The sequence below is a fragment of the Nannobrachium achirus genome, assembly GCF_963921795.1.
Source record: "Nannobrachium achirus genome assembly, chromosome: 22".
NCBI lineage: Eukaryota > Metazoa > Chordata > Actinopteri > Myctophiformes > Myctophidae > Nannobrachium > Nannobrachium achirus.
The window spans coordinates 32,856,792-33,359,291 of NC_137829.1; the positions used below are offsets into that span (position 1 = coordinate 32,856,792).

The following is a 502,500-nucleotide window of genomic DNA, read 5'->3' on the forward strand; positions in this document are numbered from 1 at the left end:
CTGAGAGGGATAACGTGTTCCTCCGCATCCGTTATGCCCTTCCCGTGGAACTCCTCACTGTCAGGTGAAAAGACGCAGCTGGCTATTTTATGGATACTGGAGACATGTGGTTGTCTACCAGGGGTCATCGCCATGTTGGCTTGTGGTGGACATTTATGTAAAACGTTGGACTCCTAATGTGCCATAGTGCCAATGTAAATCAGTGCCATATAAATTCTGAAGAAAACCTGAAGACTGACATTCAGTAATGCTGAATTGTGATCAATATAAGAACATGGTAATGTTATGTGAATTTGCCACACAGACAAGGACGAGTCTTGCCACGGACACATTTGTCCGTGTATGGACAAACTGTAATAGTTGACCCCTGTAGTCTACACCCTACCCAGAGCCAACAGTATAGGGGTGTGCAGTGACAGGGACAGAGTGGAGGAATTGGGAATTGGCACGACTGGGTTGAAAATGTATTAAGAAAAAAAGAAAAACATACTCACTCAAAGCGAATGCTGACAGAATAGCAGCATATGAAACTCAATTGCAGTTATTAATGAGACATTTGAAAACTAAAAACGAATTGTTTGAAACTGCAACCAAATGGTGTATTTGTCATACTAGCCCTTACCCGTTCAAAGATATGAGCTCCGAAATGATGTGCAGTGTGTGGGTTATGGGATGTGCACTGTGCACACAGTATATGAGGGATGGAAAAAGTAACTTTAACTGGTGCTTGCATGATAATATGTAGGAGCATCAATGTAAGAAATACCAGTTTGGTTTAATGGCTATAGAGATACTGTGTACCAATCTGCATGATTTTTGGACAACATCTGTAACAGGGCCAGACATTATATGTTTGATAATGCTTTGACACATGCTACGATCATCAATCATAACATGATAACTATTTCAGTACATGCAGCAGTGCTTAACTCTGAGAGTGTAAAATATTTGTAGGAGTTGACGCTAACAGAGCTGTTTCAGTGAGAGTTGGGTCATGCCATGGTTCTATGGGCTAAATCCTTCCAGGCTCTGCTTTGCAACAAGACATTCCAGCTGTATAAGGTAACCCAGAGAGGCTGTTTTCCTCCTTAACGGTATAACTGCAAACTGTTCCCCTTCAACTGCAACGTCTGACTCACACAGACACACAGTGATGTCACTAGCAAGCTTAAGGGCTCCAGCGTTCACCTCATTAACAAAAAGCAACCACATGTGCACGCACGTGCACACACACACACACACACACACACACACACACACACACACACACACACACACACACACACACACACACACAGGGATAGAGTATCTGTGGATTCATAATTCACTTTATGAAGTGCTACAGTACTACACCATGCAATACGCGCAAAGATACAGAACATATACACACACACACACACACACACACACACACACACACACACACACACACACACACACACACACACACACACACACACACACACACACACACACACACACACACACACACACACACACACACAAACACACACACACACACACACACACACACACTTGACAGTGGTGGGAAGTACTCACAATTTATACTTAAAGGGGTACTGTCACCTAAAGGGGTACTGTCACTTTAAAAAGTCATCTTAAAATATTTTGATGATGTCATTGTGGGAATGCGTAATTATAAGCAAATCAAATTAATTGACTGTACTTAGACTACTTACTGTACTGGTCAGCTGTTGTTGGGGGGGCGAGGGGCAGATTACACTGTGACATGAGTTTCAGACTATTTCAGACCGTTTTCAAGAGACCACATAACCTACTGTATCATACTATTATAATTTTGGGCCGTGTCAGCGGGCCTTTAAGTAAAAGTATCAATACTGCAATGTAGAAATACATCTGCTACACCAAAGTATGGTCGCCAGCGGATAATCTATTTTGGTGCGCGGCTGAATAAAACGCAGAGAGCGCAGTCTGTCCCAAAGCCAGCGCCGCGCCTGTCAGTCACTTCCAGAACCCTCCCCATTCCACCTTCGACTCACCCGATTGGACAGAGGGGAAAAACCGGAGCTCCAGCATAAATGCAAGGTCGGCGCGGCAAGCAGATATCCTCTACTGACATGAAAACGCCCCCTTCTCATTGAAATGCATTGGCGGAACGCGGTTTCTACTCTCATAGGTAGTTTGGTGTGTGTGCACCCTTACAAGTAAAAGTCTGGAATTCGAGTCTGGAATTCAAAATGTACTTGAGTAAAAGTACAAAAGTGTTGGCATCAAAATGTACTTAAAGTACCAAAAGTAAAAGTATGAAATGTTTGAAAATATCAGATACAAGCTCACAATGCGTCACAAAGCGATGCGTTGTGAGCTGCGATATGGGCTATTTTCCAATAGCCAAGGTATAAAATAGGGCTAAAGTAGTTTATGTTTCATAACATTATAATTTATATCTGCAAAGTAACTAGTAATTAAATGCCAAATGCCAACATTTCCTTGTGGGGGAATGGGACGTTCATTAGGAATGGGACGATATGAAAATGTCATATGACGATTATTGGGACAAAAGAAATCGCGATTTATGATATTATCGCGATAATCAAAATTCATTATCCTGGGGTGGAACATTTGCCGATCTGTCGGATGGAAACCTCATTATGTCCAAAACTGTTACTTTTCAGGATTCAAACTCAAAAATAGCAAAAGTCGCAGATCTTTGAAATGTTGAGTTCTGATATGAAAATATTCAACCAGTATTAATACCAGATATCAGATCCTGTCATTTCTCATCTCATGGTACCACTGCTTGTGAGTAGGGCTGGGCGATACGACTTCAAATCAATATCACGCTTATTTCAAACATCGCACTGCGAGCTTGTAGATCTGCTATTTTTCAATAGTTAAAGCACATAATATTGCGTAATAATGCGTTCCCAGTCTAAATGGGTTAAACCCCCTCCCCCTATGAAGAACATTCATGGGGGCCCCCCAGTGAATCCTTGTACCCACAGGGCCCAGAATTTGGTGCGACACCCCTGTATATAGCATTCGGAGATTGTGGAATAGTTGTCTGGCTACGCGAGACTCCTTCAGGGTCAACTGGCCAGCCCTTCTTGCAGTGTGACCTCATTAGGTTGAGTGGAGCATCATAATTCAAGGTCAACCTTCATGAGACACAGGTTCTCGCACTCAATCTGCCATATTGGATTCAGGTTACAGCAAGAGGTAGAACTTCCATTATCTATTCCATTATCAGCCCTAAGTTATTTTCACTGTACAACTGCAATCAATATTCATCAGCAAGAGTAAGGTAGGATCAGATGAGAAATCTGTAGTGAGATTTTAATCTGATCCAATATAACTTGCAATGAGATTAAAACCGCTTAAGCCCTATTTTATGATGCTGTGTGTTGTGATGCTTGTGACACATTGTCAGCTTGTCGAACGGCTATTTTCAAATGGTCAAAGTATGAAATAGGCCCTATTATTTATGCCCTGTTTAATTGGGCGTTAGTTCATGGCTAAAATGTGCATTTTGTAATAATAAATGTTCAAAGTAACTAGTAACTAATGCTTTGAAGGGAAGAAGTTAAACTTTGCCTATGAAATGTAGTGGAGTGGAAGAAAACTTGTACTTAAACAGTATTTAGTATATCATATCTGTCGGGTGGAAAACTGTCCGAAACTGTTACTTTTCAAGATTAAAATAAAATAAAAAGTTGCAAAAGTAGCAGAAGCAGATCAACAGGCTCAGAATGCCTCGTTTCACTCCACGTTTCAACCTTGTCGATCTGCTACTTTTGATGCGTCTGCATGACGCTATAGTATGAACAAGTAGGGCGGCGCAATTTACCAAGAAACAAAAAAAGGTTGAATATGGAGATAAGAGGTTTCTGCCCGACAACAACAATCTAACAAATAATTTAGCGAATGACTGTCTGTCCGTCCGTCCGTCCGTCCGCCGTCTGACCGTCTGTCTGCATGCTGACATCACTGATACTAAACAGTGTTGCCACCATGGTAACAGCCGCATGCTGAAACAATGCCCAAATGACATCACTAACATGACAGTGCCCACATGTGGAGATGACATCACAGACTGGCCTGGACACGGAACACCATATATGGGCATAAAAGAGGGCCAGACAGACAGACAGATACAACGGGTAGCCTATTGCACAACTAGACATCAATGGTGACTATTCTTCCCAACGAGCACCGGTCTGGGTTCTCCAACATTACTTCTGAGACTCCTACATCCCTCATATACTGTGCACACTCCCGGGGACTAGTATATTATAAATATCGTCGTTGTCGGGTGGAAACCTCGTACCTCCAAGTTTCAAAATTGTATGTTCTTTCGCAAAGCAAAGCCCTGCTTCATCGTACAAGGCCGTCGCACAGAAGTAGTGAAAACAGCAGATCTACAAGCACACAACGCCTCGCGTGCGAGGCATTGTGTGCTTATAGATCGGCTGTTTTCACTAGTTTAAATCATTTTTAAAATGATAAATGCAAAAAGAACGGTTTTGGACATACAAGGTTTTCACCCGACAACGACGATATACTTAGTTGCTTTTCACCGCTGAGCTTACAGTGAATGAAACATTCTGATCGAGCTGGGCTGACGGCAGCGTCAGTGGACAAGTGGACACAATGCACAGTGGACGCTAGGGGTGGGCGATACTGGCAAAAAGCATTATCACGATATGCTTCATGCAGTATCACGATACACGATATTATCACGATACTGTTTTATGCGAGTTTTTAGGTTTATTATGATTATTAGACCCACACAGATATTCTATAGATAATCTATTCATTTTTATGCTGCAGATAGAAAGATAGATAGCCTAATCTATGATTTTTTAATGATAACATTCAGATTTTTGATTAAACAATTATCATTTTTTACCTCAAAATATTTACTAGTTGGTGTGATGATGGTTCAGGTCATTCAAATGGGTCCCAGAAATGTTTTATGGGTTCCCTTAAAATGTTTTTTTGAGTGTTGTGAGCTTGTAGATCGGCTATTTTCAAAACAATTTGGCGGGACCTCTCTGGGGGTCTCGACCCACAGGTTGACAACAACCCATGCCTTACCATTGAAACTTCAGGGAAAACAAATTACCTTATGACCAACCAAAGTCAGGAGGTTTGTTATGATACAAGCTTTCTTTTTAGAGAATTACTCACTCATTATCATCCTAGCTTTTAGCTTTTCTACTAACAATAATGGCATGGTTTTATAACTAAGCCAATTATGTAATAGACGCAAAATAGACGCTACGATTTCACCGCGAGACGCGACGACACACGCATGCATCAATGGTGAAAACATAACAAACAAAGCACTTTACAAATCGCAGCAAAAAGCTACTTGTTTGTAGTTAATAAAAACAGAAGCATGGATTTACAAGGTGATCTAAATCATCTCATCAATACTGCCAGAGTGGAGACTCCAGCACAGCTTTGCAAGCAGTGAGATGGCTGATAGCGATAGCAGGACGGATAAGTACAGTAGTTTGCGTCCTGTTAGTTTAATGCATCCATTATGAAAAATATGCTCCAAAGAATGCAGGCCAAGCTGCATCCCTGCTTTACAAAGTCCCGTGAAAGTGAAACTAAATCGTGGGCCAGTGTGCCGTGCTGCTCGGTGCTCCTCAGCTCCTGCACACAACTCAGTCAGTGCTGTAGACACTCTGTAGCCTGTCTGCGTGCTGCCCGGGGGAGGGGCCGTGAAAGCAGGGGACAGATCCCCAAGCTATACGACACGTTGAGCCGCGACACGTTATAGCTTGTAGATCTGTTCTTTTTGGCGAATTACACCACCGTACTATAGAATTATAAATTAAGCAATCGAGCTGCGACTCATGGAACGTGCACTCGCTGTATATCCAGATTCCAGAGCCTTTTCTAAATGACTGTTTGTATCACGAGAGAAACGATATTCTGAAATGGCCTATCGTGGCAAAGCTGTATCGCCGAGACGATAATTATCGTCATATCGCACACCCCTAGTGGACGCGTCCGCCCCGGCCAATCAGAGGTCAGGAAGTATCGCTGTCCGGGGGCGGAGAGAGCTCAGTTAACGAGGCCTGTCCAGTCAGCTGGGATAATCAGCCAGTTAGCACGGTGTCGCCTCTCATATGGGACGCCATGTGCATGGCTGGACAGCGCAGCGCACAGACGCCCAGAGGTCACCGCCTCGTGTACCCATCTGTGCCTCTGTGTGTGTGTGTGTGTGTGTGTGTGTTTGTGTGTGTGTGTGTGTGTGTGAGAGATTGTGTTTGTGCTTGAGTGTGCACATGGGAATGGGGAATGGAGTGGGCCGTATTCTAGTAGTGTGTGTGTGAGTGTGTGGTGAGTGCGTGCGCTTGTGCTTGTGCGTGTGTGTGTGTGATTGGGTTTGTGTTTGTGCTTGAGCGTGCACATGGGAATGGGGAATGTAGTGGGGCGCATTCTAGTAGAGTTAGTGTGTGTGTGTGTTTGTGCAATCTGTGCACGAATGTGAGTGAGAACCACTTATGCCTCATTAAAAAAAAAAGCAGATTCAAGCTTACAGATGACAGAATAACAATGACCATGCAGAAAAGACCAGACATGTACAATACGTACTAGAGGTTGTGCGTGCAGAGGCGTAGGACACACCGTGTGCACTTTGAGTCCCACTTGTGCAAGAATCCCGGAGACCTTGGCGAAACAGCGTGACGCCGGCCCCTCCCCCCTCCCACCGGAGCATGTTCTCATTCACAGCCAGGCCATTCTTCATCTCGCCACGGCCCAACGTGAGCCGGCGGCGAGGACCATCTGACCCCTGACCTATCCCCGCTTCTCCCCTTCCCCTCCGCCTGACCCCTGTTCCCCCCACACTGAGCCCTCATCTAGTCAATATCCACCCCCCTTTCATGGTCTGGCTCCCAGGGGTGGAAGAAGTACTCGGATTCTTTTGAGATACCACAAAGTAGAAATACTCTGTTGCAAGTAAAAGTCCAGCATTCCAAATTGTATCTGAGTAAAATATAAATGTATTGGCATCGAAGCATACTTAAAAAAATAAAACAACCCGAAAAAAGTACAAAACTTAACACTTATGTTGCAATGATTTTTTCTCTTCAATGTCTCGCGTTGCCATGGTTACCATAGACTTCCATGTAATTGTGCAAGTGTGTAAAAAGTGCACGCCCATGCTTAGATGATGCACCACGTGTGTAGATGCTGTTCACAGCTTTCAAACAAAAAAATCCGCTTGGAAATCCGTTCAGGCATTCATGATTTATCAGCCATTATGTTTTCTACAGATGTAAACAAACATGGCTGCCATGTTTGAAAGAATGGGTTGGTATGGGGGTTAAACATGCAATTTCGCGATCGCGATCATGCCTAATACATTTCTGGAGGTCCAAAAAAAAAATTTGAAAAAAAAAAATTTGAAATTTTTTTTTTGTTTTTTTTTCAAAAACGGCCCAAACTCGGGAAACTCGGGGTTGGCACAGCACTAGTACCAATACAAACTCGGGAAACTCGGGGTTGGCACCATATGTGTTAATTGGTTAATGTATGTTTTAAATAAAATAATCTAAATCCCCAAAGAAAGTAGTAACCAAAGTTTTCTAATAATTGTAGTGGTGTAAAAACTACAATGTTTGCCTGAATAAAGAAGCAACTCAGAGCATTAAAAAAGTTTTCGATGCCAGATTACATCTTCGTCTGGTCAATGTTTGCCTCTCAGATGTAACGGAAAAGAAGTAGGAAGTATTGAAACATGGGCACACTCAAGTAACATAAAAGTACCTCAAAAAGCACATGAGTAAATGTACTTAGTTACTATATCCACTACTGATGGCCTCTCTCTCTCTCTCTCTCTCTTCCCCGACACTTACACATTCTCTCCCCTCATCCTCTGATCCTGGACCCCGCCCCCCCGCCGCGTCACATGACTACAAAGGCTTCTTAACAAGCCAGGTTTCTTGATACTGAAGGTCCCATGGGAACCAGGAGAGGGCATGTTTGATGGACGCATCAAAACGGATCAGGATCAGAAATTCTTCTCATGGCTCGCGGGGAACGCTCGCACGTACCAGGGGATCTGTGTCCAAGAAGCCGATGAAATGATCTTTCTCGCCGGGTCTCTAGTGTCACGGTATTAACCCGTTGAGACCTGGTGCACCTGAGGCCGATTAAGCAAACGGATTTCTGAAAAACTTACTGTTGTTGCTCTATTGGTGCTCAACACTTTTTCATGTCAAGGACCCACCAAAAATGATATTGTATTTGATTGCGGAAAGGCTGTTTCTCAAAAGTGGGGCACAGGGACCCCCAGGGCTCCTTGAGGGGATCCCAGAGGGTCCCCAGAAAAAAACGAGGACCAGTTTAATTTCAATGTAATTTCACTGGCCAGAAGTTAACCAATAGGAGAATGCATAAGAATGACTATTCAGATCATAGCTTTCACTCTCTCCACTCTGATCTCCGCATTGTAGGATTTTATACTAAATCTAAGAAGAATCCATATTTTCATATCTTATGGGAGCACAACATCTGGCACACACAGGCAACTTTCTATTGTCGTTTGCTTTTTTTCCCCGCCTTGTTTCGAGTCACTCTTTACTACTGTATACACACACATTAGGCCTACTTTAATTCAGTTTTTCTAAAAGTTCTACACTGTACGTATGGGTCCACTGCGCTGTATTTCCTATAAAGCAGCAATATGAAAGGAAATGCATAAATAAACAATCACAATATGACCTTCCTCCCATTGCTCTGTCCTTGTTAACATCAATATGATTTTTTACATAACACATCCCACCTTATAAACCTGACAGGACACAAAATGTCAAACTTGTAAATCTATCACACTACCAATGTAATAATAGGCACACCCCTCGCACACCAAAACAAGCATCGGATACACACGGTTTACAACTGCTGAAAGAAATGCATGTGAAGTAAATCACGTCCACGGCTGTGAGTCATAAGTAGGGATGGGACGATACGCAATATTATCGTTTATTGTGATAAAAAAACACTCACGATAATCGTATCGCAGAGATTTAATTTATCGTGATACCGTCCTCCTCCGTCATGCACTGGGATCAATTCACCTTTTATTTCCCGAGCTGCATATCTGGTACCACATAAACCCTCTATAAAAGGAACTTATAATATACATACTTGATACAGACTTTTTTTCACTCTATCAAATGTCTTTGCCAAAAAAAATGCCAATCTACAAGCTCGTGAGCTTGTAGATCTGCAATTTTTGGGCAAATGTTCTGCCCCAAGATAATGGATTTTGATTATCGCGATAATATCGTAAATCTCGGTTTATTTTGTCACAATAAAGCCCTTTGCACACAGGCGCGTTTAACCGCACGGATAAAACGGACAATATAATTTTTTGAAAAGAAAACAATGATTCTCTATGACCTCATGCACACCGGCTCCGAATTAGCCGTGCGACGAGTGGCTGCCGCCGTGCGTTTTTTTCTCGATCGAACCCAGTTCGATTCGTGCGTCTTGTCGCATGCGGTAAAAAACTCATCACTCCTTTTATGACTCCTTTTTGGATCCGCAGCGCCGATTCCGCACAGCCTTGCACACCAAATCCATTGCGTTTTATTCATGCCGCAAACGAAAAAAACGCAACTGTCCTGTGTGCAAAGGGCTTAATCGTGATGACATTTTCATATCGTCCCATCCCTAGCTGTGAGTCATAAGCGGCACAAGTTCGTCCCACAGCAGACAGCCAATGGCAGGGTAAAGTTCAGAGAGTGAAGGAAAACAGCAGCCTCGTCAACAAACACAACAGACAAAAGGAGGATTTGTCTTCACCAGTGGTGTAAAGTAACGAAGTACTTTTACTTAAGTACTGTACTTAAGTTCAATTTTGAGGTATCTGTACTTTACTTGAGTACTTCCAATTTCTAATACTTTTACTTCTACTCCACTACATCTCGGATCCAAATATTGTACTTATACTTAGCTACATTTTTTGAAAACCTTAGCTACTAGTTACTTTGCAGTTATACATTATAATATAAAAAAAACATATATTAACCACTTTAGCCTTATTTTATCCCTTGGCTATTTGAAAATAGCCGATCTACAAGCTCACAACGCGTCGCGATGCGACGCGTTGTGAGCTTGTAGATCTGCTATTTTCAAACATTTTGTACTTTTACTTTTGGCACTTTAAGTACATTTTGATGCCAATACTTTCATACTTTTACTCAAGTACATTTTGAATTCAGGACTTTTACTTGTAATGGAGTAGTTATATATTGCTGTATTGATACTTTTACTTAAGTTTAAAATGTGAGTACTTTTTACAACACTGGTCTTCACTATGGGGCCTCTCTCCTCTACAAACACCGACGCCCACACGGCCACTTACTGCTGATCCCCCAAGTTTTCTGTCTTTTTGCTTTTTCTCGACTCGCTCGCATCTGATCCTAATTAGCCGTTACCCAGCGCAGGCCTAAACAGCGCCGAGATCAACGCTGTCCCATTGTCTCCAGTCCCTCAGCCTAACCCCCGAGTGAGCCTGGCTTCGTTCTGAGTAATGTGTTTGCTCATGGCTCGACGTCACCGCAGAGCACTTCCAGAGACCCGGAGTGCACGAGACGAGACGTCGCATGGCCCTGCTGCTGCGCCCCTGGAGCACACACTCTCCTCCGCTGTTATCAGGGGGCGTCAATTGGGTATGGCAGGGGTACGCAGCTGCCATACCCTGGGTCCAGGGGGGAAGATAAAAGCTACGTTTAAATATAAATCCATGAATGTCTCTTTGTCTATCTGCGCTGGTTATTATGTTGTTAAATTACAGTAAAATAACTACAAATGCAAAGTTTTACATAATGGTCACTTTAACAAGGTATTATAATTATATTCTCCACACTTGTATTCACCCCAGCTTGACAAAATGGTATATTACCAGGTTCAGCTGCACAGGTGCAATGCATTATTGTTCATTGTGGCACGTTTACTAACATGCTTAGTTTAGCTGCACTTGAAAAACCATTCCAGGCTGCCATATCCAGCCCAAGAAAGTAGAAACCTGTGTAAAAAACTGACAAAAGTCGTTTTTTTTTTAAAGACATTGTGAAAATAGCCGATCTACATGCTCACAACGCGTTGTGAGCATGTCGATCTGCTATTTTCACAATGGAACCGTGTTATCCAAAATGTATGCCTATTTTCCATGAGGACTCCCATCTTTGCCATATCCTAGCTTTTGCTGAACTGACGCCACTGGCTGTTATTGTCGTTGTCGGATTGCATCGAGATCCACAGTGGGTTCTGTACCGGTCGACGGGGAGTTCCTATCCTACAGTATGGATGAAAAGCCATGGGGGTCCAGTGTCCGCAACAACAGCTAATGTTTAAGCAGATATCTGAGCAGCATGTCTCTGTTCAAACAGGATATCGTCGTTGTCGGATGGAAACCTTGTATCTCCAAGTTTCAAATGTGTACGTTCTTTTGCAAAGTAAAGCCGTCGCACAAAATCAAACAAGGCCGTCGCACAAAAGTAGTGAAAACAGCAGATCTACAAGCACACAACGCCTAGCGGTGCGAGGCGTTGTGTGCTTGTAGATCGGCTGTTTTCACTAGTTTATATTATTTTTTGGAGCGGTGAAAGCGCTCCCAATAGACAGGTATGTCCGTGGGTATGTGGGTGGGTGGGTGGCTGGCTGGCTGGGTGGGTGGCTGGGTGGCTGGCTGGCTGGCCATGTCCGTAGCCTGGCAATACCTTGAGTGGCCACACACAACACACTAGTTAAAGGAGGGGCGCTGTTTTGTGCAGGCCAGGCACACTCACCACTCACTCACAGGCACAGTTTACACTCACTCACTCACTCACATAGGGTACAGCTGCTCAAATTCACCGCTCCACTTCGAACCGAGGTTTGATTTTTAAATGATAAATGCAAAACCAACGGTTTTGGACATACAAGGTTTTCACCCGACAATGACGATATGGTGGTTTCAAGTGCACACAGACAGTACTGTACCTGACAATACTGATGGCCATGGGCTGGCACTTAGTCCAACTACGCATATACACACACATATGAGCATTTGGCTGCACCACGCACATTTCAAACATTGGAATGAATACATTTGCACCCTGTCCGTCCGTCCGTGTCTGTCCGTCTGTTACCAGCTAATCTCCGGCACTGTTGGCCCGGTCACTGCCAAACTGTGCACACACACACACTCCCTGGAGGCCAATTCAGAACCTCTGCCCCACATTCTTTCACATGGGCCTGTTATAGCGCCACCATGAGGCCAATTTTTGCTATACACGATTTTGTACAAAAATCACACAAATCGGTAGAAAGTATCTCTATTGTCATGTGATCAACATGGATCTGTCCGATTTTCCAAATTGCATCCTGATTGGCCAAGACTGGCTTCCTAAGTTTGCATTATTGGTCGGTTTGGAACAAAATGCCTCACAACATGAACCCAGCGTGCAATTTTTTAATTGAAATTGAAATTTTGCACGCACATTCCCACTAGGTCGAGGAACAGATGCCACCCCTTTCACATAGGCCTGTTATAGCGCCACCAAAATGCCTCAAATTATGAATGCAGTGTCCGATTTGCATGAAACGCAGAAGAAGACATGGCACCCTTTTCACATTGGCCTGTTATAGCGCCACCAGGAGGCCACAATAACATAACCTGACCGGACGGAGACCTGTGCTCGGAAGAGGACTGCTTCTAGTTTATCACATATTGACTTGATAGAAGAAAGGTCCATTCAGTATAGGCCAGGGGTCTTCAACAGGGGGTCCGGAACCCCTAGGGGGTCCTCAGAGTTACTACAGGGGGTCCTCCAAATCCTTGAGTGATAGAACTTTTTTTTCTCTCCTTTTTTGTATTATCCACCTGAAACCCTAGTGTCCATATTCTGAGAAATTTAGCCAAAAATAGCAGATCTATAAGCTTGTGAGCTTGTAGATCGGCTATTTTTGGCAAAGAAGAGCTTTGGTGTAGAGGGGAAAAAGAGCAGACTGAGTACAGAGTGAAAGGTCAAGTTTATTAAGTATTGACGGTGGTTAAATATCTGAAACACAAATTGACATGAATCCAAAATACACTGATGATTGTGCTGTCAAATGATTAAATGGAATCTATGAAAAGGTTGTGGGGGGTCCCTGCTTCATCTCTCGCTCAACTAAGAGGTCCTTGGCCTGAAAACGTTGAAGACCCCTGCTATAGTCATTACCAATAACGTTTCTCAAGGAACCTTCCCAGCAAGGTGGGATAGCTCCTGGACACCGTTAGAGGGAGGTTTGGACTCTAGTTGTGCTGAAGAAAGCACAATGACATGGTGACAAGCGCAAGCAACACAAAGGGGAAGTGACAAATCACTGTATGTGACACAGTAACAGCATAGTTGCCTCTGAGCTGTAGTGCAATATGGCATTAAGTACTGTAAAATGGAAATACTTAAAGCTGTACTGTGGAAGCTGCTCAACTAGTGGTCAGTAGCGGTATTGCTTTTTTCGGCCGGAGTCGCCGCGACCCCCGCGGCCGTCGCGAGCACCTCCGCCTCGCCGATACGATTCCGTAGAGCCGTCTCCCATCATTTTTAGACCAGGATTGAGGGAGTAGCAAGCAAGATTCCTTCACCAATGTAAACACAGTTGCTGAGGGAAGCTACTTCCTTTAGAGACAGCAAGACTTGCTGTGATTGGCCGGTGGTGTATGATCGGCGCTGTGATTGGCCGGTAGTGTATCATGTGGGAGATGACATCATTTTGCCGGGAAATTCTCCCCCCCTCACAACTCATAGAAAACATATAAAGAGAAGGCTTCAGAAGCTGAAAATAACAGAGTGGGGGTTCTAAAACTTTAGCGATTTAACAGTTAGGACAATTTTAAGATTTGTTTTATAAAAAAAGTTACATGGTATAACTTTAAGTCAAGTAAAAGTACCTCAAAACTGTACTAAATCAATGTACTCGAGTACATTTACTTTCCACCACTGGTAACAACAATTACAGTGGTCAAAACGAGCAGAGGGAAACAGAGAGAGAGTTCTTTTTATCCCCCCCCCCCCCCCAATCGACTTCCTCTCCTTTGTTCTCCCTCTCTGGTTCCCTCCAACCGACCGGCCTTACGGTGCACAGTCACCTGCTTTTCATTTGGGGGAAGAAATGTACCCCGGGCATTCCGATGTCTCCTCCCCCCCTACCGCGCTCCCCTCCCTCCTCTCGCTACATGCATTTCATCTCAGCGAGGTTTGGATCCTGGGGAGGAAATTACTCAGTCATCCAGAAGAAGGGGAAGAAAAAAAACCTCCGTTTTTCACAGACCATCAATTGCATTCAGGGGGGATCGAAGAGATGACACCTCATCACGGCAGACAGGTCCCTGTGACTTGGCACTCTGGCCCAAAGCTACAACCCCGGGACTTATTTATTAATGAACACAGCACAGCGTTGTTTTAACCAGTCTGTACGGGTACGAGTGTGTTAAATACAAAGCCCTGACCGTCATGTTCCCTGGTTTACATGGGTTCGGGCAGAGCGACTTATTTAGCCCCCTACAACTACGCCAACATTCTATAATTACCCGTATCCTCCGTGTTCTTTAACACATTCCCCGCCATTTGTAAATACCTTCGTACTCTCATATGCCTCTGTCTCCATAGACTTCCATGTAATTCATAGTGCACGGATCATGCACACCCATGCCTAGATCATGCACCACGTGTGTGTACATTGCTCACAGCTTTCAAACAAAAAAATCCGAATGGAAATCCGTTCAGGCATTCATGAACTAGCAGCCATTATGTTTTCCTAAAATGTAAACAAAGATGGCTGCCATGTTTGAAAGATGGGGTTGCTATGGGGGTTAAACATGCAATTTTGCGATTGCTATCATGCCTACTACATTTTTTGGGGTCAAATATATATATATTTTTTTTAAAACAGGAAATTCTCGGGACTATCGGGCCTGGCAGGTAGAGACATTAAAATATTCTCGGGACTATCTGGCCTAGCAGGGAATGGCCTTTTGATCCGATCATTTTCTGTTTTCCCATGTATTTTTCAAAGGCCACGCCCACATCTCAGTGTCCATAGATCGGGGTTGGTGTGCATGGGGAAAACCAGGAAATACAAGGAAACAGAAAACGATCGGATAAAAATGCTTCTTATTAAAGAACACGGAGGATACGGGTAATTATAGAATGCCGTACCGTATTTAGACAGGTGTGAAATCTGAATGTGGGTGTAGTTGTAGGAGGCTAAATAAGTTGCTCTGCCTGAACCCATGTAAACCCAGGAACATGACGGTCAGGGCTCGGTCTCTACGTCCATGCGTGAGCTACGATGGGCTAAAATGGCTTTGGGAAACCCGGCCATTGTCAAACAGCACACTGGACTGGATTGGACATGCATTGTACGCAGCAGATGCAGCGCCATATTATAGCAGTTTGAGCATCGTCGGGATTTTCTCTCCCCGTCAGGAAAGGGAGAAAACATACATAAAACTTTAGAATTGCAGCTGAAACTGGTGTTTAGGATAGTGATATGATTTTTTTTTTCTTTTTTTTTTGTGAGCCAAAGAAGATGAACAAACCTCACTGGCATCCGAGATAGAAACAAAATATATGACTGTGTTCGATTCCCGCTGTGGGCGCTGGGGGCCTGGGGCCGTGTTCCCTCCTCCGCGTCATCAGTGCCCAATGCTGACCATACCCTAGGTGGGGTTGGCGAAAGGGCCTTTCTGTGGGGAGTTTGCATGTTCTCCCCGTGTCTCCAAGGGTAGGTACCCTCACAAAAACATGCAGTAATCCTGGTCTCTATAATGCCTCCCCCTGGCCAGCCCGGGCGCCTGATGGAGAGGAAAGGAACTGGTTGGAATAACGTTTTCCTTTCCACGCCCTGTCAGGTGATAAGAAGTGGTCTGCTCACTCCTCGTGCACTGAAGGAAGTATGAGCTCAGTTCAGTGCCCTCCCCAGGTTGGCAGAGGGAGAGCAGAGCCCAAGATTACAGCTTAGGCGATTGGCACTGGGTAAAAAATGGGTGGGATGAAAATGATATAATTTTTTTTTACCAAAATTAGGCAAAACGTTATCCCATTCGTCACTGCATTTAGACTGAGACACCTTTCAGCGATATCCCCACGTGGCGTCATATACTGTACGACGAGATATGGTCCAGTAGAGGCTAGGCCTGTCACGATTTACTAAACCCACGATTCGATTCGAATCACGATTCAAGGTTGACGATTCACAATGTCACGATTTTTTCACGATTTTTTCAACAAATTTATTTTCCAGAGAAATTACCCCAAAAAATCCACAATTCTTACAATTCCAGTATTTTTTTTGCTTTTAACAATACTGTTTTCTCTTATGCTCTTTTCAATACAGTAGAACTATCAAATGACAAAAAACAACAATAACATTTCAGTTCACTTGTCTTCTCTTACAAGGAATCCTGTATGTTTTTGATGTTCTCTTATCCTCTATACAGTAGCAAATAGCAAATGACAGATCAATTCTTAAATGTCAAATCCTGTTCTTTTTTTAAACAACACTCTTACACTTTTTTCAATACTGTATCAAAGAATGCATTTTTTTTGTGGTACATATCAAGCCAACTGTACTGTAAGCCAGGCACAAACTAAGGCATAATAACAACTCTTACCCTCTTTTCAAAATCAATAATTCATCAAAGTCAAAACCTAGTGTCTCATTGTGGATAGACTGTTCAAAGTCCCTGACTTTCTAACACACCATTCCACCAGCTTATATATTGAATGTGTCAATTCTTGTTTACCATTCCACCGGCTTATATTGTCAATTCTTGTTTTCACTAGAAACGTTGTTTCCACATTGTAACCATTGGCAGAGACATGCATCTGTACGTAGCATTGTTGTTGTTAGCCCTTAGCACTGATCAGTGCTATGCTCTGTAGCAGCAAAGTAATGACACAGCACTCAACTAACTGCTCTCTTTGTCAATCAAAATCGCAGAGCTCTTCTCTGCAGCCCAATGGAGGCACGCTGGCAGCTGTGAGTGGATGAGCCTTCCTACTGTAGCTGCCGCTGCCTGTGTCTGCCTGACGTCAGAGACGTTGAAGACAGAATGGAGATTAAGTCGAGGGCGACCTCTGGTGGTCGAATCGCGATTCGTTTTTAAAAAAATCGATTTTCACCGTCCCCCAATAAAATCGATTTATATCGATTTTTTTGTAAATCGTGACAGGCCTAGTAGAGGGGTAAATAGGAGCGGACCAAGTACAGAGCCCTGGGGGAGACGAAGTATATCCTTCTTAATAAACAACCGAATGTCTGTCTGTCCGATGTCTGTCTGATATACACAATTTGGGCACTAAACAGTGCCCAAATTTGGAGATAACTGGCATCACTGATACCGCCACCTGTACTGCGCATGCGTCCCCGCCATGGTAACAGCTGCATGCTGAAACAGTGCCCAAATTTGGAGATGACTGACATCACTGATACGGGTACTCCAACATTACGTCTGAGACTCCTACATTCATTCCCTCATATGCTGTGCACAGCACCCCAAAACCCAAACTGCACATCATTCGGAGCACAAATGTCGAACGGGCAAGGACTAGTAGGGTTTAAATCAAGGGTCTTCAAAAGGGAGTCCGGGACCCCCAGGGGGTCCTCAGAGTTACTACAGGGGGTCCTCCAAACCTTTGAGTGATAAAAATGTTCTCTCCTTTTTTATATTAACCACTTGAACCCTATAGTGTCAATATTCTGAGAACTTTAGCCAAAAATAGCAGATCTACAAGCTCACAACGCCTTGCGCTGCGTTGCTCGGCAGAGAGGTTTGGTGTAGAGGGGAAAAAGAGCAGACCAAGTACAGAGTGAAAGGATCAGGTTTATTAAGTATTGACGGTTCAAGTGGTTAAATATCTGAAAACACACATTGACATGAATCCAAAATACACTGATGATTGTGCTGTCAAACACTATATGGAATCTATGATAAGGTTATGGGGGTCCCTGCTTCATCTCTCTCTCAACTAAGGGGTCCTTGGCCTGAAAACTTTGAAGACCTCTGGTTTAAAAGGTTAAGGGTTCTTTTTAGAACCATTATGGTTCTTCTAAGCCAGGCATCACTCTGAGGAACCAGTTTGGGCTCCAGTCGGCACCTTTGTCTTTGTGTGTGTGTCGGGGCCTGCATGCGCTCACAGAGACAGATGCAATGTATTTAGGGAGAACCAAATTCTATTTATGTTCTCCTGATGAAAATTCCATCATGCTCCTCGAGATTTGGCTTTGAAAGGCTGATGCGTCCAGGAAGAGGGTGTTATCGTGACTGATCTCTTCCCACCAGAAAGAAAACATACATGCACCAATCGAGACTCATTAAGCCTGCATTCCTCAAGGATAAAGACACGTTATTGAATTCAGACAAGAGGCGAGGGCGGGGCTAACGTCATTAGAACATGATTTAATTTGAGATATGTCTTATTTTGACTATTTGTCGACATATTAAGCTTTGCTCTACATATCATCAGTTTGTTTTATTTTCCTCAATGGTGTGTAGACATGTCCAGGTATGCTTTGGGATTGTGTTATTATTGCAATAAACAACTACTGTAAAAGCTTGTAGATCGGCTATTTTAGGCATGCCTTGAGATTTTGACTTGCCCATTGGTATGCCTTGGAAACAAAAAGTTTGAAAACCACTGATCTATAAAGTATTTACTAGATTGTAATTCTTGTCATGTTGAGTTTTATAGCCTGTTTGGATTTTATACATGGTTGCCAAGTATAAAATGAACACCCAGAAAAAAAAGGCTGAAAAGAAAACACATCCATATTGACAGATGCTGGCATGGATTCAGCAGGCTCTGGGTGTGTTTTGAATTCTTACAACAAAGTGTTTTGCATTCTTTGAACAAAATCCACATTAAGCGACTCATAAAAGTTCTGCTCCAGTTGTTTTCACTGAGAATCTCAAAATCCCCCGAGATAAGACTCCTGTTTTAAGAAAACAAAAGCGCTGAACCTTCTCGCGGGGGGATTGTGACACAGAGGGCCTATGAAAACAGATGACACGACACATGTATGTATGCAGCACCGCTGGCTGGAACGCCCATGTAAAGACTGGAGGGACTGCCTGTGGTTGCCAGTGGCGTCATTTGAGATTGATAACACGAGATTACTCAATGAAGACGCCTGAAAGTTCATCATGAGATATGAAACTCTTGTCACTCGGTTATTGCCCATGGGGGTTTCATACGAGGTAGGAGGATCATCAACCTTTAACATGCTCAAACAAAACAATGTTGCGATCAAAGATACTTGGCAAAACACTAATATAACATGAAATATTAAAGAGGTGGTGCCATAGTTTTGTACTTTTTTCTGTTTTGTATGTGTCTATGGAGTTAACATTACTCTAATAGACCCCCAGGTGCGGTTATAATATGTCTTCCCTGTGTATTTTTGGTTTCTTCCCGAAAGCTGAAAGCCTCTGGGCTCTATTTTGATTGTCTTAACACTTATGTTGCTATGATTTTTTCTCTTCAATGTCCCACGTTGCCATGGTTACCATAGACTTCCATGTAATTGCGCAATTGTGTAAAAAGTGCACGCCCATGCCTAGATGATGCAATGCACCACGTGTGTTCACACTGTTCACAGCTTTCAAACAAAAAATTCGCTTGGAAATCCGTTCAGGCATTCATGATTTATCAGCCATTATGTTTTCTTCAGATGTAAACAAACATGGCTGCCATGTTTGAAAGAATGGGTTGGTATGGGGGTTAAACATGCAATTTCGCGATCGCGATCATGCCTAATACATTTCTGGAGGTCAAAAAACATTTTTTGAAAAAAAAAAAAACTTGGGGTTGGCACAGCGGTAGTACCTTTTCAAACTCGGGAAACTCTGGGTTGGCACCAGATGAGTTTTAAGTACCAGCTCTTTTGCCATAACTTAAAGGCCTGTCCAAAGTGTCCATACTGTCTCCGAGCACCAAACCTTCGTCCGAAAGGTCCGGTTCAGCTACAAAATTACTTCACTCACATCTTCTGAAAAGCATTAGCCCGAATTAGAGCTCGGAAATGGTCAATTGTCTCATGTAATCCTGGGCGCTAAAGATGTGTCTCAGTCTGAACGCAGTAACCTGTTCTAACCACCAGACTGTCCAAAACGTCACAATGCATATCAAACTGGGGGTGTTTGACCTTGAAATAAAAAAGGTTGAGAATGGATGTACACATCTAGATCTGCTAGTATCAAAATATTTTATACCAATTTATACATTTGAAAACTTGTGAAATGGGACATTCTGCATAATGAGTAGTTTTTACATTTATGCCAATACTGTTACTTAAATAAAACCTTTGAGTTCTTCTTTCAGCGGCTACAGGGACCAGTTGACATGACCTGCAGAGAGGCCTTATACAGTATACCGGCAGAGTTAGAGAAAACCAGATGCATTTCTTCATTGTATCTGTGAACTGACCTGGCTTTTCTTTGTATCAGGACTCACACGCCACACACACACACACACACACACACACACACACACACACACACACACACACACACACACACACACACACACACACACACACACACACACACACACACACACACACACACACACACACACACACACACACACACACACACACAGCAGTATCCTCAAATGGTGTTTGTTCTTTCTCTGTAATGCACTACAATGAGGCTATTTTCTGAAAAGTGGTTTATGAATAAATTCAACTTGACTGAACCGGAGCTCTGCCCTGGCAGTCTAGGAATGTTTTGGCTCAGTGTAATTTACGTGTGTGTGTGTGTGTGTGTGTGTGTGTGTGTGTGTGTGTGTGTGTTTGTGTGTGTGTGTGTGTGTGTGTGTGTGTGTGTTGCACTTGTATCACTATACTTGTGAGTACAGTACAGTAGAATTTGAAGAAAAGGATCCTTGAGCACACCTACAGAGGAACAGGTGCGTCTATTATTGGCGGGACTCATCCATTTTCCATAGAAATTGAGAAATAGACATAGACAAGAAATGGTTGTTTTATGGTCAAAACGGATTGGTGGATTTTCAGTAGGCTTACAATTAGGAAAAGATTCAGGATGGGGTTAGGGTTAGAATTAATATTTAGAGTTTGGGGTTGGGGTTGGAGTTATGCACGATTTATACTTACAATAGCCTGTGCACAATGCCTGCCAGTGTTGTGCGCCGAAAAATTGCTGAACTACAAGCTCACAACGATTCATGCAGCTATTGATTGATTGATTGAAGACTTTATTAGAGGTTTGCATAGGAAAAGGTACATGACAGTACAGTTCACTGGTCAACTAAAAGGATAAACACCACAAGAAAGCTTTTGAGGTTGTTTTACTTTCTTTTAACTCATACAACATTAAATGACAGACATAATGCTATGCGTTGTGAGCTTGGAGATCCGCTATTTCCGGCTTTAGTTAAAGTGTCATTCATAAACCCGCATCCTGCAATTTTGTGTCCTCACAAGTAATACTAACGTGTGTGTGTGTGTGTGTGTGTGTGTGTGTGTGTGTGTGTGTGTGTGTGTGTGTGTGTGTGTGTGTGCGTGCGTGCGTGCGTGCGTGCGTGCGTGCGTGCGTGCGTGTGTTGTTGCACATCAGAGGTGAAGCCTACTGAAGCCATATAAGGGTGCATTGTTATGTTGTGAGCACCAAACATGGGGTTGATAAAACAAGCAGTGGTGTAAAGTACATATAGGCTACTCAAGTACAAGTTTGAGGTACTTTTACTTTACTGGAGTATTTTAAAATGTCAGTACTTTTACTTCTACTCCACTATATCTCAGAGGCAAATATTGTACTCTTACTCCACTACAATTATTGTAAAACTTTAGTTACCAGTTACTTTATAGATTTGTATTTTTATTTTTATTTATTTTTTTACAAAACATACATTAACCAGTTCAGCCCTATACACATTTCGGCCATTTGAAAACAGCCGATCTACAAGCTTGAAGATCTGCTATTTTCAAAAGATTCTTAGATATTTTATGAATTTGAAAACTTGAATTGAGACATTCTGCACATTGAGAACTTTCTACTTAAACGCTGTGATGTACATTATGATACAGTAGGTGACGTGGTTTTTCTACAAACGGTCTGAAAACGGGGTGGGACCGGGATTGATTGCGTAGAGGTGAATGCAAACTGTTTTTATGAGTGGACGGGAGAAGTCATGCTGCTCAGGTGCTAAAAAATCAGAAATCTCAATCTCAATCATATATCGGTATTATCGGCACAAAAGGGACACAGACAGACAGGTACAATGGGTACTGACAAAGACCCTGACATTATGTCTCAGACATATAGGTCGGATCGGTGGTGCAGCGTAGAACCTCCAGTTTTTTTAGTGGTGCTAGCCGCTCCTAAATCTGGCTTTGTCTGTACAGTATGTACGTATGTCCTGTGTCTGTATGTATGTACTACCTCATTCCACATTGGCCAAGCTTCACGAGACGCTTAATGAAATTAACTCATAAATAGCACCAATCAATTCACACTGGGTGTGATGTTTAAAAGGCATTCAAGATGTTCAAAATGTAAACAGAAAATATCTAAAATCACAACACATCGCATCACCAAAATAGCCGTTCTACGAGCTCACAACGCATCGCATCACTATGCATTGTAAATCGGCTATCTTTGCTACTTGTCATGTGACTAAGTATAGAGGGCTTTAGAGTTTACTCTTGGAGCTTGTACTGTCGGTCGCGTGGGCCTGAGAGACGCTTGTGTCCTTTATTTATGATACAATATATTCCAGTGAATCAGATAGCGTCTTGTTTTGCTGGTCTGTCAGGGTTCCAGCGACGAGGGGGCCCCGGGCCCCACAATGAGCTTCCTGTTAGCTTTAGAATCATAATTACTACCAGGCCCCCCCACACCTCCCCAAACGCCGGGCCAAGAAGACTCTGGCCAATCCCCGCGAATCTTTCACTTCCTGTACGGAGACCTTGTGACCCTCCCCTGTGTGGCCGGCGCTCAGAACGCACCCACTCCCCTCGTGAGCGATGTCACCTGCAGCCGTTTACTACTTTTGCCAGGCTTCAGAGTAGACCGCCATGGCGGTTATTCACTGCGATGGCCGAATGACACGGCCAAGCACCGTGTAGCCAGACGCATCTGATATCTTTGCCGACCCGATGAGTCTGGAGAAAACTAACCGGCTGTCGAACATCAAGCACGATAACTATAACAATATGGCTTCAAATCAAACTCAAGTGTTGGCAGCGTCCACTCGTTGTGAGCTTGCAGATCATCTGCTATTCTCACTAGTTTGGGTCCCGGGCAAACGTCTAATTCCCCTTTTGGGTCTTGAGCTGAAAGGTTTGGGACCCACTGCCATAGAAAAGAGATCTAGAAAGAACCACTCACACCAAGCATGATAACTATAACCATAATAACGTTAGCGTCCACACTGATGAGTGATGCGTTCTGCAAACACGGGCGCCACACATGCTGTGTGAGCCTGTTTCAGAGTCCGCATTGGGGGGAGGAGGGGGGGGGAGAGAGAGAGAGAGAGAGAAAGATGCTGAAAGATGCATGCAATAGGAAATATGGATAATATCTGACTTGATTATTAATTATAAGGATGCAAGATAGTTGTACCTGGGGTAATGACAGCTAGTTACAAGCTAGCATTAACTATTCACAATCTTCTCCTTATCTCCATTGATGACAACACTTTCACTGGGTGAGTGAGACCAATTGCATCCCAGATGTCCCTCTGATGAGAATGAATGTATATTATCGGATTCGGTATAGTTATCGTGCTCGATGTGAACGGTGCTATGGTTATGTTTTTTTCTGCTTAACCACTGTCCCGTAAGAGTAGAGAATACCTCTGTTAATAAACTTACCTTACGCCTACTGCTTTGAAAACCCTGATCCTGATACAGATGACAGACTGCCCTTAAGTCATTGGTTCTGCATCTCCAAACATCTCTAAATTGTTTCCATCCAAGTTTTGTTGAATTAAGATGTCACCAGATGTTATCGGTGGGCAGAGCGCTCCGATCGGCAACTAGACCTAGCCTAAATATTCTGTCAAATATCTCTCATTCTCTCATGATATAGTAGGCCTAGATTGTTTTCCTGCGTTAAGTGAAGAAAAAAATCCCTAGCCTGTCCTGTTGCACACACAAACACAGCACCAGAGCCACCTGGCTGAATTGTCACCAACAGTGGCTTCCAGCAGGTCCTCATTACAGGCTCGTTTGCGTAATGCACCTCAACCTGACACCGCTCATAAAGCAATTTGAAGCCTGTTAATTAATTAAGGCTGTTAATGATCTGAATGTGGAGTTATTTTAGATTAAAGGAGAATTCCGGACCAGCCGTTTTACCCATAGACTGTAAAAAATATGGACGGTGGGAAGCCATTGGTTTCTATGCTGCGAAAATGAGGCTTTTTTGGCCCTTGTACGGGTGACGCCATCATTGTAGAAATCAACGTTCATTGGAAGAAAACTAGAAATGGTACCATCTCGAATGCTATTGGCTGCCAAGTGCCAACGGTCACGGGCAAAGTGTTGAGCTTGCCGAAAATAAAGCACACGAAGAAGAATCATCACAAACCTATGATCACAAGCCCCTCCTACAGCATACCCTGCTATAACATCAAATATAACATAAACTGGACCATATTGTCACAAAACGCATATCATGGTGACTGAAACAAGGCTTTAAACTAGCGACAGGAACCATAAAGTATTTATGACTATGTTTATTAAATGCTACAGGCAGAGCAGAAGCTCGATGTGAATAAAGTTAGTGGAATACTGCCGTTAAAGGGACGCAGCGCAAGCCGCTCCCTGGCTCAAAGCTGACTCTCAAACAAACAAATAAACAACAGAAGGTCTGCTTACAGAAATAACCAAACAAAACAAGAATCGGGACCAAAACGAAAAGGGTGAGGAAACTCAACATCCCGCCTTTCCAAAGGGCGTTCAACACATAGTTACAAAATCAAACAAAAGAAACAACATCGGGTCAGTGGGGATTAGTGGTGGGTGTGCTAGCTACCATGGATGGAATAACATCAGATTAAAGCACTTCTCCGAAATTCTCCATCAAAGCCACAAGGGAGATGCTCTGGTTAGGTTTAGAGCACCGATTCTCAACGACGGGTCCGGGGGCCCACCAGGGGCCCAAATGAACCCTTACGTGTAACGAAAAAGGTTGAGAATCACTGGTTTAGAAGAGAATGATTGACGCTGGGGTCCCAGAACTCTATGACGACGGATGCAGTCTCGCACCCCCGGCAGTGGCTGTGAATGTTAAGACTAAACAACTTTAAGCACTGAGAGGACAGAGGAGGACTATCATTAAATTAATAAAGTGAATATTAAGAAGCGCCCACGCCTACGGAAAACCCTGCAGAGGTTGAAATCAACTCTTGGTGAGCGACATACATGGCAACCATGTGTGTCGTGCGGCCTATAGCCGTTGGTTACCAATGCTTTCTGGATCAGGGCCCACTTGAAAACCTCGAAAGCGTTCGCGGCCCACCCATGTGACCACTTAACACGCAGGGTTCATTATATTGATCAATTGATCAATATAATGAACTCATTTCTGAGTGTTGTCATTAGGGGTGTAACGATACATTTTAATAACGATTCGATACATATCACGATACATGGTTGATGATACGATACATGGACGATATTGGTTCATTGATGGTGATATGATACGATTCAATTCAATGATTTAAAATCGATATAGTAACTATTTAGCAAAGACATTAAATATGTGTGAAAAGTGTGGATAGTGCAGGTTTTTAAGGGAAACATGTACTGTAGGCCTATTATTATTGCGACCGTCAGGTCGCACTTACTATCAAAACCTCCACCGGCTGTCTGTCCGTCTGTCCGTCTGTCACACGTCACACTTTTGCCCTGCTCATATCTCGTTGCCCCGATCCATGCCAAATTTTGCACACACACTCCTTGCCTGCCAAACCACAACCTCCACCCATCAATTCTCACATGGCCCTCTTCTAGCGCCACCATGAGGCCGATTCTTGCAAAACACATTTTTGGACACTGCTCCTACAATTTTTGCCCTAAAATCACGCAAATCGGTACACAGTATGTCTACACTCATCTCTTCAACATGGATCTGTCCCATTTAGCGCCACCTTCAGGCCAATTTTCTAAAACACATTTTTGGACACTGCTCCTACACATTTTGGCCTAAAATCACGCTGCGACCTGACGGTCGCTTATCTCCCGATTAGGGAGTCTTACTGGTGGATATAAATAAGTAAACACAGTGATTATCTGGCAAGTACATGGACATTGTATTTGAACACATATTGACAAAGCTGCACCTTGACAAGAACCCAGAGATTACACATATGTATTGATAGACCAGTGTAGCCATATGGAAAGGAAAAGTAATTCATTTTTAAAATGTTCTTCTTAAAAATGCTAAATACTATGCGATTCAATTTTAGCTGTTTTCATTTCGATATACTCAGATTTTTTTAATTAAAAACGATATTTCGATGCAGTTACTATATCGTTACACCCCTAGTTGTCATTGATGTTCATCCTACTGACTCATCTTCCAGTGAGGAGCCCCCACCGGGAGGATGTATCGACTCCTCCTGCTCAACATGTCCCCGCTGAGAGGTGCCACCTCAGCCCGTAGGAGTATGTGTAGTGAAAATAACATCACCCTCCCCCGAACACGGGCCAATTCTATGTAGACGCTCCACAAAGCCGGATGCACCGTGGCGGATTTAAACCCCCAGACAGGTACTTTACCACTGCAGCACCGAGTGCCCGTTGTGAGCTTGTGGATCTGCTATTTTCGGTGTGCGAGACTGCCATGCACGCAACCCCGTATAGATCAGGCTTATCAGAGCGTCACTTTGTGCACAGGTTCACAACTGCCTGTTTACAGTAGCCTGTTGCCCGCATGCCTTCCTTATAAGACTCAGGACAGTTGCAGAGACTCAAAGCCCATTTGAAGGGACTTGAGTGAAAACCCGTGATGGGAACCATGTGCACAAGAAAATAATATGGTCAGAAATGTGTGGCACGAGAAATATAAAGTCAAACCGCTAAGTAAGTTAATATTCAGGGTGGGGTATGGAGGACAGATGTTTTTTTGAGTAAAATGTCTAAAAAATGACATGTGACAGATATCATATGAAACATGCTACAAGACAGTGTTGGTCTTGTCTTGTGTAGGGAAAAAAGCATTGGGAAAAGAGGGAGTTATGTTCAGCTGAAAAAGCGGTACAGTTTGCCGTTAGAACTACAACTGAGGGGGCACGGTGGCGCAGTCGGTCACCTAGTCAGCTAGAAGGTCCTGGGTTCGATTCACGCTGGGGACGATGAGGGGCGTGTTCTCTCCTCCGCGTCATCAGTGCCCATACCCTAGGTGGGGTTGGCAAAAGGACCTTTCTGTGTGGAGTTTGCATGTTCTCCCCGTTTCCCCTAGGGTAGGTAGGCCTACCCTAAAACATGCAGTAATCCTGGTCTCCATACTGCCTCCCCCTGGCCAGCCGGGGAGCCTGATGGAGGGGAAAGGAACTGGTTGGAATAAAGTGTTCTTCCACGTGCTACGTCCAACCGGGGAAACTGCCCCCGTCAGGTGAAAAGAAGCAGCTTGGACTCATACATAGAAGAAGGAAGCATTAAGTCAGTCCGTTGCTCTCCCCAGGTTGGCAGAGGGAGTGTAGGGCCCAGGATTAGATTTCACCGGGTGAAAGAAATGGGTTAAAACTGCTACAACAGGGCTGCTGCTGCTAAGTTATAACTTAAACACTACTAAACATTACTTTATTTTTGCAGGCTGACTTGACTACCGTACATCATTTATTAAGTCATTGAATTGAAATTTTCTTTTTTACTTAAAAAACTACTGCTACTGAGACCTTAGTGTGAACTTTGCATTCCAACTTAAGCGAGACGTTCAGAACAGCTGGTTCAGCTCTGCCTAGGTGCGTACTGTAACACAGCAGGGTGCAATATTTCACCAAAGCTCCTGGATGTGACCCAATGACAGCTCAAAGCTGCACGTTATTGCAAAGAGAGCATGCAGCTTTGGCGAGGAGCGGGCAGGAGATCTCGCAGCCGCAGGATGTGACTGTCTGAAGTGGAGGAAGAAGGAAAGGAAGAAGAGTATAGTCCGACCGATCGGCCTGGCCAATATATCTTTAGCCTATATACTCTTTTGACGACCTACAGTCGATAATGTAGCCGATGTGTCCCAAAAACAAAACAAAAAAATCAAAAATACCAGATCTAAAGGCTCACAATGTGTCAAAATGTGAGATAATATTATGTGTTTAACCATTACTTTATACTTTAGCTACGGTATTCAAAAATAGCAGATATATGAGCTTGTATATCTGCTATTCTTGAAAAATCTTGCAAATATTGTGCGGGACCGGCGATGTGCTCAGCAAGGGAACCCAGGGATAGGGCTGTCGCAATTATTACATAATCGTCTAATCGCAATTATTTGACATAATCGCAATTATTTGACATAATCGCAATTATTTGACATAATCGCAATTATTTTGTGATAATCGTCATAATCGTTTACATGTTGAAAAATGTTTATATATGTTCAAACATTTAAAAAAAGCCGATCTACAAGCCCGCGATGTGACGCGTTGTGAGCTTGTAGATCGGATATTTCCACTATCAATGTTCTTTTTAAAGTGTAAAGTTGTCAAATATGTCCTTCATTTCCTTTTGTATATTTGGGTTATGTGTCATATCTGCCATGTGCAACTTCAAAGCCTACAAGCCAAACAGAAATGTAATTGTCAACGACATATACACAATTAAATCGTTATCGCAATTATTTGAGTGACAATTAATCGTCACGTAAAATGCCATAATCAGCCCTACCAAGGGAACAGTTATTGGAGCCAGGTCCGCATTGCTCAGGTCGGTAGAACGTTCAATCTGCAAATCCCCCCACACCCCACGCTCTGCCGGGGCAGGAAGTCCATGGGAGGTTTAAGTCCAATGTGCCCAGTGAAGCGTACAGAAAACAGGGGTCTCTTGGAGAGTAAAAGGGGGGTTACACAATGCCTCACAACTCCCATAAATCAACCGAGCAAAGGGTTAAACTTCCCTTTCTGTTGTGAGAGAGGAGAGCCCAGTGTTCCTTTCTAAACACCATTTGGACAGGTCTTTTTTTTTTTTTTCATCACGTCACCGACCGACGGGGGAACACCCGCAGAGCGTTAGTCCCGAGTCAAAGCACATGTGCCCTGCAGCGGCGCTGAACAAAGTATATGCTCCTGGTCGAATACTACTCAACTGCAAGTGAAAGTTGCTCTGTCAGTTGCTTGAGTTGAAGTAAAGAATATATATATATATATATATATATATATATATATATATATATATATATATATATATATATATATATATATATTCAAAAGAGCAAGTAGTTCATTTTCTTAACATAAATGAATTGCTGCATTGAAATTCTGAACTTTTCAGAGCAGTTTAATTTGAGAGTCAATAGTACTGTACAAGATTTCCCTTTGAAATGTAATGGAGTGAAAGTCAAAGGTTTCCAAAACAAAAACAAATACTCAGGTATAGTACAGACACTAAAAATGTTTTACTTCAGTACAATACTCAAGAAACATCTACTTGTGTTACTGTCCAATACTGGTGCCCAGTCATACAGAACCTGGGCTGGGGAGGCAAAGAAGCAGGGGCGTCAATTGGGTATGGCAGGGGTATGCAGCTGCCATACCTTGGCTACAGGGGGAAATAATAAAAATGTACTTTTCATCGTGCCTGTTTCTAAGGTATGGCAACATGACTGGTGTCTTGCACGCGCGCGAAGTCATGTTGCCATACCTTACCTTTTTCTGAACTGACGCCACTGCAGAGAAGACGTCGTAGCGGGAAGCAGTTGCATGGCAAATCCATTATAGTTGGAAAACACCAGGGCAACATAAACCCAGATGTTACAATTACAGAAATGTTGCTGCATTTCAAAGGGGCCCCACATGTGGAACGTTTTCCAACTCAAATCAGGGGTAATCTCAGGAACTGGGGCAAGGGGGAGTTTCAAACTAGCAACAGACAAAGGAGAGAGAGTGATGAGGGTGTGGGGAGAGAGACCGTAGGGTAAGAATGGAGATGAATGGGTGACAAAATATTGATGATACCTTAAAGGAGCAGAATAGCACCTACATTCCTACTATTTTCACCTACCGGTAATAAACCCTGTCCACCGTTTATAAATCAACTCCTAAATGGGGATTACTCTGATTAACCCATCAGCTTACAGGAGTAGTTCACCCCCAAAATGACATTATTTCTATTGATTACTCATGCCATGGAGACTCGAGTTCAATATTATTATTATTATTATTTTTTTCTAACACAATAATTTGTGATGTAATTTGTGAAAATGTACCCCCATTGAATTTACTATAATTATTTTTTTTATCTTAACATTGGGACAAAAAACTAAAAATATTATAGATCTCAAGTCTCCATTGCGTAATCAATAGAAATAAAGTCATTTTGGGGGTGAACTACTCCTTTCAACCATATATTTAACTTCATTGTACATCAATCAAGTATCAACAATCGCATAAAGCACCGCATCGCGATGCGCCGTGAGCTTATAGAAAGAAAGATAAAAAAAGAACTTGAATAACAACAAATAAAAACGTTCATAAATTGTAATTGTGGTAAAAGTTTTAAATAATTGTGATATCGATTTGAAAGTCCTATTGCCCAACTCCCAGAGTTAGTGTCGAAGAGTCCTCAAGGACTCTTCAAGACTCTGAACCCCTAGTTGCTCCCAGTGAACAGGTTGGTGCCTTGCATGGTTTCCTCTGCCATCGGTGTATGAATGTGTGTGTGTGAATGGGTGAATGTGATGCACAATCTCTGTGAAGCGTCTTGTATAAAGGCGCTATATAAATGCACCATTTACCATTTAGCCCTGCTTAACATCAGTCTTTTTAGTTGCATTAGAATTAATATAAAAGTTATGTGTAGTGAGGTGACACATTATCAGCGGCAGAATAGTTTGACTCTGTGCATTTCAAACTGGAATGCAAATACTGCAGAAGAAAGACATGAAACTAAATGTTGCTTCAAAATAAGCCTTAAGCAGGTGGAACACATCATTTTCCTATGGCCTGGCATGTGCTCCTCTCTTGCACATCTCGTTTTTCTAGCAGTTTTCACACAAAACATTTAAATATTCTAAACTTTTCAGCGCAAGGCATGGAGTCGCACCGCTCCTTCCAATGTACATGCTGGTAGATGTGATAGGAACGGTGGGAACATTTTTGAAATTTTCATATAATATTCAAGACTCAAGTCTGCTTTAATACAGCTTTCCCTGTGATTCATTATTTAATTACCCGGTTATGCACGAAGGTCTGCTCCACTGGCACACCACTCTGTTTTGCCTGGTGCACTGTTCTTTATGTCTGTATGGATCTATGTAAATGTCTGTCTCCTAAAAAGTAGACCAATCCAGGCTCATGTGATGTCCATGATGTCAGGAAAAGGAAGAAATGTCTGGTTAAGGGAAAGTCACAAAAAGTGAAGGGGTGTAGTTGTAGGGCTGTCACAATTATTACATAATCGTCTAATCGTGATTATTTGACGTACCGGTAATCGCGATTATTTTTCATAATCGTCATAATCGTTTCCATGTTGAAAAATGTTCATATATATTTTAAGTAAGTAAAAAATAGTGGAAATAGCAGATCTACAAGCTCACAACGCGTCGCATCGCGGCGCGTTGTGAGCTTGTAGATCGGCTATTTCCACTATCGATGTTCTTTTTTTAAGTGTAAAGTTGTCAAATATGTCAGTAATTTCTTTGTATATTTAGGTTATGTGTCATATCTACCATGTGCAACTTCAAAGCCTAAAAGCCAAACAGAAATGTAATTGTCAACGACAAAAACACAATTAAATCGTTAATCGCAATTATTTGAGTGACAATTAATCGTCACGTAAAATGTCATAATCGTGACAGCCCTATGTAGTTGATTATTTCCATTTTGCCAAAAGCAGGGTAGATCATCACCACACTACACATGCACACACGACATGCAAACAAGAGGCCTGTCCAGTGTGACTGGGGCGGCAGTGGCTCAGGGATAGAATGGCTGTTTAGCAAACGAAAGGTTTCCAGTTCGATCCCGGGCTCCCCCAGAGTTGGTGTGGAAGAGTCCTTGAGCATGACTCTGAACCCCTAGTTGCTCCTGGTGAGCAGGTTGGTGCCTTGCATGGTTTCCTCCGCCATCGTTGTATGAATGTGCGTGTGAACGGGTGAATGTAATGCACAATCTCTGTAAAGCCTTGGATAAACGTGCTGTATAAATGCACCATTTACCGTTAGTGCCTATTGAGATTGGCAGATTTCACCCAGGTGTTTTCATCTCACTCATGCCACTTTGTCTGCTGACCTCACTCAGCAACTAAATAAGAATAAAATAAACAAAAATTCAAATGAAACAATTCACAGGAGGCAAGCAGTGATCACCCCATGATGTGCACTGCAATGTAGTTTCAAATGCACTTACATTGCAGGTGCTTTTTTGAGAGTAAAAAACTAAAACAGAAGAAGGCGACGTGTGATCTTGGCAGGTTGCCCCAGAAAATGTACCAATCTCAACAGGCACCAACGGTACCATTTACTTTGACCACTGCCTTAGGATTGTGTGCTTTGTTCCTAAGCATAGACAACTAACTACTCGCAGAGGACCTGAATGTTGCTGAGAAACATCATGTTCAGAGTCAGACTCAGGGCCTGCGTATGAACTTGGACTGATTGAGGGCAGTTTAATGGATATCGACCATTCCATTAAAGCGTGTTTGAACTCTGGAGGTCAATCAAACGATCTGAGTCCTCTGGACACAGCAGGCCAGTGCCCTGTCGATCACATGCGCTCTGCCTCCACTATACTGGATCTAGAGGCCACAGCAGACTGTTACTAACCCCGTCCCATCACATGCACTCCACCTCCACTACTGGATCTAGTGGCCTACAGCAGACTGTTAGTAACCCTGTCCCATCACATGCGCTCTGCCTCCATTACTGGATCTAGTGCATGGGTCTTCACCAGGGGGTCCGGGACCCCTAGGGGGTCCTTAGAGTTACTACAGGGGGGGGCACCATATCCTTGTGTGATATGATCATTATTTTAAATGAACAACTTGAACCCTCGCATCTCTTTTCCAAAGAGAACTTTAGCCGAAAATAGCAGATCTACAAGCTCTCAACGCCTCGCAGCAATATGTTTGGTGTAGAGGTAAAAAAGAGCAGACCAAGTACATAGTGAAAGGTCAAGTTTACAGAGTATCAACGATTTAAGCGATTAAATGTCTGAAAATACAGATTAACATGAATCCAACATCCAACTGATGACAGTGCTGTCAAACAAGTCTATGAATCTATCTATCTATCGATGAAAATCTGCATCACATTTATACAATATGTAGAGGGGGTCCCTGCTTCATCTCTCTCTCAGCTAAGGGGTCCCTGGCCTACAGCAGACTGTTACTGATCCTGCTAATATCCCATATTTGCCACAATACAAACACAATGCTCCCTCACTGTCAACAATGCCTGGCCAAGAATGTGAACTTCTCTTTCAACAGTGAGCTTTTTTAGAGGACGTTGGAGTAGCTACTTTCCACAGCCTTTCCTGAGAAACCTTATGAAACGGTCCCTAAAACCCTTTTTGGAATTTCATTAATTATTCAGAATGTTTGGGGGCGAGGGGGGGGGGCACTCTTACGAAGGTCCTCTTTCACAGCCTGTCGTGTCATCCCCAGCTTACTTTGCCCTCCCACTTTGCCCCGAAGCGCCTTTGCGTTCATTTCCTTCGTCCTTCGAGTGCTTACTGTCATTTCCTATCCTTCCCACAGCAGATTTTTCGGTTTGTAAGCTGGAAAATGTCCCTGTGAATCCCCGGATCATCTTTTGCTTTGACAGAGGAGACAGAACCCCCCCCCCCCCCCCCCCCCCCATTTAGGAGCCTTGGCTAAGAAATAGATCTTGTCTGCTTCGTGGAGAACGGTCTGTTTCCTGCATCTACTGTACCGTATGCTTTCTTTCACTCTCTCCCGTCTCTTTCTTCGCTTCCAGGGGCGTCACAAGGGGGGGGGGGGGGGGGAGTGGGACTGAGTTACTAGGGCCCAAGGTGGAGGGGAAAGGTGGAAATGATTCTATGCTTTAGCTATTGAAAAATAGCAGATCTACAAGCTAACAGCGCAGCACCGAGTGCCGCGCTGCAAGCTTGTAGATCTGCTATTTTTGAAAAGTCGTGAAAATTGGTGCAAATCTTTGAATATATATATATAAATTAGGGCTGTCAGTCGATTAAAAATTTTAATCCCATTAATCGCATGATTGTCCATAGTTAATCGCACGATTAATCGCAATTAATCGCATATTTTGTATTTGTTCTAAATCTACCTTAAACAGATATTAATACTCATATCAACATGGGAGTAGACAAATAGCCTACTTGCTTTATGCAAATACAGCATATTTATTATTATTTGGAATAATAACAAATACTGTCCATAATAGGCCTGACAAACATATAACAACTTGAGAAAATATCTGCATCCATTAGGACAGATTAATAGTGAAAGGACCACCGCTCATCGAGGTGCTGCATGCCTGAAGGTCTATGACCAAAAGCTTGCACTTTATTAACTGAAAATAAAGAACATGATTTTGCACACTTTTGAGTGTGCGGAGGCTCCCTTAAATCTTTCATTAGGAGAGATTTAAAATAAACTTGGCATTCAATCACTAAACCAGCATTCCTATTCTAAGGGGATATTCACCAAAAGTAGCAGATTTAAAAGCTCATTACAAGATGCTACAAGAGTTTGTAGATCGGCTATTTTTGGTGAAGAGAGTTGGTTTATATAAATATAACTCAAGTACAGTGCAACTCAGGGGTGTTTTACAAAGCAAGCATGAGGCATTAGAGGGTCTGAATTGGTTTAACTTAAGTAATATTGATACATTCTAAATATTATCAAAGTATTCTGAGGTACCCTGGACTGGTATTATTGGGCACCCTAGTTCCCTATGAGAAACCCAGCTGTTATGATGTAGAGTGTACTAGAGACACTGATGTCTCGTTGGAGATGTGTGGCACACAAGCCATAGTCAGCCAGACTTGCCGGATTTGGGCCATAACAGGGCCCAAACCTGTTTGCCACTGAGGCAGCCAACTGGTGACAATCTTAACTGCTAACCACTGTATGTGGGTTCTCTGGCCGTTGTTGCAAGCATTTGGTGGTCACTGTTAGCATGTTGGTGCGGGGGTCTGGGGAGGCAAAGCACTGTATAATAAAGGACGTTGTAGGCTACTATGTGCTCGTGTACAAGTTGGAGTGCTCCTGTTCTTGGGAGCGTGTGTGTATCTGGGGCTCGCGCTGTCTGCAGATGTGCCGTTTCAACGCTTCGGTATTTGATGCACGCGACGCCGTGAGCGGTGATATTGTGGTTGTCTGCTGCAAAAATCTCCGCAGTTTTGTCTGTCTCGTACATAGAGTTATGGGGTCTCATACTATGACTAGCCCTGCTGCTAGCCGCATCACACACTGACTGACTGTTGTCAGCGCATTCGCTTCCTCACTCTCTATACTACGGAGCGCACCGAGGCTCAAACATCAGCTGCGTTAATCGCACGTTAAAAAAAATCTCGGCATTAAAAGGATTTCTAGTTAACTAGATAATAGCGCGCTAAATTCGACAGGTTTAATATATATATATATATATATATATATATATATATATATATATATTTTTTTTTTTTTTTTTTTTTTTTTTTTAAGCGAACATTTGTAACTAAAACTTTGCTTCTGGGGGGGCCTGTAACTAAATATTTGGAGATGGGGGTCCGTGGCCTAAAACCATATCATTTTGGGGGTCCTTCACATGAAAAGGTTTGAGCACCACTGACATAGAAACATAGATTTTCACGATCTATAGATTTCAAAAATAGTAGATCTACAAGCTCGCAGTGCGGCACTCGGTGCCGCGCTGTGAGCTTGTAGATCTGCTATTTTTCAATAGTTAAACTACCCAGAGCCCAGAATTTGGTGTGACACCCCTGTTCGCTTCCTTCCCTCTCTCTCCCCAATTCTCTCGCCCTCACTGCTCCCGCTCCCCGCTCTCTCTCTCTTAACGGCTTCTGCAGATGTGTGCACATCACCGCTGTCACTGGAAATAGCCCCCCCCCCCCCCACACACACACACACACTGCCTACCCACAAACACTAACTCTGTTGCCAAACCTTTGAGTCCAGCCTGTACCACCAGCAGCCCTGAATATGGATACCATCAATGAGGAAAGAGGATTATGAAGCTAAATGATAGTTAGGAATCAAATGGAACCTTATGGGTATGTAACTCAGAGTTGAATTAAAATAAATTGGGGTCTCAGAGATAGAAATACCATTAAAGGGGCCCCACCATGAATTTCACATTTAATTTTGTTTTCTTGTTTTTTAGTCTTCCCAGTGTCTCTTCCAGCCCCCCCCCCCCCCCCTCCAAAAAAAAAAAACATTCATTAACTCAAGCCTTGCCTTTCATTTCAGTGATTTTCTCAATGGGCGTGTCTGAACGGTACTCTTTTGAAATCGGGCCCTTGTTTATGTCACAAAGGGGCTCATTTCCTATTGGGCCACCTAGAGAAGGGGGCGGTACTTTTTGGGAGGCTATATTCTATTGAGACTATATATATATATATATATATATATATATGAGGTGGAACCATGAGGTAAAGTGGTACTAAAATTGGCTTGAATGGATTGACATGATTCTCATCGTAGTACCATGCTAATCTTCTCTGTATCGTTAGACAGACAGCGCCCCGCTGCCAACAAAGGGCATTTTGCTATTGCATCTGAAATGGCTTGGAATTAGAGACAGACAGAACATAAAATCTAAATATCCGAGCGGTTCTTTAGGATAAAACCTGTATAAAACCGTATTATGGACCAATATTCAAATAAAATATATATTTTGAAAAGCATGGTGGGGCCCCTTTAAATGGGTGTCAAACTGGGGGTCCTTGAAATTAAAATGGTTGATCTAGAGCCGTAAAAATCTTCTCTTATGGGGGTCCCTGGCATATCTTTTCAAATGGGGGTCCACGGTCTAATACGTGTCAATGTGGGGGTCCTTGTTAAAACCACTGATCTTTAAACAAAGTCCCAGTAAACCAATTCACTCCTTTGGCATCCTTCAAACAATACGGTTCGGATGCCTTTCTTTTTGGGCCTCTTGGATTCTTATCGCAAACCGCTCAGTCAGAGGTGGAAGTTGCAAGGCAGTGAGGGCAGACAGTTCCCAGTCAACAACAGCAGACGTCAGACATCACTCCCACACACACTGACACTTTCGGCTTTCCAGCGCTCGGGCTGTCCCGTCCCCTGCAACGTGCAACCAGGCCAGAGCATTCAGAGTAAACAAAGGTCTGCCCAGATCTGCCATCACCCCTCCAAGTTCCGATTGAACTCCGCCCCCTTAAGTGAGCTGGCATTGTTAATACAGTGCTCCGATGCAGTCAATCAGTGACCCGCAGCTTAGCTGGGGGGCTTTGAGATCCTTTTACAACCCAACTCTCCAACCCACCCCCACCCTCCTCCTCCCTCCTGAAGCCCCCCAATCCGCCTCACCTCCCACCCTCCTCAGAAGAAAAGAATGGTAATTAAGTGATGAAGAGCTCGGTAAGATTATCCAGCCTCTCTGCCAACAAGAGCTCGGGCTCTGCCAGTGGTGTGCGGTCACGTCCCATGAGGACCGTCGCAGAATGAATCTCAATAGCCTATTCAACTTCTCCCTTTTCTTTCATCTGCGAGCGAGCGTTTTTTATCCCCTTTTTGTATCCATCTTAAGAAAGGGGGCTGTGGGGGGGAGGGGGGGGGGGGGAGCAGCATGCACGTTGTCCTTAAGTGACAAGGAGGGGGTTCATACAACGATGTACTGGCATGTCTAAGTGGCAGTACTCATGGACTGTTTTCGTGCGCACAGCGGCCACATCGCTTTTCATCGATGTTGCTGCACGCATGCACACGCACGTGCGCACATGTAGCTCGCCACTGACCACAACACCGCCTCGGAGGGCACGGCAGTGCACAAGCAGCCCCCCCTCCCCTCTGCTTCACAGTGAGCGGGAACGCAGGGGCGTCACAAGGGGGGGAAAAGTGGAACTGAGTTAGGGCCCAAGGTGGAGGGCCTTAATTATGTTATACTTTAGGAATTGAAAAATAGCAGATAAACAAGTTCACAGCTTGTTCTCTGCTATTTTTGAAAAGTCGTGAAAATGTGTGTAAATCTTTGAATAGATGTATTTTTAAGCGAACATTTGTAACTCAAATGTTGCTTCTGGGGAGGTCCCTGGAACTAAATATTTTCAGATGGGGGTCTGTGGCCAAATACATATCATTTTGGGGGTCCTTGACATGAAAACGTTTGAGCACCACTGACATAGAAACATAGGTTTTTCAAAAAACCTTATAAGGATTTGAAATATTCAAAGACTCGCACAAATTATCACAGTTTTTCAAAAATAGCAGATCTACAAGCTCACAGCGCGGCACTCGGTGCCACACTGCAAGCTTGTATATCTGCTATTTTTCATTCATGGGGGGGCCCGCTGCCCACAGTGAAATCTTGTACCCAGGGCCCAGAATTTGGTGCGACACCCATGCGGGAACGCACAGCAGATTAAATTATACAAGAGAAAGCAAAAAATAGCAGAGCATCCCGAACAAGCTGTAGCAGCTAAGGAGAGGAGGAGAGAAAGAGGCCGGGAGAGAAAGACATTTAATGGAGACGCCGGTCACTTATTCCAGGTTAATGTCAGAACAGCGCTCGGCGTTAAGAAAGCAGCATCGTAGCAGGGTGCAGATGATGTCACAGTCCCTACGTTCACTCACTCACTCACTCCCACCGCCCGACCCCCCCCCCCCCCCCCGACAGCAGAAGACCACCCAAACAATCTGGACCGGGACTTCCCAGCTGTGTTAAGTCTCAACCCCTCCTCCCCTCCATGTGTGTATGAACTGGACTTTCATTGCGGCCATCATTTAGCCACGCGGCGGCATGACATCAATGAGGAGAGTTGGCCCTGCTCACACGCGCCTTAAAGGAGTAGTTCACCCCCAAAATGACTTGTTCTTTTCTATTGATTAGTCACAGCATGGAGGCTTGAGTTCAATAATATTTATGTTGTATTCGTTGCATTCCTAAGACAAAAAAACTCTTATTGAGTCTGGATGGGGACCCAAATAAGGCCCTGGATGGGGACCCAAATGCATTTGGGTCAGAATCAATGGGGGTTAATTTAGTGTCAAGCGTCAAGTAAATTTACCCCCCATTGATTCGGACCAAAATGCATTTGGGTCCCCATCCAGAATCAATGGGGGTAAATTAATTTACTATAACAAATTTTTTGTCTTAGGAATGCGACAAATAGAAAAACATATTATTGAACTCAAGTCTCCCCTGTGCTTCTACAGTTTATAATCAATTTACAGTTTATAATCAACCCCATGATGCTTCCGCTGAGAGAAACAAAACAGAAACAAACTAGAACTACACTCTGTCGAGCTGCCAACATGCGCCTTGTGCACAAGTAGTGCGCCAGCAGAGCGCGCCGTGAGGTGCTCTCACCACTGGCATCATCACTGGCGATGCCAGCTGCATCACCACGGGCATCACTAGGAATGCTGGTCCCTCATTGGCTGTTAATGATGACGTTGACAGAAATGCTGGTACCTGATTGGGCTACAGGCTTAAACACCCACAGCTAACTACCTACAGTAGCTACATACATACATACGCAGCCGAACTACGGCAGTGGTCCGGGGACCATCAGTGGTCCTTGAGGGGGGTACCAGCCCAAGTGGTCCCCAGCTAAATGATGGAGAGTTGGTAACCAAATGGACCCTTTGAGATCTTTAACTCTTGAGAGCGTAACATGAAACCAAATGAACCCGTAAGGGCCATTAACAAGGATGTTAAACACCTGCATTCATTAATTTACAAGATGTCTACACAATTAGAGAATGTAGAAGAATTGTTTTGATGAACTTTGGCCCGTTATCTCTCCTATGGCACCAACATCAATACAGCATGGAATTGTGGACAACATCTTATCCAACGACACCAAAATATTCCAAGTCTTGGGTCTGAGAGGCTGATTGTCATCAAATGATGGGCCGTGGCTCAAATGTCCAAATAAATAATGCACCTTGACACGAAAAAGTTCGAAAAACCACAGAACTAAGGCACGGACAGTAAACAAGAAAGCAAGGGGGGGCGGGAGTAGGGCTGTCACGATTATGACATTTTACGTGACGATTAATTGTCACTCAAATAATTGCGATTAACGATTTATTTGTGTTTTTGTCGTTGACAGTTACATTTCTGTTTCACTTTTGGGCTTTGAAGTTGCACATGGCAATTATGACACATAACTTAAATATACAAAGAATTTACTGACATATTTGACAACTTCATACTTAAAAAAGGACATTGATAGTGGAAATAGCCGATCTACAAGCTCACAACGCGTCGCAACGCGACGCGTTGTGAGCTTGTAGATCTGCTATTTCCACTATTTTTTTACTTATATACTTATATATATGAATATTTTTCAACATAGAATCGATTATGACGATTATGCAAAATAATCGCGATTGCCTCAAATAATTGCAATTAGACCATTATGTAATACTCGTGACAGCCCATAGAGACAGACATCAGACATCCTCAGCTCACCCAGAACATGCAGGAGAGGCAGACCCAGGTCCGAGCCGGCCCCGCCAGGGCCGCTGGCAGGCTGAGGGACACGGACGGCATGGCCGGGACCTTGGGAGGAGGGCTCGACGGCCGTGAGGTGATGATGCTGGATAAAAACCACCAACGCTGCTACAGTCCACTGGACACGCCGGTCCTGACCGTCACTAGACCTCCACGCTGGAGAGGAAAAGCTGTCCAACAACTACACTGCCAAGGCATGGTTAGCCTCTGTGGGTCCAGGAGAACAGCACTGTCTTGTCTGCTGACACCGTTGGCTGTCTGGTCCTTCCCTCTGTGAGTGTGAATGACTTCTCCCTGTCTGTCTTTTCCACTTTCTGTGTCTCTTTCTCTCTCCCTCTCTCACTCGGTTTCTCTCTCTCTCTCTCTCTCTGACTCTCTCTCTCTCTCTCTCTCTCTCTGACTCTTTCTCCCTCTCTCTCTCTCTGACTTGCCTTCTCAAACTCTTGTCTCTCTCGTCTAGTTTTGGTCCAACCTGCCTCTCTTCTCCTCTCTCTCTCTCTCTCTCTCGGTCTGCAGAGAGAGGGAGGATCACAATGCTTTTTTTTGGGGGGGTTGAGGGTGTGTGTGTGTGTGTGGGGGGGGGGGGGGGGGGGGTCAGGCAGCCCCTCTCTGTGGGAGCAGAGGGGGAGGGGTCTAAAAAAAGGGGTGGAAGGGAAAGGGGGCTGGTGGTTACTACAACTTATTATCCATCTCTGCTGCCCCTCCCCTCTTCTCTGGCCCTCCCTCTCTCCATTCCTGTTCACTCTTCTAATTCTCACCATTCTTAATTTCATTCATTCCCTGATCCCCCCCCCCCCCCCAAACCCCTCCTCCTCCATGTCTATTGCTCCCCTCACCCCCCCATATCAAGTAGGGATGGGACGATATGCTATATTATCATTTATCGCGATAAAAAACAGTCACGATAATCGTATCGTGGCGATTTAATATATCATGACATCGTCCTCCGTCATGCACTGGTTATCAATTCACCTTTCATTTGCAGAGCTGCATATCCGGTACCACTTAAACCCTCTATAATTGGCACAACACGTCACGTTGTGAGGCGTGGTGAGCTTGTAGATCTGCAATTTTTTGGAAAATGTTACACCCCAAGATAATGGATTTTCATTATCGTGATAATATCGTATATGGCGATCTCTATCTCTGTCTGTCTGTCTGTCTGTCTGTCTCTCTCTCTCTCTCCCTCTCTCTCTCTGCCTCTCTCTTCGTTTAATATTTCATCTCTCTCTCTCTCTCCAAGTGTGTGGGTGTGTGTCAGTCGGGGCGAGGGGACAAAGATTTACTATTCCGTCCATAACGGCACGTTAACTCTGTAACGGCGCCGAGTCGGCTCATGCGACCGTTGCAACGCTCGACGCGGCGACTCGCTCGCTATACCGCTCGCTCGGTGTGTCTCACGTGGCTTGTGGTCGCCTGAGACGGCGCACCTCCCGTCGCCATCGCAGAAAACAAGCGCTCCTTTCCCTTGGCAGCCCCCCCGCACGCCCCCGCCGTCACGCTTGGGGTCATTGGGAACAACGTGGAAGTGTCTGCTCCAGGTGATTCAGCCGCCATCCTTCCTTCCCCCCCTCCCCCTGTTCATCCTCCTCATCAAACTGTACTGGCACCCCCCCCCCACCCCCCTCCCACACACACACACACAGACACACACACACACACACACACACACATGCAACACTTTCCTTCTGAACAAGATATATATATATTTCTAAAACGGCTAGTTCCATTCCTTGATTCTGATTGGCTGGTTGCCATGGTATACCTGAGACTGTAACCCATACCTTGAATCAGTTTATATCAAAGCCAGGTGCGTTATTTCTTTCCACTGTGCCGTGATGCTGAACTAAAGAAGTGAGCGTTTGATTTCCTCTCAAATCCTGCCGTGCGGGTGCTTCTAAGCACCGCCCGCATGCATAGGACAGTGACTGAATGGCTCCGGGCGGGGCTTGTAAAGGCAACAAGCGCCCTCTATTCTCCAGGCACCACTCGGCTGTTTAGCTTAGGTTGCTATGCTAGCGTTTTGATGTGATGTTCACCCACATAGCAGCTAAATCTGGATGAAAATAAACATGTCTATGGATTGAATATGGTTCTTAACTTCTTAACATGAGACTGATCTAACATAAGTGTTGTTTCCCTATTTTTTTTGGCAAAAAGAATGACGTGACTTTGTAAACACTGGCTTCCGTAAGTCCCTTTCCTGTATGTGGCTGGTAAACGCAAGGAAATGTCTCTTCCTGGTGGCGGAGAAGTGTACTTCTTTAAATGATGCAATGCTATGATTTTCATGTTGCAATATTGTGACCGTTTTAGAAAAGCAATAAGCCACGCGAGGCTTGTGGTTACCGGGGGAGTATACACCGGCTGAGAGGCGTTGGGAAACACGAGGCGCAACGCCTCTCAGCCGGTGTATACTCCCCCGGTAACCACTCGCCTCTTGTGGCTTATTGCTTTAATATATATATATTTTATATAAAAATTATACGTCCCTGCATATAAGTACCTGAAATGTTACTGCTGTCTCTCAGGGGCCATAGTGGCTACGGCTGTCACGATCATGACATTTTACATGACGATTAATTGTCACTCAGATAATTGCGATTATCGATTTAATTGTGTTTTTGTCGTTGACAATTATATTTCTGTTTGGCTTGTAGGCTTTGAAGTTGCACATGGTAGATATGACACACAACCTAAATATACAAAGACATTACTGACATATTTGACAACTTACTACTAAAAAAATAACATTGATAGTGGAAATAGCCGATCTACAGCTGAGAGCTGTAGATGCTATTTCCACTATTTCTGAAAATATATGAAAAATGTTCAACATTCACGATTATGACGATCATGACAAAATAATAGCGATTATGTCAAGTAGATCGGCTATTTCCACTATTTCTGAAAATATATGAACATTTTTCAACATTCACAATTATGACGATTGACAAAATAATTGCGATTAGACGATTAAGACAGCCCTACCCTTCACCACAACCAGAGATAGAGAGAGAGAGAGAGAGAGAGAGAGAGAGAGAGAGAGAGAGAGAGAGCACTGCAGGGCTGGGAAGCAAAAGATGCTTCATTAAGTTCTCACCACTCATCATTGAACATGTAAGCCCATGGCTCCACTCTTTATCCTGCGCGTGCGTGCGTGCGTGCGTGCGTGCGTGCGTGTGCAGAGACTGTGCACGCTGGTGTGTCTGTGGGTTATCGCACACAAAGCCATACGCATGCACACAAAAAGTTCAAACTCAAGACATACCACACACACACACACACACACACACACACACACACACACACACACACACACACACACACACACACACACACACACACACACACACACACACACACACACACACACACACACACACACACACTTCACTTTGACATAAAGTAGACATAATGACAGGCAACCACGTGCACATGTAAACTATTACCTATAAATCTCTACCATACTCACACCTTTCCCATCCTCTGGACGAGTACATCTGACACGCACATGTATTGTACACACAATGCACATGCTCATCTGACACGCACGTGTGCAAATACACTGTAATGCACACTGTCAACACTAGCATAGTAATACTTTCATGTTGACGGCGTGTGTGGCTAGGGATGGGACGATAAGCGATATTATCGTTTATCGTGATAAAAAACACTCACGATAATCGTATTGTGGAGATTTAAAATACTGTGATATCGTCCTCCGTCATGCACTGGGATCAATTCACCTTTTATTTGCAGAGCTGCATATCCTGTACAACTTAAACCCTCTATAATTGGTAAAAGGTACTTATAATATATGTACTTGATACAGTCTTTTTTTCACTCTTTCAAATTTCTAGACGCGTTGTGAGCTTGTAGATCTGCTATTTTTTGGCAAATGTTCCGCCCCAGGATATATTTTTTTGATTATCGCGATAATATCGTAAATCGTGATTTTTGTTGTCCCTATGTGTAGCATACCAATAGTTTTCTACCCATCTCTTTCACAAACTACATACTGTAAATGTGGACACGCACGACATAAAAATACACAAATGCATACACACCACACACCACTATACTCACACACAGAGCGGTGTGCTGTGGATTCTTTTTCTAGTGGAGCAGTCACACACACATGAACGTGCATGTTGCCGAGCTCACGCGTGTGAGCGATCGCTGATTGAAATAACCTCATTTAGGCCTATTTTATTTACCCACAATATAGCCAACTTATATCAAATTGTATTCTATATTTACTTACATAATGGGGAAACTTTAGTGTTGTCATAATTTTGCCTGGCTCCAGCCCATAGACCCGCCCACTCTCTGAGCGGACAAGTTCTCTTGGTCTGGTGTTGCATAATGAACCTAGAGTTTCTCTGGTCTGAGGCAAACCAGGCCAATGAGAGTTGGAGCCTCGGAGGAGGGGGTGGGTCTAACGAGACAGCAAATCAGCAGAAACAGAAAATCAACAGAAACAGTGGAGGGAGCTCAGCCAGAGCTCTTAATTGCTCCCTTTGAACTTCAAAGGGGGTTGTACGCACCTCGTTAGGGATCTCTCTAATCAATGACACATCAAAGACAACTACCTGTTTGATGCCTGTCATAGAGGGGAGGGGGGAATGTTTGTGTCCACACAAGTCAAACACGACCCCTCCCACCAGATCTCTTGTGATTGGGAATTTCAAATTTCAAATCCCCTCCCCTTTGAAATCTCAACACAATGGGACAATGTCAGACTCAAGCTCCAGGCAGCGCAGTCTGAAATCAGGCTAGTCATAATTATTCATTTACCTTGCAGCCACCTGTAATTTAAATAGTTCATTAATCTGTCAGGCACTCTTTAGACTGCTTCGGACAGAACTTCTCACATCTAATAGGCTACTTAGCAGTTCACATGATGGATGGACCATTTATATGCATCAGCCAGGTGGCGTCGCGGCATGCGTGTGTGCACCGCTCCACATATCTCCACCGTCAGCTCACCCCTCCACGCACACGCACGCACACGCACACACACACACACACACACACACACACACACACACACACACACACACACACACACACAATGTCCTTCGAGAATCTAAGAAAGGCATTAACGTTTGTTAGGAACTATGCTGGGTGAAAGTTACCTATTTATGTATTATTTATTTCGCGATCAGCCTGTCCATCAACCAGCTTATTGCAGAGAAAGCACACTCCATTTTTTAATGTCCAGCATAAGACCAATAGTCACAGTTACATGACCAATATCCATGTGCACACGACATGAGACACACTGCATCACCACATTGATGAAACAGCTCCCACTGAAATAACATACTGCAGGCAAGCAACCAAGTACTGCCATAGCAGCCTCTAGTGGCCACTGCATGCATTGCGCACCACATTTCCACTTGGGAGAAAGTGATTCAGAAGACAAGCCAGAGGAATCAGAGAACAGAGGGAGGAAGGGAAAGATGCCACCAGGGGTGGCACACCAAATTCTGGGCCCTGGGTGCAAGGATTCACCGCAGGCCCCCATGAATGTTCTTCATAGGGGGAGTGGGTTTAACCCATTTAGACTGGGAACGCATTATTACGCATTATTTTGTGCTTTAACTGTTGAAAATGTTTCTATGTCAGTGGTGGTCAAACATTTTCATGTCAAGGACCCCCAAAATGCTATGTATTTGGCCACGGACCCCCATCTCAAAATATTTCGTTCCAGGGACCCCCCAGAAGCAAATATATATATATATATATATATATATATATATATATATATAATATATATATATTCAAAGATTTGCACACATTTTCACAACTTTTCAAATATAGCAGATCTACAAGCTCACAGTGCGGCACTCGGTGCTGGGCTGTGAGCTTGCATATCTGCTATTGTTCAATAGCTAAAGTATAAAATAATTGAGGCCCCTCCACCTTGGGCCCTAGTAACTCAGTCCCACTTTCCCCCCCTTGTGACGCCCCTGGGTGCCACAGTTAATACTGGTCCACCGTGGGTCACGAGGGATGGCAGAGGACGGCCGGGAGAGGAAATTCGGTAATGGGAAGGAGGACATATTCCAAAGGCTAATCAAAATCCCTTAAGGCCTTCTTCAGAAGGTCTTTAAGCTTGACTGGTATTCTTATGGAAACCAGAGCCCCTCGCAGTCAGCATCAAGCCACCAGCACAACGGATTAAGTAGAGACAGTCCTTGAACCCGTACGGATAAATGACTGCATTTAGAAAATGACAGATGGATACAGAGGGCGCAGTGTACTCACGGTCCAGCCTATACAAAATAACACAAAATGAGTGAAAACCATTTGTACCCTGACGTAAAACAGCCCTTGTTGCGTGTGTGTGTGTGTGTGTGTGTGTGTGTGTGTGTGTGTGTGTGTGTGTGTGTGTGTGTGTGTGTGTGCGTGTGCGTGTGTGCGTGTGTGTGCGTGCGTGCATGTGTGACCACTTCCACGAGGGAAACCGAACGCCCAAAGGGGAATCTCCCCTGGCTAAGAAAGATATTTTGGTTTCTCTATTTAGATATTTGGATACCCGGACGAGCCCCCAATGCAACCGCCTGAATTCATACCCATGCAGGTCCACACATCTACCGCTCAGCCAAAGGTGAATCTCTCCTCTGCCCCCCCCCCCCTACTCTGTTGCATTTCTGCATACCTGTCAAGACACCCACACAAAAGTTAAAAGAAAAAAAACATTGTGTGAAAATAGGCGATCTACGTTATTAACGATAATACTAATAGCTAAAGAGACAGTCTTCTAGAATCTAGATCAGTGGTTCCCAAACGTTTTAGCTCAAGACCCAAAAGAGAAATTAGACGTTTGCCCGGGACGCAAACTAGTGAAAACAGCAGGTCTACAAGCTCACAGCGCATCGCTTTGCGCCGTGCTGTGAGCTTGTAGATCGGCTATTTTCACTACTCAAACATTTGTTTTCTAATTTATGTAATTTCTTAGATTTTTCATTTATTTCTTCATGAAATTACTGGAAAAAAAAAAACATTGAATTTGTTTTTCATTCAGAAAACATAAAATTAAGGGACGCATAAAAAATGCATCCGCGGCCCACAAATGGGTCCTGACCTTGGGTAACAGTGGTCTAGATTATTTTATTAACTGAAGAAAAGAAAAGGAGAGATAGTTACAGCCCTACAAACAGCTGAAAAGACATCCAGATCTTCAGTTAATACCGAGCGCATGCTGGAGGGGCGTGTCACCAGACCTCTCCTCTTGGCTGAGGTCCCAGATGGGGGGGGAACAGGGAGGAAGAACACACCCCACCGGCCCACCAACACACACACACACACACACACAGGGTTGCATTACTATATTTGTGAGGACATCAATATTTTAGAAACCGATTTTATGAATGCCATTTGTTAAATTCTGTGACATTGCTGATATGACCCGAAAGCCGGGAAAAAACTGGCTGATCTACAATCCCACAGCGCATCCCGGCGTTATGCGTTTGCGAGCTTCTAGAGCCGCTCTTTTCTGTGTTCAACAGCGGCGTGCAACTATAGTACATGTACAGTACACCCCACCTACATAATCTGGCATAACTCCATAACCCTAATATCAAAAAACTAAGCTCCAAATGTCTCATCCATCCTAACCCAAACCTGAATATCTTCCTGATTGTAAGCAGGGCGGTCACGATTATGACATTTTACATGGCGATTCACTGTCACTCAAATAATTGCGATTAACGATTTAATTGTGTTTTTGTCGTTGACAATTACATTTGTGTTTGGCTTTTAGGCTCTGAAGTTGCGCATGGTAGATATGACACATAACCTAAAAATACAAAGAAATTACTGACATATTTGACAACTTTAAACTTAAAAAAGAACATTGATAGTGATGCGACGCGTTGTGAGCTTGTAGATCGGCTATTTCCACTATGTTTTTACTTAAAAAAATATATGAACATTTATCAACATGGAAAAATAATCACGATTATGTCAGATAATTGCAATTAGACGATTATATAATAAATGTGACAGCCCTAATAGTGTGGGGATTTAAGGGGAGCTAATGCTAATTTCGTGCAATTTTGTCTTAAAGCGCAAAATGTTGCACAGATGTAGCCCAGGGCTTACTCTAATGATTTAGCTAGGGCGCCCGAGTCTGCGACCTTCGGGGTCGCCACAGCAGCCAAATCAAGTTGGGTTCCCATTGACTTTCTATACAGGAGGAAAATACCCAGAAAAAAAAATCTGGGTATTTAAGGAGGATCTGAGGGGTCTAACAAGGGGTTTGTCATGATGCTGAATTCAGCATCATGACACACCCCTAGTTAGACCCCTCAGATCCTACTTAAATACCCAGAAAGAAAATGTTTTTCTGGGTATTTTCCTCCTGTATAGAAAGTCGATGGGAGCCCAACTTGATTTGGCCGCTGTGGCGAACCAGAAGGTCGTCGGCTCGGGCGCCCTAGCTAAATCATTAGAGCAAGCCTTGGGCTACATCTGTGCAAAATTTTGCGCTTTAAGACAAAATTGCACGAAATTAGCATTAGCTCCCCTTAAATCCCCACACTATAATTGTAAGCCTAACGCCAGAACCATTTTTTGCCACAAATCACCCGTTTATCTTGAGGACCAGGACAATTGTCCTCATAATGTCCATTTCTCAAAGTCTACCAAACTTGTGTTATACTTGGCACAAGTATTAGTAACACAATACACTACAATACACAGACGCGCACGCACGCATGCATGCGCACGCACGCACGCACGCACGCACGCACGCACCCTCGCCCTGTCCTAACCCCCTTGATTCCCATCTGTTGAAAACAATACACAGCCGGTCACCGTTTCTCAGCAGCTCACATGTGTGTGCACGTTTCTGTGTGCCTTGTAGTACAACACAGAGAGGAGGTGTGCACGTGATTCTGACTGTGTGCGCGCGCTCGCGCTGTAAAACACAAGAGAGGAGGGGTCGGGTTAGCTCACTGCCAGATCAAACTGACCTGTGGAAACAACTGTGAAAACACCTTTTCAACCAAGCAAATAGAACGCGTTACAATGCTGCTCCCACACATCACCTCCTGCTACAAAGAAACAGCAACACTATCTAGAGCGGTGGTTCTCATTGACATTTCCTCCCTTAGGTTGTACACTGTCAAAGTTACAGACTTGTAAGTGTCAATTTAGACCCCCATAAAGGAACCTGAGCCCCTGAAATCCACTTTGGGGCCTTTTCGACCGTTCGGGTTCTTTCTCCCACCTAATGGGATGAACCAAAGGTGAGCTTTTCCACCGAGAACCGAGTTGGTTCTGAACCAATTAAGTTGGTTCTGAACCAAGCAAGCCAGTTTGCGGCCGGTTCGCAAAAATGAACCAAGGTTCCAAGAAAGTTGCCATCCCATAGGCGAAAGAAAGAACACAAACCGGTTATTTGCCGGTAGAAAAGGCCCCTTTGAGAACTACTGATCTAGAGAGACTGGCTATGCCTGTAGCAGGAAACAATCCCTCAAACAACACCAAACCGCTTTCAACCTGGCGTACTATGTTGGACATGCCGTGACAAGAATGCGTCACATCTCGCCATGACACTCCATTGTAAAGCAATGTTTTTGAGCTGTTAAACGATATTTCTTGGCAGAAGTATAGCCCATACCAGTTGCCGTCCATCTAAACCAGCTAACTCCCTCTGCTGGAGTTAGCTGGAGCTGGTTTGGCAGACAGTTTGACTATCCAATGAAGTTAGCTGGTTTTGTCATAAGCGCTTTTTAATACTTTTCATTTGTTCAATATTTTTTTTAACCAACACACAGATGTAATAGGTGTTCAATAGCAATAGCTCTGATTCATAAAAAGAATAATCAACAACATGAAAAATTGCGTTAGCTGGTTTATGCCAGACAGTGACGTCATGCTGATGGTCAATGTTAATTTCACATTGATTGGTCAACCCACTGAGGAGACAAATGGATTAAGGACAAGACTGTCGGTTTTGTTCATTAAGTGGGACGGGAGAGTGTGTAGACAGAGAGAGGAAACTGAGGACAGAAACAGGAGAGAAACGTGACGCGTCGCAGCAGTGGGATTGGAACTCAGGAGGACCATGGGGTTGGTACAGTACCACCAGGATCCCCATGAAGTGCATTTTGAGCTGACGAAGAACTCCTCTCACTCCATTAGCTGATTCTCCAGTGACCTCCATGTCCCTCCACGCAAACGACACTTGTTAAGGACCCAGAAGACCTTGCTGCCAGGGGTGTCGCACCAAATTCTGGGCCCTGGGTACAAGGATTCACTGACTGGGAACGCATTATTGTCTCCACCAGCCGAAGGCAAGGGGGAGAGTATGTTTTTGCCTCCGTCCGTCCGTCCGTCCGTCGGTGCGAGCGTCCGTGCGTCCATCCAGTTTATTACCAGCTAATCTCCGGCGCTGTTGGCCCGGTCACTGCCAAAATGAGCACACACACTCCCTGGATGCCAGTTCAGAACCTCTGCCCCACATTTTTCAAATGGCCCTGTTCTAGCGCCACCATGAGGCAGAGATGTAGACTACTTTTTTGTCCACAAATCCTACAAATCGGTAGACAGTATCTCTACAGTCATATGATCAACATGGATCTGTCTTTTTCACATTTGCCTTTTATAGCGCCACCAGGAGGACAACTTAGGTAAAACACATTCTTTGCTATACTCCATCAGATTTTCTCCAACAATCATGCAAATCAGTACACAATATCTCTATAGTCATGTGATCAAGTCTGATCCGTCTGATATTTCATATTCCAACCTAATTGGATACTATTGGCTTCCAAAGTTTGCAGGATTGCTCCGTTTTTGAACAAAATGCCTCAAATCATCAACGCAGCTTGCGATTACAGTGAAATTTGCCACACATATTCCCACTATGTCAAGGAACAAAAGCTATTGTACTGTTATAGCGCCACCAGTAGGTATAAATCGATCTCTTATGGGGGTCCCTGGCACAAAATCTTTTCAAATGGGGGTCCGCAGCCAAAACATGTACTGTAAATGTTTAAGAAACCACAGTACTATGTACACAACTACTGAAATCTCATTGAGTCAAGCCCCCCCCCCCCCCCCCCCCCCCACACACACACACACACTTTATCTCGATTGAGTTTTTAATCAAGTCGCATACCTGGCATAGTCGAGGCCAAGTGCGACTAATATGGATCACATTTCTGTCTGCTTTGAAAACCTGAAGAACCCTACTGTCAGCAGGTGTACTTTGTGTTCAGGGGACATGACCTGCTGTAATTCGCCAATTCACTGCGCAGATGATTCACCGCGGGCCTTTGACGTGCACGCCAGTCAAAAGGAAGCGGGGGGGGGGGGGGGGAGAGAACAATGGAGGCGCAATCTGTCAGAGTCACTAAACCTCTGTCTGACCTCCCGAGATCGTTTCTCGGCTTCTTTAGTCCAGCGGTTCCCAAAGTGGGGTCCTTGAGGGTTCCAGGGAGTTCCCAGCATAACAATCATTTTACCGCTTTATCCATTTAAAGCTGGTTGCACACTGCACTGTGTTTTTTCCTTGCGTTTTGGAAATCTGAAATCCTCGAAAGCATTTTTCAGACCAAGGAGAGAGAGAGAAGAGAGAGAGAGCAAGGGACCCCTGGTCCGAAAATAAATACGAAACAGGTGGTAGTGTGCAAACGTGATTGACGTAAATCTACTATTTTATTTATTATTTTATTAAATTCACTCCGATATTCGTCCCGAAAAACGCAGCAGTGTGCAACGACCTTAAAGTGATCCCTGGCTAATACGACAAATATGCCTTCATACATTATAATTGTCCTCTATAACTGCAAAGTAAAATTAAAAACACCTTAAATATTTTATTTCTTCTAGAAATAGCTAATCTTTAACTTAACAGGGTCGCAAGTTGATGATGTCATAAATGTCATGTGTGATCTATCCCTATGGAATTTATGGCATGCATGTGAAAATAAAAACAAACTTAATATTTCCTATGGTTAACACCTTCTAAGCCACGGGGAGCCCCTTAATGTTAAAACCGTACTATATCGCACATCCCCCCAGGGACTCTCAGCCACGTCGTACATTCCCGGACTTTGTCTTTAAAACCGGAATAAAATCTTTTGATCCGAAAATCGGCGATCGTCTAACCTTCCCTAGTCACCACTCGTGCACTGATAGCTCATGCAGACCGTGCATGAAGCAGAGGTGACGTCAGCGCCTCTCCTTCTCCAAGGCTACTCCCAGCCATCCGTTTGCTGTCTGCACACTCGAGCTCCTACAGCAGCCATGCTTGGGGCTATGCTAGCGAAACTTTTCAGTTCTGTTCTTCAGTCACACATGGACTATTTGCGGGGACATTTACGTGAAAGGATCGCGCACGCGAAACGCACGGGGACATCGACGATCGGCCAAAACCCCCATTCTATCCCAACGGAAATCGAGAAAATCATGGTGAGTTACTGGCCTGGGAAAAAAAAAAAAAGAAAAAACAGCGGCACTGTTCAAGATGGAGGGGTCATGTTTATAAACATAATATTATGTCTCAGATCACAATACAATAATAGAAATGTCACGGCTAATCTACCAACCACCATTCTATTTCGGACGTCAAGGTGTTAATATGAGCATCAAATCAATATTTCAAATGTGCACATGCATGCCGTAAATTCCATAGGGATAGATCACACATGACATTTATGACATCATCAACTTGCGACAGGCATTTCCCCTATTGAGTGAAAGATTCGTTATTTCTAGGAGAAATAAAATATTTAAGGTGTTTTTATTTTACATTGTAGTTATAGAGGACTATTATAATGTATTAAGGCATATTTGTCGTATTAGCCAGGGATCACTTTAAATGTCTCTTCAAAAATAGCAGATCTACGAGCTCACTTTGTACCGTGCTGCAAGCTTTAAAATACATATAAAATGTTCTTTTCTGGGGGTCCCTGGCACGAAACATTTCATATGGGGGTCCGTGGTCAAATACATATTAATTTGGGGGTCCTTGACATGAAAGAGTTTGAGAACCACTGCTGTAGTCAAATAAAGAACCAACGCATGCCGGGCGACTTCGTTATTACAGGAGTTTTAAGCTTCAACTAATGGCCTAAGTATTTTTTTTTTATAAAATATTTAAAAAGAAAACAGATCCAAAACAAAACGATATGATATTTCTTAATAATTTCATCCAAAACATTCATGACCTATTGTGGCCTAAGTCACAGTGGCATGAGGAGCCAAGTTTGTCTTAGGCAGGGACATGCTGGGCCCCTGATTCAGCCTGGCAAAAAGAGTTGGAGAGGCCCTCATTGCGCGCTATAGAGAGAGATCTCTCTCTATAGCGCTGCTGCTACTCAAAGATTTGCCATTTCAGATCAGGACAAGTGACAAGCCAGTGGGCCAATTACAGGAGTTATATATTTTGTCGTTGTCGGGTGGAAACCTTGTATGTCCAAAACCGTTTGATTTGTATTTATCATTTTAAAAATGATTTAAACTAGTGAAAATAGCCGATCTACAAGCACACAACGCCTCGCACCGCGAGGCGTTGTGTGCTTGTAGATCTGCTGTTTTCACTACTTTTGTGCGACGGCCTTGTATGAAGAAGCAGGGCTTTGCTTTGCGAAAAAATTTACACATTTGAAACTTGGAGATACGAGGTTTCTGCCCGACAGTGACGATTTACTTTGTTGGCCGCCCAGCCCCCAAAATGGAACGAAGGCCGACATTTTATTTCAATTGTTTTCCTAATGGCCGGCCGTTCGGGAGTTGTCCCGCTTTTCCCAATGGCCAGCATGTCCCTGGTCTTAGGCCATTGGTTTTACACATCTATTACATTTGTAGATCATGTGTTTCTCAACGTCAAGTCTAGGGACCACCAGATAGCTCTACTCTCTGCACCTGAGAAAAGGACTGGTAGAGGATTAAAAGGAAGGAGAGGAATTTCCCATTCATCCCCCCAGCCAGACCCCCCTCCACCCCACGTTGGTTTTGAACCTCAAGAGTCTTGTATATCGCGTCTGGAGCGATAAATCTGATTCAATTTCACAAAAGGACCTCTGGTATCAAACTCCTAAAGTGTACTGGATATTTACAGTAAGATATCAAAGACAAGTAACAAGCAAAGTAAATTAAAATGCTGTCCTGAAATGAGACACCAAATTAAGATTAAGTTAGATAACTCAGATGGGGTGTATGCGTGCGCTCGCGCGTGTGTACTTTTGAGAGCCAAAGTAGAATTACATTTTTTGTAATGATATGGTTAATTTTGGCTTAACTCATTGAGTGCCAGCCTATCACCACTAGAGGGCGCCCAGTGACCAGAGAATAATAGAGATATGCTGGTAATGCATGCCCAAGCCCTGGAGCCATGACTTTTTTTACAAAGGAAAGGACACTTTCCTTTGTGCATGTACAGGAAGAGGATGAAGTTAGCTTGAAGTTAGCTATTGGCTACCAAGCATTTTAGAAGCCTTATTTTCGTCAACTTAGCCATGATTAAACCTTGCACACCTCATGCATGGGAAAAAAACAGAGAAGAATGAGCTCTAAAAAATCCAATGCAATCCTGGATTGCATTGGAGTGGATTTGTGCAGTTTGTTCACAGCTTTCAAACAAAAAAATCCGATTGGAAATCCGTTCAGGCATTCTTGAGATAATCGCCATTATGTTTTACATGTAATGTAAACAAAAATGGCTGCCCTGTATGTTAGATGGGGTTGTATGGGGGTGGAACATGCAAAATCGCGATTGAAATCATGTTCACCAGATTTGATGGGGTCCCAAAAAAAAAAAAAAAAATTCAAAAAAAATTTTTTCAAAAAATTTTTTTTTTTTTTTTTTTTTTTTTTTTTTTTTTTTTTTTTTAAAAGCCGAACTTGTTCGGGATCGGCACACTACGATACGCTAATAAAGCCGAACTAGTTCGGGATTGGCACTCAATGAGTTAATTGATTGGGGAAAATTACATTTATAAAATAACCTCTAGTAATGTATGTGTCTTCACAAGTCTAGTAATACAAACCTTGCGCGAGAGTGTGTGTGTGTGCACACACGTGCGTGCTTGCTTGCTTGCATGTGTGAGTGTGTTTGTGTATTAAACCAGTGAGTGGTTCCCAAACTTTTCAGGGTAAACTAGTGAAAACAGCAGCGTTGCGAGCTTGTAGATCGGCTATATTCACTCATTTCTAAATTGTTGTTAATCTTTTATCTAACTATTAATTTACCAAATGTCTGTCTGTACTCTGACGTCATAGTACTGACGTCACAGTACCGACGTCACAGACTGGCCTGGACACGGAACACCATATATGGGCATTAAAGAGAGATGGACAGACAAAGATAAGAGATCTCCACATAATGGATGGGCATGAAAGGGACACAGACAGACAGACAGACAGACAGACAGACAGACAGATGGATACAACGAGTATTTCACAACTGGACGTCAATGCTGACTATTCTGCCCAACGGGAACCGGTCTTTATAGAATTTCTAAGATTTGTTTGTTTGTTCGTTTTAAAACGTGTAACATTTAAATATTTTAAATAAAATACAAATTAAACACTGAATACAATTTTTTTAAACAGGATTCTTTTTTTTTCTCGAGTCGTAACCCATTACAAATGTGTCTGCGACCCACAAATGGGTCCCGACGCACCGATTGGGAAGCGGTGTATCAATGACAGTGAGGACACTAGCTCAGTGACAGGGAGAGTGCTTTAGTGCCCTGCAATGAGAGGCGGCGCATGGTGCGGCCATCAAAGTGTCAGGGCGGGAAGACATACGATGCAGGGAGCACATGTTGCTAAGGACCTGCACTCAGTCTGTCGCCCCACAGCCAAACACACCCTCCGCTTTAATGAAGACCCAGCTCTGTGCATGTGGGACGCGCACAAACGTTGCCGAGTAATGTCCAGCGTGTGTATGTGTGTGTGTGGTTGTACTTCTATTACTAATATATGGTTCAGTGGTGGAAGAAGTACTCACATATTTTACTTATGTAAAAGTATCAATACTGCAATATTGAAATACTCTGTTACAAGCAAAAGTCCGCTGCGAGGCGTTGTGGGAGAGAGCAGACTAAGTACAGAGTAAAAGGTCGAGTTCATTAAGCATTGACGGTTCAAGTGGTTAAATATCTGAAAACACTCATTGACATGAATCCAAAATACACTGATGATTGTGCTGTCAAACAATGAAACTATATGGAATCTATGAAAAGGTTGTGGGGGTCCCTGCTTCATCTCTCTCTCTCAACTAAGGGGTCCTTGGCCTGAAAACGTTGAAGACCCCTGCTGTAGGGGTTGTGATCTAATTGTTGTTACTCGTGTGAAAACGTCTGTGTCCTCACGATTATAGTAACACAAACCTGGTGGTGGGTGTGCAAACTGTGCATGACTGCGTGCACGTACGTGCGCGCGTATACGTGCACGGGTGAGTGTATGTGTACTGGAAGACTGAGCACTGGCTGCATTTACAGGATTAATGTCTCTCTACAGCTGCACAGACCTACTACAGTATCTGGCAAAGTGCCTCAGTGAATGTCTGGCAATGTCATGGTGTGTGTGTGTGTGTGTGTGTGTGCGTGTGTGCGTGTGTGCGTGTGTGTGTGTGTGTGTGTGTGTGTGTGTGTGTGTGTGTGTGTGTGTGTGTGTGTGTGTGTGTGTGCGTGCGTGCGTGCGTGCGTGCGTGCGTGTGCGTGCCTGCGTGCGTCAGTGGTGTAAAATAACTAGGTGTGTTTACTTACAGTAAGTACCGTACTTAAGTACAATTTTGAAGTATTTGTACTTTGCTTGAGTATTTACAATTTCGAATAATTTTACTTCTACTACACTACATCTCAGATCCAAATATTGTACTTTTAATCCACTAGGCCTACATGTATTTGAAAACTTTAGTTACTAGTTACTTTGCAGGTATACTGTAAATTATAATATTATAAAACAAATGAACCACTTTAGCACTATTCTATACCTAGGCTATTTGAAAATAGCAGATCTACAAGCTCAAACCGTTGTGAGCTTGTAGATCTGCTATTTTCAAACATTTTGTACTTTTACTTATGGAACTTTAAGTACATTTTGGTGCCAACACTTTCATACTTTTACTCAAGTACAGTTTTAATTCCGGACTTTTACTTTTAACAGAGTATTTCTACATTGCAGTATCGATACTTTTAATTAAGTAAAACATTTGAGTACTTTTCCCACCACTGTGTGTGTGTGTGTGTGTGTGTGTGTGTGTGTGTGTGTGTGTGTGTGTGTGTGTGTGCGTGCACACGCGTGCGTGCGAGGGTGCGTACCTGCCTGCCTGCCAAAGAGAGTGTGTGTATGCCCTGAATCACCAAACAATGTTACGTGCATACGTGCGTGCATGCCCGTGTGTGTGTGTGTGTGTTTGTATGCGTGTGTGTGTGTGTGTGTGTGTGTGTGTGTGTGTGTGTGTGTGTGTGTGTGTGTGTGTGTGTGTGTGCGTGTGTGTGTGTGTATGTGTGTCCCGATGTCCTTATCTACCCGGTGCGTCTCATCCTCTGATCTACACGTCAACCCTCGTCCCTCCCCTTTGGAAAAGCGTCTCACACACAATCAGTTTGGCTCCCGTTGTCGTTTGCTCCCACAGCCCTGCTGGCAACTGTACATGGAACTGTTGGGGAAGTGTGGGGGCTGGGGGCGGGGTCAGTTGAGCCAGCCCAGAAGTCCACTCCGTTACAGTGGTCTACTTCAGGGATTCTCAAACTTTTTTTAGGCCGTGACCCCAAAAATAAACATATTTGAACTGGGGACCCCCACCCTGACAAGCACTTGGAATTGTACGTATTACATCTAATGACAATCGGTTCCACAGATAAATATTGTGAACATAGCAGAACTTCTTGCTTACTTAATATTTGACCGTTTTGCCAGTTTGGTATTAAAACGGTCTTGAAAGTCCCTATATTGTCACTTTATTGATATGCTGATACCATGTATAAACTTACTGTATCTAGGTTTGTTTACAGTTGAGTGAGATTTTTTATTTTTTATTTTTTTACATTAAATCATCTGGGGACCCCACGTTTGAGAACCACTGATCTACTTGATCAAAAGAATCACCACAGGATGTGACGTCGTAAGATGTAAACGTGTCTGCTCCCACGGAACCGAGAGGGTTTGTATTTTGGCAGACATGCTGCAAATGTGGACTAAAGTTTGCATGATGAATTCTTAGTTGCCAGTGTTGCGTCTGAAAACAGCAGTTCTACAATCTCACAACACAATGCATCGCGATGCGACTATTTTTGGCGAAGGCGACCGCAGCACGCAACCAAGATCAAGTCAGACATTACCGTGGCGTGATGATAGATCTGGCGCTCGAAAGCGGGCGTGAAAAAATAACCGATGCACGTTTGACCGTCTACGAGCGGCATTGTTCGAGATTCAAACTGCCCATAAATGTATCTTCACCTACACAAAAATGCCTCACAATAAGCACACACACACACACGCACGCACGCACGCACGCACGCACGATAAACAAAGTGCATTTATTTGTGTGTACAATGCTACCACACCCTGCGATTCTAAATAGCTGTCACTGGCCGCGTTTCATTCCACAGCGCAGCAGAACTTCCAGACAGTACACTGAGTACAACTTGCACCGATGCAACATGCAGGCGCACAAAACCAGCGCCACCTGGAGTCCAACAAAGCGTCAAAGAGAGAGAGAGAGAGAGAGAGAAGGCCGGGTCTTCACATTCAGTTCAGTTACTGTACACAAGCTTACCTTCTCTTTATTTCTCCTGGCTTTCCGGAACGGGAAGACGCAGTAGAAGACAAATTTGAGCCAGCTGAACACCGTGGCGAGGCACCAGCCCAGGCCACCCATTCTATCCTGCACGCCAACCTCACCTGCGGATGTTCCCTACCACTAGCACCCCTCTCTTTCTCCCTCCCTCCCTCTCTCTCTCTCTCCCCCGTCCAGAGGTTATACCAGGAGAATGCAAGGGAGAAATTAAGAGGCCGTCGTTGTTTCATCTAATCCCGGAGCGGGTGCATCTTCCTCGGCGCTCCTTCGACCTGCTAGGCGTCCCCTCGGTGCGGGGTTAAGGTCATCCTCCTGCCTCCCCTCCTTGCACCTGCCCCTCGCGTTTGCCTAACAACCCTGCAAAAGCATCCAGCGCATGCAGACCTCTTCCTCATTGTGTCTCTGCGTCTCCTGCTCCTCTGTCTCTGGATGCTGCGAGTCCCTCCATCATAGGGAGGAGGAGGAGAGGAGTGGGCGGGGCAGAGACGGAGACGGAGGCACTTATAGTGATGGGAAAAGAAGGAGGGGGTGTAATTTCATGTAAAAATTGGTGGATGGGGAGGGGGGGGGGGCTAATTCAGAGTCCTGGAAGTATTAGAACCAGGGGTCTTCAACAGGGGGTCCAGGACCACTAGGTGGTCCAAAGAGTTACTACAAGGGGGTCCTCCAAATCTTCCAATCCTTTTTATATCAACAACTTGAACCCTAGTGTCCATATTCGGAGAACTTTAGCCAAAAATAGCAGATCTACAATTGGCTATGTTCGGCAAAGAGGGGAACAAGAGCAGACTAAGTACAGAGTAAAAGGTCAAGTGTGTTAGGTAATGACGGCTCAAGTGGTTAAATGTCTGAAAACACAAATTGACATGAATCCAAAATACACTGATGATTGTGCTGTCAAACAATGAAACAATGGAATCTATGAAAAGGTGGTGGGGTTCCCTCCTTCATCTCTCTCTCAACTAAGGGGTCCTTGGCCTGAAAACCTTGAAGACCCCTGTATTAGAAACAAAGAACAGAAATGCTACGCTGGATCGAGTGACAGTTAACTGCGAGAATCTATACAGTAAATGTAGGCTATGGAACAGGACAGGGTACCAAATAAACTATCGACCGCATTCACAGACGGTGAACCAAGGGGACATGTTTGTGGGATATAATGAGAGTGATGTCTTGTGTACACATTGTAAACAAGAAGAAGACAATGCATTCAATGGTTTTTGTAGTGGTCAGGGGGTCCCAGTGGTGGAATACAACATTCTACTTAAAGTTATACCATGTAACTTTTTTTATAAAACAAATCTTAAAATGGTCCTAACTGTTAAATCGCTAAAGTTTTAGAACCCCCAAGCTTTTAGGCTTTGAAGTTGCACATGGTAGATATGACACATGACCTAAATATACAAAGAAATTACTGACAATTATTTGACAACTTTATACTTAAAAAAGAACATTGATAGTGGAAATAGTCGATCTACAAGCTCGCAACATTGTGAGCTTGTAGATCTGCTATTTCCACATTAAAAAAAAAAATATATGAACATGTTTTAACATGGAAACGATTATGACGGTTATGAAAAATAATCGCGATTATGTCAAATAATCGTGATTAGACGATTATGTAATAATTGTGACAGCCCTAGGTTACACGTTCAATTAACATGGACGTTCACAATGTCAAGCTTAGACCTCACAGTCATGCCATGTCAACATTTCTTGCGAAGAAAAAAGCATTCCAAATCTCACTGCAGCTCTGTGGATTAATCTCACATTTGCTGAATCTCCAGACAGATCAATGACGAGCATCGACCCTGCACCAGGATTGCCACATGTTTGGCTGCACAGTGAACACCCTTCTTTTCTTAACTGTAAATGAATGCCTTCTTTTTATAAGCTGTTGAATGAGATTGTTACCTAGTTTTATTGAATAGTCGATGTTATGTACAAGCTCATAAAGTGTTGCGATGTAGATCGTCTATTTTCTCCCTATTGTTTTATATATACTTTTGAAAAGAAATGTAAAATGTCTGCCTACAATGAAATTGTAAATAAGAATTAGGAGGTCTGGTTGAAAGTAGTTAAAGGACAACTTTAGTTTTTTACAACAAGGGTTCATATTTTAGATTGTAATTAAAGAATATAAAAGATGAGTGTTAAAATTATTTTATTGACTTCTTTCTATTGTTTTAGAGATTCTTATTTCACAGAATAAGCCCATTTCCAAGATACAACACAACCTTTCATGGTTGGATGTGACTTATGGGGGCTCGAAGTGTTACTGTAAATAGCAATAAAGAAACTGCTGGCTTATTGTGTCTAAAAAGACATATTTAGCCACTTGTACGCATGCCCCCATGCGTGCGCATGCCCCACATTTTAGCACGGTAAACGCGATAAAACAATAGAACGAAGCAAAAAAAAAAAATTAACACTCACTTTTTCTTTTCTCTAATTACAATCTAAAATATGAACCCTTGTTGTAAAAAAACAAAGTTGTCCTTTAAGTCGGAGTTCATAAAATACAAATTTAACCTTTCATGGGTTCCATTCCATTCCAAAACATTGGATCCATTGGAACACATGTTCTTTCTTTTTTTCCTCTTCTTTTTTCCCCATTTCCTGCAAAGTAACCGTTTTGGACGTACATGGTTTCTGCCCAAAAGCGACGTTTTACTTCCTTTGGAGGAAATGAGTGAAGGAAACCTCACTCTGGACAGGCTGTATTTTGTGGAAAGTAACAGAGCATAGATAGATAGGCCTAGCGTGGTGTTGGGGTGTATTCTCAACGCCTTCCTGTTTTTGTGGCTTCCAGCGGCTTCCATGACACATTCAGTCAACACGCTGGACCAGGGTCACACCATTACTGACGCAACCAGGGGTGTCACAAGGGGGGGGAAAGTGGGACTGAGTTACTAGGGCCCACGGTGGAGGGGCCTTAATTATTTTATGCTTTAGCTATTGAAAAATAGCAGATATACTGTATAGATATATAGATCTGCTATTTTCGAAAAGCAGTGAAAATGTGCAAATCTTTGAATATATGTATTTTCTTTTTTTTTTTAAGATTTGTTTTTGGGCTTTTTTATGCCTTTATTTGACAGGACAGTAGACTGACAGGAAATGGGGAGAGAGATGGGGAATGACATGTGGCAAAGGTCATCCGGTTCGGGAATCGAACCGGCGACGCCAGCAGGCATCATAGCCTAGTATGTGGTATGCGCCCTGACCACTAGGCCACCGGGCGCCCCAGAATATATGTATTTTTTAAGCAAACGTTTGTATCTCAAATTTTGCTTCTGGGGGGTCCCTGGAACTAAATACTTTGAGATGGGGGTTTGTGGCCAAATACATATAACTTTGGGGGTCCGTCAAATTAAAAAGTTTGAGCACGACTGACATAGAAACATGGGTTTCTCAAAAAACCTTAGAAGGATTTGAAATATTCAAAGACTTGCAGCGTGGCACTCTGTGCCGCGCTGTGAGCTTGTATATCTGCTATTTCTCAATAGTTAAAGCTCATGGGGGGCCCACAGTGAATCCTTGTACCCAGGGCCCAGAATTTGGTGTGACACCCCTGCGCTGGCCCAGGGTCACACCATTACTGACGCAACTGTAAAGATGGGGCGGGGCATCAGTGGCGTAAAGTAACTAAGCACATTTACTCAAGTACTGCGCTGAAGTACAGATTTGAGGATTTTTTTTTACTTTACTTGAGTATTTGCATTATGTCTTCTAGACACGCACTGCGAGGTGTTGTGACTTGTGAGCATGTAGATCGCCTCTTGCTTACCTAATATTTAACAGTTTGGCCAGTTTGGTATTAAAATGGCCTTGAAAGTCCTTACATTTTCACTTTATAAATGTGTGGATACCCTGTATACACCTACCGGTATACTGTACGTTGGTTTCTTTACCGTTGAGTGAGAAAAATAAATTACATTAAGCTAATCACCTGGGGACCCCACAAAATAATGTGGGGACCCCATTGTACATGGAGGGTCCAATGATCTCAATTCAATCTGATTGGCCCTCGTCAGTCTGGTCTGGACAGATGGGGACACAGAGGTTCCAGAGAACCTTGGAGGGGGAGGGGGAGGGGGGACACACAACATCCTGCGCACTTCCTGCATCTCTGTCAGTCCAAAACAATGGAGTTTGGTTTCAAGTTTCACTCGGCCCAAGACAGGCCCCCCGTTCTAGGAAACCAGACGAGAGGTTAGGGAGTTAAGGCTCCATTGTTCCTGGGGAGAATGGCAGGGGAAGTTGGACGGCTGTGCGGTTTTCGGAGAGCCCCCATGGGGAGAGGTTTTTGGAGTTAGATTAAATTGAACATAATATGGGGAAAGAGAGATTACATTGAATATAATATGGGGAAAGAGAGATTTATAATGTACTTTATGGTTAAACGCAAATTATTTGTGCAGCCCTGAATACAGTATGGTCTTTAAAATGGCCGATAAAGCAATGTCAATTTTCCCGTCAAGACTGACGGTTCCCCTCAAATTAAAGAGCCTTATTTTGTGGCCTCACACTTTTGAGCCACTTGCCCCGGAGTGGAGAATTGCTATGTTGCGATAAAATGTGCAGTGCGATATTTCTGGCCACTAAGTGCTCACCTAATACAGCCCTCGTATTCGCAGAAATTACGGCACATCTGACATTGCGGTGGAGCAATAAACTAAATCTCTGAGGGATATCGAGTCACAACGGAAAGACAGGAGAAGAAAAAATAAAACAGCGGTAGTGGTGCCTAGAGTAGTGGTTCTCAAAGTGGGGTCCCAGGGAGGACCCCCAAGGGGTCCTTGGGGGGTTCCAGAGCATCCCCAGCAAAATGTGTTACAAATGTGATACAGCATCACAATAATTTTAACGTAACCTATTACGTAACCTATTCTCCTCGACAGTACAGTACAAAAGACAAAGGGTAGATCTTTATGCCCATACATGGTGTTACATGCGAGCCCACACTGTTTCGAATGAACAGTATTTCGAATTAATTGGGAGTTTACTGGAGATTATTTGGACCTGTTTGGACCACACTTCCGGTTCAACAGCAGATACAAGCTCACGTCGCGTCGCAGATGCAACCATTGTGAGCTTGTAAATCACACTAGGCTGCGGCGCCGGAAGCTCGGTACAGCGTCTGTGCAATGCACTATGGGGCGTTGGAAAGTCGTGGATACGTTTTTTTTTGGCACAAAGACTTTAGAGATGGGGGGGGGGGGGGGGGGGGGGGGTAGCCAAATACATATCAATTTGAGGGTCCTTGAGGACCACTAGCCTATGGAGAACGTATTCAATTGCCGGTACCAGTTATCCACCGTTTCCTATAGTGGAGTCTTTTTCCCCCCCAGACCCATTAAGCGCAGACGCAGCCACAGTGCAGCTCACTGCTGCTGCAGACCACCGTGATTAACTCTTATACTGCTTTGAACGTTCCTGTTCGCCCCAATCCTCCAGGGACGTCTGTGCCAATACGCCCGTTCGTTCGTTTGATGTTTTTTATGGATTATGATAAAAGTCGTCCTTGCGCAACTTTTGAATGCATAATTGGTCGTCGGTGTCGTTTTGGAGGACAGCCGGAAACCTTTCATAAAAAAAAAAAGTAAACAGACTGTCCTGGCTCCGCCTGCCCAGAGCGACTAGCTGCCAGGGGCGTCAATTGGGTATGGCAGGGGTATGCAGCTGCCATACCTTGACAGGGGGAAATAATAAAAATGTACTTTTCATCGTGCCTGTTGCTAAGGTATGGCAACATGACTGGTGTCTTCACCAGACACCAGTCATGTTGCCATACCTTAGCTTGTTCTGAACTGACGCCACTGCTAGCTGCTAGCAGCATTGAGGGACTATATTGTTTTATGCATCGGGCTGTTAGTAGAGAAAGAGAGAGAGAAACGTTGGTAAAAGCGATCATTTTGTCGGAAATCAGTTGTTTTATAGTATTAGTAGTATAGTAATTGTAGTAGGTAGTAGTATTTAGCAGTACTAGAATATTGAGATGTATTAGGCCAAGTACTAGGACCTGCTCAGCCTCTGCTTGTTTGTATCATTCCGCCGAAGCAAAGCGACCATCCCCCACCACCCCGGGGCCGGGGAGGTGCCAAATGGCCGGGGTCAGCAGCAGACCCACGGAAGGAAAGTTTCGACAACAAACTTTAGGATTACAACCTGAACCTACCCGCGTTGGTGACCCAGCAGCGCCCACGAATGGTGGTGGTGGTCGTGATGATGATGATGATGATGATGAAGAAGAAGAAGAGAAAAAGATTCCTGTAGTGTAGCCGTTGGCTTTGAAGAGAAACATATTCCATTTCTTGGCGCCGTTGGTCGCGAAGAACCGGGTCAAAAAGTGGATCAATAGCCTCCTGATATCCCGATATGGACTCGGAGACCCCCGCCATACTTGACACTCCTGAGAGTGAGACCCCCGTGCTGGATGGATCCCTATAACACCACATCTTCGGCGTAGCAAGAGACCACCGCCCGCCGTGACCGCCGCCCATTCAACAACCAGACGTACAGAGGCAGAGACTCACTGGACGATGGCCATGATTCTACTGTCCAAACTAAAGTGGTAAGAATCCAGTGCATCTGCATGTATGTATACTGTATGTGATAGCATCGCTTCAGGCGTTCTTTCCACCGCATCCGTGATGAAGCCTGCTAGTTTACTAGGCTAGAAGCCTGCAGGCTCAAGCCTCAAGCCGAGGCGTGTCAATCAACCCATGGTCTGAGTGGTCTCTATTGCGAATAAACCAGTGGGATCCGGCTAGAGCCCGCCTACTGCATCCGGCTATTTACACGTACACATACATGCAAGAAATGTTTCCGTATCCGGACCGGATCAGCAATTTGATCCAAGCATAGAGTTAGGATCCAAGTGTATGCGTTTGTTTTTGTCGCTATACAGGACACGTGGAGTTCCTATCACGCGCGTGCACGTACTGCGTGTAGTGTACGGTGCATTGCACAGCTACTAGGATTTTTTATTTGATGGGAATTTAGGATTTATTGGCTTAGTTTGTGTGTGCGTGCGTACGATGCGTGTGTGTGTGAGAGAGGGAGAGGTTTCTTTTTACGTGTGGTGCACGTGGGGCACGTGCACGTACTATGCACGTACGGTGGACGCCCCGCAATGTCGTCGTCGTCATCATCATCATCATCATCATCAGTAGCTGATGTAACAACATCATGATGTAACATCAGTAACACCGCTGATGATGATGAATGATGTAGCCTTTCAATTCTATTCAAAGAAGCTTTATTGGCATGAGAAAACAGTTATAAATAAAAACAGTTGAAAATGGGGAAGATAGCCTATATACAGTTGGAGTACAGCTTTGTGTAAACAGAGCTATGTTGCATTGTGACATTATATATACAGGGTATAAAGGGCATTTCACTGTGACAGTAAATGCATGGTAACTATTTACTATATCTGCATTTTATGTATTACATACGAACTTATTGTAAGTCATTTGCTAAATGTCAAAATTGTAAATTGATTTGTTTACATGCTCACATAGACATCAAAGGGGGCTTGAGCCCCTGACTTTTATCCATCTGTAAAAAGTGCCCTCTCCAGACCATGAATGCTGTTTTTACATAATTACTATATATATTTTTATATATATTTGTGTGGTAAGCAGGGAAGTGCATAGAATGAGAGGCAGGGGTTGAAATTTCTAAAACGGCCTTCTGATGAAAATAGTAGGCTCCTCCACGCATTCTGCTGTGACGCGTTGTGAGCTTGGAGGTGTACTACTTTTCATGTATTTTATAGTAATTATGTATTTGTATAATTTACAGATCGACCATGGGCTCGTGTACGTGGTAGGGGTGCAGAGTTCAGCAGACCCGGCGGAGCCCTTCCGGAGGAGCCTGGCTGGAGTGAAACAGAATGGAGCCCCACACACACACACACACACGCGCGCGCACACATGCACGCGTGCACACACACACACACACACACTCTGTAGACATGTAGTGGTTGAGGCCTGTGTAAGGACAGGTAGGCCCCAACCTTTTTCCATTTGCAGTATTACAATTGAGTTCTAGTGTCTAAAATGTTGTTATATTTTATTTTTTTATTTTCATCAATCATTTGTACTGTACTTCAACCTAAAAAGTGTGAGATAAAGAAAACCCTGAAAGCTGAAGCAGGATTCAGGCTGAAAAGCTCATGTCACTGTCAATGTTCTGCACTGCGCTTACTGCTCTTACACACTAAAAGTGTGTAAAAAAAAAACACTTTCTTGTTTTTATTTTTTTGAATTTGTTTGTAAACAACCACTGATCATACGTGTGATGTTACTGAAGCCAGCAATAAAAGGCTAAAGAGAGATTTCTGCCTGAAAATGTCTCCTTCACAAATATGCATTTTTCTCAGCTTTATGTTCTCAAAGAGCTGTTTTTTAGGCCATATTCTGCAGCCTCTAGCTAATGAATAGAACATGATAAAAACACAAAATCTTTTTCTGTTGCAAAGTAGACATTCTATTCTTCGTTGCCATATAATTGTTGTCTTTATAGTCAAAGCCAATTTTCTCCAGTAGGCCTTCAAAGATGAGCGACAATTCTCAAATTTAGCTGGCAGTGGATGGAGCTTTTTGTTAAATTCTGTGGCAGTAAGAGAGTTAAGTGCTCCACTGAGTTTGTACCTTATCCCCATAATTCAGCTGTCAATAGCAGAGCACTGAGGTTTGGCTGAGCCGCGGTGACATCATGTGGTGAGTTTACCCGTCTTATGTGCATAGCTGCTTTAAAGCCCCACCGCGTCCATAACGCAGACGGACAGAGGGAATGGGTTCCCTTATTGAGGAGGGGCCTGTCAGCTGCCTTTACACCAGTGGTCCTCAACCTTTTCAGGCCGCGACCCCCAAAATAATCATATTTTTAACTGGGGGACCCCCCCCCACCCCCCCACCCCACCCTACGAGCACTAAGAGTTGAGGCGTTACATTTCATATTTGCGAGGTGTTGTGAGCATGTAGATCTGCTATTTTCACAAGTTCTGCCTCTAATATTTGATAATTTGGCCAATGTTTAATTTGTAATTTTAGAGGTATTAAAAAGTCCTTAAATTGTCACTTTAGAAATGTGCAGATACCCTCTATACACTTAAACTTTATGTTGGTTTGTTTACTGTTGAGTGAGAAAACAACGTTGCACATTAAGTTAATCATCTGGGGACCTGACCCACTGCTTTACACAATAATGAACGATTGGTTATTTGTTTTACATGAAAATAGCAGATCTACAAGATCGGCCATTTATGCTATTCTTGTACAACAAAACAAGCTATAAAACAGGGTTACTTGGTTAATCAGACTAATCAATTTATTCGATTATATATACATATTTTTTCCCTGTGTTGATTCATTGATCCATAAGAAATAAATAACAAATATTAAAAAGAATCCCACTTCTCATTTATCTGACTAACCTACATGAATGAGCGAGATTAAGTCAGTTGGTCATTGGTTCTAAATGTCAGTTTGGATATATTTTCGGTTAATTACCCAGCCAGACTTACACAGACGTCAAAATGAATCGTGGAGGGGGAACAAATTCAACATGAAGCAGACAATACCAGTGTTCCGCAGACTGTAGCCGCTCTTTTGTTTTAAGCGTGTCGAGTTTCACGTCCAATAAAGTGGCTGTGATTAATGTGGCAATCAAGCCCTGCCCCTCCCACGCCACTACTGGTCCCTGGGGGGCCATTTTTAGGATAGAGCGCTTGGCAAATGGAGGCACATGGCACGAGGCCACAGGGAATTAAACCAGAGCTTGTTTGTTTCGTTTAACTGACGGAATCGGCAGTGCTCTATCTTGAATCGGCAGATGGAGGCACTGCTGCTTCTTGGACCACTTTCAGTTTCAAGTTTGCCAGTCCATAGTATTTTGCAGGATTTGGCATAAGAATGGGGTTGTTCTCAACCAGTGGCCCGGGGACCACCAGTGGTCTTTGAGGGGGTTCCAGGTGGTCCCCAGCTAAATGATGGAGAGCTGCTAACCAACTTGAACTCTTGAAACCAAATGGACCCGTTTCATTTTACGCTCACGAGAGTTAACATTATTGTTACACATCTGCATTACGTTAATTTAATTTACAAGAAGTCTACACAATTAAAGAATGTAGAAGAATTGTTATTTTCATCGACGTTCGCCTGTCATCTCAGAACCACGTCAATACAGCATGGACAAAATCTAAATATTCTACGTCTTGGGGTCTGAGAGTCTAAATGTCATCAAATTGTGGTCAGGTGACTCAAATGCTGACTAAATAATGGATACGAAAAGGGTTGAATGAAAACCACTGCTTTAAAGTATTTTATTTTGTATTTATTTTTATCACGTCAATACTATCGGAGGCCGGATGCACTAAGAACTAAGAACTAAGAACCGGATGCACTCAGTTCGAATCCCTGTGTGACTGGCATGCCAAGTGCTATCACCATCTGTACCAATGATAGGCTGCTGTTCAGTTCTCTGCTGAGGAATGATAAAGAGCAGCACAAAATGAACACCATAGAGCCGTGAAATCCAAGTTGTTAGTCGCTCTGGATTAAGAGCTTCTGCTAAATTGTAAATTGTTATTCTACCCCGTACAGAAAAAAACAAAATGGGATCAAAAACACACATTTTTTTCCTACTTAACCACGGTTCCGTAATTTGTCATACGACAGGGGTATTCAACAGGGGGTCTGGGACCCCTAGGGGTCCTCAGAGAGTTACTACAGGGGGTCCTCTAAATTGTTGTGATAGAAACGTTTTATTTTTTTTTATTTTTGAGCGGTGGTCACGCCGCTCCTATACGTGGCCGTGTGTGTAGACGTACGTGTATGTATGTGGGTGGGTGCGTCCGTCCGTATGTAGCCTCAAGCCTGTGGTGTAGTACCTTTTCTGACCACACATGTTAAGGGAGGGGCGCTGTTTTCAGGCCAGGCCAGGCACACACACACACACACGGGGGAAGGGGGGAGGGGGGGGGGGGGGGGGGGGGGGGGGGGTTGGTGGGTAAGGTTGGTGGGTTGGTGGTTAAACCACCGCTCAGTTCACACGGGTGTGATTTTTTTTTATATTAACCACTTGAACCCTAACGTCCATATTCTGAGAACTTTAGCCAAAAATAGCAGATCTACAAGCTCACAACGCCTCGCGCTGCGAGGCGTTGTGAGCTTGTAGATCGTCTATTTTCGGCAAAGAGGTTTGGTGTAGAGGGGAAAAAGAGCAGACTACGTACAGAGTGAACGTCGGGTTTATTAAGTATTGACGGTTCAAGTGGTTAAATATCTGAAAACACACATTGACATGAATCCAGAATACACTGACGATTGTGCAGTCAAATGATTGAAACTATATGGAATTTACGAAAAGGTTTGGGGGTCCCTGCTTCATCTCTCTCCTCAGCTAAGGGGTCCTTGGCCTGAAAACGTTGAAGACCCCTGTCATACGACATGGAGAAAAAAAAAGCCGTTCTGCTATTTGCGCCCATAATGACATGTCCAACATAGGAACACCAGGTTGAGAGTGGTTCAGTAAAAAACCAAAGAGGGGCCCAGACATTTCCTCTGAAGGGCTCTGCACCGTGTCAGAAGAATGAAGCCTTTCTTGGTTGCTTTTTATTTCACTACGTTTTTGAAAGGGGGGAGGGGGTCTGAAACAAAAGGGGAGGAATACGAAAAAACGAGGACAAACCCATTCACTAAAAACGGTAGAAAAAAGAAAATCATTCTTCCAGACAACTTGACAACCGAGTCTATTCAGGTGTGGGGCTGGAGGGCTGGTATGTGTACTTAATTAACATGATGTACATATCATGCATCATTCATTCGCAATTATTTCCATTTGCAATTAAAAGAAGCGATGCCTCGTGAGGTTGTAGATATAGGCCTACACTTCGTGCTACTTTTGTGTGGCGAAGTAAGGCATTCATTTCAAAGCGACGATGTGTTGCTCATTAAGCTGATTTGGTTAATCAGCTGGCGGCTAGATGTTGACCTCTGAAGCCAAAGGTACTCCGTGTATCCTGTCTTCTTCCAACAAGGGGAGTTCCCATAGCCTCTCTGTGACGGACAGGGGCCTCTGTAGGGACTAATAAAGCAGCAGTCCATAAGAAGCTAAACAAATATTCTCTGAAGACTTTATCCTCCTGGACCGGGGCAGTAAATACCAAATCCAAAGGGCAGGTCCTGCGGCGAACCATTTAGTCCTTAATTAACATCTACAGAATGACCTGACGCACGCACTGCAAATGCATGTGCATGCCGTGCGCACATAAACTGTGCGCACGCACGCACACACGCACACGCACACACACACACACACACACACACACACACACACACACACACACACACACACACACACACATTTTTAGACTGGGAACGCATTATTACACATTATTTTGTGCTTTAACTATAGTAGAAAACTAGCAGATATACAAGCTCAAAGCAAGCTTGTAGATCTGCTATTTTTGAAAATTTGTGAAAATATTTCAAATCCTAGCTTCTAAGGTTTTTTTGAAAATGTCTCTGTCAGTGGTGCCCAAACATTTTCATGTGAAGGACCCCCAAAATGATATGTATTTGGTCACGAACCCCCATCTCAAAATATTTCGTTCCAAGGACCCCCCAGAGGCAACATTTGAGTTACAAATGTTCGCTTAAAAAATACGTACAGTATATTCAAAGATTTGCACACATTTTCACGACTTTTCAAAAATAGCAGATCTACAAGCTCGCAGCGCGGCACTCAGTGTCGCGCTGTGAGCTTGTAGGTCTGCTATTTTTCAATAGCTAAAGTATAAAATAATTAGAGCCCCTCCACCTTGGGCCCTAGTAAATCAGTCCCACTCCCCCCCCCCCCCCCCCCCCCCCTTGTGACGCCCCTGCACACACACACCGAGAGGCCAAAGTGCGCACATTGACCATTTTCACCTTCAGAGAAGCAATCATCTGTTGGCCTTAAAACACCAAAGGCCTCATGTGAGTAATCATCAGCTCCCTCATAAAAGCTGAGACGCGCCAGTGAGAGAGGCAGCGTGGACACCGAGGTGATGAAAAGCTACTCACTCAGCTCACTCATTGCTACTGGCTTTGTAGTCTCAGAACATTATTATTAATCCTAACGTCACGTCTCCTTCTGCACAAGCAATGTCCCAAGCTTGACACGAGTTTATCTTTAAACTCGTTTAGATTTCGTTGCTGTCGGGCAGAAACCTCTTATCTCTATTTAAACTTTTAGTGTTTTTTTTGGGGGGGGGATTAATGCCCAACTGGATCATACTAGAGTCACACCTTGTTTCCCCGATCCTGTACATATAGTGTTTTGATAACTGCGATATTATTGAATGTTTTTTTTTTTTGCTTGCTATTTATTATGTCCATGAATTGAATACCGAGGGCTTTCAACGTAAAAAAGACAGTAAAAGGTCTTATTTGGGATGTTCCTTTTAGGCAGGGTGTTTAACTATAATTATTATTATTATCATTATTATTAAAAGTAGCAGATCTGCAAGCTCAAAACGTGCAGCGTAGATTTGAGTAGATCTGCTACTTTTTGCCATTTTAAATTTAAAATCCTGAAGAGTAAGAGTTTTGGACAGTGAATGTTTCAGGCAGTTATCTTCTAACAGCCCATTGTTCACTAATGTGAAGATCAGTTCAGAAACGAAAATCAAAAGCCAAAGACGAGAACAAAAGGGTTGCGTTCAGTGTTTTCCACAGACAGGCAGGCTGGCCTGCGTCAAACAACAGACACCGAGCGCGGGGTCACCTCCGCTGATGAGTGGACAGGACACTGGACAGCCCCTTGTAAAGCGTCATAAAAGTTATTATGTCCCGTGCAACCCATAAAGCCATTAGCTGTCCGGGCGTCCTCCAAAAAGTGACAGGCAGGCAGAGAGGACAAAGACAGTGACAGGCATGGATGTGACAGACAGTAAATGTTGTGCAAGAGGAGACGTGAGTGTGTCTGTGGTCGTTCTAAGTTCATCAAACTAAATGCAAGGCAGCAGGGGCGTCACAAGGGGGGGGGGGGGGGAGTGGGACTGAGTTACTAGGGCCCAAGGCAGAGGGGCCTTAATTATTTAACCATTGAAAAATAGCAGATATACAAGCACCCAGTGTAGATCTGCTATTTTTGAAAAGTCGTGAAAATGTGTGCAACTTTTGAGATGGGGGTCCGTGGCCATATACATATCACTTTGGGGGTCCTTCACATGAAAAGGTTTGAGCACCACTGACATAGAAACATAGAAGGATTTGAAATATTCAAAGACTTGCACAAATTTTCACGATATTTCAAAAATAGCAGATCTACAAGCTTTTATTATTTTTCAATAGTTAAAGCACAAAATGTGAGTGAATTGTTGTACCCAGGGCCCAGAACTTGGAGTGACACCCCGTGCAAGGCAGTTGACGACACACGCAAACACTACCCGGGTTTTGAACCCGGCGGGGCTCATGCGTGGGAAACCAAACATCTACCGTTCATCCAAAGGGGAATCCCCCCTCCCCCCTTCTGGGGCTAAAAGGGGCCGCTCTGCTACAAAGACAATGTTCTCTCACATCACAAACACAAGCTAGAATCGTATTTCAAAAGACAACACCACTTAGTAGTCTACAGTCTACAGTCATTTGACTGTAACAGCACAAAACGGGTACGTGTCACGGCACCATGTAATGTATGACAATGAGTTGGCAGGGGGGTGTTTTAACACAGAGACACATTCTCCTCCATTCTCTGAATTCTAGATTGGAAAAACGTGCCTGGTTAATTACAGACCCTCTGTACGAAGAGAAGACCCTCTCCTCCTGTTAGAACAGCTTATCCTTTCCTCTTACTTAAATATGGGGATGGGGGATTTTATGATGTCATTAAATCAGTGTTTTTCAATCAGGCCTTTTGACTCAGAGGCTTTCAGCTTTCAGGGAGAAACCAAACATACACAGGGAAGACACATTTGCACATTATAACCACACCCAGTGGTCTATTAAAGTAATGTTAACTCCACAGACACATACAAAACAGAACAAGTACAAAACTATGGCACCACCTCTTTAAAGGGATAGTTGGAACAAATAGGGAAACACTGCTGGTCATCAAATGATTTACTTAAGAATGCGAAAAAAAACTGCTCAGGGATGAAATAAAATTTTGACCAGGCAACTTGTGGGGGCCAATCAAAGTTGGTGTCTCATTGACTTTACTACACAGTAAAATAATACAAAAAATAAATATGCATAAAGTAGCATGTGAGGGGTCAAACTAGGGTTTTTTAGTGATTCTGAATCCAATGCAAGCATGTGTTTTGCACGAAAAACATTCCTTGGGCTAAAAACGGCCCCCACAAAACTATGGTTTAGTGATGAGTCGTCACTTTTCACAGTTTTGTGGGGGGGGGGGGGGGGAGGAATGTTTTTCGTGCAAAACAAATGCTTTCATTGGATTCAGAATCACGAAATGCTCCTAGTTTGACCCCTCACATGCTACTTAAATGTATTTTTTTTATTATTTTACTGTATAGTAAACTCAATGAGACCTCAACTTTCATTGGCTTTTTCATTAGTTTTTTTTTTTTTTTTAAATAGACGTAGGAGGTCAATAACATGGGCCCCAATCAGACGAAGCCAACCAGTTTTCCCTAAATCTGTTCAAAGTGTGGTCCAGGGACCTTTCGGGTTCCTTGAAGGTGTTCCAAATGGACCCTTTCAGGTCTGTAACTCTTGAGTTACATCATTTCAAGGACCCCGTCCCCCATAACTCTGAGAGTGGACAAATGTACACTCTCATTTCTAGTCATTTGGAATTAAAACGTTTGAGAACCACTTCACGATTCCACCGTAAACGGACACTTCACAATGCATTTCGCCATTTTCTCACAGAGCACGATCACATCCCAGACAGAACTTCAGTACACGGCCACAATTGAAAATGAACAACAAGGATTTGTCACAGTGCGGCACTCACCATCCAGAAGGACATGGCAGAGCTGGCTTTAAGGACACCCAGGACAAGAACTCCTTACAAGATTCAGGACCGTCTGGAATATTAAACAGCCTCGTCTGGACTTAGGGACACTGTGTCATGGTCCCACTGAGCAGCCAGAGGCTAGCTGTACGGCCCTTATCCTGACACGTTTCCTGGGGAGTGTTGTTGGTCAGGGGAGAGGAAACCACCACGCGTGCACACACACGCACGCACGCATACACACACACACAGACACACACAGACACGCACGCACACGCACACACACACACACACACACACACACACACACACACACACACACACACACACACACACACACACACACACAGATTCAAGCACCGACACACATTTGTACATGAGCATAAAATGCACTTGCATGCACGCACGCACACAGACAGGAAAAGGTTTGTATCAGGGCATCACAACATGGAGACATGGGTTCTTTGCTTGTGATCCTTTTTTGTGCCAAGTGTTAAAGCTGAGAACATCTGACTTCCAGCTCATCCACTGGTAACACAGTCAGGGACGTGCTGGGCCCCTGATTCAGCCCGGGAAAAATAGTTGGAGAGGCCCTCATTGCGCGCTATAGAGAGAGATCTCTCTCTATAGCGCTGCTGCTACTACTCAAACATTTGCCATTTCAGATCATGACAAGTGAAGCCAGTGGGCCAATTACATGAGTTGTATTTCGTCGTTGTCGGGTCCAAAACCGTTTGTTTTGTATTTATCATTTTAAAAATCATTTAAACTAGTGAAAACAGCCGATCTACAAGCACACAACGCCTCGCACTGCGAGGCGTTGTGTGCTTGTAGATCTGCTGTTTTCACAACTTTTGTGCGACGGCCTTGTATGATGAAGCAGGGCTTTGCTTTGCGAAAAAATTACACATTTGAAACTTGGAGATACGAGGTTTCTGCCCGACAGTGACTATTTACTTTGTTGGCCACCCAGCCCCCAAAATGGAATGAAGGCCAACATTTTATTTTTAATTTTTTCCTAATGGCCGGCCTGGAATGAACCGGCCGTTCGGGAGTTGTCCCGCTTTTCCCAATGGCCAGCACGTCCCTGGGTAGATTCATTATGTGTGAACACAACATGCATATATAGTAGATATCCATTTGTACTGTAGATGGAAAATACTGAGTGTTAATTTAAAGGGATATTTCACTTTCAAAAAACCTTTTTGTCATTTTATCGGCTAATCAGGCCTTTGGGAACACCCAGGACAGTTTTTGAATTTCTTCATTCAGTATTTAGATATTTGAATTTCATTTCCCCCCTTCCAGGACCTTCCTATACAAACCCATTATAACTTCAAACTCCATTTTAACCATGATAGATTCAATTAAAACACCTGTCCTTTTTTCTGGTGAGACACCAGAAAAAAGGAAAGGTGTTTTAATTGAATCTATCTATAAGTTACAATGGGTTTGTATAGGAAGGTCCTTGAAGGGGGCAAATGGGGCAAAAGAATATCAATTATCTAAATACTGAATGAAGAAATAAAAAAACTGTCCCGGGTGTTCCCAAAAGCCTGATTAGACAATAAAATTACAAAAAGGTTTTTTGAAAGTGAAATATCCCTTTAACATGTAAGACAGATTTACCCTTGCAGTACATACCTGAGTCTGTGTATACTAGTGTAAGGGGTGGGTGACTGTCCGAGTACTGTAAACATAAGTAAAACCACTAGACACAAAGTACATAGAGTTCATTCTTCCTGAAGCCGTCCCAAATCCCCCTCACCTGCATCAAAGTCTAGCTTGTGTGTTCAGGTTTTAACATGGGGGGTTTTACTTTCTGGGAGATTGTTTATCACTCGTCAAAGTTCTAAGCCGTGGGCCTCCGTGAGTGCTGCTGAAGAGGGAGTGGCCAAACCCCCCTCTTTCTGTGCATACAATATAAACAGTCAAACACTGACCACCCCGTATATTGTGAATATGGAAAAGGCACAGACTGAAATTAAAAGAGCGTGTACTTCCCTCGTACCACATGAAAGCACCCCTGGCGTATGTTGACCACCAACTGTAAAGAAAAACTTTAAGATTCATAATATTGACTATTAGGCATAGGCTACACAGAGCTGGATATTTCATATATCCCGGTTTTTCAGATATCGACAAAATATCTAGGTCCACACGACAAAGATATCTAGGTCTAAAATAATCTGAGTCCCCAAACCTCCACTAGGGGGACAAGCACACACACAGTAAAGTCTTCAGAGATATCCGGGTTCCATGCCTACACGGATCCAGTGAATCAGATATTTTTCAATGTCTCCACTTATTTATCCAATTTAAAAAATATCCAGCTTCGCGGCCGAACTATCCAGCTTCGTGTGGCTGCAAGCCCCAACCGCACAAAAAAAATGTCTAGCAATTTGCTAGACATTTTTTTGCGCGGTTGGGGCTTGCAGCCACACGAAGTTAATGTCTAGCTTCAGAAATATCCACCTCTGTGTTGCCGGCACCTTAACAAAGGTACATTACTGCAGTGCATAATCACTGGCCTATGAAAGCATGCTGAAGACTAAAAGAGCTTTTACACATGTTTCTTTAGACGGACTGACTGACTTTTACCTGTCGCACAATTTTGAAGTGCTAAGAAGCACATAGGAAAGGGTTATTATTAAATTGTATAAGCTCAACAATGTACATTTTTTAATCAGTCAATATACTCTGTATAATACACACTGTAAACGAGGGGTCCCGGACCCCCTGTTGAAGACCCCTCTGGTCCTCAGACCTCTTTTTTTTTATATCATCCACTTGAACCCTAGCGTCCACAATATATTCAGAGAACTTCAGCCAAAAATAGCAGATCGTAGATCGGCTATTTTCGGCAAAGAGGTTTGGTGTAGAGGGGAAAAAGAGCAGACTAAGTATGGAGTGAAAGGTCAAGTTTATTACCGTAAGTATTGACGGTTCAAGTGGTTAAATATCTGAAATTGACACGAATCCAAAATATACTGAGGATAGTGCTGTCAAACAATGAAACTACTGCATATGGAATCTCTGAACAGGTTGTGGGGGTCCCTGCTTCAGCTCTCTCTCAACTAAGGGATCCTTGGCCTGAAAACGTTGAAGACCCCTGCATGCTGTAAACAAACCAGCATGGCCCTCCAAAGCCCCGGGGGACCCCTTCTCAAATAACAGCTCTCCAAGTCTCTCCTGCCCTGAGCCCTCACAAATTCCCTCGAACACCCCCACCCCCCCACCACCAGAACATGGCCCACACAAAAACACTCGGGGTGGGTTGCGTCATGTCTTGGAGGCTTTCCAAGAAACACAACAGTGGTAGAGCTGCCTTTTGGTTGTATTTTAGGTGTATAAAGGGGTGTCACATCAAATTCTGGACACTGGGTACAAGGATTCACTGCGGGCCCCCCATGAATGTTCTTCATAGGGGGAGGGGTTTGACCCATTTAGACTGGGAACGCATTATTACGCATTATTGTGTGCTTTAACTATTGAAAAATCACAAGGGGGGGAAAGTGGGACTGAGTTACTAGGGCGCAAGGTGGAGGGGCCTATTTAGCAATTGAAAAATAGCAGATATACAAGCTCAAAGCGCGGCACCGAGTGTCGCGCTGCAAGCTTGTAGATCTGCTATTTTTGAAAAGTCGTGAAAATGTGTGCAAATCTTTGAATATATGCATTTTTTAAGCGAACATTTGTAACTAAAATTTTGCTTCTGGGGGGTCCCTGGAACTACATATTTTGAGATGGGAAACATAGGTTTTTCAAAAAACCTTAGAAGGATTTGAAATATTCAAAGACACAAATGTACATGATTTTTCTAAAATATCAGATCTACAAGCTTGCAGCGCGGGGCCCTACAAGCTTGCACCTACAAGCTTGCACCTTGGGCCCTAGTAACTCAGTCCCAAATGCATTCAGGTCCCCATCCGGAATCAATGGGGGTACATTTAAAATAATAATTATTTTGTCTTAGGAGTGCGACAAATACAAACAAATATTATTGAACTCAAGTCTCCATGCCATGAGTAATCCATAGAAAAAAAGTCATTTTACTCCTTTAAGCACAACCATCAATTACAGTACCAAACAAGAGTCCATAACAGTCAATGCTAAAAGTATCTCACCGCAATGTCAAACACAAGCAAAAATACTCAATACTACTAACACAACCTAATAGTGCAGAGCCAAACAAACAAAAAAGTGTCCATTGGTCAGTGCAAGAAAAACTAAAAAGAAAAACAAGAAAGGGTGACACAGCAAGACGCACATGAGCACCCTCCCTGGGAAGGCCATCACTCAGTAGGCGACTCTTTAAGCCTCACGCCGGAGACTCTGCCTGTCATCAAATTATTGTCTCAGGAATGTGACAAAGACAAAAGAATCTCCATGAATTCAAGGCATTAATGGGGTGTGTAATTGATAGAAAAGAAGTAATTTTTTGAGGGCGAACAACTCCTTTAAAAGCATGTCGTTGGACTGAAACTGAAAGGTTTTCACAATATCAATGGGATTTTAAAATGTAGAAAAAAACGGATCCTTTTGGATATTGAACAGAAGTTGAAGTAAAAAAAAAAAAAAAAACTTTTATGCCTCGTTGTTAGACAGCTTATTGAGATATATTTACACTGATTGAAATTCATTTTATGTGCTCATTTGTGTTGGGCTGTCTGAAGCAGTGTTATTACATGAGTTCATCCTGTGTCCTTGACCAGAACATGGCTGCCAAGATGCAAACAACAAAGCAAAGGACCGCATTTGTACATGATGGCAACACAATGTCACTCTGGTGAGGAAACCTGGGACTCGTCTCAGACCATGTTGTTGTTGTCGGTGTGTGTGTGTGTGCGTGTGTGCAGGGGCGTCACAAGAGGGGGAAAGTGGGACTGAGTTACTAGGGCCCCAGGTGGAGGGGCCTTAATTATTTTATACTTTAACTATTGAAAAATAGCAGATATACAAGCTCACAGCGCGGCGAGCTTGTAGATCTGCTATCTTTTGAAAAGTCGTGAAAATGTCTGAAAATCTTTTTGCTTTGCTTCTGGGGGGTCCCTGGAACTAAATATTTTGAGATGGGGGTCCGTGGCCAAATACATATAATTTTGGGGGTACTTCACATGAAAGGTTTGAGCACCACTGGCACTGACACAGAAACATAGGTTTTATAAAAAATAACCTTAGAAGGATTTGAAATATTCAAAGACTTTTAAACATTTTCACGATTTTTCAAAAATATCAGATCTACAAGCTCGCAGCACGGCACTCGGTGCAGCGCTGTGAGCTTGCATATCTGCTATTTTTCAATAGTTAAAGCACAAAATAATGCGTTCCCAGTCTAAATGGGTTAAACACCCTCCCCCTATGAAGAACATTCATGGGGGGGGGGGGGCCGCAGTAAATCCTTGTACCAAGGGCCCAGAATTTGATGCGACACCCCTGGGTGGAGGGTTTGACCCCCGGTCTGTCAGCTTCAGACAAGACACATCCACTAACTGCAGTACCGCATTGCTTCACACCACCAACTGTAACCCATGGCGATCGCAGGCCTGCCCAATGGCTGAGCATTATGCAAATGTGAATCACGCTCTACTGGGCGCAAGACACTGCATGTCCATCGCGCTGCCTCACATTTCACATGAACTTTATTGGTGCCAGTGGGCCTTTTGTCTGCTTTAATTGAATTAACTTCTGAGAAATGGACCTTGTTGCAGAGAGAGAGAGAGAGAGAGAGAGAGAGAGAGAGAGAGAGAGAGAGAGAGAGAGAGAGAGAGAGAGAGAGAGAGAGAGAGAGAGAGAGAGTGAGAGAGAGAGAGAGAGAGATGGTACATTACCCTCCCATCACTTAGCCACGGGACATTTTAATTGTGTTGACATTGGAATCACTTTTAAACCTTGGTGTAGAAGAGAAGGGCTGTCGGCCGCTTCTCCCTCACAAAACTTTTATAACTCGGAAGTGCATTCCTTTAGTGAAATGTTTTGCATGGCAGCCTAACAAGCAACAGTCGCAATTTAAAACGCAATATAAGAAATACAGCTTAAAATGTAAACACAATAAGTTCCTTTTGATGCAGTGCAAAAGTCAAGTGTGCCTGCAGCCTACTCTTTTTGCATTCCAGGAAAAACATTAATTGGCTATCGTTGAGGATTAATTAGCATCTTTGCTTTCAAGTTCAGTTAGATTAGCAGAGAGATTTAGTTTACCGTTTCCATTAGGCACACATATTACATGTCACCGATATCAATGGCAATATCTCCATCTACTGGTTAAAAAGCACATGGGCATGAACCCTGTGAAACCATTTAAATCAGGGGTCATCAACAGGGGGTCCAGGACCCCTAGGGGTCCTCAGAGTTACTACAGGGGGGCTGCCAAATCCTTGTGTGATAGGATAATTATTTTAAATGAATAACTTGAACCCTCGCATCTCTTTTCCAAAGAGAACCTTAGCCAAAAATAGCAGATCTACAAGCTCTCAACGCCTCGCACTGCGAGGCGTTGAGAGCTTGTAGATTGGCTATTTTCGGCAAATAGGTTTGGTGTAGAGGTGAAAATAGAGCAGACTAAGTACATAGTGAAAGGTCAAGTTTACAAAAGATCAACGATTTAAGTGGTTAAATGTCTGAAAAAATATATTAACATGAATCCAACAGACTGATGACAGTGCTGTCAAACAAGTCTATGAATCTATCTATGAAATCGATGAAAATCTTCATCAAACATTTATACAATGTGTAGAGGGGGTCCCTGCTTCATCTCTCTCTCAGCTAAGGGGACCTTGACCTGAAAACATTGAAGACCCCTGATTTAAATTGTTATGTAGTCATAGCAACAAAAAGACAAGCACACAACAGCAAAAACTCATTTTTCATGTATTTCAGTAAACCATATCTCTGAGAAACCACATAGCTCAGCTGTCATTGTTTTGACTAGTGGTGCATGCGATTTCGAAACTTGAAAGAGTAGGAATCTCAATTCACTGTTTTTTTTCGCTATCTAACTTCCATTACAGTACTTTCATGTCAGCTGCTCGTCCACAGTCAGACAGCCTGCGACCTGCCCAGACATCGAGCAAACAAAAGTCACATACTTGTCCCAAGCAGATAAAAGTGACGTGGAAATCCAAATGTTTGGCCAGGCTCCGAGGGAGTGAGGGCAAGTGAACCCGTTTCCTTTGTCTGACGTTTGAGATCTTTAGTTGTACATGTTCCATTGATGGGATAAAACATGAAAACTGTTGGGTGTTTCAGCCGTATGTGCATTAAAGAGTAGGCCAATTTGTAAATAATTTATAGTTTGAGACCATTAACACACAGAGGTGAGTGGGGTTTGTGTTTGCCACAACTGAGGCAGCGTAGGTCTGTCAGTAAATACTGTCGAAGAGAGTAATTTGATTTTCACGGACTTTCAAGTACTACGAATGCCATTGAGTTACTACAAATACTGTAGCACCTTTGCTATCATGCCATATGCCAACCCCCACGTACAGAATTTCTTATCAGCTAAACGAGGAAATACTTGTGAAATACTGTTTACTTGTGAACCTTTGTTTTTCGTAGAGATAACTGCTGAGACAACTGTGACAACCAGTACTGATATTTGAGGCTGTTCTTCAAAAGCCGTTTGATGAGAGAAATCATTAGCAAGCTACTCTAGATTCAATCTGGGAATCCATCAGAGAAGAAAAATTAATGTATGAATCTGTTTTGTGAGATTAGTGTGTAGATTAAATGTATGACTAGTTTTGACAGAGCAGGTCATGATCAGAGTAATGTCTGATAGTAAAGGCATGCTATCAACTGTAATGATATATTAGTGGAGGGAGCTGTTATCAACAGAGTGATATAGCAGCCATTAAACGTAGCTGTTTAATTTCATCCGTTTAAATGCACTTTATCTTTATACTGCTAAAAGGACTGTTGTTATCAGTGACAAAGGCAGCTCGACAATCAGAAAAGATAAAATGTGCTAATTTTGGCATTAAAACCCAATGCATTTCTACACTGTAAATAAATACAGTATATTACAAATATGATATCCCTATCTTAAAACAATTAAGCTAATTCATTATTTGGATTTTTCTCTGCTGATAGTTACACAAGATTAGGTTGCTTTTAATTCCACTGAATAGTATGGTATTGAAGTATGCTTATCGACTGTTGCAACAATGAAGAAATGTAGTGGACAAAGCAATCTAAAACGTTTTTTTTTTTTTTCTTTTTTTCTTTTTTTCATTAGCTTAATTCATATGGCATAAGTCTTTTGTATTGTATATTACATAATTAATAGGATGTTTAATGTACCACTCTAATAATAAAAAAAATCTTTTGTAAATACAGCTTAAATATGTAAACATGATCATTAAAACCACAAAATAATGTTTCTTGGGTGCACATCCCTGCTTGCATCCCAAGATTTGAAAGCATATTACTTTACACACATTACATTACACACACACACACACACACACACACACACACACACACACACACACATACACATACACACACACACACACACACACACAGACACACACACACACACACACACACACACACACACACACACACACACACACACACACACACACACACACACACACACACACACACCCTTTAAAGTGACATATTTCCCATAGCTTCTATTTACATAAAAAGCTACAGCCCAACCATTTGTCAGAACACAGCTATGAAGGGAGTCCTCGAGGATAAAGTACAATGATGTTGAGGTATTTAGGCTATTTCCAGACTCACGCCATGAAGGCTTGCCAATGCAGATAGACACACAGAAGCCATACAAGTGGCAGATTAAGTTCCGAGAACCACTGTGTCTCTTGTGTACCAGAATAAAGTGTGATTGAAGGGGAACAAAGCTCAATTAAACAATTCTTATATGGCAGTAATACCCAACCGGTGCCCACTGAAGCCTCCCATTGGCTGCCCTGTTAAGTGGTCAGATGGGTGGGCCGAGAACACTGTCGACATTTTCAAGTGGGCCCTGATTCAGAAAAGGTTGGAAGCAGCTGTTGTATGTACGGTATATTCCTGTGGTCAATATAGTGATGCCAACTTTTTTTTACTTAAAAATGTTATCCCACCCATTTTTCACCCAGTGCTAAAGCTGTAGTCCTGGGCGCTGCGTTCCCTCTGCCAACCTGGTGAGAGCCCCAAACTGAGCTCATGCTTCCTTCAATGCATGAGGAGTGAGCAGGCCGCTTCTTATCACCTGACAGGGGGGAGCATTCCCCGGTAGGACGTAGCGCGTGGAAAGAACACGTTATTCCAACCAGTTCCTTTCCCCTCTATCAGGCGCCCCGGCTGGCCAGGGGGAGGCAGTATAGAGACCAGGATTACTGCATGAGAGAACACGCCCCCAGCGCCCACAGCATCCCCCCGCGGGAATCAAACCCAGGACCTTCTAGCTGTGAGGCGACAGCGGTATCGACTGTGCCACCATGCCCCCAGTGATGTCAACTTAACCACTTGAACCCATGCATCCCTATTCTGGGGAGAAGATTCGGAGACAATAGCCGATCTACAAGCGTGTTGCGATGTGCCGTGTTGTGAGCTAGTAATGGAGGGTGCCAACTAAACTTGTACAGAGCCCTGGGGGACTCCAGTCAACAAAGTATAGTTTAAGTCAGTGGTTCTCAACCTGTGGGTCGGGACCATAGAGTATATATAAAATAGAGAGCGGACGAGCCCCGCCTCCACTATCATTTCAATGCAAGTGCTCAGTGGCGTTTTGAAGCAACGGCTACATGCTAGCATGTAGCTAATCCAGGTGCATTCTGGGGGAAATTGGCCACTACCTAGTGGGGCCAAGCCCCCAGAATGCACCTGGAAAATGACGTCACGCTGCTCTCCGCTCAGAGGAAGGCTGTCTGGAGTGGAGGGGGCGGGGCCAAAATGCGCGTTTAGGCTGCAGTTCCAACTTTGGCCACCATCGGGGTTGCTTCAAATCTAGCCCTGGGTTCTGGGGGCTTGGTCGGGACACGCAGGGGGGGGGGGGCCAAATTATTTTGAGGGGTCCCCAGATGATTAACTTAACACGTTGCAAGCCGCGGCAGAACCCTCTGAACAGAGGTAGCGCCGAAGAAATAAGCCATTTATTTACAAACATGTTTTAAAAAAACAAAGCCCACATGATAACAACACGTACTGGAGTGCTCGACACAGCGTACATATTCATCCTGCAGAGGTCGGCGATCTTACTTTGGCGAGGCGGAGGGGAGATCAATTCCATTCGTTTACGTGCGGCGAAGCAGGGAAAGGAGCGATAGAGAAGCGGCGCCCGAACGTGATTGAAACCGCGATCCACGAACAGAGACAAAGACCAGCCATCTTGTTTGAGCTTCTTGCTGAGTTTCAACACTGGGGAGAGGATGAGGCTCCTCCTGGCCAGCCATCCATCCAGAATGTGAGTCAACGGCGTGGCCTGCTGGATATTAGGAGTATCACACCCAGCACCAGAAAATGACTGTCAGAGCATATTAACCCTTTCAGATCGCTCCAAAAAGACACAGAGAAGAATTTCCGATGTTTTTTTTTTTTTTATTATAATTTATATCAAAAGTCCGGGAATAGACGGCGTGGCTGATGGGACCCAGTAGGAAGTCCGAGGGAGTACGGCCAGGCTTAGAAGGTGTTAATGTACAACATTGTTTTCTCGCTCAACAGTAAACAAACCAACATATAGTATAAGGGTATAGACTAGAGGGTATCTGCACATTTCTGAAGTGTCAATTTAAGGACTTTTAAGACCTCTAAAATAAAATAAATTAACATTGGTCAAATTGTCAAATATTAAAGGCAGAAATTATGAAAATAGCCAATCTGCTATTTTCACAATAGAACCTTGTTATACAAAATGTAATGCCTCAACTCTTAACTCACACAGTGCTGCCGGCCACAAGGGGCGCTAGAGTGCCAGAAATTTCTCTATAGACCTAAGGGGCGCTAGAGTGCCAGAAATTTCTCTATAGACCTTCGCTCTAGCTTCCGTCGACACTGTCCCAAGTGCCTTGGGATTTCACTCCAGCCAATGCTATGGGTGACGAGAGGAGGAAGCTAGCTGACACGTAGCCAAAATGCTAACCCATTTAGAAGCCCGATCTAAAGCTATTTCAGTCGCAAAAAACTTTCTCTTTGGGTCTGGGAACACAATCCGGAGAAAATCCTGTCTAAAGATGTGATTTATTATTGGAGTGGGCGGCGCGATGCGGCCGTTAGCGCGACTATGGCCGAGTGTTGGCCTGGACCATGGATGGACGTTTAGACCGGGGCTTTGTTGAGGCCTCCGATTAAATAATTCATTTTATTAAATATCCCGAACTAGTTCGGGATAGGCACCCTGGAATACGTCACGCCGCCGACAGTATATATTGAGGTTTTTTTGGGGGGCTCTAAACTTTATTTTAAACCATTTTCAATGGAATAAATCGTCGGACCATCTAGCGTCTCTCGTTGGCTAGCGCTGGACGAGCAAGGACCACCCACGTTGCTCCAAGCAGCCCGGGGTAAGTAAAATAGCAATTAAAATATTGTATTGGATTGAAATAAAGCCGAACTTGTTCGGGATAGGCACTTATAGGGTTAAAGGAGTAATTCACCCCCAAAATGACTTTTTTTTCCTATTGATTACTCATGCCATGGAGACTTGAGCTCAATAATATTTTTTGTATTAGTCGAATGCCTAAGACAAAAATATGATTATAAATTTACCCCCATTGATTCTGGATTCTGGATGGGGGACCCAAATGCATTCGGGTCCCCATCCGGAATCAATGGAGGTACATTTAAAAATGTTGTCTTAGGAATGTAACAAAAACCCAAATTGCGTGAGTAATCAATAGAAAGTCATTTTGGGGGTGAACTACTCCTTTAAGGCTCATCAGGGTGTGTGTGAGTGTGTGGGAGGGGGGGGGGGGGTCCCCAGTTAAAGGTTGAGAACCACTGGTTTAAGTGGCAGTTATCAGGTATAATGTCTGCTGCTTCATACACAATGGATTGGTGAAGAACAAAGATAACATTGTATAGTTAAAAGCTGTCAAGACAAACACTTATCAAAGAAAGTTTCATTTGGCATGAACTTTCCCCCTGGAGGAGAATTCCATGGGGCCACAGACTCACAGACACACGCATTGTCACTCAGAAACTATGGGGGGCACTTACATCTCCTTAATCCACAATATTGATTGGACCATGTTAAGACTATAATGAATGGTCATATCACATTTCACTGTACAAAGTGCTTCACAGTCCAAGTCATACAGCAAGTATAGGAAGAATAAATACAACTATTATAGTATAGGAACTCAATTTGGGAATTCCTACTTTTCAGCTGTGTTCCCCTTTAAAAGCACAGCCCGGGGATGGAGGTGTGTGGGGGGGGGGGGGGGTTACATAAATATATGGAGCCTGTATGTACGCTATACGTGCCTGGCATGCCAATGATGCATGTGCAGGATTACAGGCGTGCGCAACACATGCGCAGCATCAGGTCTAGGAGTGTGACTTGATTAGGGATTCCATCGTCTGGTGCAACGGGACACACTCGTTCTCATCAACAGGGATTAGTGTGGGAACGTGACACATGTGCCGTATTTTATGAGGGCCTATCGAGTTTCGACTCCCGTCATACTAAAAATAACGACTCAAACCAGCTTTCTCCGTTGCACACTCAAATGTTTCCTTTTGTCTTTCGAGGATGTGAGGCACAGAGTTCCAATAGATCACACTGGCAAAGGGGAACACACTGTTTATTTACATTTGTGCAGAGAATGACTTCAACGCTTTAAAGTGATCCCTGACTAATATGACAAATATGCCTTAATACATTATAATTGTCCTCTATAACTACAATGTAAAATTAAAAACACCTCAATTATTTTATTTCTTCTAGAAATAGCTAATCTTTCACTCAATAGGGGAAATGCCCGTCGCAAGTTGATGATGTCATAAATGTCATGTGTGATCTATCCCTATGGAATTTATGGCATGCATGTGAAAATAAAAACAAACGTAATACTTCCTATGGTTAATATGAGCATCAAATCAATATTTCAAATGTGTTTGTGTTTTGTTTTTTTGCACATGCATGCCATAAAAATTACACATGACATTTATGACATCATCAACTTGCGACAGGCATTTCCCCTACTGAGTGAAAGATTTGCTATTTCTAGAAGAAATAAAATATTTAAGGTGTTTTTAATTTTACATTGTAGTTATAGAGGACAATTATAATGTATTAAGACATATTTGTTGTATTAGTCAGGGATCACTTTAAGGTGCTAACATTCAACTCCAACGTTCTGGGTTCGATTCCCACCTCAGGGCCTGTGCTGCTGATCATTAACCTCGTTCACCAGCCCACTTTCGGAAATCGCATTTTTCCGGAAGGGGTGGTTTACGAGGCAAGCTGATCATCCCATTATTTCCTGCCTCTTGCCACTGTTCAGTTTCAATTAAGCTAAAGAAGTAAACTTTATAATTTTTTTAAGAGATTTTATGCCTTTTTTGATAGCATAATATAGTCAGGAAAATAGAGAGAACAAGTGAGAGAGACGGGGAGTGACAAGCAGCAAATGTCGTCCGGATCGGGATTCAAACCCGCAACATGCTGCATTGCAGCCTAGGTGCCCAGACAGCAAGGCCAGCGGTCGGGCCCAAAAGTAGTAAACCTTGAATTGTTTTAATGGTGGTTCACTTCAAACCTGGTCTTTTTAACACTTACTGTATAAGTCTACTGTATATTGTGTCCATTCACTGTTCACTACAAAAGTCAATCTTGTTATAGAAGTAAACAAACGCTTTATAATGTAAGGGGCTTTGACCGTGGCAAAGAGGGCTCCACAAACTATTTTATTGGACTTAACACCTTTGTGACAAAATTCCATTACACCCTTTCCATATATCCCTCAGTCCACTGAGATGCCGCATTCCAGTGCAAATACCTATGAAATTTCTCTACAGTGGAATGTCTAAGTGTGCAAACCTATCCTTTTAAAAAACAGAGCGGGCGAGCTCGCTACAATGATTTGCCTCGGCTTGTTACAAGCACTGGTGCATAATGGAGAGAGAGAGAGGGAGAGGGAGAAAATCTGGGGTCTTTCTTCCTGTGTGTATTCAGAGTAAATGCAGCATGTCAAAGGGGGGGATTTATTACCTCCCCAAAGAAAAACATTCTCCCGATGATGAAAACATGATTGGTGGACCTGGGTAGCCCGGCCCTAACTTCTGCTCCCACTGTCACAGTAATTACCCCCAGAGCCCCGTGGCATCCGACCTTGGGTAGAAAAGTCCCCGGGAAAACAGACCGCCACCACAAATATCGACAAAAGGCACATTTGGATTCGCGCGGGATGCGACCTGGGAGAGCCGAGCTCTCTGTCCATCACTCGGATGTGTTTTGAATGGCTACAAAGGCCCCCAGAGTGAGACTTCGTGGGATTTGGACGTTGCCAAGAGCGAACGCCGCGTTTGCCTTGCCAAGTATTAGAAAGAAGACAAGAAAATCCCCCACACACAGTAGAGAAATATCAACAAAACTGCAGCATAAAGGCCACATTCATGGGGTTCACAAAGGCATCGGAGGTTGATGGTATAGGGCTAAATGGGGTGTATTATGCTGTGCCCATGCCACAAGGCCTGCAAGGTCCGAGTTAGGCCTCGGTTTTATCTTCCAAGAAAAGGGGCACACAACCATGACTTTAGGGTGAGAAATACAGTTGCCCGGGCAGGCCCTTAATCTATCATTTCCACCGCCATTCTATCCACTGTGCATTGCCAAGTGAATTAAACCCACTTTAAGAAGCTCAACGAACGCCTATTGTGTCCTATTATCTCCCAGTTCCAGAGTCCTTTGTGAGCAGCTTTACGCATCACCGAATCGGCCATGTTCTTGAAAGGCCATTTGCAAAAGAAATATCCGCTCATCGGATTCACAAATCCTTTGACCGTGAACCGTTAAAAGTAATGCCAGTTTCCTTCGAAATGGCTAAAGGACTCAGGCACAAGCCTATTCAACGTTTAGTTGTAGATTGAAACAGAAAAAATATCGCCTCACAATGTAGTACATCATTTTCAGGCCAAGGACCCCTTAGCTGAGAGAGAGATGAAGCAGGGACCCCCTCTACATATTGTATAAATATGTGATGCAGACTTTCATCGATTTCATAGATAGATTCATAGACTTGTTTAACAGCACTGTCATCAGTTGGATGTTGGATTCATGTTAATCTGTATTTTCAAACATTTAACTGCTTAGATTGCAGATATTTTGTAACTTGACCTTTCACTATGTACTTGGTCTGCTCTTTTTTACATCTACATCAAACCTATTTGCCGAAAATAACCGATCTACCAGCTCTCAACGCCTCACACTGCGAGGCGTTGAGAGCTTGTAGATCTGCTATTTTTGGCTAAAGTTCTCTTTGGAAAAGAGGTGCGAGGGTTCAAGTTGTTCATTTAAAAGAATGATCACACAAGGATTTGGCGACCCGCCTGTAGTAACTCTAAGGACCCCCTAGGGGTCCCGGACCCCCTGTTGAAGACCCCTGATGTAGAACATATTAAAACTCCTCTAGGTTGACATAACACTGGGAAAGTTGCAAGATAATATAAGACCTCTTTATGATGTAAGACAGACTGGGAACATTTCTCTCCACATTCACACCTACTGAATATGTACACACTTGCATTTTCCCACAAACGCTAGAGTTCATCAGGTGATTACCGTAGGCTCTTAAGCCACAAGGTTACCTAGCAAAATAAATGGAAACGGGTCTCTGAGGTCTTAACAGGACTCAGACTCAAAACAGTTGCTGGATCATTTTACAGAGTCAAAGTCATGCACGAATGGCAAGGAAAACAACACATTTCCTGTAGAAATAGGGATCAACTATTGACTTAATCGAGAACCTAATTCTCAAAGTCTTTTGTGTCTCCCCGTCAAGCGCTCAGGTGTTCCTCCATTGTTAGCTTAATCTTGCACATAACGCTGGGCTCTATTTTCTTTGTCCTAAATTCAAAAAGAGCCAATGGCTGCTTCACCCTTGATCGGGGTGTACTACTGTATATCCAGTGCCTGGCTCTAGTGCCGTGTTGCTTCAAGTCAAGTGCGTCACGCCGGAATCCATTCAAACATGAAAACATCTACGGAGGTTTAGCAAACTTTGCACGGTTCACAGGAATCTCTGTCGTTAATCCAGTGGCTTCAAGCAACAACAGGAAGAAAATGTGGGTGAGCATCGGCATTGTGATGAAGGAATTGTCTGGATCTTCCTTGAGAGGACAACACACAGCAGTTTCTTCTTTGGTTTTCTGTTTCCAGACAAGCATGATGCATGAGATTCACCTTACTTTTACAAGTGGTCATGACTGGCAGTAGGTTGGTTATTTGACATTTTCCTTTTCAGGTTATCTACAGCAGTGGTTCTTAACCTTTTCAAGCTGCCCGCGACCCCCCCAAAATAATCATATTTGAACCTCGGACCCCCAAAATAATCCTTTTTGAACTTGGGACCCCCAAAATAATCCTTTTTGAACTGGGGACCTCCCAAAATAATCAGAATTGACATTAAAGGAGCTATAGTCAACTTTTTTTTTTAAACGGATGCCAAAATAAAAATAATGTTTCAAAAATATTTTATGAAAAGATAAGCTTCATATATGTGTTTCTATTTAAAATGACCACACAAAGCGTAAAATAATGATAAAATAATCATTTTCACCATTGTCAGGCTTTGTTTACATTCTTGTCTATGTTAGACTAGGATATAATTATATAAACAAAGTGTCGGCCCTACAAAAAAAAGTTGACTATAGCTCCTTTAAGTTTGACTGCAAGCTCACAACACCTCGCAACTTGTAGATCAGCCATTTTCACAATTATTGCCTCTGTCTTGTATTATTTGACCATTTGGGGACCTCCAAAAAATCATGTGGAGACCCCTAGTCCGGGAGGCAGGCCCAGCCCTCATAATGTCCTCTGCTAACTTTTTTTCACTATTATTTCCTGTTAGCATATACCTTGGGCCATCACAAGTTCATACTGAACACCCCCAACTCGGGGCCGTTTGGTCGCAGGGGCCCAAAAACCAATTTTTTGGTACCTGTCTCTGGCGAAATTATGTAAATGTATAAAATAATTCACTAAAATTACATACATTGTCACACACATGAAATTTGGTATGGAGTATCCTGACACATAGGGGTAAGTGGCAAAATAGGATTATAGTGCTTACTACCAATGTATTTTAAGATATCACCCTCAACATCCCCAGAAACACAATAAAATTACTGTCCGCTTGACACATTATCGTCAAATATGATCATTTTCAAGCAGGTTATTGTGAATATAATGACCTCTCCTGTATATAGAAAACTTCCCACATTCATAAGCTTCAATTTGAGCCCAAGATGATCTTCTCATCTTGAGAATTACTGTTTATGTAGCCAAAATACTGCACTATACCTCAAATCGGAGAAAATATAATATTCAGTCAGTAGCTTTACAGAAGCCTAGAATCTAACAATGGGTTCACAAGTACTGCTGTTTGAAGTTATAAACATGAAAAATGAGTACTAGCAGGGAAGCAAATGTTTTTAAATGGTATTAAAAATATGTTTGATATGCACAAAATAGCTCTTTGCAATACAATAATAATACAGTATAGCAAAAGTTCCCCTGTGGGAGAGAGGTATGAAAAAAGAAATAGCCGCATGAGATCTGCATCTATTCTAGGCCACTGTAGTGCATCTATAGACCACTGTAGCCTACCTCATATATGGACCATTGTACTGTATCTATAGACCACATACATTGACCACTGTACCGTATCTACTGTATAGATCACTAGAGTATACTGCATCTCAACTCAGCACTCAAAAAGTATTTATAAAGCACATTTAACATGATCAGGTCGCGCAAAGTGCTGCACAGGTTAAAACAAATAGAATATAATAAAAAGATAACAGCATAAAATACAAAGAAGAATACAAGGAACAAAAAGAAAACATCAGCACCAGTAAAGGAAAGGCATACTATATTTGATTGATAAAGATGAAAAATACCAATTGACTGTACAGCTCTGACGTGTAGGGGCAAGATATTCCTCAGCCTTGGGGCCCCCAGTGGGGGGCAGTTGTGATAGTACAGTACAGCTAAAAAAACGAGCTAAAAGTTGAGGGAAATAATTTGACATATGCATGCATGCCTGACAGAACCCGGAAGTACCCTGTAGACTGACTGGGTAGTTGGGAGCGGGGCGTCCCTCCTGCAATGGGCCAGGAATAATGTCTATGTACTGTAGTACAGTGTAGGGATGTCCTGATACCACTTTTTTGCTGACCAAGTACAAGTATGAGTACTTAATTTAGTACTTGCCGATACCGAATACCGATACTGTAAGTTACGTTTCTGTACAAGTGCTTGTGTGTGGCGCTACAAAATAAAATGCTTTAAATAATTATGTTGTCATGCCTAGAGTGAGAGAAGGTTAAAACACTGTTCATTAGTTGAACTAACATACACAAAACTGTGTCTTAGGACAAAATGGTATATGGACTGGCACTGCTGTGAGCAATATCGGACGAGTACGAGTACAGCAAAATAGGCTGGTATCGGGGCGAGTACCGATACCTCGAGTGCCGATACCGCATCCATAGTACAGAGGTCTACATATGAGAACAGTGGTCTATAGATGCATACAGTGGTATACAGATGCACTACAGTGGACTACAGATGCACTTGATCTACAGATTCACTAAAGCATTCTACAGTTGCACTAAAGTGATCTACGGATGCACTACCTACTGTACCTACCACCATACTGCATACTTTATTTAACTACCTACAGTATCTACCACCAAACTGCATTCCTCATCTAACTACCTACCTGCCACCATACAGCATCCCTTCATCTAAATACCTACCAACCTACCTCCATACTGCATCCCTCATCTAACTACCTACCAACCACCATGCGGCATCCCTCATCTAACTACCTACCTACCTACTTACCACCATGCTTCATCCATCATCTAACTACTGTACCTACCTACCGCCATACTGCATCTCTCATCTACCTACCTACCTACCTACCTACCTACCTACCTACCTACCTACCTACCTACCACAAAACTGCATCCATCATCTAACATCCTACCTACCACCATACTGAATCTCTCATCTACCAACCTATCTACCACCATATTGTATCTCTCATCTAACTACCTACCACCATATACTGCATCCCTCATCTAACTACCTACCAACCACCAACATACTGCATCCCTCATCTACTATGGTTGATGGGGGGAAAGGGGTATGGTGATGAGTTCATAGTTCCACTCATCTACTTGTATAACTTAAAGGACAACTCCGCCCTAAATAAATCACTTCTATGCTAATTTTCCTACTTATATTGATCCCAAAAGACCATGGGGTCTATTAGGTAGAAATGGTGTTGTCCAGTTTCCACAGCAGAACCCGGCAGCTCTCATAGCATAGAGATCACTTTTACACTACTGTTCAAAAGTGATTTTCTTTTTCATGAGTGTGTTACTAGTTGTCATTACAAACACATCCATGCCTTGGTTGTCCCACACAAGCCACCACAATCTCATGAATAATGTTTTGGGGTGAGTATTCGGCACAAGTGCCAGTCAAAGTGACTGTAATGGCCAATCACAGGGCATCTTTTCCGGGACTTGGCAAAATACATAAAAGCATAACATCTGTTTAGCAGAGTGTGATTGATGGCTTGTCTGTGTTTGTAACGACAACTAGTACCGGATTCATGAAAAATAAAAAGACTTTTGACCAAAACAAGCTATCGCTTTTACACTATTTGTTGTGGTCAAAAGTGTTTATAGTAGTATAGGCTTATAGTGCTTACATGCTCCACTCTATGCTATGAGAGCTTACAGTACAGTAAGGTACAGTACGGTAGAGTACAGTACAGTACAGTACAGTACAGTAAGGTACAGTAAAGTACAGTACAGTACAGTACAGTACAGTACAGTAAGATACAGTACAGTACAGTAAGGTACAGTTACTCTACCTTACCGTAGAGTACAGTACAGTACAGTAAGGTACAGTACAGTAAGGTACAGTAAGGTACAGTACAGTAAGATAGAGTACAGTAAGGTACAGTACATTTAGGTACAGTATGGTACAGTACAGTAAGGTACAATACAGTAAGGTACAGTAAGGTACAGTACAGTACAGTTTGTCTAAATAACCTGTCCCCACACACACACACACACACACACACACACACACACACACAGGATATAGCTGCTCAGATTCACCGCTCCACGTCGAACCGATGTTTGATTTTTGTATTGCAAAGAGCTATTTTGTGCATATGAAACATATTTTTTATAACATTTAAAAACATTTGCTTCCCTGCTAGTACTCATTTTTCATGTTTATAACTTCAAACAGCAGTACTTGTGAACCCATTGTTGGATTCTAGGCTTCTGTAAAGCTACTGACTGAATATTATATTTTCTCCGATTTGAGGTATAGTGCAGTATTTTGGCTACAGAAACAGTAATTCTCAAGATGAGAAGATCATCTTGGGCTCAAATTGAAGCTTATGAATGTGGGAAGTTTTCTATATACAGTAGAGGTCATTATATTCACCATAACCTGCTTGAAAATGATCATATTTGATGATAATGTGTCAAGCGGACAGCAATTTTATTGTGTTTCTGGGGATGTTGAGGGTGATATCTTAAAATACATTGGTAGTAAGCACTATAATCCTATTTTGCCACTTACCCCTATGTGTCAGGATACTCCATACCAAATTTCATACGTGTGTGACAATGTATGTAATTTTAGTGAATTATTTTATACATTTACATAATTTCGCCAGAGACAGGTACCAAAAAATGGGTTTTTGGGCCCCTGCGACCAAACGGCCCCGAGTTGGGGGTGTTCAGTATGAACTTGTGATGGCCCAAGGTATATGCTAACAGGAAATAATAGTGAAAAAAAGTTAGCAGAGGACATTATGAGGGCTGGGCCTGCCTCCCGGACTATTCTGGGGGTCCTCCTGACCCACAGGTTGAGAACCACTGATCTACACTATTCTGTAACTGTGATTTGTATAAGTTTCTATTACTACCCTGAATGTTGGTAAATTTAAAATAAAAATCACACCTGTGTGAACCCCCCCCCCCCCCCCCCCCCCCCGTGCGTGTGTGCGTGTGTGTGTGTGTGTGTGTGTGTGTCTGGTCTGGCCTGAACAACAGCGCCCCTCCCTTAACATGTGTGGTCAAAAAAGGTACTGACAGGCTACAGACAGACAGACAGACAGACAGACAGACAGACACGGAGACAGACATACCCACACACACGGCCACGTATAGGAGCGTTGTGACCACCGCTCAAAAAAGTTAATTGCATCGTGGCTACGAGCTGTGCGACCTCCTTTCTTTTCAATGTTTGTATGGCACATCATTTCACTCACATTTTAACACCAGTACACCAAGCCTCCAGTAACACAGTGGAACAGTAACGCGGCCGTCACCTGGTGGTTAAATCTTGGATAGCAACACTTCTGCATTGAAAACACTGCGCATACTTCTACCGTTTGAAACCCTACTAGTGCACCTGCTCAGTGCTCAAAACTTCCACATTTGGGAACCAATATTTGGTGCACAAATGCAGAAGGAGAGCGTTCTTCTGGGTGCTTCGAACGCCACTGAGCATAGAACTGTCATAGAAAAGAATAGCTGGGGGGCGGTGCAGTCCGCCTCTAGTTTATACATAATTCCATGCTGCACTGTACACTTGATGGGATGGGATGTGATGGGACCAAACACTTGAAATACAAGTTGAAGTATATAGACTAGTAAGACGCCTAAGGACGACAAGCGACCTTGCCCTAAAGGGCGAGGTTGCACCATGTCTTGGCCGTCTGGCCAGTGATGTATATCAGACCAGATACCCATATATGGAGACCCCTGGTACCCATATATGGAGCTCCATGTACTGTATATGGAGATTTGCTGTGGGTCCAAACATGCTTACTCAGTTATTTGTTATGTGAAAATCCCGTGACATCTATCACACCTGACATCATACATACAATCCCTTTTCATGCCATATGGAGATCCCTGTCTGTAGAACCAGCCACACAGATATGGGCTGTCTTCCTCCATTTATGGGCATTCCCATATAAAGTCCTGTTAGATATGGGCTTTATATTGATGACATCAGGGATCTTCATATATGGGCATAAAAGGGATTCTGTTAGAGTGGTTCCCCTGACATCACAGTGATGTCAGAGAGTGATGTCAGAGTGGCAAACCCATAGACTGTAAAAAAGCGTGCACGTCCAAACAGGCGGACGGAGACATGATGTGCCGTTTCACATACTAAACTAGAGTCATACTGACTGTTCTGCTATTGACAGCTGTTTAACACTGTAGAACAGTGAAAGAGTGTGGGAACCAATATTTGGTGCCCAAATGCGGAAGGAGAGTGCTCTTCCGGGTGCTTAAAACGCCACTGAGCAACAGTCATGGAAAAGAATAGCTGGGGGCGGTGCAGTCTGCCTCTGGTTTATACATAACTCTCTATGCTGTACACCTGTGATGGGACCAAAAACCTGAAATGCAAGTTGAAGTATATAGACTACTGACTGTTCTGAATGAGGACAGCTATTTATTATTACATCTTTTGTGAGCGGTGCTAACCGCTCCTATACATGGCTTTGTGTTTTTGCACCATGTGTTTTTCCAAGGGTTTTCCCATTGGATGACCTGAGTTTGACGTAAGCTTTCCAAGGGGTTTCCCCTGCGAGTATAACTACACATAATCTATCTTTTACCCTCTTTTTCCTGCCCATTGTAGTCATTATGCCAATGAATTCATCCCCACACACATTTTTGTTTTTCACTGCTGTACCTATATCCCACTGACTCACATGCCAGTGAGGAGCCCCCACAGGGAGGACTTACTGTAGGGCAGGGGTCTTCAATGTTTTCAGGCCAAGGACCCCTTTTTTGAGAGAGAGATGAAGCAGGGACTCCCACAACCTTATCATAGATTCCATATAGTTTCATCGTTTGACAGCACAATCATCAGTGTATTTTGGATTCATGTAAATTTGTGTTTTCAGATATTTAACCACTTGAACCGTCAATACTTAGTAAACTTAACCTTCCACACGAGGCGTTGTGAGCTTGTAGATCTGCTATTTTTGGCTAAAGTTCACGGAATATGGATATACTGTATGGATATATAATTATATAATACTAGAAGCTGGGCCACCCTTCGGGCGGCCCAGCGTCTAGTCGGCGACCTGGCCAACTCGAGAACGATGTAAATAGGGAATGAATCCCCCGCCCTTTAATGCAAACCCCATTATACCTGTTGTCATAGAACCCGTTTTGACCATCTGTTTGCCTGTGTCCATTTATGCCCATATATGGAGATATCTGTATCTGTCTGTCTGTCGGCGTCCATTTTATGTCCATATATGGAGATCACTGCAGATATAGTTCTGGGTCCATTTTATGCCCATATGCCCATATATGGAGATATCTGTCTATTTGTGTCCATTTTATGCCCATATATGGAGATCTCTGTATCTGTCCGTCTGTGTCCCTTTATGCCCGTATATGGAGATATCTGTTATAGGGAATGAATCCCCCGCCCTTTAATGCAAACCCCATTATACCTGTTGTCATAGAACCCGTTTTGACCATCTGTTTGCCTGTGTCCATTTATGCCCATATATGGAGATATCTGTATCTGTCTGTCTGTCGGCGTCCATTTTATGTCCATATATGGAGATCACTGCAGATATAGTTCTGGGTCCATTTTATGCCCATATGCCCATATATGGAGATATCTGTCTATTTGTGTCCATTTTATGCCCATATATGGAGATCTCTGTATCTGTCCGTCTGTGTCCCTTTATGCCCGTATATGGAGATATCTGTTTATCTGCGTCCATTTTATGCCCATATATGAGATCTCTGTCGCTTTTTGTTTGTTTCTTCTTTAAGCAGAATACACAGCCTGCTTAAATCTGCATCATTCAAGTCATCCTCCCAGTCCCACGCTTTGTCGCTTGTCTTATGTTTGTTTTTGTCTCTTTTATTTTCTTTTTTGGAGCGGACCCCATGAATGCCCCATCCTTTAATGCAAACCCCAATATACCTGTTGTCATAGGACCCGTTTTGACCATCTGTTAGCCTTTGTCCCCACCCTTTAATGCAAACCCCAATATACCTGTTGTCATAGGACCCGTTTTGACCATCTGTTTGCCTTTGTCCCCTTATGCCCATATATGGAGATCTCTGCACACACAGTACCGGTTGCGGAAAACTCTGATGTCAGACATCAGCTCCGCATTCGGGGATTCATTTTATGCCTATATCTGGAGAAAGCGTGTGCCGGTGGGAAGAACGGTTCTCAAGATTCACATACATACATACACATTCACAGAGATTTTTTGTTGACTCATGTGGCGTACGTGATGTCACAGCCTTTTCAGACATCAGCTCCGCATTCGGGGATTCATTTTATGCCTATATCTGGAGAAAGCGGGTGCCGGTGGGAAGAACGGTTCTCAAGATTCACATACATACATACACATTCACAGAGATTTTTTGTTGACTCATGTGGCGTACGTGATGTCACAGCCTTTTATGAAGTGATGTCACAATGAGTCAGCGCTTGCGCCGATTTCCTCCGGAACAGCCTGATGTCAACAATCAGCTCCGCATAAGGAGATTCCGAACGTTTTGCGCCGGTTTCGGAAAACCGCGAGTCGGGTCGGGTCGAGGCCCTGCACTGCACTCCGCGCGGCGGCGGGGAACGCGCGTGCCGAATCTGAAGCCGGTGGGATGAACGGTTCTCGAGATACGTGGATTACAAACAAACAAACAGACAGACAGACAGAGATTTGTCGCATTTATAGATAGATAAAAAAACTATCTATCACTCAAAGATTTGGAGGACCCCCTGTAGTAACTCTGAGGACCCCCTAGGGGTCCCGGAACCCCTGTTGAAGACCCATGCTGTAGGGCCTTCGTTCCAGAGCCATCTATTGTAAAAAAAAAAAAGAAAGAAAAAAAAAGAGTAGAAATAATCAATTAAAGGCTTTTAAGCTTTATTCATGAGGTCTGTCTCTCATTCCTTTTCTAAAAGCACTAACTAAACCTATACTAGTATACTAAAAGAACGCTTTCATCACAAATGCAGCATGCTCTATTAGGATTCTCTGACTCCAACAACATGCATGCTCAAAAAAAAATGCGGAAACGTCTCCCCGAGCACTTGAATTCCCGCATGCGTGGGTACTAAGAGGTAAAATGACTGGGGTTAACTTCGCTGAGGCATCTCAGCCCGCTCCCGGGTCAAGCACACAGCGGGCACCGTTCCACAAGAGGGAGGAACACACAGAGAGGGTCTTGTTCCAGGAGCCCATGTGCAGGTCAGCGCTGGCAGGTAAGAGTGAAATGATAGGCCTCCCCGGAGACACAGCACAGAGGACACTCTGTTTCCCCCCAACAGCTAAAGCATCCACTGGAATGCAATATGGAGCGGCACAGGCAGGTAACTCGCAGTTCACCGCATACCTATACGCGAAGATCTTCAAATCCCCCCCGGACCGACAGACCCTCGGCCCCGCCCGGCACGCCGAGCCGTCCGTCTGACAATTTGCTGGGAATTCAGTAACAGGAGATAGCGATGTGGTAACCAAAATTAAATGAGGCTTAGATGGGGGCGAGGGGGGGGGGAGATATGTCCTTATTTTATTTTTAATTTGTGTGGTTGCCCAACAGGGCAACACATTATAGTTCTAGGGAAATTTTATAGACTTCTAGGGTAACTTTTCCAATCAATAGGGAATCAATGGGAGTGGGAATCAGTAGGGAAATTTTGGTCGAGCTTCACATGACAGTTAGCTTACTGTAGAATATAGTCAGCAATCGTCAGCAACCACACTCGCAATTTCAAATCGCATCTTTCTAGTAAAAGTATTTTCCATTTCAACATAACATAGCATATATATATATATATATATATATATATAATGAGGGCAAGATGCCAGCAGGTTATCAGTCTGCCTATTGCAAACCATACAATAAATAAACTCTAGGCAAACCACATAGTGTGCATTCTTCACACTCTAGCCAAGACAGACACACACCCAGTCACCCACCCATCCACCCACCTCCTCACCTGGATCAAAGTCTAGCTCATGTGTTTAGGCTTTGACATGGGGGGTTTTTACTTTCTGGACGATTGTTATCTCTCTTCAAAAGCAATAAGCTGTGGGCCTCCTTGTGATTGTTGTTCAGAAGGAGTGGCTATAACCTCTCTTCTCTATACGCTGTAGCGAGCACAAGCACAGCGCAAACACATGCAAGAAGCCATTATTGCAGGAAGTAATCTCCTGACACCTGGACATACCCCTGGCATAAACATATGCATGAAAAAAATCACACTCGTGTGAACTGAGCGGTTCACACGAGTGTGACACACACACACACACACACACACACACACACACACACACACACACACACACACACACACACACACACACACACACACACACACACACACACACACACACACACACACACACACACACACACACACACACACACACAAAGCAGTAACCGCAATACCGTGGTTGTGCAATGCATTCCATGGTGCCAAGTTCATGACCATGATTATTATTGTTTTTATATATACTGTATATATATATATATATATATCCACAAGTTTCCAACGCCCCATAGTTTATTGCGCAGACGCTGTACCGAGCTTCCGGCGCCGCAGCCGAGTGTGATTTACAAGCTCACAACAGGCTGCATCTGCAACGCGACGTGAGCTTGTATGTCTGCTGTTAAACCGGAAGTGTGGTGCAAACAGGTCCAAATAATCTCCAGTAAACTCCAGCGGAAACAGGTGGATATATATATATATATATATTCCTTTCTTTTTTTGTATATGTAATTAAAACAACTTTTTTAGGTAGATACCACAGAACCGTCGGATAACAGTGATTTATTACCACGATAACAAAAAATCCACACCACCCCAGGCCTCACTCACACACACACACACACACACACACACACACACACACACACACACACACACACACACACACACACACACACACACACACACACACACACACACACACACACACACACACACACACACACACACACACACACACACACACACACACACACACACACACACAGTTGGTATGCACCAAAGGTAAGAGCACACTGTGCAAGGTGAATGCCAGAACAAAAAAGATTCAAGTGAAAAATTAAGCCCTTAAAGGAGTAGTTCAACCCCAAAATGTCATTTTTTCTATTGATTACTCACACCATGGAGACTTGAGTTCAATAATATTGTTTCGTTTTTGTCGCATTCCTAAGACAAAAATGTGATTGTAATAAATTTAGCTCCATTGACCCAAAATGCATTTGGGTCCCCACCGGATGATGGCCAAGACAGATGGCCAAGACAGCCCACAGCCCATATGTGTGGGATCATGAAAGGGATCGTATGTATGATGTCAGATGTCATAGACGTCCTAGGACTTTCACATTACGGATAACTGAGTAAGCATGTTTGGGATCTCACAGCATATCTCCATATACATGCCTCCCGGCATGTGCACTTAATCCTCTCCAACTGATCCAAAATGCCGCGGCACGACTGGTCTTCAACCAGCCAAAATTCTCACATGTCTCCCCCCTTCTCCGCACCCTCCACTGGCTCCCGGTTGCGGCCCGCACTGAATACAAAACACTGATGCTGACCTTCAAAGCAGCCAAAGGTATGGCTCCTCCATACCTCCAAAACCTGATCAACCCCTACAACCCCACCCGTTCGCTCAGATCAGCCAACACAGGGATGCTGACAGAACCCTCGCTAAAAGCCCCAGGACAAAAATACACTCGTCCTAGACAATTTGCCCTCCTGGCCCCCAAGCTGTGGAATAAACTCCCTGTCGCACTTAGAACAAGACTCACTCCCTAGCTTCCGCCGTGGACTGAAGACTCACCTTTTCAGACTCCACCTAAACCCATAGCACTACTGAAACACTCAATGACCATGATACATGAAGCTAGTTAGCATTTTTTTTTTTTTCGGTTTTTAGAAACTTATTTTTTTATTACTGATTAGGTGCATGGTCTACCTAATATGTTATTGTTTTTTTCTAGATTGATATTCATATGCATGTTATATTGTTGTTGATGTTCTGACATATTATCTTGTTTATTATAGTGATGTATTATCTACTTATTGTAAGTCGCTTTGGATTAAAAGCATCTGCTAAATGCCTAAACTGTAACTGTATACATGTATCTCCAATATAGATACCAGCTGGTCTCCATATGAGTAACTGGTCCGATACATCACTGGCCAGACGGCCAAGACATGGCGCGACTTCGCCCTTTAGGGTGTTCTATTAAGTTTCCTAACTTTTTGTGTATAGTTTATATCAATATTACATTGATATTGTGATATGGGAACATATACGTATCAGAGCTTTTTTTTTTTTTTTTATATATATATATATATCATAACAGTGTGATCCAGGATAAGCGTAGTCTTTTCCTGGTTTAATAAGCAGCTTTACAGTAAATTGATGTGATTTTCTGTTCTGCTGCTCTATTATTTGCCTATTTACACCTACAGTAGTCATTAAAGGCATTAGGTCTACTGATGATTATTTATCAAAAACATCATTGTGTATTGTGTGAAAGTACCAATAGCCATTCCAATATCATCACTGGTATCAAGGTATACTCTCTAAAAATGTATAAATCAGGGCTCTTCAATGTCAATGGAGGACCCCCTGTTGAAGACCCCTGGTACATATTGAAGTGTAATGGTCAATTTGTACACTCTTACGAGTTAAATGAATACTGAGGACTTTATTGCGTACTGTCAGTCTCAGTAAAGGGCAACAAAGGCCCCCAGGGAGTGAATTACATGCTCTTCTTTAAAAAAAAAGGGGGCGAAAAAGCCACAAGTAAAGTAAATATGTATGTATATAATCTCATTGTTTATACTTGAGTCACACATGGCTACTTGACTTAAATCACTATTTTCAACACTTTAGTGCCAGTTCATTACTTAAACCACAGCTCCTGCTGGCAGACATGCTCTCTGATGACTACCCCTGTGCCCACAGGCCTATAAAACAAGCCCTGGTGCCAGCTGTGCCCCCACCAAACAACAGGACTCAGACAGCAACAACACCACCACCACATGTAAACGTGTTCAGAGGAGAGGAATGGACTGCAGTCCATGATCCACGCATTTCTTGACTTATCACAGTGTTCTGACAATAAACACACGCGCATTACAGTGTACATCCCATGAATAAAGGTGGTGGCGATAGCGAGACACACTTAAAAAAAAACAGTACTAAGGGCGAAAAGCGACCTCGCCCTAAAGGGCGAAGTCACAACCATGTCTTGGTTATCTGGCCAAAGGGATTTGGTTCCCCTGGCATCACAGGGATCTCCATATATGGCAATAAAAGGGATTTGGTTCCCCTGACATCACAGTGATTATATATTGGCATTCACAGATATGGGCTTAATATTGATGACATCAGGGATCTCCATATATGGGCATAAAAGGGATTTGGTTCCCCTGGCATCACAGTGATGACAGAGCGTGATGTCAGAGCACGATGTGATGTCAGAGTGATGTCTAAAAGTATGGCCCCTAAGGTCACACTGCATTTCACATGGTCCTATCATAGAAATAACAAAATCATATTCAAAAGAACCATAAGCCCTTTTATGCTAATTGATTAATGATTGCGAAATTGCAGACCCCACTTCCATTCTATTCTGTTACTATGGGTGATCGCTGATAAAGATCAATGTTTTTTGTTTCCTTCATGGAAAGCAAGCATGACTGAACATGGAATTTCCAGTGCAGCGGCTGCCTTTGGCATTGCCATAATGGCAGGTAGATCCACGCACGCACGCACGCACGTGCGCACACACACACACACACACACACACACACACACACACACACACACACACAGAGAGAGAGAGAGAGCGTTTGATCCCATGATGTGAGGGTTTGTATCATAACGTTTAGTTTGGAGGATAATTAGTCTATTACCCACAGCTGGAAGAACCACGTCTCAAAGCTGTGTTCTATAAATGAATGTTTTGTTGTCCGTGACTGTCCACCAGTGGTAGGAAGTAACTACGTACATTTACTCAAGTAGGCCTACACTTTTGAGTTTTGAGGTATACTTTTACTTTACTGGAGTATTTCCAATTTCCAATACTTTTAGCCTACTTCTACTCCACAACATCTCGGATCCAAATATTGTCTACTTTTTACTCCACTACATTTATTAAAAACAGTATTTCTACATTGATACTTTTACTCAAGTAAAACATTTGAGTACTTTTTCCAACCACTTGTGCTGCTGCTGCTGTGCAAGATGAGCACGTTTTTCAACGTAAGTTGTAGTTGAACTTGAAAACAGTCGCAGCGCTATCAGGTTCAAACAGGCGCATAATGCATGCGCTACTGTTGTTCAGCATGCATGCATGCATTCATTCATCATCCACTGCTTACCTTGCTCGGCATGTCTCCCTTCTTCTCCTCATGTTGTTTATAAACAGGAGGCATCTGCAGAAAGTCCTCCTCGCAACACAAGAAGCTCACAGTGCATCCCATCCCATCCGAGCACACCACGCACGCACATCTAAAAACCCATCCAAAACTCAACCGCACGCACTGTAGTGTCTGTCACTCTGCACGGGTTTCAACTCGTCCAAAACTTTAGCCTAAAAACTCTTAAAACCGCCCATCCAGAACGAACGAACTCAGACTGCGCACATGCTCTGAAACCCAGACTGCATCCAATAAATCATCATACAAAAACTCGGTTGACTCCTGTCCACTCCAGTCTCCAGCCAGAAGATCACCATGCAGGAACGCTAATGATCGTAACGTTTCCCTGTTGCCAAAAACTGACCCGTTTAAGCCATTGAGAGGAAAAAGATGAGTCTATTTAAAAAAATACAATTTCCGAGATTTGGCGATGAAATCTACTGGCGCTTATCTTCGGCCACCATGCATGCATGCATGCGTGCGTGCGCGTGGTGGTCCCTCCCGACTCTCAGCAGTGAACTGCCCCCAAAGTGCCTGCAGACAGTGTCCCACAGCAGGATGACTGGGGAGAGGAGGGTTTTTCTGGAGGATAAACAGGTAGTAGACCTAGGGGTCTTCAACAGGGGGTCCGGAACCCCCTATAGGGGTCCCCAGAGTTTCTACAGGGGGTCCTCCAAATCTTTGAGTGATGGAACTTTTTTTTTCTCATGTTATATTAACCTTGAACCCTATCGTCCATATTTGGAGAACCAAAATAGCAGATCTACAACGTCAGATCGGCTATTTTTGGCAAAGAGCTTTGGTATAGGGGGAAAGGGACTAAGGAGCAGACTAAGTACAGAGTGAAAGGTCAAGTTTATTGCGACCGTTAGGTCGCAGTTACTACCAAAACCTCCACCGGCTGTCTGTCAGTCTGTCCGTCAGTCTGTCAGGCTGTCAGTCTGTCCGTCACGTCACACTTTTCCCTAGCTCTGGTCCATCGCTTTCACCTCCCGCATTGCTCCCGGTGAAGCTCTGACAGACCCGTCGGGAAACGCATGGACTCGAGATTGTCGGCCCCACCGAGTGCTCAATACTAGTGAAAATAAACAAAACCGTTTCACTACTCACCAAACCAAAGGTCGTTTTGCGCTGTTGAAAGTCTATTCTCCGCGGTGGTGAACCTCTCAGCACCCCACCTACTCTGTAAAATACATTATTTTTGTCATGAAATAAAGTGCATCCAACTCGACCACCGCTTATTTCCGGGTTGTGAACCATTGTATCTGTGGTGGCCGCTAGGTGGCTCGAGGTGGGTGCGTTTTTTTTCTTGACAAAAATAATGTATTTTACAGAGTAGGTGGGGTGCTGAGGGGTTTACCACCGCGGAGAATAGACTTTCAACAACGCAAAACTACCTTTGGTTTGGTGAGTAGTGAAACGGTTTTGTTTATTTTCACTAGTATTGAGCGCTCGGCGGGGCCGACAATCTCGAGTCCATGCGTTTCCCGACGGGTCTGTCAGAGCTTCACCGGGAGCAATGCGGGAGGTGAAAGCGATGGACCAGAGCTAACTTTTCCCCAACTCATATCTCCGCCACCATTGCCCCAATCCATGCCAAACTTTGCACACACACTCCTTGCCTGCCAATCCCCAACCTCCACCAGGGACCCCTGGAGCTCCAGGGACCCCCAGGGACCCCCTTCCGCCGCCGCCAAAAAGTGCAAAAATTACCAAATGACCACCCAAACGGGGCTGTTCACAGGGAATTCCCGGGGACCACCGACTCCTGGTGCTCCAGCATGGATGCCCCTAGTGGAGGACCCCTGCCACTGCAGCGCACATAAAATGCCGTAACTCGGGCTAGGAGCGACCGGGAGCCACCATCAGGCCCATTTTTTCAAACACATTTTTGGACACTGCTCCTACAGATTTTGCCCTAAAATCACGCAAATCGGTACACAGTATGTCTACACTCATGTCATCAACATGGATCTGTCCCATATAGCGCCACCATCAGGCCGATTTTTTCAAAAACATTTTTGGACACTGCTCCGACAGATTTTGCCCTAAAATCACGCAAATCAGTACACAGTATGTCTACACTCATGTCATCAACATGGATCTGTCCCATATAGCGCCACCATCTGGCCAATTTTTTCAAACACATTTTTGGACACTGCTCCGACACATTTTGCGCTAAAATCACGCTGCGACCTGACGGTCGCTTATCTCCCGATTAGGGAGTCTTACTGGTTAAGTATATTGACAGTTCAAGTGGTTAATATCTGAAAACACAAATTGACATGAATCCAAAATACATGCACTGATGATCGTGCTGTCAAACAATAAAACTATATGGAATCTATGAACAGGTTGTGGGGGTCCCTGCTTCATCTCTCTCTCTCAACTAAGGGGTCCTTGGCCTGAAAACATTGTAGACCCCTGACCTATGTAATCAGTGGTGGAAAGTAAACTAAGTACATTTACTATTATTAAGTATTGTAAGCCTACTTAAAGGGGAAGACCACCCATTTTCAATATTGAACTATGGCATTAATATACCTTAGAGGAGTTGTGTGGAAATAAAACAAAAAGTTCCCCCCCTTCTGTGTTGCCTAGAACTGGAGGATTGATTTTGGAGTTTGTATTGTAAATCACACCAAGATGACATCACACCGGTATACTTTAAGTGGCTATGTCACCTAAAGGGGTACTGTCACCTTAATCATCTTAAAAAACAAGTTAATATTTTTTTTGATGTCATTGTGGGAATGCGCACTGCGCGATAATCAAATTAATTAATTGACTGTTACTTACATTGTACTTTATCTTCCCATCGCCCGCATGGCCGCTCTCACAGCCCTCAGAAAGCAACTTTTCTGCTCCCTCAGGGCTACTGGGTTAGCACTAAAGCTAAAGCTAAAGACACAAATGTATATATCTGTGCATATAAAAATTATATGCCTCCCCAAATCTGGTTATACTTCCCCATTGTTCATGTGAATATGCTTGTTTATGTTTAATTGTTGAAATGGCGGACACAATGTTTTCACCGAGAGGGGATGTTGCCTCTCGCCGGGGCAGCGGGGCTCTAAATGTCGGGGGCTTGCCACCCTTTCCCCCGCTGCCCGTAATCCCCGCTTGCATTCTAACACGATAATCGCGTTAGAATGCGTTCTCCAACACGTTAATAGTTTCAATACAAGGAACGATGTTGGCCTAAGTAAGTGATTTGAAGAAGGATATATATATTGATGAAATTGAAATGCTGTGTTTATCTGCATTTCTCCAGACTAGCAAAGGCTGTCTCAGTCTGTCCTCCTCGCGCACGTCTCCTCCTACGGATTCAATAAGCTCCCCGCCGTCCCAGCTGGTAATTTGTAGGCGGGCAGTGGAGGGGGCTACGCTGCAGGCGATGGGGTTAAGTACAATTTTGAGGTATGCCTATTTATACTTTGCTTGAGTAGCCTACTTCCAATTTGCAATATTTTTATTATATTTATTATTTGAAAACTTAGTTACTTAGTTTGTACATTTAGATTATTATTAAAAAATATAAATTAACCTCTTCAGCCCTATATACATTTGAAAATTTGAAAATAGAGGCAAATATTGTACTTTTTTATTTACTCCACTGCCATTATTTGACAGGTTTAGTTACCAGTTAGCCTACTTTACTTTACTGAATTTAGATTATGAATCCAAAACTGATAAATGAATGTAACCTCTGCAGCCTTATAGATTTTGGCCATTTGAAAATAGCCGATCTATAAGCTCACAATGTGTTGCGATGTGACGCATTGAGCTTGTAGATCGGCTATTTTCTAAAGATTGTTATCCATTTGAAAACTTGAAATGGGACATTCTGCATAATGAGTACCTTCTACTTTTCGTATAGGCCTATGTACATTTGAGTACATTTGATACCAAAAGCCTACTTTTGTACTTTTACTTAAGTAAACTTTGAACTTCGGACTTTTACACAATGATCTGATAACACAAACCCATAAGACAAATATGGGTAAATTCTCCTTCTACAAAACTGCCACCCAGGTGTGGAATTCCTTGACTACCTCCCTTAAAACATGTAGCTCACTGGCATCCTTCAAAACTGCCCTGAAAACTCACCTCTCAGGAGGCCAGAGAAGAAGGTAGTATCACTTCTCCCATAGACAGGCGAGAAGTGAGCACCCCCTTACCATAGCCCCACCCCCTTGTTTCCCCGATCCTGTACATATAGTGTTTTATAACTGTGATAATATTGAATGTTTTCTTTGCTTGCTATTTATTATGTCCATGAATTAAATACTGAGGGCTTTCAATGTAAAAAAGACCGTAAAAGGTCTTATTTGAGATGTTCCTTTTAGGCAGGGTGTTTAACTGTACTATATTTCAATTGTACTGACTATAGTGTTATCCAGTTTTGTCTAATAAAATAATCAATCAATCAATCAATCAATCAATCAATCAATCAATCAATCAATACTTTTAACAGACAATTTCTACATTACAGTATTGATTTGATACCTTCACTTAAAGTAAAATATTTGAGTACTTTTTCCACCAATAATATACCACAGAAGCTTTATCTGTGGCCTGGGATACAACTTTTTTCCTTCAACTACACAGCTAGAGAGCAAAATAAAGGCATATACGTATATTGCCATAAACAGGCAGTCTCAAGGGGTTTGTTGTCAATAAGTTAACTGGATGCCAGGTGTGTGGATGATGAGTTTGTCTGAATGAAGGACACACCCACCCACCCACACACCCACACACACACACACACACACACACACACACACACACACACACACACACACACGTATGAGTACAAGGGACCCCAATGCAAACAAGCTTAACAGCTCTCTTGTGGTCTTTATCCTTTTAGTTGACCTTGTATCAGTGAACTGTACGGTACCTTTTCCTATGCAAACTTCTAATAAAGTATGCAATCAATCAAAAAACACTTGCGCGGGCACACACACACACACACACACACACACACACACACACACACACACACACACACACACACACACCCTCTGTGTTTATGTAAGAGTGTATAGAAATGGGACCCAAATGGTCCCATTTGTACACTCAGCGTTAAATGGATAAATCAAATGTACTGTGCAGTCGCTTACTGTACAGCACGTTTTTACTGTACTGTAGGTCTGGTAGTAGCCTAGGAATGACCTTGGATTAATCGTTATCTGATCTTATCCTTAACTTATCTGTCTAGTCTCATCTCGTTGAGACTATCTCGTGTTTTATCTCACCTTGTATGTTACATTAACTAATCTAATCAGTTTTAATCACCGGCACAAGTATAGGCCTACAGTGCTTGGTAGCTGTAAAGAACAAAGTTCTCATTCACATCAACAGTGTTGCAACTTATTTCACGTGTCTGTGTAAAATAAACAACATCGCCCTCCTCCAGACTTTGCAATCCTCTGGTTTATTTTAGGCAGCTATGATATCTTAATGGATTCATTTAGGGTCTTGTTGCTGTCTGTATTTTTTTTTTTTTTACAACTCAGAAACACTTGAGCCTGATATGAGCTCCAGGGGCGTCACAAGGGGGGTAAACGTGGGACTGAGTTACTAGGGCCCAAGGTGGAGGGGCCTTAATTATTTTATACTTTAGCTATTTTTGAAAAGTCGTGAAAATGTGTGCACATCTTTGAATATATGTATTTTTTAAGCGAACATCAAATTTTGCTTCTGGGGGGGTCCCTGGAACTAAATAGTTTGAGATGGGGGTCCGTGGCCAAATACATATCATTGTGTTGGTCCTTCACGTGAAAAAGTTTGAGCACCACTGACATAGAAACTTAGGTTTTTCAAAGACTTGCACAAATGTTCACATATTTTAAAAAATAGCAGATCTACAAGCCTGCAGCGCGGCACTCGGTGACGCGCTGTGAGCTTGTATATCTGGTATTTTTCAATAGTTAAAGCTATACTGTGTAAGTTGCTCAACTAGTGGTCAGAGCTGTATAGCAAACCGCGGTCGCGTCTTTCGGCCGTTTTTCGCCGCGTCCGCCTGCAGCTCGCCGAGATCTATCTTTAGAGGGGTCCCTGGTTCCTGTGCGTTCAGGCATTCCGGAGAAACTGACTCCTTCACCCGAGTATGTTGTTGTTATGATGAGGCAAGCTACTTCCTGAGAAGTCAGCAAGATGCGCCTGTGATTGGCCGGTAGTGTACCATGTGTTTATGATCGGCGATATGATTGGTCAACGTATACACATGATGCAGATGACGTCATTTTGCCGCGAAATTCTCCCCCCTCACGGCTCATAGAAAACATATAGCCTAAAGAGAAGGCTTTAGAAGCTGAAATTAACGGAGTGGGGGTTCTAAAACTTTAGCGATTTAACAGTTACGACAATTTTAAGATTTGTTTTATAAAAAAAGTTACATGGTATAACTTTAAAGCACAAAATAATGCGTAATAATGTGTTCCCAATCTAAATGGGTTAAACCCCCTCCCCATATGAAGAACATTCATGGGGGGCTTGCAGTGAATCTTTGTACCCAGGGCCCAGGATTTGTTGTGACACCCCTGATGAGCTCCATACAAGGTGTTTGTTCTATTACCTCCTGTAGTTGCTTATCCCTGTAGGCTACCATCTTTTGAACAGTGGTGGAAATTACATTAGTACATTTACTAAGTACTTGAGTGCTTAAGTACAGTTTGGGGGTATTTGTAGCCTACTTGAGTATTTCCATTTTACTACTTCTACTTCATTACATCTCAGAGGCAAATATTGTACTTTTCTTTTTTACTGCACTGCTATTATTGACAAGTTACTAGATAGTACTTTACTGAATTTAGATTATGAATCCAAAACACACCCTAACTGATGAATGAATGTAAATCAAGCTACCCATGCAGCAACACAAAGTAATTAAATCGCCCCCACCTTTGGCTGTAACTTTCAATGAAGTAGGCTACTCCAATACTTCTATACTTAAGTTTACTTGTAACAGTATTTTTTACATTGTGGTATTGCTACTATTACTTGCTACTTTCCCCTAAAACATAGCAGCTTTGTGGCGAGTTTCTAGCTTTTAGATCTGCTTTTTTGGACACTTAGTAGTGTGATCAAGTAGGACATTAAAGAAATAACAAAAACATTGAAAAACATATACACTGTAGCAGAGGTCAGTTCAAGGGGAACTCTTGAGCAGAAATGGTGAAGCCAAGTGCTTTTCTCATTAATGGAACCACACTGCCCTCTTCTGGACAATACATGGTAATCATTTTTGAAATAAACATGCCACAGTTGGCCTATATAGACACACGGGCGCCTACAAAGGTTGTCCATTCTGCTCATGTGGGGAGCAGGGGAGATATCACTGACAAATATGGGAAAAGTAACTGACAAATATGGAAAAGGTTGACTATTGGGGCATCCTGGAGTCTCAACCAATTAGTTAGAACATGTGATGTTATCTCTATAGGGCTTTTTTTTTTTTCTTTTCCAGTTAATTAAATGATTTTCTTTCTTTTTTCACCCCACAGTTTTCATTATTTCCTTAGTTTCCATTGACCAGACTATATGCATAAAGATAAGAGTTGATCTTTGGGAGCAGGGGGGAAGCTTCATGGAGGGTGTGTTTAAGAAAAAAAAATGTGCTCACTTCACATGGTATCCAATACTGATATCCTGTGATGCAGTCATGTGTAGTTATTATAACCCCATGGGAAAACCCTTGGAAAGCTTGAGCTTGTGTTATACAGACAGGCTGTACTCATAACAATACATAGGCCACCATGAAGTGGCTTCTCTTGTTCTAATACTATTCAAATTGTTTGGACATGTTAAGGCACTCACATAACAATGACATTAGAAATGATTACACAGGTACTCACCTACAGTAACTATGACACCACAGGTTTGAATCCAGCTCATGACCTGTGTCTCATCTCTCCTCGCTGTCTCTCTTGACTGGACTGGCTATTTAAGCAGCAATTGCATTAAAATGATCAACAAAAGTAAAATACAAAACCCAGGATGCTACTATGCATGGAACATGGCACCTTTTGAGGGACAAGGATAACATACATATAAGCCTAATTTATCCACAACTTTCCAACATCCCATCGTGCATTGCGCAGAAGGCGAGCGGCATTTCCGGCGGCGCAGCCGAGTGTGATCTACAAGCTCACAACGGTTGCATCAGCGACGCGACGTGAGCTTGTATGTCTGCTGTTAACCGGAAGTGTCCCGCAGATAATGCTACAGTAAAGTCTTGCGGAAACAGGTGGATACTTTGTCGCACAACGGTGTCACACACCATAAATAGCCTAGATCTACAAGCTCTCCATCTTGTGACCTTGTAGATCTCAAGATGTTGTCAGGCAATGCAAGTCCTTAAAGGGAAAAACCACCCATGTTCTAAATTGAACCATGTCATAATAATATACCTTAGAGCTGTTGTGTGGACGTATGAAAATTGGAAATAAGTAGGCCTATTTGGTGCCCTAATATACAATCCCTGAATGAATGTTAACCCAAAGTGATAGAAATCCATCGGATTCTCATCTACTGCTGTTTTACTGCCAGGTATTTTGTGTGAATTGAAGTGCTCCAGATTCAGATGTGCAGCCAGAGTGCACAAGCCCCTGTTGCATTAGCATCAATAAACTTGCGTCCTTGGGAGTTCAGACTTGCAAGTTCTCTTGGGGAGTAAGGACTTCTGAGGACGGGAGAACAGACAAGAACGGGTATTGAGAATCGGCCATTCAATATCTTTTAATTTCCTCCCTAATAAGGAAGTGAACAGGGAATCGGTGAGATTTTGCCAAAGAAAGAAGCGGCCAGGTATGTAAATAAGCCCAAAAGAAGCAACTATACTATAGTTGCTTCTTCTTCTTACTATAGGCTCAGTTTTGCTACTTTAAATCAGCTATTTGAAAATGGCAGATCAGCAAGCTCATATGTTTCACATCACGACACGTTGTGAGTTTGTAGATCTGTTATTTTCAAAAGATATCGGGGGAAAAAGTTAAATATTTAGAATATTTTTGAAACATTTTAACAACACAAATCTTGTATGGGGTCCCTGGCACCACATATTCAGATGGGTTCTGCTTCTGGAAACTCAATGAGAGTGGGAGTGATTTCACCAACCCTGCAATTCCACATCAACCAATGGCTGATGAGCGATGACTACTACAGAGCAGCTCCCCAGCCAATCAGTGTCCTATAAAAAGAGGGCTGTTAGTCAGTAATCAAGGAGTGTCAGTTTGTGGGAACAGGAAGACGTTACACCTCAACCTCTGAAGTGAGAAACAACACTGTGGTTTTTGGTCGGACTTGACGGGCAAACTGACTAAATGGTGAGTAAGTCACCGCTGACTGCTGACTGTCTTAACAGGTGTCCAAAACTAATGATGAATAGGCTATACATGTATTCATGGGGTTCATTTGTAGACCTACCTGCTCATGTTGAACACCAACACAGGTGTTTCAGTTAGAACTAATGTTCTACAGCAATCAGAACACTTGTGTTGGTCCTCAACATGGCTGGTGTAGGACTACAAACGAAAGTCATGAATAGATCAAACATACCTGTGTGACTCAATAAAACAATGCAGCGCTCCTTTCTTCTGTTGCAGGGGGCTTTGTATGACCATATTTTCATACCCCAAACAAGAACCTTAAGATGAACTGTAGGCCTACGTACTGTACACACACACACACACGCAAACACACACACACACACACACACACACACACACACACACACACACACACACACACACACACACACACACACACACGTCAACAGACAAACAGAGCGCATAAACGGCATGGATTACACTGACACAAACACACTGGAACAATTCAGAAGCACCTACGGTAATTAGAAAATATAACTAATACACTTGTGTATGTTAATCTGACATTAGTAGATTGTTTACTTCTTGGACATGCATTTGTGGCAGGTTATTTAATATGGGATTTTGACAGCTTGCTTCTTCTGGTTTGGACCTGAAGGGCGGGGAGTGCAAATGCAAGTAGAGTGTCCTGAATTGCTGCCGTCGCTGCAGCAATTCAGGACAGCCTGTTTTGAGAACCTGTGGAAAGTTTTTAACCTCTGCCTTCCCAAAAACAGAGAAAGACAATGGTCAGAAATGGGACTTTGTGAAGATAGAAGGTGCTAGTGGGACCCCAAAAAAAGGTTTAAAATAGGAAAAGTGAAAATTCATGGTGTATCACCTTTAAATCTCAAATGCATTTTAACTTTATGAACTAAATACAAATACATTGGACATAAAACAGACGACTAGTGCTAAGCGATTAAGCTACTAATATAGACTGAAGTAATTAAAGTGAGTCATGGTTGCATGATTGGAATTGTAACAGCTGATATCAATACTATATCAGTATTCCAACATTAACCAGCAGGCCGAATTAAGAGAAGGTGGGGGCTGCATGCCACCAGTTGCCCATGTATTGTGTGTATATCTACTGCTGTGCACCATTTACTGCAGGTTCTTACCGAACCTTATGTGCAAAATGTCTAGATAATTTGTTTTATTGATCTCTCACCCCCCTGTGCCCCCTTAATTTTTTATGGAAATAATGGAACTTTCACAAAATGATTCCACCATTGTTTTACACCTGTAAACCTGTGATGTGACAATAGATTCTGAATTGATTATTAGACAGTGTAGATTTCCCCAAAAAGTGCAGATACTGTAAATGTGTTGGTTGAGGTTGGGCCTTCATCTTTGCAACATTAGTTCCATCGTTTTCCAAAGCCCATTCCCACAACGGCTCCGCTTCCCCAGTCATGTAGCCTGCCCTGTAGATACAATTCTTGCCACAATTCAGACTTCTCATTATCTTCCAGTGCCTTAACATTACCCCCCCCTCTCTCTATGCAGCGTGAGTGTCTGTTCATGTTGGCCAGGCTGGAGTCCAGATTGGAAACACTTGCTGGGAGCTGTACTGTCTGGAGCATGGCATCCAGCCTGACGGAACCATGCCCAGTGATAAGGCCGTTGTAGGTGGTGACTCCTTCAGCACCTTCTTCAGCGAGACTGGAGCAGGAAAGCATGTCCCCAGAGCTGTCTTTGTTGACCTGGAACCCACGGTCATTGGTCAGTTAAACCTATTTACTGATTTAAACGAATGCTTCACCCAAAAACATACTTTTTCTATCAATTACTCACCCCATGAAGCCTAAATTAAAGGAGTAGTTCACCCCCAAATGACTTTTTTTTTCTATCGATTACTCACCCCATGGAGAGTTGAGTTCAATAATATGTTTTTGTTTTTGACGCATTCCTAAGACAATAATTTGAGGAGAAGCTTTGTAGGCCCATTGTTTCCGGATGGAGACCCGAATGCATTTGGGTCTCCATCCAGAATCAATGGGGGTACATTTATTATAATCAAATTACAGGCTTAGGAACACGACAAAAACAAAGTAATATGTGCTTTAACTGATTAAAGGCAACTATTTTTCTTTTTGTTTTTCAGGCTGACCAGTGCACTGGCCTCCAGGGCTTTCTCATCTTCCACAGCTTCGGCGGTGGCACCGGCTCTGGTTTCACTTCCTTGCTGATGGAGAGGCTCTCTGTCGACTGTGGGAAGAAGTCCAAACTAGAGTTTAGGGTCTACCCGGTTCCCCAGGTGTCCACAGCTGTAGTGGAGCCCTACAACTCCATCCTGACCACCCACACCACCCTGGAACACTCGGACCATGGTCTTCCTCACTCCCCTGGGCTTCGCGGCCAGGGCGACAGTGGCCGCCTCCTCGGTCACCTCTGGAGTCTCCTCCACAGCCTCGGGCGCATACCGTTTCCCGCTCCTCGTCCCGCTTCCGACAACTGGCAACGCCGTCTTCTCGACGACCGTGGAGGTGGATGGAGCGTTGTTGAGCGGTTGGGGCTTCTCCGCTTCTTTGGCGAGCGCTCTCGTTTTGGCTCTGCTGCCTCGGCCTTGGGGTTTCTCTGTGGCGATGGCGAACCACGGAGACTGTGGCAACGAAACCTCCGTTGGTTCAGGAGGCGCCAGAATCATATCATAGACCATTAATTGCCATACAAATTTGGCATTTCACATAATATTAAATCACATATGTTTGCCTCTTATGCCTTGTAAACAAAATTGACACAGGAAAACTGATAAATAGAAATGGCTGACAATGATCAATACCAATAATAATAATAATAATAATAATAATCAATTAATTAGTGTGGTTGCCCAACAGGGCAACACATTATAGTCCTGGGGAAACTATCTATTACTAGGGTAACCTTTCCGATGCCATTGGAAATTGATGGAATCAATGGGAATGGGAGTCAATAGGGAATCAATGGGATAGGGAATCAATGGGAGTGGGAATCAATAGGGAATCAATTGGTCGAGCTTCACATGACAGTTAGCTTACTGCAGAATATAGTCACTTCAGCAACCACACTTGCAATTTCCAATTTAATCTTTTCTAGTTTACTATTGCCATGTGTTAAAATGTAATCTAAAATTGGCCAATTTTACACTTTCAAAAGTATAAAAAAAGTAAAAAATAAAATGGTGGCAATAGCCGATCTACAAGCTCGCAACATGTTGACACGTTGTGAGCTTGTAGATCGGCCATTTCTGAAAACGTATGAAAATCTTTCAGCAGCTGAATGAGATGAAGTGAAACAATTCTGCAGATTATGCAAAAACGTGATTGTCTCAAAATAATTGCCACTTGGTGATTTTGTAATAATCATGACGGGCTTAATTCTTCCGCTCTCCCCTTCTGAGCTTGGCTGGGACGACGGCGGCCTCCTGCTGTGCCTCCAGGACCACCGCCTTCCTCCGTCTTCCACTCGTCCTCAGACCTGGCAACTCCGTCTTCCCAACAGCCTCAGGCAACTGCCGTTTAGCCTTCCTCCTCCTTTTGATTACTGGCGTCTCCATGGCAGCGGAAGTAGCGGCAACCAGAGCATCGGATGATTTCTCCTCTCGGCCGCGCGCCCTTTACCCTGTCACCTCTGAAGCGATCGGCCCGTCTTTGACGACCACATATTTGGCGGGCAACCAGTAAGCACAGGAAAGGCCAAGTGGTGACTTATGAATCATGGAAGGTTCAGTGAAGATCCATGGCAGCGGAAGTAGCGGCAACCAGAGCATCGGATGATTTCTCCTCTCGGCCGCGCGCCCATTACCCTGCCACCTCTGAAGCGATCGGCCCGTCTTTGACGACCACATATTTGGCGGGCAACCAGTAAGCACAGGAAAGGCCAAGTGGTGACTTATTAATCACGGAAGTTTCAGTGAAGACCAGCTCCTTGTTACTGGACGTCTTCTGGGTTTGGTCCCGTGACTCCTCTGTATCCGGGGCGAGGAGGTTGGCCAGCCCCCTTGACTTGCCATCGGTAGAGCGCCGATCCTTAAGGCTCCGGCAGTACTTGTGCGCCTTCTGGCACTCCTTCTGGAAGTTTTGCCACGCATGATCGGTCAGGTTTTCTCCCACGTTGTGGGAGAGTTCAAAGGGGTCCAGCAGGTTGAGGGGCCCCAGTTTTGGGTGGCTGTGCTGGGGGACGGAGGGTCGCTCAACCTGCATTGCCTCCCGTCCCCTCTCCTTGGCCTGACTGAGGAAAGAGGCGATGGGGAGTGCACGGCCCTCCCTGAGGGAGATGACACAGCCGGGGAACATAAAGCGGGCATAGAAGTAGAAGAAGCCGGTCAGCACCTAAGCCTGGCATCCAGCGCTGAACACAGCCGTAGGAGGCAGGTGTTCCTCACTGCCAGTCTGGGAACGCACAGGAGGACAGGAGATAAGAAACTGCAATCCACTCATCTAAGTCAACCTTTTTACATTTTAAGGACACAGATTTTAAGTTTCATATGCATTAGGCTATATGCTATGTGTACATAAAGATCCATCCTAAAAAAAGAATATTGTGTAAAAGTAAGTTTTCTTGAAACTTTCAAATATTTCTTGAAACTTTTATATTCTAGATGCATTGCACATGCAGTGAATTATTAAAAAGGATTTATGGCATACAGCTCATGAATATCAAAATATTACAATATTACACAAGACCACTCAAAACAAGGATTTATAATAGAGAAATGTCAACCTTCTGAAGTCAGAGTTGCTCCAAGTCCAGTGTGAAGTTTCCGCAGTCAGTTATGAGTTGAGTGCTATGGCATCTGCACTGCTTTTTACACTGTATACTTTTTTTTCCAGATGGATCTGTATGTACATAGACATTAGTCTCTTATTTAAGGTTTGAGTTATCTTATTTTTATTTCTCCCCATGCACCCCCCGACCTTTCTGGAAAACAACAAAAAAAGAAGCATAGGCAAAAACAACTTTCACCCACTTTGGGATGTGGCTTGTGGAGTAGGTTATAGAGGAGAAGACAAAGTTATGGCTAGTCAACTGTTGTTAACGGTGATGACTCCTTGAACATGTAAAGTGATATCTAATCACCGGTTGTTAATGGTGATGACACCCTGGATGTCGCGCTGTTGGTGATGGAACTTGATGCCGGGGAGGCGGGTGCCATTGACCACCTGGACTTTGTGCATGGCGAAGACACGCCTCCTCAAACTGGCCGCCACCAGGTCTAGCCGCACGGCAGGCGAGGCCGTGGTCACGTCCATGTCTGACAGCAGGATGGAGTCGTCTGGTGTTCCCTCCCAGGCCTGGAGAGGGCAGCAGAGAGGAGGGACAGGATGTTCAGCAACAGTGAGTTCATGGATTTGAGACACTTTTGTAGATTCATTCGCCATTTGATTTGGTGCCAAAGAAAAAAAGTACAGTTGTAACTCAAGTGGCAGATGGTATTACCAGACCTACAGTACAGTATGCCAAGAGTCTTCAACAGGGGGTCCAGGACCCCTAGGGGGTCCTCAGAGTTACTACAGGGGGTCGTCCAAATCTTTGTGTGATAGAAACTTTTTTTCCTTTAACCACTTGAACCCTAGCATCCATATTCTGAGAACTTTGCTTGTAGAACTTTATCCAAAAATAGCACATCTACAATCTCACAACACCTAGCGCTAAGAGGCGTTGTGAGCTTGTAGATCGGCTTAGTTTCGGCAAAGAGGTTTGGTATTGAGGGGGAAAAAAGCAGACCAAGTACAGAGTGAAAGGTTTTATCAAGTATTGACGGTTCAAATACCGGAAATCACAAATTGAAATTAGTTCAAAATACACTGATGATTGTGCTGTCAAACAATTAAACTATATGGAATCTATGAAAAGGTTGTGGGGGTCCCTGCTTCATCTCTCAACTTAAGGGGTCCTTGCCATTGAAAACCCCTGCAGTATGATGTCCATTTCTACTATAGACGGATTTATTGTTTACCAACATTGAGACTGTAAGCGCAGGTGACTGTTTCGTGTAATCAATTCCCAACTGATTCCCAAAACTATTGTTTTGGAGAGAGCTGATTTCATGTTCATTCAACCTCCTCTTGAGTGTTGGCTGGTTGAGACACTCCTAGCAAGACATACTGTATATTCACCCTGCAACGGTATTCCACACCAAGAACAGCTGACATACAAGCTCACAACCGCATTGCGGATGCGACTATTGTGAGCTTGGAGGTCTGCCATTTTGGCCTTCGCGGGATGGAGCATAAATTAGGCTTGATGGGCTCCAGTAGCTGCACTAAGAGCAGCTCTGGTGCCGTGATTATGAGGAGCGCTCTCCCTGCGTTCTCCACAAAGAGGGGGCGGGGAAGTGGGACTGAGTTACTAGGGCCCAAGGTGGAGGGGCCAATATTTTACACTTTAGCTATTGAAAAATGATCCTGGCTTGGCCAGACTATATACTAATGCAGCTAACTAACTGCAGTATCATCCCCACCTTGTTTTAACATGGGTGGATTGTCTGGCTGTGCTAGGCTATTGAAAATAGCAGATATACAAGCTCACAGCGTGCTGTGAGCTAGTAGATCTGCCATTTTTGAAAACTTGTGAAAATGTGCGGAAATCTTCGAATGCATGTAAATTAATTTTTTAAACGAACATTTGTAACTCACATTTTGCTTCTGGGGGGTCCCTGGAACCAAATATTTTGAGATGGGGGTCTGTGGAACAAAGAAATATAATTTTGGGTGTCCTTCACATGAAAAAAGATTGTGCACCACTGACATAGAAACATGTTTAAATATAGGTTAAAAAAAAGGATTTAGAAGACATTTATAAATAGGCCTGGGGCCAATTCTGATATCTTCACAAATTGGTACCACCCAAGGTGACCGTACATTTTTTACATTTTTGACTTCCTACATGTCTCTAGTTTACATTTTGGTATGATAACCCTTTCTGAGACCCAGCTTAATTGATGTTATCAGCCGCTAGAGTCGGTCTCCCATCAACTTTCTATACAGGAGGAAAATACCCAGAAAACATTTTTTCTGGGTATTTAAGTAGGATGTGAGGGGTCTAACTAGGGGTTTGTCATGATCCCCTCACATCCTCGCGCTGCGAGGCGTTGTGAGCTTGTAGATCGGCTATTTTTGGCAAAGAGCTTTGGTGTAGAGGAGCAGACTAAGTACAGAGTGAAAGGTCAAGTTTATAAAGTATTGACGGTTCAAGTGTCTGAAAACACAAATTGGCATGAATCCAAAATACACTGATGATTGTGCTGTCAAACGATGAAACAATATGTAATCTATGATAAGGTTGTGGGGGTCCCTGCTTCATCTCTCTCTCGACTAAGGGGTCCTTGGCCTGAAAACGTTGAAGACCCCTGGTGTAATGTACTCTTTCAGGAGCATGTGTGGCTCTGGAGTGATGGCTGGAGGATGGCGTATCTGAGCTGAGCCCCAGGCGAACCAAACAATGAGGATGAACAGGAGCACTGTATGATCATGAACTGGGGAGGTAAATGACAGCACCAGTGTTCATTTAGTCCACTAGGACTCAACAATTTCAGTAGTCTAAGACTAAATGGTGTGTACTGTACATGTTATTCAAAAGACTAAAGACTGAGGACTGTATTTTGTTTGTCTTAAGTACCAGATCTTATGCCATAACTTAACACATCGACTGCCCACCAGGAGGCGCCAGTCATCCCCTCTGAGTGCCCCCATAGCACTTCCATAGAAGAATACGAGGCCCTGTTGCGTCAATGCATGCGTGATGACGTCACATGAGCGCAGACAGGATGTTATTGTGTAACTTACTGTATGGGCTAGTGTTGATCATAGCTGTTCACTGCCGATCAAAATTTGGACATTTTGCCGCACACGGCCACAGTTTTAGCCATAAAACAAACATCGGAGATAAAGGGCTTTAAAGATGGGGAAATGCATTGGAGTATACGGAGAAAAACGGCCGCGCGATGCTCTCAGCGTCGACTCGAAGCGACTAGCGGCTAATGGGCTACATCCAGGCGTAGCCCCGACCTAACGGTGAGATATAAAGTTATACTGTAATTACAGTAAACGTGTCCAACACGTCATGGGCCTCCAGCGACATCAAAGAAATTGTCGCGTAGACACCTCGTGGGCACCCGCTGTGTTTAAAGACCTGTCCATACTGTCTCCGAGCACCGAACTTTTCATCTGAGAATTCTGACTTTCCCACATGCAGCTTTCCGAACTCTAATTCGGGGTAATTCTTTTCAGAAGATGCGAGTGACGTCATTTTGTAGTTGAACCATGACCTTTCCGACTGTTTGGTGGTCGGAGACAGTATGGACAGGCCTTTAAGTTATGGCATAAAAGCTGGTACATTTACTAAATCTTTGTTGTCAAAATTAATGCTGCATTAAGACTAAGACAAGAGTAGAAGACTAAGATTTTGATATTTAGTCACTAAGACTAGACTAAGACTAAACAATTTCAGAATACTAAGACTAAAATGTATGTTTTTCAAAAGACCAAGACTAAATCCACTGCTGTCATAAAAATGTGTGTGCATGTGTCTTGTGTATAACTTGACCATCATCGCGTCTGTCTCTATGCTCAACAGGGGGACTGCAAAGGAACGATGATTGGTAAGGGTCGGCGAGAGCTGCAGGCCCTCCTGTGTGACATCACAGTCACAGACGTGACATCAAACCAATGACATCAATGATTTGAATGCCAAGGACCTCCAACAGAAACAAGACCACAAGGGCTTTTCTTAGGGTGGTCCTTTTAGGCCTGGTGTTTTGACTGTACTTGTGCTGTTCTACATTTTTGTCTAATAAAATGTTCAATTAATCAGTCAATGATGGTGATGATGTTGTTAGTTGCCTGGAGACTGTGCAACACACATTCACTTAATAGTAAGGGGATATCTTAAAATGTCCTGGAATAAATTCCTTACCAAAAACCTTCTACACCAATGTGTTTGTAAAGGTCTCTATAAAGACTGAAATTCAGTTTCACTAGGAGAATCCGTTACAGCTGCTGAAAGTTGGGGACTATACAGGAAAAAACACACCAAAATAAATATCCTTTAAGTAGCATATGAGGGGTCAAACTAGGGTCTTGTCATGATTCTGAATCCATTGCAAGCATTTGTTTTGCACAAAAAACGTTCCTTGGGGTAAAGGCGGCTCCCACAAAACTGTGAAAAGTGATGACTCATCACTAAACCATAGTTTGTCGGGCCGTGAACAAATACACAATAGAAGCAAAGGCAAATGCTTCATTCATAGTTTACAATAATATGACATATTTGTTGAGACGTGGGCCGCCAGCACACCATTCTTAAAACGTATACAAAGGATGTTGGACAGAACCTGACTGTTCATTTCAGTTCCACAGCTGCATGTTGTGACAGTTATGAATGTACTGTATATGACGCACAGCACAGCACAGCTGTTGATCAACAACTGATGAGGGTCTACTGACATGCTGAAGGTGGATTATCATCAGCCATTGTGTTTTCAGTTTGCGGATACCAAATGCTCTCCTGAATAGACTCACCAACAGTGGTGTAAAGTAACTAAGTAGATTTACGTAAGTAGGCTAATGTACTTAAGTACACTTTTGAGCTATGTGTACTTTGCTTCAGTATTTCCAATTTCCAATACTTTTACTTCTACTCCGCTACATCTCAGATCCAAATATTGTACTTTTACTCAACATTTATTTGAAAACTTTAGTTACTAGTTACTTTGCAGATATAAATTATAATATTATAAAACATACATAACCCACTTTAGCCTGATTTTTCACCCTGGCTATTTGAAAATAGCCGATCTACAAGCTCGCAACGCGTCGCAACGTGTTGTGAGCTTGTAGATCTGCTATTTTCAAACATTATGTACTTTTGGCACTTTAAGTACATTTTGAGGCCAATACTTTTGTACTTTTACTCAAGTACATTTTGAATTCTGCACTTTTACTTGTAACAGAGTGTTTTTACATTGCAGTATTAATACTTGATACTGATGTCATTAACATTTCATTATTTAAATACAAAATAAAACATATTGGTCATGTGTTACTTTTTACTTTGGTTTATATGTTTTAGTATAGTTCAAGTATTCCTTTTCCGTTTGTAATTTTTTTAAATATATTTTCCATATAGTTTGGTGAGAATTCACCAAACAGAGCTCAAGCATTCCTAAACTAAAAAAAAAGGAGAATGGTGAAGTCAAAGATAAACCACTGAAGCAGAGCAGAGGGTGAAACAGGCATCTTGCAGCCATAGAATGTTCTATTGTGTCGTTCCCTCCACTAGATGGTAGTATAACGTCAAATATAAAAACTGGAAGAGAAACTTTCTGTACTTGTGGGTGAAATAACTCCTCTGTTAAGTGGCTCAATGCTTTGGTATGACGACATCACAGAAATAGCTGAAAATGTCAATAGACAATAATAGATAATGAATAACATGAATAGATTAATAATGGTTTTATTGTATGAGAAATAGGCCCATTTTGTTTTACATAAGTCGACACATTTGCTTATTGTGATCCAGCAAAACAGAAGAGAATGTAAAATGTTTTGCACATGAGCCAAGTGCCTAAATCTTAGATCTTGCAGATCGTCTATTTTGGGCGTGCCACTGCAGAGTAGTATAAATAGTATAAATCAGGCTGAAACGTACAGGACAGATTGTCTCCGGATCTGTTGGAGTGTGTGTCAGACCGACAGACATTTCACAGATGTAGGAGCAGCCTCCACTGTGCCATTGTGTCAATAGCTGGCAAACATGCGGAAGGTTCATAGAATTTATAAGACCCGCCAACTTGCCACAACGTCGACAAACATGCTGGACGCCAGTCTAATATTATTATTACGAGTATCAAACCATCCAAAGTATGTGAGACTCCAGTTGACATTCATCAAACATCGTGTCTTACTTTTCGAGTTTGAACAAGTCCTTGAACTCCCAATGTGGAGTTCAAGTGTCCTTGTTATGAGTTGGATATGAAGCTGAGGCTCAGAGGGAAACCTCTTATTTTAAAAAGTATTTTTTACAACTAGATAATGTTGCTGAAAACAGTGAAAAGCATTTCAACCACTTGAATTTTAATGCACTTTTGTTCCTTCCTTTTCCCCTCCCAATGAAAGCAAAGTCTTTTTGATAGAAATGAAGTACTTTTACGGCCTTTTTTACACTGGAAGTCCTTGGTATTTAATTCATGGACTTAACAAATAGCAAGCAAAGAAAACATTCAATAATATCACAGTTATAAAAACACCATATTATGTACAAGATAGGGGAAACAAGGGGGTGGGGCTAAGGTAGGGGTGCGGGGGTAATCACTTATCTCCTGTCTATGGGAGAATAACGACCTCCTTCTCTGGCCTCCTGAAAGGTGAGTTTTCAGGGCAGTTTTGAAGGATGCCAGCGAGCTACAGTACATGCTCAAACATAGTTTCTAAGGTACCTCAACAGGATGTATGGTTTGGCTCTCACAGTGACAAAGGCTTGGATCTTTGCAGCCTTAGGAGGGATGAGGCTGTTTGTCAAGTGATTACAGGTCTCCTCAAGAGAGACAGCACTTCTAGACGACCAACTATTACAAAAACAATTATGTGATTTGTTTTGTGTACAGTTACTTAAGCCCTATTTCACAACGCTTTGCATCACAAGTAACAAGACATGAGCATTCAAAATAATAATCAGATTTTTATAATAATGCCCAAAACAGGAACAGCATAGGTCTTCAACTCTGCGAGGCGTTGTGAGCTTGTACATCGGCTATTTTTGGCAAAGAGCTTTGGTGTAGAAGGGGATAAGAGCAGCCTAAGTACAGAGTGAAAGGTCAAGTTTATTAAGCATTGACAGTTCAAGTGGTTAAATATCTGAAAACACAAATTGGCATGAATCCAAAATACACTGATGATTGTGCTGTCAAACGATCAAACAATAATCTATGATAAGGTTGTGGGGGTCCCTGCTTCATCTCTCTCTCTCTCGACTAAGGGGTCCTTGGCCTGAAAACGTTGAAGAACCCTGACCTACAGAACAGTCAAATAAAGGAGCTGGTGGAAGACTACCAGTGGAACATGAAGAGCCCCCCCCCCAGTCCCATCACCATACATGGAGATGAGGTGGAGATGGTAGACCAAGGAAATGGTTCCACCGGTCCCTGGATCATTTACACAGAGGTGGTGGTGCCCTCTTTGCAATTGCCAGCTGGGGAGGGGACCGTACATTTATGCTGGGGACACAAACAACCTGAACAGGCAGGTCAGGAAAGCTGGCTCCTACGTTGGGGCTACCTTGGATGGGAGAGTATTTTTTGCAGGTCTTTAAGTCCGAGTGTATCAAAAAAGCAACTGGGTTAAGCACCGTTGGTCCGACCAGTTTAACATTCACCAGGTTAGCATTCAACAGCGTCAGCAGGTTAGCATTCACCAGGTTAGCATTCACCAGCGTTAGTTTTACTGAGGTTAAGGTTAGGTTTAGGGGTATCTCTGTCCCCCATACTTTCGTCACCTCCGTGCAGCCAATCACAAGCTTCCGCTGCCTTAACCCAGTTGCTTTTTTGATACACTCGGACTGAACGACCTGCAAAAAACACTCTCCCACCTTGGATGGTCTGGAGACATGGAGATTGTAGGACGATTTAGCAGGAGGGGTGATGATTGACCGACTCCGCCAGATGGGGCGGTATTGAGTTCACAAGTTAAGTTCACAATACGGCCTCCACCTGGGCTCGCTCAAGCCCAACCAACTGAAGAAGGCCGTCCATTTGCAGTGTTCGTGGTAGTAGCAACCGTGATGAATAGTGAAAGCAACAGGCGCTTCTCGTTCACATCACACCCGGTATCACCAAGATCCCGCCCATAGCTGCCGCTGATTGGTTCGAACCGGGCACAGGTCAGTGTCAGCTCCAATCTCTGAGCAGTTCCAGATGGAGGCTGTGTGGTGAACTTGTGAACTCAATACCGCCCCCATCTGGCAGAGTCAGGTTAAATGAAAGATAGATCTTCCCCAAGAGGATACACAAAATACTTTTTGTCTTTCTCACTGCTACCTATGAAGATGTATAATGAGGCACACAATGGTTCGCTGCATACAATGCTATTATTATTATTATTATGATTATGATTAGTAGTAGTAGTATAATTATTAACATTAAGATGCCTCAGGGCGACATGAGACATCGCCCTAACGGTCGGACTACACCAAAAAATGCGCACATACGCGCGTACTGTCCGTGAAGACGCTCGCGTATGAGTAAACGCTCCAGGCTACACCAACACCAAGGAGGGAGTATAGCCTATGTGAGGAAGACCAGATAGTCTGTGTACAAAACGCATAGGCGTGCTTAAAAAATAGAATCGATCCTATTTTTAGGGAATGCGTATCCGTGGTTCGCGCTATCCGTACGCCTGGTGTAGCCGGCTGAATTGATATACATTGGATCTATCCAAAACGCGCATACGCGCGCGCGCCCCGCATACGCACGCATACGCACTGACGCGCGCGAAACGGCTTGGTGTAGTCCGGCCGTAAAGGGCGAGGTTGCGCCAATTCTTGGACATCTGGCCAGTGATGTATATCGGACCAGTTACCCATATGGAGATCCATGTACTGTATAGTACATCCCTTTTATGCCCATACATGGAGATCCATGCCTGAACCAGCCACAAAGATATGGGCTGTCTTCCTCCATTTATGGGCATTCCCATATGAAGTCCTGTTAGATATGGGCTTAATATTGATGACATCAGGGATCTACATATATGGGCATAAAAGGGATTATGTTAGAGTGGTTCCCATGACATCACAACATACAATATATTTTATGCCCATACATGGAGATCCCTATCTGAACCAGCCACACAGATATGGGCCATGCCTTGGCCATCTGGCCAGTGATATATCGATGACATCAGGGATTCTGGGGAATACCCATATATGGACTTTTACATAGGTGATATCACCTGTGATGTCACAGTGATGTGTCAAGGGAACCATAGTGCCAGGCGTGACCTTCAGAGATACACGGATAATACGATGAGCATCACATCAGTGACATCAGAGCATGATGTCAGAGCGACAAACCCATAGGCCATAAAAATGTGTACACACAGGGAGACAAGCTGTGAAATTTCTCACGGTAAACTGTGACCTTCGGTCGCAACAATTATTATTATTATTATTATTAGGGGATTGATTAGGAGATTTGCATTCTTGTGTATTTGTTCAATGGCTGGCATCCATTGCTTTGAGTGACAAACAGTAGTAGTAGGAACCTTTGCTACTTAGCATGACAAATACAGAATGAATCAAATAAAAATGTCAAAGTGCCTTTTTAAAGAATGGATTGCAGCAATGTAATGTCATAGTTTAGAGGCTACTGCAGTACATCAAAAAGATGTACTGAGTGTAAGTACCATAACAATCAGTCTTTCCTTGTGCCAGTTAAGAGAGTTAACATTCTAGCTGTTCCTGACACAAGGAATGCCTTTGTGGATTTTGCAGGGGTTTGTCTTAAACGTTCAGGGTATCAAATCTAAAAGCAAGGAAGCATGTTCAACACAAAGCACTCCATTGTTTCTTTGAGTGTGAGAGACACTACCGTTATGTGACAATCACAATCCAAAACGTGCAATCTAGAGCGTTATAAATTATGATGTTTTGTAATGGATAATAACAAATGCATGCCTGTGCTGGAAAATGGCGTACAGTGGAGCCAGTAGCAGACATTTTGAAGGGGAGCTGGCAGGAGATGGACGGCAAATCTGCAGATGATGAAAAACATGCCCCTTGGGTGCCCAGTTCAACAGAACCAAATATACAAACGGAAGAGTTTAGCAGAATGTGAACTGAGCTTCACGTGAGTCCAAACTCCTGCATGTTCCCGTCTCATGTTTTCATCTTTAATAACATTATCCACTTTAAACCTACAATTAGCATCCCTATTCTGGGGGGGAACATTTGCTGAAAATAGCTTTTAGATCTGCGTGAAGATTGCGAGCTTGTAGGTCTGCTATAAAGAGATTTGGGGCCCTATTTTCGTCCTTCCCTAAACCTTTTTGACATTTTTTACTATTTAAAAAAACAATTTACAAGCTCACGACATGTCGATGTACAGTAGATCGGCTATTCGAAGTATTTTAAATGTTTTTCAAAATAGTAAAAAAAAAGGCAAAGAAGTTTATGGATAAGGGGGAAGGCATGGACAAAAATACCAAGTGAGCCGACCCCAGTCACCCAAATATTTGAAAATGAAATCAAGGCATTTGTGCATCGTTAATGCAAAACCCACTCAAAGAAAACTAATCGAAGACAAAGCACAGTGACAGAACGAGCAGCCCACTTCAAAAACACAGATTGACTCCTCAGACCCGTCTGAACAAACACAAATGGATAGCTGTGGTCAACCACACAATGCAGGGAGCTGCACAGTAGAACAACAACACGACATGTGCCTTAGCAAACAACATCTGTGCAGTTCCTGCTCCCACATACTGTTCTGTCCCCCAAGGGTGGGATAAGACTGGAAATTGAACAAACGAGGGCTCTGTCTATTTGAATCGTACCTCAGACACACATGCAACAGCGAGCAAGTCAAATAATTAGATAGTTCTGCACTTTGTTAGCATTACAGAGATGGGTTCACGGACACGGACGGTATCAAGATAATGAGGAACAATCGTTTCTCTGTTACTTTTCCTAAAAGTACTCAATATTTGCCTGTACCTGTTTTTTGCCCACTGTGAAACACTATCACAATGTCTTTGGTTGCATTTCTTTTTATTACATTTTTATCTCAAGATTTTTGTAACCCATTTTTTCACCCAGTGCCAATTGCCTAAGCTGTAATCCTGGGCTCATCCCTTTGCCACACCTGGGGAGGGCCCCGAACTGAGCTCTCCTTCAGTGCATGAGGAGTGAGCAGGCCACTTTTTTTCACCTGACAGGGTATAGGGGAGCTTCCCCGGTTGGATGTAGCGCGAGGAAGGAACACGTTATTTCAACCAGTTCCTTTCCCCTCCATCAGGCGCCCCGTCTGGCCAGGGCATTATAGAGACCACGATTACTGCATTTTTTGTGAGGGTTTCTACCCTAGGAGACACGGGGAGAACATGCAAACTCCACACAGAAAGGCCCTTTTGCCAACCCCACCTAGGGTGTGGGCGCTGATGACGCGGAGGAAGGAACACGCCCCCTGCGCCCACAGCGTCCTACGGCGGGAATCAAACCCAGGACCTTCTAGCTGTGAGGCGACAGCGCTACCAACTGCTCCAGCGCCACCGTGCCCCCTGCATAGTGATCGAGGATGTTTTCTACTCTCAAAATTGTTATTTGAAGCTTTTATACAAATACAGTCTGTATTTGACAGCTAAATGTGTACTCTGGTGCTATACAATACGTGTTTACCTTCAAGACATTCATAAACATTCGATTAAGTTTGACTCACAAAGGACTAACAAAAATCTCAAAGGCTTTCTTTTCCTATATGTGAAGTTACCCATAATTAAATGAATTGCAGATTCTCTTTAGGATGAACCAAAGTCAGCCCAAACTGCCACCTCATCACGGTCAACAACATGAAACATTTGTTGACCTCAGTTTATTTTATGAGTGAACCCAGGATGTCGGGTGGTAAATAGGCAGGAGAATGATAAATACTACTTTGAAACGTAACCTTTAGCCATGTGCGAGCCATACATCACGTCTCGCGGCACCCCTTGACAGGTCCCTGTCTTTACGGGGGTGGCAGTGAAAGGTCCTCAATCCTGCGTAAACACAAACCCAGACACATGTCTACAAGGGACGTGCTGGCCATTGGAAAAAGCGGGACAACTCCCGAACGGCCGGTTCATTCCCGGCCGGTCCAGGCCGGCCATTAGGAAAAAATGAAAAATAAAATGTCGGCCGTTGTTCTATTTTGGGGGATGGGCGGCCAACAAAGTAAATCGTCACTGTCGGGGAGAAACCTTGTATCTCCAAGTTTCAAATTTGTAAATTTTTTCGCAAAGCCCCGCTTCATCATACAAGGCCGTCGCACAAAAGTAGTGAAAACAGCAGATCTACAAGCACACAACGCCTCGCGGTGCGAGGCGTTGTGTGCTTGTAGATCGGCTGTTTTCACTAGTTTAAATCATTTTTAAAATTATAATACAAAACAAACAGTTTTGGACATACAAGGTTTCCACCCGACACCGACGAAATATAACTCATGTAATTGGCACACTGGCTTGTCACAATCTGAAATAGCAAATCTTTGAGTAGCAGCAGCGCTACAGAGAGAGATCTCTCTCTACTAGAGGTTCGCGGCCCTTCGGGCCGCTCACATCTAGAGTCCACGCCCGCTTCTTTACTAAAAAACTTTTTTTTTCAAAAAAAGAAAGTTTTTTGAAAAAAAAAAAGTTAAAAAAAAAAAAAAAATGTTTTGGGGGAACTATTGTGGCGGAACTATTGTGGCGGAACTATTGTGGCGGAACTATTGTGGCGGAACTATTGTGGCGCAGCGCACGTTTCCGGTTGGACATATTTGACCGCCGGACGCACTTCCGGTTAAGAACTCCGTGTGCCACGTGATCAGTCCTAGCCAAGTGGTGTATACGGATGTTACTGCGATTGAGGTGAAAGAGAAAAGTGGAAAGTTGTGAGCTAACTATTAGCTATTTTTGTGTGTGTGTGTGTGTGTGTGTGTGTGTGTGTGTGTGTGTGTGTGTGTGTGTGTGTGTGTGTGTGTGTGTGTGTTCTGGCTACGCCCCCCTCGGTTGAAATTGGATCCGCCGGTCCCATAGCTGGGAATACGAGCCAATGGACGGCGGTCACCATGGCAACGGGGGGCCAATGATAGAGTTATGGGCGGTATTCCTTACGTTCTAGCACCTACCTATGAGTTGAAGTCGATGTAAAGGGGGCGTGAATGGGCTTGGAAGTGGGATGCGGCTCTTAGAGGAATGTATATATAAGATAGCGCGCAATGAGGTTCTCTCCAACTCTTTTTCCCAGGCTGAATCAGAGGCCCAGCATGTCCCTGATGTCTACGCAGAGGAGAAGCAGAGGGCGCGCTGCCAAAGAGTGAGAGTCCCCGTGTAAACATTGTCAAACGAGTCCACCCCCCACCCCCTATTGAAACTCTCCATTATTGTGCATGGTATGGCACCAACTTGCATCTGACCCTTACTGTGCATCTAAACCAGTAGACAGTGGTTCTCAACCTTTTCAGACCGTGACCCCCCAATAACCATAATCATATTTTAACCGGGGACCCCTCCCCCACCCTGACGAGCACTAAGAGTTGAGGCATTGCATTCTGTATAACAGGTTCTGTTGAGAAAATAACAGATCTACATGCTCACAACGCATGATCGGCTATTTTCACAATTTCTGCCTTTAATATTTGTCAATTTGGCCGATGTTTAATTTGTCATTTTAAAGGTATTAAAAAGTACTTACATTGTCATATATCAAACTATTTTCTAAATTTTTCTAAAAAAAGTTTTAAAACAAACAAACAAATCTAAGACATTCCATAAATGAATAGCCGATCGACAAGCTCACAACGCGGTAGATCTGCTGCTTTCACTAGTTTTGGGTCCCGGGCAAATGTCTAATTTGTCTTTTGTGTCTCAACCTGAAAAGTTTGGGAACCATCTATACTATAATTTTGCGAATGTCTGAGTGAGTGTCTGTCTGTCTGTCTGTCTGTCTGTCTGAAACAGCGTTTCTCCTCAGTGGCTGGAGCAATTGATCTGAAATCGCATCACAATTAGCATATGAACACATCTAACATAACTGTGAAGCCCGTTTGTCACTTTCACAAATCGTATGCTGTATATTAGCATTTTTATGGTGTATCTACTATCTATTCTGCATCTAGCATGAGGCACATCTATTCTGCATCTAGCATGAGGCAACATGTTTAACCAGCTCTCTGTGTGTGTGTGTGTGTGTGTGTGTGTGTGTGTGTGTGTGTGTGTGTGTGTGTGTGTGTGTGTGTGTGTGTGTGTGCAGGCAGGCAGGCGGGTGTGTGTGCGCGCAGGCGGGTGGGCGGGCAGGCTGGGGGGGGGGGGGGGGGGGGTAGCCATTAAACGAAACGGGTATTTCTTACATTGATGCTCCTACATATTATCATGCAAGCACCAGTTAAAGTTACTTTCCATCCCTCATATACTGTATGCACAGTGCACATCCCATAACCCACACACTGCACATCATTTTGGAGCTCATATCTTTGAACGGGTAAGGGCTAGTTGATCTAAACAATGGTAATAAACAGGGGGTTTGTGGCTGTGTTACTTCCTACCGCCTGAAAAACTGACGATGCAACAAAGACAGTGTGCCAGTGATCAATGGAAATCAGTGTCATTTTCTTTTCAATAAACACACATTTTGCATTTAGAATTACTTCTATGGCGTCAGCCCACATATTCCACTCACAAGCCCCATGGAGGGTGTTAACCACTGAAACACTATAGGCTTCACTGTATGTAAAATAGTGACAGTTGGTAGAAACAGACACTTTCTAACCAAATAATGCTACAGTATTTGTTCCAAAAGTTTTATACCCTGTAATAAAATTCCACAATGCGACATAGCTCTGCTTATACAATGCTGTACCCCCTCCAACTGTATGTATGTTCCCCATTTTCAACTGTTTTTATTTTATTTGTGACACTTGCTTTGGCAATGTAAATGTCTGTTTTCTCATGCCAATAAAGCTCCTTTGAATTGAATTGACAATTGAAAATTGTAGTTGTTTGCCAAATGTGTCAAAAAGTTAGCACATTTTCACAGATTGTTCGCATAATTCCGCCTGTAATACTATAGGGTTCATGTGGTTGCATCTAAGTCACTGGTTTTCAACGTCAAGTTCGGGGACCACCAGGGGTCTAAATTGACCTTTACGGTAGATCTTTGCGGTCCATTTATACCCCTAGACCCTACACTCTTAGAGTTAAAGTAACACTATAGATTTCACAGTGTAGTCAAGACTGGGGTCTCAGAGATAACCCAGTACACTCTCAAGAGTTATAGACCCATAAGGCAGGGGTCTTCAACAGGGGGTCCGGGACCCCTAGGGGGTCCTCAGAGTTACTACAGGGGGTCCTCAAAATCTTTGTGTGAAGCATTTTTATATTAACCAACTGAACCCTAGCGTCCAAATAGCAGATCTACAAACTCACAACGCCTCGCACTGCGAGGCGTTGTGAGCTTGTAGATCGGCTATTTTCGGCAAAGAGGTTTGGTGTACAGGGGAAAGAGAGCAGACTAAGTACAGAGTGAAATGTCAAGTTTATTGCATTGGCGCTTCAAGTGGTTAAATATCTGAAGTCAAAACACAAATTGACATGAATCCAAAATACACTGATGATTGTCAAACAATGAAACTATATGCCTATATGGTATCTATATTGGTTGTGGGGGATCCCTGCTTCATCTCTCTCTCGACTAAGGGGTCCTCCTTGGCCTGAAAACGTTGAAGACCCCTGCCATGAGGATTACATTCTTTGACCGCTGGTGGTCCCCAGACTCGACTTTGAGAAACTGACTTCGATTCTGAGTCAGCGCTATGACGGCAGCATTATTCGGTACATAACTTTTTTTTACCCCATCCCATTTTTTCCCACCAACACCCACTGAAAAAAAAAAGAAAAAAGTGACTCAACAGTTTTTTTTAATGCTACCCCCTGGGGCTCGACTGGACTGTGGTGAAGGTGGAACCTTCACCACATCGCTGTGCAACCCCGTCTGCCCCCCCCCCCCCCCCTCCCCCTCACCCCCCACCCCCACAGTGGCGTCAGTTCAGCAAAAGCTAGGGTATGGCAAAGGTGGGAGTCCTCATGGAAAAGAGGCATTACATTTTGTATAACACGGTTCTATTGTAAAAATATAATATATTTTCACAATGTCTGAAAAAAACAATTTTTCAGTTTTTTACAGAGGTTTCTACGGTTTCTTGGGCTGGATATGGCAGCCTGGAATGGTTGTTAGTAAGCGTGCCACAATTAACAATAATGCATTGCACCCGTGCAGCTGACTATAACTATAATACTAATAATACCTTGTTAAAGTTACCATTTTGTAAAATTTTGCATTTGTAGTTATTTTATTGTAATTTAACAACATAATAACCAGCGCAGATAGACAAAGAGACATTCATGAATTTATATTTAAAAGTAACTTTTATTCTCCCCCCCCCCCCCCTCCCCCTCCCCCCGTCTCCAGGAAGAGGACGGTGATTAACTCAGCCTTTCCAGCCCTGATGTGGCGAGCAGACCTCAGCACTGAGGTCATAGTCGGCCACTCATCATGGCGAGAATGAATCCCCCCCCCCCCCCCTGCTCTCCCTAGACCCCAACTTCCCCTGCATGGCTGCTCAACCAGCGTTGCCAGATTTATGTGAGACAGCAAGCAGGTCAATTCAATTCAATTTGACTAAACTAAAGTGACGAATCACAACAAGCTGTCTCAAGACACTTTACATGTAGAGCAGAGACCTGACCGAGCAAGCACTTTTGCGACAGTGGCAACGAAAAACTCCCACCTTAACTGGAAGACACGTCAGGCAGACCCAGACTCTAGGGTGGTACCGTGTCGGGGGGAATGAGAGAGAGAGAGAGAGAGAGAGAGAGAGAGAGAGAGAGAGAGAGAGAGAGAGATACAAGAAAATAGAACTATGTTATTTGGTTATTTATTTGTATTATTGTTGAAAGATTGGTCATCAAAGACTGTAATTTGTGAAATACAACTAGTAGCAATCAGCGTTGCCTATACTTTCTCTGTCAATGACTGACATACTGGAACTCCTCCTCAACTCAAAATTAAAGCATGACCTACTAATAGAATAGAGTTTCTAATGAAAGAAAAGAAAGGAAAAAAATGAAGAAAAAAAAAGATACAAAAACAAAAAGCTCAAAAACAGCGCCAAGTAAAGCCAGTATCCTGCTCGAAAACCTTCTCTCCAATCTAGAGATGTTATTGCTGGCTGTGCACAGTACAAAGATTGTACTGTTTGACGGTGCAACGCTCAAAGTTTGTGAGGGCGCGAACTTGAAAACAATCTAATGGTTACCTCAAACACATTTACATAAGACATAATAATGAAACTGTGAAATGTGATATAATAGAGAAAATCACAACACATTCCTGTACGGTTGGATCTGCAACACTGCAAAATCCTCAGAGTTAATATCCTGTAACTCTGAAAGCTAAAGTAACATGTCTTTAACTGTAATTTCAAGGTTTTCTTTAAAGGAGTAGTTCACCCACCAAAATACTTTTTTTCCCTATTGATTACTCATACCATGAAGACTTGAGTTCAATAATATTCTTTGTTTTTTGTCGCATTCCTAAGACAATAATTTGATTACAATAAATGTACCCCCATTAATTCCAGATGGAGGTAAATATACGGTAATCAAAATGTTGTGACAAATACAAACATGATAAGCATCCAATATTAATCTGCTTTTATCAACGGTCCACATCGGCACCCGTAAAAGCATTATTATACAGTATATAGTCTGTATCCATTATGCCAAAAGAAAAGTTCAGAAAAATTGTATTTCAATCAGTCAGAGTGGAGGAGGCATGGTCAACAAGTGGCGTTTGGTCTCGTAAACTAAAGATCATGGGTTCAACCCCCATCCGTGCCTATTAACAATGTTCTTCACAGTCTGGACACTGTTATTGACTGAGAGAAAGACTATTGAGAAGTTTATTAGAAACAAGTTTAAGACACTGCTTTGCAGCCCACAAAGACTGCACGAGTAAAGTGTTATTTGCGGGTGGTCTTTTCATCGACAGAAGAGAACGTATATCATCCTCAGACAGCCTGTGTTTGTCTCGTAAACTTTCAGTCCCCAATGATGCGTGTGAAACTTCAGAGTCATGCTTATTCTTTTTGCACTGTTTTTTTTTCTTTTTTCTGACGATATCTACTGCATAGTACTGTGTTCTATCCGTCTGCCATTCAATGTTATATGAGATACATAAAGTTTCCTGTGTAAATAAGCCAAAAAGCTTACTAGGACCTCCTTTTAGTTGATCTTGTACCAGTGAACTGTACTATCATGAAACTGTACCTTTTCCTATGCAAACTTCTAATAAATAGAGAGTCATCCCTCTTTCTTTTGTAAAATTACAAATGACCGGACACAAAATGACTCTTGTAAAAGTGAACGCACCACATTGATTACATGTTTACACAAGTATTTAAGTACTGTACTTAAGTGGTAAAAGCAAGTGGTAAAAGCACAATGTAACAAGCTCTAAAATGATAATATAAGTGTGCATGCCTACCTACTTTGTCATGCATACCATGATTATAAAATAATATAGGTGGTGGTGTCAATGTAATTTACAGGGATATTTTCTTTGCAACGTGGCTTGTGGCCAAGGGCTTATTATTTACGTCCCCTGATAGTAGTCAGTCACATAGTCGTGAAACAGAACCAGCCCTGGCCATGAACGAACATGGCATTAACATCCAGGAAATACCAAAGGGAAACATGAAAACGTGTGCGAAAGTTGGCCCACAGACTAATCTATGCATGTCAAACTTTGCTTTTTCAGTGAATGTCCCACTAAAAATGATCTTGTGAAGCAGTTTTACTGCAGGTGAGGTACATGTAATGATTACTATTTCCATTTGGCCAAATGGAGACATGGACAGAGACGTGCTGGCCATTGGGAAAAGCAGGACAACTCCCGAACGGCCGGTTCATTTTCGTCCGGTCCAGGCCGGCCATTAGGAAAAATGTAAACTGTTTGCACAAAAGTAAAAATTAAACTGTTTGCACAAAAGTAGTGAAAACAGCAGATCTACAAGCACACAACGCCTCGCGGTGCGAGGCGTTGTGTGCTTGTAGATCGGCTGTTTTCACTAGTTTAAATCATTTTTTAAATGATAAATACAAAACAAACGGTTTTGGACATACAAGGTTTCCACCCGACAACGACGATATATAACTCATGTAATTGGCACCACTGGCTTGTCACTTTGTCACAAATCTTTGAGTAGCAGCAGCGCTAAAGAGAGAGATCTCTCTCTATAGCGCGCAATGAGGGCATCTCCAACTCTTTTTCCCGGGCTGAATCAGGGGCCCAGCACGTCCCTGGACATGGACTTTTAGATGTCACCACGTTAGCTGACATGCCCACAAGTGAGCAGTTCGTCGACGCTATGCCATCTGGATATTTTCTTCTGTCTACTGTAAAACCATGTCACCGCCTGACACCACATAGTGATTTGTGTGACATAGTTTATGAACTGCACACATAAATTGCTCTGAGTGGTTCGGGGCGCGACCACATGGGCTCTAATGCCCTGACACCATTTGCTGCTTGTCACTCCTTTACTCTCTCTCTCCATTTGTCCTGTCTCTCTCCACTGTACCTGTCAAATTATGGCTCAGAAAAGCCCCCAAAAGATTGAACGCCGCGTTGTTGGGACTGCTAGATCTATAACCACACAAATCAAATGTCCACTTGTGAAAACGAAATATGTTATGAATCAAAAGGAGTCTTCCCCCCCCCCCCCCCCCCCCTCCACAATGATATAAGTGCTGAAATGCATTTAGGCAAAAATAAAACCCTGTGAAGAAAGGAAAGTCAATGAGAAACAGATTTCCACAATACGTAACTGCAAAAATACTTCTTAGGACCCTAAAAAAAAAAAACAAGACAGTAAGTATTTTCTGAAATTCTCAAGGTCAATCCGTGTAACTCCATATGCACCAGTAAGACTCCCTAAATCGGGAGATAAGCGACCGTCAGGTCGCATAGACAAACTTTAGAAGGCAATGGTAGCCAATCAGGAGGGAATATGGGAAGTGGGACAGATCCATGTTGATGACATGACTTTAGAGAAACTGTGTACCGCTTTGTGTGATTTTAGGCCAAAATCTGTAGGAGCAGTGTCCAAAAATGTGTTTTTCAAAAAATCTGACAGATGGTGGCACTAGATGGGACAGATGCATTTTGATGACATACTGTGACATTTGATGACATACTGTGTAGACATACTGTGTATCGATTTGCGTGATTTTAGGGCAAAATTTGTAGGAGCAGTGTCCAAAAAAGGTGTTTTGCAAGAATCTGCCTCATGGTGGCGCTAGAAGAGGGCCATCTGAGAAATGAGGGGTGCAGGTTGTGGTTTGGCAGCCAAGGAGTGTGTGTGTGCAAAGTTTGGCATGGATAGGGGCAACGGTGGGCGGAGATATGAGTAGGGCAAAAGTGTGACGTGACGGACAGACGGACAGACAGACAGACAGACAGACTGACGGACAGCGGGGGGAGGTAATGATAGTAACTGCGACCTGACGGTCGCAACAATAGCAGATCAAATTATTTGCGCCTTCTTTTTTTTCAGAGTATAATAATGAGATATAACCTGACTCTGCCAGATGGTGGCAGTAGTGTGTATACTGCATATACCGCCCTACTTTTACCATCTGGACTTGCTCGGGCAGACCCGATGTAAGTAATGTATGTAAGTTATAAGTACCAGGATGTAGAGCGTATTGTCAGAGATAACTGTATAAACATCATTGCTATTTCTGAGACCCACCTTGATGATTCTTTCTCTGATTCAATAGTAGCTATTGAGGGTTTCTCAGTGTATAGAAAAGATAGAAATAGATTTGGAGGTGGAGTGGCTATTTATGTTCAAAATAATTTACCTGCCAAAATACGTTATGATCTGATGAGGGAAGATATTGAAGCTAACTGTGTGCAAGTCCACTTGCCTTATTTAAAACCAATTCTAGTATGTTGTTTCTACAGGCCTCCTAGTGCAGATGCTATATATATGAATGGGTTGTGTGAGATGTTTGACAAGATATCAGATGAAAATAGAGAAATTTACTTATTGGGTGATATGAATGTGGACTGGTTGGTTCAGTCATGTCCCAACAAGAATAAGTTGCTCTCTATATCAAATGCTTGTAATCTGACTCAAATTGTTGCATCTCCTACAAGAATTATTTCTGGGACATGTATTGACCATATCTATACAAATGTTTCTGAACAATGCTCTAAGGCAGTTTCTGTCCCTGTAGGTTTTAGTGACCATAATATAATAGCTGTCACTAGAAAGACAAAGGTTCCAAAACTTAAAGCTAAAATTATATTAACACGGTCCTATAAGAGATTTAATGAAGACTCATTTATTGATGAAATATCTAGTATTGACTGGAACATGGTGTGTAGTGAGGATGACCCTGATACTGCATTGGATTTATTTATGTCAAAATATATGAGTGTTTTAAACAGGCATGCTCCTTTAAAAAAGTTCATGATCAAAAATAGATCTGCCCCATGGCTTGATCAGAGTCTTAGGACCCTAATGACTGAGAGAGACATGGCCAAAAAAGCTTTTGTTTGTTCTGGATCAATTGATGATAGGTATAAATATTGTTCTTTACGAAATCAGGTAACAAAACTAAACAAGGTGAAAAAAAGGGACTATTTCAAACAAAGGTTATATGATGCGAGAAATGATAGCAAACAAATATGGAATGTTTTTAATGAAATCATGGGTCGAAAGACAACTGTGGGCACTCCCTTTGTGGAATCAAATGGATTTGTTCTCACTAAACCAGGTGATATTGCAAATCATTTCAATTACTTTTATGTGGGTAAAGTATCTAAACTAAGGCAGGCTATGACTATTTCAAACAACAGTAAAGCAAATGACTGTATCAAGTACGTTATAATGAAAGACAAAAGTTGTGAATTTGAATTTCATCAAGTGGAAGTCAGTGAGGTGGAGCGGCTACTCCGCTCTCTTCCTGATAGTAAGTTAGCAGGCCTAGATTACCTGGATAGTAAAGTACTGAGAATAACTGCTGGTATCATAGCATCTCCTATAAGTCATATTATTAATAGATGTTTGGATGTGGGCTTATGTCCAAAAATGTGGAAGGAGGCTAAGGTTATTCCTTTACCTAAGGATACCAAAGCTGCTTTCAATGAGGGGAATTCGAGACCTATTAGTATTTTACCTGTTTTGAGCAAAATCATGGAGAAGTTGGTGTATTCACAAATTCAAGCTTATTTTACATCTAACAACCTTGCAACAGAGTCTCAACATGCCTATAGAGCTGGTCACTCTACTTCTACTGCTTTGATACAGATGACTGATGATTGGCTTAAAGCTATAGATAACTCAATGCTGGTGGGAGTTGTGCTGTTAGATTTTAGTGCAGCATTTGATGTACTTGACCATTCTCTACTGGTTGAGAAACTTAAATGTTATGGTTTTAATTCTTCTGCTCTTAAGTGGATAATAAGTTACTTGTCCTCCAGATCACAAAAGGTGTATCTAAATGGCAGCCTGTCCAGTAGCAGAGGGCTAGAGTGTGGCGTTCCGCAGGGAAGTTGCCTGGGACCTCTGCCCTTCTCAGTATTTACTAATGACCTATCTTGGGCTACCAAATGTGCCACAACAGTTCTTTTCGCAGATGATACAACATTGTATTGCGCTGCAAAATCATGTGATGTACTTAATGAAATCTTGAGCAGAGAATTAAAGGTTGTGCATGACTGGGTAGTATGTAATAGACTTGCGCTTAACATCTCCAAGACTAAAAGTATAGTGCTGGGAACAAGGCAACGGTTATCTACAATCCCAAAGCTTGATTTAAACTTGTGCAATTTGGCAGTTCAAAAGTTGAAAGTACTAAACTCCTTGGAGTGATGCTGGATTGCACTCTGTCTTGGTCTCACCACATTAATTATATGGTTTTAAAAATGGGAAGAGCAATTGGTATTTCCAGGAAATGTGCTTCTTTTGTTGCCCGTCCACTTTTACGTCAGATAGTTCAGAGTTTAGTTTTATGTCATCTTGACTATTGCTCCACGGTGTGGTCATCTGCTGCCAGTGGTGACCTCAAGAAGCTCCAGGTGGCCCAGAACAGGGCAGCACGGTTGGTTCTGGGCTGCTCACTAAGGTCTAATGTGAGCTGTATGCATGCCAGCCTCTCCTGGCTTACTGTTGAAAATAGGTTGACTTGTAATACACTTGTGCTGTTCAAGTCAGTTATGAGCATTAAAACTCCAGTGTTTATACATAAACAGATCATTTTAACTAATACTATACATAATCATTACACTAGAGGTGCCAGTAATGGGCAGCTTGAATTACCGAGTCCAAAAAACAATGCTCTAAGGAGGACTTTTATTTTTAGATCACTGACACTGTGGAATAACTTGCCTCCAAACCTTTGCTGTATTTACAGTAAATTCGCTTTTAAAAGGAATCTTAAAGTTTATTTAACAATGTAATTTTTGTTTGCTTCTTTTTGATTGTTATTTTTTTTCTGTTTCTTTTCTAAAATGTAACTTCATTTATATTATTTGTTAGTCTCATTATGTATTGTGTTGAGTACTGACTTTTTAATAATATTGCATTTGTAACTGTAAAAATCTTGTATGTTTTTTTATGTGTGGACCCCAGGAAGACTAGCTGGCTGCTACGGCAACAGCTAATGGGGATCCTTAATAAAATCAAATCAAAATCAAGGGGCGGGCAATTTTTTCCAAGTTCTTTAGCAGGTGATTGGATGGGGCCGTCTGTCTATCACAGTCTGGGAGTGCCAACTCCAACCACTCATATTGGTCTGCATGACGTTACACCCAGAATCCGCCTTCTGGGTTTCCATGTGGTCTGCAGTCAGACTCTATTGGCTCAGAGCCGCTCAGAGCCCACCCGTAGCTGCCGCTGATTGGTCCGGCCCGGGACTTTACGAGTGATATCAACTCTCCCTGAGCAGGTTCAGATGGTAAAGTAGGGCGGTACGCACTGCTGCCACCATCTGGCGGAGTCAGGTTAAATGAGATAGACACATGGTCATGAATTATGAGGCAAGAAGCTCAACACTTCATCAACCAGTCCATACTTCATCACCTATAAACAGAACAAAATGACAAAAGAGGCACACAGATTGTTGCACTTTGCAGGCAGGGCACAGCGAACACGTTCACCTGTACCAACCACAACGTCCCGGCATGGCTGTATGAATAACATTCTGCACACAACCTGTCATTACTCACTAATCAGCTATTTGTAACATTATCTGCCTGCGGCACGCTTTGCCTCCGCATCAGTCATCTCTGCAGCGAGGAAGAGGAAGAGTAAGACAGTGGTTCTCAAACTGTGGGTCGGGAGGGGGGGGGGGGGGGGGGTCCCCAAAGTATTTTGGGGGGTCCCCAGATGATTGACTTAATGTGCAACATTGTTTTTCTCACTGCACGGTAAACAAACCAACATAATGTTTAAGTGTATAGAGGGTATCTGCACATTTCTAAAGTGACAATTTGAGGACGTTTTAATACATCTAAAATGACAAATTAAACATTGGCCAAATTGTCAAATATTAGAGTCTGACATTTTGAAAATAGCCGATCTACATGCTCACAACGCCTCGCATTGCGAATAGAACCGTGTTATACAAAATGTAATGCCTCAACTCTTAGTGCTCATCAAGGTGGAGGGGTCCCCAGTTAAAATATGATTATTTGGAGGGTTGCGGACTGAAAAGGTTGAGAACCACTGCTTTAAGAAATGTTTCATACATTAAAAAGGGGGGGGGGGGGGGTTCTTGTAGAGGCATGCAGCCAGGCATGCTGCACAAAGACAATTCCAGGGGATACAGACGCAATGTTGTCTTAGGAGTCAAGGGAGGTTGAGGTGATGATATGAGTGGAGCCGTCATTGCTGTGTTTTGGCTAGCTTGATTATCTACTCCGAATCCTGTTAGAAGGGCTGATGCGAGCGAGTTATTTGTGTGTTTGACAGGCTCCCTCTGATAACAGATATAAATCTAAAGATTTTACACAATACATTTGTGTTGGAGCAAATGTTCCTCTCGTAAAGCTTCGCGATGGAACATTTTAAATATAGATTGACTGTAACCGGTTTCTTTTTTTTCCCAAAGGAAATAGTAGCTAGTTTTTTTCTTCTGACTCATGGACTTTGAGGCATGATAAACCACACGGGTACATTCCAATATGGCTTGTAGGAGACCCCACTCTACCAGACATACGGGGTGGGCCAAACCATCTGTGGAAGCATGTGGAATAAAAGACATGTGGATTTCTTTCCCCCCTTCGGCTATGGAAAAAGGGAGCTCACGCGCCGCCCCAATAAAAGAATGACATCATCAGCATACATGGATTTGTTTTATACCTAGTGATTATCATGGTGTCATAGAGTGTACATTTCTTGCAAGGAAATTAGGCTCCAGCTCTCTCTCTCTCTCTCTCTCTCTCTCTCTCTCTCTTTATGTCAACATGGTCTCACTCCCTTTCGTTTCTTGTTCTGTTGACTTAATCGCAAATTTAACTAACCAATCGTGTCCCTATTCTGGGGGAAAACATTCATATAAAATAGCCAGTCTACAAGCCCTCAGCCTGTGGCGTCGTAATGCATTGTGTGAGCTTGTAGATCGTCCGTTTTCGGCCCAGAAGATTTGGTGTAGAGGGAAATACGAGCAGACCTAGTATAGAGCCCCTGGGGGACCCTGGTCAACTATATTAGTATCCAGCAACAGGGGGTCCAGGACCCCTAGAGGGTCCTCAGAGTTACTACAGGGGGTCCTCCAAACTTTATTTCTCCTGTTTTATATTAACTATTTGAACCCTAGCGTTCATATTCTGAGAACTTTAGCCAAAAATAGCAGATCGTGAGGCGTTGTGAGCTTGTAGATCGGCTATTTTCTGCAAAGTGCTTTGGTGTAGAGGGGGAAAAGAGCAGACTAAGAGGTCAAGTTTATTAAGTATTGACGGTTCAAGTGGTTAAATATCTGAAAACAGACATTAACATGAATCCAACATACACTGATGATCGTGCTGTCAAACAATGAAACTATATGGAATCTATGAAAAGGTTGTGGGGGTCCCTGCTTCATCTCTCTCTAAACTAAGGGGTCCTTGGCCTGAAAACGTTGAAGACCCCTGGTATACAGGGTTTAAGTGGCTAATCAGAATTAAGTAGATGCAGCACTAATTTATTCATTAGAGCTTGGAGGGCTGGTCAGCCGGACGTTATTATAACAGTAAAAACTATAGACAGGTTCAGCAGTGCACATGCATACAAGTATTTAGTGCAGACATATTGCATGTGGTCATATGTCTTTATCCTGTGCAAACAATAGAACTGATGAGGGTGGAATTCAACGTGTGGCATAGTTGAACGCAGCAGTGCTCTGTAGCCTGAGGTGTCGTTTTTATTACGCCAGAGTGCCAGAGAACTTCCCAATTGACGTTCCCTGCAGGGACCATGGAGTTCATTTGACCTCCTCTGGCGTGCTGTGAGGAGAGATGGATTCATTAGCCAAGTTCCACGAAGCCTGGACATTTCTGCATCCGTGTGCAGAATTGTTCCCTAGCTTGTGGTCACTCCATGGGACTTGCTGTTTCTAGTCCGGGCATTTCGGGCAGTATTTTGATGGAATCGTGCACTTTACGATAGAAGCATGAAATTTGGCACACAGTTAGAACATGCCATATGGAACATGTTTGGCTATAGGGACATTGCAGATTTGTCTTGGGAAACTTGTGGGAGCCAATCAAAGTTGTAGTCCAGTCGTTATATGAAAAAACCTAAAACAAATTGCAATAGTAGCAAACTCAACTGATTTTGTATCCTCAATACGTCCTTAGTGAGGGAAAAAAAGTCCCAAGGAATCCCATCAGGGGAAAGTTTTGAAAACGACCTACCTACCTTCACTTACTATACACTACACTATAAAGGAAAAAATGACTCCCAAAAAATCTCCTTTAAGTGGGATGTGAGGGGTCAAACTAGGGGTTTTTAATTATTCTGAATCCATTGCAAGCATTTGTTTTGCATGAAAAACATTCCTTGGGTTAAAAACGGACCCCAAAAGACTGTGAAAATCACTAAACCATCGTTTTGAGGGGCCATTTCTTGCCCAATGAATGTTTTTCGTGCAAAACAAATGCTTGCAATGGATTCAGAATAATTAAAAACCCCTAGTTTGACCCCTCACATCCCACTTAAAGGAGATTTTTTGGGAGTCATTTTTTCCAGTATAGTAAGTGAAGGTAGGTAGGTCGTTTTCAAAACTTTCCCCTGATGGGATTCCTTGGGACTTTTTTCCCCTCACTAAGGACATATTGAGGATACAAAATCAGTTGAGTTTGCTACTATTGCAATTTGTTTTAGGTTTAGCCTAATTTTGGCCTTAAATTACTGGACTATTGGGGTCTCATAGACTTTACTATACAGTAAAATAATAAAAAGAAAAGAAAATATGCTTTAAGTAGCATGTGAGGGGTCAAACTAGGTGTTTTTCGGGATTCTGAATCCAATGCAAGCATTTGTTTTGCACGAAAAACATTCCTTGGGCTAAACATGGCCCCCATAAAACTATGGTTTAGTGATGAGTCATCAATTTTCACAGTTTTGTGGGGGCCGTTTCTCGGAAAGAAGATCCATGCACTGTATATGGAGTATGCTGTGAGAGCCCAAACATGCTTACTCAGTTATTCGTTATGTGAAAGTCCTATGACGTCTATGACATCTGACATCATACATACAATCCCTTTTATGCCCATACATGGAGATGTCTGTAGAACAAGCCACACAGATATGGGCTGTCTTGGCCATCTGTCTTGGCCATATATGGATTCTGTTAGTGTGGTATGTGGCTGATGTGGCCTCCATATATGGGCATTCCCATATGAAGTCCTGTTAGATATGGGCTTGATATTGATGACACCAGGGAACTCCATCTATGGGCATAAAAGGGATTCTGTTAGAGTGGTTCCCCTGATATCACGGTGAAGTCAGAGCATGATGTCAGAGCGGCAAACCCATAGATAGACCTTACAAAAGTATACACGTCCGTCCGTCCGGACGGACGGAACTATATCAACTAGTAACTACATTTTCGAAATACTTGTAGTGGAGTAAAAGTACAATATTTGAATCCGAGGTGTAGTGGAGCAGAAGTAAAATTATTGTACAAATAATTAAGTACAAATAACACAAAATTACAGTAGTTAAATGTACTTAAAAGTTACTTTAAGGGCCATTGTCAGAGCTGCATTATTGTGAGTGACAATGTGTTGCAGAGTCACAGACTTCACTTTGGGTAACCACCATGGCTATCCATCATTGTCAAAATCCTTTCTATACAGCTAGTGGCTTCACTCCTTCAGGGCACAGTGTTAGATGAATAGGAGCTCCTATAGTATTTCTTCACTTCAAGTCAAATATGAGGGCCGTCAAGCCCAAATGGGCCTACAGCAAACTGATGAGTTGTCTGCCAGTTTCCAAATAGTTTGACAACCTTGTTGCAAGGCCCAGTGACATCCAAAGCACTTTAAGCCTATATATACATTATATAAAACCTCTCTAGCACTTCCAAACACACAAGTTGAGTCCTGTTCCTTGTGAAGTTTTTTTTTCTTTGTACAGTAAAGGACTTTGACTGATGCAACCGTTAAGGTTTTCCTGAATCAAACTGTTTCGGATACCTGCTCATATGGGGCAATTTCTGTATACAGCCTACACGAATGCACTGGTGATCCAACACTGACTTTTCCAAGACACTAAAACGACTTTCAGTAGCCAGCACTGAATATTTTGTTAAGCCAAATTGTAAACAGTGATGTTTCAGCTGCATATAAACAAAACGTGTAAAGGTTTACTTCAAAATGGCATTCAATTTCATTAAAACATTGGCTCATTCAGACCAAGTAAACAAGTGTTCATGCCCTAATTAAGACCCTAAATTGCTACTTTTAATAATAATAATAATACAAAACAATGGTTGCCTCACCAATGGTTTTCTACGCAAGTTGAGCTTTAAAAAAAATCCTTGTAATTGTATTACATTAGACTTAAATATAGCTACACTTCAGTACACTCATTTAAGAATAATGTATATTCCAGGGCTTAAAGCAAAAAAAAATCCAGAGACGTAAATGTATTTTGGAGCAGAGGTCCCAAAGGTTTAACACACTTCCAAACGGTGTACATCGTTTAAGCCATAGCAGCATGATTTTCTATTCTTATGATAAATATGAACTTTAGTCAAACTATTGCGAGTAATCCACGTGATGTTTTGTTGTGCATCGTCGTAGCTACTAGCTTCCCGGTACTGCTGCAACAACCTTGCTAACAAACAGAGCCATTTCCTCTCAGTACAGCGAGCGGATTTCAAAATAAGAGCAACCGTAATCTGATCAAGTCAACAGTCAAGTCACGTCTACTGGTTTTATTTTTAAGTCTACTTACAGGAAGTAGTTGGACTGAACTGAATTAGAAGTACATGACACAGCACTCTGTACCGCACCACAGAGTGGAACTGATGCTATAAAAATAATTAGTGCAGACGGCTCGACTTTTTTATTTTTTTGCGAATCTGCTCTGATCTCTTAACACATATGGTGCCAACCCCGAGTTTCCCGAGTTTGTATTGGTACTACCGCTGTGCCAACCCCGAGTTTCCCGAGTTTGGGCCGTTTTTGGAAAAAAAAAAAAAAACTTTTTTCAAATTTTTTTTTTGGACCTCCAGAAATGTATTAGGTAGGGGTGTAACGATACATTTTAATAGCGATTCGATACATATCTCGATATATGGTTGACGATACGATACATGGACGATATTGGTTCATTCATGGCGATACGATATGATTCGATTTAATTATTTAAAATCGATATAGTAACTATTTAGCAAAGAAATTAAATCTGTGTGAAAGGTGTGGATAGTGCTGGTTTTTAAGGGAAACATGTATTATTATTGATATAAATAAGTAAACACAGTGATTATCTGCCAAATACATGGACATTGTATATTGACAAACGTGCACCTTGACATGAACCCAGAGATTACACACATTTATCGATAGACCAGTGTAGCTATATGGAAAGGAAAAGTAATTAAACCCCTCCTTTTCATTTTTTCTTCTTAAAAATGCTAAATACAATGCACAAGTAGGTAGTATCGATACAATCGATTCTTTGCACTGCCGATTCGATACGATACAAAATTAAACGATACGATTCGATTTTAGCTGTTTTCATTTCGATATACTTCGATTTTTTAAGTTAAAAACGATATTTCGATACAGTTACTATATCGTTACACCCCTAGTATTAGGCATGATCGCGATCGCGAAATTGCATGTTTAACCCCCATACCAACTCATTCTTTCAAACATGGCAGCCATGTTTGTTTACATCTGAAGAAAACATAATGGCTGATAAATCATGAATGCCTGAACGGATTTCCAAGCGGATTTTTTTGTTTGAAAGCTGTGAACAGCATCTACACACGTGGTGCATCATCTAGGCAGGGGCGTGCACTTTTTACACAATTGCACAATTACATGGAAGTCTATGGTAACCATGGCAACGCGAGACATTGAAGAGAAAAAATCATTGCAACATAAGTGTTAAATAGCCCCTAGGGACTCCTCAAGACGGAAATCCGTCCCCAGGACGGAGAACTTTAAGCCCTGATATTCATAAATGTATTCATAAAAGTAAAGTGTGTGTAAAGTGGTGCGTGTGTGTGTGTGTGTGTGTGTGTGTGCGTGCGTGCGTGCGTGCGTGTGCGTGTGAGAGAGCCCCAAATAGAGGGGCTGCTCTCCATTCCGTCATGTCTCCATTCCGACATTGACTTCTTATTGTCGGAGTGGCAACAATTCCATAGAGGTTAGGTTTACGTTTAGGGTTAGGGTTAGGTATAGGTTTATTGTCGGAAAGGAGACATGTCGGAATGGAGAGATGTAACCGCCAAATAGCACTCAACAACTGTAGGTACTGCCATGTCAACCGAATCAGTCACAGAGGCTAGCTTCAGAACTTACACAGGTGGAGCAAATGAACTAACGAGCCACAAGACATCCGGGCCGTTCAACGACACACGCTAGTCAGCTCAGCACTACAGCTGAGTGAGAGAGAGTGGGGAGAGGAGAGGAGAGGAGAGGAGAGGAGAGGAGAGGAGAGGAGAGGAGAGGAGAGGAGAGGAGAGGAGAGGCAGGCAGCGGGGTGTTCTAACGATTCTTGGATTCTGCGGTTTAGTGTATAGTAGTATAGTGTATTATTCAGCAATACCTTTTCGGTGTTAAAAACTATTTGGCCGAACATTCGGTCTCATCACTATCATAAACACTTCAAGGCTGCTCAACAGCGCCACTTGAAGGTAGGTCACCCAGCGCTATTGCAGCTGTTCAGGCCGTCCTCATACAGAATATACAGACAGACATACACAAGTGGTCAGTTTTTGGAGCGGCTGGCACTGCTCAGACATGGCAGCTGTTTGTACTTGTGTGCTCATGACTTTGTAAGAGACACAGTGTGTACTCTGCTCCCTCACAGACTCTTACAGCGAGGAGACCAGAAACCTGGAGGAGTTCCCAAGACTGGGAATGTAGTCATCATTTCCTAGTCTGTTACTCTTCAAACTTGAGCCTGCAGCTCACATCTGTCTCAGACAATTACGGTATGGTATGGTATGGTATGGTATGGTATGGTATGGTATGGTATGTTACCATACCATACGGACATATGGACAGACATACCGTCCCATGTCAGCACATGGGACAGGAGCAAAGTCTTGGGGGCCATATTATGCACATGATAATGAAAACCAAGAATACATATATCAATTTAGGGGTCCTGGACTTGAAAGTGTTTGAGGAAATGGCCTAATTACCTCACTAATCAGTGTGGAGGTCTGTTTGATAATTCGCTGGTTTTAGATGGCATATAAGTCCATTCCCAGCACTGAAGTATAGTCCTTTAAAGGAGTAGTTCACCCCCACAATGACTTTTTTCTATTGATTACTCACACCATGGAGACTTGAGTTCAATCGTATTTTTAGTTTTTTGTCAAAAGATTCATTACAATAAATGTACCCCATTGATTCCAGATGGGGACCCAAATGCATGCGGGTCCTCATCCAGAATTAATGGAGGTAAATGTACTATAATCTAATTGTTCACCTAGGAATGTGACAAATACAACAAAAATATTATTGAACTCAAGTCTCCATGGCGTGAGTAATCAATAGAAAAAAAGTCATTTTGGGGGTGAACTACTCCTTTAAGACCTGGAAAGCATCTGTGTCACTTAGTTTACATCTTAACCACTTTAACCACCATTTTATACTTTAGCTATTGAGAAATAGCAGATATACAACATCCGCCATGTTTTGGAAAATTGTGCCCTTTGATGCTTAAAGCTAATATACCTTTGAGTTATGTGGAAATAAGAAAAAAAAGGCCCCTCCCCTTCTGTGTTGACTAGAACTGGAGGATTGATTTGGGGGTTTGGCTTGCAAAGTACATCGTGATGTCATCATGGTGTACTTTGCTAGCCAATCCCCAAAATGGGTAGTTCTCCCCTTTAACAAAGATGGAAGAAGGAAGAAGAAAAGAGGTTTTCCCAGGCACCATATCCAGCATAATGAATGACAGTCAAGGCAACTATATATTTGCAGCCAAGGCCATTTTCTTTCCAATCTGTCTCCTTAATTTGTCTCAGAAAAGACGTCTTAGGGAGTTTTTCCCACCACTTGCCCAGACATGCATGACAAGGTCAAATCAACCTGTTTTTTACATTAGACTTTAATCCAACAATGTCCCACTATTCTACGAATGTTCTTGAGAGAACTTTATATTATTCTAGCGATGATGGATTGTTAGAATTGACCCCCATGCCAGTTACACAGAATGGTGGAAAGTGATGATCTCCCCTCCCCCCGTGTTCCCCTCACAGGAGCCTCTCAGCTCCTCTGTTTGAAAAGTAAACAAATGTCTGGAGTCCAGCATTCAAAGACAGGACTTCCATCCCCCTCTAAGATAGCTAGCCAGTGACTCATGCTCAGTGGTCCCAGCGCTCCTCACATTTTCCACAAGGTGCAAATCATTTCCCCGCTAACCATGTAAAACCAAATGTACATGTGGTTGGCGAGCCAAGCCACGTGCTGAAGAAAGCATTCATGCCACTCGTGTTTTATACTGTAACTCAGCCAGTTAATGTCAATTAACGTATGTTTTGGTGCGACATGCTATTTATTGATCAACCATCAGTGAAACAGATCACAGTGAAAGGATGTGGTAGAGATCTGAAATTAAGCTCTATACCAGTGTTTCTCAACCTTTTCAGGCCGCGAACCCCAAAATAATCATATTTTAACTGGGGACCCCCACCACCCTGACGAGCACTAAGAGTTGAGGCATTACATTTTGTCTAACACGGTTCTATTGTGAAAATAGCCGATCTACATGCTCACAACGAACATGTAGATTGGCTATTTTCACAATTTCTGCCTCTAATATTTGACAATTTGGCCCAAATAATTTGGGGATCCCCCTGGGGGGTCCCGACCCACAGGTTGAGAACCACTGCTCTATACTATGACAAATCCTATATTAAAACCACGGCTATGTCACTATGACTCATATATACACCCATTATACCAGTAAGACGCCTAAGGGCGGCAAGCGACCTCGCCCCTAAACCGCGCCATGTCTTGACCATCTGGCCAGTGTTGTATATCGGACCAGTTACCCGTATATGGAGACCCCTGGTACCCATATATGGAGATCCATGTACTGAATATGGAGATATGCTGTGAAAGCCCAAACATGCTTACTCAGTTATTCGTTATGTGAAAGTCCTATGACGTCTATCACATCTGACATTATACATACAATCCCTTTTATGTCCATATATGGAGATCCCTGTCTGTAGAACCAGCCACAGAGATATGGGATGTCTTCCTAGGGGCATCCCCATATGAAGTCCTGTTAGATACAGGCTTAATATTGATGACATCAGGGATCTCCACATAAGGGCATAAAAGGGATTCTGTTAGTGTGGTTCCCCTGACATCACAGTGATGTCAGAGCGTGGTGTCAGAGCGTCAAACCCATGGACCGTAAAAAAGCGTACACGGACAGACGTCCGGACGGATGGAGACATGATGTGCCGTACCATTTAAAGGGCCACTTCACCTCTGGGACAACCCTATCTTATTGGAGCGGTGTGCAGAGCACGAGCTCCCAGTGCACAGTTTTCAGCTTTTGTCCCGTCTAGTGGGAAAAGATTGTTTCGTTCAGTTCGAACAGGATCTACGCACGCACGCACGCGCGCGCACGCACGCACGCACGCACGCACGCACGCACGCACGCACGCACGCACGCACGCACGCACGCACACACACACACACACACACACACACACACACACACACACACACACACACACACACACACACACACACACACACACACACACACACACACACACACACACACACACACACCACGTCGCGATAAAAACAAAGGTTAACGGCAGCGAGAGGGAGACGGGGGGAGAGGAGGGAGAGAGAGAGAGAGAGAGAGAGAGAGAGAATCGTATTTCAGAGAGAGAGAGAGAGAGAGAGAGAGAGCTGCAAGCTCACAACGCCTCGCGCAAGACGCACATCGAGGTGTTGTCTGCGTGAAGATCAGCTGTTGTGTGTGTGTGTGTAGTCCGTTAATAACAACTAACAAGCATGGTATGTTGGCGTATCTCGAGTCGACCCCCTCTGCTGTCTGCGTCTGCCCGTGATAGCCGCTAGAGTGGAGGCTCACGAAGCATGCAGCCACCGTAGCGAGCCACGGGCAATCAAGAATTGACACATGTCAATATATAAAATAGGTGAAAAAAGTCAGGGACTTTGAACAGTCTATCCAAAATATCTCTGTTCCATCTATTCAGCATGCAGCCACCGTAGCAAGCCACGGGCAATCAAGAATTGACACATGTCAATATATAAATAGGTGAATATATTTATATATTTTATATATTTACCTGGAACTGCTCAAATTCACCGCTCCACTTCGAACCGAGGTTTGATTTTTTTATTGTTGTTTGGGACACGATCAACACAATCCTGAGTTATCTTTTGTGTTCAATCTGTGTTTTTAGATATTTTAGTATTTCAGCATGTACTAGTGATGCATTTGGCATCATCAGTGATGTGTTTTGCATGATGCAAAACGCATCACTAGTACATGCTGAAATACTAAAATATCTCACGTTTGCTATTCAAAAGAAATATGGTCTACAATGTGACACATGCGACCATATTCGGTCATATGCATATATGGGACAGGCTGTCTTCAAACTCAGCATGCACAGCAGCAAGGACTAGAGGGAGTGCGGTGCCCACTGTCAAGTTGTTCTATGGCAGCTATGTGGACGAACTCTGTATGTGAGGGCCGCAGCCCAAACCTCTAATAAATAGCCGATCTATGATTTATGATCTAAAATGTTACCTATAATGACATATGCCTAAAATAGGACATCAATTTTGAAAAGATAGATGGCTAAGTAAATAGATAAATTGCCTTTAAATGTTGACTATCAGGTGTTAACAGAGTGTCTTAGCTGCCCAGCCATTCCAAACTTCACCATACTTATCAATAGATTTGTATCTCCTTACACACAAGAACACACAAAGACTCTTGTTTCACTTTGTGGTTAGAGGTCTTTAGTACTTGGTAAATGCGTCTATGGTTCCTGACAGCCTGTAAAGAGCAGGTTTTTTCATCACTGTGGCCGGGTAATATGAATGGGAGGTTGCGATGCGCATACGGTACAAACGCAACAGGCCAATGTAACTCTTGTTTCCACAACACTATCCATCAAAGATTAATCTTTTGTCCTAAGGAGATTAATAGATAAATTAAAAACTGCTTTTTCCATTCACCCCAGAGTACCAAAGTCTGATGTCCGAGCCACACCCCCTGGGTCATAAATAAATCTCAAATTTCCCATTCAACAATTCCTCTGATGATCTCAACACATACATAAAATCTATGTTAAACAATGTGGCATTCTGACAGGGAAGGTGATTTGGTATAGCTTATGAGATTTCATACAGTCTGTGATTTGGAGGCAGGCTTGTATTTCCAGGCCTTGTATTTTCAGTCATCAGTTCATGCTTGGTAACAATTCTACTCATTGACTGTTGACTTATGTCATTCCCTGCCAAGCTTTTAGAGATTTTCACTAACCTTTGAAAAATCACAGAATATTCCACGTTGCTCTGATTTGCTCGGCAGAGGGCTCAAAGGATGCCCATGGGTGTCCTGCATGGACCAGGGCGGGACTGCTGCAAGCCTCTTTTTTCGAACGCACTTCACGTCACAGTCCCCCGTGCCCCACCTGAGCCTCGATCCGTAGCTGCGTTTGAAGCGCAGCTACTATACAGCAGACACGTCAATATGAGGGGTTGGAGTTAGCACGTCCAGACTGTGATAGACAGACGGTCCCATCCAATCAAATAGCTTGAAAAAGGGACGGCCTTCTTCAGCGGTTGGGCCTGAGCGGTTCCAGGCGGATGCTGTATTAGGAACTCAATATAAGGCACTGTCTGACGGAGTCAGGTTAGAGACAACAGAACACAACAGAAACTATTCAACATGAACAGATGTCAGACAAAACAGAAAGAGATTTTCAACATGCAGTGATGTCAGACACAATAGAGGGGCCCTAGGGGCGAGGGCTGCACAGCAGCCTGAACCTCTAGTCTAGCGTATGAGTCAAATACCTGTGCTCATTTTTTTGGTACTTTCATGTCTGTGATCTCTTGTGATTGAGATGAAATTCCGGAACCACATTGCGTGCCCCCTGGCTTAGCCCGTCAGAAAACGAGACAGATGTTGTACTTGGGTTTCATCTCCTCGTTTGTCACCTGACAATGCTATAGTGGTCGATCTGTTTGGGAAGCTTTCTTGGCACTTGCTCCGACAGCACGGTGGTAATCTACTTGAGAGCATTCATCATCTTGGCAGTCATCACCCCTTGCTGGGCTGAGTATAAATGTGAGGAGGCCAGAGGAAAAGTGGTGGCAAGACTTATTGGTTGCACCAAGGTCAGTCTGGGCACCAGCAGCCCAGAGGTACGGGGATATATTTTTATCCATGCCTTACACCTTATCCCTAAACTTCTTTGCCTTGTTTTACAAAAAGAAAAAATACATTTTATAGTTCAAAAAGCTGATCTACAAGCTCACAACCTGTCGATGTAGATTGACTCAAAATAGTAAAAGAAAAAAGGAAAAGAAGTTTAGGGATAAGTGGGTAAGGCCAGGACAAAAATAGAGGCCATAGTCTACCGCAGTGTTTCCCAGACAATGGCATGATGTAACCCATTGTCTTGGAGTAAATATCCCATACAAATAGCTTGTAGGTCGCTATTTTGGCTATTAAACATGGCTTAAAGGACAACTTCACCCCCTTTCAACCTATCTTCATATAAATGGTCCTCACCAATGCTCATTCTAATATGGTACCATTTCTGTCTACTCACTCTGTGTCTCAGAGGAGGGCTGTGGACAGTTCAGAAACCCGCCTATCAGTGACATCATCGATGGGGAATCCAAGCTAATAGAAACTGCAGGCTTTCTATTCCTGGTAAGTTAGAATGCTATAACGGAAGTCATTGTTCTCGCATAAAAAACAACAATAGAAATCTTGCCTAACAATGATGTCACTGGTAGGCGGATTTCTTAAGTGTCCACAGCCCTCCTATGAGACACAGATGGACTAGGGCAGTGTTTCTCAAACTTCCAAATGTCAAAGTTTCCCCTTAACTCTGACAGTAACGGGTTCATTTGGTTCCATTTGTACACTGTCAGAGTTACATACTTGTAAGGGTCAATTTAGACCCCAGAGTCTCTGGAATCCACTTTGAGAAACACTGGACTAGGGGACAAAAAGAACATTAGTGAGGTACAATTATATGAAGACATGTTGAAAATAAGCGAAGTCGTCCTTTAAGTTGAGCTGAAAACTAAAGTTTAGTGAACTGAGAGCTGCTGGATCACATTTCATTACATGACGACTAGTACAATTCCTCCAGGAGAAGACGGAGCAGTGCTAATTAGGAATGCTCGCCTCTACAAACTCCATAATTGGCCAACTGGTTTGCTTGTACTGGGAAGCTCCTAGGTGAGTATTATCCCTCATTACACAGAACATCAACTTTCTTGACAGAGCAGAGCCAGGTCTGATTTTAGTGTCTAGGACTGCCGGAGAAATGTTTTTTTTTACAACACATGGACCAGGTAATGTATCAAATGCATAGGGCTGTCACAATTATTACATAATTGTCTAATCGAAATTATTTGACATAATCGCGATTATCTTTCATAATCGTCATAATCCCATGTTGAAAAATGTTCATCAGGGTTTCCTGCAGGAAAAAGTCTTGACCAGGGGGGATCTCATGGCGCACGCGCAAAATGTTTTGATAATTAATTAATTAATTCAAGTAATTAATTCACTTAATTTGTAATATTAATTCTTAATTTTGCCCTATAAAAAACATATGAATGTGCCCATGATGACGGAAAACACAACTAAATGAATTCACAGATTTTAGGCCAGGGGGCCCCCTGGTCAATAAAGTGCTACAGATCTACAAGCTCACAACGTGTCGCATCGCGTTGTGAGCTTGTAGATCGGCTATTTCCACTATCAATGTTCTTTTTTAAGTATAAATTTGTCAAATATGTCAGTAATTTCTTTGTAGGTTAGGTGTCATATCTTGTGCAACTTCAAAGCCTATAAGCCAATTAGAAATGTAATTGTCAACGACAAAAACACAATTACATTGTTAATCGAAATTATTTGAGTGACAATTAATTGTCATGTAAAATGTCATAATCGTGACAGCCCTACAAATGCATAGAAATAGTAATCTAGGATCATCATAGGTAAACCAAGAACCTATCATGAGTCTAACAGTAATGTCCAGAAAAAAAATATATAATATGTACATTAAAACTACTGTATACACACTATAGGATGCCAGGTCAACAAAGACCTGGAATCTGTCTATATAACATGCTGTGTAAATACAATTGTAGCCTTTGCATAAGCCTGCAAGGTCGCCAAGGCAAGAGAATGTGCTTTGTACAAGCATAGAATATAATAGAAAAGCATAGAAGACCAGAAATGCTGAAGTTTTGTGACTGCATCTTGCATAGTTGTGATGGCATCGGGGTGACAAAGGTCTGTCCACAGACATACAAATACCGCAAAGTCACAACAGGAAAACAATACCAGCCATGCCCACTGTCCCAGCTGGTAATAATAAAAAAGTTGAAAACCTTTGCAGGCCTACAATTCTTTCCACGCTGGAAATTGATCAGGAATCAATGAGGGGAATTGATAAACAATCAGAATCACACACAGAATTGCTAATACAAAATATCCAAATATCATCGATGCTAAACGTTCTCCTGGTACTGTACAGTAGGTCTTATTACAGTCCTGTCAGACTGACTCCACTCCAGTGCCAGTAGCATCAATGTGCTCCATATTCTTGGCCCAGACTGTGCATCTGTGACGCCGTGCCGGATGCGTCTGCACATGTCCCCACTTCACTTTGCTCCTGGGACTCGCCAGCATCATTACTAGTGTCTAACGTCTTCATCGAATGCATAGACGTCGATAAGCAGCTCAGCTGTTACCCACCATTAACCTAACTGATGATTAAACACTTAATGAGCGGATAAACGTCATCATTGCCTCAAATACCTCCACTTGAAGATGATTCTACAACTCCATTCTGGTACCCAGTGGTGTGATATGGATTTTAGAAGTGTGGGTCCTCTAAATTCATGACGTCATGCGCGCACGCTGTTTTTATTGTTAAGTGTGTGTTTAGTGTGTGCATATGAGGCGCGCGTGCGTGCAGCAAAATAAGTGTGGGCCACGCGAGCCCATGGCATTTCACCCCTGCTGGTACCTGTAAAGCCGTATTTTTAAGCTACTGTATTATGCTCCACTAATCATGTTCAACGTAGATTTAACACTAAACAAGGCTCTAATTCGTTCTCCTACCACCAACATGTGGAACGCCCTTTCGCAAGCCTTAAGGGAGAGCAAATCCCTAGCCTCCCTCAAAATTGGTATAAAAAGTCACCTTCAGGCGGCTGCTACTCGAGACTTGTAAATAGACTAAGCCCCCATGCCCCCCCCCCTTCCGTTTTTGTGATTGATGTTATGCTTTTTCTGCTTTTGAAATTGATGTTATCCTAGATAAAGTACTATGTTCTATCCGTCTGTCTTTCAATGTTATATGAGATACATAAAGTGTGGTTCCTGTGTAAATAAGCCGTAAGGCTTTCTAGGATCTCCTTTTAGTTGACCTTGTACCAGTGATTTGTGCTGTCATGTAACTGTACTTTTTTCTATTGCAAAATGCACCTGATATTAACTGGATATCTCAAGGTGACCATCGCCTGTTGCTCTCCCTTTAACTCTTCCCGTATGATTCTGCTACAGCGGTTTACGGGTCCATTTATCATCCAGATGATTCACACATTGCTAAAGCCTTCCTATGGCCCCCATTTTGTTTCCGGATGCTGTGCCCTAGAATCCAGAGTTCAACCATGAAGACAACGGAAGGAATTCTTCTCTCTCTCTTGGGGGGGACTGGAAGTCAACCTTGGTTTTATGCGGCATGAGGTGTTCATATGGACACTAAAAAAGGCCTGGATTTAGATCAGCGTTTTCCCAACCTGGGGTCCGGGCTCCCCCTTGGGGGCCGCCAAAGATCGCAATGAGGCCTCCTGTTTGGAGATCGACCAACCTTTTAAACATGTTGCACAAAATCATGGCTTGCTTTCAACTACTGTCTCCCACTTGTTGAGGGTCTCAGCTTTATGGGGTGGGGGTCCACTGAAAAAAGATCATGAACCACCAATTTAGGATAATGGGGCTTCCCTCCCTCATTCCTGACAGAAAGGTGACTCAGGCTAAAAAAGCATCATGGTCTTCTGCAGACCACATGTCGTAGGTTACATGATGAAAGACGAATTAGGCGAGCAAGTGTTTATTTATAAGATCAATTACCCCAGGAAACCACCAAATCACGGTTTTAGGTCAACATCAATGCTGTTTTGGTTATTTTCTCAAGTAGTTAGGCCTACGCTGTTTAGTTAGATTTCCCACCAGTGTTTGAAACATGACAGGTTAATATCATCAACCTAACCTCGAGTGATTTTTAAACAGCAGTAATTTAAGTAGTGTACTATTAGGCCGCAGGTTTTCGAAGTGGGGGCCGCAGCCCCTAGCAGCAGCTAACAACTGGAAAGGAGAGGGAAAATGAAATAAAAAAATCACACCCGTGTGAACTGAGCGGTGGTTTACCCCCCCCCCCTCCCCCCTTCCCCCTTCCTCCCTGTGTGTGTGTGTGTGTGTGTGTGTGTGTGTGTGTGTGTGTGCGTGCGTGTGTGTGTGTGTGTGTGTGCCTGGCCTGGCCTGGCCTGGCCTGAAAACAGCGCCCCTCCCTTAACATGTGTGGTCCTAAAAGGTACTACACCACAGGCTTGAGACTAGGGATGTCCCGATACCACTTTTTTGCTGACCGAGTACGAGTACAAGTACTTCATTGTGAGTACTCGCCGATACCGAGTACCGATACGAGTACAATTAATAATACAATTTGTGTCATCCTCACAAATCTTAACATTAGGGATGTTCCTAGCGACTAATTTCACTGACATGTACACGACAATTTTGAAACCTATTCGGATAACCGAAAATTAATTGATGAATTTATTTATTGACATTAACAAGCAGAAAATAGCCTAAATCTAGCACATTTCAATCTATTAGGCTAAACCTTATTTGAAAAAGATATCAAGAGTATATGAAAGCCTTTTAATAATGTTTATACTATTGGAATCTGCTCCAAAATAATTGATTACATCACCAGTGAAAGACGTAAAACTAGGGCAAGTACCAATTAACTCCCCAGCACAGCGCACAGCAGCGCAGCTGGACTGACAGGACTCGTTAAGCGACCTCTCTCATCTCGCTCATCTCTCATCACTGTTAGGCCTACTTTAAACCATTATTTATGGCATTCGCAGCCAACTTATGACTGAGACTACTTTCTCCATGTTCTCAAAATCTCACCTCAAAATGGATTATTCTTCAGATGAGCGGATCACACTGATGCAACAGGCTCGAGCCGAGCTGCCGAGGTAATGAGTGAGTGATTCACATCCAGTCGCCTTTTTTGGATTTGATTTCTCCATCAAAGGCAAAGCACTCAGACAAACTTTGCATCGTAGCAAGTTTTAAGATTAATGAATGATGAATGATGCTGCTAAATCACTCAATGTAGGCCTACTCATGTTGAAGCAGCAGAAAGACAGACAGACAGCCTGCTGCCGCTGAATGCCAGCGCACTCTGTTCAGCGTGCACCCGCTGTGGGTCATTGTGACCACAATTACCAGTATGACAGTCAGGCTCCGCAATGTTCTTCATGGGGTATTTAAAAAATAGCAGATCTGCAAGCTTGCAGTGCGGCACTGTGAGCTTGCATATCTGCTATTTTTCAATAGCAAAAGTATAAAATAATTAAGGCCCTGGCTTTCACCTTGAGCCCCAGTAACCCAGTCCCACTTTTCTCCCCCTTGTGACGCCCCTGTTCGGTATCGGCCGCTGCCGTCAGAAGTATCGGGCGAGTACGAGTACAGCAAAATAGGGTTGTATCGGCGCGAGTACCGATACCGCGAGTACCGATACCGCATCCCTACTTGAGACTACATACAGACCCACCCACCCACATACACGGACACATACACGGATACACGGAGACACACACGGCCACGCTATGGAGACGGTGTGACCACCGCTCAAAAATGCAACATATAAATAAAACATTAATATATACGGGAAAGTTTGGGAACCCCAACAGGGCCGTGGTATGTATTGAATTCATACACCGGAAAGGCAAGTGGAAAGGCTTTGTAATCACCGGCGCCAGGTACCGTAATTGCCGGACTATAAGCCGCTGCTTTTTTCACATGTTTTGAACCCTGCAGCTTATACAACGGGCTTATATATAGATTTTTACAACCAACGGCCAGTTAGTTAGTTTTACAATGGTCTTTAACAAGGATTTATATATAGATCTTTACAGCTAACGGCCACCAGGGACGCTCTAGCAGGAAGGAAACCTGCGGCTATAGTCAGGTGCAGCCATATGTTAACATTTGTTTTTTGTTCTAAATTTAGCTGGTGCGGCTTATATTCAGGTGCGGCTTAGTCCAGCAATTACGGTATTTATTAATTCCGGTCGGTAACCACTGCCAGCATTTTTCATTGAGTTTACCTGATTTTGAAGACCCACGGTAGCCACTACGTGTCCACGTTGTGTAACTTCATGCTGTTTGTCACGTCCACGGGGCATGTCTTCTTTCACCCAGAGAAGAAAGATTGTTACCGCGATGGTCCTCCGCTTAGATACGGCCTGGTGAAAAAAAAAGCCATTTTACTGTCGAGGATTGCATGGGAGCTAATGGAGGCTTTCACTTCCTGATGATGTCATCTCCCAAAGCATCATGGGAAACTGAGTTCCTGCATAACTCCGGGGTACAGGAGACGGCCATGTAATATAAAACAATGAAAAGACCAATTGAGGGACATGCTCCTCAAGGCTTATTTGACAGCACCATCACCAGTCTTGTGTAAATTAGGTAGTTTTTAGTTGTTTTTTTTTTTTTTTTTTTTTTACACATGATCTTTTCTATTATATGTTGGATTTATGTTCCCGGTAATGTGCAGTTATTTACACACTTAAACCCTCCATACTTGATCTTTGGCTCTGTCCTTGGTCTGCTTTTTTACCCCTCCACACCATTTCTCTTTGCTGAAAAGAGCTGATCTACAAGATGAATTTCCTGCGAATGTAGCCCCCGGAATAGGGATGCTAGTGTTCAAGTGGTTAATGTGAAGGAAAATAAGGGTTCCTATCACACAAACATTTGGCATAACCTATGGGGTCATAACCTATGGGGTCCTGGACGTAATTAACCATTTTTTTCCCTTCTTCTTTTGAACTACTTTCTCTCACATCTGGATGTATAAGGATCATTAGACTTCAGAGTAATAACCCCAACTAACTCCCAGACTCCCTCCCCAGTCAGAGTTGAGAGTTTGAATGAATAGTATGTATGTACAGTATGTTCTGGAGCTAATTTGCATACAAATGCGAGGGGACTTCAATTAATTGACTACACAGGGGCGTCAATTGGGTATGGCAGGGGTATGCAGGGGGGGGGGGGGGGGGGGGATAAAAGTTACTTTTAAATATAAATCCATGAATGTCTCTTTGTCTATCTGTTCAGGTTATTATGTTGTTAAATTACAGTAAAATAACTAATAATGCAAAAATTTAACAAAATGGTCACTTTAACAAGGTATCATAATAGACCATTTGTCAGCCTTCTGATTGGTCCCTGAGACTCCCTGACTGGCCAACCAGAAAAAACATTCACTTTTTGCTATCGGGGGTGGAGTTTGTGCAGTGGAGAATGTTGCTTCAGCCTCGCCCGGTACGGCCGCGGTAGGTAGGTGATAGCGATCACGCTCATCATAATGAATAAGCTTCAACAAACTAGTTCACATGGACCTTATCAATGGTCCAACTAGTTACGATTGGGTACATATATTTTAAATGGGCAGAATTACGAAAAACCAGCCTATTAAGATTATAGTTCTCCTCTTCCTACCCAAGATGCAATGCGCTTTCTATTTCTAAGAACTATTCTCTCTCTGATCCAGAGGATTAAACTAATTAAAACATATATTTTCGGGGGGAAACTACTGTTTTGCTATGTAATTACTGTACCCTTTTCTTCCCTTTTTATTAATATCACGTAGATGTGTTTTTTTTGGTACTTTATATAGCTGTAATGAGGCTATGAACAAAAAAAAAATCCCATCCACTTCCACTATAAAAGAATCTGCAATAGTGATTCTGTCCCACTGGGATTAAACAAATTAAAACATATATTTTCGGGGAAACCCCCTGTTTTGAAATGTAACTACTGTACCTTTGTCTTCCCTTTTTATTAATATCACCTAGATGTTTTTCCTTTGGTACTTTATATAGCTGTAATGAGGCTATGAAAACATAAAACAATCCCATTCACTGCCACTATAAAAACAATCTGCCCAGGGAAAATGTCCCATCATAGTAACAGGGCAGAATGGGGCGGGATTTGCAAACTAGTCCATTATATTCTCCACACAAATTGGTATATTCCCACTGGGTTCCGCAGGTCAGCTGCACAGGTGCAATTCATTATTGTTAATTGTGGGACGTTTACTAACATGCCAAGTTTAGCTGCACTTGAACAACCGTTCCAGGCTGCCATATCCAGCCCAAGAAACCGTAGAAATGGGGGGGTAAATAGAATGTACTTCTTAAAATAAATGTATCATCCCTGTTGCTAAGGTATGGCAACATGACTGGTGTCTTGCACGCACGCGAAGGCGCGTGTGCAAGACACCAGTCATGCTGCCATACCGTAGCTTTTTCTGAACTGACGCCACTGTGACTACATTTAAAAAGAAAAAATCCTCTCACACTTATGCCAGTGTGCCAGTGATCATCACCCTCCCCTGTGCCAGTGTTGACCCCCGTGCCTAAGGTTGCCCACCCCTTCTATAGAGTTAATTTGCAGGGGCCTTCCCATCGCTCCAATTCTTTGGTAAAAATACATTTTCAGGATGGGTTGCCAGTTTCATCCAATCCAGCTGAAAGAACCGATTTATCAGCTTCGATTTTATATTGGCCCAGTTCCAATTTTGTCTGCTCATGTGTTTGTTTGACCACTTTCAGTTTCACTTGATAATCCTGTATCCTCTTTGAGTTCTTTCTCCTGATTGGATGAAGCTGGTGTCCTGACCTGAAAAATGTGTATGTGCTGTTTACTAAAGAGCTGGAGAGATGGGGAGATCCCTGTTACATTTTTATTTTTAAATCCCCCCCTTACAAAAAAAAAAAAAATATATATATATATATATATATATATATATATATATAGAAAGATATCTGTCAAGTGGTTCAAGATTGCTGCTTGATCAGGGACGTGCTGGCCATTGGGAAAAGCGGGACAACTCCCGAACGGCCGGTTCATTCCCGGTCCAGGCCGGCCATTAGGAAAAAATTTAAAAATAAAATGTCGGCCTTCATTCCATTTGGGGGCTGGGCGGCCAACAAAGTAAATCATCACTGTTGGGCAGAAACCTCGTATCTCAAGTTTCAAATGTATACATTTTTCGCAAAGCAAAGCCCTGCTTCATCATATAAGGCTGTTGCACAAAAGTAGTGAAAACAGCAGATCTACAAGCACACAACGCCCAAATCATTTTTAAAATGATAAATACAAAACAAACGGTTTTGGACATACAAGGTTTCCACCCGACAACGGCGAAATATAACTCATGTAATTGGCCCACTGGCTTGTCACTTTGTCACAATCTTTGAGTATAATACAGTATCTGGCTTAAAGTCCTGTTCGCAATTTGGTGTTAGGGGAGTTTCTCACCTGAACTGAGTCAGTGGGTCCCTAGACATGAAAAATCACAGAGGTGCTCGTCCGCCATAGTGCCAGGAATGGCGCAATGGCCAAATCAAATATGGCTGCCATCGGCTATGATGAAAATCCAACTTTTCTGTTTCTGGGTGTATATGCACATGTAATACCTCTATTTGGACTAATTGTGGTGTGGGGAATTCATTTCTGATATTGTTTTGACCATTTTGGGCGATTTGGACCTCAAAAGGTCATGGTCAAGGTCATTTTGCTATTCCGAAGACCGTGGGCCATAACTTGGCCATTGTTAGGAGTAAAAACAGGTGCAGTAGGTCTAAATCAACTAATGCTGACATGTATAATTCATTTCTGACATTGTTTTGACCATTAAGGATCATCTTGTCTTTGAAATATCAATGTCAATGCCATTTTCTAAAAACGATTTTGTTCATTACTTGCACTTTTATAGTATTTTTTGTAAGTTTGTTACTATTTTATAGTAAGTTTGTTTTGTTTATAACAAAAGACATACTAGTGGGAAATACAACAAGTAAACATCCACATTTAACTTTAAAGGGGGGTTTTAAATGGGTGTTTAAATGAGCAAATAAGACTATTTACGAATAAAAGTGACAAATAAAATCACACAACAAAAGCACACACAAAATTAAATAACAATTTCCAAAGTGCACCATATTGGGATTGTGTGCATCCAAGTTAGTATGATGTGTTTTTACAGGATGTATTCAGCAAGGCAGCCATATCCTCGAGAGTCGAAATGTTCCTTGCATCCGTCCATGTTCCATTGCTTCTAGTCTTTCCTCAGGTTCCTTGGCTGTTGCAAGCAGGTGGCAAGACATGCACTAGAAAGGTGCCTTGTTTGTCTCAGGCAGCAGTTGTACTTCTCTGCTACCAATGCTGTCTTGTTCTGTCAAGGTCTTTGCCTCTCCAAAGTTTGTTAGATATTGTATTCGGTCAGAAGCCATAGCTGCATGCTTAGTCCCCACCTGGCCCATGCAGTCATCTCCAGTTTCCAAGGCATATGTCCCCTGATCACTGTCTTGGCTAGTGGTGCTCCAAGATGAGAGACTGCTTGATGCTGTAGAAGCATGTGCCGCTGCACACCTAGTGCCATACTGCTACCAGATCTACTTAATCCCCAGTGCTTGGAAGTATCACTACGACAACTCTCTGGGGTCCACTCATAATCCTGGCGACCCATTATTCCCTCCATTAGGTTAGGGTTATGGGTAGGTTTAGTTATAATAGGGCCAGTTGACTCCACATGTACCAGCAGCTTGGTGACAGCCTCCTCAATCTAGTTCAATCTTTGGGATCTCTTCACCTCCAGCCCCTTTTGCAGGGAGCCACTCATCATCATCAGAGATAACAGAGTCGATAGACACCCATCCCTCATCAACTTTACACATTCTGGGTGTCTGAGGTGAACAAACAGCTCTCCAGCTGTGTGTTCGGAATATGGTGGCCATTCAAGCTTGTGGCGATGTAGGTAGAACGGCTGCCTTGGAATCTGAAGGTTCCAGGGTCGATTTATGTCTCCTCCTGCTTATTTGTCGAAGTGTGCTTAAGCAAGACACTGAACCCCTAACTGCTCCCGATGAGCACCTTGCATGGTTTCTTGGTGTGAATGTATGTGTGAATGTGTGTGTTAATGGGTGAATGTGAAATACATTGTACAGCGCTTTGGAGAAGAGCGCTATATACTGTAAATGCAGTCCATTTACCATTATCAGCTCTGTTGTCTCTGTTGATGATGTCGCTAGTGGAGAAGAGATCCCAGACATCTTGAATAGGATTAAGGAGGCTGACACCTGGTGCATACTATGTACAGCCTCCATTATAACTAAGCCTATCCCTAACCTTCACTAACCTAATGGTCAGAATAATGGGATGTCGGAACTATGAGCGGACCCCAGAGAGTTGTTGTCTCCTTCACATTACTGCTATACTACACCCCATATTTCCAAGCACTGGGGATGAAGGAGATCTGGCAGCAGTATGGCACTGGTGAGACTCACTTGCACTGCATCAAGCAGTCTCATCTTGGAGCACCACTAGCCAAGACAGTGATCAAGGCACATATGCCTTGGAGACAGGAGATGACTGCATGGGCCAGGTGAGGATTAAACATGTAGTTATGGCTTCTGACCGAGTACAATGTCTAACAAACTTTGGAGAGGCAAAGACCTTGACAGAACAAGACACAGTATTGGTAGCAGAGAAGTACAACTGCTGAGACCAACAAGGCACCTTTCTAGCGCATTTCTTGCCACCTGCTTGAACAGCCAAGGAACCTGAGGAAAGACTAGAACCAATGGAACATGGAACAGGGCATGACATAAAGGCTTGTCCTGTTGTCCGGGACAAGTGCCCATACTATGGAGTGGAGGGAGCAAGGGGGGTCATTAGCCGTCCTTTTGTTATTATTTCAATGTATGACATTTTTATCCGGACAAGTGACTTTTGTCTCTGGACAAGTGAATGGGAAATATACTTGTCCAAAGGACAACTGCCTCAAAAAGTCAATGTCAAGCTCTGATGGATGGAAGGAGCACTTTGACTTTAGTACACTCCTGCCATGTCTGAAGCAAGACACTCGACACTGATGGAGTTCTGTGCATCATATTTTGCCATGGAACAATGCCAAATCAATCCTGTAAAAACACCTCATACTAACTTGCATGCACACAATCCCAATATGGTGCACTTTAAGGGAAATTGTTATTTAATTGTTTGTGTGATTTTGTTGTGTACTTTTATTTGTCACTTTTATTCGTAAATAGTCTTATTTGCTCATTTAAACACCCATTTTAAACCCCAATTTAAAGTTAAATGTGGATGCTTACTTGTTGTATTTCTCACTAGTATGTCTTTTGTTATAAACAAAACAAACTTACTATAAAATAGTAACAAACTTACACAAAATACTATAAAAGTGCAAGTAATGAACAAAATCGTTTTTGAGAAATGGCATTGACATTGATATTTCAAAGACAAGATGATCCTTAATGGTCAAAACAATGTCAGAAATGAATTATACATGTCAGCATTAGTTGATTTAGACCTACTGCACCTGTTTTTACTCCTAACAATGGCCAAGTTATGGCCCACGGTCTTCGGAATAGCAAAATGACCTTGACCATGACCTTTTGAGGTCCAAATCGCCCAAAATGGTCAAAACAATATCAGAAATGAATTACCCACACCACAATTAGTCCAAATAGAGGTATTACATGTGCATATACACCCAGAAACAGAAAAGTTGGATTTTCATCATAGCCGATGGCAGCCATATTTGATTTGGCCATTGCGCCATTCCTGGCACTATGGCGGACGAGCACCTCTGTGATTTTTAATGTCTAGGGACCCACTGACTCAGTTCAGGTGAGAAACTCCCCTAACACCAAATTGCGAACAGGACTTTAAGCCAGATACTGGATTAGTAGCAGCTATAGAGAGAGATCTCTCTCTATAGCGCGCAATGAGGGCCTCTCCAACTCTTTTTCCCGGGCTGAATCAGGGGCCCAGCATGTCCCTGTTTAAAACCCTGTAATTGAGGGAGAATTAACCCATCAGGTAGAAAGATATCTGTCAAGTGGTTCAAGATTGCTGCTTGATTACAACAGTGAAAGCTTGACATTCATACAGATCAGCAGATCGCTCCAGCTGCACACATTTACAAGACTGTGGAAACTCACTTCTGTTTCTACATCAACAAACGGTTACTGATCTCTAATCCTGGATTTCGGATTTCCCCAGAGAGCAATTTGGTTTGCTATTATAATTATGATAAGTACTGTTACAGGTACAAACACACACACACACACACACACACACACACACACACACACACACACACACACACACACACACACACACACACACACACACACAGTCAACAAATATATCTCACTATTAAAGAAAATAAATAAATGATACAGACACATGCTAATTAATGACCAGTGGTGGAAAAAGTACTCATGTTGTTTTACTTAAAGGGGGCGTGACACGGCCAAAACAGCTAATTAAGCTAATCAAATTAGCCAATTTTTTTAATGATGTCATGTACCCCCATGTTAAATGACCCAATCAAATAAATTTATTGTAGTTACTGTACTGAAAGTAGTACTTTCTGTACAGTAACTGAAATAAATTAATTTGATTGGGCTAATATGGGGGGAGGGGCGGAGTCGATTATCCATATCATTATCTTTTGAAACTGCCCCAAAAAAAGCTGTCCGAGGTGTGTTTCCGACTTTCTAAACCAACTTTAAAACTATCAGTTCTAGGGGTAAAAAATATATAGCATTCGCTATAAAATCAATGGTTAGACCGATAAAAAAGTACATGTCTTCTTCAAAAAAGGTGTCAAAAAAGGTGTACGAGGGTCAACACGCTTCTCCCCGTCTATGAGACGGTTTTGTCGGCCATACCCTGCTGTCTCTTGCCCTAACCTGACTGGAGCACCAGACCGACCAGAGCAAGCCATGTCCTGCTCCGGTCTGTGCGCTGTGCTCACCGGAGCACAGCGGCCGGACTGAGGTCCGTGCGTGGCTCATATCATACACTCTGTGTGTGTGTAGCCTGTGTGTGTGTGCTTTCGCGCGCGAGTGTGTGTGTGTGTATACACACACAATAGCTCTCGCAAATAGCCGTGCGGTGCAGCGTTAGCCGGGCTACACGCTAACAACAAGCCATCACGTTGTGCACGGCACCGCACGACGGACGAAGTATACATTGCGCGGCACCGCACGACGGACGAATTATACATTCACTACTAACTGATACGGCCCCGCCTCCTTTTCAGACTGTTTGAAGAAACACCACGTGACCTACTGTATCATAATGTTAAATTTCGGCCGGTGTCGCCACTCCTTTAAGTAAAAGTATCAATACTGCAATGTAGAAATACTCTGTTACAAGTAAAAGTCGAATTCAAAATGTACTTGAGTAACAGTACAAAAGTATTAGCTTCTAAATGTACTTAAAGTACCAAAAGTGAAAGTACTCATTATGCAGAATGTCCCATTTCACACGTTTTCAAATGTACAAACAAACATCATTTGCAAATAGCAGATCTGCTGTACAAGCTCACAATGCATCGCATCGCGACACATTGTGAGCTTGTAGATCGGCTATTTTCAAATGGCCGAGGGCTGAAGTGGTTAATGTATGTTTAGTTATAATAATCTAAATCTACCAAGTAACTAGTAACTAAAATGTTCAAATAATTGTATAGTAGAGTAAAAGTACAATATTTGCCTCTGAGATGTAGTGGAGTAGAAGTAATAGGATTGGAAATTGGAAATACTCAAGTAAAGTACAAATACCTCTAAGAGCGACAGGGAGTTTATTCCACAGCTTGGGGGCCAGGAGGGCAAGTAAATGTACTTAGTTACTTTACACCACTGATAATGATTAATTTCTTATTGGTTATACTGAACTCTCTTCCTCGGGAGCCATGGTGAGCCGAGATACCAAACATAGACACATTGGACATGCACTGCTTTTCCTCTTTCCTTTCTTGTTGGGGTCATCTCCTGTTTTTGTCTCGGTTTCAGGAGTCTCAGGGGCCTTGTATGTGAGAGGGGGGGGGGGGGGGGGGTGTAGATCTCTTTAGCAGCTGAGGCTGAGCCCGTGAAACTGCACATTGTAAAAAGGATCGCAGGGAAAGTCATCATCGTGGCCTCGGTGGCAGACAGGGGTGTCGTACCAAATCCTGGGCCCTGGGTACAAGGATTCACTGTGGGCCCCCCATGAATGTTCTTCATGGGGGGGGGGGGGGGGGGGGGGCCCTGGTGGCAGGAGGAGCTCCTTCTCACTGTGGATGCGTTTCTGTAAAGCAAAGTCTTAGCTTTCTGCCGTGGGAGGATTGTTGCAGTACAAGCAGGAGATAGCACATGGGGGAGGGAGGTTTTCCTCTGTAGGAAGTAGTCTGCTCATGGCTCACATTGCCACAGAGAATTCCGAAGAGGCCTTCTGCTGCCAATCCGATGAGGGCTTACAAGGAGACGTGTTTGTTTTCCACGCAACAAAACAATGATCTCCGAGTCGAGCTTGTATTCTTGAAAGTCATATCTGTAGTTGGAGGATCAAACTGGGAACTCAGTCGTCAGCAGGATAGTCTTTAATTTGGTTACGATGTAAAAGGGGGGAAAAAAAGACTACTTCTTCTGTTACTCTCACACATTGTGCTGCAGCTGTGTCAAATATTCAAGACATTCAGGTTGTAAAAACATGGCCTACTCCCTCTCCATTAGATGGTCTGACAGCATCACATATTCCAGTGCGTACCGCTTTTTTTTACAATAGGCCAACACGTGTGTTCCATCTGATGATACATTCACACCGTCTCCCAATGCAATGGCTTGGTGTACAGACACTCAACGGGAGTCAAAAGATTCCTATCATGCACATTAAAATGTGTGCTTCGAAAGGGCCCTGTGTGGAAACAATGCTGGTTCTTGGTCACGGATGGCTGCTGAGAACGGGGAACAGCGCTCTCTCTGGCGGGCGTGAGAGCCTTGGCTTCAGAAACTGTTTATTGCAATATTTTGGCAGGCGGTAGCCTTGGAGACTTTCGACCGTACTAATTATTTCCATTCTCTGTTCAAGTTTCAGGCTGGGGTTCTTTTGCGCCCCTATACCACAGAAGCCCCCCACTCCCTCCCCTCCCCTCTCCCCCATCCACAGGAACCCAGCTTGTCTGGAAAAGGAGTATTGGCTGTAGACTCATTACATGGATGATCATCCAAGTGTTTCTTTTTTTTTTTTTACTGCTCTCTGCTCTTTTTCGCAGAGAAAGACATGCATTTCACCCAGATGTGACGCGTTTACATTATAGGACAATGTTCTGAGATGGAAAGTCGTCTATGTTGTAGAACTAGCTATATGTCTTCTCTCACAGATTCCAAAATAAGTAATTTATTGACCGTGTTCATAAAGCCACCGAGGTTATGAAATATGGCGGATCCAGTACATCACAAAAAGACTGTACAAGTCAAGAGCTTGAGTAAGGAGGTTGGCTTTGGAAAGCGGGGGATGGTCTACATTTGCAGGACTGCAGATATTAGTGGATGCGTTGAGTTCTTTTGTGGGCAGTCGTGGGATGCCAGTTCCGTGAAGACTCCCCTCCCACCGACTGTGTGGAAACTATTTGGAAAGAGGAGGTCACATCATTCGAGAATGGTGGGAGGAGCAATGATGGATGCAAGTCCAGTCCTATCAGAGCTCTTGTAAGCTGCTTCCTTCTACAGTGCGTCGCCTTATCCAAATAAAAGTTGTTGGAGACAATCCAAAGGCTCCAGCATTTCGAATGCTCTGAACATACAGTCTCAATATCAATCTCACAGGCTAACTTTAACCCGCTACCTTCACATTTGGCAATAGTAATGCCGTCTGAACCGTCACTCTAGGGGGTTTTGTGTTGTGCAATTCAGTCAAGGAAAGGTCACTGTGTTGAGTTATATAAGGAGGGGGTAGTGAATATATTGTTTTTCTGAGACGCATGAAGTACCTGAAGTAATCTCTCCATTTCTTCATGATGAATTACTGTAAGTGATGACAGCATAATTTGGGGGTATTTGTCATTGGTTCATGACTTTTGTACCCTTTATGTAAAATGAAACCAAAGGGTTGTGGACTGATTTGCTGCATATCAGACAGATATTCCTTTTTGGACCTCACACCGCCCCTTCATTACAAAAACAACAACTAAAAAACAAACGCCAGACACGTCTGTGTCCAATAAAATGAAGGACTGAACTGAGTTTGGCCTTTTGTCTGTGTGTGTGTGTGTGTGTGTGTGTGTGTGTGTGTGTGGGGGGGGGGGGGGGGGGGGGGGTCCTTTCAAGAAGTAAAGCTACAGTACATGGGTCACAGTGCCACCAATTGGTACTGTAAGAAGAATATCACTTTTTACCATGTTTAATGGGATGCATATAGATCAGTGATTCCCAAACAGTGGGTCGGGACCCATGTCTGGGTCGCGGACACACCTTTTGGTTTTCGTACATTTAAAATATATATATATATATATTATTTTAAAGATTAAAAAAAGGTTAAACTAAATAAATCTAAACTTTTCATCAATTAAAATCAAATTCAAAATGTTTGGTTTGATTGCTTTGAGACTTATTTATACACCGTTTTGTTTTGACGTTTGACCACGTTTGCTTCAGGCCGGATTCAAGGCTGCCGATGGTGGAGGTCATTATGCCCGAGATGAAACTCACAGGTGGATAGGAGACGCGCAGACAGTCAGTGTCTGTCTGTGGTGGTTCTAAAACGTCCATGTGATGCATGCCGGGGGTTTAGGCCGACTATAAGGGCCCTCTCATTCGGCCCTCATTTGAGGCCCTCATAGTGGGGAGCCACACTTGACCAATCCTCACTGAACTCAATCTCCCATTGAACTCAATGGGCTTCCTCTATAATGGTGACATCACCGAGAATGCTGCTTCCTGATTGGCTATGAGTTTACACAGAATGGGCTAGAACTATAATGTGTTGCCCTCTAGGCCAGTGGTTCTCAAAGTGGATTTCAGGGACTCTTTCGGTCCCTTTATGGGGGTCTAAATTGACCCGTGCAAGTCTGTAACTTTGACAGCGTACAAATGGAACCAAATGGACCCGTTTCCATTCGTCTGTAACTTTGACAGTGTACAAATGGAACCAAATGGACCCGTTTCCATTCGTCAAAGTTAAGGGGAGACCTTCAAATTTCAAAGTTTGAGAACCACTGCTCTAGGCAACCACACTAACTAGAACTGCAGTTCCTAGAGAAACTGTGTTGGCTCGCTGAAAACACACACACACACACACACACACATATTATGGGCTGTACAAAAACTACACATCCACATTTTGTGGCACCATGCACAGGTGTAGAATATATAGCATTATGTCATTTATATTACGACCAGTAAGACACCCTAAAGGCGAGAAACGACCTCACCCTAAAGGGTGCGGTCGCACAAATGAGCGTGCGCATATAGGCACGTGCACATGGGCGCTTTGGCATGTATACCCTTCTGCTGAGCTGGTCATCACTGTGATGTCAGAACAGGTCATCTATATCCATAAATGGAGTCTGTGAGGTCAAATGTAAAGGTATTGACCAGCTCCATATATAGAGATCTAGGTGATGATCCAGTCGTCTCCATGTATGGATATCCAGGGTTTGATGAGGTCAGTGCCGTGATCTTCATATAGGGAGATCCAGGTGATGATAGTCAGCAGTCTTGATTTGCAAATGAATTCTGTCTTGGCCATATATGGACGGTCCAAATATGGGCATTGCCAAATATGGTCTCAATGTATGGCGATCCAGGGTTTGATGAGGTCAGGATCAGGATTGCATGGCAACCGTTTGTGTTGTGTTGTGTGTGACATCAAACCAGAGCTCTTGTCAGCAAATAAGATAGTCACTTCTATGAAAGAACAGTATATCCAAAAGGCATAGTGAGGAGAATTTACATCTAGAGATGGTTATCTAAACACAAGCACCATCAAAAGAAACCATAGACATTGTCATAGTCTAAGTATATCATTGTCTGACTATATCCAAGATAGATATTGTACTCAGGCACAATATACTGAGACAGGCCGAGTGAGAGAGACAGGGATATAAATGACGGATCTTCAAGCCCATAGAAAACCTCTGAACACAGTCCATGGATAGCAGCAGCAGCTTTGTCGATGAACCAGCGGCCGTTCAAATTGCCAGCTCTACAACCAGCCAAAGAAAAGGAGATGGAACTGATGAATCAAGATCCTGCCAATGCTTGAAGTCAGCCAGGAGAAGTAAAGATACTGTAGATTTGATGACATATACAGGAAAGAAAACCACATATGTGAACAGTGTGGCAGTGAGTCAAGTAATCTGAAGACACACATGCACGTCCACACTGGAACAAAACCCTTCATCTGCAAACAGTGTGAGAAATGTTTCAGTCAGACAGGTAATCTGAAGACACGCCAGCTTATCCACACGGGAGAAAAACCTTTCTGCTGTAAACAATGTGGCAAGAGTTTCAATCAGTCAGGTCGTCTGAAGACAATGTAAAGTGTGGCAAGTTCCAGTCAGTTCCATCTCTTGAACGGCCATGAAGTGGCTAAGCTACAGTGTGCACACCTCTGTGTTTCCTGGTCTGGTTGCGGCTTTGTTCTTTGTCTCTCCTTCTGATCTATTCCTTTTGAAATGACAGATAAAGGAAGTGATGCAATATAACACTGATTGTCAATGTTGGCCATCTGCCAATACAAATGTCTTACAGGTCTGTGACTCAGTTAGATCATCACTGAGGATGTTACTGTCTGGATTGGAGTGTTCTTCTTACTTTTTAAACTTTTATTATTTTTTGAGCGGTGCAAACCGCTCCTATAAGTGGCTGTGCGTGTGTCCGTAGCCTTTTTCCTCAGCGTTTTGCCATAGTAAAATGTGTGTGCGTAGCATCATGTTTGTCTAGTGATGTCATGTCGTATGTCTGTAGCCTTTTTCCTCAGCGTTTTGCCATAGCAAAATGTGTGTGTGTCCGTAGCTGTGCGTGTGTCCGTAGCCTTTTTCCTCAGCGTTTTGCCATAGTAAAATGTGTGTGCGTAGCATCATGTTTGTCTAGTGATGTCATATGTCGTATGTCTGTAGCCTTTTTCCTCAGCGTTTTGCCATAGCAAAATGTGTGTGTGTGTAGCATAGCCTGTACATCCTAGACTTAAATCCTAGTCTGAAGATGTTATGCAAGCACGACCACCGCTAACTTCACATTGGGTGTGATTTTTGTTTGTTTGTTTAGTTTTTTTGCAGTGCTCCTGGAACAGGAGCTAAGCCCAAACATCTGGCTTTGTCCGGTCAAAAAACTGGTGGGGAGACGTTGGCGAACCATTTTCATATTTTCTGGGGTTGCCCTTCTGTGGTTCCATTTTGGAGAAGTGTTCACAGTGTCCTGGAAGCAGTTTTCAGAGTTACAATTCAATTTGATTTCAAAACCTTGTACCTAGCTGATATAGAAGAACTTCACTGTTCAAAGCAGGATCAATATTTGCTAAGGGTATTACTAGTAGCATCCAAAAAGGCCATAACAAAAAAATGGCTCACTAATGTTATACCAACTATAGATGAATGGATCGATTTAATCTATAATATATATATTATGGAGAGAATCACATTTAACTTTAGGGGTCAAGGGGAGATTTTCGTGGACAACTGGTCTAAATGGCTTACTCATGTCGCTAATAAGGCCTGATTTAATTTTCTCTTTTATTTGACATTTATTCTATGTATATTTTGACCTCCTGTTAAGAGATGTGGTTTGAGTTCGCCCCACAGTGGATCGTGCATTTTGAAATAAATGTGCTGTATGTATAGAGAGTAACTAATGTGTAGAGTGGCAGATACCTCCTCCTTGGTGTATTTCTTTTGGTTTGTTCTATTGTTTTTTATGATTATGTTTGTTTTATCTTTTGTGATTTACATGAAAAATACAATAAAACATAAATGAAAAAAAAAAAAAAACTGTTGGGAAAAAACAGCTCAAAGTTTGTTGAACGCCCAGGGTCTGATTGTCCAAGCTTCGCAGGACGCGCTCGATTGGCTAGTGAGACGCTTGATGAAATTAAAAATAATGCAATTCTGGGAAATTGCGAGTGTGGTTGCCTATATATTAGACGCCCCTGGAATCCGCGATTCCGCGATCACATAATTTATCACGGAACTCGCGACGACCCGCAGATTTCTCGGCCATTCGCAGACTTTTCTGACGTCCGCGGAATACCAATCGTGAGTGGCGGCAGAGCGGCGGGAGTAGTTATTACTACTAAACGATTTGGACATGGTCTCGCCAGTGGCCACCTCATTGTAGGACTTTGGGGGAATAGCTTAGCTTCCCTCCTTCTAGCACTGATGCTGGATGGTCCGGTCCCACCTACATTCCTGACAGAAACTGTGTCCTAAACTAGGCTATAGTTCCTTCCTCTCGATGCCTCTATGGTCCTGGCAATAACAATGCTAATGCAGAAGAGAATAAATAAATATTACACCCATACTAGGTAGTAGGTAGGCTATCCTCTAAAATGTGGTTACTATGGGCATGGTTTGGATGACAATATAGTCTTTGCAACAGAAAGTAATTATTAAAAACAATAACAATTTAAAAAATAATAGATTTAATATTCAATTTTTATTCTCAAAAAGGATTATTCGAATATTCGATTATTCTAACCACTAATTACAATTAATTGTAGCTATTTCATTTCTATTTTGATTATTATAACTATATAATTTTTAGCTTGATAACTGGTCATTTTAGGTTGTTTTTTAATGTCCGCAGAATCAAGAATTGTTCTCCGCAGAATTCCGCAGAATCAGGATTGTTCTCCGCGGTATCCAGCGATACATCCAGGACCCAGGAGGTGGTGTAAAAGGAGAAGATATGCCACGCCATCTATGGACTGTGCTGAACTGTCGCACTGGAGTCGGGCGCTTCAAGTCTTCTATGAAGAAGTGGGGCCTAACGGACAGTCCGGCATGCGAGTGTGGCGAGCCTGAACAGACTGCCGAGCACATTATCACCCTCAGAAGCTGGCCTTTTCGATTTAGGACCAGAGACGAGGGCGTGGCTGCAGGACACTGTGTTGGCCATCTGATGATATACGAAAGAAGAATGGGGGAGTGGTGTCTGGATAGCCTAATGGGGGAGTGGTTCTAGCTCAAGGATTGGTCGAGGGGGGACCTCTGACTGTGTGGGGACAAAATAGTAGGTCCCCACAACGGTTAGGGTTAGGGGTTAGGATTAGGGATAGAGGTTAGGGTAAGGCCACAGGACTTGCAAGAACATGAATGGAAGTCTATGTAATGTCCCACAAGTGATGTAAATATATAGTGTGTGTGTGTGTGTGTGTGTGTGTGTGTGTGTGTGTGAGAGATTATTAGTGTGGTTGCTGTATGCAACACATTCTAGTTCTGGACTGGCTTTCTTATTGTTAATATAGACAAACAATCAAGACTATAAATAGTAAATCCATTGAGTTCAATGGGGAAGTGGTGCTAGCGCGAGGATTGGTCGAGCTTCACACAACAATTTGGCTATCAGGTTACCCGGACTATATATAATAGGCAACCACACTTGCAATTTCCAATTGCATGTTTCTCTGGATCAAGAGCCGAGGTGATGTCACTGGCATCGCCAGTGGTGATGCCAGTGGTGAGAGCACCTCATGGCGCGCTCTGCTGGCACACAAGTACTTGTGCACAATGCGCAAGTTGGCACCTTGACAGAGTTCAGTTCTAGTTATTGTGGGCTCGCTGAAAGGTGAGACCAGTATGTTATACCAAATCTTTATAGGTCAAGTTTCTTCTCCTAATGACAGTACAAAGGCAGGGCCCTCAGGCAATGAGGAGCAGCGTTCTAGGTGACATCACCAACACGTGTGACCTGATATAAATAACAACACCACCCACATGATATTTGCCAGACCCATGAAATGGGTAGGCCTACATAAGCAAATGTCGGTCCGGGTTTTCTATATAAAGGGTATATATGATGATGACATGATGATGACATGCCTACAAAAGGCATGATGTCATAAATGATGATGACAGACAGGGGGTCTGGCACAACCAGGTTGACCTGGTCTAGTTTTTGTAGTACCGGTATGATCCCCCAAATCTTTGTGGGCTTTCTGAAAGCGTATGATCTTCCAGCAGGCCAGTATGTTCTCACAAATCTGTTAAAGTTATTCTCCAAAAAAAAACTGGCTGACAATACAAAGGCAGGGCCTTTAGCCAATGAGGGAGCAGTGAGGCCAAACTGTTTCGTAGGAACAGTATTTCTAGTTATTATTGACATCAGGGACCCAAAATGCGGTGAATATATACTTTACCCCTAAAATAAAGTCATACCGTAGAAAGTTAATTGGGCCTTGAACATTTTTTAAACTGTTTTAATTGTTAAAATAATGATGCTTATGTTTATGAAACGTGATCTTGGGCAACCACTTGACAAAACAGAACACACCATTCAATCTGGATAGCGTCTCAGGTTAATGCCTTCGGCAGGACAGTACACATACTTGCACAAGAGAGAGCTCCTTCATTTCTGTCATCCCACCATCATGTTCTCTGTTTATGTTACGGCCTAATAAACAAAGGAGGGGAGTGCATGACTAGCCTGTACTTGATCGTATATGGCATCAGCCCAGGTGAAGCAGCCTTTCACATAACTCAGCCATTGTGCATGGGATGGTGGAAATCAGGAGTTCAACATTTTGTCACCACCCTTTCCACCGGCTGGTTCGTTTCCAATTTTGTGGGCATTTTTACAACCGCATTTCATGTACATAATACAACAGCAGTTTCCATAGGAGTTTCAAGGTAATTGCCTTGATTATCCTGAATGCATGAAAACGAAATAGAAAACATTTGAAATATAGTTCTTCCTTGAAAAAGGAATAGAGGAGAATAGGATACAGCAAAGCCAAAAGAAACCATTTTTGACAAATTACAATAAATCCTGACATATCCTCCATGAACACCGGATCGCGCAGATTTGTACGTGCACACTGACAACACTGCAGAGGTGGAGTAACATTTCACTTTCCTGCAAGGCAGCTACAACCCTAGGTCGCACACACGGGGAGGCAGGAAAACAGCTGCAGTTCATCCAGATTGATTCCCCAGCGCACCTACCCTGACTGCCTTTGGCAGCGCTCGCCGTAATGACAGAATCTCTGGCATCTCCCGGCTGCAAACAGGCAGCCTTACCAAGGCCCTGCCATGGCCCTCCCCTCCTCCGGCCTCTTCCAGAGAATATTCAAGTGATGTTTCCCCCAAGACTCGTAGCAGAGGGTCTCACTATTGGCTGGAGGCCACGCACTTTGTAGGCAGGGCTACGAGAGAACAGCTGTCTTTCTCATTTAGTTCTACTGCAGTCCCCACCTCCCCGCCACCCCATTACCCCCCATCCCCGTCTTACAGAGAGTAAATCACCTGAAGCTTTTAGCGCCTTCAGAACATGGCACACAGCTGTTTCCTGTCAGTAGGTGCCGGGACCTACTTGGTCCAGGGGCTGAGCTGTGGCGTGGACCAGGTAACACAACTTGGTGTTACGTGCGTTACTTATCCTTTGATCGTAACTGGCCTGTAAATGGTGTCCCAAAGAAAGCTTGGAGAATGCGTTCTCATTTGCACCTTAAATGTGAAGTTTTTGTGTGTGTGTGGCGTTGATTGTGCTCTGTTCAGTCAGATCGTTAACGGCTGAAAACGTGGGCACGCTCTCAACCTACCTCTTAAAATCCTCAAAATCCTCTGGCCTTCATTACCTAGGCTGGTGGAAAATGTCTGCGGCTCAAGCTTACGTCATATTAGATCCCCAATTGGATTGGACCGAAATGATTACCAAGAGGGACCAAAATGTGAGCTTAAAAATGGCAGTAAATCAAACAGAAGACTGTGACCCCAGCTACAAGCAATGGATATTCGTATGACATCTTTATTGAGTTTTCATGTTGTGTTTTAATGGAGGAGGACATTTGTAATGCCTGACACCGCATGGTTTGTTGTCCACAAAGCATACTGTACGCCATTAGTGTTGATTGGTGTGAATATTTAAATTTATTTTATACCCGAGTCGACTGCTTCCAGTCCAGATTGACCACAACTGGATGGGCTCTTAACTGAAGCATTGCTCCTTTAGAGAACCCTGCCTGTGTTTTTCGCTTTTCTATCTGTAGTTCCCCACAGATAAATCAGAGGCTTCTTTACAAGCCATGTCATAAAGAAGTGACTTCAAGGAGTTGAGTACAACAGATTCCTCCATCCCTTGCAGGAAAATATAAATGAGTTATTCCATCTGTACTCCTCTAACTAGTAATTGCATGTCACATTAATTGGTGCATAATCCAGTGCCGTCAAATTGGGTTAAAAACTGTATTTCACGTTGCAGTGGTATTCTGAAAAGACACGGTAAGCTGATTTGGAAATGTTGCACCATCACAAGATCTTAAAACAGTAATGTCATTCTTAGCAGATTCCTTGTCTGTGCCAGGAGGGGTCGACCGACCTCGGTGCTCTCTCTAAATTTACCCCCAGGATTCCCTGTCATGACCAGTGACCACCTACAGCCACGACCACCCACAGATTGTGTCCCTGTTTGGTTTGGACTCTACAAGCCCAAACAATCCATTCATTGATCACTAGAGCTCGTTGATTACCGTGAGCCAGGATCAAACAAGTCGAGCACCTGTCATTCTTACTTTAGGTTGTATCTTTGCAAGATTTCCGTGCTGCGTCGTCTGTCTAGTTCCCTTTAGTCGCCAAATGACAATGAGTTATAAACTCTATTCTTACTCTTCATTGCCTAATAAAAAGAGCTTCTCAGCTCGCTGCTAAGTTTGGTGCCCGGCAGACTGCAATAAAACCACACTTTTTATGGTCTTGCTTAGCAACCACTTCTGAGCAACAGCAAAAAAGCAACAACAAAAAAAAGCAGTGACAGTAGAAAACAGAAAAGTCCTTTCTTGTTTCCTTATCAGTTGTACGTCATCCCACGTTTCCGATTTAGATTTTGAAGTAGTGTAGGGTCAGTTTGGAGATAACCGGACAGGCGAAGCCAATTGCTGGAAAGTATGAGAACTTGTGAACATGGGTGTAGTTCTCCCACAGCCACAAAGGCCTGTGAGGGGATGGTTATGGGAGAGGGCTGACAAAAGGGGGAGGAAGATTTGGCTCACCAGCATTCTTCTCATTTAAAGCTGTAACTACATGCTCTACACACACACACACACACACGCACACACACATACACAAAAGAAGGCACTCGCGCAGTCTGGGCTGGGTCTGGTTGCTTGCTTACAAGGAGAGGCACTCTTGGCTTCATGGTGGAACAGTGATAACCTGACCAATTTTTTTTTCTTTTTCATCCCTTTTTCCCCTGCTTTGCACACAAGGAAGGCTCATGTCTTTCTTATAGACATGCATTTAAGGACTTTACTTTTTCTGCTGGTCTCTGTGGCTCAGGTTTTGATTGTAAAATGCCAAGACGCTGGGAACAGTGGTAAGTAAACCCCTCGCCTGTTTGTTTTAACACCTAGTTGCCTGATAGGGACAAGAGGTTGGGGTTGCTGACTAGCTGTGAACGTGAGCTTGTTGTACCTTTGTCTTCTGCTCTCTTGATGCAGCAGTTTGGCATAATTGACAACATCAACCACAGGCCAGATTATTCAAATCAATTAACTGGATTTTCTTTTTAAACTTTTTTAAATTTGTTTTGCCTACTGCTCCTGTTTACCTGTTTATGACGTTATTATTAACTAGATAACCAGACATTGCTTATTTCTCTTAAGCCTTGTTCCTCCTCAGAGGGGTTGGAAGTGGCAAAGGGATAATTCTCCTTCTGTGCATGGTAGCTTGATTTCTTCTGCCATCTGTGTTTAGATGGGTGATAACATAATCACAGCATTGAACATGTAGGGCAGATCACACACTCTCTCCCTCTCCCTCTCTCTCATATATACTTTGATTTGAGAGGACTCTTTACAGTCTCAGAAGAAGAGTTAAACAAGATGAGAGGCAGTAGCTATAGAGCAAGTTATTTGCAATCGGCAAACGAGCCGCGCTAGTCAGGGAAGCGGCAAACGTGCACATCTGTCAGTGTTTTGCCAGTGATGTCAACCTCAGGCACTGTAAAATGTGCAGCGCGAGGAGACAGAGGCACCCCGGGAGCTTTTCTTTAAGCCCTCATCTCTCTGGCACATTGTAAGCCCCGGTCCCGGTCGAGTGTTACTAACATCCCTCTAACGTGTACATCTGCGCAAAGCATTTCGAAACACCAGAGCTCGCTCACGCGTCTTTGAGGGAACACGGCCTGCATGTTAATTCGGTGCAGATGTGAAAAGACATGGGGGGGGGGGGGGTGGGGACTGAGTCACACAGACATATGGTGGTACACATTACACTGTAGGTTGTTAGCGTCCAGAAGAACTGGTAACGCCCATTGATGGAGCACCTGAGCACCTTGTTTTAGTTGAGCTATCCCCCCCACAACTCCCCCACTTCCCGCTTTCAGTGTTTGATCCACTGTGATGTCACAGGATGATGTCATGGGCTCAGGGCTGGGAGGTTATGGGTAGTGGAACATTCATTTTTAGGGGGCCTCCGTTTTCTTTTCTTTTTTTTCTTTTCTTTTTGAGTACCAGCAGTGATGGCATAGTTTTTCTTTTGTGCCTGTTATTCCATCAGGATCAAGTCAGTGTTGATTTCATTTCATCATCACTGGTATAGGAATGTATTGCTTCGGGTGGTGGGATTGGTGGGGGGATCATTTCAAGTTCACATGGATCTGAAATCGATTAGCCAGTGAGTGTTGGCCTCACAGAGAGCGCCACCGTGTGGTGAATGTCAGAAAGAGCCCCAAACTGATTTTACATGAGGGCCCTCAACAATGCTGAATAAATAATATTGCGGGCAGTTCCCCGTCAAAGAAAAAGGCCGGTAATTGTATTGCTTCGAGTATTTAGCTTTTATTATGAAACTTGATAGAGCTTTTACTCTAACCTTGAGAGACAGATATTTCTGTGGCTTTGTTGACTTAATGCTGTTATTAACCACTTGAGCCCAAAACCACTTGAGCCCTGTGCTATACATATGACTGTGTCATATAATTGCAACGAGTTGTGAGCTTGTAGATCTGCTATTTTATGCATTTTTGAACATGTTTTGACAATTTTTGAAAACTTGAGAAATGTTTCACATACAATGAAGTGGACAAAACATGAACGCCAGGTTTAATACATATACGTTGAAAGAGAAACCATTTAGCTAGTTTTTTTTCCTGGGTTAGACTAAACGTTGATGAGGCATTGCCATCATTCGTTCCTCCACCCTATAAGAGGAGAACTGGCTCCCTGTCCATATTTGTTCATGTGAAACAGAGCTCAGTCATCTTGCAGTCTCATTTCCGTGGTCAGAGAGGAGGTTGCCGTGCAGACCTGCAAAACCGTGGAAAGTCGGTGGCTTTTGTTGCAGACCAAAGGGCTACATATGGTTTGCCAGCACTACAGAAAGACAATGTGCTTTGTGTGTTTTGCTTGGTTACGGTTAGATCTCTGTAGCACGCAGCAAGCTTAAAGAATACACAGCAATAACGACTGTTATATTTAACAGAACTTGTAGTTAGAAGTTCTTTTTGCTTTGACTTAACTACTGTAAAGCTTGCAGGCTGTCAATTTTTGCAACACAACACGATTATCGGATGAAGTATTAAGTAGGTGTTCATGTCGACACGTAGATCTACTTTGGACATGTATTTCTATTTTATAAATTATTTTCAGATTTATCTTTTTATAGAAAACTACGCAATCCAGACTTCTCAAACGTTTCCTGCAAAGCTTCAGAATTGTTGAAACTTGGACAAGCACAGCAGTATTGTACTATGAGCCCACATCTACAATTACCAGTGTTTCTGTATTTAATTGAGACTTTTATATGGAAAATTGTTACTTCAAATTGAGTGTGGTTGAATGTTGATGAAAGTGTGTAATTGCAAGCAGACACACTGTCTCCAGAAACTTGGAACATAACAGTAATATTTAACTGTTCTTAAAAACGGAGGGGGAAAAAGACAGCAGAAAGTTGTGGCTAAGGGTCGTGAGGTTATTTTCCTTCTCCGAGGAACCAAGCTGTGGTTGATGCCTGGAAACATGTTCAGAACTAAAGTCGAAGATCCCTGAGATTAATGCGTTATACGGTTCTGAGTAAATTTCCAATGCATGCACATGTGCTAGAATGTTTATTCGCAGGAGGAGTTGAAGACAAGAAGGTAGAAGATCTTACTGGAGTTCAGTTCGCGATACCAAACGCCACTGCCAAACGGAATAGATTTTTCAGATGAGGGTACAGTAGAACCCCTGCTGGCCTAAATACAATTCAATGCAGCAGAGGGAGGTGCAGTGTGTGCAAGTCAAGATGTTCAGGTTTGTGAACATGAAGGGGGGAAAAACTGGCAGATGAGGGTTGACTCCAATAACAAAAAACAGCAGTCTTTGCCCAGTATTTAACCAATGGGATATCAAACTGCATGTGTTTGAGTGTACAGTGCACGTGTAGACATGTGCGTGTGTCTTGGACAGCCCCCCCTCCCCCACCACTCCCATCCCACAGACTAACAACGCTGTAAAGCGTCTTCAAAGATGCCACTTAGCGTCGTACATCAAAGAGACCAAACACTCCGAATTTTGTTTAGGCTTTTTTTTTGCTTCTTTTCAAATGAATGCCCTTACTTCAGTCCCCCTTTCCTTCAGTGCCTTATTTGAAGACATTTATCATGGCCAGAGGTCAAGACACATTTTCCCCCCGCTCACAGCGGAACTTGTGACCAAGGAACACATATTCGCAGCTACGAGTCAACAAACCTGTATGAGGTCACTCCTAACTCACAAATGAGTTCCAGTTGCCGCTGCCACATCACTGACATCGTAAGAAATGGGCTGTTTTCTACTAGAGCCGAAATGTCCAAACATGTGAATTCAACCAGGTCCGCAGACGGCCCCTGATTAGAAACACATGCTGCATTTTTGAGCTATGACTTGGTTTTACACGCCTCTTCTGAAGTTCTGGCTCACCAGATTGTACAGTACATTGTGTTGGGTTTGCACCTTTGATGCGCTCCAGCCACGGGTGCTACAGAGTTAGTGGCCGTCTGGCCCGATAGCGCCCCGTGGCACTGAACCCAGCGTGACTCAATGGCACAGGCAGATGGAGCTGATAGGCTTTTAATGCGGCTCGCGCCTAGCTGCGAGGACCGCTCCATGGGAACCACTTATAAACCAAATGATTGCAGTCAGCAAATGGAGGCTTGGGGGTGGGTGGGTGGGTGGGTGCGGGTGGGGGTTGGTGGGGGATGACTTCCAGATGTTAAAATAGTTTCTTTGGCAGTATTTGGAGAATATTAAAACGAGGCTTGGACTCTGCGAGAGCTGGAAGAGGAGGAAGAAGTTAAATGGCTGATGTAAGGCATGGTGTGTCAGTGTCGCTTTAGGGCGAATCTGCGCAACAGAGTGACAGGATGTGGACTTTACAGACTCCTATCTTGCCCCGTACGTGGCTCGTGGGAATATCATGTCTCCTGTGCACCCGCGGCACACGCCTCTGTAGTTTGGAGGCTAAACCCAACTATCTGTCTGGGATGCTATGCAATTAAGGGCCCTCCTGACAGTTCTCCTGGTCCTTGAATGGCACTTCCTTCCAAAGTTGCTCTGTCATCCTCTCAACCTGTCTTGGATGAAAGGATGAAAACCACATGTTTCTGTCCAAGATATGCTGAACGCATCCAGTTTCTCCAAATGAGAACTTCCAAGATTATGTTACCGGTATGTTTATTCTAATTAAGGATGCATCAAAAGTAGCACTGGGACAATGACAGACTATAGTGTCAGAGAATCTCCTAAGTGTTCAGATACATAAATGTAAATTCAATGTACACGGAAATATGTCCAGTAAATGTCTCTAATCTCTATTGGCAAAGGTTAAAATCTTCTAAATCAAAAAATGTATCTCTAAGTGATGTTGGTCCAAAGTTACATTTCATCATTAAACAATAGCAGTGGCTGCCTTATAAGTAAACGAGACAACGATTATCATAGTGGTACATTAATGTGCTTTTGAGAGACCCTCGCTGGTGCCTGCAGTGTCCGCCTGCACAGCTTTGGTAGTGTTGACACAGCTGGTTTGTGGTTTTTCAGCAGATCTGGGTGAGGACTTTTGCCCTCTTGAGCTTATCCACTGCAGGCTGGCAGGCCTTAGTATAATGTTGCAGTCCCTCTGAGCATGTTCTTCGTCTGTCCCCTGGTGACCGTTTCAAAGGCTGCCGTAGTAATTGCTTTAAATCCTCCAGTTTTGCAAGATCTTATGTCCAATTTGGGACGCTCACTCTCTCCGTGGCGAAGTGCTTTCGTCCAGGTAATGACTCAGCACTATCAGGCTCCAGGTTTTTCAGATAGGTCTTTGTTTCAAATATGCCATTACACCATTTTAATATCAGTATATTACACCTATGAGGCTCCATGAAGTCATACTTAACAAAACCAGTTAAAAACTTGACAATAGCCTTGACAGTATACAGTTACACAGAGGCCCAACTTGTTTAAATGCCACAAAACGAGGTCTGTCAGCCATAATTGCAGCCTGCGGTCAAACCTAAATTCTAAGTTGTAGCTAAATTGTATATATTATAGCTGTCGAGTGTGAAACAAGTAGCACTACAAAGGTTATGGTGGCTGACAAGGGGCAGCAATGTGGCTTCAGTTATGTTTCCATCCTTAACGTGTTGGACAGCTGATTGACTTAATGGTGAGACACCTTGTAAGCAGCACGCTGAAGTGCCTTAGGGCGGGTTAAGTCCAGGTGGTCTACTTCAAGCAGATGACTTTAGTGACATGATGACTGCATTGTTTCACTCCACTCATAATTGGAATGTTTAATAGTATGTATTTTATATGCTTTATATCTTTATTTCATTATATCGGGCATACAGTAAAAGGAGTTTGTCCAAACGGAGCATACTGTACTTCTTGAATAATGTCCTACTACCATGTGTTGTTTGTGCATGACGCCTGTACTGACTTGGACCACATGCCTCTGAATACCTTGGACCAGTGCCAAGTGCTTGGATTCCTTCTCTTGGGTGTTTGATGGTTTTGTGTCGTTTCACTTGAACTCACAGAAAAAGAAATATGTTGTACAGTGATGTACAGTTATTTCCCCCTAGTACAACCAATGGCCGTTCTCCAAAGAAGTTCGTGTTCTTGAAGAACAATTTTGGTTCCCTCAAAGTGAGCTTCAACACATGCAGTGCTGGAGTCTTCACGGCGCAACGCCGCCAGATTTTAGCGGAGGGTATGACGCCACGCTCGTTGAAACGTCCCCCACAATTAATCTCGCACAGTGTGCAGAGCAGATACATTTCAGCCGAGGCGCAGTCATATGTTACAGAGTGCTTTGAAGCATCCAGCAAACCAAATGTGTAGAAAAAGTGTAGGACTGTGGCTCAGGCCTTGGCATGTTGCTCCACAGTGAAATGATCTGATTTGACTGTGTGTGGCTGAAACAGAGGGACAGAAAATGTCATATACTGTATGCTTTGAAATTTAAACTTTTAGTTTTCTGAGGAACGTAACTCAAGGAAATGGATGGGTGACAGTTTGTTTGATCAATGTAGCATGTGAGAGAGGGCCACATGATGTGAGAGAAATTCAAATACAGATCAGCATAAAAACGTTTTTCATTGGTTGCATAGTAGGGTTAGTCAACAGTCAATCTAACGAATCAATTTAATCGATTATAAAATATAATTGGTATTTGGTCATTTAATAAAAATAATCGATTGATAATAAATCCCTATTTTGGGCTAGTTATTATTATATTATTAGTATTATTATTATATATTTCTTTACTTTAAAAATAGTGAAAATAGCTTTTTTTCCACAACACAGTTGTGCGACGAGGTATAAAATAGTGCTTAAGTGGTTAATCGATACAGTGAACTACACGTTTTATACAAATTTTGACTAATCGAAATAGTAGGCTAATCAATTGAATAATCGCTAAGGAAATAATTTATAGTTGCAGTACCATGTACTTTGTTGTACATATGGCAAAAATAGCAACAAACTCAGCTTGTGGATCGGCTATGTTCACAGAATGATCGCCGAAAGTTCATGAGTTCATGGGTTCATGTGGTTAATTGATGGACTATAACATGTCCGGTATGGAAATGAGTTCCTCAGCAGAGAGAGAGAAGGGTGCATTGATTCCTTCGACACAATTACGACTCTGTGCCCGTCTCCTACCGCTGTGCGCAACGTCCAGTCAACGTTCCCTAACAAACACGTCTCACAGTAGACCAGGCCAATGGGATGTGGAAATGTCTGCATGTTTTCAGTGAGTCATGTCTACTGTCTGTCTGATGATTTCACCAAATGGGGAAGTTGCTACAGGGTGTGCTGAGGGGAGAGGGGCACTGGTCAAATGAACTACTGCCATTAACTACTTAAACCCTACAGTAAATATTTCACTGACCGGAGTCTCCCAGGGTACTATATATTAGGCCCTGTTTTTATTTTACTCACCAGATCACCCCAGAATAGGGATGCTAGGTTTCAAGTAGTTAACTGCCACAAATATATATATATTTTTTCAGGCATCATGATTTAAAGTTTGGTTTCAAGGTAGATTCGTCAAATAAAAGTATTCCTGAATCAAAGGCCCACAACCTGCCAGTGGTACTTTAATTGTGCTCATTGCTTTGCTACTGCACATGACATCGCTAGCAAAGAATGTTAAGGACTCTGAAAGTCTGAAGGAAAATGTCAAACTTTTGCAAACACAAGATGTTTACAAAGTTGTTCATGGTCTGCTTGTCCATAACATGGTTAGAACTGAATATAAACTCTTTGTTTTTCCTAGCGACATATACACTGGGATTAAAGCAGAGCCATATGGTTTATTTTGCTGAAGAAACAATAGTCTGCTGAATTACCTTCTAATTGTTGCGGTGGGGTATACACAAACTATTTAGATGTTCTGCATGGGCTTAACTCAGCCATGCCAGGATCAAGCCAACAACAAAACATCTCAGGCCATAGCAAAAACTTGCACTGGGCTGTGCAGAAGACCTCGGGTCCCATGCCTCTGTCTTGCATTTAAAGTGGACTAAAGCAGATCTCTTAAGCCTGATTGTGTCCTAATCTCACATCCCCTTTTTAGTTTTGAAGTAATCCACCGGCAGGCTTTGGGGAAGAGGGTCGAAAAGCAAATAATAGGGTAGGGTGATGAGGAAAATGCTAACTCCATTACATCTCATATTCCATTACATAGGGCATTAGTCTAGTCTAGTAATGATCAAGGGAACCAGAGATTTAGGAGGGCACTGGTGCTTGTGTGTGCATGTGTGCATGTGTGTGTGTGTGTGTGTGTGTGTGTGTGTGTAGCCCATATCTCTGCGTCATCAAGAGCCAATGATTCTCTCTCTCTCGCTCCCTCTCTCTCCCCCCTCAGCCTCTACCCCCCTGTACATCCCAACAGACTGGTCTATCTCCCAACACAGGAAGTTCTGTCAAACTGGAATTTCCTCTGGGAGAGCACGTGTTTGGGCTTGGCGTTGTGACTTTCTTTTAATGTCCAGGGTGATTATTGTGATTGGGCAAAAACCTCACAGACAGGGGAAGACGTTAAAGTTTGTCTCTCCTGTTCTGAAGGTGCATGCGCTTGGCAGGGTGCTCTGTGCAAACATCTCGGGGGCATGTCGAGCAGAAGTGGTGAAAACGTGCGAATGATTTGCAACGGAGGTCTGCAGCCTCTTGCCTCTTTGTTTAGCTGAAGATAATCGAGAGCACATCTAGTTTTGACAATGTGGTGTTATCTGTGCCTGGGCTTCCCTCATCAAAACATGCGGTCATGCTTCTGTGTTTACGGATATCAAAAAGCCACAGTAAAATCCTGAGTGTTAATTTAACCCTGAGAGAGTACAGCTGTAAAAATATGGATCCACGGGGACCCTCATGGGTCCATCCAGGGGTCCCCAGGTAAATGATTTGACAGGAACCAAATGGACATGTATGGGTCTGTAAATCAGAGAGTATACATATGGGATCCATGTTGGTGTCATAAGAACTAGTTCTTTGCCATGAATGTGAACGGTTCGGTCATTTCCTTAAAATGTTCACGCTTTCGTTCACCCCTCCCCTCCGCCTCCCTGAGTCCCCGCACACACTGTATACTGTATACTCTACATTATGTTGTTATGTATGTATCTATGTGTATGTACATAATGGGCTAATGCTCCATTAGCCAGTAAATGAGCAGATTCCATTTGTCTCTGAAAACAAAAAAGCCAGTGCTGAAAGTATTACCCCCAGTGATGTCACTGGAGTCAAATCCAGGAATGTCTTAAGGGGTGCACACACCGGCTGCGGACGGCGCAGAGACATTTTTCACCCCACAGCAACGCCTGGAAAATAGAACAGTGGCGTATCGGAGCGGCGGGCGAGGCTTGAACGCACGCCTGCGCACATCTGACACCGGCGGTGTGAAGAAGAGTGGGTGCATGGGCCCGGTGGGGTCTATGGTCTGGATCCACGTCTCTCTCCCTGAATGTTCACCTACTGTATCATGACATGATGATGTCCAGATTAAGGACGGTATACTGTAGGGTTCAAGTAGTGGTGGAAAAGTATATAGATGGTCTTGGTCAAATATTACTCAACTGCAAGTGAAAGTTGATCTGTCAAATCTGTACTTGACAAACATTTCAAAACAAATTCCGATTTTCCAGACATTTTCAAAAAATATCAGTGAAAATAGTAGATCTACAAGCTCACGTGTTGTGTCGCGGCATGTGAGCTGTGAGCTTGTAGATCTGCTGTTTTCAGTATATTTGAAATATGGCTTACAGTAAGTGGTTAAAACAAAAACACATTGGCAAATGCAGGTGTATCACTGAAATAGGGTCAGTTATTTAATAGGTCAGTGTTTGCTTCGACTCAAGATTCTGTCCTTCGACAGGATTTTGTTTCCGGCTCCCACAGCTGTCCATGTCTTGTCAAAAAACTATGCAATGGCTGCTGATAAAGTAGAAAGACAGGCTTTCAGCAAACAATCCCGCAAACAAATCTGCCAAGAAATGTTCCTATTCACTTGGCAGTGGAAGACCAATGCAAGAAGGCGATCCAGAGGGAGAATCATACTGTGTAAGGGAGTGCACCGTAGTGTTTTAGATTTGTGCAGTTAAAACATTTGGAGAATGTTAATATTCCCATTCTCTGTGGTGGTTTTCTATCGAGAGAAAAGCTTACTTGGAACAAAGTGCAGTTTCGTATCAAAATGTCATAAGGCTCTCATTCCACTTCATGTCACACGTGTGTGTGTGTGTGTGTGTGTGTGTGTGTGTGTGTGTGTGTGTGTGTGTGTGTGTGCAACATGTGATTTGATATCTTAAATTATATTAAAACTGCATTTGCTCCAAAAACATGAAATTTGATCAAGTGATTTGGGCATTTATGCACTTCCCTCAGATAACTGTGCAACTCCAGTCTGCGTTTGAGTATTTCGCTAAATATTCACCAAGCACTCAAGTTAAAAAAAGTACAAACTAAATGCCTGTCTATCCTATCTCTAGGCTACACACAATGGAAATAAGCACTCGAGTTTCATTGTGTTTTATCCTTTTCACGGATACAAAATACGTTTAATACGTATGAACTCTATAGCCTCACTTTTGTGGGCATGTCATACTAGGTAAACATTTGATGAAAATAGGCAAACATTCCGCAACATTAGGCAAACATTCGGCAAGAATAGGCAAAAACACAGCAAAAAATTGCAGATTTCTGGTGAAAAGATGGTTTGGTGTAGAGGGGAAAAGGAGGGGGACAAGTATAGACCCCTGGGGGACCCCGGTCAACATAGGGTATGAGTGGCTAAGTATGCATTTTGTCAAATAAATATGTCACCCCACCACTAATGTCCAATTATCATTATGTCCAATGAAGTACAGTGTGAAAAGTCCATCACAGTAGTGTCCTTTTGACCCTGATCAACTCACTCTCTCCTCTCTCACTCTGTGTGTCTGTCTCCAGCTTTGACAAAGATGTAGGGGAGCTGTAAACTTCAAGGGCCGCATTCAGCAAAGAGAAAGTGATAAATCCTGTCAGTTCCCTCAGGGGCCTAAAGGCTCAGAGTGATGTCACCGCGGGGAAGGGGCCCCACGGTCTGCTCTCTGTTCTCACATGTCCCGTCTGTCAGGAGTAGGTCCCGTACGCGTCTATCTATTCTGCATCTAGCATTTTGCAATACCCACATTTTAACTAAAATATTTGCTTCTGGGGGTCCCTGGAACCAAATATTTTGAGATGGGGGGGTCCGCGGCCAAATACATATCAATTTGGGGGTCCTTGACATGACAAAGTTTGTGAACTACTGATACAAATCTTTGCTTCTGGAGGTCCCTGGAACAAAATATTTTTAGATGGGGGTCCTTGACATCACAAATTGCCTATATCAGTGGTTCTCAAACTTTGGCCGCGGACCCCTATCTCAAAATATTTTGTTCCTCGGACCCCCAGAAGCAAAGATTTTAAATATTCACTCTGAATTTGGGTCTTGCCAAATGCTAGACGCAAAATAGATACATGTGTCCCATACTCATATCCATGCTTATATTCATTGTTGATAGTCTTGTTATCAGTCAACAATGAATACTATGAATTCATACATACGGCATTTAAGATTTATTATGAATTCATACTGATAATTATACTTGACGATTGACTGAGCAAAATGTACATTACTTTACTTTGGACGGGACAGTGCATATTAATGAACAATGAACAATGTAGTTGCGACTGTCAGGTCGCAGTTACTATCAAAACCTCCATCGGCTGTCAGTCTGTCTGTCTGTCTGTCTGTCTGTCTGTCTGTCTGTCTGTCTGTCCGTCACACGTCACACTTTTGTCCTACTCATATCTCCGCCACTGTTGCCCCTATCCATGCCAAACTTTGCACACACACTCCTTGGCTGCCAAACCACAACCTCCACCCCTTCTCACATGGCCCTCTTCTAGCGCCACCATGAGGCCGATTCTTGAAAAAAACATTTTTGGACACTGCTCCTACAGATTTTTTCCTAAAAATCACGCAAAGCTGTACACAGTATCTCTAAAGTCATGTCATCAACATGGATCTGTCCCATTTCCAAAATTCCCTCCCGATTGCCTACCATTGCCTTCTAAAGTTTGTGTATCTCCCGATTAGGGAGTCTTACTGAACACAGGGATTTAGCAAGGATGTTGATTTCCATCTGTAGTCCCTGCCTACATACTGTGAACTCATTCATTCATATAATTCACTGTACAGTACATATTTATTGGTAGACACCAAGATAAGCAAGATAAGTGCTTTGTTTGTATTTGTATTCTTATTTATCTTGGTGACTGCATCGCATCTGAATTTCCCTCTCGGGATCAATAAAGGTTTGTCTTATCTTGGTGGTGGAGTTTAATCACAGCATGTAGCATAGCAAAGGTACAGTAGTAACGCAGTTATGCTGTGTTGTGTGCGCTTTATACCAGGAGAGGATAAGGAAATTATTCATCACCATGTGCAGGATACTGCTTTATCCATGCATCAAAGTTAGAATGATGAAAGAACTCCTGGACGTGTACAGTAGATGATAGCTTGACCATCTGGGCTGCAGTCCAAGCGTAATGATATATACAGTGTGTTGCAGCAAAGTACCTGGGAAGAATAAAACTCTCGGAGAATACATAATACTTTGGGGACCATGATGTATGGAGCTCTTCTGGCAATAGGTCACGGTTTCCATTGCTTTGAGATGGTTCTATGGCAGTGAAAACGTTGAATGAAGATTTTCTTTTTTCCTTCCCAAACAAGATCCTGCTGTCTTCCAAGCAACTCTGCAAAAATATCGCATTGGCCCTGTTTCTAATAGCCTATTTTTGGAACCCAGGACATTTTGTACTGTACTCCAGTATTCTAAATGCAGTCACGTGACATGAATTGAACAGGGGAATCCCTCACTGTTCTGGCTATATGAGCTGAGATAGAACCACCACTCCCAGGTTATTATATTATTTTCAAAAAATATTCCACGGACACAAATATTTGTTACACTCTTTGCATTCACAATTAGTTGTTTCTAGTGACCTTGTTGTACAGTGAATCATGAAAATAGCCTCACAATGCACCACATTATGATTTTGAGTTTGTAGTATTGTAGTTTTATATTTCTGAAAATCTTTGACAACTTTCACCTATGTTGACCAAAATGGCGAGGCCAGGTTGTGGTTGGCTCCTAAACTGCAAAATGCCAAGTGAATGAGTGTGAATTGAAGGATGTATCAAGTGAATTGTGGCTCCACAATCTGTGGTCCAGTGGAAGATGTAAATATTTATGGCACACATCCGTTGCTCTGCCTGAGGCAGGCAGTGCCGTTACATGATGCAATGCAACGCCACGGCCTCAACAGCTGCATGGACTCTGCAAGCTTTTAGAATAAGCACAACAAAGAGAAGGAAGAACACGATCCAGTAATTGACTGTAATTTACATTTATAGTGGGGGGAGAAAGACAGAGAGAGTGACAGAGATGAGAGTGAGAGAGAAAAAACATAGGAAAGGAGAGAGGGAGATAAAGATAAAAAATCACACTTGTGTGAACTGAGCGGTGGAGGCTGCGTGTGTGTGTGTGTGTGTGCGTGCGTGCGTGCGTGCGTGTGTGTGTGTGAATGTGAGTCTGAACAACAGCGCCCCTCCCTTAACATGTGTGGTCAGAAAAGGTACTGCAGGCTACATACAGACACGGACGGACGCATACATACATACATACATACATACATACATACCCACACACACGGCCACGTATAGGAGCGTTGTGACCACCGCTCAAAAATGGAGCAATGAAAAATAGAAAATCAGGTGGTAGACATGAGACAAAAGTACAGAAACTGAAATCTGAGAGTTAGAGAGAGAGTAAGGAGGCTGGAGAGAGAGAAAGAGAGAGAGAGAGAGAGAGAGAGAGAGAGAGAGAGAGAGCGAGCGAGAGAGAGCAAAAGAAGAATTTTGAGGGCAGAAAGGTCACAGTATATACAGTTTAGACAGTTTAGAGTTAGAGAGAGAGAGAGAGAGAGAGAGTGTGTGTGTGTGTGTGTGTGTGTGTGTGTGTGTGTGTGCGTGTGTGTGTGTGTGTGTGTGTGTGTGTGTGTGTGTGTGTGTGTGTGTGTGTGTGTGTGTGTGTCTGTGTGTGTGTGTGTGTGTGTGTGTGTGTGCCTGCCTATGTGCGTGTGTGTGTGTGCGTGCGTGCGTGCACACCATAGTCTGTAAAGAAATATGGACAAAGTTATGCCATTGGTTTCATCAGACCCGAGAGTTTGTAGATCTGCTATTTTAGTGGACATGAACAACAACTCTCACGCTCGTGCCTGTGTGAGCCACCGGAGTGCGACCCAGGATTTAGGTATAGGAGATAAAAATGGCATATTTATGTATATAATTTTAATGGCAGTTATAGCTTCCCAGTATTGTAATACCAATGTGTGTGTGTGTGTGTGTGTGTGTGTGTGTGTGTGTGTGTGTGTGTGTGTGTGTGTGTGTGTGTGTGTGTGTGTGTGTGCATACAGTACATGCACTGCGTGATTGCGTGACTGTGTGCGTGCGAAAGACGCAGAGAGGCTGTGGCATCCTTTGGTTCCTGTAGCAAGCAGGTCAAACGAAATGTGTTGGCAGTAAATCTCATTTGCCTAGAGGTGGGGGTGGGGGGTGGGGTGCTCCTCCTCTCAACTTATATACTGTATAAATCGCCTCATAAAAAAAACCTCGAACCCCCTCCTTTCGGAAAGAACGATAATGATCCAACATGTGCGTTTCATCTCATGGCTTTAGTGAGTCAGCTCCATGACTGCATGCTCTCCAGTGGAAATGGTCACTCAGCCTTCTTGAGAGGTGTTCCCCAGGTCATGCTATTAAGTACCGTTACGATTCGGTAGTAACGGCAGATCTGTGCAACTTATAATTGTGTAGACTTGAACACTATAGTGTCCCTATTCTGGAGCAAACATTTGTTGAAATTAGCCAAACTACGATCTCACAACGTGTCGCGTCATTTACGACAAGGAGATTTGGTGAAAAAAGGAGTGAACCCTGGTCAATAGAGCTTAAGTGGTTAAGTGTTGGGCTCTTTGGCCTTTGGGTGAGCCTCACGTTGTAGTAGTCCAGAATGGCTGTGTTCCAAACACCACGAATGAAGAGTTCTCATTAAGAAATCATTCTGACAAGCGATGGTCAATGAGGAAAATCTGCAGAACTTTGTCGTTTGGTACAGACTACAAAGAGGTTGCGTCAAAAGACCAACAGGTGTTTATAATCAAGACATAACCTTGTCTAATAAGAAAATAAGAAACAGACTCCTTTGATTGCTTTGATAATCTAAAACCTCATTTGAATGTTACAAACCATCTGGCTGCCATTTTAAGCTGATGTAGCGGGCAAGGCACAAGGCATTATGGGAAAAGCCTGTGCCACTCGAAAACACAGACTCTATGCACTCTAGCGTTTAAGAAATGTCTTTAAATGTCTGACGTTCATGTATGAACACTGAGTAAACATGAATTCTCGGCTAGCCCTCTATACCCAGCCAGTGGTCTAGACTCTAGGGTGTAGTCTACCTGTTGCCCTGTGCATGTCACTGGTTCGAATCTCACCAAGGACACTAACTGTCATAAAAACTGTCATGGATCGGCCTATACCATATGTCATGTTGGATGTTCTGTCATCATGCTATACTTTGTTTGTAAACCTTATCATCATTCATGACTTTTAACTGTGAAAAGTCTATTTCCTGCTCAGGCATTGAACATTCCTTAGAGGGGTGGAGACAGGTATTTTGTCCCTGTGATTGGAGTAGGGTTCTATGCTCTTTCTGACTCCCAGGAGGTATATATCATCATTAGACAATGATTTTGGTGTGTGCACACACACACACACACACACACACACACACACATAAATATTAAATATATATACACAATTATTACTCCATATTGCGTTCCTCTGTTAAGAGTATAATCAAAGCGAGAGTAAAGAGGAAGAGACAAACAGACAGACAGACAGAAATAGATATAGAAATAGAAAGCAGGCCAACACATACTGTAGGCCTGCACTTTAAAAGGCAAGCAGATGTGTTCAGCACTGCTGCGAGGTGCAGCCAACATGCCGGACAACACAGGCCTTGGATTCTTGTCCTGCAGTTTGTCCTACTCTGTCTAACATCAAGCCTTAGAGTTCAGCTTGTGAGTTTGACCATTTTCTGACTGACATTGTGGATATGCTTTTCGCCCATTGCCCTACCTAAAGCTAACCTGTTATTGGCTTTTGTGGCATACAGTATAAAGGCATAGGCATAGTTTGTCCCCAATAGTTTCTATCGATTACTCTTGAATCCATGGATATTCATAGTGTGTTTTGGTCGCACTCCTAAGCCAATAATTTGAGGAACTCCATAGGGAACCACTGCTGGTGGTCATCAAATGATTTTCTTAGGGATGCGACAAAAATAAAAATAAATCCATGAATTCAAGTTGAGTTGAGTAATCAATGGGAAAATCTAAATATATTACACATATTGATGATGCCTGCCAGATATCGCTATAGTCGTCAGTGTACCGTTTGTGATATAGGTTGGTTCTCGTTTTCTGGGGCACAGCAGCAAACCCCTGGTACTATTTATAGTCATGTTCATGTTCTGTAACAGAGTTAAAGGAAGTTGTCAACTCATCAGGTTGAATTATTATCTGCCAGAGTGGTTTTGCTGTCATCTGACTGTAATATGCCTGGCGGACATTAGACTTGTGTGTGCAGGACTAAGGGAGGGCTCACCCTGTGGTCCTTGCTTGCATGAATAACACATTTTAGATCAATCAATTCATGATCAATTATGAGGGTCATGGAATAGAATCCATAGCTTCAACTGGAATGGATAATGAGCACCTGTTGCTCCTTACGAATGCATAGCAGGGGACGTTAATCAGAAATTTGGACGTGGATAAAATAAGTCGCTCTGATATTGCACAGCATCGCATTTGGACCAAAGCCAAAAAATGCCAAAACTGAAATTAAAGAACAAGTACGAACGCAGTCATCTGAGCACCCTTTCAGTCTAGTTAGATCTGTCTTGCTCTGGGCTATAATGTTCTCTCTTGTCACAATGAAAGGCTGTAATCTGATTGTGTATGAATCATGGTGCATGGCAGCATGTTCAGCCTCACTACCGTATTCATGACAAATGCACAGGCCTGAAATAATAGCTCTCTAACCCTGAGTGTGTGCATGGTGTAAAGTAACGTTGTACTTTACTTGAGTATTTCCCATGTCCAATGCTTTTACTTCTACTAGACTACATCTCAGATCCAAACATATGCTTTTACTCCACTATTATATTAACATACATTTGTAGATTTGTATTATCATTATAAAACATACATTAACCACTTCAGCCCTATGTACATATCAAGCTCACAATGCGTCGCGGCGCGACGCATTGTGTGCTTGTAGATCTGCTATTTTCCATAGATCCTTATACATTTGAACACTTGAAATGCGACATTCTGCATAATGACTACTTTCTACTTTTAGTACGTTAAGTACATTTTGATTTGAATACTTTTGTACTTTTACAAAAATGTAGTAAAAAGTAAAAGTACTTTTTCCACCACTGAGTGAGTGCACAATGCAGTGGAAACAGCTTTGCTCTTTTCCCTGCGTGGCGACTCCAGAGTTTATTCTTTCACATCTGGCGCTGTGCTTAGTTGATGTAAAACGCTGGGGCGCCATGACCCTTGTATATGTTACCGCTCAGCTCTGCCTAACTGGAATGTTTGACGTCAACCATTTTCCTTCCCTTCACGCGTTGATTTTACATACAGATTTAGATTTATATAGGGGGTGGATGCAGATGAGAAATGGTGCATTAAATCAAAATCAATCAATAGTCTATATCGTCATTGACGGGTGGAAAATGGAAACCTTGTACTCAAAACTCGTTCGTTTTTATCATTTAAAAAAATGAACTAAACTAGTGGAAAGAGCCGATCTACAAGCACACAACGCCTCGCAACGTGAGGCGTTGTGTGCTTGTAGATCTACTGTTTTCACTACTTTTGTGCGACGGCCTCGTCTGATGAAGCAGGGCTTTACTTCACGAAAAAACATACAAATTTGAAACTTGGAGATACGAGGTTTCTGCCCGACAGTGACGATATATTGATCAACATGGATGGGACATGCATGTTTGATTGGAAGATGTTTAATGCGATTATCGAGATAAATGTATCAAATATTACAGGATGACTTTTGATTTTCATGGTACGTATTAGGTAGGCCTATATCATGCTAGCAATAAAAAAAGGCATTGATTCATCCTCTGGATGTTTACGTGCGTAAATGCCAGATTATACAAGTTCACAGGGAGAAAATAGCCCTTTAAACTGAATGATTTATGAGGGGGCCACTTTTGTTGCAGGTATACCTTGCAGACATTGACTTTGAGGTGACGGGAGGGAGTGCATGGGAGTGCAAAGTGCGTCAACATGTTTTGCTTGGGCAGATCACTGAGTTCTGGACCCAACCTGAGAGGATATGAATTCCACATGTTTGCTGTTCAGCCAGAACGCGCTGTGTTGCGATATGGTCGCAAATCAAACAAGACGCACTGGAGAACGCTGAATAGCAATTTTTCACACTCCTGTCCTGTACCTGCAATTAGGTTTCACAAGAATGGAAGTGTAAGCAATCAGATTTGTAGCAAATTCAATTATAACCGTTCACGCCTGCCACTTCAGTCACCGCACGCTTACATTGGATGACAAATTACATAATTTACACATGGTGAAACAGTGATTTGTGGGTTCTAGCCCAATAGTAGTTATCTAGTGGTTTCCAAACAGTGTGACGAGGTACAGTCACTGGTGTGCTGTGAGACAGGTGTGCCTTGGGATGTTGTGACAGCCACTCAATATTATTGCATTGTACGCGATTATACAAAACGATAGGCATGTGTCATTATTATTACTTAAGTACAGTACTTATGTACTGTAAATGTACCTAGTTACTTTACCTTTACTAGTGCACAATGCAGTGGAAACAACTTGTCCTATTTTCCCTGTGTGGAGACTGCAGTGTTTATTCGAAGTTTAACAGAATGTATAGCTTCTTCGTCTCTGTACTAGCCTGGAAGTGTTTCCAGTATGGAAACCAGTATGTTTCCAATATGCCACTTTCAAAGCGTATTATGTTTATAGTGCGATATTGCATCACATGCTCAGCTTGCCAACTTGAAAAGTCACGTTACGTACAGTCCCTTGCATTTCTGGGTTTAAATAATAAACAGTGTGAAAGTACACCATTAAGGCTTCTTTCAGTTAAATGAAACTGATTATAGTCTTGGGAATGTAAAGTGTACCGCAGTGGGTTAAGGATTAAGGATTCTAACATGAAGATGGATGATGCACTTTGATCTTGACCCTCCCCCTCTCCGAGTGTTTAGAGTAGAGTGCGCTATGATAGCATGAAATGACATGTTACATAGCCAACGTGGCTGTCTTTTGTGGTCTGTAGGTTGTAATTTATTGAAAGTCGAGAAAACCCAGCGAAGGAAAACAAAAACCATGAAGCTAGCCAGAGTGGTTGCAGAGTAACCTATGTGTGACCATTATGTGTACCACATGTACCATACAGCGTTGGTTCTCAACATGGGGCACAGGGACTCACTGGGGTCCTTGTGTGGGTTCCAGTGGCTCCCCAGCTAAACTACTGTTAGAATCCAAAATGGACAATTGATATCCTTTTTTTTTACCAGACATAATCTGTTAAATTCTTAATGCACTCCCCCCTCATTTTGTTGAATTAGATTTTTTTTACTTTACTCATATATATACATTAGGAATATTAAAGGAGCTATAGTCAACTTTTTCATTGTAGGTGTACATCCTAGTCTACAGACTAGGATGTAAACAAAGTACGGGCCCTGTAAATGTAAACAAAGGGCCAAAATGATTATTTTATCATTATGTTACGCTTTTTGTGGTCATTTTTTAATTGAAACACATATATGAAGCTTATTTTTTTATAAAATATTTTCGAAACATTATTTTTATTTTAGCATCCGTTTTTCAAGAAAAAGTTGACTATAGCTCCTTTAAGACATAATACTTATGGAAAGTGGAAAAACAGTATATCTCCAACAGTTTGTGGAACAACAGTATAAGTCCATACAAGCAATATTCAGCAGACAAAGGGAGCAGATAATATTAAAACAAACAATTGAACAAAATGAGGGCATTAACAATTTAACAATGAGTTTCATGTTTTGATGCTAGATGGCGCTGTTGCTAGCCTATGGTTCACCAATTATTTTCTATCTTGGAGATTGAGAACGATTGCAATTACAGTGCCACAGAATCTTTCTTTATTATTTCTTTATTATTTTACCTTTATTTAACAAGTCAAGGCAATATTGAAAGTGTTTCTATATAGTGTTCCTCTTTGTCATCAAACTTTGATAGATGTCGTGTGCTCTCCAGGGAATCTTTAGCAATGGCACATGGCATTCCCAAACAAGGAACAAATGGTTGCTCCCATGTCGAACCTCTGGGTTCTGGTGCGGTGCCAGGGCCAGCTAAGTGAGAACTCAGAGTTTAGTTGTTCTAATGTTGTTGTTGTTGTATCGAGTTTCGTCACTGTGAAGTTCTGAGTGAAGAATCAACTGTAGATATGACGACTAAAATCTTATGACAGGGATCTTCAACAGGGGGTCCGGAACCCTAGGGGTTCTCCTTTTTTATGTTAACCACTTGAACCCTAGCATCCATAGTCTGAGAACTTTAGCCAAAAATAGCAGATCTACAAGCTCACAACGCCTCGCCTACTTTTGGCAAAGAGCTTTGGTGTAGAGGGGAAAAAGAGCAGACTGAGTACAGAGTGAAAGGTCAAGTTTATTAAGTATTGACGGTTCAAGTGGTTAAATATCTGAAAACACAAATTGACATGAATCCAAAATACACTGATGATTGTGCTGTCAAACAATGAAACTATAGGGAATCTATGAAAAGGTTGTGGGGGTCCCTGCTTCATCTATCTCTCAAAGAAAACGTTGAAGACCCCTGTCTTATGATATTTAGTAAACTAAAACTAGACTAAAACAAAGATTCCAGATGACGAAAATATGACTAAAACAAAATGGAATTTTATTCAAAAGACTATGACTAAAACTAAATGTTTTACTAAACAAACAGAAGTAAGGAAGTATTTCGCAGTGAACGATGATTATCTGTGTACGGCAGCCTCATTACTGCAGCGTTCCGTCGGCGCTTGTGGTTTGGAAATGATACTGATCTATTCACTTCAGAAGCTCCCCAGAATGCCTGTTTTGTCTTGTAGTCCACAATGAGACTATAATAGTGCTGGGAAGAACATTTTCCATTATGACATAATGACATGAAGGTTGTTTGATCAGACCAAGAAACAAGTGGGATCTTTCACTTACTCATTACAGGCTGAATCACAATCATTTAAGTCCTGTATGTCTGTCAATTATGTCTAATGGCACATAGACGTAAGCCTGCCTATTCTATGTAATTCTGACAAACTCGCAAAACTCCTGATTGTTAACTTAATCACTTAAAGGAGTAGTTCACCCCCAAAATGACTTTCTTTCTATCGATTACCCATCCCATGGAGACTTGAATTCAATAATAGTTTTGTGTTTTTGTCGCAAGACAATAATTTGATTATAATGTACCCCCATTGATTCCGGATGGAGACCTAAATGCATTTGCGCCTACAAAGAGTCTCCTCAAATGAATGCTTTCGGAATGCGACAAAAACTAAAAAATACTATTGAACTCAAGTCTCCATGGGGTGAGTAATCGATAGAAAAAATGACATTTTGGGGTGAACTACTCCTTTAAGCCATATTTACTACTTAAAAAAAAGTCCACATTGATGCCGCGACACGCTGTGAGCTTGTGCATCTGCTATTATTTGTGAAAACTTTGTTAGAGTTAAACAATTAAATAAATATCTTGTTATAACCTACAGTGTATACACAAGAGGCAATACATGTATCTTTGTAACATTTTGGACTGACTGTATATCTGTATTTTTTTATGTTGTGCTGCACTGTACCATAGCCACATTCTGTACTAAGAAAAATAAAACATTTTAATTACCCCAAAAAAACGGAAAGCTGTCTAAGTCAGGCAGCAGAAGAGAGAGAGACAGATAGAAGATTAAGACAGAGGGATTTGGGGAAAGGGGGGGGGGGGGGGGGGTGATGTGCAATTTTGGACAGCCACAAGCCTCCCACGGGTGAACATGGGATAGGAACAGATCATGACTGTGGTCGTTTCTCTTGGAGGAAGCCCCCCTCGCCTCGGCGGAGACGGACAGGGGGAGAAGCCTAGACATGTAGTCAGCAACGCTACTTATTCATTTCAACTTTTCCTGGCCAGAGCTTCCTACCGCATCCCCTGGAGGGATGCATGGCTTTATTTATGGAAGCCAAGGTGAGGAACGTACAACCCGCTCCGACACACGCACGCACACGGGCGCGCGCACACACAAAGCTGTTACAGATAATTCCCGACGCTTTGTCTATGAGGTCAGAATATTAAAGAGACAGGACTCGGTGAATCGTCGTGGGTTCTCCCAAGGGGTCCTTGGGGGGGTTCCAGCCAAGGGGTCCCCGGCTAAATGATTGATAGGAACCACATGGGTCTGTATAACTCCAAGAGAGAACAAATGGACACGGCCCATTTGATTCCATGTATAATACTCTCAGAGTTAAACAACCACTGACGATGTTACAGCATAGGCTGGGGTCCCAGAGAGAAACAGAAAGAAGGATTAAATATGTAAGTGTCTGTGGCCTAATGCATATCAAACTAGAAGCACTGAGCACAGGTCTCCACCAGGTCAGGTAGTTATTGTGGCCTCCTGGTGGTGCTAAATGTGAAAAGGGTGCCATGTCTTCTTTGGCCTTTAACGGTGACACAGCATGCATGATTTGAGGCATTTTGATCCAAAAATGAGTTTGGCAAAAGTTGACCTGCTGGTGGTGCATCAACAGGCCAATATGAAAAAGAGTGTAATTTGTTCCTTCCTAGTGGGAATGTGCGTGCAGAATTTCTCTGTAATCACAAGCTGCGTTCATGATATAAGTGATTTTGTTCAAAATGGACCAATACTGCAATGTTTGGAAGCCAATGTTAGCCATTTAGGATGGGATATGAAATATCGGACAGATCCGTCTTGATCACATGACTATTGAGATACTGCGTACTGATTTGCATTATTTTGGGATAAAATCTAAAGGAATAATAGGGAAAAAATGGTTTTACATAGGTCGGCCTTCTGGTGGCGCTATAAAAGGCAGATATGAAAAATGCAGGGCAAAGGTTTTTCCTTGGCCTCTAGGGAGTGCACATACAAAGTTGTACATTGATGAGTTATAGGTAAAAACACAAATCGGGCTGTTATACCATGAGGCTGATTGGATTTTTTTAAGTGGCATTTATTCCTCTGCCTATTGGGAATGTGCATGCACAATTTCACCAAAATCGCACACTGCAGTCATGATTCAGGCATTTTATTCAAAACTGACCAATCCTGCACATTTTGGAAGCCAGTTTTAGCCACTCAGGGTGGAATATGGAAAATCAGACAGATCTGTGTCGATCACATGACTGTAGAGATACTGTCTACCAATTTGTGTGATTTTTGGACAAAATCTGTTGGGAGTACTGGCACATGGTTAGTTTTGCAAAAATCGGCCTCCTGGTGGCGCTAGAACAGGCCCATGTGAAAAATGTGGGGCAGAAGTTCTGAATTGGCATCCAGGGAGTGTGTGTGCACAGTTTAGCAGCCGGAGATTAGCTGGTAACAAACTGGATGGACGGACGGACGCACGGACGGACACACGCGCACAGACGGCGACGGACAGAGGCGAAAACATAGTCTCTCCCCATGCCTTTCGGCTGGTGGAGACAACCAGGGGTCCCAGGTTGAGAATTAGCTCAGAATCACCGTTTTTTAGTCCTTTACCCCCCAAGGGAGTCAAGTCTTTAGGTCAATCATTAAAAGCAAAGCGCACAGTATGACAGATAATCATAGGTCGTTGAGTCACCTTTGAAGTGCTATACTGTGCTGACGAGAAGGCCAATAAGGGGGCTCTCGTCGTTGTCCTTGTGTTTGACCCTTTGGAACGCTGTGCACTGGGACTGAGAGATGGCAAAGGTCTCGACAGTTGTTTTGCGAGAGAACAGGGCCTTGTCAATTGCTTCATCAGTGAACCAATTACAGGTTGGGTCAGAGGTGAGGCGAAGATTTACGTCTGGCCGTGTCACCCAGGGGATTTGGGAGCAGGAACGCACAGCTGCCTCAAAGTCACCCGTCCGTCAGCAGCTGTAACTCATCTGTATCTTGGGCTCAGAAACCAGCCTGTGTTCCTTGTGGAATTAGCCGTGTCAGCCGGGCCGGGGCAAGCCGGTCTCAGTGGAATGGCGCGCTGCTCTGGACTAGGGATGGGACGATATATACGCGATATTATCGTTTATCATGACAAAAAACACTCACGATAATCGCATCGTGGAGATTACATTTTTAGTGATATCGTCCTCCATCAATGCACTGGGATCAATTCACCTTTTATTTGCCGAGCAGCATATTATCCGGTACCACTTAAACCCTTTATGAAATTGGTAAAAGGAACTTAATAATATACCTACTTGATACAGTATTTTTTTCACTCAATTTTTTCAAATGTTTTTTCAAATGTCTTTGCCAAAAAATAGCCAATCTACAAGCACACAACGTGTCGCAGTGCGACGCGTTGTGAGCTTGTAGATCGGCTATTTTTTGGCCAATGTTCCGCCCCGGGATAATGGATTTTAATTATCGTGCTAATATCGCAAATCGCGAAATTTCGTTTGTCACAATAATCGTGATATGACATTTTCATATCGTCCCATCCCTACTCTGGACGAGGACGGAGACCAAATGGATTCACATGTGATATTATTTAATAAAACAACGCATCCCGTGGGCGCTGTTTTTCCTGGGCATCTTATAAACATTCTGAGAAAAATGGTTTGTCTCTCAGTTGAGGGGGTCTCTCAGTTTGGGGGGGATATGTAGCCTAGCCACAGTTTTTTGTTTAGTTTTTTCCCTTTTTTTTATGGCAAGCTTTAGCTAAAATGAGTCATAGTTTCCATAAGGTCATTTTCTAACCCCTCGACTTCTGGCTACAACTGCTACTCCCCAAACACAGTATGTTATGAGTATTTCCATACAAGCCAGGGAAAAATCCATAAACTATCCTCTTTTCTTTTCCTTTTTTCTTTTCTGCATCTGCCAGATCGAGATAATCCCATGCTAGTTTTTTTTTCCCTCCCCCCTTTCTTTCTTTTCCCCTCCCCTCCCCCCCTGGTCTTTCCACGCTGTTTGCGTCTCAGATGTGTGCGTGATGCGGTTCGGGTGTTATCTCGCGGGTGTCTGGCGAGCCAGCGGGGCTGCGCTGAATGAGAACAACAGGAGGAGAGCCTCCTCGGTTGAGTCATGGCGGAGAGTACCAGACTCCCGTGTTTTAAAACCGAGGAGAGGAAACTGTCTGTCTGCCCCTGTTAGCTGACTAGTGGAAACTCCGGCTCAGGGCCGTCGCCCACAGAAAGGGGAGCATGCCTTTTGGTCGCTGTCACGATTAAACGCACGTCTGCAGAAAAAGCATGGAACCTTAGCTGAAAGGAGGGGGAAAAAGTGAACAACGTGAACCCCCCCCCCCCCCCCTCCCCACAGACACACACTCCTCCTGCACTGTCAAACCCCGAGTGCTCATTTAACTCACGTGTCCATTTGGTTCTGTTTGGACACTTTCAGAGCTACTCATCCATAATAGTCGGGGGATATCTTCAGAAATAGTGTCATATCCTGGAATAAATTCCTTACCAAAAAATGTCTTCACTAATGTTTTGTAAAGGTGTCTAGTAACACATCATGAATTCTGAATCAAACTAGGGTTTTTTCATGATTCTGAATCCATTGCAAGCATTTGTTTTGCATGAAAAACATTCCTTGGGCTAAAAACTGACCCCCAAAACTATGGTTTAGTGATGAGTCATCACTTTTCACAGTTTTGTGGGAGCCGCCTTTACCCCAAGGAATGTTTTTAGTGCCAAACAAATGATTGCAATGGATTCAGAATCATGAAAAACCCCTGGTTTGACCCCTCACATGCTAATTAAAGCATATTTATTTTGGTGTGTTTTTTCCTGTATAGTTAATTTAATGGGACCCCAACTTTCATCAGCTGTCACGGATGTCACGGAAACTGAATTTCAGTCTTTGTGATGTGTGTTACTAGAGACCTTTACAAACACATTGGTGAAGAAATGTTTTGGTAAGGAATTTATTCCAGGACCTTTTTTAAGATATCCCCAGCATAAAGGTCCATTTGGTTCAGTTTGTACCGAGTCAACACTGAGCATTTTACTGTGGGCTCACTGATTCCGTGGTGGATTTCTTTCTGTGGGTTTTCCTTCTTCTCGTAAAGACTGTTCCGCGAACCACACTTCTCTACCAGTAAATTTCAAACCCTGCCTAAATCACTCAAACCCCCAAATAGGACACAAAAAAGGAAAAAGCAGAAGTGACTTTCCAGTGGTGTAAAGTAACTAAGTACATTTACTTAAGTACTGTTACTTAAGTACAATTTGGATGTATGTGTACTTTACTTGAGTATTTCCAATCCTCTACTCCACTATACATCTCGGATCCAAATATTGTACTTTTACTCCACTACAATTAGTTGAAAACATTAGTTACTAGTAGTTACTTTGCAGATATAAATCATTATTATAAAACATACATTAATCCACTTTAGCCCTATTTTATTCCTAGGCTATTTGAACATAGCCGATCTACAAGCTCACAACACGGCGCGATTTGACACGTTGTGAGCTTTTAGACCTGCTATTTTCAAATATAACTTTTGGTACTTTAAATACATTTTGATACTTTTTTACTTTTACTCAAGTACATTTTTAATTCTCGACTTTTACTTGTAAGGGTGCACACACACCGAAATACCTATGAGAGTGGAATCCGCATTCCGCCAATGCATTTCAATGAGAATGGAGCAGTTTCATGCCAGTAGAGGATTTCTGCAAAAACTGCTCCATTCTCTTTGAAATGCATTGGCGGAACGCGGATTCCACTCTCAGGGTGCCCACACACCAAAATACCTAGAGTGGAATCCGCCAATGCATTTCAATGAGAATGGAGTGTTTTTTGCAGAAATCCTCTACTGGCAAAAAAAACCGCTCCATTCTCATTGAAATGCATTGGCGGATTCCACTCTATGTATTTTGGTGTGAGGACACCCTCACAGGTATTTTGGTGTGTGGCACCCTAAGGGTGCCCTCACACCAAAATACCTATGAGAGTGGAATCCGCGTTCCGCCAATGCATTTCAATGAGAGTGAAGCGGTTTCATGCCAGCAGAGGATTTCTGCAAAAAACCCTCCCTTGGGGTGCCCTCACACCAAAGTACCTATGATAGTGGAATCTGTGTTCCACCAATGCATTTCAATGAGAAGGGAGCGTTTTTTGCAGAAATCCTCTGCTGGCATGAAACCGCTTCACTCTCATTGAAATGCATTGACGGAACGCGGATTCCACTCTCATAGGTATTTTGGTGTGAGGGCACCTGATCATTGAAATGCATTGGCGGAACGCGGATTCCACTCTCATAGGTATTTTGGTGTGAGGGCACCCTAACAGAATATTTCTACATTGCAGGATTGGTACTTTTACTTAAGTAAAACATGTGCATACTTTTACCGCCACTGTGACTTTCCAGCTTTGCGGCTTACAGCTCAGCTCAAACACTAGCTGATGTGATGTTTTGTGTTGTCAGATAGGAGTATACAGGCAGAGTCAAACCTTGACATGCCTGGATGAACTTTGCCTTGCACATAATTATCCAGAATGCAACAGAAACAAAGAGAGGACACGCTGTCAGGAAGTCAAACCCTGCTATTATTCATTCGGCATAAGTAGACTCACAGTGTATCTTCTGAGACAGAAGAGCTTAATGTTTGCGAAGCCAGGCTATTATGTGTTTGAACTTGGTTTATTTCATCATCATTACATCGTTAAAATGGCCTTCTCAGCATTATCTCACTGATCTGGGTCTTGTTTAAGACGAATGGGCAGCAAACCATATTGCTAGTGTCTGTGGCAGGGGTCTTCAACGTTTTCAGGCCAAGGACCCCTAGCAGAGAGAGAGAGATGACGCAGGGACCCCCTCAACATATTGCATAAAAGTGTGATGGAGATTCTCATCAATTTCATAGATAGATTCATAGACTTGTTTGACACTTAACCACTTACAATCTTAAATCGTCGATACTTAGTAAACTTGACCTTTCACTCTGTACTTGATCTGCTCTTTTTTACCTCTACATCAAACCTATTTGTCAAAAAATAGCTGATCTACAAGCTCTCAACGCCTTGCAGCGCGAGGCGTTGAGAGCTTGTAGATTTGCTATTTTTGGCTAAAGTTCTCCTCAAGAGTATATGGATGCGAGGGTTCAAGTTATTCAAGCATTTAAAATAATGATCCTATCACACAAGGATTTGGCGGCCCCCCTCTAGTAACTCTGAGGACCCCCTAGGGGTTCCGGATCCCCTGTTGAAGACCCCTGGTCTATAGGGCTGTCACAATCTTTTACAAGACAATTTTACTTCTAATTGACCATTAATTGTCATACAAATTATTGCTGACCATTTTTGGCATTGAACATTGGAACTGGAACATACGACAAAAAATATAATTTCCTTTCGGGCTTTGTAAACAATGCAACAACACGTTGTGAGCTTGTACTGTAGATCTGCTATTTCGGGAAAATGTTTCAACATGGAAACGATTGTCCGTAATACTTGCGATTATCTCAAATAATTGCGATTAGGAGATAATATAATGATTGTGACAGGTCTAATTGCTACTTAAGGGGTTCTGTGATATGTACACACAGAAACAGTCTGTACTAGGCCACAGTGTAAAGTAACTACAGTAAGTACATTCATTAAAGGGGCACTCCACCACTTTTCAACCTATGTTCATATAATTGGTCCTGACTCAAAAATAGCTTCTTTTTTTTTTTCTCAGAGGAGGGCTGTGGGCAGGTCAGAAACACATCGTCTTGTGACATCATCGATTGCCAATCCAGCTTATAGAAACTGCAGGCTTTATATTCCTGAAAAGTTGCAATTTTAAAGTGGAATAATATCTTTTTTCAAAAATATTGATACTTTTTTTTTTTTTGGAAAATGATGATGTCACAAGACGATGGATTCTGAACTTTCCACAGCTCTCCTATGAGACTTGGACTGAGTAGAAACAAATTGTGATATTTTATCATGAACATTAGTGAGGACCTATTATATGAAGACAGGTTGAAAAGTGGTGAACTACTCCTTTAAGTACAATTTTGAGGTATTTGTACTTTACTTCTACTCTCCACTACATCTCGGATCCAAATATTGTACTTTTACTCCACTACATTTATTTGAACTTTAGTTACTAGTTACTTTGCAGATATAAATTATAATATTATAAAAACATACATACACCACTTTAGCCCTATTTCATTTATAGCCGATCTACAAGCTCACAACATGTTGCATCGCAACGAATTGTGAGCTTGTAGATCGGCTATTTTCAAACATTTTGTTTGGTACTTCATCCCCAAAATGGCTTTTTGTCTATTGATTACTCATGCCATGCTTGCAAAATCAATAGGGGAAAAAAAGGTACATTTTGATGCCAACACTTTCATACTATTACTCAGGTACATTTTTAATCCCAGACTTTTACACATAACAGAATAATTCTACATTGCAGTGTTGATACTTTTACTTGAGTAAAATATGTGAGTATTTTTTTCCACCACTGCTAATAGGCCACACCAAAATACAGCTGCTTGGGGAGAGATGGTGATGAGCGCTATGGGACAGGAGGTTGTGTTCTGCCACTTCCTATGAGCCACGGTGGAAGGTCAGCGACTCTGGTCAGGAGGACTGGGTGTCCTGCCAACATGTGTGCACATGTTAAAGCGCTCGTGTCCATCTGTTGCCGGAGTCTGTCTGTGTGTGTGTGTGTGTGTGTGTGTGCGTCCGTGCGTGCGTGCGTGCGTGTGTGTGCGTGCATGTGCGCGCACACGTGGATTAGAAACAGCGTGTTTATATTTTGCTTCCACACCACACGCATGTGTTACGTTTTGGGGCACTTTTGTAGCAGGAAACCGGAGACTCAAATCTTTGTTTATGTGTTTGCGCATACGCGCGCGCGTGCGTGTGTGTGTGTGTGTGTGTGTGTGTGTGTGTGTGTGTGTGTGTGTGTGTGTGTGTGTGTGTGTGTACGTACGTACGCATGTTTATGTGCAAGATAGACGTCACGTGGGTCAAATGGCAATAGCAAATCATTCTCAGCCCTTTGTATTAGCCTGCTCTTTTAGGATTCCAGATGGTGTTCAACACTGAAGCAAAGCAAGACAATTCTAGAGGGTAACAAAAGTGCAGACAAATCCCCCCCAAATATGTATTTACAAAACATTAGGTTAATTACATTTGAAAATGGCCGAGCTACAAGCTCACAACTGAACTCACGAGAGCTTGTAGACCTATTTTTAGCTAAGAGATTTGGTGTAGAGGGGAAAGGGTAAAGGGACCAAGTACAGACCCCTCGGGGGCCGCAGTCAACTAAGTATATAGGGTTTTAGTGGTTAAGTAGGGAAACATCCGATTGGTTCCAAGCTTTTAGATTCATTTAATAATCAGCTATATTTTAGAGGGTTGTTAAAACAAGTTAAAACAAAGCTCCAACCCATAACCTTTATGTCCTCCCCGGGATCTGAACTCAGCTCTCCCATGTGAGAGACCAAATGTCTACCACCCAGCCGAGAGGCAGCACCCATGTGTCTAAGGGAGATATTGCTGAGCTTGAGGCAGTACTACTTAGTCGTCAACCAGTAGGGTCTTTTTCTCAATGGAAGGAGACCAGGCCATGTCCAACCACTGCATACTCTACCACACTGGTTTCCAAGCAATGGGTCGGGACTCAGGACCCATTTGTGGGTCGCAGACACATTTTTATGGGTCCCTTAAGCTTTTGTTTCCTACATTTTGTTTCAAAACCTTTTCAAAAAACATTCCCCAAAAACCTAAAAAATGTCATGTATAAGTAATTTCATTAATACAAGAAAAATCTAAGAAATTCCATAAATCAGAAAACAAATGTTTAAGAAGTATAGTGAAAATAGACGATCTACAAGCTCACAATGTGGCGCGAAGCGACTCGTTGTGAGCTTGTAGATCTGCTTTTCACTAGTTTGGGTCCCGGGCAAACGTTTGAGTCTTGACCTAAAAGGTTTGGGAACCACTGCTCTACCATACAGATTGATTCAAATAATATTAATCATTGAAATAAGTTCCAGATTGATTTAAAAGAAGTGAAACATTTTGTAAGCACGCAAATCTTATGGGGATCCCTGACACAAGATGGGGCTCCACAACTCAACACACGAGTGCTTGACATGAAAATGTTTTAGAAACACAGATTGATGGTATTCTGAACATCCGGCCTCTAGCTCGGTATGTAGCAGTAGTACACGTGAGCTCTGGATTGATCCCGTTCCAAGTATGAGTCTTAAGTCGGTCTTATCTATTCCGGCTGGGTCTGCACAGTGAGAGGCTCTCTTGTGCGCGTTATCGTTGAAAATCTGATCCCATCCATTATTATTCCAGATGGTCTTGGGATATTGCTCGCACTGACTGAAGTCTTTGGTCATTAGCCAGCCGTAATTGATAGCAATCTTGAAGGGCAAGCCGCTATTAACCCAAAGAAATGCAAAGAAAAGGGAAGTAGTGGATCACATTCCCATGTGATACATACCGTATTTAGCCTGGGCCTACACTACTATATCGTCGTTGTCGGGTGGAAACCTTGTATGTCCAAAACCGTTCGTTTTTATCATTTAAAAAAACGAAACTAGTGAAAACAGCCGATCTACAAGCACACAACGCCTCGCACCGCGAGGCGTTGTGTGCTTGTAGATCTGCTGTTTTCACTACTTTTGTGCGACGGCCTTGTATGATGAAGCAGTGCTTTACTTTGCGAAAAAACGTACACATTTGAAACTTGGAGATACGAGGTTTCTGCCCGACAGTGACGATATGTCATGATGGTGCGCTTTGGTGTACAGGATGATACAATGGATGCCTGAACATTTAGGAAATCACAGGGAAGGTCAGCCTGGGGAGAGTATTTTTTGCAGGTCTTTCAGTCCGAGTGTATCAAAAAAGCAACTGGGTTAAGCACCGTTGGTCCGACCAGTTTAACATTCACCAGGTTAGCATTCACCAGCGTCGGCAGGTTAGCATTCACCAGCGTTAGTTTTACGGAGGTTAGGGTTAAGGTTAGGTTTAGGTGTATCTCCGTCCCCCAGACTTTCGTCACCTCCGCGCAGCCACTCACAAGCTTCGGATCTGCCTTAACCCAGTTGCCTTTTTGATACACTCGGACTGAACGACCTGCAAAAAAACACTCTCCCGGTCAGCCTGGTTGAGCAGTATGGACTATATGCCAGGGTTTCCCAAAGTGGGTGCCGTGGCACGCTAGGGTGCTGTGATGCCAGTCCAGGGGTGCCTCAGAATACTTATTGATAATGAATCAATATCACTTCAGTAAGTTTAACCACTTAAGAGCCTCTATGCTTAGTAAAACAGACCTGCTGAGTTCTTATTCCATCGACCTCAACTCTCTTCACCAAAAATAGCCGATCTACAAGCTGTGAGCTTGTAGATCGGCTATTTTTGGTGAACCTCCCCCCCAGAATATAGATGCTGGGGTACAAGTGGTTAACCGCGATTATAAAAGTTATTTTCAATCTGTTCTGATGGAAACGGATATTTCTCTGTGACATACCGTATCTCAGGTGGAAACATTTGCATGTTACGTAGCGTAATATGACATAAGATTTTAAAAATGTACAGTGTATTTCAGGGGTGAAAAGGTCATTTACAGGGGTGCCCTGAGTCAAAAAAGAGTTTGAAAACCCCTGCTATATGGTATTGCAGCCTCATTCAACTAATGATCATAATTTATAGCACTCATTTGACGGGGTCTGTTAAACAGATGGTCGTGCCGTGCCAGAGGGTCAACGTCGTGCTTTTGAAGTTCCCTCGTAACACAGCTTTCACGTCGCATTGTGTGCTGTTGATTTAGCTTTTCCCTGCTATTTTTGAAAAAGTCATGAAAATGTGTGCAAATCTTTGAATATATGTATTTTCAAAGCGAACGGTTGTAACTCAAATTTTGCTTCTGGGTGGTCCCTGGAACTAAATATTTTGAGATGCGGGTCTGTGGCCAAATAAATATCATTTTGGGGGTCCTTCACATGAAAAGGTTTGAGAACCTCTGACATTAGTAGTCTCTCAAGAACAGACTAACTGAGCTCCAGTAAAGTGAAAAGGACCTTTTCTTTGACGATGCCTGGCCAGATTGCTGACATAGAAACATAGGTTTTTTCCAAAAATCTTAGGATTCAAAAGACACTTATAGAATCGTCTCAAAATTTTAATTTTCACGATTTTTCAAAAATAGCAGATCTACAAGCTTGCAGCGCGGCACTCGGTGCCGCGCTGTGAGCTTGTATATCTGCTATTTTTTTATATTTAAAGCATAAAATATTGCGTCATAATGTGTTCAGGCCTAAATGGGTTAAACGTTGAGAAGTGACCATCGTACGACAAAAATACAATCCCGAATCTAAGTGCTTAATAAGGAACGCAATGTCACTCATGTGCCAGGCTCATTAAACGCAAATATCCCTGTCACACACGCATGGAGGTGGTCGGCATGCAAATAAAGGCTTTTTAGCTGGAAGCATGTGGCCTTTGGCACCTTGCCGAGCGCAGCCTGCTATGAGGTTTGACATAGACATACATCCTCCTATAGCCTTCCACGTGGTTGGGATCAGATGCCTTTGCCCTGACAAGCGCAGCTACCTCTGAGGCAGCGTAAACACCTCTCTGACACCCCCTCCTCCCATCTCAGTAGCCGAGGATGCAGGGGCGTCGCACCAAATTCTGGGCCCTGGGTAGTACAAGGATTCACTGCGGGCCCCCCATGAATGTTCTTCATATGGGGATAGGGGGGTTTAACCCATTTAGACTGGGAATGCATTATTACGCGTTATTTTGCGCTTTAACTATTGAAAAATAGCAGATATACATGTTCTTCATATGGGGATGGGGGGTTTAACCCATTTAGACTGGGAATGCATTATTACGCGTTATTTTGTGCTTTAACTATTGAAAAATAGCAGATATACAAGCTCACAGCGCGGCACCGAGTGCTGCGCTGCGAGCTTGTAGATCTGCTATTTTTATCGTGAACATTTGTGCAAGTCTTTGACCTGAAATGTCTTATAAATCCTTCTGAGGTTTTTTGAAAAACCTATGTTTCTATGTCAGTGGTGCTCAAACGTTTTCATGTCAAGGACCCACAAAATGATATGTATTTGGCCAGGGACCCCCATCTCAAAATATTTAGTTCCAGGGACCCCCCAGAAGCAAAATTTGAGTTACAAATGTTTGCTTTAAAAACACATATATATTCAAAGATTTGCACACATTTTCACAACTTTTCAAAAATAGCAGATCTACAAGCTTGCAGCGCGGCACTCGGTGCCGTGCTGTGACCTTGTATATCTGCTATTTTTCAATAGCTAAAGTATAAAATGATTAAGGCCCCTCCACCATGGGCCCTAGTAGCTCAGTCCCACTCCCCCCCCCCCCCCCCCCTCCTGTGACGCCCCTGTCTGTCTCTGTACAGCCCTCCTCTCTCCTCTCTGTGGGCTCATCAACCTGGGATACCTGAGGTTTGAAGCGCAGGGGTGCCACCTACTGTTTATAAAAAGGAACAGGTAAAAGCTTGAGGGCCACCAACCAACCACAGATCTGACAGATCTGGACTCAGATTTCGGGGATCTCTAAGCTTGGGGACGTTCTGGCTGTTAAAGCCACCAATAAAACATCCGACCCCCAGAACAGTGGCCAGGGGCATGGCGCTATTGTAAATTCATGTCTTCTATTTCTATGAACACAATGTAGTTTCACAAGTGGAAAACACAAGTCGAAGCATGGGTCTTCAACAGGGGGGGTAACTAGAGTTACTGATCCTCCAAATCTTGGTCCTCCAAATCTTTGAGTGGTAGAAAGTTTTTTTCTCCTTTTTTATATTATATAATTATATATCCATATCCATTGCGTTGTGAGCTTAGAGATCGGCTATTTTTGGCAAAGAGCTTTGGTGTAGAGGGGGAAAAGAGCAAAGGTCAAGTTTATTAAGTATTGATGGTTCAAGTGGTTAAATATCTGAAAACACAAATTGACAGGAATCCAAAATACACTGATGATTGTTCTGTCAAATGATGAAACTACTGTATATGGAATCTATGAAAAGGTTGTGGGGGTCCCTGTTTCATCTCTCTCTCAACTAAGGGATCCTTGGCCTGAAAACGTTGAAGACCCCCGAGTTAAAGCGTTGATGGATCAGGGCCATGTCTGCCATGTCTGCCCATCCCCATTTCTCTTTTGTCCAGAACGCGTCTCAAACGTGTTTGTTGCAAACACAGTTTTCTATAAGCTCCACTTCACGGTGCACCCCTGCTGACCTATGTGCTCTCTACGCCGCGAGTTATTTGTTTTGTTAATATTTTAAACCCTTGGTTGTTACACAAAATTAACCACGTTTCAAAGTGAACGTGAGTCGGGGTTATTTGAAACGCTGCCTTTCGGAGGAAATTAGCTCATGTCTCACAGTGGGGGGAACTTTACAACAACCAAGAGTCACCTTTTCCACAACCTTCGCAGCCTGACACATCGTCTAGAGCAGAATGGAAGCACATGTTTCGCGTTAAAGAATAAGATAAACAGCACTGTATACATATCAGTTAAACCACATGAACCCGAGCATCCCTATTTTGGGGCCAAAAAAAAAAAAGGGAAAAAAGAAATAACTCAATGCGGTGCACTGCGACTGCTGCAAGCTTGGCTGTAGAGCAGGGGTCTTCAACAGGGGGTCCGGGGCCCCTAGGGGGTCCTCAGAGTTACTACAGGGGGTCCTCCAAATCTTTGTGTGATAGAAACATTTGTTTTCTCCTTTTTTATATTAACCACTTGAACCCTAAGCGTCCATATTCGGAGAACTTTAGCAAAAAATAGCAGATCTACAAGCTCACAACGCCTCGCAGAACTTGTAGATCGGCTATTTTTGTTGTAGAGGGAGAAAAGAGCAGACTAAGTACAGATTGAAAGGTCAGGTTGATCAACTACTGACAGTTCAAGCGGTTAAATATCTGAAAACACAAATTGACATGAATCCAAAATACACTGATGATCGTGCTGTCAAACGATGAAACTATATGATAAGGTTGAGGGGGTCCCTGCTTCATCTCTCACTGAAGGTAACTAAGGGGTCCCTGGCCTGAAAACATTGAAGACCCATGCTGTAGAGGGAGAAAAAGGAGGGTACCAAGTAAAGACCCTGGGGGAAAACAGTCAACTCAGTATAAACTAGGGTTTGTAACTTGTAAGTGGTTAAATAGAGAAAGATCTGATTTGTTGCTACAGTAGTATAGACCCCTGGAGACTCTGAGCAATGAAATAATAGGGTTTTTGTGGGTAAGATACTTGAGATACTTGACACTTGAGAAACTGCTGACATTGCATTGCTGTGCTGGGTTTCATTCTGTGCATGGCATTACACTCCTCGCATATTTATCTGATATATGAAGGCTGTGTGAAAACAGAAGAAAAGAAAAACACTCCAAAACATGAGTAATGAAGTAAAGTCTGCAATGCCATTTACAATTATTCACTTTTGGCATTGTGTTGGCTGTAATAAGCTTGTAATCTGGCAGCAGAGTTTCTCCTCAAGGCAGCTGCTGTAAGTGAAGAATGTATTCATTTACTTGCCTGGCTGAAGTGATTAGCAAACAGGATGAGAACTTTTTTTTTTTTTTTTTGCCAAGATCTTGCAATCTTACCTTTTTGAAATAGCTTCTGATTAGGCCAGTATGGTGTGAAGTCACCCGTTCTCCCAGGGATTCCTCGTAAAAGACCTGGATAAAGGTTAAATAAATGTATAATTTAAAACTAATTCAGAAAATCAAACACATGGATTTGTTGGGAGGGTGGAATATTTTCTTAACCACTTTTATACATCTTTTGTACAACAAATAGCCAAAATACAGCAGCCGAACTACAACAAGCTCACAATGCACCGCGACAGGTTGTGAGGTTGTAGCTCGGCTATGTTACGCTATTTTTGAATTATAATTTGTATCTCGACACATTTTGACACATTTGGCCAAAATGCCCAGGGTTAATACATTTACATACATAAACATATCAAACGCTATACATTCCCAAAAGCAGATGTGTGTGTTTCCGTCTGACTTGAAGCAGGGATAAAACATATCCCCACCAGTGATTAAAATAATAATACTAATGACAAGAAGGTGGGTTATGAAAAGCATGGAGTCACCCCTCCTCATCCAACCAGGGACGTGCTGGCCATTGGGAAAAGCGGGACAACTCCCGAACGGCCGGTTCATTCCAGGCCGGCCATTAGGAAATAAATGTCGGGCAGAAACCTTGTATCTCCAAGTTTCAAATTTGTAAAATGTTTTGCAAAGCAAAGCCCTGCTTCATCATACAAGGCTGTCGTGTTGTGTGCTTGTAGATCGGTTGTTTTCACTATAGTTTAAATCATTTTTAAAATGATAAATACAAAACAAACTGTTTTGGACATAAAAGGTTTCCACCCGACAACGACGTAAATATAACTTATGTAATTGGCCCACTGGCTTGTCACTTTGTCACAAATCTTTGAGTAGCAGCAGCAGCGCTATAGAGAGAGATCTCTCTCTATAGCGCGCAATGAGGGCCTCCCCAACTCTTTTTCCCGGGCTGAATCAGGGGCCCAGCATGTCCCTGCATCCAACCCTGAGCAAACAGCAACAGACACACTGTGTGCAGTACCTCTCTATACCTCGCCCCTGGCTATGGCTGAGTGAGATAATGTTGCTTCAGAATTCAGTGGAGTCAGCAGCTATCTCATTACACAGAACTTGGCTTTATTGCGGCTAAAACCTTTGTCCCGTCTTGCCTCCGAACCTCATCAACTAGATGCACGTCAAAATGAACTTCTCCACTGTGCTTTCCCAGCTGTGAAGTTGTCTTCGCTTGCGCATGACAGACTATTCTCCGCAGGGCATTGTTTTTAGGTGTGTGTGTGTGTGTGTGTGTGTGTGTGTGTGTGTGTGTGTGTGTGTGTGTGTGTGTGTGTGTGTGTGTGTGTGTGTGTGTGTGTGTGCGCGCGCGTGTGTGTGTGCCGTGTACAAAGTGGAATAAAACAAACACAGTGTGTGCCAACGATAACCAAGGTTAGCCAAAGTGCACTGGTGACTGCAAGGATGCAAAGCTCAATGCACTTTACCACTTACAGTAAATCCTATACACTTATAGTTGACCAGGGTCCTCGGGGCTCTATACTTGGTCTGATCTTTTCTTTCTTGTCTCTACACCAAAACTCATTGAATATTTGACCCAGAATAGGGATGCTAGGGTTTTTGGGGGCAGCCATAGCTGAGTATGTAGAGATGCTGAGGGGTTTTCAGAAGGTCACCGGTTCGACTCCTGGTCATGGTTGGTGTGTCCCTGAGCAAGACGCTTAACCCATAACTGCTGGGTGAAGCTGACATTTGATTTCCCCAGCGGGATTATCAAAAGGTCTCTACAAATTGTGGGGGAAAAAAAGAAAAAAAAAATGTAAGTCTGTTTTAAGAAATCTGCTGACATGCTGGTCCTCCTGCTGAGAGTGGGAGCGCCCCTAATAAATTGTGATTGTGTTACAACACTTCTTAAGCCTTTCTTTCTCTACGGAATTCAGATACCTGTGGTGACACTCTCAGGTGTGAGTTTGTCTACCAACGTGCGAGAGAATGTACACTCACCAAACTCGAATAAAAGTGAAAAGAAACAAATCATGCCGCGTGTAAACATTCGCCTTTTGCTTCAAACTCGACCCTCACTACTATGCTGCAGCTATCATTATTTCTCACCTGCGACGTGGCTTCTCTGTGCGTTTCAGGAGATGACTTGGGCTGCACGGCCGACGGCCAGACGTACACCAACAGGGACATCTGGAAGCCGGAGCCATGCCGGATCTGTGTGTGTGACAACGGCCAGGTCCTCTGCGATGAGATCCAGTGCGACGAGCTCAGCAACTGTGAGAAGGTGTACATCCCCGAAGGAGAGTGCTGCCCTGTGTGCCAGGTGGATACGTCCGGCGGCACTGGAGGAGGAGGAGGAGGAGGGGACCAGAGACCTGGTGAGTGAACCCAAAAGTACAAGTTAACAGTTCTGCTGCCGTTGAAGATCCTCACCGGCATTTAAAGGGTTAAAATCATGGTGCCGTTGACGGTGAGCACCGTCAATCTTACTGTATTTACAGTAAATTAATAATAAATTAAAGCTGCAAGCAGCAATGACCGGGCCCTCGCAGCTCTACCCACGTCACAAGGCCAGCAGCCAATCAGAAACCAAACAGGAAGTCAACCATTTCGACTAATTAGTGGCGTTTTGGCCCATTTTTGGCCGTTATCACGGGTCGCACTTTAACGATAGTTTAAAGTTTTTCTCAAAAAAAATTTTTGAGAAAAAAAAATTTGAGAAAAAAAATTGTTTGAGAAAAAAAAATTGAGAAAAAAGATTTTTGAGAAAAAAAATTTTTTGAGAAAAAAAAAGTTTTTGAGAAAAAAAAAATTGAGAAAAAAAAAATTTGAGAAAAAAAAAATTTTGAGAAAAAAAAATTTGAGAAAAAAAAATTGAGAAAAAAAAATTTTGAGAAAAAATTTTTTTTGAGAAAAAAAATGTTTTGAGAAAAAAAAAATTATGACACCAGCCGCAAGTCTGTACGACAAACTGTTCATGAGTTATAGAGGCACTTCCTGTTTGGTGAAGGGCACTTCCTGTTTGGCGAAGGAAGCGTCAATTAAGGTTAAGGACTCTTAATCAAGTCATATGATACCAGCCACAACTCTGTACGATAAACGGTTGAAGAGTAACAGCCAAAAAAAGGAACAATCAAGTATGGACCAATCAGAAGAGGGGGCACTTCCTGTTTGGTGAAGGAAGTTTGACCCTTCGCCACGGGCACGCCGTTTTACGAAAACTCACGATTTTGATAACTTTTCATCGTTAAGGTGTCTTGAGTATGCAGAGCGAACTTGAAGTTGATCTGATTAACCCCCTAGGAGGAGTTCGTTAAAGTGCGACCTGTGAAAACGGCCAAAAATGCGCAAAAACGCCACTAATTAGTCAAAATGGCTGACTTCCTATTTGGTTTCGGAAGTGGCGCCAAGAGACTTTTTTGTGAGTCCGGACATGATACAGGTGTGTACCGATTTTCGTACGTGTAGGTGAAACCGTATGGTGGGGCTTGAGGCACGAAGTTTTGTAGGGGGCGCTATTGAGCCATTAGGCCACGCCCCCTTTTGATTATTTTTAAATACGAAATTTTTCGCCACTTGTGATGTGTGTGCAAAGTTGCGCAACTTTTGGAGTACGTTTTGCGGCTCAAAAACACGATTCATTCGGCGGAAGAAGAATAATAATCTTTGCAAATACAATAGGGTCCTCACACACTGTGTGTGCTCGGGCCCTAATGAAGTAAAATTCATATTAAGTGGCAGCATTAGTGTTAACTCCAGCTTAGGGACGGGGCGATAAGCGATATGCACTGGGTTCAATTCACCTTTTATTTTGCAGAGCTGCCTATCCGGTACCATTTAAACCCTATAATTAGTATTTTTTTCACTCTATCAAAATTAATGTCTTGGCCAAAAAATAGCAGATCTACAAGCTCACAACTTTGTTGTGAGCTTGTAGATCTGCTATTTTAGCTTGTAGATCTGCTATTCTTTGGCAAACAGTTCACCCCAGGATAATGGATTTTGATTATTGTGATATTATAAATCGTGATTTCTTTTGTCACAATAATCGTGATAATGAAATGTTCATATCGTCCCCCCCGGGGGGGGCGGGTTCTCGCCATGTTAGTCAAAACAGTGCATTTTTCAATCTGTGATAACTATGGATTACAAATGACTTGTGTTATTAGTTATTAGTGTGTCCGTGATCGATCGGGGGATCGGCCAAAACATTTGAAATATATTCTGTGACTACTTGAAAAGTTAAGGACAAAAACTAAAGACAGGTGGCAGTGGTTAGTAATTTGGTTAAGAATTCTTGGCAGTGAATGAGCTTATCTGTCTGTCATTCAATGTTATACGAGTTTCAAAAAAGGATCTCAATGTAAATAAGCTGTGTGCTTTCCTGAGCATTATCCTTTTAGTTGAACTTGTACCAGCGAACTGTACATTTTCCTATGCAATAAACACTTCAATCAATCAATCAAAGTTAAATGTTCTCCCCAGTTAGCCGTTCTACTTCACTCCCTTTCGCCGCCAACAACAGCTGCTCCACTGCTGTCTGAACACACCATGGTTCTTTAGATCAGTGGTTCTCAAACATTTTCTGACAATGTTTGGTGCCGGGGACCCCCCAGAAGAGAAGATCTGTTCAGAAAGAAATTAAACACTTTCGATATGTTTGTACAATTTTCAGAAATAGCAGATGTACAAGCTAGCAGCGCTTCTATATCTACTATGTTTTTAAATAGCCAACGTTGATAAAGTGGTTAAAATGATTGTGATGTTATATTCGGTACTTTTACTGGGGACCTACTGGAACCCCACCAAGGACCCCTGGGGGTCCCCGGACCCCACTTTGAGAACCAGGTTAATGTGTAGACCTGGCATACTGTGTATAGTTAGTTTAAATGTAGGCCTACAGGTTATAGATACATTTTTATTTTTGTATTATTTTTTTATATATATTATTTGGACTGATGATAGGTTCTTGGTTTACCTATGATGATCCTAGATTACTATGTCTATGCATTTGATGTATTACCTCGTCTCTGGTGTTTACCTTGATTACAGTAAATCGCTTTGGATTAAGAGCTTCTAATGCTAAAATTGTGAGCCATTAAGGTACAGTAGTGCACTGTGAGACAAGTCCAGCTGTGTGACAGCGCACGCGCACACACACGCGCGCCGCGCAAACACGCGCGCCACACACACACACACACACACACACACACACACACACACACACACACACACACACACGCGCACACACACACACACACACACGCACACACACACGCACACACACACACACACACACACACACACACACACACACACAGCTCAGTGAGAACTGTTGCACATTGTTTTTTCTGTTCCGTTTATGCTTTATTATTGCTTTTGTTAATGATTGATTGATTGATTGATTGAAGACTTTATTAGAAGTTTGCATAGGAAAAGGTACAGTTTCATGACGGTACAGTTCACTGGTACAAGGTCTACTAAAAGGAGATCCATGAAAAGACTAAGCTTATTTCCACTGGAAACCATTTAATACCTCAAAATTGTACTTAAGTACACTAGTTGAGTAAATGTACTTAGTTACTTTACACCACTGCTTAACCTGTGTTCTGCCATGGCGTTTCTAGACAGCATCATATTTAAATGTTTTTAATGTTTGCCCTACAAAAGGCAGAGTGCAGTAACTACGTTTTCTGACACACCAACTTATTTGTGTTGCCCAAAGGTCAAGTTAGCCTTCATGATATTGGTGGATGAACATTTACCTCAAGAACAGATATACAATCAGTATAATATCAATTATATGCCTATATCTCATTTGGCTGACCAGTTGTAACACTTTTAAACCAATTTTTTAGTGAAATTCTTGTACGTAGTTACTGCTCTATGCCTTTGTAGGGCAGTTTTTGAGCGGTGGTCACACCGTCTCCATAGCGTGGCCGTGTGTGTAGGTATGTATGTTTGTATGTATGTATGTATGTATGTGGGTGGGTCTGTATGTAGCCTCAAGCCTGTGGTGTAGTACCTTTTATGGCCACACATGTTAAGGGAGGGGCGCTGTTTTCAGGCCATGCCAGGCCAGGCACACACACACGCACACACACACACACACACACACACAGGGGGGAAGGGGGGAGGGGTTGGTGGGTAAGAGGGTGCTGTTGAGACTAGCCTGGGGGGGGGGGGTTGGTGGGTAAACCACCGCTCAGTTCACACGGGTGTGATTTTTTTTTCAATGTCAAGTAATGTTTCTTTATATAATAGTGCTCAAGAGACCAATAGCAACATGTCTATGTTATGTCAATGTTATATGAGATACTTTTTATTTATTTGACAACTTTAGTTACTAGTTACTTTGTAGATTCTGATTATTACTACAAAACATATAAACCACTTCAGCCCTATATTTCGGCCATTTGAAAATAGCAGATCTACAAGCTCACAATGCGTCATGATGCGATGCATTGTGAGCTTGTAGATCTGCTATTTTCAAAAGATGTATTTGTGAAATGGGACATTCAGCATAACGAGTAGCCTATACTTTCTACTTTTGGTACTTTAAGTACATTTAGATACCAATACCTTTGTACTTTTACTCAAGTAAATGTTGAATTTCCAGACTTTTACTTGTAAGCATTCCTATTAATTGCAGTAGGCCAGTAGCCTAAATGTGAGTACTTTTCCACCACTGAGGTTAAGCCAATTAACTCAGCTTCAACAACATCAAACAACAGATTCTAAAAATAGAACTAAATACCTCGTTGGCAGCTTGTAATGAAAAGACGGTTCTTCACAGTCCTTTAAAGTCTTTAGAAAGCGGCTCCGCTTTGCTTTGGCTTCAGATGTAGTCTAAATTCTAAATTCTAACTTTGAAAGAACAACAAAGAGCCTCTTCTAAGGTAAACAGTCCATCAATGAAAAGGGTACGTTGAGTAGCAGCAGGAGAATTTCAGTTCCGCCCTGTATTGATTCATACAGTCTACTAGGCCTACTACACTTTAACCTCACATCAAATAAGTTGTTTGTTTGTTTCTTCCACGAAATTATTCATCTTTTTTTTTTGTATTTCGTTTATGCAACAGCAGCAGCACTAAAGGTAGCTAGGTCTGCCTCAGGTCCCCCACCTGCTGAACACGTGTCCCGTCCAGCCAGTAGGGGTCGCTATAGTGCATCTATAGCACACAGTGGTTCCCCAAACCTTTTCTCTGCAGGCCAAAAAGAGAAATCAGACGTTTGCACGGGACCCAAGCCAAAACTATAGTGAAAACAGCAGATCTACAAGCTTGTAGATCGTCTATTTTCACTAATCACTACTTCTTAATTATATATTTATTTCATTGTGTGGAATTTCTTAGATGTGTTTGTCTGTTTGTTTGTTTTAAAAAGTATTAGTTTTAAAAAGAATCTTCTAAAAACAAAAGATATTTTGAGGAGGGGAAAATTCTTTGAAATACATATATAAAATGTAGGAAAATAAAATGGGATTTTTACTCCAGTCGCGCCCCATAGAAATTGGTCCGTAAGTGGCCCACACATGGGTCCCGACCCACTGTGTGGGAACCACTGATTTATATAATACCAGGATATACAAACCCCTGCCAGCTTCCCCCATTAACACTGCCAAGTGTGTTTGGTATAGCGCCCACCCAAGCCAGAGGCACCGATGCCAGGAATCCCAACCCGGGCCTCTGTGGTGGTGGGAACCCATGCAGAGCTTCTTTAGGTCCATGTTAGACTGATATTTGTCAAACAAAATCACGCGTTTGAGTGGAAAGATGAGGGTGATATGTGTTTATTTAATAAATGGAACAAGCTATTTGCGGTGTGGTGGTCTGAGTCTGGTGCTGTCACAATGCATTTTGGGAACACTGTTGGAAGGAAGACGTTGTAAAGAACTAATATCAAAAAAATGTTTGAAACTGAGAAAGAGCCTGCATGACACTCTGACAAGAAGTTTGACAAGCATTTCTGCAGACATCATCTGGAATTTAATGTACAAAGTGTCAGCTAACAGCCTGACGTCATATAGCCTACTTATAAGCTCATCAGGCTGTTGTGTGTTGACAGATGTGAATAAAGTGTCCATTTGCTGAAAATAGCAGATCTACAAGCTCACAAGCTTGTAAGTCTGTGCTTTGTTTGATCCAGGTTCCCAGACCTTGTCAATAACATGCAATGTTTGGACTCTTGTGGACTGAATACTCATGACACTGACATACAGTAAAATACTATTATGCTTGATGTTTTGTGAATAATCAATGCATGAACTCAACTAACGTGAATATTCGTGTGCTTTCCTCACTGCAGATGGTGGTGGCGGCAAAGTCTATAGGGTAAGCTTACTGGGAAATTGACAGTCAAAACAGCATCATTGATTCACTATGGCCATCGCTATGACATGCAGTGTGAAACATCTAGAAAACTCATCACCAACAAAATTGCTATCATAATAATAACTGTAATTTCATTGCTATCATAACATCTAATTGTTTCTTTAGGGTCAGAAAGGCGAGCCTGGAGATGTGCCAATTGTAAGTGAATGCTATGAATAAACTCAAATAAACAGTCAATATAAAGACAGAATCAGAGAACTAATTCTAAATCTTCGTCTAATTGTGTTTTGACAGGTGACAGGGATTAGGGGCCGTCCTGGAGCAATGGTGAGCCTTTCTTTTGTATTTCCGACCATGTAGCTGTCCCTAAATACAGTTCACTGAAGACAGAACATCCAACTACACGAGTTGACACTAGATGGCATAAGAGCACACTTTCAAACGTATACCTAACTTCACCTAAAAAGGACTCTGGTCTCTGGTGGTGGTTGAAATGTCCACTGAGTATCCAGCAGCATGTAATGCCATTTATATGAATGCTGCCCCGATGGCATGGCTATATGCCTGTGTTAGGAGCGAATGTTTTAATTGGTTACTGTTCCATTCTTTATCACAGGGTCCCCCCGGTGCAGCAGGAATAAGAGGAGACCGTGGACACAAAGGAAGGCCTGTATGTCGCATTCACAAGTCTTTTCTTTTATTTCTTTTATAAAGTGAACCTCCTTGAAGGCCTCAAACAGATAGAACGAGGCGAGGCATGAGAATGCAGTACGTTTACATTGGCACTCTGACAGCATAAAAAAAACAAGCTCTGGATTCAGATCTTAATAACTCTTTCATTGCGGCTCTGACTGAACAGAACCCTTGACTATTTATTGTTGATCCTTGTCAGAAATGCCAAGGATTAATGCCCTACTGCATTATTATTTTTTAGTTTGGGGATTTTTCTTCCTTTTCTTTTTTTTTCTCTTTTTTTTAATGGTGTGTTGATTTGGATAGGGGTCACACAACATGCTGGCATGCAAACTTACATTATGGCTTCTGGGCTTTCAGTATAATCTTCGCTACTGCCTAGCACCAACGCGTGGTGATTATTATTATCTACTACGATCAATACATTTCATAATTTGTTTCTACACCAAAGCCTAACTTTATACTTACATGATGCGGAGAGGTGCCCTGCACTAAAGAATAGGCAACGTGACGCATTTCAATCTAGTAGATCTGCTATTTCCGGTGTGCAACACCAGCACACAACTAAATTAGGCGTACCGTAGGTTTTTAAACTGTCTTGGAGTCTAATGGGCTTTCAGTCAGCAGCCACACCTGCTGTCTGAGAAGCTAATTGCAATGCTGGTGGACCACTGCCTGGTGGCCTGGATACCTGCAATACTGCAGGGTTGCTAGTCCAATGTGCTAGTGTGCAGCACGGATGCACCCCAGGGCACAGTTGGGGCACACCGCCAACTTCCGATTTCATCTCGTGTCACCTCCAGAATTTCTTAAATGACATTGTCAGCCCGGCCGCATTACGGGGGACAACACGGACAAACATGACGCCCTGCACGGTGGAGAGGTTTGTGAGGTGGCGTGACACTATCCACAAGTTTCCAACGTCCCATCGTGCATTGCGCAGAAGGTGTGCAACAGCTTCCGTCGTTGCAGCCAAGTGTGATCTACAAGCTCACAACGGTTGCATCTGCAACGCAACGTGAGCTTGTATGTCAGCTGTTCTCCGGAAGTGTCCCACAGATAATGCTACGGTAAATTCTCGTGTAAACAGGTGGATAGTGACAGTAACCACCTCCGGCTCAACGCAGGCAAGACCAGAGCTGGTGCTGGACTACCAAAATAAGGATTCCCCCCTGGGTCCCAGCACCATGTGCGGAGATCATGGATGCCTACAAGTACCTACAGTATAGGCGTTCAGCTGAACAAGCAACTGAACTGATAATACGTAAGGGTTACCCTATGTTTTAACAGCGGGCAACAGCCAGCGACTCTGGGCTATTTTCATGTTTTTTGGGCGACGTTTTCCACTATGGCCTCATCGCCTGCTCCCGTTGACAAATAACGCACTTCTGGAAAATACTGCCGAAGCTCAGGTTTCGCAATTTGTGCAACAGGATGCTGCAGATGTTCTACCACAGGGGTCTTCAACAGGCCAAGGACCGCTTAGCTGAGAGAGAGATGAAGCAGGGACCCCCTCTACATATTGTATAAATGTGTGATGCAGATTTTCATCGATTTCATAGATAGATGACTTGTTTGATAGCACTGTCATCAGTCTATGTTGGATTCATGTTAGTATTTTCAGGCATTTAACTAGTTAAATTGTCGATGCTTTGTAAACGTGACCTTTCACTCCGTACTTGGTCTGCTCTTTTTTACCTCTACACCAAACCTATTTGCTGAAAATAGAATAAAGAATTATCCGATCACACAGGATTTGGCGGCCCCCCTGTAGTAACTCTAAGGACCCCCTAGGGTTCCCGTACCCCGTCCCCCTGTTGAAGACCCCAGTTCTACCGGTCTAGTGAACTCTTCTTTGCAGTTGCATGCTGGGGGGTTACGGGAACGTTGGGGACTGTTAACAGGCTGGTGAAGGCTCTGTTGTCGGTGCTAAACTGGACGGTGTGAATGAGGTGGCAGAAACGAGAACTAAGGAAAAGCTGGAGGCTGGCCAACCCCTACCACCAAGAAAACAGAACAGTACAACAAAACACTCAGTCAGTCCTTTGTGCCGGTAGCCCTGGGGCTTTTCAGTGCTCTTTTTTGCCCTTTTTTTGCCCTGCTGATGCCTTTTTTGCCTATATCTGTCCTGTATCTTCTTTTACATTTGCTGCTGTTCTGCGATTAACGACTGAATTTCCCCCACAGGATAAATGAAGGCCTATCTAATGATGGGGAAACACATAATGCGCAATCACTTTGTCGGATTCGGACAAATTATTAATAGATCATACAAATTAAGGGTTAGCTTTATAAATGCTGATTTCATGGGAAAGAGATAAACACAGGAACAAAATGAATTATTTAACACGCTGAGATATACCGCGCCCAGCAAACAAAAACAGACCATGAAATGATAAATGAATGTGCTGCCCACAGGATACGTAATGTTGGAGTGTTAATGCAAATGGAACCAGCATTTTGGGGAAGGGAACATTTTCTATCCTGATTTATTAGCACGCCGGCTCAGCTGTGCTCTGCCCCATACACATTTCACGACTCTCAATTAAATTCTTAATAAACACAACACAACGAAAGCTCCAGTGTTTATTTAATCATTTACAAGACGGACACATTCTCGGACTGACTCTGCCAAAACAAAGCACTTGGGGAACTCATTGTGTCAACTTTGAAATAGATTGGGATTGACGTGGTGGTTCTTGTTTCTGATGCGTAGGGACTGCGAGGCTCCGCAGGTTACGATGGAGAGCCCGGTGTTCCAGGTCAGCCCGGAGATTCGGGACCTCCAGGACATCCAGGTCCAGGAGTGAGTTTACATTACGATACACCTAATGCACCCAGGAGTGAGTTATTAAAAAATGTTGATCTACAAGCATCACAACACATTGTGAGCTTGTAGTTGTAATAAACCACTTTCTCTTTTCAGGGTCTTGGAGCCCATATGGCAAGCGGTTTTGATGAGAAGTCAGCGGGACAGATGGCCATGATTCCCGGATCAAGGGTACGTTTTAAACTGACGAGTGTATGTCACGCTTTACGAAGAAAATACCTATTTAAATATAAAGCTATGGACCCTGAACACACGAATAAAAAAAATAAATCATCAATACTTGAACAGGAATGTAAAGTATTTCAAACAGAAGTCACCTTCATCCCCAGTGCTCTATACTTGGTCCTTTCTCCCATCGTTTTTGTGAGGTTAAGGTTAGGACTAAGATTAGGGCATAGTTTGTGTGGTATTAAGATTAGGTTTATGCATAGCTTTTGTGGGGTTAAGTTTAGGGTTAAGGGTGGGGATAGGCATAACATGCGAAACCCTCTGAAAAAAAGAGAGTCCCATATGAGCACAGGCCATTGCCTTCCTACAAAGCGTATTATGGAAAGTGTTGGAACACAGAGAATAGCTGAACATTGCTGAATATTGTATTGATCGATGGGGTGAATGGATGGGTGATTGGAATGAACACTTGGGGGAGGAGTGGGAGACTCACCCCTCGGCCATGGTCCCACAACCACATATACTGTAAACACGCACACTTGATGACCGAATGGAACGACGGATACAGTACCGAACAACCCCACCAATCACAATAAACATGCAAACCATTCTCCAACTCACACAATAAGCACGATCAACACAAAACCCAAACAATGTGTGTCGGCACGTGCCCCAAGGCATGCTGGGAAATACTTCCAAGCTGAATTCATCCTGCACAGTACGCTATTATTGAATCCGTAGGAGACGGTGGGGGAAGGAGCTCTTTTTTTTCCCTTCACCAGCGTCGGCAGGGTATACTCACCAGCATCAGGGTTACTGAGGTTAGGGTTAGGTTTAGGCATAGTTTTCCTGAGGTTAGGGTTAGGTTTAGGCATAGTTTTACCGAGGTTAGGGTTAGGTTTAGGCATAGTTTTACCGAGGTTAGGGTTAGGTTTAGGCATAGTTTTACTGAGGTTAAGGTTAGGGTTTGGGTTAGGTTTAGGCATAGAGGTTAACATTCAAAGTGACCACAGCCGAGCGCTCCAGACCTCCGCTCCAGCCAATCACAAGCCACGCCTTCTAATTTATTCAACCCCGTCTCCTACGGATTCCATTATCAGGCACAGTACGCCACTAAAATAAAACATTTGGCTACAATACATACGTGTTATGTCCGTTGTCTCCCTCTCCTGACAGAGAGAGGTAATTACAACATTGAAATAAAAACTCACCCCAGTCACTGACTGTGTGCACATGGTTGAAACTTGAAAGGCAATTAATCATTTGAATAATAAGGACTGCAATCCATAATTGCAACTATGTTAAAACCACATTACAGTCCAGAGGATGAATCTCGTTCCATCTATGCCCACGTGTTTCAAATAACGTTATTGCCATTGTCAACCACTAGGTGTCTTCCTACTTGAGTCGACACCGGAGTCAAAATGTAACAAACTAAGATATGGTAATAATTGTAATACATTTTATTAAAGCTACAGCTTTAATAACATGTATTTTTTTTTACTGGGCTTTGATATAAACCACCATTTTGGCACCGTATACACACAGTACCCTAAGATTGGGCATATACACTACAGGCTTGCCTGTATTTCATACATGACATTTTCACCTTAAAAAATGCATCTGATGTACAATGATTATATCTGGCTTAGTATGTGTATTTTGTTGAATTACAGCCCAATGATACCATATTCTAATTTATTGTGTATGCGAATTAAATGAATGACATCTTTTTTAAAACATGCCTAGACGTTTAAAACCATGCTCTTATGTTCTTCAGGGTGAGGCCGGAACGCGAGGACCTCCCGGACCAAATGGCTCACCTGTAAGTTCATCATTCTGGACACCTACGCTGATTACAAATCACCGATAAGATCAGACGCTAAAGATTTCTACACACAATTTCTTTTTTTATTTTCATTTTTCCCTATATCCCTTCTTATGTTGTCTACTTTACTCTTGTCAGGGACATGCCGGACCACAAGGACCTCCTGGAGATGTTGGTGATAATGGACAGATGGTATAAAAACATTCCTGTGCATGTTTTTCTATGAATCTCAACCTCTTATTCTAATATTCATTCATGCCAATCTGCTTATACACTTGGTGTGCTTGCCATGTGCTGGTATCACCTGTAAACCCATAACATTAACTGCATTGTTTTGTTTTCCCCGTGCACATTCAGTAAAGGCTTTATCATAGTCCGAGGTGAAGAGCTATCACCTCAACTTTTAGGTGATAAGCTATCACCTAAAATTGTGTTAACAAGTGGAGGCCATCATAGTCACGGACTCACGGTGAAGTCCTATCACCACGCCTCTGTGCCTCTGAAACCAGGGTGCACACTGATTGGTCAAGATCGACCAATCAGTGAACGGGGTAATGGGGAGATGTCTGAAGGTAAAAACAGAGGAGAGATGTCAGGGTTCGCGGTGATAGCCCTTCACCGTAGCGAATGACGTAATGTTGTAATATTCTGACTTTAAAAGACTACACCGCGGTGATAGCTTGTTATCACCCCAGACTTTTCTGTGATAGGGCCTTAAGATACTAACATCCTACTTTTGAGTACATTGGCAGTGTTCATAGAACGTACTGTAGGCCAAACATCCTTCCAGTAGGCCAAACATCCTTCCATAGCTGCGATAAAATGAATGCATCTGCATTTGCAGACACACAATGCTAATTAAACGTTCAGTTATCATGTTGATTACATTCTTCTGTTCGGTGGTTTCTTTGCTTGTCATTGTGATTTATTTGGTTTCTTTTCCGATGGTTTTGCCTCTTGTGCTTCGTCATTGTGCAAATAGATGACACTAACGTAACAACAACCTAACCGTGTGTGTTGTAGGGTCCAGCTGGCCAGAGGGGCCCTGAGGGTCCACCGGGGAAACCAGGCGAAGACGTGAGTTAGTTCTGCTCCGCTGTTAATGTGATCAATATTCTGTGACTGTACATTATGTAATATATACACAGTATAACTTACATACACAAATTGCCCATGTTTGACTTTGAAATCAGTTAAGAACGGAAATAATTTTCCTACTACTTCTGCTTTTTTTGTTCAGGTCAAAGAGGGCAAATCAGCATTTGCTCAAATTTCACCCGCATTTTAAGCCTTTAGTCAACGATCACAGCCAGAACAATAGTATGAAGTCAAACGTTCTCCTCAATGTACATTTTAATCAGTTCAGCATAGATTAATAGATTAATCTGGTCATTTAATTAATGATAAAAGCTATTTGGAGGAAGCATAGGTTTTGTGTCTAGTATTTACTTCACTTCAGTGCAGTGCATGTCAACATTTAAGGACACTGTGTATCTTCAGAGTGTTTTTTAAATAGTAAGCGCTGCCAGGGCCAGATAACAGCATGATGTGTCAAGGAACAAGGAGCCAAATAAAATGGGCGATTTGGCAGCGTATACTAAAAACACATAAGATTTCTACCGGAACCTTGCTGCCAGAGAACAGTTTGTGATGCACACAATTGTCTTCTTGTCTTCACACAGGGAGAAGCAGGCACATCAGGAAATTCAGGGGAGATGGGGTTCCCTGGCTCTGCCGTAAGGACATCTATAGCCGTATAGTTGAATCATGCATGTACAGCCACTAAAATATCGCTAAATAATACAGAAATATGGAATACAATGTGGTTCTTATGCTCTCCTAACACGGGTTGTGAGCAGCAATATTGCTTCAATGCATGTACGATAATTAACAATTTAACCCATTTAGAACAGGTACACATTATCATTATTTATCATTATGGTATCATTATTTTATGCTTTAACTATTGAAAAATAGCAGATATACAAGCTCACAGTGCAGCACCGAGTGCCGCACTGCAAGCTTGTAGATCTGCTATTTTTGAAAAATCGTGAAAATTAGAATTTTGACCCGATTCTATAAGTGTCTGTTGAATCCTTCTAAGATTTTTTTGAAAAACTCTATGTTTCTATGTCAGCAATCTGGCTCGCCAGAGAAAAAGGTCCTTTTCACTTCACTGGAGCTCAGTTAGTCTGTTCTTGAGAGACTACTATGTCAGTGGTTCTCAAACCTTTTCATGTGAAGGACCCCCAAACTGACATGTATTTGGCCACAGACCCCCATCTCAAAATATTTAGTTCCAGGGACCACCCAGAAGCAAAATTACAATCGTTTGCTTTGAAAATGCATATATTCAAAGATTTGCACACATTTTCACGACTTTTTCAAAAATAGCAAATCTACAAGCTCACAGTGAGCTTGTATATCTGCTATTTGTCACTGGTTAAAGCATTCAATAATTCTAGGCCTAAATTTATTAAAACCCATGAGTCCCCCAGGGGTCTATATTAGACCCTCTCCTTTCTTCACAGAATCTCTTTGCTGAAATTGCCGATCCACAAGCTCACACTGCGTTGTGCTGCGACACATTGTGAGCTATTAGATCCGCATATGTTCGCAGAATGTTCTAACCTTCTATGAAACGTGTTTCAGGGAGCTAGAGGATTTCCAGGGACACCCGGACCCCCAGGATTGAAAGGTCACAGAGTGAGTATAAAGTATTACCAGACTCAAATATTTATTTTAGATTAACTTTTTGCTTTCTTGTGCTTAGGCGAGGCGGGAAGAAATGAAACCTCTTATGGTATACAGTTTCAGAACCTCAAATAAATTCCAGATGGAATGGGTCTTTCTGATTGCAGGGTCATACCGGTCCTGGTGGACAAAAAGGAGAAACGGGAACAGTCGGATCCAAGGTAAGTACAGTAGGAATCACAAACGCATGCCATGACACCTTCTTAGTGTAGGTTTTTGGTGAGCTATTATCACTGGTTCCCAAACAGTGGGTCGGGACCCATTTGTGGGTCATGGACACATTTTTATGGATCCCTTCATAATTTGTTTCCTACATTTAGTTTTACCTTTTTTTTTTTTTTTTTGAAAAAATAAATAAATAAAAAATCTAAAAAAACAGTCAAAAGGATTTTCATGAATTAAAAAATAAATAATAATAAAAATAATAATTTCATTAATATTTAATGAATAGCCCACAAGAAAAATCTAATAAATTCCATAAATTAGAAAACAAATATTTAAAAAGTAGTGAAAACAGCCCATCTGTTTTCTCTAAATTTGGGTCCCGGGCAAAAATGTCTCTTTTGGGTTTCGTGTTAAAAGGTTTGGGAACCACTGAGCTATATGACCTGTTATGATGCCATCCTCTCATGGCTCACTGCCAGCATGGTATAGGCTAATCACATTATGAAGTGTCATTATTGTGGTCCATTTGCTGTATTTATAAATGTGGTTTATGTGATTTTATAGGGTGCCAATGGCCCCACTGGCCCAATGGGAGGACCTGGCCCAATGGTGAGTCTTTTTTAAACAACTTTCGTAACCCCCCAGTTCCCGGGGGATATTTTACACTTCATTGTATGGCGGTGATGCACAAAAAAGGGGGATTGAGGCCCTGCCCTTTTATCTGTCTGTAAAAAAACAGTTTTTACTATGGTGAAAGAAATGCGAATGCCCCTCTTTCCATGCCTTAACCGAAGGTAGCATTCAAGGGAATTGACTTGTCCCAACTCCCCTGAACTTAAATGCAGCATCTTATGTCGAAAGAATTGCACTCACTGTCCAAAAATCCACACCACATCTCCAGTATTGCCTTCTTTATGCTTAGTTTAGTGTGTTATGAAGTACCGAAAATAGCCGACCTCCAAGCTCACAGCGCGTTGTGCTGCAACGCGTTGTGAACTTGGAGGTCTGCTATTTTCAATATGTTTAGGGAGGGGTCGTTTTTTATTGAGGGGTGTTACTGGAGAAAATGTATAAGCCCCTTTATAAAATGCCATGACCCTCCCTCTCAATTGGGGGAAAAATCAATGACCCTCCCCAAGCATTAAAATAAAAAAGATTGACCCTCCCCTACAACATGATATTTACAACAGTAAAATTATGCCTAAAACCTAAACTTGGGTGGGCATTGCAAATTTTATTTTCTTTCTTTCTTTTTTTACTGTAAATAATTAGGATTTTTTTTAGGGTTCAAAACGGGTGCGGGCGGCAGCAGCAAAGAACAATAATGAATAGGCTAATATGATGCATTGAGATCCCAGCTGCACTTCATCCCAAAAACACATTTCCAAATATAAACTAACACACCCTCCAAACTAAAGTAACATACAGTGAGTAGCCTACTGCTGCTAGTGTAAAAGTCAACGTGGACATCACAACAAAGGTGAGAAGTTCTCACAGGTTGAGAACAGGTTATTTGACATCTAGGTTACAGATAAAACAATTGACACATGTGCACAACAAAGAGAAGGCTTGTAACAGCTGCCATTCATTTTGTGCTGTTGATTGCCTGTGATCAAATCTGGGTCAAATGCGCATTTTCAACGAGCGGTCGTTAATTTTCTTTTTTTAGCACCATTTCACTTTTTACTTTAGGGAGGGGGGATACAGTTCTGACAACCATTGTTGCTGCCTTAAACAGCTCTCCATTGTTTTAGGAAAATACATTGTAGTATAAACACAGCCATAATATTATTGAAAGGAACGCTGTAGTAAAATATATATAGGCCTATAAAAACCCAGACTATTTTTTTATTCAAAATCGCATGACCCTCCCTGACACTCAAATTAAAATAGCATCACCCTCCCCGAGATTAAAATCAAAATAGCATGACCCTCCCCTAAAATCCTCCTTGGGAGGGGGGGTCATTATTAATAACCCCTCCCTTACCAAAGTTTGTTTAGATGTTTAGAAATTTCAGCCCCTGCCTCTTTAACATTCTCTGCACGTCCCTGTCGTAATGTGCCGCTGGCTTGTATATAGACTATTTTTTGCAATTAAAATAAATCATACATTTGGAGGTTAAGCGAATAACTTGTGCCACTGGTTTTGTGAAATGAAATAAAGGAAGCTTCATGCTGTAATAGATCATAACATTGATCATGTCCAGTATTGTGCTTCTTGTCTCCGCCAGCCCGAAAGGCATGGCCGAGAGTATGTATTCGTCCCTGTCCGTCCGTCCGTCCGTCCGTCCGTGCGTCCGTCCGTCCGTGCGTGCGTGCGTCTGTCCGTCTGTTAGCAGCTAATCTCCGGCACTGTTGGCCCGGTCGTGGCCAAACTCTGCACACACACTCCCTGGATGCCAATTCAGAACCTCTACCCCACATTTTTCACATGGGCCTGTTCTAGCGGGAAAACCTTAATGCATTTAAGGTTCATTGAAAACAGCAAACAAAAACAACACATAACCATACAACATAAAACAACATATTACCGGTAAGACTCCCTAATCGGGAGATAAGCGACCGCCAGGTCTCATACACAAACGTTAGAAGGCAATGGCAGCCAATCAGGAGGGAATATAGGAAATTGGGACAGATCCATGTTGATGACATTACTTTAGAGATATTGTGTACCGCTTTGATTGATTTTAGGGCAAAATCTGTAGGAGCAGTGTCCAAATATGTGTTTTGCAAGAATCGGCCTCATGGTACCGCTAGAAGAGGGGAGGGCCATGTGAGAAATGAGGGCTGGAGGAAACATGAGGTCCCCACTGTACACAGAAACCCATCCTATCGACGAGGCAGTTTCTTTAGTGCCGCAATGGCTGAGTGCGGAGGATTATGAAAGTCTGACGTCTCCATTACTCCGACTATGTGGCTACGCATGTGGTTAGGGTTAGAGATAGGGTTAGTAATGGGGAGAGTAGGACGAACGCAATTACGGAGTAATGCGGCGGCGAAAGTGCTAAGCGCGTGATAGCCTTATTAACGAAGTATAAATCAGGCGTAAACATACACAGGGACGTGCTGGGCCCCTGATTCAGCCCGGGAAAAAGAGTTGGAGAGGCCCTAATTTTTTTTAATATATATATATTTTGTCGTTGTCGGGTGGAAACCTTATACGTCCAAAACCGTTTGTTTTGTATTTATCATTTAAAAATGATTTAAACTAGTGAAAACAGCCGCGGTGCGAGGCATTGTGTGCTTGTAGATCTGCTGTTTTCACTACTTTTGTGCAACGGCCTTGTATGATGAAGCAGGGCTTTGCTTTGCGAAAAACTTGGAGATACAAGGTTTCTGCCCGACAATGACGATTTACTTTGTTGGCCGCCCAGCCCCCCAATTTTTTTCCCAATGGCCGGCCTGGACCGGCCGGGAATGAACCGGCCGTTCGGGAGTTGTCCCACTATTCCCAATGGCCAGCACGTCCCTGAACATACATGTATACTGTATTACTGCTTGGTTTCTGTGAAGGTATCTGACTTTTGGGATCATTCTAGGGTCCTCTTGGGATGCCAGGAGAGAGGGGTCGCTCGGGACCCGGCGGTACACCTGTAAGGATCAAAGCCCAATGTTTTCTTTTTATGATAATACATTTACTTGATATCACACTGACATGAACATGAAGACTGAACTGGTTTTGTCTTTTAGGGTCAACGTGGCCCACCTGGAAACCTTGGCAAACCAGGTCCAATGGTAAGTCTGTCACGGTGTTAGGCATGGCAATCCTTTATGTGTCTTGTTTGACACCAGACGGCAATGACAACAATCACTACTACAATCATACGACATGAACTATGTTAGATTGTATAGATCTGCTATTATTACAATATTTTAATTGTTTTTAAATTAAACAAATCTTTTACATTTGTTTTGTTTACTCATTCCACCTATGCCCAAATTGGGATGCTGGGTTGAAAATATCTCGTAATTAACGGGATGGCCCGAGGTGCTCAATCCTCATTCATCAGATTATGCCACCTTAACATTGTTTCTGTGACCTGACAGGGTCCCTTGGGTATCACTGGACCACCTGGCTATCCAGGAACACCAGGAATGAAGGCAAGTGCATTATGACCAATCTATACACCTATCTATCTATTAACCTACAGTATCTGTTAACCTATCTATCTACGTATCTACCTATCTATCTATTTATCTACCTATCAACCTATCTACCTATTTACCTATCTATCTAATCTGATACGGTATAGAAATTACATAGTGACAGCTTTTCCTGCAAACAGTATCCAATATGCATCATATAATACTGCTAAAAGCCTTTCAATTCCCTCTAAGTCTGCACTAATGTCACCAGGTCATATTCCTGTACAACGGCTACTGTGGAAGCACTTTAGACATGATTCTATCAATACGAAGAGGTGTGACGATGGCTTCTGTCTCCCACAGGGACAAGCAGGCTCCACAGGAGTCCGTGGCCCTGAAGGCCAACAGGGACAGAGAGGAGAGACCGGTCACCAGGGAAGACCTGGATCAACTGGCATTCGAGTTAGTCGCTTACTTCATCTATGCTTACACCTTAGATATACTACATACAAACTCACCCAGTAGTTAGTTACACCATCATACAGTATACTGCAGACTTTTGCTTTCACACAGTGCTCTAAAGTAACCAAGTACATTTACAAGTACAATTTTGAGTCATTTGTACTTTTCTTGAGTATTTCCAATATTCAATACTTTTTCTTCTACTCCCACTACATCTTGGATCCAAATATTGGACATTTACTCCACTGCATTTATTTTAAAACAAGTTACTTTGTAGATTTTGATAATCATTACAAAACCTACATTAACAACTTCAGACAATCTACAACTTCACAATGTGTCGTGATGTGTCACATTGTGAGCTTGTAGATCTGCAATATCTGCAAAAGATGTTTGTACATTTGAAAACATGAAATGGGACATTCTGCGTACTTTTTACTTTTGGTACTTTAAGTACATTTTGATGCCAATATTTTTAATAGAGTATTTCTACATTATTGACACTTTTACTCAAGTAAAACATTACCACCACTGGCTTTCAGGTCATCAGACGTTTTTTACTAGCATTGCCTATGTGTTGCATGGCTCACCATACTCAACAGCGCCATAAAGGTTTTGTGGATCTAACTAGACATTATGTTCTGTTCATAGGGTCCCTTTGGGACAGACGGTGGCACGGGTTCAAAAGGCCCAGTGGTAAGTTAAAAATCACTCCCTGTCCATGACATACATGATACATGTATACTCATCATATCTGACATGTGCTCACACACAGCCTTAATGTAACATGGCTGCACGGTTCTCCTTTGCAGGGCAATGTGGGCCCAGGAGGACCAGGAGGCCATCTTGGACCGTTGGGCCCTCCAGGACCCCAGGGAAGCACTGGCCAGCCTGGTATTAAAGGACAACTTGTAAGTTGGCTCCTACTGACACATTATTGTCTCTCTCACCAACCTCACGCCTTTATCCACAAACAAAACAGATCAGGCCATGTGCCCGTTTACTCCAAAAATGTACTGTATACATTAGTCTCATATAGGTCACTAGAGAGGACTCATAGTAAATACCATTTGTTGATAAGGTCACAATGTGCTGTTTACTTATAATGGGTCAAGTGACATGTATGCCTTTATTGACATGGCAGTAGACTGACAGGAAATGTGGAGAGAGATGGGGAGTGGCATGCAGCGAAGGTCGTGACTCGCGGGGAACGGGATTCGAACCCGCGACATGCTGTCAGGCTAGGCTATTGCAGCTTAGGGTGCTCGGACCGCCACGCCGGCGGCCCAGGCAAGTACAGTAGCTGTTGTTCATCAGTGCTGACGCTCCGTCATGTTTGTGTTCTAGGGAGACGTTGGCGTGGCAGGATTCAAAGGAGAAGCCGGACCCAAAGGAGAAATCGTAAGTTCCAATAATGCTATACAATACACACTCAAATTGCAGTGTTTTACAAGACCTATTTTTTTTACACTTACAGGAGAGCAACAATTAGAAGGAAACGCAGTAAGGTTGGCTAATTCAGGGGTCTTCAACGTTTTCAGGCCAAGGACCCCTTAGTTGAGAGAGAGATGAAGCAGGGACCCCCACAACCTTGTCATAGATTCCATATTGTTTAATTGTTTGACAGCACAATCATCAGTGTATTTTGGATTCATGTCAATTTGTGTTTTTTAACCACTTGAACCGTCAATACGTCTCCCCTCTACACCAAATGTCTTTGCCGAAAATAGCCGATCTACAAGCTCACAGCGCCTCGCAACACGAGGCGTTGTGAGCTTGTAGATCTGCTATTTTTTGGCTAAAGTTCTCAGAATCTGGTTAAGAATCTGGCTAAAAAGGAGATTTTCTTTTTCTTTCTTTATCACACAAAGATTTGGAGGACCCCCTGTAGTAACTCTGAGGACCACCTAGGGGTCCCGGACCCCCTGTTGAAGACCCTTGGGCTAATTGCTTTCTGTCTGTCACGTTGTGTCCTAGGGTTCCCCGGGCTCTCAGGGAGTGATCGGACCCCAGGGAGAGGAAGGGAAGCGAGGACAGAGGGGAGACTCCGGCTCTGTCGGAGTCGGTGGTCCCGTTGGCGAAAGGGTGAGTCAGCGTTCTGCCTCAAAGTGCAGCATCCATCAGTCACTACAGGACCGGGTCATTTCCATTAGGACCTCAATTTAGAAAATTAATCATTTTTGGAACAGATCGCCAACACAATAAATCACTTTCAGCTAATTCCTCATTATAGCATGGGAAATTGGATATGTGCCCGTTTATGCAGAAAATATATGGTTGGTTATATGTGATTTATGCAAGGCAGCAAAGTGGTTTTAGTTGTTCTGTTTTGTGGCGTTGTTTCGTCCAACAGTATGAGAATTATGCTGCATTCAACCATATCAACTTTGCCTTAGCAATGAAGATGCCATCAAATTCTCTTTGCCTTAGCAATGAAGATGTCATCAAATTCACTGTTTTGCCCTAAACATTGTTGTACAACAATAGACAATGTTCAAGCTTGAAGATCTGCAATTCTTTGCTTTTTTTTTTTTTTTTTTTTCAGGGAACCCCTGGTAACAGAGGATTCCCCGGAGCTGATGGACTACCAGGACCTAAGGTATAATGTAGCATGTAGCCCGTTGTTTGATGGACTAATATACCGATTTTATTCCAGAGAGAATCATAATGATAATGATAGCATCATGGGACCAGGGTAGATTCTAGAAATGATAACACAAGATTGGAACAAGATATAGCTCCCAGTGACGAGCGTCTGTTGGCGTAACGACATATTCTTTGCTCTCTGTTGTTTCGCCACAACACGTTTCGTTTGGCGTCGAGAGGCACAGTATGGTAAATCCTCTAAGCCTGTATCATCTGATCTCTGAAGGGTGCCCAAGGAGATCGAGGAACTTCTGGACCGGGTGGGCCAAAGGGTTCTGGAGGTGATCCTGGACGCACTGGGGAACCTGGACTTCCAGGTGCAAGGGTACGACTCACTTCCCACGGTCCCCTATTACGCAATCGTAATCTTTTTTTCCACTTAATTGCCTGGTGTTCATTCACGCATCTTTTTCTTTTTCTCTAAAGGGTCTGACTGGTACCCCTGGAGTCCAAGGGGCAGAGGGCAAGCCAGGACCATTGGTAGGTCCTATTCCACAAACTCACAAACTACACGTTGGCTACACAGTGTATTTTCAGTAGCATAACGTCATCGTCGGGTGGAAACCTCGTATCTCCAAGTTTCAAATTTGTACGTTCTTTCGCAAAGTAAAGCCCTGCTTCAGCATACAAAGCCGTCGCACAAAAGTAGTGAAAACAGCAGATCTACAAGCACACAACGCCTCGCACCGCGAGGCGTTGTGTGCTTGTAGATCGGCTGTTTTCACTAGTTTCAATCATTTTTTAAATGATAAATGTAAAACAAACGGTTTTGGACATACAAGGTTTTCACCCGACAACGACGATAATGAATAACTTTGCTAATAGTGACTCCATGATCATAATGTGAGTGTGGTTGGTTTCTTGTCCAGGGGGGTCCCGGTGAAGACGGGCGCCCAGGTCCCACTGGTTCGCAAGGAAACAGGGGTCCTGCAGGAACTATGGGACTTCCAGGCCCGAAAGGCTTTAATGTAAGGACTCCCGCAATGTAGCAGCAATAATGATAACGGATCTATACTAAATGCATATCTAATTAATAAACAACAACAACAACGATTGTGTTTTGAATCCATAAGGGTGACCCAGGAAAGTCAGGAGAACAAGGATCAGCAGGAGTGTCTGGTCAAAGAGTGAGTATTTTGTTCATCTAAAACATAATTTTGTGGCGTACCGTCATTATTAGTTGAAAATAAGAGAGCAGATAAATCATAAATAAATGTGCATCTCTCCATAATAAAGAACAAAAATATTTCCTTCTGATGTGAAGGAATAGACTATAGCGCATACTGACAGCAGCATATTGTTCTTTCATTCATACTCGCCCCACCCAAGTATGAAGTAAGAGCAAAATGGCTGCCCTTTGAATATGGTCAAACATAGCGATAGTACTGCGTGGTTGACTGTGTTTCTTGTTTGTAGGGCCCGCCTGGGAAAGACGGAGAAGTCGGCCCCGCCGGCCCACCTGGACCAGCTGTAAGTCTCTGCTTTTTTAATTAAAATAAAATGAATTCCATTAGGCAATTCCCACAGACGCCACTAATGACACGTACATGTCTCGTTTTCAAGGGCGTTGCAGGAGAAAGGGGAGAGCAAGGCCCACCGGGCGTCAATGGATTCCAGGTGGGTTGTTTTGACTCTCGGATTGATGGGAAATGCAGGCAAGACATGGGGAAAAAGAAAGAAAAAGAAAAGGGGGAAACAAAAAACATATAAAGGCGTGGATAGCTACAAAATATTTATAGGGAAACGGGGGATAATTAGACCCTGTTGTCTGCTCTTACATGTTGGTGTCTGACTGTTTTTGTGTTGTTAGGGTTTGCCTGGCAACCAAGGGCCACCTGGAGAGTCAGGAAAACCAGGTGATCTGGTGAGTGCGATTAAAACAACACATTTTTATGTACACATATAATATGTTTTACTGTATACTAAACGTACGGGTACATCGGAGGCAGAAAGAAATAGGCGTGGCAAAAAATAATACCACTTAAGCCCCATTTCTAAAATAGCGACAATAGTGGATCTACAAGCTCTTGGCGACGCGTTGAGAGCTTGTAGATCCACTATTTTCACTATTTGTTTGGGACCGAAAACGTTTGAAAATGTTTGCCTCTAATGACATTCCCAAAATAGGGATGCCACCTTCAAAGTGGCTAATAAATGAATGGTACAATATGAATGTGAGGTTAAATGTGAACACTAGGGGGTGGCGATTGCCCCAAATGACGCCCCTGGGGTACATACACTGATACACATAAGGACAGATGTAACCACAATTACATGTTGCTATAGCTATTATTCATGATGAAATTAAATAATGTGCCGTTGTCTGCTTTTTGTAGGGTATTCCTGGAGAAGGCGGAGCTGTGGGTCAGATTGGACCAAGGGTATGTAAACTAAAACAGTGGATCCAAAACTTTATTAGCTCAAGACCCAAAAGACAAATACCATGTTTTGTGAGATCGTAGATCTCCTATTGTCACTACTTCTCGAATGTGTTTTATTTTTACTTTTTAAATGATTCGATTTTTCAAATGTTATGTCTGAAATACTTTTGAAATGATGAAAAGTTTTGTTTTTGTATAAAAATGTCGAAATCTTTTGAAAAAATATATAATCGTCGTTGTCAGGTGGAAACCTTGTATGTCCAAAACCGTTCATTCTTTATGATTATTTAAAAAAAAAAAAAAATAGTGAAAATAGACGATCTACAAGCTTGTAGATCTGCTATTTTCACTACTTTTGTGCAACGTTCTTGTATGATGAAGTAGGGCTTTAATTTAGGGAAAAAAACATACACATTTGAAACTTGGAGATACAAGGTTTCTGCCTGACAATGACGATATATTTAAATGCAGGAAACGAAAAGAGGATAGTTACACGCAAAACACATAGAAATTGGTCCACGGGAAACGGTGAACTAAGATACAGTACATGACACCTTGAAGATGACTAAACATCTAAACCAGTTGAAATGGAAACTCACCAAAAGAATGTGACGTGGAATGATCACGGATTTGTTTCACCCACAGGGAGAGCGAGGCATTCCCGGAGAGAGAGGAGAACTCGGTTCATCTGGTCTGCCAGGATCCAAGGGAATCCCCGGAGCACCAGGTCCAGACGGGCCGAAGGTATGCAATTGTGTCCAAGAACTTTTTTTTTTTTTTTTTTGTATACCCCAGCAATTCTGAAGAAAAAACATGTACAAAAAAGTTACGTTTCTCAGGATAATGCTCGGGTTACATTTGCATTGTTCATTGGCATCCAATCCATGTAGTGAGATGAGAGCCATGATCACTGACAGTGGCATCTGCAACTTTACTCTCATTACTTGTCATGACGGCACCAACAACTCAGGACACCAACGTGAGCATGAAATAGATATCACCCACACTACCACTATCACCAGGGGTTTAGATAATTCTGGGAGGTAGATTGTCTATTTTCATTCCTTAAAGGACAACTTTGTTTTTTTTACAACAAGGGTTCATATTTTAGATGGTCATTAGAGAAAAGAAAATATGAGTGTTAATGTTTTCATTTACTTCTTTCTGTCATTTTAGTGATTTCAACGATAATGATTTGCATACATGCCCCCAGGTTGGGGGCATGCATGCAAGTGGCTAAATATGTATTTTTAGACACAACAAGCCCTTTCCCAAGATGCACCGCAATCTTTCATGCTCAGATGTCACTTATGGGGGCTGGTGTAAATAGTAACAAAGAAATTGCTGGCTTATTGTGTCTAAAAAGACATATTTAGCCACTTGTACCGTACGCATGCCCCAACCACTGAAATCAAAATAGTAAAATCGCTAAAACAATAGAAAGAAGTAAATGAAAACATTTTAACACTCATCTTTTCTTTTCTCTAATGACTATCTAAAATATGAACCCTTGTTGTAAAAAACCAAAGTTGTCCTTTAACAAGATAAGAGATGAGGTTTCTGCCCGACTGATTATTGCAAAACCACCCAGCTTCTTTAGGGTGCTTTTGTTGAAGCGTGATTACACTTTTCTCTCCACGGCGCAAGATAAAATATTGCAACTCTATTGCAGTGCATATGAATATTTATTGTTTGTATCCATCCCAAATATATATTTTATCATCCCCAAATGCTTAGTCTCACATATGCTTATAGTCACATATCACGTATGATGTACTGCTCTTCAATTCACACAAAGTACCTGGCAGTAAAACAGCAGTTGATGAGAATCCAATGGATTTCTATTACTTTTGGCTAATATTCATTCAGGTATATGCAACACAGTTGTGCCTATTACGGCCGGGCTACACCAAGCCGTTTTGCGTGCATATGCGGGTCGTGCGCGCGTATGCACGTTTTGGATGGATCCAATGTATATCAATTCAGCCGGCTACACCAGGCGTACGGATAGCGCGAACCACGGATACGCATTCCCTAAAAATAGGATCGGTTCTATTTTTTATGCACGCGTATGCGTTTTGTACACAGACTATCTGGTCTTCCTCATATACTCCCTCCTTGGTGTAGCCTGGAGCGTTTACGCATACGCAAGCGTCTTCACGGACAGTACGCGCGTATGCGCGCATTTTTTGGTGTAGTCCGGCCGTTAGGGCACCAAATAAGCCTACTTGGTTTGTGGCATATGGACATTTAATTTGAGCAAATGAAGAGCAAGTCCAGACGAAACAAACACTACCATTTAATGGTCACACGACTGCCTTCTACTGAGCCTGCAGGACAGATTTGAGTCATTTTACTGCACATGTGCAGTAGTCCTGGCAGAAAGTTGTGGCACGCTCCAGTAAATGTTTGTACTGGTACTGGAGTGAAGACCCACCCTCCAGACCGATAGAATTAATTGATTCATTTCCGTTTTCATTTCTGGAGCGGATATAGAATGCTTCATTTACAGTCTGTACCAGGTAGGATTGCAGGTCTTCATCAGGCGAATGTTTTCAGATTAAAAAAAGGAACACATTTATACATAAGTCATTGGCTAAAGAGTAATGACAACGTATGGCACTTGAGTCAGAAGAAGCAACCTAGCTGATAAACCAATCACAGGGTCTCTAAACCCCTCAGAGGAGTGGTCAATTACCAGGAAGAAAATAGATTACATAATTAATGACACATAATCAATTCAAGATAAGTGCATTATGGAAAATCAATAATAAAAACAACAATACAACATAAAGAAAACACATCCAACATAGGCCGTAAACAAAAGGCCTATCAGGGTTTGATGTTGTTATGTTGTCTGGTGAGATTCAATAAAGTCTACAACACTGGTATATTTATCCGCTACACTTGTTTATTGCTTTTGTTAAAGCAATAAACAAGTGGGGCGGAGAAATATACCAGTGTTGCAGACTTTAATGTCCAGCACCTGGGTGCCTTTATCTGAGATTCAAAGCAGCCATCCTCTGCACAGTAACATGTGGACCAAACCCCTAGAGTAGACTACTGAGGTACAGAGGGCCAACCCAGAATCAATCTATGTCCCTGAGGGAATAAAAGTAATTGACAACGTTTTTTTTTATCTGTTAAAATATTTGTATTGCTATTGTATTTTTCAGAAATTGTTGCTGACACACACATACTGAAACATGACCTAGTACAAGCTATATTGGTGCTGAAACCCTGTGCTAAGTTTAAATCAAAATCAAACCCCAAATGAAGATTTTCTATTTATAGTAACATTGACCACTACATTGACATTGCCCATTATACGAGTCGAATGCTCAGCAAACTTTGGTATGCTTTAGAGGAACATTACATTGTTCAAGCTATGTTGGTGCTGAACCCACATTTTTAAATTTTTATGCTTTGATTTAGTTCCCGACATAGTCTTCATGCCAAATCCCAATTCCTGCCACCTCGCCCCGTGTCACTGTTGAGTGCTGACCCAGTTGGTCAGCAGTTTGGGAGGATGTCTAGACAACCACGTCTCCGCTGTTAAACAGCTGCCATCTGCCTTCACCTGGCAGTGCAGGGTCTTCACCAGGAGAACATAATGTGTACAGAGAAACATGCTATGCCTCCCAGCTCCACTCCCTCTGAACACATGGCATGACCAGCATGTAGGAGTCACTATTTACTCACTCACCCCTGTAAATAACTTTCTCATCCAAGGCACGCCTGAATTACACAGTATTTTTTTTTTTATATTACGTCATATTACACGACGTAAATACACACATCTTTCCACCTGAGATATGGTAGGCTATGTCACTATTCATGAGAAATATCCGTTTCCATCAGAACTGGCTGAAAATAACTTTATACTTGACATTATTTAACCGCAAAAATTGCCAATCTTCAAGCTTACAGCGCTTCAAAATGTGCTGCGTAGTGAGCTTGTAGATCTGCTATTTTTGGTGAAGAGAGTTGGCCATAGATGCAAAAAGAACTCCTCAAGTACAGTGCAAATCATGTCTGTTTTACTAAGCATAGTGAAGTGATATTGATGTAGTGATATTGATGAATTCCAAATATTATCCGATTATTCTGCGGCACCCTTGGACTGGCATCCCACTTTACTATTGCACCGCCCTCCCCTGCCAGCCTCCCACCCGTGGGATTGCGTTAATTTGAGCACCCAGCCAGGCCAGTACAAGCCAGAGGCATCTGGAGGATTCGAACCAGGGCTTAATTAATGCCCATTTAGGCCTGAACACATTATGACGTAATATTTTATGCTTTAAATATAAAAAAATAGCAGATATACAAGCTCACAGCGCGGCACCGAGTGCCGCGCTGCGAGCTTGTAGATCTGCTATTTTTGAAAAATCGTGAAAATTAGAATTTTGACCCGATTCTATAAGTGTCTTTTGAATCCCTATGTTTCTATGTCAGCAATCTGGCCAGCCATCGTCAAAGAAAAGGTCCTTTTCACTTGACTGGAGCTCAGTTAGTCTGTTCTTGAGAGACTACTATGTCAGTGGTTCTCAAACCTTTTTATGTGAAGGACCTCCAAAATGATATGTATTTGGCCACGGACCCCCATCTCAAAATATTTAGTTCCAGGGACCACCCAGAAGCAAAATATGAGTTACAAACGTTCGCTTTGAAAACATATATTCAAAGATTTGCACACATTTTCACAACGTTTTCAAAAATAGCAGATCTACAAGCTCGCAGCGCGGCACTCGGTGCTGCGCTGTGAGCTTGTATATCTGCAATTTTTCACTGGTTAAAGCATTCAATAATTCTAGGCCTAAATGGGTTAATGGCAGGGCTTGGCGGAGCTCTCCCCCGGAAGCTGCCTCCTGCGCTCCAGTGCCTCTAAAACGTGTTGCGTCACCTCAAAAGGCTATTAATTCAGCTTTCACATTTTCCCCTTTAACACCTTTATTGTGTTGTGGTAGGAAGAGGCTTTAAACGCCTTTATAGAATTTAGAGTGTAAAGAAAGTAAAATCAATGATGTTGTTTAGCTATGTTAGCTATGATGGATTAGCTATGAGGTTTATAGCTACCTGTTAAACATCTAACCTAGCCTCTGACTCAACAACATGCTATCTAAAAAACATGCATGAACGGTTAATCAACAACATTTAGTACATGTTGTGCATTCTACACTCATCACTGTCTACCAAACCCTGATACTAGTTTAGCCCCTTTGAGATGTGTAACTACATAAATGCAGCGCTAGCAAGACATACCGTAGCTATATAAAGAATCCTTGCTACTACAGTAACTGATTCAATTAGTGAAATAACTGTATAGTATTGCTTGTTTGTCTCCGTAGGGTAGCCCTGGTCCAACTGGCGCAGTAGGTGACCTGGGACCACCAGGTCTTCAGGGAATGCCAGGAGAGAGGGGCATCTCTGGCCCATCTGGGCCTAAAGGGGACAGAGTAAGTAACCTTGTACCAGGCACGTGCAGACATAGACATCAAAGGGGGCTTGAGCCCCTGCCCTTTTATCCATCTGTAAAAAGTGCCCTCTCCAGACCATGAATGCAGTTTTTACTATGGTGATGCAAATGCCCTCTTTCCATGCCACACCTGAAGGCAGCATTCAAGAGAATTGCCTCGTCCAAACTCTCCTGAACTTGAATGCAGCATCTTATGTTGAAAGATTGTCCCTCTTTGTGTAGAAATCCATGCCGTTACGGCACATCTCCAGTATAGACGATTGTGCTTAGTTTAGTGTGGTATCACACACTGAACATATTTTTTGATATTTCCGCCAAAAGGCCCTTTTAGAAATGTCAGCCCCTGCCTCTATAACATTCTCTGCACGTCCCTGACCTACACGTCATCATATTTCTGTTGTTTTGTATATATTGAAATTTCAAATACATAAATAAATATGGTGTTTTTAAGCGTCATTCCCACCGGGCACGATAAAGATAACGATATGTCGGCGTTCACATCAGTTATGTCAGTGTTATCATTGTGGTGTGGACTCCATGCCATTCACTTGAGTTGAGAACGATTATTAAAACGATATCTTTATCATGCCCGGTCTGACGACAAAATGTGTGCAGTTATGCAAACGTAATATGACCCGACTTCACAATGTAGGCTTCTTAATTTCACCTTTGAACAAGGTTTGTTCTGTCAACTGCCTTTGTGTCTTTCAACTCTGTGAATCTGACACTGACAAATGAGCCCCTACATATTTCAGGGTTTGTTACAACTCGCATGTTGGACTTAACCAGACACGTGTCTGGATAGTTTTGCATCCAGGAACGCTTCACAGTGTAATGTCTAATGTGTGTTTCTCTTGTCTCGGTAGGGGGCACTTGGAGAGAAAGGCTCAGAGGGTACAGCTGGAAATGACGGCGCAAGGGTAAGCATGGATGGTTCTCAACCTGTGGGTCAGGACCCCCAGGGGGGTCCCCAAATTATTTTGGGGGGTCCCCAGATGATTAGCTTAAAGTGCAACATTGTTTTCTCTCTCAACAGTAAACAAACCAACATAAAGTTTAAGTGTATATGCACATTTCTACAATTTAAGGACTGTTTAATACCTCTAAAATAACAAATTGTCAAATATTAGAGGCAGAAATTGTGGAAATAGCCGATCTACATGATCACTACGCCTCGCGTTGCGAGGCGTTGTGAGCATGTAGATGAGCATGTAGATATAGTTCAATCCATTGCGAACACATTTGATCATTTTGATTTGATTGATGGAATCCTTTATTAACAGTTTGTAAACAGTATAGCGGTAGGATTTTATAACGATTGTTAAAAGGATGACACAAAAAGCCCTAGGGCTTTGTTTCCATTGTGGAACAACTTACTTAAAGTGGGCGCGTCACGAAAAAACAAGGAAAGTCTTTGGGAATTTCTGGCTAAAATTGTTGATGACGTCACGGCGCGCCCGTACTGTACCATAGAGTTATAATGTACTGTACCTACAATGTACATTCTCTTCCCATCGCCCGCAGGGTCGCACTCGCAGCCCACAGGAAGCAACTTCCTCTGCTCGCACAGGGCTACTGGGCTAGCACTAAAGCTAAAGCTAAAGACACTAAAATGTATATACTGTAAAATCTTTGCATATAAAAATTATATTTCCACACAAATCTGGTTGTTACATTCCCATTGTTCATGAGAATATGTTTGTTTATGTTTATTTGTTGAAATGGCGGATTCGCTAAAATTCACCCAGAGGGGACGTTGCCTCTCCCCGCGTAGCGGGAACCTAAATGCGGGGGGCTTGCCACCTTTTTCTACGCCGCTCCCCGTAGCGGGGCGTGTCAGCGGCACTTTGACTATACTTCTAAGACTGCTAAAAACGATTTGAATGGATATGTTATCCAGTGGAGAGCGTGCCTTAAAAGGCACACTCTTACTGGACACAAGCTGCTGGACACTGGACACAAGTGTCATGGTAACATGGAGGTGTGCACGGATATCCCTAACGACTTTCTTCTCACATCCCAGGGTGCTCCAGGTCCCGTTGGCCCGACAGGATCCGCAGGGCCCAGTGGTGAAAAGGTACATTTTCCATGACCTGGTAATCATTTTTACGACATGAGTTGGTTTAGAAACATGCTTCAGCATTGCTACTACAGCTTAATCAGAGCGTTCGGCAGTTTCTTGTTGGGACAAGTTCACTTCACATGGGACTACACAGCTTCTAGTTGCAACTGGCAGTCCGTCAAGGCCAATTCTTGTATTTGTTTTTGCCTACAGTATGAAAGACAATGTGATTATTATTATAAATGTGATCTCTTCACAGGGAGAGCCTGGACCCAAAGGACCAGGTGGCCCTCCAGGATCCAGAGGAACCACTGTAAGTAGTCGATAACTACTAGGTTCTGAAGTGTTTAGTGCCTTTATAGACTTCTTAATGAAGGCTATTACATCGCTGAGGTCACACCAAGTGTAGCATGAATACCTTCATACAATACACGTTGGTTTGTTTTTCGGATTTTACTTGATGCCTTAAATTGTACATTTATTGTACACCATTTTAGGGAGCTCGTGGTGACCCTGGTCCCATCGGTGCTGTTGGATTTGCCGGACCACCTGTAAGTATTCGCTGATTGTTTTGTGATGCCCTTAAACACTGATATTAATTCATATGATTGCTGTGGCAAAAACTATGAGAGAGAGAGAGAGAGAGAGAGAGAGCATATTGTCGTTGTCGGGTGGAAACCTTGTATGTCCAAAACAGTTTGTTTTGTATTTATCATTTGAAAATTGATCTAAACTAGTGAAAATAGCTGATCTACAAGCACACAACGCCTCGTGATGCGAGGCGTTGTGTGCTTGTAGATCTGCTATTTTCACTAGTCCTGTGCGACAGCCTTGTGTGATGAAGCAGGGCTTTACTTTACGAAAAAAGCGTACCAATTTGAAACTTGGAGATACGACGATATAGAGATCGCATGTAACTGAGCTACCATTCTAAATCTACATAACCATTTCAGGGCCCTGATGGTCAACCTGGAGTCAAAGGGGAGCCTGGAGAGCCAGGTCAGAAGGGAGACGCTGGGTCTCCAGGACCTCAGGGATTGGCTGGTGCCCACGGACCTCCCGTGAGTCAGAGACATACGTATATGTTGTACACCGTACACTAACAGCAGGCCTAGGCCTACATGTAGCTGATGTGATTATGCGTTTTATGCTAACATGCATGGGGGAGGAACGGAAATAAGGCACTACTGGCCTTATTTCATCATCCGTTTGGCCGTAATGCCCACAAAACAGACTTTATAGGACATCATTTATACTGAATAGTGAATACATATGGTATGTGCTACTGATGGCCTCTAATAAGGTATTGCTGTTCTAGGGACCAACTGGTGTTGCTGGACTGAAGGGTGGAAGAGGAACGCAGGGTGCCCCGGTAAGACATTGCCCCTCCTTTTCACCCTGAATCATCATTGCAAAATCTTTATATTTTCTATATATATTTTGTAACCAAATGGCTGAACCTAACTTTGTCTTCATCATTGTAGCAAGCTGTCTTTCTGTATGAGTTTGACTTTGCCAAATATGGACATATTATTCTAGAATGAAAGCATAGTAGCCTATAAAATAAGCACTAAGCACTGTAGAATCCTAACCGTGGTGTCGTTTGTTCCTAGGGTCCTACTGGTTTCCCAGGCTCAGCGGGAAGGGTTGGCCCGCCAGGCTCAACTGTAAGTACTGTCTTGGGGGGGAAAAAATTAAAGACTTTTCAGGCTGATATGACTCATTTTCCTTATGACCAATGGGCTTTAAATGCGTAGAGAGACACAGATGTTCACTCTCAACGCTAACGTGATTTAATTAATTGACTTGAAAAGCCCAGCTGCAACATGTTCATTTGGCTGTCCTCAATTGACATTAAAAAGCTACTAGGCTCTATAGTAGGTTCACCTACTGCATAAAAAACTATCTCATGGCCTAAAACAGGGGTCTTCAACATTTTCAGGCCAATTGGGACCCCTTAGTTGAGAGTGAGACGAAGCAGGGACCCCCAGAAACTTTTCATAGATTACATATAGTTTTATCGTTTGACAGCACAATCGTCAGTGTATTTTGGATTTATGTCAATGTGTGTTTTCAGATATTTAACCACTTGAACCGGCTATACTTAATAAAGTTTCACTCTATACACTTATGCCTCATTCACATACAGAAAAGCCAAGCTAATGGTTTGCTTGGTAATTCAATGTATTCTCTATGCAAACCAGCTTTTAAAATTCCCAAGCTGGAAAAAAAGCTTGGAAATTTTTAAAGCTGGTTTGCATAGAGAATACATTGAATTACCAAGCAAACCATTAGCTTGGCTTCTCTCAGTGTGAATGCAGCATAACTCTGCTCTTTTTCCCCTCTACACCAAACCTCTTTGCCGAAAATAGCCGATCTGAAATTTTTGGCCAAAGTTCTCAGAATATGGACGCTAGGGTTCAAGTGGTTATTATAAAAAAGGAGAAAAAAATGTTTCTGTCACTCAAAGATTTGGAGGAACCCCTGTAGTAACTCTGAGGACCCCCTAGGGGTCCCAGACCCCCTGTTGAAGACCCATGGCCTAAAAAAAAAACAACAACATCTTTCCCTGCAGGGTCCCGTCGGAGAGCCAGGAGCTCTGGGTGCCCCTGGGAAAGAGGGGCCCGCCGGCCTCCGCGGAGACCACGGATCCCCGGGGAGAATCGGAGAACGAGGCCCCGCGGGACCACCTGGCAGTTCAGGTGACAAAGGAGACTCCGGAGAGGACGGCCCTACGGTAAACATTGTCACCGTCCAATTTGAATGGCTTATAATTGCGCATTCCCACAATGACATCATAAAAATATTGACTCATATTTTAAGATGACTTTTTAAAGTGACACTACCCCTTTAGGTGACAGTACCCCTTTAAAGAGGTGGTGCCATAGTTTTGTACTTTTTCTGTTTTTCATGTGTCTAGGAGGTTGAAAGTACTTCATTAGACCCCCTGATGTGTTTTTTTTTTTTGAGAAATTATGTATTCTTTTAGTATTTGTTTGTTTTCTCTTGGAGGCTGCCACCTTGTGGTCAAAAGTGTCAGTTAAAAAACACAGATACTAAGTGTGTCACAGTATAAACTCCTCCCCAATTGCCATTCACCCAACACTGTGGGGTGTGGCTATATCAGCTGGGTCACCACCCACCATGCCATCCATGCATACTTAATGAACTGGGGGTGTGGCCACATAAAAACCCAATTTTAACTCTTTCTATATACTTTTTTTGGAAAAAATCTTCCTCCTAGTATAATCATAATACCTGATAATCATGTTTTAGAGGGGGGGGGGGGGGGGGGGGGGGAATCATGGCACCACCTCTTTAAGTAAAAGTATCAATACTGCAATCTTGCGAGTGAAAGTCTGGAATTCAAATTTGACCTGAGTAAAAGTGCTAAAGTATTGACATCAAAATGTACTTAAAGTACCGAAAGTGAAAGTACTCATTATGCAGAATGTCCAATTTCAAGTTTTCGAATGTATACACATCTTTTGAAAAGAGCAGATAACCCTAACCCTAACCCAGAAGCTCACAATGCGTCAAATCGCGACTTATTGTGAGTAAAAGTGGACTAAAAAAGGTAGAGTAAAAGTACAATATTTTAATTTAAAAAAATCCAGTAAAGTAAAAGTAGCTCAAAATTGTACTTAAGTAAGAAAACAGCCGATCTACAAGCTCACAACGCCTCGCACCGCGAGGCGTTGTGAGCTTGTAGATCAGCTGTTTTCACTGCTGGTTGATTCTCCTGTATTATTGATTCTTCTTTCTTGTTTGTTTTTGTCGCTGTACACAACAGTCCTTTTTTCTTTTTCTTACATTCCTGTAACTTGTAACCTTAACTGCTGTGCCGCCTCTGGGCGACTGAATTTCCCCCTTGGGATGATAAAGGTATCTTATCTATCTATATAACTTGGGCGAAAATAGGAGAACTACAAACTCACAACGCATCGTGTTGTAATGCTTATAAATCGACTATTTCCGCCTAATGTTCTCCCTGTGAATAGTGTTTAGGTGGTTAATGGTCTTTTATATCTGTTTTTTTCCCCCCCGCCAGGGACCTGATGGTCCTCCAGGTCCAGCAGGAACTACAGGACAGAGAGGCATTGTGGGTCTTCCTGGTCAGAGAGGGGAGCGAGGCATGCCAGGCCTGCCCGGCCCAGGGGTACGTTCCATTGGATGTTGTTTTATTTCCTCATTGCAAGCTGCCCATTTGTATCATGAAGCACAAACACTTTGTCTTGCTGTGGGCCTGTGGCACAGGCTGCTTTGTAGACAATAGACTAGAGCAGGGTTCCCCAATTAGTATTCCCCAATGGACCGAATTATGTCTAGGGTACCAAGCCGAGGGCCACAACATTGCGGGGGGGCGACGGTGGCGTTCCCGCTACTCCAGCGACAGTTCAGATATCGTCGTTGTCGGGTGAAAATCTTGTATGTCCAAAACCGTTCGTTTTGCATTTATCATTTTAAAAATGATTTAAACTAATGAAAACAGCCGATCTACAAGCATGTAGATCTGCTGTTTTCATTACTTTTGTGCGACGGCCTTGTATGATGAAGCAGGGCTTTACTTTGTGAAAGAACCTACCAATTTGGAGATACAAGGTTTCTAGATAATACTAGTGTTGTTGCTGCCAGACAGTAGCCCCCCGCGGGCCGCAAATGGTCCGCGGGCCGTCTATTGGGGAACCCTGGACTAGAGTGTATGCACGTGACATCAATATACCCGGAAGTTATGCAGGAAGTAGGAATGTCTACTGAGTGGCAAAAAAAGAGTCAGTAAGAGTCATGAGGAGTCACTAGGAGTGAGGAGTTTTCCAACGAGCACTTGAGTGGCATATGATGGCTTGAGTGGCACCGAGTGGCATATGATGCATGCCCTCTATTGTGTGTAGCAATTAGCAAAAGACAAAGAAAAACAACAGCTTTCGTTTATTTGGTTTGGTTGATTTTGTGGTTGCAGTCAATGCGGTCTAAATGATTGGAAGAGTTCATATTTTTGCCTCTTTTCAACAGGTAAGGGAATGGGATTTGGATTGCATATCAATGCTTCATAGTGCTCTGTTGTGAGGTATCTGCATCTGGTTTTCAGGGAGCACCAGGAAAGCAGGGAACCGCAGGACCGTCTGGAGAGAAAGGCCCCCCTGGCCCACTCGGAGTGGCTGGCGCCAACGGACCTCGTGGCGATCCTGGCCCTGATGTATGTTGTTCTTTTTATTGACAATTCTTTCAGTGATTTCGGTGGTTTCGGTTGTTTATGTTGTTTTGTCTACTGAGAAACGTGTGCGTGCAAATCACTGTTTTTGCTTTTGCTCAGGGGCCTTCTGGTTCCGATGGACCCCCAGGAAAGGACGGCAATATGGGACAGAGGGTAAGGGCACAGTTCCATTTTGCTTTGACTCATGTGTTGTTTAGGGATGGGACGATATGAAAATGTCATATCACGATTGTTGTGAAAAAAGAAATCACGATTTACGATATTATCACGATAATCAAAATCCATTATTCTGGGGTGTAACATTCGCCAAAAAATTGCAGATTTACAAGCTCACAACGCGCCGCAACGCGACGCGTTGTGAGCTTGTAGATCGGCTATTTTTTTGGCAAAGACATTTGAAAGAGATTGAAAAAAAGATTATTTATCCATTATTTAGATTATTAGAATTATAGAGGGTTTAAGTGGTACCGGATATGCAGCTCGGCAAATAAAAGGTGAATTGATCCCAGTGCATGACGGAGGACGATATCACGATAAATTAAATCTTCACGACACGATTATCGTGAGTGTTTTTTATCACGATAAACGATAATATCGCTAATCGTCCCATCCCTAGTGTTGTTGCGCACACTGCCTCGTCTAACGCTCATGTGGTTCCTGGCCCCCAGGGAGACCGTGGAGACCCCGGTCCAGAGGGTATGACCGGTGCCTCGGGACTTGCCGGTTCTCCAGGACCTGTCGGTTCTCAGGGCACTGCGGGAAGGAGAGGAGATGCTGTAGGTGGAACTATTCGCGTCATTTTACGCCCGATTTATCCGCGGTCGCGCATCGTGCTTTGCAGCCATGTATAAATCAGGACTTGGCCATCTATCACTTTCTCACATCAACACAATATCTATCACATGATGGATACATTAAACCCAGTGTTGATTTTTGACAGCAAATTTGGGTTCAGTTTTAGTCATGGTATCTTGAATGAAATTCCATTTAGTTTTATTCATATTTTAGTAATCTGAAATGTACTTCTGGTCTAGTTTTAGTCGACTAAATACCATGCGGTTTTAGCCAAAAAAAAACATTTTAGTCAAAATCAACTGTAGACTTAGGCGACTAAAATGTATTTTTGGCGGGCCTTGATGGCGTCGTAGTGGCCTATTTTACCCTTGGTTGCATGTTGAAAATAGCCGATCTACAAGCTCATTTTTCGTCATAGTTTTTAGTCAACTAAATCAACACGGCTCCTGACATCTCATCATGTATCCATCATACAGGGCTCAAGGGGACCTAACGGACCACCGGGATCTGCCGGAAAGAGAGGATTCACGGTGAGTAGGCTACCTTACAGTTGACTGCAGGGACGTGCTGGACCCCTGATTCAGCCCGGGAAAAAGAGTTGGAGAGGCCCTCATTGCGCGCTATAGAGAGAGATCTCTCTATAGCGCTGCTGCTACTCAAAGATTTGCCATTTCAGATCATGACAAGTGACAAGCCAGTGGGCCAATTACATGAGTTAAATTTTGTCGTTGTCGGGTGGAAACCTTGTATGTCCAAAACCGTTTGTTTTGTATTTATCATTTTAAAAATGATTTAAACTAGTGAAAACAGCCGATCTACAAGCACACAACGCCTCGCACCGCGAGGCGTTGTGTGCTTGTAGATCTGCTGTTTTCACTACTTTTGTGCAACAGCCTTGTATGATGAAGCAGGGCTTTGCTTTGCGATAAAATGTATAAATTTGAAACTTGGAGATACAAGGTTTCTGCCCGACAGTGACGATTTACTTTGTTGGCCGCACAGCCCCCAAAATGGAACGAAGGCTGACATTTTATTTAATTTCTTTTCCAAATGGCCGGCCTGGACCGGCCTGGAATGAACCGGCCGTTCGGGAGTAGTCCAGCTTTTCCCAATGGCCAGCACGTCCCTGCTCACCACAAACGCGAAGGACAGCCACAGTGAACACTGCACTACCTCCCTCATCGTGGCGTTCATCGTGAAATGTTTTGTGTCTTTAAAAAAAAAAAAAGGGACCACAAGGACCAAGAGGAGATAAAGGTGACCTGGGAGACCATGGAGAGAGAGGTCAGAAGGGCCACCGCGGCTTCACTGGGCTGCAGGGTCTTCCTGGACCCCCTGTGAGTGAAACTTACGTCTAACACCACTGTGGTGATACTACTGTATCAGTGTTGTTTTTGACAGCAAATGTCGATTTAGTTTTAGTCATAGTCTTTTGAATAAAATGTCATTTAGTTTTAGTCACAATTTAGTCACCTGAAAAGTTTTTGTTTTAGTCTAGTTTTAGTCGACTATATAAGATTTTAGGCAACTAAATTTACAGTTGATTTAGTCAACTAAAATGTATTTTGTCAGGCCTTGATGGCATCGTAATGACTGATTTTACACTTGGTTACGTGCTGAAAATAGCCGATCTACAAGCTCACAACGCGCCACAGCAGCGCGACACGTTGTGAGCTTGTAGATCTGCTATTTTCAGCACACAACATCTGAGAGCAACCAAATGACTCTCTTCTCCACTAGTCCCTCCCTAACGTTTTAGTTTAGTTTTTATTTTGTTGACGAAATTGTCAATATATTTAGTCTTAATTTCAGTCATCACAGCTTATTTTTTATTTAGTTTTTATTTGGTTTTCGTCAGTGAAAAAACACAGTCGACAAACATTTTTCGTCATAGTTTTAGTCGACGAACTCAACACTACTCTATCACCACCTATCACCAATTAACAGCATACCACTGTGGTGATACCACTGTATCACCACCTATTAGGGCATTCACCGAATATTCAAATATCAAAGTCACTATTCGACGTTGTTCACCGAAGTCGAATATTTGGTTATTTTTTTATTTGTATTTTTTCTCTTTTTTAAAAAATATTATTTCTTCATGGTTTATACTGGCTAGATAGGAATTCATAAGAATGAGTTGTCAATGCCCCTGGTGGATGAATTTGTTAATGCTCTATACTGATGTCATGCGTCACGTTTCGTCTCCCGGAACCAATTACCAGTGGGAAAAAACAGTGGCCAGCCGGCAAACTCGATGTCATGATGAAGGAAGAGCCAGCTAATGCACCTGTCACTACTAAAATATTTTTTACTGGATGAAAAATATATTTCCTGTCCAATATTCGACTTTTCGAATACTTTGAGGTATTCAAATTCAAATACAAAAAAATCACTATTCGTGAATGCCCTACCACCTATCACCACACGATTTAACAGTGAAACTTACACCTAACACCACTGTGGTGATACTATTGTATCACCACCTAACACTTAACACCATTTAACAGCATCTGACAAACACCACCTAACACCATCTGACACATCTACCGTACATGCAGTAGAATGGTTTAACGGGTAATCCATCTGCCTCGTGAGGTAAAAAGCATAATGGAAACATGCGGAATGATCTAATTTATATTTTATATAGATGGATGTTTTGATTAAAAATGTACTTTTTGTTTTGTTTTGTTTAGAGACCTATAAAGACATTAAGCTAGTAAGAATGTATAGAGCAAGCTGAGTTTGTAAACAATATTCTAAGGTGCTTTAGATGTTTAGGAGGATACGACTCTGAAGCTCAGCATACAATAGATGTCCAATTCTATTCCAATAATATCTCTCCTTACTTTTAGGGCACAGCGGGTGAGCAAGGAACATCGGGTATCACTGGACCAAGTGGCCAAAGGGTAAGTAGTACAAATATTCACATTAACAATGTAATTTTGTTACATAGAAAAACAACTATTGATCACTTCATCCCTCATGAAGTTGTGAGACCATTGATTCCAGATCAGTATCCTCCCCAGTGTGCTCCTGATCCCCACAAGCAGGGGTTTTCAAAGTGGGTGACGGGGCACCCTGGGGTGCCGTGACGGCGGTCCAGGGGTGCCGCGAGATAATTTGATAATATTTGGGATTTATTTGAAAAAAATATTTAGTATCATTTTAAACTTGAAAGTACTAAGTTATTTTCAGTCAGTCCTAACCAAAATGGCTATTATCCCAACGTTTTCCTTGCAACATAATCACTAAAATATCGTCACTGTCGGGCAGAAACCTTGTATCTCCAAGTTTCAAATGTGTACGTCTTTTGGTAAAGCAAAGCCCTGCTTCATCATACAAGACTGTCTCACAAAACTAGTGAAAACAGCCGATCTACAAGTGTGTGCTTGTAGATCGGCTGTTTTCACTAGTTTAGTACATTTTATAGATGATAAATACAAAATGAATGGTTTTGGACAAGGTTTCCACCCGACAACAACGATATGCTTTAAATATAAAGTGCTGGGAGTGAAAATTATAATGTAGGGGTGCCTTGGATTAAAAAAAAATCAAACCTCGGTTCGAAGTGGAGTGGTGAATCTGTGCAGCTATACCCTGTGTGTGTTGCTAAATGCCTAAACTGTAAACTGTAAACTGTGCCTGTGAGTGAGTGGTGAGTGTGCCTGGCCTGCACAAAACAGCGCCCCTCCTTTAACTAGTGTGTTGTGTGTGGCCACTCAAGGTATTGCCAGGCTACGGACACGGCCAGCCACCCACCCACCCACCCAGGGACATACCCACGGACATACCTGTCTATTGGGAGCGCTTTCACCGCTCCAAAAATATATATTCATGGGGTGCCCTGAGACAAAAAGGTTTGGGAACCCCTGCCCAAAAGCATCCAGCTTTGGGAGGGAAGCTGGTCAGGGAGGGTGATATCACTGCCCGTAATCCTACGGGCCGGGGCGGCACCTGTCAGTAGGGAGTTTTGGGTGGGAGGAGTATGTCAGGGGTCTTCAATGTGTTCGGGCTAACCGTGTTTTTCTGTGATGTTGCATAGGGGCCCCCGGGGCCAATTGGACCTCCAGGAAAGGAAGGCTATTTGGGGTCACCAGGACCTATGGGACCGCCCGGTACACGCGGACTCAGTGGAGACATCGGACCAGAGGTACTGAACAGTGGTGGAAAAAGTACTCACATTTTGTACTTGAGTAAAAGTATCAATACTGCAATGTAGATGTACTCCGTTACAAATAAATGTCTGGAATTCAAAATGTACTTGAGTAAAAGTACTTAAGTACCGGCATCAAAATGTACTTAAAGTACCAAAAGTAAAAGTACAAAATGTTTGAAAATAGCAGATCTACAAGCTCACAATGCATCGCATCGCAACGTGTTGTGAGCTTGTAGATCGGCTATTTTCAAACAGCCAAGGTATAGAATAGGGCTATAGTGCATTAATATATGTTTAATAATATAATAATTTAACTAGTAACTAAAGTTTTTGAATAATTGTAGTGGAGTAAAAGTACACTATTTGGATCCGAGATGAAGTGGAGTAGAAGTAAAAGTACTGAAAACTGGAAATACTCAAGTAAAGTACAAATACCTCAAAACTGTACTTAATTACAGTACTTAATAAATGTACTTAGTTACTTTACACCACTGGTACTGAACCATCAACATGAGGAGAGGAAACAAGCACTGTCATCAGCAAAAATAAATCACCATCCAATAGAGCTGAGGCAAACATAAAGTGCCATAAAGTGCAAGAACAAAGACGTTTCAGTTCAGATAGCATGATTATTTTGGTCCCAGAGGTAATGAATGTCCTGCAATAGCAATTTTGGAGCACTTTAGACATTACATTGGATTGCACAGCTGACACTGGGTTTGTACAAATAACAGAAACACAGACTTACTAGCGTGTTAGATTGACTGTGGTTGGAAAAATACATCTGCGCCTACAGTATGAATTGTTTCTGCCATATTTACAATAAGGACAGGATATCTACTGCCACACATTAACACATTCTTAAAGGAAAAAAGCCTAACCTTGCCATTTAAAAGATAGATGTCCTCGGCGCGACAGAGGAGGTTGTAAGGAGAAAAAAACGACAACACAACAACATAACAAACTACTTCCCCGCTTATCCACAAGGGCCCGCCAGGAGAGCCCGGCCCCTCGGGGCCCCCCGGCCCTCCCGGACCCCCCACCGCCGCCATGGACGACCTGTTCGGCGGCTCCCACGACTACGACTCGGGCCCCCCGCCGCCCGAGTTCAACGAGGACGAGGCGCTCCCCAACAGCAACTCCTCGGGCGCGGCGGCGGTGGACCCCGGGGTCCAGGCCACCCTGAAGGCCCTCAGCAGCCAGATCCAGAGCATGAAGAGCCCGGACGGCAGCAGGAAGCACCCTGCCCGGACCTGCGAGGACCTGAAGCAGTGCTACCCCGGAAAGAAGAGCGGTGAGTTGAGGAAACTTTTGCCATCGCGGCGGAGAGAAAGTGGGAACAAAGTATTGATTCTCAGTCTGTCATTTCAAGGGCTGCCAGTTTGATATGTGTAAGGTCACGCAACCTTTTATAGCACTTTGGGGTTGTTGTTGTTTTTTTTTACTCTGGGGATTTCGATCTAAACTGTAAAATCCTGTAAAAATGTTAATCAAATTGTTGTCTTAGGAATGCGACAAAAAACGAAAAATATTATTGAACTCAAGTCTCCATGGCATGACTAATCAATGGAAGAAAAGTCATTTTGGGGGTGAACTACTCCTTTAAGTAAATGTACTTAGTTACTTTCCACCACTGCGTGGAGACAAAGTGGGAATAAAGCAGTGATTCTCAGTCAGTATCATTTCAAGGGCCGCCAGTTTGATATGCGTAAGGTCACGGACCCTTTGATAGCACTCTGGGGACTTTGATCTAAACTGTAAAATCCTTAGTGTTCATTTAACTGCAACAGGTTCATTTGGTTCCATTTGTACACCGTCAGACCTGACATTGAGAAACAGTGGCCTAAAGTTTGATCTCCTGAGGGAAACATAGAGGAAGCGAATTAGCAATCTTACCTCTTAAGCCCTGTATGCGTTGTTGTACAATGAATAGCAAAAAAATAGCAGATGTACAAGCTCACATCACAGCGCAATGCAACGTGTTGAGTACTTGTAGATCAGCTATTTTCTCTATTTTTGAAAAAGAAATATATGCCACCCCAACTCCGATGGACTGTTCAGAGTACTGTGGTTGCACTGGGCATAAATTGCACTTTTATTAGAACTTTTAAAGTATGCTGACAGTGAGAGTGCAGAAACAGCTTTCTTTGACTTTAGGCCAAAAACATGGTGAACGTTACGACTTCCATCCATTTTAAGAACTATTGATTGAATTTGACCGGAGGTAAAATCCCCCCCAAAAAACTGGTGGGTGGCAAAAACAAGAAAGAAGAAAAGTTACAGTCTTAATGAATTTATGGTGCAGACAATACGAGTTGTCTACTCTAGAACAGACATCGCTAGCTGCAGTACATGTGGAATGTGCATACCCTGAACAACACGCTACCGCATTATGTAACGACTTGTGATTTTTTGGAAGTCGACTCGACTCAGTAAAAAGTTGAGTTGACTTTATCGTTTGATGACGTCATCACACCACACACAACCCCCCAATTGTTTTGGGGGGGTCCCCAGATGATTAACTTAATGTGAAACATTGTTTTCTCACTCAACTGTAAACAAACCAATATGAAGTTTAAGTGTATAGAGGGTATCTTCACATTTCTAAAGTGCCAATTTAAGGACTAAAGTGCCAATTTAAGGACTAAAATGACAAATTAAACATTGGCCAAATTGTCAAATAGAGAGGCAGAAATTGTGAAAATAGCAGATCTACATGCATGTAGATCGGCTATTTTTACAATAGAAAGTTTTTTTTTTTCTTTTTTTTTACTTCGACTTTCGACTTTCTCTGGTGGGAGTCGACTTGTGTAACTGAGTCGGCTTGTCGACTTTTTCGTTAATGCCCTAGCGCACACTATACCTTAAGTAAATGTACTTAGTGTCTTCACACCCCTGGCTGACGGCCCCCTATATAATGTGGCTCCTGCAGGTGAGTTCTGGGTGGATCCCAACCAGGGCAGCGCGGAGGACGCCATCCTGGTGCACTGCAACATGGACACGGGAGAGACCTGCATCAACGCCAACCCGGCCAGCGTGCCCCGCAAAGTGTGGTGGACCTCTTCCAGAAACAAACCTGTGTGGTTCGGAGCCGACATCAACGGCGGAACACATGTGAGAACCTGGGAGATGATGTACTCTGTGCGTGTGTGTGTGTGTGTGTGTGTGTGTGTGTGTGTGTGTGTGTGTGTATTGTGGGGATGGGGGGATGTGGGGGAAGGGACCAAAAGCATTTGCACGCGGTGGTATTATTTGACTATCAGTCTCCACACATCAAATGATTGAATATGTACTTATTAATAAAAAAAAAATGTAACACACTTTTATATTTGAAGCAAATCTCAAAGTGCTACTAAGGGGAAAAAAAAAACATTAAAAAGGGTTAAGATAATAAACAATGAACACAACGAAATGAATAAATTCAGATCAGTGGTCACCTGTACACAGCTAAGAAAAACTTTAAAAGCACACAAGGCGTCCATCAGTCCATCTAGGCAAATGCCTTGTTAAAAAGAAAGGTCTTTAGTCCTCGCTTTTTCTCAAGAAAGTTGACATACAGTAAATGATCTACTGTACGTAATGCCAGAAATGAATTCACTTTCCTTCCTTTTTTTGTGGTTTCAGTTCACATACGGCAACAAAGATCAGCCGGCGAACTCGGTGGCCGTCCAGATGACATTCATCCGACTGCTGTCCAAGGAGGCGTCCCAGACCCTCACCTACCACTGCAAGAACTCTGTGGCCTACAAGGACGAGAGGACCGGCAACCTCAAGAAGGCCGTCGTCCTCAAAGGTTCCAACGACCTGGACCTCAAAGCAGAGGGCAACAACCGCTTCAGATATACGGTGGTGCAGGACAGTTGCACGGTAAGCTGAGACACTTCGTCCCTTGCTAGAGTCTTTCCTGCATACAGTACATTCGTTCTTTGAGCGAGGCAAATCGAGCCAGTTCCTGCATGGTCATTCCATAGCTGCTACAACCCATCTTTTTGTTTGTGCGACTTCTGCATTATGGTTTAAGGCAGGGTTGCCCAAAAGGTAGATTGTGATCTACCAGTAGATCACAAAGGCTGTGCACGTAGACCATTTGACATGCCCCTAGAAATATGAAATTAAAATGAAACTACTTATGAACAAAAATCACAAAACCCCTATTTTTGTCAATTGAATTAAGGTGACTTGATTGATTGACATAAAGGGCCTGCCAGCTCCCTTCATGGCTTCTGAAGTAAGCAATGCGATGCTTTGTTTTCAAGAGTCAGTAGCATTACAAAGAACCCGAAAACGTCCATACAGAATGGGATGAAGACTTTTCCCCCACTATTTCCCATGTCAAGTGTGTTTCTCATATGTAACGCCAGTGAAGCTATTCCAAAGCTCCCACATGTAATTGTTTTGGGAGGTGATCATGTGGAGCTGGTCATTTATTTTATTTTTTTAAGTAGCTCTCAATCAAAAAGGTGTGGGCACCCCTGGTTTAAGGCATATGTCATTTAGTACTGTATATCAATATCATAATTCTATTGTTGGTTGTAATAATCATGCAATAACTTTACCATTTTGTTCTTTTTGTCTCTCGTCGTAATCAGCAACCGAACGGCAACTGGGGCAAGACAGTGTTTGAGTACAGGACACAGAAAACTGCAAGACTTCCCATTGTGGATATTGCCCCTGTGGACATTGGTGGCCCAGATCAAGAGTTTGGTGTCGATATTGGGCCTGTGTGCTTCTTGTAAATCCAGCAGCAGGGACGTCCTGAGACTATTGAACTGACAGCTGACACGATCAGCCACATTGTACATACAAGTACTGAGGACTATTGTGGCCCTGTGGCGAGATATTTATTGTGCCTTTCAAACAAAGTTGAAGACATCCAAGATTTGTTTGTAAGTCAGATGAATGTTTGGGAGAAATTTACATAAAAGAATTGGTAAAAAAATTCAGAATCATTCCTTTGTCTCTTTTGTTTCCCGCGAGTTGAAGCTAAATATGCCACACTTTGGTCCAAAGACCTGATCCACTGATGCAAGCTTTCATTTTTGCAAAACAGGTAAAAAAAAAAAAGACCTTACAAAAGATTTATGAATATGAATGCTTTACATGTTTAATTATAACTGCTGTTTGTAGGCTAAGGGCAATTCCACAGAATGTTAGTCGACTGATTTTATTCCACCAGTATGATTTCATTGACTTGTTTATTTTTTTTTTTTTTTATACCAAGTGTTTGAATATAAACTGAAAATTGTGGTGCTATTGAATACAGCCAAAGATGCCTTCATTGGCACTGGTGTTTTCTCTTTTTCTAAAGACAGCTTTGATAAAGACTCATTCCTGTATCCAGTTCTTTCCACTCTGTACTGACCACATACAGTAGAACAGGGGTCTTCAACAGGGGGTCCGGGACCCCTAGGGGGTCCCTCAGAGTTACTACAGGGGGTCCTCCAAATCTTCCAATCCTAGTGTCCATATTCTGGGAACTGTAGCCAAAAATAGCAGATCTACAAGCTCACAACGCGTCGCAGCGCTATTTTCGGCAAAGAGGTTTGGTGTAGAGGGGAAAAAAAGCAGACTAAGTACAGAGTAAAAGTAGTGAAGTGTATTAGGTAATGACGGCTCAAGTGGTTAAACATCTGAAAACACAAATTGACATGAATACAAAATACACTGATAATTGTGATGTCAAACGATGAAACTATATGGAATCTATGAAAAGGTTGTGGGGGTCCCTGCTTCGTCTCTCTCAACTAAGGGGTCCTTGGCCTGAAAACGTTGAAGACCCCTGCAGTAGAACATTAAAGAAACATTGAGACTGTCGTTTCCTCAGTGTTAGCTACCTCGTCTCCAAAAAACTGGGATGCGATGCGATCACATGTCGATCTTTTCACAGGTGCTGTTTCTTTATAAGCCGTGTGATCCTCACTGCTCCCGGCTAATGGTACAGGGCAGGGTTTGGGAATGCCAATAAAGATCTTTCTGTCAATGATGGAGAGGAGAAATCAGTGTTGTGTGATCGGTGTGTGGTGATTTTGTATCATTTCTCTCTCTTGTTTTCTTCGATCACAAAAGTAATCCTATAGCGCAGAATGTTATGTACTTTTGCATGTCATGTCGGTTCCCCCCTTTTCAGTATCCTGGACTTATATGCTCCTGAGATTTCTTTATAACAGCTTTTGAAAATAAGGTGGCTTTGAGCGGCTGTTTGCTTCATGTATTTCTTGCTATGCAACAAATTAAACAAAATGCTTGGTTATCCCCAACACTCTCGTCAAATTAATTCAGGTTTAGTTATTACCTGCTTTATTAGATCACCAGACTTTCTTATTTTTCTGCACAATGACTATATATCGCCTCAGGCATACTATTATGGATGTGTGTACGTACAGTAGTTTGGCAATTGTGTTACTTCCTGTGGGCTTTCTGTATTAGTTCAAAATTGTCCTGAATGTGCTTTTCTCAAATAGTTATATTGTTAGTTTGGGCTTTTTTTGGGGCTTTTGTTTTGTTTAGATAAAAATGACTTTATTGAATGCTTATATTTATTATAGATTTTAAACATGTAAATATTCTCTTTACTAGGCTTAAACTGCCTGCTAGCAAGCCAGGGGCAGAGAGAGGAGTGGCACGTTCCATACTGGAAGCAAAATGAAATTTCATCCTTTGAAATAAATATTGAAAATACTTCTCTGCCTGTTCTTATTTAGTCGTGTGTCTCTCAGAGTTCAGTAAAACCCTGAGGACTTCACTGTGGAGATGCCGGGGCTCACACCGGCAGCGTGTCATGGCGAGGCTACACGTGATGGGCATACGAGTGTTTGATCTGATCCAAGGTGTCTTAGTTTAGAATGTATAAATAGTGTTCGATTAATCCTACAATAAAGTGCTCATGTACAGGGCATAGCAGTGGGCGTGTTTTACTGGTCACTAAAAAAATCGTCAATTATTTCTTTTACAAAAGATATTTATATCGATTATTTTATGCCTAGAATCAAGCCATGCAGGATCCTGGTGAATCATGACCAATAAAAACTTTGATTCTGTGAAACACACACACACACACACACACACACACACACACACACACACACACACACAATATATATATATATATAATTATATGATATACTACATTTAACCCATTTACTGCCTATGACTAGTATGACGAGTTATATAAATGTGTCCGTTCCGCATATGACGAGTATGACGAGCTGTCAATATGCTGTAATCGCTATAATACAATTAAAGTATGATCGCCGATCCGCGCACTATACACAGAAACCGGATACGGATGTTCCCCGACCGGAAACAGGGGGCGGGACAACCAACCCCCTGTATCCTGTCTCCGAACGCTATTCACTTCCTTGTTACGCAACATACACGAGGCATGCACACACTGTCGCTATGGACTATGGAGGGCTGTTGTTTTTTGTTGCTTACCATGGCTGGATCGTAGAGCGAACGCGATGTGCACGCACGCGCCCACATTTTTTAGTGGCACCAGTAAACCATGCCCATTGCTATGCCCTATAGCCCTTCAAGTGAACGTTGACCAACCCTGAAACCGGAGCGTGCGACTACCAGAAGTACATCTGCCAGCTTGGACTGAAGCCTAGCCACCTCTAATGCCAACGATCTGATCCCAAGACATTTCACATGAAACTATTCATAACATTTGGGAGTATTTTAATGTCATGTCAATCAAAAATGTCTATTTTAGTAAAGTAAAGAAGAATGGCCGACTCATTTATGCAGTAACATTTTCTTTAATAACTGTAACAGCAAAGTCATATTGCATATAAAGTAAAATAACAAGAATAGTACTGTATATGGACCGACATTTTCAAAAAAGTGCTTTGTGGTGCAAGAAAAGATTATGCTAACATAGGAAGTAATTATATGACGATAAGTAAATACTGAAATGGCAATTCAACCTGCTAAAACATACAGCAAGACAAAATGATATATTGATAGATATGTCAATATGTCAAATCAATCAGCATGGGTTAATTATAATCAACTACATAGAGTATAAAAATAACATTAAGTAAAAGAAAGTTATGCAAAAAATCATGAACAAGCTCAATGTTTGGCATTACAAGTTAATAGGACAGTTTCCATTCACTTTTGACAGGTTGTGTCTGGCGTACAAACAGGAATGTTTTACCAACGTGGAACTAAAACGGTGCATATCACGCAGAAAATGTACCAAATTAAAATTCTCCCACAGAGTGTACCATTGGACATAGTGTACTATATACATCCTTCATTGCCTGTGCAAGCAAAGGGTCTCAAAACTACTCCTTCCATTTATTTATTTTTTTCTTTACAAAAATAGTTTCTTTCTATATCAGATCTGAATTTACCTTGGATTATCGAAAAGAAAAAAATAATCTAAACAAATACATATATAAACCCCAAGATGAGAACCATACAAGTAAAATCCATAATGTAATTTTAACTCCGAAGAGTGTACAAAAGTTCCATTCACTCTTCAGTTTTCCATTTGTTCACTCTCTCGGAATTAAATTAACTCAAGGGATTTTATTGTGCGACATCTTGACTCGACTGTGGACTGGATTTTGGCACTTTTTTTTTCAAATACAAATGAATTCAAAGTTACGTCACAGAACAAAGATGGTCCTCTTGGCATCAGCAGCGGCTGTCTAGGGGGTCAAGAGAAAAGACAGTGCCCTCTAAGGTTAGTCCCATTTTGAACCCCTCCTGAAAGGCAAGGAGAACATCTAGTGAGTTAATAGTGACCCCACAGACCAAGCTGCTCTCTGCATGAGAACACATCATGCCAACATGTCATGTCATGGGAGATGCTGAAACAGAAACAAAAAAAACAATGCTGGTTCTCTCCCATTCTGTGCAATGCGCTAAAGCTGTAATCCATCACTGTTATGCCCTACCCAGAATTCATACACAGGTACTCCTAAGAAGCCACAGTTGGATTCCACTCACTTTCTATGTCCCACCTCCCTCTACAAGGCTTTCCAGACTGTGAGATGCGGAGAGACAAAACAAATCGCGGAACGGAGCAAGCAGGCTGGCACCCAGGCTAGCTGAAATCAGCCATTCCCAACATCCCAAACTCTACCGTACCGATTGCTTAAAACAATGTTTTATTCACCAAAATAAATTACAGGTGGCAGAATTAACTATAACATTCGCGTTGACATAAACCACAAGGCATGCATTAACATACTCTACCATGCAGATTAGTTAAAATAACGTTGTATTGCGACCGTTAGAAAAGCTCCACCGTCAGTCTGTCCGTCACGTCACACTTTTGGCTCTACTCTTATCTCCTGCACCGTTGCTCCTATCCATGCCAAACTTTGCGCACACACTCCTTGGCCAGCTGTTTCTGCCGTTATCATCCCATCTTTTGAGCGATTATCACTTGATATCAGCCCATTGTAATGCGCCAGGATAGCCATGCTCTGCCGACTGAGATGGCAGAGTGTTAGTGTGCATGCGCCGACGCATTTTTACTCGAATATGTATCTCCCCTCCACGGGAGACGAACCCGGACCGTATTGATCGCAGCCACATTACTCAACTCACTGAGCTACCCAGCAGCTGACCAAACCCCCTTTTTTGTGTTTTTATCTTTGACAATATGTGTCTTATGCCTAAACCTAACCCAAACCCTAAGCCTAACCTCAGTAAAGCTATGACTAAACCTAACCCAAACCCTAAGCCTAACCTCAGTAAAGCTATGCCTAAACCTAACCCAAACCCTAAGCCTAACCTCAGTAATACTATGCCTAAACCTAACCAAAACCCTAACCCTAACTTCTGTTGTGTACCAGTAGCGTGAGCTGTTACGTCGGTTGGCTAGGAAATACAACCTATTGGGTTCGAATCCTGCTGGATACCCTTCTTTTCTTTGACCACTAGATGGTGCAATTGCATTACTTGTGAATGGGCTGATGACATTCTTCTCTAATGGGCTGATAATCGGATGATAATGGGCTGATGACAGCATTCTGAGTCGGCAGGCGGCAGAGCATGACCCTTCTGGCACATGACAATGGGATGATAATAGGTGATAATGGGCCATTATATAGCATGGTAACACCCGAAACGGGTGCCTTGGCTGGCAAACCACAACCTCCACCCTGATTTCTCAAATGCCCCTCTTCTAGCGCCACCATGAGGTTGCTTTTTGCAGACAACCTTATTGTGTATACATGCAACCTGACTTACCGATTAGGGAGTCTTACTGTTCATTAGAATAAGTTCCGGATTGCAGCTTTAACCATTTTGACATACACATCAACATAGCCCACAAGTCATGTGTATTTAATGGGGACACCGATATCAAAGCACTGTTCTGCTTCATACTCTCAGTAGCCCAACTCTTTTAAAGAAATACAGTTGAAGGACAAACTAAATGCAGAACCAAAATGCACTGAAAATAATGGAAATGTGAACATATTTCTATGTATGAATTATTTTTCTCATCACTCTCCCAATTAGCTGCTGATGTCCATTAAACCCAATAAGAAAGTTACTGCTGAGCCAGGGAGAAAAGTAATTTAGAGAGGTTTGAAGTGCTGTCTTTAGTTGGCACTGGTGACCAAAGACCCGTGTCTGGTCTTTGTCCCAAACAACAGCATGCAGCAGCGTACAAAACACACACACAGGACCACAGACAACACTATCACAGCAACAACAGAGAGGGGGTAGTTTGGGGTCAAAGGAAAGGCAGAGTAAAGGTACAAACCATCTCTGACGCTGCAGGGGGAAAAAGGCAAGAAAAGATAAGGACAGGGAATGTTAAAACAGAGATAGATGAAGGACTGGAAGTTTGTACTGTATATGAGTGGTTTTCAACCAGTGGTCCCTGAGGGGGTTCCAGGTGGTCCCCGGCTAAATGATGGAGTGTAAAATGAAAACCAAGAGAGCGTAACATTTTTTTTAATTTTCATTTTACGCTCTCAAGAGGTAAATTATTGTTAAACCTCTGCATTACTTCATTTACAATAAGTCTACACAATTACACAACTAGCTCTGTAGAATAATTTGAACTTTGATCAACCTTTGCTTGTTTTATTTCTCCTATGGTACCACAGACTGAGAGGCTAAATCCCATCAAATGGTGGTCCGTGGCTCAAATGCCAAGTAGATAATAGTCCTTGATATGAAAAAGGTTGAAAACCACTGTCGCTGTATTGATGCAATGTTGCCTCCTGTTGGCAGCAACTTGCAATGCAACTCCAAACCATTTAGCAAAAAGAGCCAGGCAATTACAGACGTTAGAAGTTAGCTGTCATTTGAAAATGTCAGCTGGATGTTAAGTTCCCAATGAGTTCATAATTGCACACGTCTGTTTGACCACCATTTTAAGATAAATAAGGGATGAGTGACATCTGCATTAAAACCCATTTAGGCCTAGAATTATTGAATGCTTTAGCTATTGAAAAATAGCAGATCTACAAGCTCACAGCGCGGCACCAGGTGCCGCGCTGCGAGCTTGTAGATCTGCTATTTTTTTGAAAAAGTCGTGAAAATGTGTGCAAATCTTTGAATATATGTATTTTCAAAGCGAACGTTTGTAAATCAAATTTTGCTTCTGGGTGGTCCCTGGAACTAAATATTTTGAGATGGGGTCCGTGGCCAAATAAATATCAGTTTGGGGGTCCTTCACATGAAAAGGTTTGAGAACCACTGACATAGTAGTCTCTCAAGAACAGACTAACTGAGCTCCAGCTATGGGCAGATCTACAAGCTTGCAGCGCTGTGAGCTTGTATATCTGCTATTTTTCAATAGTTAAAGCATACACAAAAAATAATACACAATACTGTGTACCCGTTCTAAATGGGTTAAATGCTGGAGGGGGGATGGGGGGGGAAGGAAAGAAGAAGAAGAATTTGAACATAATTCAAATCAAAATACTGCATGTAGTGTATTACACTGAAATCACCTTATGACAGAACATTAAAGTCTAATTGGGAAGCACTGATAAACGTACCCAGACAGAGCCCTTCACTCTGCAACACCTGGTTGCTTTCATTTCCCAATTAAATCCTAAATAATGAAACAATTATAATCTTCTTCAGCAATCTGAAAACACAATCTCATTAAAAGGTACTATACCTTATTCATATCATTTCAGTGTGTTATTTTAAAATAGTCCAAAGGTGGTCCCAAACAAGTTCTACTTTTAACTGTGCCTTCTTTTGTCACGGCACAAATGCTGTGTTGCCAAATGTACAGTTAGTAGTTGTAATTGATGGATGTAATTTGTCGGACAACCCATGGACAAACACATTCAGTGTTTACTCATTCGGCAGTGGTGGTTTACCCTAGCTCATCACTGGGTCTAATAAAGAATTGGAAGAGAAATTGCATTTCCTTAAAGATGCAGTGCCCAGATTTTTTCTCCCATAAACATGATGATCAGGTATTATGATTATACTCGGAGGAAGAAGGAAGAAGTGCACAGAAAGAGTTGAAATTGTGTTTTACTGTATGTGGCCACACCAACCAGTTCATTAGGTATGCCTGGTTGTCAGGTGGGTGTTAGCCTCGGAAACCCAGGCATTTTATTTTGGCGATAGGTGGGTGTTAACCCAGCTGAGGTTAACCACACCCACAGTGTTGGGTGAATGGTAAAAGGGGAGGGGATGATTATATGATGTCATTTAATCTATGTTTTGAGCCTTTTGACTGAGAGGCTTTCAGCTTTCAGGAAGTAGGGAAATCTGCACATCATAACCCCACCCGGTGGCCTATTAGAATAATGTTAACTTCATAGACACTAACAAAACAGAAAAAGTACAAAACTATGGCACCACCTCTTTAACTATTTTTTAAACCTCAAAGGCTGTGAATTCTACTGAGAACACCTTGATACAAAGTATGCACCAACTGCCCCGCACTGCTACAGACAAACAAACAAACATACAAAGACCTTGTAGAAGAAACACAATTTCACAGACATGCGGTCACCTGCATCTCATCCAGCTTTGACTGGATATCAGGAGGAAAGTCTGCCGCCCCACAGGTGAACGGATCAAAGGGCTCAGCACCAAACAGGTCTTTCCCTAAGAAGTGGGACACAAAGATATTCAAAACCAAAGTAACGCCCTTTATCGTGCTTCTGAGTCCATGATATAGCACAACTTACAGATGCGGTCCGAGGGAATGCACGCAGGCACGCACGCACGCACGCACGCACGCACGCACGCCCACAACATTTCAACAGGTGGAGTTCAGGATAAGAAATAAATAGTAAATGAGACGAGATAGCATATCCGCACACAGTTTTCTTTTGCTTCCAAGGTGAATTTATTCATACTATTTCACCATGGGAGCAAAAAAAAGAAAGAAAAAGAACCCAACAACAACAGTGTGTGGACATTTAGACACTATAACTGTATTAGGCATTTGCAAGTTGCTCTGATCCAGAGAGACTTAATGCACACATGTCAAATGAAAGAATATGCACGCAAAATATACAAATTGCAAGATCAGATTAACTCTCCTACTGCCAGATTATTTATTTATTTATTGGGTCTGGTGCCATCAAAAAGCGGCTTACCTTTGCGACGTTATAGTAGATAGACAGACATTTATTTATTTATTATTATTATTATTTTTTGATTGTGCAATAGTGCACTTTGGTCTGCCAGGCAGCAGAGGGCGGCGTCATGCGAGAATGAATGTGAATTTGCCTGTTATGTGATTCAGACCAGTCACTGGCCACAGAGCCTCACAGCCAGAGAAATCAACAAGGAAGTGAATTGGTCACACCATCACCGCGGAAAATGTGTTTACAGTACACGGCGGCGCGACCCCTCATCAGCTTCAACAAGGTAAACGAACGAACGAACGCGAACGAGCGCCGTATTGGCACGGAGGTCTCTAGAGAATTGGGGCGAACAGGAACGTTCAAAGCGGTATAAGAGTTAAGTGCCATGAACACAATTGATGGGGTAAATGGTCAAGGAATCAGTGTCTTATTTTTCTGTTTCAATTGTACTTCTTTTGTATTCAAATATCCTTTTATAATGTGCTTATTTGGCACTCCCTTAGTGCTCTGTATCTTGAACTCTTAATGCTTAGAATATCTTACGTATGTGAAGCACCTTGAATTGCCTTGTTGCTGAATTGTGTTGTACAAATCAACTTAACTTGCCTTGCCTATAGAGACCCAAGAAAATACCTATCTTCCTGAAATGTAATGCAGAACAAATCTCAGAGTTTCTTATTTCCTTCGCACTATCCAGTCCTGATCGTGAGGATTTTTTTTTGTGGCTTACTAGAATCCATCCAGAGCCTCTCTCGTTCTAAAGTACTATGAAACACTTCTTATTCCCAGGATGTCCCCCAGGATAGGCAACTGTAGTGGGTATTGAGCAGTTATGCTCAATATTACACATTAGGTAATGTAGTAGAAAAATAATAGAAATCAATTATTTCTGAGCCATATCCTAACTGTGCACAAGTGCAAGAGAGTTGCTATGTTTGCAGGGCACGAATACAATGGCTTCCTGAAACTAGATTAAATATTTAACAAACGGTATGTTCTGTACAACAGTGCAATACCACTTCCCCTCCAGCTTTTCATACTGTTATGATCTAGGACCAAAAACAATCAATAATGTGAGAGCGAAACTCTCCAACCACACAGTAAAATCCTCGATGGTGAGGCGAAATGTAGTGGGTTTTCAACCTAAATCCTATTGTTCCGATGCGCGGAGATCAATAATAATAGCGTGGCCAAAAAATACAACGTAGGCCTATCTGTGTATTTTTCTGTGAAATGTTGACGTCGCAAAACAATGACGTTGAAAGCAGTGATTCATAATGGTGTAGACAAACAGTGGGGTAGACATAGCAAGGGTATTTTTACCACACTGTCTGTATAGGGGTGTAACGATATAGTAACTGTATCGAAATATCGTTTTTAACTTAAAAAATCAAAGTATATCGAAATGAAAACAGCTAAAATCGAATTTTATCGTTTTAGTTTGTATCGTATCGAAACGGCAGTGCAAAGAATCAATACTACCTACTTGTGCATTGTATTTAGCATTTTTAAGGAGAAAAAATGAAAAGGAGGGGTTTAATTACTTTTCCTTTCCATATAGCTACACTGGTCTATCGATAAATGTGTGTAATCTCTGGGTTCATGTCAAGGTGCAGGTTTGTCAATATACAATGTCCATGTATTTGGCAGATAATTCCTTATTTATATGCATAATAATACATGTTTCCCTTAAAAACCTGCACTATCCACACCTTTCACTGCTATTTTTCACTGGTTAAAGCATTCAATAATTCTAGGCCTAAATGGGTTGTTAATACTCACTTATATCCGGTGGCAATGATGTTGGTGGCGGTGGGGGGCAACCGTTGCTGGCCGGTATGGGCACCAGGGGCGGTGTCCCAGGGGAGAATGGAACCATGTCAAACACATCTGTGGAGTTGGCCTTCGTGGAGATGCTACCTCCCTGCACGAACCCAAGGAAAACATCTGGGTCAGCACTCATACTTTGTTCCAGAAGGCCGAGATGAGCTTAACTTTATTTTTTATTTTTTTCTTATAATTTTTATCCCATGATTTTGCAACCCATTTTTTCACTCAGTGCCAATTACCTAACCTGTAATCCTGGTTTCTGCTCTCCCTCTGCCACGCCTGGGGAGAAAACGGACTGACCTCATGCTTCCTTCAGTGCATGAGTAGTCCAAGTTGCTTCTTTTCACCTGACAGGGGGGGGGATTTCCCCGGTTTGGACGTAGCGCGTGGAAGGAACACGTTATTCCAACCAGTTCCTTTCCCCTCCATCAATCGCCCCGGCTGGCCAGGGGGAGGCATTATAGAGACCAGGATTACTGCATGTTTTTGTGAGGGTATCAACCCTAGGAGACACGGGGAGAACACACAAACTCCACACAGAAAGGCCCTTTCGCCAACCCCACCTAGGGTGTGGGCGCTGATGACGCGGAGGAGAGAACACGCTCCCAGCGCCCACAGCGTCCCCCGGGAGGCGACAGCGCTACCAACTGCGCCACCGTGCCCCCTAGCTTAACTTAATTTAATCTTTCATTTATTCAACCAGTTTATCCTTATCGAGTCATTTAGAAGTGGGGCAAGCAGGCTGAATGCAATCTACTCGGGAGAAGACCACAGGGCGAAAACCACCGTTCTAAGCATTTCTCATGCAATAATTACAGACATACAGTAATTGCAGCACACATATCACAGCAGGACATAGCCAAATGAGAGCAAGAGGAACCAACAGATCATAGATTTTCAAAGCAGGGCCCCAGGGGGGGCTGCCAGGGGGGTCTAATTGGAAAGGAGATGAAAATTAAGGGGGGGAATATACTGTACATAGTACATACAGTGTAGCATATACTGTATATATAGGCTATACCGGTATATATATATATATATATATATATATATATATATAGAGAGAGAGAGAGAGAGAGAGAGAGAGAGAGAGAGAGAGAGAGAGAGAGAGAGAACGAAAATAGACAACCTTCAAGCTAGCTTGTACAGTACATCGTCCATTTTCATTCTTTCTTTCTTTCTTTCTTTCTTTCTTTCTTTCTTTCTATGTCTATTTTGCCGGTCTTTGGCATGGAAACATTTGGAGATATCCTGCAACAGAGCTAAAGGCAGAAAGGAGGTGGAAACAAAGAGGGGGGAAAAAAAGGGTTGTGCAGAGAAGCATAGAGGTGTTTACGCGAGGCCGTGGGATGCTGCAGCCCTCGGCGGGCTTAGCCGGAAGAAGAGCCGGTTTGGCGGGCAGAGGGGGCGGGGTTAGTAGCCCGGCGGAGGAGAAGTTGGACTCGGGCGAGCTCATAGGGGTGAGCGTGACAGAGGAGATCTCCAGGCAGGAGAAGGACTTGAGGCTGTGACACCAGAAGAGAGAGGAGGGCCTCTGCAGCATGTACGCCTCGTTAGTAGAGTTTAAGTGCAGAAGCTGAGGACAGATCACAGACAGAGAGGCGTGAGCTGGGAACATGACACACAGTATAGCCCCATACATGGGCAACTGGCGGCCCGGGGGCCACATGCGGCCCTCACCTTCACTTAATGCGGCCCGCAGGTTAATACCGGAAAACTAATAAATTATTGATTTCAGCTGTTACAATTCCATACATGACCTGCTTTAATTCCGTTAGTCTACACATACTGTATATTAGTAGCTTAATGACTAGTATAGTATTATTATTATTATTATTTTTTAATGTCCAATGTATTTGTATTTAAGTTCATAAAGTTAACATGAATATATAACTAAATGCATTTGAAATTAAATCAAAATGTTAGATTTCAGGATTCCAATTAAAAAATAACAAAAAAATAATTCAGGATTCCAATTCAAAAGAAGACAAAAATTGTCAATCTACAAGCTCAAAACGCATCGCAGCGCGATGCGTTTTGAGCTTGTAGATCTGCTATTTTTTGCTTCTTTTGTGTAAGATAATAGAATGACAAAGTAGGACATAGCAATATGCGGCCCTCTGGAGTGAAGGTGGAAATATAGTGGCCCTCACCATCATCAAAGTTGCCCACCCCTGGTATAGCCCCATTTCCACTGTAGGGCCCACCCAGAACTAGAACCAGAACTTTCCAGAACCAAGGACTTGTCTTTCAAGAACCTGTGAAGTTCCGGGACCAAGTTCTGCTTACGTTTCCATATAACCAGAACTAACCAGGAAGGTCCCAAAAAAAGAGCAGTAGCTTATCCCAGCCAATCAGGGAAGCTAAGGTTTAGTTCTACTTCTACCTCAGGAGCAGGAACTAAAAAAGGTTCCAGGAACGTGTGCAATGGAAACAAAACCAGAACCAAAAAAATAGGTTCAGGTTCCTGAAAGTTCTGGTTCCACCTTGCAGTGGAAAAGGGGCCTTATGTCGTTTTTGTCAGGTGGAAACCTTGTATGTCCAAAACCGTTCCTTTTTTTATTGTTTTAAAAACGAGTTAAAGTAGTGAAAATAGCAGATCTACTCGCCATGTGAGGCATTGTGTGCTTGTAGATCTGCTATTTTCACTACTTTTGTGCGACACTTTTGTATGATGAAGTAGGGCTTTAATTTACCAAAAAACGTACACATTTGAAACTTGGTGATACAAGGTTTCTGCCCGACAGTGACAATATACATATGACGGCACAATACTATTGCGTGAAAAGATGTACCATATTGAGGTTGTTCAAGCAACAAAGTGTTAAAGCTGCAACCCATAATGTATTTGTGTGAATAAAACCATATCTTTACAGAGCATACAACTGCATGTACTGTACTACAAAAAGATAAAGGACAATTTCGGCCTAGAAGGCTATCTCACCTTTAGATGTACTTATTCTCTCCCCAAAAAATGGCTGTGTTTTTTATTTATTTTTATGACAGGCAATTTTGTACATTTGTCCTACACAGCTCCAAACAGGGGCGATCGGTTATACTGTTAAACCGCATTTCTCTCTCGTGATCAGTGAAGACAAATTGCCTGTAATGGAAAAAAAAACAACAACTGCTGGACCACTTTCTGGGGAGATAATAGTACATCTAAAGGTAAGATAGCCTTCTAGGACGAAATTCTCCTTTACAATAAAAAGAACAGCATTTTAATTTACCGTAATTAATATAGGCCCCACTCCTTGTTTTTTTAATGTCACTGTATATTTGCATAATATTATGTGAAATGAGTCCTCTGTATTTACTCATCCTATAATTACTGGGAGCCGTGCGCAGCCATTGTGCAGCGCTTGGGGAACAATTAGGGGTTAAGAGTCTTGCTGATGGACGCACAGCGACACATTACTGGTTTGGAATAGACAGCCAGGGGCTCTGGCTCCCCTGGCAGGCTCACTAACCATTCAGATATGGGCGCCCGTAGTTGTAGTTGCTCTACCTGCTCTGCTATTGTGACATTTATAGTAGGACCACTACTGGTTGAATGACAAGTCGTATTGCATGAAGCTTCAAATGCAATATACTGGCAATATAAATATGCTTTCTCTATTAGCACAACAGTAAATAGTGACACTTGCAGGAGGTCCCGGGTCCGAATCCCGGTTATTATGTAAAGGTTAAGGACTGCAGCTTTAAATCTAGAAATGTCGATGAATCTGAGGTCGGTACAAAAAAGCCAAACTAATTCCTTCTCTGTCACACGACGGTGTCACTTGCTGACAAGAGCAGATCTTCAAGTGAACAACATGTCACATGGCGGCAAGCGAAGCCATCATGCGATGGAATTATACATTTCTTTTTAAATATAATAATAATTTTAAAACGATCACACCAGGGCTGAGGTTACTGCGACACTAGTCTCTCAAGAACAGCCTACCGGTAACTGAGCTCGAGTTACAACTGAAAAGGATCGACCTTTTCTTTGACGATGGCTAGCCAGATTGCTGTGACACTAACCAACGTCAAAAAACGTTTCGAAGGGCACATAGTATTATTATTCAGTCTTATACGCTCGGAGAGACGGGTGTATGAGTTGTATTCACAAGGGCAGGGCGGCTGTGGGTGCCGGCATTTGCTCCAATTATACAGCAACCTATCTCGCCTTTCTCATCAAACCAATCAGGTGTGTAATTGCTTGCCTTCAGACATTAAGCCTGGACTCACACCAACCCCCTGAAGATAAGACTGGCCACATGTGCCAGGACGGCCCTGCATTTTAAACAGCCCACCAGGGTATCAGGAAACCCAGCAGTCCAAAACCTTATCAAAGCATGCAATGATACGTTTTCACTTGAGCAATGTTTTCCTTAAATATCACCGAAAGACGTGTAGTTTGAGGTGACGGGAACATTGAGAGTGGAATTGTTTGGGCGCCGTATCAGTCGCTTCTCTAAAACGGTATAAAAATGGACACGTGGTACATTTCGTCGCTGTCGGGCAGAAACATAATCTTCATACTGTATACCTCATCCTTTTAAATGTTTTTCCATAAATTAATTCCCTATCTTTTACTTTCCCCATATGACAGTGTCGCAGGGAAAGCAGCCTATGGGCGCTATTCTCGTCATGCCCCTTCTATCTATAAACCTTTTTCCCTTTTTTTCAAATAGCTGATCTACAAGCTCACAATGTGTCAAAATAGTAAAAAAAAAAGGCAAAGAAGTTTAGGGATAAGTGGGTAAGGCCAGGATGAAAATATAGCTCATATCTACAAGCTCTATAAGTGTGTCGATCAGCTATTATTTTTTTTTCCTTTTTTTTCTGCTTTTGAAAATGACCAAAAGAGGGACACGAGGTTGAAAGTGTTTAAGTCTGTCTGTGGGTTGTAGAAATACCTTAGCTACTAATTCACAAAACCTGCGTCTGTGTTACTGTCCCGGGCATAAATTAAACCAATCAACGATAATCTAATCAAAGATAATATGGAGCAGGAATTCAGTTGGACCGGCGGTAGTCCATAACCGAAAACGCACAGATCTGTATCTGTCTGTCTGTGTGTCTGTCTGTGTGTCTGACCGCCCGCAGGTCTGTGGAGAATACCCTGACTCTCTGTGTGTGCGTGGGGTGTAGGCATCATCTTCCCTGATTGGCCAATCGAACCCATCGGCTTCATTGATTGGCCAAGCTTTGCGTCACAGTTGTGCCGCTGCACCGAGATAAGTGGTAGTGTGCACAATAGAACTCCATTATATTACAGAGCAATGCACAAAATGTCCAGTGGTGTAAAGTAACTAAGCATGTTTACTTAAGTACTGTACTCAAGTACAGTTTTGAGGTATTTGTACTTTACTTGAGTATTTCCCGTTTTCAGTACTTTTACTTCTACTCCACTACATCTCAGAGGCAAATATTGTACTTTTACTCCACTACAATTATTTGAAAACTTTACTTACTAGTTACTTTGCAGATATAAATGATTATATTGTAAAACATACATTAATCCACTGTTTCCCTATTTTATACCGAGGCTATTTATAGCCGATCTAAAAGCTCAGAACGCGTCACATCGTGTTCTGAGCTTGTAGTTCTGAGCGTGTAGATCTGCTATTTTCAATCATTTTGTACTTTTACTTTTGATACTTCAAGTACGTTTTGATGCCAACACATTCATACTTTTACTCAAGTACGTTTTGAATTCTGGACTTTTACTTGTAATAGAGTATTTCTATATTTCAGTATTGATACTTTTACTTAAGTAAAATATGTGAGTACTTTTTCCACCACTGAACATGTCTGTATCCCTGTATCTCCATATTTAGTCAATTCGTTGGTCATATGGTAGTGGGTACCGTATTGTGAACTCTGCAACACATACAACAGTACAAAGGGTCCTCCCCGAGTAGTGCTGTAAACAAGTGCCAGTGATTAAATCATAACTACATTGGAATACAGCCAGGTTCCTTTTTCCATTTCCTGAAAATGAACACTTTTGGACATGATGTGTAAACGTGGTTACATCAGCATGTCCATGCAGGTTGGTCCTTACTGGTGGTACAGGAGATATCATCAGCTGTTCTTCCAGATCCTGAAGCTGTTTCTTTAGTTCCGAGTTCTCCGTTTCCAGTTCTTGAATCTGCAAAAAGCAGGCAAACAACCGAATACCATTAAATAACCAGAATGGAAACTGTTATTGGAATCTGGAATGTATTTAAACTGCCATAATAATACTCAGTTTGATGGATGGAAGATGAGCTTACTTTATGAAACCATTATAAATCAAAGTAGTACATTAACAACACCATATCTCAAAATGAATGTGAACCTCATGTTCAGCCCAACTCCATTAGAGACATGAGTATTTCAGCTAGGCTGAGCCATGCCGCAGCTCTTTAATAGAGTATGTTTTTGTTTTATCATCTTTCCTCACTAACAAACAAGACTGAATGATTTAGAATGATAACACATTAACTGTTATTAATAATGACTGAATAATGTATAATCAGCATTAATGATGTCACAGAAGACAAACATACAGGGGTGGGGGATTCACTGCGGGCCCCCCATGAATGTTCTTCATAGGGGGGTTTAACCCATTTGGACTGGGAACGCATTATTACGCATTATTTTGTGCTTTGACTATTGCAAAATAGCAGATATACAAGCTCACAGCGTGGCACCGAGTGCCACGCTGCGAGCTTGTAGATCTGCTATTTTTGAAAAATCATGACGATTTTTCGTCTTTGAATATTTCAAATCCTTTTTTTAAAAAACCTATGTTTCTATGTCAGTGGGGCTCAAACCTTTTCATGTGAAAGACCCCCAAAATGTTATGTATTTGGCCACAGACCCCCATCTCATAATATTTAGTTCCAGGGACCCTCCCAGAAGCAAAATTTGAGTTACAAATGTTAACACTTAAAAAATACATATATTCAAAGATTCAAAAATAGCAGATCTACAAGCTCGCAGTGCGTCACTCAGTGCTGCACCGTGAGCTTGTATATCTGCTATTTTTCAATAGCTAAAATATAAAATAATTGGGCCCTAGTAACTCAGTCCCACTCCCCGCCACCCCCCCCCCCCCCCCCTTGTGACACCCCTGCAAACATACTCTTTTCTGTAGGGTTCCTATCTGTTTCCGTGTCTCTACGTCTTTGCCTCCAGATTCCAGGAACTTCTTGTACGCCAGGTCAAACGCCTGGCCGATCGTTAGGGTGATCTCCTCTGCCTGGAACACAGGAACTGCTGATTATGCATGAAACATGCAAATTGAATTGAGTAATACATGAAGGCATTGGCATCAAAATATGCTTAAACAGGACCAAACAAGTACTCGTTATGTAGATTGCAGAATGGTCCATTTCACAATCGTATTATTGGATTGTAATTCATAATAACGCATTAATGTGTCAATTTGTTTCTTTGATGTTGGAGCTGGTAAAGGTAGGGATAACTTGAATTAAAGTACAGTATGTGCTGCTTAACAACATGTACTGATGCATCCTCATTTATCTGTTAATGTGTTTTCTGTTAATAATCCACGCCTACAAATTAACTAAATTCGTAACAAAAACTCTGAAAATAGTATTGTAGTAAATGCCTCTGGGATGCAGTGGACTTAAAAGTATAATTAATAAATACATAAATAATAAATAAATACCCCAACATTGTATTTCTCTGCTGTCGGGTAGAAACCAGCTAACTCCAAAATGGTAATTTTTCAAGAAATTAAAAAGCATCCAGCTCAAGTGGAGTTTTTTTAATGCTTTCCATTGGTTCAATATTTTTTTTAACCAACACACAGACATAAAGGGTGTTCAATAGCACTGATTTATGAAGAAAATCACACCTAGTGTGAAGGGAGCGGTGCTATTTCTGAGTTCATTTCATTAGGCGTCCCGCAAAGCTTGGCCCGGGCGTTCAACAAACTTTGATGGCTTGGGTTAGTGCCAAGATGGACATCCTGGACAAAGCCAGATGTTGGAGTTTGGCTCCAAAGGACTGCTAGGGCTGTCACGATTATGACATTTTACATGACGATTAATTGTCACTCAAATAATTGCGATTAACGATTTAATTGTGTTTTTGTTGTTGACAATTACATTTCTGTTTGGCTTTTAGGCTTTGAAGCCTATATCTACCCACATGGTAGATATGACACATAACCTAAATATACAAAGAAATGAAGGACATATTTGACAACAAAAAAAAAACATTGATATAGCCGATCTACAAGCTCACACTGCGTCACAATGCGACACGTTGTGAGCTTGTAAATCTGCTATTTCCACTACTTTTTTAAAGTGTTTGAAACTATATTAATATTTCTCAACAAACGGTTATGACGATTCTGCAAAAGAAATCACGATTACCTCAAATAATTGCGATTAGATGATTATGTAGCCCTAAGGACAGCTAAAAAAAATAGGGCTAAACGTGTGTTAGCTGGTTTGGCAGACAGTGTGAGGATCCAGTGGAGTTAGGAGGTTTTGGCTGAAGCGTTGTACTACTTTTCATTGGTTCAATATTGTTATAACAAATCAATAGCACTGATTTAAATATAATTTAAAAAAAAAAAGAAATCTAAAACCTAAAAAATGGAGTTAGCTGGTTTTTGCCAGACAGCAAATCTACTCAATACTTGAGTAGATGTACCGGTACTAAGTTAGTTTCCACAACTGGAGAAGTCTCAATAAAACCCTGAGAACTGCTGGTCTGTTTGAATCTAGTTAACATTTCTGTACATCTCTGTGTAAACCTTGCTTGGTTAAAGTGCTTCATAAATATATGTGATATCATGACACGTTACAGTAACAATGCCAATGCATCAGTGTCAAGACATAATTAAACGTTTTGTTAGCTCCGCTGAGTGCAATCAAGGCTTTCATAAAGGCTCTACATATGTATTAATAATGCAATTCTGAACTACAGAGTGTGTCTAATTTGATATTGAACTGCAACACTTGCAAAGAGGAGAGAGAGAGTTTCTCTCTCTCCGAATAATTTTCCTTTTTCACTTAACTGACAAAAACGAAATAAATGAAATAAAGACTAAGCTACGATGTTTAAAACTGAGACTAAAACTATATTGACAATTTCGTCAACAAATAAAAACTGGACTAAAATGTTAGGGAGGGACTCGTGGAGAGATCCAGTAGAACTAAAAGACAAGTCATATTATGTTTGGTTGCACTCCTGTGTTGTGCTCTGAAAATAGACGATATACAAGCTCACAACACGTAAAACTGCGATGCGTTCTGAGTTTGTAGATCAGCTATTTTCAGCATGCAACCAAGTGGAAGATCCGCCATTACAACGCCATCGCGACCCGCCTAAATGTCGACAACATCGACCATACATTTAGGCCTAGTCGACTAAAATCGCATGATATTTAGTCGACTAAAACATTTCAGATGACTAAAATATGGCAAAAACTAAATGGCATGTTATTCAATAGACTATGACTAAAACTAAATCAAAACTTGCTGTCGCAATAAGTGGTTAATGCATGTTTTGTAATAATAATCAAAATCTACAAAGTAACTAGTAACTACAGTTTTCAAATAAATATAGTGGAGAAAATGTACAATATTTGGATATGAGATGTAGTGGAGTAAAAGTAAAAGTATTGGAAATTGGAAATACTCAAGTAAAGTACAAATACCTCAGAATTGTACTTAAGTAGGCTACTTAGTAAATGTACGTAGTTACTTCACACCCCTGCCTAAAAGGAGGGAAGGCTGGAAGCTGAGCATACGTACACATTTCTCACTGTCAAACACGTAGCACAGGTGTTTGTTGGACTCGGAGTCTTTGCAGATGAACGTGAATATCCTTTTGTCGGTTTTATCATCTGCACAGAAGGATATCCTATGTAACTGACAGTTGTACTGCACGTCCTGGGAAAAAAACAGACAGGGCGTTTTGAATGTAATTCAGGATGATGTCCAGACTGTGTATTAGTCATTGTAAACTTAATCAGCATTAGGGCATTCACCGAATATTCGAATATTCGAATATCAAAGTCATTATTCGACGTTGTTCACCAAAGTCGAATATTCGCGTATTTTTTTATTGTTTTCTCTTTAAAACATAATATAGTTTATAAAGCTTGGCGAGATAGGAAGTCATAAGAATGAGTTGTCAATGCCCCTGGTGAATGAATTTGTTAATGCTCTATACCAGGGGCTCTCAAAACTTTTACTGGGGGTCCCCAGTTCAAACATATTTGAACTGGGGACCCCCACCTTGACAAGCACTTGGAATTGTAGGTATTACATTTAATGAGTCTCGGTTCCACAGATAAATATTGTGAAAATAGCCGATCTACATGCTCACAACGCCTCGCAACGCGAGGCGTTGTGAGCATGTAGATCGGCTATTTTCACAATGTTCGCCTCTTGCTGACTTAATGTTTGACAGTTTGGCCTGTCCTGTTGAATATTCGACTATTCGAATACTTTGAGGTCGAATAATTCGAATACTAAAAATCACTATTCGTGAATGCCCTAATCAGCATACATATGTATCTTAAAACATTATAGGTTAGAATAATAAGCAACTTGGTAACAAACATTCTGCACAGCAGCCCCAGACAATGTCTCCCTCTGCCTGCCGTCTGCAGCTACAAACTAAAACATTGCACATCACTGACCATCCCATCCCCTGAAGGGCTGGTCCCTTCTGATTGGTTCAGAAAATCAGAGGCTTCCGTTTCAGACTGATACTTCAAAATAAAATGCCCAAAAAAGCCATTTCAGCTCGACTTTAATTAATGTGTCAATATGGGAGTCCTTGACATGAACATTTTGAGAATCGCTGGCCCTACAGTATACACAATAACATCCTCATTATTCATGTAACCTGTAGGATTTTACTGTGTGTGTAGACATCGCTTACTTACTGTACAGTACATGCTACCCTCTAAAATCCATATTGCTGGATGGTGCATACCGGTACTCACTTTTGTCTTGGGATCGAGTATCTTCACTCCATAAATGGAGATCTGCAGTTCCACCTTAGGGACCTTCTGTCCCTCTGACTTCTTGATGTGCCTCTGAAACTGCAAAAAGGAGATAATGGTCAATTTGGATAGATTTACTGTAGGCCTAGCCACTCAATGTGTGCATTTGTTTATGGCGCTGGAGACATTCACTCCTCCAGAATAAGCGTCGGACAAGGTGAAAACGACAAAGAAGCAGGATTCTGTACACTGCTCCTGCAAAGTGCCATGTTTACCAGTGGCTTTCAACCTTTTTTCATATCAAGGTCCATTATTTATTTGGCATTTGAGCCACAGACCACTATTTTTCAATGAATATTTTGTTGTCGTTGGATAAGATTTTGTCCACAATTCCATGCTGTATTGATGTGGTACCACAGGAGAGATAGCAGGCAAACTTTGACCAAAATTTAAAAGTTAAAGATCTATAAGGGTGCATTTGGTTACCAACTCTCCCATCATTCAGCTGGGGACCACCTGGAACCCCCTGAAGGACTACTGGCGATCCCCGGACCACTGGTTGAAAACCACTGATATATACTGTATTTATATTTTGTATGCCCTATTAAATGTATCATATTGGATAGATTTACTGTATAGCCAAGCATCCACTCAACGTGTGCATTCGTTTAAGGCGATGGAAACATTCGCTCCTCCAGAATAAGTGTCAGTACGGGTGAAAAAGACAAAGAAGCAGAACCTTATACGATGCTCCTGCAAAGTATTTATTTATTTTCAGCACGTGTAACTTACTCTCCATCATATGACAATAGCCTATCTACTGTACAAGCTCACAATGTGTCACATTAGCTTGTAGATATAGCCTATTTTTGGCATTATCCCATTTAGGCCTGAACACATTATTACGCAATATTTTATGCTTTAAATATAAAACAATAACAGATATACAAGCTCACAGCGCGGCACTGAGTGCCGCGCTGTGTGCTTGTAGATCTGCTATTTTTGAAAAATCGTGAAAATTAGAATTTTGACCCGATTCTATAAGTGTCTTTTGAATCCTTCTAAGGTTTTTTGAAAAACCTATGTTTCTATGTAAGCAATCTGGCTAGCCATCGTCAAAGAAAAGGTCCTTTTCACTTAACTGGAGCTCAGTTAGTCTGTGCTTGAGAGATGTCAGTGGTTCTCAAACCTTTTCATGTGAAGGACCCCCAAAATTATATTTATTTGGCCACGGACCCCCATCTCAAAATATCTAGTTCCAGGGACCACCCAGAAGCAAAATTTGAGTTTCAAACGTTCGCTTTGAAAATACATATATGCAAAGATTTGCACATTTGAATATGGAGATTTGAATAAGGAATAATGTTAACTCCCTGTTCGATCTCTTCGTCAAATGTCATTCATTCATTCAAACAAATTAATAACGTTATTGACATGGTAGAGTTACAGCCTAGCTGTTTAGCAGACCAAGAAGATACAGTCCACAAACTAAATGCGTGGAACCAAAAAATATATACAGTAGGTCTATACAAATCAGAATCAATGCATGACTCTTATACTGTTGTGCAATTTTAGGAAGTGTTGTGTTTTCAATCAACCCTTGGGCCTTAAAGCACAGACAAAGAGTACATGAACAGCTATCCTAGTTATTATATATTGTCCGCTTTCAATTGGTTCACAATTTGGCCTCACATGAAAGAAAATTGGCTTCTTAATAGCAATGTTGTCAACCGAGAGGGATTTATTTTGCAACACTTGGCTGTGAATGTGGGTCAACAACCGATGAAAATGTCTGTTCCAATAACCGTGCAGAGTCCATAGGCACACTGTAAGCCGTGGAGATGTTATATCATCAGATGTGACAAGCCAATAAGGAAATGGCCTTGGAGGAAGTTGACTCATGCCCTACGATTGATTTTACTTTCCAGGCCAAAACAAGCATTTATCAAGTGCAGCGTCCACCTTATCTAGGGAGTAGGTGGACCACCTGCACTCATGCCACCAGAGGGCCTGAGAAATAACAGACATCAAGGGAAAGGGATTCTTTTTTTCTGGTCCCGCAGGGAGAGGGCAAATTACTTCTACAGCTATAAGGTGCACCCAGCTGATGACTGTACGGGTGGCTCTGACAAGTGCACAGTGATGACGTCAAAGATCTGCACTGAGACGATACCATTTCAAGCCATAGCACTCTAGTAGCATACACCAGGGGTTTTCAAAGTGGGTGACAGCAGTCCAGGGGTGCCGCGAGATCATTTTATAATATTTGGAATTTATTTGGACACTTGAAAAAATATCTAGTATCATTTTAAACTTGAAGTACACAGTTATTTTCAGTCAGTTCTAACCAAAATGGCTATTATCTCAACGTTTTCCTCGCAACATAATCACTAAAGTATCATTACTGTCAGGCAGAAACCTCTGTCGATCTACAAGCACAAACGCCTCGCGATGCGAGGCGTTGTGTGCTTGTAGATCGGCTGTTTTCACTAGTTTAGTACGTTTTATAGATGATAAATACAAAACGAACGGTTTTGGACATACATGGTTTCCACCCGACAATGACGATATGCTATAAATATAAGGTGCTGGGAGTGAAAATTATAATGTAGGGGTGCCTCGGATTAAAAAAGAAATATTTATGGGGTGCCCTGAGACAAACACGTTTGGGAACCCCTGGCATACACAACGATGATATCCAGTCTACACTTGGCTATTTTCGGTGCACAAAACCCGTCGTAGGGCAGAGCATAAATGAAGCATTAGAATGTGGCGGCGTGCCTTGCTCAGGAACACTTCCACATGTATACTACTGGGTGAGCCGGGGGTGGAACCAGCTCACCACAGATTTATTCGACTAAAAGTTACTTATGATTATTCAGTTGACTAGAACTAGATGAAAAGTATACTTTTTTTTTTCCTTCAGACAACGTAGCAGCATAGGCAATAATAATAATAACAGTAAAGAAAAAAAAGGAGAAGAAAGAGAAAACAAGAGTAAAAAAAAGAAAAAGATGATAAAATAGATCAGTGTGTGTGTGTGTGTGTGTGTGTGTGTGTGTGTGTACAATGTACAGTACAGTATATGCGTGGTATATTATTATATACAGTACACCAGGGGTCTTCAACAGGGGGTCCGGGACCCCTAGGGGGTCCAAAGAGTTACTACAGGGGGGCCACCAAATCCTTGTGTGGTAGGATCATTCTTTTAAATTAACAACTTGAACCCTAGCATCCCTATACTGAAGAGAACTTTAGCCAAAAATAGCAGATCTACAAGCTCTCAACTGCAAGGCGTTGAGAGCTTGTAGATCTGCTATTTTGGCAAAGAGGTTTGGTGTAGAGGTAAAAAAAAAAGAGCAGACCAAGTACATAGTGAAAGGTCAAGTTTACAAAATAGCAACCATGTAAGCGGTTAAATGTCTGAAAATACACATTAACACAAATCCAACAGACTGATGACAGTGCTGTCAAACAAGTCTATGAATCTATCTATGAAATCGATGAAAATCTGCATCACACATTTATACAATACGTAGTGGGGGTCCCTGCTTCATCTCTCTCTCAGAAAACGGTGAAGACCCCTGTTATATACAGTACACCATCATCAGGATGGAGAGCTGATCAAGAGACCAGGGAGAAAGCATTGAGAAAGGGTGTTATGCAGGCACTGGGAACATGATCTAGTAAAGTTGAAATAAGTGATTGTCTCTGGTGCTGATCAATATGCAGTGACCTCCCATGATGTAAGCGATTAGTCCCGGAATGCAGTTTAATGCTTCGCCATGGGAACCATCGCTCACTTTCTCTCATCCATATTTATTCTCCGCACAGCTCTTCTCTGCATTACCATCAAGATAATTAGGTCCGTTCCTACGCAAAGCGTATCCCGGAGACTTATGACACGACCCTCGCTCTGCCAATGGCCTCACAGAGATCAAACGCAGCGCAACAAAAGGAGAACTATGACTTGGTGGAAACAAGCTCCCCCCTCCTTCGAATGGCCTCACAAATTCAAATGCTGGCAGCAGGGGCGTCACAAGGGGGGGGGGAGTGGGACTGAGTTACTAGGGCCCAAGGTGGAGGGGCCTTCATTATTTTATACTTTAGCTATTGAAAAATGGCAGATATACAAACTCACTAGGAGCTTGTAGATCTACCATTTTGAAAAGTCGTGAAAATGGGTGCAAAAGCGAACATTGTTAACTCAAATTTTGCTTCTGGGGGGTACCTGGAACTAAATATATTTAGATGGGGGTCCGTGGCCAAATACATATCATTTTGGGGGTCCTTCACATGAAAATATTTGAGCACCACTGACATAGAAACATAGGTTTTTCAAAAAACTTTGGAAGGATTTGAAATATTTAGACTCCGCAAAAATGTTCATGATTTTTCAAAAATAGCAGATCTACAAGCTCGCAGCGCGGCACCTGTGAGCTTGTATATCTGCTATTTTTCAATAGTTAAAGCACAAAATGGGAGTGAATCCTTGTACCCAGGGCCCAGAATTTGGTGTGACGCCCCTGGCTGGCAGGGGGAGATGGCCAGGAAGCCAGCAGAGTTTTACAGGCCGCTCATGGTGAGCAAAAGTTGTCTTCAGCTCCGGTCGTTAAAGTACAAGGAAATATTTCCCTAGAGCGCCTCAGAGAGAATTAAAATGTACTTCTATTCTCTACACTTTATTACTTATTACTACTTACAGTAGTACTTACAGTAGCTACAGTAGTATAGCTGTTATTGCTGTATTATTGTGTTGGTCATTGTTAGCACATGAGAGAGAGAGAGAGAGAGAGAGAGAGAGAGAGAGAGGGAGAGAGAGAGAGAGAGAGAGAGAGAGCACATTAGCCTTTAGGGTATTCTGTCGTGTAAACTACTCATCAAGTGAAATGAGATTGGAAAGCTGAAGCAGTGCGTTGCACATTAACTTAAAGTTTAAGCAAAATGACTGTCCTTCAAGAATTAGTAATGCTGATGCGGTCTTGCAAATAATTACTCATCATTATAAGCCAATGATTGGGAATAGATGCCATAGAGTGTCTTTTGGTGCGGTCCACCTTGCAAAAAGACGCCATTGCGACCGTAGGTCGCATTTACTACCAAAACCTCCACCGGCTGTCTGTCTGTCAGTGAGTGAGTGAGTCCGTCACACTTTTGCCCTGCTCATATCTCCACAACCGTTGCCCCCATCCATGCCAAATTTTGCACACACACTCCTTGACTGCCAAACTACAACCTCCAAGGACCCCCGGAGCCCCAGGGACCCCCAGGTCCCTGGGGGGACCCCCAGATGTAAAAAATGACCAAATGTGCTCACACGTCACACGTCACACTTTTTCCCTGCTTATATCTCCGCACCCGTTGACCCGATCCATGCCAGATTTTACACACACACTCCTTGCCTGCCAAACTACAACCTCCAAGGACCCCCGGAGCCCCAGGGACCCCCAGGTCCCCAGGGGACCCCCAGATGTAAAAAATGACCAAATGTGCAAAAATGACCAAATGACCACCCCAACGGGGCTGCTCACGGGGAATTCCCGGGGACCACCGACTCCTGGTGCTCCAGAACGGATGCAAAAGTGGTGGCGCCCCCAGTGGAGGACCCCCTGCCACTGCAGCGCACATAAAATGCCGTAACTCGGGCTAGGAGCGTCCGGGAGAGCCGGGGCCGGTACCTATTCGTCCGCCAAGGCAACGCGGAGACCCCACCCCTCATTTCTCACATGGCCCTATTCTAGCGCCACCTTCAGGCCGATTTTTAAAACACATTTTTGGACACTGCTCCAACGGTTTTTGCCCTAAAATCACGAATATCACTACACAGCATGTCTACACTCATGTCATCAACATGGATCAGGAAGATTTTGGAAAAACAAATTTTAGCCCTATTTGTGGAGATAAGCCACCTACGGTCGCTTATCTCCCGATTAGGGAGTCTTACTGGTATACTGTAATATGTCTTTATACGGTCAAGGTTTGGGGAAGGTCCCTCCTTAATCATGTCATTGAAGCGGCTAAGAGTTGTGGTGGGAGAAAGAGTCAAGAGTGGCTGAAAGCCAAAACTATTCCCCTAAAATGACCCATGTTGGGCTGTGATCCTTTTCAGCGATTTCTGACCATTTTATTTTATAAGCCCAGACATTACGGCAATTAAGATCACTCAACACTCATACACAGACTGTCAATGTGTCCATGTTTAACGCAGAGAGTACAAATGGAACCACAGGAACCCATGAAGGGTCAATTTGGTTCCATTTGTACACTACTCCCAGACTTAAAGGAGTAGTTCACTGCCAAAATTACATCTTTTTCTATTGATTACTCACTTTCTTCTGTCAATTATTGACTGACTGACTGACTGACTGACTGACTGAAATGATTTATGGATTATCATTCAACCAAATTCTGGGCCCTGGGTACTTTAACTATTGAAAAATAGCAGATATACAAGCTCACAGCACGGCACCGAGAGAGACTTGAGTTCAATAACTTATTTTAGTTTTTGTCGCATTTCCTAAGCCAATAATTTGAGGAGACTCTTTGTAGGCCCAATGATCCCGGATGGAGACCCAAATGCATTTGGGTCTCCATCCGGAAACAATTGGGGTACATTTATTATAATCAAATTATTGGCTTAGGAATGTGACAAAAACAAATATATATATATCCTCGTTGTCAGGCGGAAACCTCGTATCTCCAAGTTTCAAATTTGTACGTTCTTTTGCAAAGTAAAGCCCTGCTTCGTCATACAAGGCCGTCACACAAAAGTAGTGAAAACAGCAGATCTACAAGCACACAACGCCTCGCGGTGCGAGGCGTTGTGTCCTTGTAGATCTGCTGTTTTCACTAGTTTAAGTAATTTTTTAAATGATAAATGCAAAACGAACGGTTTTGGACATACAAGGTTTTCACCCGACGACGACGATTATATTATACATTGAACTCAAGTCTCCATGGGGTGAGTAATCGATAGGAAATGATTCATTTTGGGGGTGAACTACTCCTTTAAATGATCACTGATGGTTTGACATTTTAGAAGTAAACTTACCTTGAGTTTTCTCACCGCGTCCTTTACAACCTCTGTGCCTTTGGGGGCCTCCACTTCTGTGTTTCCAAGGAACTGAAATGTAAATTATAAATACATATAAATATAAAAAACATAAAAGCAAGGACATCAATGATACCCCTTCAACACTCCCCCCACACCCAACCCCCTGGCTAGAGGGGCCAGGGGCGTCACAAGGGGGGGAAAAGTGGGACTGAGTTACTAGGGCCCAAGGTAGAGGGGCATGGAATTATTTTATACTTTAGCTATTGAAAAAATAGCAGATATACAAGCTCACAGCGCAGCACCGAGTGCCGCGCTGCGAGCTTGTAGATCTGCCGTGAAAACGTGCGCAAACATTTGTAAATCAAATTTTGCTTCTGGGGGTCCCTGGAACTAAATATTTTGAAATGGGGGTCCGTGGCCAAATACATATCATTTCGGGGGTCCTTCACATGACAGAGTTTGAGCACCACTGACATAGAAATGATTTGAAATATTCAGAGACTTCCACACATTTTCACGATTTTTCAAAAATATCAGATCTACAAGCTTGCAGCGCGGCACTCGGTGCCGTGCTGTGAGCTTGTATATCTGATATTTTTCAATAGTTAAAGTACCCAGGGCACAGAATTTGGTGCAACACCCCTGAGAGGGGCCACTTGTATTTGAATGATAATCCATAAATCATTTCAGTCAGTCAGTCAGTCAGTCAGTCAGTCAGTCAATGATTGACAGAAGAAATATGACCAAGGATAAACATAGTAACAACCACTGGCGTAGGGGAGGGTCTCCCCCAAAGTCCGGACTCACTCACTCACAGACACGACCTGGCGTTTGTCAACCCAAATTTTTGCTTCTGGGGGTCCCTGGGACAAAATATTTTTGCGATGGGGGAGATTCGACGGTCATAGACTGATCTGACTGGCTGTCAATCATCATTTTCAAAGGGCCCCCACCCCCTCCTTGCAGGGGGGCCTCGGGATTTTCAGCGACACCACTGCTGTTTATGTGTGTCTCTGTTGGAGATCGCCGAGATCAAAATAAATATGTGCAGGAGTAGCAGGATTTCATAGCAAATAATTGCGATTAACGATTTAATTGTGTATTTGTCATTGACAATTACATTTCTGTTTGGCTTTTAGGCTTTGAGGTTGTACATGGCAATCATGACACATAACTTAAATATTCAAAGAAATTACTGACATATTTGACAATTTTATACTTAAAAAATAACATTGATAGTGGAAATAGCCGATCTACAAGCTCACAACGTGTTGCATCGCGACGTGTTTTGAGCTTGTATATCTGCTATTTCCACTACTTTTTGAAAGTGTTCGTAACTATATTAACATTTCTCAACATGGAAACGATTATGACGATTATGCAAAATAATAGCGATTACCTCAAATAATTACGATTAGACGATTATGCAATAATTGTGACAGCCCTACGCACGCATGCATGCACACACAGGCGCTCTTGCCTAGCATAGACAGACACAGTACAGTTGATGCAGCATTTCTGCTCTTCTCCAACAGATGGAGCCATTAACCTTTGTGCCTGAACGGGCCTTTCCATCTGCCAGGAACCCTGGTAATTGTTCCAGTCACACAGCCTCGGTAGAGCCAGAAGTACGACTACAACACGCCAACTTATTGCCTCTTTTAACGCCGCCAGAGCTTCATTCCTTCACTTTTTCTCCCCCCACCACCCCCAATAGCAGAGCTCAGGGGCGTCACACCAAATTCTGGGCCCTGGGTACAAGGATTCACTGCGGGCCCCCCATGAATGTTAACTATTGAAAAATAGCAGATATACAAGCTCACAGCGCGGCACCGAGTGCCGCGCTGCGAGCTTCTATATCTGCTATTTTTTTTAAATCGTGAAAATGTGTGCAAGAAACCTATGTCAAGGACCCCCAAGATGATATGTATTTGGCCACGGACCCCGATCTCAAAATATTTAGTTCCAGGGACCCCCCAGAAGCAAAATTTTAGTTAGAAATGTTTGCTTAAAAAATACATATATTCAAAGATTTTCACACTTTTTTACAACTTTTCAAAAATAGCAGATCTACAAGCTCGCAGCGCGGCACTCGGTGCCGCGCTGTGAGCTTGTATATCTGCTATTTTTCAATAGATAAAGTTATTAGGGCCCCTCCACCTGGGGCCACAGTAACTCAGTCCCACTTTCCTACCCCTTGTGACGCCCCTGCCCCCACCACCCCCAATAGCAGAGCTCATAAACACTGGGGTCGGCCGCCCCCTCGAGGGCTACAGAAAACAAGACAACCATTTACCCCACTGGACCTAAACAAACAGTTCTGCCAGCCGAGCCTTGGGGAGGGAAAAATAATCAGTATTCTGTTGCACATTATAGCCCCGGTCACGAGCTGTAAAATTGGCTTTCTTCGCTTTACTTTGAAAGCCCGTCTACGGAATGCAACGAGCGTATATAAGCTAACTAGCTGTCCATTGCGCGCCTTGCGATGTCCCTCTGCATGCACTGTACCGTACTGTATGTCAGGGGTTCCCAAACCTTTTTGTCTCAGGGCACCCGAGGCACCCCACAGCATATCGTCGTTGTTGGGTGGAAACCTTGTATATCCAAAACCGTTCATTTTGTATTTATCATCTATAAAATGCACTAAACTATTGAAAACAGCCGATCTACAAGCAGACAACGCCTCGCAACGCGAGACGTTGTGTGCTTGTAGATGGGCTGTTTTCACTAGTTTTGTGCGACAGTCTTGTATGATGAAGCTGGGCAAAAGACGTACACATTTGAAACTTGGAGATACGAGGTTTCTGCCCGACAGTGACGATATTTTAGTGATTGCTGCGAGGACAACGTTGAGATAATAGCCATTTTAGAACTGACTGAAAATAACTTTGTACTTCAAGTTTAAAATTATACTAAATAATATTTTTTCAAGTGTCCCTGGACTGCTTTCACGGCACCCCAGGGTGCCCCGTCACCCACTTTGAAAACCCCTACTGTATGTGACATCCTGTCATGTTGTACGGCGAGCGTTAATACCGGTAGTAGTGCACTTTGACGTCATGTTATATTTATACCTGTTAATGGCTCATGCAACACGCACGTCCCAGTGGGTGGTCCAAGTGCAGAGGGCCTAAGAAGTGCTCGAGCAGTGGTTCTCAACCTTTTCAGGCCGCGACCCCCCCCACATGCTCACAACACGAGGCGTTGTGAGCATGTAGAGATCGGCTACAATTTCTGCCTCTAATATTTGACGATTTGGCCAATGTTTAATTTGTCATTTTAGAGGTATTAAAAAGTTCTTAAATGTTCCCTCTATTCACCATATTCCTGGCCCTCTCTATGGAGGCTGCCATTTTCTTTTACAGAGGGCGTTAGAGAGTTTTTCTCTGTGTGCTGCTTCAAAAAACATCTTTTCACTTCCTCCCAAGTAAGGAAGTGACACGGAATTGTCTGTTGCCAGATTTTGCCAAAGAAATAAGCCCAACAGAAGCAACAAGGCTATACTACTTTACATTTACAATTGAAAATAGCAGATCAGCAAGCTCACAATGTGTCATATTGCAACATATTGTGAGCTTGTATATTTGCTATTTAAAAAATATTGAGGAAAAAAAAAAGACATTTGAATATTTTTGAAACATTTTAACAACATAAATCTGTGTGGAGGTCCCTGGCACCACATATTTTCAGATGGGGGTCTGCGACTGTGGACACATATGTTAATCTGGGGTCCTTGATATGAAAAGATTTAGGAACCACTGGTTTAAAACATATTAGAAAGTAAGCCCAATAAGCAACTATTCTATTTTTTTAGAGACACAAATTGCTTATTATAAGCAGACATGGCAACCCAGGTACATTCAGAGCCCAGAGCCTAGAACGCCAACTACTGACACTTTAATGCAAGGACAACAGGAAACCAAATTATGTTTTTCAGGCCAGCTTTTTCAGCCTCCGCCTCTTTCAGGATATGAACAGGAAGCCGGGGGCGGGGCCAGGAATAACGTGAATATACTTAAACGTTATTTTGATTTGTTTACTGTTGAGTGAGAAAACAATGTTTCACATTAAGTTAATCATCTGGGGACCCCCCAAAATAATTTGGGGACCCCCTGGGGGTTCCGACCCACAGGTTGAGAACCACTGTTATACAGTAGCTAAATCTCCTTTGGTTAATTAATCCCTTAATCCATGTGTGCTGCGTTTACTGTTTTTTCAGTCAGTCCGTCAGTCCAGTCCAGTCCATCATTCCAGTCAGTCAGTCAGTCAGTCTATTTATTTATTGGCTATTGTCAATATGTCATTGCATCACAATCGCCTACATAAGAACTGCAGTTTCAGTGCATTTGGTTATCACAGCAATTGACATTGTGCCGAGGTTGGCTGTCACATCAGCTGTGACCAGATCATGTGACTGATCCCTCATAGATATTCAACAGTTAAACTGAGAGAGCCTGGGAAAGCATGCTTTACGGCAGAAAAAGAGTCCTAACCACTTTCAACCTGGCGCCCATATATATATTTTTTTTTCTTTTTTTTTGTACTGTATGTGAACATTACATAAGACTATTTATTATTGAATGCTTCGATACACACACACACACACACACACAATATGAACCGTCATTTGCATTGTCAAGGAAGCATTAGTATTTAGAGCTGGCAAAGAACATAAACAAAGGTTTAACCCAAAGGTTCCCAAAGTTGACACTGACGGTGGAGTCGCAAAGTTATTATTTTCTTTTCTTTATTTCTTCTCTCTTTTAAAAAAAAAGAATTCAACAAAATGAGTGAATTACAATGTAAAAAATGATTACAAATACATTTTAACCATAATTGTTACAAAACCCCTACAAAGCTCGCGGCTTAATACTGTAAATTACATGTGCGGACAAATACGCACCAAACGTGCACGTTTATGTGCATAAAATGACCTCTTGGGTTAGGTTAGGGTCGCGAGTCGATGGCAGCATTATCTTGGGGTCGGGGGCTGAGAAGTTGGGAATGCACGGTTAAACAGAAACCTGAATGAAATGAACAGCAATAAACCTAAAGGTTTAGGTTCATGCTGTTCATTTTCTATATCAACGGGGGACACAGATGGAGGCGGAGATGCTAAAGTGTCAGCATATTGCGCCGGTGTGACAAATGAACTCCATAGACATTAAGGACATGACTGTAATTCTAGTGGGACAGTGCAGACAGGTGCCCAGCACAAAATGGAGTGACTCCTGTTCCTGACCACTGCATTGTGTACTCTCAGGGGCGTCACAAGGGGGGGGGGGGGGGGAAGTGGGACTGAGTTACTAGGGCCCAAAGTGGAGGGGACTTAATTATTTTATACTTTAGCTATTGAAAAATAGCAGATAAACCAGCTCACAGCGCGGCACCGAGTGCCACGCCGCAAGCTTGTAGATCTGCTATTTTTTTAAATTAGTGAAATCTTTGAATATATGTATTTTTTTAAGTGAACACACTTCTGGGGGGGTCCCTGGAACTAAATATTTTGAGATGGGGGTCCGTTGCCAAATACATATCATTTTGGGGGTCCTTCACATGAAAAGGTTTGAGCATCAATGACATAGAAACAGTTTAAAAAATAAACTAAAAAATAAACCCAGAAGGATTTGAAATATCCAAAGACCACACCACATTTTCAAGATTTAAAAGAAAATAGCAAATCTACAAGCTCGCAGCGCGGCACTCGGTGCCGCGCTGTGAGCTTGTAGATTTGCTATTTTTCAATAGTTAAAAGCACAAAATAATGCGTAATGCCTTATGCCTGTCTAAATGGGTTAAACCCCCTCCCCCTATGAAGAACATTCATGGGCCGGGCCCCGCAGTGAATCCTTGTACCCAGGGCCCAGAATTTGGTGCGACACCCCTGTTTACTCTGATGGGGTGGTTTCACCCAGCGAGCCCAGCCCGGGGGCTCATCCATCACTGGCTGCATGCACTCCAACGAGGGACGACCCCTCCTGCCCCGCACTGTCCCCACGGTGAGCTATTAGAGGCGTCACTACACTCTACATGTCATTGTCTACTCCCAGCGTTTGCCACATATCTTATAGAGCCTGAACCATATTGGTTTGGGCCGATATGTCTGCCAATATGCTTTTTTTTTTGCTGACATTGTCAGCTATGCAGCCGATGTGTCCCGATGTTTAGATAAGTACAATAAACAAAACAAAACATAGAATTTTTATCCTGTACCGTCTTGTTTGCTTGTTCATTTCATACAGTGTACAAGTTTAATATTTAATTTAAAATATTTATTTTAAGTTCATTGTGTTCAATTTTTATATTTGCTTATAAGTTAAATGTTCTCAAATGAAATAACTATATATATATATGTATTATTATTATTATTATTATTATTATTTTTCAAATGTATTTGAAACTGTAGCACTTTTGGACAAAAATGTAAATCAAAACATTAGTAATCAGTCGACTACAACTCTCCAAAATGGGAAGAACTACAAATAGGAACTCAACGACTACTTGGTTGGCCTCGGTTTCAGAGAGCTACTTGACACACTATAATCTATAATGCTATAATGCAAGAAGAGGCTGGCCAGCTCACTGGTCTTCTCCTTCTTCAGCACCCTGACCTAAAAGGTCTTCTGACTGTGAGTTCTTGGTTCCCACAGGAGAACTTGATGGTCCCTGAGATCCAGGTGGCTCTGGCAGCTGCATTCTGCTTGCTGCTACCTTATGCCCAACCCTTGGGAGTTCACTGTGAAGGACATTGTTGTTCACATGTTCTTGCCAGGAGATGCCAAAAGTGTCACCAGCTACATGTGGGCGTAGCTGCTATTGAGGGACTTTTCAAGGGTGGTTATTTTAAAGTATTTTTCGGTCTGGAGGAGCGATATCAACGGCCCTGTATCATCCAGCCGACACTGACACAGTTATGCAGGTAACATCAGTAACTATGACTGGAGAAACTGTAATCATACACAGAAAATAATGGTCTACAGTGTGTTAATGTGTCTGAAATTTTGAATAGATCCTAGATACTGTTTGGTCCTTTAAAAGGCTAGTTAACTCCAAAGTAATTAATTTGTTTTGTTTCATTAACACTGACAAAATGTGGAATGCCAAATGGATCACTGGCTACCTTCAAAACAGGCCTAAAAGGGGAGGTAAACTCGCTTTTCCCATAGAAAGGAGATTGCATTCACTGCTGCAATTAGTTTCCTTCTCATTGTACATACTGTACAGTATAGTGTTTTATATTTGTTGATGGTATTGTATTTTGTTGTTATTCTTATGTTGGAATGTTGGTGAATTTATAGGACCACAATGGTTAACCTTTTAGCCCATATTTCTGACTGCATCTCGTGCTGTTCCTGTCTAATAAAGTATTCAATCAATCAATAAATCAATCAATCAATCAATCAATCAAAACTGTCGACCTGTTGCTGATTCTAAAACAAATTCGATTGGCTATCAAATGTTGAACTAACTCTTTTATAGCACTGCGTATGAAAACATCACTTTTCAACATAGCCTACATGATAGACGACTGTAGGCCCTACAGTAGCAAAGCTCAGTGTGAAAGGGTCCTTTAATGATAATTGAACTATATATTACTACTATACTATATAAGGTGAAGGATAAAATATACTTGTGGAAATGTGTCCTATAGCATTTGACTCATCCTGTGTACTTATGAGCAGTGAGCAGCCTCAGTGCAGCGCCCAGGGACCTTCTCCACAAGTCAGGGGCAATAGCAGGAGTACATGTACTGTACATACTGTAACATCCTTGCCTTTTGGTGTGGGAGGAAACAGGCGTAACCTGAGGAAAGCCACGCCAAACACTGGGAGAAAATGCAAACTCCAAACAGGGCTACCAGTGTTCAAATCCAGGGCATTCTTCTATAGGCCTATACAGTACCATACAAACATCTATATATACCATACAATTGAGTAAATGTATTTCAGTGAAACTAAGTACTTTAAATGAGATGGACAAACAGCGCACACTCTCAGCGCCTCGCCTCTCTCATGTCTCTCTCGTTTCAGCGATGAGCCCTGAGTTCAGTCAATTCAGGAAGACGCCAACTTGTCACATCAGCAAGAGTTCGGGAATAGACCGTTTGTCAGCCTTCTGATTGGTCCCTGAGACTCCCTGACTGGCCAACCAGAAAAAAACATTCACTTTTTGCTATCGGGGGTGGAGTTTGTGCAGTGGAGAATGTTAAATGTGGCTTTCAAAACTGTCCGCAGTGCGCGACACGGCGATCGCCCGGTACGGCCGCGATCTCGGCCGTGATCTCGCTCATCATAATGAATAAGCTTCAACAAACTAGTTCACATGGACCATATCAATGGTCTAAGAGTCACGATTGGGTACATATATTTTAAATGGGCAGAATTACGAAAAGCCAGCCTATTATGTGAGGTTAGGATTATAGTTCTGTCCTCTTCCTACCCAGGATGCAATGCGCGGTCTATTCTCTTTCTGATCCAGAGGATTAAACTAATTAAAACATTTATTTTCGGGGGGAAAACTACTGTTTTGCTATGTAATTACTGTACCTTTTTCTTCCCTTTTTATTAATATCACGTAGATGTGTTTTTTGTGGTACTTTATATAGCTGTAATGAGGCTATGAAGGGAAAAAAAATCCCATCCACTACCACTATAAAAGAATCTGCAAAGAGGATTCTGTCCCACTGGGATTAAACAAATTAAAACATATATTTTCGGGTAAACCCCCTGTTTTGCAATGTAACTACTGTACCTTTGTCTTCCCTTTTTATTAATATCACCTAGATGTTTTTCCTTTGGTACTTTATATAGCTGTAATGAGGCTATGAAGGGAAAAAAAAATCCCATTCACTGCCACTATAAAAACAATCTGCCCAGGGTCAAATGTCCTATCATAGTAACAGGGCAGAATGGGGCGGGATTTGCAAAAGGGCTTATTGACAACATTCCCCATCATTGCCTCTTAGCTGAGTGCACGGTGAAGCCCAAGCACTCTTATGTGATGTGGTAGTTTCAGCTTTTAGTAATCGCTCAACAATCTCCGAGGTGCTGTTATACACGCTGACATGTTCTTAACCCATTTAGAACACGTACACATTATTGTGTATCATTATTTTATGCTTTAACTATTGAAAAATAGCAGATATACAAGCTCACAGCGCGGCACCGAGTGCCGCGCTGCGAGCTTGTAGATCTGCTATTTTTGAAAAATTGTGAAAATTAGAATTTTGACCCGATTCTATAAGTGTCTTTTGAATCCTTCTAAGATTTTTTGAAAAACCTATGTTTCCATGTCAGCAATCTGGCTAGCCATCGTCAAAGAAAAGGTCCTTTTCATTTAAATGGAGCTCGGTTAGTCTGTTCTTGAGAGACTACTACGATATGTCAGTGGTTCTCAAACTTTTTCATGTGAAGGACCCCCAAAATGATATTTATTTGGCCATGGACCCCCATCTCAAAATATTTCGTTCCAGGGACCACCCAGAAGCAAAAATTGAGTTACAAACGTTCGCTTTGAAAATACATATATTCAAAGATTTGTACACATTTTCACCACTTTTTCAAAAATAGCAGATCTACAAGCTCGCAGCGCGGCACTCGGTGCCGCGCTGTGAGCTTGTATATCTGCTATTTTTCACTGGTTAAAGCATTCAATAATTCTAGGCTCGACTTTGATGAAACGGAGCAAAAAAGGGAACTGCTTCCTTCCTGTCTTAGAGATCTTGTGTGAGGAGGATCTGAGGGAGACTAAACAACGATGCTGTGGTTTTGCATCCGGCCATGTTTCTGGTCCGGTCAAAAAGCCTTTTCTCATGTTCCAAATCATGTTGAGGTGAAGTGAATGAGTCATGGGCTTAGTTTTCAACTCATAAAAAATACAACAACAAAAACGAGACAGACACTGATAGCAGCCTCCAACTGAAACGGCCTTCAGACAGTTACATTAGCTTATTTTTTTGGAGTGGTGAAAGCGCTCCCAATAGACAGGTATGTCCGTGGGTATGTCCGTGGGTGGGTGGCTGGGTGGCTGGGTGGCTGGCTGGCTGGCTGGCTGGCCGTGTCCGTAGCCTGGCAATACCTTGAGTGGCCACACACAACACACTAGTTAAAGGAGGGGCGCTGTTTTGTGCAGGCCAGGCACACTCACCACTCACTCACAGGCACAGTTTACAGTTTACAGTTTAGGCATTTAGCAACACACACAGGGTAAAGCTGCTCAGATTCACCGCTCCACTTCGAACCGAGGTTTGATTTTTCTAATCACCTTGAATCAATCACCAACTGAAAACATGTCTTCAGTCTTACTGTGGTGGGGGAATTTCTTTCTATCATCCTTTTACAGTAAATTAGCATACAAACGGCTAACGTTTAATGTGCTAACGTGTTAACAACGAAAGCAGTGTGTGCTAACAATAACATTGCCTGGGGAAATCGCTATTTCTACGTCCCATCATTTCCTCTAAGATAGATAGATACCATTATTATCCCAAGGGGGAAAATCAGTTGCCCAGAGGCAGCACAGCAGTATAAGGATATTTACAAAGTTACAGAGAAGTATGGAAAGAACAGAGTACAGTAAAGAGCAAGGTACATCAAAGAAAGGGAACGAATAATATACATATACATAAACTGTCAAAAAACAAGAATTGACACAGTCAATATATAAGCTGGTCAGATGGAAAAAAAAAAGTTTTTTGGAAAAAAAAAAAAATGTTTTTTGAAAAAAAAAAAAGTTTTGGAAAAAAAAGTTTTTTGGAAAAAAAAAGTTTTGAAAAAACCCGGGCGTGCTCAAACAACAGTAATAACTGCGTATTACCTTACTGTACTTTACTGTACTGTATACTGTACCTCACTGTACTGTACATATTCTGTGTTCTATATCTATGAAGTCTGTGTTCTAGATCTATGAATTTTGTCACTCCCCCCCCCCGTGTATGTGTGTGTGTGTGTGTGTGTGTGTGTGTGTGTGTGTGTGTGTGTGTGTGTGTGTGTGTGTGTGTGTGTGTGTGACTTTTACTTATAACTGAGTACATCTACAGTGCAGTATTGATACTTTTAAGATACTTTTAAAAAAACAAGTGTAAAACATTTGAGTACTTTTTCCAACAGCTACTTTCCCCCATAGCCTGGAGGACTCCTGCTAAGTTTGCAGTTGCCTTAGAGCCTATTACTCTATAAATCTATCTGTGATGTCTGATTGTACTAAAACTAGCATGCTTATTAGGCAGTAGTGGGAAAAGTACTCGCATTCTTTACTTAAGTATCATGCAATACTGCAATGTCAGTGGAAGTCTTGTATTCAAAATGTAGGATACTTGAGTACAAGTATAAAAAGTATTTGTATTAAAATGCACCAAAAGCAGAAAGTACGCATTATGCAGAACTTAATGTAACCAAGGTGTTCAAATAAGTGTATTGATTGTAGGCATTTTCCAAAATCTTGTGGTATTTCACTGCTACATATCGTTCTAAATATATGCTTTCTTGTCATTTAGTACAATGAATGTGTTACCGTGTCTCTAGAAATGTGCTCATTATTGGTGAAGATACTAACTGTAATTCTCAAAGACTCGCATTGGTTCATTCAGCACATCGTTTTTGCTCTGTTTCATTTGATATTAAAATGCAACTCGAATTAATCTACTGTGTGGACACTGATCAGATGACAGGAAGAAGCAGCTCATCAATGAATGTACTTTGTGTTGCTTTTGTAAATTGTGTAGGGTACGATATTTTCATGACTTCACACCAAAGCCCATATCATGGTCATAGAGTTAAATCATTGACAACTTGCATACTCGTTCAGTTCATATGTTAATGCAGATGGTATGCAGATGGTGTGACACATCACCTACTACAGCCTACAACGATGCCCAGGGCAACACTGCATATTGTCTATAAATGGCTCACAGTTTAAATAACGTACGGTTTATTTGGACAATCATCTGTAACAGATGAAGTATAATTAAATACGACGTGATTAACGTTTGTTTGACATCCTCATCACAATTACATCGGATGCATCGCGTTGATTAAAGTGAATGGCTGCTATAGTTTTGCTAGTTTTCATCACCTAATCACCTTCCTTTCATAACCTAATCTCTACGTTTAGAATTGAAAGAAAAATAATGTTAATGTTAGTATGAAGTAGGGATGGTCCGATCAGGTTTTTTGGAACCGATCACCGAGCACCGATCACAAAAGTTTGATCACCCGATACCGATCAATCACCGATCTGATCAAGTTATTATTTATATATTATTTATATTTTCTAAATGTTAATGTTTTAACTTGAATTAATTAATTCACTCATGAATTCATTTATATATTTGCCTTATAGTTATTTACCAGCATTACTATGTATTTATTATCATAGCAGTAACTAATTATTCCTTCAGCACTGTGGAAATCAATACCCCAAAATGGCCTCAAGTGGGCATACTGAACGGCTGGTTGATCGGATGCACCGATCGGATCGGATCGGTGAATTTACCTTTTGATCTAAACCACCAATTATCGCCGATCACGCTTTGATCGGCCCGATCCGATCCATTGCCGATTGATCGGTAACATCTCTAGTATGAAGCTAATTATAAAGCTTAAATGGATGATGATGTCAACAATGACTTGTGAAAATCAAAGAATGATAACCGATCTACAAGCAATCATACAAACATTTTGTACTTTGATGCCAATACTTTTGTACTTTTACTCAAGTATAGACCTCTCTTTTCTTCTGTTTCATTTATCACAAGCAGGCTGGCCACAGGCACCGGCTCAGTGTGAAGGAATGGTGCTCCCTGCTGGACAAAATATTTCATTACAGCAGTACAGGTCTGGCTCCCAATCATGAGCTCGGTGACCATGTGACATGGACAGCCAATCGGCAAATAGGTCCCCTGAATGTCTCAGGACAATGTAATCTGTTTAAAGAGCTGGTCCTGCTGACCAGCTAAAAACTCAAAGTGAAACAGCCAGCTAGAATAAAAAAAAGGCAATCCTTAAGCACAACTATCAATACAATACAGTGCCCAAATCAAAGTGTCCATAACAGTCAATGCTAGGTAGTGCTACAAGTATCTCATGTCAAACACAAGCAAAATTCTCAACACTACTAACACAACCTAATAGTGCAGAGTGTCCAAAAGTCAGTGTGAGAATAACAAACAAAAAAAAGGGTTTGGGCAGCAAGACGCACAAGAGCAACCTCCCTGGAAGGTCCTTAGAGGTCAGAGTCAGTACAACTGTAGTTCCAGTAAAAAAGGCTACCGTCGTCCTAGGTTAGGAAGGTAGTCCTCGTCAAGTGACCGTTGTGTGTCTCATTGTATAGCTTGAGAGCAGCCGGTACAAAAGACTTTCCTAGTCTCTCGCATCTCCATCCTGGGTAGGCAAAATGGTCATTTCCTCTCTTACCCCAGTAACTGAAGATCTCAAGGTGGAGGGGGTGGGAGGGGTTCTTCAAGATGGAGTCCAGCTTCCTGGCCGTTCGCACTCTGGCAACTTCCTCCACCCCCTGCAAAGAGGAACCAACGACAGAGCCCGCTTTCCTCACCAGTCTGTTTGGGTCAAAGGTGTCACCCGCTCTGTTGTTGCCACCCCAGCAGGTTATTAAAAACAAAAACAAAAAAAACACTTGCGTCCGACCAGTCCCGTGAGCTGTTCAGGTGCACTCCTAAGAATTTGTAGTTGTCCACAAATCTCCATTTATGGTGCTTGGCACCGGGGGAACTCTCTTGGAAGTGCGGAAGTCCACCACCATCTCCTTAGTCTTGCAAGCGTTAAGCCTGAGGTGGTTAGCCTCGCTCCACTGCACAAAGTCTCTCTAAGGGAGTCGGCAGGTTAGCTACTCACCCGCGTCACGGTTACTGAGGTTAGAATTAGGGTTTGGGTTAGGTTTAGGCATAGAGGTTAACATTCACCGTCGGTAGGTTAGCTTTTCACCAGGTTAACATTCACCCGTTTCAAAAGAATGAACCGTCGGACAGATGCTACAGTATGTTGCAATGTCGACACGCTCCCACGTTGCCTAAGGAGCTTGACCTTGTGGTTCTGTGATTGGCATGGAAGTGTAAACTGAGCTGTGGCTGGTCTACTTTTGTGGAGACAACGATTCAGAGGAGACAGACAGAGATCAGACAAACCTTATTCTAGACAGCTTGGTCCCTTCAGCGCAATGCCGTAAAAAGCAAGACGTTTTTGTAATTCAACAATGGGAGCACATTTCCCAGAACAGAAGAACAACACAGACAACATCTGTTATGAAATACTGTATAAATAGAAGAATACCATTCCTTTTGTCAACAAAGGTACAAATGTTACAGCAAAACCTGAGGCTAGCTTGCCCACACACTACGTTGCTCTACCTCAACTAAAACAAAATTCCATCATGTTTGCAACAAGAGAAGCTCAGAGGGAATGTTAGTGGCTCTGGAGTCTGAACTGTGAGGTAGAAACTAGGAAAACTGCAGTCAACTCCAACCTGAGGTCACTCATGCTTGGAGCTCATTAATTAAGCTCGTTAACAAGACCAACATGTGCTACCCTCTGACGGTGGCAATTCCAAGTTTCTACATAGATAGACCATAATGACTAAAGTGGCCAAAGCCCTGAACTCCAGTGGGGCCCATAATAACACTTGTTGAAACACAGTGTCCGCAGCAGGTTCCATTTCAGTGCAAACCTTATTTCAGGCTTATTATAGAATATTATCTTTAGAACTTACTGTATGGGCTATTTGCAATAGGATAGGTCGAGGACTCTAGCACACTGTAGTCATTAGTCAACGGCCTGTGCTATGTGAAAAAGAGTAGCTGCAATAACAAAGGATTACTCCCAGTGACACCTCATGTTTCATAGTAGGCCTATATTTTTTATATTGGGCCTCTCTTAGTTGTGCCCTTTTTGTGCCGTGTTTTTAACTAACCTCACCTAAAGAACCTGAATTTCTCTTTGGGGATTAATAAAGTATCTATCTGTCTATCTGTGCTCAATAAATTGTGTAGAATGAAATGGACTGGGAAGTGATAACCTTTCAATGTAAGGCCACACCACAAACTTGCCAAGGACATTTCTACACTAACACAATACAATAATTTTTTTATACAAAGTGCTGTTTATACAAAGTACTTTAATAGCAGAAACAAACCAGCTTTTCATGTGTGCGTGGCTGGCCTGACTGTAACCCCTATAAATGCATTTGTTTCAATTGATCAGTATGCTGGGGAGCATTCTGGCCAAGAGATGAACCTAACAAAAAGCGGGAAAAAAAGAAAGAAAAATAAAACCTCCAAGGAGAGAGATCACCTTTTTTTTCTTTCTTTCATTGTTGTTGGATTTCTATGCCCTTTCTACCCTGTTGTCGTTTTCCTTAAAAGCTCCAGGCCTTTTTGTTGGACAGATAGCTGAAACAGGGAATGAGATGAGCCATACATACCTTGACATTGTAGGCTATGTAGTGCTTGGCCAGTGCCTCTGGTGTGTGCATCCATGATTTATCTGAAACGATACAGCAGCAACAATATCAGAGTCTCATTCAAAAACTAGCAGAGGTGGAGAAAGTACTCAAATGTTGTACTTGAGTCAAAGTATCAATGCTGCAATGAAGAAGTACTCCATTACAAGTAAAAGTCTGGAATTCAAAATGTACTTGAGTAAAGAAGGTAGGAAATGATTGGCTTCAAAATGCACTTAAAGTACCAAAAGTAAAAGTACAAAATGTTTGAAAAGAGCAGATCTACAACTTATACTGTAGATTGTCTATGTTGTGAGCTTGTAGATTGTCTATTTTCAAACACCCTAGGTCTAAAATAGGGCTAGAGTGGTTTGTGTATGTTTTATAATAGGCCTATTATAATATATGTCAGCAAAGTAACTAACTAAAGTTTTCAAATACAAGTAGTGGATTAAAAGTACAATATTAGGATCCGAGATGTAGAAGTAAAAGTATTGGAAATTGGAAATACTCAAGTAAAGTAAAAATACGTAAGTACAGTAAAAACTGTACTTAAAGTACGGTATTTATGTAAATGTAGTTAGTTACTTTACACCACTGAAAACTAGCTATGTAAAACTAGCACCCGTGGACTTCATGATCACTCAAATCTCAGACCAACAGCAACATACTATTAATTTGATCCTGTTCCTTCCTACTGTCAAAACATATTCAGCTGGTTTTGTTTACGGGTTACACTTTTCACACACTAAATGCAAAACCTTGAACACAACACTGCTCAGCAATTTTGAAGAGGCACTGAGGCACAATATCAAGATGAGCTTATAAGGCAACTCTACAGTCACATCGGAGCTCATAACTCTCAGTTGAACAGTAACAAGTGCACGCCAGTGTTGCCTTATGTCTGCTTATCATAAGCGGCTTTGGGCTTTTCTGTAAAGAGTAAGACGTTTGCAAATATAGTTTTTTAGGGACTTGTTCCTAAAGTGTAGTTGCTTTTTGTCTCCACCAGCCGAAGGCATGGGGGAGAGTATGTTTTCGCCTCCGTCCGTCCGTCCGTCCGTCCGTCCGTCCATGTGTGTGTGTGTGTGTGCGTGCGTGCGTGCGTGCGTGCGTGCGTGCGTGCGTGCGTGCGTGTGTGTGTCCGTCCGTCCGTCCGTCCGTCCGTCCGTAAAGTTTGTTACCAGCTAATCTCCGGAGGCGTTGGCCCGGTCGCTGCCAAACTGAGCACACACACTCCCTGGATGCCAATTCAGAACCTCTGCCCCACATTTTCACATGGAAAGGTCTAAGATTGGCGAAGAACAAATGCCACCCTTTTTACATTGGCCTATTTTAACACCACCAGGATGCCTGGCCTGGTGGAGACCTGTGCTCGGAAGAGCACTGCCTCTAGTTTGGGCTTGCTTCCTAGTTCTTAAATGTTGTGAAAACCAGTGGTTTTCAATCATTTTCATGTCAAGCACCGGTATTAATATGTATTTGTCCTGTGGAACCCCATCTGAAAATATTTTGTGCCAGGGACCCCCGTACCAGATTTGTGTTGTTAAAATGTTTCCAAAAATATTCCAAAGGTTTAACTTTTTTAAAGAGTTTTTGCTGAAAATAGCTGATCTACAAGCTTGTAGATCGTCTATTATATTCAAATATCCGATTGCATATGGTTTTAAGTTTAAACCATATGCATCAGATATTTGAAAAGAAAATAAGTGAGAGCTCTTTAAACTTTAAAGGACAACTTTGGTTTTTCACAACAAGGGTTCATATTTTAGATAGTCATTAGAGAAAAGAAAAGATGAGTGTTAAAATGTTTTCATTTACTGCTTTCTATCATTTTAGTGATTTTAACAATTTTTATTTGTACAAGTGGCTAAATATGTCTGTTTAGACACAATAAGCCCATTCCCAAGATGCACAGCAATCATTCATGGGCAGATGTAATTGGTAACAAATAAATTGTCTGCTTATTGTGTCTAAAAATACATATTTAGCCACTTGTACGCATGCCCCCAACCGCTGAAATCAAAATACTAAAATCGCTAAAAAAATAGAAAGCAGTAAACGAAAACATTTTAACACTCATCTTTTCTTTTCTCAAATTACAAATGAAAATATGAACCCATGTTGTAAAAAAAACAAAGTTGTCCTTTAAAGTGCTTGTGTCACCTAATAGTCTGTTCTGGGAGTCAAACATGCATTTCACGATCACGATCATGCCAAAACCGGAAGTAGGAAGTAGGGAAACCTTTCAAAAACTGACAAAACTCGGAAAGCTCTTGTTTGGTCCCAAGTGTGTTAAGGACCTAAAAGAAGAAAAAAAAACAATTCCCAGCTTCACAAAAGAGTTAGAGCTGTGTTAATGAAGCCCTCGACAAGAGATGCATGACAGTGACCTTGAGGCTTTCGAGTGCTTCGAGGACTGTGATAATCACGGCTCCACCGGAGGCACGAGCGGAGCGAGTCACCTCCACCACGCCCTCTTCATAGGTGCACTAATGGCTTTGTTTACGTTAATGGTGTCGACTAAGTGGTTTGATAAATTCAAAAGTCGCTTCTAATTACAGCTGATGCGGCGCCCTGCGTTTCCCTAATTGTCTGCCAGTGATTTGTTTCGATAATGGGAAATAAAAGAGGGTGGGGGGGAGGGGGTGACGGAGTAATAAATATGCACGCACACAAGCAGTCGCACAAAATCTATCCGCTTTTCTCCAGTTACCTTTTTTTTTTCTCGATCTGAATTGTATCCTGAAGTGCTGTCAATACCGAGCACTAAAACTATAAATATAAATAGAAAAGATTAAACTAGAGATACTGTTCCTCCGAAACAGTGTGGGCTCGCTCGTGACTATATTCTGCAGCGTGTTAACTGTCATGTGAAGCTCAACCAATGCTCCAACTAACACCACTCCCAGATTTTCCACAACTCAATTGCACCTCATTGGCTAAGGGCCCTGCCTTTGTACGGTCTGCGACGGAACTCACGCGACAGAACTCACGCGACGGAACTCACGCGACGAAACTCACGCGACAGAACTCACGCGACGGAACTCACGCGTCGAAACTCACGCGACGGAACTCACTCTATAAATAATGAAGATAACGTTTTGTTCTCGCCTTTCAGGCGAGCCCACAATTATAGTGCTTGGTGTGGAGTTTCTCTAGTTTGGTTTGCCCATCAGCGCTGCGATGGAGTCAGCCTCCAACCCACACACACACACACACCAGTCTCATCTAAAGAATGAATGACTACAATCAATTTCCCGTGGGGGAGGAGGTGGTGGGTGGGGGGTTTCTCGGGGGCCAAGGTTGATGGCGGTATGATGCATCTCCTCGTCCACTCCACGACAGCGCTAAGCAACTGTAAATCCTAACTATTGAGTAATGACAGATGGGACGGAGAAGAGGGGAGGGTGTGGCAGCACAGCTAGCGTTAAGACACAGAGAGGTCTTTAACGGACGTCTGGCGGTTCTGATTAGGGAGGGGCACATTGCTCTATAGCAGGGGTCTTCAATGTTTTCAGGCCAGGGACCCCTTAATTGAGAGAGGGACCCCCCACAACCTTTTCATAGATTCCATATAGTTTCATAGTTTGACAGCCTAATCATCAGTATATTTTGGATTCATGTCAATTTGTGTTTTCAGATGTTTAACCACTGTCAATACTTATAAAACTTGACCTTTCACTCACTGTGCTTAGTCTGCTCTTTTTCCGCCGCAGCGCGAGGCGTTGTGAGCTTGTAGATCTTCTATTTTTGGCTTAAGTTCTTCGAATATTGGCACTAGGGTTCAAGTGGTTAATAGAAAAAAGTAGAAAAAAAACTTTCTATCACTCAAAGATTTGGAGGACCCTCTTTAGTAACTCTGAGGACCCCCTAGGGGTCCCAGACCCACTGTTGAGGACCCCTGCTCTATAGGTATAAACCTCAATGAAGTGCAAGTGACTAGACTGTGCTCTGTCGAGGTGCCAACTCGCTCCTTGTGCACTCATAGCCAAATATGGGTGGTAATTCACACCACTTTCCGAAGAATACGACAATAGCGACCAGCAGAGCGCGCAAGTAGGGGGATGATAGCTGTCTGTGGGTATGTATGTACTGTATGTATGTATGTGGGCAAGTTGGCACTCTGTCGAGGTGCCAACTTGCGCCGTGTTATTTCAGGTCACACTTGTTGGTTGGCGGTGACGTCACAGAGAACGCTGCACCCGCATTGGCTAAAGGCCCAGCCTTTGTACTGTCAGCCACATACAGATAGATACTGTAGATACCTTTATTATCCCAAGGGGGAAAATCAGTCGCCCAGGGGCAGCACAGCAGTTTAAGGTTACAAAGTTACAGAGAAGTATAAAAAGAGAAAAATAATGTACTGTTGTGTACAGTGAAAAGAAACAGTACAGTACATACCCACATACTGTACATACAGACAGCTAGTGTATCATCACCCTACTCTGCTGGTGCAAGTAAAGAATGGAGTGTGACCCAAGAGGTCACAACGAAAGAGGAGGATAGAACTGTCTGTGCGCGAGGACGAGCCCAGATTGGAAGGTCAAGTCAGTGAGCGGTGGAGCAGCGACGCTGTGTTGAGAATGAAGACAGATGTAGAATAACTGAGGTGACAGCTGGGAAGTCTCACTGCTTCGTTCCCCCCTGTCACACTACAGTACAGTGTATGGAGGGGATAATATAGGGCCTGCATCTCATTGCATAAGTATGAGCCTGTGCAGTAAGAGAGCTCTGTGATGAAGTTACGCAGGTCATGCCTTCATTGTAGCTTTACCCCTGACAGAAAAGGCCATTAGCTGCCTTTTCCATTGTCTTATTTTATTTATTGATTTACTTTGCCTGTGCAAACTCAGGGGGTGGGTATTGGTACTGTCTGTTTTTGGAGTGGTGCTAAATGCTCCCACATCTGGCTTTGTACGTACAGTACCGGTATGTCCTGTCTGTTTGTGTGTATGTCCCACCCAGCGGCGGCTCCAGAGAATTGTGCCTGGGGGGGCTATGGGGGAGCTGGCTTTTTTAGAGCAGGGGCTCATTAATTTTGGTGACAAACAATAATGAATAATACATACGACAAACAAGATTCTCTGGCTTAGGGTATTGATAACTGAACAGAGCAGATCATTGATAGTTTTCAGCTCCAAATCTGAGTACTGTAGGTGATCGAATAGGGTTTTTGTGAGGCTGAAGATACGTACAGTTTTATAGTAGCCCCCTCTAGCCCCCCCCCCCCCCCCCCCCCCATACAGATTTTTAGAAAGTAAAAACGTCTTCTTCCTGGTCCTGAAAGCCTCTCACTTTTCCTGCTGGTTCTTTTCAGTCGCCCGTCAACAAGGATTTGTTTTTGTTTATTTATTAGCAGTTTGGGTCTAACCTTTCACATGATAATATCCATAATACAAAGACCAACATACTGTATATTCAGCAACTGTGTTTCAATACAACTTTTGAGCTTTTTATTATCAGAATTTGAGAGACAGAACTACAACATGTACAGTATCACATGGTGCACCTGCCATTGTTTAGAGCCGTGGTCTGTGTGTGATATTGTTGGCACTTGGGCATATTTGCCCAGCACATTCTGTACCTGTTAAACTGCTATGATACAGTACCAGAAGATAGTAAGCTACGTCATTGTTTCTGCAGGTATGCTAGAAAACACTAGGGCAATACATACCGGTAGGACCACAACGGAAAGTCCCCAGGACTGTTTGTGTGTTATCCTGTTAGCCCTAATGACTCACTATAACAAGTGCTGTTTAAATTTCTGACTAATAAAGTATTCAATCAATCAATCAAATTCAAGTTCGCTTCCAGGTTAACGTGACAGCTAAACAAGCTGAAGTTGACTTATTCAACGACAGGGTTGAGCAGCTCTTTGCTGCGAGAGCGCTATTTGTTGCACATCAAGTATGCATTGACATTAGACCAAGCTTCCATTCAAGGATGATGCTGATACAGTCTAAGTCAGGGGTTTTCAAACATTTTTTGACTCAGGGCACCCCATATAAATAACTTTTTCATCCACGGCACCCCTGAATTACACTGTTCATTTTTAGAATCTTACATAAGCGACGCAAATATGGACATCTTTCCACCCGACTCCCGAGATACAGTAGGCTAGATCACAGAGAAATATCCGTTTCCATCAGAACTGACTGAAAATAACTTTATACTTGACATTTAACCATTTGAAACCCAGTATCCCTATTCTGGGGGGAAGGTTCACCAAAAAGCCCACAATGCGTCACAACGTGACGCGTTGTGAGCTTGTAGATCTGCTATTTTTGGTGAAGAGTTGGCCGTAGATGGAAAAATAACTCATCTACAGTGCAAATCAGGTCTCCACATAGTGAAGTGATATATTGATGTAGTGATATTGCTGAATTCCAAATATCATCAAATTATTCTGAGGCACCCCTGGACTGCCGTCACGGCACCCCAGGGTGCCCCGTCACCCACTTTGAAAACCCCTGGTCTAAGTAACCAAATGAGTGATCTCAAGATACTGTATGAGAAAACAGAGCAGTGTTGTCAGAAATCTAAGCTCTGGTAAAATGTACGTTACGCTTTCAAGTTGAAAAGGTATAGCTCAGTAAACACGGAGAGCCTTTAACTCAATTCATTAAAGAAGGGGTGCCATGATTCTTTCCCCCCTAAAACATGATGATCAGGTATTATGATTATACTAGGAGGAAGATTCGTTTTTTTGTAGTACAAAACTATGGCACCACCTCTTTAAAGAAGGATTTTGTGCAGCGGAAAATATTTGATGGTTTATCGAACAAGCTCACAATCATGGCGAGGGTCAAAGACATCTATGCAAGAACTGTTAAAACGCCATATCGCTGAAATGGCAGACAGGGAGCAGAAAGCAGTGCTTCGCACTGAGAGCTTTGTGAACTGCACTGATGCAATCAACCCCTTTCTTGTTGAGAGGGACCAGCGCCATACGCATAGCTGGAGGATATCAGGTAGACTGATGTTTTAACAGATATCACAGCACATCTGAAAGAGCTCAGTCTTCACATGCAGGCAGTGTTGATTTTGACAGCAAATATCTGTGTAGTTTTAGTCATATTTTAGTCATCTGTCATGTTTTAGTGTTAGACCAGTTTTAGTCGAGTAAATATAAGATTTTAGTCGACTAAATGTAGTCGACAAAAATGTATTTTGTCGGTGTCGTAATGCCTGATTTTACACTTAGTTGCATGCTGAAAATAGTCGATCTACAAGCTCACAACGCGTTGTGAGCTTGTAGATCTGCTATTTTCAGAGCGCAAGCAAACATAAAATGATTCTCTTCTACTGGATCTCTTCTCCACTAGACCCTCCCTAACATTATAGTCTAGTTGTACATTTGCTGACGAAATTGTCAATATATTTAGTCTTAGTTTTTGTCATCATAGCTTAGTTTTTATTCAGTTTTCGTCAGTGTAAAAAGGTATTCGACGATCATTTTTCGTCATAGTTTTAGTCGCCGAAATCAACACTGCACACGGGGAGCCGGACATAATGGTCAGGGCCTGCATGAGACATGGAAGGCATTTTTTGATGTCAGAACTTTAAGTTTAAGCACAGAAAATAAAAAAAAATATTAAATAAAAATCCATTCTGCTACATTAAATACTTGAGAGAGTTGTCAAGTCGTCACTCAGTCAGCACGGTTAACATTGCCATCAACATGAGAGAGGGCCGGAGCCGGAGATTTCCGGGAGATTCCTGGATTTCCAACCACACGGGCCAATGTTTTCTTTTCTCGTATCCCTAGACAGGTTTGCAGTGAAAGACATGGATGGAAAGTTTTGTGAGCCGCTCACATCGGGGGGTTTTTTTACCGGCAAAAGAAAAATGCTGACTCGCTTTTCACATGTTGTATTTCGCTCTCAGAGAGATTTTACAGCCTGAAGGAAATTGCATTGGCAATGCTATCATCAGCCTTTGGATCTACAGTACATACAGTACGTATCCACGCGAGGAGATCTTTCCTCACATGAAGGCTCACTACAGGCAGGGGCGTACGTCACAAGGGGGGGGGGGGGGGGGGGGAAGTAGGACTGAGTTACAAAGGCCCAAGGTGGAGGGGCCTTAGCTATTGAAAAATAGCAGATATACAAGCTCACAGCGCGGCCCCAAGTGCCGCGCTGCGAGCTTATAGATCTCCTATTTTACACGTGAAAAGAAAACGTGTGCAAATCTTTGAATATATGTATTTTTAACTAAAATTTTGCTTCTGGGGGGTCCCTGGAATTAAATATTTTGAGATGGGGGTCCGTGGCCAAATACATATCATTTTGGGGGTCCTTCACATGAAAATGACAGAAACTTGGGTTTTTCAAAAAACCTTGGAAGGATTTAAAAGACACTTATGCACAGATGTTCACGATTTTTTCAAAAATAGCAGATCTACAAGCTCGCAGCGCGGCACTCGGTGCCGCGCTTTGAGCTTGTATATCTGCTATTTTTCAATAGTTAAAGCTAGCACAAAATAATGCGTTCCCAGTCTAAACGGGTTAAACAGCCTCCCCCTATGAAGAACATTCATGGGGGGCCCGCAGTGAATGCTTGCACCCAGGGCCCAGAATTTGGTGCGACACCCCTGACTACAGGCCACTCAGAGGTTTGGCTCACCACACATGAGCCGCAGATAGATCAGCTCAGCAGAAGGAATGCTGGGGCAGGGATCGCACAAACATAATTACTTTAATTACACTAGGCAGCCTACTGTTTAAAGGTTTCATGTCAGTTTGGCATATTTATTTGGAAATATGACATGGCACGCAGATCCGATGACGTTTGGGAAATGATTCTAAATACTTTATGCCGACAACTGGTGTAAGAGGGAAAAAGGTAAAAAAAAAAAAAAGACAACAACAAAAACAGCCAACAACAAAAACAGCCATCATTATTTGCCCTGAGGTTGCATTGAGGGCAAATATCGAAAATTATGTCATGTGTCACTGAACAGAATTATGAATTTGGGTGCGATCGGGATCCAGTCTATTTAACTTATAGTTGATCACTCTCGTTAGTTATTTGTAGGAGATTTCAAAAACACTGTACAAGGAGGTATTTTTTTCCCCTATGTCAGTGGTGCTCAAACTTTTTCATGTGAAGGACCCCCAAAATGATATGTATTTGGCCACGGACCCACATCTCAAAATATTTAGTTCCAGGGACCCCCCAGAAGATAAATTTGGTTACAATGTTTGCTTAAAGAGTACAAAGATTTGCACACATTTTCACGACTTTTCAAAAATAGCAGATCTACAAGTTTGTATATTATCTGCTATTTTTCAATAGCTAAAGTATAAAATAACCAAGGCCCCTTCACCTTGGGCCCTAGTAACTCAGTCCCACAATATGGAGAGAGCTGCCAACAGCAGCAGGGAGACAGACACAACTGTATGGAGATCTAAGTAAGTAGCCTTGGGAACCAAGCTTCCATAGTTCAGGAGTCTATCTCCTGTTTCCGTATTGTGAGGCAGCTTGATGTACAAGTAAAGTAGGCAACACCTAGCCTGGCGGGCCCGACGTCATACTGCGTTCACTCACTCATTCCTTCCCCAGTATAACGTCTTTTTTATGTACTTTTTAAAATATTTTTATATTTTTGTTTTCCATTTTTTTTGACTGTTGTTATGTAGGTGATGGGTTTTTTACACGTGTTAAAAAAAATGGGTCAAAATGTCTACAAAGGGACATGACATGTAAAAAGAATATATATATATATATATATGAACAAGGACAATGACATTATCATGTTGACTGACTCAATAAAGTATAAAAGAAAGAAAAAAAAGTATAACGTCTGGCCTTCGGCCTATTGGCAGCTTGAAAAGTGGGCGGGAGTACTTGCCTTGACAGACAGACTCCTCTAACCAATCAGCGTAGCAAAACATCTCTCAGCCAGTCGGAAGAACGGCAAACAAACAGGTCTTTTCGGCCGATGAACTCCGCTAGCGCATCCCCCGCGTTCCTTTTTAATTGTTGTAATTGATTCCTACTCTGAAATAACTGCACTTATTGCTTGTTTTATCGTTAGAGCGCTAACTGTTACACTTGTTGCATCGCGAGGGCAGCCATTTTTGTTTTGAAAATGCTGCAGTATGCATCTACGTCACCGTCTACACATGGCCCAATCAGCGAAAGCTATTCACTTGTTTTCAGGATGACTACGTTTGTTGTGCGGACAGCAGTCACTGATTGGCCCCGATCAGAAAATAATCAGTATACTCGCTGCCTATACCCGGAAGGCCAGACGTTATACTGGGGAAGGAATGAGTGAGTGAACGCAGTATGACGTCGGGCCCCGCCAGGCTAGGCAACACCCCCTGGACATGACGCTAGTACCGTATGTCACAGGGACTTAATTCCAATCCAGCCCTTGATTCATCATGTGACGATCATTATACAGGGCGTGAGTGGTTAAGTGCTTAATTAGGTTTGGGGACATTTTAATGACAATGGTGAAAATGTAGGCATACGCGAAATCTAAAAATGAATCCATAAACGGTCTTTTTATGCACAACATAAGGCTGGCAGCTGTGAATGGACAATGACCTGTATTGATGCCAGTTTAGTTTGGTCCTTAAATCACATTATTGCCAGGGAACAGTGGCCAGTCTGGCCACAGAACGCCAAACATTTTACAGTACGCGGAAACATTGGCCACTTCATCTCAGCTTCGCCTCACTTTAAATCCTCCCCCATCGATTGGCTAGTGGGTAATGGAGTCTAAAATATCGCTACCCGTATATCCATTCCTAATTAAGCAGAGTAGACACAAATGAATGGCTAATCATTTGGTAAAAGAAAACAATGGATTGCCCCTGACTCACAATGCAAAAACATTTCCTGGGAAGTGCGAATGAATATGAGTGGAAGACTGAGTAATTATTAATTTAAAATTCCGTCATACACGCAACTTAAAATAGAACCGCATTTTCGAGCTTGCAGATCTACTATTTTCGGGACGCAACACCTCTGTACGATGAAGTAGCTGGTAGCTAAAGAATACAAACCGGGTTTAATGATGCACTTCATCGTATGCAGCTGCAGATTACAAGGTCTCATACGCGGTCATGTTTTGTAGTGAAAAGACAAACAAACCCATAATACGTAAGAGGTGTCACTGTCAACACTAACAGACATAACAATCTCTGGCACCGGAGCATTGGAGAGCAAGGACTCATTATTACATTACACGATAAGACTGCCCCTGTGAAGGCTGAGATTTTACTGATCGTTTGGTAAGACATTTTACATCCCTTTATGCTGTATTTGTTTCATTTCAGGCGGTTTCATTCATACGAACAAACAGCTGCGTGTTAACTTTCCGCCATCTGTCTTTGAACTTTCTACCAGGCTCAGGAGGGAAAAGTAACGTCAGGGGGCCACTTAATAATCACTGTTCTAGTGACTACACATTGATCTCGGAGAGAGGAGTATCCAATTAAATTCCAATGGACCTATTCCAGTAACCTTAATGTACTGTATCTTACCTCTAACAAGCTACATTAATCAGGGCGAGCGTCTGCACATCCCACTCGGGACGTGCACAAGGTTGAAAGAGAGCTGTGCTGCTTGACAACGCTAAAAGAAGAACGCAACAACGGGCAGGCATTTCATGTGCGGGCAAGTAAAACCAGCAGCGACCAGACAAAATAAAAGTATTTGTTGCTGACAAAAGTGCATTCATCTGAGTTCTCTTATTATGGGCAGTGGTGGAAAAAGTACTCACATTTTATACTTAACTAAAAGTATCAATACTGCACTGTAGATGTACTCCGTTAGGGTGCCCTCACACCAAAATACCTAGAGTGGAATCCGCCAATGCATTTCAATGAGAATGGACAATTTTGCAGAAATCCTCTACTGGCAAAAAAACGCTCCATTCTCATTGAAATGCATTGGCGGATTCCACTAGGTATTTTGGTGTGAGGGCACCCTTACAAGTCAATGTCCAGAATTCAAAATGTACTTGAGTAAAAGTATGAAAGTATTGGCATCAAAATGTATCGAAAGTAAAAGCACTAAATGTTTGAAAATAGCAGATCTACAAGCTCACAACGCGTCGCAATGCGACGCGTTGTGAGCTTGTAGATCAGCTATTTTCAAATATCCAAGGTATAAAACAGGGCTAAAGTGGTTTATGTATGTTTTATAATATTATAATTTATATCTGAAGAGTAACTAGTAACTAAAGTTTTCAAATGGTTATAGTGGAGTAAAAGTACAATATTTGGATCCGAGATGTAGTGCAGTATTGGAAATTGGAAATACTCAAGTAAAGTACAAATAACTCAAACTTGTACTTAAGTACATTACTTCAGTACATCTACTTAGTTACTTTACACCACTGATTATGGTAATAGTGTGGGATAGCGGTCGCACACAGCTACTGCCACCCCATAGAACAATGGCTTTCAACCTTTCTCTTATCAAGGTCCATTATTTATTCGGCATTTGAGCCACGGCCACCATTTGATGAGATGTGGCCTCTCAGACCCAAAACGTAGAATATTTGTGTTATCTTTGGTTAGGATTTCGTCCACAATTCTATGCTGTATTGATGTGGTGCCACATAATGTAAAATAATTTTCATTTTGATTGACCTGTTATCTCTCCTATGATAGGACAATAATTAGTCTTGAGAGCGTAACATGAAACCAAATGGACCCGTAAGGGTTCATTTGGTTTCATTTTACACTGTCAATAGTTAAAGATCTATAAGTGTCCATTTGGTTACTAACTCTCCATCATTTAGCTGGGGACTACCTGGAACCCCCTCAAGTACCACTGGTGGTCCCCGGACCACTGGTTGAGAACCACTGCACAGAGAAAATAGCCAATCTGAGCCAAAGCTCATATTGCATCATGACTCGTTGTCAGCTTGTAGACAGGCTATTTTCTGCGTGTGGCAACGTTACGTCACACACATAAAACGGGACTTTACTGGTTAGCATGCAAGTGTAAAAAAAGGCCACTCGCAGGTCAATTTGAATCGTCCCAGAATTAAACATTGACATTGAGGATACTGTATGTTCCGACTCCGTAGTCAGTTCCGTTTCTTGACTCCTGTAGGATTAGACCAAGCCTTCTAGAGACAGCCAGTGTTGTTTTTGTGCCACCATGCTAGAGTATGTGCAGAGATGTCAGCATGCACAATATTTCTATAGGGACCCATGACGCAGGGCAGGCAATAGACCTAATCCACCGCAGTATTCAATCAATGGCTGACAATGAATTTGCTGCCTGGGCACAGTTTTCCATCATGCACCTTGCATCATGCATCTAGCTGCCGTACAGACCCACACACTTCTAATGGACCCCAGGCAGGGCTTGTCCTTGCCACACTCGGGAGCACTGAAGCCTGTGTGTCGACACCATTCGGAGCAGAATTTTCCACCAATTTCTTTAACTTTTAGAAATAGGGTGGCACTTTCTATGAAGCCCGCGTCAATAATAATGCATTAAAACATACTTAGAATGCATTGAATCATCGTATAACAGTGGTTCTCAACCTGTGGGTCGGGACCCCCTAATTTGGGGGGTCCCCAGACATTTGACTTAATGTTAACATTATTTTCTCACTCAACAGTAAGCAGACCAACATACAGTATAAGTGTATAGAGGGTATCTGCACATTTCTAAAGTGACTTTTTAATACCTCTCAAATGACAAATTAAACAAAATGTAATGCCTCAACTCTTAGTGCTCGTCAGGGTCGGGGGTCCCCAGTTAAAATATGATTTTTTTGGGGGGTCGCGGCCTGAAAAGGTTGAGAACCACTGTCTTATAATACTGCTTAATTATAATCATAAAGCACTCATAATGATTTATAACAACAATAAATGTTATTTTCTTCACTTAAGTTGGAGCACCCACACCCAATAACATAAGAATAAGAATGACTTACTGCACAATCACACCGTAATGTATTACAGCAGCGATTGCATTATACAATGCATTATAGACACATAAAGAGTCTTACCAGAATGGAGTTTGACACCTGAGGCCAGAGAGTTCAATACATAAAGGCTATACACATTCATGAGTGTTGTGGTGACATTATGGCCGGATGCCCTCTGAAGACTTTCTAACTGGAGCGTAGCTCATAAATCACTGCCTGTCAGGGACAGTCCTCGCCACTGTAACACAGTGCAGTGTTGACAGTGGTGGACAGTAATGTGCATTTACTCAAGTACGGTGCATTGTTTTGAGTATCTGTACTCTACAGTAGAGTGTTTGTATTTTTTCATTCCACAACATTGCAAAGACAAGTATTGGATCTTTGACTCCACACTTCTAGGAAGGGGAAAGGGTACACATAGATCCACAACAAGTCACTTTTTCTTTTTTACCTATATATTTTTTTTAGCTGAATCCAGTCTAGGGGTGGGCTATATGGTGATAATTATCGTTGAGACGATACAATGTCTCCACGATACAATGTCTCCACGATATGCCTTTTCAGAGGTATCGTATATATCGTGATACAATTGAAGGAGTATTGTAAAAAATCCTGTTTAATCGTTAATACAGAGATTCATTGCAGAATTCAATTTAAACCTGCATTTTGGCCTAAATCAGTAGTTCTTAAAATTTAAAATGTCAAGGTCTCCGCTTAACGGGTCCATTTGGTTTCATTTGTATACTGTCAGAGTTACATACTTGTAAAGTTCAATTTAGACCTCCCAAAAGGAAGAGAGACTAGTTCTTGTCAAGTAACTTGAAAAATATCCATAAAAAACAACTTGAAAAAAAGAATCGTGATAAAATCGTGAATCGTGATACAGTTTGAGAAAATATCGAGATATTGTTGCGACCGTCAGGTCGCACTTACTACCAAAACCTCCACCGGCTGTCTGTCCGTCTGTCCCTCCGTCACACGTCACACTTTTGCCCTGCTCATATCTCCGCAACCGTTGCCCCGATCCATGCTAAATTTCGCACACATACTCCTTGCCTGCCAAACCACAACCTCCACCCATCAATTCTCACATGGCCCTCTTCTAGCGCCACCATGAGGCCGATTCTTGAAAAACTATTTTTTGGACACGGCTCCTACAATTTTTGCCCTAAAATCACGCACATCGGTACACAGTATGTCTACACTCATCTCATCAACATGGATATGTCCCATTTAGCGCCACCTTCAGGCCGATTTTTTAAAACACATTTTTGGACACTGCTCCTACAAATTTTGCCCTAAAATCACGCAAATCGGTACACACTTGCTCTACACTGATGTCATCAACATGGATCTGTCCCATTTAGCGCCACCTTCAGGACGATTTTTTAAAACACATTTTTGGACACTACTCCTACAGATTTTGCCCTAAAATCACGCAAATCGCTACACAGCATCTCTGCACTCATGTCATCAAAATGGATCTGTCCCATATAGTGCCACCATCAGGCAGATTTTTTCAAACACATTTTTGGACACTGCTCCTACAGATTTTGACCTAAAATCACGCAAATCGGTACACAGTATGGCTACACTCATCTCATCAACATGCATCTGTCCCATATAGCGCCACCATCAGGCCGATTTTTACATACACATTTTTCCACACTTCGACACATTTTGGCCTAAAATCACGCTGCGACCTGACGGTCGCTTATCTCCCGATTAGGGAGTCTTACTGGTATTTTTCCATATCGCCCACCCCTAAGCCAGTCTCATCCATACAGCCTTACAACCTCGCCCTATAGCGTGTCCTTTCAGTATGAGGCATAACAATATAACTTTTAGATGATCGCACCATTGCTTTGAGCCCAAACCACGTTGCAAACATATGATTTACAGCTCCAATAATTATTAAAGGGCACATTTGGTGTGCGGTGACACCAATATTTATGATGCCTAGAGATGGTCAGTGAACATGGCCTCTGATGAGATTAAAAAGCCGACGTAAACTACTGCACTCATTATTCCGTCTGAGCGCCTTTAGTTGATTTGGGCCCAGCGATAGCTAGGTAGGTCATTTCACCAATAAACAACCTGCCTGCATAATTGGGAACTTTATTTTAAATTGTTTATTCATTTCCAGCAACGGCTGACACTCCAAGCATCACTAATGGAGAGGTCAGAGTTGCTCTGTGTGGCCCTCAACTAATGAGGAATAATATGCTCTTGGTCCTTTTTCAACACAGTACAGTTATTCTTCATCAAACAGAGATTATGACCTTGGCTGTGACATCATGAACTGTATGCAAAAAGGCTTCTTCAGAAGAGTTCCTTTAGAGAATCCAAGTCAGTGGTTCTCAAACTTTTTCATGTCAAATTGTATGTATTTTGAGTTACCATTCTTTTTCAAAACATGTTGAAAATCTACAAGCTCACAATGCGACACGTTGTGAGCTTGAAGATCAAATAGACTATGTAATTTTGATGCCATATACAGTATAAACTCATTTTGCTGGAGACCCTCTGGAACCCCCTGGAAACCCCTCAAGGACCCTTTGGTGGACTAACTTTGAGAACCACCACTGTAAGTAAGTTAAGTACAGTATTATGTAGCCTTGGAAAAACCAATGGTCCCAAGTCATTTGACCCATAGTTCAGGAATCCGGTTATCTCCTGTTTTCTTAGTGTGAGACGGCTTGGTGTGCAAGTACCCCCCCTGGACATGACGCTAGTATGTCACAGGGACTTACCCCTTTGATGCTGAGTGACAAGCATCGAGCCATTGGGTGACATTTGCATAGTCTTTTATATGTCTTCCCTGAGACATTGTTTTTACCGCTGAGCTGGTAAAAACAATGCACAGCTCTTCTCTACCTGCAGTGAGACAGGTGACTCAAGCGTGACTTACATACATAGTTGTGTGTCAGTGTCGCGTGCCGAAAATAGCCGATCTACAACCTCACAATGCACCGCCATGCGAAGTGCTTACTTGTGTGCAGCTTTACTATTAACAATTACTCAAATCGGGGCGCCCGCTGGCCTGGTGGTCAAGGCGCATACCACATACTAGGCTATGATGCCTGCTGGCGTCGCCGGTTCGATTCCTGATCCGGACGACCTTTGCCACATGTCATTCCCTACGTCTCTCCCCATATCCTGTCAGTCTACTGTCCTATCAAATAAAGGCATAAAAAGCCCCCCCCCAAAAAAAAAAAGAAAAGAAAATTACTCAAATCGAGTGGCATTTTTTAATTCATGAACTACGGTCAATTCAAGAAGGTTCAGCAAGCAAATCAGTGCAGCGTGGTTTGGTTTGGCATGCGCTAACAGTCACTGTTGGCAGTGGCAAACAGTGGGGAAAATACACCTTTTTGTGTTTCAAAATACTGTGCTGGAATTGATACCGTCTGAGACACGGGCCCACACCCCCAAAACTGCCATAACGACCCCTATAAACCTATAATTTCACCCAGGCTATAATCATGACAGCTTGACAACTAAGACAAGGTCATAGGTTTAATGGCGTTTTCCCCAGAACTGGTCATTATTCAAGTACCAGCTCTTACTGTGGCATTATCGGATTCAATCTGTTGTCAGATGTAAACATTACAGTGGACCAGCACTCAAACTACTCCCGTTCCCCGTGACCAGATATCACTCAAGTCGTAGGCCATAAAAAAGCTACGCGTGTTTTTTATCCTCCCCTTGTTAGCGGCCAGTAAACTGTGTTTATGGCGCGGTGTGTATCAGTGAAACGAGCTCCATGCCACGGCGCTGCGACTCCACAAAGACACATCGTTGCTGTCGGGCAGAAACCTCTTATCTCAAATGTTTTACTTGTCGTGTTTTTAATTAAAAGATAAAAGAATACAAATAAAAGTAGGAGATCGGCAAGCTTGAAACGCGGCATGAATTTGAATCCTGAAAAGTAACAGTTTTGGACATAAGAGGTAGCTCGTAGCGTCATCAGCCCACTTGATAAGACGAATGAATGAATGAATGAATGAATGAATTAATGAATGAATGAATGAATGAATCATATCGTCGTTGTCGGGTGAAAACCTTGTATGTCCAAAACCGTTCGTTTTGCATTTATTATTTAAAAAAATCAAACCTCGGTTCGAAGTGGAGCGGTGAATCTGTGTGTGTGTGTGTGTGTGTGTGTGTGTGTGTGTGTGTGTGTGTGTGTGTATGTGTGTGTGTGTGTGTGTGTGTGTGTGTGTGTGTGTGTGTGTGTGTGTGTGTGTGTGTGTGTGTGTGTGTGTGTGTGCGTGTGTGTTTGTGCCTGCACAACAGCGCCCCTCCTTTAACTTGTGTGGCCACTCAAGGTATTGCCAGGCTACAGACATACCCAGCCAGCCAGCCAGCCAGCCAGCCAGCCACATAGCCAGCCAGCCAGCCACAGACATACCTGTCTATTGGGAGCGCTTTCACCGCTCCAAAAATATTTAAACTAGTGAAAACAGCCGATCTACAAGCACACAAATCCTCGCACCGCGAGGCGTTGTGTGCTTGTAGTTCTGCTGTTTTCACTACTTTTGTGCGACGGCCTTGTATGATGAAGGAGGGCTTTACTTTGCGAAAGAACGTACAAATTTGAAACTTGGAGATACAAGGTTTCCACCCGACAACGACGATATGAATGAATGAATGAATGAATGAATGAATGAATGAATGAATCATATGAATGAATGAATGAATGAATGAACAATTAAATAAATACTACATACACACACACACACACGCACACACATCCGGACGTCCGTCTCTTTGGGTTTCAAGTCACGCTCCACGAGGCAGTAAACACGGGTGATAAAAATGATCAAGCTTCTCCTCGCCGTGGGCACCTGGTAGGTGATCAAGTCCACACGACATGGCGAGACGCGGGGATAAAAGGGGGGCTTAAATCACCGGGCTGCGTGCATATTGTCAACGGCAGGCTTTTTTGGCCGACGGCAACATCAACAGCATCTGTATGCAGCCGCATTTGCATTAAAACATTTGCATAAAAAGATGTAGCCACTGGTGTCCCTATTTTTGGCATGGCATTAAAGACGAAGATAAAAAAAAAAAAAAGAAGGGGAAAAAATAACATTCAAATCATTTTTTATATTTAAAAATGTTACAAACATTTCCTAATACAGAATTTCTGAACTACAAGGTCAAGACGTGTTCTTGTGAGCTTGTAGATTGGCTATTTCCCGCTATATTGCCATACGACGAAGAAGCTATATAAGGCTTAAGCGCTTAAAGCATTTAATTTAGGCTTAGTTCGATAATGCCGCGAGCTGATGAAGAACGGACGCTGCATTTCTCACGTGCTCGCTCGTGAATCTAAACACAGGCATATAAATGATTTCCCTGCTAGAACGGATTTGTGTTTTTTAATTATTCTGTCTAACCACAGCGTGGGGAACATTAGCCAAAAATAGCCAATCTAGAGGCTCACAACGCTTTGGTGCGTAGACGGAAAAAGTGTTCAAAGTACAGTTGTGAAGTCCAGTTCTCTGAGGCTACAGGGGATTAAGTGGTTAAGCTTTTAGTTAGATAGGAGAGTGCAGAGGGACAGGATACCTGCTGTAGCGCAGAGAGAGGAGAGACAAGCGAGAGCTGACGGATTCGAAATAGTCACTGTTGAGCAGAAATTCATATTCTCCACACAGGGGCATCACAAGGTGGAGGAAAGTGGGACTGAGTTACTAGGGCCCAAGGTGGAGGGGCCTGGAATTATTGTATACTTTAGCTATTGAAAAATAGCAGATATACAAGCTCACAGCGCGGCACCGAGTGCCGCGCTGCGAGCTTGTAGATCTGCTATTTTTGAAAAGTCGTGAAAATGTGTGCAAATCTTTGAATTGAATGTATTTTTTAAGAGAACATTTGTAACTCAAATTTTGCTTCTGGAGGATCCCTGGAACTAAATGTTTTGAGATGGGGGTCCGTGGCCAAATACATATCATTTTGGGGGTCCTTCACATGAAAAAGTACACCACTGACAAAAAAATATATATTTTTCAAAAATAGCAGATCTATTGAGCTTGTACTGTATATCTGCTATTTTTCGATAAAGCACCAAATAATGCGTAATAATATGTTCCCAGTCTAAATGGGTTAATGAAGAACATTCATGGGGGGCCCGCAGTGAATCCTTGTACCCAGGGCCCAGAATTTGGTGCGACACCCCTGTCTCCACATTTAAGGCCCTTTTTTTTGTTGTAAATTAACGCCCCACTTGATCATTCCACGGCGTCACACAAAAGCATCAAAAGTAGCAGATCTGCAAGCTCGAAACGCGGTGCGAGGCGACGCGTTTTGAGCTCACCGACACTTTTGAATTTGAATCCTGAAAAGGGACGTATGAGGTTTCCACCCGACAGAGACGTTATGGTCAGCGGTAGGTCTGTCACGATTATAACATTTTACATGACGATTAATTGTCACTCAAATAATTGCGATTAACAGTTTAATTGAGTTTTTGATGAAAATTACATTTGTTTGGCTTGTGGTCTTTGAAGTTGCACATGACAGATTTGAGTATACAAAGAAATGACTGACATATTTGACAATGTTATAATTAAAAAAGAACAGTGATAGTGGAAATCTCCAATCGATTATGTCAAATAATTGCAATTAGATGATTATGTAATAATTCTGACAGGCCTAGTCAGCGGTGGAAAATAAAAGTCTAGTTACTCAAGTACTGTGCTTAACACATTCTGTGCCAGCTTTTCACCACTAGGGGCGCCCAATGGCCACAGAAATCACCATAGATATACGCTGGTACATGCACAAGCCGTGCGCAGCCATGACGCGCCTGAACACTTTCCTTTGTGGATGACCTGGAACAGAATGAAGTTAGCTATTGGCTACCAAGCATTTTAGAAGCCCTATTTTCGGTGATTTAGCCATGATTAAACCTTGCACACCTCATGAATATGCTTGGAATAGAGAAAATTAGCTCTAAAGATCCTGGATTGCATTGGAGTGGATGGGAAATATCGGCGGCGCGACGCTCTTGCGGGCCGTGTAAACAGATGACGGCCGGCGGCCCGGCTCGATTTTTTTTTTTAAAAGCCGGACTAGTTCGGGATCGGCACCCCGAACATTAATAAGGTCCAAATAAAGCAGAACTAGTTCGGGATCGGCACAATAAGAGTTAAGTGCAACTTTGTGGTACTTTTACATTACTTGAGTACTTAGTCAAATATTGTACTTTTTTTACTCCACTACAGTTATTTGACAGCGTTAGTTGCATAGTTACTTTGCGGATTTAGATCATCAATAAAAAACTTGCATTTAACCACTTCTGTAAGTATATTGATGACAGTACATTTGTACTTTTACTCAAGTTTTTTTTTTCTTTTTTTTATACAGGCCTTTTACTTTTACTTACTTTAATTTTTTAAATAATTGCGGTATTGCTACTTTTACTGAAGTAAAACAATATGAATACTTCTTCCATCATTGCATACTGTCAGTACAATTGCTGGCAAGCGCCTCCGCGCGCGCCCAGAGAACGTCTTGCTTTGACACAAACGCAGTCCCTCACAGCTGGAAGCTGCCACAGCCAGCCTGTAGCCGCCAGTCCGCTGAGATTCCCTACATCCTCTGGCTTCATTTGATAAATCAGAGGCAGTGTTTTGCTGCTCAGCAGCGAGTAATTGACTGCGAAAGCGAAGGCAGGGTATCTGTGTGTGTGTGTGTGTGTGTGTGTGTGTGTGTGTGTGTGTGTGTGTGTGTGTGTGTGTGTGTGTGTGTGTGTGCGTGCGTGCGTGCGTGCGTGCGTGCGTGCGTGCGTGCGTGCGTGCGTGCGTGCGTGCGTGCGTGCGTGTGCGTGCGTGTGAGAGACAGAAAGAGAAAAGAAAATGAGAAAGAAAAAAAAACGATAGGCACAGAAAGCAGAAAGAAACTGGGGAGGGAGAGACAGAGATGAGCCCAATTATTTTTTCCGGTCATCATCTGCTAAAGTGCCTACACAACAGGCCCTGGCTGATTAAAGGCTCTGCGTTTACACTCTGCGACGGGATTCAGAACTATTGTACTGTATCCAAAACTGCAGCTTCACATTATAATTACCGGGGGGGGGGGGGGGGGTAGGACCTTGTCATTTGAGATCTGTCAGATACTGTGACAGTCTTTCATGTACAATACCACTGTGGGCAAACGGAGCGAGAGAGCCATGAAAAGAAAAAAATTGTAGCCCGCCGGCGCGTCGTGCTCGCACCTCCCTCGTTTATTCCTACCGACTGAACACAATGCACAAGTGCATCGTAAACAGATACGACGATGCAAGTTGATACTGAACACGCAGCGTTGGCTGCAAACAGGGGGCGTCGCACCAAATTCCGGGCCCTGGGTGCAAGGATTCACTGTGTTATTTTGTGCTTTAACTATTGGAAGATAGCAGATGTACAAGCTCACATCAGCTATTTTTGAAAAACCTTGATAATGTGTGCAAGTCTTTGAAGGTTTTTTGAAAGACCTATGTTTCTATGTCAGTGGTGCTCAAACTTTTTCATATCAAGAACCCCCAAAATGATATGTATTTTGCCACGGACCCCCATCTCAAAATACTTAGTTCCAGGGACCCCCCCGAAAGCAAAATTTCAGTTACAAATGTTCGCTTAAATACATACCGGTATATTCAAAGATTTGCGCACATTTTCACGACTTTTAAAAAATAGCAGATCTACAAGCTCGCAGCGCGGCACTCGGTGCTGCGCTGTGAGCTTGCAGAGCTGCTATTTTTCAATAGCTAAAGTATAAAATAATTAAGGCCCCTCCAGCTTGGGCCCTGGTAACTCAGTCCCACTCCCCCCCCCCCCCCCCCCCGTGATGCCCCTGGCTTAAAATACCGCCTTGCTTTTGAGACAACATCTACGGTGGACAGCAATGTTTTATCCACAGCTCCAGTGAGATGACGAAACTGGAAAAGCTGTGTTTATAAGGGAATTTATTCCTGGTTGTACAATAAGGAAGGAGTGTTTTAATTCGACTAATTCCCTCAACGGAGAATGCAATGGCTTTTTGTTTTCGTCTGTGCATCCATCCCTTCCGAAGGACCAGAGGCAGCATGGCTCTCTAACAGTACACTACGTTACATGTGAAATATAAAACCTAATTATCATACACAAGATAATTAAGCTTTATGCATAAAACAATGCAATCCTCTGGTGTAGGCCCATTAGCTGGTGTTAAAATGAAGCAGATGAAGATGAAAAGAAAGTTCAAGAGGTACGAGGGGAAAATAATATATGTTATGATTAATTCAACGTGACATAGAAACGGGAAAATCCACCCACCAAATATCTTTTTTTTCTTTTTTTTATTTGCAAAACATGGTGGTAAAGTTTCCAGAGACAGAGGCGCTTCTTCAGACTTATAATCATTAATTTAAACCCTTATTCTAATCTAGAGCTAAAAATATGAACCACATACTGTACTGTATGTCATGAAATGGATTAATGAAACGTTACGGAGCTGGAGGAGGACAATCAAGATAAGGCGTGAGGTGAACCTCAGTCTGTGCCCAACCAGAAGCTTTTAACAACTAGTGAAGTCCATAAAAGGGACACATGCAGCGAACAATGGGGATCACAGCATAATGTAGGAATCGCTACAGACTAATTTACCTGGAACTAAATATTTTGAGATGGGCATCCGTGGCCAAATACATATCATTTTGGGGATCCTTCACATGAAAAGGTTTGAGCACCGCTGACATTGAAACATAGGTTTTTCAAAAAACCTTAGAAGGATTTGAAATATTCAAAGATTTGCAAATAATTTTTTGCGCGATTTTTCAAAAATGGCAGATCTACAAGCTCACAAGCTGTGAGCTTGTAGATCTGCTGTTTTTCAATAGTTAAAGCACAAAATAACGTGTAATAATGCGTTCCCAGTCTAAATGGGTTAAACCCCTCCTCCTATGAGGAACATTCATGGGGGGCCCGCAGTGAATCCTTGTACCCAGGGCCCAGGATTTGATGTGACACCCCTGCCGGTCCCGCTGAATGTCTGCACTGTTTGGTGGACACTCTCTGCCCCTCGGTGAAAGAGCTCTAGTGCCCTTTTGTGCCAGATGGCCGGACGAGTGGATGGGACTTTTCCCTAGTTTTCCCACAGAAATTTGTGCTAGCCATTTCTGGGGGCGTTCGCTAAGGGGGGGGGGGGGGGGGGGGGGGGAGAGAGACTGTGAAAAGCAGCAAATGGTAAATAGCCGACTGGACCGAGTGTCTGTTTCGACCGCCTGTCTGTGTCCCTCCTGCCGACGGGCTCCTTAACCACTGATTTATCTGTCCGCTGGCAAGCCAACGCGAGTGCGTTGTGCCTCTCTCTCCTTCTATGAATTCCTCCTAGCAGCACGCCCTCACACACAGTCTAGGCAGGATCTATACAGTGGTGTAAAGTAGGGCATTCACGAATAGTGATTGTTTTGTATTCGAATTGTTCTACCTCAAAGTATTCGAACAGTCGAATATTCAACAGGACTGGCCAAACTGTCAAATATTAAGTAAGCAAGAGGCGAACATTGTGAAAATAGCCGATCTACATGCTGTAGATCTGCTATTTTCACAATATTTATCTGCGGAACCGAGTCACATTAAATGTAATACCTACAATTCCAATTGCTTGTCAGGGTGGGGGTCCACAGTTCAAATATGTTTATTTTGGGGGTCACGGCCTAAAAAGGTTTGAGAAACCCTGGTATAGAGCATTAACAAATTCATCCACCAGGGGCATTGACAACTCATTCTTCTGACTTCCTATCTAGTAGCCAAGCTTTATAAACTATATACTTTTTAAAGAGAAAACAATAAAAAAATAAACGAATATTCGACTTTGGTGAACGTCGAATAGTGACTTTGATATTCGAATATTCGAATCTTTGGTGAATGCCCTAGTGTAAAGTAACTAAGTACATTTACTTAAGCACTGTACTTAAGTAGAATTTTGAGTTATTATTTGTAATTTACTTGAGTATTTCCAATTTCAAATACTTTTACTTCTACTCCATTACATCTCGGATCCAAATATTGTACTTTTACTCCAATACAGCTATTTGAAAACTTTAGTTACTAGTTAGTTTGCAGAACATACATTAACGACTTTAGCCCTATTTTATACCCAGGCTATTGTAAATAGCTGATCTACAAGCTCACAACGTGTCCCATTGCGACGCGTTGTGTGAGCTTCAAACATTTTGTACTTTTACATTCAGTACTTTGGGTATGTTGATGCCAATACTTTTGTACTTTTACTCAAGTACATTTTGAATTCCGGACTTTAACTCCTAAGGGTGCCCTCACACCAAAATACCTATGAGAGTGGAATCTGCGTTCCGCCAATGCATTTCAATGAGAGTGAAGCGGTTTCATGCCAGCAGAGGATTTCTGCAAAAAACGCTCCCTTATCATTGAAATGCATTGGCGGAACGCGGATTCCACTCTCATAGGTATTTTGGTGTGAGGGCACCCTAATAGAGTATTTCTACATCGCAGTATTGATACTTTTATCCATTTAGGCCTGACCTAAGTTTTCTGAAAAAAGTCAAATATTATTCCAAAATTGCAAAAACAAATATGTTGCTACATACTGTAACTGTACATGTACTGTGCAACACTAAAATGTGTTCCCAGCCTGAATGGGTTAAGTATAAAATTTGAGTACTTTTTCCACCACTGGATCTATTCTATATGGCTTTAAGCTTAAATTCACACGGAAAAGGAAAGTCTGGTGACAAAACCATGGCCGGGGAGAACCATCAGGCAGGGACCGTATTGCAATATCAAAAGATGAAAGGAAAGCGTAATCCAAGTCAGGGGAGGAGAGCTATCTGCCTTATTTGATTGCGGTCTTTAGAGTCTAACATAGTCAGCCTGATGGAGGGTGGAATGAGTTATGGGTTATGACACCCAAATGTCATTAGAGTGCAGTGAAACCACCTGGGTCCACACACCCTCCAAAACATCACCCACGCATTCCCAGGTCTGAGGAACCAAGGAGGACGGGGACGGAGAATAGGACAGATGGTGGTGAACACACGTCAAGCTGTAGTAGAGCCAACTGACGCACGCACGCGCGCACGCACGCACGCATGCACGCACGCACACACACACACACACACACAAAGGGTCACCTCAAGAACCATGCTGCACTGAGACAAGCAGATGTGCACTTGCTGTTTTGTACTTGCATACCCTTCACTGGTGTTTCACCCACACGCACGCACGCACACACACGCGCGTCACCTCAAGAACCATGCTGCACTGAGACAAGCAGATGTGCACTTGCTGTTTTGTACTCGCATACCCTTCACTGGTGTTTCACCCACACGCACGCACGCACGCACACGCACGCGCGCGCGCACGCACGCACACACACACACACACACACACACACACACACACACACACACACACACACACACACACACACACACACACACACACACACACACACGCACACACACACGCACACGCACACGCACGCACACACACACGCACACACACGCACACACACACACACACACACACACACACACACACACGTGTGCACGCGCTTACACAAAACACACTGTACTGTACTTGTTCTCAGAGTGTTTTCATTTCAAGGACGCCCATAACTCCGAGAGTGTCCAAATGGATCCTAATGGACCCTTACGATCCATTCCGTTCCATTTTGTACACTCACTAGTTACAGACATGTAAAAGGTCCAGGACCATCTGGAAACATTCCCAAGCAACCCAGAGGGTCCCTGGACCCCACTTTGAGAACCACTGCGTTAGGGGTTTCACTGGGGTTTCATTGGTTTACAGTCACCAGGCACGTACACACATAGACACCAAAGGGGGCTTGAGCCACTGCCCTTTTAGGGGTCCTCCCTATGTTCCCCAGGTTCTATGTTCCCCACTTCCCCCCAAAAAAGGTTCTATGTTCCCCGCTCAACCAAATAAAGGATCTACTGTATGTTCCCCACCAAAAAAAAGTATATGTTCCCAACTCAAATGCAGGAAATCTGGGCACTAAGAACATGTGGGCAATCTTAATTTAGGTGCCCAGTTGCCCAGATGTCTCCACCCCTAAGTGCCCACTCGTCTAGGTGCCCACTCGTCCAAATGCCCACGTGTCCCTATTGCTCAGATGTCCAGGTGTCCACTCATCCAGATGCCCAGTCATAACAAAAGTATGGTGTCCAGATGTCCCTAGTGCCCCCTGTCCCACTAGTATTCGTAATTTCTCCCCATTATTGAGTTTTGAGAAATGCAAATGCCCTCTTTCCATGCCATACCTGAAGGCAGCATTCAAGAGAATTGCCTTGTCCAAACTCTCCTGAACTTGAATGCAGCATCTTATATTGAAAGAATCGCCCTCTCTGTGTAGAAATCCATGCCATCACCATTATCTCCAGTATTGACTTGATTATGCTTAGTTCAGTGTGGTATCAAGTGCCGACCTCCAAGCTCACAACGCGCTTGGAGGTCTGCTATTTTTGATGTTTTCACCAAAAGGCCCTTTTAGAAATTTCGTCCCCCGCCTCTCTAACATTCTCTGCACGTCCCTGACAGTCACACAATGTGTTGCTTTCTGTGTTGTTCCCAGCATTAGCTGAAGGTTTGTGTGTGCTCACGACCATGTAGACATGCAGACTTCAGATATTGGAATCCACTGAGAATGAGATCAACGCGCCGTCCTTCTACCGTTCATCGATTTGTTTGTGGCAGCCGGCCCCTGCGGTACCAGGGTGGCCCGATCCAGGGGCGTCACAAGGGGGGGGGGGGGGGGGGACTGAGTTACTAGGGCCCAAGGTGGAGGGGCCTTAATTATTTTTATGCTTTAGCTATTTAAAAATAGCAGATATACAAGCTCATACAAGATATACAAGCTGCGAGCTCGTAGATCTGCTATTTTTGAAAAGTCGTGGAAATGTGTGCAAAACATTTTTTAAGTGAACATTTGTAACTCAAATTTTGCTTCTGGGAGGGTCCCTGGAACTAAATATGTTTGGGGGTCCTTCACATGAAAAAGTTTGAGCACCACTGACATATATAGAAACATAGGTTTTTCAAAAAACCTCAGAAGGATTTGAAATAATTCAAAGACTTCAAAAACTTCAAAGATAGCAGATCTACAAGCTTGCAGCGCGGCACCTGTGAGCGCGGCATATCTGCTATTTTTCAATAGTTAAAGCATTCATGGGGGGCCCACTGTGAATCCTTGTACCCAGGGCCCAGAATTTGGTGCGACACCCCTGGCCCGATCACAAACACATTCCACATGCTGATGCACAGACACTCCATCAGTGCGTGGTGGCACATACCCTAGATCTGATTCTTTCATTGCTGCTCGGTGTCTCCACCACAACAAAGTACAGTAATATCCAAGGCTATAAACTCAATGTTTTTGCTGCTAACCTTTTTTCCTGTTGAAAGCCCGGTTCATAGTGGAAAATGCGTTGTCTGGGCGATCCCTCCGGTGTATATTATGCCAATATTCCACCTGGAACAAAGATAGAGAAAGAGACAAGGGTTGGTAGAGATTAATAATCGGTTTCATCTTGGGAGAACTTAAATAATAAAACGTGTTCACTACTTTCACACATTTCACTATAGTGCAACACCATCAAACAAGAAAGTATGAAATATGGTTTGGTAATTGGTTAAAAAATGACTTCAATCCTACTGATATACTGTTGTTTCCGGTTGAGATAGGTCTTTTTTCTTTTTTACTCCAAAAAAAAGTGGTGCATTTGAAACTACATTGCAGTGCACATCATGGGGTGATCACTGCTTGCATCCTGTGAATTGTTTTATTTTTGTTTATTTTCTGTTTATTTCGTTGCCGAGTGAGGTCAGCAGACAAAGTGACGTGAGTGAGATGAAAAAACCTGGGTGAAATGTGCCAATCTCAACAGGAACCAACGGTACATGGATCGTAACAGCACGAAGTCCCCCCCTTTTTTCCCAAAGTGAGCGAATGTTTACGACTCGTCTGGCTGTCCAACTCTGTGCCAGTAACAACCTGGGTTCATCTGTATTACACTTGTTTACCTCTGGGCCACAAGCCCATTCACCATCTGTGGAGTCTGGTACATTTGATGCCTTGAAATTGTGCAGAATCGCGTGCTTACTGAGTAAATATTACTCTAAGTGCTTGTTTATTTTTGGGGAAACGGTGCATATCAAAGGGTTGAGCTGAAAGGTAAGCCCCCGGCGATTGCATATCAAAGGCGAGTTGTGGTTTCAAAGGGTGAAATCCCCCGTTATCCTCTGGTACGACTGGTGGCGGTGCATTCTAATCTTCCTCAAGTAACTAGGCCAAATGGTTGTGTCCAATTCGACCACCTCCACACAACTCCTAGGCAAACCAAACAGCTTGCGGCCCAACAAAGACACACACTGCTACACAGAGCAACACGCAGGTTGGCAACAAAAATCATTTGGAACCGGGACAGCGATATTATTCAAGTTCAAAACCTATTAAAATGAGCCGGTCTCACAGAAGACAGACGCTGAAATCCCTGACAAGTGAAAGAAAGCTGAGTAATACGCCAGATATTACCCAGCTTTAGCCACATCAGCCCTAGCGTTCAAATAGGCGAACATCCAGCGAACATAGCAGATCTACAAGCTCACGGCCCAGACAGCTGGCGTCGCCCAACCTGACGGTGTGTTGCGGGTTCGAGACCCAATCCCGACGACCTTTGCTGTGTGTCACCCTACCATCTCTCTCCCCATTTCCTGTCAGACTACTGAATACAGTATCTATAAAGGCAGAAAAAGGCCCCAAAATATTGCATGCTTGCGATGTGAGCTGCTCTTTGTCGTCTATTTTTGTGAAGAATCAAGAATCAAGAGGAGTTTATTTGTCACTCACTCATACAGGTAGCAAAAACATTAGCAGCGAATGGATTTGGTGTAGAGCTGTAGACGGAAAAAAGGACAGGGCCAACCAACAGTACAGACGCCTTGGGGACCCTGTCAACGGAGAATAGTGTTTAAGTGGTTAGGATAGTTCCTAACAATTATTTGCATATAAGCAGTATGGGTACATAAACACTGTTTTGTTTGCAATTCCCTGGCTGGATATGCAGTAGGTGATTAATGTGAAGTTGTGGTCAAAAGCTTGTATTTTTAAGAAGCATAATGGGAGAGTTCCTTGTGTCTGTACAGAATCACATAAGACGGACAGCATGTTACATGGCTGGCTGCGGTGGGAGATGAATGTGAGTGTTGGTCAAAGGTTACAGAAGTTGTTTAAGAAGATTTCCAGACGCCCATTCGACATATCATTAGGACACTGGTAAATTTGTACACTCTCAGAGTTAAATTAACATTGGTTTTACAATATAAATTGGGGTCTCAGAGATAGAAATGCCATTAAATGGGAGTCCGTAACATAATGCATGACAAACTGGGGGTCCTTGAAATTAAAAAGGGTTGGGAATCCCTGCTAGAGCCAGAAAAATCTTCTCTTGAGGGGGTCCCTATGGCATATCTTTTCAAATAGGGGTCTGCGGGCTAATAAGTGTCAATTTGGGGATCCTTGGCATGTAAAAGTTTGAGAATCACTGAGATAATCTACACAGTAGTTGCTGTGTTAGCCGTTCCACATGAAAATGTTTGGCTGGTACTGTGCTATACTGCAGGCACGTGCACACATAGACATCAAAGGGGGCTTGAGCCCCAGCACTTTTATCTGTCTGTAAAAAGTGCCCTCTCCAGACCATAAATGCAGTTTTTACTACGGTGAAAGAAATGGAAATGCCCCTCTTTCCATGGCATACCTGAAGGCAGCATACAAGATAATTGCCTTGTCCAAACCAGGGGCATAGTTCCGCCGATTTACGGAACTAAAACGTCCTATGATTGGCCGCTAATTGTTCTCCATTGGACCCCATTCATTTTCCCCTTTCGTTTTCTAACCTTAATTAACACTTTCATACATACTTTATGGTTCCCATCGCTAGTTAAAAATTGCCTTTCAATCACGATGATATGCGTTTTGTGAAAATAAGGTCCCATTTATGTTCAAATTGATGATAAAGTTGCGGGGGCGTGGGCAACTAAACTGGTACCAGCCGGCTGTGTTCTTCTTCGTGTGCTGTATTTCGGGAGGCTCCGACCACATTCTCCCATGTATCCCTGCGGTTGCACGTGACCGTTGGCAGCCAATAGCATCCTCTGGTGCCTTTACAATCTATGATGGCAACACCCATGCCAAGGACCCATATTGTGTCATTTGCGCTGCATAGAAACCAATGGCTTCGCTTTGTCCATATCTTTTATACAGTCTATGGTCCAAACTCTCCTCAACTTGAATGCAGCATCTTATGTTGAAAGAATTGCCCTCTCTGTGTAGAAATAGATGCCGTTACGCCAGTATTCCATAATCAAGTCAATCTCCAGTACTGACTTGATTATGCTATCAAGCACCGAAAATAGCCGACCTCCAAGCTCACAACGCGTCGCAGCGCGACCGTTGTGAGCTTGGAGGTCTGCTATTTTCGGTATTTTCATCAAAGGGCCCTTTAGACATTTCTGCCCCTGCCTCTCTAACATTCTCTGCATGTCCCTGCTATACTGTCAAGCAAATGGTATGCACTCATTCCCTTTTTGATGGAAAAAATAAAGCTGAAATATCCCTGGAATGTGGCAGCTTAGCATGAAGTGGATTTAAACGGACTAACATTCCACTGTTCTCCTAGCATAGTGAAATGCCAGGGCAAAGTAATGAAGATCAAGTGTTGGTGCTTGCAATGCTCCCAAACCCGACCGGTTCTGGCTTTCTGTTTCCTGATGCAAGATATGCAAGGCCTCCCTCACAGACAGCCATCAACCTTCCAGTCAAGTTGGCTTCTGCACGGGCAAATTGAATGCAATTTCACCATCTCTGACATGTTCTATCAAGGGGCCTCGCTAGCCCTCCATTTTAGACATTCATAGAAATAAAATATAAATCTTTTTTCAATGTGCAGAGTGCAGACACTGTCCTGAATGTGTCCCCCCCCCCCCCCCACACACACACACCCACCAAATCTGAAGATACAAATTCATAGATGGGTTTCTGCACAACTGGGGAAAGAACGCAGCACTCTTTACAGCAAGTGGTAGTCAAAGTGGGTCTGGGGACCTCCAGGGGTCCCTGGTGAGGTTCCAGGGGGTCCCCAGCTGAACTAGCTAATAGTACAGCATCAGAATCAGTTGAACCACCCTACAAGTATTGGCTATTTGAAAATAGCAGGCTCACAAAGCGTAGTGATTATGACAAGTTGTGAGGTGGTCGATCTGCTATTTTCCAAATTTTGATTTAGTTTTAGTCATAGTCTTTTGAATAAAATGTCACTTAATTTTAGTCATTATTTAGTCACCTGAAAAGTTTCAGTTTTAGTCAAATTTGAGTCAACTAAATATAAGATTTTAGGCAACTAAATCTACAGTTGATTTAGTCAACTGAAATGTATTTTGGCAGCTTTGATGGCATCGTAATGACTGATTTTACACTTGGTTGTGTGCTGAAAATAGCCGATCTACAAGCTCACAACGCTTGTAGATTGGCTAGTTTCAGCACGCAACACCTGTGAGCAACCAAACATAAAATGACTCTCTTCCAGTCCCTCCCTAACGTTTTAGTCTAGTTTTTAGTTTGTTGACGAAATTGTCAATATATTTAGTACTTAGTATACTTAGTTTTAGTCATCACAGCTTAGTTTTTATTTCGTTTTTATTTAGTTTTCATCAGTGAAAAAAACACATGTAGTCAACAAACATTTTCCGTCATAGTTTTAGTTGACGAAATTAACACTGCATTTTATCAACACAAATCCTGTATGGGGTCCTCGGCACAAAATGGGTGCCCGCAGCCAAATGCATATTAATTTGGGGGTCGTTGATATTAAACAGTTTGAGGACCACCGCTTTAAAGCTATCTGTAAATACATGTTTCTAGTTGGAATCAGACTTGTACTTGAGGTCACGACGAGATCCCGCACACTACAGAAGTGTGTTTCTTAGCTGTCTCTAATCACACACAGCTGATTAGAGTGGCTGTTCCAGACTTCCAGTCAAAGAGATTTGCCCCCTTAAAGTCCACATACTCTGTAATGTATGTAAACATGACAACCACTTTAGTCCTGGCCCCCCTAGGGGGGGGGGGGGGGGGGGGGGTTGCTCTAATAAAATGTATGAAATATTCATTCGTGGTAGTTTGAGTGTTTCTGGTGAGTCACCAAATTAAGTTCTTTCTTATTTCCCCCCTCAGGTGAGAACAAGTGCAATGTCAGACAATCCAGACAATCCACTGTTTGTTTTCAGTGTAATACAATTTTTGAGTTTTGGGGCTTGATTGCTCACAAAATCAAGCAGAAACCTTAAGGCAGGGTGGTATGTTTACTATGTTAAGGATCACACTTGGGCAAAAATGAAAAAGAACACTGATAAAAATAACATAAAAAAAATATTAGAGAAGACAATGCATTATACAATAATTAATTTGGCAATGCTAATTCCATGAAAACATCATGTGAGTCCATACTGTAGAACATGTACAGTATTTGTGCTATCCTGCCAACAGCACTTTACATTATCTTCCTCAGATGATGGAGGCATCTATGGACTAATGGACAGTGACTGACAATCAAGCTAATGTGGAGAGAGGGGGCGAGACCTTTGTTAATCCCATGGAGGAAATTCACTTTCAGCTTCACCCAGCATTAAGACCACAAGGGGAGTTAGATTTTAATTCCCATTGAAAGGTGTCATACAGAATACTACCCCCCCCCCCCCCACCCTTTTTTCTCTTTCCTCCTCTGTAAATATAGTTGTTGTATTATTGTGTTAATATTTGATGCCCTGTTGATGAATTGAATACATACTGTAAGACTACAATGGAAACAAGTCCCCAGGATTTTTTTGTGCCATCCTTTTAGCCTGATTTGTTCTACTGTACCTCCCTGCTGTTTACATTTCTTGACTATTCAACTGGCCTTTCTTCTCGGGCCCACCTCACTGCTTATCACCACATCAGTGTGGGGCGGCTCACAGTAGCTGACAGAGTACAGCATCTTGCAATGGGCCTGGTGTACAAGATACACTACACCTCCAAGATACCCATGTACCTGACTAAATACTTCCTAAAGGTCAAGGATGTCCACAACTACAACACCACCAGAGGCAGCTCCACTAATCACGTTCAACCCAGATTTGGCTCTAAAAAAGGCACACATTCGTTCACAAATGTGGAACGCCCTCCCCTAAAGGAGAGTAAATCCCTAACCTCCTTCAAAATCAGTCTGAAAAGTCACCTACAGACGGCTGCTACTCGAAACTTGTAAATAAAAAAAATATTTTCCACTGTAAATATCTGATTCTCCTGTTAATTTTTATTTCCTTTATTTTTTTCTGCTTTTATAATTGATGTTATCCTATGCAAAGTACTATGTTCTATCAGTCTGTCTGTCATTCAATGTTATATGAGATACATAAAGTGGTTCCTGTGTAAATAAGCCAAAAAGCTTACTAGGATCTCCTTTTAGTTGACCTTGTACCAGTGATTTGTACCGTCATGAAACTGTACTTTTTCCAATGAATGAATGAATGAATCAATCAATCAATCAATCAATCAATCAATCAATCAATCGATCAATGTGCTCATAACAGATTGGTCAGCAGATTTCGGGTCAAGCCATTTTACAGACTGCAGCTTCACTGGAGATGCTTCTTGAACACACGATGCAAAACATGAGAGATGTGGTGAGCGTTCACAGACGGGAGGATGAATGACACGTCTGGCATGGTGGAGAGGCCTATGATTTCACGACTGTGTCTGAAGGAGGGTGCGGTGCCAAGGACCTGGTGAAACACTATACCGTACATCCAGTAGGTTTGAGAAATGGGAGTCAGCGTGCTGTTTGACAGAGCTATGGCGTAGAAGTGCTGTACTTTGTGTGGCGTCTGGTTAAAAACACACAAACACCAATTAACAACCCCCAGGTAAATGACCTCATACACAAAACACACTTCCACAAAGCAAGGACTGCAGCAAATGGCAAATGGTCTGGATTTCTATAGCACCTTCATCCAAATCTGTATAGAGAGAAGGTATACACTTTTTAAGTTGATCTTGAAGCCTTTTTAATACATTTTTATCCCACAATTTTTGTAACTAATTTTTTCACCCAGTGCCAATTGCGTAAGCTGTAATCCTGGGCTCTGCTCTCCCTCTGCCACGCCTGGGGAGAGCCCCGAACTGAGCTCTCCTTCAGTGCATGAGAAGTGAGCAGGCAGCTTCTTTTCAACTGACAGGGGGGAGCTTCCCCGGTTGGACGTAGCATGCGGAAGGAACACGTTATTCCAACCAGTTCCTTTCCCCTCCATCTGGCCCCCCGGCTGGCCAGGGGGAGGTATTATAGAGACCAGGATTATTGCATGTTTTTGTGAGGGTATCTGCCCTAGGAGACACGGGGAGAACATGCAAACTCCACACAGAAAGGCTCTTTCGCCAACGCCACCTAGGGTGTGGGGCTGTGGGCGCTGATGACACAGAGGAGGGAATCGAACCCAGGACCTTCTAGCTGTGATGCGACAGCGCTACCTACCGACTGCCCCTTATGGTAGAGTATGTTAACAGAATCTTAAAGGTGATACACCATGCATTTAAAAAGTATTTATGTCAATCTTTTTGAAAAAAAAAAAAAAAAAAAACGGCCGTCGCTGACGTCAGCGACGGCAGCAAATCTGGACAGCCTGTTTTGAGAACCTGTGGGATGCTTTTAACCTCCACCTTCCCAAAACCAGAGAAAGACACAACGGTCAGAAATGGGACTTTGTGAGGATAGAAGGTGCTAGTGGGACCCCAAAAAAAGGTTTTAAAATAGGAAAAGTTAAATTTCATGGTGTATCACCTTTAACAAAGATAGCCCCAGCAGCAGATCCTGCATGACGGACGTTGCAGCCTGCAGGCCTTCCTCAGTGTGAAAGAGTATGTTAATTAATACAAGATAACTTAAACAATTGGGGTGGTTGTATCTTCTCTCCCTGCTCTTCTATTGAGACAAGATTGTGTCAAAGGTCATGTCTCACGTAGACACAGGATCTGACACCCCAAGCATGCAAGCAGGTTCTGTGTAAAAAGACATATTTAGCCACTTGTACACATGCCCCCAACCACTGAAATAAGAATCTCTAAAACAATAGAAAGAAGTAAAGGAAAAAAACGTTAACGCTCGTCTTTTATATTCTTTAATTACAATCTATAATATGAACCCTTGTTGTAGAACACTAAAGTTGTCCTTTAAGGTACAACATAATACCTATTGAACATTTTAAAAGATTTTCCCATGGACCACCTGTAATTATGTGGACCACTGGTTGAGAAACAGTGCGTTACGTTCACACACACAGACGGCGGAGGCAACCACGCGAGGCACGGATATTCTCGTCAGGGGAGCACAGTTAGGGGTTCCGTGTCTTGCTGAAGGGCACTTGGGCGCGCAGCCAGGAGGAACCGGGGACCTTTGGGTTCCCCCAGCAGGGGCGTCACAAGGGGTAGGAAAGTGGGACTGAGTTACTGGGGCCCAAGGTGGAGGGGCCCTAGTAACTTTATCTATTGAAAAATAGCAGATATACAAGCTCACAGCGCGGCACCGAGTGCCGCGCTGCGAGCTTGTAGATCTGCTATTTTTGAAAAGTTGTGAAAATGTGTGAAAATCTTTGAATATTATGTATTTTTTAAGCGAACATTTCTCAACTCAAATTTTGCTTCTGGGGGTCCCTGGAACGAAATATTTTGAGATCGGGGTCTGTGGCCAAATACATATCATCTTGGGGGTCCTCGACATAGGTTTCTTGCACACATTTTCACGATTTTTCAAAAATAGCAGATCTACAAGCTCACAGCGCGGCACTCGGTGCCGCGCTGTGAGCTTGTATATCTGCTATTTTTCAATAGTTAACATTCATGGGGGGGGGGGCCCGCAGTGAATCCTTGTACCCAGGGCCCAGAATTTGGTGTGACGCCCCTGTCTCCCAGGCGACGCCGCTCTGCTTCCTGAGGCAGAGCCGCCGTGAACATTGAAGGAGAGGAAGAGGATTTTGAGCAGGGATGAGTGAAGGATAACCCTGAGGCAGTTCTCTGGGGCCTGATAATAGACGTAGATAATGAAGCATGCGTTGAGAGAAAACCACTCTGAACGCCCCCTATTGAAGGTTCATGGACCCCTGGGCTGCTCTCAACCAACAAAAAGCAGTGAGGTGCCATCCGGGCAAAAGAAAATGTTTTAGTTATGCCCATGAATCAGACACCCATCACCAGGGCCTAATTAATGAAGGAATAATTCAACAGACCCCAGATTAGAATCCAGTTTTGGAGAGAAAAGAAGTACTCTGCAAGAGTCTGCATCAGTGGTGGTACTCAAGTACTGTATTTAAAGGAGTAGTTCACCCCAAAATGACTTTTTGATTACTCACACCATGGAGACTTGATTTCAATAATATTTTTTTGTATTTGTCACATTCCTAAGACAAAGATTTGATAATAATAATAGTAAATTTACCCCCATTGATTCCGGATGGGGACCCAAAGGCATTTGGGTCCCCATAGTTACTTGTTACTTTCTAGTTAACATACATTAACCACTTCAGCCCTATTTAAACTTTGATTATTTGAAAATAGATGATTCACAAGCTCACGACGCGTCACATCGCGATTATGATACCTTTGATATTCTGCACAATGAGTTACTTTTACTTTTGGTAATTATTGCGACCGTCAGGGAGCAGTTTACTATGAAAACCTCCACCGGCCGTCCGTCCGTCCGTCCGTCCGTCACACGTCACACGTGACCATCAACAAACGTCACACCTTTGTTGATGTTTAAATCGAAGAGTCTTGGTCAAATACTTCTGTTGGTTTCTGCACTGATCATTTATACAATTCAGCTGTGTTTGCTCGTGTCATCATGATGAGGTCATAAATCAGCCATGCCCAAATATAGATTTTACGGGTTTACATGCTTACTCAGTTATTCGTTATGTGAAAGTCCTATGACGTCTATGATATCTGACATCATCATACATACATTCCCTTTTATGCCCATAAATGGAGATCCCCTCTGTAGAACCAGCCACTGACATCACTGTAATGTCAGGGGAACCAAATCCCTTTTATGCCCATATATGGAGATCCCTGTGATGCCAGGGGAACCAAATCCCTTTTATGCCCATATATGGAGATATGGAGATCCCCGTGTTGCCAGGGTAACCAAATCCATTTTATGCCCATATATGGAGATCCCTGTGATGCCAGGGGAACCAAATCCCTTTTACGCCCATATATGGAGATCCCTTATGTCATCAATATTAAGCCCATATCTGTGAATATCTTTGGGTACCAGATGTCTCCATATATGGTTAAATGGTCCGATATACATCACTGGCCAGAAGACCAAGAAATGGTGCAACCTCGCCCTTTGCTTTTCTCCCTTAGGCATCTTACTGGTAGGTAGTTTAATGAGGAATGCATTATGGTGGTAGGTAGGTAGTTATGGCCTTTGATGTAAGATTTTCACTTTCTAGGATAACTATATTTGCTATTCCCAGATGATGCCCTTTTAGGGTACCCCTCATGCCCATATATGGAGATCCCCAGGCTTTACTAATTAACATAAGTTTTATGCCCATATATGGAGATCATTGTCCCAATGTCATCAGATATATGGGCATAAATGGACACAGGCAAACTAGATGGGCTGTATGGATATCCAGATGTGTGATGTAAGTGTTTTATTCCAAATGTGGCACCCCACAGACATATTTCCAGAAACAAAATCCCTTTCATGCCCATATATGGAGATTTCTGATGTCATCAATCCCAGGCCCTGTAAAAAACATGGTTGCTATGGTAAACAGTTGGTTGCTAGGGTAAACAGTTGGTTGCTAGGGTAAGAAAACATGGTTGCTATGGTAAACAATTGGTTGCTAGGGTAAACAGTTGGTTGCTAGGGTAAAAAAAACATGGTTGCTGTGGTAAAATGTTGGTTGCTAGGGTAAACAGTTGGTTGCTAAGGTAAAAAACATGGTTGCTATGGTAAACAGTTGGTTAGTAGGGTAAACCTTCAATGATTTTGACATCTTGTTACTAATCTGTCGGTAGATAATGCCGGTCTTATATAAGGGTCATTTGTGTACGGTGTGATGTCATACTGATGTCAGCAGTGTGACAGGAGATAAGCGACCAACAGTCGCTTATCTCCCGATTAGGGAGTCTTACTGGTTAAGTATATATGTGATACCAATACATTTTGTACTTTTACTTGAGTAAATTTTGATTACCTGGCTTTTACTTGTAACAGAGTGTTTCTACATTGCTTTTACATACAGTAAGTAAATACATGTTGTACTTTTACCCTACTGCTCTGCATTGACGTGTGCTTGTATGGCCCCCTGTCAAAGTGTGCCGTCTAGTTGTCTAGTCTGCCGTCTATACTGTAGCTGTCTGGGTTGCCCTCAGGCCACACAGAAGGATCTGAATTTGCTGGTATTGACGTTACCAATCGAAAAGGTGCTGCTGGTGCCCGTGAACCATGCCAGCGGAAGGGCACACCACAACATAACAGAGCTGAAAAGATGTCTGCGCTACCCCCAAGGGGTGGGCAACCTTTTCGGTACATGATCACCTATAGCTGTTTTCCAAGGCTGACGTGATCAGTGATCACCCAGTGCCAGACAGAGAAAACCACCACATGCTTTTATGTCCTTCCCTCAATATGACCATACATGAAGCTAGAAAGCATTTTTAGGTTTTATAAACGTTTTTTTTTTTTTTTTTTTTTTTTTTTTTGTGTGATCTACCTATTTTTCTAGATTGATATTCCTATGCATTGCTATATTGTTGTTGATGTACTGACATATTATCTTGATTATTATATTGATGTATTACCTGCTTATTGTAAGTCACTTTGGATTAAAAGTGTCTGATAAATGCCTAAATTGTAAATTGTATGTCTTATCATGGGCTGCTAAAATAGAATAATACAAGCATAGAATAAGTAACTATTTAACACTTATGTTGCAATGATTTTTTCTCTTCAATGTTTCGCGTTGCCATGGTTACCATAGACTTCCATGTAATTGTGCAATTGTGTAAAAAGTGCACGCCCCTGCCTAGATGATGCACCACGTGTGTAGATGCTGTTCACAGCTTTCAAATAAAAAAATCCGCTTGGAAATCCGTTCAGGCATTCATGATTTATCAGCCATTATGTTTTCTTCAGATGTAAACAAACATGGCTGCCATGTTTGAAAGAATGAGTTGGTATGGGGGTTAAACATGCAATTTCGCGATCGCGATCATGCCTAATACATTTCTGGAGGTCCAAAAAAAAATTTTGAAAAATTTTTTTTTGAAAAAAGTTTTTTTTTTTTTTTCCAAAAACGGCCCAAACTCGGGAAACTCGGGGTTGGCACAGCGGTAGTACCAATACAAACTCGGGAAACTCGGGGTTGGCACCATATGTGTTAATACTAAAACCTAACAAACAAAAAACCTGACTATCCGAGGAGAGAGGTTGTACGTCAAACAATAATGATTAATGACGGTTGTTGTTGATCAACTGATCACCTCAATAGCCTGGTAGATCAAAAACATGTGGTTTCCCAAACAGTGTTTTTCTTTTAAGAGTGAAATGAAACCAGATGGATGCATAAGGATTGGTTCCACTTGTGTGTACAGACAAATTGATTAATTAACTGTGTACTTGCCTCATATATTTTGAGGGGGGTTCTTTGATTTGGTGGCTGCCAACAAGCCACAGCATTAACATTATGTGGATTCCTATACAATACAGTAGAGCAGTGGTTCTCTAAGCTTTCAGGCCGGGACCCCTTAAAATAATGATATCTGAACTGGGGACCTTGACTCAGTTCCACAGATAAATATTGTAAAAATAGCCGATCTACATGCTCACAACGCCTGGCGTGGGCATGTCGATTTTTCGACGTTTTATACTATTTTCACATTTTTGGTCCCGTTCGCTTATCTCCCAATCGGGAGATAAGCGACCCTCACGTCGCATACACAAACTTTAGAAGGCAATCGTAGCCAATTAGGAGGGAATATGGGGACAGAACCATGTTGATGACATGACTTTATAGATACTGTGTACCGCTTTGCGTGATCTTAGGCCAAAATCTGTAGGAGCAAAGTCCAAAAATGTGTTTTGCAAAAATCAGCCGGATGGTGGCGCTAGAAGAGGGCTATGTGAGACATGAGGGCTGGAGGTTGTGATTTGCCATCCAAGGAGTGTGTGTGCAAAGTTTGATAGGGCCAACGGTGCCAGAGATAAGAGTAGGGGCAAAATGTGACGTGACGTGACGTGACGTGACGTGACGTGACGTGACGTGACGTGACTGACAGCCGGTGGAGCTTGTCATAGTAACTTGCGACCCGACTGTCACAACTAATACTGTATGTTGGTTTGTTTACCATCGAGTCAGAAAACAATGTTGGAAATCCCCCCCCACCCCAAATCACTCCCCCCTGGGGGTCCGCGAGCCACCGTTTGAGAACCACTGAGGTAGAGTACAATACCGAGGCCTATGGTTCACCACTGTACAGTATATATCATGCCTCTTGATGTAATTAGATGTTTTCTTGCAGCAGAGGCCTCTAAAAAGGGCCAGAGGAAACTTAAAGGGTGGAGACTGGGACATTCCGAGGTCTGCCAAAACAAAATAGTTGTGCTGCTGCAAAAGACGAGCTTGTGTTCCTTGTTTACGCCGTCACCCAGAGCAGAGCTGAGGCAAATGAACAGCGACAGACAATCTAGCACAGACAGGGAGTACCTTTTTCTTGTGCGTATGTACTGTATGCATAGGGCTGATCGCGATTATGACATTTCACGCGACGATTAATTGTCACACAAATAATCGCGTTTAAAGATTTAATTGTGTTTTTGTCGCTGAACACATGGAGCATGTGAATAGAAATTACATTTGTGCTTAGCTTGACTGGCATATTTAATAACTTTATTCTTTATACATTTATAGTGGAAATAGCCAATCTAAAAGCTCACAACGCATCGCGATGCTGATGTGTGATCAGCATCACGATGCGTTGTGAGCCTGTAGATCTGCTATTTTCACTACTTTTTGAAAGTGTTTTAAACTATATAAACATTTATGCTAAATAATTGCGATTACCTCAAATAATTGCGATTATACAATGATGTAATAATTGTGCCTCACGATTCACTCAACTCACGATACGATTCGAATCACGATTCAAGGTTCACGATTCACGATGTCACGATATTTTCAACACAAATTTATTTTCCAGAAAAATTACCCCAGAAAAATCCACAATTCTTACAATTCCAGTATTTTCTTTTCTTTTAACAATACTGTTCTCTTATGCTCTTTTCAATACAGTAGAACTATCAAATGACAAAAAACATCAATAAAATTTCAGTTCACTTGTCTTCTCTTACAAGGAATCCTGTATGTTTTAGATGTTCTCTTATCCTCTATACAGTAGCAAATAGCAAATGACAGAATAGTGTAAACTTATCAATTCTTAAATGTCAAATCCTGTTCTTTTTTTAAACAACACTCTTACACTTTTTTCAATACTGTATCAAAGAATGCATTTTTTTGTGGTACATAGCAAGCCAACTGTACTGTAAGCCAGGCACAAACTAAGGCATAATAACAACTCTTACCCTCTTTTCAAAATCAATAATTCATCAAAGTCAAGACCTAGTGTCTCATTGTGGATAGAATGTTCAAAGTCCCTGACTTTCTAACACACCATTCCACCAGCTTATATATTGAATGTGTCAATTCTTGTTTACCATTCCACCGGCTTATATATTGAATGTGTCAATTCTTGTTTTCACTAGAAACGTTGTTTCCACATTGTAACCAGTGGCAGAGACATGCATCTGTACGTAGCATTGTTGTTGTTAGCCCTTAGCACTGATTAGTGCTATGCTCTGTAGCAGCAAAGTAATGACACAGCACTCAACTAACTGCTCTCTTTGTCAATCGAAATCGCGGAGCTCTGCTCTGTAGCTGAACGGAGGCACGCTGGCAGCTGTGAGTGAGCCTTCCTACTGTAGCTGCCGCTGCCTGCGTCTGCCTGCGTCTGCCTGACGTTAGACGTTGAACACGCAGAGACGTTGAAGACAGAATGGAGATTAAGTCGAGGGCGACCTTTGGTGGTCGAACCGCGATTCGTTTTTAAAAAAATCGATTTTCACCGTCCCCCAATAAAATCGATTTAAATCGATTTTTTCGTAAATCGTGACAGGCCTACTAGTACGTATGCACTGTGCAGATCTCAACACCAAGCCGTTTCAATTCTGGCTTACAATTTAAGCACTTTGAACCTGTCATCCCTATTTTGGGATTGTCATTACAGGCTACTTATCCCCTCCCCCAAAAAAGTTATATGTGAATTTTTGAAAGCACTTTGTTTTGTTTTTGATTTCCAAAAATGCAAATAAATAATTTTGAGAATTGTGAAATTATGTAATAATCTACAAGCTCACAACACCGCTCGAAGCTATAGTGTGTATAGCTTCGATGTACACACTTGAGTGTTTTTGATTGTTTTGATTTTATTGAATAGGTTATTGGTCTACCTACTTTTTAATTACTATTTATATGCATTTGATGTATTACCTTGAGCTATATCCTTGCTTATTGTAAATCGCTCTGGATTAAGAGCGTCTGCTAAATGCCTGAATTGTAAATTGATGCGGCCGCGTTGTGTGTAGATTGACTATTTTCACGTGGCGTCACGTCGTTGTATGGTACGATTAAGTATAAAATCGGGCTTAAGTGGTTAGTAGACTGAAGTATAATATAACAATTAGTTGCACGGCTGCATTCCCATTGAACCCACTTGCCTTTACTCTGCTTGACTCCGAGATTATCTTTAAGCCTCCTTATGTGACTACCACGGGAAGCACAGTACAATGATCTAACTAATGAGGCTGATCTCCAACAGTAATGAATGAACCATCGGCAGTGAATGAAACCCTAATAGCTGCTCTGCACTTCAACATCTAAGGTTCTCCAGTTAGGTTTCCGGAGTCTAACGTCATGTGTTTCCAGTTCAACATTGCAATAACATAGTAGGGGTGTAACGATGCATTTTAACAACGATACGTTACGCATCACGATACATGGTTGACGATACGATACATGGACGATATTGGTTCATTCATGGCGATACGATACAATTCGATTCAGTGATTTAAATTCGATATAGTAACTATTTAGCAAATAAATTAAATCTGAGTGAAACGTGTCAATAGTGCAAGTTTTTAAGGGAAAAATCTATTATTATGGATAAGTAAACACTGTGATTCTCTAGCAAATACATGGACATTATATTTCAACACATAATATGGACAAACTTGAGATGAACACAGAGATTACACACATTTATCGATAGACCAAGAGAATGGAAAGGTAATTAAACACCTCTTTTTCATTTTCCTTCTTAAAATTGCTAAATACAGGGCAGAGATACTCAATTATTTGCACTGCAAAACGACTCGATACCGATTATCTGCATTGTAAGACAATACCGATACCATACAAAGCCAACGGTACGATATATGCTTTTGCATATCGATATACCGTAGTAGGTCATTGCAAATTAAAATCGATTTTTCGATTCAGTTACTATATCATTACACCCCTGTTACATAGGCATCGATTTTATATTCATACAGTCGGTGAAATAAATCCCATCTCTAAAGGCTCATTAGGCTGAAGGCAACTGCTGCACTGGCAAGCTTGTGAAGTAGCCTGACCCAGTGGTCCTCAACCTTTTCAGGCAGCAACCCCCAAAATAATCATATTTTAACTGGGGACCCCCGACCCTGACAAGCACTAAGAGTTGAGGAATTACATTTTGTATAACACGGTTCTATTGTGAAAATAGCAGATCTAAATGCTCACAACTTGTGAGCATGTAGATCGTCTATTTTCACAATTTCTCCTTCTAATATTTGACAATTTGGCCAATGTTAAATTTGTCATTTTAGAGGGTATTATAAAGTCCTTAAATTGTCACTTTAGAAATGTGCATACCCTCTATACACTTAAACTTTATGTTGGTTTGTTAATTGTTTACTGTTGATAGAGAAAACAATGTTGCACATTAAGTTAATCACCCCCCAAAATAATTTGGGGACCCACTGGGGGTCCCGACCCACAGGTTGAGAACCACTGGCCTAACGCAATGACAAATCATACATATTTCAATGCTGTACATAGCCGTATTTCCTTCCTGGGAGCTAAACAATGAGAGCTTAACAGAAGATGAAAGCAACACAACCAAAGGCTTCTCTTTGAATTTCACATTGTTGCTGTCGGGCGGAACCCTTGCATCTCCATATCTCCATACTTTGTATTTAGTATTTGTTTTCATGAATTAATGCACTTTGTCATATGACAGAGTGCAAATAGCCAATCTAAAAGCCCACGACACGTCTCATTGCTACGCGTTGTGAGTTTGTATATTGCAAATTAGACTTTCCAATTTAAGGGCCAATATATCTATACACAGTATTATTCACCTATTATGACATGATCAGGGGTGTCACGAGGGGGGGAAAAGTGGGACTGAGTTACTAGGGCCCAAGGTGGAGGGGCCTTCATTATTTTATACTTTAGCTATTGAAAAATAGCTCACAGCGCAGCACCGAGTCCAGCGCTGCGAGCTTGTAGATCTGCTATTTTTGAAAGTGTGCAAATCTTTGAATATATGTCTTTTTTAAGCGAACATTCGAAACTCAAATCTTGCTTCTGGGGGTTCCCTGGAACTAAATATTTTGAGATGGGGGTCCGTGGCCAAATACATATATAATTTTAGGGGTCCCTCACGTGAAAATGTTTGAGCACCACTGACATAGAAACATAGGTTTCTTGCACACATTTTCACGATTAAAAAATAAATAAATAGCAGATCTACAAGCTCGCAGCGCGGCACTCGGTGCCGCGCTGTGAGCTTGTATATCTGTTATTTTTCAATAGCAAAAGCGCAAAATAACGCGCAATAATGCGTTCCCAGTCTAAATGGGTTAAACCCCCTCCTCCCCCTATGAAGAACATTCATGGGGGGCCCGCACCCATCCTTGCACCCAGGGCCCAGGATTTAATTGTGACGCCCCTGACGACAGTGACAACATGCTATTTAAGTCATCAGCATGGGGATGTGCTGACAGGAGACAATAGCTGCTTAATGAGTTGTGTGCTTCGCAGAGGTATCTCGGGGCAACGCAGCGCTGCCACCTGTCACCTCACAGTGATGTCACGCATTTTGATTGGCACCTTAAAATGTTTGCCCCTTTTTTTTTGTTTAATAGCTTTTCTGACCGCATGTTGAATCATCGTCCCCCCCCCCTCCCCTCCCCCCGTGGGACAACTGTTGTCTCCCCCAAAACATCCACACAATCTTGTTCACAATGTTCTTTTCACAATGTCTATTTTTTGGCAAATTCTGCTATAGTTGTGGAGACATTAGGGACACGTATAGGCCTATAGTAACAAAAGCGCAAGCACGCACGCACGCACTCACACCACAAACACTGTGCATTTGTGTGTGCGTATGTGTGTGTACGTGTGCGTGCGCGTCTGTGGCGCCTCACGCCACACACACACACACGCTCGCACGCACACACAGAGACAGAGCCTTAGCACCAGGCTGCAAACTTCCACAGTCTCCCACTGATGTTTACCGGGAGCGGTGCCCTGGGGTCAGGTATGCTCCATTCTACACAGGAAGGTTGTGTATCTACAGCAGGGGTCTTCAACATTTTCAGGCCAAGGACCCCTTAGTTGAGAGAGATGAAGCAGGGATCCCCACAACCTGTTCATAGATCCCATATAGTTTCATCGTTTGACAGCACAATCGTCAGCGTATTTTGGATTCATGTCAATTTGTGTTTTCAGATATTTAACCACTTGAACCGTCAATACTTAATAAACTTTACCTTTCACTCTGTACTTAGTGTGTTCCTTTTTCTCCTCTACACCAAACCTCTTAGCCGAAAATAGCCGATCTACAAGCTCACAGCGTCTCGCAGAGCGAGGCGTTGTGAGCTTGTAGATCTGCTATTTTTCTCTAAAGTTTTCAGAATATTGACACTAGGGTTCAAGTGGTTAATATAAAAAAGGAGAAAAAAAAGTTTATATCACACAAAGATTTGAAGGACCCCCTGTAGTAACTCTGAAGACCCCCTAGGGGTCCCGGACCCCCTGTTGAAGACCCCTGATCTACAGTATGTATTTGCCTGTGTGTGTGTGTGTGTGTGTGCGTGCGTGCGTGCGTGCGTGCGTGCGTGCGTGCGTGCGTGCGTGCGTGCGTGCGTGCGTGCGTGCGTGCGTGCGTGCGTGCGCGAGTGTGTGCGAAAGTCTGTTCTGGTACAGTAGTTAACAGTGTGCTTTGAATTGTTCCCCAGATACAGCGCTGTGTTTTATAGTGTACTCATTTACTCAGATAGTATCAGAGGACACATTAATGCACCTTGAGGAAACCTAGAAGACATAAACGCTCTCAGGTGTAATAATCATAATCAGCGGGAACACAAGTAATTTAACTTAACACCTCCAATGATGACTGCTTACGGTAGATTAGCGAGGGGTGCAGTGCACATAGATGACGGCGGTTCCACCGTAGCACACACCTTAACCACTTAAAAGCTATATACTTAGTTGACAGGGATAGCCCCAGGGCTCTTGGTTCTTTCTTCTTTTTCTTCGACACCAGGGCTCTTCAACAGGGGGTCCGGGACCCCTAGGGGGTCCTCAGAGTTACTACAGGGGGTCCTCCAAATCTTTGTGTGATAGAAAGATTTTTCTCCTTTTTTTATATTAACCACTTGAACCCTAGTGTCCATATTCTGAGAACTTTAGCCCAAAAATAGCAGATCTACAAGCTCACAACACCGCACACTGCGGGGCGTTGTGAGCTTGTAGATCGGCTATTTTTGGTAAAGAGAGGGGAAAAAGAGCAGACTAAGTACAGAGTGAAAGGTCAAGTTTATTAGGTAATGAGTGGTTACCTACCAAGTGGTTTTAATATCTGAAAACACAAATTGACATGAATCCAAAATACATTGACAATTTTGCTGTCAAACAATTAAACTATATGGAATCTATGAAAAGGTTGTGGGGGTCCCCGTTTCATATCTCTCTCAACTAAGGGGTCCTCGGCCTGAAAACGTTGAAGACCCCTGTTCTACACAAAACCTCCTCACCGAAAATCATCTACGTACCAAGCTGAGCTTGGCGCTTGTAAATGTTGGTCTGTTATGACATGGCCAGAATAGAAATGTTAAGTATTAAAGTACCTACTGTACAGTGCACCTTATGGTCACCTGCAGTCCCTATACCGCAGAGCTTTTTTGCAAGACATGAACATCGTTACCACATAATGTTTCATAATTACTTCTGGTGCACTGGACCCTAGCTCTTGGTCTACTCTCCCTTAACAACCACTTAAACTCTACATTTTTAGTTCACCGGGCGGCCTCCCCACCTTTTTACCATACACCAGGGGTCTTCAACGTTTTCAGGCCAAGGACCCCTTAGTTGAGAGAGAGCTGAAGCAGGGACCCCCACAACCTGTTCATAGATTCCATAGTGTCATTGTTTGGATTCATGTTAATGTGTGTTTTCAGATATTTAACTTGAACCATCAATACTTAATAAACTTCACCTTTCACTATGTACTAGCCGATCTATAAGCTCATGCTCTTTTTCCCCTCTACACCCTTTGCCGAAAATAGCCGATCTACAAGCTCACAACGCCTCGCAGCGCGAGGCGTTGTGAGCTTGTAGATCTGCTATTTTTGGCAAAAGAATATGGACGCTATGGTTCAAGTGGTTAATATGAAAAAGGGAAAAAACAAGTTTCTATCACATAAAGATTTGGAGGACCCCCTGTAGTAACTCTGAGGACCCCCTAGGGGTCCCGGACCTCCTGTTGAAGACCCCTGCCATACACCAAATCTCATCACTGAATATGACCGATAACCGAAGCTCACCGCGAGATTGTAGATATTATGCTATTTTCCAGGGGTTCGTGTGGTTAATGTCACCTATAGCTCAAATAATATGCTAAAAAGTTCTTGCTGTCATGCTTTGCTGTCTGAAAGGTATAGTGACACCAATGCGTCACCACCATTCACTGCATTAAATAGTTTTATGTTGGGTTGTCACTGCATAATATACCAAAGCAAATTCCTTGTAAATTCCTTTTACACCATATTAAAAGGGCTCTGTGGTGGAGAAGTATTGCCACTCAACACCTCACAAACCGCAGCACTAAACAGGTGTTCAAAACATCTCAGCGCTGCAGTTTTGTAAAGGCTGGAACCCAGATCAACAAAGACAAACTAAGTCGCCAAACATTCACGGCACGAAACTTCTCAAGCTCCAACAATAACAAGTCCGTACGTTGTTTCTCATCCTAGAGTTAGACGTCATGTTATGGCAAAAAGTAAAGATTGCTTAACAAGGAACGTGTTTAACCCATAAGGAAACACTTTGACATATTACAAAAAAAATAAAAATAAAAACATGCCCCAAGTTTTGCAACTCATCTTCAGTGACTCAAACATTGGGAATTCAAGCAGCGAAGCCAACTTTCTGGAAACGAAGATGACCTACTTTGACCCTCTGAACGATGTCATTCAAGCCAAAAGATCAGTCCATATAAACAAAAAGGAATCCAAACACACAATTGTGGCAGGAGATGAAAATACGTTAAAAATAAACAAAAAAAATAACTTTTCCTCCCAAATCCAAGTTAATGTCCCATTTACAAGCCTCTCAGGCAGTTGTTAATCTGACCCATATGTGCTAAAAAGCCAGCCAGCTTTCTACGTGGGATTGAAACACGCGCGGCAGTCCCAACATAATACAGAAAAGAAAAGCAACAAAGATCCTTTGTTTTCTATCCTTTGCTTTCACCATTGGCTCATGGAATCTTGCTTGCTAAGCACAGCACGTTAGACATCGCAGCAACACGCGAAACAGAAACAAAACAATCAGTTTATGAATTTAGAGGCAGCATTCCTCAGTTGAATCAGCCGCGGCGGCCAAACTAAAAACTCAGCATTGCTCTCCCAAAGCCCGGCAACCCTCCTAATCAAGACGCCCACATAAGAAACGCAAGCAAGCCTTACCAGCCTCAGAAAGATGTTCACAAACACAAAACAAACAAGCAAAAAAATCAAGAAAGAAAAAATGAACAGCACTGCCCTTTTGATTGGAGAAGCCAAACTCGAGAGAACAGAGATGAAGGAAACAATGAACCGAAAGGAGCCGAGATAAAAAGCTGCTTACTTGCCTTAAAACAGGGGTGGAATAGTGGAGAGGAAGTTCCAGCAGAGCCTAATAGTTTTCAGCTGTGGGCCAGATGGTGAGACGTTCAGGACTGCGGTGTAGCAGAGATGATGGGGTTTGCAAGCTAAACAAGAAAGCTTTTTTTGCTCAGACACACGATACCTGGCATTCAAAGTCAACTTCCTCCACCCCCTGTTCATCCAAAAATGTTGTTATTCCCCCCCACCCCACCCCACGCACGTCTTTTGCATGTGTTCTGCAGAGATAAAATGTGGCATGTCTGAGTGAGACGGTCAACTATAAAATCCATCACACCAGAGGTTGAATTCTGACACCTCTATTGTGACGTATAGCCTACTGTACAGTATACTATCAGTCTGTCTTATCTATCTATCACTGTACAGTGTGTGTGTGTGTGTGTGTGCGCGTGCGTGCGTGCGTGCGTGCGTGCGTGCGTGCGTGCGTGCGTGCGTGCGCGCGTATGTGTGTGTGCGTGCGTGTGCGTGCCGTGTAGCCACATTACCTTGTCAATGCAAAAGCCCTGGAAGTGCCCTCGTGAAACAGTTTGACACTTAATAATCCCTTGTCAAAAAAACAAGAAAAAGAAAAAAAAAAAACGTTTCTTCCACCGCAGCTGCAGAAATATGTGTGGTTTTGAAAAACAGAGAGAATCCTGGCAGCTCGAGCTGTTATACCTCACTGAAATCCGACACTTGCTTGTCTTATTCAGCACATGGGAATGAATAACCCTGGACAGCTTTACAGGCGAGGAGCAACGGGGCAGAGGGAGGAATAAGCAATACATACTGTAGGATCACATACTGTACAGCAGTGGTTCTCAACCCCCCCACCCTGACGAGCACTAACCTTTTGTATAACAGGGCTCTATTGTGAAAATAGCAGATCTACATGCTCACAGCGCCTCGCGTTGCGAGGCGTTGTGAGCATGTAGATCGGCTATTTTCACAATTTCTGCCTCTAATATTTGACAATTTGGCCATTGTTAATTTGTCATTTTAGAGGTATTAAAAAGTCCTTAGATTGTCACTTTTGAAATGTAAAGATACCCTTTATACACTTAAATTTCATGTTGGTTTGTTTACTGTTGAGAGAGAAAGCAATGTTGCACATTAAGTTAATCATCTGGGGACCCCTCAAAATAATGCTCACAACAGCTGACCAGTACAGTAAGTAGTCTATTTCAGTCAATTAATTTGATTGGCTTATAATTGCGCATTCCCACAATGACATCATAAAAATATTTAACAAATATTTTAACCCTTTCCAAGCCACGGGGAGCCCCTTAATATTAAAACCGTACTATATCGGACTTCCTAGGGGGGAGGGGCAGCCAATCGTCTTTTCCCGTACTTTCCCGTATTTACCGAAATAAATGATTTTCATCCGAAAATCGGCGATCGTCTAACCTTCCCTAGTCACCACTCGTCCATCGGTGGCTCGTGGCTGCTCTGACATGAACAGAAGTGACTCTCATGGCGTTTCCTTCTTCAGCCTTCCTTCCTCCCACCCACTTGTTGTTTGGACGTTAGCACTAGCAGAGCTGGAGTGCTAGGTGCTAGGCTATCCAAAGTGGACACATCGACTGTTCAGTCACTCCTGGACTATATGCATGGATCGTTATGCGCGCGGATCGCGCACGCGAAACGCACGGGGAGATCGATGCTCGGCCAAAACCACCACTCTATCCCAACGGAGATCAAGAAAATCACGGTGAGCTAATGACCTGGGGGGGAACAAAAAAGAAAAAACAACGGCGCTGTCCAAGAAGGAGGGGCGGCGGGCTCATGTTTATAAACATAATATTATATCTCAGATCACAATACAATAATAGAAATTTCACGGCTAATCTAACAACGACCATTCTATTTCGGACGGCAAAGTGTTAAGATGACTTTTTAAATTGACAGTACCCCTTTAAGTAAGTTTACAAGTAAGATTCCTGTGTTCAAAATGTTACATGAGTAAAGGTGCAAAAGTATGCGCATCAATTATCTACTTACAGTACCAAAGTAAAAGTACTCATATGCAGAACGCCCTATTTCACAATCATGTTGTTATTATCATATTACGATGTATCATTGTGTTCATCACTTTAAAGTTGCAGCTGGTTACAGTGCGTACAGTCATTTTAATTACTGTATGCGCTGCTGGGTAGCTTAACCAATAATAATGCATCATAATCTATCTATAAATGCGACAAATCTCTGTCTGTCTGTCTGTTTGTTTGTTTGTAATCCACGTATCTCGAGAACCGTTCGTCCCACCGGCTTCAGATTCGGCACGCGCGTTCCCCGCCGCCGCGCGGAGTGCAGTGCCGGGCCTCGACCCGACCCGACTCGCGGTTTTCCGAAACCGGCGCGAAACGTTCGGAATCTCCTTATGCGGAGCTGATTGTTGACATCAGGCTGTTCCGGAGGAAATCGGCGCAAGCGCTGAGTCATTGTGACATCACTTCATAAAAGGCTCTGACATCACGTACGCCACATGAGTGTATGTATGTATGTAATCCGCGTATCTCGAGAACCCTTCTTCCCACCGGCACGCGCGTTCTCCAGATATGGGCATAAAGTCTGACATCAGAGTTTTCCGCAACCGGTACTGTGTGTGCAGAGATCTTCATATATGGGCATAAGTGGACAAAGACAAACAGATGGTCAAAACGGGTCCTATGACAACAGGTATATTGGGGTTTGCATTAAAGGGTGGGGCATTCATGGGGTTTGCATTAAAGGGTGGGGCATTCATTCCCTATTTCAAATTCGGCACGTGCGTTCCCCACCGCAGCAGGTAGTGCAGTGCTCGGCCTCGACCCGACCCGATACACAATTTTCTGGAACCAGCACGAAAGGTTCGGATTCTGATGTCTGACATCAGGATTTTCCGGAACTGGCACTGTGTCTGCATAGATCTCCATATATGGGCATAAAATGGATGCAGACAGACAAATACAGATATCTCCATATATGGGCATAAATGGACACAGGCAAACAGATGGTCAAAGATCTCCATATATGGGCATAAAGTGGACGCAGACAGACAGATACAGATATCTCCATATATGGGCATAAATGGACACAGGCAAACAGATGGTCAAAACGGGTCCTATGACAACAGGTATAAAGGGTGGGGCATTCATGGGGTTTGCATTAAAGGGTGGGGCATTCATTCCCTATTTCAAATTCGGCACGTGCGTTCCCCACCGCAGCAGGTAGTGCAGTGCTCGGCCTCGACCCGACCCGATACCCAATTTTCTGGAACCAGCACGAAAGGTTCGGATTCTGATGTCTGACATCAGGATTTTCCGGAACTGGCACTGTGTCTGCATAGATCTCCATATATGGGCATAAAATGGATGCAGACAGACAAATACAGATATCTCCATATATGGGCATAAATGGACACAGGCAAACAGATGGTCAAAGATCTCCATATATGGGCATAAAGTGGACGCAGACAGACAGATACAGATATCTCCATATATGGGCATAAATGGACACAGGCAAACAGATGGTCAAAACGGGTCCTATGACAACAGGTATAATGGGGTTTGCATTAAGTTTGTCTCCTCCTCCATCTGTTTGTCTGTGTCCCTTTATTCCCATTATGGAGATCTCTGTATCTGTCTGTGCCTCCGACTGTGTTGCAGACACAGTGCCGGTTCCCCCTTTAATGCAAACCCCATTATACCTGTTGTCATAGGACCCGTTTTGACCATCTGTTTGAAAAAGCAACAGAAATCTCATATATGGGCATAAAATGGACGCAGATAAACAGATATCTCCATATATGGCATATATGGGCATACAATGGATGCAGAATCACAAAGATCTCCATATACGGGCATAAAAGGGACACAGACAGACAGATACAGAGATCTCCATATATGGGCATAAAATGGACGCAGATAGACAGATATCTCCATATATGGGCATATATGGGCATAAAATGGACCCAGAACTATAACTGCAGTGATCTCCATATATGGACATAAAATGGACACCGACAGACAGACAGATACAGATATCTCCATATATGGGCATAAATGGACACAGGCAGACAAATGGTCAAAACGGGTCCTATGAAAACAGGTATAATGGGGTTTGCATTAAAGGGCGGGGCATTCATTCCCTATTTACATTGTTCCGAGTTGGCCAGGTCGCCGACTAGACGCTGGGCCGCCCGAAGATAAACAGATATCTCCATATATGGCATATATGGGCATACAATGGATGCAGAATCACAAAGATCTCCATATACGGGCATAAAAGGGACACAGACAGACAGATACAGAGATCTCCATATATGGGCATAAAATGGACGCAGATAGACAGATATCTCCATATATGGGCATATATGGGCATAAAATGGACCCAGAACTATAACTGCAGTGATCTCCATATATGGACATAAAATGGACACCGACAGACAGACAGATACAGATATCTCCATATATGGGCATAAATGGACACAGGCAGACAAATGGTCAAAACGGGTCCTATGAAAACAGGTATAATGGGGTTTGCATTAAAGGGCGGGGCATTCATTCCCTATTTACATTGTTCCGAGTTGGCCAGGTCGCCGACTAGACGCTGGGCCGCCCGAAGGGGCTGATTGTTGACATCAGGCTGTTCCGGAGGAAATCGGCGCAAGCGCTGAGTCATTGTGACATCACTTCATAAAAGGCTCTGACATCACGTACGCCACATGAGTCAACACAAAATCTCTGTGAATGTGTATGTATGTATGTAATCCGCGTATCTCGAGAACCCTTCTTCCCACCGGCACGCGCGTTCTCCAGATATGGGCATAAAGTCTGACATCAGAGTTTTCCGCAACCGGTACTGTGTGTGCAGAGATCTTCATATATGGGCATAAGTGGACAAAGACAAACAGATGGTCAAAACGGGTCCTATGACAACAGGTATATTGGGGTTTGCATTAAAGGGTGGGGCATTCATGGGGTTTGCATTAAAGGGTGGGGCATTCATTCCCTATTTCAAATTCGGCACGTGCGTTCCCCACCGCAGCAGGTAGTGCAGTGCTCGGCCTCAACCCGACCCGACCCACGATTGTTTGAAAAAGCGACAGAAATCTCATATATGGGCATAAAATGGACGCAGATAAACAGATATCTCCATATATGGCATATATGGGCATACAATGGATGCAGAATCTACTGTGTGTGCAGAGATCTTCATATATGGGCATAAGTGGACAAAGACAAACAGATGGTCAAAACGGGTCCTATGACAACAGGTATATTGGGGTTTGCATTAAAGGGTGGGGCATTCATGGGGTTTGCATTAAAGGGTGGGGCATTCATTCCCTATTTCAAATTCGGCACGTGCGTTCCCCACCGCAGCAGGTAGTGCAGTGCTTGGCCTCAACCCGACCCGACCCACGATTGTTTGAAAAAGCGACAGAAATCTCATATATGGGCATAAAATGGACGCAGATAAACAGATATCTCCATATATGGCATATATGGGCATACAATGGATGCAGAATCACAAAGATCTCCATATACGGGCATAAAAGGGACACAGACAGACAGATACAGAGATCTCCATATATGGGCATAAAATGGATGCAGATAGACAGATATCTCCATATATGGGCATATATGGGCATAAAATGGACCCAGAACTATAACTGCAGTGATCTCCATATATGGACATAAAATGGACACCGACAGACAGATACAGATATCTCCATATATGGGCAAAAATGGACACAGGCAGACAAATGGTCAAAACGGGTCCTATGAAAACAGGTATAATGGGGTTTGCATTAAAGGGCGGGGCATTCATTCCCTATTTACATTGTTCCGAGTTGGCCAGGTCGCCGACTAGACGCTGGGCCGCCCTTCGGGCGGCCCAGCTTCTAGTTATTATTAATAACCCTTATAATGCATTGATAAAGTACCTTGACGTTGTACTCAAGCACAGTGCTTGAGTGAACAAACTTGGTTAATTTCCATCGCTGCTGCTGCTACTACAGTGGCTTGAGAGTGTACAAATGTATAAACCAGGGGTCTTCAACAGGGGGTCCAGGACCCCTAGGGGGTCCTTAGAGTTACTACAGGGGGGCCTCCAAATCCTTGTGTGATAATTATTTTAAATTAACAACTTGAACCCTCGCATCCCTATTCCAAGGAGAACTTTAGCCAAAAATAGCAGATCTACAAGCTCTCAACGCCTCGCGGTGCGAGGCGTTGAGAGCTTGTAGATCGGCCATTTTGGTTTGGTGAAGAGGTAACAAAGAATAGACCAAGAACATAATGAAAGGTCAAGTTTACAAAATATCAACGATTCAAGCGGTTAAATGTCTGAAAATACAGATTAACATGAATCCAACATAGACTGATGACAGTGCTGTCAAACAACTCTATGAGTCTATCTATGAAATCGATGAAAATCTGCATCACACATTCATACAATGTGCAGAGGAGGTCCCTGTTTCATCTCTCTCTCAGCTAAGGGGTCCTTGGCCTGAAAACGTTGAAGACCCTTGGTATAAACACACACACACACACACACACACACACACACACACACACACACACACACACACACACACACACACACACACACACACACACACACACACACACACACACACACACACACACACACACACACACACACACACACACACCTCTTTAGCAAGAACCTCATGCAACCTCTGCTGGTCGGGTGAACTAATCCCCCCCCCCCCCCCTCTCTCTCTCTCTCCTCCTCTCCCCCTCCATAACCTCATCAGCCTCTCCTCAATACTCAACAAAGAAAATGACTTGGGGGAGCGAATTGGCCTCCTCTGACAGTTCAAGACAAAGTTTGAAAGGAAGACGGTCGAGACATTTGAGAGAAAGGAGCCGCATTCATGACCCAAGTTATGATTCAAAAGCAGGAAAAAAGCGGGTTGAAAAGATGGGAGATGGGAAAGCACTTTGACAAAGGAGGTCTGAGAAGAGCAAATAAAGAAGGAACACGACCTTGAATAATAGCTGCGAGAGACCAGTTTCTGTGGCAACATTGACAATCTAAACGCTGTCACGGTCAATAACAAGAACTGTACATCAGAATAGTATACAATATGGACTACTGTACTGTATTGCATGTACTTCCTTATTTACATCAGAATCACTGTGAACGTCTAAACACCACACCCACAAGTGATGGATTCACTTTGACAACATGAACCATAACATGGGGTGACCATTTGGCAGAAATGGCAGATCTACAAGCTGATCTACTTCAGAAGCTCACAATGCAATGCGGGGGGATATTGGCCTGATATTGGCAGAAATGTTTTGTGTTCCAACGTGCAGCATCCTACAGAACATTTTAGAAAATTTAGTTTGAGGGTGAACTGCTTTCAACAAGGAGAAATACAGAATAAGGATTAAACAGACAGCGAACAAAGAGGTTCTGGGTACACAAACAAGCACATTTGCATGCTAATTCAGAAAGGTTCTTGGTTCGTGGTGGAAACCATGGCCTTGTTCTTTTTCACGGTTTCCGGTTGAAGGCTTAACTTGAACAGGGCCCTGGGTGGCAGTGTGTTTTTGCTGGCCAGCAGAGCTGCCGTCTCTGCCTCTGGGAGCATTTAAAACAGGGAGGGGACCCAGCTCTCAGGATTCTGGGGTTTCTCTTCACACTTTATTTTTCTAGGGTTTTTTTTTTTTCTGTATCATTTCATATTGGTTCAGAGAATTTTAGAGAGGCAGGGGCTGAAATTTCTAAAATGGCCTTTTGGTGAAAATATTGAAAATAGCCGACCTCCAAGCTCACAACGCGCCGCAGCGCGACACGTTATGAGCTTTGTCGGTGCTTGATACCACACTGAACTAAGCATAATCAAGTGAATACTGGAGATGTGGCTTAACGGCATGGATTCCTACACAGAGAGGGCAATTCTTTCAACATAAGATACTGCATTCAAGTTTGGACAAGACGATTCTCTTGAATGCTGCCTTCAGGCATGGCATGGAAAGAGGGCATTTGCATTTCTTTCACCATAGTGAAAACTGCATTCAGTCTGGAGAGAGCACTTTTTTACAGACAGACAAAAAGGGAAAGGGCTCAAGCCCCCTTTGATGTCTATGTGTGCACGTGCCTGCTTGTATGGACAGCTGTGGGTGAGGTAAAACGAGTGGCCGGCGCAAGCATTTTCCAGCTCTGGAGGTGGGGGCCCTTCACGGCCCTTAACTATGTAAAAAAAAAAAAAAGAAAAAAACAGCATCAGAACATGCCTATAGGAAAGAATGTTGAGCTATTTCACCACACCCATCTACACCCTATTAACACCAGCAAAAAGTTGAGCTGAAATAATGCATGTGACCTACTCTTGAATCCAGCTAATTCTGTATGCCGTAGATGGAACTTGTAAAACTGTGTGCACATGTCAGTGTGTCTGCTTTGCTTGCCCAGTGAAACGAGTTTAGAGACTTAAAGACTAAATGCAGTGGTGAGCCATCAGGTTTGTGGCTCATAGCAGTTATTCTCAACCTTATTTAATGTCAAGGATCCACAGTTTTAGGCCAAGGACCCCCATTTTCTAAGAATCTCTGGGACCCCATTTGTGGGTAAAAACAAAATTTTTTCCCTACATTTAGTCTAAATAGATACATGTATTTCAAAAGACTAAAAATATATATTTAAAAAAGATATAATTTTATGCAAACAAAAAAACTAAATATAAGAAATTCCATGAAAAAAAAGAATAATAATTAGTAGTAGTGAGAATAGCAAATCTACAAGCTTGCAGCGTGGTGAGAAGCGACGCATTGTGTGCTTGTAGATCTGCCATTTTCCCAAGTTTGGGTCTCTTTTGCGTCTCAACCTGAAAAGTTTTGGAACCACAGACTGTAAAATCTTCACAGTTAATTTAACTGTGAGAGTGAATCGTTTGTACACTCATGAAGTTACAGAGCTGCAAGGGTCCATCCTTTACAGTTAACCCCTTTACAATGAATCATTTAGCTGGAGACCCCCTGGAACCCCTCCCAAGGACCCCAGGGGCGTCCCCGGACCCCACACTGCCAACCAGTGGCTCCATACAAGAGGGCTCTCTAACCTTTTGTACCGTTTCACTCCATGATGACACAAAAGAGAAGTTTAGCTGCATCTATAAGGATCCAGGCTAATTAAAAGACTGGCAGTCGGGGGCGCCCCGCTGGCCTACTGGTCCAGGCGCATACCACTTAGGCATTGCCAAATAGGCATGGATGCCAGGCGGCGTCGCCGGTTCGATTCCCGATCCGGACGACCTTTGCCGGCTCTCTCCCCCCATTTCCTGTCTACTGTCCTACAAAAAAAAAAAAAAAGAGTCTCATCACGAGTTCAATGACTCATTTGGTTTCCCACCTAATACTGGTGAAACCAATAGTTAAATGTACACGGGGAGGAAAACAAAAAAACAACAATTTAGAAATTTCATACTGTCTTTTTTTGGGCGTGAACGATGCTCAACCCCATGAAAGTCCACCTGAAAAAGCTATCATGCGATCAGCTGCTGGTGCTGCAGGCTTTGACCAGTCCCCTGAGTAAATTAACATTCACTTCACAAACTGACACCTCCTAAGAAATCAATCCGCCACCAAGCTGTACCAAAGGATGGCTCAATAGGTCGTGTGCTGGCCTTTCTTGATGGTTCCGAACTCTAGCAAGTTAATTAAAAAGGACCAGCCTGCAATAGTACCAGGTATAAAGTGCAGACCTAAGGGTAGTAGGTACATACTGGGCGGGTTAGCCAAGTAATTAGAGAGAGAAGCACTCCTGCTCAGGAAAGCTGCAAATGTCAGACAGTGTCTACTGTGATATATTCTTTGTATATATGTTATAGGCTATTCCTTATTATTCTAATTTTGGATAACAAAGTGATCGCTAGTCTTTCTGGGCAAACAGGGCTTCATCCAAATGATTATGTCTAATGCTCCAAAATCACTTACTGCTCACTATTGTCCACTAGATAGTGAATACGCCATCGTGATGCCAGGGGATTCAAGTAGTCCCACAATGCATTGTGACTAGTTGTGAACCAAGCATAATATACCATGCATTGTGCTGAAAGAAAGATGGACAAGAGAGAGAGAACAGCACGACCGGTACATATACTGTAATATTTTATTAGTTTGAGAACGGCCCACCAGGCTTATTATATGTTATAAGCATACTGTTTAAACAACATTTTGTTAATATTTTGTGGTTTCCTAACGCTAGGAAACTTTGTGGTTTCCTAGCGTTTTGTTGACTGTAATGTACTAGCTAATACACTAGGTGGACACTAGGTGGACACTAGGTGGCGGGAGAAAGCAACATCGGCTCTCTGCCCACTCAGGGGAGGGGAGAGGGAGGTTGTGCTGTCATTTTTGTATGTCCAAGCAACGCTACACATTGAAATTATGTAATGCAAATGTAATATATATTATCTAAATAGAATACAATGCTGGGACCTGTATATAATTGTACATGAAACATTATGGTCAAACGCAGGGAATTGGACAAGCATGGAACTAGACAAGGCTGACGAGCACACTGATAAAAGGGAGGTAACTTGGCATCAAACTAGAACTCCAGAAGAGGGGTAACAATGGGTGCGTTTATATGCACAGATGTATTCCACTTATATTCTGAATGACTGCTCATTCAGAATAGAAATGCTCATATAAACGTTTAGGAATGGCCATTCCGGTCTGACCCGAATGAATTTGTATTCTGGTCTGAAGAGGTGGTTTATGCCGTTTCAATCGGGATACATTTGTCATATAAACGCTCCATTCGGAATGAACTGCTGTCTGAACTGCCCCCCCCCCTCTCCGACCTGAAGTAGGCCTACTTTGCGCATGCCCAAAGTTCTATTCCGAATGAATCCTTTGGTCATGTAAACGACAGTGGAATGAGGGATACTTGTATTCAGGTCCCATGTAAACGTTTGGGTATGAAGCTCTATTCGGAATAAGTTCATTCTGAATGCCATTCTGAATGTGCATATAAACGCACCCAGTGTTTCTTCATAATCTCCTTTAGTCCGTAAACAGGAAATCATACCTCTCAAATCCAGATGACACGTCACATACGTCACGGCCAAAAGACAGATTTGGCTGCTGTACATGCTATCAGCGTGCCATAACACGTTGATAGCTTATAGATCTTTATCTTTGTTTTAGAAGTCAGGTGGCAATGGAACGTGTGGAAGATTAAGTTACACGACCATTCCACTCACGGTCAAAATATTCAGAGAACACTTACATTAGATAGGTGCTAAAACTAACTTTTAGATTACTAAGTGACTGACCTCTCTGTGTGCGTTGTAAGGTGACGGATGAAATGAGCCCATCCTGCATCTCTTATTTGTACGCTGCACACGTTGCCTTTGGTGATACGGCGATTTTGTCTTTGTTGAGTGAAGCCATTATAGCTGAGTGTTATTATAACGAATGGCATAGCAGATGTAGGTGTGCTCTGCATGGCGGTGAGACTCTGAGCAGCTTTTACAGTGATCTGTGGCTGGTTGGATACGTAACATTATGCATGATGAGAGAGGGACATCGCGTGCCATTTCCTTGTCAAAGTGACAAATAAAAAATCCAGTTAAGGGGGAGTTTTTCATTGTCACTGTCGCAGGGTGTGACAATGTCGGGTCTCTGCTCTACATGTAAAGTGTCTTGAGGCAACTTTTTGACACTTTAACAAGATTTAATTGAATTGAAATTTAACCCTATATTCTCGAGTCCGAGTTGAGTCTGAAGTCTTTGAGGACAAGTCCGAAGTCGCTGTGTGTGTCTCAAACTCAAGTCCCCATATCTGTTCCACACATGAGCTAGGAGAGTCACTGTGAACTATGTTCTTCTGTTTATTATTAGTGATAATGATTTGACGAGAGAACTGTCAATATAGGAGGATTATTTGCAGCCAAACAGACAGACAGATACACACACTCTTAGAGGGCTGGACTGGGACATAAATTCATCCCTGGCATCTTGGCCCAGACCGGCCCACCACAACTGGCGCGAACCGAACATTGAAGATCTACAAGGCCATAACGTGTCGAGGCAGCGATGTGTTGTGGGCTTGTATCAGCTGCGCCACAGTAGCCTGTGATTGGGTTACTAGGCCAGTATTCAGATGATAGACAAGCCAGTGGGCCAATCAGGATGTGATGTCTCTCTGCTCTGTGGGCCAGTGCTACTGAAGGATTGGCCCTAGTCTCCACTTAATGGCTGCCCTGCCCAAAATGTTAAATGGTAGTTGGCCCACCGGGCATATGCCATTATGCCAGATGCCCAGTCCACCCCTGCCCTCTTATATACGGCTATCCTCCCACAGAAACACCCCCCCACAAATCCCCATCCCTGTACTCAGTCAGGAGGCTGATAATGCAAGAGATTGGTTAGTTATCTTACAGTACATATTATACAAGATTTATAGTGCTGAGCAGTTTGTAAAATAGTTTTACTATTGCTCTATGAGCCTTTATTGGCAATGGAGCAGACACCTCTATATTATGTCAGCACTGCTATCATGCTGCGTCTTATGCACTGCTATTAATGTTGCAGGTTCCTTTCATCTGCGGTTTTATGTTCTCTAGAGTAATTCGTGGACATAGTTTTTCTCTGTGAATTACCAAAAGTCCTTCATTTACTAGACAACCAACACTGCACCAAAGAAAAATACCCAATAATCTCTTGACTACAATCTAAATTACATGTATGGTCATTGAGGTAGGCAAGGGCTACGGTAAGTGCTATGGGCTAAGGTGGAGTCTGAAGAGGTGAGTCTTCAGATCACAGCGGAAGCTAGGGAGTGAGTCTACCAATCCCATGCCAAATTAGAGAGCAAACAAACTAATTAAGCATCATCACAACCGGTGCATTATTTCACATTCAAACAAACTAGGCCAAAAAAGCCCCTAAACTAGTCCACTAAACAAGAAAGACGAGCCCCCATTTTGCCCAGAGACCACACAAGTAATAATGGATAAAAGTAGAACACATTTATTCAACTAACAGTGATATACACAGATTTGCTGCAGGATATGTAAATGAGCAGTACTGTGTATCAGTGGTGTAACGAATGCATGGATGCATTTATGAAGATGAGGAATAAGGTGGAAAGCAAACCTAAATGAACACAAAACACAACTAAACAAACAAACTCTGCTCGCTGGTAGAGAGAGAGAGAGAGAGAGAGAGAGAGAGAGAGAGAGAGAGAGAGAGAATTTTAGTTAAATGAACCCAAGCAAGCAATGGGAGTGGTCCTGACCACACTCAAGTTTGACACATTACACACCCTTCTTGAAACTATATAATTATGAATATTATCACTGAGAAGCACATTCCTCCTCGCCGCTGTCTAGAAAACTTCTAAAATGGTGTCATTTCATATCACGGCAATAATGTTTGTTTTCCATCTCGACACCGTGGCTTCTCGTTCGTAAATTTCAAACCAATTCTTCGCTCTGCCGCGCTTTGATGAGAGAGCTCTGAATTCACACTGCAGAGCGCCAGAGTGGATTTACGAATGCACTGCATGATTACGTGATAACCATCACTTCTGTGAACTGTTGGCAAACTTGCCATGATGCGTTTTTTGGACAAACATATATATCTCTTTTATTTTTCAAAAAGTAACATATTGTCTGCTTGAATTTATGCCTAATAAAGCCTAATTTTACTCTGTTGCAGTTTGGGAATCTCAACGTACCGTTCTGCGGTGTGTTTGAGCACTGAAGTGATACTTTGCGTTCACTTTTGAAAAGCCTGGCAACAGCACTAAATAAACTTTATTTATTGTCAATTATGGTAAAAGAAAATGTTTCAAATCCCATTTCTCAATGAGACAGTTCATATTCACCTTGAGTTTCCATGGAACACACAGTGCAGAAGTTTATTCACAGATATACTGAGAAAAGAAATAAACTCTCAGTAAATAGGTAGGAATCCTAAAGTTGCAAAGGATTGGAAATGTTCTGGTACATGTTCTGGTACATTTTCAGCTATGTTTTATTTTTAGTCTTGATCTTAATTTGGGGTAAAATACACGTTCATAAAGCAATATCACTGTATATTTGTTGGCATCCTACATGAACCCTGATTTTGATCACCTCATGGCCATCGCCACTCTCTGTTACATTTCTATCACATGAGACTGGTGTTAACCCTTTACACAACACTCTCAAGCCAAAATGTCCACTTGCACATCATATCTCAAAATCTACTGTAAATGGCAGTTTGCCATGCCGTTTGCTTTGCACATTTATGCTCCCCAGAGGAAGAACTATTTTGACAACCCCATTACCTTCTCTCCAGCACCACCCTCAGGTCACCCTTGTGACATGTGCTGTATGGACAGGGGTGCACATAACCTCTTGGGCTAGTTCTCAGGGGAGCACATGGAGATGTTGCTTGGTACCCTAATCCTTCGCAGAATATTTGACGACTTGTTTTATGCACAATAGGTCATGACCAAATAGGAGGCTACAATACAAGTGTTTCAGTGCTGCACATTACCTAGCTATAGTATGTGCAACAGAGCCATATGAATATGTATTTTGCACATTTAAAAGCAATAGATAGAGAACTTCATATGACGGTAGAAAGCTTTGAATCGCATATTAAAATTGGCTTAAGGGAGGGCGTCACGCTCATGTCACCAATTGGCTCAGCCATATACTGTAAGGAGTTCCCAATGCAGCTACGCCCTAATATGGAGTGTGTTGTCTAACACATTATCGTTATGGCTGAGTCATGGTGACATAAGCGTGACGTCAGACATCCGACGGCTGGCCGGTCCTCCCTTAGGCCAATTCTAATTGGATGTCCAACATTTTATTGGTCAGATTGTACTACGTTTTGAAAATAAATCAATAGCACCCAGTGCCTCCCTGCTTGACACTCAGGATCAAGGGTTGGATTGGAGGTAAGTCCCTGCGAAATACTAGCGTCATGTCCAGGGGGGGTGTACTTGTACATCATGGCAGGGGGATCTACAAGTACCTCACAGAAACAGGACATTTCAGGAGTTCCCGCCCTTCGTCAAAGCTTACTTACTTAACCAAGAATCACAAATTGTTTTGTATTTTTATTGTGTCCAAATTAAATTATTAACGTTAATATAAGTATTACTAAATGCATTTGAAATTCAATAAATGTCTGTCTGTCTGTCTGTCTGTCTGTCTGTCTGTCTGTCTGTCTGTCTGTCTGTCTGTCTGTCTGTCTGTCTGTCTGATTGATTGATTGAAGACTGTATTAGAAGTTTGCATAGGAAAATGTACAGTTTCATGACGGTACAGTTCACTGGTACAAGGCCTACTAAAAAGAGATCCATGAAAAGACTAAGCTTATTTCCACAGGAAACCATTAAAGTATCTCATATAACATTGAATGACAGACGAATAGAACACAGTACTATGCAGTAGATATGTAAATAAAAATAAAAATGAGAGAACAAAAAAAAAGGGAAAACAGTAATTCTAAACAAACAGTAAGTATATACAAAGAAGGGGCAGGGGAGGGGAGGGTTGGGCTAGGTTAGTTTTTTTTTACCAGTTGCGAACGGCTGCTGCCTGTAAGTGGTTTTTCAGGGCAATTTTAAAGGATGCTAGTGATCCACACTCCTTTATGGCCTTCGGTAAGGCTTTCCACATTTTGGTGGTATAGCAGAAAAAAGAGTTTGACCCTTTGTTGGTTTTGACTCTGGGTTGGAAGTGATCTGTGGCGCTGCCTCTGGTGTTGTAATTATGGACATCCTTAATGTTTATAAAGTATTTTGACAGGTACTTGGGTATCATAGTGGTGTAGTGTATCTTGTACACCAGGCCCATTGCAAGTTGCTGTACTCTGTCATCTACTCTGAGCCACCCCACTCTTAACTGGTGAGTAGCGGTGAGGTGAGTCTGATAGGGAAGGTTAAGCAGGACCCTAATTCGTTTATTTTGGGCTGTTTGGAGTTTAGTTTTTAGGGCTTGTGGGGCGTCACGATACCATACGTGGACTCCGTAGTCAAAGAGGGGCTGGATTATTGCACCAGCTATGGTCTTCAGTGTGTTGAAATTGACCATTGGGGCGATCCTCTGTAGGAAACGAGTTTGTTGGTTGATTTTATTTATTACTTTAGAAGTCATCTTTTCGCTGTAAGGATTAGCTTCAAGGATACATCCTAAGTAAGAGATTTCGTTTTTTCGTGTTATGACCTTGTCACCCACTTTGATTGTGAAGTTATCGACTTTTTTGAGGTTATGATTTGATCCAAAGAGGATGGACTCAGTTTTTCCAGGTGAATTGATAATTTGTTGTCGTTAAGCCATGTGCAGATCTTACTTAGTCTTACACTGAATAATCAGATACACGATGCGGGCTCCTGGAGTGAGTGTGGAAACCATAGTGGTCCTCTCCATCATCAAAGTTGACCATCCCTGCTCTATGACATGAAACAACCTAATTTACCTCAAACAACGCATTAGTTACTTGCGTTCATTTTTATTAATTTATTTGTGTTTATATATTCCAATGTTTTATTTTCACTTTGATGTACTGTAGACCTCTGCATAGATCCCATACACAAACGCCAATTTTTCAGCAAAATACATTATAAGTCTTGCGGTGGCGAACACTATTTTGGATGACTATATAGTTTGACATGCGTGAGTTATCTTGCTCTTAACCTGCGGTGTAACCGCCAACATTCTCTTTGTAAAGGATGTCGTGAGACAGATGATCCATCTAAATTCAGCCTTGACAGGCAATCACAACACCAGGCGACACACAAACATCTTTTTTTTTTTCTTTTTTTCTGGAGGATGATCAAAGGTCTGTGTCATAGGCTATCCTGCCACACATGGATATAATGTGCTAATGTATTATAGAGTCTACACCACCCACAGCTTTGGGGATGTCAAAAGCGTCATATAAAATGTGTGATCTTAAAGTCACTGGTAAATACATTAACTTTCACCATTTAATGGCCTTACATTGGATCACGTTGACCAACAGCCTTTTTATCAAATGAAGTCACGTGGCATGTGGTGGAAATGTAGTTCCGCCAATATTTTCATTTCATTTCATTTTATCCCTAGAAAGGGTGCAGAAACACAACAGACTCATGATGTATACAAATGAAAATACGTGGAAAACTAACTTCAATGCTGGACTGAAGCAGATTTGAAGGATTCCGTTTGGGAAGAGAATACTAACTGCTGCTTGCAGAAGGCAATGTAATGAGCAGGGAGGACTTGGAGAGCAGTAAACATGATGTGGTGGAAACCTAATTGCCAATTAACAGCAGTTTAGCAAGGAAGTCCAGATTGAAGCTGCACCATGCCATTAGAACACATTTGATATGCCCTATGGCCACTAGGGATTTTACAATACCATTTTTTCCGTGCCGATACGATATCCGATATCAAAATCTGCTTAGCAACCGATAACGATACCAGATCCGATACTAGAAAGCATTTTGAAGTCTGCTGTTTATCTTGTGTTGTTTATAGCTAACTAAAGAAAGACTGTTGCGTCTTCAAGACTCTTCACTCAAGCGTGCAGTTGTTTGGGCCACTCTAAAGCAAACTCCACAAGGCCAAACGTTTTATTTCTGTGCCACAGTGTCAATACCCCTGTATTGGATCGGTGGATAGACAGGTGAGTACAGTACTCACGGCGAGTACGCCTGAGTAACTTGCCGATTCCGATATGCCGAAATAAGGCAATATCGGAGCCCGATCCGATAGCAGTATCGGTATCGTAACATCACTAATGGCCGCTTGATCACTCTCACACAAATCTGTCTGAAGTTAAAACCAAGTAACTTTGAACATGCCAATGTGGGGACTGGGTAGGAAAGATATTTTGAAATGCATGAAAGGCACCGATATATTAGCTGGCGCTCAGGCACAACTCAATGTGGATATACTCTGGGTAGGTGACAATGTCATATTTCTGCCCAGAGGAGTTTGACTCAAGTGCCACAATGTTTTGTGAAAGGATAGATGTCTAGGTATAGCACACCACCTCATCCAAGCCTCTCATCTTTTTTGTTTTCAGCGATCTGTTACCTGCCACATTGTTCAACCATATCAAATGCGCTCTGGTTCTTTAGATAGTAGAGCTTAAGAGCTTCAAAATAGGTTTTTCTCTGCCAGTTTGTCTCGAGTGGCAATTCATGCCAGCTAGACTCTATCATGACACTCATCTAATGCCTCTGATTTTGTACCACAAGTAGAACGGGTTCATAGTTTCCTTTCCCTCGTCACTTCAGGCCCCTTATTCTTGGCCAAGAAAAGATAAAACTGATTATTGTACAATATTATGTGACTGAGTGAATATGACTGAGGAAACAGTTTGGACGGGCCAACATATCTGTTTTGCACACAAAAATTATGAGATAATTTAATGATCTCATAATCTAATGAATGAACACACACACACACACACACACACACACACACACACACACACACACACACACACACACACACACACACACACACACACACACACACACACACACACACACACACACACACACACACACACGCACACGGGAACAGAAAAGGAAGAGGTGCAAGCTCTCAACTCAATAAAACCAGCCATAGGCTACATGCCAACAATTTGGTGATGATTTATGTGTTTTTGTGTTATATCACATTTCATACATTGAATGCAGCTCAAAGTGCTGTACAATAGAACAAAAAGAAGGAAAAGGGAACATTGCTGCACAATAAAGACTGAAAAAGTAACGACAAATGAAATACTAAAATAACAACTTTCAATCAAATCAGCAGACAAAGCAGGACAGATAAAAGGCTAATTAAAGGCCAATAATTGGTCTGATATGCTAATGAAAAGCTCTTCATCTGTGCAAATTGAAAGGAAATACATACTGTATAGCTTTTCAACTGGCACTGTTTGTATGCTGAGCTTGCTTCCTTGATTTCTTGAGGTAACATATCCCATAGTTTAGGGGCACAAACAGCGATGGACAAAATATTAAACCACAGAGTCAAAGTATAGATACTCCTGGTCAAATATTGTGTAACACAACGTAACTAATTAATTCATACCTTCCTAGAGTCAAACGTGCAATAGGTGTCATTGAAATGTAGTGGAGTGATAGTCATAGTATCCTCAAATAAAATAATCAATAATCAGTGCAAAACATGTACTCGAGTAAATGTACCTCGTTACTGTCCAGTGTCCACCCCTTAGCCTGGTCCCAGCCTGTTCGCTCCGTTCCACGATCTGTTTTGTCTCTCCGCATCACAGTCTGGAAATTACTCACTTGACTCGCATTTCTGAACGTCCGTTGTGACGTAGCAAGGTCGTCGCTGATTGGGTGTTGTTCCAACGAATCAGAGTAGGGTAAAGCCCCTGATACACGTAGCAATCTTTTAATCAATATCAACCAGCAACGACCAGAGGCGTCAATTGGGTATGGCCTTTGGCAGCGTCATTGGATACACGCTGGTGTGTTTGACAGACATCACCAAAGACCAATTGGAAGGCACGGCTGTGTGAATCCCGCTTCTATGTCCCACCTCCGCTTGGAGATAGGAGGCTTTCCAGACTGTTATGCGGATAGAGAAAAACAGATCGCGGAACGGAGCAAACAGGCTGGCCACCAGGCTATCCACCCCTGGGCATAATTAATGCAGCAGCACCAACTTTTTTTGTATTTGTTTTTATTGTAAATCTCCAATAATCCAGCAGCAGAGGACCTGAGTGCTCGTAGGGCAAGCAGGTTGTGAGTCAGTAAACTAGGCTGGTCACAGCCCATTTAGTGCTTTAGAAGTAGAAGGACTCTCGAGTCCATTATAAAGATACAAGGAGCCAGTGCAGAGTGCAGTGTTTTGTCAGTAGCCTACAGTAGCAGCAGAATGTTTAATTAGTTGGAGCCTCTCTATAGGCTTCTTGGGGAGGTCAGTAAATAGTGCACTGCAGAATAGGGCTGTCACAATTATTACATAATCGTCTAATCGTGACTATTTGACATAATCGCGATTATTTTTCATAATCGTCATAATCGTTTTCATGTTGAAAAATGTTCCTATATTTAAAAAAAAAAGTCAAAAATAGTGGAAATAGCAGATCTACAAGCTCACAACGCGTTGCTATGCGACGCGTTGTGAGCTTGTAGATCGGCTATTTCCACTATCAATGTTCTTTTCTAAGTGTAAAGTTGTCAAATATGTCAGTCATTTCTTTATATATTTGGGTTATGTGTCATATCTACCATGAGCAACTTCAAAGCCTAAAAGCCAAACAGAAATGTAATTGTCAACGACAAAAACACAATTAAATCGTTAACAGCATTTATTTGAGTGACAAATAATCGTCATGTAAAATGTCATAATCGTGACAGCCCTACTGCAGAATCAAGTATACTTGAAATAAAACCATGAAAGTTTTTTAAGCATCTTGCACTGTAGCAATGATTTTTGATGAAAGACTCAGACAGGGTCTAAGGTAACATCAAGCTTTGTAAAAAGCTGACTTTATGAAGGAACTTGGATCCCCAAGGCGGTTTAGAAGCATGTCCCCTTAGAGAAAGGACAGTACTTTTCCCACTTTCATTTTATTTCAAAGAATGTTTTGAACTCTGAATAAAATAACAGTTTCCGCCCATAGCCTATACCACACACACAATCTGGTGCAATGGGTGTTTTTTTTTTAATTGTCCAATGTTTTGCTCTTCCTCAACCAAGGTTATTTTCTCTAGTGGTCATCTGAGCTTTTGATGACATTCAGAGCCATGCTTAGAGGATGTCTTTGCTCAATTTCAGTGTCATCCCACAAGGCAAGAGCACGCTCTCTGTTATCCCAGTCTTTCTCACAATTTTAATTTGAAGGCTACTGCAGGTCAAATCATCAGAATAGTTTCTAAACGTGGCACTCTGAATGCTAAGCTGGAAAAGACGGCTTGTCAGACGGCACTTTTGGCAAAGGAACAGAAGTGAACAGACATGGAACAATGGGACAATGTCAACGTGAGGACAATCTCCAAAGTGCCATACCAGCGCTTAACGTAGGTCTGATAGAGCTGAGCAATTGAACACCTGCACAAGAGCAGAAGTGTCATTATTTACAAGCAGCTGTGCAGCGCACTTTCTTTTTACATTGACATAAAACTGACATAACACATTACTATGATTGCCTAACCTGTCTAACGAAATTCATGGATTTACTGTATATATTTTTTGCGCTGTTTGTTTTATTTTTATTTACTTTTTTTTTTACTATATCTACTGCATAGTACTGTGTTCTATCTGTCTGTCATTCAATGTTATATGAGATACTTCAATGGTTTCCTATGGAAATAAGCTTAGTCTTTTCTAGGATCTCCTTTTAGTTGACCTTGTACCAGTGAACTGTACCATCATGAAACTGTACCTTTTTCTATGCAAACTTCTAATAAAGTCTTCAATCAATCAATCAATCAATCAATCAATCAATCAATCAATCAAACATACCAATGTGTTAACAGTGCAGTGCATGTATTCATTTACTAGTGTTCAACCAGTTGTTTTCTATTTTGCATTATTAATATCGTGGCCCAATACTAAAGCCACTTAAAGACAGATATCAGCATTTAGTGTTACAAATGTAGAGAGGTGGCATCAACTGTTCTATTTTGTGTTAATCATATGGCCTCCTGCTTTGGGTGACAAAGATGCAGACTGCATTGCAAGCATCGCATTGCGACATACAGTATTAAGAGCTCGAGGATCGGCTTTTTTCAAAATGTTTCCAAATGTCTGAAAATTGATGTTGTTGTATGTTTTTTTTTTTTTTTAAACGGTTAAAAAATGCATATTTACTCGTGAGTCGTGACCCATTAAAACAAAAGGAGCCTGTGGCCCTCTGTTTGGGGAAACCAGATTCCAATCATCCAGTAAATAGAAAATCTGTATGTCAGATTTGAGACAAGATACAATCTGTGGGTGTAATAAACACACAAACACACCGGTTGAGAGAAACTGTTTGCTGATTCATCAGCTGCACGTTGGGCCGTGCGGTCCTCCGGCGTCTACCTTTGACACAAGACGTTGAGTGAACTGTCTAAGGCTGTGGGAACAACATCTGTTTTAGGACAGCCTTTCACAGCGAAAAATAGTGCAGACACAGGGAGAGCGCGGTTCTCTGGAGCGGGGTCACTGTGGACTCCCGGGGAGAGCAACCAGCTGACCAAGCACACAGTGTATCTGGAAGGGCATGACAGCTTCCACCAAAACGTCTGGATGAAGATTACACACATCTGTCCAGGGAGGTCATCTGGGAGAGCCATGATAAATGGATACTAGCAGTGGTGGAAAGTAACAAAGTACTGTTCTTTACTTACAGTAAGTATTTTATTATTTCTTTTTTTGGAAACATAATGACTTTCGCTCCACTACATTTCAAGGTCAAATGTTATACTTTTGACTCTACTCCACTACATTTCTAGGAAGCTTGCAAAAAACAAACAAAAAAACAAAACAAAAAAACACTATGAATTACCCACTTAATTTAAATACAACTTTATTCGTTTTTTGAAAATCTTTGAATAATTACAGCAATGCAATTAACTCATTGACTGCGCCGCCACGAGTTTCCCGAGTTATTCCCGTTGTCTGAGGCTGCGTAGCCCGAGTTTCACGAGTTGGGGCTGTTTTCAAGGTTTATGCAAAAGTACACTTTCCCCTAGCCTGTCACAAAATTTCATGTTGCTATGATAAAAGGGTGGTTAAAAATCACACATCAAAGTCAGCTTGTTTGAAAGCAAAGGAGAAATCGACCTCCCCATGACCCAAAAGTGAACTCATTTATCAGGACACGGCTCCGCCGACACAGTGCGGCGCGGCCGCAGCAGTGGTGGTGTCAGACAATGAAAACAAAACAAGCAGATCTTCAAGCAGACCATTCTGCATGAATCAAAAACATTTTCACTTGAAAAGCTGTGACCTGCTGCACTGGGTCACCCTAACTCTAACCCACACACATCTCCATACCCACACAAAAAAGTTCAAAGTCTCTACAAAAAAAGTTTACCAAAACAGCAAGACAACAATGGCTACATCAGAGCCTCGTAGGAACCGCCCGGCCTCTCAGGCCTCTCTATACCAAAACAAGCCAACACAAACACATCAACAACACAGCAACACCTCCCAGATGAAAGCGTTCACAAATCAACACTCAAAATGTTATAAAAGTTTCAACATGAACTTACCTCAGTGTGAGGAGGAGAGCGTTGGTGTAACACACACATACAGAGAGAGAGACAGATAATTCCAGTGCCGTTTAGTGTCAGTAGATCAGTAATCCTATAGTTTCATTCGTGTAGTTTTCTTTTTTCGTTGTTTGTGAGCGGGTTTCATGCCCTCACCACGGAAGCCTAAGGCCCCGGCCGGGCGCAGCAAGCGCCCGACGGCTAGCCATGGTTCGCCGGTCGCCTCTGGTTCTGGTTCCCGTCGCGAACCAGCCCGATCCTGCCCTGGGCGCGGGCGAGGTAGAGGGGCTAGAGGACCTCCATCGAACCCCGGTCCTGGTCAGACCACCATGGATGCCTTTCTAATCGCCAATGTGCCCCGTCCGGAGACGGATACGGAGTACGAGACGGAGGAAGAAGAGGCGGCGTCGCCGTCCCAACAACACACACCGCGGGCAGACAAGGCTCCACTGCCCGCACTCCTCACGCCGGAATCGGTGGCTCGCCGTCCCGGTTTGAGGCCACGCAAAGAACGCTCTGCCATGCCCATGTCGCCGAGAGATAACATCGAGACGCACTATCTCTCCCAGTCCCAGAGTGAGATGTATGTATTATCCATATCATTGATCCATTCAAAAACAGCAGATTGCAGTCAGTGCAAGTTCACAGCGCATCACTTAGCCTACTTTCCTGAGCTAACTTTCGCTAAATTATTCACTCGATCAAATGATGTACAGGTCCGTGTCCGAGGACATCTCCGATGCAGATGATGTCATCGGCAGCACTGGTGATATTGAGTGGCGCCCCCGGAGAGCAACACGCAAGCGCAAAGATGACCCTTTCTATCCGCGTAAGTTGTGCACCAGAGCCATAGAATGGAGAGTTGCGTTTACAAAATGCATTGAAGTCTATGAGATGTAAAGTGACAATGAACCACGTGACCAGCGCTGTTTCTGACCCCGCGGTGACACCACTCTCTGATTATACTGCTATGTTGTGCACATGCGCACACATTGCGCGCGCGTGCACGCACGCACGCGCACACACACACACACACACACACACACACACACACACACACACACACACACACACAGAGTATATTCTGTATAATGTATTTATTTATTTAGATGAGTAACTAAATCGCTCTGGGTCTACTAAATGCCTAAAACATTTTTATGTTATTTGCAGATTCCTCTGATGAAGATGTTGACGAGGAAGATGTTGATGATGAACCAATAGATGAAGCACCTCCAGGTAAGAATTATTTGTGTGTGTCAATATGTTCAAAATAAAACCGCATAATGGCAAATATAAATGTATTTTTCTATTCAAGTTATTCTAGTCAAGGTATTGATGTTTTGTCATTACCCCTAACAGTAAAATACATATTCCCATTTTCACCATGCAGTACCCCTGCATACCCATAGGGGTAGACATAGACCCACAGCAAACCTTTATGTATCTCATATAGCATTGATGCTTTTCACACACACACACACACACACACACACACACACACACACACACACACACACACACACACACACACACACACACACACACACACACACACACACACACACACACACACACACACACACATGGAAACAGAACTTTTCATTCAATTTGAGGAGTAAATAATTTATTTTATTTTGGTATGCGTTTTCAGAAGCTGATCAAGGAAGTGCTTCTCTGTCAGGCACTGGGACACAGAGACCTTCAAGCAAAGGAACAGGCAAAGGTAAGGAACTAATGATATTTGATATATATATAAATCTCTCTCTCTCTCTCTCTCTCTCTCTCTATATATATATATATATATATATATATATATATATATATATATATATATATATATATATATATATATATGTATATATATATATATATGTATATATGTATATATATATATATATGTATATATATATATGTATATATGTATATATATATGTATATATGTATATATGTATATATATATATATATATATATATATATATATGTATATATATATATATATATATATATATATATATATATATATGTATATATGTATGTATATATATATATATATATGTATATATATATATGTCACTGTTGGACAGAAACCTCGTACAGTATCTCCAAGTTTCAAATGTGTACTCTTTTGGTAAAGCAAAGCCCTGCTTCATCATACAAGACTGTCGCACAAAACTAGTGAAAACAGCCGATCTACAAGCACACAACGCCTCGCATCACGAGGCATTCTGTGCTTGTAGATCTGCTATTTTCACTAGTTTAGTACATTTTATAGATGATAAATACAAAACGTGAAAAGTGTGTTATATATGTGTTCTACTTTATTCTTTCAACTTCAGAGCTTAGCTTTTCACACCAAAACATACAAATGTATTTTATTGTAAATACATGTAGGCCTACAGTATGTATGTGTATGGAATAGTAATTGTATTATGTATTTCAATAATTCACAGGTCGTGGGCGTGGGAAGTCTCCTGCCTCTCCTGGCCAGCGGAGTGCGGAGGAGAGACCTTCATACGGAGGCAGGACAGGGAAAGGTAAGCTAAAAAATCAAACCAAGTTTGAAGTGAGTGGAGACTTGTTGTGTACAATAGGTGTGCGTGCGTGCGTGCGTGCGTGCGTGCGTGCGTCTGCATGTGTCTGTGTGCGTGCATGTGTGCGTGCGTGCTATGGACATAGCATGAGCTGGTGACCAAGAAAGCCCGCCGAGCAGGGAGTGAACTGTTTCGGACAGAGCACATCCGGACAATAGTGTTGTCTCTCCACGCCATTACCATAACATTCTCTGTGTGTCTAACAATTCTCTCCCCGTAAGGGAGGGTGGAATTGGACGCGGTCTGGACCTCAGCAGGGGTACCTCGGTTGGCTCTGATGGTGCCACAGACATGGGTGTTTTTGGCTATAAGCTCATTGCAGAGGGGGGTCGAGGAATAGTAATTATCAATGAATAATTTGTAGCCATGGCCTGCAAGCCCGCCGAGGAGGGAGTGCACTGTTTCGGACAGTGTATTATGCTGTCCACAGTATGGGCGTGCGTTGTGGCAATAGCCAGTTTCGGAGTCACAGAGGATGTAGGACTTTATTCCGTACTTCACTGGCTTCATAGGATTGTATACTTTGAAGCCTAGTCTTCCTCTCCAGAGCAGCGTGCCCTCATCAATTGAAATGTGCTGGGAGGGCTGATACAGCTTCTTGAAACGGTTGATGAGGTATGTGACAGCACGGCGGATCTTGTACAGTCTGTCTTCTCCTGTGTTATCTTCATTACTGAAGTGAATGAACCGAAGCAGAAGTTGGAATCGGTTGCGAGCCATCACTTTCCCAAAGAATGGTGTATCGTGCACCGTATTCTTGGACCAGTACATAGCCCACTCTGGTTTCCAGACCAATCCAGATAAGAAAAGGAGTCCCAGAAATCTTTTCAACTCCTCTTTTGTGACAGGCTTCTAGGCGTTGAACCGTGAATGTGGCATATTGTGTTTGTGTGTGTGTGTGTGTGTGTGTGTGTGTGTGTGTGTGTGTGTGTGTGTGTGTGTGTGTGTGTGTGTGTGTGTGTGTGCGTGTGTGCGTGCAACCCTGAAATGAACTGCTACACACATACAGCAACGTTGCTGTATGTGTGTAGCAGTTCATTTCAGGGTTGCACGTGTATGTGTGTGCGCGTGTGTTTGTGTGTGTGTGCGTGTGTGTGATGCAACAGCGCCTCTTGGTCACCAGCTCATGCTATGTCCATAGCACACATACGCACACAAGCATGCACACACGTGCACACATGCACACACACACGCACGCATGCACACACATATGCACACACAGATGCACAACTATTGTAAGTAAATGTGTATTGTATGGTAATTATGTTATGTTATGTATTTCAATGATGTACAGGTCGTGGACGTGGGCGTGGACGTGGGCGTGGGAAATCTCCTGCCTCTCCTGGCTGGCGTAGTGAGGAGGAGAAACCATGGAGTCCTAAAGACTTTCCCTTCACTGCCCAACCTGGTCCCTTGCGCGAGGCTGCCACGATCGAGTCTGACCGCCCAGAGGACTTCCTCGGCCTATTCCTGACCGATAAGTTCCTGGACTACGTTGTGGAGCAGACAAATCTGTACGCAGAAGAGACCATCAAAGATATCCCCGACTTAGCCGACATGCCCCGGTCACGGTTCCACGAATGGACGCCTGTCACAAAAGAGGAGTTGAAAAGATTCCTGGGACTCCTTTTCTTATCTGGATTGGTCTGGAAACCAGAGTGGGCTATGTACTGGTCCAAGAATACGGTGCACGATACACCATTCTTTGGGAAAGTGATGGCTCGCAACCGATTCCAACTTCTGCTTCGGTTCATTCACTTCAGTAATGAAGATAACACAGGAGAAGACAGACTGTACAAGATCCGCCGTGCTGTCACATACCTCATCAACCGTTTCAAGAAGCTGTATCAGCCCTCCCAGCACATTTCAATTGATGAGGGCACGCTGCTCTGGAGAGGAAGACTAGGCTTCAAAGTATACAATCCTATGAAGCCAGTGAAGTACGGAATAAAGTCCTACATCCTCTGTGACTCCGAAACTGGCTATTGCCACAACGCACGCCCATACTGTGGACAGCATAATACACTGTCCGAAACAGTGCACTCCCTCCTCGGCGGGCTTGCAGGCCATGGCTACAAATTATTCATTGATAATTACTATTCCTCGACCCCCCTCTGCAATGAGCTTATAGCCAAAAACACCCATGTCTGTGGCACCATCAGAGCCAACCGAGGTACCCCTGCTGAGGTCCAGACCGCGTCCAATTCCACCCTCCCTTACGGGGAGAGAATTGTTAGACACACAGAGAATGTTATGGTCATGGCGTGGAGAGACAACACTATTGTCCGGATGTGCTCCACCTTCCACAAAGACACCACGGGGACGGTCCTTGTCTGGAACAGAAATCTGAAAAAAAGAGTAGCCAAACAAAAACCACAATGTGTCATCGACTATAACAAGTCAATGAATGGCGTTGATAAATTGGACCAAAATGTGAGTTATTATCCCTTCGCAAGGAAGTCTTACAAGTGGACGAACAAATACATGTTCTATCTGTTCCAAATCAGCATATTCAATGCTTTCACCATGTACAAGGCCAGAATTCCTGAGAAAGAGAGAAAGTACAAGGAGCTCCTGAGCTTCACCGAAGCCCTTGTCGAAGCCTGGTGCCCCCTGCGACCCACCCAACCCCTCTGGCCTGATCCTCGGAGTGAGAGGAGGTCAGCCCATGTCGCTGAGAAGATACCGCCCACACCACGAAGGAGAAACCCTACAAGGGTCTGCTACATCTGCAGCAAAATGTACAAGAAAAGGAGTGAGACCTCATTCTACTGCCCTCTGTGTCTTGTGCCTTTGCACAGGAGGCTTTGTTTCGAACGGTACCACGCAGAGTTTGCCTATGAGCATGCAAGCGGAGCTCGACGTCGACGATAGACAGACACGCACACACATGCGCACACGCGCACACCACGGCCTGATGGTGGCGCTATATGGGACAGATCCATTTTGATGACACGAGTGTAGACATACTGTGTAGCGATTTGCGTGATTTTAGGGCAAAATCTGTAGGAGTAGTGTTCAAAAATGTGTTTTGAAAAATCGGCCTGAAGGTGGTGCTAAATGAGACAGCTCCATGTTGATGACATCAGTGTAGACATACTGTGTACCGATTTGCGTGATTTGAGGGCAAATATTGTAGGAGAAGTGTCCAAAAATGTGTTTAAAAAATCGGCCTGAAGGTGGCGCTAAATGGGACATATCCATGTTGATGAGATGAGTGTAGACATACTGTGTACCGATTTGCGTGATTTGAGGGCAAATATTGTAGGAGCAGTGTCCAAAAATGTGTTTTGCAAGAATCGGCCTCATGGTGGCGCTAGAAGAGGGGCATGTGAGAATTGATGGGTGGAGGTTGTAGTTTGGCAGGCAAGGAGTGTGTGTGCAAAATTTGGCATGGATCGGGGCAACGGTTGCGGAGATATGATCAGTGCAAAAGTGTGACGTGTGACGGATGGACAGACAATGTGCCTATTACTCTGTAAGAAAATATTTTTTTTGTTTCAAATCATTCAGTAAGCATCTGATGTAATAAATAAAGAGCTGTGAGTAAAAAAAAATGAGTTGTTTGCTTGAAAAGAGACCATTCACAAAAACGTCTTTTTCTCCAGTTGTTATTCTGAGAGGGCTTGGTTTTGGTGAAACAAGGGTTTTCAAATGGCTATAACTAAAGAAGTGTACATGATAAAAACATAATTCTTTTTTCTGTGGAAACTAGAAGTTATCCTCTATCATCTGGGCCATGGCATGACATAGTCATCCTTAGACAGAATTAAAAAAGAAATGGTAAACATGGTAAAAAATCAAGAAATGCTTGGCAACCTAGCTTGATAGTTCACTTTTAATGGTGGCAGTCAATGAGTTAACAAGATCAGCGCCGGTCGACTTTGAGGTCGACTATGTCACTATGGACTTCCCTGCCAAGCGACTTTAATCGACTTTTATATAAAAGCATTGTTTAAGCTTTTATTTGGGTTAATAGACGGAGCGAAACGGTTAGCTTAGCTTCGGCTGGTAAACAACACAAGACCGTGAAAAAAAAGGATACGATTATGACGTCATCGCTAAACCAGGCCTTCCTGTTTACATTAGCTTCTGCTAGCCGTTAGGCTCAATGCAAACTTTCCAGTTTTCAGTAGTTTCACTTCTACTCCACTACATCTAAAAACTTTTCAAAAATAGCAGATCTACAAGCTCAAAATAGCAGATCTACAAGCTCAAAATAGCAGATCTACAAGCTTGCGCGTGGCACTCGGTGCTGTGCTGTGAGCTTGTATATCTGCTATTTTTCAATAGCTAAAGTATAAAATAATGAAGGCCCCTCCATCTTGGGCCCTAGTAACTCACTCCCACTTTCCCCCCCCCCTTGTGACGCCCCTGGAGCTGTCAGCTGTGCACCATGATGAATGGGTACTAGGATGAGATGACAAAACACTACTCCATGGAGACACTTCTAGTGAAAGAGGACAGAGTGCCTGTGCCCCATTGTTGTGGATTTATTAATTTTAATAATTTATGAAGGAGATGGTAAAAAAAAGAAAAACGGGCAGATAAGGGGTCTGATTTATTTAAGAGCCCACAGGGCTTGAGTATCAGTGTTCCGCAATGAATTAAAAAATGTACAACATTCTCCAGAATAACTCACCCTTGGTAGAGAGGAAGAACAACAAGCAAGAAAACATCAAAAACATCAAAACCTAAAAAGAAAAAAAAAAAAAAAAAAAAAGCCAGCATGTTTTATTCAAAAAGAAGCCTTCAGAAGAAAAACATCTTTGGCCCATGAACCACTGAAGACGATCAATATGTGTTCGTGATGCACCATGAGACACTTTTTTGTTGAAGATATCCTAGGTGTTTTATGTCCTATTCAATCACAAATGCAACAGACAAATCAGTTAGCACTGTCAGTGGATGAGGCCGCTATTGAAAGCGAGGCATGTTGGAATGCATATTGATTCTCAAAACTGTGAGATTACTTTACTTCACTGGACTGTATACGTACAATGTGGTTATGTGAGCCTGCATTGTTCTGTGATTATTTCATTGCATCTCACTGCAGCAACAAAAGACCATTCTGTACTATAACCAGTCTTTAACAAACTTTATAAGCGTAGGTGTAAATGCAGGGGCGTCACAAGGGGGGGGGGGGGGGGGGGGGGGTGCAAATCTTTGAATATGTGTTTTTTAAGCAAACATTTGTAACTAAAATCTTGCTTCTGGGGGGTCCCTGGAACTAAATATTTTGAGATGGGGGTCCGCGGCCAAATACATATCATTTTGGGGGTCCTTCACATGAAAAGGTTTGAGCACCACTGACATAAAAACATATATCTTTTTTATTATTTTTTTTACTTGATTTATTGATTTGAAATATTCAAAGACTCGCACAAATGTTAATGTTCACGATTTTTTTAAAACAGATATTTAACCAATGAAAGGTATTAACAAGAGCTTATAACTGGATCCATTGGAACACACGTGCTATTTCCCTTTTTTTCCTGAAAAGTAATGGTTTTGAGTTGACAACAGCTACCAATGACAGATTCATGCCCAGGCAAAATAGGCAAAGTCATGCCCGGGGGCCTGGAGCCAATGGGGGAGCCTTTCCCAGACCCCCAAATCCATTTCACCGGACGTATTTCGCCTACTTCTAAGTTAGTCCATCTACTTCGAACTTCCAGTTCCAGGCACGTGTTCATCATGGCAACGATGAATTGAACAAACCCTGACCACCGCTCATGAGTTTGACCTTGACCCTTGCCCTTTTCGAACCACAGATCATCCCTTCGGGGTAGCATACTGACCATTCCTCCAGGTTTCATGAAAATCTATCTCTTCTCAAGTTATCTTCGTTACAAACACAAACTGAGCTCAGTATTGACTGAGTGCAGACCTCAAGCAAGCAAGCATGCTGGGAGAAGGTTCCATTTCAAAGTTTTACAATACAATACGATTTAATCAATGGTATAAAATAGTGGGCAGTGCATTGTGCTGCAGCATACTGTAATTAGCATTACTGTATTGAGTGCATGGAGACTCACTTTTTCCAGGTTCACCCTCCGTTTGCACCATTTACGCCACCCCCGCAATATATACATATTTCTTTCCGATCCGCCTTACAATGGCGACATAATCGGCAAAAAACGACGCTGAATTGTCCCCATTGACTTATAATGGGACAATGCAAGACATCACATTCAAGTATTTTTCTCTCGCAAAGCATAGGAGCTACAGTTTCAAACCTCGGAGAGGAGATTCATAATGATTTTAAGAATGAATCGAAAAATAATTACATCACTCGGCCTCATGGTGGCGCTATAACAGCCCACTTTGCGTTTTGCCCCGTAACTCTTGAACCGTAGATGGGAAAATTAAAATTCTTTTTTCCCTGGATTCCTTGGGTCAAGACGCATCTCCCCATACAGGCCACGCCCATTTGCGCCAGGATAGATTTTCCGCCATCTTGAATTTTCTCCAAAACACACTTTTTGCTCCTTTTCCTACATATTTTCTTCAAATGTCACAAAAATCGGTACACATGATCCTGGGTGACCAGAGAGGTGCTGTTGAGTCTAGCCTGCCCTGAGCATCAACTGCAATACACACACACACACACACACACACACACACACACACACACACACACACACACATACACACACACACACACACACACAGCTCCACTTCGAACAGAGGTTCGATTTTTAGTTTCTGTCTCGTCAGGAGTGTCGCGCCAAATTCGGGGCCTTTGGTACTTTAACTATTGAAAAATAGCAGATATACAAGCCCACAGCGCGGCACCGAGTGCCGCGCTGCGAGCTTGTAGATCTGCTATTTTAGAAGAATCGTGGAAATTTGTGCAAGCCTTTGAATATTTCAAATCCTTTTAAAAAAACTATGTTTCTATGTCAGTTGTTCTCTAACTTTTTCATGTCAAGGATCCCCAAAATGATATGTATTTGGCCACGGACCCCCATTTCAAACTATTTAGTTCCAGGGACCCCCCAGAAGCAAAATTTGAGTTACAAATGTTCGCTTGAAAAATACATATATTCAAAGATTTGCTCTCACGACTTTTAAAAAATAGCAGATCTACAAGCTTGCAGTGCCGTGCTGTGAGCTTGTATATCTGCTATTTTTCAATAGTTAAAGCATTACATAATTAAGGCCCCTCCACCTTGGGCCCTAGTAACTCAGTCCCACTACCCCCCCCCCCCCCCCCCCTTGTGTAGTGTCTCTGCATCTCATTGGCTCATCTGATTGAATATTCTATGCTGGAGGTTCACACACGTTCACACACGTTCCTGAATCCTAACTTACAACCAATCATTGACCTCCACCACTAGACTTTGGTCATACCATACATACAGTAAGGAAAAACTGTCCAAACGCTCTCAATCCCAGCTGTTCACAACAAAGCCGAAGGGAGACACTGAGCTGCAGAAAGATACACCTGGAGAACTGATACTTTAAACTTTAAAGTGTTGCATTTCAGACAAAACATATCCATTTATACAGTACATAATATCCACTTATACAGTACATGCTCCACATGTCAATAATTACCACTACATTAAAGGGATATTTCACTTCAAACTTTTGGTCATTTTATCGTCTAATCAGGCTTTTGGGAACACCCGGGCCATTTTTAAGTTGCTTGATTCAGAATTTATGATATTCATCTAATCAGACACGCCCCCTTCCTATGCAAACCCATTGTAACTTCAAGCTCCATTTTAACCATGATAGATTCATCAAAAACATGTGAGGAGGCTGTGTTTCTTTCTTTTGTTTCTTCTTTTTAAAATTTTCCAAAAGCAGTTGTGTTAGTGTGTGTGTGTGTGTGTGTGTGTGTGTGTGTGTGTGTGTGTGTGTGTGTGTGTGTGTGTGTGTGTGTGTGTGTGTGTGTGTGTGTGTGTGTGTGTGCGCGCACGCGCATGCGTGCGTGCATGCGTATGTGAGTGCACGTGTGAATGAGTCATTCATTCCGACACTTTGCAGCTCTATTTGTTTATACTCATCCAAGTTGACCTTGCAAACAGCAGCCATGTGCACACTTGCTTTATACAGTACGCCTTACAAACATGCAATGCACCGCTACAACCAAAATATTATTATTTGAAATAATCGTGATGATAGGCATATGGCCAGCAGCCCTATCCCTATACTTGCTATGTCTAACAGAGAACAGGCTGAATACTGCCATTTTACGTTGTGTTGTTTCACACAAAGAAAATACAAACACGGTGACATTATCGTTTATGTCCTGTATATTGCTTTTCATGAACGAAAGGTAATTTCGGTGTTAGAGCGTAGTCAACAGTCCAATCGCAGCTTGGGGGCGGGGAGAGAAACAAAGCAACTTTGATTACTTTCTGGCTGTATCGTCAAGCACGCAGTTACCCCGCCCACAGCCTGGGATTGGACTGTTGATGACATCTGACTATGGCCCGGTTCTGCATGGTGCTTTGTTTAAAGAAAAGCGCATTGAGGAATACATCGCATTCTGTTGTGTTACCATTATTGCGCCGGGGAAGTGATGCAAATACAATAACCAAGGCTGTTCCTTTGGGAGATTCAGATTGGATTTCAATGTGACTGCGATGACACACTGCATTCCATTTACGGAAAAAGCAATATACGAGACATGAAAAACAATGTCGCCACATTTGTATATCCATGTTTGTGTACTAGCACCAAGTAAAACAACACAGTCTAAATGTGTTTGGCTTTTATGTGCGGCATAATGACTATGTGAAACATACACATTGCATTTCCCACTGTGTATTGCATTTCAAAACAGGCATACATGCTATTTGCCCAGCAATATCTTGCGAAGGACAACAGAATAAATGCATTGCGATGAAATGGCAACTATAAATATTAAATGTTTGGAATAGGTACTGTAAGATCAAAATGATGAATTGCACTCGAGGACAATGGAAAAAGGGTAATAGTATTGCTGACAGTGTGGTTATTTGTCGAGGAAGCTTTTAGGCAGATTAAGAAGAATGACATATGATTGTTACCGTCTGTGCCTTTTATCTCCAACATTTCCCTAATGAAAACCAGAAACAATATACAGTACTATTCAGTTAGCAGACAATGGGACTTGACAACTGTCCCTAACGCAGGACAGATCAGCCTAACCAATCACATCATTGTCGCCAGGACTCCTGAGCTCAAGCTGACCCAGCATGCTGTGTCCCTGAGCACACTTTAAAGCCTTTGTGCCATCAGAGACATTTTATTAAATACCTATTTTAGACTTTTTGTACATTAGCGGAGGTGCTTCGGCTATGCTACTCAGCATACACCAGCTGTGAGAAACAGTTTGCAGGGCTTGCGCTAGCCTGATTTCAGACTCTGCGCTGGAGCTTGAGTCTGAAGTTGTCCCTATTCTATTTGATTTCAACGGGGAGGGGATTTAAAATTTGAAATTCCAAATCACAAGAGATCTGGTGGGAGGGGTTGTGTTTGACTTGTGTACACAAAACATTCCCCCCTCCCGCTCCCCTGTATGACAGGCATCAAACAAGTAGTTGTCTTTGATGTTTCATTGATTAGAGAGAAGTACTAACGAGCTATTGACACTTGTATGGCTCAATCAATTACTGCAGTTCAGAACCCCTTTGAAGTTCAAAGGGAGCAATTAAGAGCTCTGGTGAGCCACCCCTCCCTCCACTGTTTCTGTTGATTTTCAAAAGTTAGACCCACCCCTCCTCCGTCTTGCATTGATTTCATTGGTTGGTTTGCCAAGATACCAACAGAAAGAAGCGCGTCATATGGCAAAACCAGACCAAGAGAAGCAGTCCACTCAGAGAGTGGGCGGGTCTATTGGCTGGAGCCAGGCAAGGCTTGCGCCACACTGTTACAAAAGCAGGTTCTCTGGCTGAAAAAAAAAACAATGCATCCTCACACCTGTTGAATCAAACAGGTGTCAAGTTGAAGCAGGAACTGACCATGCGTCACCTGTTTGATGCAAAGGAACTGTCCACAGCTAACAGCTCACTCGGCGATATCACACAAAAGCCCAATCAAGTCTGCTTCTGATGGCACGTCGGTCAAATACTTGTGATTGTCTGACTCAAATACTGTGATTTTGACTGACGAAGTTACATGTCAATGTATTGTTAAGCTCAAATACTGTGATATTGACTGACGAAGTTACATGTCAATGTATTGCTATTGTTCTGCTATTGTATCCCTATTAGTCCAGTAAAAATAAAGCTGAGGTTGGAAAAAATTGTGTTATTTAGTTTTTCAACTGATTCTGACAGGAAATTAGGTCTACTAGCCAGGATAAAAAATCTACCATAATCTGCTCACTGCAAATACCCACAGTGGCCAAATCAAGTTGGACTCCCATCGACTTTCTATGCAGGAGGAAAATACCCAGAAAAAAAATCTGCTTTAAGTAGGATGTGAGGGGTCTAACTAGGGGTTTGTCATGATGCTGAATCCATTGCAATGCAAAGCATTTGTTTTGCACAAAAAACATTCATTGGCCCCAGAAAACGCCCACAAAACTGATGAAAAGTGATGACTCATCACTTTTCATCACTAAACCATCATTTTCTGGGGCAATTTTTAGCCCAATGAATGTTTTTTGTGCAAAACAAATGCTTGCAATGGATTCAGCATCATGACAAACCCCTAGTAAGACCCCTCACATCCTACTTAAAGCAGATTTTTTTCTGGGTATTTTCCTCCTGTATAGAAAGTCGATGGGAGCCCAACTTGATTTGGCCACTGTGGGTATTTGCAGTGAGCAGATTATGGTAGATTGTTTATCCTGGCTAGTAGACCTAATTTCCTGTCAGAATCAGTTGAGAAACTAAATAACACAATTTTTTCCAACCTGAGTGGATTTTTTTCCTAGAATTACTAGACTATGGGGAGTATTGCTTTGCGTTCCCTGGTTTTGCTTAGCATGCTCAAAAAGCATACGCAAAATTCAGGTAACAAGAACGCGGAGCCCTTTAACGCCAAGATGAACAGTACTCCATTTATGCAATAAATGGTTAAATCTACTTTGACGTGAGTGTTCCTGACTAAAGTGACGGGAGTGATTCTGCTCCAACTCGTCACTATAGAACGACCTGGGAATGAGAATAATGTTGAACAAATAGAAGTTCATCTCAAGTACAAAGTTTGACCCATTTCGCAACGCTCGATGACCCCTCGCACACTGAGATGGTATAGGAAAGAAAACCTCAACGCAGTGGCGTCGTCAGTTCAGAAAAAGCTAAGGTATGGCAACATGACTGGTGTCTTGCACGCGCGCCTTCGTGCGCGTGCAAGACACCAGTCATGTTGCCATACCTTAGCAACAGGCATGACACATTTATTTTAAGAAGTACATTTAATTTTTTCCCCCGTTTCTAGGTTTTCTTGGGCTGGATATGGCAGCCTGGAACATTTGTTCAAGTGCAGCTAAGCTTGGCATGTTAGTAAACGTGCCACAATTAACAATGAATTGCACCTGTGCAGCTGACCTGCGGAACTTGGGAATATAACGATGGGGAGAATACAATTATTAATACCTTGTTAAAGTGACCATTTTGTTAAATTTTGCATTCGTAGTTATTTTACTGTAATTTAACAACATAATAACCAGCACAGATAGACAAAGAGATTTATAATTAAAAGTACATTTTATTTCCCCCCCTGGACCCAGGGTATGGCAGCTGCATACCACTGCCATACCCAATTGACGCCCCTGCCTCAACGCGTGACATCCAGTGGGGCACTTAGTTCCTTTTTTTATTTTAACCCCTACTACTAGACAAGTCATGACTCTGTATCACTTGGGGACACAGATGGATGTAGCAATTATGAAATGCTGAACCTATTTCCTCTCTGGCCTGCAGTGCATGTGGATGTCTGCTTCATGCGAGACGAGAGAACATACTGTATCTAATTTGCAAGTCTTTAAGAGGGCACATCAGAACAGCAAGCGTTTAGACCAGTAGACCATGTTACACACACACACACACAAACGTGCACACAAACGCGCGCACACGCACGCGCGCGTGCACGCACACACACACACACACACACACACACACACACACACACACACACACACACACACACACACACACACACACACACTTCATTAAAAACAAGATTACTGTGCAAGTATGTAATTATTGTCAAATTCATTCCAAAATATTCTAAAATATTCAGAACAATTAATAATAATAATTTACAAGGCCAGCCAACCCATTAAAGCAATTTTTGCTATAGGGGCCGAAGCCAGAGGCTAAGGCTATTTGAGGGTTCTTGGCATGGAAAATTCTGGGAACCAATGGTTCAGGTAAGTCTTTTCAAATCTGTTCCCCAATCACTGGTGCATTGCTCGCTCGCACACACGCACGCTCGCACGCACACAAAAACACACACATAAACACACACACACACACAACCCTAATGCCCTGCAGTACATGCACTGCCTAGCTGCGACATGCTCCACCAGGCATCCTCCAGCCTGGGAGACCCTCAGGACCGCTGGTCGTTTGTCTGAATAAATTGGAGAGGCTGGCTCCTGTCATTACCATATGCCGGGGACGGGGTCAGGACCACGACACTGTGGCCCAGGACTGGAGGAGTAGGGCTTTGCAGCTTATGAGCTGGACACAAACACCGGGGTGAATATCTTCACATTTTTCCATTCCATTTTACCAGCATTATCTTATAGCGCATGGCCGTAGCTGAGTGCGCACAGATGAGTAAAGGGTGCAACGGAACCATTACAGGTCCATCTGGTTCTATTTGGTTCCATGTATTGCGACTGTCAGGTTGCATTTACTATGAAGACCTGCAGCTCATGTCCGTCAGTGAGTGAGTGTGTCACGCTAGTAGCAGCCCAGCTGTGGGCAATCAGCGACGCGCCACGTGATAGGTAACGAGCCACGCAGCTGTGGGCAATCAGCGTGTTGTGTATTAGTCACACAGACACACACACACACACACACACACACACACACACACACACACACACACACACACACACACACACACACACACACACACACACACACACACACACACACACACACACACACGTGCCCTGACGGCGTGTTACTTGTACACTCTGAGTCAAACTAAGGAGTGAGTATTTTAGTACACTTTCTGAAGCTGTCAAATTGCAATAGGAGTTGTAAAAAAAGACCTGCTGTCACTAACTACCGTCAGCGACTGAGAAACGAACTCTCGCTGGGGGTAAAGTGTACTTGCGATGCATGATACTGTAGCAGGTGCCCATTACACTTGCAGCTGCCGCGGGTTTGCAGACGCATTCCGCCTGGGCGTAAAACGGCCACTCTAACTGCCACGACACACTCATAAATCTCAGAGACGGATTTCAATGGCCCGTTTATGGTCCAAATCTTCCGCAATAATTTACCTCTAATCTGCACCACTGTTTCTGCATGATAAGACATTCCCCGGCTTAGACATAAACGCTGTCCAAAGTCATTTATACCAAGCCATATTTTACTGTCACCAGCTGTTCAAAATGTATTGAGTATTTTTGGAGAGCACAGGGAGGGATTACACTTTTTTGTCTCTGAAACACTTGTGTATGAGAAACAAACAAAAGCATTTGAGTGCAGTACGTTGTACCACATAATTCCCACACTGGCGATATGGGACTCTAATGTAGGTCAAAACTCAAAAGAGTGGACCAATATGACCCAGGATTTTCAACGGTCGCCATAGGCTAGTCAATCTAAGGTTTGACCCAAAGGAAATTGCAATAGTAATGGTTCAATGTTTTTTTATGATCCTTAGGGTCATCCAAAATAACATATTAAAAGTTGTGAATTATGTATTTAGTGTATCAAGGTAAATTTAGGGGGTTCAAGTTCACTTACTATACAGGAAAAAAAGACCCCCAAAAATCTTCTTTAAGTTGCATGTGAGGGGTCTAACTAGGGTTTTTTTCATGATCCTGAATCCATTGCAAGCATTCGTTTTGCACAAAAAACATTCGTCGGGTTAAAAACGGACACCACAAAACGGAGCTGACCCCAGAAAAGTGATGACTCATCACTATACCCTAGTTCTATGGGTCAGTTTTTAGCCCGAGGAATGTTTTTTGTGCAAAACAAATGCTTGCAATGGATTCAGAATCATGAAAAACCCCTAGTTAGACCCCTCACATGCTACTTAAAGAAGATTTTTTTGGGGGTCTTTTTTGGAGCTGTGTGAAACACAGGCTCCCTATACGTGGCTGTGTGGGTCTGTGTGTCTGTGTGTGTGTGTGTGTGTGTGTGTGTGTATGTAGCCTGACTTCGGCGCGTAACTAGTGCCGCACCATTTACGCCACTCGCGCAATATATACATCAAAATGTGCGGCTCGGCCGGGAATGGTGTTCTATTACCTTTCGTTCCGATCCGCCTTACCATGCCGACGTAATCGGCAAAAAACTACGCTTAATTGTCCCCATTGACTTATAATGGGACAATGCAAGAAATCACTTTCAAGTATTTTTCTCTCGTAAACCATAGGAGCTACAGTTTCAAACCTCGGAGAGGAGATTCATAATGATTTTAAGAATGAATCAAAAAATAATTACATCACTCGGCCTCATGGTGGCGCTATAACGGCCCACTTTACGTTTTGCCCCGTAACTCTTGAACCGTGGATCGGAAAATTTAAATTCCTTTTTCCCTGGATTCCTTGGGTCAAGGCGCATCTCCCCATATAGGCCACGCCCATTTGCGCCAGGATAGATTTTCCGCCATCTTGAATTTTCTCCAAAACACACTTTTTGCTCCTTTTCCTACATATTTTCTTCAAATGTCACAAAAAACGGTACACATGATGATCTACACACACACACACACACGCACACGCACACACACACACACACACACACACACACACACACACACACACACACAGCTCCACTTCACACGGGTGTGATTTTTTCCTGTATAGTAAGTGAATGGACCCAAACGTGAACCCCCTGAATTTACCTTTATCCACTAAATATATCATTCACAACTTTTAATATGTTATTTGGATGACCCTAAGGATCATAAAAAACATTGAACCATTACTATTGCAATTTCCTTTGGGTCAGGCCCTTTTTTGGCTTAGATTGACTGGCCTACCATGGTTATGTCAGGCAGGCCGACCTAGTGTGTGAAGTTTGGTCCAAGAAATCTTTAATACATTCCCTTTCTCAATGCAGGAAACATCAAAAGGTCTGATGCTACCGCATGAAAGTCTCTTTCATTGCGCCCCTGCTACCACTTTGTAGTGTATGTGTGTGCACATGCACGCACACACACACACGTACACACATGCACGCACACACACACGTGACTCACAATATCTAAACCTGGTGGATCATCAAGGTAATTTGTTCTATAAACGTAATGGAAAAAGTTGGACATTTTGTGAAACGTTTTCTGGTGTTAGCATTTAGGTATTCTGATCAAGGCTGTTTAACTAGATACTAGAGAGAAACGTATTTCTTTAAAGAGATTAAAATGTCCTTCCATTTCAAAGAATGTTTTATACAAGCTTTGGTTAACAAATCACTCCTGGACCCATATGGCCTTGATTTTACCTCTGCCTCTCTGACTGCTCAACGCTTTCCAATCTGCTAGATTTGCAGAAACTGAACTGACAAGGTCTACACCCACCCAGGGGGGTTTTCATCATAAGGTGTAGGAACAATTTGCTAATTCCGGGCTAATAACAGCATGCGTTCCCTGTGCAAATGAAAAGGCTTTCAGACAGTTAGCTCAACTAATTATCCGTTGTCTGACTACTGCCTTGAATCCCCCTGTTTAATAGCCTACATCTTAAATGTAAATTGAAGACATTTGTTCAGTGTTAAGGCAGTGGGAGAATGGCTTTTCTTCCTCCTTTTACATTGGACTTCAGTGGTATGCAATGCATAATGAACACGCTCATGTGAGCCCTGTGCGCGCGCTGGGATTGGCATACAGCAGTAGCATCAGCTGATGTGCAGGCAACATGAGCTGAGCTGTGATTGGTCTATTTTTGTGGGGCAAGAGATTCAGACAAAGCCTGTTCTAGACCAGTGGTTCTCAACCTTTTCAGTCCACGACCCCCAAAATAATCATATTTTAACTGGGGACCCCACCACCCTGACGAGCACTAAGAGTTGAGGCATTACATTTTGTATAACACGGTTCTATTGTGAAAATAGCAGATCTACATGCTCAAAACGACAATGTAGATTGTCTATTTTCACAATTTCACATTAAAAAGTCCTTTAGAAATGTGCAGATACCCTCTATGCACTTAAACTTTATGTTGGTTTGTTTACTGTTGAGAGAGAAAACAATATTGCACATTAAGTTAATCATCTGGGGACCCCCCCCCCCCCCCCCCCAATAATTTGGGGACCCCCCCTGGGCGTCCCGACCCACAGGTTTGAGAACCACGGTTCTAGACCAGTGTCTAGAACTCTTTTCATAGCCAAAAGATCCCAGTGCACTACCAGATATACGGTGTGTGTGTGTGTGTGTGGCTATTTTCAAAATGTTTGCCTCTTTCTTATATTATTTTACAATTTTGCCAATGTTTTACCAGTTTTTATGTTGATTACTTTTGATGCTATAATGGCCAGCCGTCTAGAATCTAGACGGCTGGCCCCTTAGGCCATTTAAAAAAGGGGGAATATATACAGTATATACTATTCATTACCCTCCTTAGTCGTCCTTACCTGGACGGACGGACAGACATTAATAGTTACTGGTCCTTACCCGTGTGCAGCCTTACCCGTTTATGCCTTACTCTTATATTTATAGTCTGGATGGCCAACATGTCATAAGAAGCTTGACCAATCCTCAAGCTTAAACCTCACCAAACGTAGAGGATTAGTTCCAGACGGAACTGCATAGTACTGCATACTGCATACTGTTATTTGATATGAGTTAAAGATGCAGTGCCATGATGTATTTACCCCCTAAAACATGATTATCATGTACTATGATTATACAAGGAGGACTTTTTCCAAAAGAGTGTACATAAATAGTTAAAATTTGATTTTTATGTAGCCACACCCACCCGTTCATTAAGTATGCCTGGTTGTCATGGTGGGGGGTTGACCCTAACCTCGCCTGGTGTTCGTTCACAACAGGCCGTTTGGTTTCCGCCTAAAGCGGAAACCACTAGAAGAAGCGGCGTCGCTTTGTTTTGGTTCCCCCTGTTCGTTTCCTCAATCAATCCCCATTGAGCGCAGGGGAATCATTTTGTGTTAAAACCGAATCCGGTTTGATCTTTCCGGCAAATTGTAGTCCTTTGAGGACTACAACATGACGTGTTGTGGTTTACGGAAGAAATACAAAATACAAAGGGACTACATAATTGCTCATAACAACCACACCAGGGGGTCTAATGAAGTACTGTCAACATCATATATGAAAACCAGAAAAGGTACAAAATGATGGCACCACCTCTTTAAAAAAAGGACCTCAATTGAAACAAGCCCAAAAGCTTTCTTGAGGTGTTGATACCAGTGTTGATACCAGTGAACTATACTGTCATGAAACTGTACCTTTTCCTATGCAAACTTCTAAGAAAGTCTTCAATATATATACGTATATGGACCCTAAATTAATAAAACAAAACATTACTGAAATGTGCCGGCATGTAAGTACTATATGGGAATGCATTCACAGGGCCATATGGCAATGTATGAATACACTATGTAAGAGGACAAAGAGGGCATCAGTCCTGTCAACAGAGCAGAGAGCCAAGAGCCCCCCCCATCCCCCCCAACGAAGCATCTCCAGGGAAGCACGGTGCATTATCCACCCTGTTTTGTTTCAAAAATCAGACGAGCCCACACTGAAATAAGCAAGGACAGACTGCCTGAGGACTGCAGGAGATGAGGCGTGTGTGAGATGGGCAGACGATCAATAGTTTCAGGGGCGGCTGTGGGGAGTGTAAAGATAGCAGATAAGTGGCCTTACTGAGACTCTGGATCGTTGATGACCAGGTTGTGTTGTCTGGGCTCAGTCATCTAATGGCTGATGGATTCTCATGAGTACTGTGTCCACTGTGGGTAAGAGGAAAAAGCAGAGAAGGGAGAAAAACGAGTTAGTATCAAGATTTGATCAGAAATTGGCCACAACATTTGCACAAAACGTACCTGATTGGAGATGCAACAGCCCTGCTTGAAGCAGACTAACGATTTATGTGGGTATCAATAGCGTAATTTAATAAAGTTTAGGCTGATATAAAATACAACTTTTACTTCAGCTAAACCACCAACTACGGCTTTTGGTTAGAAAAACTCAACACATAATAAACTGATGCCCAAAGTAGCAAGTTCATTCTCTGAGCTAAGCTTAGAGTTCATTATAATGCTTACCACAGCAACTTTTAGCACCAAAGTCATACACTTCAGCAAAACAATCACATTGGCACCCAGATAAACACAAGCAGCCCAAAGACTTAGTTCAAAGTCTGGCAGAAAGCCTTTATAGATATGAATAAAACGCCCAGTTTTAAGCCCAAACTTTTACATCACACTGACCAGATTAGAAAACAAAATAATACTTAAAAATGTTTCTTATCAACTGTAAATCCTCCTCCACATATAGGCCTACAGTCATTTCCACTGAGGCAAAGACAAAGCCGATGGGATCATCGTTCTCCAGCTGGAGAGTAACAAAATGAACATTTCCGTGGTGTTCCCCTCATTGTCGGATGCATTCAAGTGAAAGACATACAGTATTGGCATCCCATGTTTGTATGTGGCTTTATGAATAATGGATGGGAAGAGGCAGCTGGGCCACTATCAAGGCATTCTCCTCACCCTAAGGCTGCATTTTCATAATGTATGGTTAACTCATCCCAACCACATGCCGGAGTATTTTGAGGTTGCCTCACATATACCTCAACAAATATACATTCTCACTTCCGAGGATGGGGCCAGCGTGTTCTGTACCTGCACCGTGCACAGTAGCCTACAATCCTCAGTAATTTATTTGAACTCAGAGAGTACACACATAGCCAAATGGACCCGTAACACTGAGGATCTTACTGTGTGGTGCGAAAGTAATCAATAAAAGCCGCAGAGTGGCCATAAAGTACAGTATATAGTATAGTATACGCAGGTGCACTCACAGACAAGTTGCTCTCTTGATCTCTGCATTTCACTCTGCTCCTGTTCCTGTGTCTTTGCTAGCAATATGCAGTACACATTATTCTTGATCTTGAACAGTACGTATCTGCTTAAAATGGCAGCAAAATGCCTAAAATGTTAATGCAATGTGCACACAAATTATGATAATCAAGTCCAGCGGTGCTGAAAGAGACTCTTTTTGCAGCAGCCATATTGTCATGAAATAGCAGTTTTACTTCTTTCGCAGGTGTTACCAATGATACTAATTAAGTGTAGCAGAGCCTTTCCAGTGAGCGAACTTGCACAATTGTGACGGGACACAGCGTTATGTAATGTGAAGGAAGTAAAATTGCACCTGCTTATGAGGGTACGCCTTATATAGACCCTTATAAGGGAACAAAGGGACATTTTGTCCCCACGTTTTTAGGACTGGACGGATGGACAGACATTAATAGTTACTGGTCCTTACCTGTGTGCAGCCTTACCCGTTTATGCCTTACTCTTATATTTATAGTCTGGATGGCCAAAATGTCATAAGAAGCTTGACCAATCCTCAAGCTTAAACCTCACCAAACGTAGAGGATTAGTTCCAGACGGAACTGCATAGTACTGCCTACTACATACTGTTATTTGATATGAGTTAAAGATGCAGTGCCATGATTTATTTACCCCCTAAAACATGATTATCATGTATTATGATTATACAAGGAGGACTTTTTCCAAAAGAGTGTACAGAAATAGTTAAAATTCGTTTTTTATGTGGCCACACCCACCAGTTCATTCTGGTTGTCAGGTGGGGGGTTGACCCTAACCTTGCATGGTGTTCGTTCACAACAGGCCGTTTGGTTTCCGCCTAAAGCGGAAACCACTAGAAGAAGCGGCGTCGCTTTGTTTTGGTTCCCCCTGTTCGTTTCCTCAATCAATCCCCATTGAGCGCAGGGGAATCATTTTGTGTTAAAACCGAATCCGGTTTGATCTTTCCCGCAAATTGTAGTCCTTTGAGGACTACAACATAACGTCTTGTGGTTTACGCTCCAGACCGGTTAGTTACAACCCCGAAAAGTGAAGTGATCCCAGACTAGGCTGACCCAGCTGAAGTTAGCCACACCCACAGTGTTGGGTGAATGGTAAAAGGGGAGGGGATGATTATGTCATTTAATCTCTGTTTTTGGATCGGCACTTTTGACCCACAAGGTGTCAGCCTCTAGGAAGAAATACAAAATACAAAGGGACTACATAATTGCTCATAACAACCACACCAGGGGGTCTAATGAAGTACTGTCAACATCATATACATATGAAAACCAGAAAAGGTACAGGGTTAGGGTTAGGGTAACCCTAACCCTAACCCTAACCCTAACCCTAACCCCCTGTCTGTCATCATCATTTATGACATCATGCCTTTTGTAGGCATGTCATCATCATGTCATCATCATATATACCCTTTATATAGAAAAGGGACAGACCGACATTTGCTTATGTAGGCCTACCCATTTCATGGGTCTGGCAAAAAAAGGACCTCAATTGAAACAAGCCCAAAAGCTTTCTTGGGGTGTTGATCTTGTACCAGTGAACTATACTGCCATGAAACTGTACCCTTTCCTATGCAAACTTCTAAGAAAGTCTTCAATATATATACGTATATGGACCCTAAATTAATAAAACAAAACCATACTGAAATGTGCCAGCATGTCAGTACTATATGGGAATGCATTCACAGGGCCAACGTTTTTAGGACTTGGGTTACTTGGGAAAATGTCTCCATGTCTAAAGCCATGTATTACGTTAATCAGGTCAATAACTTATCAGGAATGTATACAGTAACAGTATAATGTAGGCTACTACATATTTTATTTGTAATTTACACTTAAACTGAAGCCTGATGGTCTATGAACATACTAAATTATTATATAATTTTTTGTATTCATTTGAGGTTTGGCATTCTGTACCGCTATTGATTTTCACAAAAAATAAGTGAATTCTAAGTAGAAGTCACATCAGATTAACAACTTCCCAAGTCAGCAGACACAAGAACATTTTAATCATAAAACAAATTCACAAGATAAAATAAATGACAATTTGTTTTATTAACTCATTCTGTGCCGTTTGCGTGATGTCACGCGATAAGTACTCGAGTACTTACAGTGCCGAATGCGTGATGTCGCGCGAAAAGTAATAAATTACTGTAACGTTGAGTACATTACCGAGTAGAATGGCCGGATGTCCGGAGACGAAAATCCGCGCTGATTTGTCATCATCACGGCTCCACGAGCACACAATAGTCATCCCATAACATTGAGGTGGACGGGGGATCTCATCTTTAATGTCCATTATCTCAAAACTACACTTTAGAAGCGAAGATGGAGGCAGATGCTCGCTTATATAACACATGTATAAAAGCTCCAACGCAATCCAGCATGGCACCACGTAAACAACGATCGGTTCCGGCGCACGACCCGATGACGTCAGACCGGAAGTGATCACGCGGTGCACTTCTGGGCCTTCAAAATAAGAGAGTGCAAGTGGACGGAGCCTGCGGGAGGCACTCTGGACATCATTGCGACCGAAAATCGCGGGCACAAAATGAGTTAAAACAAATTGAATACCTCTAAAGTGCTGGGGGAAACGACATGCCCAATTGTACAACAAGACTTCCCAACATGCGCACATACAGTCCATTCACCACCAGTGTATTAGTGGCTGTGCATAATTATAAATCTAGGCTAAATCTAACCGTATTGTTTGCACCTAACATGATCCAACTTTTAATCAAATCACTAAACTCTGTTCCCTGCACAGCCACAAACAGTCACAGTTGACTGATTAGTTGGATCTGAATGAGGTGTTGAAAAGCTTTTTGCTTTGGGAGTGACAGGCAGACCCAGTGCTGCGGGAAATAAGGGAATAAAACTTAGGGCAGGTCTTCAACAGGGGGACCTCAGAGTTACTACAGGGGGTCCTTCAAATCTTTGTTTGATAGAAACTTTTTTTTCTTCTGTTTTTATTAACCACTTGAACCCTAACGTCCATATTCTGAGAACTTTAGCCAAAATAGCAGATCTACAAGCTCACAAGAGCTTGCACACACACTACTTGGCTAGATCAGCTATTTTCGGCAAAGAGGTTTGGTGTAGAGGGGAAAAAGAGCACACTAAGTACAGAGTGAAAGGTCAAAATTATTAAGTATTGACGGTTCAAGTGGTTACATACCGGTATATCTAACACAAAATGACATGAATCCAAAATACACTGATGACTGTGCCGTCAAACAATGAAACTATATGGAATCTGGGGGTCCCTGCTTCATCTCTCTCTCAGCTAAGGGGTCCTTGGCCTGAAAACGTTGAAGACCCCTGACATAGGGGAGGCAGCGGCTCAGTAGGTTGAGCAGCCAACTGGGAATCAGAAGGTCATACATGTAGCCCCTGGATGCTCCCCCATGCGCTCACCTGGACAGCACACTGCTGGGTCAAAGGCAGAGAAATGTACCCTCTGGGAATCAGTAAATACCCCTTTTTTTATATAACAGCAGGCGTGGCTCGATCCTATCCATGGTGCTGGCTGAGTTATGGCTGTTGTTTTGTGTGTGTTGTTATTGCCTTGGATTTCCTACTATTCATAGATGAGACACCACTGACTGAGCTGTCCTTACATTGTTAACAAGGCTGTGTAGCCTATTTAAATGCATTGATTCAGTAGTTTATTTTATGTAATGTATTCTAAAGCAGGCAGCACTTACAGCTATAGGAGAGATCCAATGTCACAACATTTCAATTCAAATGTAAAGAATATATATTGTAGGCACTGGTACACAATCTCAGAATGCACTGTAAATAGTGTGTGTCTCTCTCAACCCTCCCCCTACTATCTGGTACAATCCGCCGCTGCCAATCTAGTCTCCTATTAAGGGACATTCAAAAGGCTTTTTAAAAACTCTATAGTCATTGTGTCTGAAGAACTGCCAGCCACCTCGGATAGGATAAATTGGATAGGAAACCATTACTGCTTTTCTCCTTTTTTTTATTTTTTTTTTATTTGTTTTGCAATGATGGATTATGCGTCTGATGAAAGAACAGTGTCAATGTTCTTTTTTATGTCATTAGGAATACAATGACAGAGTCTGGAGCTGCAGACAGTTTTCTTGCTGAAAACGATTCGAGCCATTTCTGTGAACCAATGCTGGCCAATCAAAGCATAGTCTGTCAATATTACAGTGGTTTTCAAACGTTTTGTGTCCAAGTTATAACAATGGGCGAGTCCAAATCTCAAGGCACACCAGTAATCACCGCAAAACTTTGTGGAAAAACGGTTTAATTAAAAGTTTTCACTTCACAACGTTTTGTATAATACATGGCATAATAATGTGTGGTCGTTCCAAAATCCCAAGGCACACCTGGCATTGTCTCACAGCACACCAGTGTGGCTCAGCACACAGTTTGGGAACCACTGATATGATGTGCATTATCAGAGGATTGCCACCCAAATCCTTCGTGTTTTCTAATACCTGCGTGTAGAAGACCCTCAGGAATGGTTTCCATTTCAGACACATTTGAGGTGGACGTGCTGCAGCTAACCAAAAAAACAAAAGTCTTCAGCCAGGTTTTAGAGACTGCGTGCTCAAGCTGGCTGAGGGAGCGACCAGTACACTGTTCCTGTGAACGTGCGTTGGCGCATGCGCATTGCAATGACAAGTCTATGGACGATAACGGATATACCAGCTCCTGGTAGTTGGTAGTCCGACTACTGAGCCTTGGCCAAGGCATGACAGGGGTGATAACAGACCCATCCCAAGGAAGGATAACACGGAAATCGGCTGGCTCAAAAGAACACTTCATTTGCATCCAGCGTCTGGTTGAATGGGCCGGAACGGAACCAAAAGCAGAAAATCCCCCGCCAACAGAGATTAGTAGAATTCATTTTGTTCTGAGTGGAATGGATCTGTTTGGATCAGCAACTATAAACAACTAGTCCACCCCTGCTTTCACAAATATATATGAGGTACTAAACTACACTGAGTCCACACAATATGAGGTATCAGCCTGCACTAATACAATATGACATACTACAATACACTGAGAGTACATGAGGTACTAACCTACACTACAATTACATAAATGATGAGCTACTAACATACACTACAATTACATAGATGATGAGCAACTAACTAAGTTTGCAGGCGCTCACAGCTATGTTGCAGCAGTGATCCAACTGATATGGCCATTATGGAGATCTGTATCTGTCAGTCCTTGCACACTTGCCCACATGCCCCTAGTGCCCAGTTGTCCAGGTGCGCACCTCTCCAAGTTCCCACATGTCCCTATTGCCCAGTTGTCCAAGTGCAGACATGTTCCTAGTGCCCAGTTGTTCAGGAGTCAACCTCTCCTAGTGCCCACATGTGCCTAGTACCCAGATGTTTTGGTGGCCATTTGTCCAGGTGCCCACCTCTCCTAGTGCCCACATGTCCCTAGTGCCGTGTTGCCCAGGTGGCCAACACTCCAAGTGCCCACATGTCGCTAGTTGTCCAGATGGCCACCGCTCCAAGTGCCCACACGTCCCTAGTGCCCAGGTGTCTGTCTGTCGGTCCATCCATCCATCCATCCATCCATCCATCCATCCATCTCTATTAAATAAGAAAAAAGAAAAACACAGCCTGACTGTGTGGGGCCCCAGGCAGCCACCTAGGCCTGGCACTGCACCGCCTATAGGCCAAAAAGGCCCTGACTGTGTGGGATGATGGGTTAATCTACACTACATTTACATACTGTAAATGATGAGCTACTAACCTACACTACGAATACACCAGTAAGACTACCGAAATCGGGAGATAAGCGACCGTCAGGTCGCATTCACAAACTTTAGAAGGCAATGGTAGCCAATCAGGAGGGAATATGGGAAATGGGACAGATCCATGTTGATGACATGACTAGAAGAGGGCCATGTGAGAAATGAGGGGTGGAGGTTGCGGTTTGGCAGCCAAGTAGTGTGTGTGCAAAGATGGCATGGATAGGGGCAACGGTGGCGGATATGAGTAGGGCAAAAGTGTGACGCGACGTGACGGACAGACAGACAGACAGACGGACAGACGGTGGAGGTTTTGATAGTAACTGCGACCCAATGGTCGCAATAAAGTATGAGGTACTACACTGCACTGAAATGACATACAATATGAGGTACCACTCTACACTGAGAGGGAGTCTACATACAATATGAGGTACCACTCTACACTGAGAGGGAGTCTACATACAATATGAGGTACCACTCTACACTGAGAGGGAGTCTACATACAATATGAGGTACCACTCTACACTGAGAGGGAGTCTACATACAATATGAGGTACCACTCTACACTGAGAGGGCGTCTACATACAATATGAGGTACCACTCTACACTGAGAGGGAGTCTACATACAATATGAGGTACTAAACTGGACTGAGAGTACGTACAGTAATATGCTTTTAGCCTCACATAGCCAGACAATATCACTGTGTGGATATTAGTCTGGTTCTTCTCAGACAGTGTTCTTTTCCAGTTACGAAGATTCAAACAGACTCTATTGGTTAGACCTACAACCAATCAGAGTAGCGCAAAGGTGATACACCCGCCCTACATTTGCATACTGGGCCCTGGTTGGTTCCTCACGACTTGAGCTGTGAAATATTTGAATAGCTGAGCAGGGCCAGACCTTATCTGTCAAGGGCAATTTTTCTTTGCAATGGCAGATCCGTCTGGCTACGCAAGGCTAGTAGGCTATGGAGTACAAATCTAGACATCATCGATACAGTAGTCTTCTGTCCTAAAATAGCATTTTAAACATGTAGCTTAATCTCAGTAAGTGTTGCTTGCCAAAAAGAGTGATCTACAAGCTAATTAATGCAGTATAAGTTAGGATTTATTGCACCAAGTACAAGTGATGTACTGTTAACAAAATGGAGAGAGGGCGAGATCATTTAGCGACCTACAACCGGGTCGCGACGTGGTCGGTAGTTTTCAGCGACCGGGTCGCTAAATCGACCGACTGGGACGGTAAAACCACCGACCGGGACGCTAGAACCACCGACCGGGACGCTAAAACCACCGACCGGGACGCTAAAACACCGACCGGGTCGCTAAATCGACCGACCGGGACGCTAAAACCACCGACCGGGACGCTAAAACCACCGACCGGGTCGCTAATTCCACCGACCGGGACGCTAATCCAGCGACCGGGTAGGTAAATCCACCGACCGGTGGTCGCTTCCACCGACCACCGGGCTACTAACCCTAACCCTAACCCTAACCCTAACCCTAAACCTAACCTCAGTAACCTTACCTCAGTTAGGCTAACCTGCCACGCAACCTCCCGACCGGGTCGCTAAATCACCGACCGCGTCGCTAACTCACCAACCGCGCCGCTAAAGCGAGCGACCGGGTCGCTAAATCGACCGACTGGGGCGCAAAATCTTCCGACCGGGTCACTAGATGTACCAACCGGGTCGCTAAATCTACCGACCTAAAACTGCAGGCAGGTCGGTAGATTTAGCGACCGGGTCGGTCGATTTAGCGGCGCGGTCGGTGATTTAGCGACCCGGTCGCTCGATTTAGCGACCCGGTCGCTCGATTTTGCGACCCGGTCGCTGAAAACTACCGACCACGTCGCGACCCGGTTGTAGGTCGCTAAATGATCTCGCTCCTACTGACAAAATGACTTTGCTATTTAACTAATTCAGATCACATTCCACCCCGAAAGGCATACTAGATTTCACATTTTACACCTACAGTTTATGTTAATCTCTTGTAGAATCAATGTGAACGTCTGTGTAGTTTATAGATAGTTTTGGACTCTCAATGTGTAGCAAATGCTTGTGATATAGTCATCAAATGAGTTAGCTGGCTATCATGACCTAAATGTGGGTTTGGCAGACCCCAAAGACATTCTGACAACCTTTGCTCTCTTTTGGCATGCATTAATAAAGACCTAATCTTGAAAGCATCCAAAGACCTACAAATTAGTATCCCAAAAGTGCCTGCCAGAGATTTCTTTCCCCCCTCAATTCCATTACCAGCTCACGCCAAAATGTGGTTGCGGGTCAATTAATTTCTATCGTCCCCCATACATTTTGACAGGAATCCTATCACAAGTTAATTCAGTTAAAAAGAAAACACACTATTTGAATTGAGAGCCTACACTGAAACAAAATAAGACACAAATTCAAGATAGAGTAGACGTATCTCAACCTAATATATTATGATGACATTTTCAATAATTGTAGAGCCTGCACATATAGCCCCTGGGTCAGTTTTAATAAACAGGAGAGACGGTATCAACTGGAAGCACTCGATAGCCAAGCCGGTGAAAAGGTAAAGGCCTGTTTATTGGGCTTCGCTTCTCCGGCGCGCCGATGGCATTCTCGAGATACCCTCGACTTAAAAGTATTCTTTCGCCTGTTGGATCAAAATTTCAAGCTCACTGATAACATAACCCAATCATAATGGGTAATGCCCTGTAGCTCCCAGTGTTTTTTGTGTGCTGGCAAAAGCAGATAAGAGGCGGGAAACATGCAGACGGAGGCTGGGACTGGGCTGGCCCGTGTCCAGCTCAACCTCCCGAGGGGGCAGCACTCTGCCTGCTCTGGGCAGATGTCAGGCTCCTGGCGTCGGAAAGGCAGGTGCAAGCGTGGCCAAATCCACCGCCGAACCTGCAGTGTCCTGGCCCTACAGGCGGAGGTTACAGTAACTGGTGCCAGACACACAGTGGTGGGAAAAGCACTCAAACGTTTTACTTAAGCAAAAGTATCAATACTGCAATGTAGAAATACTCTGTTAAAAAAGTAAAAGTCTGGAATTTTAAAAGTACACAGTTATGGGTCTGAAAATACCAAAAGTAGAAAGTACTCGTTATGTCCCATTTCAAGTCTTCAAATGCATAAAAATGTTGATGCAACGCATTGTGAGCTTGTAGATCAGCTATTTTCAAATGGTCAATATAGGGTTGACTAATCATGTATGTTTTTTGTTTTGTAATAATAATAAAAATCTATAAAGTAATTAGTAACTAAAGTTTTCAAATAAAAGGAGTTGTGTAAAAGTAGGGGTGGGCGATATGGTGATAATTATCGTTGAGACGATACAATGTATCCACGATATGCCTTTTCAGAGGTATCGTATGTATCGTCGTGATACAATTGAGGGAGCCTTGTAAAAAATCCTGTTCAATCGTTAATACAGAGATTCATTGCAGAATTCAATTAAACCTGCATTTTGGTCAAAATCATCAGTTCTCAAACTTTAAAATGTCAAGGTCTCCACTTAACTCTGACAGTATACAAATGAAACCAAATGGACCCGTAATAGTCTCATTTGTATACTGTCAGAGTTACGTACTTGTAAAGTTCAATTTAAACCTTCCAAAAGGAACCCAGAGAGTCAAGTTTTTTTCAAGTAACTTGAAAAATAACCATAAAAACCAACATGAAAAATAATCGTGATAAAATCGTGTATCGTGATACAGCTTGGGAAAATATTGTGATATTGTATTTTTCCATATCGCCCACCCCTAAAATATTTGGATCCGAAATGTAGTGGAGTAGAAGTAAAAGTATTGTAAATTGGAAATAGTACAAATATCTCAAAATTGTACTTAAGTAAATGTACACCACTGCAGACACAGCAGGAAGAAAAGCCGTCGGGCACAAAAGTAGCTCAAATAGCCTATCTGAGAGTAAGTACGTTCTCTATCTTTGGAAGGTTTTGCCTATAATAACATCCCCAATAGCGGACACCAGGTTGAAAGTGGTTAAGCCTGTCTGTGGGTTTTTATAAATATTTAACCAATTGTAACACATGCAATACCAATGAGCCTGTGACTAAACCATAACTACATTGGATCCATTGGAACACAGGTTCTTTATTAATTTCCTGAAAAGTTGTGGTTTTGGACATACAGCTGTGCCGTTCAACTCTGTTTCTTTCCCTGTTTTGCCTTTCTAATTGTTATGGAGAACGGAGCGTATTTTTGCAAAAAAAAAAAAAACTCGCAAATGTCAAGAAACCACTCCATTCCTATTGAAAAGCAGAATCCACCTTCATAGTTAGATTTAATCTTCGAAAAGAAGAAGGTCATAAAAATAGCAAAAATTCTTTCCCTGTTTTGCCTTTCTAATAAACCCTTTTGCAAATCCCGCCCCATTCTGCCCTGTTACTATGATGGGACATTAACCCTGGGCAGATTGTTTTTATAGTGGAAGTGGATGGGATTTTTTTCCCCTTCATAGCCTCATTACAGCTATATAAAGTACCAAAGGAAAAACACCTAGGTGATATTAATAAAAAGGGAAGACAAAGGTACAGTAGTTACATTGCAAAACAGGGGATTTACCCGAAAATATATGTTTTAATTTGTTTAATCCCAGTGGGACAGAATCCTCTTTGCAGATTCTTTTATAGTGGTAGTGGATGCGATTTTTTTTCCCTTCATAGCCTCATTACAGCTATATAAAGTACCACAAAAAACACATCTACGTGATATTAATAAAAAGGGAAGAAAAAGGTACAGTAATTATATAGCAAAACAGTAGTTTTCCCCCGAAAAATAAATGTTTTAATTAGTTTAATCCTCTGGATCAGAGATAGAAAGAGAAGCGCATTGCATCTTGGGTACTAGGAAGAGGACAGAGAGAATGTTTCTCCTCACATAATAGGCTGGCTTTTCGTAATTCTGCCCATTTAAATTATATGTACCCAATCGTGACTCTTAGACCATTGATAAGGTACATGTGAACTAGTTTGTTGAAGCTTATTCGTTATGATGAGCGAGATCGCTTGACGCTTGCCGTCGCTATCACCGTACCGGCCGATCTCCGTGTCGCGCACTGCGGACAGTTTTTGAAAGGCTGAAGCAACATTCTCCACTGCACAAACTCCACCCCCGATAGCAAAAAGTGAATGTTTTTTTCTGGTTGGCCAGTCAGGGAGTCTCAGGGACCAATCAGAAGGCTGACAAACGGTCTATTGTTATGGAGAATGGAGCGTATTTTTGCAACAAAAAAAAAAAAACTTGCAAATGTCAAGAAACCACTCCATTCCTTCTGAAAAGCCACCTTCATAGTTAGATTTAATCTTCGAAGTCAGAGAAGGTCATAAAAATAGCAAAAATAGCTTATCTACAAGCTCAAGTTTCTGCCAATCCCCTGAAAATCTGCTGTCTTGTCAATGGCAGGACGTGTGAAGTTTTGAAGTGGCACATCTGTACAGGTTTTCCACCCAACAGCAACAATAAGGCATCTCCCCCCAAAACAGATTACTTTTAAAATGAGCAGACACCAAGGTGTGGCTCATTGCTGCAGGGCTTTCGACTCAACGTTCATGGTAAATAAGTGCCTTTATAGAATTAACGGGACCATGAGATTAGTACGACTCCTCGTGCCTTGACTAATTGTGTGTTATAACATCACCTGGGAAAATGTCGTACTTCTTCCACTGCAGTCGTACACAAGAGAGGTTTGAACCCAGTGACAGCTGTTTAATTAACTCATTGACTGCCAAGGCACGAGTTTCACGAGTTATTACAGTACTCCCAGGCTGCCACAGCCCGAGTTTCCCGAGTTGGAAGCCATTTTGAAAAAAAAAAAAAAAAGATTTTTTTTTTTTTTTTCAAATTTTTTTTTTATAAAAAAATTTCTAAAAATGCCTCAAATGTATTAGGCATGATCGCAATTGCGAAATTGCATGTTTAGCCCCATAACAAACACATCTTTCAAAATGTCAAAAATGGCTGTTTTGTCTTACTTTGAAGGCTTGTATCTCATGAATGCCTGAACGGATTTCCAAGCGGATTTTTTTGTTTGAAAGCTGTTAAAAAGTACTACACATATGGTGCATGATCTAGGCATGGGCGTGCACGATCCGTGCACTAAAAATTGATCCGTGCACTAGAAATTTGGAAGGTGGCAGTGTTTGTTTTGTCTGACTTTGAAGGCTTCTATCTCATGAATGCCTGAACGGATTTCCAAGCGGATTTTTTGGTTTGAAAGCTGTTAAAAAGTACTACACATATGATGCATATATGGTGCATGGGCGTGCACGATCCGTGCACTAAAAATTGATCCGTGCACTAGAAATCTAGGATAGTGGCAGTCTGGTACTTGGGGGCCATCTTGAAATGGCATTCAATGAGTTAAGAAGTGCCTAAATCATCAATGTTCCTGCCAGGCGCACATGGTGAAATATGCAGATGTGCATCATCAGTGTCCAAGAAGTGAAGTGATTCGTCATCTCACAGGGGAAAATGAGATTTGCAATACCTAACGAACAGAATAATGGATAAATCAACTGCTAAGAAAACAAACAGAAGGCACAAACAGTCACTCTGCTTCATTGAGCACATTCAAGACTGTCCCTCTGAACACTCGCTCCGTCCCTTCTATGGGCAGAGAGGGGACCGATGGCAGCTTGGGTCTACAACCTGACCCACTTTAAACGATAATTGATTTTCCGTGTCAACTTCAGTCAAGCTAGGTTGAACTGTAATTCCACACGAGCAAAGTAGAATTAATCAGTCTATTCCCCAACGTGCACGCAGCAGGCCCAAGGGCTGACAAGCACATGAAACAGCAGGCAAATGTGTATTATTGATTAAACAGCCACCTTCTCCGAGCCAAGCTAACTAGTAAAATATTTTTTTCAAAGCTCATCAGTGGACTGTGTTTGGTTTGTTCATTCAGATTTGAGGGCTTTGGGTGTTACGTGGCTGCAGTAATCTTCATCTATTGCCATGCTATATTACGCCATACAGACTTGAACTAGAACTTCTTCATATAGGTTGCTTATAATGTAGGTGACCTACAAGGCTAGGTCTTGCAGGTCACCTACATTATACTTACAGGCTTCCTCTATGGTTTTCTCTGTACGACGCTCTGCCAGATAATACCTGAAAACATATGAATACTCAAATAGTATCAAATAACAAATCCTTGTGTACCAAAGAAAAGACTGAGAGAGGAGAAGAAACTGTACATTGCACGCATTTAAATATACACTTCAGGTCTAACCACTTAGTCAGACGATGAATAGTGAAAATAGCAAATCTACAAGCATACAACATGTTGCAATGTGCAAGTTTCGCCTATAATGACGTGCCCAAAATAGGTACCTCGGGTTGAAAGTCGTTAATGCAAGCATTATTAGGCTAATGCAAATGTCAGTGAGGGCAATTTTAAGTTGTGAGGGTCTAATGAAGTTTATCAAGAAAAGTTCTGATGGATGCTAAATAGAATCTATGGGGGTTAGGGCTTGCATTTGCAAAGTTGAAACGTGTAATTAGAGTATAGGATTTATGTTAAGATAAACTAACATTAATGCCAATGAGTCAGACAGATATTGTGCGTTTTCATTGTTGCCATGAGGTGGAAATCACATTTACTCGTAGTTTGCTGAATCTATTTTAGGACCACTGACCTTTTTTTAAACTGTTAACTCATACAGTGCCATCCGGCCACAAGGGGCGCTAGAGTGCCAGAAATTTCTCCATAGACCTTCTTTATAGCTTTCGTCGACCCTCTCCCAACTGGCTTGTGTTTTCACTCCAGTCAATGCTATGGGTGATGAGAGGAGGAAGCTAGCTGACACGTAGCCAAAATGCTAACCCATTTAGAAGCCCGATCTAAAGCTATTTCAGCCGCAAAAAACTTTCTCTTTGGGTCTGGGAACACAATCCGGAGAAAATCCTGTCTAAAGATGTGATTTATTATTGGAGTGGGCGGCGCGATGCGGCCGTTAGCGCGAATACGGCCCGTGGATGGCCGAGTCTAAGTCCCGGGCATGGATGGACGTCTAGACCGGGGCTTCGTTGAGGCCTCCGATTAAATAATTCATTTTATTAAATATCCCGGACATGTTCGGGATAGGCACCCTGGAATACATCCCGGTACCGGTACCGAGTTTTTTTTTGGGGGGCTCTAAACTTTATTTTAAACCATTTTCAATGGAATAAATCGTCGGAGCATCTAGCGTCTCTCGTTGGTGAGCGCTGGTCGAGCCGGGACCACCCACGTTGCTCCAAGCAGCTCGGGGTAAGTAAAATAGCAAATAAAAAATTGTTTTTGATCCCGAACATCCCGAACATGTTCGGGATAGGCACTTAAAGGGTTAACAACAGCAGTGATATGTTGACGCTTAAAGGAATACCTTAGGATATCTCAGCTATGTCCTTGTATTTGTTGGCAAGACTGAATATATCCTAATGATTAATACATGGCCTGTCAACCTTGTCTGTATCACAGAGGCACCGAATCAAAAGCACCCACCGCCATTCTCCCCTCTGCCACCAGGAGCAAAGACCTCGACAGGGAGACTCTCCATGGACACACGTGATGAAGGTAAGGTAGTGGGCTCACAAAGGATGTTTCTCAACAACAAGTACACAACCAGACTTAGTTTTCTCCGACCTTCTCCAACTATGACGTATTAACCCTGGGGAGGTTCACTGCGTGTGAATGCTCTGTTTTTTCTTCTCAGTTATACATTCCCACAAGGGGGGGAAAGTAGGGCCCAAGGTGGAGGGGCCTTAATCATTTTATACTTTAGCTATTTGCAGATAAGCTCACAGCGCGGCACTCTGTGCCGCGCTGCGAGCTTGTAGATCTGCTATTTTTGAAAAGTCGTGAAAATGTGAGCAAATCTTTGAATATACAGTATGCATTTTTTAAGTTAACATTTGTAACTAAAATTTTGCTTCTGGCGCGTCCCTGGAACTAAATATTTTGAAATGGGGTCAGTGGCCAAATACATATCATTTTGGGGGTCTTTGACATGAAAAAGTTTGAGCACCACTGACATAGAAACATATAGGTTTTTCAAAAAACCTTAGAAGGATTTGAAATATTCAAAGACCTTTCACGATTTTTCAAAAATAGCAGATCTACGAGCTCGCATAAGCTTATATTATCTGCTATTTTTCAATAGTTAAATAGTTTCCCGGTGAACCTGTGCGCAAAGGTGGGGGCGCGGGAGTGTGGGGACCAAGGAGGGCACGCCTCTTCCGGTTGCGCTTCTTTGATTGACATATTTATTGGAAGTATTCCATAGGAAAAGGTACAGTTTGTACATGTTAGGAAGCATATTTGTAAAAGTTAATTATATCATGCATTTTAGGAATAGCTTGTGTGTCCATTTTGCAAAAATGTCTAGATGATGAACTCGCCCCTCGGCCCCTGATATAAAATGATGAGAACGAGAGGCACTCTTACACTAATCGTGTACAAGATCGCGGTTCCACTAGTTTTACTAGTAGGCTGTGTAGGCCTAATTAAGCCTTTTCAGAAGTTAATTTTATGTTTTCCATTTAACAATTTCCTTTATCCTCATTTTGCTGACTGTATCCTCAACTGTTTTCGCCAGGTTTTAAGGTCTTATTTTAGTTGTTTCTCATTAGCGCGCTTCCATTGCTAGAGGTCCGTTCTCCTCCTACAACACAGCCCATCTGCGGATTGACTTCTGTGTGCAGCCTGCGCTCGCACAATGTGAGTGGGGCTATCCGTCCCGGATGTGATGTAGGGAGCTCGCGACCATCCTTGCCCACCGGCCCCCACCGTTGCGCACAGGTTCACTGGGAAATACGCGGTCGCGGAAGTGACTGGGTCTGTCTCATTTCTCTCCAAAAGCCCTTGAATATGATTAAGGATTACTGTTATTATGGTAAGCTCACTCACATTTCATATCACACATACCATACAGTAAGAACTCCTGAGTCCTGGGACTTTCACTTCCAAGTTGGGAGAACGTATTACTGTGAAAATCTGTCGGTGGAAAAATGGTTCATTATTATAAGTGTGATTATTGATATTAAATACATTTCTAATGCAGATTATCATTTAACCAAAATGTTCAAGATACAATATATCTGTTACAAACACTTTTCAAACACACTTTTCAAATGACTATACAAATTAAATTACTGAGGGGCACCCGCTGGCCTACTGGTCCGGGCGCATACCACTTAGGCATGGCTGCCTGGTGACGTCGCCGGTTCAATTCCCGATCCGGACGACCTTTGCCCATAGACCGTAAAATATATGGACAGTGCGACGCCATTGGTTTCTATGCAGCGCAACTGAAGTATTTTGGGTCCTTGGCATGGGTGTCGCCATCATAGATTGAAATGCGACCAGAGGAGGCTATTGGCTGCCAACGGTCACGTGCAACCGCAGGGATACATGGGAGAATGTGGTCGGAACCTCCCGAAATACAGCACACGAAGAAGAACACAGCCGGCTGGTATCAGTTTAGTTGGCCACGCCCCCCGCAACTTTATCATCAATTTTAACATAAATGGGACCTTATTTTCACAAAACGCATATCATCATGATTGAAAGGCAATTTTTAACTAGCGATAGGAACCATAAAGTATTTATGAAAATGTTAATTAAGGTTAGAAAACTAAAGGGGAAAATGAATGGGGTCCAATGGAGAACAATTCTTTTTGCGATCGGCCGCGACAGCGCAACTAGCGGCCAATCATAGGAAGTTTTAGTTCCGTATTGGAATCATTTTAAATCGGCGGAACTATGCCCCTGCCTTTGCCGCATGTCACTCCCCGTCTCTCCTCCATTTCCTGTCAGTCTACTGTCCTATCAATAAAGGCATAAAAGCCCCAAAACAAATATTAAAAAAGAAAATTACTGCACTATTTCCTTTTTAAGTAGACTACACAAGGTAGCCTGAACAGGCTTCACCGCTGCATCTCATTGGCTGGTTTTTGGCAGTTTGTCATAAGCCTGGAGGAGACTGTGTTTTTCATTGAGAGAAAATGACCTCGTTTTTCATGTCATGATTTCCATGTGCATTCAGCACCAGCCTCAGGTAGCACGCCAGAAGCAGACAGGCCCCCAAAGGCAAAGTATCATGGGAGCAGAGCAGGCTAAAGCATAAAAGAAAACATAAAGAATTACCGTGGTTTAAAAAGGAAAAAAAAACTATTTGTTGTATATGAAAAAAGGCGGAGGTGGAGGGGTCTTAATCATTTTATACTTTAGCTATTGAAAAATAGCAGATATACAAGCTCACAGCACGGCACCGAGTGCCACGCTGCGAGCTTGTAGATCCGCTATTTTTGAAAAGTCGTGAAAATGTGTGCAAATCTTTGAATATATGTATTTTTTAAGTGAACATTTGCAACTCAAATTTTGCTTCTGGGGGGTCCCTGGAACTAAATATTTTGAAATGGGGTCAAATAAAGGGGAAAATGAAAGGGGTCCAATGGAGAACAATTCTTTTTGCGATCGGCCGCGACAGCGCAACTAGCGGCCAATCATAGGAAGTTTTAGTTCCGTATTGGAATCATTTTAAATCGGCGGAACTATGCCCCTGCCTTTGCCGCATGTCACTCCCCAGAAGAAATAACACTGTAAAGTGGACTACCTGATTTGTAGAGGCCCCAAGCTTTTTATTGATCACTGTAACCGTCATCACTAGGAGTTTCCACTGTATGATAAATGACTGGGTGAATGTTTTAACCCACATGAATAGCTCAAATTAATATATTCCTAGCAACAAATTAAATTATTAATAATAATAACAATAATAAATATTTTGAATTTATATAGCCCTTTTCCAAGTACTCAAAGCCACATGTGGGGGCCAGGGGACAGGACAAAAAAGAGAAGAAATGTATTGAGGAAAAACTCAGATAAGCAAAATATAAAAATTAAAAGCAATAAAACACTAAAAATAACGAGTTGAAATGAAAGTCAAATTGGAAAGGCGATTCTGAACAGGTGGGTTTTCAGAGCGGTTTTGAAGTGAGGGAGGGAGGGAGGCACCCCCCAAACAAACAGTATCTCTGATATGTTTGGGGAGTGCGTGGGACTGAGTTACTAGGGCCCAAGGTGGAGGGGCCTTAATTATTTTATTTTATTTAATTTATTTTAGCTATTGAAAAATAGCAGATATACAAGCTCAGCGTGGCACCTGCGAGCTTGTAGATCTGCTATTTTTGAAAAGTCATGAAAATGTGTGCAAAAAAATAATAATAATAAAATATATATATATATATATATATATATATATATATATATATATATATTATTATTATTTTTTTTAATTTTTTTAGAGAACATTTGTAACTAAAATTTTGCTTCTGGGGGGGTCCCGTGGCCCCCATATTTTTAGATGGGGGTCTGTGGCCAAATACATATAATTTTGGGGGTCCTTCACATGAAAAAGTTTGAGCACCACTGACATAGAAACACAGGTTTTTCAAAAAAAAACCTTAGAAGGATTTGAAATATTCAAAGACCTGCACAAATGTTCACGGTTTTTAAAAAATAGCAGCCGTGCTGTGAGCTTGAATATCTGCTATTTCTCAATTGTTAAAGCACAAAATAACGTGTAATAATGTGTTTCCAGTCTAAGTGGGTTAAAGCCCCTCCTCCCCCTGTGAAGAACATTCATGGGGGGCCCGCAGAGAATCCTTGCACCCAGGGCCCAGAATTTGGTGCGACACCCCTGCCAACAGGATGGGGGTTTCTCATCACAGACCGTGTTATGGATGAAATATGACACATCAGTTTTCTTTATGGACATCAGAGTGTCATGTTATCAGGTATCAGTCATGTCATGTATACAAATATTTGATACTACTGTATCATTTGCTGCTCTGATGGATTGCATCGCCAATATGTCCAGAAGAGCCACGTCTTTCTGTCCGGTTGTTGTTGTTGTTTATGTACCCGCAGTGGAACTTATGGCAGTGTTACGACAGTGCATGCAGTCTGCCCTGTGCATCTTCATACTGACTAGCCTTGTTTTGAATTTATTCAGGAACATGCAGAGAATGTTAGAAAGGCAGGGGCTTAAATTTCTAAAAGGGCCTTTTGGTGAAAATATCGAAAATAGATGATCTCCAAGCTCACAACGTGTCGCAGCGCGACTCGATACCACACTGAACTATAAGCATGATCAAGTCAATATGGAGATGTGGCGTAACGGCATGGATTTCTATACAGAGAGGGCAATTCTTTCAACATAAGATCCTGCATTCAAGTTCAGGAAAAGTTGAACATGGCAATTCTCTTGAATGCTGCCTTCAGGTATGGCATGGAAAGAGGGCATTTGCATTTCTTTCACCATAGTAAAAACTGCATTTATCTGGAAAGGGCACTTTTTACAGACAGACAAAAGGGCAGGGGCTCAAGCCCCCTTTGATGTCTATGTGTGCACTTGCCTAAATGTATGTATTTATTTTTATGTGAATCAGGGTGACATTGATTCACATTTCAATGATAAAAGTCTGTTGGATAAATGAAGAAGTGTCAATGATAGTTGGCACCTCCTAAAAGTGACATGCATATTCATTCATTTATAGGTGACAACAAAATGATAGTTATGGTTGGTCACTTCAAAATGCGTGCAAATCTTTGAAGCAAACATTTTTAACTTAAATCTTTGCTTCTGGGGGTCCCTGGAACAACATATTTTGAGATCTTGTGTGTCCTTGACATGAAAACGTTTCAGAACCATACGTTTTTCAGAAAACTGATTTAGAAGACTTGGTAGAATCGGCCTCAGGTCTTAATGGGTTCATCTCTCCACTGCAGTGCCATGGAGTGTGTGTGTGTGTGTGTGTGTGTGTGTGTGTGTGTGTGTGTGTGTGTGTGTGTGTGTGTGTGTGTGTGTGTGTGTGTGTGTGTGTGTGTGTGTGTGTGTGTGTGTGTGTGTGCTCTCAGCAGCCTCCTCCACATCATTCTCCTTTGTTGTGCTGACATTGAGATGGATTGAGATGACTGACACCAAATCAAGTTTGGAGTCATCAGCAAACTTTATAATGTGTGGGCGAAGGGGCCATGCGAGGAGACAGCGTGGAATTGGTGCTGAGGTCAATCCCTGCACAGGATCCAGAAGCACACACAGCACAGACTTGAAGTAGGTCCCTTAGAACCGAACAATCTGTGGGTCACGGACACATTTTTATGGGTCCCTTAATTTTTGTTTTGTCCGACATTTTGTTTTTAATTATTATTATTTCAAAATATTTTCTAAAAAACATTCCCAAAAAAGCTAAGATTATCACATGTTTGATAAAAATGCAATAATTTTTCTAAGTAATTTAATTAAATAAATAAAAATCTGTAAATAAAATACAAATCTAAGAATTTCCATAAATTAGAAAACAAATGTCTAGCCGTGAGCTTGCATATCTGCTGTCTTCACTAGTTTGGGGCCCAGGCAAACGTCTTCTCCCTCTTTTGGGTCTCGAATGCTGAATCAATGAACAACATTACGACGTGTGTGTGTGTGTGTGTGTGTGTGTGTGTGTGTGTTAATCCTCAGCTCCCGGTGGAGGAGGGCATTGTTTACGATGAGGGATATGCCAGGACATTGTCTGCTGTGCGAGGCAAACTGTGATGGGTTCTAATGTGTTGGGTAGTGAGGAGAGGATATGTTTTTTGACTAGCCGCTTGAAGCCATTTTAAGTTGCCCTTTTTTTTTTTACTTTTACAAAATGCATATCGTCACTGTCGGGCAGAAACCTCGTATCGCCAAGTTTCACATTTGTAAATGTTTTCGCAGCACTACTTCATCACACAAGGCCGTCGCACAAAAGTTGTGAAAACAGCTGATCTACAAGCACACTGTGCTTGTAGATCGGCTGTTTTCACTAGTTTAAATCATTTTTAAAATGATAAATGCAACAAACGGTTTTAGACATACAAGGTTTTCACCCGACAACGACGTGCATATACAACGTGCATATACCGTACATATCTGTCAATGTGGACAATAGACAAAAGGATGATATCTCAGCGTAGGTACAGTAGATAAATACTATTGCACATGTTGAAAGTGTTTACAGAAGGTAAAAGCATATACAAATACAGATGTGGCAGTGGGGAGGGAGGGGGCATGTAGAGAAGGGTTATAAAGATTGGTAAAGACATCAGCTTGCTGATGCACACATGCTATGAGGGCTTGGCTGGCTGGGGATACTGGCTGGGCTGGATACCTTGTGATAATTAATCCTTTTGAGGGTTTTACACACATCTGCAGCTCTAGATAGTCCTGGGATATTAGCACATCTATGGCTGGGGATTCAAAGTGTCCTGCCAAAAAGCGTGTTCACTTCATCTGCGAGAGATGCAGACACAACATTGTCGGAAACTCTTTTGAAATCTGTGATAGTTTTCAGCCCACAGTGTTGTGTGTGTCATGGTGGCTCAACTCTCTATTTGCATTAGCCTACTTTACATAGCTCATATCAGAAATCTATTAATCTATTATTTAGAATCGTGTGTGATGAAAATAGAGAATGTGTTGGAGATAGATTAAAGCAATGGATCTAAGATTTTTCTATGTCAAGGACCCCCAAATTAATATGTATTTGGCCGCGGACCCCCATCTGAAAATATGGATTTAAAATATTGTCTCAACCTTGTTCTGATCTATGTGGTATCCTAACATCTCAACGTGACGCATCTCGAAACGTTGTGAGCTTGTAGATTGCCTATTTCAAAATAGCAATGTACTGTATGTAGGGTTAAAGTTATTGCCGCGGGTCCTCGGACCCCACTTTGAGTACCAGTGCCTTAAAGTATGTTTACTTTTTGCCGAAGCTGTTTGTTGCTCTACAAGTCTTGCAAGGCACTCACTCAGTGGTCTGGTCATCCAGGGATTTCAAGGTGGACTCCAGGTCATTTGCTGCTTGAGATTTCATGGCTTCTTTAATATTGAAGCTAAAGCCTCAGTCCATAACATTCATACCCAGCAATCACACCCAGGTCTCCTGAGAGACCACACTTCTACCGCTCTGACAATAAGGCATCCCCGCTCTGCAGAGCTGGACAGTAACAAAGTACATTTACTTGACATTTTTTGAGTGAGTATTTTACTTTACTTTATTTGTATTTTTAGATGCTTTTGACTTTCGCTCCATGACATTTCAGGGGAAAAGTACACTTAAGCCCTATTTATTTCAAATCCTATATTACCCGTAATCGCTGTACTATAAGCCGCACCTGAATATAAGCCTCACCAGCTACATTTAGAACAAAAAACAAACGTTTACATATATAGGCCGCACCAGACTATAAGCCGTAGGTGTCCTTCCTGCATCCCGCTAGAGCACCCCCGGTGGCCGTTAGCGTAAAAATCTATATATAAGCCGCAGGGTTCACAACATGGGAAAAAAGACGCAGCTTATAGTCCAGCAATTACGGTAATTAAAACTGGCTAATGGGAGGGCAGGCCAGCCCATTAGCGGCAGCCAGACCACAGGAATGTCACTCTGACTCAAACGCAACCATAAAACAAACCCGATATACGCCCATATATAGGCAGGACCATGGGAACGTCACTCTGATTCAGGAACTAACCATAAACAAAACCATACTCCATTATACAGTATAGGCAGGCCCACGACCACGTCACTCTGACTCACACATAACCATAAACAAACACGATACGGCCATATGGGCACATGGAGATCCGATTATCCAAAGCCACACATTCGACCGCAATACACATATATAATATCGTCATGTGCATATATATGGGGACCTATCGACTTCAAACCCAGCACTCGCATCGTTGTCCAGAAGTGCTGATCCAACCGATATTGCTATGCCCATATACAGTATGGACATCAGGGATCTGCAATGCATATTTTGGCATAAAAGATCTAAAAGATCACTACGCATCTCGACGGGTTGTGAGCCTTTAGATCTGCTTTTTTCACTCCAGTACAGAGTATCAATACTTTGACTCAAGCACTAGACTAGTATAGGTTGAGCACTTGTCCACTGCTGCTCAGTCAAGAATCGAGAATTGAAGATGACATTTTCTCAGTGGAAGAACCATGAATTCACAAAGGTCATGACAGACCATTAAGGCCAAACATATACCAAAAATCACAATGATCAATTATTGTGATTCAGAAAAACAGCAATTATAATTGTAGGCCTAATCATAATCATTAGATCAGACTGCAAAGAGTCATGTTCAAAAGTGGAAGGAAAAGTTGTGTTTTCTCAGTAGTAATTACTTGTAATTAATGCCGCAACATTGACTAACATCCACAAATGTGACAGAAGAGTATTCTTTAAAAATGTGTCTTTGATTTAAAGTACGACGGGAACCAGTTTGATGCCAGGGTGCAAACCAACGTTTTATAGATTCCTAGGTTTTTGTTATCTCTAATGTCTAGACGCCGACGGTATAATAGCGCAGGCTTGACAAGTGCATCGCTCTAAAGATAAATGCCAATGAAAAAATCAATACAGTCTGCAACATTCATTAAACATTGTGAGGAACAGGGACAACTCAGTACTTGAACATTTCTCTGCATGCTAGAGGAGACAGGTTCATTTCTGAGAAAATGTCAAGAGAGAAAAAGACTGGGATACATTTAATAGGCTATTTGGAAGAAAAAGACCATTTGTAGTAGTTACAGAGGAGGTGACAGACTCACTTCATCGTTTGTAATAATAATACAAATTTATAAAAAAGACTTGAATGGAGTGCCTCCCCCTCACGCATGGAGAGGCAGACCCCCCTGCCAATTCTGAGGTTCAATGCAAGCATGGGCCGGTGGCCAAAACAGTCTGCCATGAGGTCATCCTTCTCCGTCGGAGAGCACAGTGGCTGTGACAGGTAATAGCCTTAGGGGTAAGTGGGCAGGGGAAACGCATCTTCAGGCCTCTTTCAGCGCCTCTTGATTTAGTAGTTCATCTCGGGGGTCAAGAACCCAGAGTTCTTACACAAAGCTCAGAACGCCGCATGGAACAGGGCAAGCAAAATAGTAAATCATTTTACCATTGGTCACACATTTATTGAACTCCCATGTGGCTTCAAATTGTTATCTGAGTTCAAATTCTTTTTTTATTTACTTTTTTTGGAACTCCCAAGCACTGAACTCACTATAGGAAGGTCAAAGCACTGTGTCTGAAAACCAACAAATAGCTTTTTCTTTCCAAGTCATACCTCTCACTTCCCTGTTATGACTATAGTGCATTCATCATGCTCCAGATAACCTTGACAAAGTCTCTACCGCACAATGATGTGACTGACTCCCCTTTAAGTGGTGGGCAGAAAATGGAAACAATTAAGAAAAAACATATTTTACACCCTTGTCAGTCTCAAGAAGGTCATAGATACTAAAGATCTATTTCTCACCCTTAGGCCTTTCAAATTGAGCATGCTATTTAAATGTGCTAATCAATCACTGTCATCTGCATGCCCGGCTCCATAGCAGAACTGTATGTCTGTATTTAGACTGCAATTCATTGTGTAATGAAACAGCTGATGGAAAAATAGACAGATAATATATCTTTACTTTTAACTTGTCATGGAGGTAGGGCTGCATTTCGTTGGGATCAAGTGATTGAGACCAGTATTCTATATGGATTGCGTACAAGTATGTGGCAACAAGTGATGCAAATTAGCGTGAATTATTGTGCGTGTTTGACTATATTTGGGAACAGGGGTGTCGCACCAAATACATACCGTATATTAAAAGATTTGCACACATGTTCACAAGTTTTCAAAAATAGCAGATCTAGAAAGCTCGCATGTGAGCTTGTATATCTGCCATTTTTCAATAGCTAAAGTATAAAATAATGAAGGCCCCTCCATCTTGGGCCCTAGTAACTCAGTCCCACTTTTCCCCCCATTGTGACGCCCCGGTTTAGGAAACACAATGCCCTTTATAAACGTGAATACTGTATTGAGCCTTTTAGAGTTTGGCTGTCTGACAGATGTTAACCGGAGAGAATGAGCAGCAATTGCACTCATTTAAAGGGGGCCCCCATTAACTTGAAATGCTACCTAGATACAGCTAGCAAATTAACAACTTCATTAAAGTATAATTGACTCACAAAGTCCTGTAAGCAACGGCAATTAATTTGACACTACTTCCTATGCTGAGGCTGCACTATGCTTCTAGTGGTTATAAAACATTCAGGAGTTTTAATCGACAATGTACTGTTATACTCAACACACATTGTTTAGTGCAGGGGTCTTCAATGTTTTCAGGCCAAGGACCCCTTAGTTGAGAGAGAGAGAGAGATGAAGCAGGGACCCCCACAACCTTTTCATAAATTCCATAGTTTCATTGCTTGACAGCACAATCATCAGTGTATTTTGTGATTCATGTCAATTTGTGTTTTCAAATATTTAACCACTTGAACCGTCAATACTTAAACTTGACCGTTCACTCTGTACTTAGTCTGCTCTTTTTCCCCTTCTCACCAAAGCTCTTTGCCAAAAATAGCCAATCTATAGGCTTGTAGATCTGCTATTTTTGGATAAAGTTCTCAGAATATGAATGCTAGGGTTCAAGTGGTTAATATAAAAAAGAGAAAAAATCTTTCTATCACTCAAAGATTTGGAGGACCCCCTGTAGTAACTCTGAGGACCCCCTAGGGTAAAAACATATAATATATATATTTTTAAATAAAATATTGCTTTGTTGAAATGAAAATTGTGCGTGCCTGTGTACAGTATGTGTGTACAGTAGGCCTACACAGTGTATATTTAACCGAAACTCTATGCATTAGCATTGACTTTCACATGAAAATGTTAACATGATACAGTACATCTCTTTTGATGGCATGCCATAGATATGTAGTGGTTCTCAATGTGGGGTCGGGGGACCTCCCAGGGTCCTTGAGGGTGTTCCAGTGGGTCATCATTATTATTATATTATTATTATATATTTAGGAAACAAATGGAGCCTTAAAGCACGTACATTAGGTTTAACGTTTGGGGTGAGAGAGCAAGTTTTTCTTTTTTTTTAATGTCGAAATGCATAGTTGGTATCAGTTTGCTCTGTGTATTAGTCCAGCGCCATATGCATCATGTGTACGCCATGGCTAGACTACTTATTCCTTACGGACATCAGTCTCTGTTGAGTTGACTGGTGTCCGCAATCCAACGGACAGGGAGAGATCCAGACAATAGACAGACAACAAGAAATCTTCGAAACCTACGTTTCTGGTGTCAACCGGCGGATCTTATGTACAGTATGACCATGGATGTCTCTTTACAGGTACATACACTAAGTATGAGCATTTTACAGTGTACTGTAGATTGGGTCCCAGACAAAAGTGTATCAAATGGTGTTATGATATTGAAGGTGGGATTATGCGTTATGCTCGCGGATAGGTTTCTCTCCTCTCTGTGGCTGCGTGGGTCTGTGTGTGCGTGTGTGGTAGAGTGCGTATATAAGAGTGTGGAGCCTGATTGGATGATTATAGGAGGGGAGTTCCAGTCGCAGCCAGTCCGGATTGGTGCCCAGAGGACAGCGCCATCTTTAAAAGGCTGTCAGTGAGCCGGCGTCAGCGAACCTGTGCCTTCCTGACTCCCAACCCGTCCGTCTGTCTGTTCGCTGTTGTATTAGCCATTTGTGCATGTGAAGCCTGAACAGGTATGTAGTCGTATGAGATCTTGAACAACACTTAGTTCCACTTGAGCGAACGCCGCTGTTTAACACCTCTCGATCTATTGTTCTCAGCTAAAGGGGAGAGGGCTGGGTTTTCTTTTGATATCGGTTCTTGGTTTATATTTGTTTTTCAGTTAAGGAGGGGAAGCGTTTGTCTTTTGTTTATTCTTGATAGGTAAGATATTTTTTCTGTTCTAGTTTTGGTTTTGTTGTACCCTGTCCTCCACCCCGGAGGTCTGTCAAATCTGAGAAAAATAATAAAAATACTTGAAAAGTCGAAAGTAAACTGTTTGGACAGCGGTTCTTGGGAGCTGGGAAGGTCGGTGTTCCACACCATATTATGTGGTTCTCTGGTTTTCCCCTAAGCCGGAGCGTTACAAATGGACTAAAGAATTTGCATCAGTTCTGTATAAAACCTGAGGCATATCACCTGTCATTAGACAGGTGGATGAGTTTCACATGTTTACACCTACAGTATTTGAAGATACTCTTCGATGCTTTGAGAAATAAACAGTGCTATAGGGCTATCTTTTGTGACGGTCAGGCTGGAATCCATATCAATCAGTGTTGTTTCAGAGACCAAAATAAATCATCCACGAAAGAAATAAGCTGAGGACAAATAACTGTTACTTTTCCACAGAGGTGACAGCCACCAAATCAGGGCTGACTCGGCTCCACTGTGGGAAATAATGGCCCCTAGTTTCAGGTCACTGCACTTTACTGCCAGACCATCTAAGGTCTAGACTTTGTCCCACCTCAGTTATCAAGGAACACAGTTGAGGGGAGGGGACTAATTTCAACACTTGCACTTTCGGGTGGCTGACCAGCTCCTCTAAATCAGTCGTTTTCAACCCTTTTCATATCAAGGACCATTATTTATTCAGCATTTTTCAGCATTTGAGCCACAGACCACCATTTGATGACTTTTACCATCTCAGACCCAAAACTTAGAAAATGTTGTTATGGTTGGGTAGGATTTCGTCCACAATTTCATGCTACGTTGATCAAAATAACAATTCCATTATCTAATTGACCCTTTGTCAGCCTTCGATTGGTCCCTGACTGGCCAACCAGAAAAATCATTCTCTTTTGCTACCGGGGCGGAGTTATGCAGTGGGATAAAGTCCACATTCTTCCATTAATATTAATGGCGAGAGTGTAGTTTTAAATTGATATTTATTTATATTTTTATTTTATTTTTAGCTTAATGTCATGATAAATAGGAACATTTTGGAACAAAATGGAGTGAATACACAGTGAATATTTGTTGAAATAAATTGCTATGTGGATTACTAGTCTTGTATAGACGTCTCCTGCTAGACACTGCATTGTGCGGTGATGCGCGGTACGGCCACGATGCGGTGCCGTGCGGCGCGGTCATAGCGATTTCGATGAGTATAATGAATAAGCTTCAACAAACTAGTTCACATGAACGATATCGATGTAACTAAGAGATTCGATTGGGTACAAATCTATCTATAAATGCGACAAATCTCTGTCTGTCTGTCTGTTTGTTTGTTTGTAATCCGCGTATCTCGAGAACCGTTCGTCCCACCGGCTTCAGATTCGGCACGCGCGTTCCCCGCCGCCGCGCGGAGTGCAGTGCCGGGCCTCGACCCGACCCGACTCGCGGTTTTCCGAAACCGGCGTGAAACGTTCGGAATCTCCTTATGCGGAGCTGATTGTTGACATCAGGCTGTTCCGGAGGAAATCGGCGCAAGCGCTGAGTCATTGTGACATCACTTCATAAAAGGCTCTGACATCACGTACGCCACATGAGTCAACACAAAATCTCTGTGAATGTGTATGTATGTATGTAATCCGCGTATCTCGAGAACCCTTCTTCCCACCGGCACGCGCGTTCTCCAGATATGGGCATAAAGTCTGACATCAGAGTTTTCCGCAACCGGTACTGTGTGTGCAGAGATCTTCATATATGGGCATAAGTGGACAAAGACAAACAGATGGTCAAAACGGGTCCTATGACAACAGGTATATTGGGGTTTGCATTAAAGGCTGGGGCATTCATGGGGTTTGCATTAAAGGGTGGGGCATTCATTCCCTATTTCAAATTCGGCACGTGCGTTCCCCACCGCAGCAGGTAGTGCAGTGCTCGGCCTCGACCCGACCCGATACACGATTTTCTGGAACCAGCACGAAAGGTTCGGATTCTGATGTCTGACATCAGGATCTCCATATATGGGCATAAAATGGATGCAGACAGACAAATACAGATATCTCCATATATGGGCATAAATGGACACAGGCAAACAGATGGTCAAAGATCTCCATATATGGGCATAAAGTGGACGCAGACAGACAGATACAGATATCTCCATATATGGGCATAAATGGACACAGGCAAACAGATGGTCAAAACGGGTCCTATGACAACAGGTATAATGGGGTTTGCATTAAGTTTGTCTCCTCCTCCATCTGTTTGTCTGTGTCCCTTTATTCCCATTATGGAGATCTCTGTATCTGTCTGTGCCTCCGACTGTGTTGCAGACACAGTGCCGGTTCCCCCTTTAATGCAAACCCCATTATACCTGTTGTCATAGGACCCGTTTTGACCATCTGTTTGAAAAAGCGACAGAAATCTCATATATGGGCATAAAATGGACGCAGATAAACATATATCTCCATATATGGCATATATGGGCATACAATGGATGCAGAATCACAAAGATCTCCATATACGGGCATAAAATGGACACAGACAGACAGATACAGAGATCTCCATATATGGGCATAAAATGGACGCAGATAGACAGATATCTCCATATATGGGCATATATGGGCATAAAATGGACCCAGAACTATAACTGCAGTGATCTCCATATATGGACATAAAATGGACACCGACAGACAGACAGATACAGATATCTCCATATATGGGCATAAATGGACACAGGCAGACAAATGGTCAAAACGGGTCCTATGAAAACAGGTATAATGGGGTTTGCATTAAAGGGCGGGGCATTCATTCCCTATTTACATTGTTCCGAGTTGGCCAGGTCGCCGACTAGACGCTTCTAGTATTTTAAATGGGCAGAATTACAATTAAAATACATTTTATGTTGAGGGTGAGATTATAGTTCCACAAGATTCACCCAAGATGCACTGCGCTCTCTCTCTTCTCTGTCCTCTGCCTGTTTCAGAGGTTTAAACTAATTAAAACATGTATTTTCAGGGGAAAAGCCCCTGTTTGGCAATGTAACTACTGTACTTTTTTGTTCCTTTTTTATTAATATCACGTAGATGTTTTTCTTTTGGTACTTTAAATAGCAATAATGAGGCTATGAAAACGACATGGGGTGGGACTTTTTTCCCTATTGACTTCCATAATATAAAAATATTCTTCCCTGGCTTTGCTGTCCCACCTAGTAACAGAACGACATGGGGTGGGACTTGACAAAGAGTATTGTGTAGACGTCTTGTAAATTGAATAATGCAAGTGTTTAACAATAGTTTAACTTATCCTTATGGGTTCATTTGGTTTCATTTTACGCTCTCAAGAGTTAAAGATCTATAAGAGTCCATTCCATTTGGTTACCAACTCTCCGTCATTTAGCTGAGGACCACTTGGAACCCCCTCAAGGACCACTGGTGGTCCCCAGACCTCTGGTTGAAAATCACTGCTCTAAACAATGGAATTTGACTCATTTTCATCAAAGGAGAATTGTTCATTGTTTCACAACCAAACACCTCTTCATTTGGAAACTTCAATACATTTGATTGTTTGAAACCACTGTAGGTGGAAGGGTTGCAGAAGAGCATTGATCTGACATCATTGATTTCAGTGGTTTGGAGTGTGAGTACACTACAGTATGTGAAACAAACTTGCTTTATATTCATGACTATGTAAAATTGTGTTAGCTGCAAGTTGCAAAGCTAAGGTGAAAGCTAATATTCTTTGTCCCTGAATGAACTGAAAGTTTCATTCGAGATTATACAAGAAATATGGTCTACCATAATTACATTGATGGCCACATCATATTTGCTCACTTTGGTCAGTCCATAACCACTTAAAGAGGAGAACTACCCATTTACTGCCCATGGGGTTTGGCATGCAAAGTACACTCTGATTACATCATAACAACTAAAAGGTATATTAATGACATACCTGTAGTTCAATGTTGAAAATGGGTGGTACTCCCCTTTAAGCCCTTTTTTATACTTCTGCTATTTGACAATAGCCGATCTACAAGCTCATGTGTCACATGATTGCGACACGTTGTGAGCTCGTAGACTGTACATTTTCGAAAGAAAAGTAGAAACATTTAGAAAAATACCGGAAAAATATGAAACATTTCTTGACGCCAGGGTAAAAGTGGTTAATTGGAGAAAACAATAGGCTACAGTCAACACATGCATGAAAGACTGGGCAACGTCACATTGGGTTTGAGCCTTTGAGAAGTGGGAACACAAGCCCATTCTGAGAGCTTCTGGGCCATGCATTTTAATTAGCCGAGCAGAACTCTTTCAAGCCATTATCATAGTCAACAAACCGCAGGAAAGCAAACAACTCTAGCATCTTCATACAGTGTATGCTATACGCACCAGTTGCAACAAAACTTAATAACTGGACCATCTGTGCACCAAAACACCAGCCAAATACCAAACAGCTTATGTCTGAGGTAGTCTTGTCAAAAACCAAAACCACGGTCTCAGCTCACTAAGAATAAATGCTTCTATTGCATAACAATAGATCAATACAGCCTTTGTGCAAAACAGGGTTAATGTCCTTCGCTTTATGAACATTTGTTTTTGAATACGCTCAAGGCGAAAGGGGAAGACAATTTGATCTCGTCTCACCATCAGAGAATAAGTACAAAGGAGGAGAAAGAGTTTCATTATGCACTGTCACGTCACGTCCACAGTTGGACACAATTACTTCCCTTTGTGCAGTATGTTTATATTTTACATCATAGGGACGACTGTTTGACTCCATCTGTGGCGGGTTATACTGCTGACCCAGACCCAGTGGCCATGAGAGCACGCAGTACACATTTTCTACTCTTACAATGCATAAAATGGACACTTACGGATGTTTTTTTTTTACTCTCACAGCTAAATTAACAGAGCAAAGCGACAGACATTTAGACCAAGGGTCTTCAACGGGGGGTCCGGGACCCCTAGGGGGTCCTCAGAGTTACTACAGGAGGTCCTCCAAATCTTTGTGTGATTCTTTTTATATTAACCACCCTAGTGTCCATATTCTGAGCATCACAGCGCGAGGCGTTGTGAGCTTGTAGATCGGCTATTTTCTGCAAAGAGGTTTGGTGTAGAGGGGAAAAAGAGCAGACTAAGTACAGAGTGAAAGGTCAAATGTATTAATTATTGACGGTTCAAGTGGTTAAATATCTGAAAACACAAATTGACATGAATCCAAAATACATGATTGTGCTGTCAAACGATGAAAATATATGGAATATATGAAAAGGTTATGGACCAAGGACCCCTTAGCTGAGAGCAGGGACATGCTGGCCATTGGGAAAAGCGGGACAACTCCCGAACGGCCGGTTCATTCCCGGCCGGTCCAGGCCGGCCATTAGGAAAAAAATAAAAATTAAATATCTGCCTTCGTTCCATTTTGGGGGCTGGGTGGCCAACAAAGTAAATCGTCACTGTTGGGCAGAAACCTCGTATTTCCAAGTTTCAAATTTGTAGATTTTTTCTCAAAGCAAATCCCTGCTTCATCATACAAGGCTGTCGCACAAAAGTAGTGAAAACAGCAGATCTACAAGCACACAACGCCTCGCACCGCGAGGCGTTGTGTGCTTGTAGATCGTCTGTTTTCACTAGTTTAAATCAGTAGAAAAAAAAAAAAAAAACGGTTTTGGACATACAAGGTTTCCACCCGACAACGACGAAATATAACTCATGTAATTGGCCCACTGGCTTGTCACTTGTCATGATCTGAAATGGCAAATCTTTGAGTAGCAGCAGCAGCGCTATAGAGAGAGATCTCTCTCTATAGTGCGCAGTGAGGGCCTCTCCAACTCTTTTTCCTGGGCTGAATCAGGGGCCCAGCACGTCCCTGGCTGAGAGAGAGAAGAAGCAGGTACCCCCCTGCTTCATCTCTCTCTCAGCTAAGGGGTCCTTGGCCTAAAACAGCTTAGATGCCAGTTTGGAAAGGTCAGTCTCAGACAGAAATGACTGCAGGCATCTGAATCTGTGTGTGCGCGCGCGCTCGCACACGTGTGTGTGTGTGTGTGTGTGTGTGTGTGTGTGTGTGTGTGTGTGTGTGTGTGTGTGTGTGTGTGTGTGTGTGTGTGCGTGTGCGCGTGCGCGTGAGCACGCGTTTGTGGATGTGGTGCAATACTATGATGCTGGCACGGCCTAAAGTGAGTGCACCCAGCCAAGCTTCCGCTGACAGCTTCTGAGGAGGCAACCCCCATGTCTGTATCTCAGTCCCTGCACACAAAGATCTAAACCCAGAGGGCTGTTATTGCTGAGATTACACACTAGCGTTTCCACAGGGGCCATACAGCCAGACAAGACACAGACTGGCGTGCCGTCCACAGACACACACAAAAAAAAGAAGGGAAAATAGGACTGTGGAAATTGGAGATTCAGTCACAGCAAGATGAAGAGAAACCTTGGCTTTAAACGCATCTACATGTATTAAGGCAAACTATTTTGCATTCAAATACAACAATGTGGCCCACTTGGGAGGCATGGTCTAATTTGGAGAAACTGTATTTCGAAAAACAACAGGGAATCCATTTTAATTTAGGGATGTGGTGAGAAGAAACTCACAAGGGTCTATCACAGACCCTAGACCAGCATGTAATATAAGTGTTATACCCACAAAAGAGTCCTATGATACCATTAAGTTCATTTGCGAAAATTAAGTAACGAACATCAGCTACTATGATGGTTCCCAAATTTGAGTCTGGGGGTCAAAGGGTCCATGAAGAGGATTAAAAGGGTTGTCGAAAAAACGAACAGTTTAATTTCACTCAGTGTCCATTAATTAAATAACATTTAAGAATGAATGCCTGATTCCGATTAGAGTTCAGAATGGCCTCTTCCAAATTACAGTAAAGGCAATTATGTTGTTCTATTCTAAATCCTGTCTAATGATGTCTGTGGGGGGGTTGTGGACTAATGTTGGTGAATCTGGGGTCCTTGCTGATAGAATGTTTGAGAGACCATAGTGGGCACATGCATTTTGGTTACCAAGTGAGCTCAAAACAGCCGAGTGAAGGTGCTGTCCTCACATGAAGTAATACAGCTTCACCCAGCTGATGGCTGCTCAGGTGGTTATGGCGAACGCTCGGGGGGAGCATTTAAGGGTCACGTGTCTTGCTTAGGGACACTTGGACAGGTCAGGAGGTGAACTCCGATTACCAGAGAGCCTCTCTAACCACTAAGCCACGACCACCCTCCCAACTGCATGCTGGCAGGCCTGGATTATCAACTGCAATAGAACTTTGACAAGTTGTGAATTCAGTCTGGGAACCAGCGTGTTGCATGCCTGCGACTGACTCGTACTGGAACATCCAATGAGCTGGACAGTGGTGTTGTATGCCTAGCAGTGCAATACTATGATGCTGGTAGAATTTCCATAGGTCTGATCAGGAGGCATTGGAACACGTGTTGTCGTAGATCTGGAACTCAGCACTTTTTTATTGGATTAATTTCTTTTTGTGGTGTGTGTGTGTGTGTGTGTGTGTGTGTGTGTGTGTGTGTGTGTGTGTGTGTGTGTGTGTGTGTGTGTGTGTGTGTGTGTGTGTGTGTGTGCGCGTGTCGTTAAAAATGGGCCATTGGTAATGTAGGCACTTAAAAGCATAGATTATCATAACCCAATCCTTCTTATCTAACAGAAATTGACTTCTTTAATATGAAGGGAGGACAGAATTTAGAGGGATTTGGATTAAACTTGCGGTTGGCCTAATCATGTACTGTATGTGTGAGAATGACCTGGTTTTCTTACTTTAAAGTATAGAAAGGTTTTGTATGTATTTTTGTTTACAAAATCAACAGCTATTGCATATTACCCTGTGCTTATATTGGCTATAATCTATTCTAACACTATAGAGCTGCCACAGAGCTATACAATATACAATATATTCCTTCTTTAGGGAGTAGGGACTACCCCTAGTAAGAGTCAGGTGGCAAGATATAAGAGGGTACAGTCCTGTAACAGGTCTGGTCTGGAGACCAAAATGTTGACCCAATACAGTGACATCTAAAACGACTTGCTTCCCGACTCTTTGTTCTGCCATGTTATATTCTACACTAGCCTCAAGAGAGCGCCTGAGAAAAACAATGTGTGCTGAGTTATTTTAACATGTTCCCCGAATGCAGACCTTTATCCTAACCAAATGATGAAGGGTGTTTTTATATAGTATTATGCTATGTGCCTTCAAACCTAGCCAACTAAAAGAAACACCATGGTTCATCAGCTTGGCTTCCTACACAGCCATCTTTATTTCATTTGCTTATTTAACAGGGACATATGGACCATAAGTATCCCATAATTAGCTGCAAAGCTAAATTTAATCTGTAGTCCCTGGACAGCTGATAGGTAGGCTACACTGTGCTGTTCTCAAAACGCTACAGCGCCTAAATCGTTTTATGAAACAGCAATCTGTTAAGATTTGTTTGTTTGTTTTGGTGCCTTTAGCTTAGTGAGCCGTAATTACAGTCGTTAAATACAGAATGAGATGAAAGGTATAGCCTAAAGGAAGAGAGAGGGGGAGAATGCAACAAGAGAGAAGCTGAGAAGCTGCTACTGTACAACTCTGCAGAAAAGAGGGCGTACAATTTGATTTGATAACTACTCCCTAGGGAATTATCTCAGCTGGCACGGCCTGAAGTGAGTGCACCCAGCCAAGCTTCCGCTGACAGCTTCTGAGGAGGCAACCCCCCTGTCTGTATCTCAGTCCCTGCACACAAAGATCTAAACCCGGAGGGCTGTTATTGCTGAGATTACACACTAGCTTTTCCACAGGGGCCATACAGCCAGACAAGACACAGACTGGCGTGCCGTCCACAAAAAAAAGAAAAGAAGGGAAAATAGGATTGTGGAAGCTGGAGATTCAGTCACAGCAAGATGAAGAGAAACCTTGGCTTTAAACGCATCTATTGTATCAAGGCAAACTATTTTGCATTCAAATACAACAATGTGGCCCACTTGGGAGGTATGGTCTAATTGGAGAAACTGTATTTCGAAAAACAACAGGGAATCCATTTTAATTTAGGGATGTGGTGAGAAGAAACTCACAAGGGACTATCACAGACCCTAGACCAGCATGTAATATAAGTGTTATACCCACAAAAGAGTCCTATGATACCATTAACTCATTCCCTGCCAGGCCCGATAGTCCCGAGATTATTCCAATGTCTTTCCCCGCCAGGCCCGATAGTCCCGAGAATTAAAAAAAAGAAAGAAAAAAAATATCAAAAAAATTTTTTTTCAAAAAAAATTTTTGACCCCCAAAAATGGAGTAGGCATGATAGCAATCGCGAAATTGCATGTTTAACCCCCATAGCAACCCCATCTTTCAAGCATGGCAGCCATTTTGGCAGCCATCTTTGTTAAACATAGTGGCTGTTATCTCATGAATGCCTGAACGGATTTCCATTCGGATTTTTTTGTTTGAAAGCTGTGAGCAATGTGGACACACGTGGTGCATTATCTAGGCATGGGTGTGCATGATCCGTGCACACCCAATTACATGGAAGTCTATGGAGACGAATGGCAGGTGGGAGTACGGAGGTATGTTAAAATGGCGGTCAATGTGTTAAGTTCATTTGCGAAAATTAAGTAACGAACATCAGCTACTATGATGGTTCCCAAATTTGAGTCTGGGGGTCAAAGGGTCCATGAAGAGGATTAAAAGGGTTGTCGAAAAAACAAACAGTTTAATTTCACTCAGTGTCCATTAATTAAATAACATTTAAGAATGAATGCCTGATTCCGATTAGAGTTCAGAATGGCCTCTTCCAAATTACAGTAAAGGCAATTATGTTGTTCTATTCTAAATCATGTCTAATGATGTCTGTGGGGGGTTTGTGGCCTAATGTTGGTGAATCTGGGGTCCTTGCTGATAGAATGTTTGAGAGACCATAGTGGGCACATGCAGTTTGGTTACCAAGTGAGCTCAAAACAGCCGAGTGAAGGTGCTGTCCTCACGTGAAGTAATACAGCTTCACTCAGCTGATGGCTGCTCAGGTGGTTATGGCGAACAGGGACGTGCTGGCCATTGGGAAAAGCGAGACAACTCCCGAACGGCCGGTTCATTCCCGGCCGTTCCAGGCCGGCCATTTAGAAATACCTCGTATCTCCAAGTTTCAAATTTGTAAATTCTTTCGCAAAGCAAAGCCCTGCTTCATCATACAAGGCTGTCGCACAAAAGTAGTGAAAACAGCAGATCTACAAGCACACAACGCCTCGCGGTGCGAGGCGTTGTGTGCTTGTAGATCGGCTGTTTTCACTAGCTTAAATCATTTTTAAAATGATAAATACAAAACAAACGGTTTTGGACATACAAGGTTTCCACCCGACAACAACGAAATATAACTCATGTACAGTAATTGGCCCACTGGCTTGTCACTTTGTCACAAATCTTTGAGTAGCAGCAGCGCTATAGAGAGAGATCTCTCTCTCTCTATAGCGCGCAATGAGGGCCTCTCCTACTCTTTTTCCCGGGCTGAATCAGGGGCCCAGCACGTCCCTGATGGCGAACGCTCGGGGGGAGCATTTAAGGGTCACGTGTCTTGCTTAGGGACACTTGGACAGGTCAGGAGGTGAACTCCGATTACCACAGAGCCTCTCTAACCACTAAGCCACGACCACCCTCCCAACTGCATGCTGGCAGGCCTGGATTATCAACTGCATACAAGTTGTGAATTCAGTCTGGGAACCAGCGTGGTGCATGCCTGCGACTGACTCGTACTGGAACATCCAATGAGCTGGACAGTGCTGTTGTATGCCTAGCAGTGCAGATCCCATATGCCAGCTGGACAGCGTGTGTGTGATTTGCTAATTCCGCTCCATAGCCTTGCGGACACATATATCACAGCCTGGAGAGACGGTGGAACTGAGATTATGTATGTATTCACCAAAATAACATCATTAAATGATTTGAATGACAAAAACATTCAGTTTCTTGGCATGCTGGCAACATGCACAAGGAATGCAATTGCAAGATTAGCTGCGGACTGACAGATGCACAGGGCTAACGCAATATCTCCTGGCAGAGATAATTATACGAGCAGGAAAGAAATAATGCAGGATAGGAATAACAGACAGTTAAGTCTTTATTTGAGATTCTGGGAAGTTGAGCTACTAGTGCTAGAGAGAATATAATGTCATCTGGATGGATGAATAGCATAAAAAATAATGGCATGATAGATCACTCCAATGTAATTCAAACAAACATGTAATTGATGATAAGCTGTGACCAGATCTCAGTTTGCGATCTCTTGAGGGCTTTGGGCAGATAGACCAACAAGCAGACTGAACAATAATAACGGAACATTCTCAATGGAGACTGAGACTAATTACTTTCAGAAAGTTAGAAGAGCACATTAAATGGTCATACCATTTGAAAAAAAAAAAAAACAATATCTTGCCGCTCAGCTGTGGGCCATGTCATTCATTCATTAAAAAAAAGAAGAAAAAAAATCAATTTCTCATTTGTGTGGATGATTCTCCACAAATTGAGAGAAGGGTTTAGCAACAGAATGACAGACTTCTATTTATCAATGCAAACCCTTTTCTTCCGTGAGCCAGTTGAATTTCTTTTCATGTGTGCCATTCTGTGTGGAGAGAAAAACAGCATGGCGTTCCTCCAAACGAAATGTCAGGAAGGGCCTTGGAGTTTGCTTATCTATTAGGAAAGTGTCACTCATATTTGCACACAGACTTTTTCCCTAATGATTTGTCTCTTTTGTGCTTCAGATTCCACATTATAACAGAGAACCGAGCCGGGGCGCATTCAAATTTGCTGTCTCCTTATCCCTGTGGAAAGCTGCAAGCCGTTTTCTTGAAGAACTCAGTGCATCTGTCTGAATAAGGACCCCAAATGCATTTCTCGTAATTCCTTAAATTAATCACAAACGACATTGGCGCAGCCGCTCACATTTCTGTTTGGCTGAAGATACTGAAGAAGAACACATTCTCAATACTGCCATCTTCTCTCAGTTTGGAGTTAAGTGGAGTTTCTTATTTATCTGCTGATTGATTGATTGATTGATTGATTGATTGATTGATTGATTGAATACTTTAAAAGCACAGGATAGTAGGCATACAGTTCAGATACAAGGTCTACTAATAGGATTTAAAGCCAAGAAAGCACTATTGCTTGTTTACATTGGGGTCCTTAGAGATTGATTGATTGAAGTGGCATGCTCCACATACATCCTGCTGTCATGGACTTATAAGGCACACACCTGCATCATAGCATCTGATATATATATATATATATATATATATATATATATATATATATATATATATATATATATATATATATATGCAAAAGACAGTTCTATGTGCTGTATGTGCTTTTAAAGAATAAATACAGACTGAAAGAGAATTTCTGTGATCTCAGAAAGTTCAGTCAGGGTCATTGTGCTTGATCAAGACTAGCCTAAAGCTAACAAGGACACAGTGTCACACTGGCGATGCAAAACACCACTCACAAAGCACCCCTGGTGCTTAGACAGGATTATGTCCAAGTACCAGGGGTTTTGGGTTGCATATTTATGTCTTCAAGCCTGTCCTTTGTAACTGTTTGTCTAATGTGAGAAAGTGTAAAACTTCCTTCCAATGCAATAATCATTCTAATAAAATATCAGATGCCATTTGTCATTTTCTCAGTGGCTCAGCAGGGCGGTCATGTGGGGGAAAAAATCACACCAGTGTGAACTGAACGGTGGTGTCCATTCATTTCAAGGTGTGTGTGTGTGTGTGTGTGTGTGTGTGTGTGTGTGTGTGTGTGTGTGTGTGTGTGTGTGTGTGTGTGCGCGTGCATGCGTGGATGCATGCATGTACATTTCAAGGCCGCTCAACAGCACTTCTCTGGTCACCCAGGCCAAAAGACACACACGCATAGACGCATACACACACGGTCACAACTAACTTCTCCCAACGAGCAAGGGGGCGTAACTATTGTGATTCGTGACGCAGCCGACGCCACTGCGTAGGGGCCCAAAGACATTTCTGGCCAACCCGTGCTGTCTGTAAAGTAAATTATAAATATACTGCATACAGAGATGCAATGGCAGTTGACTGAATTTTGGCGGAGCCCGGTGGCTGCAGCTAGGACCACCAGTTCTCCAACAGGTGGAGAGGGCAATAAGGTGGAGGAAGTCAGAATAGGTGAGGAACTGCCACAGGCTCCACCGACATGGGCATGGACATGGCTGGCTCAGGTGTTGGTGTCTGAATGTGGGAGTGTGTTGCAGAACAATATTTTGTTAAATTGTGTTATGTTTTAGCAGGTAAAAGTTGTACCTAATGAAACACTTCTTTCTCTCTAATGAATGTTTTAAGTGCAAGTATCGACAGTGTGTGGGAGTGTCTTTTTTAATTCTGTATGCCTTTAGGCCCCCTCCCCCTACGCACCTTTAACTTATTTTGGTGTGCAAAGAACACACAGCTATTTTATATAAACTTTCACTGTATTACAATAAACATTCCATATAAAGTGTGTTTTTGACAACTTTTCTAAAGACTATTTATTTGTAATCGAGTGTCTGCCCTCAACAATCGTTGCAAATGATGAACTGAATTCTAGGAAGTTATCAGAGACAGAGACATAAAAAAGACTACTAAAATGGATGTTCCACAATATGATTTTAAAGTCAGTTCTATATTACTGACAGAATCGATGAGGGTTGAGTGTTTAGGTTGTATGTTTACTGAAGGATTAAATAACGCTTTAAGGTAACTAAAATTGGATTAGCAAGTTTCCGGACAATCCACCAATTAGATTTCGAAATATGGTGCGTGAACGTGGAAAGTTTGGCCTACGGCTAACCAAAATCAGTAGGTGTCATCGTCCATCAAAAAAAAAAAATGGTGCACAGAAAGGTCCTTGGCAAGCCGGTAGTTTTCAATAAATGGCTTAACTACTATTCGTCAAAAGAGCGAAAATAGGCAGATCTATGAGCTTGTAGATCTGCTATTTTCATTTGTATTTTCTTTACAATGTATTTTACAAATTAAAACAAATATATAGTCTATTTGCATAATGACGTGCAAAAAAAGGACACCAGGGGTAATGTGGTTGAGTGTGAAGAAGCAATATCTCTCATCCTAACTGCAGTCAAGCAAGTGGAGCGTCTCTCCGCTTATTAATGAAAATGAGACCGACTTTGTGCGGACAGTCTGGACTGTGACAGTGTCCAGGATGATTCCCTGGGGACACGTCACAAGCCGGTAGTTTTCGTTTTTCTGGTTTCAGAAGAGTATTATAATTACAATAAAGTGAAACCTATTTCAGAATTAAAGCTTAAGTGAAAGAAAATTTAGGTCAAGGATATGTGTTGGTTCTTTGGACCGGAGCCATGAGTAACTGTTGTATTATGTATGGATGTATTACCTTGCTCTAGATTAAGTGCCTAAATTGTATTATGCTATATTTAAGTTACATATAATATATTTCAATGTAGTTTGTGTCCTTTATTTTCTCACCTGCGGTATCATAGATAAATAATTGGGTTGGTAATGGTAGCTGTGATAAAAGGAGGTTAAGAATAGCTTATATTCAAGGTGGACTTAATGCCTGGGGTACTTGACTTTTTGCAGCCACTTACAGTAAGCACTGAACCCATCAGCAAAAGTCATTGGCCTTAGAGAATAAAGTTATAAAGCCATCATAACACCAAGCCAATTCCTTCTACTGACGATGTGTGAAAGAGACATTTACATTTTAAAATACCACAATAATTCTTCAAAATAACACTCCAACTCCCAACCGAGAGTAAAATTCGATGAACTTTACAAAATAGTTACAGGCCACGAGGAAGAGTAATTTCATGTTAAATGTCTGGGTCTGTTGAGATTTTTATGCCAACACAAAGGTATTTTGCTATTTTGCAGTATAGGTTAGCATTGCCAAATTTGCCGGTAATACTCAGTATGTCTGAACATTAGCCTTCTGGAATATGCTGTTACAATAGACATATCAACAAAATGTTTACCTAATTATTAGTCCACTAAAACAAAATTCATTTTCTGAGCAAATATCAATATTAGGTGCAGAAAATGGCTGATTAATTGGGCACTAATGTGGATGTCAAAGATAGGGAGTTGGATTATATTGGAGTCATCTTAGAGCACCAATAACAAGCAAAGATACAACATGAAACTCTGACCATCTTGGCATCAGGGGGCGTCTCTGTAATGGGCCTGAATAAATCTAATTAGTTTTAATGTGAATGACCTTTATGGAGGTAGCGTCCAAGCTGATGGTGTATGAGAGAGAATGAATAATGTTCTTGATGTTCCTGTGGACTGCAACCTTGGCAAAAACAAAAAAAAATGCACAAAACATATAAATAGACAAGATTTGGGGGTCTTTCATGATGAAATATTGTCGCTGTTGGGCAGAAACCTTGTACCTCCATATTTAATCTTTTTATAAGGATAAATGGATACTCTCCTCTGATTGTCTGAAATTGGCAACCCACCTGAAAATGTATTTTCTGTTTATTAAAGAGCTGGAGAGACGAGGAGACCCCTGTTATTAATGATTACTTTTAGAATGTAGAGCTTTAACATTTCAACAAAAAACATTGTTTAAACTATTAAATATCACCTGAACTATCTTTATCCCATTCAGACTTGGAATTATGTTATACTTTACTTATTGAAAAATAGCAGATCTACAAGCTTACAGCCGCTGCGAGCTTGTAGATCTGCTATTTTTGAAAAGTCGTGAAAAGTTGTGCAAATCTTTGAATATATTTATTTTTAACATTTGTAACAAAAACTTTGCTTCTGGGGGTCCCTGGAACTAAATATCTTTAGATGGGGGTCCGTGGCCAAAAACATACCATTTTGGTGGTCCTTCACATGAAAAGGTTTGAGCACCACTAACATAGAAACATAGGTTTTTCAGAAATCTGTTTTAGGAGACCACAAATAGCAGATCTAAAAGCTCACAGTGAGCTTGTATAACATACAAGTAGGCTCGCACACATACAGAACCAAAAGGACGGCCTTCCAAACCACTAAACAATGCCAATAACTAAACAATGCAAATAAAATAAATATTGCCTAAATTCATTAAAGCAAGGAAAGTAATATAGTCATGTTGGATAGAAAAGAAAAGAAAGAGTCGGCTGCAATGCACTGGGACCTGCCCCTCGAAATGATTTTGATTGATTTTTGAGCCATAAAACGTGATCCGTTTTTATTCACAGGAAGACTGCTTGAATTAATTGAGGAAGTCTGGGAGAGATAGGCGTATGCTAGTGATTTCTTTGGAGGTGTTGGATCATAAAGTCATGCCTTATCGCGCCGCAGACAAATCGGAACGCCAATGCAGGCAGGCCGTGGCGGTCTACTTGTGCCCCTCCCTCATCACTGTCTACTGAAGCGGATTCAGAGTTGTCAGACAGTGCACGCATATTTCATGTTCTTTTTATCAGACCCCCGTCAAAACACATGACCCACTCAGTCATTAGAAGCACAATACCAGTCACCAGAAGCAAGGACATGTATTCAGTTAATCTAACCATTTAACATTAAAATTAGTTGAAGATACAATGGGTTTATGTAGGAGTGGCTTAATGTTTTGAACCTTTTCTGTTTTGTATGTGTCTATGGAGTTAACGTTACTCTAATAGACCCCCAAGTGTGGTTATAATATGCAAATATGTCTTCCCTGTGTATTTTTGGTTTCTTCCTAACCCAATCAAAATACACCACTTTAGTCAGTGACAACAAAATCATCCCCTCCCCTTTTTACTATACAACAACAGCTATGAGTGTGGCTAACTTCAGCTGAGTCACCACCCACCTGAAAACCAGGCATACTTAATGAACTGGAGGGTGTGACTGTGGACACATACAATCATAATTTTGACACTTTCTGTACACTTTTTTGAAAAAAATCTTCCTCCTAGTAATACCTGATGATCATGTTGTGGGGGGGGGGGGGGGGGGGGGGATCACGGCACCCTGTGAAATCACCCAAAATTCATGACTTTGAACTTTTAGCTGCTTCCCATTCCCTGCTGCTTAGCTCTAGGCGGGGAGCCCTATAAGGTCGGCTGTCCTTTAGAAACCCTTGCAAGCGCCCTCGTTTTGTTTGCTTGTTGCACCAGCAGCGGACCTGTTTGCTGCTTTGCTTTTCTTTGAGTGACAGGTGTTTTGGTTTGGCATTTGTGTAAAGTTAACACGGTTGAAGTGAACGTTTGATGACTGAACAGATGGCCGTATTGTGCAATCCAGATCCACAGTGGTGTAGGCTGAGCACTTGATCAAACACAGAGTTGTATGAATACTGAGTGGACTTTGTAGGGGATTTAGCCAAAACCAAACAATTTGCACCGCCACGCAGAAGTAATGCTTTCTGAAAATGGCTACAGCTTGATCGATTTCCGCCGCAAATGAAAGAAGATAATCTTTTATATACTACTATGTCTGGGAGCAAGCCGTCATCATAAGTAGCCCACATCTATGAAAGCCTGAGTCTGGTAAAGGAACTTTCGGACTGAATAATTGGTTTAGCATTTAGGCCAAGTATCTGCAGTCTAAATATAGTAACCATCAGCTGTCAAACTCTGATAGCCAAGAGAGCAAATTGTGAGACGTCATGTTTCTTCTCTCATTAGCCCATAGCTTAGGAAGGCAGATTCATATTCATCAGGGAATAACATCGGAGAGACAATTCAATAAATCAATGTGATGTAAGCATATCCTTATACTTCATGTCTGGCCTGAGACTTCTGACCTTACATTCAACAGACGATCATCCTTCTGCCCAAATGTCCTATTGTCATGTCAAGTAATATAGTGAGTGAGGGAATAAACGAAACATTTTCACAGGGACTAACCTCTCAAACTATATGACACTTTGAAGGGACAAGTTATTTGCCTTCATCTTTCTGTCTTACATGGTAGACAGGAAGGAAGGAGATCTGGGAGCGATGTGCAGTAGTGGAGGGGAGCAGTGAACATGCTGACCTTTGTAGACAGACATGCAATAAAAAGGTCAGGATTCAGATCTGAAAGCATGAATACAATACCCTTCAGACGTTGTACAGTGAGCTATGACGAGATCATACTGGCCGCCATCATCAGACATTCATTCATTGGCCTTCCCTCGTCTTAGCTGTGATTTACTTAGAGATCAATCTGACCGAAGCCAGACACAGACGGAGAGGGCCTTCCAGCAAAATATCAATGGACAACAACAGCTGCTAACCAATACAGAATAATTGTTTTCTTGCTTCTAACCCAGGGTGTCACAAGGGGGGGGGGGGGGGGGACTGAGTTACTAGGGTCCAAGGTGGAGGGGCCTGGAATTATTTTAAACTTTAGCTATTGAAAAATAGTAGATATACAAGCTCATACATAGCGCGGCACTGAGTGCCGTGCAGCGAGCTTGTACAGTAGATCTGCTATTTTTGGTGAAAATGTGTGAAAATCTTTGAATATATGTATTTTTTAAGCGAACATTTGTAACTCAAAATTTGCTTCTGGGGGTCCCCTGGAAATAAATATTTTGAGATGGGGGTCCGTGGCCAAATACATATCATTTTGGGGGTCCTTCACATGAAAATGATCGAGCACCACTGACATAGAAACATAGGTTTTTCAAAAAACCTTAGAAGGATTTGAAATATTCAAAGACTTCAAAAATAGCAGATCTATAAGCTCGCTGTGAGCTTGTATATCTGCTATTTTTCCATATTTAAAGCACAAAATAACGCGTAATAATGCGTTTCCAGTCTAAATGGGTTAAACCCCCTCCCCCTATGAAGAACATTCATGGGGGGCCCGCAGTGAATCCTTGTACCCAGGGCCCAGAATTTAGTGCGACACCCCTGAAAATATCAACGGACAACAACAGCTGCTAACGAATACAGAAGCATCGTTTCTTCTGGACATGATGGCCTATGCAAATTAATCATGGAGGTTGGCTAAAGTTGAACTGTTGGGACTAAAGTAGGAGTGCACAGTTTATTGAACTAATACATTAAATTGATTATAAACAAAACAAATCCATGTTAATGGAATAATCGATTTGCTAAAATAGCAGATCTACAAACTCAAGGAGTGGGACCTGGGACGAAGACTCTATATCCTTCTGGTGGGGGCTCCTCACTGGCAGGTGAGTCAGTAGGAAACAACAGCAGAAATGTGTGTGCAGAGGAATTAATCGGTATAATGATTGATTGGGGAGAAAAAGGGGGTAAAACATTATTGGCTAGTCTAAATTAAAAAATGAAAAATAAAAATAAATCAATTTAGACTATTATAAAATAATGAATCAGAATAGTTTTGCGTAAATTAATTGAGATGTAATTTGTAAGGTAAGTGAAATGGCACTGAAAACTTCCAGATGACTCAGTAGTTCCTATCATAGGCAGAAAATAGCCATTAATGTTCTTCAACAACAGTCAATATGGGAGATCAACAAGACAAATGCCGAGATTGCAAGGCTCCAAAGATTTCCTGTCTGGTTACACAGTAACCACGCACGCACACACGCACGCGTACGCACATGCACGCGCACGCACGCGCGCACACACACACACACACACACACACACACACACACACACACACACACACACACACACACACACACACACACACACACACACACACACACACACACACACACACACACACACACACACACACACACACACACACACACACACACACACGTGCAGTGATCTGTGTTGTGGACCATGGCACCTGAGAGGTCACCACATCCTTTGAAAACGAAATGCCAATGAGATGGCACACCGCCCACCCATTCCAAGTGGGGAGTGTATCCAAAATATCGTACAAATGTCAAATGTCAAACAATTACCGGCCTAGCTATTATTGAAAGGTCTGGAACCCTCAGCTCAAAGCTGAGGTTTTTTTTTCTTTTTTTCAAGATGATCATTAACACATGGGATGCTCAGATTTATAACATTTCTAGCTGTTGCTGCTGCCGCCGTTCACTCACGCTTTATTTTGAAGAGCCTCGGAAGCTTTGTGCGTGTGCACGTGGGTGTCCACTGACGATTGAGGAAGAAAATCCATTTGTTTACAAACGCTCGCGAAACTAAAATCCAAACCGCGGCCGACCATCGCGGTAAAGTGTCGCCGTGAAAACAATCAGATCTCTGCTTCCCTGGCGTTCTTTTCACCTCATTCATAGATAAAGCCCTTTTTATGTTTGAGCCTAGAATGGAAATCAATGCAACCAGCTCGTGCCATTTTCTCTCTCTCTCTCTGAGCTACGGGGTGACGTATGGACTAGGGTCATTCAGAGGGCAGGCAGCTGCACGTAGAGCTGTACCAGTTAACCCCTTGTTGTCTCGTTCATGAACGAGACAACTCCTTTTGGCAGGGTGACCCCTAGTGGCCTTAACTCGTTACTGAACGAGTTTGGCACCCAAGTTGTTAATAGATTATGTGTGAGCGCCTGAACACAGCATCATCATATGAAAAACCGTATAGAACTTTCCAAGGAACATGGGGTGCACTTGATTTATTATAGCACCTTTGTGAATGTAATGGGGACGTGGGGAGTATAGTAAGTCCCAAATGTCCAAACTCTCTCACGGCAACAGGCATACTAAATCATGCGTAGCTAAAGGTACAACTGAGGGGAAGCATTTAACAGAAAAGCCATTTCCAATCTGGTCTGTAATGTGGCATCTGAGAAAGCAGGCCAATAAGACGTTCCATTTATCATAATGAAAGTTTTCATTAGGACTAACGCCTCGTTTTGTTCCCACTCAGCTGGCAGATTTATTTACCCTTGAGTCCTTTGGCATTTTAAGGGAGCAAGTCCAACATCTGTAGGCACCCAGGACCAGCAGAACACCAGGGGAGGATAACAGTCCCCGACCCGGCCCCTGGTAGTGCTGTCTTTGGTTTTATGAGGTGGACGTTATTAAGCACTGTATCATCTTAAAGACCCAGTGAAATGAAAAAAAAAAAAAAAAAAGTTTTTCCACACATTTAGAGCTTATCCGTGGTAATCATATGGGCATTCCTAACACTAGATTCCAAGAAAATTGAAAATAAAACATTTTTGTGTATTTTTATATCAAAAGTCCATAAAAGACAAAAACGTGCTGCGTGATGACATAGATCGACTTCTTGAATATAAATGAACTTTTGATTACATTCACCTGTTTTATTCCCATTGCTGGCATTCCTCCAAACACAGCTGCTTGCTTCGCTGTTTTGAATGTCATTCAGGATGATGTCCAGACTGTGTATTAGTCATTGTAAACTTAATCAGCAGCATACTAAAATATGTATCTTAAAACATTATAGGTTAGAATAATAAGCAACTTGGTAACAAACATTCTGCACAGCAGCCCCAGACAATGTCTCCCTCTGCCTGCCGTCTGCAAGCTAATGAAGTTACAAACGAAAACATTCGTGATAGGGATGTTAATCGCCGCATTATTTGCGAATCGACACGTCGAGGCCGAAAAATCGACGCGTCGATCGACTTTTTTAACTTTTTTTTTCGCTAAGCAGCAGCTGTAGAGATGGGACGTTCGCGAACGAATCGAGTCTTTTGAACAGCTCTTTGCGTCGCGATGCATTGTGAGCTTGTAGATCGGCTATTTTCAAATGGCAGTTAGGCCTATGTAACCTATGTATGTCAGAAATAAATATATACGTGGTTGAAGTTATTTGTATTTATAATCAAAATCTACAAAGTAGCTAGTAACTCAAATGAGCCAGTCTTTTGAACGGTTCTTTGAAAGGAACGGATCCCAGAGATCCGGCTCACTTCAAAGAGCCATAAATCCCATCTCTAAGCAGCTGAGAGGAGAGCACAACGGCGCATTACTTTAAGCAACACAACTTATGCAGCTGCACCCATCAGAACTTGCATCAAAGCCCTAATAATAATTATAACAAATAATTGCTCTTCCTTGCGTTAGCATGGAGTCTGTTCTTTAGAGACTAGAAGCGGAGTGACAAAGTCCATGGAACGTAGTGGGAGCGCTCAGGCTCACAGGCTGGCACCCCAGGCTAGTGTATCAATGTCTCCCTCCCCGACCGCGTCCACGGGTGTGTTGCATTAACGTCGAGTAGTGTATTTTGTGTTGTGTTTTATTGTCAATCTTGACAAAATCACAGCACACGAGGCAACGCTGCCATTAACAAGCAAGCTTTCGTGTCATGCATGCATGCACACAGGCACGTAAACAAAACACATCCAGTCAGCGCGCACTGCTATGACGCGTGCACGCGAACAGACCAGCAGTGTTTCTCAACCAGTAGTCCGCGGACCTGACTAGCGCCGCATGCATGCACAACACAGACATTCACTCGTCCCCGACACAGACACACACACACCGGTCCTCTCACATTTGGAAAACATTAACGCTTATAACGTTTTTGAACAAGCAATTAAAACATTTTTTGGGGAAAAACTTTATGAAAAAAAAAAAAGAAAAACACGATTTTCGGTCCCTTCTGATTGGTTCAGAAAATCAGAGGCTTCCATTTCAGACTGATACTTCAAAATAAAATGCCCAAAAAAGCCATTTCAGCTCGACTTTAATAATATATGGTTCTATCCTTTGACCCGCAGCAGTGTCTGTGATGGTTCAGAATCAGACGTCCTTGGGGGTGCCCACTGGCCTAGCGGTCCAGGCGCATACCACATAGGCTCTGATGCCTGACAATGTGTCGCGAGTTTGAATCCCGTTCACGACGACTTTTGCTGCGTGTCTCTCCCCATTTCCTGTCAGTCTAGCGTCCTATCAATAGACCTTATTCACACTGCGGCCATATTTGATCACATGACCACATGGGGTGGCAGCCTGCATTACAAACCATTGCAAACAATGGAGCGATGGTCCCAAAATATGAGTTCTGTTCAACCAATTTCTTTTGACCAAATTGACAAATGGGCAGATGATAACTTCAATATCCCCCAAAGGATTAAATAGAAGGGCTACATTAACTGAATTGATTACATCCACGGTAACGATATTAAAGGTAAGATTGTTCCTGATTAATATGCAAAAATCACAACACAGTAAGTTAATATGATGGCAGAGCAAGCATTAGTCTGCACTGTAGCAAGTCTTTGTACAGAGTAACATTGTAACCTAACTGCCATGAATATATTGTGGATGTATCCTTCTATTTAATCCTTTTGGGGATGTTGATGTTGTCATCTACCCATTCGATTTGTTGATTTGGTCAAAAGAAACAGAACTCATATGTTGGGACAGTCGCCCCATTGTTTACAATGGTTTGTAATGCAGGCTGCCACCCCATGTGGTCATGTGATCCAAGATGGCCACGATGTGAATAAGGTCTATGAAGGCATAAAAAAAAAAGAGTCAGACGTTCTCAACTGTGTATTTGTACACACACACACACACACACACACACACACACACACACACACACACACACACACACACACACACACACACACACACACACACACACACACACACACACACACACACACACACACAGTTGGAGGTTAATTTTGATTAATTACTAAATAACCTTCTAAAGGTCAAAAATCACCTTTCACTCTATATTAGTATGGTTGCTATAGCTACAGGCAACACACTATTGTTCTAGGTTCAAGAACTTTTATGCCAGCTAAAGTGAGCATGCTTTTTTGTTAACCTTTTAACTGAAGTTATCTGGGTTGTAGGGTCAGATATCTTGGAAAATATAATGTCCAATCAGACAGGATTGGTCATGCTTCACTTGACATCACAATATATAATATACTGTAAATGGTATCAAAGACGGAATTCATTTCTAACTGCATTCCTTACGACTCGCGTCAGTGCAACCACACTTGCAATTTCCCAGAATCGCACCTTTCTAGTTACCATCGTTAGTATTGTTTAACAGGGAGGCTGCAGGCCCTGAACATCAAACTTGCCTTTGTATTCGTCTCCATAAGCATAATGTCGTATTTAACGAAACAGACCTGGAGGAAATGACGCGGTATTGATTTTGTGCTGTATCATCTCTCTGTTGGCCTAGCAACACAGGCATATTAAAATAATCTATGCAGGAGGAGTGTGGCACAAGTGGCACTTTCAATTGAGCCATCAAAGCACAGAATTCAAAGATAGCTTTTAAATCGAAACTTGAGTAGTTGCACCCCCCACAGCCTCTCTCCCATATCACCATTAATATACATCCACAATGACACTTTGCACTGTAACAACAAAGAAGCTCCATCAGCATGGGAGAGCAACTTTTATTTGCCAAAGAAACTACCCGTCTTCACCAGGAGACAAAGGATGAAGACAAGCATGGAGTACAGGCAGGAATGAGATGATGACATAAACGGCCTACAGCAGTCTCATTTGAGGGAGCCTATGATTAATTTAGACAGTTAATAAGTGCTGAGAGGATTCGTTCATTCACACAAGAGCTTTGACATTTCGTGAGAGTCAAAGCCCCAGCCAAGCAAGACGAAAAACATCAATTACCTCCACTTTGGCAGCATCATCGATATGTGTCATTAGCATTTGATTTTGGCATGGGACGTGATGATATGAGTAATTAACTCATCTTAAACGTGATCTCTTTTTACATATAAAAAATAAAAATGTATTGACATTTGTTTTTAAATGTATGACATGCCCAAAATCAGGACTCCAGAGTTAGAGAGGTTAAAAGTGAGACCATTATGTCCTGATGAACACATGTTGGGGTTTAAACATTTAAACGTAAAGCATACGGGTAATACCCTGGGAGCTTCCTCACAGTGTGTGCTGGAACAGATATACTGTATTCATGGGCTGCGGCGGCACCCAGCTAAAAGGGCCTCTGAATTATATTTATTTACCATTGGTTATGACCATTGAATTGTCCTTCAATCCAGTCCATAACGATGGTGGCAGTTGCAGCCGAAACGCCAAGCCCCACCCTAGTCTGACATCAAAGTGCTCTAGTCTAAGGTGGTACAGATAAACATAACTTGATGGAGTGTTCGATGGCAGTGAGATATCGGCTGCATGGTCCCATATGTGATGATACTATCTGTCACCAGACGATCCTGACGCACATCAGACAGATGACACATCAGCTGAGGCGTCTGAGCCCTAGGCAGTGAGTAGACACAATGTCGATGGTACGGCACTCGAGACACCCAGATAATGTGATATTTTGTTTGTGCCATCGTTAGTCGGCGTAACATGATGCCAGTCAAATGAAAAGTATGTGAACTCACAATCAATTTATCTTAAATAATTGTATTATTATTATTATTGTCTCCACTGATAGGCCCAAAGGCAGGGAGGTGGAGATTATGTTCTCACTGCGTCCTCTAGACGTTCCTTCCGTCCTCTAGACCAGTGGTTCTCAACCTTTTCAGGCTACAAAATAATAATATTTTAACTGGGGACCCCCCATCCTGACGAGAGTTGAGGCATTGCATTTTTTATAACACGGTTGGTTCTATTGTGAAAATAGCAAATCTACATGCTTACAACGGCATTGTGAGCATGTAGATCTGCTATTTTCACAATTTCTGCCTCTAATATTTGACAATTTGGCCAATGTTTAATTTGTCATTTTAGAAGTAGCCTATTAAAATGTCCTTACAAATCCACTTTAGAAATGTGCATATATCCTCTATACACTTAAACTTTATGGTGGTTTGTTTAGTGTTGAAAAAGAAAACAATGTTGCACATTAAGTTAATCATTTGGGGACCCCCCCAAAATAATTTGGGGACCCGACCCACAGGTTGAGAACCAGTGATCTAGACTAGACTCATGTGATCAACACACTATGAGTCAGATTTTCTGTATTTCGGGGCGTCTGCTGGCCTAATGGTCCAGGCGCATACCACTTAGGCATTGCCACATAGGCTTGGATCCCTGGCAGCATCGCCGGTTCGATTCCCGATCTGGACGACCTTTGCCACGCGTCACTCCCCATCTCTCCCCCCATTTCCTGTCGGTCTACTGTCCTATCAATGAAGGCATAAAAGCCCCAAAACAAATCTTTCCAATGTCAAACAGATCTAGGAAGTTACAGGCTATCCTAGTCCATGTATTGCACAGCTAATTCACGAGTGAGGTTATCAGTGTATTAGAAGTATAACAAGGTAATAACAAGGTAATTAATCGATAATAGGATTGAAACGATTCATTGATCAAGAGGAAATTAAGCAAATCAAATTTTATTGAGCGAATAACGTTTAGTAATGTGTCATAAGAATGCCTAAATTGTGCTACAACATTATTTTTTGAGTGCTGGTTCATTTGAACATCTGTTTGTGACTTACCACCATGGAACACATCAAATGATCAACAGGGTTGTTGTCCATTGCAACAAATGTCTCTCCATCACTACATTCCACACAGAGAATTGAGAGTGAGTGAAATGTGTCATCCGTCTGTGACCACAAAGGCACAGGGCATCACATCGGGGACCTGTTGTTATGGCGTGACACCTAGGAGCCGAGCCTACAAGAATACTTTGTAGAAGACGTTTGTTGATGTCTTGTACATCTGTTTGTCCGTGGCTAATCCCCAATGTCTTATTACACACACATGTACGCGCACAAACGCACGCGCACAGTCGAACACACACACACACACACACACACACACACACACACACACACACACACACACACACACACACACACACACACACACACACACACACACACACACACACACACACACACACACACACACACACACACACACACAAGGCTGCAGCGCAGACTCAAAGGGTCCAAAAATAGTCTTAAAAGAAAATAGTATTACAGGCAAGTCAAGTGTGTCGTCCCTTAAAAATACCCATGAAGAACACTGCAATAATAATGTGAGAGCAGAGGCACTATGATATTAGGATGTTTATGTTTTAGCCTAATTGTAGCCAGTTTTAGGCTGCCCTATACATCAAATATAATGTAGAATACTACAATAGGTCTATATAAAGACGACACTGACTAAAGAAAATAGAAGGGAAACGCATTCATCACACGATCAACAGGGTTGTTGTCCATTGCAACAAATGTCTCTCCATCACTATATTCCACACAGAGAATAGCTGTGAGTGAAATGTGTCATCCGTCTGTGACCACAAAGGCATCAAATATAATGTAGAAACATGTGTGTCAACATGTTATTAGACTGTGTATATTGTCTAACTTTCTCAAAACCTTGCGTGAACACCTCTGCTGCATTCTTCACTCACAAACATGCAAATTGCAGGGAAATCGAAAAGTGCTGGAGCTTCATGCAGGAACCTCAAGGCTAACTTGCACTGATTTGCAAAAAAGAGAGAAAGAAAAGGGGCTTGGATATTCATCCACCCTGAGCCCGTAGGCAGCAAGCACCACATAGCACAGCCTCTTGGAGGAGCAATTCAATTACTGTGGCCAAGTGGCTGAAAATCTAGGCTAATGGTGTTCGAAGCTTTTGCATAATGCAGAATGAGTGATGTTCATCAAACTATGAAGACGCATCATGGTTTTTGCATAATAGCCTGTGTTCAATGAATAAAGAATAAACTGCTGATCTCAATGATTCTCGAGACCTGTTTCACAAGCCTGGTTAAATGGTGACTTATCCCAAAAACAAGAAGGAAAAAAGTAATAAGAGAGAAGTGCTAAGACAGAAATGAGAAGTAGCCTACTAGTCTAAAATGCTGACAGGAGTTATTCGTAGTTCAAGATATGGACGCTCAGCATCTGACTCAATGAGAAGCCATTGTGAAATTTCAAAGTAATTGGGACACATACTACCAGCCTACTGGTGTAAGAAAGAGATATAGTAGCCTGTGTGACAGAATATCTGACAAGAGAAAAATGCCAGGCGAGGCGAGTGTCTCCTTTGGCCCCAGCTAGGGATGGGACGATATGAACATTTCATATCACGATTATTGTGACAAAATAAATCGCGATTTACGATATTATCACGATAATCAAACTCCATTATCCTGGGGCGGAACATTTGCCAAAAAATAGCAGATCTACAAGCTCACAACGCGTCACGCTGTGTCGTGTAGTGAGCTTGTAGATCGGCTTGTATAGAGGGTTTAAGCTGTACCGGATATGCAGCTTGGCAAATAAAAGGTGAACTGATCCCAGTGCATGACGAAGGACGATATCACGATAAATCTAAATCTCCACGATACGATTATCGCGAGTGTTTTTTTATCACAATAAACGATAATATTGCGTATCGTCCCATCCCTAGCCGCAGCATGTCCTTACAGGCAGTGGTGGAAAAAGTACTCACATATTTTACTCACAAGTAAAAGTATCAATACTGCAATAGAAATACTCTGATACAATTCCAGAATTCTAAATGTACTTGAGTAAAAGTATGAAAGTGCATGTTGGCATCAAAATGTACTTAAAGTACCAAAAGTAAAAGTACAAAATGTTTGAAAATAGCAGATCTATAAGCTTATAGTAGCCTATATCAGAGTCTAATGAACACTGAGGATTTTATCATTTTACAGCAGAGACCTCTCTTCATTTTGACAGCTAAGCCATAATCTTTTGGCATCACTCAGTTCACGTTGTCTCCATGGCTGCATGGGTGTCATTCACTGAAACTCTCCTCTCTTCATCCAGTAGTGTGTGCATAGGCTACTGTGCAACGATCAGAAGCGACACCGCAGCCAGTCCCCAATGTCTTATTTTACACACACATGTACGCGCACAAACGCACACGCACGCACGCACGCGCGCACACACACACACACACATACACACACACACACACATACACACACACACACACACACACAGGCACGAGGCTGCAGCGCAGACTCAAACGGTCCAAAAATAGTCTTAAAAAGAAAATAGTATTACAGGCAAGTCAAGTGTGTCGTCCCAAGAACACTGCAATAATATTAAATGTGAGAACGGAGGCACAATGATATTAGGATGTTTATGTTTTAGCCTAATTGCAGCCAGTTTTAGGCTGCCCTAGACATCAAATATAATTTAGAATACTGCAATAGGTCTATATAAAGACGACACTGACTAAAGAAAATAGAAGGGAAACGCATTCATCCTGTAATGAGAAAAAGAACAAGTGGACCAAACTGGAACAGTCCCGACCTAGCTCAGGTCCAGCGTTAGAAGCCTAGAAGGAGTTCTCCTTAACGCGATGAGCACAGGCTGCTCAGGCTCAGCCACTGACTGGTCTGTAGTAACAAATAAAATACACTTTCGCTACTCACCAAAACAAAGACGGGTATACTTTCCTTTGTGGCAACACTCGGAGCGCCCCACCACACGCCTAAAATACACTTTTTAGACAGAAAATAAATGATTTCACCGGAGGAGCCACTCCACAGCGTCCTCTACAGATCCTGTCAATAGAACATTCCATTGACCAGATTTTGCCTTCCGGTGAAATATTTTCTTTTCTGGTTAAAAAGTGTATTTTAGACGTGAGGTGGGGGGTTCAGAGTGTTGCCACTAAGGAAAGCAGTCTTTCAACTCCCTAAAGCCGCCTTTGGTTTGGTGAGTGGCGAAACTGTATTTTTTATTTTTTTACTACAGACGAGAGGGTGCGCAGCTTTTCCTTTGGCTCGTCGGTGACATAGCGTTAAGGAGAACTCCTTCTCTATGGACCACTCACCAGAGCTAATAGTCCCGACCCAGCATTCACTTCAAATTCCACCTTGCACGGCTGGAAACAATTGAACAACTAAAAGTTTCCTGCAAATGGAATAACAGCCTAATGTAAAGCATTAGACGAACTCAGAGGAAGTAGCCAATAACCTACTAAAGCATTATTATAATCTCCAAATCTGCCATAACGTTAAATAACAACTGCGACTTTAGTCGCCGCCGGGACAACATAGCGACGAGGCGAAAGTATGCAAGCGGAGCAACAATAAACAAAAGAATGTTGTGTCCAGTGTCCCCCCTCCCAACCAAAGAGAAGCTCAACAGTCAGCCTGCCAACTCCAACAAAAAACAAAACAACATTTCGAAAAGCATTTTTCCCCCTGCACGGCAGAATAAACAGAAAAGAGAGCGCGTTTTACTCACCGCGACGCCGAGACAGAAAGCCCAAAGTGTCCCGTTAAGAAGGAACCGTCCGCTCCTACAATAAGCAGCGCTCCACTGACATCCACCGCTCTGTGCTCTCCTCTCTCTACGGCGGCCAAATGCGTGTGGTGACGTCAACGTAGTGGCTTCATTATTAGGCTGTGTGTGTGTGTGTGTGTGTGTGTGTGTGTGTGTGTGTGTGTGTGTGTGTGTGTGTGTGTGTGTGTGTGTGTGTGTGTGTGTGTGTGTGTGCGCGCGCACGGTTATTTTCTTTTTCTTTTTTTTGACTATATCTACTGTATTATATCCGTCTGTCATTCAATGTTATATGAGATACATAAAGGTTTCCTGTGTAAATAAGCCAAGTTGACCTTGTACCAGTGAACTGTACCGTCATGAAACTGTATATTTTTCTATGCAAAATTCTAAAGAAGACTTCAATCAATCAATCAATCAATCAATAAAAAACTTCTCCCCTAGACTTTCTTTTCTTAATTAAGAAATTCTGTGCATCCAAAAGAAAAACTCTTTATATTTTTCTTAAAAGTTGTGAAAATAGCCGATCTACTTTAACACACAACACATGCGAAGCAACACGTTGTGTGCTTGTAGATCTGCTGTTTTTACTAGTTTGGGTCACGAAGAGACATCAAATTTCTCTTTTGGGTCTCGAGCTAACAGGTTTGGGAACCACTGGTAGAGCCGTTTTGTGGGTCGTGGACAGATTTGTATGGGTCCCAACTACAAGCTTACAGCGCAACACCTATTGTCAAGCTATGAGGAGTTAATCAGTTCACGACTTAAAGATGTCCTTTAAAGATAATTAAAAAAGATTATGAAATTAATTTCAATATCTGACCAGAATCTTAATTGTGCAGTTGTGACGCCCACACTGAGGGGAAAGCAGGTGTGTTTTTCTTTTTTTGTAAATCATAAATGGGCTAATGCAGTCCTATTTATCATTTCCACTCGCATGCTTTGAATACAAAAATGTCTGTATTTTTTACCTTTGCTTTGGGGGAACATTTTTCATTTCTTCAATGGAAAGTGGTGACTCAAAGTGGGCTCCGGGGCCCTTCAGGGGTCCTTAGGGTGTTGTTCCAGGCCTGGGGGTCCCCAGCAAAATGAGGATGTTAGCCCAATGAGAGAATGCATAAAGGCCTGTCCATAGTATCTCCGAAACCAAACTTCTGTTCTGTGAGTTACGACTTTCCGACGTGCAGATTTTCATTTTTAATTCGGTGTAATGCTTTTCAGAAGTCGCGAGTGACGTCATTTTTTAGTCGAACTGGACCTTTCAGACGAAAAGTTTGGTTTCGGACAAAGTATGGACAGAACTTGAGAATGGCTGTTCAGATCAGAATCACAAGTTGCACTCTCCCCTGTAATTTACCTACAGTGGCTACCTATACAGTTGTAGAATTCTGACACAACATCTTTTCAAATAGAGATCTGTGGCCTAATACTGTACTTATCAATTTGGCAACTGACAACATGAAAAGCTTTTAGAACCACTGCGCCCATAAGGCAACAACATCCAGGATGCGTTAATGAGTTGAGGACGCTGGGCAGAGCCTGCCAACAACAAAGCGATAGGCTTACAGAGACCGACGTTCCCTACAGTGAGGTCACGGAAGGTCATGGTTTGAATTCCCTGCTTTCTCCAGCATTTCCAGCATGTGCAGTGCTTTTAAGTCTATTTGGTTGCATGGTCAGTGTTTGATTAAGGGCACATATGGTTCCAGTGAGTCCCCTTAAAAATGATTAGGCTACTGTATGTAATATAGTATTAAAATCAGTTTAACCAGTTTAACCCTATTTAGTTAGCTGATCTAAAATGTACAAACCTTTTGAATAAACCTTTTAACAACACTAATCTCTTCCTGGCACAAAATAAAATTCAGATGGGGATCCATGGCCAAATACATTTGGGGCTCCATGACCTGATTTATTTTCTGAATCAGTGCGAGTGCAATACAGTATGTTAAAATCCCTTGGACTTGGCATGTCTGTCAGTTTCATTTAAAACTAGAAGCAGTGCTCTTCCGAGCACAGGTCTCCACCAGGCCAGGCGTCCTGGTGGTGCTATAATAGGCCAATGTAAAAAGGGTGGCATGTGTTCTTCGCCAATCATAGACCTTTCATGGCAGTCAGAAGCTGCATCCTGAATGCATGATTTGAGGCATTGTGTTCCAAAAATGTGTTTTGCTAAAGTCTACCTGCTTGTGGCGTTATAACAGGCCAATGTGAAAAGGGTAGCATTTGTTCCTTGACGTAGTGGGAATATGTGTGGCAAATTTCACGAAAATCGCAAGCTGCGTTGATGATTTGAGGCATTTTGTTCAAAAACTGAGTGATCCTGCAAACTTTGGAAGCCAATATTAGCCAAATAGGATGGAATATGAAATATCAGACGGATCGGACTTGATCACATGACTATAGAGATACTGTGTACTGATTTGCATGATTGTTGGAGAAATTCTGATGGAGTAATAGCAAAGAATGTGTTTTACATAAGTTATCCTCCTGGTGGCACTATAAAAGGCAAATGTGAAAAATGAAGGGCAAAGGTTTACCCTTAGCTTGTAGGGAGTGCAAATACAACGTTTTTCACTTATCGGTGGAGTTAAAGGTAAAAACACAAATTGCCCTGTTATAACGCCACCATGAGGCTGATTTGAGAAATATGAATTGGCATTTCTTCCTCGGCCTAGTGAGAACGTGCGCGCCCAATTTCACCAAGATTGCACGCTGTGTTCATGATTTGAGGCATTTTTATCAAAATAGAGCAACCCTGCAAACTTTGGAAGCCAAGTGTAGCCAATCAGGATGGAATATGGAAAATCGGACAGATCCATGTTGATCACATGACTGTAGAGATACTGTCTAACCGATTTGTAGGAGTTGTGGACAAAATCTCTAAAAGTAGTGTACAGGAATGTGTCCTGCAAACATTGGCCTCATGGTGGTGCTAGAACAGGCCCATTTGAAAAATGTGGGGCAGAGATTCTGAATTGGCATCCAGGGAGTGTGTGTGCTCATTTTGGCAGCGACCGGGCCAACAGTGCTGGAGATTAGCTGGTAACAAACTGGAGGACGCACGGACGGACACACGCACGGACGGACGCACGGACGGACAGGGGCGAAAACATACTCTCCCCCATGCCTTCGGCTGTTGGAGACAATTCACCCTTTGTTAGGCTCCTGGTTGGTCCCTGACTGACCAACCAGCAGGCTCTATCTGCCTTGTCCCGCCCTGGTTCCGCCTTTTTTATGTTGAATTAGCTAAAACATAATTTTTTGAGAAATAAAAACATTTAAAGGCATGCTGATTCACTATGCTGCCACTGAGCAGCTCCAATTGACCGAAACAAAGTTTGAAATTAGAATTGAGCACACAGAATAACAATATGAAGCAACTGAATTAACATGGCAGTGGATGGAATGTCCCACTGTATGTCCCTCCAAGACACAGCAACCAATGGGTGTGGAGAGGGGCAGGACAATGGGCGGGACTTGACAAAGGGTGAATTATGGAAAGATCAAGACTGAAAAATAAACTCGTCACCAAGTTCCCTGCGTAGCTTCCTAACAATATGATATGAGTCACGAAGAGTTGAGCAAATAAGATTCTGCCCCATAGTGCTCCTTGAGGACTGTCAAACACAAGTGCATATACTTCCTCTTTTCAACAGTGTGGAAGAAAATGTGTGCAAAATTCATCAGATGTCAGCTAGAGTTAGAAATATCAAGTTATGAACAAGCTGGGGTTGACTTTGCACAGCAGCAGGTGGCAAGCATAAATCACGAATGTGAGAATAAAACTGAGTCTGAGATGCCACATATAAGATCAATATTTATATGTCTAGAGACATTTCCATGATTTGGGGCAATGTGAACCCTACAATGGTGTCATCAAAAAGTACAGGAGTCGGCTTACAGAGGGAAATGGCTCTGTGGGCTAATTTTGTTTCAGCTTTTATAACATAATAAGATTTATTTCATGGTAGTGTGAGTCTGACTGGAAGGATTTTTCACAGAGGATTATTGGCTATAGCTCCAACAGAGCTGGTGGACAGTCAGTCCTTGTTGGATTTCACCATCAGTTCACCACACAGTGTCCATGACTCCACATCACAGAAAAATCACAGCGGTGGGACATGTCGCAATATTTCAAATTTCACAATTACAAATGCCTTTTGTTCCCCAGTGGACCAGCTCCAGAGATAATCTGTCAACAACATAACTTTACCTGTTTGTATTCCATTATAATGGCCTTTGGAAGATTAAGTAAGCTCCATTATATAGCGGATGATAACACAAATAAACATCTTGTGCACATGAAATCATTTGGAGATGGTAGATTCATGAATAAAATATGCATGGTATCCAGAAAATGTTGACACTGACCACTCCCAGTAGACATCTTGATCCAATGTTTTGACTTTCACAAAGTAAAAAGCTCTGCTATCGATTTGCAGGGCAAAGCCACTAATAGACAACCTCAATCACGACCACTTTCTCCCTCGCTGTCATTATCTATACCTGACTTTTGTCTGGCACTGTACTTTACATGCAAGCAGGAATTTTCTTCAATGGGGCACCCCCGGTGTACCTCCTACCACATGTCCTTTAAACCAGTGGTTCTCAACCTTTCAGGCCACGACCCCCAAAATAATTATATATTAATTGGGGACTCCCCACCCTGACGAGCACTAAGAGTTGAGGCATTACATTTTGTATAACATGGTTCTATTGTGAAAATAGCGGATACATGCTCACGACGCCTCGCAACGCGGGCCGTTGTGAGCATGTAGATCGGCTATTTTCACGTTAATTTGGCCAATGTTTAATTTGTCATTTTAGAGGTATTAAAAAGTCCTTAATGGTCACTGTAGAAATGTGCAGATACCCTCTATAGTCTATACACTTAAACTTCATGTTGGTTTGATTACTGTTGAGTGAGAAAACAATGTTGCACATTAAGCTAATCATCTGGGGACCCCTCAAAATACTTTGGGGACCCCCCTGGGGGTCCGACCCACAGGTTGAGAACCACTGCTGTAAACATCATTGAAAGCTAACCATTCAGTTCCACAACACAACACAACAGAACACAATGGGTGGCCGTAGCTGAATGGGTATAGCAGCCGCCTGGGAAACAGAAGAACCCCGGTTTGCATCCAGGCAGTCTATAGCCCCCTTTCCACTGCAAAGTGGAACCAGAACTTTCCAGAACCTTTTTTGTTTCTGGTTTTGTTTCCATTGCATACAGCCCGGTCCCAGACAAGGTTCCTGGAACCTTTTTTTAGGTCCTGCTCTTGAAGTTGAACTAAACTTGAGTTCTGGGAACCTACTGTATGGGTGGGGCCAGCAGTAGGTCTGGTTATATGGAAACAAAAGCAGAACTTGGTCCAGGAACTTCACAGTTTCTTGAAAGTTCTTGGTTCTGGAAAGTTCTGGTTCTAGTTCTGGGTCGGCACTACAGTGGAAATGGGGCTTATGTGTCCCTGAGCAAGACATTTAACCCCCAACTGCTCCGCCGGCGCTGCCCCCATAGCGCCCACTGCTCCTAAGACTTAGGACAGGGGTCTTAAACGTCTTCAGGCCAAGGACCCCTTAGCTGAGAGAGAGAGAAAGCAGGGACCCCCACTACGTATTGTATACAATTGTGTTACAGATCAAACATTTTCATAGATTTCTGATACAGCTTAGACTTGTTTGACAGCAATATCATCAGTGGAGGTTGTTTAATGTGTATTTTTTTTTTACTTTGAACGACTTGAACCGTCAATACTTCTTTGCCAAGAATAGCAGATCTACAAGCTCACAACTCACAATGTAAGCTTGTAGAACGGCTATTCTTGGCTAATGTTCCACACATAATAGGGATAACTGTGAGGAACCCCTAGGGGTCCCGGACCCCCTGTTGAAGACCCCTGGCTTAGGATGGTTAAATGCAGAGAACACATTTTACTTTATATACAAACATATACAGTGACAAATACCACAAAGGAGTGTAGACCAAATTATTATGATTAATTACAACACAACAAAACACAAAGGACATGGCATCCATAATTGCAGCCATAGGTCGCAGTTAGCTATGAAAACCGTCACATCTAGTCAGTAACGCCAGTCAGAGGCCGGGAAATGCCTCGATGTCTATAGCTGACCTATGACATCACATTGTTGTGACATCACATTGTGACATCACAATGTCCCTTGTATGCCCATGGAGATCCCTGATGTCATCAATATTAAGCCCATATCTTGGAATGCCCATATATGGACATATTGTGAGAGTCTCATGTGGTCTATAACATAATACATCTATGATGTCAGACCTCAGACGTCAGTCATATCCATATTTTGACCACATTTTGTCCAACTTTAACAACCAACCGCAACTTGAATCACACTTGCAAATTAATTTCGTGAATTCCGTCCTGCGCTTTTCGCCCTTAGTATACAATATCACACAAAGAGTACACAATATAGTAAATATTAAGTAAAGGATAACATTAAATGTATGCAATAACAATTTGGAAAGAAACTGTTACTGAGATAGGTGGTGAATGACATGATGTTCTGGTTGTGTTTTTTATTTTCCTTAACCTTTTTTTAGATGGAAGGAATGAGAGGAGAACATGAGCGGGGTGGCTAGCATCCTTAATGATATCAGTTGTCTTACATATTAGTTCCCTGCATTCAATGGTGATGTAATTTCCATTGAAAAGAAAATCTGAAATATACATAACGGTAGGTACATACGGTATAACAGACTATGCAAACAATGAAACAAGCAACAGACTCTGCCTTGTGGTTTCACTGAATAGAGCCTCTTTCCTCTGCTGCAGCTTGTTAGAGCTACAGTAGCCTACCTCTATGCTTCATACTGTTATCAACAATCCCATTCTCTCTGCAGAACAGGTAACTCCATACTGTAGATCGCCCTTTCAACAAATCGTTGCTGTCAGGCAGAAACCTTGTATCTCCAAATTACTTTGTCGTATGTAGAGTGAAGTACAAAAGTAGCCAAAATAGGCAATCTACAGTACTGTATATAGGCCTATGCTAACAATGAGGCATATCGTGACGCGTTATAAACTTGCAGATCTGCTATTTTAGAGAAATAAAGTAAAAAAAAAAAGAAGGAAACTGGTTAGCTAAGTTCGTCTGTGGGTTTTTATAAATATTTAACTAACGTAAGATTTGACTAAATAATAATAGGTCCATTGGAACACAGGTGTCGTCGTCCGTCCGTCCGTCCGTCCGTCCCCCCCCCCCATTTCCTTACAAGATGACACTTTTGTTTTGGACATACAAGGTTTCCATCCGACATCAACAAAATATTCCTTGCTGGCTCCCTGCAAGGGTGTCGCATAAAATTCTGGGCCCTGGGTACAAGGATTAACTGCATTATTTTGTGCTTTAACTATTGAAAAATAGCAGATATACAAGCTCACAGCATGCCACACTGCGAGCTTGTAGATCTGCTATTTTTGAAAAATCGTGAAAATGTGTGCAAGTCTTTGAAGGTTTTTTTAAAAACCTATGTTTTTTATGTGAAGGACCCCCAAAATTATATGTATTTGGCCACAGACCCCCATCTCAAAATATTTAGTTCCAGGGACCCCCCAGAAGCAAAATCTGAGTTACAAATGTTCGCTTAAAAAACACATATTATTCAAAGATTTGCACACATTTTCACGACTTTTCAAAAATAGCAGATCTACAAGCTCGCAGCCGCGCTGTGAGCTTGTAAATCTGCTATTTTTCAATAGCTAAAAATAATATATGCTAAAATAATGAATGCCCCTCCACCTTGGGCCCTAGTAAATCAGTCCCACTCCCCCCTCCCCCCCATTGTGACGCCCCTGGCTCCCTGAACCTATCCATTTCCATCTGGAGAAATGAGGCCCCGCATTAAGAGCACAGCTAAAGGACAGATCTGCATATCCATCATCGTTGCACCTCATCAGCGCAGCAGTCGGAAGACATTCCCGGTGAAATGACTAATGCATGGAGGTGCATCAGCAGAGAAGTGCTACCGTATGCTTTGCTCTCCGTGTTATGGATAATGCCAACCGAGGTGGGTGGGGGAGGGGGGTGGGGGGGTCACTTTGGCAAGAAAAACAGCACTGCAATATAATCCGTTATTTTGGAATTACACCCAGAAGGTAAGATGCACAAATGTATAATACAATAAAGTTGGCAAAATAAGTAGCCTATCAATACCTGTAACTAGCAATTATTCCATTGAGAAATATTGTATTAATCAAATAATAATAATGATACTAATAATAATGTTTTTGAGGGATATACAAAAATGTATAGATTTCTTTTTTATATTCAACTAAATCAATTAATCTGATTAACCTATACCTATTTTATCCTTACCATACAAAGGTACAAAATTGGCTAAAATACTCAATCTGGTTTGAACTTGTAGGTTACGTAGGATTAGATGTGATATTTTCAATATTGTAGAAATTGTAAATTGATTTGTATAATCAATTAAATCGATATGTTCGATTAGCTGTTGCACCGCCAACTTGTACTTGACATGAAAAATAACAGTGAGTGAGCACTGTGGATTTAAAGTTGTAACCCATATTGCTTGTGGGCTTTTTACAGGGAACGTTTTGAACTTGCAGGAACCAACTTCAAAGCACAGAAGTCAGACAGGGAAGAACAACTGCTCAGAGAAATTCTTTGGCCACTTTGTATGAGCCGATTAGTTTAACATTTCAATGCTCATGCATGCATAAACAGGTCGGACTCACGTCAGTGACCTGTTCATGTTGCTCCTGGCCCGAGAGAGGATTTAGATGGATGGACAACTCTATGATCCCTGCAAAACATAGTATTTCCATAGTGTTCTCAATAGCGCTGTCGCCTCACAGCTAGAAGGTCCTGGGTTCGATTCCTGCTGGGGACGCTGGGGGCGTGTTCTCTCCTCTGCGCTATCAGTGCCCATACCCTAGGTGGGGTTGGCAAAAGGGCTTCGCACAAAAAACATGCAGTAATCCTGGTCTCTATAATGCCTCCCCCTGGCCCGCGAGGGGCGTCTAATGGAGGGGAAAGGAACTGGTTGGACTCACGTGTTCCTTCCACGCGCTACGTCCTACCGGGGACCTCCCCCCTGTCAGGTAAAAAGAAGCAGCTTGAACTCCTCATGCATAGAAGGAAGCATGAAGTCCGTCCGTTGCTCTCCCCAGGTTGGCAGAGGGAGTGTAGCGCCCAGGATTACATTAGACAATTGGCACTGGGTGAAAAATGGGTTACAGAATCGTGGGATAAAAATTCAATAAAAAAAGGAAGCCATGAACATCATACGGTAAAAAGTTAAAACGTCACCAGGAAATGTACAGTTTGTCCCTAAAGAGTGCAAATGCATTGCACTCCCAAACCCCAGTAGGCCTATATGAATCTCATTTACATAATGCTGGCAACAAAAGATGTCTTTGTTGGCCAAAGGCTGTGAGACCTCTGTAGGTGGTATGTTGGAGCATGCAGATAGGGACCGCTAACGTAGCTTAACATCTTCAGACAGGCGGCACGCCAAGTGAAGTGTTGCATGCTAAACCTGGTGGCAAGAACATCATCATTTTCCTAGGTAAGCAAAATCATGAGTGAAAGTAGTGTCTCTAACAGAAGGAGAGCCAGAAACAGTACTTCATAACACATGCCACTACAGTACAGTACATTACTTAACATTTCCTAAATCACTTGCATTCCCTTGCATTAACCCTAGATTCCTAGCACATTAACGTTGAGAGGTGGCTCCCACATTGAAAGGTATAACATATGTATAGGTTGCAACAGGTCTGAAAGTGTTAAAGAAGAGTACCTCAATTTGCCATGTGCTGTTCACTGTACTTGAATATATTTTGTGGAGATTATCATCCTTATTTAATAGATTGTACTATATTGGGTAAAATATACCCAACGTTAGTGATGGTGTGATAATATTCAACGTTAGTGTTCTGGGGTTTGGCTTTACAGTGTTTTTAATTTAGGCATGCTGCGGGACAAGATGCCCACTAATTGGGTTATCAACATCATTGTCAATTTAATCATCAATGCCATCATTATTATTATCATAATCACCACTCTTTTCTCAGAGATTCTGGCTATTAATTAACTTGAGTTCAATTAGACTGTTTATCTCCCTGGTATAGCCGATCATAGAGCACAGATCATTGTCTGTGAGAGTCAACACAGTACAAGTGGAACCGAAAGGAACCGGGTCCATTTGGTTCTATTTGTACACTCGTTTTTACGTTTTTACAGTGCTGTACTGTAGATTGGGGTTCCAGACATTCTTATTATTTCTTTTATCAAATGGGGGCCGTGACCTCATGTATATGTAACTGGGGTTCCTTCCTTGAAATTAAAAAGGTTGAGGGTCACTATCATAGAGTAAAGGATGTCAAGAGTGCAATAAATGGTGAAGAATTTCTACCAGGTTTATTTGTCTGTCATTCAATGTTATAATGAGTTAAAAAAAAAGGACCCCAATTGATACAAACCCAAAAGCTTTAAGGTGTTTATGCTTTTAGTTGACCTTGTACCAGTACTATCATGAAACTGTACCTATTCCTATGCAAACTTCTAATAAAGTCATCAATCAATCAATCAATCAATCAATCAATCAATCAATCAATCAGGTTGACTCTTTGGTGAGTATGTTTCACTTTGCAGAGTGGAGCTGGAGTCCAATGAAAGTGGGCGCTGTTGTAGTAGCTACTATTACCGAGCACAAAGCCTTCAGAAGGCTTGGAAATGAAAAGCTTATTTCTGAAGGCACGTACTTAAAAACACATGAATAATCTCCCTCTCTATGGTTCTTATTGTAGACGACCTGCTGTCTTGTAAGCAGGATGTTCAATATCAGGTGACAGTCAAAGGCGATGCAGTTGAAGCACTGGACAGAGTGGACGCGTCCTAAAGGAGGAATAATAGCCCTATACCTGTTGTTATAGAGCAGTGTTTCTCAACCTTTTTTTTGCATGGGCACACTTTTCATGTCCCGAGAATCCATGGGCACACCAACATAATACAGGGGTGTAAATGTCATCACTGTCGGGAAGAAACCTTGTATCTCCAAGTTTCAAATTTGTACGTTTTTTTTTTTCGCAAAGCAAAGCCCTGCTTCATCATACAAGGCTGTCGCACAAAAGTAGTGAAAACAGCCGATCTACAAGCACACAACGCCTCGCGGTGCGAGGCGTTGTGTGCTTGTAGATCGGCTGTTTTCACTAGTTTAAATCATTTTTAAAACGGTAAATACAATACTGGCTTTCAAGCAGTTTCAAGGGGCACACTTGACCCTTCTCAGGGGCACACCAAAGGTCCCCAGGCACAGTGGTTGAGAAACACTGTTATAGAGGCCTGAGACAGCCAAGGGTAAGTGACCCTGTTGATAACTGGGGGGGAGGGGGGTCGTGTACATGTAACGTTTCAATTTAGCCCCGGGTTGGAGGCCTGGGGTTGGAGGTCTGACTCCTGTCAGAGAACTGTCTGTACCGTAAGTGAGCTGAATTTAATCTCATTTTGATCTAGAAGAGTTCTAACGCTTCTGCTTTGTTCTCTTATGTCAGTGCCTATCTCTGCCAGGCCTGCGGGCCCTCAAGGCCTGCGGGCAGAGATTATGCCTGTGTGCGTGCGTGTGCGTGCGTGCATATGTCTGTGGGCAGCTAATCACACAAATGGCTGGACCGATTTACGTTTTAGCCTATAGGGCTATTGTACGGTATGTCTCATAATCAAAATTTACAATTTGAAACATTTTAACAACACAAATCTTGTGTGGGGGTCCCTCGCACCACATATTTTCAGATGGGGGATACATATTAATCTGGGGGTCCTTGATATGAAAAACATTAGAAAGCAAGCCCATTTAAGCATCTACACTTTAAAAACAGATATAAAAGCGTTGTTCATTGGGGCGACGCGTAACAACTGGAAGCCGGATGTCCGGAAGTGCCGGAGGGCACGAGGCCAGTCAAAATCACATCTTTTTCTGGACTTCAATCAATTCAATTCAACAGAGCTTTATTTGCATGTTTACATTGCCTAAGCAAGTGGATTCAGGATTGGATATTTTCATACCAAAATAATTTAAATATCATTGTATAATCGTACCACTGTACTATTTGCAAACTGATAATGAAATATTAAACCAATCAATCAAAGTTTTTCGAAAACATGCACATGCATCTATATGGAAACATTGATTGTGGGCAATTTAGTTGATGCAGTATCTAAAGTCGGCTATCAGTTTTCATAACTGTCGAATTGCAAGTCGACAGATAGAACAGGATATAATGGCCAAATATAACCCAAATAATATTGTTCAATCTTACTTGTGGAAAGTTATTCTATTATATTTCTATTATTATATTTCTATTACCTTTAACCTAAACAGACTGGTGAGGAAAGCGGGCTCTGTCATTGGGTCTTCTCTGCAGGGGGTGGAGGAAGTAACCAGGGTGCGAACGGCTAGGAAGCTGGACTCCATCTTGAAGAACTCCTCCCACCCCCTCCATCTGGAGATCTTCAGTTATTGGAGTAAGAGAGGAAACAACCGTTTTGTCTACCCAGGACGGAGATGCGAGAGACTTGGAAAGTCTTTTGTACCGGCTGCTCTTAAAGGCCCAGTTCAGTCAAATAAATATATGATAACAAGGGTATTCCCAGTTTGTCACACAACAGAGTAATGTATTATTAACCAACAGACAAAATTTTAATCATGAAAAAAATTATGTTTCAAAATGTGTCAAATCCAATACATATTTTTCTGGCCTCTCTGGCCAAGGACTGTAGGGGCGTGGCCTATGTGCAGTATGAAGCCACGCCCATTCACAGAGGTGTCTGCTTTGGTTTTCAGTAATGTAAAAAAAAGAAAGAAAAAAAGGCACTGAAGTACTCAAGTACTTTGTACTCAGGTACTTTGTCTTTACTTGAGTATTACTTATTATTATTATTTTCAAATTAAAAAAGAAAAGTAAAAAGCTCACAATGTGTCGGGCTTGTAGATCTGATTTCAAAATATTGTTATACATTTGAAAACTTGAAATGAGACATACTGCATAATGAGTATTTTTAAAAACGTTTTAGGATGCCAATACTTTTTCCAAATTTCTCAAATAAATGGAATTGAATCTTATAACAGAGTACTTCTAAATTGCAGTAGTGATACTTTACTCAAGTAAAACATTTGAGTACTTTTTCCACCACTCACACACACACACACACACACACACACACACACACACACACACACACACACACACACACACACACACACACACACACACACACACACACACACACACGACACGGCACAGGCACATGATATGGGGGCTTCCCACTTCCCCTACTCCTCTACCTGGCATGCCATGTCCACAGTGGGCACTGTGGCCAAGTCCACAGTTGACATGGCCAGGTCCACAGTGGGTGTGGCCTGGAATAAGGTGAATATTCCCCAGCAGCTTCCACTATTTCCCTCAGGCAGAGCACCTCTTTTAAGTTTGATTTACAGACCGACCAACAGACAAGTCAGTAATTTGTTTCTTGTTTGCACCAACAGCTATTGATCAAATTGAGAGATAAATGTAGACCTTTAATCTCATGTCCCAGATTTTAGTGGCAGCGAAGCCCTTCATTACCTTTAGTGTACACATTAGGTCTTTCAAAGGAATGGTAATCATTGCAGATTCAGTAAAAGCCATCAATCAAAGTCCCAGCCATCTGTCCCAGGGACTATTTTAAAACATCCATGCCTTTAAATGTAATTAACTCCTTTTAACCAAGCCAATTTACCCCCGTTATCAGAGGGATGCAGGCCTTCCTCCTACTCGTGATAGCCACTCACTTATGCATATTAGAGACAACTCTGAGATGGTCCCAGGCAGACATACATTTGAACAGAGATTCCCAACATGCATGCAAAACTGATTGATGGCCTGCATATGCCATATGTCCATGTGATAGTGAAGGAGGTCAGAATAAAGAATCTGACAATGGCTGTAAACAATGTTAGCCTATTTTCTCTGACTGTGTAGAATAGATGACTGACCACATGAAGTCTGTGATTCACACAGTAGCCACACCATCATTAGACATTGAGCCTGCTGGTAGCTTTCACTCTGTTAACTTAAAAAGGATTGACATACCTTCGACCCAGTTAATAAAGTTACAACGTGGGTGGAAAAAACATCCAATTACAAACACAGACGTAGCCTACACAGCACATAACAAAAGGAAGATTGTCACGTCACTTCAGTTTACGCATTTGTTGATCAATGAATCAAAGTTTGGTAAAGAAAATATGTGACAACCAACAATCAAATATGAATGTAAAGCTAACCCTAACCCTATATACTACCAGTAAGACACCTAATAGCGAAAAGCGACCTCGCCCTATAGAGGGTGAGGTCGCACCATCTGTCTTGGCCAGTTGTTAGCTTTGCTGTCACATGGTGGTCCATTCCACACCTGTCTGTGCCCTGAGGTGGCTCCCACAGTGTCTGGGCAATTCTAGAGATTACCCAGATGAAGAATACTGGAGCACTTGACTGGTCTGCACGTTCTTTATTGCATTGACAAGTCACCCCTGCAATAAAGATTGTGCAGTCTCCAGAAGTGCCCAGATATTGTTCCCCTTGATACAAGTTGTCCATGTTGAGCACCGACGAGCCCTTCTACCAACAGCTGGCTAAAGCGAGCAGACGTCTCCTTCCTTACCTGTTGGCTCCCAGTGTCAGTTTGCTCGACACCAGTTCTGGGTGCCGGCACAGTGCCCAGCCAGCCTCAAGCTTTTCTCTATGACCTTGTCTGTGATCCGTGGCAGGCCCCGTAGAGGTCCACGTTTCTGATGCGGTCCTCCCATGTGACACCAACTGCCATTCGTAGCATTCTTGTCTGGAGGCCATCCAGGGCCCGTTCCTGCTGTTTTGTGAACGTCCATGTCTCTGCCTCGTACAGCTATATTGACTCCACTGTAACCATGAATAGCCGCCTCTTCTGGTCAGTGGAAGCAGTCCATGTACCAAGATATTTATTACCTCTAGCACCATCCCATTGGCAGTGGCAATGGTTTTGTCCTCTGTGTTAAATGCCATGCCATTACAGAAGAAAAAGAGGAAATCATGCTAGAGACACTCACAGGGTTGGAATCGGTTATGATTCTCTCCCTGTCAAAGTTACCTCTTGCATTTCATGTTTGATGTTCATTCAGATGTTGACCAACTTGTCAAGTCAGACTACCTTTACTTTTTTTTTATAGGGGTGCTGGTTGGAATAAACCAAGACGGCAGCCAATGGAATACAATATGATCAGTTTTTTCTACTGCAGCTGATGCTTAAATCAAAACCAAACAGGGCTGTTACTGTGAAATTGGATTATGTGACTGACCACTTATCTTAATGTGCGGAGAGATGCATAGTTGACGGGTAGTTTCTAGTTTCAGTTGCTCTTGTGTTTCAGGCTGGTTGAATATCTTATCTGTCTGCAGGAATGCGGTTGGGCCAATCCGCTGCCACACGCACCTCTCACACAGCGGGCCTCCAGGGTCCATGCTGTCCATATATCTCATTGGCCGTTTGCACATGGCAAACGCTGAATTGGTCATGATAAAGTTTCCACATTCTCGGATGGAGCATTGTGGAGGCTGGCCCTCTTCCATCATGGAGCTGATCATCTCTGGTTTCAGGAAGTACTCCCCAGCCTGAGTGAGAATGTTGCAGACTGTCCTGTTGACAATCAGGGAAGTCCTGGCCCGAGTCACTGCCACATACAACAAGTTCCACTCATCCTCTGGAATCCTATTCCACGAGAAGTCGTTCATTCGCCCAAGGTTGTGTCTGGCACAGGGGACCAAGTCGAAGTCATTAGTGATGATCACAGTGTCAAACTCCAGGCCTTTGGCCTTGTGGACTGTTCCCAGAATGAAGTCTGCTTTATGTATGTCACTCTCAAAACATCTGTTGAGGCGGTTCACCAGTTCGGGGAAGCGGGTGTGATACTTTTCCACGATGGCCAATTTGGCCTCTAGCTCATGGTCCTCAGTCTCTGAGGCATACATCTTCAGGCCAAGAAACCCGCTGGCCTGACAACATATGTGACGGATGTAGCCTTCTCCAATGGGTTTTGTGCCCATCACGTGCCATATATCCAGAATTTGACTCAGTGTAGATTCAATTCCGCCAACAAAGTGAATCTTGCAGCACAGGTTGGCATCCGTGAGCCGCACAGCTTCGCTGAACACACCTACATTACTGCGAGCCAAAATGGCTGTCTTTCCCTGCACAGGCATGACAAAGGGGTCGGTGCTCTCGTCACAAAAGAGACCCGGCTGGTCCCCACCCACTAGAATCTCCTTGACATTCTTGCACACTTGGAGAATGGTGGCGCCTATGTAGGCAATCTCAGCACCAAACCTAAAGCTCTGTGTTAGGTAGTAGAGGTGCGTGTGCTGCACGATGTGCAGTGCGTTGACTGCCCCACGGAAAGAGTAGATCTGCTGGTGGGGATCTCCAACCAGTATCTTCCCACAGTGCTGAGAAAGCAGGATGTCCATGATGACTGGAGTAAAGTCCTGTGCCTCATCTAATAAAATGACATCAAAGTCCAAACATGGCTTCTCGAGTTGCCACAACTTCAGGTAACCGTCATGAGGTATGAAGCACCTCATTTCGTTGGGATCTTTCATTTTGTTCCAGATATCCAGCGCAACCCTCATATAGTCCCTCTTCTTCTCTTGGTCTATGTTTACTATGACTCCCTTGTTGTTTTTGTAGGTTTCGGGGACATGGCTGGAGTTAATGCATTCGTCCGCTGAGGCCATGTAGGCGTTGAGAGTCAAAGTCACAACCTTGGCGTTGGCAAAGCCACCGCGGCCTTTGGGCAGGAACTTGGTAATATACAATGCCTTCAGGTTAGAGCTCCGTTTACCTTTGTACTTTCTGCCCACATCAAGTGCTTGGAATGCCATGGAGTGGATAGTCCTGCAGACAACATGTTTGGGGAAACACGCTGCAGTGGCCACTGACCTGTTGAAGGTCACGTAGAGGAAGCGGCGGTCTTGCCATTTCTCGGCGTACCTCACCAGGGTAGAGGTCTTTCCTGTACCTGCAAAGGCAATGATCTTGACCACGTGGTTGTTGCTGATGTCATGGCTCAGGATCTTATGTTGCTCATCGGTCATGTGAATCTGTGGCCTGCTGTGATTGGTGCGGATTTGATTGGGTGAATTCCTCATCAGGTGAAGCACATGGTAAATATTGTAGTGCAGCCTGTTACTGATCCAAATACCGTTCCTATCCATGGCAAGCAGGAATGTGGCCATCTCATACAAGAACTCTGTTATGGCCCTGTGAGTCATGGCACCCTGAAGATGGGACACCAGTGCCTGCACGTCCTCAACCGTTTCACTCAGCAGCAGAATCAAAGCCATTGCTGCAAAGGTACTAGGAGCACCGTCTTGGATGTTTTTAAATCTGATGGTGAGGCAGGCCTCGGCCTGGGGAAATAGACGATGTTTCCTAACACACTGCCAAACATCTTCAGGCCTCACCCTCTCACCAGGCTCACGTTGAGCCATCAAAATGACAAGTTGACACACACTCTGTTGTTTGTGATTCGTTTCTAGAAGTATGCCACTTTCTTCAAGGATAGTCCTGACAGCGTCAACTGTATCTTTGTCTCCCATCAGATACCGTTCATACCGCTTCTTCAGGGGAGAAAACGTGTGATCCTCCTGGATTACGTTGTGATGATGAGTGGTGTGACGGTGCAGGTCTCTGTCCGCCTCCACTGACAGATCCTTTACACAGCCCTGGGGCTCTTCCATTTGCTGGCTGCTGCCCAGAGCCTCCACCTCATATTCCCATAGTTCCAATTCTTCTCTTTCTATTCGTCTGGTGTTCTCTTGGCTTGAAGTCAAGACACCATCGCCATGGCCATCGTACCATCGCTCACACTCGTCATCATCCCCAAACATATCCGCTGTAATCCCTTCTAGATAGTCATATTTCTCATCCTTCAATGGTGTGGCTAAAATATTGACATCATCGTCGTCTTTATCCCTGCCCACCTTGTTTTGTTCCACTTCTTTTTCTACCTGGCTGACGTTTCCGTGGCTCAAAGTCGGCACACCATTGCCATCGTACCATCGCTCAAACTCGCCGTCGTCACCGAACATTTCCGCTGTCATCCCTTCTAAATAGTCTGTATCGTCACCAAACATTTCCGCTGTCATCCCTTCTAAATAGTCAGTATCGTCACCATACATTTCCGCTGTCATCCCTTCTAAATAGTCAATGTTCTTCTTGTCCTTTAGTGGTATAGCTAACAGTCTGACACCATCATCATCCTCATTGTCCTCCACATTTAGCTCCTTTTTAGGAGTGACCTCTCTTCCAAGTTCTTGTGATTGGGAAGTGGTGCACTGCTGGACAGATTTCTGTGGTCTCGAATTAATTACACTTGTCACAGACAAGTCGATCATACCTCTTTGCTGCTCGTCAGGATCCCCAGGTTTCAACTTCTTTAAGTGTGTCCTGGGATAACATCCTCTCTCAGGCTCATAATTGCAGTTTCTGTGGCAGACATTATTGGTCTCTAAAAGGGCATCGGTGCCGTCTGGACTTCTCCCAAAACTGCCACAATCCTCTGCATTGAGGTGTCTTTTCTTGGCATTTTGTTTAATGTCACTTTCCATCCCTACTTCCCTACTCTCTCAATACCATTAAAACAGATGTCCAAATACTTACTTTATATAGGAAACCCGAAACCCTTCCCATGTTTAACTGGTGTCATCCCTAATACATATGTCATGGATGACTGACATCCCCCTTTGCCCACTTTTCCATTTTATAGTAAGATATTATGTTGTTACGTGAACCTCGACCAATCATGGGGACCTGGCTGGAGATCACCTACTTATAATGTGGTTGGCCGAAATGTCATGTGAAGCTCACAAACCCACCAATCCTCAAGACATATGCCCATTTATACCCGTCTGATTGGCTATGGGCGTAAACACAGACTCACACCGTTTCATACTGTTTTTGACGTCACCCTGTTTCTTCAAGGGGTTTTCCATTGGATTACGTAAACACATGCACACACACTGAGTGACGTCATCACCCAGTTGATGACGTCACTCTGTGTTATTCCCGCTCATTTTACAGTAAGAGATTATGATGTCAAGGTTTTTCCAATTGGATGACGTAAACACAGACAGACATACCGGTAGATTTGTCTATAGGTACATTTTGACCCTACCCCATCTTGTTGAGCGGTGCTAATTGGCTCACTAGCCAAGCTTCGTGGAACGTGTCTGCCCAGAAGCAATCTTGTAAACTGCTTGACCAATCAGTGCCAAGTGTGTACATAGATCCTGCTAGTAGGCCACATCATGTTTTCACATTATTATGCTTTATACTTTTTGAAATATTTGACTTTAATTTTTAAATGGAAGTCAAAGGGGTTGTGATTGTGCTGGAACCTTGCCCAAATTTGGAGTAATACGCCATAGATACATCATAGACAACTGATGTCATAGGCTGGTCACATGAAATCTGAGATCCACACTGGAGACACATCACTGGAAGTTTTCCCTTTGTATCCAGATAATTGTCCTGCTCTTGTCTCAGGTGTGAAGACACCTGAGACAAGCGTTGTCTTTGTCAGACAACGCTTCAAAAGACCTTGAACCACTGTCTCTTTCCATAGAAATGGAGGGACAGAGCCACACCGTAGGAGTTGGAGACGTCAACTCTAACAATCTTCTGCCGGCCAAAGCTGCCGCAATACAGGAACTAACACACCCCATGCCAGAATCAATGCCTTTGTTGGAGAACAGAACAGAGCCGGACGTCATCACAGAACAGAGTTTATCCATGCTGTTTAGCCAAATTAAGACTGACACAGACACAGAAACAGAAACAAGTGTGGACCAGGAGATGGAGGAGAGCTCTGTGGACCAGGGAAACTCCACAGACTCTGCCTCCCTCTCTATCTCTATCGTCAGCCTAGAGCTGTCGGATGTGGACTCAGCCACAGGAAACTCCCTGGTTGTGGATGAGGCCCTGTCAACATCTTGCCCTACAGTGGGGGCAGAGGGAGGGTCTCCCAGTCTGAGAGCGGAGGAGGAGGTCATGGGAGCTACTCCTGCTGCTGATGAGGGTGCTAGTACCACTGTAGCTGCTGCTTTGGAGATGGAGACGAGCGTGCCGGCCTATTACCTGGTGAAGTGGATCACATGGAAAGAGAAAAAAACTCCCATCATCACCCAGAGTAAGAATGGACCCTGTCCTCTACTGGCTATAATGAACACCCTGTTCCTACGATGGAAGGCCGAACTCTCACCTCAGACTGAGGTTGTCACCACTGAAGACCTGATGGCGCACCTTGTATCGAGTGTGTTGTCTGTCACACCCAGAGAGAGTGCAGTAGGAATGGAGCTCAACTTCCAGCAGAACATGAATGATGCGATGGCCGTACTCCCTAAACTCTCTACAGGTCTGGATGTAAACATCGGTTTCTCAGGGGTGTCGGACTTTGAATACACTCCAGAGCTCATTGTGTTTGACCTGCTGGACATTGCATTGTACCACGGCTGGCTGCTCGACCCTCAGAGCCCAGAGATAGTTTCAGCAGTAGGGAAGTTGAGTTACAACCAACTGGTGGAGAAAATCATTGACTGCAAGCATTCAACAGACAGTAACAGAGTTAGAGAAGGTCGGATAGCAGAAACATTTCTGGAGTCCACAGCCACTCAGCTGTCTTACTATGGCCTACGTGAGCTGAACTCCTCAGCCAGAGAGGGAGAGATCTGTGTGTTTTTTAGAAACAACCATGTCAGTACCATGATCAAACATCAGGGCCATTTGTACCTTTTGGTAACGGACCAGGGCTTCCTGCATGAGGAGCACTTGGTTTGGGAGTCTCTCCACAACGTGGAGGGTGGTGGGAACTTCTGTGACTCTGAGTTCAGACTTTGTAATCCTACCCAGAGAGAGTCTGACATGCACACCGAAGACACGCTGCAGCAGCAACAACAGAGACAGATCGATCAAGACTACCTGGTAGCCATGTCCCTTCAGCAGACACAGGGAGTGACCTCTGATCCATTGAGCGACCTGGAGTTAGCAAGACGGCTACAGGAGGAAGAATATCAACAGCAACAGCAACAAAAAGAACAAGAAGAACAAGAAGAAGAAGAAGAAGAAGAAGAAGAGGAAGACCAACCCTAACCCTAACCCTAACCCTAGACCACAAAAGTACCTGCACTCATATTTTTTTCACATTTTATACTTTTGGTGAAATATTTAACTTTGATTTTATAAGTCAAAGGGACTGTGATCGCGTTGAAACCTTGCCCAAATTTGGTGTCATAAGTCATAGACGCATCATAGACGACTGAGGCCATGATGATTGATGTCACAGGCTGATCACACAAAGTCAGACATCCACTCTGGAGCAACATCATCGCCAGTCTTCTATTTGTAGCCAGGTAATCATATTGCTCTTGTCTCGGGCGTGAAGATCTTGTTTATTACATGTTTATTTTTTGTATACTTTTACAGTATCAGTAATAGACTCTAGCATAGTGTTCATAGGCAACTAAGGCCTTACTTCATTTGCAAATATTCATCCAAGAGCTAAGGTGGAGGCAAATCATTTTTCAGCTATAGCTGATTCCAGTACGGAGCCCCAGGGAGTGGCTCTGCTGACCTCAGACAAACAGAAAGACTCTTCACTGTCAGACGGTGGGCCAGAGGGCTGTGACCCACCGTCTGTTGCCATTGCAATGGAGGGGGCGAGCCACAAGTCAGGCGAACTGTCAGGTGTAGGTGTTGGATACTCTGACTCCCACATTCCTCTGACTGACAAAGCTGCCACAACACAGGAAGCAACACAACCCATGCCAGAAGCAATGCTGTTGTCAGAGTATGGAACAATTCCAGTCACCACCACAGAAGACAGTTTGTGTGTTCGGCTGAGTCAGATGAAAACTGACACAGACGCAGAAACAGGTGTGGACCATGAGATGGAGAATTCCATGAAGCAGGGTCCCACCCCGGACTCTGCCTCCCTCTCTATCGCCAGCCTGGAGCTGTCAGATGTGAACTCAGGCACAGAAAACTCCCTGGTTGTGGATGAGGCCCTGTCAACGTCTTGCCCTACGGTGGGGGCAGAGGGAAGTTCTCCTAGTATGAGAGCGGAGGAGGAGGTTATGGTAGCTACTGCTGCTGCTGATTGGGGTGCTACCACCACTGTGGCTGCTGCTGGTGCTGCTTTGGAGAACGAGCCGTGCATGCCGCCGGCCAATTACCTGGTGAAGTGGATCACATGGAAAGAGAAAAAAACTCCCATCATCACCCAGAGTAAGAATGGACCCTGTCCTCTACTGGCTATAATGAACACCCTGTTCCTACGATGGAAGGCCGAACTCCCACCTCAGACTGAAGTCGTCACCACTGAAGACCTGATGGCTCACCTGGGAGAGAGTGTGTTGTCTGTCACACCCAGAGAGAGTGCAGAAGGAATGGAGCTCAACTTCCAGCAGAACATGAATGATGCGGTGGCCGTACTTCCTAAACTCTCTACAGGTCTGGATGTAAACATCGGTTTCTCAGGGGTGTCGGACTTTGAATACACTCCAGAGCTCATTGTGTTTGACCTGCTGGACATCGCATTGTACCACGGCTGGCTGCTCGACCCTCAGAGCCCAGAGATGGTTTCAGCAGTAGGGAAGTTGAGTTACAACCAACTGGTGGAGAAAATCATTGACTGCAAGCATTCTACAGACAGTATCAGAGCTAGAGAAGGTCTGATAGCAGAACGGTTTCTGGAGTCCACAGCCACTCAGCTGTCGTACCACGGTCTATGGGAGCTGAACTCCTCGGCCAGAGAGGGAGAGATCTGTGTGTTCTTCAGAAACAACCACTTCAGTACCATGATCAAACATCAGGGACATTTGTACCTGTTGGTAACGGACCAGGGCTTCCTGCACGAGGAGCACTTGGTTTGGGAGTCTCTCCACAACGTGGAGGGTGATGGGAACTTCTGTGACTCTGAGTTCAGACTGTGTAATCCTACCCAGAGAGAGTCTGACACGCACACCAAACACGAAACTAATCAACAACAAAGACAGATCAATCAAGACTACCTGGTAGCCATGTCCCTTCAGCAGACACAAGGAGTGACCTCTGCAGACAAAAGGAGCGACCTGGAGTTAGCAAGACAGCTACAGGAACAACATCAGGGACCCAGAAGACGACGAAAGAAAGACTCTAAGAGTGTGTTCTCTTGTGTTATAGTATAACGTCTCTACCTTCTGTCTGCAACGCATGCACACGCACGCGCACGCATGTATGATTGTACGCACGCACACACACACAAAAAGCATCTTCCAGCCAAGCCACTCAATGGCAAACTTCCTGTATTAATCTAGATAGACACTACTGCCAAAGTGCTTCCTGTAACAACAGACAGACAGACAAACAACCCAGAATAAGACAAACAACCCAGGCAGGTCTCGACCAAGCACAGCAGGGACTGGTAGATTATCAGCCATACAGTACAAACATTTAGAGGACATTGATGTACATGCACATGTGCTGTTGGATTTTGTATTTTCATCTCCCTGTGCACAGCAAACAGGTACTCCCTGTGTGATAATTGATAATATTTGTCTGTACAAAATGTCTGTACTAAGGTCTGGTCAATGCTGGAATCAATGAGCACCTTTAGGTGCAAGGTTTCTGGTGGGACTTTGTAAATTGTGTTTTGATTACAATGTGTCCTAATAAACAAAATGCATTTTCAGAGAAATACAAAAAAATACAAAATGTAACAGTATAAAACTTAAGCTGGTAAATGGGTACTCTGACAACCCACCTGAACATGTATTTTCTGTTAATTACAGACCTGGAGAGACAGGGATGATTACTATGACGATATAGAGCTTTTTTAACCTTTTAACAAAAACACTTTTTGTTTTAACCATAACATATCATCCTACCTTTTTAATATCAATTGAAGTCATTTCTGCACAACTGTCAACTTTAACTTCAGTTTCCACATGGCACCAAACATATTTGAGACCACTTGGATGAGTTGTGGGGGCACAGAGACAGGAGGCTTTGAGGAAATATTAGTTGGGTGGCTCTCCCACATGTTAGCTTACCCACTTGTGTTTGACCTTTGGTGTTACTGAGTGTCTGGCTTATGGATGTCTCCTTGCAGCCACAAACTTGTCAGTTACTGTAGATAGGTGGCCTCAGCAGCCTTTTATTTATACCTGTAACTCAGGAGAAAGCATGCTCAAGTATTGCTCGAAGTTTGCGATTTCCCCAATTTCCTGGACTGTTTTACTTTATTGGGGATTAAAAAGGAGATTCAACTAACAGACTTTATTATAAATAAATACTAGGCATTATTAACCACATACCGTAAATACTAGGCATTATTTACCCATCTTCTTCCGGGAACAAGCAGCCAGGTAGCTCAAAACAAAGACAAATTAATTCATATAATTTAAACCAATAACTACATAATAATTACACAATGTAAACAACATGTGCATAGTTACTCATAATAAACAATTATAAACAAAACAAACTGGTTGTGTGTATTTTAAGTCAGTGAGTGGTGAGTGTGTGTAGTGTATTCTTAGCTTAATAATTGTGTGTGTGTGTGTGTGTGTGTGTGTGTGTGTGTGTGTGTGTGTGTGTGTGTGTGTGTGTGTGTGTGTGTGTGTGTGTGTGTGTGTGTGTGTGTGGGCACGGCTATCACACCAGCTCTCTGAATATGTTGTAATGTTATGCTGCTCTATGTGCTGAGCACCATACAGAGCACTTTTATCCAGCTGTGACTGTGACCTTTCCAAATAATATTTGGAGAAATCCTTTAGCATAATCTGCCATCTCTGCACTGAAGCACCGAAGCAATGAGGCAATAATTACTGGAATCTACAGTATATCAGACGAAATGTCAGCGGTCTTAAGATTGGGAAGCCAGTTGACAATTGGACAACAAACGTTACAATTGCGTAAAGTCAGAAGCAGTGCTGTGCTAGCTTCCACTTCTATACTCAGTAAAGTACCTCAAAAGCACGCTCAAGCTTTAAACTTAAAGGACAACTCTGCCCTAATTAAAATCTAGGCTAATTTTCCTACTTATATTGATCCAAAATTACTGTCCAATTACTGTCCATCCATACTGTTAGGCAGAAATGCCCCTGTTGTCCAGTCTCAGCAGAACCCAGCAGCCCTCATAGCATAGAGTGGAGTCTATAAGCCTATCGCTTATACACTATTTGTTGTGGTCAAACGTGATTTTGTTTTTCATGAATGTGTTAGTTGTCATTACAAACACATCCATGCCTTGGTTGTCCCACAAAAGCCACCACAGTCTCATAAATCATGTTTTGGGGTGAGTGTTCGGCCCAACTGCCAAATGTGACTGTACTGGTCAATTACAGCGTGTCTTTTTCGGGACTTGGAAAAACACATAAGAGCATAACATCTGTTTAGCTGAGTGTGGCGGCTCGTGTGGGACAATGATAGCAGCGATGCTTGTGTAATGACAACTAATAAGAGATTGATCAGAGAAAAAAACACACTTTTTAACGCAACAAATAGTGTAAATCAATAGGCTTATAGGTTCTACTCTATGCTATGAGAGCTGCTGGGTTCTGCTGGGGAGACTGGACAACAGGGGCATTTCTGCCTAATAGACCCCATGGCATGGACGGTAATTTGGGATCAATATAAGTAGGAAAATGAGCCTAGATGTTATTTAGGGCGGAGTTGTCCTTTAAGCATGATTTACTTAGTCGTAAGATGGTGTCCATCCATCTTCAACCGCTTATCCGGAATCGGGTGGCGTAAGATGGTGTCCTGTACTGAAAATAGCTGATCTACAAGATCACAATGCTTGATTTAAATCATCTATTTATTGAGTATGATGGAGTATGTATTATGGGCATTATGCTTAGCCACCATAACCTTCTTGTATTTGTTTAATTGCACTTTCTCTTTGGTTACAGAATGATTACATAAGATGCTGCAAGGTTTGTATGGATTTTGTAAAGCAATTAGAAGAGCCCTTGAAAGTCCAAATCATTATAAGATAATGTCCTAAAAAAGAAAAGGGAATGAAAAAATATAGTATATCAATGAAGAAAGAAGCAAAAAAAAAAAGCAACATACCATTGAACATTTTTCTTTGTTTTGGACGAAGCAAATGCAGATAGGTCATGGCAATTATATGATCTCTTATACAACTAAGATGAGAGGGCATGAGGAAATAGTGAAGTCAAATAAAATTGAGCCCATTCACAATTTGGTATTGGTCCACATAAGCTGTGCAAACGTTGATTGATTGAAGGTAAAGACATGGCAGTACAATTCAGATTCACAGACAGTCTACAAATAGGATTTAAACCCAAGAATGGCTTTATTACATTGGGGTCCTTTGAACTGAATTAATTGAAACTAACAACTGCTTTGGTCATTTCTGTCATTACTGCCCCATAGAGTTTTGTTTCACCACTGAAGTAATAATAGAACTAATTCATGACTGTTGGGTGAAAACTGCTGCAAAAATCTGCGATGTTGTTTTGACAGCCAACCTCATAAAACCTTCCCTTTAAACCATGGGCAACTGGTGGCCCAGGGGCCACATGCGGCCCTCACCTTCACTTAATGCGGCCCGCAAGTTAATATCTGAATACTGAGATATTATTGTTCAGCTGATACAATTCCAAACATGCAAACATGTCTGTATCATAGACTGTAGAAAAATATGGACGAAGCGACGCCATTGGTTTCTATGCAGCGCAAATGGCCCTTTTCCACCCCTTGAAATGGGTGTCGCCATCATAGAAATAAATAGAATTGTAAAAGCACCAGAGATGCTATTGGCTGCCAACGGTCACGTGCAACGCAAGGATACTCGGGAGAATGTGTTGAGCTCTGCCGAAAATATCGCAGACGAAGAAGAAAACGTGGACCGCCCACAAGCCAGCCAGCGAAAAACAAATCCATTATGGCTGACACAGACGGACCGCAGTGACAGTAAATGTCCGAAAAACTTTTTCATTTTACCACGGAGATTTGTGCACCGAACGTTTGGACTGCAGCCGCTGCTAACCTAACCGGGCCGTCTAGGACTCTGTACCACGCATTGGAAGCCTTGTTGAGGACTCTACTTTTGAAAGTGCCCGTGCAGTTCCGCAGGGTCTTATAATAATCCAGTTGTCCACTAGACTTGTCACAAAGCAAAGAGGCATTCGTCTTTGAGAAATATGCATGTGTTTATTCATATTTATTAACAGGGATTTGTGATGTTTATAGGACTGAAGTTGCACTAATAGTTTTCATTCACACCTCTTAACAAAAGCTGTCGACAATGTCAATGTGACACCTATGTTAACAATGCGATTAATGTAGGAATGGATGCAATATGCATATGAATTGTCCATTGTGACTACAGTCTATGATTGTGACATGCTAAGTAGGCTACAGTAGCGAGAAGCTGGATTAATGAATTGATTTGTGAACTAATTATTGAGCTGACATTATGCAGTATCGTGGGTTAATTATTCCTTCAGTCAATTTCATTCTGGTTTATATTTTGGAAATAAAATGTGAGATCAACCAATGCCTATTTGTGTGCGTTCCTATGCTAATTTGTGTGAAATTTGTATGTGTGAATTTAAGTGCTAACTTTGTGCAGACTGTTCTATTAACAATTATACTGTAGCCTCTGTCGTTTTCAAATGTTTTAATTAATACCATTTGGCGAGGCGCTAAATGTTGAGTGTTTCTTTTGTTTAGTTTTATATTCTATTATAGGCTATACCACTTTATATACGAGTGGTTACTTGGGGGAAATACATTATTATACTAGCCGTTGTGAACACATAGTGGCCCTCTCCATCATCAAAGTTGCCCACCCCTGCTTTAAACCATTAAAATCATATTCAGCTTACGGCCCCCAAAAGGACTGTGGTGACCGCGGTCACGACAAGTCCACAATCTCTGACTACAAATACATAATGACTTCAGGACGTTGTGTAACACTATCCAATGCTCTCAAACATAGCATTACCCTCCCTCTCTCATTAGCATGGTTTAGGCTAAGTTCTACTGCAAAAGTGGTTTCAAGGGTTATTTTGTTTTCTGATTCCTGTGCTTCTGACTCGGGAGTTGAAAACAATTCTTATTGTCCCCTATCATCTCCCTGTGTAAATACAACATTTGCAATAATGTTCATAATATACTTTGCTTGTACGTTACTGTTGCAGGGGGATTGAAGCAATTGGAACTCTCCCAAAGGGCAGGATGGCTCTGTTCCAGTGGCAGAGAGTGTTTCAGTGTCTATCTAATATAGACTATCACATTAAACTGTAATGTACACAGAGCTATTTTAACAAGCGCAGTGACCATGGATGTCTGCGAGCTGAAATATCTGAACCGCTGTGTATAAAATGAGATTCTGCATGACTGGACTCCGCCATCAAAGTCACCCCCGAGTGACTCCGAGGTCCATCTACACACAAATGGCCACAAATCCGCTTATCAAATGGCAATTCTGCCTTCGTTTTCTGGTCCTTGGTTGCCATTGCTCTGTACCACTGTGACACATCTTGCTTATTATCTAAGGCCCGTCCTGTAAAACTAATGAAATGATATTTTATTATAATTTTATTTATAATTTTATAATAATAAATTAATACCTCAGTAGTGAAACAAAACAATATGGGGCAGTAAAAAATAACTATAGTCACTATAACCAAATAAATATCCAAGAGACGTCAACCTTCGGTCTTGGCCATAGTATTCAGAATTCCATCTGTTGCAGGCTATATTAGGCTAGGCTATAAGGGAAAGCGTAACTGCACACTATTGTTTCCTTATTGATCAAACAGGCTGTCAGTGATGTTGGTTGTAATTACATTGTACATTTGAGCCTTACAATATGGTAACCATGGTAACGTGGAACCTGTGAGGTCGGATCTGCATGGAAATGGTGCGCGCACAATGTGTGTTCATGCGCATGTGTGTGAGTGTGTATTAGAATATTTGTGAGGGAGGGTCAAGGATTAGGCTTAGACGTTTAGAGAGTAGGTTTAGGGGTTGCGGTTGGAGATACCCCTGATTTATTCTTAGTTAGAAAATAGCCAATGTAAGATTATGGTTCATTTTCGATTCATACGATCGCCTTCCTCAAAGGTTGACGTCCTCACAAGAATGTAGAAACACTTTTGTCTCTGGTCCCTTCTGGAAGTCAAACAAACAACAAATTCTAACTAACATCCGCAAGAGAGCATAATATACACAGTACAATCCCCAAGGTTAATTCATCCATTTGAAATTTCTCAAGAACGTTTTTCAATGCACGAAAAAAAAAAGCTTTTGAAGGCATTAACCGTCCATTTGGTTACATTTGGCTACAATTTCTAAACAATCACACGCGATGTTCACATCGGTGTCTCTGCTGTGATCTTCAGCTAGTTTATCTACTGTGGAATGCTTGCTGAAGGATGAACCCCCTTTCCTTTATAGCGCCACCTGTGGCTGAAAAGGTTCTACTTGCACGCAAGATGTCTCTATATAGGGACTCGCCTCCCCCACGGGTGAGCTAGAGGCTTGTGCATCTAATGTCAGGCCCAAGGGGTTGACTGCCATGAAACTTGCCGAGTTCATTCATGCTCCCTGGAGCATGAACCCTGACCCTATGAGTGACACCATGATGACAGGTTCTCAGGCCAATGTGGGAATGCCATGAAACAGCAATCTCATACAAGATATACTGTAATCTAGAACCTGGTGTGGCCTTTACTACGAATATGGTTCTTGTTTCTGACTAAGTGTTCAGAGAGTTCACAGCAGAGTCATCATGCATGTTGAACTTGTAACGGCTAACGGGAAGTCATTATGATGATGGTGAAAAATTAAAAAGCTGGACTGCAGTGGTTCTCAATGTTTTACTTAAGTAAAAGTATCAATACTGCAGTGTAGAAATAATCTGTTAGGCAGAAGCCACACCAAAGTACCTATGAGGGTGGATTCCCCATTCTGCCAATGCATTTCAATGGGAAGGGGGCGGTTTCATGCCAGTAGAGGATATCTGCGTGCCACGCCGACCTTGCGTTTATGCTGGGGCAGATACATTCTCAGTTTTTTCCCCCTCTGTCCAATCGGGTGAGACGATGGTGGAATGGCGAGGGTTCTGGAAGTGACTGACAGGCGCAGCGCTGTCTTTGGGACAGACTGCGCTCTCTGCGTTTTATTCAGCCGCGCACCAAAAGAGTTTATCCGCTGGCGACCATACTTTGGTCTGGGTGCAGCCTTACAAGTAAAAGTCCGGAATTCAAAATGTACTTGAGTAAAAGTACAAAAGTATTGGCATCAAAATGTACTTAAAGTATCAAAAGTAAAAGTAGGGCCTACTCATTATGCAGAAATGTCCCTTTTCGAAAGTTTTCCAATGAATAAAATGTATTAAAATCATTTGAAAATAGCAGATCTACAAGCTTGAGTTGCAACTTTTTTTTTGATTGTATTTCGTAGATCGGTTATTTTCAAATGGCTGAAATGTATAGGGCGTAAGTGATTTGTAATTATAATCAAAATCTACAATGTAACTAATAACTAGTGGACCCTGATGAAGGTCATAGGCCTAAAACGTGTTGGTCATCTGCATTTTTTTTACATTTCCCTTGCTATGAAGTAAAATAAAATACTGAACAGAGCTGCCTTTTTAAGTTCTCCACATCATCTGTGCACTTTCCTGGATACCCTTTTAACGGAAGTGAACTTGAACTTTTTTGTCTATCAATCAATGGAGTAAAAGTACAATATTTGCCACTGAGATGTAGTGGAGTGGAAGTAAAAATACTCAAAATTGGAATGCCATTTGAAAGCCTAAAAGATGCAATTAAGACTCATGGGACAACGGGAAGCTGAATGACGAACCATTACATTGGTTTAATTCAGCTTGCTTAAAGGTTCCTGTTCTCTTCATGATGGTTGTGTGGCCCCAGTGTCCAGACCACGGTGTTCAACACACATTCTTTGGTCGGGGTGTTGCACTTGCCATCATTTCACAGCTATGCACAGGGAACTGCTTATGAAACTCAAAACAGCCTGCTGCAGGAAAAATAAGCTGTTGAAAAGGGCAGTTCGAGGATCTGTGAGAAAAAAAAGGGGAACGTTTCTTTACTTGGTTTGCGAAAGCTTCCGCTCCCTAACTGCCGAGGATATGATGCATGATCGGTGTAACAAAAAGAATTCGTCCAAGAGTCAAATCAGGGAATAGTATCCAGAGGGGATAATGTTGTATTGATGAGGATTGAGGATGTCAGGGTGAGATCAGTGCTTAACTGGTGAATTATGTCTTACCTGCAAGGACCACAGTGCCAGCCAGTAGATGCCGCTGGCCAATGGGATTTGGCCCATTGGCCTGCATCACTATATGCGTCATCGCTGTGATAACAGCAAGACATTACCTTAAAAGAAAAGCTTATACATAATCATTAAAAAAGGTTTGTATGGACCTCTACACCTGCCTCCACTCACTGGACCCTATTTCTACTACTCTTGCTTTCAAGCTTGTTGTCCTCCTCCACCCCAACCTCCTCCTTCGCTCTCGATTCTCGCTCTTCTTCCCTCTGTCTCTGTTTCTCTAGGAATTCAGGGGAGCAGTGACGGAGCAGAGACGACTGGACGCCCCTCCTTGAGACTACACCCCCACCCTGAGTCTCGCCCTATCCCCCACATTCATCTCATTAGGTTTTTGTTAAACCTAAGTAGAGGTGTGGTCTCTTACTAGTGAAGTGCACATAAAAAGAAAAAAAAGGGTTAACTCAAAAGTTAAATTAACACTGTGTATTTTGCTGTGTTGGTCCCAGCAGAAAAAAAGTACACCACCGAATGAAAAGCCCTTTTGGATTTTTGTTTTTGGGCTTTTATGTCTTTATTGGATAGGACAGTAGACAGGAAATGGGGGTGGGGGGGGTGACAAAGGTCGTCCGGATCGGGAATCAAACCGGCGACGCCGTCAGGCATTAGTGCCTATGTGGTATGCGCCTGGACCAGTAGGCCGGCGGGCGTCCAACCCTTTTTGGAACTCTTAAATGTTTTTGGTGTGGCGTTCAGCCTTCATTAGGTGAAACTAGGCAATGTGGGCCACATTAGTAAGCATTATATCCATTGTGTGCTAGTTCCTCCTGGAGGGTGCCAACAGATTGCCTCATTAAACCAGTAATCATCACACCACGCACATCACAAAGAGACTGGCGTTCACACAACTGACACTCATCCTGGAGGAACACTGGGCGAGGATGATTTCAAATAACCAAGCATGTCTGACATTTGCTTAGTTTCTGTCATTACAGTTCTAATAGCTTGTAGATCGGCTATTTTCGGTGCACAGCGCTGTGCGACGAACTATAAATCAGGCTATTGCCAAATACAGGTTGCAGCAAATGTTGGATAATGAAATTGCAGGATAAGCAATAATAAATACAAGTATATCTCCTCTAAACACTTATTCCGTGCGTGTATGTGTAACAAGTGAATTACTGTAGAACAGCTCTCTATAGCAGCTCTCTTCAGAAAATAGCTGAACAAACGTTATCGTGGAGAAGATTGTGTAAAATACGGAACACACTCTTGCCGAACATTGATGTAATAAAAATGCACTTTGAGTGAAGAGAAAACAATGCAGTGGGTGAGCATGATACATGCAGAAATTGATTTCGGCACATTTCACCGCTGACATGCCCTGCCTCTGATGGCTAATCTCATCTCATTCTGAACACAAAACAGGAGAGGCAGAAAAACTGAAATAAACACAAAGATCTGGGCGTCAACAATCAACAACTGCCTGTCACTCACGCCGCAGGTGGATGCAGCTGTCACACGTCGCCTCCCTTGACGTGGGCCCTGAGTGCTAATTCATTTTGGTTGTCTTATAGCGAGGCGAGGGCCACGCTCTGGCCCCGTGGGGAATGGTCCATACCTCCAGCCTTCGTGAGCTGCTAAGGGGAGGCCACTGCGACAGCTGTGGCGGTGTGTCGCCAGTCGGCACGACCGATCTCATTTCCTTGCCTCACTTAAGGGACTAACGGGGGCAATTCCCCTGTTTTTTCCCCTTGCATTCTACCCCTTCTGTTCCCCAGATGAGGCTGTGTCGGCCTCACCTGGGTTTAACAGGGCATGTTACCAACAGATGGAGAGGAGGAGAGTGAGAGCGATGGATGGAGACAGAGAGGTAATGAGAGAGCCAAACCAGCAGAGAGCGAAGAGAGAGAGAGAGAGAGAGAGAGAGAGAGAGAGAGAGAGAGAGAGAGAGAGAGAGAGAGAGAGAGAGAGAGAGAATAAAAAATAAAAATGCTTGCCAGAGCTTTAGAGAGAATGTCAAAGTGAGAGAGCCTGTGAGACAATGATGGAGCAGCCAGGAGCAAAAAAAATAAAACAGTAGACTGCAAATCAAAATCAAAGTCGGCTGTTAGCATATCAGGGAAGATGTGCAGGAATGCGAAGCGGGGCTTTAATGGATCTTGCCCATCCACCAATCAAGTGTGTCCCTAGCGGAACAACCCACCAGCATAATAAACCTGCTCTCCTGAGGCGGACCGACACTTTGAGCCAAAGCAAGGCGTTGCAGGGCAGGCCAACAAGCTCCTGCTGTTGAATATGGAGCTTTGAAGGCTTTCAGTGCCGGCCAGCCATGGGGCCCCTCTCCAGAGCAATTGTTCTCAGCCTGTTTATGCAGGCAAACAACGCATTAGGTTTAGCGTTTAAAGGTTCATCTACAATCCTTATTTATTTTACAGTAGTTTATTTTTTACAGTAGTCAATTCTTTTTGGCCCCTTTTCTCCCCAAGGCAAATTTCGTCCAGAAAGGCATCCTTGCCTCTAAAGTCTTTATTTTGTCCCCCAAGAGATGTTCCAGGTGGTCTTTTTTTCAAAAGATGGAATATATTACATTTTGCGTCCATTTGTCCTACCTGACCAGGGCTTCAGACAGAAGCGATCGGATAAATTGTTAATATGCGCCCCCACCAGAAGGATGCTGCCTCCGAGCCACCCATTTAGACTGGGAACGCATTATTATGCTTTATTTTGTGCGTTGAGTATTGAAAAATAGCTCACAGCGCGGCACCGAGTGCTGTGCTGCGAGCTTGTAGTTCTGCTATTTTTGAAAAATCTTGAAAATGTGTGCAAGTCTTTGAATATTGAATAGTTGGTCTTCCGTGCAATATGCAGCATCAGACTGAGCAGAGACAATGGGCCAACCGCCACCATTGTTCATGTCTAGTGCTTTCACAATGTTACAGACATGATACAGACGGTGCATTGGCCACTGGATTGGATGTCAACATAGCCTTGGCAGGGACTCAACTCCATAACTCACTGCAAAAAATAAGTAATAATGTAAATACTTAGCTGACACTAAAAGGTTTACGGTTTCATAGCTGATGTGTAAGATAAGGTGTTGTATGAAAACACAGACCATAACTAGGCCTACATGTCTGGCATTTGTAACAAAACAAAATAGCCTTCAAGAGACAATAAGGTGCCTGCACACCCTGGTAGCCAAAGTGCAATTTCTTTTCATTCTGGACGCAGAGAAATGAAAACCAAAGTATTGGCCTTCTTCAGGGTATATGTTTTATTTTTTTAACAAACCAAGCAGATTGAAAATAGTTTGAGATTCACTGAGTCGTGATGATATTACAGTAGTTGTGCTTTTCTGCTACAATAAACATGCATGGGGCATACATAGGGCATACATATTTAGGAGGCGCAGCTTGCCCCTGTCAATATGTCAGCTGCTTTGACATGAAGGACGACTTGGAAAGTACCCTGCAAGTCCTGGACCAATCTAGCCTCTTCACAGGAGTAAAACTTTATTTTGTAGCCTAGCTGTATGAAAAATTGTTTTTTTGCATTTTGAAAAAATGAGATTAAGTGATAAGGGTGATGTACGAGCAATTAAACGTGCAGCCAAGCTGCATACAGACATTGTTTCCCTGCAATTAGCAAGCACTGCAACAAGCTACAGCTGTGCAGGGCACAAAGGTTTTAATTATGGTCTTGAGCAGTCACAGGGTAGGTGGTCAATACAATCACTTTCCCTGCTGAGCTGAGCTGAGCTGAGCTGAGCTGAGCTGAGCCACTTGTTATTTAAAATCACACCCGGTGTGAAGTGAGCGGTGCCTTTGAGTAGATCCTTTCACTAAGCTATTATGAATTCTTGTGTTGTTCATTAATTTCAAGGCTGCTTAACTCTTTTAGTGCGCTGCATTGCGCCGCCTAATCCAATACATTCTCACATCTTTGAAGACCATGGAAGCGAAAACGTTTTTTTGCCGCTAAATCGCCGCAAATCGGGCCTCTAAAGGCTTCTAAAAAAAGCCTATAGCCATCTGTTAGCGCTCTTCATCCGGGTCATGTTCATTCCACTGGTCAACGTGAAATGAAAATCCACTGCTGCGTGGGTACCCGTATGTTACAGCGGTGGGCTATGGGGAATGTCTGGCACTTTGGCGGCCTCTTGTGGCCCTTGGCAGTTAACAAGTTTAACAGCGCCACTTGGTCACCCTGCGGTATTGCAGCTATTGAGACCATCCTCATACATAAAGACATACAGTACACACTCGGCCAAATGGTGGAGCGCTTGTCACCACTCAAAAACCTGTAATAGACCTGTAAAAGTTTGCCCTAAGGGTGGTGCAAGAGTTTACGGGAAAATCAGTAGGGAAGTCATCTAAGTAGCATGAGAAGTATAAATGACATTGAATGGCAATTCATTAGTTTAACCCTGCAAGGCCCAGCGTTGCTTTTTGGCAACGTTTTTTAAATCATTTTTTTAAAAAAATTATAATTAGTTTTCCTGTTCTTTTTTCACATTAACGTCACCATTAAATCCTATTGTTTAGTATTACAATGCCATTGGCCACGATATTTGCATATAAATACCCCCCACAGAGAATGCCATTCACACCTCCCAGAGAAGTTGAAATTCCAGCGTCTGGACGAACAACATCTCACTTTTTAACTGAAGCTATTCCTCACTAAAACATAAGTAAAATGCCTGTAATATTGTTTTTCGTGATCATTAGAATGTCTAGAACATGTACATATGTTATTATTGTGAAAAATATCCCCAAAATGCAAATTAGAGCATGATTTATGATTTATGGCTATAAAACCTTACAAAAAAATTATACATTTTTTAACATTACATTTCCTGTGATTAGGACTCCTTCAACAGCATCTGATTTTTTTTTTCTTTTTTCTTTTTGGCCAGTAGAAATTAATTCGGGCCTTGCAGGGTTAAGAGATGTCTCGTATGGGTTTAAAATGTGTGCACGTGGAAATTGGTGGCACGTAGAGGAACGTTCATGGGGTCACCTAAGTAATTAGGGAAACATGGACAGACCAACCGATATAACAACCCTCACAGAGAACACTACCCCATCCAGATTAGTGGATCTTTTTGCAACTTAATATGCTTGACTGTTCCTACTGTACCTAAACTATTATAAGGTACTGTGGTGTTGTTTATATAAGGTACTGGCAGCTACTGATAAATGCTGATGGTGTATATAATATGCTAAGCTTATTATGTAAATTGTACATGCTGCTCCATTTTTTATTATCCTATTAATATGTTTTCTCTTTTTCTCTATTTCTCTTTCTTTGTTCCCCTTTACTATTGTTATCATTATTATCCATGCTGCTACATTGTCTGTAGGAAGCCAAACTAAAATAAGTTTTACTGTGCACAAGATGTAACAAACCTTGAACCCTTAATCCTTGGAGCCCTTAGAACATTATGGCAAAGCAAAGGGAATGTTATGTTGCCATATTCTGCTGCAAGTAACTATAGACTGTCTGCATGGGAAGTCATTCACTAAAGGTGTGTGTGGTCACGGTGGCAACATTTTGACCTTTTGCATGTGTACTGTAATAGTGCATGTGTACTGTCCTTTACCCTGACCTTAATCAGCAATTGCTTTCCTTGTTTTCA

At 42.6% G+C, this 502,500-nt stretch overlaps 6 protein-coding genes across 7 annotated transcripts in view; 3 read left to right on the forward strand and 3 right to left on the reverse strand.

Annotated features, from left to right (window-relative positions):
* tns1b (tensin 1b) overlaps positions 1–106,335 on the reverse strand; it is a gene marked incomplete at its 5' end in the record, with an annotated part of 487,320 nt that extends 380,985 nt beyond the window's left edge. Inside the window, one exon of the mRNA XM_080752851.1 lies at positions 106,234–106,335. Within this exon, the coding sequence (XP_080608977.1) occupies positions 106,234–106,335 (102 nt within the window). The remainder of the gene's footprint in view (positions 1–106,233) is intronic.
* Positions 106,336–183,877: 77,542 nt separating this feature from the next.
* Positions 183,878–271,388, forward strand: LOC308308367 (uncharacterized protein). The gene is made up of 54 exons (XM_080753792.1): positions 183,878–184,055; positions 222,837–223,076; positions 229,006–229,031; positions 229,197–229,229; positions 229,326–229,358; positions 229,648–229,701; positions 232,441–232,530; positions 232,651–232,725; positions 234,503–234,547; positions 234,689–234,742; positions 235,574–235,627; positions 236,233–236,286; positions 237,203–237,256; positions 237,412–237,465; positions 238,034–238,078; positions 241,009–241,062; positions 241,160–241,204; positions 241,517–241,570; positions 241,919–242,017; positions 242,669–242,713; positions 242,830–242,928; positions 243,365–243,418; positions 243,995–244,102; positions 244,563–244,616; positions 244,890–244,988; positions 245,090–245,143; positions 245,533–245,631; positions 245,737–245,790; positions 246,080–246,133; positions 246,227–246,280; positions 246,474–246,527; positions 247,000–247,044; positions 247,690–247,788; positions 252,393–252,500; positions 253,387–253,440; positions 254,544–254,597; positions 254,842–254,895; positions 255,080–255,133; positions 255,536–255,643; positions 255,901–255,954; positions 256,196–256,249; positions 257,158–257,319; positions 258,634–258,741; positions 259,672–259,779; positions 259,897–259,950; positions 260,466–260,573; positions 261,069–261,122; positions 261,822–261,929; positions 263,451–263,504; positions 264,641–264,748; positions 265,742–266,048; positions 267,687–267,868; positions 268,379–268,621; positions 269,344–271,388. Exons 1-54 carry the CDS (start codon positions 183,974–183,976, stop codon positions 269,488–269,490), a joined length of 4,500 nt encoding a protein of 1,499 aa, XP_080609918.1. The 5' UTR covers positions 183,878–183,973; the 3' UTR covers positions 269,491–271,388.
* A 1,186-nt stretch (positions 271,389–272,574) lies between these two features.
* Positions 272,575–465,523, reverse strand: gulp1a (GULP PTB domain containing engulfment adaptor 1a). 2 transcript variants are annotated; one of them, XM_080753116.1, is made up of 12 exons: positions 465,423–465,523; positions 407,663–407,748; positions 341,937–342,021; positions 313,587–313,648; positions 298,152–298,223; positions 291,101–291,199; positions 289,899–290,036; positions 287,249–287,365; positions 286,184–286,270; positions 280,081–280,222; positions 277,716–277,810; positions 272,575–273,414 (listed from the first exon to the last, which is right to left on the reverse strand). In XM_080753116.1, exons 3-12 carry the CDS (start codon positions 341,962–341,964, stop codon positions 273,373–273,375), a joined length of 882 nt encoding a protein of 293 aa, XP_080609242.1. In that variant the 5' UTR covers positions 341,965–342,021; positions 407,663–407,748; positions 465,423–465,523; the 3' UTR covers positions 272,575–273,372. The 2 variants fall into 2 exon arrangements, with proteins under 2 accessions (XP_080609242.1, XP_080609241.1); XM_080753115.1 differs by having other exon boundaries at positions 272,575–273,472.
* Positions 465,524–480,195: 14,672 nt separating this feature from the next.
* Positions 480,196–483,637, reverse strand: LOC308307584 (F-box DNA helicase 1-like; the record flags this gene model as incomplete). Its single annotated transcript, XM_080752852.1, has 2 exons — positions 480,196–480,458; positions 480,850–483,637. The coding sequence occupies 2 exons, from the start codon at positions 483,635–483,637 to the stop codon at positions 480,196–480,198; spliced, it is 3,051 nt and encodes a 1,016-aa protein (XP_080608978.1).
* A 1,537-nt stretch (positions 483,638–485,174) lies between these two features.
* LOC308307585 (ubiquitin carboxyl-terminal hydrolase MINDY-1-like) lies at positions 485,175–486,695 on the forward strand (the record flags this gene model as incomplete). Its single annotated transcript, XM_080752853.1, has 1 exon — positions 485,175–486,695. The coding sequence occupies one exon, from the start codon at positions 485,175–485,177 to the stop codon at positions 486,693–486,695; it is 1,521 nt and encodes a 506-aa protein (XP_080608979.1).
* Positions 486,696–487,756: 1,061 nt separating this feature from the next.
* On the forward strand, positions 487,757–488,770 carry LOC308307586 (ubiquitin carboxyl-terminal hydrolase MINDY-1-like; the record flags this gene model as incomplete). Its single annotated transcript, XM_080752854.1, has 1 exon — positions 487,757–488,770. The coding sequence occupies exon 1, from the start codon at positions 487,760–487,762 to the stop codon at positions 488,768–488,770; it is 1,011 nt and encodes a 336-aa protein (XP_080608980.1). The 5' UTR covers positions 487,757–487,759.
* Positions 488,771–502,500: the final 13,730 nt, after the last annotated feature.

Excerpts from the sequence above, each read along its gene's own strand:
- LOC308308367 (XM_080753792.1), top strand. The coding sequence starts at position 183,974 with ATGCATTTAAGGACTTTACTTTTTCTGCTGGTCTCTGTGGCTCAGGTT. Across the intron at positions 241,205-241,516 it reads TTGGCAAACCAGGTCCAATG|GGTCCCTTGGGTATCACTGG; the intron begins GTAAGTCTGTCA and ends GTGACCTGACAG. Across the intron at positions 261,930-263,450 it reads AGGGTCTTCCTGGACCCCCT|GGCACAGCGGGTGAGCAAGG; the intron begins GTGAGTGAAACT and ends CCTTACTTTTAG.
- gulp1a (XM_080753115.1), bottom strand. The coding sequence starts at position 341,964 with ATGAACCGGGCTTTCAACAGGAAAAAAG. Across the intron at positions 313,649-341,936 it reads GGCTTTCAACAGGAAAAAAG|ATAAATCATGGATGCACACA; the intron begins GTTAGCAGCAAA and ends GTATCGTTTCAG. Across the intron at positions 277,811-280,080 it reads ATCATTGCCACCGGATATAA|GGAAAGACCTGTTTGGTGCT; the intron begins GTGAGTATTAAC and ends CCCACTTCTTAG.